Here is a 501,192-nt window from a genome sequence, read left to right on the forward strand (position 1 = left end):
GTGGTCCACCCACCTTGGCCTCCCAAAGTGCTAGGATTACAGGCGTGAGCCACTGCCCCGGCCTGTTATGTCGTTTCACAAAGTGTCTTAGCTGGAAGGATCCTTAAAATCATCTAATGTAGCTCCATACCCCTTGTTACAGACTGAGGGGCCAGCGAGAGAAGCAGACATACCCAATGCCGTGAGGTTAGGTAGCAGAGGTGGCCCTAGATCCCAGCCAAGGTGTTTTCCACTTTCCTACACTGCTTTGATGGATTTCTTTGGAAGAACAGATGGCCAAGGTCTGAGTTGGTAAATTTCCAAAGCAGACACGGTTTGCTATAGGCAAATTTCCAGCTTCTCTGTTTCTCTCTTGTGGTGCCCTCCAATCCCAACCCCTAAGAAAAGCCCCAGCACCCTCCTGTTGTCCTCTGGTCACCCAACAGTCCCATCGCCCCAGCCCCACATCCATTTTCTCAGCATACCGATGACAAACAGCTCTTGGGAAAGCTATCCCTTTAAAACTGGTACTTAATCTCCCTAATCTTCTCAGTGGGATTGCTTTGAAACTCTAACTTCTAATTACATTCTAATTTTTAAATGTTAAATATTTAAAGCAGAACGAGAAAGGGATTTTTAGTCTCTTCTAGGCCAACCAGTCAATAGTGCAGATTTAGTTATGGTCTTGCTCAATTTCAAGTCAAAAAGGGCTCAACAAGAAGGGAAAAGCAAGCTGGTATGCAGACACTTTGTTGTAGGTGGGAAGTACTCTGAGCTCTCAGGGTGTGAACCCAGTAGAGCTCTCAGGAGTTTGGGGCGGTAGCAGCCTTGGGTTACATCTGGAAATTGTATTTGGAAATTGAAGAGGGGAATTCCAATGAATGCCTTGAAGTCAATTCATGACTAAGAATGCTTAATTAATTAATTAAGACAGAGTCTTGCTCTGTTGCCCAGGCTGGAGTGCAGTGGCACGATCTCGGCTCACTGCAGCCTCCACCTCCTGAGTTCAAGCGATTCTCCTGCCTCAGCCTCCCAAGTAGCTGGGATTACAGGCATGTACCACCACACCTGGCTAATTTTTATATTTTTAGTAGAGACAGGGTTTCACCATGTTGCCCAGGCTGGTCTTGAACTCCTGACCTCAACTGATCCGCCCACCTCAGCCCCCCAAAGTGTTGGGTTTACAGGCGTGAGCCACTTTGCCTGGACAAGAACCCATAATTTAGAGGGAATATTTGATGGAGTCAATTTTGGTGAGGGATTGTTTTTCCCAAATGGGATTACCTTTAAAAATAAGAAGGTGTACAGCATCCAGAGAGATATCAATCTTTAAAATATATTGTAGGGATTTATTTGAATTCAACCTAAGGTTATTTTCAAATGTAGTTTATATAAAATAGTGCTGGTTTTTACAGGGAGTTCTTATATTAGACACAATTAAATATGGAGTGATTTTCTCTGATCTGGAAATTGTAGGTAGTAGAAGGGGGAGATTAGCAAATTTGGGAAGAAGGAAATTGGATAATGGAACTGGTCTTTGTCAGAGCAGAGAGTAGAATACTGGGGATTGGATGAAGGATGAAACTGATGAATAGGAAAGGCATTCAAATCCAAGAAAAGTAGATATTAGCTGGAGAGGAGATTAATTAGGAAAGAGGAAGGAGGAACAGCGGAAAAAAGATCTTGAAATGGGGACTTCTTCAAGATAAATAACAGGTAGGGATTTTTTTTTTTTTTTTTTTTGGAGACAGAGTCTCGCTCTGTCGCCCTGGCTGGAGTGCAGTGGCTCAGTCTCAGCTCAGTGCAACCTCCAGGATTACAGGTGTGTACCACCATGTCCAGCTAAATTTTGTACTTTTAGTAGAGATGGGGTTTCACCATGTTGGCCAGGCTGATCTTGAACTCCTGACCTCAAGTGATCCACCCTTCTGGGCCTCCCAAAGTGCTGGGATTACAGGTGGGCACCACCACACCCTGCCATAAGCATGGATTCTTTCTAGCTAGTACTTTCTTTTCTTTTCTTTTCTTTTTTTGAGACAGGGTCTTGCTCTGTTGCTTAGGCTGGAGGGCAGTGGTTTGATCACAGCTCACCGCAGCCTCCATCTCCTGGTCTCAAGTCATCCTCCCACCTTAGCCTCCCTAGTATTAATAGTTGGGACTACAGGTGTGTGCCACCATGCCTGGCTAATTTTTTCATCTTTCGTACAGATGGGGTCTCACCACGTTGCCCAAGCTGGTGGCCTCAGTCTCCCAAAGTGCTGGGATTACAGGCATGAGTCAGCACCCCTGGCCACCAGCTAGTACTTCTAATGGTTCCTTTTCTATTTTTTTCACTACAACTATTTCTCAAGGATTAGAACTGAATTTTCTTCTTACTCATAGCACTTCCTCACTGTCTCAGGAAAATAAATTGCTCATATGATTTTAGTGGCCAGAATATACAGCTTTAATTAAGATTTGTGTTTCTGGGCTGAGTGCTGTGGCTCACGCCTGTAATCCCAGCACTTTGAGAAGCCGAAGTGGACACATAGCTTGAGCTCAGGAGTTCAGGACCAGCCTGGGCAACATGGTGAAACCCTGTCTCTACTAAAAATACAAAAATTAGCTGGGCATAGTGGTGTGCATCTGTAGTCCCAGCTGCTCAGGAGGCTGAGGTGGGAGGATGGCTTGAGCCAGGAGGCGGAGGTTGCAGTGAGCCAAAATCACGCCACTGCACTCCAGCCTGGGTGACAGAGTGAGACCCTGTCTGAAAAAAAAAAAAAAAAAAAAAAATTTGTGGTTCTAGCCCAGATCTCCTATTCTTTCCCTAATTGTTTTTTTTTACAGCTAATCACTATAAGAAACACAATGACTGTCTAATAGACACAACATTAAATTCGTTTTGTGTCTTCCAAACCAAAAATATTTTTTCTTCAAAACTTAGTGGTACCACCCCAGCCAACTCTTCTATCTCTGATCATTCCAATCCCTCAGGAGATCTCTTGGAGTCACAGTCAGATTTATTTCATGATGTTCCTGTTGGTGTTTTCTTCAAGTTTTCTGGTGAGGTCTTATGTCTTTCAGGTTAAGTTTGTTAGGCTGTTTCCTCTCGGTGGCTGCGTATCCATTGAGGGCTGATTTTCTCCAGGTGATAGTGTTTGCTAAACAATAAGCAAACTTTTTCAAAGAGCGTCAATGAACTAAATTGGTGTAAAGAAAATAACCTGACATATTTTTTTTGCTGTAAGATAAGAGCCTTTTCATATTAGGAATGTAAAAACCACCAAATGGAAGATACAAGCAATTGAGTAAGATGAGGTTTCATGCTTCTTTGGGAGGGAACATGGCAACTACTGCATTAAAAAAAATTCTATGAGGGCGCTTATGGTAGCTCTCGCCTGTAATCCCAGCACTTTGGGAGGCTAAGGCAGGAGGAGAGCTTGAGGCCAGGAGTTCAACTGGCCTGGGCAACATAGTGAGAACCCCCGTCTCTACAAAAAAAAAAAGCCATGCCCAGCTACTTGGGTGACTGAGGTGGGAGGATCACTTGAGCCCAGAAGTTTAAGGCCAGCCTGGGCAACAATATTGAGACTCCTGTTCCTTCAATTTTTTTTTTTTTGAGACTGAATTTTGCTCTTGTTGCCCAGGCTAGAGTGCAGTGGCACAATCTTGGCTCACTGCAACCTCCGCCTTCTGGTTTCAAGCAATTCTCCTGCCTCAGCCTCCCAATTCACTGGGATTACAAGTGCCCGCCACCATGCCCAGCTAATTTTTTTGTATGTTTTAGTAGAGACAGGGTTTCACCATGTTGGTCAGGCTGGTCTCAAACTGCTGACCTCATGATCCACCTGCCTCAGCCTCCCAAAGTGCTGGGATTATAGGCGTAAGCCACTGCGCCCGGCCCTTGAGACTCCTGTTCCTTAAAAAAGAAAAAAACAAAAATGGAAGTTTCCTTTTAGGCCACTGTAAAAACTTGAGCAAATTTCTTTTTTCTTTTTTTTTTTTTTTTTGAGACGTAGTCTCACTCTGTGCCCAGGCTGGAGTGCAGTGGCGAGATCTCGGCTCACTGCAAGCTCCACCTCCCAGGTTCACGCCGTTCTCCTGCCTCAGCCTCCCGAGTAGCTGGGACTACAGGCGCCCGCCATCACGCCTGGCTAATTTTTTTTTTTAAATATTTTTAGTAGAGACGGGGTTTCACTGTGCTAGCCAGGATGGTCTCGATCTCCTGACCTTGTGATCCGCCCACCTTGGCCTCCCAAAGTGCTGGCATTACAGGTGTGAGCCACCGCACCCAGCAAACTTGAGCGAATTTCTAGCATGTGTTCATATATTTGGTAAAATACAATGTTTGGACCATTTCTTTAATACACTGCTTTAGATTTCCCCTATATGGTGCTTACACATGTTTTATGAGACCCTTGGAAGTATAGCAGCCTTGACTGGGTAGGTGGTGGGGACAGACTCCCTGGAATGTACTTAGAGTTCTAGGTTAAATAACATCAGATCTTACGCCTTATCTTAACTGTGCATATTATTTGGGAATGTGTTCAATTGTAATGCAATCTAAAAACATACTCTGTTTTGGCTGGGCGCGGTGGCTCACGCCTGTAATCCCAGCACTTTGGGAGGCCGAGGCGGGTGGAATGCCTGAGCTCAGGAGTTTGCAACCAGCCTGGGCAACACGGTGAAACCGTCTCTACTAAAATACAGAAAATTAGCCAGGGGTGGCGGTGTGTGCCTGTAGTCTCAGCTACTTGGGAGGCTGAGGCAGGAGAATTGCTTGAACCTGGGAGGCAGAGGTTGCAGTGAGCCAAGATTGTGCCACTGCACTCCAGCCTGGGCAACAGAGTGAGACTCTTGTCTCAAAAAAAAAAAAAAAAAAAAAAATTATATATATATATATATATATATATATATATATATATATACTGACACTCTGTTTCAGTTATGTATTGCTGCATAACAAATCATCCCAAAATTTAGTGGCTTAAAACAACGATTTATTATATCTCACAATTCTGTGGGTTGGTTAGGCTCGGCTGGGCAGTTAACCTATTCCACTTGGTGCTGGCTGGGGACCCTTGTTTGCCTATACTCGGCGGGTGGCTACGTGGAGTTGGAAGGTCCAGGAAGGCTTCACTCATGTGTCTGGCCCTTTAAGTGCTTCTCCAAGGGTCTCTGTCTCTCTCCATGTGGTATCTTAATAGTCCAGCCTAAGCTCTTTTGCAGCAGGGGAGCTGGCTTCCCTAGAGAGAGGGAACAGAAGCTGCCAGGCCCTCCAAGGGCTAGGTCCAGAAATGGCACAGCATCACCTCTGCTGCATTCTGTGTGCCTCAGGAGATCACAAGGCCAGCTTGGACTGAAGGTAGGGACAGAGGAGGACGACTTCACCTCTTGATAAAAGGAGTGGCAAAGTATCATTGCAAAAGCCATGTAGGCTGGGAGAAATTGTTGCAGTCATCAATGGAAACAATCTGCTATGCTCTTTTTTTAACACAGGCTCCATTAAAAAGAATAAAAGCAGAAATATTAGTTCAAAAGAAAATGAAAGAATTGGAGCATATTTAAATAGTGACCTCATTCATTATTTTATAGTTGTTTTTCTCTCTTTTGATCATTAGTCTGAGTTTGGTCTTCAGCCCTTTTCACCTTTTACAACCCACAACAGAAATTACTGTGATAGCCTGGAAATGAAGATGCAAGAAAGTTTCATATCCTGCAGCTTCAGTATTATAAGGGATCGGATAAATATTTTGATAAATTGAAAGAAAAAGAATCTTACAGCCTCAAAGTAAAGTTGTAAAGATTTTCTCAAGGATAAGCATCTAGTTAGTTAGACTGGAAAATATTTTGCTAGTTTTTCCATTTGTAAGAATTTCCAACCCAAGGCACACACAAAAAAAGTTTGCCATGCCAGCTGTTCAGATATTCCAACCAATAGGAAATTAAATAACAAGCTGTGGAATTTACATATGAAGATGACAGTTTTTTTCATTTAAATACGAAGTATTAGAAAATTAATGAATAGCTGAGTTGAATAGAAATTAGGAGACAGAAATATTTCTTTTATTAAAATAAGCTAAAGAACATAGTCAAGTTATATATACAAATATAAAGTCACCAAAATATTTAATCTCATATGTGGGTTTTCAAAGTATCTTAAGCTAAATTTTTAAAAACCATAATATTATGTATATTTAACATAATAAAACTAAAATTGCTTTTAGTGAATTGTTTCTAGTAGTTTAAATTACGATTAGGCTAATTATCAATGTTAACTAACATATAGCTACGACTTCAAGTGATTTGAAATATACCTGCTTCTACACAAATATGTGCTAAAATAATAAATGGACACACAGAATCTTCAATATGACAATATTTAGACATATGGTCAATGAGTAGTGTTCATAACAGAAAGAAAAATTTTAACTTTAAAAATACAAATCATTTATATGCCTGTTGAGTAGGATTACCAATTCTCAGCTTAAGCAAATTTTGGGGTAAATTAAAAGTTGACTGAGCCAGGCCAGGCGCGGTGGCTTATGCCTGTAATCCCAGCACTTTGGGAGGCTGAGGCGGGTGGATCACCCAAGGTCAGGAGTTCAAGACCAGCCTGGTCAACATGGTGAAACCCCATCTATATTAAAAATACAAAATTAGCTGGGTGTGGTGGCTCATATCTGTAATCTCAGCTACTTAGTAGGCTGAGGCAGGAGAATCACTTGAACCCAGGAGGCGGAGGTTGCAGTGAGCTGAGATAGCGCCATTGAAACTCCATCTAAAAAAAAAAAAAGAGAGAGCCTGAGTCCTTGTTTTTTTTTTGTTTTTTTGTTTGTTTGTTTTTTTGAGACACAGTCTCACTCTGTTGCCAGGCTGGAGTGCAGTGGCGCAATCTCAGCTCACTGCAACCTCTGTCTCCTGGGTTCAAGCGATTCTCCTGCCTCAGCCTCCTGAGTAGCTGGGACTACAGGCACATGCCACCACGCCCAGCTAATTTTTGTATTTTTAGTAAAGACGGGGTTTCACCATGTTGGCCAGGATGGTCTGGATCTGTTGACCTCGTGATCCGCCTGCCTTGCCCTCCCAAAGTGCTGAGATTACAGGCGTGAGCCACTGTGCCAGGCTTGAGTCCTTGCTTTTGAAACAAAAATGTACACAATTCAGATATATCTGTAAAATTTAATTATCATTTACTCAAACTACTAAAAGTGTTGCTGAAGTTAAAACTTGATTAAATGTTCTTCCTTGATGATATGCATCATATCCAATTCTTTGATGAAAACATCAAATAATGATTACATATTACTCTGCATTTTAAAAACACACCTATTTTATTTACACTCATTAAAATCTAGTGATAATTAGCTTCAAAACCCATTTTCATTTGGAAAATTTAACCTGTGTTAGATGGTTGCCTGTAAACTACTATTGACATGATGGAGCTAGTAGGGTGTAGTCGTGTGTGTGTTTGCGTGAGTGTGAAAGCAAGCAAGGAAGACAGAGATGAGAGAGAGGAAGGTAACTCCTGGCTCCTGGCTAGATCATAAACACTACAATTTTATCTTGGTGTTGTTAATGAAAAACACTCTCTAGAAAGCCTCTTGTAGTGGGAGATATGACCAGGATACAAACACTGTGTGCCATAGAGAATCACAGAACTTTAGAGTTGAAAGGGAGACTTAGAAATGATCTAGCTTCACTACTCTCTTATTTTACAAATGAGAAAACAGCAAAGCTACAGAAGGCACAGAAAAGTTAAATGTTGTGTCAAGGATACACAGAGAGTTGCAGTTTAGGCCTAGAACCTAGCTGTCCAAACTTCCAGACCAAATGATTTTTCTATTTATTTTCTCTAATGACCACTCTTATTATTTTATTTTATTTTTTGAGACAGGGTCTCACTCTGTCACCCAGGCTGGAGTGCAGTGGCATGATCTCAGCTCACTGCAACCTCCGCCTCCTGGCTCAAGTAAACCCGTCACCCAGGTTGAAGTGCAGTGGCACAATTATGGCTCACTTCAGCCTTGACCTCCTGGGCTCAAGGAATCCTCCCACTTCAGCCTCCCAAGTACAGGCCCACGCCACCACTCCTGGCTAACTTTTGTATTTTTTGTGGTAGAGACAGAGTTTTGACATGTTGCCCAGGCTAGTCTCAAACTCCTGGGCTCAAGCAATTCACCTGCCTCGGCCTCCCAAAGTGCTAAGATTACAGGCGTGCACCACCATGCCTGGTCCTAACTACTACTCTTAAACACCTTTAGTCTTCTCCTAAAACAAGAATGAAGTTGTTAATTTTCGTATAAAACAAACAACACTCCAGCCTGGAGACTGAGTGAGACCCTGTCTCCAAAAAAAAAAAAAAAAAAGAAAGAAAAGAAAAGAAAAGAAAAGAAAAGAAAAGATAAAACAAACAAACACATATGCAGAACATTAACTTGTGAGTGGCATTTTATCTTTATGTCCTAAAAATCTGTATCTTTGTGATGAAGCTAACACTGACTCCCCAGTTTTTAGTTTTTTGTTGTTGTTGTTGTTGTTGTTTTTGAGACAGAGTCTTGCTCTTGTCACCCAGGCTAGAATGCAAAGGCACGATCTTGGCTCACTGCGACCTCCACCTCCCGGATTCAAGCGATTCTCTTGCCTCAGCCTCCCGAGTAGCTGGGATTACAGGCGCCCGCCACCATGCCTGGCTAATTTTTGCATTTTTAGGAGAGACGGGGTTTCGCCATGTTGGCCAGGCTGGTCTCAAACTCCTGACCTCATGATCTGCCCACCTCAGCCTCCCAAAGTGCTGGGATTACAGATGTGAGTCACCACACCTGGTCCCCCAGTTTTTTAAGGATATTAATGTTTGCAAAATTTTAAGATCATTCCTCTTCTGGTGGTAGTTTTTAATTAAAAAAAAATTTTTTTTTGAGAATTCTGTGACCAGGATTAGAAATCAATGGTGGTGACAAATGACTAAGAAAGTGCTAACTTTTTGGAAAATTGTAATTTTATGGCAAGTAAGCTAAAGGAGCACAAAACATCTTCAGGTCAGGCTCATTCCTGTAATCTCAGCACTTTGGGAGGCCAAGGTGGGGTGGATCACTTGAGGTGAGGAGTTCGAGACCAGCCTGGCCAACAGGATGAAACCCCATCTCTACTAAAAACACAAAGATTAGCTGGGCGTGGTGGCACATGCCTGTAATCCCAGCTATTCGGGAGGCTGAGGCAGGAGGATCGCTTGAACATGTGAGGTGGAGGCTGCAGTTAGCTGAGATTATGCCACTGCACTCTCGTCTGGGCGACAGAGAGAGACCGTCTCAAAAAAAAAAAAAAAGATTTTCAAAATAACCTTAATATTGTGGTTGGGAAATCTGCAAGTGCAATGAAGAACTGTGATACACCTAATTTAGAAGGAAAAAAAACAAACTACTTTCTGTTTCAACTCTTCATCCCCCAAGAACTTAGTTTTTACCCTTTACTCAATCATCTCCCTAATCCCAAGGATTCAAAAGCTTCTTGAATACAACTTTTCAGCAATTCAGTCTAGTTAAAGTAATCTTCAAAAAGTGATCTCCTAAAAGGGCTTTGTGGTTGGGGCAAGTTGGAACAATTACATTCAAATATCACCAGGACTGAAATAGAGATTAAAGACAGAGCCCAAGCACATAGGCCACCAGGGCTGAGAGAGGTCTAACGAAATGTCCTTTATGTTGGAGCTCTAAGAATAGGCAAAGTCTGCATTTTGAATGGCCTGAAAATACTGTGAAAAGCAAACACACTAAAAAACAAACAAACAAAAAACTGTTTGGAGACTCTAAGATACGTGTGTGTGGAAAGTCTGAGGAAACCAAGGTGGGAAGAGGCCACGAAGAGGCGGAGCACAGAGGAGTGTTCAGGCGGCGTCACTCACCATGATGGCGCAGTATTTGGACAGCATCAGGAAGGAACTACATAAACAAAAGGCTTGAAAGTTGACATAAGTGAGACAGAACCCAGGTGATCCAGAAACTGCACAAGAGCCTAACAGAAACTCATAATTACGGGATCAAGTAGGATTCTATGAAGAGTCTGGGACAAGACTATTTGCTAAAGATAAAAAATGCATTACACAGGCTGGGCATGGTGGTTCATGATTGTAATGCCAGCACTTTGGGAGGCCGAGGCAGGCGGATCACGAGGTCAGGGGTTCAAAACCAGCCTGGCCAACATGGTGAAACCCCATCTCTACTAAAAATACAAAAAAAATTAGCTGGGCACAGTGGCACACACCTGTAATCCCAGCTACTGGGGAGGCTGAGGCAGGAGAATCATTTGACCCCGGGAGGCAGAGGTTGCAGTGAGCCAAGATTGCGCCATTGCATTCCAGCCTGGGCATGACAGGGTGAGACTCTGTCCCCGCTCCGAAAAAAAAAAAAGAAAAAGAAAAAGAAAAAAAGGCACTGCACAATTTGGGAACCAGATGCTGAAGAGCAACTGTTGTTCATGGGCTGAAGGGTGTGAGAGAATTTGTGTAGTACAGAGGTGAGAGATATGTATTTGAAACAGGAAGGAGTTACAGCTTGAGACTGGGGACCCTGGGCAACGCAGGCAGCAGCAATGCTATGCTGTGGCCTGGGCCACCCAGGGACAATTAAACAGGCATATGGCATCAGAAGCTGATTTTTCTTTTCTTTCTTTTTTTTGAGACGGAGTCTTGCTCTGTTGCCTAGGCTGGAGTGCAGTGGTATGATCTCAGCTCACTACAATCTCCGCCTCCTGAGTTCAAGTGTTTCTCCTGCCTCAGCCTCCTGAGTAGCTGGGATTACAGGCGCCCACCATCATGCCAGGCTAATTTTTGTATTTTGAGTAGAGATGGGGTTTTACCATGTTGGCCAGACCGGTCTCGAACTCCTGACCTCAGGTGATCCGCCTGCCTTGGCCTCCCAAAGTGCTGGGATTACAGGCATGAGCCACTGCACCTGGCCTGTTTATTTTTCTTCATGGTAATATGACTATATTAGAGCATTTTTCTAAGCATTAGATGCTCTCTCCTGTCCCCTCCCCAGTGACACCTAAGTGATGGATTTGTCTGAGGAAAAAAAAGAGAAATGCTAGTTTGAATTAATTTTTTAATGCAAGCAAAAATAAGGAAAGACAGTCATCCCACCATCCCTGCCAAAAACTTCGTTGTTATTTGAAACATAATTACAAGCAAAATGGGCAATGGAATGCTGTCTTATTTTCTATATGTGTATGTGTATATCATATTTTATGTGTGTATATATGGATATGCATAAATATATTATCTATATAGATACATAATATAGAGAGATATATATTTAAGATAGCTAGAGCAGTATGAGTGGTTTGGTAATAAGAAGGCTTAAATGAAAAACATTATGAAAGCTAAAAATAAATTGTTCAGCAAAGTTGCCTTTTATCTTTTTTCTCATTTTCTTTGCACCCGTGGTATCGTCCTGTTAAAAATGCAGGAAACTGGCAGGGTGTGGTGGGTCACACCTGTAATCCCAGCACTTTGGAAGGGCCAGGCAGGGAGATTGCTTGAGCCCAGGAGTTTGAGATCAGCCTGGGCAATATACCAAGACCTTTTCTCTACAAAAAATTAGCTGGAGCCGGGCGCGGTGGCTCACGCCTGTAATCCCAGCACTTTGGGAGGCCGAGATGGGCGGATCACGAGGTCAGAAGATCGAGACTATCCTGGCTAACACGGTGAAACCCTGTCTCTACTAAAAATACAAAACAATTAGTCGGGCGTGGTGGTGGGCGCCTGTAGTCCCAGCTACTAGGGAGGCTGAGGCAGGAGAATGGCGTGAACCCGGGAGGCGGAGCAGCTTGCAGTGAGCCGAGATTGTGCCACTGCACTCCAGCCTGGGCGACAGAGTGAGACTCCATCTCAAAAAAAAAAAAAAAAAAAAATTAGCTGGGCATGGTGGCATGTCCCTGTAGTCCCAATTACTTGAGAGACTGAGGCAGGAGGATTGCTTGAGCCCAGGAGGTCGAGGGTGCAGTGAGCCACGATTGCGCCACTCCAGCCTTGGTGACAGAGTCAGACCCTGTCTCAAAAACAAAAAAAGCAAGAAATATACAAATCTGAAAAGGCATATTCCTGATAACAAGATGAAAATAAGAAGGCCTTACTTAACAGGTTATATTTACACTAAGAATGTAGGCCAGATCAGATCAGCTCACTTAAAAAGTCCTTCCTTGCTGGGCGTGTTGGCGCACTCCCGTAATCCCAGCACTTTGGGAGGCCGAGGTGGGAGGATCACTTGAGCTCATGAGTTAGAGACCAGCCTGGGCAACATAACGAGACCGTATCTCTACAAAAAAAGTTAAAAATTAGCCAGGTGTGGTGGCACCCGCTGTAGTCCCAGCTACAGGCTGAGATGGGTGGATCACTTTAGCTGGGGAGGTGGAGGTTGCAGTGAGCTGTGATTGCACCACTGCACTCCAGCCTGGGTGACAGAGCAAGACCCTGTCTCAAAAAAAAAAAAACCCTTCCCGTGAACAAAAAACTATTGCTTAGATGTCATAATTCCTTATTAAATGGATGCTTCTACATAACTGAATGAGATTCTCTGGGAGTTTATGTGTTTCTAAGTGCGGAAGACTTTTAGACACGAACATAGGATATTATCATGTTTCTTCAACAACAATATATCCTTAACTCTTGGTGCTGGACATAGAAAATTTCTGGAATAAAGTGTATTTGCAAAATTTGACAACATTCAGTTAAGTATGCCAGACACGGGAGCGGAAATGAGTTAATAAAATACTCTTTAATTTTTCCTGATAGGAATATCACTGATTGCGCCTTTTTGCCTAACAGTGATAGCCCTATGCTATTATTTTATATGAGTTCCTTGTTAGCTAACTAAAAGTACTTTTAAATATTCTGCATCATTTTTGATGCCCAGGATAAAAGGCACCTAATATGGTGCTGCAAAATTTATAATTTTAAGTATATATTTACAAATACATGTTTATACATATGTGTATATACGTATGTATGTCAAGTTTAGTTGGGAAAAAATATATATATGTATATACGTATGTATGTCAAGTTTGGTTGGGAAAATATCCCAAAGTAAATTCAGCTCAGTTATTGAGGGGTTTGCTTTGCTTTGTTGTTTTGTAAGAGATATGAAATAATATTAACTGAAAGATAATCTTCCTGCTCTTGTGTTTACAAACCAACCTGATTAAGATGCCCTCACTAGTTTTGGGCTGTACAATTTCATAGAGGCCATGGATGCAAATGTTTGCAAGAGAGTACTATCCATGAGCTATTCAGACAACACACCCAGGAGGATCGGCTTGGGTCATGAGATGACTTAGACAGGAGGAGAAAAGGATAAGGAATGGTGATATAGCAAAGGACAGCAGTCAATTATCCGAGGGCGTTACTGATGAGGATGGCAATTCCTTGTCATTGGTCCACTGTTTGCTATGTATTGGAATTTGTATGTAATTTTCTCTAGCTAGCTTTAAAAATAGAATCATCAATGCCTCATGAGACAGACAAAGGAGAGCCTGCCATGGAATCTAGAGATAAACCTGAACGACCTTTCAAGGTTCCCTTTCTACACCAATATAAAAACACAGAATAAGATACCAGCATTACTCAACAGACCTGGTTACAATAAGTATGAATTACAATGCAGGAACATATGTCATTTCTTACACAAACAGTGAGGCAGGCTATTTGATATTGCTTTAAGAAATTATGTGGTCAGCTGAAGCAAGATGACACATGTAAATCTTTTTCATAAATCAAAGTATAAGCTCACAAATTCTCCATATAGATAGCCTCGGGAGGGGCTGCTCTGATGAAATTGAAAATGTCTCTTCCATATGTGCAGTTTTAGGCTTTATAACATTTAAAGAAAATATTCTAAAAGATAAAGTTGGCATGTAAAACATGGGGAAAGGAATCAGCAATGATCAGAGCAAAACAATTCTAGAAGGCATCTTAATTTTCATATGGCTCATTTGCATTTGAAACACTGAGAATTCCTATCTCACTTGTACAAAATGTGTACATATTAAATTACTTTGCACTTGAAAGAACATTTTCCTAAATGTTTGGAAGGTGATCAAATTTTAACTGGAGGACTTGTTTTCTTCCATCAGGTGTGGGGGAGATGTGGCTTCCTGGTATGAGAGGCAACAGTTGATTCTAATAGCAGAACAAGACAACAATAAGAAAGCAAATTGAAAACAATTCCTATTTGTACAGTTTGATTGAAAGATGATAAGACAAGCAGATACTTATGGTACAAAGATGTCAAAAGACATCAATTTTAAAATTAAGTAGGGTTACCTTTCCAAAAATTGAGATTCTCTGATACCTAAAAATTAGGTTCTACTACTTATTCTAGGATACCCATGGATATACTACTATTTATTTCAGTACACTTAATCTGAGTATCTAGTCAATACTTAAAAGGTAGATGCCCATCAGCTACTATACAATAATTCCAGGAGACTACATTGTACCCACCTCAAAAAAATTATTTGTTTTTTCGACACCATTTCACTCTGTTTCAGCCTGTTGCCCAGGCTGGAGTGCAATGGTGCAATCTCGGCTCACTGCAACCTCTGCCTCCAGATTCAAGCGATTCTTGTGCCTCAGCCTCCCAAGTAGCTGAGATTACAGGTGTGAGCCACCATGCCCAGCTAATTTTTGTATTTTTGATAAAGACAGAGTTTCATCATGTTGGCCAGGCTGGTCTTGAACTCCTGACCTCAGGTGATCCACCTGCCTCAGCCTTCCAAAATGCTGGGATTACAGGTGTGGGCCACCCACCTGGCCTCAAATTTTGAATAGCTAGAATATTGGCAGAATAGCAAAGGCTTAAAACCTCTTTACTATCAAATTTAAACATTATTTAGTCTTAAGGAAACCGCAATGAATGAAAAGACTTTTTTCTGTAACATTTATTTTCTGACATGGTAAAATATCTAGGATTCAGGTGTGTCTTCTGAAGGAACACCAGAACTTGAAAGGCACCCCTGTCTTTCTCTTGGCCTGGCTCCCTGGGCACCTCACTTGAAGGAGAGAGCTGTTTAGGACCGGCCTCGTGTAGGTGCTACAGGGGGACCCACCATGCAGAGGTGGATAGAATGCAGTTTACAGAGGATGGAGAACATGGGCTGATCTCTGTAAATGAGATTCTCTAGGTGCATGCTGCCCTTTGTGTTTCTTTCCTTTTGCTGCCTCTGGGCCTTTTGGAAGGCCTTGTTCACAGTCCCTGATCTGTATCAGCTGGGTTGCAGGCATTGAAGGAAGGGTAGCACAGCTGTAAACCCAAGCAGAGAGCTGGAGGCTGTGAAGGGAGAGCAGCACCCAACCCCGTCGAGGCGAGGCAAGGCAAGGTCTGTGACAGATTCCCAGGTAGACAGTGATTAGGGGGACCAGGAGTCCAGCTGGGGCAGCTGACACTGTGGACCCTCCCAGGCCAGTGTTGGGGGGAATCCAGTGAGTTTTTTTTTTTTTTTTTTGAGATGGAGTCTTGCTCTTGTCGCCCAGGCTGGAGTGCAGTGGCACGATCTCGGCTCACTGCAACCTCCGCCTCCAGGGTTTAAGCGATTCTCCTGCCTCAGCCCCCCAAGTAGCTGGGATTACAGGCGCCCACCACTACACCTGGCTAATTTTTGTATTTTTAGTAGAGATGGGGTTTTGCCATGTTGGCCAGGCTGGTCTTAAACTCCTGACCGAGTGATCCACCCGCCTCGGCCTCCCAAAGTGCTGGGATGTTTTTATTTATTTATTTTTATTATTATTTTTGAGATGAAGTCTCACTCTGTTGCCCAGGCTGCAGTGCAGTGACACAATCTCAGCTCACTGCAACTCTGCCTCCCGGGTTCATGCAAGTCTCCTGCCTCAGCCTCCCAAGGAGCTGGGATTACAGGCGCCCGCCACCACACCCGGCTAATTTTTGTATTTTTAGAAGAGATGGGGTTTTGCCATGTTGGCCAGGCTGGTGTCAAACTCCTGACCTCAAGTGATCTGCCCACCTTGGCCTCCCAAAGTGCTGGGATTACAGGTGTGAGCCACCGCGCCAGCTGAGATGTTTTTAACAGGAGAGTGTCCTTTTACACACAATTCACACTGTCTTTCAGATTGCTGCCTCAGCGATCTTTAATTTTTTTTGTTGTTATTTAAGTATAAGCTGCATTGGGCTTGATTTGCAAACATTTAATAGCAAAAGGTAAAATGGCCCATGTAATCAAAATATGGATACCTAGAGATTTTGGATACACAGAAATGATTTAACATTTCATCTTCTGGATTAGTTTGATTTTTCTCTCCCAACAAACTTCTATTTTAACTATTAAAAGGTTGGGAAAAGACAACACTTTCTTCCTTTACGGAAAACATGCTAATGAGAAGACGAATGACTGAAAATTAGATTGAAGATGAAAGATTAAGCAAACGCAAACTGTGAAAATTGCTAGCCTCTGATGAATTGGAAATTACCAACTCAGTTTATTATTAGGCAATGTTCGTCTACTTATTTATTTTAATAATATTAGGGACCTTCTCTGTGTCAGATACTGTTTTAGGTGCCGGGTTTACAAGGTGAGAAAAAGCCCTGAACCAAAACAAACCTATTTCCATGGAGTTTACGATTTAACTTCAAAGTTTTCTGAAAGCAAGTGAAGGACAGTCACCTGATAAACTGCAGAATTAATGTTTGTCATAACAGTCACCATACTGTTCTGCAATATTGGCCCATTGGGTAGAATTTGGTTCCCAGATGTCTGGGTTTCATTCCTTTGTACCTGGCAGATCTTGGTTTTGAGAAAAAGCCTAGGAAAGGCAGACTTAGGTGCCTGCTGTGGGTGAAAAGATGGAAGAGTCAAGTTACCGTTATTGCACATCTGGAGGCTACAGAAAGGCACTTGGATTCCTTTGCAATGCTGGCAAAACTCAGTCCTGTTGGAATCAGCATTTTATTATATGAAGTTGTTATATTATGGGTATACGATCTTGTGGGTGGGATATCCAATCAGAGCAGCCAAAGAGTTGCGTAACGATTTGATTCAGGTGTGTTTGGAATAAGATTTTTGCAATAATCTTGATATTTTCATAGTTCTATGGTTTTATTACATCAATTACCAATATTTATTAAGCTAGACAAATACAACTACACCAGTACAAATGAAAGGTCTTGGTGTCCACCTTGTCTCACTTTGAAAGGCAGACAAACAAAAACAAAAAAGGAATTATTTTTATAGCACTTTAACTTTTGAGCGGAAGTACCTGTTGGCGTCTTCTGTTTCTTCCTTCATTACGTGCTTTTCTTTTAATTTGGGCCTCTTGAAAAGAATCAAAGTAGGAGCTCTCCAGGAGTTGGGAACAGGTTAATCTGTCATCTGGATTCATCTTCAGACACCCCTTTGGAGGAAGAGAATAGCAAAGAAGATGTTAAGGGAGGGGCTCATTTTGTTACCGTGCCCACAAACTGAATAACTTGCTAGGATAAATATGAGTTTAGAAAATCTTCCAGTTTGTGTATTATCAAGTAGTTGGAGCTTGCTAATAGCTAGGATTGCTCTTCTTTTTCCTACTTCAAAGTCTTTTGAGGGCAGAATGAATGGATGGTCAGTGTCTCTCTGAAAGAGGCCACCTGTAGATCTGGTGTTCCCACCAATGACATTTTAAAATCACTGCTGAAAGCAAATCGTTTATAGCAGTCTGCAGAGTATAGTCCCTGGACTAAAAACATCAGCGTCGCAGGAACTTCCTAGAAATGCGAAGTCTTGGGTCCTATACCCCGCCTGCCAAAGGGAATCGAGGCACTGGAGGTGGGGCCCGGCAGTTTGTGTTTAAGAAGCTCTCTGGGTGATTCCGATGCCCATATGCTCAGGTTTGAGAACCACTGGGTTAAGGAGATGACTGAGGAAGTGAGAACCTCAGTCATGAGAATGAACCTAAAACAAGGAAAAATTGACTATATATTCATATAAAAATAACTACAGGCAAAACAGAAAAGGTGACATTATGACCCTTCTATATTTGAGACCATTAGAAGCCTCTAGGTCGGCTTCTGAGAGTGGGGAGGAGTATCACAGCAGAGGGGTCAGTGGGGGTCCTGACACAAAGAGGTTTTCTCTGAGAAACACTGATACTCCAGCCAGACAGTGGGACTTTGCCCATCAATAAACACAGATTATGATCCATAAAGAGCAGCTTTAAGCCAGACCTGGTGGCTCATGCCTGTAATCCCAGCACTTTGGGAGTCCAGAGGTCTAGACCAGCCTGGGTAACATAGTGAGACCGCATCTCTCCTTTATTTACATTTTTAAAAGGAGCAGTTTTACAATACACAGGCACAGACGACCTGACAATTATTGCCTTCCATCATAAGAGAGAAATAAGGCTCACCACCAGCACAAACATTGTTTTGAGGCATTCTCAAGCCCAGACAATTGCGTTGCCTGAGGCTGCCCCAGCCGGGCACTGCCCTGTGGTGTCTGTTCCTCCCTGACCCCAGCTGACCTCAGATTTCTGAGATCCCTGAAGCTGCCTGCCCCTAAGCAGTGTCACCTGGCCCTTGGCGAGGGATCTGATTAGTCCTGTTCTTCAAGAAACAATCCTGCTCAGTAAAACTAGACTTACTGGTCCCTCCTTGTCAACTGCCTGGTCCAAGCAGATGACCCCTAATTAATGACCCATGCCATATATCAACTCCAGCTGCTGCTGGAAAAACATTCTCCTCAAATCCTAGTACTGTTAGGGCTACAATCAGGAGAGAAAGACTTTTTTTTTTTTTTTTTTTTTTGAGACAAAGTCTCGTTCTGTCACCCAGGCTGGAATGCAGTAGCGCCACCTCGGCTCACTGCAAACTCCACCTCCCAGGTTTGAGCGATTCTCATGCCTCAGCCTCCCAAATAGCTGGAATTACAGGCATGCACCACCATGCTGAGTACATTTTTGTATTTTTAGTAGAGACAGGTTCACCATGTTGGCCAGGCGGGTCTCGAACTCCTGACCTCAAGTGATCTGCCCACCTCGGCCTCCCAGTGCTGGGACTACAGGCGTGAGCCACTGCACCTGGCCAGAAATACTATTTTGAATACAAACTGTGATAGTCTCTACTTCTTTATCACTCTATTCTGGCTTTTGCTTCCACTGTTCCATTAAAGTGGCTCTTGTTATTAATACCTCTGACCTCTACTTCCATATCCTTCAACCCATTATGTATTTTGAATTCTCTCTCATCTCAATAGTATTAGACACTACTGACCAAGCCCTCCTTGAAACTTTGTTTCTCTTTGGCTTCTCTAATCTCTCACTTTCCTTGCTCCTCCCTCCTGGCCACTCCTTTTCAAACCAGCCTTTGCTAGTTTATCTTCTTCTCTACTATGTTCTCCACTATGGTTGGATAAAATTCCTCAAGGCCAAATCCTAGCCACCCCTTTTTTTCTCATCTGTTCTTGGTTTCTAGGTGATCTCTTTGCTGCCTATGGCTTCAATTATCAAAGTTTACCAGAGATTTCCACATCTACAATTCCATTCCAGACCTCCCCTGTGAACTCCAGACCTGCAGGTGCAACTGCTTACTTAACATCTGCCTCAAGGTCACTGTTATGGGTTGAGTTGTATCGCCGCAAAAATATGTATGTTGAAGTTCTAACTCCCAGGACCTCAGAATGTTACCTTATTTGGAAATAAGTTCTTTGCAGATGTAATTAGTGAAGACAAGGTCATAATGGCATGGAGTACACCCCCAACCCAATTACAGTTGGTTTCCTTATAAGAAGAGGGAAGATGGTGTAGACAGACACACAGAGTGAATGCCATGCTATGATGGAGGTAGAAATTGGAGTTACATTGTCACAAGTGAAAGAATGCCTGGGGCTACAAGAAGCTGGAAGAGGCAAGGAAAGAACCTTGCCAAGAGTTTTCAGAGAAAGCCCAGACCTGCCAATACCTGAAAAAGCAATACAGCCACTGTACCCTTGCCACCTCTTCTACTTTATTCCCCATATATCAATGATAATTAAGTCCTATCGGTTTTCCTTTCAAATATATCTTGAATTTATTCACGTTGATTTTATTTTATTTTTTTTTAGAGATGAGGTTTCACTGTCACCCAGGCTACAGTGCAGTGGCATAATCATGGCTCACTGCGGCCTTCAGCTCCTGGGCTCAAGCAATCCTCCCGCCTTAGCCTCCCAAGTAGCTGGGACTAAAGGCAAATGCCACCATGCCTGAATAATTTTTATTTATTTTTTATGTTTTGTAGAGACAGGGTCTGACTTTGTTGTCCAGGCTGGTCTCAAATGCCTGGGCTCGAGTGATCCTCCTGCCTTGGACTCCTAAAGTGCTAAGATTACAGGCATGAGCCACCATGCCCAGCCTCATTCATGTTTTTATATGGGCTTTCAAAACTATTGAAATCTAGTCCATCACTAAATACCTATGAATTTTCATTTTAAAGAACATTTTTAGATTCTTAGAAGACACTGCTAATGCTGAGCTCTCTCCATGGAGTCTGAGCTGGAACAATGTCCTGCTTAATTCTGAAGCATTGAGATGAGCTGAGTAGAATTGAGGCTTCTGAGTCCTTGCCTGCCTGGATTAATAACTTTCTGTATATCAAGAAGCTGAAGAATTAATCAGAGGTGTTCCCTGTAGATGTGCTCCTAACCCAGAAAACATCTGGAAGATGAGAAATGAGAAATCAAAATGGTAAAGTCCAAGTCAGGATCCTTTTCTTAAATCCAAACTTCAAATTTCACAGAAAACGCTCTGATAAAATTTCTAATAGTCTATAGTCTTCTTCTTGATGGACCAGCTGAAGCTGATATAGTGATAGGATCATCATGACTATGGAAATAAATGAGTAATAAATAAGAAAGATTGTGCTCATGGTCTCATTTTAAACCTAATGAAGAGAACACAGAAGACCTGCCATAGATTGGCTACTGCATGCCACCACTCTCCTTGACTCTGCCATTGCCAAATACGCCATCCACCTGAGCAGTCCCTGCATAGGTTATGATTCGGTCCCATGGGATAAACACCAGTTATGGTAGCCAGTACTTATTTGCCATTAAAGATGTCTTGGGCTGGGCACAGTGGCTTACGCCTGTAATCTCAGCACTTTGGGAGGCCTAGGTGGGCGGATCATGAGGTCAGGAGATGGAGACCATCCTGGCCAACATGATGAAACCCTGTCTCTACTAAAAATACAAAAATTAGTCTGGTGTGGTGGCGTGTGCCTGTAGTCCCAGTTACTTGGGAGGCTGAGGCAGGAGAACCACTCGAACCTGGTTGGCGGAGGTTACAGTGAGCGGAGAACTCCAGCCTGGGCGACAGAGCAAGACTCTGTCTCAAAAAAAAAAAAATGTCTCAATTGCAAAGAATTAAAGTCTTCTCTCATCTAATATGGGGCAGGAATCTATAAGATAGGGTGTGGTCCATGAAACAGCACAATCCTTGATGCACTGAGAGGATTCTTGGGTCTTAGGTTGATACTTATGGGTCTAAATAAAATAGTCGAGTAACAAACCTAGATTCATCTAAAACCTTAGGCAGCCAACCAGGGCTCTTCATCTTTGGAGATGAGGACAGGGAACTTGTCCTATATCTTGCAGTTTTCATGCCCCAGAGTTGCTTTCCAGGGAACCACAGGTTGTCTCTGGCTTCCATCTGAGAATTCGTTGGGCTTGCAGTGCTTGATGTCTCCCTTCTCCCTTGCAGGTTTTGCTAAATTGCAAGTGGGTCAGAACAACCTGTCAAGAACAAGGTCAGGGAACTGGGCTTCTAGGACAGGACCTGCTGAGTGCTGGGTGAAAGCAGATCTGGGCAGTAAGATAGGGTAGATGGCAGCTGAGGTCAGGTGGAGCAATGGTATGGGGAGTCTGAGAGCACAGGGGTATCAGGCTCTGACTCTCAGGAGGACTTAGGTTGAAGCACTCCAGCACTCTGGATAGCACCATGGCAGTGACCAGCACTCGCACAAAGGCTGGTCTACAAAAGTTGACTCTAGGTCATCCAAATGGCCCCACCGTCTAGATCAGATGAGTCTCAAACTGAGCTGTTTATCATAATCACCTAAGGGCATGTTTAAAGATACACATGCCAAGGTCCCACTCATGAAAATTCCCCTTCTGAATCTGAGGCTAGATACTGGAATCTGTATTTTTCAAAAGTTCCCAGGCCATTCTGATGAATAGCCACATTTGGAAGACACTACTGTAGACAGAACTTAATTGATTGTCAAAGGTAGATACCCTCTCTGGTATCCTCATACCCTTTGTCCAATGAGCTTTTGGTATACACAATGTATGACAGGGTCACACACCTTCTAGTGTGGCGCCATGAATGGCAGACTAGGCATAGGTAAGTTTCTTCTGCTTTTTATTTGAATCTGTCCTTGGTTTGGCGTCTCTCTTGGGCCTAGTGCAGGAGCTAGGTCTGGTGTCTGCATGGCTCTGATTTTGCCTCATCTACTAATGTTAATAGATATGTTAGAACAATTACTGCTTAAACCAATGATGTCCCTTTAACTGGAATTGTTTTACAGTTCTTTATCATTTTCAATGACTACATCCTATTTTGGCATTATTTAATCCACTGTCCACCCCTCCTCAAATTACCAGCTTCAGTCATTACAATTTATAGCTAATAAGAGTTATAATTGATTCTTAAGTACCTTCATGAAGTTCAGAGCCACAGGATGAACATCTGAGAACTTTTCCTCAAGAGTTTCCTGAAAAACAAGGTTAAAACATTCAATATTACATAAGAACAAAGTAATATGTGTGTGTATATATGTGCGTATGTATGTGTGTGTGTGTGTGTGTGTGTGTATTTAGAGATACTGTCTCCCTCTATCTCCCAGGCTGCAGTGCAGTGGCATGATCATAGCTTACTTTAACCTTGAACTCCTGGGCTCAAGAGATTTTTCCACCTCAGCCTCCTAAGTATCTAGGACTACAGGTGGGTGCCACCACACACAGCTAATTTTTTATTTTTCTGTAGAGATGGGGTCTTGCTATGTTGCATGAGCTGGTCTCAAACTTCTGGCCTCAAGTGATTCTTCTGCCTCAGTCTCCCAAAGTGCAGGGATTATAGGGGTGAGCCAACTCACCTGGCCTATATTTTGAATATATTAGTAATAACAACACTTTAAAGAAAGACTCTCTAGTAGGTTCAATAATTCATTTTAAATATATATATATACACACACATATATATACATATATATGTGTATATATATACACATATGTATATATATACATATGTGTATATACATATATATACACATACGTATATATACATATATACACATACGTATATATACATATATACACATATGTATATATACATATATATACACATATGTATATATACATATATATACACATATGTATATATACATATATATACACATATGTATATATATACACATATGTATATATACATATATATATACATATGTATATATACATGTATATATACATATGTGTATATATACATATATATATACATATGTATATATACATGTATATATACATATGTGTATATATATATATATATATTTGAGACAGAGTCTCTGTCGCCCAGGCTGGAGTGCAGTGGCAGCACGAACAAGGCTCACAGCAAGCTCCGCCTCCCGGGTTGATGCCATTCTCCTGCCTCAGTCTCCCGAGTAGCTGGGACTACAGGCGCCCACCACACGCCCGGCTAATTTTTTGTACTTTTAGTACAGACGGGGTTTCACCATGTTCGCTAGGATGGTCTCGATCTCCCGACCTAGTGATCCGCCTGCCTCGGCCTCCCAAAGTGCTGGGATTACAGGTGTGAGCCACCGCGCCTGGCTTTAAATATATTTTTTAAATCACTCTTTTATATAATTGTACACTGTATGTAAAGATCTGAAATACATAAAACTGAAGTTAATTTTCTTAATTTCACAATGTCTTGCAGTTGATGCTGGGTAAATGTGGGTCCCAAATGCTCCCATCTGAAATCCTACAACAGTGCTATAAAATCTGTGCCTGATCTACTTCTAAGGATGCTTTTGAGTATTCATGAAAATACATTGGACTACATGCATAAGAGCACTACAGAAATCAAAAGAATGAAAAACACAACATTCAGAATGATGAGGAAAGAAGGGGATGGAGATGCCTGAAAGATAATGGTGGGAAACTTAAGACACTTAAGTTTGTTGTAGTTTATTCTTTAAACACACGTTATATAAATATTCCTTTGTAACCTTTAACCTTGCAGTTCAACCTTTAACCTTATATTACATTTGTTAAAGGCTTTAACAAAGACAATAAAAAAGAAAACCAGTATATAAATCAAGATATTATATGAAATAATTGATTTAAAATGAACAGGGTGTCTAGAGATGGTTGGGACCATTTGGACCTCAGGTTATTTGGACAGTTCACATCTATCATAGATCATGATTTGCCTTCTCAGACTTTGCCCCATCCCTGCGTGGCTCTGACTCCAGCATAGTTGGAGTGTGGACACATGCTTTTCTTGACAGTTTTTTCTTTTACAGGCAGATTCTGGACCATATGGAGCTTTAAAGAGCATAGCCTGAACTTAGGTAACACACACAGGAAGTCAATGTCTACAGAGAGCAAGAGAGAGAGTCAAATAGTCATTGATATGTTTTCAAATAAAGGCAAAGACCATTGCAAGAGTAGAGAGATGATCCCTGTGATTTGGAGTTTAATGAGTACAATGGGGATCATTTTGTAAAACAATCTCCCATGTAAAAATATATGTTGTGAAAAAAGCTTTTGATTGATTTGAGCTTTGTTTTACAAGCCGAAAAAATTTTAAATGCTTTTTTTTTCAAAATAAAGAAGACTACTATAAGTAGTCTTTATGAGAATATAATTATTTAAGGGAAAATTCTCCTAAGGCTTTGACCAATGGATTAAAATTATGTAGTATCTAAGATACTAAATATATTTTCACTTTAAATTTAACATTAATTTTTGAATAGATAAGACAAGTAAACATTTAAAGCATTTTTCCTGGCTCATTGTAATGTAGTTTTTATATAGTTTCTTCAATATGTGTGATATGGTTTGGCTCTGTGTCCCCACCCAAATCTCATCTCAAATTATAACCCCATGTGTGGAGAGAGGGAGGTGATTGGATCATGACGGGGGTTCCTCCATGCTGTTCTCATGATAGTAAGGGAGTTCTTATGAGATCTGATGGTTTTAAAAGTAGCAGTTTTCCCTTGTGCCCTCACCCCTCTCTCCTGCCGCCTTGTGAAGAAGGTGCCTGCTTCCCCTCCTGCCATGATTGTAAGTTTCCTGAGGCCTCCCCAGCCATGCTGGACTGTGAGTCAATTAAATCTCTTTCCTTTATAAATTACCCAGTCTCGGGGAAGTTCTTTACAGCAGTGTGAAAATAGAATAATACACTGTGCTAATATGTCACAAGGAAAACAGAAGCCAAAAACACAAATATTAAAAAAGAAACAGGCCAGGCATGGTGGCTCATATGAGTAATTCCAGCATTGGGGAGGCTGAGGTGGGAGGATCACTTGAGTCTCGGAGGTTGAGGCTGCAGTGAGCCATGACCTTGCCACTGCACTCCAGCCTTGGTGACAGAGTGAGACATCATCTCAAAATAAATAAATAAATAACAACTACCTCTTTAAAGAAAGCCGCAACACAAGTAATAAAATATTCAAAACAGAGCAGCTTACCATGTCTTCTGGCTCAGGTATACTGATGCCATGGAAAAACCCGTTACTTTTAAAGATTGATTGATGTCTTGGGATTAATTTTCCTGTAAAATACAAACCACATAATTCATCATAAATTTGGCAAAGAATAATCAAGTGTTTAAATGGTTAATGCCTGAAGGCCAGGCATGGTGGCTCACACCTGTAATTCCAGCACTTTGAGAGGCTACGGCAGGTGGATCACTTGACGTCAAGAGTTCGAGACCAGCCTGGTCAACATGGCGAAACCCCGTCTCTACTAAAAATACAAAAATTAGCCAAGCGTGGTGGTCCATGCCTGTAATCCCAGCTACTCAGGAGGCTGAGGCAGGAGAATCGCTTGAACCTGGGAGGCAGAGCTTGCAGTGAGCTGAGATCATGCCACTGCACTCCAGCCTGGGCGACAGAGCAAGACTCCATCTCAAAAACAAAACAAAACAAACAAACAAACAAAAAACAAAAAACAGGGTTAACGCCTGAAGTGCAGGTGTGAAAGAAATATTGTGCCTGATTGTTCCCTCCAGAGATGAGAGGAATGGGATTCTGCAGACGCATGCCTTCTCAGGTAAGGCCAGTTCTCCCAAACCAGTCTCTTTGTCACATGTGGTCACCATTCAGCCTCCATCAAAAGGTGAAGGCTGGGTGCGGTGGCTCACGCCTGTAATCCCAGCACTTTGGGAGGCAGAGGGAGGTGGATCACGAAGTCAAGAAATCGAGACCATCCTGGCCAACATGGTGAAACCCCGTCTCTACTAAAAATACAAAAAATTAGCTGAGTGTGGTGGTGCGCACCTATAGTCCCAGCTACTTAGGAGGCTGAGGCAGGAGAATCGCTTGAATTTGGGAGGCGGAGGTTGCAGTGAGCCAAGATCACACCACTGCACTCCAGCCTGGCAACAGAGTGACAGTCCGTCTCAAAAAAAAAAAAAAAAAAAAAAAAAAAAAAGACAAGGTGAGAGAATGGTACTATGGTCTTTACACACATTATCTCATTTAATCTCATAAATGAGATTTTATGAGACTTCATCTCATAATCTCACAACAATAGTTGTTATTATTTTTTCAGACAGGGTCTCTCTCTGTTGCCAAAACTGGAGTGCAGTGGCATGATCATGGCTCACTTCAGCCTCGATCTCCCAGTCTCAAGCAATCCTTCCACCTTAGCCTCCCGAGTAGCTGGAACTACAAGCATGCGCCATCATGTCCAGCTAATTTTTAAAAATTTTTTGCAGATATGGGGTCTGCCTATGTTGCCCAGCCTGGAGTAGTTGCTATTTTAAATCCCCATTGTGCCAATGAGGAAAATGAGGCTTAGAGAAATTTAATAACTTGTCCAAGATCACACAGTAACTTAACAGATCCAGGATTTAAACTCAGGTATGTAATGTAAATTTCCAGAATCTTTTTAGGGAATGAATCAGACAAACAAAGTGTGGCCTGCAGTGGTAATCTACCCCACATTTTTCATGCTGCAGAATTTTCCATAATATGTTGGAACTGACCAGGGAACTGTCCAGCAGCCATGCTGCCAGGAGAGCCTGTGGGAAGAAATTAACAAATTCTCATTTTGTGTGTAGAGGTGTCACTTTCTTTGCATCCATGCTGTTGGCATGAAGCTGTGGCTCACTTTTCGGGTTATGCTGACACATAATGAAAGCTCACGAAAGAAACCCTTGCAGTCTCATTCCTATTCTGCACTTACCTGGCTATATGACTTCAGGCCAATCATGGAAGCTCCCTAAGCCTCTGTTTCCTCGTTTATAACATAGGCACAATTAAAAACATTATAACTTCCTTAACAGGTTTTTCTTAAGACTGAAAAAGATGATGCGTATGAAAGTAATTTGTAAATTCTTAAGTACTATACAAAGAAGATGTGTTAACATTATTCTAAACTTCAGCAGCCACCCCTAATCAGGAAGTAAAATCAGACTCTTAGGATCTCGGGCAGGAGTGTGGGCCAAATCTGGCCTACTGCCTGTTTCTGTACAGCTTGTGACCTCAGAATTGGTTTTACATTTTTAAGCAGATTTTTAAAAGTCAAAAAAGATTTTTTGATATTGTTGCACGTGAAAACTACAATAAATTAAAATTTCTGTGTCCATAAATAAAGTTCTATTGGAACACAGCTATGCTCATTTGTTGACATGCTGCGTATTGCTGCTTTTGCACTACAATAGCAGAGTTGGGGAACTGCAACAGAGGCTGTACAGCCTGCATAACCTAAAATATTTACCATATAGCTTTTTATAGAAACAAATTTGCTGATTCCTGCTCTAGAGTAAAGGGGGGAACCTCTTTTACAGTGGACAGAAATTGCATTTGATCAAATATCTTAGATTAAGCTCTAGGCAGCTGACTCATATCCTTATCCCTATCTTAGTCTGATATGGAAAGTAAATGTATAGTTTATTCCATGGCTAATTGACTTTTCCTGCAAAGGGATCTGAGAGCTCCCTGAGAGGAGTTACGGTTCTGCATGTTTAGAAAAGGATTGGGCTTTGGCTACAACCCAGAACTGAGAACAACCATCCTGAGTGACACTTTGAAGAAGCAATAAAACTCTTGTTTTTTATTTTTATTTATTTATTTTTTATTATAGTAACATATGAATGCTATAACAATTCAGCAACTCTGTTGCCATAAAATGCAATTCATACCTAGTGTTCTGATTATCAGATAAAGTTGGTCCACATCTGATTTTCCAGGCCACAGTGGCTGGCCTGTCAGGAGCTCTGCAAAAACACAACCAATAGCCCATATATCGACTGAAGAACCATACTGAGTATCTCCCACAAGAAGTTCAGGAGCTCGGTACCATCTCGTAGCTACATAATCGGTGTAGGCATCTCCTGGAACTGCAAATGCATCAATCAGATCAGGTAAGTCAATTCTCCCAACATGTGAACTGCTCCCAAGAACACATCAGGCATTCAGGCTGCAATAACCATCAGAGGCCATGATACTCTTAAGGGTTAATGCATTGAGGCACTAATTGAGGAAACAGTTACTGTGCATTGAGATAGTAAATTTGACATTCAAGAGCACTTTAGATAATTAACATCTCTTACTACTCCAAACTGGGGTGGCGGGTGGTGTGATAGGGATGGGGGGAATGAGAATTTCTGGAGTGTGACTTTAAGTCTAAACCGCATTGTTGGTTTCCACTTTACCATCAGCATGGTGGTTGTTGTGCACTGAATTGTGTCCCCTCCAAAGATAGGTTGAAGTCCTAATTCTTGCTACCTGTGAATGTGATCTTATTTGGAAATAAGGTTTTTGCAGATGTAATTAATTAGTCAAGATGAGGTCATATTAGATTAGGGTGGACTCTAAATCCAATGACTTGAATCCTTACAGGGATGCAGAGACATGGAGAATGCCAAGCGATACTGGAGGCAGAGATTGGAGTGATGCAGTTGCAAGCACAGGAATGCCAACTTTTCCCACATCCATCAGAAGCTGGGCTAGAGGCCGGGCATGGTGGCTCATGCCTCTCATCCCAGCACTTTGGGAAGCCAAGGCAAGCAGATCATTAGAGGTCAGGAGTTTGAGACCAGCCTGGGCAACATGGCAAAACCCTGTCTCTACTAAAAATACGAAAATTAGCCAGGCATGGTGGCACATGCTTGTCGTCCTAGCTACTTGAGAAGCTGAGGCAGGAGAATCACTTGAACCTGTGGAGGCTGCAGTGAGCCGTGATCATGCCACTGCACTCCAGCCTGGGCGACAGAGTAAGACTCTAACTCACACATATACAAAAAAAGAAGCTAGGATAGAGACATGGAAGGGGCCTCTCCTAGAGCCTTTAGAGGGAATGTGGCCCTGCTGAAACCTTGATGGCAGATGTCTGGCCTCCAGAATTGTGAGAAAATAGATTTCTGTTGTTTTCAGCCACTCAGATTGTGGTAATGTATCATGGCAGCCCCAGGAAACTAATGCAGCACTAGACAATTGCATAAATTAATTTTTCTATCCAAATGTGACCCACTGTGACAAAGACCTCAATTTGACTCCTTGTACTATGTATGAGTCATGTGTGATATGTGATAGACAGATGACAGAGAGCTAGGTGCACCCTCACTGCCCAGCCCTGCCCTATGCCACAGGTGTGGACTGCCTGGACCCAAGGCACCTGCCTCCAAGTGGGTGGAAGCCAATCCCAGAATCATCACAGGACCCTGAACGATCAGGAGCTGTACAAATGCATTACAGAGGAGGAACAATTGGAAAGCAGCCCGACTTGCAGAGATGAGGTAATGGGCAATTCTCCTTAGTAAAGTCGTCAGGTAGCCCCAAAGACACTGCCACAAAAGGCAGCTCAGAAAGTAGCGGCTACAGCTCTGGTCAGAGAACAGTCCTCATAGGAGTGGGAAAAGGAAATAATCTTTACTTGCTCATTGCTCTTTTATAAAGTTATATAAACTTTTGAAGGATAAAAATTAATAAATGCCATAATGGAAATTTGGAAATTGGAGAATGAGAAGGAAAATAACAACCACTAACAATTTTCACTATTCACAGGATAAGTCAGCTGTTTTATTTGTTTGGAACATTTTTCGACTTAAAAGTCATATATGCTCACTGCAGAGAACATGAAAAAATACATAAGGAAACAGAAAGAAGGTAAATATACCCAAGTTTTACCACCCAAAGGTACTTTGTGTTAATCTTTTGGTGTATTTTGTTGGAGTCTTTTTCTTATTTACAGCATAGTTCTGAGTACCACTTTTTTGGAGGCAGGGTCATGCTGTCCCCCAGGCTAAAATGCAGTGGCACAATCATAGCTCACTGCAGCTTTGAACTCCTGGGCTCACACAATCCTCCTGCCTCAGCCTCCTGAGTAGCTGGGACTATAGGGGCTTGAAACCATGCCTGGTTAATTTAAAAAAAAATTTTTTTTTTTTTGTATAGATAGAGGTCTCACTATGTTGCTCAGGCCTGTACAAGTACTTTTGATCATACTACATACACAATTCTGTGTCCTGATTTTTTTCATTGAATTCTATGCATTTATCATGTTATTATAAACTCTTCCTAAACTTGAGTTTAATGGCTGCATAACAGCTTACCAAGTGCATATGACAGGATTTACTTTACCTTCCCCAAATTTTCCAATATTTTGTCACTATAAATAACACCACATTATTTTTCAATAATCCCTGCACAAAGCTTTTTCTGTATTTAGAATTATTTCAAGGCCCGGCACAGTAGCTCACACCTATAACCCCAGCACTTTGGGAGGCAAAGGCAGGCGGATCGTGTGAGCCCAGGAGTTTGAGGCCAGCCTGGGCAACATGGTGAAATCTTGTCCCTACAAAAAAAATAAAAAAATCAGCCAGGCATGGTAGCATGTGCCTGTGGTCCCAGCTACATGGGAGGGTGAGGCAGGAGGATAGCTTGAGCCTAGGAGGTTGAGGCTGCAGTGAGCTAAGATCATATCACTGCCCTCCAGCCTAGGCTACAGAGCGAGACTCCATCTCTAAAAAAAAAAAAAAAAAAAAAGGAGCCAGGTTTGGTGGCTCACGCCTGTAATCCCAGCACTTTGGGAGGCTGAACGGGGTGGATCACTTGAGCCTAGATATTCGAGACCAGCCTGGGCAGAATGGCGAAATCTCTCTCTGTTAAAAAAAAAAAAAAAGAATTATTCCTTTAGGATGATTTTCTATGAGTGGAATTATTAGACTGAGAGGTGTAAACATCATTTATAAAATTATTATTATTATTATTATTATTATTATTGTTTTTGAGATGGAGTTTCGCTCTTATTGTCCAGGCTGGAGTTCAATGGCACAATCTCGGCTCACCGCAACCTCCACCTCCCGGGTACATGCGATTCTCCTGCCTCAGCCTCCCAAGTAGCTGGGATTACAGACATGCGCCAACATGCCCGGCTAATTTTGTATTTTTAGTAGAGACGGGGTTTCTCCATGTGGGTCAGGCTGGTCTCGAACTCCTGACCTCAGGTGATCTGCCTGCCTTGGCCTCCCAAAGTGCTGGGATTATAGGCATGAGCCACTGTGCCTGGCCCGTTTATAAAATTGTTAAAGAAATTTATGTTCTTTGTAGAAAACTTGGAAAATACAAAAAAGCATAAAGAAGAAAATAAAACATCACCCATCACCCAGAGAGAAACCAAGTGAACCTTTTGGAATAGAATTGGGACCAGTCTGTGTGTGCAGCTATGTGTTCTTTTTCACTTAGCCCCATGTTGTGAGCTGTAGCGTTTCTCATGTCATTAAAATCCTTTAAAAATATATTTTTACAGTATTAAGTCAGATAAATTCTTTAGCCATTTCCTTATTTCTGAATGACTGGGTTCCTCTTAATTTTTTTCTCAGTAATAAATGGTTCTACAATGAACATTATGTTGTATTATTTTGGAGGGTAGTATCTTGGATTATGGGAGATTCCTAAAAGTGAAATTAAAGATACAAAGGGCACTTACTGCGTTCTCAAGAATTTGTTCGAAATTGTGTTCCCACTAAAAACAATCTTGTGAGCTCTCAGTAGTTATTGTTTGAAAAATCTGGCTGGGCACGGTGGCTCACACTTGTAATCCAGCACTTTGGGAGGCCGAGGTGGAAGGATCACTTGAGGCCAGAAGTTCGAGATGAGCCTGGGCCCCATGGTGAAACACTGTGTCTACCAAAAATACAAAAATTAGCCCTATCAAAAATACAAAAATACAAAAATTAGTATATCTGTTGTCCCAACTACTTGGGAGGCTGAGGTGGGAGGATTGCTTGAGCCCTGGAAGTGGAGGTTGCAATGGGCTGAGATAATGCCACTGCACTCCAGCCTGGGTGACAGAGTGAGACTCTGTCTCAAAACAAACACACACACAAACAAACAGAAAATACTCTGCCAGCTTCATTGGTGAAGAGTAGTATTTTAATGTGCATTTATTTGATATCAGTGAAGAGGAAGATTATTTCATGTTTTTAGCCTTTTCTTTCATCTGTGAACTGTCAATATCTTGCTAATTTTTCTATTCAGAGCTTTTGTGGTTCTCTTTTAAACCAATTTATATAAGCTCTTATCTATCAACCTATTACCAATTTTGAAATATTCTCTCCTTTGGTTATTGACTTTAAAATTTTTATCTCTCTGTGTATATCTATATATCTATATATAGGAGGAGCTTAAATTTATTTTGTGGTAAAATACACATAATATAAAATTTACCATTTAACCATTTAAGAGTGTGCAATTCAGTGGCATGAAGTACATTCGGTGTTGCACAATCATCACCACTATGCACCTCCAAAGTTTTTTCCATCATCCCAGCCTGAAACTCTGTATCCTTTAAACAACAACTCCCCATTCTCCCTTCCCCCAGCCCTGATAACCACTATTCTTTTTTGTCTCCATGAATTTGACTATTCTAGGTAGAGCACGTAAATAGAATCATACGATATTTGTCCTTTTCTGTCTGTCTTATTTCACTCAGCTTAGTGTCTTCAAGGTGCATCCATGTCATAGCATATATCAGAATTTCATTTCTTTTTGAGTAAGATTTCATTATATGTATATACCACATTTTGTTTATCCACTCATCCTTGATGGACATTTGGGTTGTTTCCACCTTTTGTCATTGTGAATAATCCTACTATAAGCATTGGCATACAAATATCTTCAAGTCCCTGCTGCCAATTTTTTTGGGTATGTACCTAGAAGTGGAATTGCTGCATCATACAGTGATTCTATGTTTAATTTTTTGAAGAGCTGCCATACTGCTTTCCACAGCAGTTGCACCATTGTACTTTCCCACTAGCAATGAATGAGGGCTCTAATTTCTTCATATCTTTACCAACACTTGTTATTTTGTTCTGTGTGTTTTTTAAAAATAATAGTCATCCTAATGGGTGCAAAGTGGTATCTAACTGTGGTTTTGATTTGCATATCCCTAATGATTACCATAAGCATCTTTCATGTGCTTATTGGCCATTCGTATAGCTTCTTTTTTACTTTTTATTTTTTACATTTTTAATTAATTTTTTTTTTTTTTTTTTTGAGACAGGGTCTCACTTTGTCGCCTGGGCTGGAGTGTAGTGGTGCAGTCTTGGCTCACTGCAACCTCTGTCTCCTGGGTTCAACTGACTCTCATGCCTCAGACTCCTGAGTTAGCTGGGATTACTGGTTTGAGCCACTGCGCCCTGCCTTATATATCTTCTTTAAAGAAATGTCTATTCTGATGGCTTCTGAGGAAAATGGTTGATAGGAGGCAGGACTAACTTGCAGCTATGACTCAGACGGACAGAGCAGCGTGTGGAGACTTACATCATGAACTTTTGCTCCAAGAACTACCACAGGAACATACCAGGTAAGCCAAGAGAATCCACAGACCCTTTGAAGAAGGTGGATTACCACTGCAGGCTCTGTGGGACAGCCAAGGAGCTCTGAAGACAAAAGCCATATTCTCCTGGGAGCTCTATGGCCCCACCCACTGCCTGATCCACCCTATGCTACCGCAGCTGATGTGCTCTTGAGAGCACCAGCTCCTGGCTGGAGGTCAACCAACATAAAACTAGTGCGCATAACAAAAATACAACCAAGTCAACCAACATAAAACCAGTGTGCTTAACAAAAATACAACCAAGGACCCTCATAGAGTCCACTTCACTCCCCTGCTACCTCTACCAGAGCAGGTGCTGGTATCCATAGCTGAAAGATCTGACAATGGATCACATCACGGGACTCTTTGCAGACACTTCCTAGTACCAGCCCAGAGCCTGGTAGCTTCTCTGGGTGGCTAGATCCAGAAGAGAAATAACAATCAATGCAGTTTGGCTCTGAGGAAGCCCCATCCCTAGGGGAAAGGGGAGAGCACCACATCAAGGAAGCACCCCATGGGACAAAAGAATCTGAACAGCAGCCCTCAAGTCCCAGATCTTCCCTCTGACATAGTCTACCCAAATGAGAAGGAACCAGAAAAACAATCCAGTAACATGATGACAAAATAAGGTTCTTTTTTTTTTGAGACGGAGTCTTGCTCTGTCACCTAGGCTGGAGTGCAGTGGTGTGATCTTGGCTCACTGCAACCTCTGCTTCCTGGGTACAAGTGATTCTCCTGCCTCAGCCTCCCAAGTAGCTGGGACTACACGTACGTGCTGCCACGCCCGGCTAATTTTTGAATTTTTAGTACAGACAAGGTTTAGCCATGTTGGCCAGGCTGGTCTCGAACTCCTGACCTCAGGTATCTGCCCACCTTGGCCTCCCAAAGTGTTGGGATTACAGGCGTAAGCCACTGTGCCTGGCCCAAAACAAGGTTCTTTAACACTTCCAAAAGATCACACTAACTCACCAGCAATGGATCCAAGCCAGGAGAAAAATCTCTGAATTGGCAGAAAAAGAATTCAGAAGGTCAACTATTAAGCCAATCAAGGAGGCACCAGAGAAAGATGAAGTCCAACCTAAAGAAATAAAAAAATGATACAGGATATGAATGGAAAAATCTCCAGTGAAACAGAGAGCATAAATAAAAAAACAGTCACAACTTCTGGAAATCAAGGACACACTTAGAGAAATGCAAAATGCACTAGAAAGTCTCAGCAACAGAACTGCACAAGTTCAAGAAAGAACTTCAGCGCTTGAAGACCAGACTTTCAAATTAACCCAATCTGTCAAAGACAAAGAAAAAAAGAATTAAAAAAATGAACAAAGCCTCCAAGAAGTTTGGTATTATGTTTAACGATGAAACCTAAGAATAATTGGTGTTCCCAAGGAAAAAGAGAAATCTAAAAGTTTGGAAAACATATTTGAGGGAATAATTGAGGAAAACTTCCCCGGCCTTGCTAGAGATCTAGACATCCAAATACAAGAAGCCATCCAAATCCCAAGAACATCAGGGAAATTCATTGCAAAAAGATCATCGCCTAGGCACATAGGCATCAGGTTATCTAAAATCAAGACAAAGGAAAGAATATTAAGGACTCTGAGGCAAAAGCATCAGGTACTATAAAGGAAAACCTATCAGATTAACAGCAGATTTCTCAGTAGAAACCCTACAAGCTAGAGGGGATTGAGGTCCTATCTTTAGCCTCCTTAAACAAAACAATTATCAGCCAAGAATTTTGTATCTAGTGAAACTAAGCTTCATAAATTAAGGAAAGATACAGTCTTTTTCAGACAAACAAATGCTGAGAGAATTTGCCAATGCCAAGCCAGCACTATAGGAACTGTTAAAAGGAGCTCTAAATCTTGAAACAAATATTTGAAATACACCAAAATAGAATCTCCTTAAAGCATAAATCTCACAGGACCTATAAAACAGCAACACAATGAAAAAAACCCAGGGTATTCAGGTAACAAGTAGCATGATGAATAGTACCTCACATCTCAATACTGATGTTGGATGTAAATGGCTTAAATGGTCCACTTAAAAGATACAGAATGGCAGAGTAGATAAAAATTCACCAACCAAGTATCTGCTGTCTTTATGAGACCCACCTGACACATAAGGACTCACATAAGCTTAAAGTAAAGTGGGGGGAAAGGGTATTCCATGCCAGTGGACACCAAAAGTGAGCAGGAATAGCTATTCTCATATCAGACAAAACAGACTTTAAAGCAACAGCAGTTAAAAAAGACAAAGAGGGACATTATATAATGATAAAAAAAAAAAAACTAGTCCAACAGGTAAATATCACAATCCTAAATATATACGCACCTAACATTGGAGCTTCCATATTTATAAAACAATTACTATTAGACCTAAGAAATGAGATAGTAACACAATAATAGTGGAGGACTTCAACACTCCACTGACAACACTAGACAGGTCATCAAGACAGAAAGTCAACAAAGAAACAATGGACTTAAACTATATCCTACAACAAATGGACTTAACAGATATTTACAGAACTTTCTACACCATAAATGCAGAATATACATTCTGTTCATCAACACATGGAACATCTGCCAAGATAGACCATATAATAGGCCACAAAATAAAAAAATTTAAGAAAATTGAAATTATAGCAAGAACTCTCACAGATCACAGTGGAATAGAATTGGAAATCAACTCCAAAAGGAATTCTCAAAACCATGCAAATACATGGAAATTAAATGACCTGCTCCTGAATGATTGTTCAGTCAACAATGAAACCAAGATGGAAACTTAAAAATTCTTTGAACTGAACAATAATAGTGACACAACCTATCAAAACCTCTGGGATACAGCAAAGGCAATGCCAAGAGGAAAGTTTATAGCATTAAATGCCTACATCAAAAAGTCTGAAAGAGCACAAATAGACAATCTAAGGTCACATTTCAAGGAGCTAGAGAAAGAGGAAAAAAACAAACGTAAACCCAGCAGAAGAAAAGAAATAACCAAGATCAGAGCAGAAGTAAATGATATTGAAACAACAAAAAAAACCCACAAAAGATAAATGAAACACAAATCTGGTTCTTTGAAAAGATAAATAAAATTGATAGGCCATTAGCAAGATTAACCAATAAAAGAAGAGAGAAGATCAAACTAAGCTCAATTAGAAATGAAACAGGAGATATTATAACTGATACCACAGAAATACAAAAGATCACTCAAGGCTCCTATGAATACCTTTACGTGCATAAACTAGAAAACCTAGAGGAGGATGGATAAATTCCTGGAAATATGCAACTCTCCTAGATTAAACCAGGAAGAAATAGAACCTCTGAACAGACCAATAAGAAGCAGCGAGATTGAAATGATAATTAAAAAGTTACCAATGAAAAAAAGTCCAAGACCAGAGAGATTCACAGCTAAATTCTATCAGACATTCAAAGAAAAATTGGTACTAATCCTATTGACACTATTCCAAAAGACAGAGAAAGGGAATCCTCTCTAAATCACTCTATGAAGACAGTATCACCCTAATAACAAAACCAGAAAAGGACATAACAAAAAAAGAAAACTACAGACCAATGTCCTTGATGAACATAGATGCAAAAATCCTCAACAAAATACTAGCTAACCAAATCCAACAGCATGTCAAAAAGATAATCCACCATGATCAAGTGGATTTCATACCAGGGATGCAGGGATGGTTTAACATCTGCAATCAATAAATGCGATACACCACATAAACATAATTAAAAACAAAAATCACAAGGTCATCTCAATAGATGCAGAAAAAGCACTTGACAAAATTCAGCATTGCTTTATGATGAAAACCCTCAGAAAAATCAGCACAGAAGGGACATATCTTAAGGTAATAAAAACCATTGATGACAAACCCACAGTCAACATTATACTGAATAGGGAAAAGTTGAAAGCATTTCCCCTGAGAACTGGAACAAGACAAGGATGCCCACTTTCACCACTTCTATTCAACATAGTACTGGAAGTCCTAGCTAGAGCAATCAGACAAGAGAAAAAAATAAAGGGCATCTAAATTGGTAAAGAGGAAGTCAAACTTTTGCTGTTGGCTGATGACATGATCATATATCTAGAAAACCCTAAAGACTCCTTCAAAAAGCTCCTAGAACTGGTAAATGAATTCAGCAAAATTTTAGGATAACAAAATTAATGTACATAAATCAGTAGCCCCGCTATATACCAACAACAACCAAGCTGAGAATCAAACCAAGAACTCAACCCCTTTTACAATAGCTGCAAAAAAATAAAATACTTAGGAATATACTTAACCAAGGAGGTGAAAGACCTCTACAAGGAAAACTACAAAACATTGCTGAAAGAAATCATAGATGACACAAACAAATGGAAACACATCCTATGCTCATGGATGGGTAGAATCAATATTGTGAAGACGACCATACTGCCAAAAGCAACCTACAAATCCAATGCAATTCCCATCAAAATACCCCCATCATTCTTCACAGAACTTGAAAAAACAATCCTAAAATTCATATAGAACCAAAAAAAGAGCCCACTAGCCAGAGCAAGACTAAGCAAAAAGAACAAATCTGGAGGGATTATCCTACCTGACTTCAAACTATACTATAAGGCCATAGTCATCAAAGCAGTATGGTATTGGTATAAAAACAGGCATATAGACCAATGGAACAGAATAGAGAAACCAGAAATAAAGCCAAATACTTATAGTCAAATGATCTTTGACAAAGCAAACAAAAACATAAAGTGATGAATGGACACCTTATTAAACAAATGGTGCTGGTATAATTGGCAAGCCACATGTAGAAGAATGAAACTGGATCCTCACCTCTCACCTTATACAAAAATCATCTCAAGATGGATCAAAGACTTCAATCTAAGACCTGAAACCATAAAAATTCTAGAAGATAACACTGGCTTAGGCAAAGACTTCTCATGACCAAGAACCCAAAAGCAAATGCAACAAAAACAAAGATAAATAGATGGAACTTAAACTAAAAAAGCTTCTGCACAGCAAAAGAAATAATCAGCAGAGTAAACAGACAACCCACAGTGTGGGAGAAAATCTTCACAATCTATACATCCAACAGAGGACTAATATCCAGAATCTACAAGCAACTCAAATCAGCAAGAAAAAACAAACAATCCCATCAAAAAGTGGGCTAAGGACATGAATAGACATTCTCAAAAGAAGATATACAAATGGCTAACAAAAACATGAAAAAAATGCTCAACATCACTAATTATCAGGGAAACGCAAATCAAAACCATAATGTGATACCACTTTACTCCTGCAAGAATGGCTATAACCAAAAAAATAAAAAAAAAAAAACTACAGATGTTGGCATGGATGTGGTGAAAAGGGAACACTTTTACACTCTGGAGGGAATCTAAATTAATACAACCACTATGAAAAACAGTGTGGAGATTCCTTAAAGAACTAAAAGTAGATCTACCATTTGATCCAGCAGCCCCACTCCTGGGTATCTACCGAGAGGAAAAGAAGTCATTATATAAAAAATATATTTGCACACGCATGTTTACAGCAGCACATTTGCAATTGAAAAAATATGGAACCAGCCCAAATGTCCATCAATCAACAAGTAGATAAAGAAAATGTGGTATATATATACCGCAGAATACTACTTAGTCATACAAAGGAACAAAATAATGGCATTTGCAGCAACCTGGATGGAACTGGAGACCATTATTCTAACCATTATTCTAACCATTATTCCTGAAATAACTCAGGAATAGAAAACCAAACATCTATGTTCCAATAAGTGGGAGCTAAGCTATGAGGACACAAAGGCATAAGAATAATACAATGGACTTTGGGGACTCAGCCGAAAGGGTCGGGCGGCGGGTGAGGGATAAAAGACTACACATTGGGCACAGTGTACACTGCTCAGGTGGTGGGGGAACCAAAATTCCAGAAATCACCACCAAAGAACTTATTCACATAGCCAGGTGTGGTGGCTAACACATGTAATCCCAGCACTTTGGGAGGCCGAGGCAGGCAGATGACTTGAGCTCAGGAGTTCAAGACAAGCCTGGCCAACATTGCAAAAACTCATCTCTACTAAAAATTTAAAAATTAGCTGGGTGTGGTGGCGGGTTCCTGAAGTCACAGCTACTTGGGAGGCTGAGGCAGGAGAATTGCTTGAACCCAGGAAGTGGAGTTTGCGGTGAGCCGAGATCACACCGCTGCACTCCAGCCTGGGCAACAGAGCAAGACTCTGGACACTGTCTCAAACAAAACAAAACAAAACAAAACAAAACAAAACAAAACAAAACAATGAACTTTTTCAAGTAACCAAACACCACCTGTTCCCCAAAAACCTATTGAAATAAAACAACAAAAAAGAAATGTCTATTCAAGTCCTTTGCCCACTTTCAAATTAGTTTTTGTTATTGAGTCATAGTTCTGAACATTCTGGCTATTAATTCTTTATTAGGTATAAATTTACTAATATTTTCTCCCTTTCCATGGGTTGCTTTTCATTCTGTTTATAGTGTCCTTTGATGCACAGAAGTTTTTAATTTTAATGAAGTCCAATTTATCTATTTTTCCTTTTGTTGCTTGTGCTTTTGGTGTCACATCCAAGAAATCACTGTTAAATCCAATGTCATGAGGCTTTTTGTCTATGTTTTCTTTTAAGAGTTTTGTAAGCTTTATTTCTTATGTTTAAGTTGGTGATTCATTTTGAGTGAATATAATGTAAGGTAAAGGTCCAACTTCCTTCTTTTGCATGTGGATATCCAGTAGGAGCTTACATTTTTATGTGGATGTCTATTGAGCCAGTGTTAGCATTTTATCACATAATGGGACCCCCTCCTTTGCCTTTCTCATTATAAATGGCCAACAATGACCCCAGCAATGACTCATACCAGTACTTAGAAGACTTGAGCTGTAACCAGTGCCTGAGCTCATGTCTTGTGGAGGTTTCAGCCAGCACTAACAAGTTGGCAGTGTCTTGTAGTACCACTTTGTTTATAATAATATGGCAAAAGGTATCATTATTGGAATTGCCACAGTGGGTTCACCATTCAGACTTCTGGATGTGTTCATGCAGTCAAAATTTCTGAGACAGATGACCCTAACATTGAACTCAGTTCTAAGGTTCTTCATTCAGACAAGAATGACTATGTTTGCTACAGGAAAACTCAGTAGGAAAGCTGACTTGCATATTCAGCTCAGAAATGCAAAGGAAAATGAAAAAGGAAAGGAAAAAAAGAATGCATATTCATGAAAAATTAAAAATATTTATACGTTTGGAAGTATTGCCAGTTTAAGAAGCTTTGCCAGCCCATGGAGAAAAATCCCCAAAAGGAACAATTATGAAGTAACTTTTATATGAAATGCTGCTCTTATGTTCTTAATGCTTGTAATGGCGTATCTGTGTAGGTTTTTTCACTTATTTTTGTGACAATTGGGTATTTTGGTGGTATATAATGGATTTCCAGGAAAAAAACCCCAAATCTATGACACCGCATCTATACCATGCATTGGATGACTATCATTCACTTAATTTCCTAAATTGAGGGTCATATATATTTCAGTAATTTTTTTCTATGTATTTCCTGTATAGTTGAGATCATACTGAATACATATGTTTTCACTTTCCTTTTTCTCTTACCATGTCTTAAACATTTTCCGATGCCACTGAAACTCTGCAAACATCCCTACTAATGGCAGCCCAGCATTTCATGATACTGATGCACCATGGTACTATGTGCCGCGTTTGTAACTCGATAGTTTTCCAGTGTTTGTCTATTTCTCTTTTCAGCCGCATGGCACAGGGACCAATTATCATTAGGATCCTATTATCTTTACCACAAAGCACAGCAACCTCAGAAAGCCTTGATCGGGTTTTGTTTTTGCCCAACCCTTCCAAATGCATTGCCAAATCACTCGTGTTTGGGTCCCATCAGGATACCGATTATGTCCACACCCAGACTGCGAGGTGTATGTTGCTAATACATATATTTGTCTGCTGTAAAGTTCTAGATTGAGGGAGAAACAATTATTTGTCCCCCTTTCCCTTCAGTTCCTCCTTGCCTGGAATGATTTCCGTTTTCTTAGCACTCTCTCTGAATCCTCTCTCTTTAATTTTCAGTTTACTCTTCTAGTCTCACCAGCTCTGTGAAGTTTTTTTCAACCACTCTCGCCCACATTAATATCTCCCTCCAGGGAACCGTCTGCACCTTCACTTTAGTACTTTATTGCCAATCATCTTGTATTATTCTTTGTTTCTTTTACTGTAGATTATAAGTGCATGAAGAACAGAAATGCTTTTAGAAATCTTTTCCTTTCCTATGGGGCAAAGCACAGAAAGGTGACATCTGATAAATTCTAGCTGAATGGAGCAGAGTTGAAGTGCAAACGAATGTACTGACTAAAAGGCTAAAGTGAGATTTTCCTTTTTGAATAACAACAATACAATATTTGGCATATGTCCAATATCCAATGTAAGAATTTAAACTATGTCATTTTATCATCATCTGAACTGGGTATTAGTAAAAAAAATTGCTACTTACTCAGAATTTGTGCAAACCCGAAGTCACAAATCTTGATTATTCCTTGCTTAGTTATTAGAATATTTTCAGGTTTTATATCTCTGTGAATACACTGTAAGATCATTATTTGATTATTTTTCTGAACCATCAAAATGACAAAGAATAAACATTAACTACTAGTTTAAATAACAGATACACAGCCTATGAGATAAAAACAAATGTGGGCTTCCTTCACTTTTCTAAAAGAACTTAAATTGGCAATTTTTCACTTGTAACTCTTGTCATACCAAAATTAAAACTTTTATTAAAATATTGTTTTATTATTGAAAAAATTGAAATTATAATTGTATATAAAAACTGTCTTTTTTTTTTTTTAAAGAAGGGATTTTCAGACTGGGTGTGGTGGCTCATGTCCATAATCCCAGCACTTTGTGAGGCCGAGGCGGGAGGATAACTTGAAGCCAGGAATTTGAGACCACCCTGGGCAATGCAATGAGACCCTGTCTCTACAAAAAAGTTAAAAAATTAGCCAGGCAAAGTGGCATGCACTTATGGTCCTAGCTACTGAGGAGGCTGAGGCCGAAGGATCATTTGAGCCTCGAAGGTTGAGGCTGCAGTGAGCTATGATCACACTGCACAGAGCCTGAGCAACTGAGCTAAACCCTGTCTCGAAAACAAAAAATAAAAATAAAAAATTAAATTCAAGAAGAGAGTAACATACAATTATTTCTTTCACTTTTTGCTGGGTCCTATTTAAACCGTAAGAGGTAAAACTCTAAATGAGATTAGACTTAAGAGTACCTCTAATAACTGCTGCCACCCAAGAGTCACAATTCAGGTTGAAAAACTTGCAGATTTGAGAAATTACAAAAACATTTAAATGATAACAAAAAGCAAAATTCACTTATAATTAGAATGACCATATTATTTATCATCCAAATCAGGAGACTTCCAAGTGTGAAAGAGGGGCCTATAGCCGGGCTCGGTGGCTCGCGCCTGTAATCCAGCACTTTGGGAGGCCGAGGCGGGCAGATCACGCGGTCAGGAGATAGAGACCATCCTGGCCAACACGGTGAAACCCCGTCTCTACTAAAAATAGAAAAAATTAACCAGGCGTGGTGGCAGGCGCCTGTAGTCCCAGCTACTCAGGAGGCTGAGGCAGGAGAATGGCGGGAACCCGGGAGGCAGAGCTTGCGGTGAGCCAAGATGGTGCCACTGCACTCCAGCCTGGACGACGGAGCGAGACTCCGTCTCAAAAAAAAAAAAAAAAAAAAAGAAAGAAAGAAAGAAAGAGGGGCCTATTAATAATCATGCCCCGACAAAAGGCACAAACCAGGACTGCCCTGGGCGAGCTGGGGCGCACAGTCCCCTGCTTAGCAGAGATTCCGAAGCATTCCGCGCCAGGGGATGGGGATCACTTCCACCTCCTCACCGGAGCTAACCTGGAACGATCAGCAACACTCCTGAGACGGCCCACGATGCTGTCAGAATCCATACTGGGAAAGTGGGACCCGAGGCACGCTGACCTCAAAGCAGCTGTTTTTTTTTGTTTTTTGTTTTTTTTTTGAGACAGAGTCTCACTGTGTCGCCCAGGCTGGAGCTCAGTGGCGCGATCTCGGCTCACTGCAACCTCCGCCCCCCGGGTTCAAGCGATTCTCCTGCCTCAGCCTCCCGAGTGGCTGGGACTACGGATGTGTCCCGAGTAGCTAGGATTACAGGCGCTCACCACCATGCCCGGCTAATTTTGTATTTTTAGTAGAGGCTGGTTTCACCATGTTGTTGTCCAGGCTGGTCTTGAATTACTGAGCTCAAGTGATCCGCCCACCTCGGTCTCCCAAAGTGCTGGGATTACAGGCGTGAGCCACCGCGCCTGGACCCAGCTGTTCTTTCATATGCAGCGGCCTTACAACTTGCTGCGTCATCATAATGACCCTGAATGAAACAGATGCTCCTCGCTGGACAGGAGCGGCCCGGCTAGGGGCCTGGGTGAGGGCAGGCTGAGTAAGCCCGCGCGCACATGGGCATTCCAGAAATGGGTTTCCATGTTGCGGAGGTGCTGTGAGAAAACAGCTCAGACCGTACCCTTCAGGACTTTACAGTTTATCCACGCTCCCAAAAAAGAAAATGGATGAAAATAATATCGATCTCCACAACTGGGCCCTCACAGGGAACTCTGTACTTTTCAAAGCACTTTCAATTCAAAGCATAAATTATTTCATCCTTGCAACAATCCTGTGATTGCAAGTGGCCACTGACAGAATTAACTGTCATGAATTAAGTGTCCATTAAGTGTCACAATAATCAACTCCTTCTGCCTCCTTTTCTACTATGCTGTCAGGCCCTTTAAGCATTTTTGTCAAACTGACAATTCTGAAATGATTGTCTTTGGTTCTTTAATAGCTATCTAGGAAGAGAAAAAGAGCTGAGCCCTAAAATCATTTTAGGTTGCAGAAATGACACTGGTAACAGGAGCTTGTTCCTATTTAGTCTCAATTACTGTCAATTGCTTCATAATTTGTATGAAGAGCAGTTAGAAGAAACTTTTTTAGGTCTCTTAAAAGTACTAAGGCCTTAGACACTAATTAAAAAAAATACACAGGCTGGGCATGGTCGCTGATGCCTGTAATACTTGCGCTTTGGGAGGCCAAGGTGGGCGGATCGCTTGTGCCCAGGAGTTTGATACCAGCCTGGGCCCAATGGTGAAACTCAGTCTCTACAAAAAATACAAAAATTAGCTAGGTGTGTGGCGTGTGCCTTTAGTCCCAGCTACACAAGACGCTGAGATGGGAGGATGGCTTGTGCCCAGGAGGTGGAGGTTGCAGTGAGCCAAGATGGCACCACCGCACTCTAGCCTATGTGACAGAGTGAGACCCTGTCTCAAAAAAAAAAATTTTTTTTTGGAATATAAATGAACATAGTTTTGATATCCTACCTTTTAAGCAACACACTTAAGAAACTTAGACTAACACTCTGAGTCAGTAACACTCATACTTGGTGATTGCATTAGAACAGGTTATATCCTTTAAATGAGTTTGCATCAAGTTCTAGAATTTCTAGACTATATGTGTAGCATTACCAAGTAAATGGATTTACATCAATATCTGTCCATTGGCCTATACATATGTTTTCTGCATCTAATCCATGTGAAATTTATAGCACTTATTTTTCAACCAAATATACAAAAGGAAATGAAGTATTGACATATTCCAAAGAAACAGGAAAATTTATTTTATAGGAGCAGGTAACAGAAGTTATTGATAAAGAGTGAGAGGATACTGAAGAAATTTAAAAGGGAGTAAAAACAATTGGAACCTGGCTGGGCGTGGTGGCTCATGCCTGTAACCCCAGCACTTTGGGAGGCTTAGGCAGGCAGATCACCTGAGGTCAGGAGTTCGAGACCAGCCTGGCCAACATGGTGAAACCCTGTCTCTACTAAACATAGAAAAATTAGCCAGGCGTGGTTGTGGGTACCTGTAATCCCAGCTACTCGGGAGGCTGATGCAGGAGAATCACTTGAACCTGGGAGGCAGAGGTTGCAGTGAGCTGTAGTTGCGCCACTGGACCCCAGCCTGGGCGACAGAGGAAGACTCTGTCTCAAAATAAATAAATAAATAAAAATTTTTAAAAAATTAAAAAATAAATAATTGGAACCATAAGAAACAGGGCATGGGGGGAAGAAGATGCTTAGACATACAGCATTCACCTACTCCACTGCAAAGCCACACTCAATGCAAACTCTCTGCAATGCCTCTTGCAATCAGCTTATTTTCCCTCGAAGAACAAGAAACATGCAAGTCTCTCTTAATAAAATAATTTTAATAAGTTGAGTTTTATACACAGCTTTTTTTTTTTTGAGACAGAGTCGCTCTTTGTTGCTCAGGCTGGAGTGCAGTGGCGTGATCTCGGCTCACTGCAACCTCTGCCTCCTGGGTTCAAGTGACTCTCCTGCCTCAGCCTCCTGAGTTGCTGGGATTACAGGTGCTCACCACCACGCCTGGCTAATTTTTTGTATTTTTTAGTAGACATGGGGTTTCGCCATGTTGGCCAGGCTGGTCTTGAACTCCTGACCTCAGGTGATCCACCAGCCTCGGCCTCCCAAAGTGCTGGGATTACAGGCATGAGACACCATGCTTGGCCTTGTACACAGTTTTTAGCAAACAATGCTCAGGTTCAGTTGTTGTGGCTGACGGGCAATCTTTTTTTTTTTTTTTTTTTTTGGCTCACAGGCCAGCCTAAAGAGATATCCATGGTATTTTAAAACTGACTTTTAACTTTAAAATCATCTCTGCAAACTTGCACACCAGAAATTGCTTCTTAAATAGCCTGATAAAAACAATAAATCATTTTTTTTATTATCTGAGAAATTTATTCTCTTTGAGCCTTAGGCATGGATGCTCACACATCGAGGAGAGAGAAAAGCAACCCTCTCCTCAACAACCAAAACATGAGTATCAACAAGATGCTGACGGAGGTTGCAGCCTGACCCACTCCTATCTCAGAAGTCATTTTTGCCAGCTGGGCATGGTGGCTCATGCTTGTAATCCTAGCTCTTTGGGAGGCCAAGGTGGGAGAATCGCTTGAGGTCAGGGGTTTGAGACCACCCTGGGCAACACAATGAGACTATCTCTACAAAAAAAAAAAAAAATTTTTTTTTTAAATTAGCCATGCATGATAGCATGTGCCATAGTCCCAGTTCCTTGGGAGGCTAAGGTGGAAGGATTGTTTGAGCATGGGAGGCTGAGGTTGCAGTGAGCCGTGAAGGCGCCACTGCATTCTAGCCTGGGAAACAGAGCAAGATCCTGTCTCAGGAAGAAAAAAAAAAAAAAAGTCATTTTTGCCATTTTGAGATGAAGCCCCTGTTCTCTAATCAATACAGCAAATATATAAAAATCCCTGGGTTCATTATGGCGTTAAATGGACCACTTTGGTTACCTCACTCTAGTGATATTATAGGGTAAAAGAGAACCAAATGAATACGTATTTTCTTAAGTCCTGCGCTTCTCCAAATTTAATGTGCACATGAATCACCTGGAGCTCTGGTTAAAATGCAGACTCTGATTCAGCAGGTCTGTAGTGGACCTCAGATTCAACATTTCTAAAAGCTCCCAGGTGATCTCTATGAACCATAGTTGGAGTAGCAAGGCCTGAATCCCTTGGTACTTTAACCTGCAGTGTCCTGTTTAGGATCTCGACTCTGGAGATGATAAGGTGCACATGGTCTCTACAGGTTTAAAGCTGTGAGTCGTCAGCAACACCACTAGGTCAGATTGCCTTTTCTACTCTTTGAGACTATCATGGGAGTTCCTTTAAAAATAAGGAGAGTATAAAGGTTTTAGTTGTATTATTGTGACAGCTTTATATATGGCTTAGATTTTTTTCTTTGCAAGCATTTTAATTATAGATAAATAAAAAGGCAGATACACAAAGGCTTACCATAAGAAAATGAGAAGTAATTTCCATCTTGGAGGAGGGAAGTTAGTCTGAAAAATTATCTTTTTTTGAGACAGACTCTTGCTCTGTCGCCCAGGCTGGAGTACAGTGGCCCGATCTTAGCTCATTGTAACCTCTGCCTCTCGAGTTCAAGTGATTCTCCCACCTCAGCCTGCTGAGTAGTAGCTGGGATTACAGGCATGCATTGCCATGCCCGGCTAATTTTTGTATTTTTAGTAGAGACAGGGTTTCACCATGTTGGCCAGGCTGGTCTTGAACTCCTCACCTCAGGCAATCTGCCCACCTCAACCTCCCAAAGTCCTGGGATTACAGGCTTGAGCCACCACACCTAGCCTGAAAAATTACCTATTTTTAATAGAGGCCACATATTATCAGTCAGAAGTTTTCAGTGTTTTAAAGCTTAGGGTATAGAACGTGTTGTTCCAAGCACAGAAATGATGGCAGTTGCGTTGGTCTACAATAATGTTTGGCTCCACTGGAAATAGTCACAATCAGTTAGGCAGTTTGGGTTGACTGACTGATTGACTCATCCAACCATCCACCCATCCCTCCATCCAGTTATTCAATAAATATTTATTGATCACCCTGTATATAAAAATATCCAATTTAGGTATTAAAGAGATACAAAGATAAAGCAGCCACAGACATTGCATTCAAGCTTATAACCAAGTACCCAGGAAAGTGTCTGGTTATATAGGGATAAAGTATAAACACTTGTGGTAAGTGGTATTTTTAGAAATCATTTTAACTACCCATAAAACTCCTGCAGCAACTTTGATATCTCCTATAGCATGGTGGAAAGCAACAGAGATAAGGATTCCATTTGGCATCATCTTTATTAAGCATCAGAAAGCACAATTTGCATCATGAAAAATAGGTTTATGTATTTTGTGAAAAATATCCCTCTACATTAATAGAAAATAAAAGCTTTTGATTTAACCTAATAAAAACTTCACTGACTTTCCTAAAACTAAAGAAAGCTTCCCCTCCGTATTGAAATGTATTCTCATGATCTTGTACTTTCTTTTTCAGCAATCCTAGACTGCTATGATAGACATTCTGCTGGCATCAAAACTGACCATATGGTACTCTGTATCATTGCCTCAGCACTGTCTCTGTCTAGGCACCAACTCAAAAGGGCTAGATATATTTTTTTAAAAGCTATCATTGGCTGAGTGCAGTGGTTCACACCTGTAATCCTGGCACTTTGGGCAGCCAAGGCAGGAGTTTGAGGCCAGCCTGGGCAAGATAGTGAGACCCCCATCTCTACAAAAACAAAAATTGGCTGAGTGTAGTGGCATGTGCCTGTAGTCCCAGCTACTCAGGGAGGCTGAAGTGGGAGAATCACTTGAGCCCAGGAGTTTGAGGCTCAAGGGTGCTATGATAACACCACTGCACTCCAGCCTGGGCAGTAGAGCGAGACTGTCCCAAAAATATAATGATATATAGCAAAGGTACCAGGAGCCAACTTGAAGAAGCTCATGTTGGCCTAAGATGGGAAAATCTGAGCATGGGAGAGACCAATGACAGCAAAGAATTGAAAACACCACAATACAAAATTTGTGTTTATAATGGTGCTCCAGCCACCTCTCCCCAAAACTTGTCATTGTTGCTAAGATATCATCTCATCACCCTGAGTGTTGATAAATAAAAGTAACCAGAGTCCATGAGGATGAGTTCTTTTCCATACAATTCCAATTATTAAATGCAGAAGGAATAACAGAATTAGAAAATTACTGTCACGAAATACTAGATACAGGCAATAATCATCACTGGATGCTAAAACCATCAGGGAAACAACGTTGACAGGGAAAATGATAATGGAGGGGACCAAACGAATACCTCCTGAGCCCACTCATCAATTTTAACATTATCGAAAGTGGGACAAGTGGATGCTATACACCTCATAATGGGGATGCGATATGAAGTGTACAGCACCACATAGCAGGCATTGTTAACTAAAAAAAGCTGAACCTGAATATGATCAAGCCTCTAGATATAAACTCCAATTTACAGGAAATACAAGTGAAAGAACACGTTAAATTACATACAAGAAAAAGTCAGCCAAAATTATTTCTCTAACATAGTGGTTCTTGAACCAACAGCTTCAGTAGCATCTGGGAAAATATGAGAAATGCACATTCTTGGGGCCCTACCCAAGACTGACTGAATCAGAAACTCTGGGGGTGGGGCCCAGGAAGCTGTGTTTTAACAAGCCCTCCTTGTGATTTTGATGCATGCTCAAGCTTGAGAACTACGGCTATAAAAAATTAATGAATTTTTTTTTTTTTTTTTGAGACAGAGTCTCACACTGTCGCCCAGGCTGGAGTGCAGTGGCACGATCTCGGCTCACTGCAAGCTCCGCCTCCTGGGTTCACACCATTCTCCTGCCTCAGCCTCCCGAGTAGCTGGGACTACAAGCACCCGCCACCATGCCCGGCCAATTTTTTGTATTTTTAGTAGAGACAGGGTTTCACCGTGTTGGCCAGGATGGTCTCGATCTCCTGACTTCGTGATCCGCCTGCCTCGGCCTCCCAAAGTGCTGGGATTACAGGCGTGAGCCACCATGCCCGGCCGGAAACGGTTTTTAAAAAGGAAAGGAAAGGGGCACTTAGATTGCTATCGAGTAAAGGACTTAAGAGACTTAAAAATAATAGTTAAAAAAAAAAGTACCATGGGGGATTACATCAGCAATATCCTGAAAACTTACTATTATTTTTGGAGACAGGGTCTCACTCTGTTGTCCAGGCTGGAGAGCAGTGGTGTGATCTCAGCTCACTGCAACCTCTGCCTCCTGGGTTCAAGTGATTCTCCAGCTCCAGCCTCCCAGGTAGCTAGGATTACAGGTGCGCACCACCATGGCTGGCTAATTTTTATATTTTTTCATAGAGATAGAGTTTCTCCATGTTGCCCAGGCTGGTCTTGAACTCCTGAGCTCAAAGCCATCTGCCCGCATTGGCTTCCCAAAGTGCTGGGATTACAGGCATGAGCCACCATACCGGCCCTGAAAAATTATTCTCGCCCAATTTAAAAATAGTTTCAGGGGTCACTGGCACTATGGCAAAAGGAATCATTATATTTATTCAAATTTTTAATTCATAAGGAATTAGCAATTTGATTCTTACAGAAATTGGAAAGAGCCATGAATAATGCATCACTTTTTTCTCATATTTTGAACTTTCTTTTGTTATTCCCTTTTCTTCTTTTTTGCAGAGACAGGGTCTTGCTATGTTGCCCAGGCCTGTCTCAAACTCTGGGGCTCATGTGATCCTCCCACTTCAGCCTCCCAAGGTGCTGGGATTACTGGCTGAACTTCCTTTTGTTTTGCTTCTTTGGCTCTTACTTTCCCTTTGTCTTCAGCTCTCCAAACAAAACCCTGAGCTATTTAGAAGAAAAGAGTCATCATGAAGAAATGAATAAATACATTAGAAAATGTTACTTACGTTATGTATATGACAGAAATTAAGAGCTTGAAGTGTTTGCCATAATACGCTTTTGATCACTCCATCAGCAACTCTGAGGGAAAAAATAAAAAAGGAAATGAAAACTCATAGGATAGAGTTCCAGAAGCAAGGGCTGGGAATAGAAGTGGAGTGGTGAGGGACTGTCCTCTTCAAGGAACACCATGCGGAAGGGTCCTAAAAATATATTTTAGTGAAAATTGGGCTTTACTATCTTTTTATTATGGTTATGTAATTTCCTTTTGTAATTTGAATTTTTTACATCCATAAAATGATGCATGCTTATGAAGATTCAAAAAATATAGAAAAGTAAAGGAATAAAAAAAAGAAAAGGAAAGGAATAAAAAAAAGAAAAGTAAAGGAATAAAATGTGTTGGGTCAAATCTTGCTACCCCAAAATAACTGCTATAACTTCTGGTGGCTCTCTTCAGGCATCTCTGCTCCTCTCTCTCCCTGTCTCTCTCTGTACTTTTTTTGTTTTGTTTTGTTTTGTTTTGTTTTGTTTTGTTTTGTTTTTTGAGACAGGGTCTGGCTCTGTCACCCAGGCTGGAGTGCAGTGGCATGATCTCAGCTCACTGTAACTTCCTCCTCCCAGGTTCAAGAAATTTGATTCTCCTGCCTCAGCTTCCCAAGTAGCTAGGATTACAGGCACGTGCCACGATACCCGGCTAATTTTTGTATTTTTAGTAGAGACGGGGTTTTGTCATGTTGGCCAGGCTGGTCTTGAACTCTCGACCTCAGATGATCCACCTGCCTCGCCCTCCTAAAGTGCTTGGATTACAGGTGTGAGACACTATGCCCGGCCAGTATTTACTTTTTAACTTTAATTTTAAAATAAAAACATTCGTATGGTTCAAATTTTAAACATATAAAAGTATATACATGAAGTCTCTCTGACACCTGCCTAGCCACCCATTTATTTTCTTCAATTTCACCCCTGACCACTTTGAGAATTTTATGCATAGAGGTACAAATACCAACATGTACACATATATTTTAGAGGCTCCAGAGGAGATCATTATATGGATATATCATAATTTACTTAGTCTCTATTGATGAGCAGTTAAGTTCAGCCAATTTTTGTTTCTAGAAAGTCTTCAATGAATATCTGTAATCATCCATCTTATGATATTTACACAATTACCTTCTTAAGGTAAGTTCTAGAAGTGGGATTTCTGAGACCAATGGTAGGCACCCATTACATTTCGATCCTGCATGGATGAAATTCAGGTAGACCGGAGACTTGGTTTTGCAGGAAAAAAGGTATACTTGGAAGATGGCTCTTCAATTTATCTAATTCATGGTGGTAGACACTCAAGTTATTTTGTAATAGTTACTTGTCCCTGTAAGCAGATAGCCCAAAAGGCGGCCAGGGAGAATAAGGATCCCATAAGAATGAGAGGGTGTAAGCTTCTTGTCCCTGGCAGACTCATCCCTCTGTATAGAAAATACTGGGAAGTATCATGGGCAGGTGTATTTTCCACTGGGGATTGGGGGTCTGGGAAACTTACTCTGGGAGTATTCTACTTTATGTAACATCTCCATGAATTATAGCAATTACATTCTCTGTAACTTTTCTGTTGGTAGCTTTCCATCACTCACATCACTGTCCCATGATGATGCCTTCACATTTACACACTGCCAAACTACCCTTTCTGAGGAAGGTTATACCCATTTTCACTCCCACCAAACATCTGTGCATCAAAGTCCCTGTCTCCTCATTGTCTTGCCAACATTTGGTTTTGCCAATGTTATGTTTGCCAATCTGTGGTTAAAATAAAAAGATGTCTCACTGTGGTTTTTATTTGCATTTTACTAATGTTTAGTGATTATTATTTTTCACACCCTTATTGGATACTACATTTCTTCTTTTGTGTAATTCCATTTTATGCCTTTATTGCTTTTTAAATTGGTCTGTTCACTGTTTTATTATTGATTTACAAAGACTCAATGTATATCATGGTCTGTTATATATGCTGCAAATATTTTGCTCAGTGTTGTTTGTCTTTCAGCCCTGTTGATGGAGATGCGGCTGTTGTTTGTATATTTTTCAAAAATCTGAAACATAAGAGTTTCTTTTACTAAATGTCAACTGTAAGGATTTTCTTAATTTAAAAAAATTATATTATGTAATACCCCAAACATATCCATCACTCAGATTTAATATTTTATCATATTTGGATATTTAAATCATATATTTAGATCACTTTTTAAAAATTGAACATGTGCAGATGTAGCTGACTTTACAGAACAGTGGGAAGGCCTAGGCATGACTCAGTTATGACACTAGCTACAAGAGTCTGAAGTATATGCAGAGAAACAGCAAGTGATGTACACGGTATTTTCCTCAGAGCAGTTTCCTGATCTTGTACCACAATTATGGTGGCATGTCCTTGACATCAGTGGCCCAGTGGCAACCCTTGACCCCAGTTCTCCTAATTATTAATATTGCAAATGTACCTAATTTTCATGATTAAATCCCTTTCGACTTGAAGTGTCTATTTCCAGCACTGAATACTGATATAACTGTATTCTTCTCCCCACTTCACCTAGAGCCAAACCTGAAACAACATTGCGTACACTTTCAAAATATGAGGCAGGAAGAATAGTATAGCCATGTTGAGCACTGTGAGACAGGTTGCTTGAGTTCAAATCCCAGATATGCTGCTTCCTACTTTATAATCTTGAACACGTTATTTAAGCTCTCTGCACCTTCAATTTTCCTCATGTGTAATACTAGAATAATATCTTATAAGTTATTTGAGTAATCTATCCCCTCAATGTCTGGTTTTAACACCCACATGAGTTCTGGAGATACAGGTCTGAGATTAGATAAGGCCAGTCGATGGGATTGAGACCCCTGTACAAAGAGGGAAGAGGTGCAGAATAGCAAGAGGCCCTGAGGAGAGAAAGAACTGGAGGTGTGGGGAAAGCAGTATGAGGCCAGGGTGGCTGAAACTTGAGTGAAGAAGCCAGGAAGGTTGGCAGAAATCAGTCCATGGAGGGCCTCGGAGATCTAGATCTCAATAAGAAATTTGGATTTTATGCTAAATTCAAAACCATTGAAAGAAATCAAGCAAGGAAGTGACATAATATGGAGAATGGATTTCTGGGAAGGCAACATACATACAGAGAGAGAAATTAGGAGGCTAATTCAATAACCCAAGTGAGATTTGGACACTTAGATTATGGTGGCAGCAGTGAGAGGAAGGGAAATGGATTTCAGTCCTTGAGAGGGACTAGCGAGGGTGGAGTACATGCTCCTGCTGACATGGGAACAGAACGCTAGTCTGGTTGGGATCTAAGAGCCTACAGGTGCAGGAGAGTAAGTACTGGAATTGGGAAACAAGGTAGGGGCTAGGATTGAGAAACTGCAAAACGCCAATTACTAGCCTTAATAACAGGGAATGGAGAATGAAGTAATTTCATAGGAAAGTAATTTCATAGGATGTTAAAGATGACTTTAACATGAAAGAGGATGTTTAAAGGCATCTCACAGGAAGTGTCATATTCAGTTCAGTTAGCTTCCAAGAAGGCAGATTCCGTCAGGGGCAAAACAACACCACTGATCGTGCAAAGAGAAGATAGCCATCAAAGAGAACCACAAACCAACACCACAGATCGTGCAAAGAGAAGATAACCATCAAAGAGAGTACACATCGACGCGGCGCCCAGTCCAGAAAGATAGAGCGCTGCAGCACCATTCAGCCACAGGCAGCATTTTTCAAAGCATCTTGGAGCAAAATGAACCTCTGGTGAAATCAAAAGATGCTCAGTGTTTAAATATTATATTTTGGGCCAGTGCAAAACCAAATATTCGGTTGGTACAAAAGTAACCGAGGTTCTTGCCACTGAAAGTAATACTAAAAGTCGTAATGAAGGCCTTAAAGCAAACATGAGACATCACAGTTCAAGTCTGAATGGGCTAACAAGATAGGGTAACATGATGGGGGAATTCAGACTGAACTGCTCAGAATATGCTCTTTGAACCACTCAGAGGAAGACCTGATGCTGAAATCAGAAGTCATTACCTGGAAGTTTGTTATAAAAACGTAATAGGGGAAGCTTGATTTCATTATTATTACCCAAGATGAATTCAGTCCTTCTCAGTAAATCTTTACTATCCTAGAATAAAATCCAGCCTTGTTACTATGGCCTACAAGGCTGTTAATAACATTTTACTTCCATTTCCCTTCCCAACTTTATCTCCTATCACATCCCTAAAGTCACTCCATCCCAGCCCATTATTTTCTGCTATTCTCTGAACATGCCAGGCTTATTTTATTATTTATTTATTTATTTATTTATTTATTTATTTATTTATTTATTTTTTGAGATAGAGTTTCGCTCTTGTTGCCCAGGCTGGAGTGCAATGGCATAATCTCCGCTCGCCGCAACCTCCGCCTCCTGGGTTCAAGCGATTCTCCTGCCTCAGCCTCCCAAGTAGCTGGGATTACAGGCATGTGCCATCACACTCAGCTAACTTTGTATTTTTAGTAAAGATGGGGTTTCTTCATGTTGGTCAGGCTGGTCTTGAACTCCTGACCTCAGGTGATCTGCCTGCCTCGGCCTCCCAAAGTGTTGGGATTACAGGCGTGAGCCACTGCGCCTGGCCCCCAAGGCTTATTTATACTTTCAATCAGGCTGTTAATAACATTTTACTTCTATTTCTATGTTTACTTCTATTTCTACTTCTATTAACAGTTTATTGTTCCTTCTACTTCCTTTTAGTTATGAGTAATTTTCTGTGTTAACTTGACTAGGTTAAGGGATGACCAGATAGCTGCTAAAACATTATTTCTGCCAGGTGCAGTGGCTCATGCCTGTAATCCCAGCACTTTGGGAGGCTGAGGCAGGAGGATTGCTTGAGCACAGGAGTTTGAGACCAGCCTGGGCCACATGGCAAGACCCTACCTCTACTCAAAGTTTAAAAATTAGCCAGACATAATGGTGAGTGTCTGTGGTCCCAGCTGCTCAGGAGACTGAGGCAGGATTTGCTTGAGTTTGGGAGTTTGAGGCTGCAGTGAGCCATGTTCAGGCCACTGCAGAGAGTGAGACAAGTGAATGAGACCTTCTCTCAAAAAACAAAAAAAACCCAAAACATCATTTGTGGGTGTGTCTGTGAGGGTGTTTCTGGAAGGGATTCACATTTGAATCAGTAGACCGCGTAAAGAAGACCCACCCACAAAGGTGAGGGCAGGCAGGCAGGCATCATCAAACCCGTTGAAGGCCTGGATACAACAAAACGGTAGGGGAAGGGCTGCTTCTCTCTCCTTGAGCTGGGACGTCCATCTTCTCCTGCCCTTGGATGTGGAAGCTCCTGGCTCTCAGGCCTTTGGACTTTGAAACTCTCTGTCCTCTGGGGCCTTAGGACTTGGCCTGAATTAGACCATCGGCTTTCCTGGTTCTCTAGCTTGCAGATGGCAGATTGTGGAACTTCTCTCCCTCCATAATCACATGAGTCAATACCAATAATAAATTTCCTGTTATCAGTACCTCTATGTATCCCACTGGTTTTGTTTCTCTGAAGAACCTTGACTAATACACCTCCTGGGCATTCTCTAACTCCACACTGTGCTTTATTTTTCTTCAAAGACTCATAACTCTTCTTTATTGTTGGACTACATCAGAATGTAAATTGCACAAGGGCAAGGACTTTCTCTTGTCCGTTATTATAGCCCCAGCACCTAGAACAGGACCTGGTACCTAATAGGAGCTCAATTAAGCTTGTTTCTCTGGCACTCCCAGAAATTTTATAAACTAAAACCCTGTGACAAATCTCTTTCTCTCTGAACTAGCTAGAGTGAATTCTGTTGTTGAATCCTGACCAATTCAGGACATGGTAAAAGAAGTGGATGTGGGAAACAATCCAAGGCTGTGAGAATCTAGGATTGGATATCTGATGTAATGAGGACGGAAGGGCAGCATCTAATTACCATTAATGGCTGGGATGCTGGCAGATGGCCACTCAGTAATGAAACAGGTACTTATTTATTTATTTATTTATTTATTTATTTTTTTGAGACAGAGTCTCGCTCTGTCACTCAGGCTGGAGTGCAATGGCATGATCTTGGCTCACTGCAACCTCTGCATTCTGGGTTCAAGCAATTCTCCTGCCTTAGCCTCCTGAGTAGGTGGGACTACAGGTGCCTGCCACCACACCTGGCTAATTTTTTGTATTTTAGTAGAAACGGGATTTCACCCTGTTGCCCAGAGTGGTCTTGAACTCCTGACCTCAAGCAATCTGCCTGCCTCGGCCTCCCAGAGTGCTGGGATTACAGGTAGGAGCCACTGTTCTTGGCCTGAAAAGGGAATTTAAATAATCACCTGAGGCCATCTGGAATAAAATGCCTATTCAAGGCAAGGCTTTGGTGAACTAAGTGTGATAGAACAATATGGGGAACATAAGTAGTAACAGACATGTGAGGTGGTCTGGTTGCTTCTAACTTCACTGGAGAAATTAAAGAAAAAAAAGCACAGGTTCAGAGCTTTAATATCTTGGTTCAAGGCACAGTTAGGACGTCAGGCATTTTGATATCGACCCTAAAAGAACCCCTTACTTCTTGTTTCTGTAGGACCCACTTCACAGATCCACTGGGATCTCCATGAGATTACTAAAACACTGACACAGACAATAACCCTGCAGGGTGCTCAATGACAACAAAGACTGAATTTATGTGAGGATAATTAGTTTCTCAGTTAATGAGATGAGAAGGAAAAATAGTCCAGGAATTGGAATGTGACACTTGAAAGTATTCATGTAACTAAGAGCACCCTAACTTCCTTCCAAACTTCTCTTCTCATAGGAAGTAGCCCCCAAACTTGTACAATAAGGCTGGTTCTGCCTTGCTGCAGACTCTCAGATCTCACCTGAGGCAGGTGCATTTTGTGGGGATGCCCGCTCTCTTCAAGCCTCCTCTCCCCACCTCCCCTCAAGGTCTCCAAACCTTAACTAAAGTCAGATCCCAGCATGACCCAGGGGGCCTATAACAAAGTGAAACAGAGGAAGAGGAGATTTACATAGCAAAAAGAACTACAACATTTTGCTGATTTATAACGGGGAATGTATGAAGAAATGGATTTCATGGGTGTTGGACCAGAGGGGAAGAAATATGACTTTAGATTGGGCTGATTATAACAATATGGGCACAACTTATTCGAGATTCTGGTTTTTTTTTTCTTTTTTTTGAGATGGAGTTTCGCTCTGTCGCCCAGGCTGGAGTGAAGTGGCATGGTCTGGGCTCACTGCAACCTCTGCCTCCCAGGTTCAAGCAATTCTGTCTCAGCCTCCCGAGTAGCTGGGATTACAGGCACCTGCCACCACGCCTGGCTAATTTTTTTGTATTTTTAGTAGAGACAGGGTTCCACCATGTTGGCCAGGATGGTCTTGAACTCCTGACCTCAAGTGATCTGCCCTCCTCGGCCTCCCAAAGTGCTGGGATTACAGGCATGAGCCACTGCGCCTGGCCCAACTCTTCTTTATGCTGTAATTTAGTCGTTGGGTCCCTTCATTATCTCACCATCCCATGGCTCAATCCGCATTCACTACATCGACGATCTTTTTTTTTTTTTTTTTTTTTTTTGTTTTTTTTTTTGTTTTGTTTTTGTTTTTTGAGACAGAGTCTCGCTCTTGTCGCCCAGGCTGGAGTGCAGTGGTGCCATCTCAGCTCACTGCAATCTCCGTCTCCTGGGTTCACACCATTCTCCTGCCTCAGCCTCCTAAGTAGCTGGGACTACAGGTGCCCGCCACCACGCCTGGCTAATTTTTTTGTATTTTTTAGAAGATATGGGGTTTCACTGTGTTGGCCAGGATGCTCTTGATCTCGTGACCTTGTGATCCAGCCACCTCGGCCTCCCAAAGTGCTGGGATTACAGGCGTGAGCCACTGCGCCCGTCCACATTGATGATCTTATGCCCACACACCAGTTATTTATCCTACGTGTTTCCTCTAGTAAACAATAGTCCAAAAGGCTTGGTATGTATACTAGCTGGTTGTTTATCTCTGTTTGCTATTCACTGGGCTTAGGCCTTTAAAAATACTCTCTGGCCTGTTATTTAAATAGATTTTAGGAAGGGAGTACAAGTAGATGAATGCTTTAAATTAATCATTGTTATCTAGAAGTACCCAACATTTCATAAAAGAGCAGCATATTCTAGATTGTTCCTATTTGCATTACTCCATGCATAATAGATTGAAGTCTCAGGGCTGACGCAACGCACTACTGAACACCAGCAGTGCTAAGCACATTTGTAAAACTTAAGAGTGCAAAGTGGGATAGTTCAGAGGTCCCTGGCATTGCAAAACACATATTCAACAGAGGAGTTGCTTGAACATGCCTTGCTCTTTCTTGTGTCTCTGCATTCCGCCAGGGGTGTCCATCTGGCCAACTCCTCTTCCTTTTCAAAGCCCAAATGCTGCCTTCTCTGCAGAATCTCCCTCACTTCCCGGGGTCAACAGATGTTGGAGTTGCTTCTCTTGTGCATCCCTTGCATCAACATTAACCCAATCAACATAACCATTTGTAGTTGTTACTTTGAATATCTGTCTCTTCATCACATTTTAAGCTTCTTGAGGGCAGGACTGTATCATTATAACTGTATCCTCTGCACCAGTGTAAAATGCTCCATGAAATATTTTTTGAGCGAAAGAATGCTAGGCATAAGGAAGCCATTAAGATCAATGAGACATGAAGTATGCCCTCAAAAAACTTATACTCTAGTGAGAGAGAGTATGCACATAAAAACATATACGGTATAAATACCAAGTACCACAACAGGGATGAAAATAAAATTCAATGGGGATTCAAAGGAAGGAAGAAATTCCATCCAGATGAAGGAAACTTAGAGATGTTACAAATATCTAGGATTTCACATTTTAAAGATTATGATAGGCCAGGTGTGGGGACTCATGCCTGTAATCCTAGCACTTTGGGAGGCTGAGGCAGGTGGATCACCTGAGGTTAGGAGTTCGAGAGCAGCCTGGCTAACATGGCAAAACCCTGTGTCTACTAAAAATACAAAAATTAGCCGGGCATGGTAGCGGGTCCCTGTAGTCCCAGGTATTTGGGAGGCTGAGGTGGGAGGACAGCTTGAGCCCAGGAGGTAGAGGCTGCAGTGAGCCGAGATCGCCCCACTGCACTCCAGCCTGGGCGACAGTGTGAGACTCTGTCTCTAAATAAATAAATAAATAAATAAATATTATGATAGAGACAGTGAAGGTGAAAAAGGCTAGAACCTTCTAGATTAAAATGAGAAGAACATGAGCTAAGTCTATAGACAGGAAAGCTTAGGATACAAGTAGGGAAGAGAAAGATGTTCAAGTCAAGCAAACTGGTGTATGCATTGAATGTTTTATAATAGTTTCAGGGCCTTGAACAATACATGAAGTAAGCATAAATTTCTAACTTCATGAAAATGTATGTTAATTTATAAATTAATTTATAGAATGGCTGAACATATCTGTCTTCTAAGTCAACATACAACATCCTATTTAGTGCAGGATAAAGTTTAACTATGAATTAATATGCCATTTTAATTGTTTTTATATTAATTTTTATTTTAAAAGTAATATATGTGCATTCACAGAAATTTGAGAAAATTTGAGAAAACTCAAATTTTCAATTATACTTAACATTCTAGTATGTTATCTCATTTTTTCATATATCATCCCAGGAACATTTCCCCAGGACATTAACTATTGTTCTAAAGCATGCTCTCTAATGGGCTGGCTGCATATTGTACTATTGTATGGATGGATATACCAAAATGCCTGTAACCAATTATTTACTGTTGGAAAATTAGGGGAGTCCAATATTTTTGTTATAAATAATGACGTATTGAACATTCATATGTATAACTTTTGCCCTCATCTGATTATTTTCTTACTATAAATTTCTCTAAATGGAATCTCTTGATCAAAGGATGAAAACAGTTAAAATTTTTTCATACATATTGCCAAATTGCCCTCCTAATGGCACTCTCTCTAGCCATCAATGAGGAGGTCTGATTCCCTGACTGTTGATAAGACTGGGTATAATAATTTTTGAAAAATCTTTGCCAAATTTAACAGATGAGAAATGGTACCTTGCTAAAAAGTTTTGAATTTCCTTGATTAATAGGGAAGGATAAGCATGTTTTCTTAGATGTACTGGTCATTTCCTTCTCTTTTTTTTTTTTTTTGAAGACTTCTGTCTTCAAAAAAAAAAAAAAAAGAGAGATGGGGTCTCACTCTGTTACCCAGGTTAGAGTGCAGTGGCATGATCTCTGCTCACTGCAGCCTTCACCTCTTGAGCTCAAGTGATCCTCCTACCTCAGCCTCCCAACTAGCTGGGACAACAGGCTAGGTTAATTTTTGTAGTTTTTGTAGAGATGGGTTTCACCATGTTGGCCAGGCTGGTCTTGAACTCCCAAGCTCAGCTGATCCACCTGCCTCAGCCTCCCAAAGGGCTGGGATTACAGGCATGAGCCACTGCACCCAGCCTCCTTCTCTTTTTTAATGATTTGCTTCCCATGTTCACTGGAAGGTAAGGTGAGGCTCCTTTTCTGTGTGTGCTCTGTTCAATGCTGTAGACTTAGCACTGGCTGGGTGCACAGTCTACATTTATGAAAGTTTTTTTTGAATAAATATATTTATTAATTGGATGTTAACCTTTTAAAAAATGTTATTTGTAAAATCTGCATAGGTAGACATAAAATTTATTCATTCTGGCAAATAGTTTACCCAATATCTCATTTCTATTTTAGTTTTGTTTATGGTACTTTTTTGTCAAAGGGAGTCTCTTAAACTACTGTGATTTAATATTTGACAGTTAAAAGTCCCTTTTTTCTCGATTTAGTCTTTTTCAAATTTCAAAAAATACCCTATTGGTATTCTGATTAGAATTTTGTTTAATAAACAGATAAACTGTAGAGGCAATATTTTTATAATCATGAATATTTCCATTTAGAAACATGTTCATTTAAATAAAATCCTTACATATCTCAGTTTTGTAGTTGTCTTCATGCAGAGTCAGAACAACTCTTTATCTTTATTCCTAAACTTTTGTTGTTGTTAATATTTGAATGGGATCCTTCTCCACTAATTTTTTTTTTTTTTTTTTTTCTTGAGACAGAGTCTTGTTCTGTCACCAAGGCTGGAGTGCAGTGGTGTGATCTCGGCTCACTGCATCCTCCGCCTCCTGGGTTGAAGCAATCATCGTGCCTCAGCCTCCCGAGTAGCTGGGACTACAGGCACCCACAACCACACCCAGGTAATTTTTATCTTTTTAGTAGAGACAGGGGTTCACCATGTTGGCCAGGCTTGTCTAGAACACGTGAGTTCAAGTGATCCACCTGCCTCAGCCTCCCAAAGGCATGAGACACTGCACCCAGCCATTCTCTGTTAGATTTTCTAAAGTGTTGTTTGATACAAATGCTGTTAATTTTTGCATGTGGAATCTGTCGTGTTATAGGGGTCGCTGTACTGAATTCCACTGGTTTTAATAACTCTTTAGGTGGTTCTCTTAGATTTTGTAGATCAGTAATATCTTGCAAATAATGACAATTTTATTTCATTTCCAAAAGCTATGTTTTGTTTTTCTTATTACATTACATTGGCTAGAGTTCTCAGAACAACGTTGCATTATAGTGGTGACAGCTGACATCCTTGTCTTGTTTCCTCACTTTAATGAAAGTTCTTTTAGTTTTACCATTGAGTATAACATTGGCAGTTGATTTGAAGAGGGGTGTGTGTGCCAACACTTTGGGAGGCCGAGGCAGGTGGATCATGAGGTCAGGAGTTCAAGACCAGCCTGGCCAAGATGGTGAAACCCCGTCTCTACTAAAAATACAAAAATTAGCCGGGCATGGTGGTGTGTGCCTGTAATCCCAGCTACTCGGGAGGCAGAGGCAGAGGCAGAGAACTGCTTGAACCCAGGAGGTGGAGGTTGCAGTGAGCTGAGATCGCGCCACTGCACTCCAGTCTGGGCAACAAAGTAAGACTCCATCTCAAAAAAAAAAAACTATTCTTTTAATCCTAGATGCTAGGGATTAAAAAAAAATCAGGAAAGGATGTTGAATTTATCAACATTTCAAATTTTCAAATTTATCAATCGTACATTTTTTTATCTTATTAGTGAATTATATGAATAGGTTTCCTAGTATCAAACCATGGTTCATTCCTTGAACTCAGATAATCCAATACATAATTTAGCCTCAAATTCATTTTGATTTTATATCTGTGGTAGGTTTTTCTCCTAATTATAACTCCTATAGGTAAATCATTGTTTGCCTTTTGAAGACATCCTGAGACTGGATGGGGTAGCCAGATGCATTGTGGTAGAAAGGGGAATTGTGGCTGGGATTTGAAATTTGCCATGGTTAATTCCACAGAAAATGAAACTGAGAACTGGCTGTACAGAATTTCAGTTTCCAGATTACTTACCCATTTGGGTTTCTTTCCAGCTCATTTAAAAGTGTATGATCACAGTATTCAAAAACTAAATGCATTTTCCTTTTTCTCCTGAACACCTCGATGAGGTTCACAAGATTTGGATGTTTTAATTGCTGTGAAAGAATTGAAATGCAAAGTTAAGTGATCTGTTACTAGTAAAAGCTTCTACCCAGACCCCTTAAAGAAACTTAAAGTTGGAAGAAATTTAAGATTCATCCAATGTACCTATAATAAGTGGTAACAAAATTGCTTGAATCTCTCTGGTGATAGCAAGTAAAGTATGTAACTTAAAATACTGCAATAAAACAAAAAACACTTTATGTATTTTATGGAAATTCTATATATACAAGTCATAAAATAACCTGAGTAGAAAATTGAGGAAATGAAATTATTAAGGACTATAAAAATAATCAATATCCACTCAGCTTACATATTGCCATGGATTTTATGGATTTAAATCCAGTCTGGATTCTAGTGTTGACTCCCAGTAATACTTGTTCCTAACCATCAAATCGGAATAAACTGTCTATTCTAGAAGTCCCCACAATTAGTCTGTGTTTTAAATTTACTTATTTATATTTATATAAATTATATATATTATATATATATTATATATATTATATATATATAATATATATTATATATTTTCAGCATTGTTCTTTGATTCTGTTGTTCTCTCTTATGCATAGATATTTTGTGTGTTAAATTCTATTCCCAAACTGACGCATTTCACAAGACAGCCTCTGTTTAATATCGCAAACCCAAGGAAAAATGCTGATTAGGTAGGACAGACCATCACTACAGCGATTAGATAATTTTATCTTCCAAACTAGGGTAATGGGTAGAAGCCAGGACTATCGTAGGCAAACCAGCACATATGGTCACTCCGTCTGTAACTAGGGTGACCACATAATTCAGCATACACACCAGGACACTTTTTTTTTTTCCTTGCTCTGTCGCCCAGGCTGAAGTGCAGTGGCGCCATCTCGGCTCACTACAACCTCCGCCTCCTGGTTCCAAGTGATGCTCATGCCTTAGCCTTTGCTGTAGCTGGGACTACAGGTGGGTGCTACCACGCCTGGCTAATTTTTGTATTTTTAGTAGAGATGGGGTTTCACCATGTTGGACAGGCTGGTCTCACGTGGACAGGCTGGTCTCAAACTGCTGACCTCAAGCAATCCATCTGCCTCGGCTTCTCAATGTGCTCGGATTACAGGCGTGAGCCATTGGGCCTGGCCACACCAGGACACTTTTGAAAGGGGATGTGAACCAGGCAGGACACTGGGACAAAAACTATAAAGCAGAACTCTCTTGGGCAAATCAGGATACATGATCACTCTTATTCCTAACCCATCTTCCCTGTTGTTTTCCCAGTATAGTAGACAAATCAACTTTCCAAACTCTCTTCCATTTACCCAGAAAGATACTGAGAGAGAACACAGCATTTTGCATATAGTAGAAGCTCAACAAATAACAGGCCCAGTAGAAAATTTTAGGTACAGAGACTCACAATGCATGCCTCTACCTCAGTATCTATTAACGTAAGCATGGCTTGACCAAAACAAATGTCACCCTAAAACTGTGTGCCTGCTGCTCCACAGCTGGGGAAAAGAGAATCCATTATACATTAAAAATATGCCCAGGCTGAGGCAGGAGGATCGCGTGAACCTAGGAGTTCGAGATCAGCCTAAGCAACATACTGAGACCCCATCTCTCTAAGGGAAAAAAAAGAGAGAAGCCCAAAGCACCAAACCAATTTGTTTTCTATGTGCTCCACTGCCTAAAAGAGCAGAAAGGCAAAGAGTGGAAGAGACTAGGTCATCTAAAAAGCCAGTGGCTTTGTGCCGCTGCAAAACCACAGTATGGAAGCAAAGCAGGATCTCTACTAGGGGAGTAAAAGATTTACAGATACTACAGTTTGATGCAATGTCAAGGTTAAACCTGGTCCAATCTCCTGTCTTTGGGTAGGTCAGCAATTTATACCGCCTTTGCAAATGAAGTTAACCTAGCCCAGGAAAACAGTAACTTGCCTAAAGAAAAACAGGTGGTAAGGACAGAGAGGCAAGCAATTTAAATAACAAGACTATGTGAGGAAAGGAAGGTCGACTGATCACAGAAGGAGCTGTTCAGGACCTACATGGACACAACATACCAAAAGCAGAAAGATGGACGTTCTGACATTCTGAGGGCCTTCATCAGAGACCAAGCTGAGTCATAATCAGGCTAGTTTTTACCTTACAGCCTCATTCTCCAGTTGGGCACTTGTAATGCAGAAGGTACTACCTGAGCATTAACTTTATCTGAAGACTTGGGACGGAGAGGCTGACAGGTAAAAGCATTATTTTTATTAGAAAGCCACACTGCTTGGTTCAGACCCGCCCTGCAGCTTAGCTCAGTGAGGGTGCCAGAGCTGGCTAGCTGACCGGCGCGCCCTCTGCTGGCTGAGAGGTAAGAGTGAACTTTTTTTTATCATGATGGATGTGTTCCTGAAGACTGTATCAAGTTATATTTCAAACAAAACCCTAGTGTGTATTAGTTGAGGAAACCTGTGGGAAATAATATTTGAAAATGAGAGAAAACATGATAATTATTAGTGATAATTATTATCCTCCCTTACAAACTGAATTTCTGGGGATTTTCTAAAAACAGACGACGTGTCAAAAATGAAGGTTGCCTGTGTGTCCTTGAAATCACAGGGTCTTGTCACATAATGTGTAGCCCACAAACCAGCAGCTTCCGCACTTCCTGCGTACTCAGAAATGCAGAATCTCGGGCCCACCCCAGACCTCCCAACTCAGAATCTGCATTTCAACAAGGTCCCCGGGGATTCCAATGCATATTAACATTTGAGAAGTGCTGCCCCAGACCTCCGTTTCCTCTGCGGAAAATATGGTTGTTAGATAAGAAGCATCTCTACGGTCGCTTATAGATCTAAAACTGTAAGATATTTAGCGTAAGAAAAAATTTACATTGAGAACTTAGGAATCTTACATGTCAAATCTTATCAGAGTGAAAACAATTATAACAAAAACCTTTATGTAAAAAATGTGTACGTTACCGGGGGTGCTATTCAGTATGTCTAAGAACCTGGGGTGCAGTGCAGGCAGGAACCAACGCATGTCGATGCCTACCAGGGCATTGGTGCGGTCCTGTGGGACTGACTCTCTGTGCCAGGAGGTGCTCTTTTAGTTGCTGGTTGGTAGGGGAAGTATTTGGAGGGATATCCAGAGGAGGGCCAGGGTTGGGGGCGAGCGTAAACACTGGGGTGAGTGGACTTAGGATATTTACTAACAAGAATAAAAGTTCTTTTCAGTATAACAATCTATAGCTGTATTCATACACAGACAAAATCAGAGTGGCCGAAGTCCAAAGTGATAATCAACTTATTACCCAAAGGTGCTGATACAAAGGAATTTAAGTCCAATGGGGGGAAAATAACTTTAAAATTCTTTGCAATTTTAACATGCATATTTCACTCAATTCCATGATATTTTACATATATATAAAGTTAACTTACCTTCAACATACGTATTTCTCTTAGTGCTATTTTCTTAACAACAGGATCATCTTCAGATTCCACAAATTTTTTAACAGCTACTACTTGTCCAGAGGTTTTGTTTCTGCATTTGAATACAACCCCATAAGACCCTTCTCCAGTCTTAGCTAATTTTTCATACTTTTCCATTATAGCTGAAGTGACTTAAATTATTGTATCGATTGACTTGCAGTACAATGCTGCACCTGGAAAATAAGGTAGACTTGCCTTAATCAAGCTATAAAAGACAATGTTCTCACAGGTTATATACAACCAATTTGTCCACATGCCAAAGGTTTATATTCATCAATTAATTGGAAATCCACTTAAAAATATTTGGATATTATTTTGTTAGTTTAGTTTAGTCCTCTGCAGCTCTTCCAGCTATCAAAAGATTTCATATGCTATTTCTGACAATGGTTCTATGTTGACCTCAGTTGAACTAAAAGAATTTGTGGAAAGGAAACTTATCCCATCTATTGTTTTCATTATGCTCAAGCAAACAACTGAAATATGATGCTGTAAAATCCAGCTGAAGGAACATTTCATACTCTGGAATATGCTGTTTATCTTTTCTCTTCTAACCCAAGTGCATACACAATGACTAGGAGGAGTTGTGTAAGAAGACATGGTACAAAAAGTGCTATACTTCCACCTGGTGGAGAGAAGAAAGAGCGTGGGCCATTGAACAAAGCAGTCTTTAAAAACAATAACAGGCCAGGCACAGTGGCTCAAGCCTGTAATCCCAGAACTTTGGAAGGCCAAGGTGGGTGGATCACCTGAGGTTGGGAGTTCAAGACCAGCCTAACCAATATGGAGAAATCCCATCTCTACTAAAAATACAAAATTAGCCAGGTGTGGTGGCACATGCCTGTAATCCCAGCTACTCAGGAGGCCCTTGAACCCAGCTGAGATTGTGCCATTGCACTCCAGCTTGGGCAACAAGAGTGAAACTCTGTCTGAAAAACACAAAACAATAACAGAATCCTTTTAGGGTATTTATTGCTCCTAGCTTTTATTTTCATGGAAGAACAGATTCTTAAGTTCTTAGCCCCAAAAGAAAATAATAAACACAAAGAAAGCATTCATTCTTATGAATTCTTTCACATCTCTAGTGATTTCTATGGAAATACTGGGTTTTTCTGTTTTGTGTCATCCATTCTTGAATGAATGTTTTGGTGACCGAATTAAATATTACATGATGACTAAGGCCAACATATTTAAATAAATCAGTCTAAGAATTAAAAATAGAAAAATTCTAATTAGTCTCAAAAACCCCACCCCACTTTATCCAGCAGAATCTTGTTAATATAACCTAATAACAATTACAATAATAATGGCACTTAACATTGTTCTATACAAATTACATAGAATGTGCACAAATATTCTATGAAGTAGGTGTTATTTTTATCCAATTATACAGATGAGAAAAGACACAGTGAAGGTAATACAGAATTAGAACCCACGGAGTGAGATTTCAAAGAACACAATTTTAATCACTACATTACACAGCCTCTCAGTTAAGTGCAAAAGAATGCATAATTCAGCCAGGCATAGTGGCTCACACTTGTAATCCCAGAACTCTGGGAGGTCGAGGCAGGTGGATCACCTGAGGTCAGGAGTTCGAGACCAGCCTGGCCAACATGGTGAAACCCTGTCTCTACTAAAAACACCAAAAAATTACCCGGGTGTGGTGGCACAGGCCTGTAATCCCAGCTACTTAGGAGGCTGAGGCAGGAGAATCTCTTGAACCCTGGAGGTGGAGGTTGCAGTGAGCTGAGATCGCACCACTGCACTCCAGCCTGGGAGACAGAGCAAGGCTCCATCTCAAAAACAAAAACAAACAAACAAACAAACAAACAAAAAGAATGTATAATTCGAAGAACCACTTTATCCAGGTCTTGGTATTAACAAAATGTCAAGTGAAAAAGTTGACTACTTGTAAATTTCTCTTGTTTCAAATGAGTACACATTTTTTAAAACTTCTCTAATAATATTGTCTTTTCCAACTACAGATTATCTCAATGGTGAAAGAAATAATCTACTTCCACTTGCCACCATAAAAATATACAATGGAGAAAAATGTTTACCTGGATATAATGACTACTGACATACTATTTTTTACAGTGCTGCTTTTTTGAGGGGGAATGAATTCGATTTCCTCTCTTATTAAAGAAAGAAAATTCAAGCATACACACTCAAGTAACACATGGAAAATCCATCACAGATTATGTTCTGAAAGCCCTATTAGTTATACTGTATTTTTACCTATGTATTATTATTTTAAAGATATTTAGATGTGAGCATGCATACATTTGCATAGTAATAGATGGCTGGAAAGAGAGTAGGAGAAACTGGGAATTTGCTTTAGAAAGTTATTGGCATCTGGCTGGGAGCATTGGCTCATGCCTGTAATCCCAACACTTTTGGAGGCTGAGGTGGGAAGATCACTTGAGCCCAGGAGTTTGAGGTTACAGTGAACTATGATTGTACCACTGTATTACTTCCTGGGTGACAGAGTGAGACCCTGTCTCTAAAATAAAATGAGATAAAGTTATTGGTATAAAACTTTATAGATTTGTTAATTTAACCTACTTGATAAGTACTACAGTCATTGGGGGAAACTATAAATATGACAAGAAGCTTAATTATGAAGTTTTAATGTATGCATTATTTTATTATTTCCCTCTAGGTAGTTGATTTGATCTATTGATGTATGTTTTTTCTTTTTTCTCAACAGATTCAGTAACGACTGATTCCTCAGACTAATATTTAGATCTCATAATCACATCAACCAAACTGCTAAATACAATAAAATAAAGCTCCAGGAAATAGTACTTCACCTAGTAACCACTCAATATTTCTGTTTTCAAAAGCCCTACTATATGTTCATGGAAAATGAGTCTGAGTATGCAAGCAGGAATTAGACCAATGCCTGTAAATTCCTTTGTGGAATTTACAGCTCTAATTCCAGCTTACTAGGATTATAACAGAGTTTCTGGAGGCAGTAATTCCTACTCTCTTATTTGAGATCCAGACCAACTATCCAACTGCTTGATGAGTATCTCTACATGAATGGACAGAATCATCTAAAAATTGGAACATTCTAAACCAAATGCCTTCTCTTCTTTCTTATCCTCTGTCCATACCCAATGTTCACAAACATGCTCCACGTTATGCCTAAATGGCTTGTCAAGGTACATGTGGTGGGGGGCTTTGAGGTAGCCAAGGACAGTGACTGCTGCCTAAACCTAATCTCCTCATACATCTTCCACAAAGCAATACAAATCAACCAGGACAAATAAAACCACATAAATCCAGTGCCTTCAATATAACAAGAAGACACAGGACTCTACAAACTTAGGTAGAAAAGCAAAGCCTAGCTGGGCGTGGTGGCTCACTCCTGTAATCCCGGCACTTTGGGAGGCTGAGGCGGGCGGATCACGAGGTCAGGGGATCGAGACCATCCTGGCTAACACGATGAAATCCCATCTCTACTAAAAATACAAAAAATTAGCCAGGCATGGTGGCACGCGCCTGTAGTCCCAGCTACTCAGGAGGCTGAGACAAGAGAATTGCTTGAACCCAGGAGGCGGAGGTTGCAGTGAGCCGAGATCGTACCACTGCACTCCAGCCTGGGTGACAGAGTGAGACTCCATCTCAAAAAAAAAAAAAAAAAAAGAAAGAAAGAAAGAAAAAGAAAAGAAAAGCCTAAATTCTGGAGGGGTTATCTCTTGAGCTCCCACTGTAAACCTTGGCAGAACGCAAAGATATGAGAGGGGTGAGATCTAAAAAGCTTTAAGAAAGACAGAAGAGTAAAAGAAGGGCCTAAGAAAGACTTAAGATCACCTCCTTCCCAAAGAGAAAACACATCACAAGTGTAAAAATACCCTAAGTGTGTCCTGGTAGATCAGAACACTCACTACAAGGAAGGGGTGTAAAAGTAACATGGGTCTCAAGGTGGCACTAGTCAGTGTGGCACCATTTTTGGGGAATAAAAGGACAAGAGGGAAGGGAAAGACATCTGTTGGAGACTGGACAGTGAAGGGAAAAAGAAGCGAGAAGGATACATTTGGCATCTTGCAAGACAAAAGAGAATTCTGAATTGAAGGGCATGCGAATCCTCCCATCACCACTAAGACAGGGAAAAAGTGTCATCAATGAAAGAAACTGCATTTTACTACAGTGACAGAAAACACTCTCTTGGCCTAGGATGATAGTCAGTTACTAACAGCCAAAACCTGCCCAAGAAATGAAACAAGGGAAAGCCGTCCCCATACATGCTATTATTGTCAGAAAAAAGAAATGAGAACCCAAAAATTTCAGTTAATGAAAATCATTTACAAAAAAAAACACACAAAATCTAACCATGAAGCAAAAGAAAACTAACACAAACACTTCAAACTGATTTAAATATCCTCTCATAATTTGGAGATACGAAAAAGCCACAATGAATCAGATATTCAAATCACAAGTGGACAAAAATTATTTAAGAAGATATATATATATATATATAAATTTTATTTTTACTTTTTTTTTTTTTTTTTTTGAGACAGAGTCTCGTTCTGTCACCCAGGCTGGAGTGCAGTGGCACGATCTCGGCTCACTGCAACCTCTGCCTCCCGGGTTCAAGCGATTCTCCTGCCTCCGCCTCCTGAATAGCTGGGACTACAGGCGTGTGCCACCACTCCCGGCTAATTTTTGTATTTTTTAGTACAGGTGGGGTTTCACTGTGTTAGCCAGGACGGTCTCGATCTCCTGACCTCATGATCCACCTGCCTTGGCCTCCCAAAGTGCTAGGACTACAGGCGTGAGCCACTGCACCCGGCCTATATTTTCACTTTTTTCTTTTGGCTATTGATGTGTAGATTTGGATAAAAAGATATAAAAAGATAGTTGATTGAACTCAGAAAAGAATAATCAGAAAAAGACAAAATCATCTCAGAAATGACTAAATTATGAGATGCTGATAGGAGAATAGATTCAAGTGAAAATTTGATTGGGGCATTAAAGAAAGGCAGAACAGTAATTATGAGAATTAAAATGAAGAAAAAAAGGTAAAAGTTTAGACAGAAAGTTGAAATGGAGACAGGAAAAGAAGTCCGAACGTATGTACAACTGGAGTCCCTGAAGAAGACAAAACAATGAAACAGAATCAATAGTTGAAATAATAATCCAATAAAATTTTCTGGAAATAAAATAAAATCTAATTATATCTATTGAAAAGGCCCATTAGGTAGTTGGGAAAACTGACCCAGAACAACGAACTCCAAGACATATTTGAATAAAACAATCAAAGATAAAGAGAATACTCTCTGAGCCTCCAGACAAAAAGATTAAATAAGTGTGAGAGGATTAGAGTGACATCAGACTTATCAAGAGCAATATACATTACAAAGTAACAGTGCAGCAGCATCTTAAACTCAAGGGAAAATGAAAATCAAGGATTTTATATTCAGCCAAGGTGTGTCCTTCAAGTGCAAAGCTATAGATAAACATTTAAAAAAAATTTTTTTTTTTTTTTGAGACAGGTTCTTGCTCTGTTGCTCAATCTAAAGTGCAGTGGTGCAATCATGACTCACTGCAGCCTTGACTTCCCAAGCTCAAGCAATCCTCTCACCTTAGCCTCCCAAGTAGCTGGGACCACACCTGGTTAATATTATTTATTTATTTTTGTAAAGATGGGGTCTTGGTTTGCTGCCCAGGGCTGGTCTCAAACTCCTGGGCTAAATCGATTTTCCCACCTTGGCCTCCCAAAATGTTGGGATTATAGGCATGAGCCTCCACACCCAGCTGATATTTTAAAACATGCAAGAACTCAAGGAATACTGTACCCCATAGTCCTCTTGAATGTATTGGTGAAAGGCCTTCATCCAATCAAGAGTTGACTGGAAAAATTTCAGCAAAAGGATTTATGGTGAGCATTTAATATACTTAAAGATCAAAGTAAAGGTAGAAACAAGAGTGGAAGAATAAGAAAAAAATATTATAAATTCTGACAAAGTAGAAAGTAATGCAACTAAATTATGTTAAAAGAATGAAGAGGGAAAGAAAGATGAACAAGCTTATTGATAATCAAATGGGCAATAGGTGGGAGTAAAAAATGCCATTAATCTACTTAGGAGGCTGAGGCCTGAGGATTGATTGAGCTCAGGAGTTCAAGACCAGCCTGGGCAATACAGTGAGACCCTATCTCTACAAAAAGATTTTAAAAACTATCTGGGTGTGGTGGTACATGCCAGTATTCCTAGCTACTCAGGAAGCTGAGGCAGAAGGATGGTTTGAGCCTGGGAGTTCAAGGTTATAGTACTGTAGAACTATGATCATGCCACTGCACTCCAGCTTGTAGACAGAGTGAGACCTTGTATTGAAACAACAACCACAACAACAACCACAATAACAAACACCCCACAATTGCTATAATATTACCTAGAATGTTAAGTTTTCAACAAAAAAATTAGGAGATAAAACTGGATTTTAGGAGGAAGTAGGAAAGAAGAAGAAAGAAAAAAAAATATGAGACATGCTAAAAAAAAGGAAAGTGTGACTGATACTCAGAAAAAATAAAGTCAATAAAAATGGATTCTGAGTAGACTCAGATGTTGGATTTAGCTGACAGTCTTCAAAGCAGCTGTTATAAATATGTTCAAATAATTAAAGCAAATTATAATTTAAAGAATTAAAGAACAATATGAGGACAATGACTCAATGAAGAGGGAATTTCAATCAGAAAATGAAAATAAAAAAAAGAACCAAATGGAAATTTTAGAGTAAAAAAAAAAAAAAAAACCAGAAATGAAAAATCCTGTAGATGGGACAAACAGCAGATCTGAGATGACAGAAGAAAGAATCAGTAAAATAGACCAATAAAAAGCAGTCAAAATGAAAGAAGAAAAACAAGATGAACAGAGCCTCAGAGACCGATGGAGGCAAAATCAATACTACCAATATACATGTAATGAGATTCCCAGAAAGAGAGGAGTAAGTGGAAATGGCAGAAAAACAATATTTTATGAAACAATGGCCAAAACCTTCCAAATTTAATGGAAAACATTAATATACAGGTCTTAAAAGTTCAATGAATTCCAAATAGGATAAACACAAAGAAATCCATGCCTTGATATATCATAGCCAAACTCCTGAAAGCTAAAGACAACATCTTGAAAAGAGAGAACCATTCGTATACAAGGGAACAACAATATGCTTAATGGCTGACTCTTCATCAGAAAAACAATAGAAAACAATAAACAAAAACTGGTTCTTTGAAAAGATCAACAAAAGTGAAGCTCTAGCTAGAGTAGGCAAGAAAAAAGAAAGAAAGAAAAGTTATCAAAATTAGGACCATACTACAGAAATTAAAAAAAATGACAATATTCCAAACAAGTTTACGCAACAAAATTAGTCAAGTTGGTTGGACAAGTGCCTAGAAAGATACAAAATACCAAAATGGACTCCAGAAGAAATAGAAATCTGATTACAACCATAACAAGTAAATAAATTCAATCAGTAATTAAAAATCTGCCCACAAGGAAAGGCCCAGGATCAGATAGCATCACAGGTAAATACTACCAAACATTACCTAAGAAAAATTAGTATCAATCCTTTGCAAACTATTTGAAAACATAGAAGAGGAGGGAACATGTCTCAACTCATTCTATGTGGCCAATATCACCCTGATAGAAGTCAAAGTCAGACAAAGAAATCAGATGAAAGTCAGACAAAGAAATCACAAGAACACAGATTATTCTCATGAATGTAGACACAAGAATCCTTAACAAAATAATTAGCAAACCAAATCTGGAAACATAAAATAGATTATATACCGTGACTCTGTGGGACTTATCTCAGGAATGCAAAGTGGATTTAATACTGAAAATCAATAATGTAAAATACCATATTAATAGAATAAAAGAAAAACATCACATGATCACCTTAGTACACACAAAAAAGGAATCTGACAAAAGCCAACACTCATTCATGATGAATACAAGGGGACTTCCTCAAGGGCATCTGTGAAAAATCTACAGTTAACATCATGCTTAATGATGAAAGATTGAATGTGTTACCCCTAAGACTGGAAAAAAGATGTTTGCTTTCACTATTTTTATTTATCATTGTATTGAAAGTTCTTGTCAGTGCAATAAGGCAAGAAAAAGAAATTAAAGGCATATACATTGAAAACGAAAAGTAAGGTCAGGCACAGTGGCTCACACCTCTAACCCCAATAGTTTGGGAGGCCAAGGTGGGAGGATTGCTTGAGGCCAAAATTTTGAGAGCAGCCTGAGTAACACAGCAAGAACCCCATCTCTATAAAATAAATAGTTATTAAATGAAGTGCTCAATATATATGAATATTTTTTTAAAAAAGAAAATAAAAAGTAAAACTGTCATTATTCAGAAATGACATGATACTATCTACAGAAAATCGTAATGAATCTATAAAAAGTCTACTAGAAATAATCACCAAGTTTGCAGTGAAGTAGGATACAAGATCAATATGCAAAATAAATCATCTTTTTATATAATGGCAACAAACAATTTGAAAATAAAGTTAAGAAAACAATTCCATCCAAATTAATGTAAAAATGAATAAAATACTCAGGAATACATTTAACAACTGAAGTGCAAGACCTGCATACTGAAAATTACAAAATACCATTGAAAGAAATTAAAGATCTAAATAAAAGGAGAAAAATGCCATGTTCATGGATTTGAAAACCCAGCAAGATATCAGCTTTTCATAAATTCATCTATAAACTAATTCCTGGCCAGGAGTGGTGGCACATGCCTGTAATCCCAGCTCTTTGGGAGGCTGAGGCAGAAGGATTACTTGAGCCGAAAAGTTTGAGACAAGCCCGGTCAACATAGTGAGACCCTATCTCTAAAAAAATAAAAAATAATTAGCCAGGGTCTAGTGGCCCTCGCCTGTGGTCTCAGCTGCTTGGGATGTTGAGGCGGGAGGATCACCTGAGCCCAGGAGTTTGAGGCTACATTGAGTTATGATTATGCCACTGCACTCTAGCCTAGGCAATGCAGCAAGACCCTGTCTCTAAAAAGCCAAAATGAACAAAATTAAACAAAATTAATTCCTTATACAAATTCCAACAGGCTTTATTTGGACAGAAATTGAAACTAAGATTTATACGGAAATGCATACGACCCAGAATAGCCAAATCAACTTTGAAAAAGAACAAATTTAGAATATTTATATTAAAAATTTATCTTAAATTTGACTTAAAATTTTACTATAAAGTTATGGTAAATCAAGACTGTGGTACCAGCATAAAGACATATATCAATGAAACATAATAATGAGTCAAGAAATAAACCCTTCTATTTATGGTCAATTGACTTTTAAAATTTTATTTTATTTTTATTTTATTGTTTAAGATAGAGTCTCACTCTGTCACCCAGGCTGGAGTGCAGTGGTGTAATCTTGGCTCACTGCAACCTCCGTCTCCTGGGTTCAAGTGATTCTCCTGCCTCAGTCTCCCAAGTAGCTGGGATTACAGGCATGTGCCACCATGCCCAGCTAATTTTTGTATTTTCAGTAAAGATGGGGTTTCACCATGTTGGCCAGGCTGATCTTGAACTCCTGACCTCAAGTGATCTGCCTGCTGTGGCCTCCAAAAGTGTTGGGATTACAAGAGTGAGCCACTGCGCCTGGCCCAACTGACTTTTGACAAAGTTGCTGCAGCAATTCGACAAGGAAAGAATAGTCTTTTCAACAAATGATACTAGGACCATTGGATATCCATATGCAAAACAAACAACAAACACACACAGTAGACAGACACCTCACACAATATAGCAAAATTAACTCAAAATGGACAAAGACCAAAATGTAAGCATTAAAACTGTATAACTTCTAGAAAAAAAAAAAGAGGAGAAAAATCTTTGTGACTTTCAGTTATGCAGATTTCTTAGATATGACACCATAAGCATGATTCATAAAAGAAAAAATAGATAAAATGGAATTTATCAACATTAAAATCTTTTGCTCCTCAAAAAATTTCCCCATTAAGAAAATGAAAAGCTAAGCCACAGACTAAAGAAAAATATTAGCAAATCTTATATCTGATAAAATATTTGTATCCAGAATACATAGAGAGCATGCTTACAACTCAATAGGAGGTTAAACAACCCAATTTAAAAATGGACAAAAGATGTGAATAGACATTTTACCAAAGATACACAAATGTCTACTAAGCACATGAAAGGATGCTGTTAGCCATTAGGGAAGTGTTAATTAAAATTGCAATAAGATAGCATTACATACACATTAGAATGACTAAAATCCAAAGACTGACAATATCAAGTGTTGATAAGATGGAAACTGGAACTCACACAAATCACTGGTGAGGATGTAAAGCAGCACAGCTCCATTGGAAAACAGTTTGGCAATGTCTTAAAAGTTAAACATAGGGCCAGGCATGGTGGCTCACGCCTGTAATCCCAACACTTTGGGAGGCTGAGGCAGGTGGATCACTTGAGCTCAGGAGTTCAAGACCAGCCTGGCCAACATGGTGAAACCCTGTCTCTACTAAAAATACAAAAAGTAGCCAGGCATGGTGGCGCACACTTGTAATCCCAGCTACTTGGGAGGCTGAGGCAGGAGAATTGCTTGAACCTGGGAGGCGGAGGTTGCAGTGAGCTGAGATTGTGCCACTGCACTCCAGCCTGGGTGACAGAGTGAGACTCTGTCTCAAAAAAAAGTTAAACACAAATTTAACTTAAAAATTAACCGCCAGGCGTGGTGGCTCACGCCTGTAATCCCAGCACTTTGGGAGGCCGAGACAGGCGAATCACCTGAGGTCAGGAGTTCGAGACCAGCCTGGCCAACATGGTGACACCCCGTCTCTACTTAAAATAAAATAAAATAAAATAAAATAAATCAGCTGGGTGTGGTGGTATGCACCTGTAATCCCAGGTACTCGGGAGGCAGGAGAATTGCTTGAACCCAGGAGGCAGAGGTTGCAGTGAGCCGAGATTGTGCCATTGCACTCCAGACTAGGGGACAAGAGCGAGACTTCGTCTCAAAAAAAAAAAAAAAAAATTAACCATAAACAGCAATTTCACTCCTCAGTATCTATCCAGGAAAAATTTTAAAATAGATCTAACAATGACATGTAAGCAAATGTTCACAGCACCATTATTCAGAAGAGGTCCCTATATGGAAAACAATCCAAATGTTCATCAACTGATGAATGTGTAAACAAAATGTGGATTATCCATGCAACGAAATACTATTCAGCAACAAAAAGGAATGAACTTGCTATAATGTAGATGAACATTAAAAAAAAAAAAAAAAAAGAAAAAAGAACCACATGCCCCAAAACATAATGCTAAGTGAGAGAAGACAGACACAAAATCCTACATATTTTATAATTCCATTACAGGAAATTTCTAGAAAAGACAAATGTGCAAGTGAGAAGGGCACATCTCCTCTGTGGTATTCTTGGCAAAAATGCAAAATCTAAATCTAATTATGAGTTAACAATAGACATGGCCAAACTGAAGGGCATTCTACGAATAACCGGCCTGTACTCTTAATAAAGAATGTCAACGTCATGAAAGAAAAGATCAAAGCACTGTTCCAGATTGAAGACTAGAGAGATGGAAAAACAAAATGCGACGTGTGATCCTGAACTGGATCCTGGACTGGTGAACAACATGACCATAAAGGATACTTCTAAGATAATTGGCAAAATCTAAATTTCGACTGCAGATTTGATATCAGTTTCCTGATTTTGGTAATTTGTACTGTGATTATATAAGAAAATGTCCTAGTTCTTGGGAATACACTGAAGTATTTACGGGTGAAGGGATCTGATGTCTGCAACTTACTCTCAAATGGTACAGAAAAATTAATATGCATGTGTTATATACACACTAAAAAGAAAACGATAAACAACATAAAAATTGAGCAAAACGTAAACAGTGAGTCCAGATATATGAGTTTATTACACTCTTATTGCCAGCTTGAAATTATTATATCAAAGTAGTTATTTTAAAGTGTGTTATCTCACTTTTCTTCTTTATATTTACTTTTATTACACCAAAGACATCTTTCTCAAACATCAACAGGATGAGATATCATCCTTTCTCAGAAATGTCTTATGGCCTCAAATGCCACAGAATAAAGTTCAAACTGTAGTATGATATTTACAGTTCTGTACGCCGTGGCCCCAATTTACCTTGCCAGCATCACTTCTCAGATTCTTCCCCAAACACTTTCAGGTCTCTAAGTCTCCCTTCATACCCCTGCCTGGAATGTCTGACCCTTAAATCTTCATCTTTTTCAAGTTCAAGTCAAATGTCTTTCTGCTTAGCTTCTCCCAATCCCCAAAAGCAGGTTCTTTCTCTGCTCGCATGCTATGTTAACGACTTCCTTTCACCCTTTCAAAAACATTATCACATTGCCTTCTATTGTTAGCCTATTGTCTGGCACATAGTGGACCTCCGCTGTGGCCCTACCGTAATGTTATTTTTCTAACCTTTCTATTAAATATGTAAAATGACTTACTTTTTAAAGCAAAGGCAATAAGTACATTTTGATTATTAATACAGTACTTGGACAAGAAATCAAGATTAAATGGTGATATAGCTATTGGCAGAAAGTAGATTCAGTTGGTTGAAAATAGTTTTCTTTTTCTTTTTCCTTTTTTTTTTTTTTTAACTGAGACAGGGTCTCGCTCTGTCACTCAGGCTGGAGTGCAGTGGCACGATCAGGGCTCACTGCAGCCTGTACCTGCTGGGCTTGAGCAATTCTCCTGCCTCAGCCTCTTGAGTAGCTGAGACTACAGGCATGTGCCACCATGCCTAGCTAATGTTTGTATTTTTTGTAGAGGTGGGGTCTCATTATGTGGCCTAGGCTGATCCTGAATTCCTGGGATCAAGTGATTCTCCCATTTTGGCCTCCCAAAGTGCAGCAGTTACTGGCATGAGCCACCCATGCCTGGCGAAATTATTTTTCATAGTCATCTTTGACCTTCAAACTGAAGCTTTATACTTTTTGGCTACAGGGCTTCCTGACTTCAGAATTTACCAAATATTTGACTCTCAAGTTAAAGTTCTGTGTACAAAGGCAGATAGGTATAGAACTGAGCCCACTTATGATTATCAAAAGAGGTAGATAGATACTTGAGTGGCTCACTAAATTCTTTGAAAATTTCTATTTAATTTCCTTAGTCTCAAGGGTTTGCAAAATGATGTACACAGAAACAGAATAGACTTGGAGGTAGGTTATTTTCCATGATTGTATCACAAATCAAGTCCTGAGAACTCAAGCCAGCCTAAGGAATACAATGAAAGAAGGAAAACAAAAATCAAGAAAGGGAGAGGTAGAAAAAAAGAAGAGTGAAAAAACACATTTTCTAATCTAGGAGCTTTAGGAAACTCATGTAAACAGTGGCATTAGGAATGATGCGGATGGCCGGGCGTGGTGGCTCACACCTGTAATCCCAGCACTTTGGGAGGTTGAGGCGGGTGGAGCACTTGAAGCCAGGAGTTGGAGACCAGCCTGGCCAATGTGGTGAAACCCCATTTCTTCTAAAAATACAAAAAAAGTTGCTGGGCGTGGTGTCCTGCCTCTGTAGTCCCAGCTACTTGTGGGGCTGAGGCAAGAGGATCGCTGAACCTGGGAGGTCAAGGTTGCTGAACCTGGGAGGTCAGCGAGCCAAGGTGGCGCCACCGCCCCCAAGCCTGGGGAACAAAGTGAGACCCTGTCTCAAAAAAAAAAAAAAAAAAAAAAAAAAAAAAAAAAAAAAGGAATGACGAGGAAAAAGAGATTTTGAAGATCAGGCCATATCAGTTAGGGAATCCACAGGCTGGTAAAGTCACAACCTCCTATGTTGTTATTGTTTTCAACCAAACCAAACATGAATTTATATTTAATAAAACTAATTAGTCAAATGGGCCATTAAATCATTGTTTTATCAACATAACAGTGAATTATTGAATTTCAAAAGTACACACACCTGTTTATAAACCTGTCCAGTTGACAATACAATCAGACTAATTAAAAGCATCCCCAGAAAACCAGAATACCACATAATTATACAAAATCCGATAAAGTAATTTTGTTTAAATATATCACATTTCGTGTGTGCACATAACAGATCTGCAAGTCAAGCACAAATCCACTTTATTTCCAGGCCTCTGGTCTTCAGCCTTCTTCATTTAATGACAGTTCTCTTTCTCGGCCATAGGTAGGCCTCCGCCTTGCGCGCTCCTCGGCCCCCGCCGCCGCCCACTCCCTGGGCAGCACCATTTCCGCCCCGAGGGACCCTCACCGGGTCAGTGCTGCCACCTCGAATCCGCCCCTTCCCTTCCAGGGGCCACCGAAGCGGAAGGCGGTCCCGCTTTTCTTTCGGGGAACTTTTCTTGGTTCCTGCAACTGGGATCCGCAGTCTAGACCTCGCGGCTCACCCCATCAACCCCGCACGCTGCCCGCAGTTCCCCCGCCACCGGCAGAATCCGCACTTACTGCACCCACAGGGCGACGGTGACGAAGCTTCGAGCAGCGCCGAACAGCCCCAGCCCCAGCTCCCGCGCGTGTCGCTCGGAGGAGGCGCCGTGTACCCAGCGACTTCGGAGCCAGCGGAACCGCCGCAGCGTCTCCCGGGCAACCGGAACGCTAGGGCGCGCGGGGCACTGCGGCTTCCGGAGCGGGTTCCCCTGGCGCTGGCAGCCCCAGCCCTGATCCTTCTGAGAGGTGACAGCGTGCTGGCAGTCCTCACAGCCCTCGCTCGGTCTCGACGCCTCCTATGCCTGGGCTCCCACTTTGGCGGCACTTGAGGAGCCCTTCAGCCCACCGCTGCACTGTGGGAGCCCCTTTCTGGGCTGGCCAAGGCCGGAGCCCACTCCCTCAGCTTGCAGGGAGCTGTGGAGGGAGAGGCGCGAGCGGGAACCGGGGCTGCGCACGGCGCTTGCGGGCCAGCTGGAGTTCCGGGTGGGCGTGGGCTTGGCGGGCCCCGCACTCTGAGCAGCCCGCCGGCTCTGCCGACCCCGGGCAATGAGGGACTTAGCACCCGGGCCAGCGGCTGCAGAAGGTGTAATGGGTCCCCCAGCAGTGCCAGCCCACCGGCGCTGCGCTCGATTTCTCACTGGGCCTTAGCTGCCTTCCTGCGGGGCAGGGCTTGGGACCTGCAGCCCGCCATACCTGAGCCTCCCACCCCCTCCATGGGTTCCTGTGCGGCCGGAACCTTCCCGACGAGTGCCACCCCCTGCTCCACGGCGCCCAGTCCCATCGACCACCCAAGGGCTGAGGAGTGCGAGCGAACGGCGCGGGACTGGCAGGCAGCTCCACCTGCAGCCCCTGTGCGGGATCCACTTGTTGAAGCCAGCTGGGCTCCTGAGTCTGGTGGGGACGTGGAGAACATTTATGTCTAGCTCAGGGATTGTAAATACACCAATCGGCACTCTGTATCTAACTCAAGGTTTGTAAACACACCAATCAGCACCCTGTGTCTAGCTCAGGGTTTGTGAATGCACCAGTCGACACTCTGTATCTAGCTGCTCTGGTGGGGCCTTGGAGAACCTTTGTGTCGCTACTCTGTATCTAACTGATCTGATGGGGACGTGGAAAACCTTTATGTCTAGCTCAGGGATTGTAAACACACCAGTCAGCACCCTGTCAAAACAGACCACTGGGTTCTACCAATCAGCAGGTCGTGGGTGGGACCAAATAAGAGAATAAAAGCCGGCTGCACGAGCGAGCAGTGGCAACACACTCGGGTTCCTTTCCACACTGTGGAAGCTTTGTTCTTTCGCTCTTTGCAACAAATCTTGCTACTGCTCACTCTGGGTCCACGCCGCTTTTATGAGTTGTAACACTCACCGCGAAGATCTGCAGCTTCACTCTTGAAGCCAGCGACACCACGAGTTCACCGGGAGGAAGGAACAACTCCAGACGCGCTGCCTTAAGAGCTGTAACACTCACCGCAAGGTCTGCAGCTTCACTCCTGAGCCAGCGAGACCACGAACCCACCAGAAGGAAGAAACCCCGAACACATCTGAACATCAGAAGGAACAAACTCCAGACGCGCCAGCTTAAGAGCTGTAACACTCACCGCGAGGGTCCGCGGCTTCATTCTTGAAGTCAGTGACTGCAAGAACCCACCAATTCCGGACATACTTCCTCTTGGTGGGTATAACCTCGGGGCCGAGCCTGTAGCATCAGGCTGTGAACGGAGCAAAAGTTGAATGAGAGCGCTCAGGAAACATTTCAACCACTTTCCCCTTAATACTGTGATTACACCATGTCCCCTTCTTTCCCAAGGCATCGAGAGCACTGAAAAACAGCACACGTAACTGTTGAATATTGATTAGTTCGTTTCCCTGCCTGGGCAGAGACCTTCAGTTTGCAAGATTCTCTGTCATTAGTCATTACTTTTCGGTCTTGTTTAATTATCCAAATACCTTTTCAGCAGACTTCTGTAGGTTTTTGCGTGAAAAGCAGCTATGGATCAGAGGCCATTTTCCTAATTCACCTAGCATTGTACTAGTACCTGAGGCCTAAGAATCAGACACAGGTTTGACACCCATTAGGGAAGAAAGTCAATGAAACAAATAATGTAATGAATGCTCTGTGGAGATAATGTATTACTTGGGAAAGAGAATTTTGGCTAGAGCTTACCCATTTTATTCCCAGGACTAACTTAGAAATGCTATATGTTAATAAGCACACACGTACTTTGTTTCAGCATTAGCAAAATGCTCCCCGTGATCATGGCCAGGTTTAGCATCTCCATACTTCCCTAAACAGGTGACTCTCTTCTCCTTTTCTCATCCATCTCATTTCTTTTCCACTTCTTTCATTTGCTTAGATACATGCTGAAATCTCCCATCTTTAACAAACAAAATCAAAACAAAAACCTTTATCTCCTTCCTCTTTTGAGACCAAATACACTTCCACTAAAGTCAAATACTCATAAAATTCACATCTATCCAATTCCTATATAATTTCCACCATCTATCATGCTATAGAAAAATTTCTCATTAAGTATACAAGTATCACCTTATGTACAAATCCATCAACCCATTTATATCTTCATGATACTTGCTCTCCAGTTTCTGAAACTGTTGATTCCTAGCTGCTTCTCTCATAAGGAGGCTCTTCACAACCAGGCCCATCTTTTTATGCAGCTTCCTGCCCTATTACTCTGCTTCAGGCACCCGAAACTCTGGTTCATTCAATTCAATGTCACTATTTCTTGAACATGCAGTATTTGCATATGCCTTGGTCTAGGCTACAGGTTCCTACCTTGCTTTCTTACTGCATATGGTAAATTTCTCTTCATCTATCAACAACCTGGTTTACAAATCTTACTACACAAAGCAGAATTAGGCACAACCTCTTGTACCTTTTTTTTTTTGGAAACAGAGGCTCACTCTGTTGCCTAGGCTAAAGTGCAGTGTCACAATCATAGCTCATTGCAGCCTCAAACTCTTGGGCTCAAGTGATTCTCTTGCCTCAGCCTCCCTCCCCAGTAGCTGGGACTATAGGCATGTGCCATTATACTTGGCTAATTTCATTTTTTGTAGAGAAGGAGACTTGCTATGTAACTCAGGCTGATCTTGAACTCCTAGGCTCAAGTGATTCTCCCACCTCAGCCTCCCAGTGTTGGGATTAGAGATTTGAGCCATCACACTGGGCCTGTACCTTGTTTTAATACTACTTACTTCCGTTTGCCTTTATTCATCCAAGTGTGCTCCTTGGATGAATACTGGTTGGGAATTAAACCTTTTCCATCTCTTCTCCAGTGCTAGTAAAGTGCCTTGGCTACAGTGTAAATAATCACTATATGTTGTATAAGTAATTGTCTCACAAAAGTTAAAAAAGTCTTTGTTATAATGACTTTTGACTACTTATTTAATATACTTTGACTGTAAATTTTATGTAAATCCTTTTATCTTTATACCAAATTTAGATAAGAAAAATGCCTTTCGGTAAAGCAAAAAATTAAGACAGAAGTTAGTATCTCTTGTGCAGAAACAGTGAAAATAAAAATCTGAAATCCAACACCTGGAGAAAAAAAATCTAATTTTAGAGGAAAGAATGAGAGAGTCTGTTTTAGTGGGCAGTGGATATACTGCATGTATTTTATGTAATAGTCTTGCACAGTGGTTAAGAGAATACACTTTGAATCAAGTGCCGAGGTTCAAATTTTGCTGTATTATTTACCCGCTATAGTTCTGGGCAAGCTGCTAAAACTTTCTGTGCCTGTTTCTTCATCTGTAAAACAGAGTTAATAATACCTCACAGGGGTGTTCTGGGGCTTAAGTGGGACTATATAAAGCATGCAGATGAGTACCTGGCACACACATACGTGAACTGGGAATGTATTATATGCTCTCTTAGTGTTTACCCATTATTTTGTATAGCACACACTTTCACCTCTCCGCCAGTAATGGTGAAAACTAATAGCATCTGTCCTTTTGTTTCCTGGTCTCTACTGAAATCAGAGTCACATGTGCAAGCTGAATGATGCCATTAGGCCCATAACCGGTTGATCTCATTCTCCTCAAAACCAGTGTCTATGCAATTAGCTAATAAGATCGCTTTAACTTCAATAAAGATGAAATAGATTGTTTCCAACATTTAAGTGAGTGGCTGTCTTCCTTTTGTGTATGTAAAGATCCATAATCAAAAATTCCTGGGTGGAATCTAGAAATTTGCACTTTTAAGTATTACCAAAGATGATTCTGAGGCACACTTGGACACACTCAGAAGCACTGATTTAAATTTAGTGCCCACCAGTGGTTTCATGTTGCGATGCACATCAGAATCATTTGTACAACTTTATAAAAATATAGGTTACTGAGCCTCAGCCCTCAAGATTATGACTCCAGATATATCTTAGAAAGCTCCTGGGTAATACACAACCAGTTATGTATTTTATTTTTTGAAAATGTTTCTAAGTGTTTAACAGCTAAATGTGATGACTAACGTTTTTTGAGATATGACCCTTTATGTAAGTCTTAAAAACTGAAAAAAAAGTGGTTCAGAAAAAGGATAAACTAAACAACCTGTCAGTAAGAGCCAAGAACAGAATCTTGATCACTTAAAAATCTTCACTTAAAAATCTTTTCCAACAGTCTCTGTTTTGCAGCAAATTGATAATGTTATACTGACAAAGATGTGTGAAAAAACATAGTCATTAGTCACTAATGATAGGATTATTCCCAATGTGGGAAAAGTGATAAATGAACTCAGTTGTTATGGTTATTAGCATCTGTACGATTTTAGATGTGGAAACTGTTAAATTATTCAAGGCCATTGTGACACGTAGTGGCATAAGCAATATGGAAATGGTGCCTCTCTTGATCCCCAATCCAGTTCTTCCCTCTTAATCTTCCCCTTCCTTACCTCCAGAACTGCATTTCCCAATGCTTCCTTACTTTCTCTAACCCAGGCACTAGCACATTTTTTCTGTAAAGGGTCAGCAAAGTAAGAATTTTAGGCTTTTCAGACCATATAGTGTTTCAGAAGCCACTCAACTCAAATATTGTAGCACCAAAGCAGCATAGACAGCATGTGAGTGAATACGTGGTGTTGTGCTCCATTAAAACTTTATTTACAAGAACAGGCAGTAGGCTGGATTGGTCTGAGGACTGTAGTTTGTGGACCCCTGCCTCTAACCAGAAAACTATGAATGTTTGACTTTTCTTATCAGGAAGTCGAAGTTTCTGCAAAAGATGCCCTTTTCTCCTGTGTGGAAATATTAATGCTTCATGAAACTGAAACCCCATATCAAATAAAAATCATGATTTGAGGGACCAAAATTCAATACTTAAGAATTTAACTACAAAACAAATAAAGCTTTCCCCTCTTAATATATTTTAGTGTTACTATATACAGATTAAACCAGATGACAAGCTACTATACAACAGCATGTTAAAAAACATGTTTATTTTACAATATGTACAATCAGGAACATATTTTAAAACCATTATCATTAAAATAAATGAAGATCATAAATCACAATTTAGTTTGTTCTTAGTGTATATACTCACATTAAAATATAAAGAACATATACCAAAAAGAGCCAAAAGTGTGCATTTTGCTAAAACCTGGTATATACATATTCCATTGGAAAAAAGCAATCAAAAATGACTTAAACCAAAACTAAGTTCCTGTGATGTGTAGTAACCATTATATTGTTTGTATGAGGTAGTAACTAAATTATTTTGGCCATGTATTAATACTCTAAGTCAAAAGAAATATGAAAAGGATCATAAAATAAGGCCAACAAAAGTAAAAATTCCAAGAGAAATTTGAACCACTTCACTCTATGGAATGTTACAGTTCTTCAGTGTGATCATATGAAATGTTTAGTGAGGACTCTTTAATAATGCTAATTAATTCTTTGTGCATACTGTAATTCTGACCACAATTGCAGTATTCTATCATGGTACCGCTATTCTGTGATTCAAAAATGTTCAAAGGTATTGTTTTTAAGCAAAGACAAGCAATCTTACAGGATTCTGCTTAAATATAAAAAGACCAGTTACTACAACATGTGGTTAATTATAATTGGTTTGCTTCACATAGAAAACAATCCAAATACATTTGTGGAGCCAAATGCTTATAGACAATGTCACAGCTTACTTTTGTGACTTAATACATCACATATCAATACTTTGTGCAAATATAAACACCAGTGTACTTGCATTAAAATTAAAAAGATTATAAAATGATTACAGCCTCCATTACAATTTTAAAAGTTACAAGATTTATATTCATATTACTAAATTACATATAATAAAAATACAATAGTGTTAAATGTATTGTTTCATTGCCAGCATCCCATTTTGTAATATAGCCACACCCAAGAATATACTAAAGAATTCTTAAAATATTAACCCCAATTGCATTTTCATCAACATTTACATCTGTACAGATAAGACACTTACTTGTACATCTCATAAAAGTACATTATCTACATAAATTCTTAGTGTATGTCTTCAGCAATATGAAGTTTCACAGAAAAAATACTGCCTATATGTACAAAGATTACATAACAATGAATTAAGCACTTGTGTGGTTCAATATGCTAAATATATCCATACCACTTAAAACAAAATTTTCCCCATCTTATCTCATGCCACAATAAATTACAAAGTAACTGAAGACAGGTTACTGCAGCTTTTGTACAGCTTCAAGCATCCATTAATGTTGCAGTGGTAGTGTTCTTTCTTTCTAGAGTTAACTGTCAAAGCACAACAATTCTCAGTAACTGTTTTCATGACCCGCCAGGATGTACAAATTGCTATTTGCTGTGGGGTTATCAGTTGGCCTACTTTCCAAAACCACGACCCTGAAAGTAATAAAAAACATATAACAAAACAAAGTTATTCCTGAAAATTAATGTTAGCTCCCAAATTTTCCATTGCTTCTCCAATATGTGCCTCTATAAATGCTGCTCATTTGATCGTGGGCAGAAATCATTTGCTATCACTGTGATTACAGGGCCAGTTCTAGCTCTGGGAAGTAATTTTGCTGTCCACTACCTCCCACCTCTAGGCCAGTGTTCTTCTAAGAGTCAGAAGTGGGGAGAAACCTATATTAGAAATTATTTGGGGGAACTTAATTCTTATTACAAGTTCTAAAAACGATTTGCAGTTCAAGAACCAGAAGCTAAATTGCCAGGGTCTGACCCAGAGACCCACGCTGCACAATGGATGAATAACGTACCCAGACACTGGTATTCAGTGAAAGACTGGCTAGGGGGCCAGGGCGCTCACAGAAAGAGTTGTAGTGGCCGTGTGCCCTGACTAGCTGTCCCTGCAGGCATTTATTCAGCACAGATTTAATGACAAAGGCTTTGAGTCAACCTACTTGTGGGTAATTTATCAGGTTGCCCTCCCCAGGAAAGAGCAGTCCTGCCCGCATGATCAAAGGTTGGTTTTAGGACAACATGAGTAAACAAGCTATTTAGATAAACTCCTCTACATTCCTATGTATCTATGCCCTAAGCTTTTAAGAGAATTCAGCTGCCTTCAGCCAAATCTTTTACTGAAGCTATGCAAACCTTCTGGCCTTCCAAGAAGGTTTGTGTCTATTTCCTATAACTTTATAATCTCTCCCACCACCCTGACCAATGTCTTACAGTCAATCAGAACAGGTCTCCAAAATCCTATCGGCATTAACAACACAAAGTTCTGTTCATTAACATATGGTATTTCCTCTTTCTTCTGCTGCAAATCAGATGTCAGTATGTTTAATGGAAACTAGTACTGACAGATCCATACATTCCTGTTACTTGGAAGATCAGGTACATTTTCAAAGGCTAACTTTCTGACCTGTGAATTCTTATAGTGTGAAAAATTCAATGTTGAACATATTGCAGACATTTCAATTCTCTTGAAAAAGAAATCTGTTTCATGCTGGATCTATAAAACACGTTTAGTACTGTGTATTTAATACAGTCCGTTTTCATACCTGTCAGATCCAAGCAGCCTGAAAATTCTTGTGCTATCTGAAATTTCTTGTGTTACCTGTTCAATTAAAACACAAATTTAATTTCTGAAATTAAAGACACAAAATTTTTAATGGGCACTTCATTATAATTCAACAGAAAAGAAACATGATCGCTAAAAATGAAAACATATTCCTGCATGACTGTTTGTTAAAGTCAGCATGTAGATACATCAATTTGTTAGTCGAGGGGAAATGTGGTTAATTTTGAGTTAATCATAAAATGCAGGCAAAGGAAAATGATTTCCTTGTTAAATCATAAGACTTCAAGGGAAAAACTTAAAAGCAAAGCACTAAATCCATTTTATTTATTAGAAACTTTCATCATTTATGTTAACGCTAATGGCAAGGTTACTGGCAGCAGTAAGCTACTTAGATCTGCTTCTTTTACTTAAAAAGGCTGCCACGTAGTGTAACAGGAAATATTTAAAAGGCAGACATGCCTTGAGTTTGACTGTCAGTTCTCCCACTTACTGGGCAACGTATGTAATCCGCTAGAAATGGTTTTGCCTTATGCAAGATGGGATAGAAAAGATCTACCATGCAGTAGAGCCCTGCAGTGTTCTTATAAGGATTAGTGGGTATAATGCCTAGCTAAGGAAGTGCTCAATACATAATAATTATCTTTCCCACTTCTTCCCCATTCTCTTGAAATAATATTTTCTAATGACCATATATCCTTCAAGAAGTCCTCAGTGTGACCAACTACCAGTTGGGGAATTAAGAATAAATATACAAGAAAAAGAGAAACCAACTATTCACAGCTTACTGAACACAAAATATTATGAATTAGAAGGGCAGTTAGCATCTCCCCAAAATTTGGTAGGCTGAAGAAAAAATGGATTTGAAATTAAATTTATTCCATCAATACCCCTACAATTAGATTTTCTAGAAACACTAATGACTCTTAGCTTCTGTTGTAACCCAGCATACCTGCAGGAAACAACATGCTCAGCATGCTCACTTCAATGCCTGTGGCTCATCATGACTGTGATTACCAATATATTTTGGGGTTTGCCTACTAGAAGAAGCTAACATTTTTGGAGGTGTGTATTGATGGGCTGCCTGTGTAGTTCTCAGGTGACTTTTTGGGTGAACTTTTTCCTTTTAGTTTTTAAACCACTTCTGTATTTGTCTGTAATGCTTTTCTTTCTCTGACTAGTGTTTATTAGCTGTTGACTGTTCTTATCTCCCTGCTCAGTTCCTCACGTGATTTTAGAAAGTGTGAGCCCACTTGTGGGGATTACTTTTAGAAACATCGTAGCAGCCACCTTTTTTTTGGAGGGGGACGGAGTCTTGTTCTGTCGCCAGGCTGGAGTACAGTGACGCGATCTTGGCTCACTGGAACCTCCGCCTCCTGGGTTCAAGCGATTCTCCTGCCTCAGCCTCTCCCGAGTAGCTGGGACTAGAGGCACGCGCCACCACGCCTGGCTAATTTTTCTATTTTTAGTACAGACGAGGTTTCACCATGTTGGCCAGGCTGGTTTTGATCTCTTGACCTTGTGATCCGCCCGCCTCGGCCTCCCAAAGTGCTGAGTGTACAGGCGTGAGCCAACATGCCTGGCCAGCAGCTACCTTTTAAACACTTACTATAGGTCAGGAACCAGGCCAAGCACATTACACGCTTTGTTTCATTTAATCATAACAACTCAATTCACAGATGAAAAAATATAGGTAGAAAGAAGTTAGGTGACATGCCAAGGTCACCCAGCTACTAACTAGCTGAACTTGAGACCTGAAGCCTAGTGTCTCAACTCTGGAACCCAGGCTCATGAACACTGTGGTATATTGCTTACTTTGTTAGAAATAAACGCTCTGAGCTTAATGAATGACAGTTTAAGAAACAAATAAGCTTCCTTCCAAGTTACATGACTGAGATTGGCTTGGGGGTACTGGAAGAATTTCTGACAATTTTACGTGCTTGTAACATTCTAGGGGGCAAGTGCCACATCTTGTTCATGTTTATAACCTCAGAACTTTCCGGCATAAATGTTGAACTGACTTGAATATGTCACACAGCTTGGAGTTAAATTATTTCTGTGAGGTAGGAAGGATTCATGAGATGCATAGCTAAAGGTTAATAAAAAGGAAAGGTAAAGGGGGCAAAGAATTATATACATGTCAAATGAATAAGGATGTTGAAAATAAAGAGGTAAGTGGGCTTCCAGAGAAATATAGGACTCTTTACTTATAGTCTGCGCTGGTCATTATTTCTGAAGTACAAGGTAGAAAAGGTGCTTAAGGCCAGAGAGAGCCAGCACTAGCACTCTTGCTCCTGGGGTTCCTCTGGGAAAGTTGAAAGAAAATCATAGTTGGCTCACTTTTAGCAGATTAGCAAGTTCTTGTTCTAAATTTCAGACTGATTATCTGGAAGCACATTAAATATGCACTAAAGTTGTTTGAGTAGTGGAGAGAGAGAGAGGTGGACATAGAGTATGGGCTACTGACTTTATCAATAGACTAAATACAGTAAGTATTAATAAAGTTAGCCAATCAAGCATTACTTGTATCATTTAGGAATCGAACTGTTTGAAGTGGAATTTGATAATGTCTTGTGACTACTTAATGGACATAATTTACTTACCTCATTAGATCTAAAACTTCTACCTTGCATTCCATGTTTCCAGAAAGCTAGCACACTGTCTTGTAGGCACACTAGCAGGCAAGAACAGCTCAATTACTGTTAATAGTACAAAAGTTCAACTGATAAGCATCATTTCATCCCTCTATCTCATACAGCAATATTTCAATTCACAACTAATGTCAGCTATTCCATATTTATATGGCATCTTTACATTTGAAAAGTTTAAAAATATACTATACAGAGCTTATGCATCTTTTTGGTAGGAAAAAATTCACCGAAAATATTTTTGTTATAGTTTTTTTGTATTTCTAGTAGAAATGGGTTTTTACTTTGTTGGCCAGGCTAGTCTCAAACTCCTGGCCTCAAGTGATCTGCCTGCCTCGCCCTCCCAAAGTGCCAGGGTTAAAGCCATGAGCCACTGTGTTCGGCCTGTTTTGGTAATTTTCAAAAATAAAATACTGCAAAATACAGAAAACAGCACAAAAATATACGTGTATCCACCACCCAACAATCAGATCCTAACATTCTGCCATTTTTGCTTTAAATAAAAACAAATACAGCTGGCATCCCCTATGTACCCTGCCCTATTCCCATTTCTGGTCTTTCCTTCCTCCCTGAGATAACCACTATTATAAATTTGGTATTTATCATTCTCATGCATGTTTTTACTATTACTATAAGTTTATACTATCAATATAAATTTTATATTGAATATTTCCAACCTTCATACATTCAGTAAGATGAACATTGAGGTTATTTCTAGTTTTGCATTATTACAAACAATTTTGCAATAAACATTTTTGTACATCTTGAATACATGTACAAATCTTTCTTGAGGGTAGACACCCATAGATAGAATTACTGAAGCACAGGGCATAAACAGAACAAGATTTAGTTTTGCTTTTTATATTTATATTTTTAATATACTTTTTGGCATGTATTCAGGGAGGAATAAATCTTATTTTGTTTTCTGCAGGTAAGCAATTGTACCAGCATCATTTGTTGAATGGCCCATTTCTTCCCCACTAATACATAATGCCACGAATTTCCATTTACATGTGGGTCTATTTCTGGGCCTTTTCTTCTGTCTCACTCTTCTACCTATTTATTCCTGTGTTGTTACCACACTACCTTAATCACTATGGCTTTATAGTAAGTTTCAATATTGGGTAGAAAACGATTTGTCAACATTTATTTTCTTATTCTTGGTCTTTGGCTCTTCCATATAAATTTATTTTTTACTTTAAAAAATTATTTGTAGAGATGGGGTCTCCCAATGTTGTCCAGGCTGGTCTTGAAATCCTGGGCTCAAGCAATTCTCCTGCCTCAGCCTCCTACAGTGTTGGGATTACAGGCATGAGCCGCCGCGCCTGGCCATTCCATATGAATTTTAAGAGCAGCTTATCAAGTGGCACAAAACATCATGTTGGGATTCTTACTGCAGATCCACTGAACCTGTGGATTAACTGAAGAACTGGCATCTTTCTCATTTAAGTCTTTCTACCCATGGACATGATGTAGTTCTTCACTTGCTGAATCTTTTATGTCTTAAAAAAAAATAATTTGGAGGTTCCTAGATAATGATCTTAAAAATGTTTGGATTTCATTTATTCTTATGTATGTTACTTTATTGCCTTTGTGAAAGGGATCTTTTTTCCAATTAAGTTTTTCACTGATTATTTAGGAAAGCTATTCTTTGGTGTTACTCATATCCAGCAACTCTGAATTCTCTTACTAACTCTAGTAACTTATTAATAGGGTTTTATATTCTATGTACATAATCATACCATCAGCAAAAAATGATCTTTTTATCTTTCTTTCTAATCCTCATACTTTCCCTTTCTCATTTAATAGACAATAATGAAATGTGATAATAGCAAACATCCTTATTTAGTTCTCCACTTTAATGGGAATTAATTTGATCATTAAACATATTTTTAACAGGCTTTGCTAGGTGAAGGACATTCCTTTCTATTCCCAATTTGCTAAGAAGTATTATTTAAAAAAAATCATTAATGACAGATTTTACTGAATGCTTTTTGGGCATCTACTGAAGAGTTACATGATTTTCTCTTAATACTTGGTATTGTGTATTACATAAATACATTTTCTGATGCTGAACCATCCTTGCTTTCCTGGGATAGTTTACTATTTGATAATGTGTAATTCTATTTGCTAATATTTTATTTAGATTTTTAAAAATGATTTTCATAAGATTATAATTTTTGTTTTCTGTACTAATCTTGTTTGATTTTAGCATCAGTATTAAACACTGATTTATTCAGAATTCCTTGTCTGTAGTCTGAAACAGTTTGCACAGGATAGGGATTATCTCTTCCTTTAATGGGGGAGGTAGGTAAAAAAACCATCATGCCTGATTATCAGGTACCACAAGCAATGAACTTGGCTGTGGTTCTCCATCTCCTGTGGGATACTTTTGTAACTGGAGCCCAGCAGGCCTGTTAGCTTCAGACCTGTATACTGCTTTGAGATTCTGTTGTTGATCTTGCTTTTTGACCCTGGCTATGTCTTTGAAAGCGGATTCCATTTTAACATCTTGATCAGATATCCCTCGAAACTGACTTATTATAATCATTTGTTTGTTGGATGAATGACATTCTAGTTGGGAGAATGTAGAAAACAGAACCAGGAATAAGACAATGAACTAACTGCCTTTAGCCTTACCGTCTGCTAATACACATACACGCAAATATCTTTACTGATAAGGAACACCAGAAAAAGTGTGCCTAGTCAAATATTAATCACCATTCATTTTCCCAGCACTATCCTACATAAGATGATTTTCACCTTATTTTTCCTGAATGTAGTCATTTAAAAGTATTGATTGTCAGAAATCCTTTTCCAGAAAAATACTCCTATTAAGCAAAATGTGAGAATGACAAGAAGGAACTTCCATATACTTAAAATTCTCTGAGCAGCAGACACAACAGCCAAAACATAATCTGGTATACTGAGTACTAAATTTTAAAGCACTTATAGAAAAACCCTACAGGAGTCTGGAGGAAATGGGAATTCAAAACTATGTTATAAGAAATGATATTATTTCAAGGCCAGGCGCGGTGGCTCACGCCTGTAATCCCAGCACTTTGGGAGGCCGAGGCGGGTGGATCACGAGGTCAAGAGTTCGAGACCAGCCTGGCCAAAGTAGTGAAACCCCGTCTCTACTAAAAATACAAAAATCAGCCGGGGGTGGTGGCGGGCGCCTGTAATCCCAGCTACTCGGGAGACTGAGGCAGGAGAATCACTTGAATCCGGGAGGCAGAGGTTGCAGTGAGCTGAGACTGCACCATTGCACTCCAGCCTGGGTGGCAGAGACACTCCATCTCAAAAAAAAAAAAAAAAAAGAAATGATATTACTTCTTACCAGGAAGATAACATTATCTACACTACAGTTATTAAACTATTTTAGAAAATGTGTAAGAATGAAGGCTGATAGTGACCTCATATTTATTATATCCTCTAATTTTATTTTACTTTTTGAGACAAGAGTCTCGTTCCTCACCCAGGCTGGAGTGCAATGGTGCGATCTCAACTCATTGCAACCTCCCCTTCCCAGGTTCAAGTGATTCTCATGCCTCAGCTTCCCAAGTAGCTCGGACTACAGGCGTGTGCCAGCAAACCTGGATAATTTTTGTATTTTTAGTAGACACGGGGTTTCACCATGTTGGCCAGGCTGGTTTTGAACTCCTGGCCTCAAGTGATCCACCCACCTTGGCCTCCCAAAGTGCTGGGATTACAGGCATGAGCCACCATGCCCAGCCATATCCTTTATTTTAAAAAAAGAATCTTAATAATATCAATCTTTAATTTTGGATAATTAGCAGATAAATTATTTTAAGGAGTTCATAATGCAAAGAATTATAAAACTTTGACTTACCTATTGATTCAATCTGGAAATCAAAGGTGAGTTCTGATGACAATTTCCTGCTAGATTTTAATCTTCCTTGGAGATTTACTATTTTTATACAACCTAGAGGAAAAAAAGTCACTCAGAAACTAAGATAAAAGAAGTCTTATTAAAGTAAGACATTCATAAATAAAAACTTACAGTCCAAGCATACAAGGATGGTATCTCTCTCCAGTTGGGTTACATGAGTAACATTTGTCTGTGGGGTATCTACAATACAAACAAATTTTGGTAAACCTACAGAAACTGTGATACTTAAAGCATGGAAACATTGAAGAAAAAGAATTCTGAGGATAACAATACTTGAAACGGATATGTCTTCTGTAATACACATGTAGTGACTGAGCCAGGCTAGTGGGTTTAAATGCTGATGCAAGTGCTAAACAACGTAAGTGCTCAACAGAGCATATGTTGGCTGTTGTCAATACTACTGGCAATGCGGAACACATGGATACAGAATGCCGACTGCACTAGAAAACAAACATACTTAAAATATCCTATAATGCAACTTTTCTTCTTTTAAAAACCAAATTTTCTATTAGTGGGAGATTTGTAAATACATGTAGTTCTCAAACTATGGTTGCTGTATCAACACCATCAGCATCACCTGGGAATTTACAAAAATGAAAATTGTTTTTTTTTTTTGCGCCTGCTGCTCAGGCCGAAATGCTGTGGTGTGATCATGGCTCCCTGCAGCCTTGAAATCCTGGCCTCAAGTGACCCTCCTGACTTAGCCTTGTGAGTAGCTGAGACCATAGGTGTATGCCACCATGTCTGGCTAATTAAAAAAAAAAATTTAGAGATGGGGTCCTGCTATATCGCCTAGGCTGAGGTTTGTCTATATATGCCAAAACTATGGTCTTTGTGTCAACCTCATCAGCAACACTTGGGAATTCACGGAAATGAAAATTCTCAGGTCCTATCTAGACTATAAATGAACAGCTCCGGGGGTGGGGCTCAGAAATGTCACAAGTCTCCCAGTGATTCTGATGAATGCTCAAGTCTGGTAATTGCTGCTACATACTACATACTCAATGATCACTCTTACCAATACCCCTAGTGAAGTGATGGAAGATGATCAAAAAGGTAACATCACCTCAGGGAGGCAGGGCAACTGGAGTTGTGTAAAATGCAAATTTTCAGGTATACACCACTTAAAAATACATAAAATACTTAAAATTTCTGAGAGTTATGAAAATGTTAAGTACCCAAGTTTTGTTTTAAATGTTTCCTATGTTAATATACATTTCGTATTCATTTTCATATTAATGAACTTAGTCAAAACAATTTGATGCATGTAAAATTCTCCAAAAAGGAAATGTGAAACATATAAAATGAAAAGTATTATCAAAATATTAAAAATATTTGAGTCTATATAAATTATTTCCCTTTTGTTTGAAGAAAAAAAGTGCCTTAATTGGCATTTAATTTGTAATATTAATTTAATTATTTCCAAGAAAGATTAATGCAAACATGACTTTACGGGTTTCCTATACACAGTGTCCTTCAAGAGACATTGTTATTTAAAATACATATCACCAAAATCAAATAACAACCCAGGTGTATACCTCATTTTATAGTAAGAGGTGTGTTCATGCACAATTGTTTATTAATATATACCAAATATACATACCAATAATATACACAGGACTTTGAGGATCAGATCCTTATATTCATTTCTAAATAAAAAAACTGGTGTATGTGCTCTCAGTATCATGTTTTGGCAATGTTTGCTTGATTTAGTTGGTTAGTTAGAGACAGGATCTCATTCTGTCACCCAGGGTGGAGTACAATGGTGCGAACATGGCTCACTGCACCCTCGACCTCCTGGGCTCAAGTAATCCTCCCATCTTGGCCTCCCTGGTAGGTGGGACTACAGGCATGCACCACCATGCCCAGCTAACTTACATGCAATTTTTTTAGAGACAGGGTCTTGCTACATTGCCCAGGCTGTTCTTGAACTCCTGGACTCAAGCGATCTTCTCACCTTGGCCTCCCAAAGTACTGGGATTACTGGCGTGACCCACCATGCCCTGCCAGCCAATGTTTTAAATGTGTCATATGAATTAGCTATTTTAAAGAGAGTAATCTTCCCTTCTTCCAGTTTAATAATAGTTATTGAAGACTGGCAGTATATGCAGTTTTTCCTTAGTAAGAGATACAGTAAACTTACTACTTATAAAACCAGTATATGTATTACCCTTAATAATTCCATAAAAATTACAAACCTGATTCTGTAAACCATGAAGAGGTAGAATTTGGATTGACCGTCTCAAATCGAACCACTTGGTTGAAGTCTCTACCTCTACTGACACCAACACAAACTAAAGGGTACTCCTGTTCAGGAACTACCAGCATTTCAAACATTCTAAGTGGACATGGTATAGGAAAATCTATGTGCTAGAGAAAGAAACAAAAATACATTAAACCAAGGAAAATAAAAACCGAATAATTCTATGAGAATACTATAAAACAGCTTTCTACAATAAAGACTGCATCTTGTCACAGAAATTCAGGTAATGCAGAAAAATCTAAATTATGGACTCTCTTTTATAAACATTTTAGGTTTACCACCGCAAAATATTTTAAAGTTATAATTACATGATTTTAGGACATTAAGGCTGGAAGGGAATTTATAAGTCACGTGTCCAACCCTCTCTTTTCAGAGTTGGAACCTGGGGCCCAGGAACTGGGTGACCAGCCCATGGTCCCCCGGCCTTTGTGGCAGAGTCTCCTGTCTCCCAATGTGATGCTTCTTCAGTTATACTCCTCTGCCTTCTTAATCAACTGAGCAAACATGGATGAGAGAAGTGAAATGCTAATTAGCAAGAGACACTCCTCTTGTAAGATGTGAACAGAAAAAGTCATAAATCAAAAAAAATTAGCTTCATATCTCAAGTGATTTTTATCAAATCAACTCAGTTATAATACAACCCATTTTAATTTTATATGTTTAAAATTTATATTGCTACAAAGAATAAATTCACATTCTGAAGGACAAAAAAAATAGATGGAAAACACTAACTTCATTAGTAATCAAGAAATAAAACCACAATGAGATAAATACTATACATACCCACCGAATGGCTAAAATTAAAAAGAATGACAGTGAATAAGCATCCCAGAGGAGTAAGCAAATGCTCATACAACACTGGTGGTGGGACATAGAGTGGCATAGCCAGACTAGTTAACTGCATTATTTATTAATGCTGGAAGTAGGCATTCCTTAGGACCTTGCAATAATACTCCTAGGTATACATTCTAAAGAACATGAGTACACATATACAAGAGACAAATGCAAAACAGATAAAATTACGGCACATTCACAAAATAAAAAATTATATATAGACAACTGAAAAATGAATAAACTATAGCTATGTCCAGCAACTATACAAATATAATGTTGCACAAAAAGCCAGACACAAATGAACATATACTTTATAATTCCACTTAAATACTGTTGAAAAATTAAATAAAATTAGTTCTAATGTTTAGGGATATGAGCTTAGATAGTAAAAAAAGAGAAAAAAGGAAGAACTTTCTAGGTTTCCTTTGTAAAAAAGAAGCAGGGAGCTGACTAAAAGGGAGGATGACAAAGGGAATTCTAAAATTTTTCTTCACAAATTAAAAAAAATACCACTCTCATGCATATTTTATTTAGTTCATTCTTATATATTTTATATTTTTGTTGCTTTTATAAACTGGCTGTGTTTTCACTGTATTTTCCAAATGGTTATTGCTAGCATTTTATGAAGCTACTGGATTTGATTTGTTTTCTTTTTAATCTGGCAACTCATAAATTCTAAAGAAAAGTAAAAGGTGCAACGGGGGATATCCTAACAGGTAGTTTTAAAGTGTTGGAAGACACAAAATGGTACTCATGGCTGGAATGTGAAGCTCTGTGTTCACCTGCTGTTCCTACAGTCCTTCTTTCCCTGTGGCTGCTAAAGTGCCTCCATTCCACGGGCACAGACACTTCATCAATATTCTCCAAACCTCTTCTCTAGGAGCTTTCCCATTACCTTGGGGCACATGCTTTTGATAAAATCTGTCATTTTTAATAAGGTACAGCAACTTAAATAATTCTCTTTGAAATAAAGAGCAACGAAGCAGAAAAAAAACCAATGCTTCTGATTAAAGACGCATCTTTAAACTTTTACAGTTTAAACACAGAAACAACGCTTTAAAAAAAAACACAACAGATTTTGATTACTTCTACATTGCTTCCAATAATAACTAAGCAATTTGTATAAGTCATTAACAGAAGGGGATTCATGTCTAATAGTTTTAAATCCAGTTGCTATTGTCCTCGAGGGCAGCAATTGTATCTAATGTATTTTTGTCTCTCTAGTAAATAACACGGTGCCTTGCCTGCAATAGGTACATCATGTTTGCTGGAGAGATCTTTAATTTTTAACTTTTATTTATAATGAAAATGCAGTCCAGGCTGGGTGCGGTGGCTCAAACCTGTAATCCCAGCACTTTGGGAGTATGACGCGGGTGGATCACCTGAGGTCAGGAGTTCGAGACCAGCCTAGCCAAGATGGTGAAACCCCATCTCTACTAAAAATACAAAAATTAGCTGGGTGTCTGTAATCCCAGCTACTCGGGAGGCTGAGGCAGAGAACTGCTTGATCCTGGGAGGCTGAGGGTGCAGTGAGCTGAGATCATGCCACTGCACTCCAGCCTGGCCAACAGAACCAGACTCCATCTCAAAAAAAAATAAAAGCAGTCTAATGATGCAAAAACTGTCAGAAATGTCATTAGGAGGAAACAAGAATATAGAAAGCGTAACAATGTTTTTGAATACATCTGATTAAGGGTTATAGTATAGAAACATCATAAATACTGATAGAAATAATGTTAAATATGGAGACAAAATATACATATAGAAGTTTTTTTTTTTTTTTTTTGAGACGGAGTCTCGCTCTGTGGCCCAGGCGGGAGTGCAGTGGCGCAATCTCGGCTCACTGCAAGCTCCGCCTCCCGGGTTCAGGCCATTCTCCTGCCTCAGCCTCCCGAGTAGCTGGGACTACAGGCGCCCACCATCACGCCCGGCTATTTTTTTTTTTTTTGTATTTTTAGTAGAGACGGGGTTTCACCGTGTTAGCCAGGATGGTCTCGATCTCCTGACCTCGTGATCCGCCCGCCTCGGCCTCCCAAAGTGCTGGGATTACAAGCGTGAGCCACCGCGCCCGGCCCATATAGAAGTCTTGACGCAGAGAGACACGGAAAGGAAAGCTAGGTTAAGATTAAGGAAGGCAGGCAAACATTATAGCTCAGAGAGTTTAAGAAAAGGGAGAAGAGTGATTAAAATCTTGAGGGAGACCTGCAAGTAGTATTGTACTACAGGTTCACTATCTCAGAATGCTGGTAAGAGGCCTCATTAGAGCCAGGCCAAGCACCCTGGTACCATCTACCCGGAAAAGAGAAGCCATGGATGGGTAATTTTTAAGCGTCCTATGTCTTCAAAGTATATATTCCCTCCTGCATGCTCTTGACATGGACAATTCCTCTAACAGAGAAAAGCATCTTTCATTATATATTAGCATAAATGGTTTACCATATTAGATAACACATAAAATTCATTCATACCAGGTTAATCAGTATATCAGTATACAAGAATAACTGATATGATGAAACATTTTCATTTTGATAGAGGTTAGGAATGAAAATAATAGGAGGGACATATTTAAAATAGCCTGAAGAAAGAAAGGAAAAAGATAGGAAAGGAAGAGGTTGATGAAAAATCAAACTGTGTAGACTTTACCATTCCATCTTGGATAGAGCATTCTTTTGTCAAATAAACAAGAATAAAGAGGAGCTGAGAACAAAACAATGTTTGCCATAAATGGGCTGTATTCAGTAGTTCTGCTTTAGACAACTTATAAGGCTATTTTCCCCTGAGCTTTCAGTTTAAATAATTTTTGTTTCAGTGCATTTACCTGTGAAATTAATACTTCAATAGGTTTCAAATTCTTGAAACTATATTTTCATCTGTTTAGCCCTAGTGAATCTCGAGGGTAAAACTGATATGAAAACGAAAACTAGATTTCTTAGTCACTTACAGGATTTTAAACAACAGGGAGTCAATACTTTAAACATCTTAATACTATAAAATTTAGGAAGAACCCCACTCCAGCTATATTCCGACTCTAATTTCTACTGAGATCAAATGCACATGAAATAAGACCACTCAGTCCATATATAATAGCATGGAAAATGACTTTTAAAATTCATTTGGTATTTCCTTGATGTAATTAACTGAGCCTGTACTTCACACATTTTAAAAGTTAGTTTTTCCTTAAATGTAAGTTACAGATGAGTAACAGTAAATATTTTAAAAATTATTCATTAATTAAATGATTCTATAAAAAAAATCTGTGGAAAGGCCTAGGTAAATTAATGGGTGGGTATATAACTAAAAACAACTTGTTTCCCTGTCATTATGGTTACCCCTAGTTCTCCTAGGCCAAACTGCAACCTGTATGTTGTTTTCAGCTGTGATGGAGGTCAACCAGAGAGTGTATTCAAAATATTTCACTGATCTTTTAGTACTTCCTGTTTCTGCCATCAGGCTCTGTATGTGAGACACTATTTCCAGCTCCCCACCGCCATACCCTTGCATTATTTCTCTAGTCTCTTATAAAACTTTTACTAGGCCAATTAAGTTGCTTACAACTGGGCAGATTTTTACAACCCTGCCACATTATCTAAAATCACTAAATTAACTTGAAAATTAACTGAAAAAAATGTTTCTTTAAAGAACAGTAAGGTTGACAAGCTTTTATAGTAAGAATAAGATAGTCTGACTTTTATGCTTACCTTAATTAACATAAATTTCTGCATTGGTTCAACCCATTCTAATAGAACAATGCTAGTCTGAAGTGCTCCACATAGGTATTTATGGCCCGTGTAAGGATTTCTTACTGTCAAAGCAAAAATATAAATGAGTTCTCTTATAAAACAAAGTCATTATGACAATAATTGCATGCTCAAAAAAACAAACAAAACTAAACAAACTAAACATAAAACAAAATCAAAAGCTGGTTGCCAGTTCAGTTTCTTAATTAGAGGGCTGGGTGAAAAAAATACTGTTTCAGGTAATAGCAGGAAATGCCCTCTTAACTTGCAGGATTTTTATTTGTATGCACAAATGAAACTGCTGGTTATAATGAGGCTGTGGGGTAAGAGGAAGGACTTTTCGTCTTATGATGGTAGGAAAATTACCTGAGGTGGCAACATTCTGATAAAAGGGTCAAAGTAAATTTGGGAAGAAGTTGTCAGACTCCTAAGATACAACACATTCGGGTGGTTCACAAGGTGCTTTTGGTGGTAATGTTCAGAGGCAATAATGTTTTGTTTCTGAAAATAAAACACTTGTCTATCTTCCCCCTTTTGATTCAATTCTTATGGTCACTAGAAAACATCACAGATATTAATCGAACCTTAAAATACTGGTTTACAAATAATAAAATTGAATTACCTCAGATTTTGAAATTTTCTTCTGGTTATAAACCAGAAGAAGTAAAGTAAATATATGTGAAGTAAATATATTTGGAATAAAGATAAAAAAACTGAACTGTGAAAAGGGGAACAGCAGTAAAGTTCACACACTTCAAATAGATTTGAAATATTTAAATGGCAGAGGAGGAGAACAGCAAAACTGTCCCGCCAAAGAAAACAGAGAAGTCTATATAGGAAATTCTTTCCTATAATTAACTTTTCCTAAAAACCTGCCCCTTTGTCCTCAGGTAGAGTCAAGTAAATTTGCTGCAGTTCTAACAGAGACTCAACCACCATGTCTAAACCCAACCTTGTCATCCTCTTTTGCTCTAAACCAGCTGTTCTCGCTTCCTGTTAACACTTGCCCTTCTGCCAGTCTTTTGGGTTTGAGGCCTCAGTCATCTCTGACATCTTTTCCCTTCACACCCAGATACTCCTTCCCTGCTATTTGCACTGCTACTGCTCTAGCACAAGACTTCCTTCCTTACTTGTTGCACAGTAATAAGTACATGCTCACACAAGGCCAATGGCTCACACTCATCTGCCACTCTCCTTTCTATCATCTGTATCCAGCTAAGCGAATAGTCAGCATTTATTATGTAACCTTTATGATTTTTTTTTTGCCTCCACATGTTATGTCATTTCTTCTGTTTGAAATGACTCTCCATCTATTCAGTTCAAATCTGAATCTGCCTTATTTTGAGGCCTGGCCCAAATGCCACCTTCTTCAGTGAGCCTATGTTTAGAGTCCTTTCCACACTATACTTGTGGTATAATGACTCATGTGTTTATCGTCCCTTTTATAATAATAGTAACTTAAGGGAAAGAAATCATTTTTTGCTCTGGCTACATGCAAATAGAACAACTAATTGTTATTGGGGTGGGGGAGGAATTTAGGTGAGAGGAAGGTGAACATAAAAATACATGCTGAAGGAATAAATGCCATCTCACAAGCCATTGCTAAGCAGAATGGTGAATGGTACGTAACAGGACCCTTGGAAAACAGGGTGTGATAAAATGTGGTAAAAAAAAAAAAGTCATACAACTTTCTCCATTTACCTAGGCAATAAATTATTTGTTTAGCAAATAATTTATTTGCTAATAAACATTTATTTGCAAATAAATTATTTGCAAGGTACTATGTATTAGGCTTAGTCTACACAGAGATGAAACAGCCAAGAAATTTGTTCTACTTAAGCAGGAAAAATAAAGTATTGCTGGCAGAATGCCCTGGGGTAGTACTGTTTTATGCCAGATTTTAGGAGGAGTCTCAGAGAGCTATATGCTATTGGACAGTTTACTTACCAACACAACACTTCTGGCACCATTTGGTTTCAGGGATTTTTGCTGATACAGAAAATTTCCTAAATGTAAATAAAAGTGAGTACGTAATATATGTAGGCAAACTTAGTATATGAAAAAGCTACTGTTATAGATCAGTGCACAAAGGATGAGTTCAAAACTGGTGCTGACATACTAGCTCATCTATTAAAATTAGAATAAAAAGGCCGGGTGCCATGGCACGTTGCCTGTAATCCCAGCACTTTGGGAGGCCGAGGTGGGCGGATCACAAGGTCAAGACTTCGAGACCAGCCTGGCCAACATAATAAAACCCCGTCTCTACTAAAAATACAAAAAAATTAGCCAGGCATGGTGGTGTATGCCTGTAATCCCAGCTACTCAGGAGGCTGAGGCAGGAGAATCGCTTGAACCCAGGAGGTGGAGGATGTGGTGAGCCGAGAGCACACCATTGCACTCCAGCCTGGGCAACAACAGAAGAGCAAAACTCGGTCTCCAAAAAAAAAAAAAAAAAAATTAAATAAATTGGATCCCCTTCTCATGGCCCCCAATCAGTTCCAAATGGGTTAAGGGTTTAAATATGAAAACAAACTATAGAAGTCTATAGAAATATATGACCTTGGGATTTAAGAAATACAAAAACAACAAATCATACAGGAAAATGCTGTTACATTTTAATTGGCTTTTTTGCCCCCACTGATTCAACCTTAGCACCTCAAACTACAGGTGGCAGTCAATTACTGAATTAGTAACTTTGGTTTACCAAAAGATATCATTGAGAAAATGAAAAGCCAAAAACTGGAGAGAGCTATTTTTAGTACATGTAATACATTTACATGTACTGTAAAAAGCTGTCTTATTATAAAAATTTGTGAAGAATTTCTTTTTTAGAAATCTTTGTTTCTCTACTCAGGAAAAGTGGGATACAGATGTTCTGCAAAGGTGCTATAGGTGTTTTGCAAACATCTGACTCGAATTTAATAGATAAAAATCAATTCTGAATTTTTTTAAAAACTACAATTTAAAAACTACACATACACTCAAATGTCTTTTAAAATGTAATATAATAAAGGTTGTTGGTGCATCAAATTGTAAAAACCTCAAATTAAACCCATTTCTGTACATACTTTTTATTATTAAATTTTATTTTATTTTTTGGACAAGGTCTCGCTCTGTCGCCCAGGCTGGAGTGCAAGGGTGTGATCTTGGCTCACTGCAACCTCCGCCTCCCAGGTTCAAGCAATCCTCCTGTCTCAGAATGCCAAATAGCTGGGACTACAGGTGCCTGCCATCATGCTCAGCTAATTTTTGTATTTTTAGTAGAGACGGGGTTGTGCCACTTTGCCCAAGCTGGTCTCGGACTCCTGAGCTCAGGTGATCCGTCCGCCTCGGACTCCCAAAGTGCTGGGATTACAGGTGTGAGCCACTGTGCCCGGCTAAAGATTTTTTCTATTTTTTTTTTTTTTTTTTTTTTTGAGACGGAGTCTCGCTCTGTCGCCCAGGCTGGAGTGCAGTGGCTTGACCTCAGTTCACTGCAACCTCTGCCTCCCAGGTTCAAGTGATTCTCCTGCCTCAGCTTCTCAAATAGCTGTGATTACAGGCATCAGCCACCACACCCAACTAATTTTTGTACTTTTAGTAGAGACGGGGTTTCGACATGTTGGCCAGGTTGGTCTCGAACTCCTGACCTCAATTGATCCACCGTGCCTGACTTCTACAAACATCTAAACTCTTTTTTTTAAAAAAATAATTTTTAGAAGAAAGAGACAGATTTCACCATGTTGCCCAGGCTGGTCTCAAATTCCTGAGGCTCAAGTAATCTGCCAAAAGTGCAGCCTCCTTAAGTGCTGGGATTACAGGCATGAGCCACTTAAACTTAAATGTGTAAATTTGCCAAAGATTAGATAGATGCCAGTGCTCTGTACAAGTCTTTTTTTTTTTTTAGAGTTGTACAATTTTATATAAAATTGTACAGCACATGTGTGATGTTCAGTGCAATTCCAAACAAGCTCAGAACAATTTTCCTGATGGATGTTCTTGTAACCACACAATTGGCAACTGAATGATAAGCATAAATATAATATTAAAAAATATAATATCGTAGTACTGTAATTTTAACCCTTAATACATTTTATATATTGACCTATTTATGAAAAGCTATAATTTTAGCTTCATTTACTGAGTCCTTACTATGTGCCATGCATTTTAGACATCTGTGTCATTCAGTCCCTCCAATAAAGAGGTAGGTTACAGCATAGAAATCTGAAGCTTAGATTTTTGCTCAGGTCTTTTTTTTTTTTTTTTTTTTTGGAGACAGGGTCTCACTCTGTTGCCCAGGATGGAGTGCAGTGGCTCAATCTTGGGTCACCGCAACCTCTGCCTCTTGGGTTCAGGCAATTCTCCTGCCTCAGCCTCCCAGGTAGCTGGAACTACAGGCTGTATCAATTTAAATGAACATTATTCAGAGTGTGCAAGGTAAGCTGTCAAAAACTGTTACCTCTTTTTAAGTACTTGTCTTTGTGAATCAAAACGTTTTTCACACTGTGACAGCTAAACAATGACACAGAATTTATTCAGATGTTGAAACACTGAACGACTACAATGGCAATCTAGAATATTCTGATTACGATTTTCTGGTTAAAACACCTCATTGTACCCTTGACTAACTTTACATTAGGAAAAGTTTTACATTATAACTTACAATTATAAAAATGCCCCTTTCATATACATTGGAGTTTAATGCAGCTTAAAATAAAACAAAACAAAAACTCCCCACACTCTTAACGAATCTGCTTTGAACCAAAGCGCTTTTTAGAGTTAAAAAAAATCTGAACCAAGCTCCTGACAGATTTCGGCTGGCAGAAAGTTTAATGTTCCTGTCCACACTTGTGAACTTGTGTCCTAGCTCCCAAAGCTAACTTAGGGGTTAAAACACTGAACTAGTCAAAACCCAGGAGGATTAACTGCCAAGTTCTGAAAGACCATAGGGATGACTACTACACAAACAGAAATCAACTATTAAGTATGGCTGTGAATTAAGGATTTCAAAAACTTTTCAAAATAAGAGTTGTGGGCAGTACACTGAAATGTTTCAAAAATTTAGTTAATGTTCTATAGTGATCTATAGACTTGCCTTAATTTTAGTCATGATTTTATGAAACACAATACAACTTATTTTACCAGCACCCAATTAACTGGAATTCTAAATTAACTGTCTGAATGTATTTAACATAGGATATTTTAGAGTACACTACAAGGCAGAGTTCAATTTATCATGCCCAATAATGATGACAAAAGGTCTATTTCTTGAGAGCTTACTAGGTGCTGTGGTAGGTACTTTACATACACGATTTATCATTTTCAAAACAACTCTGCCAGATGAGTATATAGGTTCCAGTTACAGCTGAATATACGTGGAGAGGCTGTATAATTTACCCAAGGTCCCATACCTAGTAAGTAAATGATACAACTGTACTTGAATTCCAAAGCTTATGCTTTACTAAAAATGGATTACAATATGGTACAATGAGTACCTATCTTCAGAATGAGAACCATGAGGCTCTTTATCATCAGATTAAGAATAAGACACTCAGTAGAGGTTTAAGTTGTGCTCACTGTATGGCAGAAGAAATGGTATGAATGCACATATATAAAATATTATGATGCTAAAAGGGTTTTTAGGTTTCCTGCCAATAAGTGAGAGAATTAAAAGATTTTACAGTAATTACTAGATAATGAAACTGAAGAAAGTGGGAAGGACATATTTGTGGCTGTTACTATTAAAAAAACTAAAGATTGACTATAATAAAATTCCTGAAATAATAACCTGGAGGTGAAATACCCTTAGAGCTGAACACATGGGGAAAGGTTGTATAATTTATCCAAGGTCCCATATCTAGTAAGTCAATGATCCAGGATTTAAATTCAACTTTACTTGAATTCCAAAGCTTATGCTTTATTAAAAATGAATTATAATATGGTACAATAAGTACCTATATTCAGCGTAGGTAAAATCATACCATATGGAAACTCCTTAAAGGAAGAGACTATATCTTATTCAATTTTGTCTCATTTATACATGGGACATTTCATACACATTTGGTGTATTCAGTAAAATCTGGAAGAAACGAACACAGCTAAAAGCAAATAAGCTAAAAAGGTCTCTATTGAGAACAGCAGATTCTCAAGGTACTCGAAAATTAAGGTTTTATGTTAGTTGCTTTACAACAAATATTATAAAAAAGAATAGGCATATTATAAAGTTTTTGTAAAATACAATTTATACCAGAGCTAGAAAATCTTTCAGTCAATAAAGAGGTCCAATATTATATTAAATAACGAAAGAACAGAGCATAATAACAAATTACTGAAACTAGAAAGGCAAAACCACTCAACTTCAAACTAATTATCTTCTAATGCAAAACACTGAGACACGGTCTTGCCTTGTTAGCCAGGCTGGAGTGTAGTGGCATGATCATAGCTCACTGCAGTCTCAACCTCCAGGGCTCCACTGATCCTCCCACTTCAGCCTCCTGAGTAGCTGGAACCACAGGCTCGAGCCACCATGCCTGGCTACTTTTTAAAAAATATTTTTTGTAGAGATGAGGTCTTGCTATGTTGCTCAGGCTGGTCTTGAACTCCTAGCCTCAAGCCATTTTCCTGCCTCAGCCTCTCAAAGTATTGGGATTACAGGCGTGAGCCACCATGCCAGGTTGCAAAAACACTTTTCAATAAATCATTTTGATTTTCTAGGTATAGAAACTTTGAGAAAAATTTTATAAAGTTAACACATATGTCAAAAGCAAAGGCACTAAATGCAATGTAAAATTATGGCAAAGTACAAGAAAAAAACTAGTTTTAAACTTGCAGAAAAAGAATAAAAAATTCAGAGAGAAAATGTCTGATATAATTTGAAAGTACAAAGTAGAAAAATTTTAGAACAAGAGTGTGATCACTAAGCACTTGTTAATGTATATTACTTATTATTTTTTCATCATGATTTTTATTAACCCAAACTGAGTGCTCTTTCACTTTCTGTAACATAAATATTTATGAGAATGAACTGTTAATATCATATTGCCTCTAAGGATGTACCCTTACCTTGGCAGTATTCTGTCAGGGAGTTTGTGTGCTGGAATAGCAACAGGTAACTTTTGCATTTGTCTTGCATAATCAAAAAGCCCTGGTAAATTATGGGAATAAAGCTGAGAAGCTTTACCTATAAAGAAAAACAGATATGACATAAAAGCTAATAATAAATAGTAACAATTGTAAGGTATTTAAAAACTAATATACTTACCAGATATTGATAGCAAGCAATTGTTCATTACATACAACCATGTACACCTTCGAGGGAATAGCTGATTAAAAAAAGGCACAAAGTTTACAAAGAATAATACATAATGGCAATGTAAATCTGTACACAGTAATCACGTAAGCTGTCTTATCTACAGGTCAGTTCTTTAAAAGTAAATTATTTTTAACATAAATTAACTTTATCAAGGATTCAAACCAAGATGATATATATACATACATATTTATGTGAGAGAAAAAATAAATTAGGCTAAATTTTAGCCTAAACACGATATGATCAGCTCAAGTCTCCCTTATGATTAAGGGCTATGTAACCCCAAACTATGCAGGGAATAACAACATTTTCAAACAACATCTATTCCTTTATTTTGGTTCTGGGGTTGAATAAGATTCTCCTCTCTACTCCTCCCAAAATAGACGTATCTAGGCACAATATGCATTCTAGGGTGTATGATACAGGAAAAAGCATCATGGTGTAGTGGAACACAGGATACAGAAACACTAGGTATGGAGGGAAAAAAAAGGCTGAGATAGAAGATGATGAAAACTCATAAATCACAAAGCAGATATATATATATATGAAATTTATTACTAAAATTTAGTACCATAAGAACTGAGAGGCATCTCTGGAAGCCTGAAAGTGGTCACAACTTAGAGCAAAGAAAAAGGAATTTCATGGAACACAATCTATATATTTAAAAAAAAATACTCTCATTAAGACATTTCGTTATGCGTATCAGTGGTTTTTAAATGGTCCTTGGACCAGCAGCTTCAACAACACCTGGGCACATGGTAGAAATGTAAATTCTTGGACCTCACCCCAGATCTACTGAAGCAAGAAGTTCTGAAGGAGGACCCAGGAATCTATGGTTTAACTAGGCCTCCAAGTAATTCTGAGGCAGACTGAAGTTTGAGAGCCACTGATGTACATAATTAGACATCCTGATTTAACAACCTTTGTTGCTGGGTTTGCTCTGGCAATTCCTACAACTAAGTTACTCCAAAACTAATTGAGATGAGAGAATGGAATAGAGAGGACCCAGGGGTGAATGATGAAACACATCAAGGCCTCTAAGGACATTACTTTATGGAAACACAGCCATAATAATGGGACTGAATAACTAAAAGAGAAAAGGTAATAATAAAAGGGAGGAGAAACAAAGTAACATTTTAATAAAAATTTTATTTCATTTACTGGGAAAATGTACTTACATAAAATAACCAATTTCTCCAAACAACTAAAATGTGGCATTGCCAATACAGTTTTTTAATTTGTAAAATGTGCCTATACCTGTGCCTCAAATAGAGAAGTTATCAACATCCATTTCCTACTTTCTGCTTTTCACAAAAAATTCACAACAAAATTGGGACTTCATTGGCTATACTGAAAAAATCAGGTAGAGAAGGGGCAATGACTTATTCCAGACCACATATCAGTACGTGTTATCAAAGTAGCAAGATACAGATTTTTATTTAATTCAGTGTTGAACTGGGTTTTCATACACATATCCACTAAAAAAGTATCTGATACTACATCGATGGTTTACTATAAAATTATATACTTCCAAATGTAAGTAGGTTTGCTTATTTAATATAAACATATATAAAGTAGCAAGACAAGACACAAATTCCTTTCATATTTTCAACATAGGGACAATGAAAAGGTATTTATGTATAGTTTTATTTAAAAAGTACTGGATTTCATTTTGAATTTTCTTTCTCTCTCTTTTTTTTTTTTTGAGATGGAGTCTCGCTGTGTTGCCCAGGCTGGAGTGCAGTGGCGCGATCTCCGCTCACTGCAAGCTCCGCCTCCCAGGTTCACGCCCTTCTCCTGCCTCAGCCTCCCGAGTAGCTGGGACTACAGGCGCCCGCCACCACGCCCGGCTAATTTTTTTTTTGTATTTTTAGTAGAGACGGGGTTTCACCGTGTTAGCCAGGATGGTCTCGATCTCCTGACCTCATGATCCACTCACCTCGGCCTCCCAAAGTGCAGGGATTACAGGCATGAGCCATCGCGCCTGACCCTGAATTTTCATTTTTAACAACTTTTACAAATCTAAAGCTTTACTAGATTTTCAATGCTTTCTTCCTTTAGTGAGTTAGGTTCTAGGTGAAATGATCAGTTTAATAAATAAGAATATAACAGTTAAGAAGGGTAGCTTCTATATTCTGCCTAGACTCATATATCTGTTTTATCAATGATTGTGTGATCTTGGGTAATTTACTGAATCTCTGTCTCAGTGTTCTTATCTGTAAAACAGAATACCTGTATCTCATAGAGCTGAATAGTAATTAAACAAGATACTCCTTGTAAAGCACTTAGAAGAGTGCTGAGTACTGAATAAATGTTAGCTATAAATAATAAAAGCAGATAAAAAACTTTAAATCAGGACCCTGATTAGTGTCATCTTCTCACTTTTCAGAATCTTCCCCTATTTAGTAGGCTCACGCCACCCTGTTTCCTATAAAGTCTAGAGAAAATCAACCTAATCATCAATTTCACAGTAAGATGAAAAATTCAGGCTCCACATATACTAATTCTTTACTCTTATAGGCTCCCTCTAGGAGGGAAAAATGTTTCCTTTGAAGGGCAATGTTTCAAAAAAAATTACTCTAGTAATGTAATTCAAATGCTAAAGCAACTAAGAAGGGAAGTTATTGCAGACTGGGGCTAGGTGTGGTTGATGGGTGCCTTCTCTCAAGAGTCCTGGCCAGGCCTGGTGACTCACACCTGTAATCCCAGCACTGGGTGGGTAAGGCAGAAGGACTGCTGGAGCCCAGAAGTTTGAGACCAGCCTGGGCAACAAAGTGAAATCCCAGTCTCTACAAAATATCAAAAAATTAGCTGGGCATTGTGGCATGTGGCTGTAGTCCCAGCTACTGAGAACGCTGAGGTGGGTCACTTGAGCCCAGGAGGTCAAGGCTGCAGTGAGCTGTGTTCACGCCACTGCCCTCCAGCCTGGGTGACAGAATGAAACCCTGTCTCAAAAATAACAACAACAACAAAAGAGTTCTTCAAATTAGGTTGATAAATGCTTACTCCACCTATGCATAAAGCTGGCCTTATTCCTTACAATTAATATTGTTACCAATATTATTTTTGGATATCTCATTATACCCAATAAAAATATGACCACCTTTGAATTATTTACTAATTATTATAATTACAAGATCCTTTTCCTCCCTTTCCCTGTTCTTAGGCACTTTTCAGCCATTTCACTGTACACCATTTCCAGATTAAAAGATTTACAGTATATCATACAGTTTAGGATCTTGCTAGAAAATTTGATTTAAAAAATGAAGATGAAACTGTTTAGTCATGAATAAATCATTACTTATATATTTTTCTTTCCATTTTATTTGTAATCAATTTATTTTTATTTTTATTTTGTTTTGAGATGGAGTCTCACTCCGTTGCCCAGGCTGGAGTGCAGTGGCGTGATCTCGGCTCACTGCAACCTCCGCCTCCCGGGTTTAAGTGATTCTCCTGTCTCAGCCTCCTGAGTAGCTGGGACTACAGCTGCACATGACCATGCTTGGCTAATTTTTGTATTTTTAATAGGGACGGGGTTTCACCTTATTTGTTAGGCTGGTGTCGAACTCCTGACCTCAGGTGACCACCCACCTCGGCCTCCCAAAGTGCTGGGATTACAGGCATGAGCCACCACGGCCGGCCTTGTAATCGATTTATATTGATAAAAGAATTAGTCACACATCCCGAAGGCACCCCAAACTCAGTATGACCAAATTGAAAGCATTACCATTCTCTTCAAATCAACACATCCTTCAGTATACTATACTCCATCTTTCTGTTACTGTCAGGCACCCAGTCACTCAAGTGGAAAACCTAAAGTTAACCTAGACCTCTCTTCAACCTCCATGTTGAAACGGTCATTCAATTCGGTCAATTCTAGATCTCTGATCTTTCTCTAGGTCCAGCATTTCTCTACAGGAACTATACAATCGGTAGAGAGAATATGGTGAAGTAGTTAAGCACATGGAATCTGGAGCTAGCTTGCCTAGGTTCATATCGCAGTCCAGCCACTGAATAGCTATGGAGTCTTTGGCAAGTTACTAATCCTTTCGGTGCTTTAGTTTTCTCATCCGTGAAGTGAGATTATCAATGGTGTCTACCTGTGAGAGATTTCATGAAGACTAAATAATATATGTCAAGCATTTAAAAACACTGCGTGGACACATAGTAAGCTTTATGTAAGTATTAGCTATTAATAGCATCACCATTATTATCAGTTTGTAGGTTGTTTTATGTTCCTGACTCGTGGGTACTAAATGATAAAAGCTCCCCCCACTCATTGTGACACTCAAAAACATCCCCATACTGGGGGAGAGGAGGAGAGAAATGGGGAATGACCACTAATGATTACGGAGGTTCTTTTGGAGATGATAAAAATGTCCTAAAACTGATGGTGTAATGGCTGCACAACGCTGTGAACGTACTAAAAGCCACTGAATTGTACCCTTTAAGTGGGTGAACTGTATGATATGTGAATTATATCTCGATAAAACTGTTTTTGAAAAATATCTTTTCCCCTCTGTTCTCTACCTTTGCCCTGAATTAACACTCTTTTACCATTTGACCATGGTTTCTAGTCTCATCTCTCACCGTACTGCAAACAGATATTTCTAAAACACAGGTCTGTTCCATCAGCATAGTACACCAAGCTCTGGTGTTTGGCTTCTGCCTGCCTACCCAGCTCCATCTATTGTTACCATTCTGTACTCCAGTCAAATGCCCAGTCATTGTTCCCAAACTTGCCATGCTATTTCACATCTCTATGCCATCATGCTTATCCTGTCTGTGTGACAAACTTCTATTCATCATAATTTAAGGTCCATCTCAAATGCCTCTACTCATCTCCCCACAGGAGGTGCTGGTGACATCCACCTCTGTGGCCAATATCTTATACTCATTCCTAATATGACATCTAATCCTGAGTGCTGTAGTTACTGGTTTATACACCTGTTTTCCCTATTAGATCATGAGCTTCTCAAGGGTATGGACTAGTCCTGTTAACCTGTCTTCAGTATCTGGTAATTAGAACATGCTCCAGAAGGTTTTTTTTTTGAGGTGGAGTTTCACTTTTGTTGCCCAGGCTGGAGTGCAATGGCGTAATCTCGGCTCACTGTAACCTCCTCCTCCCGGGTTCAAGTGACTCTCCTGTCTCAGCCTTCGAAGCAGTTGGGATTATAGGCACAGGCCACCATGCCCAGCTAATTTTTATATTTTTTAGTAGAGACAGGGTTTCACCATGTTGGCCAGGCTGGTCTCGAACTCCTGACCTCAGGTGATCTGCCTGCCTTGGCCTCACAAAGTGCTGGGATTACAGGCGTGAGCCACCATGCTCGGCGTCATGAGGATTTTAAGAATAAAAGACGCTGGGGTGGGGTGGCTCATATCTATAATCCCAGCACTTGAGGCCAGGAGTTCCAGACCAGCATGGGCAACATGGTGAAACCCTATCTCTACTAAAAACACAAAAATTAGCCAGGCATGGTGGCTCATGTCTATAATCCCAGCACACTGGGAGGCCGAGGCGGGCAGATCACCTGAGGTCAGGAGTTCAAGACCAGCCTGGCCAACATGGTGAAACCCTGTCTCTACTAAAAACACAAAAATTGGCTGGGCGTGGTGGTGCGTGCCTCTACTCCCAGCTACTTGGGAGGCTGAGGCATGAGAATTGCTTGAAACTGGTTGCAGTGAGCCGAGATCACACCACTGCACTGCAGCCTGGGCAACAAGAGTGAGACTTGGTCTCAAAAAACAAAACAAAACAAAACAAAAAAGAATAAAAGAGGCAGCAAGTCATGAAACTGAACCTTATTTCTGGTCTAATGTGTACTTATGGTAACTTAAAAATTAAAAAAAAAAAGAATATACAAAATAACATACCTGTTCCATTGATGTTTCATGAAGTTCATTAAGATTGAGGGTATAAATCCCTTCTTCGGCACCAAATATCAAGTACTGATCTGAAATAAAAGTAATTCACTGACTGATTTTGGTAAATAAAATATTTTTAAATAGGATTTCTATAATCTAAACTTCCGTAAATAAGTATTAACATATAAAACAAGAATTACTATGATTTATAAGCAGTGAATACAAAGAGGTTAGACACTTTAGACCCATAAACTGAATTATATGTAAACATTAGCCTCAAAGCAGTGAAGAGAATTTTTATGTAAGGGAGGTTCTGAAGAGTGGCATAGTAGATTCTTCACTCATCAGAGAATGCTAAGAACTGGCAAAGGATCTGCAGCTCCTTTTTCTAAAACCCCCTAAAGACAGGATCATGTGCAACTGACATACAGAATATAAAATCGAGAGTGGCTGATACAGATTCTAATTATTTCTACAGAATTTTTTTTCAGAGCTATACTATAAGTACTCTAATTTAAAAAACCCCAGAATCTGACCACAGTCTATTAAAAAGTTAACTAAAACTTGGATACCTGCTAGGGTACTCAGTATCTTCTAAAAGATATGAGAAGCATGGCCATCGTCCTTTCCATTTTTTTGTTTGTTTGTTTGTTTCCCAGAGCAGGAGCAGGAGTGGAAATTTATTAAAAAGACTTTAGAACAGGAAAGAAAGGAAAGAACACTTCCAAGAGATCCAAGCAGGCAACTTGAAGAAAAGTGCCCGATCTGTTTTTAAGATAATACAGGTCAAGAACTTTTCTAGACTAACTAGGCTAAACTGAAGTACGCTGAGAACAGTATAGAATGCTAAGAGCATTCCTAAAGTGCCCAGAATTTAAGATTAGTACTGGGAGATTAATGGCATAAGATTTGTGGTCAGACAGTATTGGATTTAAACTGACCCTTTCTAGCACCAATTGGCTATAAACAATGAACCTCTCTGAGTGCCAATTTCCTTGCCTATGACATAAAAGTACTCAGCATATTTAATGAGTGTATGTGTATGTATATAAAAATGTTCACGTATAAATGTTCTATGTGTATCTTACATAGACAGCTATTAAGAATCAGATATACAGTGAGAGGACACAGACAGTTCTTAGTGGTTGCCTAAGGACAACTGTTGTGATTATGGCCCCTTTTAAGGTCAGAGATCCTCTAAAGTGGTCACTAAACCCCGGATCCTTGGTAGCTAAATTCCTTCCATAATGGCTGTTTTGAAAAAAATGAAGCTACTGGCCAGTGGCTCCTGTCTGTAATCTCAGCACTTTGGGAGGCTGAGGCGACAACTGCTTGAGCCCAGGACTTCGAGACCAGCCTGGGGAACACAGACAGCTCCCATCTCTACAAAAAATTAAAAAACAAAAACAGCTAGGAATGGTGGCATGTGCCTCCAGTCCTAGCTACTCGGGTGGCTGAGGCAGGGGGATTGCATAAGGCCAGAAGTTTGAGGTTATAGTGAGCCATGATCATGCCACTGTACTCTAGCCTGGGTGGCAGAGCAAAACATTTTCCCTATAAATAAAAAATAAAAAAAGATACCAGACTACTGTGCAGCAGCAGCAGAAACATTTCTGGAGGAAACTAGGGTGGCTCAGAATACATGGCTTCACTATACTGATATGGTAACTATACAGTGAAATTTTAATGTTATGTGTCACCTCAAACACTGATAACAGCACAAAGAAACATATTTACCTTAAAATAAAAAAAAAATTATAACAAAACTTTTTTTCCCCAGAAAGATACTCAGAAAATAAACAAAATCACAAATGCTTTCATGGCCCCAGTTTTAAAAAATTAGGAAGATAACAGATAAAAACACACAATACTACCTCTTGTATCTGGGTTTATCCATGATGATGCACAGTGAATTTTCAAGGGACACCCATTAAAAACTTTTGAAAAACATGCACCCATCTAGGGAAACAAAGAATAACCAATATGAAACAGTGACAAGTAACAGTCTTTAATATATAAAATGTAACTATTATCTATTTTAATGTGAGAGTCTATAGATAGTATACTGAAATTATGATCATCTTCAAATTTACAGAAGTAAGTGTAAGAAATCATCATAGTCATTTGCCTAACAGTGGTACCACAAGTTTCCAGGTGCCACAATAATTTTACTTGGAAAAAAGAGAAAAAAAAAAGGTCTTATTTTTTCTATCTTTTCAACTAAACAAAGCAATAATAGGAACCAATTCTGCATAATAATGTATCTTACATGCTCCATGTCAAGAGCAATACAATAGTCTCTGGTAAAAAGGAAATCATAATCTCTACAAAGGAAGACATTTTTCTTGTTTGGTTTTATGAGCCTAAAAATGGTATTAAAAATTGAATTTCACATTACAAACTGAAACAGGTATGGCTGATTTGAAATTCATATATGTGCTTCAACCTCCAAACACAGACTTTTATTTTTATTTTTTTCAATTAAGCAATCTGATTATTTCCCTGGAAAGATTCATTAAAAAGCTTAACTCTTTGATGTTAATATTACTTATCAAGTCCATTTACAAACTTTTCAGATAATAAATATATCATAATGAAATATATCACCCATTTGAACTTTATATTATCAAAGAGCAAAATATTAACTCTGAAATTATCCTTCTGGTTAAATACTCAAGGTACAAGAATGTTGACTCAGGTAATCACTTTTACTACTGACAACTTGAGGGAAAAACAGTACAAAAATATTTTTGGTCAGAGAAAATTTCAGTATTTGCCATGTTGGCCTAAATTAAAAGAACAGCATTTGTGCATCATTTTATAGAAGGAATGTCTTCCTCACAAACACGGAGGTAACATACTGAACGAAAACATCACTAGTTGACAATAATGGATTAAAAATATTAACATAATTAAAACATGGACCTTAAAATTTCCCTTTTAATGACAGAAATCTACCAAACAATATATCTTTAAAGACTCTGGTACCAAAAAAGAACAATTTAGCTTGGCAATACCATCAAGTAGTAGCAGACCAATAGAAACATGTCTTTAGGATGTAGGGCAGAAACTATCATTTAACTAACCCTAATAACGACCTTTTAAGACAGCTACGGAAATTTCTGTGTTAGGGTACTGCTAACCCCTAGAAATTTAAATGACAAAACGAAGAACAAAACAATCAAGCCAGTTCCCAATCTTAAGCTAATTTGTATAGCTGGAGTCTACCTGGCATTCCACAGATAGCTTTTCCCTGTCAAACTGCAAGCCTGAGGTAAGTGTTTTATCTTACAGTCAAGTGGGAAAATCTGCCCTATTTTATGTATTTCTCTGCTGTAATATATATGCTATATAATATAAAGTATACTGTATAAATCAATATTAAAATTATTTTAAAATATTTATAATTTAAGTATTATATAAATTACAAATATAAAGTATATATATTTTGTAACATACAGTTTATAAAGTATACTCTGTGCTAATTAAAAAGTAGAATTTAAAGGTAAAAAACGGCAAGGCGTGGTGGCTCACACTTGTGATCCCAGCACTTTGGGAGGCCGAGGTGCACACATCACCTGAGGTCAGAAGTTCAAGACCAGCCTGGCCAATATGGTAAAACCCGTCTCTATAAAAACACACAAAAAATTAGCCAGGCATGGTGGCAGGCACCTATAGTCCCAGCTACTCGAGAGGCTGAGGCAGGAGAATGGCATGAACCTGGGAGGTGGAGCTTGCAATGAGCTGAGATTATGCCACTGCACTCTAGCCTGGGCAACAGAGTGAGACTCCGTCTCAAAAAAAAAAAAAAAGAAAAAGGGCAGGCATGGTAGTTTATGCCTATAATCACAGCACTTTGGGAAGCCAAGGTGGGCAGATCACTTGAGGCCAGGAATTCGAGACCAGCCTGGCCAACATGGTGAAACTCTGTCTCTATTAAAAATACAAAAATTAGCGGGGCATGGTGACACATGCCTGTAATTAAATTAGCAATCTTATAGATTTTTTTTCAATAATAATGAAAGTTCTTTCAAACAGACAAAAAAACCTAAGCAAAGATAACACACACAAGTGACTTAGCTTGAAACTTAGCCTACTCCATATTTAGTACTTACATGCACTTTAGGTGTTGGAGGAAGACCATTACTAATAGGCTTCTAGAAAAAGAACACATGTATGATTACACTTTTTTTGCTGCTGTTTGATATAATAATACTGTATTTCAAACACATTTATTCAAATAAAATACATGAATACATTCTTTGTAAAACAAAACATTACAGTTAAGGCTGAAGTTCCCCATAATTCTTTCACAATGCACTATTTCTAGTACTTGCCCCAGAAAAACTAGTTTGGTGTAAAACCTTCCAAATCTTTCTCTAGTGAATTAGATATACTTATGTAATCATATGGCTTTCCAGACATTTTTGGTATATATGTAAATACATGTTCCCATAGAAAATAGTGTTTGTGTGTGTGTTAGGAATTTAAAACACAAATAGTTATACACTATCTGCAGGATCTTTGCCTTAAAATTGGACAGTAATCCATATCGGTCATGTAGACTTAGTTCATTTGTTTTAACTGCAGCATGGCATAAATATACTTTATTTAGCTATCCTTAAACATTATTCGGTATTTAGATTATTGTCAATATTTTACTAGAACACAGATGCTGAAATAAACTTTCCTGTATATACCTACTTACACAGTGTATGAGTGGATGCCTTTATTGGTATACTGTGAGAAGTATACCGCAGTATGGGTATACTGAGAAACTACTGATACACAGGGTCTCTATCTTTTACATTTTAGTGCATATTGACTGTCAAACTGCTTTTCAGAGTGTACATATCACATCACACCCACCAGCAATGTATGAGAGCTCCTGGTTCTTTCTAGTCTCACAGCAATATCACCAAGCTGATTAGTAAAAAACCTTTTCTCCTGTGCTCCTCATTAATTTGCATGCCTCTGACTGCTAGGAAGATTAAGAATCTTTTTAACCCAGTGTTTATTTGCTATCTGTATTTCCTCTTTTGTGAATTCTTTTCCCATTTTTTTTAACTGAGTTATCTTTTTTCATATCTATTTGTTGGAGCTTTTAAAAATATATTCTAGGTTTGAGTATTTTATCTGTTATATATATACAACAAATAGTTTCTCCTTGTGTAGATAATCTTCACCATGTTTACAATGAGTTTTGCTAAGTGAAGTTCCAAATTTTGATGAATTCAAATATATTAATCATTGGTTAGAGTATACAGGCAATTATAAGGAGAAGAAATGTAACACATTTGCTCACCCACACTATGCTGAAGAATGCCAGATATTTCTCCAAGTGGCCACATTCTTGAGTATACGAACTGTCCCCTGAGAGGGAACCCCCTGGGTATACTTTAAACATGAACTTTGTGACAGTCTACATTTCTTTCAAGGTTAATCTCAGTAACATCATTTTAAGGAATGACATTCTAATTTTTCCCTAGAGCTGCCATACATCAGAATCACTTAAACAATGAGATGAAAACTAATAAAAAAGCTACTGTTAATTGATTTCATATATACAACATAAAAATATAACATTTCTGAAATTAAAATGACATACTTTGTAGATATATTTTTGAGGATGCGCACATCTTATTATTGCCAATAATTTCTGATACCTTTTTATTCCATTATGCAAATAATATATATTTTTTCTTATATTGATGTTATTAAATTATCTGATGTCATCTATTTTAGCAAAACATCTTTTTTTGTTGTTGTTTTTTTATTTTTTTTGAGACAGTCTTGCTCTGTTACCCAGGCTGGAGTGCAGGGGCACGATATCGGGTCACTGCAACCTCTGCCTCCCAGGTTCAAGTGATTCTCGTGCCTCAGCCTCCTGAGTAGCTGAGATTACAGGCGCCTGCCACCACACCCGGCTGTTTCTGTATTTGTAGTAGAGATGGGGTTTTACCATGTTGGCGAGGTTGGTTTTGAACTCCTGGCCTTAAATGATCCACCTGTCTTGGCCTCCCAAAGTGTACGGATTATAGGTGTGAGCCACTGTGCCCGGCCTAGCAAAACATCATTTTAAATTAGGGAGCTCTGAGTGTTATAACTCTCAGATTTAACCTAAGCACTAATAGAACTGGTTGTAAATATTATTTAAAATAAATAAGGCTGGGCGCAGTGGCTCACGCCTGTAATCCCAGCACTTTGGGAGGCTGAGGTAGGCAGATCATGAGGTCAAGGATTCGAGACCAGCCTGACCAACATGGTGAAACTCCGTCTGTACTAAAAATACAAAAAGTAGCCAGGCGTGGTGGCGTGCACCTGTAATCCCAGCTACTCAGGAGGCTGAGGCAGGAGAATCACTTGAACCCAGAAGGTGGAGGTTGCAGTGAGCCAAAATTGCGCCACTGCACTCTGGCCTGGGCGACAGAGCGAGACTCCATCTCAAAATGAATAAATAAATAAATAAAATAAAATAAATTTATTATTTATTATCATTTAATTTTTTTTAGAGATATGGTCTTGCTCTGTCACCCAGGCTGGAGTGCAGTGGCAGGCAAGCATAGCTCACTTTAACCTCAACCTCCTGGGCTCATGTGATTCTCCTGTCTCAGCCTCCTGAGCAGCTAGGATTATGGGTGCATGCCACCATGTCTGGCTAAATTTTTATTTTTTGTAGAGACAGGGTTTTGCTATGTTGCCCAGGCTGGTCTTGAACTTCTGCTCTCAAGTGATCCCCTTGCCTTTTCCACTGAAAGCACTGGGATTACAGATGTGACGGCTGTAAATAATTTCAAGAATTACAGCATAAACTGTAAGCATGCTTCAATATATCACTGATACTGTTTATCCTATGATAGAGCCATGGACATATTTATTTCAGAATTACTGAAACAGTTCCTTATCTTAATGAAGTAAGTTAACAGAAAAAGTGAACTAAAAATGCATACATAAAAAATGTTTACTTAGTACCATTGGAAAGGTTAAAAAAAAAGTTTACATCTCTCAAAGGCTATTTATTTTATACTGTGTTACAGTCACTCAGCTGCATTTTTGTACTATTATGTTAGCAGGTCTATTAAAATTTAAATTGTTGAAAGCAAAAAGGCACTGCTCAGTTGGACAGAACTTCATAAAACCCATTCCTAAATTTCAGAAATTACAATGAATAACACCAAATACTTTATGTGAATTTTAAGAATAATATGTCATATTGTATAGTGAAATATTTTTAAAAAGTTAAACAGATATAGCACAAAAGACTCTAGTGATGTGCTTACTGCAGAAACCATAGCATACTGAATGTACTAGACAAACATACCGAATATACTAGAAATTTCTATAAAAATAACAAATATTAGTATATACAAAAACTTCCAAAAAACCCTATTCATCTTGTTGACATCTGTTGAGATATTGGGGATTTTAAGGATTTTCTACTATTTTAAATTCTATGATGATAGTTGAATGTCTTCCAGTGATTGTAAGTCAATTCTTTACAAATGTTTAAAATGTTTCATCTCTTATGATCCCTGATGAATAACATTTATGTTTTAATAGTTCTGATGTTTTAGCTAACATTTGTGATAGGAGTAGCTGCTAAGACTAATTTCACCTTTCTTGAAGTGGTAAGTAAGAGCAGCAATGTCACTACTTATGTAATCTCTAACAGTGGTTCCCCAACCTTTTCGGCATCAGGGACTGGTTTCGTGGAAGACAATTTTTCCACAGATGGGGGTTGAAGGGGAGGGATGTTTTGGGGATGAAACTGTTCCACCTCAGATAATCAGGCATTAGTTACATTCGTGTAAGCAGCGTGCAACCTAGATCCCTTGCATGCACACTTCACAACAGGGTTTGCACTACGAGAATCTAATGCTGCAGCTGACCTGACAGAAGGTGGAGCTCAGGCGGTAATGCTCACTTGCCCACTGCTCACCTCCTGCTGTGTGGCCTGGTTCCTAACAGGCCACTGACCATTACTGGTCTGCGGCCCAGGGGTTAGGGACCCCTGATCTATAGTTAGAAATTTGTCCTGGGGTAGAAGCTACAGCTTTCTTTATCTATGTCCTTCTTTCCGTAACTTCATGAGACTGTAAGAGAAACTATCAAGAATCAATTATCCTCAATGAGAATAATAATAGTTATTTTGTGAATAATCACAAGAATACTAAGCATTTATCTGTATAAAGAAGATGTTTTATAACGTACTACATAACAAATTGGTCTAAATAATGTAAACGATAAAAAGCCATCATTCAAGTTTACCATAGCTAAGTTACTTTTTTCAAGATTTAAATAATCTATTCACCATTATAATTAATATACTAAAATATCAATATAGTAATTGTAAAATATACTAGTGCTATAGTGTCACTAATTGTAAGCATAAAACTAACTTAACAGTTAAAAAGGAAACAAATACAAGTAGAACTTATGACTATCAATACCTACTGGTACATCTTTCTTTTCTTTTCTTGAAAGGTTTGTGCCTCTATGTTCATTCTGTTGTTGACATAATGAGCCATCTCGTTCACCATTTAACTGGAAGGAGCTCATTCCATTTCCTTCAATAAGATATATTCATTGAAAATGATTAATCTTCATGAAAACTTTTATTCAGAAAGTTATCAAGTAGGAAAGAAAAAATATTAACTCTGACATAGTGTCATTATTCATTTGGGATCACCCAATCAGAATATTTACTATGAAAGTAAGACGTCATTTATATATATGTTCTTCTATTTATACCTCTATTTCTGGCATATTAGGCAAATTTAAATTCAGGTTGTGTATAAGTGCATGTATTTGTTAGCATTAAAAAACCAAATACTGAATTCATAACTACTTTTAGAAAAGGGGTGATTTATTATTATGTCATCCAAGAAACTTTAGTTGCTCTTTTTTTTTTTTGAGAAGGAGTTTTGCTCTTATCACCCAGGCTAGAGTGCAATGGCGTGATCTTGGCTCAGTGCAAACTCCGCCTCCCAGGTTCAAGCAAGCGATTCTCCTGCCTTAGTCTCCCAAGTAGCTGGGATTACAGGCATGCGCTACCACGCCCAGCTAATTTTGTATTTTTTTTTTTAGTAGAGATGGAGTTTCACCATGTTGGTCAGGCTGGTCTCAAACTCTTGACCTCAGGTGATCCACCTGCCTCGGCCTCCCAAAGTGCTGGGATTACAGGTGTGAGCCACCATGCCCAGCCTAGTTGCTCTTTTTTAAAATTGCTTCTTCTGGATAAACACAGAGGAGTCTTTACAGTGTTAAAATAGCACCTTCTAGTATTAATTTGGAGGCAAATACCTAGCAAATAATACCAATTATTTTTTTAGAAATGATTAAATGAAATAAGGAGTTAGGACAAGGTACTCTCTTCTAAAACAGAAGTAACCTAGACGCAAAACACATTTTCCATGTTTGTTCATAGTTTAATTTGCATTGTTTCCACACCGTAGCTAAATGAATGGGGAACCAGTCTCTAGAAGAGAGAAGGCTAAATATGAAATGAGAAATGAGGACAAAATATCTCAGACTGTGTCATAGGGAATCCTGTCATAAAAACACTTTAAGCTAGTAGGCAAAAAGCAGAAAACATCTCCATAGCCACTGCTTTCCTTCTGTCCTCCACCAAAAGAATTTCAAATAATCTCTTAAAAGAAAGTTTTTTTTCTCCCCATAGTATGAAAACCTGGTAACATATTTGCTGTCACCCTCCACCATTACCTAAGGCAACAGGTTTGTGTGGGGGTAATCTGGGAGGTGGTGGTCTAGGTGGAACTTGGGATGGCTTTGCTGGGCTCCCTGACATGGGACATCTCTTGATTGTTCCTTGATTTTCATCCTCAGTAGAATGCATTTCCTGTGGTATGAAGATAGACTTAGGCTGAAATAATATAGAAAAAGAGACCAACAATGAAACATCAAATTATTTTCCTGAAGTAAGTACTATTATACATTAAAAGCTTTCAAATTATTTCTACTATACATTAGAGGTTTACCAGATGAGTTTAAAGGTTACTCAACCATCCAATTCAGACTATCTTATTGTTTTAAATATATTCTAAAAATGTACACTAAAATGTGTACATCTCAGGTTTTGCTGCTGTGCAAATAAAAGGGCCTCTAAGTCGACTTTTTTATTAATTCCTCACAAGTCTCCCCACTTAGACTAGCCAAATAAAAATATTTTAGTCTTTCTTATCTCCTTCAATTTAAATCAATCTCTTTTTATTTCAAATATTCAGACTAGTCAAAGTTCAGCTCCGTATCAAGGCTAATCTAAGCTGTCTCTTAGATGACTCAATGTCTTTATGGTAATGCTTAATCTTTCAGACCAGGGGCATGAGAGGATACCAATTAAAATGTTATCATGTGGCCGGGTGCGGTGGCTCACGCCTCTAATCCCAGCACTTTGGGAGGCTGAGGCGAGCGGATCACGAGGTCAGGAGATCGAGATCATCCTGGCTATCATGGTGAAACCCCGTCTCTACTAAAAATACAAAAAATTAGCTGGGCGTGGTGGCGGGTGCCTGTAGTCCCAGCTACTCAGGAGGCTGAGGCAGGAGAATGGCATGAATCCGGGAGGCGTAGCTTGCAGTGAGCCAAGATAGCGCCACTGCAGTCCAGCCTGGGCGAAAGAGCGAGACTCCATCTCAAAACAAAACAAAACAAAAAAACAAAAAACGTTATCATGTTGGAGAATACAAACATAGCAATATGGGATGCCTGAGACACTTTCTGTACAAACAATGGAAAAATCTACAGTTGGCTGACGGTTTGTAGAATTTATAACGTGTCTCTTATTATTGCTCAGCACTTATTTCTTTGAAATTCAGATCTCTTTACTTCTGCTATGATAAAACTAAACAAGCAAGTACAGCATTATTTACTTGCATGAATCAGGATTTTCTCAATTGTATAAAATGAAAATAAATAAAAATAGTAATAAACCGAATGACAAGACTGATAAGACTCCAACTCTCATTTGTAACACTTTGATTTTAAACTTTAAAGCAACTCATATTATAATTAAAATTTGCTATGCATATGAACTTATAAAGTATATATTAGCTCATTTTACCTTTAAAAAAAACAACCCATCAGTTGAAATTACTATTTTAGAATGATTTTGTTTGGAAAAATAATTTTGTTGTTAAAAAGCATTTAAAAATTGTACTATTTTGTATTTTTAATTAAAATTATCTTTTGAAAATTAAATATCTATGATGATAAATTACTATCCTTTATTCATTCTTAGAAGTCAGGAATAGGTTGCAGATTTTGAGAAAAACAATCTTGTAAGAAATGTGAGTTTTCTAACCCAAGTCAAATAACACTAATCCATTAATACAATCATTTTCAGTGTAAATTCCTAGGACTTGTTACTTAGAATGAACATTAAATAAGGCCAGGCACAGTGACTCATGCCTGTAATCCCACAACTTTGGGAGGCCAAGGCAGGCAGATCACCTGAGGTCAGGAGTTTGAGCCAAGCCTGGCCAACATGGCAAAACCCAGTCTCTACTAAAAAATACAAAACTTTAGCTGGACCTGGTGGTGGGTGCCTGTAATCCCAGCTACTGGGGAGGCTGAGGCAGGAGAATTGCTTGAACCCGAGAGGAGGAGGCTGCAGTGAACCGAGATCATGCCACTGTACTCCAGCCTGGGTGACAGAGTGAGACTGTCTCAAAAAAAAAAAAAAAAAAAAAAAGAACACTAAATATAAGTTGGGCATTATAAAATGAGACAAACATAATAAAAAATCATTTACTTATATCAACTTCATGATTTTTCTTTGTGGATCACAAATGAAAAGCTAGAAAAACTCTCAACAAAGTATTAAATTGGCAGAACAATAACACACATATATCAAATTGAAAAATAAATCTGTCTACCTTTGGTGGCAAAGGAGGTGGAATTTTTGCTTTCAGAGTTGAGCTAAAAACAGAAAAGTTTAGAATCAGAACTATTCATTTTACAAATGAATCAATCCTAAAATATAATAATTTTTTCAAAGACACATAAAAAAGCTGCAAAGACAAATATCATTTTCTAAGATTGTAAGTTTTTTCTAAAGTATTTTGTGAAATGTTGCTAGAGGTATTATTCAGAAGTAACTGGGAACTGGAGGACATTATGTTAAGTGAAATAAGCCAAAACAGAAAGTTAAACACCGCATGATCTTACTCATGTGGAAGCTAAAAAAAAAAGTTGATCTCATAGAAGTAAAAAGCAGAACATAGGATACTAGGAACTGGGAAGGGCAGGGAAAAGGGGACGAAAGGGAGAGATTTGTTAAAGAATACAAAATTACAGTTATGTAAATACTTACAGTATGTAAGTATTACTACTCTCTTATACCACTGTAGGATGACTATAGTTAACAATAACGGGCCGGGCGTGGTGGCTCACGCCTGTAATTCCAGCACTTTGGGAGGCCGAGGTGGGCAGATCACGAGGTCAGGAAATCAAGACCATCCTACCATCGTGGTTAACATGGTGAAACACCATCTCTACTAAAAATACAAAAAAATTAGCCAGGTGTGGTGGCGGGTGCCTGTAGTCCCAGCAGGAGAATGGCATGAACCTGGGAGGTAGAGCCTGCATGCAGAGAGCTGAGATCACACCACTGCACTCCAGCCTGGGTGACAGGGCAAGACTCTGTCTCAAAAAACAAAACAAAACAAAAAACCAATAATGTGTTATTTAGTTGCAAATAGTTAGAAGGAGGATATTGAATGTTCCAACACAAAGAAATGATAAATGTTTGAGATGATGGATATGCTAATTACCCTGATCAGATCACTACATTATATGTATCAAAACGTTACTATGTACCACAGAAATTTGTATTATAATTATTTCAGTTAAAAGAATTAAATTCAATTTAAAAAGAAGTAATTGGGTAATACACTTTCTTGGTTCCAAGTACTATATTGTAATTAAAACTGGGAAAGATAATTATAATTCCAGTTTATATCAACTGAAAGGTAAATAATTAAGAACATAAGCCACATCTGGCTTATGAAATAAATGATACAGTATAAAATATATCACATTGTAAACTTCATTTTTGCTACTGTTAGATATGAAACATCTTTGATGAAGCTCATCAAAAACTATATATATGCTTTATGAAATTATATGCAGAATGTGACTGAAGTTAGGATTCATTATAACTCAGGATCAGTTTTAGAAACAGAAAGAGGCTGGTCACAGTGGCTCATGCCTGTAATCCCAGCACTCTAGGAGGCTGAGGTGAGCAGATTGCTTGAGCTCAGGAGTTCGAGCCCAGCCTGGACAACATGGTGGAAACCCATCTCTACCAAAAAATAGAAAATTAGGAAGTGTGGAGGTGCAGTCCCAGCTACTCAGGAGGCTGAGGTGGGAGGACTGCTTGAGCCAGGAGGTCGAGGCTGCAGTGAGCCAAGATCACACCACTGCACTTCAGGTGGGCCACAGAGCAAGCAAGACCCTTTCTCAAAAGAAAGAAAGAAAAAATTGTAATATGATGAAGCACAAATGTCTCAGATGAGGATTTCAAGGCCTAGAAAGTTTATGTAACTTTACCCAAGATCAACCTATGCCCTCAACTGCTACTCAAGTGCTCTTATCATTTTACCATGAAACTGCATCTTTATTAAAAAAAAAAAAGTAAACATCAATGCATACATAATAGTAAAAATATTCCTCCTTTAAAACTATATATTTACATCCAAAGTATTTGTTCACTTGAAATATAACAGATTAAAATTTAATCAAATTTATAATAAGCTTCTTTGTAGTTGTAGTAAAATTACAGCAGCTATCAATCACTGATAAATCTACAATAAAAAATTATTGTCCTTTGGAAAAAATGGACTGAAATGTGTCACTATAAAATTCACATGTTGAAGTATTAACCCACAATGTGATTATATTTAGAGATGGGTTTTTAGGAAGTAATTAAGCTTAAATGAGGTTGTAACAGTGGGATCCTAATCCTATGGATTGGTGATCTTACGAGAGAGAGAGATCACTCTTACCCCTGATCCCACCATGTGCATACACTGAGGAAAGGCCACGTGAAGACATGGCCAGAAGACGGCTGTCTGCAAGCCAAGAAGGCAGCCCTCACCAAGTTGGTTGGTACCTTGATCTTGAACTTCCCACCTCCAGAACTGTGAGAAATAAATTTCTGTTGTCTAAGTCTATGGTATTTTGTTATGTCAGCCCAAGTTAATGTAACTAGAATAGAAAAAAGGAAGGAAACTGAGATACAACCCATGATATTGTGTTACTGATATTGAAATTTCCATCAATATTAAGCTGCCAGATTGATGAAATCAGGTCAAATGACACCTTTTCTTTTTACCAAAAACAGAGACAGAACTTACTGTTTAGATTCATCATCATCTCCTTCATCATCTTCTAAATGTGCGACGTGTCCTCTAAATAAAAAGGATAATGTCATTGTTATTAAATGGATTTTACCAAAACAGTAAGAAGAAATTTTAGAAAATGCAGGAAAAGCTACTGTAAGATAAAATTTTATTTCTGCATCTTTATAGGATAGGATAGATTCAGAATTAAAACAAGGAACTGGGAGCGGTGGATCGTGATGTCCGTTACTAGGGAGGATGAGGTGGAAAGATCGCTTGAGCCCAGGAGTTCAAGGCTGCAGTGAGCTATGATCATACCACTGCAATCCAGCCTGGGCAACAGAGCGAGACCCTATCTCTATTAAAGAAAAAAAAGACAACGCAAACAAATAGGCTACATAACAGAGAAGAAGGCAAACTGACTTTACTTGTCTGTGACATAAAGTACTTTAAGATTAAAAATTAAAATTACCGCTGATGCAATTCTTCTTCAACAGACTTGAGAAGACTCCTTAAAAGAAAAAACAAAAACAAAAAATAATGTGAATAAATTATCAAAGGAATATCGAATGTGTTTTTATCATTTTAACCTTAACCATACATTTTTTGAATGATTACTTTTTTACCATTTACTGAAAATTTGCTAGTGATCACCTCTGCAACCATAAAACATCAAGTTATATTTAATAAAATACCTCTATTTTCCTGTTGCCAATGTCTTTATATATGTATTTTAAATGAACAAAATAAATCCTAATATTTATTGAAAAATACCAATTCAAACAGAAGACAACTCACCATGGAATGTCACAACAGTACTGACAAAACAATAATTGCAGGGTCATAGCCAGGAGTCTCCAGGATTCAAATTTTACCTGGAATTTTATACCTGACACCTGAAATTATATATACTTTCTTTTTCTTAAAATAAGGAAGGTGACACACTTCAAAATAACATCATGCTCTCAGGCAATCCTACAAAATGAAACTCACCATGTTGGATCTCTCTGCAGAAGCATGCATGCATGTGATGTGAATACATGAATGTAGTAGCACTTTGCTTTCACGGAAGACACTCACTTACCTGAAGGATTTGTTCTCCAGTGGTGCACGGGCAAACACATTTACACTTTTGGGAGACTAAGCCTGTATCAGACCAGGTCGAGGATTTTACCATTAGGAGCAGTATACAAAACTTTAATTTTCAGGAATGTAAGAGAGAACTATGGCATTCCTGAAGTTCCCTTACTTCTTTTTACCGCAAGTTCATGCAGCATACCTCCTAAATTACACTCTTCGAGCATAAAGACTCGATAGACTTCTCAAAGCTAATAGGGGAGATAAATATAGTTACTAATATACTACTGGGATAAAAGAGAGTCAGCAAAAGTTTTACTCTCCCTAAAAGTTATCAGGTAGCACCTTTTAATTATTTTCCCTCCTAATACATATCAGGAAAAACTGCCCTTAAAATTACAAAACATAAAACTAGAGAAACTGAAAGGTATGGTTATCTACTGTAAGCAATTAACAGAATAGGTTTTAGGCATCAATATTTTAATTAGCCTAGATTAACAACAATTTAAATTTTAAAAAATGAAAAACTTATGACTCCAGAGTGGTAAATTCTATAGGAAAACCACAAACTAATTGCAAGTCCTATTTTGGAGATACAAAAAGTGAGGTACCACAGTCAAATATTATCTTATTCACAAAGCTCTCCAAGGGCCAACTCTAAGAAAGCAGGAGCTTCTGTCTAGAGGCACTAGAGCAAAATGCAGACAGGCTTTAAAGCCAAGACGGCCTGAATCTGAATCCTGCCTTCACCATCACAGGATATGGCACTGGATAAGTTACTCTGATTTCTCTATGCTTTGATTTCCAGCTATGTAAAGTAGAAATTACCTCAGTACTTATTTCAAAGTGGCTGTCAGAAGGTCTACTGAATTAATGTAGGTAAAGTGCCCAGAAGGGTAATTTAGGACAGAGTTGGGACTTGATTAGTATTTTCTTTATTACTATTGGCTAAATAACATTTCCTTAAACTAGCAGTTCTCAAATTGTGGTATAAAAATCCTGGGGTCTCTTAGTCTCCTGTAGGGGTCTGCAAGGTCCAAACTATTTTCACAATATGTAATACCTTTGTTGCTCTTATTTTCTCATGAGTATACACTGGAGTTTTCCAGAGACTACAAGATGTGTGATACCACAACAGATTGAATGCAGTAGCAGACATGAGAATTTAGCTGTCTTCTATTAAGGCAATGTTAACAAGACTTGAAAAAAAAAAAAGTAAAACAATGCTACTTTTTTTTACTAATATTATTTTGTCTCATAAAAAATAGCTATTTTTTTCATAAAAAAATGTTATTAGTGGACCTCAACAAAAAGTGTTCTGCAGTGCACTGACATATATAATAAAACCTTTTATGGCAATTATTCACTGCCTCTGAGTCTCAGGAGAGAAATCAGAGGTGTTTTAAGAAACCACTGTGAAGAGCTGGCATTTGAGTTGGTCCTTAAGAATGGAGATTTTTTTTTAAACACACACACAAAAGTATGTTATTTATAACAAATAATATTATTTTAAAAATATATTAACATTTTGAAAAGTTCTAAAGTTTAATTTTGAATACTATAAATATTGATAGTTATAACCCCCATAAACAAAAGCTCTTTGGAATCCTCAATAATTTTAAACACTGTAAAAAAATCATGAGACCAAATATTTGAGAAGTGCTGCTTTAAACTATTTTACCAAATTAAACATAATGTATCTGAACTGTACAGTTGGCTTTTATGTAATTTTAGATGTGAAAAAATACTTTTTTGTTAAGCACATGACAATCTTTTTTGAGATATTTCTTTTTACAATAGAAAATATTAGGATTTGAATACAGGAAGATAATTTAAAATGTACCATATTTAATTGGATTTATATTGCATTCGCATTCCATGTTTTTTTTTTTTTTTTTTTTGAGATGGAGTCTTGCTTTTTTGGTCCAGTCTGGAGTGCAGTGGCGTGATCTTGGCTCACTGCAACCTCCACTTCCCAGGTTCAAGCAATTCTCGTGCCTCAGCCTCCCGAGTAGCTAGGATTACAGGCGTGCACCACCATGCCCGGCTAATTTTTGTATTTTCAGTAAAGACTGAGTCTCACTATATTGCCCAGGCTGGTCTTGAACTCCCGGCCTCAAGTGATCCACCCGCCTTGGCTTCCCAGTGTTGGGATTACAGGTATAAGCCGTGAGCCATCACACCCAGCCAGCATTCCACTTTTTTAAAAAGAATCTTTCTGGGAGTTCTCTAACAATAAGAGAATGGTTGAATAAGTGAATATGAAAAAGCAGATAGCCCATGGCTCAGGGATTCATATGTATATTTTAATTCATTTACCTATAAATCCCCATTGTGTGTTAACATATTTTATTAATGAAATTACAGAATTAATACGGTCTTAATGAAAAGTAGGATGCATGATTTACTTTTTAGGCTTTATAAAAGAGAAAATGAAATATGGCTAAATTTGCTAAAAAGTCTGTTTACAGTAAATATTGCATCTTGAGAGCACTGGAGAAAATGTGATACTGATTTATTCACCAAGATTGAATGTTACACAATAAACAATGTCACTATTCACTAGTCCACTTGAATTCTTCTCTTATGGAAGTTTTATAAAGTAAATAACAAAACAAAACAAAAACAATGCTTTCAGATGCTGAATTCTAAGACAATCTAAAATGAGTAAGAAATGTTGACGAAAAGGTTAAAAATGAAACAATGTACAAACAGATATGGCAGAGGTCTAAAATGACCACCAAAATACTCAGCATATTTGCATTAGCTAAAGAATCAGTGCTGCGGTTATTAACATCTTTAAAAATTGTCTAACTGCCCCCAATCTGTAAGTACTGCTCTGATTACATTTCAAACCAACAAGCAAACAAACAAAAACCCTATTTCTCTAAAATTAAACAGCAGTTTTATTCACTCACATTACTACTTGTTCATACAATCAACAATTATTTACTGAATAACTACCATAAATAAAGGCAACTAATAAGTATTTACTAAGTCCTAAATGTGCTAAATGCTTTATAGCAATTATTCCATTTCATCCTTAGCACCCTATGAGGCAGGTACTATTATATTATCCATTTTACTAGCAATAATAGAGGTAAATTTCTCAAAGTCATGTAGCTTATAGGAAAAGCCATCTGGCATTTACTACTACTATACTCAACTGTGCCAGGAATTGTGTAATTCAATGTACTCTTTTAACTATTACTTATTAGAAGAGAATTTACCTTCAACATTTTTGCCCTAAATTAAAACAAAACATAAATAATTTAATGTTTTCTTTTCTTTTTTTTTTTTGAGACAGAGTTTCACTCTTGTCGCCCAGGCTGGAGTGCAATGGCACGATCTCGGCTCACTGCAACCACCGCCTCCTGGGTTCAAGCGATTCCCCTGCCTCAGCCTCCCGAGTAGCTGGGACCTCAGGCGTGTGCCACCATGTCCAGCTAATTTTTGTATTTTTAATAGAGACGGGGTTTCACCATGTTGGCCAGGCTGGTCTCGATCTCCTGACCTCAGGTGATCTACTCGCCTCGGCCTCCAAAAGTGCTGGGATTACAGGCGTGAGTCACCATGCCCGGCCTAGTGTTTTCTTTTAAAAATAGTATTTTGTTGGTTTTAAATAAATTATCAGAAAAGCTGACCTTAGTGAGATTAGAATTCCAAAGAAAAGGAGACAAGCAAGTATAAGTCAAAGTACATATGCTTCCTGTTAGAAAAAGAAAAGACCTATGTTAACAATTATAATTAGATAGTTCCTGCACGGTCTGGAATAGGTAGAAACCCGTCAATGGAAATCTGTCTGCCTGATCACCTATGGAGAAAGCAGGAAATCCCGTTTTTAAAACACTGCCTAATCACAAGAATAAAGCAGACATATCAATACAGCAAGAGAAGTGCTACATCCATGCTCATGTCACATGTATGTCTATACCTACACACGAAACACAGCCAAAGAGCAAACTTTTGGCCAACCTACCTTGCCAAGGGTTCGTTACATAGAATACAGTTCCTTAAGCAGGGATCCAATTCATCAAAAAATGAAGGTTGGGCAAATTATTAACATTTTACCTAGCCAAAATAACTATACACTACGAAAATGTCTAACAATCAGAAATCAGACAATGGAAACTAAGGAATCTGGAAAAGCATTTAGTGAGGGGCTACATTTTTTTTTTGTACTTTGCATGTACAGATTTTTAAAATGTATTTTAAATGAATCAAAAAAGGTAAAAAATATTTTCCCAAAAATTTCAGTCTCTTAAAATACACTAAAATTTACTAACAAGGACCTTAAAATTAGGGACTTCATATTTAGAGAAAATAACATAAAAACACTTCAAAAATTTTTTTTATTTGCGAATCCACTATGAGACAAACTTTCCTTTGTTTTTCACCAACAAACTAAGACAATTTATAAATCACAAATAGTCAACTATTTAGGTAAAATTTCATTTTCTCTGCCAAGAAAATTTTACACTTATTTTCCATTTTAAAAAACATAAATGCTAATAATAATAATGACTTAATAATAGTATCAAAGCTAATAATATTTTTAAAACTCTGATAGTATTTAACTGAAGTTCAGCTTAAATAAAAACTAATATATTTCTCCAGATTGTTATTAAAGCCTTTTCTCTCTGTTAGGAAAGGATAGCATATTTAACTAAAAAAATTAAACATTTGGTATTTAGTTTATTAAAAAAAGAGAGAAACATGATTTTGCATTATTACCCTTAAAACTAAGCTATTTGTCTTTAGTTACTATTTCTCAACTGCTTAACTTAAAATATGGGAATATATATGTCTCAACTCTCTAATGCAACTGAAATAATATTTTGAAATTTTGCGAGGCACGGTGGCTCACACCTGTAATCTTAGCACCTTCTGGGAGGCTGAGGCAGGTGGATCACTTGAGGCCAGGAGTTCGAGACCAGCCTGATCAACATGGTGAAACCCAGTCTCTACAAAAATACAAAAAATTAGCTTGGCATGGTGGCAGGCCCTTGTAGTCCCAGCTACTGGGAGGCTGGGGCATGAGAATCACTTGAACCCGGGAGGCGGAGGTTGAAGTGGGCCAAGTTCACGCCACTGCACTGCAGCCTGGGCAACAGAGTGACACTCTGCCTCAAAAAAAAAAAAAAAAAAGGAATTTTAACTTGTTCTGACTATTAAAATAATATATGCACTGCTGGAAGATTTTGGTAATTTAAATTATATTCCCTTATAAATTAGTTTTTATCATAATTTATCCACAAACTTAGAAAATGAGACTCTAAGGGGAATAGCAAAATTCTGTCTCCCATCATACCTGGCAAATGAACAATTTAAATTGTTAATGTTTGTAAGCTGCCTTTTAAACCTCTGTGCCTCTATCAATTAGACAGTGCCTGGTGTAGAAGAGGCATTAAATAACTGTTGAATTTATTTACTGCATAGATTGGTAACTTTTAAGAATTCAGACACACATTTTAACTGCTATCTTACTTTAAAAAAACCTTATAGCTAAAAAGTTAAGATTTCTAAGTTGTATGAATAATTCCAGCTGTTTTTAGTGACCAACCCATCTTAGAGATGTACCAAAGCAAGTTTTATAAGAAATAAACAGATCAGTTTTAGAAATAAAGTGCTAAAACATGTATCTGCCTTCAGTGGCAATACATGTGGTTTTCTCTAACATACAAGATCAGCAATGTAGCTTGATATAAAAAAATTATGTTGATGCTTCCCATTAGGACAACTATTAACTAAATAATGAGCAAGGAAGCAATGGAAAAAGGTGAAATGCATATTGTAAAATATATCTACCAGCCTAATACAATTTTCTACCTTAAATATTAAAATATAATATTAAAGGCAACTTAATAATTCTTGAATTTAAATTAAGTTTTAAAAGAACTTTACTTACTTGTTTGCACCTAAAAAGTAACCACCTTGGTGTCCTTGTCCATATTCCAGTTGCAGATCCTAATAGTACAAAATAAAATATTTAGCACAATAGTAGTATATGACACACCATGATACATTAATATATATAATACATATTATTTTTAAAAGATAAGTCCCAGACCCCCAAATAAATCTGTATTGCTATACATTCTTAAAAAGAAGGATTTCACGAGTTCATAGTCCTGATTTAAGTATTTTATTATTTGAGTGTTTTTCTTGGAATTTTTCTGAATAATATATGCAAAGTTTCATTTTTGGTTACTGTTACTTTAATTAACTTTTGTAAAAATCAGTTTTTAGAAAGAAAAAAGCTCAAATAAGGTGTTTATTCTCCAGTTATAATGAAGCAAAAACGTTCAGAGAAGTGAATATGTGACAAAAATCTTGGTTTACTTTGTATATAGTATCTAAAATAATTACGTATATAAACACTTTCACATATTTCTACTGCTGTTTCACGCAGGTAACAATTTTTTAAAGATATGAAATTGGGTGCTATTTTAAAAGTAAATTACGTATATGAACTTGTACAATATTATAAATTGTACTGAAGGACTTTTAATAATTTTTTAAGCAAAACTTCAAATGAGTATTAAGGCAGTTCCTCAACTGTTTAAACACCTTCCGACTTAATGCTGTGGGTTATAGAGTGTTAAGAATTAACATTTAAAAGGATGAACAGTACACATGCTCAACTCAAATGCCTTCTTGAGAAAAAGAAATGTGCTTTCCAACAACCATGAAAAGAATGAAGTAAAGCTGCCTTTTGTCCTCTTCTTAAAGAGCCACTGTAATCTAGGCACTGTTTTAACCATTAAGGGGGAATATTTGACATTTAAAAAATGAATCTTATTTACATTAGAATATAGCATATTTAAAGTGCTTTTTATTTTTACAAGATATTCTCAGATTCATGATCAGGGCTTAACACAAAAGCCACCTTGGAGCAGCCGCCTTCCAAGATTGCCAGGGAAAATTATCTGCAGCTTTCTCTAAGTTTCCATAGCATTTAACACACAGAGCTGCTCTAGCACTTACACTGCATTTTAATCTATTTACATGTTTGTAAAAGCGAGCTCCTTAAACAATGGGAAATAATCAAATCTATCTTCTTTCCTTACAGCCTACGGTCTAGCATTGTTCCTGGCACAAACTGACTGCACCATAAATAAATGCTTGTTCAAATGCCAACTGTTTATTTTCCCATAAATAAAACTTCAGCCTCGTTAAGATACACAAAGCTAATTCTAAATGACACTAAAAACTAAGCCTCAAAATATAAGGATTTTAAGCAATACATTACATTTAAGAGAGAAGCACTTTAAAATTTAAATATTCCAAGACCTGTCAAAAAAATCTGATGAAAATTAAAATCAAAATCCTGGTTTAGACAAGACTCAAATTTTGTCTTCTTCAATATTTGTGTTATTCCATGCATAATAAAGTGTTCTTATCAGTGTGAGAAAAGATAACACATCATAAAAAAGACTAGTTGACTGTCACACTGGTATCACACAAAATTCCAATGAAAAAGGACATCTGTACTCTTTAATTTGTAATGATATATCTTAATAAGATAAAATCATTGTTATTACAAAACTGCACAGTTTAAGTGGTCATGACTTTACCACTGAATCCTTAAACTGTAGTATTCAGTAAAGAGAAGTACTAAATTAAATAAACACAAAATTTGTTTTCTTCAGCTATAGATAACTGGGCCCTCTATCAGACCAGCTATATCTTTAGCCAATACAATCTCTTAAGCCTTTAATCAAATGACAGCTTCCAAAAGCACACATTCGTGTGGAATGGCCATGGCTCTTCTGTTATACAAACACAGATGTGTCATAAAAATACTCAGCTCATCTGATATAAGACAAGTAAAAGGCTGGTAATAATGATTAAAAATAAAGGATATAGGCCGGGCGCGGTAATAATGATTAAAAATAAAGGAAATAGGCCGGGCGCAGTGGCTCACACCTGTAATCCCAGCACTTCGGGAGGGCCGAGGCGGGCGGATCATGAGGTCAGGAGGTCGAGATCATCCTGGCCAACATGATGAAACCCTGTCTCTACTAAAAATACAAAAGATTAGCTGGGCGTGGTGGCTCGCGCCTGTAGTCCCAGCTACTCGGGAGGCTGAGGCAGGAGAATCGCTTGAACCCGGGAGGCGGAGGTTGCAGTGAGCCAACATTGCGCCACTACACTCCAGCTTGGCGACAGAGAGAGACTCTGTCTCAAAAAATAATAATAAAAAAAATTAAAAAAAAATAAAGAAAATAAACTGAGTTCAGCAGTATATTTAGAAAGGTAAGAAAAGTATCTAAAATAACTAAAGTAATATATTAATAGAAAATTGAGCATAGGCTCATATAGAGAATAACATTCAGGCCAGGAAAGAAGTTGTAGATACATCCAAGTCCGACGATTAAATGGGTCATGTCCCAAGTCTTACCAGGAAAGGTGAAATTCAAAGGGGCTCATTCTTTAACAATTTCTTCTCCTTAAATTATGTTATAGCAACCATGGAACAAAACAATGTGCTAGGAATACCATAAGTAAAATATTACTTTAAATCCTTCTAAAAAGTTTCTAATCTCATTTAATACAACCATTGTTTACCAAGCACCTATTATCTGACAGGAATTCATACAGAAAATCGGATAGGGAAAATGACAAGAAATAAAAAGGAAAGGAACAAAAGTGAAACCAGGGCAAAGTTAGTAGTTCATTATATGTCGTTGGGGCAGTCTAAGAAAGACTGATATAAAATGCTTTTCAAAAAGGATTTGGAAGTTATTCCATATCAGAAAAATGCTACCAAAATAATGCTTGGAAAGGCGCTCAAACTATCCCAAGATGATGGTATCTTATGGCCATTCTTTACAAGCTAAACAAGAAACACTTGAGTATGCCAGCATAAAAAAAGTTAGTAGCACTAATCAGGCATCAACTTGTTAATGAATGACAGTGTTTACACAGTAGAGTCAAATAAGTAACAGGAGCTGAAAACATGCAATAACCTAGTATAGATTAAAAGTTCAAGATCGTTATCCTAGCCCAATTAAAATATCTTTTTGGGTTGCAAAGTCCTAATTTCAGCAGTTCATTTTAGCGAATGGGAGACTATTTCTAAATTTCAGATGGAATTTCTAAGAACACAAAGTGTGAGAAAGAACTGAAAATGAACAAAGGATGTAACATGGAGCACCGGAAAAGGAAAAGCATATGACCAAAAACATCTTATTGTAGTTTTAAAAAAAATCCCCTTGGGAGATTTAAGTCTATACCTGATGAGAAAGCAGCAGGAAGTCAATAGAATTGATACAGTTCACTACAAAAACACAAAAGAAAAAAATACTTGAGCAATATATCTTGACCAAGAAAGAGAACAGGAGAAATATTTTCCCATCAAAAATGAGAAAATTATGGCACAAATAAGGTTGTTAGTGAGACACTTTTTAACGCAGTAGATGATTTATAGAAATAGAGAGGTGTTGAATCCAGGATAATTCAAATATTTTTTATTTCTTAAAAAGTCAGAAAAGCAAGTAGAGTCAGAATATTAACTGATCAAGTTAGGTTTCTGACTAATAAAAGCAGATTAAGGAGCCTGAAAATGGAATAATATGACTTTTGTACTGCAGGCTCGGAAATGAATATTGGCAGGTGAGGCATACTATATACTTCTTCAGAGCAATGATTATGTTACTATTTATTTATGCCCCTACATAGTCATTAACATAGTGTTTTTTGGGTTTTTGTTTGTTTTTGAGATGCAGTCTTGATCTGTCACCCAAGCTGGAGTGCAGTGGCACGATCTCGGCTCCCTGCAACCTCTGCCTTCTGGGTTCAAGAGATTCTCCTGCCTCAGCCTTCCAAGTAGCTGGGATTAAAGACGTGCACCACCATGCCCAGCTAATTTCTGTATTTTCAATAGAGATGCGGTTGCCACATTGGCCAGGCTGGTCTCGAACTCCTGACCTCAAGTGATCCACCCGCCTTGGCCTCCGAAAGTGCTGGGATTATAGGCGTGAGCTACCACGCCGGGTCAACATAGTCTTTTATACAGAATTAACTTTCAATTTTTTGTTTTTAATTGGTACATGGGCTTAAATAGCCAGTAAAACTATGCAAATTAGAAAAAAATAGCATCAGTTAAGACGGATGTGTAATATAATCTTTTAATCTGCAGATAGCATTTTGCAGATCAGACAAACTGATTTTTATGGTTATGGGCAAAACTCTTTTAATTAACTTACAGTGAGTTTTTGTTTTAAACTCAGGCATCTTTCAAAAATTCTCATACTGTCAATTCTAAAAAATCAAGCCCTATTCTTCTGGCTTCATATATTAATTATCTGATTTTTTTTTTTTTTTTGAGAGAGCACTTTTGGATAGCACAAAAGTTTAAATACAACATTCTAAATTCACTTACAAAATCACAAAATAAAAACAGTTGGCATTTAAAACAACCAGAAATCACAGGTAATATGGAATGTTTATGTAGCAAGGTCTTTAAAGGGGTAAATGTTTCTTCTGGTCCCAAAGGGATTTAGGGTTTTTACCTTGGTGCCAACTGCCAGCTAAGATGAGGGCCAGACATTCTGGATTCCTCAGGCTTTTAGTGGCCAGCCACAAGCATTTGTAAGAGATGAAATCTTGTTCACAGTGCCAAGATTTTAGAATTGATAAAATTAGAACACAGAAATAACTATGGCTACTTTATACCCATTAGGATAGCTATTATCGAAAGTCAAAAACAAAACAAAACAGAGGATAATAACAAATGCTGATGAGGATGTGGAGAAAGTAGAAGTCATGTGCATCGCTGGTGGGAATGTAAAATGTTGCAGCTGCTGTGGAAAATAGTATGGCAGTTTCTCAAAAAATTAAAGATAGAACTACAAGTCCATTTCTAGTTACATATCAAAAGAATCGAAAGCAGGGACTCAAACAGATATTTGTATATCCATGTTTATAGCAGCATTATTCACAATAGCCAAAAGGTAGAAGCAACTCACTGTCCATCAATGGATGAATGTATAAACAAAATGTGGTATTTACATGCAATGGAGTATTATTCAGCCTTAAAAAGGAAATTCTGACACACGCTGCAACACGGAGGAACCCTGAAGGTATTACGAAATTATGCTAAGTAGTGAGCCAGCCACAAAAGAACAAATATGCTATGATTCCATTTATACAAGATAACTAGAGAAGTCAAATTCATAGTCAGAAAACAGAGTGTTCGCTGCCAGGGGCTGGAGGGAAAAAGGAATGGGGAGTTATTGTTTAATGAGTATAGAGTTTTAGTTTGGGAAGATGAAATCATTCTGAAGATGGAGAGTGGTGGCAGCTGCGTAACAATGTGAATGTACATAATGCCACTGGACTGTAGACATAAACATTAAAACAGTAAATTTCGTAATGTATATTTTACCACAGTAAAAAAAACAAAAACAAAACATAACCATGGGACATATATATTTACTTTAAAAAGGTGGGGGGCCCAGTATTACTTTAAAAATATATACTGATGATGTTGGGTAGAGGCAACACAGTACAGTGGTTTAGTTTTGAATTCCTGAGCTAGGCTGCTTAGGAATCCCAGCTCTGCTATTCTTAGCTAAAGACTAACGAATTTCAGCTTCTTTGCACTTTAAATCACCTCATTTGTAAAACAAGAATAATAAGTTAATATATTTAAAGTGCTTAGAATAATGCCTGGTATATAAAAACCTCTAGATAAATGTTAGCTTTTGTTACCATTGGGAGTGAGCTTTAAGGTTGATTTTATAAGTTGTATACTCTGACAAATATTTCATTCATCCCTCTTCTGCCCGAACTAACCTAATAGTCCCTAAATCCCTCCATTGTCACAAGACCCCTGTCAAATGCTCCCCTGTACCACAGGAAACTCCTGATTATAGGGCAGGGAGCAGGGATGAAGGTGGGAGCAGTTACAGGGAACAAAGCCACAATATGGTAACTTATTCAAGTTACTAGGCTAGTTCCACATGTGGCACAGAAAAGAGTATTTGTAATTTTTTTTTTTTTTTTTAAAGATGGAGTCTCGCTCTGTTGCCAGGCTGGAGTGCAATGGCACAATCTTGGCTCACTGCAACCTCCGCCTCCCAGGTTCAAGGATTCTCCTGCCTCAGCCTCCTGAGTAGCTGGAACTACAGGCACATGCCACCATGCCTAGCTAATTTTTTGTATTTTTAGTAGAGACAGGGTTTCACCATGTTGGCCAGGATGGTCTCGATCTCCTGACCTCATGATCTGCCCGCCTTGGCCTCCCAAACTGCTGGGATTACAGGCATGAGCCACCGTGCCCGGCTGAGTATTTGTAATTTTAAAGTATTATGTTTCCAGTTTTGTTGTTATCTTTTCTACATGGAGGATATTAATAAATACTAGAGTCAATTTAAAAATTTGATTGTGTTGTCTTTATTTCTGCAATAAATTTCACTAATTGTCATTCTAGCCTACGTGTGTAATTCTGAAAACATTTTCAATCCAGCAAGCACCGACTGTGTTTTCTTCAGACATTCTATCTCACTTGGCCCCTATGGGTTAATTCCCAATCCTCACACATTCTGTCTCTTTATGCCATTGAACACATTCCCTCTTTATTTTGAGACAGTGCATTTACTGGCTCTCCTAGCTTTTCAACTGCTTCTTCCCTACTTCCAATGTTGGTTCTACCTGAATGTTAAACATAGGCATCATCCACTGAGGTAACCAGTTTTTTGCACTGTTTCTTCAGATTTAACAATGGGGAACACATGCAATTTCATGGCTTCATCTATCACTTCCTCTTTGATAATTTAAATCTACTTTTTTTTAAAGGAATCCGAGATTAGTATGATAATTTCAAAATCTCAGCTCTCTGCCTGACATCTCTCAAACCTGTGGTCTGTGCTGGCAACTGTTTCCAATTGCTGTGAAACAGAGCCAGCATCTGGTCCCTTTTCTTCCTGAAGAATCTACAATGTTCCTACACAATACTGACATTAGTCTTAGTCCCTCCCAGAAGCCAGATAAGCCACATGGGCCCCAGAGCTCTTCTCCTTCTCTCATCTCTACAGTACCTATTGTATGTTAGCTTCCCTCATCAACACTTGCCACCTGGCAAAATGTTGGCAAGCCATTATGTATTTTGTTGCATGGGTAAGAGTTTGTATGTGTAAGTATATTCTGTCCAATAGGACAGCAACCTCCCTAAAGAAGGGAAATTATGTCTAAAATCTCTTTTATATTTTACAAATGTCAGAGGTCCTAGATTAAAAAATTTATATAAAGAATCATTTAAGCCAATCAAAATTGAAAGATGTATGTTACTAAGGTAAAGAGGAAGGAAAGATAAGGAAAATTCCATTTAAAAGTCAGAAAAGTAGAATCTGGGAGTAAATATGGGGGTAACTTGGGGCTCTCGCCAACCACAGTAGCAGAAAGAACTATTTACTTAATAACAACTATTAAAAGTATTATTTATTTAACATTTAATAGCATCAATTTCTCATTTTTTCTTATGTAATGGTAAGACAGTATTTATAACTTCAGGAATGCTTTATAATCTAAATTTTGTCCTAAGGAAACCAGACATGATAGTAATGCTGAAAAATTAAAACTTCATCTGAGAATGATTTCATTGTTAATGTAGGAATAAATTATCTTTAAAAATTATATATGTACCATATATTATCTGAATAATATATGTACCATGATATATGAATATTATATATGTAATGCATATGAATATATGTACCATATAACATATGAATTGTTTATATATATACATGTGGATGGGTGGTTTCTAGTTCATTAAAACAAGTTACATCATTAAACTGGACATTTTTACAGGGAAATGCCATTTCTTAAAAAAAAAACCCTAATATATGAATGAGAAAATTAAATATTAACATTTTTCATAAAAAATACAAGCATGTTTATTACTACAGCATTATATTTGAGTAGATATATATATGTAACTTGTTATGGGAAAAAACTGCTACAATTCTTAATATATAGAAGTTTGCTAAATGATAGCAACTTATAAAACAATGCTTTAATTGGACAAAATGTTTGATCTTAAAAGAAAACAATTAAGACTAAAACAATGCTGACAAAGAAAATCAGAAGATGAGAAATACCAGATTAGATCTTGCAGTGTAGTATATTTCTTCTGAACTGTCCAAAAAACCATCACTGTCGGGCTGTTTAGCAGAGACCAAGAAACCCAAGTTATTTACGCTTAGACTAAAAGCCACAAATTCACAAAGGGAAACTTTCACAAATGAAGTAAGTCCTGCTAATATAATTTTATTAAGGCAAATGGAGAGTCAAACTGTATTAGGCAGCTTCTAAAAAAGCAACATTGCAACAACTTTGCTCTAAAATGCAGTTACTAAATTAGTACAGAATTTAAATACAGGCAATGCCAACTTACAAAGGGAAACAAAAAATAAACTCAAACTGCCTTAACAAAACACAATTAGCATTTATAAATATCATGACTACTTTTTCTTAATTTTCTCCACCCCTCTTCATAAATGTCAGGCTTTGGTATTACAATATGATCATTTTAAGACTTTTTCTTTAACATCCTATTCCTCCACACTGGTACACTGAATTAGAGTAACTATAAGGTAAAGGCTAATGACACCCTTTGTATGCTTCAGTCAAGTGAGTTAAAATAAGCATTAAACTGAAGAAGAAAGCTCCTACTTCAATCCTTAGTACTTATTAACAGTTATTTTCTTCTCATTATTAAATAGCAAATAAAAAAATGAAACAGACATCATATGGAACTCTGGCAAAATAATTTCTTTAGAATTTTGTATTTTCCAATGTCTCATTTTTTTATTGTTCTATAGAATATTAACATCTCAAATAGATGCAAAGTATTTTGCTTTTATGACTGAATCTAATATATTATCATTTATCTGGAAAGGAGTATATAAAACAACAACAAAAGAATCATGCAAAGTATATTCATAAAGTTATAGCAAGCCTTAAATGAATGACAAACTTCATTTACTATGTATGCCTCATCTCCCTAATTTTCAATACTCTATACAGATATGACTCTACTCTAATGTTTGGAAACCATGGCATTTATCATAAAAATAACACATTTTAAAAAGCCCCTCAAAAAGAGAAAAAATAAAAAATAAAAAAAATTTAAAAGTCAGCATTAAAAACATTTAATCACAGAATGGTAAAACAATTAAGTTTCTCTTAAAATAATTTTGAAAATATTCAGCAACACAGATTTATTTATTATGAATTTGAGAATTACTTACCTTTTTGTTTCCCACGATTTTAAAAAAAATTTTATTTTATGTTTTTAAAGACAAGGTCTCACACTTTCACCCAGGCTACAGTACAGTAGTGCTATCATAGCTCACTGCAACCTTGAATTCCTGGGCTCAAGGGATCCTCCTGCCGTAGCCACCCCAGTAGCTAGGACTACAAGTACACACTGCCACGTCAACTAAGTTTTAACATTTTTTTGTAGAGACAGGGTCTTACTATGTTGACCAGGCTGGGACCTCGAATGTTTTTGAAAATATTAATGACTAGCTTTTTTGGTCAGTACTAATACATCACACAAAAACAAATTAAAACATTTATTTTCAGTGCTAACATTCTAAGGCTATACTACTTACAAGTTCATGATGTGGTTCTGTCTCCTTTCTTAAGGGTGGATCAAATTTCACTTGGCCAACTAAAAAAGAAAAAAAAGTAAAACCAGGATTTTTTTTTTTTTTTTTTTTTTTTTTTGAGGCAGAGTCTTGCTCTGTCTCCCACGCTGGAGTGCAGTGGCGCAATCTCAGCTCACTGCAATCTCCACCCCCTGGGTTCCCACCATTTCCCTGCCTCAGCCTCCCGAGTAGCTGGGACTACAGGCGCCCTCCACCACGCCCGGCTGATTTTTTTGTATTTTTAGTAGAGACGGGGTTTCACCATGTTAGCCAGGATGGTCTCGATCCCCTGACCTCGTGATCCACCCGCCTCGGCCTCCCAAAGTGCTGAGATTACAGGAGTGAGCCACTGCGCCCGGCCAAAACCAGGATGTTTTTATATTCTTAATGATATAATAATTTAAAAAGTTATTCCATGGTGAAAGACATTTAATGCTACCATCAACCACACACTGATCTCCAAAGATCTTTGTTTTCAATTTTTAAAACTGACACTAATAATTGTAAATATTCATGGTGGTATATGCGATATTTTGATACACGTGTACAATGTGTAATGAACAAAACAGGGTAATTAGGATATCTATCACATCAAACATTTACCATTTCTTTGTGTTGGGAACATTCCAAATCTTCTATTTTGAAATATACAATAAATGATTGTTAATTTCCCTACTCTGCTACTGAACACTAGAATGTATTCCTTCTATTTAACTTTATTTTTGTACCTATGAAACAACCTCATTTCATCCACCTATCTCTTACCCTTTCCTGCCTCTGGTAACCATCATTCTACTCTACCTCCATGAGATCAACTTTTTTAGCTACCACATATGAATGAGGACATGAGACATTTGTCTTTCCATGCCTAGTCACTTAACATTAATGTCCTCCAGTTCCATCCATGTTGTTGCAAATGACAGGATTTCATTTTTTTTATGACTGAATAATATTCTGTTGTGTATATATACTACATTTCTTTTATTTATTCACCCATTGATACACATATAGGTTGATTCTTTATCCTGGGTATTGTGATAATGCTGCAATAAACTTGGGAGTGTAGATATCTCTTAGATATACTGGTATCCTTTCTTTTGGATGCATAATCCAGTAGTTCTGAATCATATGGTAGTTCTATTTTTAGTTCTTGAGGAACCTCCATACTGTTTACCATAGTGGCTGTACTAATTTACATTTCCATCAATAGTATGTAAGAATTCCCTTTTCTCTGCATTTTCACCAGCATGTGTTATTTTTTGGCTTTTTAACAACAGCCATTTAAACTAGGGTGAAATGATATCTCATTGGGGTTTTTCTTTTTTGATTTGCATTTTCTTTACAATTAGTGATGCTGAACTAATTGTAATATTACAATTAGTGATATTTTCATGTATCTGATGGCCATTTGTATGTCAGCTGGAAAAAGCCCAATAAAGTCTTAACCGCTAAAGCTTAATTTGTTAATTCTAGGCCATTTCCACAGTAAGAAAAGAAGATGATTAACAAAATTATATGTGTGTACAATCAAGTTCTAACTTGCTACTTTGTTGTGACCAAGAATAAAACAGAGACAATCTTTTTTTGGTTTTGTTTTTTGAGACGGAGTCTCTTTCCGTTGCCCAGGCTGGAGTGTAATGGCGCGATCTCAGCTCACTGCAACCTCCACCTCCTGGGTTCAAGCGGTTCTCGTGCCTCGACCTCCTGAGTAGCTGGGCCTACAGGTGCGCGCCACTATACCTAGCTAAGTTTTTGTATTTTTAGTAGAGATGGGCTTTCACCATGTTGGCCAGGCTGGTCTGGAACTCCTGACCTCAGGTGATCCGCCCGCCTCGGCCTCCTAAAGTGCTGGGATTACAGGCGTGAGCCACTGTGCCTGGCTGAGACCATCTTAATTCAGTATTTAGGTGGGTAGACAGCTGCTGATACAGGGTACTTGTGGAAGCCAGCCTGTAAGATGGCCCCCAGTGACTCCTGCCTCTTGGTATTCAAAATGCTTCCACATTGGATCAGCGTTGGCTGATGTGACCAAAAGACCAGAGCAGAAGTTAACTGTATATGAGTTCCAAGATAAAGCTTCTGTCTTGGGCTCTCTCTGTTGGATCACTTGCTCTGGAGGAAGTCACATTGTGAGCAGCCCTAAAGAGAGGCCTCCTGGCAAGGAAGTGAAGCCTCTGGCCAATAGTTACGTGAATGAGCTTGGAAGTAAATCTTCCAGTCCAGTCAAACATTCAGATGACTCCAGCCCTAGCTGATATCCTGTGTGCAACTTTATGAGACCTTGAGCCAGAATCACTCAGCTAACCTGTCCTGGATTCCTGACTCTCAAAATCTGTTAGAGACAATAAATGTTTATTGTTTAATATGAGCAGATATACAGAAAGTGAGAGAATTCAATACCTTCAGACTTAAAGAAATACTAAAAGGAATTATTTAATCAAAAGAGATCCATAAGTAGTGGTACAGAAATACAGTATTGAATGAAGAGCAAAAAATTGGTAAATATACAAATACAAATTAATATTGACCATGGTTAATGACAATAATATTGTCTTATAAGATTTAAAATAAAAATATGGGAGTTGATTTAAAAAATGTTTACTGTTTTAAGCTGCTAAATTTTGGGTTTGCTACACAACCAAAAACAACCACTGCAGCTAAAGTATAAACTAGCCAGAGTAGACACAGATTAACTGTACTACATTCATCTTTTCTTTTTCTTTGCTTTCTAATGTATTGAATGTTTCAGTATCTTTACCTTTTATTTCCACAGCTCATTATCATTTTCTGATCTTATAACCTGGGTAAAACCCTCAAGTCCACTGAGATACAAGCAGAGGAAAAAATACAAAACAATAAAAAGAAAACAGCCACAATATATTACATTTCAACTAGTAAGAGCTTCAGCCAAAACCAAAACTTCTCAACCAAGCTGAGGAAAACAGTGAGATTTCAAAGCATAATCACTTTTCTAACGGTTTGATTTCAACTTTGTATGTAAATTTATTGTGAATGTTAATACCAATGAAAGAAGACCATGGGATTTGAATATTTAGCAATAGGAGGCATAAGGAAAAAAACAGTTGAGAAACACAGCCCTGTAATATCTCCAGTTATGTCTGGGTGTGTATATGCTTTTAAGCTGTTAATGGCTCAGATATCAAATGGCCCTTAGATCTGATAAGTAGGTTAAGAATGAGTCCATCCTAACTGTTCACAATTGATCACACATCAAAGATTACAAAATAACTTTTAGTAAGGTATCAAAACTAACATATACCTCATCTTGATAAAGGCCTATTGAACAGCTTTCACCTATACTTGTCTTCAAATTCCAAAATGCGGTCTGTAATAAAATTACATGAGGACAGTCTTGTGCATCTATCTGCCTTGTGTTATTGCCACCTGTGAACATGCCCATTTCTCCCACCAGATTGTACAACCCCTGAGTGCAAGGATGCTGTCTTACTAAAAGCCGTGACTATAGCAGGTATTCAGTATCACTGTACCTGAACTCTGTGGATGGAGAATGCATTTCCAGAAAGGGAGCAAAGTCCCTATGGAGATTCAAACCTTACACTGGTATCACTCTTCTGCTCTCTTCAAATTCCCTAAAGTTATGACAAGCCTCTGCCACAGAATCTTCCAGTTACTCTTCAAATAACTGTTGGTCAATCATCCCAGTCTGCGGCACTGTTTATGATGCTCTTTTTTATTTTTACTTTTTGAACTTTTATTTTAGGTTCAGGGTACATATGCAGGTTTGTTGTATAGGTAAACTTGCATCGCGGGGGTTTATTGTACAGATTATTTCGTCACCCAGGTACTAAGCCTAGTACCCAATAGTTACTTTTTCTGATCTTCTCCCTCCTCCTAACTCTTCACCCTCAAGCAGGCCCCAGTGTCTGTTGTTTCCCTTTGTGTCCATGAATTCTCATATGATGTTCTTCTTTCTTTCCTTCTTTCTTTCCTTCCTTCCTTTCTTTTTCTTTTCTTTTCTTTCTTCTTTCTCTCTCTCTTCTCTCTCTCTCTTTCTTTCAATTGAGACACTGTCGCCAAGGCTGCAGTGCAGTAGCAGGATCTCAGCTCACTGCAGCCCTCTGCCTCCCAGGTTTCAGCGAGTTTCCTGCCTCAGCCTCCCCAGTAGCTGGGACTACAGGCACACACCAACAGGCCCGGCTAATTTTTGTATTTTTAGCAGACACAGGATTTCACTATGTTGGTCAGGCTGGTCTCCAGCTCCTGACCTCAAGTGATCCACCCGCCTCGGCCTCCCAAAAGTACTGGGATTATAGGTGTGAGTCACTGTGCCCAGCCTAGACATCTAGTTTGAAATAGCATACACATGCATATGCACTTAGAAGTTGAGAATCACTGATATGTTACCACAGAGTGATTCAGAAATACTATGCTATAAAGGGACTGACAATGTAATTTTTTAATAAAATGAGATAACAAGAAAGAGAGTACTTTAAATTACATTTTCAACAGTACTGAATATATAAAGTTTTCTAAATTAACTGCAAGTCACCTCTAATTACTTTTTTTTTTCCAAACAGAATCTTGTTCTTTGCCCAGGCTGGAGTGCAGTGGCAGGATTTCAACTCACTGCAAACTCGGCCTCCCAGGCTCAAGCAATTCTCATACCTCAGCCACCCAAGTAGCTGGGGTTACAGGTGCACATCAACATGCCTGGCTAATTTTGGTAGCTTATGTAGAGACGGAGTTTCGCCATGTTGGCCATGCTTGTCTTGAACTCCTGGCCTCAAGTGATCCGCCCGCCTCGGCCTCCCAAAGTGCTGGGATTACAAGCATGAGCCACTGTACCTGGCCTCTAATTACTTTTTGTATATTAAAGAAATGATAAAGATATTTCATAATTATTTTTTGTATATTAAAATATGAGAAATGCTCTCACATGCTAAGGATGCCATTTTCGGAAAAATAGTTTTGTGGTGAAATTAGCAAATTTAAAACGTGACTTCAGCAGGAGCTTTAAAGATAATTTTATATGATCACACAACTAACTGCTGGCAAGCAAAGTACCAAATCCCACTCCTGAGCTTTTTATATAACCCACCATACTTTCCAGGTATCACTAGAACAAAACTCAGAGAATAAATGCTTCTAAGGAATAAAAAAGTTAAGGCACTATTGTTCGAGGGATTCTTGTTGGCAGTTTATCACTGATGAGTTGACAGTATTGGATCCCATGTGAATGAATGGCTTGTCTTAGTGGGCCCATAACTTGGCTGCCCCTAAGAAATAACTGGAGGCCTATTTTAAAAGGTTTCTGGGCCAATCCAAGACCTACTGAATTGGACTCTATGGAAAAGTGGTGCCTGAGAATCCCTTTTTAAAAGTTTCCAGGTTACTCAGATGCTAGGGCAGTTTGCAGACCTCTATTTCTCTGTTACCCTTGGATCATGAGTGCATGAATGACGTGGGAGCTTGTTAGTAGAACCTCAGATCCCATCCCAGGTCTACTGAATCTGAAACTGCATTTAACAAGCTCTCTAGGTGAGTTACATGCACACAGGCATTTACGGCACTGCCTTAATTACTTCTACCCTGCTTATTCCAGGAATTAACTTATCCTCCCAAACAGTAACAACATAAATACATCCCATCCTGCCACCAAAAATTCCACAAGAATAAGGAAAATGAAATTCTTACTGCCCTAATTAAACTTTACCTTTAACAGTGTTTAGTAAGAAAAACTATTCAGAAGGAAATAAAACAAAAATAACTGTAACTAAATTATAACTTATTTTCTATCATTAAATCATAAACTGTGTATAGTATATACTTACAGGTTATCTCTGAGCGTGTTTTTTCTTCTCTCACGTTTCTACTTGTTGAGTGAATTCTATGTGGTACAGCAACAAGAGGCTAGAAAAGAACAAAATCAATGATATGCAGCATTTGATAATCAAGTCATAGTTTGGTCCACAAAATTACCCAAATAGGAAAAAATACTTCATTTTAAGTAAAAATGAAAGCAAAACAGCACTTTGCAAATTTTTTTTTTTTAAAAAAGCAAACCACAATAGCAGCTCAAACTATTAGGTGAAAAAATATTTTTATTATCCACAACATAAATTATTATTTGTACTAGAAAGGGCACTTCTTTGGCTAAATACATATGAAATTAAACACAATTAGTAACATATTCTTATTTGTATGTGCAACATCAGACTTGTCTAGATCCATTCTACAAGGATGAATCAAGTACACTTGAGTATCCTGGATCTATTCTGACATCGAGAAATTCTGAAGGGAAAGGAAATACAACAGTGTAAACATTACCACTTGCATCTATCATTTAATGATGGTTGAGCTTAGAAGCCTTTTAAGGTTTATTTTTCAATTTATGAATTTTTTTGAAATAATTTTTAAAAACTACACACAGACATTTATAGATGATGTAGGATATTAGTTTGTGTTTCACTTTTGGCACTATCTGAATTGTAATCGATTTAACTAAGACTGGAAAAATTATATAACTTATGCTTATGTGAACATACAGTATTTTATGTTTTTCAGAAGCTTTATTTTTTTTAATTAAAAAAATGCTCTCCACTCCATCTCAGTTTCTCTTGGTTATAGATGTGCCATTATAATTTCCATGAGTAGGAAACATACCAATATTTAATTATTTGCCTTTAATTTGCAAAGAAGATTCACACCTTGAAATTATTTACAGAGTCTAACTAATTAAATGTGATCACAAAGGAATACTGGAAAACTTATACTCTGAATGTCCAATATAAGATTTGTCAAGGGCTCCAACATAAGAAAAAGAAAAAGCTGAAAAAATATGATTTAGAGAAACCCTGTGAAAACTGAACCTCTAGCTTGTCAGGAACAAAACTGATAACTAACTCAAGAAGTCAAATGATTACAAGAAAGGCTATCCAGGTATACAGAGGCCATATTTCACCCTTTAGAACAGAGGTGAACTGGAGACTTGACTGATTATCTTCCCTTCAGATGTACCAATTCAGATGGTTGGATATGAAAACGGTATTTTTTCATATTTTTTCAAAAATTTCTTTTGAAAATGAAATATTTCATGTAAAAAAGGAGAAAGGGATTGCCACAAGATTTTGTTAAATGAGGCCAGGGAATGAAAGATGCCCAACCTGAAATTAAAGTAGGCAACAGAATGTTAGGCATCATCTTCTGAAATGCTAAATAATTTGTTTTGTTTCTAACAATGAAAGATTACACTTAACATCTCTAAAACGGTATTACATTTACTAGAATTTCGAATAAGCAGAATTGATTCTAAAATAGCTCATCTGAACTTAAAAAGTTGCCCTTCTAAGAAAAAGGATATCCTTTAGAATCATTTAATTAGACAAAGGCCATGTAGATACATTCTCAAAAATTAAAATTTATAGAAAACTCTATTATAAAATTCACGTGGAATCAAAAAAGAGTCCAAATAGCCAAAGCAATCTGAAGCAAAAAGAACAACACTACAGGCATCACATTACCTGATTTCAAACTATACTACAAGGCTACAGAACCAAGAGAGAATGGTACTGGTATAAAAATAGACATATAGACCAATGGAACAGAACAGAGAGCCTAGAAATAAAGCCATACATCTACAACCATCTGATCTTCGACAAACCTGACAAAAAGAAGCAATGGGGAGAGAACGCCCCATTCAATAAATGGTGCTAGGATAACTGGTTAGCCATATACAGAAGATTGAAACTGGACCCCTTCCTTACACAATATACAAAAATCAACTCAAGATGGATTACAGACTTAAATGTAAAATCTAAAACTATAAAGACCCTTGAAGAAAACCTAGGAAATACCATTCCAGACATAGACATAAGCAAAGATTTCATGATGAAGATGCCAAAAGCAATTGCCACAAAACCAAAAATTGACAAATGGGATCTAATTAAACTAAACAGGTTCGGCACAGCAAAAGAAACTATCAACAGAGTAAACAGACAACCCACAGAATAGGAGAAAATTTTTGCCAACTATGCATTTGACCGAGATCTAATATCCTGAATCTGTAAGAATCTTAAATTAACAAGCAAAAAACAACTCTATTAAAAAGTGGGCAAAGGACATGACAGATACTTTTCAAAAGAAGACATATACACAGCCATCAAAAATATGAAAAAATGCTTGAACATCACTAATCATTGGAGAAACACAAATCAAAACCATAATGAGATACCATCTCATACCAGCCAGAATGGTTATTATTGAAAAGTCAAAAAATAACAGATTATGGCAAGGCAGCAGGGAAAAGGGAACGGTTACACACTGCTGGTGGGAATGTAAATTAGTTCAGCTACTGTGGAAAGCAGTCTGGGGATTTCTCAAAGAACTTAGAACAACCATTCAACCAAGCAATGCCATTACTGAGTATATACCCAAAGGAATATAAGTTGTTCTACCATAAAAACATGCACGTTATGTTCATCGCAGTACTACTCACAATAGCAAAACACAATAGCAAAGATACTGAATCAAACTAAATGCCCAACAACAGTAGACTGAATAAAGAAAATGTGGTACGGATATGCAGCCATAAAAAAGAACGAGATAGTGTCCTCTGCAGCAACAAGGATGGAGCTGGAGGCCATTATCCTAAGTAAACTAACTCAGGAGCAGAAAACCAAATTCCACATGTTCTCACTGATAAGTGGGAGCTAAACACTGAGTACACATGGATACAAAGAAGGGAACAATAGACATAGGGGCCAACTTGAGGTTGGGAGGAGGGTGAGGATAAAAAACTACCTATTGGGTACTAGGCTTATGACCTGGGTGACAAAAGAATATGTACATGAATCCCCCGTGACATACCATTTATCTACAGAACCAACCTGCACATGTACCCTGAAACTAAAATAAAAGTTAAGAGAAAAAGAAACGTAATGAATTATTTTTTCAAGATCACTAATAAAAATGGTAAGATTTTTAAAAATTAAAATGTAGCCTTTAATTTCTAAACATAAATACTCTCATTTTTCCTCTATAAATGTAATACACACTAACCATAGACACCTGCGATAACGGGCTTATAGTAACTAATATATGATATTTAGAGAAGCACTGATGAAAATAATCTTTCTAATAAATGGCATTTAAAGAAACAAGCCATTCACAATGATGCATGGTGTCTATTTTTTTTAAACAATGCTTTACATGCAACGTGATTACAATTATTTTTATTACTTCTTGATAAAAAACAAAACCCTGCCCTTACAAACCATTTCACGTTTATTCAACTTTTATCATCTTAAAGTTCTATGATTATTGTTATCATCAAATAATATAAATACAAATAACAGGCCCTTTGCAATGGGAGCTAGATGAGAATGTCAAGTTTGTACGGGAAGGAAAGACATAGACAGTATGATAAATCCTAGTTGACATAAGCCAGTGGTTTTTGACCGGGGCAATTTTGTCCCTGAGGAGACATTTGGCAATATCTGGGGACATTTTTTTGTTGTCACAACTTGGGATTAAAGGGTGTTAACTGGCAACTAATGGGAAGAGTCCAGCAATGCTGCTAAACATTCTAGAATGCACAGGGCAGCCCTCCCAAAACAAAGGATTATCTGGCCCAAAATGTCAACAGTGCTCAGATTGAGAACTCCTACAAGCAAATGCCAATACTTTCTGAATGCTGTCAAATTTACTTTTAGGTCTTCTCATCTTTTTCAAGTATATACACTCAATTACATACTTTTTTTTTTTTTAAACCACAACTACAAAGAACCTCCTTACCCCAATTTTCTCCCTAAAAATTGCTAGGAATTTTAGGAAATACGGAAACTAAAACCTTATTGTTTCTTCATTCCACGTACAGTTTATCCTTGAACAAAAGTTTGAACTGCAGAAGTCCACTTCTATGCAGATTACTTGGGGATACAAAACCCATGTATACGGAGGACCAACATTTCATATATGTGGGTTTTGCAGGGCTGACTGTGGGATTTGGGTATGCACGGAGTTTGGTATACTTGAGAGTCCTGGAACCAATCCCCCTTGTGTACGTCAAGGGACAACTATATTTTCAGTGTTTTTAAAGAAAGGTAACTGTTAATGATAGTAAAATCTCAAGTAATATTTATTTTGTCAAACATCTCTTAAAATTCAAAATCAAGAGTCTAAATATTTCTACTATATAAATGTCATATGGTGAGCTATTATTTAATGTAAGAAGAATCCACTAATCTGCTATGCAGTAGATAAGAACCTAGACAAATGAAATTACAAAGATTCACATACCTGATGTGCTCTTAATCCATATGTAACCCTCTCTTGATTGCATTCATTTTTACATGAATCTTAAGGCTAAAGACCATATTTTACCATTTCTAAAATTTATGAAAGCTAGTGTATTCAAACATTTAGATATGGGGGATGGCTATCATTTTTTAAGAGTCTTGATGAGTTTTTAAAAGTCCCCAATTCTTTGACCATTATTTTTATTTTTTAAACTTTGGTCTTTCTGGCATCTTCCTATTGGCAAACTCCTTTCTAGCAATGTCACTTCCTTTGTGACATCTTCTCTGACTTCCCTAACAAAAGTTGGCTGTTTTTTCTTCTCCTGAAATGGTGAACTTCTCAAGATTAGGAAATAATGTTTTAGCTACAGCAGGTCCCCAGTGAATGTTCATCGAGTTAAATATAAATAAATAGTCAAAAATTAAGTATTTCAATAATTCAATAGCTGTTTACACGTTGCAAGTAGCTTTCCCTATTGCAGAGAAGACTGCAATTTAAAAAATCTGCGTCAACTCCTTATATCAAAAGGATAAGACATAAATGCAATGAAATAATGCTAAAGGCATTAACCCATTTATACCTGAGGTTGCAAATTTTTTGTGTGAAAAATCAAACCTTGACGATGGCCTTGAGCAGTAGGATATAAATAACTCCCACAAGCCTAGTTCCAATAATGGAACACTAGGCTAAATGGGTTAATGATTTATGGTACTTTTTCTTGGTCAACACAATTTTTTTTTTTTGGCCCTTTATGTTTTTTTCTTGGAGGAGCAGTCCTCTATTTTCTTTCCTTTTACTTTATTAAAACCATTCTATGTGCACTGCCAACTTCATACAGGAATATTCTGAAGGTGGGTAGAATGGAGATGAGTTCTATTTAATGTTAATTCATGAACATTACTATAACCTTTGGAAGTAAAAGAGGTCTTATTCAAAAAACTTTTGCAGCTCCATACTCACACTAAGGTCTCTCAACCAGCATCTATTTCATGTAATTATTGCAATACCCAATAGCTTCCTCTGTGGGTGAAATGCTACCTTTGAAGCTATTGTATTACCTTTGAAGGAGATACACTCTTAGATCTATCTTTGTGGAAACATAATTCATAAACATTATGCTCTAAGTCTTAGATTCAATAAGGCAAATCAAGAACAAGACTCAAACTAACTACTCACAGTGTAGGTACATCTCAGGGAAAAAATATACAAATTTAAAAGACTGAAATATTAAATACTTGTGATGGTGAAACAGTAGCAAAAGTAATTTTGAAAATTAGGTATTTAAATTTTACATGTGCAACCTGCTTTTTAGTTTACAAAGTGTTTTGATGCACCTTAGCATTATATCCTTAAACTCGTGAAACAAGCATTATTCTTCATTTCTGTGGGGAAAAGAAAGAGAGATCAGATTGTTACTGTGTCTGTGTAGAAAGAAGTAGACATAGGAGACTCCATTTTGTTCTATACTAAAAAATTCTTCTGCCTTGACATTCTGTTAATCTATGATCTTATTACCCCCCAACCCCGTGCTCTCTGAAACATGTGCTGTGTCAAACTCAGGGTTAAATGGATTAAGGGTTGTGCAAGATGTGCTTTGTTAAACAGATGCTTGAAGGCAGCATGCTCCTTAAGAGTCATCACCACTCCCTAATCTCAAGTACCCAGGGACACAAACACTACGGAAGGCCGCAGGGACCTCCGCCTAGGAAAGCCAGGTATTGTCCAAGGTTTCTCCCCATGTGATAGTCTGAAATATGGCCTCGTGGGAAGGGGAAGACCTGACCGTCCCCCAGCCCGACACCCATAAAGGGTCTGTAATGAGGAGGATTAGTATAAGAGGAAGGCATGCCTCTTGCAGTTGAGACAAGAGGAAGGCATCTGTCTCCTGCCCGTCCCTGGGCAATGGAATGTCTCAGTATAAAACCCGATTGTACATTCCATCTACTGAGATAGGGAAAAACCGCCTTAGGGCTGGAGGTGGGACATGCGGGCAACAATACTGGTTTGTAAAGCATTGAGATGTTTATGTGTATGCATATCTAAAAGCACAGCACTTGATTCTTTTACCTTGTCTATGATGCAAAGACCACTGTTCACGTGTTTGTCTGCTGACCCTCTCCCCACTATTGTCTTGTGACCCTGACACATCCCCCTCTCGGGGAAACACCCACAAATGATCAATAAATACTAAGGGAACTCAGAGGCTGGCGGGATCCTCCATATGTTGAACGCTGGTCCCCTGGGTCCCCTTATTTCTTTCTCTATACTTTGTCTCTGTGTCTTTCTTTTCCAAGTCTCTCCTTCCACCTAACGAGAAACACCCACAGGTGTGGAGGGGCAACCCACCCCTTCAATTTCATAGATGAGGATACTGAGACTTAAAATTAAGTGGCAGGGCATTCAGCTAGCTAGCCATAGAGCTAGGAAAAACCCTAGACTTTTGATCTAATATACAGTAGCAAAACCAAACAAAAACAGGTAACATGCAGGTTACTCATACAGACTGTTATTAATGAACATGGATGAAACTCATGATTATTTCTGAGAACAGTTTTACCTTCCCGGCTTAAACAGCACAATAAATTATTAATTTATTAGCATAACAGATTAATAAAATTGTTAAATCTTATAATGCTGTACATAGTAAGTGGGCTTACATATAGGAGACGAAAACTGAATAAAAATCAGAATTAGAATTACACCAGTGTGTAATTACTTCTAAAATAGAAACTACAGGGGAACTCAACATTAAAAAGTCAAACTTTCTTCCACAGTGCATAACCTATAAAAAACTTAAACTAGACTTAGATGTGGTATATGTGTGTGTGTGTGTGTGTGTGTGTATATATGTATATATAGATAAATACACATATATATATATTTTTCTTTTTCTATTTTTTGTTTTTTTTTTTTGAGATGGAGTCTCGCTCTGTTGCCCAGGCTGGAGTGCAGTCGCATGATCTTGGCTCACTATAACCTCTGCCTCCCAGGTTCAAGCAATTCTCTTGCCACAGCCCCCTGAATAGCTGGGATTACACGCATGAGCCACCATGCCCGGCTAATTTTTGTATTTTTAGTAGAGACGGGGTTTCACCATGTTAGCCAAGCTGGTCCCAAACTCCTGACCTCAGGTGATCCACCTGCCTCGGTCTTCCAGAGTGCTGGGATTACAGGCATAAGCCACTGAGCCCACCCTTATTTTTAAGAGTATGCATACAATAGTTCTAGTATCACAGTAAGTGCTGAAATTCTTAGATACATTCGTATTTTGAGTGACAACACTGCACTTAGCAATTACAATTACAAATCATTTGCAAATAAAAAAGTTATGAATTTCTCTTAAGAAAAACATTATTCTAAGCTACTGTGAGAGGGAATGTAACAGCTTCCCCTCATCCTACCCCTGGAATAATTAAATTCCTTTATTTTACCTACTTACCATAGAGATTTGTAACAATTTATAATTATAATACCAAAACAATGTCTGGATAAGAAAGATGAGTTTCTTTCCCTGCTATATGAGAAAGTTTTAGAAGAATCTTCATTCCACAGATTGCTTCTCTATTTGGTTTATTATTTCTGTTCTTTGAGTACATTTTTAAAAAGACATGACAAGTACATAGGGTGAGGTAAGAAACAATCATGTAGCATTTAGTGCACTGAAAAGGATATAGGCAGTCCTTGTTTTACAGCTTTGTTATGCACCAATTTCAGTTACCATAATTTAGTTAAATAACACTAGTTCCCTACATCATGGTTCAAATAACAGTTACCACTGTATATTAATTGAAATTGCATAAAGTATAAACTTTATTGGTAGCCTTTCAGTTCACAAATTACTACGTAAATAACAGATGCACATCATGATCATGATTAGAAAGAAAATTAGAAAGCAATATGACAATTTGCCAAGGCATAGAAAAGATACTTGCTCTGTGTCACAGACACATGATGAAAAGGCAAACTACTCAATAAGCAGACTACTAGATAAGTAAAAAAAGTGCATGAAAAGTTCATTAACAAAGAAATGAAACACATTAACTCTCGATGATTCTAATATTTATAATACACTGTAAATAATAGTTTTACTATTTTTTCACATTTCTACAATTACAACTGACAGTAACAGAGTTTATGCTTTAACAAAAAATTTTAAAAGTCATGAAACAATTATAATTTTTCCTGATTATTAAGATTACTTTGCAGAATTTTAGCTTATGCAGTCATTTTTACAGTCCCATACTACCATGCACATCAAGGACTGCCTGTATACTAAATAAGACTAGAAGAGTTTGTAAAACTTAACTTTCTTAAAAATAAAATTAAGCAAATCAACACCAAAAAACTTCTTCAGGCCAGGTGCGGTGGCTCATGCCTGTAATCCCAGCATTTGGGAGGCCGAGGCAGGCAGATCACAAGGTCAGGAGTTCGAGACCAACCTGGCCAATGTGGTAAAACCCCATCTCTACTAAAAATACAAAAATTAGCTGGGCATGGTGGTGGGCTCCTGTAATCCCAGCTACTCAGGAGGCTGAGGCAGGAGAATCGTTTGAACCCAGGAGGCAGAGGCTGCAGTGAGCTGAGAGCATGCCATTGCACTCCAGCCTGGGTAATAGAGTAAGACTCATCTCAAAAAAAAACAAAAACAAAACAAAAAAAACTTCTTCAGAGTATAATTATAAGATTAATTATACTTTACATTCCTTACATTTTTAAGCTCCAAACTCTTTTCCAGACCCTTAAACAAAAGGACAAATAGCTTATCTATCATAAGATGGCAAGCTGGGACAATGCTGAATTGATAGAAAGGTTCTCTCTGACTTAAGACAATCTGTGGCCGTCTTTCTAAACACTTCACCTTCAGTCATTAATGAAATTTACAATATTTTTAAGGGCCTCCCATAAAGCCAGTAGAGTTAAAGCCTATCCACTTCTGTTACAGACCCAATAACAGAATTCTGCCATGTCACATATACTGAATTTATCTTGGTTGCCACAACTATTAGCAGTGCTAGGAATGTTACATATGCAAACAGAAGTGAAGCTTCCATTAATATCAATGCTTCTGTCATATTAGAATTATTTTATTAACAACTATACTGGCTCATTTTAAAACATTTCCATAGTGAATAGCTGAGTTTTAGTCACTGGCAAAGTCAAGCCTATACTTCCTACTAACCTCTAATAATTTATGAAGTATTATATAAGAATTTTTTTTTAAAGATAGAAACGGGGTCTTGCTATGTTGACCAGGCAGGTTTCAAACTCCTGGCCTCAAGTAATCCTCTTGCTTCAGCCTCCCAAAGTGATGGGATTACAGACATGAGCCACCAGGCCAAACTGAGGATTCTTTTTGAGAAGCAAACTGAGGGGAAATTTTGAATATTCAAATGTCTTGTTTAGGCACTTCCCATTTGCTTTCCCTTTTACAGTGAATGATTATTTGGCAACTTCACCAAAAATGGCTATTTTGAAATAACTACAGTGATTTCAACAAGTGGATTAAATGATATGCCTTTGCCATTTTCACACTATAGTCACCTATAAGTAGTCAGTAAGAAAAACCTAGCATTTGACTTTCCATGAAAGGCAAAGACAAAGAATTAATTGTTCCCTCAAGAGCTTTTTTATTTAAACTAGGCCCCAAAATTAAAAAAATGGATTTTGAGACGTACATACAGACACACATATATACATACACATATACATGTTATATATGCCCGCTGGTAAAAGCAATTCCTACCTCAGGATCATCATCATCGAAATCATGGTAAGTGGAATGATCTGGATTATTTACTTTATCCAACAGCTCGATTGCCAAAGACCGTGTCAAATGTTGTGTTACAAAAGGATGCTATAAAAATTAAATACAATGCAGAACACTTACTATAAATCTGATTGAATAACATTTTATCTTTTGAAATATATATATATATTTCAGGGCAAAAATAATACCTGTAATAATTTTTCAGCAGTAGGTCTTTTTTTCGGATTTTTGGTAAGTGCCATTTTCACAAAGTGATGAAAACTATTTGACCTAAGAAATTTAGAAAATTAGACTTTTACATTCCAATTCATTTTTTGCTCATCTCACCATAAAAGTAAATAACATAAAAATACTTACCATTTCATTTTATCCTTTAGTTTAGGAGGCTGAAAATTGCTTTTTGTCATTAGAAATAATGCTCTGAAAAATCAACAAATCATTACACAGCATTTTAATATTTCACATTTTTATCTATTACACAAATTCTATTACTATTTGTTCCCCAAATAAGGTAAAACAAGACTAAGAAAATTACTTGTTCATGACAGCATACTAAGAGGATAAAAACCTTAAGCGTAAGATTCTTCAATGATGATGCACTGACCTCATTGGGTGTAAGTCAAACATAGGAGGCTGAAGCTCTGCAAGTTCTATGGCAGTGATTCCCACTGCCCAGAGATCACAGAGTTGATTGTAACCCCCCTTCCTCTCAACAGCTGCAACTTCTGGAGCCATCCTGAAATAAATATTCCAGAAAATAAAAAACTTCTGTTATATGTTTTCCTTTATACTCCCACCCAGAGGCACAAGGAATTATCACTATCTAAATTAAGGCCTCTTTAGGCCTTGGTTTTTGAAAAATAAATATGCAGTACTTAAAAGGTCCACCTTTTCCAAGATCTTGACATCTCATAAGACCCTCATTAGTAACTTGCTTTTGATTATACAGGCTTATAGGTGGAAGGGACTTGCCTTGCCTTGCCTCAGACGAGACTTTGGATTTGGACTTCTGGGTTAATGCTGGAATGAGTTAAGACTTTGGGGGACTGTTGGGAAGGCATGACTGGTTTTGAAATGTAAAAAGGACCTGCAATTTGGGGGGTGGGCAGGGGCAGAATGATATGGTTTGGCTCTGTGTCCCCACCCAAATCTCATCTCGAACTGTAATCCCCATGTGTTGAGGGAGGGGCCTCGTAGGAGGTGATTGGATCATTGGGTCAGTTTCCCCTATGCTTTTCTCATGATAGTGAGCAGGTTCTCACAAGGTCTGATGGTTTTAAAAGTGGCCGTTTCCCGAGTGCTCTCTCCTGCCACCTTGTGAAGAAGGTGCCCGCTTTTTTGCCTTACTCCATGATTGTAAGTTTTCTGAGGCCTCCCCAGCCATGCAATACAATACTGTGAGTCAATCAAACCTTTGTTTATAAATTTTAAAAAAGACTCTGCACTTCAGTCCCCTATTGCTGATTCCATTGTTACTTCCTTATACTAGTTACTAAAAAGGTTTATAAAAATATACAATTCTAATAGACCAACACGTCCAAAATCATTCATGCTCCCAATCTCTCTGTACATGCAAAATTCAATAAATAATATTCGTAATAAGCAACCTATAGCTCTACTTCCTGTTATCAAAAAACTGCGACCAGGCAATCCCTGTTTTTACTTCACCAAAACTATTCCGTCGGGCACCAATAATCTTCATATTTAGTATTTAATTCATATTTACTAAAAACTTATTTGGCATTTTTTCTAGTTCTATTATAATAATGGAAAAGTTATAAAAACAAGTGTCTACTTTTAAAAAATGTATTTATTCAGAGGAAAGTTACCCAAATTCAGTAATTTTTTTGTTTCTCTTTACTTTGCTACAGTCTTATTCTAATTATACTTCCATAAATTTGAATTTGACTGATTTAAACTATTAATTATCAAATACAAAAATTTTCAAATCCTAAACAATATTTTTAAAAGCAACTAATTGAAATAAACATCTCAACTCTTCCATACTAAAGAGCAGTCTAGATAATCTTACAAATACACATTTATCTTCCTGGTATGATTTCAGGAAGGTCAAGTAAGTCAGTAAAGTCAAAAACAAAAAACCCTCTAACTTTCAAAACCCCTGGTCTTAAAATCTTTTAAATCTGAAACAGATCTTATGAAAATTTAAATTACTATAAGAAAAGCGAATTTCAAAGTGTCAGTTATTACTTTTATGATGACTAGATTCCAAGTAGCTGGTAGAAATGCCCTAGTGGAGTGGGAAATGCATGCAAGTGATACGCTCCTAACTTGCCTCCCCTTACTAGTTCACCACATTAGCTGATGCTCTCCCTTCTTCTATGTAAATACAAGGGAAACATTACACTTAGTACATGTCTACTCCAGCCAGCTAAGTTGTGTGCTTATCACAGTCAACTGGGTTCATCTCTGAAACTGTTTATTCCAGTTACATTTGCTATTGTAAACACATAGTTATAATGAAGGTTTAAAAGTTAGCGAATGCTGGCCGGGAGCAGTGGCTCACGCCTGTAATCCTAGCACTTTGGGAGGCCGAGGCAGGTGGATGGTTTGAGCTCAGGAGTTTGAGACCAGCCTGGGCAACATGGCAAAACCCCGTCTCTACCAAAAATGCAAAAATTAGCTGGGCATGGTGGCGCATGCCTGTGGTTCTAGTTACTTGGGAGGCTGAGGTGGGACGATCGCTTGAGCCTGGGAAGTAGAGGTTGCAGTGAGCTGAGATCACACGACTGCACTTCAGCCTGGGTGACAGAGTGAGACCCCATCTCAAAAACCAAAAACAAAAACAAACAAAAATTAGTGAATGCTTTAGAAAGACTTCGCTTTTAGAAAGGCAAATTTCTAAAGATGAGCCAAAAAACCTGGTACGTTAGATAAGAACATGACAATGGCAGAAAACTGGGAAGGCTACAGATTATATGATTCCATTTCTATGCCACTCAAGAAAAAGGCACAAATATAGAGACAGAAATCAGATCAGGGGTTACCAGATGCTACGGATGGAGGTAGAGCATTTACTAAAAAGGGGCAAAATAAAAGATTTTTTGGATAGTGTCAATGTGTTCTGGTGGTTTCTTACCACCACAGCATACAAGTTTTTCAACATTCATACAACTGTATGAATTTGCACAACTGTACACCTAATAAGGGTAAATTTATGCCTCAATAAACCTGACTAAGAAATGTAGTTGATGCATTGGGGTGTGTGTGGTTTGCATTACTAAAATGGAACTCTAGTAAGTGATCTACTCTAAGAAAAGGCCTTGATTCTATATCAAAAGACTGTTGAATAAATGTACATATATGTCTTAAATTGAAATAAAATGTTTAAGGTACATATGTGTTTAATTTTGAGAACTGTCATTTCAAGCAGACTTTTTCGAACAACTGAATAACTGCCGATCTAATCACTTGGGAAGAGAGAGGTTCTAAAGTTTTAGATTTTAGGTAGGAAAGATATAATACCAGAAAGACAGATACAGGGAGAGTGTTCCCAAAATTAACTTTACCTAATTCACAATTTCACATGTTCCCAAGATATTTCCCACATTATTCCAAGAGTAATGACATAAATTTTTAACCTGTGAAACTGGAGTTGGAAATTTCATCATTAACATTCAGTGAATGAATATTGTATAGAATCAAGTCAGATCCTGAAGATTTAATGAGATGTTTACAATAAAACTGAGAAGACAGTGTACTTAAAAATGACAGCAATTCAAGCCCTCACTCTGCTCAACCCAAAACAATAAAGAGAAGAACAAAGAGAAATATATACACATACCATCTTTGAAAAGTCCAGCAGACATATTTTAACTAAAACCATAACACACAGACTAAAAACAGAAGAATAGTAAATGATGTAGCAAACAGGAGGCAGGGCAAACCTAAGCAGGTGCCAAGGAAAAGAACAACAACTAGCAGCCAATGAGCCTCAAATACCCTGGAAATGTTGACAAGCTAGGTTTAAAAAGTAGCAATAGTAGGGTTGAGGTTGGGCTGGAAACAGGAGTATTAGAAAGTGTCAACAGTCAGTCCCTGGCATTCCTACTCTTATCCATTAAGCCCCAGCAACTATTGCCCCCCAATTCCCACTGGATAAGGACCAAGACGAAGAAGAGAGACTGCAGACTCAAGAGACACCAGGAACCAAGGAGTGAAGAGGTTAAAGGGAGAGGACATGATTAAGTAGAAGTACGTATATAGAACAATGAACATCTCTGCTTCCTTCACTTGACCAGTTCTAGAACATAACAACCAGGTTTACACCCGACTTCCCAAACAAAAAGAGTTATGAACCAGTTTTTAGTGCCATGCTCTTCAAAGTGAACCAAAATGTAAGGATTAGTGGACATTTGAGGGAAGGCTCCATCATGAAAATATGAATGTAGAGAGTTGAGGAACTCTTATAAGTAGAACAAAAAAGATTTTTTTGTTCTTAGAGAAAATATAAGAAAATTAATAGATTAATTTAAGTGGTCCAAGATACAACCAGTGAGTTCCATAGAGAGCAGGAAAAAGTACAGCAAAGAAATTATCAAAGAAATGACACAAGAGTACTTCCCAAAACTGAAAAGACATGAGTCTTTGGATTATAAAGCACAAATGCCAAGTACAATGAATAAAAGTAAAAACAATAAAAAAATATTTTTTGAGGTATATAATTATGGAATATCAAAACACCAGGAATGATTCTAGGGGGAGGAGTTACATTCAATAGATCATAGATAATGGTATCACACCATGGGCACCACAGAAGACACTAGTGCAATACTTCAAAAACTCTATCCTAGAATTACCCACCAAAATTATCAATCATGTACAAGGATACACATGCAAAATCTCAAAAATGTTACTCCCATGCACGGTTTCTCAGAAAGTTATTAAAATGTGTTTCACACACACAAAAAGGAAGGAGTACATCATGAAAGAAGAAGACCTAGAATCCAAGAAAGGAATGCTAAGCTGAAGATGAAAGACTGCCAGAGCAGAGCCAGGCAAAAGAGCTAGAGAATTCAACAGTCCAGGCTGGAACAGGAGGGAAAATGACTCCAGGAAGGATTATTCTAGGAAAACAAAAACAAAAACAAAAATAAAGCAACAACAACCCGACAAAAATCAGCACTGACAGATAATGTGACAGACTTTATGGTATAGAAAATTATACAGAGGCATCTTACAAAACTGCAAAATGAGGGAAGGTATGGAAAGTGTTAATCAGGGATTTAAAAACAGAAACAAGAAACTAAGTAAATTTAAAATGAAATTATTAAAATCAGGAAAAGCTTTTTTCAGGAAAGTACTGTTAATTGACTCAGCAAAGTACACTGGAAAGATAAGATGATTGAAAGATGAATGAAGAGAGCTAAGATCTTCAACTGTCATAACGCAGTATCTGTAAATGAATAATGCTAGAGATGGCAGAAGTTACAACTAAGTTTTTCTCATATGCCTTTTTAGCATTATTTGACTTTTAAAATATATATTGATGAAAAGATAGGCTGACATGAAAATGGTATATACATCATATTCTAAATGCAAAAAAATTAGTAGTAGCAATTAAAGCTATATGACTGCTGATGAGTCAGATGAAGAGGGCATCAGGGGAGTGGTTGCACATAAGCTGAAAGCAAGGTAGGAATTCCAGGGTGCTGTTACTTCAAAGTAATGATATGAACAAAAAAAGCTCTATACCAATCCACCATTATCATCATACTGCTTAATATCACATCTAGCATAGTAAGCGGCCAAAAACTATTCTGTAAATAAATATGCGAGTAGGATAGTTTTTATACTATGATCAGTATCTAACAGACAAACATGGCTAGAAAGGAAGGTCCATGGAGAAGACTGGTAAGAGCTAAGGCTAATGAAGCAGACAGAGGCCAGATCACAGAAGACTCAACTGTCAAGAAATCTGCATTTGATCCTATAGGCAACCAAGACATGCCAAAAAGTTTTTAGCAAAGAGGTACTTGAATAATGTAATGTTGAAAGATTAATCACAATATGGACTGGAAATGGGGGTGAAGAAAGATATAAAAACACCTGTGAAAATACATGAGAAATGTACAGGAAAAAGAGTCAGGATTTTCCAGCAAGGCTAGAACAAATATTAAGGTTTCTGAAAGCCATATCAATCATTAAAGCCTTTTCTCCTTAGTGAAAAATAACATGGTAGGATATTTTCTGGCCATGTAATCCACCCATAAGTGTACATGCCTGAATTACTTTGCCTGTTGATGACTTTTTTCTTAATCTTAGTCTGAAAAATTCTGACCAGTCTATTTTTTAGAAATGCTATATCCAATAATGATAGAACAAAGTATTAAATATCAATTAAAATACAATTACCAATATGGTGTGCCAATGAAAGACTTCCGTTTGGCAATTGTAGCTGTTATCTGTGCAGATACTCCAAAATCAGCTATTAAAAAAAATGAGAAACATTTAGGAAACTGAGAGAAAATAAAATTGTTTAAGGCAACATAAAAAGAAACTTTTAAAAGTTATTTTTATTAAGTTAATTTTACAGCAATACGGGATATTCTCAAACATCACATTACAAATTTTAACCTTAATGGACTCGCATTAAAATATCACAAAGTAGTGAATACATATCACAGCCAAATAAGATTCCCATATATCCCCACATAAATCAAATAACAAAGGTCAAGATCAAATAATTTTGAAGAGAAAGTGATAGCTGAGAGAATGTAAATTGCCAAACTTATTAATATTGTAATTTCTAATTCTCAGGACCAGAAATCCAAGGAATATCACTGGAAGGGATCTTTAAGAGACATTATATTCCATTCACTTTCTCCATACCCATGATTGACATCAGATAAACCAGTAAGTCTACTTGCAGCTTGAAAAGACATCCAATCAGAATATCCCCAAACTTAACAATACATTTAGTACCAGTATCAGTCACTATCAGGAAATTATTTTTATGTATGATTTGTTACTATTCTTTTAGATAAGTATTTGGAGATCTAATATTTTCTAGTTTACTAATGATGACTTCTAAAACCTTCTCAAGTAAGATATATTATAAATAGTATGTCTTTGAGTGAGGCACATCACACTGGCACAAAATATTAAACTGCTGATAAAAACTGTTCACTAAGCAATCAATAGATAACTAAAAAGAACAGGACATATCTTTTCTGCTTTTCCCATATTTAGAAGTCACGGAGGAAATTTTTATTATATGTTAATTTCTAGATACATATTCTTAAATCTGATTAATCTCACAGGTTATAGTTCAAAATAGTTATATCTATATTTTTATAAAATGCTTATTTTTAATTTGGGTTTATCTAATAGATATAGTTTAAAATAACTGTTTTCTATTTGTTATTAACTATTTCATTTAATACTAACAAATATGACTTTGTTCATAAAACTATAACGAACACTTGTTCTTAAACTTGCAAATTAAGTCATTATTTAGGTTTTGAACTCTATTTTAATTGAAAATTTAACAACCTACAGTTACAAAATGAAATATGTTACTGTTTGAAATAAAGCAACATTCAGCATCTAAATTACATTCTTAAGTAAGTAATGCTGTATTTTATTTTAAAAGCTTTATGTGAAGAATAAAGTGTTTTTGGAGTTACTGATTTTTTGATATTTGTCTTATTTTTTGGTTACAAGGTAATTCTGTACAGATTTCTTACTATTACAGAAGTCACATTCCTGGGTTTAGAGGTGAAAGAATTCAGAAAGGGTATTCTTTCACAGTATCTTTACAACAGATATGTCTTATGTGAAGGACAGACTTTATCCCTGTTTAAGAGAAGTGGATGCAGAGAGGTGACAGCATGGCAACGAGATTTCCATCTAAAAATACACAGATGCCGTCTTAGGAGAGGGAAAACCTGGTCCTACAAAGGAAAACATAAACTTTACTATATCTTAGAATAGATTTGTGCACGTGACAAAATTCCAATTTACTTACCCAATTTCACATGACCATTATCCGTTAATAGAATGTTAGCTCCCTTCAAAGTAACAATATTTTAGTTAGAGTAGGAAATAGATATTTTATCAGACAGCACATATATAATAAATATACATATTTAAAATAATCACAGCCTTAGACCTAGAAATACTTAAAGTGTGCTTAATTAAAATGTCGTATCATTAGAGTCATAGGTAAATCTACTGTCCACTTTTTAGGCAACTTGACTATCTTTATAAAATGTTCTGCCTTGCAAAAAAGCTGCTACTAACATAGTATGAATGTTAATATAAAAGTGATATATTAGTTTTCATCAAAATGTTATTTCCTCATTGATCAAACACTATCACCACACTATAATGTAACCGTACAATGCATTTTCAACTGTTTACATTACACTTTAAACTTGATTATTGTTTCCCATTTTTGTGTGTGTGTGTGTGTGTGTGTGTGTGTGTGTGTGTGTTTTTAAAAGAACCTCCCTTTCTAGGAACTCACCATCAATTGAACCAGGGTTGGTATGTGAGACTGTACCTTGCTGCTTAGTACATGAGGTTGTCTATCCTAATGTGCCTTACCAAGTGCTTAGGCCCATCCAGTACATAAACAACTAGCCACAGGCCCACAAAATTAAAATGTCACCCCTCTGCATGATCTGGTTGCATTTTAGCCACTTTTGCTTCTTGATCTAAGCTCAAAGTAGATAATGATGACTTCATCTTCAATAAGCTCAAAGCTTTTGGAAGAGATAGCAATACTATATCCCAAAGGTATTGTGGGCTCTTTGGTCCAAGGTGCCATCAATCATGTAAGTATGGGTTTGGTGGAAAAAATACTGGGAACCCTCCTACTCTCAACCAACATGAGGAAAAAACAGTAAAAGACTGGCACAGGAGACAGGGGGTTGGGGAGAAAAAAAAAGGCTCCTAAACTCCAAATGTCACCAGTGAAGCTGAGCTGCACCCACCCACTGATACTACTGTAGCTCTGTGGAATAGTAGGGGAAGGAGAAAAAGGAAAGAGACTAGGAGCAGGGATTTTAACTTGATCTAGTACCTAGCTATCTAAGACTTCTGTCAGAGGCTTCAGTTTGGCCTTTCTTCAGCTCAGACTAACTTTCCTAAGTTATAGCTTATAATCACATCACTTGTACATTATGGCCTTTCTCTCCTCCCTCCTTTCCCTCCCTGAGAGGCTACTAGTAGTCAGGTGCTATTTTAAGCTCTGGGGTTACAATAATGAGTAAGTTCCAATTCCCATGGAGTTTACATCCAAGTAGGAGGAAAAAACTTAAAATAAATATATTTATCATCTATGAATGAATGAATCAACAAATGATTCAAAGTCAGGTAGAAATAATTACTCTGAAGACACAGCAGGGAAGGCCTCTCCAAAGGCAGTAATATATGAGCAGAGATCTGGGTGAAGTAAGGGTACAGAGCCACACCAAAATCTGGGAGAAGACTATTTCAGGAAAGGAGGAGGAAATTTGAAGACCTGGGGCTAGAATGAGCTCAACATATTCTAAGATCGGCAAGTTTAGTGTGGCTGGAAAAGAATGAGTAAAACAGAGAAACCTGGAGTATAAGATGAGGTCACGGAGAAATGCATGGGTCAGACCACGTATAACCTTGCAGGTCATGGTAAAGGCATCTGGACTTTATACTGAGTACAATGGGAAAGCAATGGTGGTTTATAAGCAGGAGAGTGATAAGATATGGTTGAAAAGGTCCCTTTGGTCGCCAAGCAGAAAAGTGACTACAAAACCACTAAGAATGGGAGCATTGAGACCACTCAGGCTATTACAAAAGACCACATGATATAATATTATGGTGGCTTAGACAGGAGTAGAAATGGTGGCGATGACCCAAATCAAATCAACCCAATTAGGCCCAGACTCTGAAGTCTAGCACACAAGTCCTTGCATAATGGAACATCAAACTACCCAACCAGTCCCATCTCTAATTAGTCTCATACATTCTCTTCTCTTCAATAATATGGTACAGTTTTTATGTTCTCTAAAATGGCCTCACACTTTCTAACTTCTGTATCTGCTCACATTGTTTTCTCTGCTTGAAATGTACTCCAACTTCCATTTCTGACAAAAATCTGTCAATCCTCCCAGATCATCTACATGCCAATGACACAGAACCTTTCTTGAGCTGCTCATCTTCCTGTGAGCTCTTCTACCTTTGAACTCCAAAAGCTCTTTATGTCTTTTAAGTGGATCACAAAAAAATACCTTCAAACAAGGGATCTCAGCAGGTTATCTGCGAGTCCATTGAAATTTCTTGGAAAATTTGAAGACATGCGCATAAGGGCATTTTCTCAGAAGACAGTTCATAGTTTATCATCAGAAACCCAGAGGACAGTAAGATTTGCCCCAGCCTCTATCCTCAAAAAAGGTTAAAAATCTTTATGTTAGAGAAAATGTTAGAAAACAAAAGGGGAAGAGAGAAATATGAGGAAGGATGAACAAAGAAGGCACAAGAAAAATAAGTGAAAGAAAAAAAATCTAAACTGGGGAGATGGCAGTATCTTTAGAAATATGCTAAGGATTCCTACCAGAGCACATGCTGTACCACTGGGCTAACCCCAGCACATTCAGAGCACCTGCTCTCCTTTGCCAGCTAAATAAATAAAAGACTATGAGAAGGCAGGACACAGTGGCTCACGTCTGTAATCCTGGCACTTTTAGGAGGCCGAGGTGGGATGATCACCTGAGGTCAGGAGATCGAGACCAGCCTGGCCAACATGATGAAATCCTGTCTTTACTAAAAATATGAAAATTAGCCAAGCATGGTGGCAGGTGGCTGTAATCCCAGCTACTCGGGAGGCTGAGGCAGGGGAATCACTTGAACCCGGGAGGGGAGGTTGCAGTGAGCCGACATCGTGCCACTGCACTCTAGCCTGGGCAACAGAGCGAGACTCCATCTCAAAAAAAAAAAAAAAAAAAAAAAAAAAAAAGACTATGAGAAAGTGTCAAAGGTCAATTTATCCATTTTGATGCATTACTAAGACTTAGACTTAAGACTGCGAAAGCTCACTGAAATAGTCAAAGCATAAAACTTACTAAAAACTATAACTTGATGAAAGCTATAAGCTTACTCTGCATTTTACTAATCAATAACTACAAAGAAGCTAAAATGAGTTATTAAAACATTAATCTACTGAATGATATACTTTAAAAGGGTGAATTTTATGGTATGTGAATTGTGCCTCAATAAAGCTGCTATAAAAAATTAAACTATTAAAAGTATCACTCATTTTTATTATGGTAACATTTCAGATGCATTTATCAAATAAAACAATTTTGCTCAAAACAATTTGATCAGAGTATTTAAAAATGAAGAGAGGGTTATTATGTTAAAAATATAATGTATACCTTTATATCTCTGTGCATTTTTCCTTTACTGTGAAGATAATATAATCCCTGGAGTTTCAAAAAACAGAAAAATAAACAAGATTTTATCAAAGAGCACTCTTTTGGATTTTATGTAATCAAATGGGTAGTATTCTGTGTATTTTATTTAATCTTTACAGGAGATCTAGTACTAATCATTAACATATTTTAATGAGATATCCTAAAAAAAGATCAAGAAAATGACTAATTTTTCTAAGAAAATTTTCAGTGAATTCTACAAATAGTTTGAAATAACTTTTAAAAAGTATATACCTAATTAGTATCAGAGTGTTTGAATTCCCATGATAGTGCTTAATTTTCAAGCCTTTCTTTGGTATTAAGAGGAAAATATACAATAACAGATGCATAGTGCTTAAATTTTAGGTTATATCATCACATTTATGCTTTAAAGTATTTATTTGTAAATATAATTTGAGTTCATTACACAATTTTCAAATGTATTAAAACTCATTTTAAGAGTTTACCAAACTAAAATATTTAGTTCTTACTTTGCTGAACAGGTAATGCACAGTAAGTAAAGCCTTAGTTTAATGAAAAATGTTATTTTTGAATTAGCACTTGATTTACCTGCAGTGTTTCTCTGCTAACATATGCAATTTGCAGTTCTGACAGAGGTCCAGTTACTGTAAAAGAAGACAATTAATACTCATAAAATTAGTCAACGCATGTTTTTCAATATATAATAAAGTTTTACAAGTTTAAGCAACAGACTTAATATCCCTAAACAATTCTACTGAAATGTAAGCTAGGACTACAGGCATGAATTACTACTGTCCTACTGTGCCTGGCTCCAGTTTTTTTTTTTTTTTTTTTTTTTTTTTTGAGACAGGGTCTCATTATGTCACCCAGGCTGGAGTGTAGTGCAATCACAGCTCACTGCAGCCTCGACCTCCTGGGCTCAAGTGATCCTCCCACCTCAGCCTCTTGAGTGGCTGGGGGCATAGGTGCATGCCACCACACCTGGCTAGTTTATTTTTCATTTTTTGCAGAGATGGGGTCTCATTATCTTGCCCAGGCTGGTATTGAATTTCTGGGCTCAAGCAATCTTCCTGCCTCAGCCTCCTGAAGTGCTGGAATTACAGGTGTGAGCCACTGTGCCCAGCCAATTTTTTGCTTTTTAAAAATCTGATTTGCTCATTGTTGTATCTCCAGTGTGCAGAACAGTGCCTGGCACAGAAAAGCAGCCTGATAAATATTTATGGAATGAATGAATGTCTAAAGTAGTCACTGAAATTAATTATATTCTCATTTTTATATCTCATTCATCAATATCATCTCTTAAACATCAAAAGAAACGATGTCCAATAGGTTTAGCTGGCTTTTATTAAAGCTTTTTAGTTGATATAGAACATGTATTATGACTAGTTTTAAATCAATACTTCTTATAAAAATATTAGCCAGATAGCTATAAAATTAATACATGTTCACTCTAAAGTTCCAATCAATAGAAAAGTTTGGAAATTAAAGGTCTCTTCTTTATCCAAAATGTTACTCAACAGTAAGCAATACCAATAGTTTGGTCTATAACCTACCAGACTATTTTAAACGGACATTTTATAAACTATTTGTATCTCAGAAACTTTACATAAGTGGAATCATACAATTCTGAAACCTACTCTTTTCACTTACGATGAACACCTTTACATCAATATATAGGTCTTAATCTTATAAGTAATATTTCCTGTGTATGCATCTGCTAAGTCCCTCCAGAACTCACGTTGAAACTTAATCTCAAAGAGGCAGGACACTGAGGAGGAGATTAGGTCATGAGTGCTCCTCCCTTGTGAAGGAGATTAAGACTCTTAATAAAAGAGACTTCAAGCAGTGTCTACTCTTTTTTGCCCTTCCATCTCTTCTGCCATGTGAGGACACAGTGTGTGTGCACTCTATGAGAAATGGGTCCTTGCCAGACACCAAACCTGTTGGCACCTTGATCTTGCACTTCCCAGCCTCCAGAAGTGTGAGAAATAAATTTCTGTTGTTTATAAATTACTCAGTCTCAGGCATTTTGTTATAGCAGCACAAACAGAGCATCTGTACACTAAAATAGTTTTCTTTTTCACTATTAAATCACTTTAGAATAAAAAGTGGGAGAGACTATTCTAGAAATTGAATTAAATTCCAAGGATAAAAACCTTGGCTAGATAGTAAACTCACATTTACACAAACTTAACAGATTTGTAAACATGTTTAGTTTGGAGTACTTGTGGTATTTTACAATTATGAAAGAGAGAAATCTATTCCAATTAGATTATTTTAAGGACCGGGTTGGGTTTAAATGTCTATGGATAAACCATGTAACTTATTTCTGTGGCTTCCAAGCCCACACACATTCAGTAAGATAAACCTCCTTGAGATTTCTGTTTCTATAATATGATAAATAAGATAATCTGAAAACCCTGAAAATAACACTTGGAAGTGAAAGACAATTTTTTTTTCAGAAATAACCTTTTCAATTACTAGCTAACTTTACAAACAGTAAGATACTTTCCCAGGAGACAAATGAAAAACAGAAGGTAAAACTGTGAAAGAATATTCTAGCTGTCTCTTAGGGGAAGGTTAATCCTGGTAAGCTAGGGCTTTAGCATTATCCTCTACATGGGTACAGAAGACAAGGCCCTAGGTATGCAGAAGAGCTAAAACAAACACCCACATAAAACCAGAAGTCTCAGAGGGCTACATCCTCATTAAAGGTGTAGACAAGCACGACGATAACTAGGGATTTTGGCTGTCATAGGGATGGAGGAAACATGCCTCCTCTTAGAATTTGTCACCATAGGCCTCCTTACTCAGGTTGAGCATTCAAATATATATTGGAAACAATGAGGTCACCAGGATCCCAGAAAAAAAACAACAACAACCCAAAAAACAAAAACAAAACTCTGGAAGGACACATCTTCAAATGCCACATAGAATTCCCACTGAAAAACCTCACTAAAAATGATCTCAAAATCCAAAATTATAAAATAAGTGAGAAAATAATTAACCATAAAGATATAACGGGTTGTGGAAAGTTATTAAAGAACAATATTAAATAAACAAACACAAAAAGCTCAATGGAAAATAGAAAAAAATCCTATTATGTTGGAACAATAAAAGGTTCTACTGTTAGTTCTTCAAAGTAAAAGTAAATAAAAGTTAAAGGGGAAACCTTGCAAGCACTAGGATTATTAAAAGAACTTCCCCTTCATTAAATAAATTATTCCAGGATATAATACTCTCTCTATATAATGACAATGTGATAAAAAAGAGGCAGAAGAGAGAGACACATAGAAAGAAATGGAGGTACGTGTCCTACATGACCGTGCAAGTATACAACACCATAGACTAGCCAAAGATTATTACACATTGCCACGAAAAGGTTATTTGGTGAAAACATGGGTACAGCCAAAAGAGTGAACACAGAGAAAGATAGGATTTGGGGTTCTGCATAAGCATATGAATCCCCAATATTCATATATGAGAACATCCAGGGTACCTGAAAACTGCCATTTTTTTCCACTGAGCCAGTTGCTGACCAGTATAAATAAATCAGTATTGACGAATTCATATTACTTTGTTACTTTTACCAGTTAGGTTGAAATGGAATGGTAAGAATCATGACAACCTATTTCTGTAACGAAACTGGTCTTGCTTCTTAATGAAGAAAGCAGAATCAGACACCTAAGACCAATCATATGGATATATGATGAAATCACTAAACAATCTGAGAATGACTAAAAAAAGGTACGCCTTAAAAACTAAAGATGTAAAAGAAGGAATGAAAACTGTAAGAATAAGACACAAAGGAAAAAATAATGGAGGGAGATATAAAATAGAACCAAATAATTTCTAGACATGAAAATATATGGTAACCAAAAATAAAATCTAATGGATGTTCTAATACAGCTGTAAAATCAGTAAACTGGAAGATAGATATGAGTATCTCCAGGCTCTCCTGAAGGATAAAAAACTGGTAAATAGGAAATTGAGTTGAAGAGACATGAAGACCTACTGTACATCTAACTAAGATTCTAAAGGAGAGATCGCAGATTGGGGGAGAAAATATTTGAAGACATAATAATTGATAATTGTCCAGATGTGATAAAAGAGCAAAATTCACAGAGGTAAGCCTGTTAAGTCCCAAGCAGAAAAAGTAAAAATAAACCCATTCTTAGGCACCAGAAATTAAGAGAAAAAGACAAAAAGCAATTAGAGATAAGAACAGATTACCTGCAAAGGATCAATAATTAGACTGACAGAAGGTTCTAATAACCATAGAAGCTAAAAGACAATGGCCCACCTTCTTCAAAATGCTGAAAGAAAATACCTGTCAACCTAGAAAATACCTATCTATACCCACTTAAATAATCAACTAATACTGAGGGTCAAACACTGAGGAAGTTTACCACTAAAATATCACTGAAAAAACTTCAGGAGGCCGGGCGTGGTAGCTCATGCCTGTAATCCTAGCACTTTGGGAAGCTGAGGTGGGCGGATCACAAGGTCAGGAGTTCAAGACCAGCCTGGCCAATATGGTGAAACTCCATCTCTACTAAAAATATAAAAATTAGCCGGTGTGGTGGCAGGAACCTGTAGTCCCAGCTACTCAGGAGGCTGAGGCAGGAGAATCACTTGAACCCGGGAGGTGGAGGTTGCAGTGAGCCGAGATAGCACCACTGCACTCCAGCCTGCGCGACAGAGCAAGACTCCGTTTAAAAAAAAAAAAAAATTCAGCAAAAGGGAAATTAAACCAATTAGTAAGGAAATCAATAATAGAGAAATTCACCCAAATTCCAACCAAAAAAAAGTGGAATAGCCATTTGAATTTCTAACATAGAAATTACAAGCTTCTAGAAATACTGTTTTGTCATGTAAAATAATGCCAGATATCTCTTCATTTTCACTGAATCTTTGAAATCAAAATGCCACAAATAATAAAGAAAAGTTTCTCAAATATTTATCAAAGAACAACTATACTTAATTAAAAGTATCCTTAAAAAGTAACTTTTCATAAAGCAGAAACCTTCTCATACTCTTTCACCTGGTCTTCAAGGCTCTCCCTATTCGACCCCACACCCACACCAACAAGAGTGATCACACATGAGTCACACCTTCATGTTACTGTGCCAAGGCTTCATCTCTGAAAATGCACTTCTTTGTCTTTCTAGTATTATTATTATTATTATTATTATTATTATTATTATTATTATTATTTTGAGACAGAGTCTCGTTCTGTTGCCCAGGCTGTAGTCCAACGGTGCAATCTTGGCTCACTGCAACCTCCGCCTCCTAGGTTCAAGCAATTCTCCCGCCGCAGCCTTTGGAGTAGCTAGGATTACAAGCACCCACCATCATGCCCAGCTAATTTTGGTAGAGATGGGGTTTCACCATGTTGGCCAGGCCAGTCTTGAACTCCTGACCTCAGGTGATCTGCCCGCCTCAGCCTCCCAAAGTGCTGGGATTACAGGCATGAGCCACTGCACCCGGCCCTTCATCATCCTTTTTCTACCGAGTTTACCTATCTTTTAAAGACCAATGTAAGTAGCTTATTTTCTTTATTAAGTTTTCTAAAATGATTCCAGAAAATCCATCATTTCCTTTTCCCTATTTCAACTGTAATCCCAGTAAAATACTATTATGTCAATCTTTATGTTAAGTAAAACCTATGCCAAGAAGATAAAGTGAAATGAAGTAAAATAGAAACAGTAAAATTCTGACCCAAATAGTCTTACATCTCTGCTTTAGTGTAATTCACCCCTCAAATTACTTAAGTGGCCCCACACTAGAAAATAGGAGCCCAAATTCTATGAAAAAATGAGAAAAAAGGTCCACAATATTTTCTCAGAAAATAGACATTAAATAGATATTATTTTATTTTACATTAATCAAAAGCCTACTCTACAGTTTGTGACAATAATCCACTAATAGAAAGAGAAAAGGAAGAAAAAGAAAAGGCTATTTTACTTTACAAATCTCTTATACACTCCTTGAAATCCCAGTGAAAAATGTTTTAATCATTTTTGAATCCCTCGGAATCTGGCAGTATCTAAGAGAATAAACATTTAATTGATATTTCTTGAATACATGAGAGCAAAATAAATTATCTTTGTATTATCACTACTCATGTATACACTGGATATTTTACCAGCTTAGCATTAGCCAGCAAAGCCCTTGAATTTTTACAAGTCTGAGTTTAAATTTTTGAAATGACTACAATATGCCTCTGCAGAATTAGCAAATAATTCAAATGCATTTAATTTTCCAAATTAAAAAGCAAAGACTCCTCCTTTCTTCCACCTATATCTAAAATACCTTTATATAGCCAAACAATATAACAATAAAACATAGCTTGCTTTCCTTAAGATAATGTTGATGTTTTAATATAGTAAATAGCTGTATTTTAAGAAATTCAACCTAACCCCTATAAAAATACAACTTTGGTCTTACCGTGATAAATATCCTGTAAAGAACCACCTCCACAAAACTCCATGCAAATCCAAAGCTTATCTCGCCTATAAAGAGAAAAGAAGCATGTATCATATTTTCATGATTAAAACTGTCTGTGTGAGGTAACAAGTATTTTAAGGTTGTAAGCTGTAACACTGAAAAACAACAAATGCAATGTGTTATCTTTAAAATAACTAATTAATCTTTATGAGTAATGAATTACTTAATATAATGTGTTACTATAATCCAACCTGAGGTTTTAAACTTATAATACACCATTTGTTGGATATAAAGCTGTTATCAGGCACATCCAAATAATGAAAATACTTCCCTTTAGTTAAAAACTTCTCCTCCCCAAAAGTTTATACATCTACCCAGATTCTTCACAGACAAATGGCAATAAATCTCAAAGTATACTACTTTGATAGCACTCTCATCAACAAAACAGGCAAAATATAAATGTTAGCTTCATATCTAGATTCAACAGTGATTTTCCCAAAACAGTCTTAAAATTTATCACTCACTTCTCTTTAGATAGCACTTCTCTCTCATACTCAAATTATAAGCTGTTGTAATCATATAGTCATAGGAGAAATAATCAGCTGTGATTTATATAGGTCATTCCTTTGTTCAGTCATTCATTATTTAATCTCTTAAAAATGTACCAGGAAATGTACCATTCATGGTACAGAGATGGGACAGAAAATCCCTGAACTCAGCAAGCTCTAATGCAGAAGAAAGATTCTACCTTAATATATGTCTGTCTCTCTCACCACTGCCTTCTTAGTGTCTAGAAGAATATCCAGCAAATAATATTTGTTCCATAAATGAATGATTGCATGAGTGACTGAAAGAATAAACATATCGAATTAGATTGAGGTCAGGAAAATATGGCCAGCGGACCAAATCTAGCCTGCTGCCTGATTTTGTACACCTCTGCAACTATGAATCGTTTTCCTATTTTAAAATGGCTGGGAATGGTTGTTACTTGTAACTACAATTAATAAATAAAATGGTTGAGAAAATAACAAAAATATTTCTTGACATATGATGATTGTATGAAATTCAAATTTTAGTGCCAATAAATAGTTTCATTGGAACACAGTCATACTCATTTATTTCTATACTGTATGGCTGCTTTCACGCTAGAACAGAAGAGCTTAGTCGTGGTGACAGAGACCATGTAGCCCACAAAGCCTAAAATATTTACTATGTATCCCTTTATAGAAAAAGTCTGCTCACTTGGGTTAGATCATAATTTGATGAATGCATAATCCAGGCATGTATAAAGTACTGTGGGAACCCAGAGATGAAAATACCTAGGAAAATGAATGGAAAGTTTTAGGGAGGAGAAAACATTTAAATTGGGTCTTGAAATTAAAGTAGAAATTTACCAGGGAGAGACAGGAAAGGGACCTGTGCAAAAGAATGAAAACTTGAAAGAAATGCACATGTGGGAGACTGTGGGTGATTTAGTGGGAGTTGAAGAAAGACTGCCTGAAGAGACAGTAGCAGGAAATAAACCCAGAATAGGCTGGGTCACACTGTGAAACAATCCTATGTTTACTAGCTTCTCAGTTTAGTTACCTTCCTGTAGATAATCTCTAGTCAGTCCTTGTGTCTCTTAAAATGTGGCACCCAAAAAATCAAGTACTAAGATTCTGAGTGTTACATGAACAATACATTAAAAAGTGGAGATGCTGAGCCAGGCCCAGTGGCTCACACCTGTAATCTCAGTAACACAGGAGTCTGAGGGAAGAGGATTTCTTGAGGCCAACAGTTTGAGACCAGCCTGGGCAACACAGTGAGACTCTCATCTCTTAAAAAACAAACAAAAAAAGTTAGCCAGGAGAAGTGGTGCATACCTGTAGTCTCACCTACTCAGGAGGCTGAGGCAGGGTGCAGGGGGTCGGGGGGAAGGTGCAGGGCGGGGCGGGGCGTATTATTTGAGCCCAGGAGTTCGAAGTTATAGTGATCTATGATAGTGCTACCACACTCTGGCCTGGGTGACAGACCGAGATCTGAATCTTAAAGAAAACAAAAAAGCAGAGATGCTTTTATCAGCCATAGGTCACATATGGTTGGGTAGTAGCAGAATTAGCTGGACCTAAGAGGTGAGCTGACTTGACCGTAGTGGACAAGGTAGCATACAAAAAGAAAGCACAAGCTATCAGAGCGCAAAGGTCAACCAACTTAAGAGTATGAAGTAGCAAGGTATCATGATTCTAGAAAATAATGCTAAAAAGAGTGGGCCAGATGCAGTGGCTCACGCCTGTAATTCCAGCACTTTGGGAGGCCGAGGCGGGCGGATCACGAGGTCAGGAGATCGAGACCATCCTGGCTAACACGGTGAAACCACGTCTCTACTAAAAATACAAGAAGAAATTAGCCAGGCGTGGTGGTGGGTGCCTGTAGTCCCAGCTACTCGGGAGACTGAGGCAGGAGAATGGCATGAACCCGGGAGGCGGAGCTTGCAGTGAGCAGAGATCGTTCCACTGCACTCCAGCCTGAGTGACAGAGCTAGACTCTGTCTCAAAAAAAAAAAAAAAAAAAAAAAAAAAGAGTGAAGCCCAAAATAAATCTGAAGCCATCCAGGATCTGCAATTCATAGGTGGTTCACATAACAATGAAATTGAAGCATACAGCTGATATAAAAATTTGTTTTAATTTCTAATATGGTAAATACCAATAGCTATAAATTATATAAATATGTGCCAGCTGCCCAGTGGCCTGGTATTAAGAACTTTCAGAATAGATGTCTGAGACTGGCAGATGTGTGGTCTTTCTAATCCCCCAGAGAATGTAACCACTATCTCCTTTATTTGATCACTGTATTTCTATTAAGTTAGCTGAAAGCTATCGTTAACTTCTCAGCAACTACATTAAACTGCTAGTTTACTGTTTGTAGTTAATCAAAACCTCTGGATCTTTATAAAACAAAAGGCAGACCAGTTCTCTCTCCAGCTTCATATTTGTCTACCTGGTTCAATGACACTAAGCATAGGACTTTTTTCTTATTTGTTAAATCTTATACTTAAAAAAAAATAGTAGTTTTGATTCATTTCCCTTTGTTTTTGACAGGTGTCTTATTAGCTCTCCCAGCATATCACTTTAAAATGCTTCGGCAAAGAAAGCATCACACACATTGCATTAGGTTTAATCCACACCCTTGGGGCAGTGAGCTAACTTTTTAAAGTATCCTAATTGGAAATACACCTCTCCACTCCTGCTCCCAACCCCCACAATCCAGAAGCAGTTGGTTAGCATCTGAACGAACCTAAATCAGGAGTCCACCCTCCAGAAGCAGCAATTGTAAGAACTTGGCTTATAAACTATTTTAATCTGCACTAGTGGGTTTACTAATGAGCTTAAGTAATATTACAAATATTTTAAAACATGAAAGACACTCTATGCAGATTACTTAGAATTACCATTTGGCACTTCTCTGCCTCTGCCTGAGATATAAAGGCTCTGGCAAGTCAACAATATTTGGAATGCTGCTTAGGCTCCAATTTGGATATATCTAGAATGCAGGATTCCATAACCTGATCTCTATAGGTTAGTTGAATCCTTCCTCTAAAAGAGTGAGTGGTTCTCAAAGTGTGATCTGGAGGTCCCATGAGAGTCCCTGAGACATTTTCAGAGGGCCACCAAGGTCAAAACCATTTTAATAACACTAAGAAATTATCTGCTCTTTACATTCTCTTTCTCTCATGAGAGTACAATGGAGTTTTCCAGAGACTACATGAAGTGTGAAAATGACGTCATCCCTGACAGCTACTGGAATACGAGCTTATGTTGTATTCTTGAGTTTTAAAAATGTCTCAGCTTTAATTTCTAATATGGTAAATATCAATAGATATAATTCATATAAAACAAAAGCTCTCTTGCGGTACTCAGCAATTTTTAAGAGTATAAAATAAAGGGGTTCTATTACCAAAATGTTTTGAGAACCATAGCTCTAAAATATCTTCACATCTGCCACAAGTGAATCTTTCATGTTAAATGCCAGCCTAGAGTTCTTAAGATGCAAGCAACTAGGACTTCACACAGCTTACAAAAAACAGGTTGAATGACTGTTCTGGGGTCTGCTTAGAATTAACAGAATAACATGTAAACTGCTTAGTAAAGGACCTGGAATATAGCACAATAAATGTAAGTTGTTTTCTACTCCTTTTGTTATAATTTATATTGTAGTGTACAAGTCATCTTAATTTAAGTGTAGTGTAACTTAAATTAACTTGTAGTGTAGTGTAGTATAACTTAAATTAACTTGTAAATTAACTTAAAGATGTTTAAGTCATCTTAAATTGCTCCTGGAACTCGGTGAAACTATAAATAAATAAATAAATTTTTTTCTTTTTTAAGGAAAAAAGAGAGATGGGATTGATCAGGCATATATTCTTACTAAAGTCATGTTAATCACAACTTCTTTCTTATAAGTGGTCATTAATTATCTGATTAGAAATTTATCCTAGAGCTTTGCTAGTGATCAATGAGTGATATCAACTTTAATAGTCTGTATTTTCTGGAAACCAACTTCTCCCTTCATTTACAAACTGTTCATTGTTGATCTCTAATCTCTGATACCTCTTCTGTTTGTCAATACTCATTGATAATGGACTACCATCACATTTGCTGAACTTTCAATATGAGATATAATTTACATAAATCTAAAAGTTTCTAAAAATTTAAGGTGTCTAGCTGCTCTATAATTATCTACTCACCATCTTGTGTTTCAATTCCATCTTAATAGTGTTTTTCCTACCCCTTCCAGTTTGAAAACAATTTTCCTTGCTAGAGAAAATGAATGCAGGAAATGAGTTCTCGCTTTTTATATATTTCAATATGACACTACCTTCTACTTGAAGTTGGTCTATTCTCTTTTCTTCCTTTGCTTAAATATACAATTTTCTATTCATCCTATGTAAAATGACTTTCCAGCTTATAGGCAGAAAAAAAAATCACGACTATATAGTAATACTTTACTTTTTAAGATGCCTAAAATACTTTACTTTTATAATATTCTATTTAGTTAAAGTCTAGTATTATCCAAAAGCTTGAGTAGTCATAGTCTATTAGAGAAATGACTTTCATCTGTCCCATGAATATCTTTCTTATAATGACAAATCTACATTTGCTTTTGGTCATTCACTAAGCCATATGCCTAATAGGAAAGGACTTCAGTCAATCAGCCCATTTTATGCAGGTCAATTATAAAATCTTTGTCCCTAGGTATCTGAATTGAAATAAAATTAACCACTGAAGTAAATATTCAATGTATCAGTATTAACATCCTGATTCAACAAATCCTCAGAATTCTTTTTTCTCATTTTGTAAAATTATTTATCTTATAAGAAACAGAAAATTAAGTAGAGGGGGAAAAGTTAACTATTTTGATGTCTACCAGAGCATACAGGGACCAAAATTCTAATAGCTATTTTATGGTTCTGAAATTCTTATAATTCCTAAAACACACTTTTTAATCTTCCCACATTTTGTAACACATCACAGACTTAAAACTGACCAAACTAAGTATAATTATTTATATATTTTTCTCAAATATAGCATAATTTAAACAGCAAAATAAAATGTGACCAAGACTACTGAGGATCAGCAACTCTCTAATATCTGCCTGAAGTTGGCATACGGAGTCTTCCTCCCTGGGAGAGGATGGCTAGCTATCCTGTACACTGCAGTCCCCTGATTCCTGTACTGTACTGTGAGTTGTTGTCTTGCTGACCAAAGCAATGGCTATTCCACTATATTCAGCAAAATAATTCAACCTTAATCATCAATGAGAAAAACAAAGTTTAGTAACTGCTAGATGTTTTAATATAAATAACTTATTTAACGTGAAGAAAATTTTTAAACTTTTTTGGTTGATTTAAAAATTACTAATAAGGAAAAATAATTGCATTCCAAATTTATTTATAGGTAACCTATACCATCTGCTTTCCCTTTAATAAGGAGGGGTAAGGATGCTGTACTCAGGGGGATACAAGCTGATCTATTTCTCTATAATTATACCTAATAATCCCCCAGTGTTCAGCATAATATTTCCAAAGGGTGGGCCACTGAACATCAATCCTACATGAAGTATGCTTCCAGAAAGAAACCACCGTATAGTTAAATCAGTTTTTAAAAATATCACATAGTCTTTTCTTGAAAATTAGCAAGGCCACTGGTATATTAAAGGCTCTGAGAAATCCTGTAGTGAGAAGGCGGTTGGAGAGACAGAGGAGGGAGAAGGGAAGAGAAGGGAGAGGTAACAAAATGGAAGGATGAAGGGTACCAGAAAGAAGATAAAGTGGGAAGAGGTGGAGGAAGCGAAAAAAGAGGAGAAGGGGGATGGGAAAAGTTGAGAGGGGGAGGAGATGGAGGAGAAAGAAAAAGAAGAAATAAAACTTCTAATTCTGTTTAATTTACTATTTACCCAGATTATTTTTTCAATACACCCATTTTTTTACAAAATACATATTTGTATCCCTCAGAACTAATGATCTATAGAAAATATCCTAGCAATACTGGTAAAGGAACGTATCTGTAACTTCACCAAAGTTTTTTTGCTTAGAGTAGTAGTTCTTAACTGGGAGTGACTGTGTCCCCCAAGGAACATTTGGCAAAGCCTGGATACATTTTTGGTTGTCACAACTAGGGGAAAGGGTGCTACTGGTAACTAACAGAGGACAGGGGTACTAATATTAACAACTATCTTACAATGCGCAGGACTATCTCCCACAACAAAAAAGTATCTGGCCTTAAGTGTTGATAATGCCAAAGGTGAGAAACCCTGGCTTAAACAAATAACAAATTAACATCAACTTTCAGATATATTCCTAATTCCTCTCAAAAACAGAAAAGAGAAAGACATGAACAGAAAACTGATAAAATCCAAATAAGTATACTGAGTTTAGCTAATAGTATCGCACCAATGTTAATATCGTAGTTGTGAAAAGTGTGCCATGGCTGCGTTAAGATGTAAACATCAGAGAAAGCTGAGTGAAGGAAATACAGAGAACTCTGTACTATTTGCAACTTTTCGTAAATGTAAAATATTCCTAAACTAGAAAGTTCCCTTTTTTAAAAGCAAGAGTAGCTGGGTATAAAGTGACTTAACTGTAATCTTTATTCTCATATTCTAAGTATTCAAAAAGATATTCATAAATGTATTTCGAGTTAAGATCCAGTTGTTTCCCTTCTTAGCACTGTCTCTGGCTCTAGAAAAAATTTTTTCCCAGTTTTATATAACTCAAGAGACCAACATCTCTTTCCTGGATTACTGTAATAAATACACCATAATTAGTTTAACTAAATTGCCTCTTTTAATCCCCTCCACCCTAGGTCCATCCTCCACAGAATATACTAACTCTGTTAAAATCTTTCAGCAAGTATGCTCAGTCCCTTAGGTCCTAATTAAGGGATAAAAGATTCATTTTTGCCCATATCTCCACAACCTTATCTACTCCAACTACACGTGGCCCTCTGGAGGCCACAGGTCCAGCACCTGTGGGGTTCAACCAATCGCAGGTTCACCTAACCGGAGACTGAAAATTTTCAGAGGGGAAAAAATAAAAATAATACAACAATAAAAATAACACAAATTAATAAAGTATTACACTATTTACATAGCATTTACACTGTGTTAGGTATCATATGTCACCTAGAGATAATTTTAAACTGGAGGATGTGCATAGCTATGCCACTTTATATAAGGGACTTGAGCATTCATGGGTTTTGGTATCCACTGGGGTTCCGGAACCAATCTCTGCACATACTGAGAAGTAACTATGTACCCCCTTTTCCCTCTCAGGCTCTAATGTGAGACCAGTAGCTGTCTCCTGAATATGTCACAGTTTTTCATGCATGTGTTCCCTTTGCCAAAAATTCCAATTTTCTATACACATAAATATCTACCAATCTTTTAACACCCAATATTTGGGAATTACATCATTCACAGAGCTTTCTCTGATTCCCCTACATTGACAAAAATCAGAGAGTCTATCATCCTTAGCACTTCTGTGCCTTACTTCTAAATTATTACTGCATCTAGCATATTATGTTACGATTATTTGCTCATGCCTACTTCTCCTGTTAGATTATAAGCTCCTTAAAGGGAAGGATTAGGTTTTAGATATCTTTCTGTGGAAATCAACACTGCACTCTACATGCTAAGAAATAATGTATAAACACTTTGTAAATGGTGGTGATTTACTTATTTAAGTTGTTATGAGGTAAAGTATGCTCATCTAAACTAGTACTCTGTACTTCAAAGGTTTATTTATTTTACTTTAGTTTTGAGACAGAGTCTCGCTCTGTCACTCAGGCTGGAGTGTAGTGGAGTGATCTTGGCTCACTGCAACCTCTGCCTCTTGGGTTCAAGTGATTCTCCTGCTTCAGCCTCCCTAGTAGCTGGGACTACAGGCATGTGCCACCATGCCCAGCTAATTTTTTGTATTTTTAATAGAGATGGGAGTTTTGCCACGTTGGCCAGGCTAATCTCAAACTCCTGACCTCAGATGATCCACCTGCCTCAGCCTCCCAAATTGCTGGGATTACAGGCATGAGCCACCGCACCCAGCCCAAAAGTTTAAAATATCTATTCTAAATAGTTTTTACTGTATGGATCAAATCTTCTACTGGCTTATTGTTTAAGGAGCATTTGTTGGCCAGGCGTGGTGGCTCACAAGGTCAGGAGTTAAAGACCAGCCTGGCCAATATGGTGAGACCCCATCTCTACTAAAAATACAAAAATTAGCTGGGTGTGGTAGCGTGCGCCCGTAATCCCAGCTACTCGGGAGGCTGAGACAGAAGAATCTCTAGAACTCGGGAGGTGGAGGTTGCAGTGAGCCAAGGTCCTGCCACTGCACAGCAGCCTGGGCGACAGAGCCAGACTCTGTATCAAAAAAAATAAATAAATGAGCATTTATTGTTTTTCCCCCTAAGCTTTATTGAGTTCAAGCTTGAGAGGAATGTCTCCATTTTCTTAACTTATTCTTAAGTGATATGCTGGGCTAAGGAATGCTTAGAAGGAACCTGAAATTAATTTAAACTCATCTTTAGTTTAAAAGAAGTAATAGTTAAGCTCCAAAAGAATTGTAAAGAATAAGTCTATAATGATTTAATTCTGTTGTTTTATAAATACACAAACATATATATTCAGATACAAATACATACCAAACCGGGACTATTTAAAATTTTTAAATGTTAATGCTTTGTCTATCTACTTTTATTGTAGGTATATTAATGATATTGAACAGTGGAGTAGGAAAGGTCTTGTTAAGAAGAATGCCAGGTATTCTGCTTTATAGAAGCTCAGTTTCAGTATTTCTTCATAAGCGAGCACAGCTACCCTGATATAAAATGGACTTCTGAAACTTAATTATATGCTAGTCATCTACTAAGAAAATTCATAGGGTAAATCTGATTCTCTGAGGGGGAAATTTATCAATGGTCAAACTACATTTGCTCAGTTTTCTTAACTTTTTGTCTAAATTTGTTATACAGGTTGTAATAGCAACAACATAGAAGGAAGAATGTTGCAATGAACAGTATATATTTTACGGGGTTTCTATCAAGTTCAAACAAGATCCTCCTTTGTAAAGTCATTCAGTAATGAGAAAGAATTCAAGAAATCACGTTCCCTCTGAGACTAAATCTGGCCTTTCTGGGCTAAGCAATACAGTATGCCAAAAAAGACATCAGACTAGCTACTTGTAAAGCCAGGATTAAATCCCAGTGCCACTAATGAGACGTTGGATAGACTAAGTAAGTCATTTATACCCCACTTCATTTTCTCATCTATAACCAAGAATGGGCTATATGACAACATCTCTTAGCCCCTTACAGCTCTAACATCCTACAAGTCTAATCATTAGGATTCCCTACTCCAACCTTGGCTGAGCCTGAACTTCAATTAGGGAATAAGGGAAGAATCTCTACAGAAGAAAAGAGCAAGAGAGAGATAAAATTAATTGCTATCCTACATTATACTACCATTTACCTTCAAATCACTTTGATCAGCTATACCCATTTACAGAATAAAATAATATATTTAAATCAGTGTTTCTTAATATTAGATTGTACAACACTAAAAAGAACATAGTTTTACTGAAAAAAATGATCCTACTTTTGTCTGTTTTACTTTGGTTTCTGGGTAATTTTGCTTTTTGTATTTGGAATGAAGCAAAATCATAAAATAAAAAACTTAGATGTTAAATTCTCTCAAGAATCTTATTTGTAAAATGGAAATAATTTCTACCACAGCTATACTGCTATCCAGGTTGCTGAAAGACCAAATGAGGCACTAAAATAATGATACTTTTAAAAAGTTAAGAAGTAGTAGTAGTAGCAGCAGCAGCAGCAGCAGCAGCAGCAGCAATAGTAGTAGTAGCAGCGGCAAATACCTATTGAGCATTTATTACATTCTAAGCACTGTTCTTAGTATTTCACACGTAGTTACCCAGGAAGTACTCACACCTATCCTGTCATGTAGATATTATTATCATCTGTTTTATAGATGAGGAAACAGAGGCACAAACTGGTTAAATAATTGATTAATAAGTGATAGAACCAGGTCTCAGACCAGACAATCTGTCTCCAGAACTTAACCTCTTAACTACCAAAGATACGATTTGTCTCTGGCAAAAAGATCATGCTCATTTTACCATACCAAGGGTGCCACATAAATGAGTGGGGTTATCCTGGAATAACAGGTTAGCCACCATCCTGGCTAACATGGTGAAACACCGTCTCTACTAAAAATACAAAAAAAGGCCAGGCACAGTGGCTCACGCGTGTAATCCCAGCACTTTGGGAGGCTGAGGTGGGTGGATCACGAGGTCAGGAGATCGAGATCATCCTGGCTAACACTGTGAAACCCCGTCTCTACTAAAAATACAAAAAAATTAGCCGGGTGTGGTGGCAGGAGCCTGTAGTCCCAGCTACTCGGAAGGTGAGGCAGGAGAATGGCTTGAACCCGGGAGGTGGAGCTTGCAGTGAGCTGAGATCGCGCCACTGCACTCCAGCCTGGGTGACAGACTGAGATTCCATCTCAAAAAATAAATAAATAAATAAATAATTTAGCTGTGTGTGGTGGCGTGTGCCTATCGTCCTAGCTACTTGGGAAGCTGAGGCAGGAGAATCTCTTGAACCCGGGAAGTGGAGGTTGCAGTGAGCCGATATCACGCCACTGCACTCCAGTCCGGGAGGTTGCACTGAGCTGAGATCATGCCACTGCACTCCAGCCTGGGCAACAGAGTGAGACTCTGTCTCAAACAAACAAACAAAAAAAAAACAAAAAAACTCCCACACCTCTACCTTAACCAAGGTGGGGCAATCAAAGCTGTACAAGAGTGGTTACAACCATGAACAGCAGGTCCAGTTGGTTTTTCAAAAGCTAGAAAGATGACAGGGCAGAATACCCTAGTCTTTTCTGTTGTGCCCAAAAGAGAAGAGAAAAAGTGTTTTGTACCTGGATCATATGAAAATGGGAACCTGCAATAAGTTACAGTATGTTGGATGTTGCTAAAGTATGCTGAAGAAAAACTGAAGAGTTTTTTTAATACATAGGGAAGGCCAGGCAGGATGACTCACACCTGTAATTTCAGCATTTTGGATCATTTGAGCTCAGGAATTTGAGACCAGCCTGGGCAACATAGTGAGATCCCCGTCTCTATAAAAAATACAAAAATTAGGCCAGGTGCGGAGGCTCACGCCTGTAATCCCGGCACTATGGGAGGCTGAGGCAGGCAGATCACGAGGTCAGGAGATCAAGACCATCGTGGCCAACATGATGAAACCCCATCTACTAAAACACAAAAAATTAGCTGGGCGTGGTGCCACGTGGCTGCAGTCCCAGGTACTCAGGAGGCTGAGGCAGGGGAATCACTTGAACCCGGGAGGTGGAAGGTGCGGTGAGCCGAGATCACACCACTGCACTCCAGCCTAGTGACAGAGCAAGACTCCACCTCAAAAAAAAAAAAAAAAAAAAAAAAGGCTGGGCATGGTGGTACGTACCTGTGGTCCCAGCTATTCATGAGGCTGAGGTGGGAGGATCACCTGAGCCTAGGGAGGTCAAGGCTGCAGTGAGCCATGATCACACCACAGCACTCCAGCCCGGGTGACAGAGTGAGACTCTGTCCCGCCCCCACAAAAGAAAGAAAGGAAAAAAATAGTAAAATATTCTCTAATCTTCCCTTGGAGGAAGCTTAAAAACAACTAGGTCACCAGTGATCAACTCACAGCTGCATGTAGAAGTGAATGGAAAACAAGATTTGACCCTAAGGTGATCGCCTATGCAATATAACCTAAGAACCTGGCTTGGGTCTGGCTACCAAAACAAAGTAAGAGAAAGGAAATTCACAGTCCTAAGTTCACTTTAGGACCTGGAAAAATAAGTTACTGAGATGATTATAGTTCCTAGTTCTTTGGATACAATGAAGGAAAGGGATAAAGTAATATAGTACTCTTAGACCAGAAGCACAAAATTAAAAAAAAGTTTTTGATAAACACATAGCTGGAAGAGATGCTCCTGACTCTACACTGACCTAAGTCCAGAAGAAAGGGGCAAGAGAATGGCATATTTAGATCGCTAGTCCACCACTGGAAGACTAACCGTAAGGTTTTTACTTGCCAGCATTTTCACTAAAAGCACATCTAGAATTCCCAAGTCATACGACTGCAATATTGGTTACAGAATTAACATAGGTCCTAAGTAAAAATTCCATTGGTATGAAAATATCCTATCTTCAAAGCATGAAGAAAAACTACAAAACATGGTATTAAAACTAACTTTATTTTGTTTAATGCATTAGGTGATGAAATCATTATTGCTTTTCAAAAGGGAAACAAACAGTATACCTGAGATAGCTTCCAAAATAAGCAACAATATTTGGGTGTTTACAGTCTTTCATCATAATAATTTCTTGCTGCACAACTGCAAAGTCTTCTCCTGGAATAAAAAACAAGCATGTTGAATATTTAGAGGTAAGTTTCAAAATGCTCATTTATTTCAAAACACAATAAAATAATTATACGTATTAATAAGTATAACATAATTAATGAGTTATAAATAAAACATAGCCAATAAGTTAATGGTATTACTTTTAATGACAATTTCAGTCCTGACTTGAGAGAAAATATAGCATAGTGCTTAAAAGCATGAACTCTGGTCCCAGACTTTCTGGATTAAAATCCTAACTCTGTTCCACACTAAGCGGTGTGAGTTTGGGTAAATTATTTGACTTCTCTGTGCCAATTCCATCCTCAGTAAAATAATAATAGCCTATCTCATAGGAATGTTGTAAGGGTTAAATGAACCAATACATGTAAAATGCTTAGAACAGTGCCTGGCATGGAGTATGCTTTATACAAGTATTTGCTATTATTATTATGCCTTGGACATAATCATCGGTATAATCCATCAATAGGAAATGTAAATTACTTTTTCCTTTATTTCCAAGTAACATTTAATATAATTTTAGCACAAAGAAGTAATTCTTTTCTAAGTTAGGGCAGGAACCCTTATACACCAAGTGTGTCAAATTTATCTCCACAGGCTGTTTGTAGAGCTGAGAGGCCTACACTCAAGCAGTACTGGATTACCAGATGGCCCACATTCACAGGCTTATCCTGTATTTGAGTGCCTTGTTCCAACTGTGTTATAATGCAGAATGGGACTGTATTTTAGCCTGGTCAGACTATTAGCAAATAATCTCTCTCCTACTGCCTCCTTGTCCAAATTCTCTAAAATAAGATCTGGCAATCCTATAGCAGTGTCACATGCTGTGGCTCCTGAATGAACACTTGTCATGGAGAGAAACAGAACTGCAGTGAATGCAAATGTGGTGAACCAGAGACTATGCAGAAAGAGAACAAATGGAAGTGCTTACTCTGAAAGAAAAGTAGCTTTGTATTACTAATTCAGCTTTTAAAGTATTATATACTATGAATAGCCTGATTAAATGTAAATTAGTAGCAAAGTAAAAAACAGAAGGCTTCCCCAATTACTGCTCAAATCATAAGTATAAGGTCATTGTGGTAAGCCCTGACATTTCTGGCCTTGGCATTTTGCTACTGCAAATGTAATTGAGACTTGAAACAGCCCAACCATGAACCATGTGAACCCAATATCAAAATCCACCTTACTGTCCCAGTTACAAGGAAAGAAATAATGGAGAAGAGACAGTTGTTATGTTGGGTTCTTAATTTCTGCGTTGATATGAGCACAAAATCACAAATCTCCAAAGACATAATTTTTAGGCTTTCAAAAATTTGGAAGATTATTGAACTATGATCTTATCAATTTACTTCCCACCATTGAGGATTCCTGATTTTCTGTATATTAGAAGAAAACAAAATTAGGAATAATAAAGCCAAAATAAGACTAACACCAATTTTTATAGGTATACTAGGTACTTTGGAAGTTCTGGACTTTTAGTTTCTCACTCAACCCAAAATTATACTTTTAGTCAATCTAGTGAAAGAGTTGCATACAGTAAAAGTTGATCTAGTCAGAGTGAACCCAAGACTTTAGTCTGATGGTTGGAAGACAAAAGCTCTCTTTCTGGGGGTAGCCCTGAGAGTTATTAGTAGTCATGATACAACCTCAAAGGGAGTCAGCCTTAGGATAAAGTTAACATGTGGAAAGCATTGAGGAGAAACAGGTAAAAGGAAGCATACTGAGCTATTACAGCAAGCCTCACCTGTCTCTGTAATTTTCAGATATACCTGTACATGACCAATAAACTCTGTGTATTGTTTAAGCCACTTCAGCTGGGGTTTCTGTTACAGATAACTATAAGCATCATAACTTCTACAGTGATCTTTGTATTGAGCACTTTTATTATATTACACTGATGTCTGCATGTCTTTGCCTTCACTAGAATACAAAGTCCTCTAGGATAGCATTATGTCTTCATCATCTTTGTACCCCTAGTACCAAAGATGTGATCAATAAAGAACTGTTGACTGAATCAATCTACAGCACCACATAATTCCTTTCTATGATGACTGTAAATCCAGAATATCAGCTTTTGGTTTAATTTCATCCAATTGTTAGCATGTTTTATATAATTAATTGCCTACATATTATTCCTTTTATTTCTAATAGAATGTATTAGTGGCTTTAGGTTTTCAACTGCAGCCTTCCCATGAAATACTACTGATCCAAAGTGTATCATTTTGTACTATTAAGTCAACTCTATGTGATTGTGAGAATGGTCAAATTAAATTCAACATTTTTGTGGGAAAAAAATTCAAAGAAAAATTCCACATACTCGATTTTTAAAGGTAAATAAAAAATGTAGATTTGGGTAAGAAAAAAGTAGAGTTTAATACATTAATAATCCAAAGGATTTAAAGAACTTTGTTCAAGGCTCATGAGAAATACATTATAAAGATAGGCCTCCTATCACGAGTAGAGCAGCAGAGGGTAACTGCCCCCATGATTCAATTACCTCCCACTGGGTCCTCCCACAACCCATGGGGATTATGGGAACTACAATTCAAGATGAGACATGCGTGGTGACACAACCAAACTACATCATTCCACTCCTGGCCCCTCCCAAATCTCATGTCCTCACATTTCAAGTCACAATCATGTCTTTCCAACAGTCCCCCAAAGTCTTAGTTCACTCCAGCATCAACCCAAAAGTCCAAGTCCAAAGTCTCATCTGAGACAAGGCAAGTCCCTTCTACCTATGAGCCTGTAAAATCAAAAGCAAGTGAGTTACTCTCTAGATACAGTGGTGGTACAGGCATTGGGTAAATACAGCTGTTCCAATGGGAGAAACTGGCCAAAACAAAGGGACTACAGGCCCCTTGCAAGTCTGAAATCCAACAGGATAGTCATTAAATCTTAAAGTTTAATGACTACCAACAGGGTAGTCATTAAATCTTAAAGTTCCAAAATGACCTCTTTTGACTCCATGTCTCACATCCAGGTCATGCTGATAACAAGAGGTGGACTCCCATGGCCTTGGGCAGCTCCAACCCTGTAGCTTTGCAGGGTACAGCTCCCCTCCTGGCTGCTTTCACAGGCTGGTATTAAGTGTCTCCAGCTTTTCCAGGCACACAGTGCAAGCTGTCAGTGGATCTACCATTCTGAGATCCAGAGGACAGTGACCACCTTCTCACAGTTCCACTAGGCAGTGCTGCAGTGGGAACTCTGTGTGGGGGCTCCAACCCCATGTTTCCCTTCTGCACTGCCCTAGCAGAACCACGAGGGCTCCACCCTTGCAGCAAACTTCTGTCTGGACATCCAGGTATTTCCATATATCCTTGGAAATCTAGCCAGAGGTTCTCAAACCTCAGTTCTTGGTTTCTGTGCACCTGTGAGCTCAATACCACGTGGAAGCTGCCAGGCTTGGGGCTTGCACCCTCTGAGGCAATGGCCTGAGCTATACGTTGGCCCCTTTTAGCCACGGCTGGAGCGGCTAGGATGCAGAGCACCAAGTCCCTAGGCTGCACACAGCAGGGGGAGCCCTGGGCCTGGCCCACAGTACCATTTTTTCCTCCTAAGCCTCCAGGGCTGTGATGGGAGGGGTTGCTGCAAAAGTCTCTGAAATGCCCTGGAGACATGTTCCCCTTGTCTTAGTGATTAACATTTGGCTCCTTGTTACTTATGTAAATTTCTGCAGCAGGTTTGAATTTCTCCTGAGGAAAATGAGGTTTTCTTTTCTATCGCATTGTTGGGCTGCAAATTTTCCAAACTTTTATGCTCTGCTTCCTCTTGAACGCTTGGCTCCTTAGAAATTTCTTCCACCAGATACCCTAATCATCTCTCTCAAGTTCAAAGCTCCATAGATCTCTAGGGCAGGGGCAAAATGCCGCCACTCTCTTTGCTAAAGCCTAACAAGAGTCACTTCTGCTCTAGTTCCCAACAGGTTCCTCATCTCCATCTGACAGCACCTCAGTCTGGACTTTATTGTCCATATCACTATCAGCATTTTGATCAAAGCCATTCAACATGTTTCTAGAAAGTTCCAAATGTTCCCACATCTTTCTGTCTTCTGAGCCCTACAAGTCTCTCGGAACTTCCAAACTTTTCCACATTTTCTTTTCTTCTTCTGAGCCCTCCAAACTGTTCCAACCTCTGCCTGTTACCCAATTCCAAAGTTGCTTCCAGATTTTCAGGTATCTTTACAGCAGCACCCCACTCCTGGTACCAATTTACTGTACTAGTCCATTCTCGTGCTGCTAATAAAGACCTACCAAAGACTGGGTAATTTATAAAGGAAAAGGGTTTAACTGACTCACAGTGTGGCATGGCTGGGGAGGGCTCAGTAAACTTACAATCATGGCAGAGGGGGAAGCAAACACATCCTTCTTCACATGGTGGCAGGTGGAAGAAGTATGGGCAAAAGGGGGAAAAGCCACTTATAAAACCATCAGATCTCATGAGAACTCACTATCACGAGAACAGCAGCAGGGGGTAACTGCCCCCCATGATGCAATTACCTCCCACAAAGTCCCTCCCATAACATGTGGGGATTATGGGAATGACTCAAAATGAGATTTGGGTGGGAACACAGCTAAACTATATCAACAATCAAAACAATAACAGCTTAAAGATGAACCCTGAAAAGGTCCCTTATTTCTGTCACATTAAGTCCATACTTTGCTGCTGGCCTTGTCTACATATCTAGCACAGTGTCACTATTAAGGATATGCACTTTGAAATCAGAATATCTAATTATAAAACTTGGTTTCACAACTTACTAGTTGTATCATCTCAGGCAAATCTGTCTGTCTCTGCCTCCCGTTTCTCTTCTGTTTCTTTCTTTCTCTCTGTTTCCCTCTCTCTCCCACACCCTTTTGTCTCTACATTATAGCAATTATATCACGTTTTATGTAATAATATGATATTATAATAATATACATTATAGCAACTACCCATAGTCACAATTCTATGCCCCCTTACTCTATTTTTCCCCATGTACCACACTTAACATATTATATGTTTACTTATATGTGTGTTTCCCTAGCACATTAGACTCTTTCAATATAAATGAATTAATGAATTATTCTAAAGGTAATAACCAATTGAAACCCAAAAGAAAAAAAAATAAGGCGGTATAAACAGTAGAAATACAAAATTTTCATTATTTACTATATATGACTGTGCTCTTGGACAACAAACACTTGAAAAAAAGGCAGAAACAATTTTTTAAAATCCTTCAATAACATATTAGAATATGTCAAATTAAATTGTGTACCTAAGAATAAGCTTTAAAACCCATAGGCTCCATACAAAGTTTAAACTTGCTTTTAAAATCTTTAAAATGATTATTTAAACATTATTTAAACTACATTTTATTTAAATATTAAATATTTAATTTAATATTATTAAATTATCATTTAAAACAGAATCTGCTCTGTTGTTAGTTTTCATGTTAAATAGCTGTTTGATACTGCAAGTAATTATTTCATTATAATGACATCTGTCAAGATGCTTCTGGAAAACCATGTTAGCTTATGAGAGTCATGAAGATGTTAAACATGTAGAAGACAGAAATAAAGATGACAAAAGGAAAATAAGAAAACAAAGTATTCTGTGAGATAAAAGACCTGAAAAAAACAAAAGACACTTCCCTTCTGAATAGAAGAACTTACTATGGTAAAGACAGCAAGTACCTTATGAATTAATAACTGTATTAATGTAATTCCAATAAAAATGCCAGTTGAATCCTGAAAAAATTATACTTAAATTCACCTGAAAAAAATAAACATGAAGGAACAGTTTTCTACTAGATATTATTTTGAAATAAGTAGCTCTTATTTAGAATTGATACATCTGGAATAATTCTCATCCTTCTGATTCTTTATCCTGGATCATGTTAAATGTCCTTTGGCCAGAAACAAGAAAAAGAAATAAAAGACATCCAAAGTGAAAAGGAAAAAGTAACATTATATTTGCTGGAAGATGACATGACATTGCATATAGAAAGCTCTAAAGATTCCACAAAAAAACTGTTAGCACTAATAAACAAATTCAGCAAAGTTGCAGGATACAAAGTCAAATGCATTTATATACACTAACAACAATCTGAAAAGGAAATTAAGAAAATAATCCCAATTGCAACAGCATCAAAAAGAATACCTAGTAATAGACTTAACCAAGGAGGAGGAAGACCTGTACTCTGAAAATTACAAAACGTTTAATTAGAAAAATAAATGTAAAGACATGCCATGTTTATGGACTGAAAGAGCATTGTTAAAATGTTCGTACTACCCAATGCGATCTACAAATTCAATGTAATCTGGAGAACAAACAGCAACTTTTTTCTTTCAGAAATAGAAAAAACAATCCTAAAATTTAGATAGAACCACAAAGAACGCCAAATAGCCAAAACAATCTTGAGAAAAAAGAATAAAAGCTGGAGGTCTCACACTCCTGGTTTCAAAACATATTACAAAGCTACAGCAATCAAACAATATGGCACTGGCATAAAGACAGACATATAGACCAACGGAATAGAGAAAAGAAAACCCAAAATAAACACATGCATATAAGGTCAAATCCTCTTTCACAAGGATGCCAAGACTATGCAATGGGATAAAACAGTATTCAACAAAGGTGCTGGGAAAAACTGGATGGCAGCATGCAAAAGAATGACATTGGACGTTATCCTACATACACAAAAAATTCAGCTTTAATTTATTAAATACTTGAATATTAATTAAATACTTAAATGCAAGGCCTGAAACCATAAAACTCTTATAGAAAAACACAGGCCAAAACATTCATAATATTAGTCTTGGCAATTATTACTTGGATATGACATTAAAAGCACAGGCAACAAAAGCAAAAACAGACAACTGAAATTCCACCACTAAAAAGCTTCCGCACAGCACAAGAAACAGAATTAAAAGACTACCTATGGAATGTAAGAAAATATTTGCAAACCATATATCTGATGAGGGGTTACTAGGCACTCCTACAATGCAACAGCAAAACAAAACCCACCAAATAACTGGATTCAAAAACGAGCAAAGGGCTCGGCGCAGTGGCTCATGCCTGTTATCCCAGCACTTTTGGAGGCCGAGGTGGGTGGATCACCTGAGGTCAGGAGTTTGAGACCAGCCTGGCCAACATGGCAAAGCCCAGACTCCACTAAAAATACAAAAAATTAGCTGGGCATAGTGGCAGGTGTCTGTAATCCCAGGTACTTTGGAGACTGAGGTGGGAGAATTGCTTGAACCCAGGAGGTGGAGGTTGCAGTGAGCCAAGACTGTGCCACTGCACTCTAGCTTGGGCAATAGAGTGAGACTCTGTCTCAAAAAAAAAAAAAAAAAAAAAGAGCTATGGTTGAATGGGTGATGGATATATGAAATAGCTTGATTTGATCATTTCACAACATACATATGCATCAGAATACCATGTTGTAAACTGTAAACAAACAGTATACAATTTTTGTCATTTATACAGTAATCATACTGGGGATTTTTTTTTTAAGAGCAAAGGACTTGAACAGAAATTTCTCAAAAAAAGATATACAAATGGCCAACAGATCTATATCAAAAGATGCCCAACATTACTGTCTTCAGGGAAATGCAAATCAAAAACATAATGTCACTTCTCACCTGTTCAGATAGCCATTATAAAAAAAAAAAAAAAAAAGAAGACAATAGCAAGTGTTGTCCAGGATATGAATACCCCCGTCCACTGTTGATGGGAATGTAAAATGGTGTAGCCACTATGGAAAACAGTACAGAAGTTCCTCTAAATATTAAAAATAGAAATGCAATATGATCCAGCAATCTCACTTGTGGGTATATACCCCAAAGAACTGAAATTAGAATCTCAAAGAGACATTTGCACTCCAGGAAGCAGAATGGTCATGGCCAGAGACTGGGGGAAGTAAGAATTAGGAGTTGCTGTTCAATGTGTAAAGAATTTCAGTCACACAAGATGAAAATATTCTAGAGCATAATGTATAACATAATGGTTATAGTTAACAATACTGTACTAAATATTTAAATTTGTTAAGAGAATAGGTATCATGTGACGTGTTTTTACCACCATTGATAAAAAGAGACAAACTCTAAAATATTTGAAGAGATTTATTTTGAGCCAAATATGAATGACCAGTGGTCTGTAATACAGCTCCAAGAGATCCTGAGAACATGTGCCCAAAGTGGTTGGTTTTACACATTTTAAGGAGACATAAGACATCAATCAAAACGTGTAAGGTGGGCCAGGTGCGGTGGCTTACGCCTGTAATGCCAGCACTTTGGAAGTCCAAGGTGGGTGGATCACCTGAGGCCAGGAGTACGAGACCAGCCTGGCCAACATGGTGAAACCCCATCTTTACTAAAAATACAAAAATTAGCCAGGCGTGATGGCATATGCCTATAATCCCAGCTACTTGGGAGGCTGAAGCAGGAGAATTGCATAAACCCAGGAGGCAGAGCTTGCAGTGAGCCAGGATGGTGCCCCTGCACCAGCCTGGGCAACAGAGAGAAACTCTGTCTCAAAAAAAAAAAAAAAAAAAGATAATGGGTAGCAGAGACCAAGGTTTTATCATGCAGATGAAGCCTCCAGGTAGCAGACTTCAGAGCTTTTGTCAGACCTATGAAGTGCCAGACTCAGTTAATTCTCTCCTGGATCAGGAAAAAGACCTGGAAAGGAAAAATGAATCCTCTATAGAATACAGATTTCCCCCACAAGAGACGGCTTTGCAGGACCATTTCAAAATATATCAAAGAAATATACTTGGGATAAAATACTTCTATTTCTTTCAGGGCCTGCTATCTGTCATGTGATGCTATACTAGAGTCAGGCTGGAATTCTGTGTCTTATTGCTATAAAAAGTCTGTTCACTAGTCTTAAGATCTCTATTTAAATGTTAATGTTGGTCAGCTGAGCTTGAATTCCAAAGGGAGGAGGGTATAATGAGGATGTCGGAGTCTCATTATGATGGTAACATCATGGCCTGAACTAGTTTTTCAGGTTAACTTTGGAATGCCCTTGGCTGAGGAGAGCCTCCATCAGTCGGTTGGGGGGCTTAGAATTTTATTTTTGGGTTACGCCATAGTAATTTTTTTTTTTTTTTTTTTTTTTTTGAGACGGAGTCTCGCTCTGTCGCCCAGGCCGGACTGCGGACTGCAGTGGCGCAATCTCGGCTCACTGCAAGCTCCGCTTCCCGGGTTCACGCCATTCTCCTGCCTCAGCCTCCCGAGTAGCTGGGACTACAGGCGCCCGCCACCGCGCCCGGCTAATTTTTTGTATTTTTAGTAGAGACGGGGTTTCACCTTGTTAGCCAGGATGGTCTCGATCTCCTGACCTCATGATCCACCCGCCTCGGCCTCCCAAAGTGCTGGGATTACAGGCGTGAGCCACCGCGCCCGGCCCATAGTAATTTTTAAAATGTCCTATAGCCAAGAGAAAAATGTAAGCTTAGACTACGAAAAATCAACAAGGTTTCTCATGCCATTGTTATGGGTATTTCACTCTCAAATCTTCCCATTTCCATTCTATTTTAAACACAGAGAAGTGAGAACACACATCTACGTTACATGTAAAAGTGTTTTAAAGTCAATTTCAAATTAACTTTTAATTTCATGTGTGGTGTCATTCAAAATACATAATTTCTAAACTCCATTTCATATGGTAGAAACAATAAATGAAATTAACAGTACTTCAGTTGTTCGTGAAAGGAGTCAAACTCTGTAAAATATTTGAAGAGATTTATTCTGAGCCAAATATGAGTGACCAATGGCCCATGAAAGAGTCCTCAGGAGACCTGAGAACATATGCCCAAGGTGGTCAGGGTACAGCCTAGTTTTATACATTTTAGGAAGACCTGAGGCATCAATCAAATACATTTAAGATTTACATTGGTTTGATCTAGAAGGGTGGGACAGCTTGAAGCAGGGTGGTGGGGTGGGGGTGGAGGTGGTGGCTTCCAGGTTAGAGGGAGATTTTAAAAATTTTCTGATTGGCAATTGGTTTAGAGTTATCATCAATAGAAAGGAATGTCTGGGTTCTGATAAGGGGTTGCGGAGACCAAGGTTTTATCATGCAGATGAAACCTCCAGGTAGTAGGCGTCTCTTCAGACGTAAATGTTTCAGACGAAATTTCAGACGAAGAAATGTTTCTCTTGAGATGTAAGATCTGTACTGATGTTAATACCAGTCAGCTTTCCCTGAATTCAGAAAGGGAAGAGGGCGTAGTTCCACCTCTGCTTCCATCATGGCCTGAATTTTTCAGGGTAACTTCGGAATGCCTTTGGCCCAGTGGAGGGGTTCGTTTAGATGGTTGGGAGGCCTTGGAACTTTATTTTTTGGTTTACACAGTAATCTATGGCTAACATTCCAACTTCTCTTAAGTTGTCAATTACTGTGTCAAACTACTGGAGTACCAGGAAATACTCTGAAACACTATATTAAATTATCAGGGTATCTTGAAACCCACTGGCTAATCTTTAAAAAGATAAGAAATTGGCTTAAGTAATTACAACATAAAATTAGAAAAAACTTTTCTAAAACCACAGAAGCAGCACCCAACTTTGAATTTTTGAAGAAATATTAAAGCCCTGATCAATAACACAGAAATACAAAGGAAGTATCTAATAATCCTATTGATTCCTACTTATTTCAAAACAAATGAAAAAATGATTAAAACAGCAATATTTGTATTTTTTTCAGAAATGAGAATGAAGAAAACAACCCTTCAAATACTTCACCTGATAAAAATAACTTAGAGTCTATTTATTTGTTTGGCTGTATTTTAGTAAGTGTTCTTGATTAATGTTTAAGATAAGTATCACTTACATTTACATACATTGTTACTGAATGGCCTTTGAACTTGGGTTCCACAAAGCCAAGTAGAAATTCCCTTGCTCAAACTATCTAAACAAAAAAAGAAGCCAGGCACAGTGGCTCACACCTGTAGTCCCAGAACTTTAGGAAGCTGAGGCAGGTGGACTGCTTCAGCCCAGGAGTTTCAGACTAGCCTGGGCAACATGGTGAGACCTCATCTGTAGAAAAATTAAAAATAAGCTGGGTATGGTGGTGTGAGCCTGTAGTCGCAGCTACTTGGGAGGCTTAAATGGGAGGACTGACTGAGCCTGGGTGGTTGAGGCTGCAGTGAGCTGTCACTGTGCCACTGCACTCCAGCCTGGGTGACAGTATGAGACTCTATCTAAAAAAACAAAAAAAGAAAAGGAAAAGGAAAAAGAAAAGAAAGAAACCATGGCCCTGGCTCCCTAAAAAAAAAGTCTTACTCTAGAGCTGGGCATGGTGTTGGAAGCCTGTAGTCCCAGATATTTGGGGGACTGAGGTGAGAGTTTGATCCAACCTGGGCAACATAGTGAGACCTCAACTTTAAGATAAAAAGAAAAAATGTCTACCCTAATGCTGTGTTTCCCAACTCTGTTTTCCTAATGCCTCTCCCCAAGAAATTTTAATACCACAGATATTCTGCATGTTTATGTATTATGCATATATACATACATATATCTGTGCTTTGTACATAAAAAGAATTAAGATTTTTTTCATCCCAAAGAACCAGTTCCACTCCTTTCTTATTTTAAAGGAATATTTGAGAAAACATTCTCTAGTGCAAATGGATTGTGTCCAGGTAGTCAGGGAAGGAGGGCTTAACTTGAGCTTCCTGACCTATAAACCTGTTTGGTCTCCTTTTCTTACCTGGATCCAGCTCTTTTGAGAGCCAGGTTTACCCGAGTGGTTCTGATGGAAGGCCCAAAATAAGGAAGGTACCCGTAACTCAGGACTGAATTTCTAGTGAAAATCCTCTGGAGTATATCGCGCCCCCTGCCTACTAAAAATTATGGCAGCAACCCTACAGTTTCTATATGTAAAGTAAGTATTATAGTAGACTCAAAAAATGTTTCTGGAGTAAGGACAGAAAAAGGAAAAATAGAGCACGGTGTAGATTTTAAGGGAAGTGAAGAATACAATGGGCAAAAAATTTTCTGTTTTTATCATGCCCACCAACAAGAACAATGACATATTGTTTAAAATAGTTTTAGCTGGACACAGTGGCTCATGTTTGTAATCTCAGAACATTGGGAGGCCAAGGCAGGACAATCACTTGAGGCCAGGAGTTTGAGACCAGCTTGGGCAACACAACGAGACCCAGTCTCTACAAAAAAAACTAAAAAATTAGCTGGGTGTGGTGATGCACACCTGTTAATACCAACCAGTAGTGAGGCTGAGGCAGGAGGATCGCTTGAGCCCAGGAGTTGGGGCTGCAGTGAGCTATGATCACATCACTATACTCCAGCCTGGGTGACAGGGTGAGATCCTGTCTCTAAAAGAAAAAGAAAAAAAAAATCCCAAAAAAGAAAAAAAGTTAAATAAAATAGTTCTAATTTTGGACGTTTTTAATTTCTCAACTTTCTGTTCTCTCACCAGATCTGATTTAAAGATAATTTTTTTTAGCAGCTCCTGATCTGTTCTTGAGGTTACATAGGCATAAACCACAGCTGTATAAAACTCATGAAAATGAGTTTCTAAAATCAAAACAACAAACCTATTCTTCCCATAAACTCAATTTTTACATATATCGTACCTCTCCCTTATCCCTTGTAACCTATCAATCACGTTTTAAGTTCTATCCACCCTAAAATCTCATGCAGTCACCCCTTCCTTCCCTCTGCACATAACTCAAGCATGGCTGTCACAACAGTAACATGTCTTCTCACCAGCAGGGCTTCTCTCCCATCTGCCTGTGTACACTGAATCTGCCTACAGTTATACTCTGACCATGTTACTAACCTGTAAAAACAAACGAAATCCCACTGTTTTACAGGGTAAAATCTAAACCTTTGGGCTAGTTTTTTTTTTTGTTTTTTTTGAGATGCAGTTTTGCTCTGTCACCCAGGCTAGAGTGCAGTGGTGTGATCTTGGCTCACTGCAACCTCCGTCTCCCAGGTTCAAGTGATTCTCCTGCCTCAGCCTCTCAAGTAGCTGGGAATACAGGTGCGAGCCACCAAGCCAGGCTGATCGTGAACTCCTGACCTCAGCTGATCTGCCCGCCTCGGCCTCCCAAAGTGCTGGGATTACAGGCGTGAGCTACTGGGCCTGGCTGCTTTGGGCTAGTATTTAAGGCTTTCCATAAACTATCATCAGTTTTCCACTTCTTATTTCCCACCATGCTCACATAGAGCATACTACTCTAGACAAATCAAACTACTACTTCCAAACAGGCCTAGTACTTTCATACTACCTTTGCTTTTATACTATCCTCATGTGGAATACCCTCCATTCTCTTATTCTACTAGCAAAATCCTAGCCAGTCTTGAAGGCTCATCTGAAGTTTTACTTCCTTATCCCAAGGGAAGTGGAACTCACAGCTTCTATGGAACCCACCAAATATAAGTTAGGCTACATCAGCCACTCTGCACTATGTGTATTCTTTCACACAGCATCCTACCTAGATATTCCCAACCCAGAGTATTTCGGAGTAAATAGTCAAAGGCGGATCTTCAGTGACCCATGAATTAAGTCTTTCTAGTCACAGCCATCACCGTTCCTTACTGCCAGCACCACCACCTACATATGCACACACACTCTGCTCAATGGGTTCTCCGTAGTTAGGCTGCTACTTACATAAACATTCTAGTTTTCACATTGGATAACAAGTTACTGGAAGGCAGGAACCATATCTCCGTATCTTCCTTCTAACTAAATTAAGTACTAAATAAACATCCTTGAAGCCAAATCACTGGTCATAAACAGAGGACTGAGAATAAGAAATACACTGCAGATAAACAAAACAAAAAGTCCTTTGTCAGTTGCTTTTTTATTTTGGAGCATTATTACCTTTCAATGTGTAAATATTCAATCTCTCCAGCTCAGTCAGCCTCAAGTCATAGTATGATTCTAATAAATTTAAGAGTGACTAAGCTATCCATGATTAACCTTTGAAGAATAATTATCATGAATGATGTAACAACTACTCTATTCATGATGGCGATAAACACAAGGCAGCACTGAATAAGCACATGGTGGCAAGGGATCCACAAAAACACTCAAGGGAGATGGGAAAAGGCACCAGATAAATCATATCCCCAATGTTTCGCCACTCTATGATGAAAGATAAGGAGGCAGAAAGCACCTCTACTACCTCTCAGGAAAGAAAAAACTAATGTCAAAGGCTGGCAGGAGAGAATATTCCATAACATTTAACTTTGGAGGTCCATGAAAAAATAGTGGAATAAGGTCTTATTGGTACTTTTTTGCACTTTTAAAATTTAGCTTTACAATTTAACGCATGTTGCTCTCACGGAAACAAAGCATAATACCCTATTTTCTCACTACAAGTTTCTCTGTTTATCAACCTCAGTAGTTTTCATTGTGTTGGAAAAGGAATGAGTTTCCCCATTTAGAAGAGTTTTTCCTATGAGTTGCTACCTAATGAATCACTGTTATCTATCTGCATTTGTATCATATTATAATAACTAGTGCTGCAAACAATACCACAAATGAGTATAAGTAACTTTTAAATTCTGACTTTAAATCACAAAAAGATTCCAGATCTATAACTTATTTATATAATAACACCTTATCAGAACTTGAAAATAAAGCCCCAAAGAATATATATATAAATTCTATTCTACTAGCAAGCTCTGCCATAGCTCTCATCTTGATCCATTTTTAATTTTTTTTTCCCAAATAAGTCTCAAGAATTGGCAGTGTTCTAGCCGGATCAGCCACAGACCACAGGAACAAACCCGTCATCTGACAAATTCAGGTTTACTGACCCATTGCAATGAGGAAAACTACACGCCAGAGAAATCTTAGGGCATCTCACCAAAAGAAAAGATAAGAGTTTTTGTAATATTTTGAATAAAATGGAAGTGAGGTGAAATTTAAATGAAGTGGTGTTTTGATAGGCTTAGAGCAAAGGAGAGCTGTATGTAAAGGGGCAGACTTCAGGATTGGATTATAAAATGAACCCAAGGTTCTTTGTCCTTATAAGCAACAAAGTTACGATGGATGTGAACACTGTCTCTTACCTGAAGCTCTGCCATCTGGGATGTAAATCAAGACTGCTTCTCTATGTCAAAGTGACTTAGGTTCTCCAGGAAAGAGTGGAATGTTTAACTCTTGCCAATACACGTTGAATTTCCCTAATTCAAAAATCTGATATACACAATGCTCCAAAATCCACAACTTTTTGAGCACTGATGTGATGCAAATGAACTAAATTCTGCAATCAAAAAACAGAGTGGCTGAATGGATAAGAAAATAAGGCCCAATGATCTGTTGCCTACAAGAAACACATTTCACCTATGAAGATACACAGACTAAAATAAAGGGATGGAAAAAGATATTCCACGCCAATGGAAACAAGAAAAGAACAGGAGTAGCTATATCAGAAAAAAAAGATTTCAAAATAGAAACTGTTAAGAAGAGCTAAGAAGGTCACTACATATATATCCTCTCTCTCTATATATATATATGTATATATATACGTATACATACACACACATCTATCTATATACATCCTCTTGCTGAATTGATCCCTTTATACATATAATATATATTACATATATTTATATATTAAATTTTTGTAGAGCATTCAGACAAGAGCAAGAAATAAACGAGCATCCAAATTGCAAAGGAAGCAGTCAAATTATCCTTGTTTGCAGATTATATGATCTTATATTTGGAAAAATCTAAAGACTCCACCAAAAAACTATTAAACTGATAAATTCAGTAAAGCTGCAGGACACAAAATAAATATTCAAAAAGTAGTATCATTTTTGTATGCCAAAAGTGAACAATCTGAAAAAGAAATCAAGAAAGAAATTCCATTTACAATAGCTACAAATAAAATAAAATAAAACACCTAGGAATTAACCAAAAAAATGAAAGATCTCTACAATGAAAACATAAAACATTGATGTAAGAAATTGAAGAAGTCACCAAAAAAAAATGGAAAGATATTCCATGTTCATGGACTGGAAGAATCAATATTGTTAAAATGTCCATACTACCCAAAAGAATCTAAGGATTTAATGCAATTCCTATCAAAATATGAATGACATTCTTCACAAAAATAGAAAAAATTATCCTAAAATTTTTAGGGACCCACAGAAGACCTAAAATAGCCAAAGCTATCCTAAGGAAAAAAAAAAAAAGAAACTGTAGGAATCACATTACCTGACTTCAAATTATACTACAGAGCTATGGTAACCAAAACAGCATGCTGCTGGAAAAACAGATACATAGATCAGTGAACAGAATGGAGAACCCAGAAATAAATCCAGACATGTACAGTGAATGCATTTTCAACAAAGATACCAAGAACATACACTGGGGAAAGGACAGTCTCTTCAATAAGTGGTGCTGAGAAAACTGGATATCCATAAGCAGAAGACTGAAACTAGACCCCCTTCCTCTTACCATATACAAAAATCAAATTAAAATGGATTAAAGACATAAATCTAAGACCTCAAACTATGGAAATACTACAAGAAAACATTGGGGAAAATCTCCATGACACTGGTGTGGGCAAAGATTTCTTGAGCAATATCCTACAGGCACTAGCAACCAAGCAAAAATGGACAAATGGGATCACATCAAATTAAAAAGCTTCTGCATAGCAAAACAAATAATCAACAAAGAGAAGAGACAACCCCATGAATGGCAGAAAATATCTGCAAACTACTCATCTGACAAGGGATTAACAACCAGATTATATAAGGAGCTCAAACAACTCCACTGGGGAAAAAAACCCTAATTCAATTTAAAAATGGGCAAAAGATCTGAACAGACATTTCTTCAAAGACATAAAAATGGCAAACAGGTATATGAAAAGGTGCTCAACATCACTGATCATCAGAGAAATGCAAATCAAAACTATACCATGAGATATTATCTCCCCTTATTCAAAATGCCTTTTATCAAAAAGATAGGCAATAAATGCTGGTGAGAATGTGGAGAAAAGGGAACCCTCCTACACTGTCAGTAGGAATGTAAATTAACACAACTACTATGGAGAACAGTTTGGAGGTTCCTCGAAAAACTAAAAATAGAACTACCATACAATCATGCAATTCCACTCCTAGATACATACTCAAAAGAAAGGAAATGAGTATATCAAAGAGAGATCTGCACTCCCATGTTTACTGCAGCACTATTCACAATAACCAAGATTTGGAAGCAACCTAAGTGTCCATCAACAGATGAATGAAGAAAGAAATGTGATACATACGTACAATGGAGTACTATTCAGCCATTAAAAGGAATGAGATCCTGCCATTTGCAACAACATGGGTGGAACTGGAAGTCATTATGTTAAGTGATATAAACCAGGCACAGAAAGACAAACATCACATGTTCTCATTTATCTGTGGGAGCTAAAACTCAAAACAATTGAACTTAAGGAGATAGAGAGTAGAAGCATGGTTACCATAGGCTGGGAAGCTTACAGGGCTTGGTGGGGGGGTAGAAGGGATTTGGAGATGGTTAATTGGTACAAAAAATTAGAAAGAATGAATAAGCCCTAGTATTTGCAAGCACAACAGGGTGACTTTAGTAACAACAACAACAAAAAATCCAATCATACATTTTAAAATAACTGGAAGAGTATAACTGGTCTGTTTGAAACACAAAGGATAAATACTTGAGATGACAGATATCCATCTACCCTGGTGTGATTATTATGCATTGCGTGTCTGTATCAAAATAGCTCATGTAACCCAGAAATATATATGCCTACTATGTACCCACGAAAATTAAAAATGGCTCACATCTGTAATCCCAGTACTTTGGGAGGCCCAGGCAGGCGGATCACTTGATGCCAGGAGTTTGAGGCCATCATGGCCAACAGGATGAAACCTTGTCTCTACTAAAAATACAAAAATTAGCCAGGCATGGTGGTGCATGCCTGTAATTCCAGCTATTCATGAAGATTGCTTGAACCCGGAGGCGGAGGTTGCAGTGAGCCAAGATCACACCACTGCCTGGGTGACAGAGCGAGACTCTATCTCAAAACAATAAAAAATAAAAATTAAAATTAAAAATAAATTAGGCCAGGTTCGGTGGTTCACGCTTGTTAACCCAGCACTTTGGGAGGCAGAGGCGGGTGGATCACCTGAGGTCAGGAATTCAATACCAGCCTGCCCAACACAGTGAAACCCCGTCTCTACTAAAAATACAAAAATTAGCCGGGCGTGGTGGTGCACCCCTGTAATCCCAGCTACTCGGGCAGCTGAGGCAGGAGAATCACTTGAACCTGGGAGGCAGAGGTTGCAGTAAGCTGAGATCGGGCCACTGCACTCCAGCCTGGGCAACAGAGCAAGACTCCATCACAAATTAAAAAAAAATTAAACAAAATTTTTTAAATTTTTTAAATTTAAAGCTGCATAATTAAGATGAGAAGCAACAGTCAGACACCTTGGAGTAACTTCACATTTAAACAATTTGGTCAAAAGGTCTGCGTAAGTTTTTATTTTGCTTCAGGTTCAAATTGCTTATCAGCTGTAAAAAAAGGAAAAAGGAACAAACTCTAGACAGAAATTCTTAAAATCCAACATGTTGCACTAGACTATTTCAGACTTAATTTTTGTTTCCAAAAAATGGAAGACTAGCCATCAAAAACTCTAATTTAGGCCAGACATAGTGGCTCATGCTTGTAATCCTAGCAGTTTGGAAGGCCGAGGTGAGAGGTCTCTTGAGACCAGGTATTCAAGAGCAAACTGGGCAATATAGTGAGACCCTGTCTCTACAAAAAATAAAAATTAGCTGGGTGTCATGTCATACGCCTGCAGTCCTAGCTACTTGGGAGACTGAGGTAGAAGTATACCATGAGCCCAGGAGATCAAGACTGCAGTGAGCCACGATCCTACCACTGCACTCCAGCCTGGGCTACAGTGACACTGTCTCTTAAACACACACACACCCCTCTACCTTAGAAAAATGTGAGCGTAACACCACTCGTGAAGTAGTTCCCTCCTCCATACCCCAAATAAAACCGGAGTCTACTCAGTTCTCTAGAGATATCTATCAAGTCACCAAAGAATATATTACATGATGCTACAACAAGGCAATCAGCAAAATCTGGACTGGGGGGGAACTTTACAGGATAAATGATCGAGTTACTTCCACAGAAAATTACAAGGAAAAAAGATAAAAAGAAATTAAGTGGGAACCTATAGATATAACGTAGCAACTATTTGCTAAGCGTAGGTCTTATTAATAAAGAACTGTAATGTTGTTAATGGTTGTAGTTACGTATCTTTAATAATTTTATTAAGGCATACGTTTAAATTGGATAGTTCAGCAATTTCAAGTGTATAATTCAATGGTGCTTTTAGTAAATTTACCAAGTTGTACAACCATCACTAGATTATTCCCATAAGACCCTTCACGTACAATAATTGTTAGTCCACCTCGTCCCCAGCTCACCAGATTAACTTTCTGACACCACAGATTTGCCTTTTCTGAACCTTTCACATGGAATCATACAGTATGCAGTTTTGTGTGTCTAGCTCCTTTCACTTAGCACGTTTTGGTCACCTATGTTACAGCATGCTATCAGCAACTTGTTTTTATTGTTGAATAGTATTCAATTGTATGAACACAACATATTCATTCACCAGTTGATGGGCAGTTAGACTGTTTCCAATTTTGAGACATACTGTGAATAATGCTACTATAAACATTTGTGCATGACAATCATTGTGTCGGCAGATATGCAAGAGTAGAATTGCTGGGTCATTATGGCAAATTTATGTTTAACACTTTAAGGAAGTGACAAACTGTTTTCCAAAGTGGTTGCACCATTTTACATTTCCACCAGCTGTGTATGAGGGTTCCTGTTTGTGATTACACTTTTTGAGTATTTATACTTTAGGCATATACACAGAAATACTATGGGCTGGAATTTTATGATTGAGGGATCAAAATAACTGGTGGCGGGGGGAAATGGGTAGCTGTAATAGAGGAAACATATTTATGGTGATTAACCTTTGTTTTCTCTGGGTGGCAGAATATGAATGATTTTTATTTTTTTCCTTTTGTATAGTTGTATATTCTACTTTTATTACATTGATCAATATACACATGGCAGTGTCCAAGACTGACAGTGCAACAACTTGAACATTTCATGAACAGAAAATAATTGACTTGAACAGTAAGCTTTTTCAAGTTTTTAATTTTTTAAGGAAATTTTAAGATGTACAGAATGAGTACTATGTGCCAGGCCCTAAGCTCAGTGCTGGGGGCACAAATTTGATTAAAACTTAGAAACAAAGAAAGGCAAGTCTAGAATGACAATATAGCTATGGTCAGTGCTACAGCAGAGCTAATCACTCAGGAGTCATCTTAATTAGACCCAGGGTCAAGCAAGGCTTCCTGAAAGAGAAGGTTTCTTGAGGGAATGATGTATACACAAAATACTTCTCATTAGAACCATTTCATTAAGTAACACAGTCACTGCTTAATGATTAAAAATGAAGGCCCTGCTTTAAATGCCAAATTTCTTTTTGTAGCTAATATTTCAACAACTTCAAATATCCTTCTTAAATTTCTTATGAATTGAAGAGTAGGAGATTCAGAAAAAAGATAAACATCTTGTCTTGCGATGTTTAGAATATAACGACTACATAAAATCTGTAAATATGTATAACTGGAAAATTTTTTTAATTCATTTTATTTATGTGTGGTTTGATCACAGTCAATCAGCACATCCTTAAATTTTCATTTTAATATCACTTCTAAAAAGTTTATTGATGCTCTAAATAAGGGGTGAGCAAACTATAGGGAAAGAGGGAGAACTGAATATAGAGACCATACATGACCTACAAAGTCTAAAGTATTGGCTATTTGGCCTTTTTTTTTTTTTTAAACAGAAAAAGTTTTTCCACTCTTGCAAAGTCTCTGAATGGATTTCTGTTCATACTGGAGCTAAAACTTGTTTCACCAATAAACTCTTATTATCAGCTTGTAAAGGAAGAAGTCATCAGAAAGGCACTAACTGCTGTGGTACTCGGTCTAGACACTAGCACAATTATAGACTTGCTTATGGTGGGAAGGAGAAAGAGTGGGAAGGGGTTTCTAAGAGAGAATAAACAAAGAGTGAGTAATTAGCTAAGAAAAATGTGGGTTTTGAGGGAAGTAGGAGGAATTCAAAGAACATAGTTGAAGCAGACAAAAAATAAGGAGTAGCCTTAAGGGGCTTTACAATAAGCTGCTCAATTTGGTAGACAACTGCTGGGATAGCAATGAAATACAGAATGTGGAAGCTAGATCTCCTGAGAAAAACTGAGACTCAGAGACATGAAGCTATTTGCCCAAGTTCACAGAGCAAGGGAGTGGGAGACAAACTGAACTACAACTACCTAAATTTCAGTTCTGTTTTTTCCACTACATCACACTGACACCACAAGACGTCAGCCTGGAAATAAACCACTATCAGCTTGTCACAAGTTAGCTCAACTGAGTTCAGAAAGAACAAAGTCTTTTCAGGAGGAGTTCCCCTTCCTCCCCCAATTATCAGTTACTTTTCAGGGAAGAACTGAGCAAGGTGTGTTGTATGCAGAACTTGAAGAAGTGGAGGAAAGGGCATACAAGCAGCTCTATTTATCCCAGATGTTGGGGAAAACAAGAGAATGTTAACCAAACATCATTAAAATAAGCCTTAAGATATCCCATGGCTTTCTAGCAGTAAGAAAAAATGAATTTCAAACAATTTACCTGGTTCCAATTTTATTACTTTAATTGCTGCTAATTCACCAGTGTTAACATTCCGTGCCTAAAAGAAAGAGGAAAAAAGGATTATTGTGAAGAAAGCTTTCATAAAAAGTGTATAAAATTTCACTTTAGCTTACTGTTTTCAGTTATATAAAAATATTTTAAAAGAAATGCAAATGTAATTTATATTTACAAAACAAATAGTTTTTCCTTCACAATAAATTTCAACATTTATGTATAAATTTAATATTGGCAAAACTAATAGCTAATATACACTTAGATGTTAGTACGGATGTGCCAGGCACTATTCTAAATGTTTTAATATTAATTCATTTAATCCTCACAACAACCTTATAAAATAGGTACTGATATTATTCTCATTTTGCAAGTGAGGAAACTAAAGGACATAGAACTCAAAAGAACTTAACAAGGTCATACAGCCAGTGAGTCGACAGTGCTGGGATTCAAACCTAGGCAGTCTAACTCCACAGTCTGAGCCTTTAAGTATTACACTGTATTGCTATTCATTCAAAGGCTAGTTGAACTAATTAACTAGCCTTATATTTTTTCATTTAAAAGCTTTAGGATATGAAAGGCTAACACAATTGTGTATATAATTATGAAAACAGGCCCCCTGCATCCTTTTAAACACACCTGATGGTACAGTCAAATACATGTAGTTCAATGCAAAACCTATTTTTGTAAGCCACATATTAAAAATCACTTTAAAAAATCAAATTATAGATTCCTGGCATTTACAACTGTATAATTATGTATATAAGTACACATAATTATATTATGTGTATTTATGTGTACATATAACAATATATATTATATATAATACACATATAAATAAGCAGAAACTATATTAAAATGGCAGTAAGTCTTTGTCAATTTAAGATATTTTATAATTGGATCAGAACTTTCAATTTGATATTTTAAACTGTTAACTACAAATAATATTCATACCACCAATGAAGAACAATACATGCCATTCCCTGATCACAGAAAGATCCATTCATGTGACCAGATTTATTCCTAGTTGCAACACTCTCTTATTAATGGATTGGTGAAAATCAGTGAATCACCTGGCAAGAGATGGTAACACCATTAACAGTGGAATTCTTCTAAGAATACTAGGGCACTAAAAATACCAGCCAAAGATCTAAGATATGAGGCACCGTCATTGCTGAAAATATAAAATTTAACCATTTAACTCTAAGAAGAACAAAGATATTAAGAGATCTCATAGAAATTAATAAAATTTGCAGGGAAAATTCATTTAAAAATTGTTCCTTCAAACAAAATCCCCATAACTAATAAACACTCAAGGCAGTACAAAAGAGATTTGAAGACTTATTTCAAATTAAACTTAATTTCCATAAAATGGGATAGATGTTTCAAATAGACAGTGCTGGATACTAGTTCCTTTCTCTAGGAAGAAAACATATATAAATGATGAAATAGAAATAAAACCAGAATATCATTCTGGGAGCATTCTGTAAAGGAGGCAGAGTGTATCTGAAAAACATTCAGGTGTAATAGTCATAAAGCTTTTCAAGCACCATCACAACTACTTGCCTCTCCTCACACTTTGATATCTTTTCTCTGGTAGGATTCTCCTTTAGCATCTCCTCCAAATAAGACAACTGCCACCATTTAAAAATCATGCTATGGTTTTTTACTTACTGAGAAGAAATTCAGAGTATGGGTGATTCTACTATGGAAGAGCAGACAAATGTGAACTCAGAAAGCTAGGATGATTATAACTGAGATTTTTGTTACCAATGACCACAGGAGGGCACACTCTCTATTTACAAGTTACACAGTGTTTGTCCAAAATGGTTGCTGTACACAATGTACTCTTCTAAAAATAGATTTACTAACACCAGCATATATTTAACAGAAAAATTATGACACTAACTACTGATGAGTGGTTTACCAAGGTCAATATTTCCTATAGGGTTGACTTATGAATACAATTATTTCAAGTGGTAAATCAGTCTAGAATTTCCTAAAGGCTAACAGTTTTTAAATTACAGTTTTTTAGGGTTAACTGAAAAAAACATAGAGCTAAAATGATTACTGTTCTTTTGCTTTCTATGATGTTAGAAATATCTTCCAATATGTAATTTATTTGGCAGTATTAAGATATTTCACAAAAAGGGGAAAACAGACAATTGAAAGTCCTTAAGAAACTTCACTTCTAAGCCTTTCCTTAGTAAAATCCATGTTTATTAATAAAGGGTCTTTAAAGCTTTATGATTCACCAGGAATCTTGGTCTTCTGCCTAAAATAAGTCATATTTTGCTATCTCTAAATTGACTGTAGTCAAGGTTACACACAAAGGTAAATTTAAAAGTCAATATTATCTCTAACATTCTGCAACTGCTATTCTTTTTTTCAATCACCTTGAGCAGTTTATTTTTTAAAAAGGAGAGCAAGATAGAAATTATAAAATATTAGCACGTATAAAGTTAAAAATTTTGAATTCAGAATATGTAACATAAAATGTTCATACTTGTGAAGGGCAGAAAACAGGATAAAATATTCTAAGCAGCTAGATCTAGTCTGCTGCAACACTGATCTGACCACCATTCTTCAAATGCTCCCACAATGATGTTCTCATCATGCTGTTCTTGACTTATAACTCTGCAAGGGTACAACACATCATTGCTTTAAAGACAAAAATCCAAATTCCCTGTCAGAGTATTTAAAGCTTTCACTAAATACAGCACTTTTTATAACAGCTTTATTGGGATAGAATCCACATACCATGAAGTACACCCTTTCATGGTGTATGATTCAGTTGTGTTTAGTATATTCAGAGTTATGTAACTATACTAACTAATTTTAGAACACTTTCATCACCTCAAAAAGAAACCCCAGACCCATTCGCAGTCACTCCATATTCCTCTGACTCTCAATCCCTGGCAACCACTAATCTACTTTCCATCTCTATGGATTTGACTATTATAAATATTTCATGTAAATGGGATCAAATAACACATGGTCCTTTGTGACTCTGGTTTCTTGCACTTGGTGTAATGCTTTCAGACTCATCCATGTCTCAAACTCATTTATGTGTTACTGCCAAATAGTATTCCATTGTATGGAAATACCATATTTGGGCTGTTTCTACTTTTTAGCTGTTATGAATAATGGTGCTATAAACATCAGTGTACACATTTTTGTGTGGACCTGTTTTCAATTTTCCATTTGAATATCTTCTTTGGAGAACTGTCTATTCAATTCTTTGTCCATTTTAAATTCTTTTTAAATTGTTAATTGTAAGAGTTCTTCACATATATTCTGGATATAAATCCCTTATCAGTCACATGATTTGCAAGTATTTTCTCCCATTCTACATGCTTTCATTTTCTTATGGGTATCCTTTGAAACACAAAACCTTTTCATTTTGATGATGTCCAACTTAACTAATTTTTGTTTCTTGTGTTTTTAGTGTTGCAGCTAAGAAACCATTTGCCTAACCCAAGGTCACAAATACTTTTTTCCTATGATTTTTTTTTCTAAGATTTCTAAGTTTTATAGTTTTCTTAAATTTACGTCTATAATCTGAGTGAATTTTTATACTGTGTCAGATAGGGCTTCAGTTTCATTCTTTTGCCTATGGATATGAAATTGTGAAATACCACATTTTAATCTGGCCCCCATCTATATTTCTAGTCACTCCCTAACCTGTACTTTATCCTCTGGCCAAACTAAACAACCTGCTATTCCCCAGAGCCATCCACGCTTTGTTCCAGCTCCCTCCCCTGGCCTAACAGACATCCTTCGAAGCTCAGCTTAGGCTACCACCACTTCCCACAAGCCTTTTCCTGGCCCTGGTCTCACACCTTATTTCAGTATACACGTCCCCCACCACATACTCCCATAGGTTCTGGGTAACCTTTCTAAAATGGAAGTGGACTGGTGAGGAAAATCCTGCAGGTCTAGACCGATCTCGGCTTAGAGGGGCTCTGGGAAAGTACTAACTTTCAAAGCTGTACCAGAATTTAGTTTGATTCAGTGAGCCTTTCAGAGGCCATTCAGATTTGAACTAGTTTTGGAAAGAATTTTTCTGAGATGATTTCACGCAGATTGTGGAATTATCTCCAACTATCAGAAAGGCATTCCTTGAGAGTGAACTGAGGGTTAACAACATATTCAAGCAGCAATCATTAAGAGCCAAAAAATGTGCTAGGTACAATATAAAGTGGGTTAGAAACAGTCATTATCAGTAAAACATCTGACCATCATCTACTATGTATTGAGCCCCTTGGAGTACTCAAACCTTACTATGTAGAAGGGCATGTCCGATGTGAATATGAATACAAGTTCTGAGTGAGAGTTAACAACGTTTAGTCCTGGCTCTGCCAGTAACCAGCAATGGGATCTGAGCAAGTAATTTCCCTTGTGTCTTCTTCCTGACCCCTCTGCCCACAATTTAATAACATGAAGGTGAAGACAGGCTATTTCTAAGGTTCCTTCTAATTCTAAAAGTCAATGTTTATATCAAATAATTTCATTCTAAATCAACAGATTCCAAATACTGAACCAGCTAGTTGGTTATATAAAAATCATATAAAGAGTTTAAATACAAAACAAAACAATAACAAAATACTGCTACAAATTTTGAATTCTAGGTCAAGCGATTAAGAATGGGACCCAGGATTCTGTATCTTAAGCTACTGAGGTACTGCTGATACACAGTCAGGTTTGGGGACCCAGTTTAAAGCACTATGTTACTGACTTTTAGAAAATGTAACCACCAACTTATAAGCCTGAAAAGGTATTACAGGAATGATGGCATGAAGATGTTACCATTTATGCAGAGGTTTGAAAAGATGGCCTGAATTAGGAAAAACATACAAAAGGGATGGGGAAAAGGGCACAGAACGAAAAGCATGAGCAAAGGCTTGGGGACAGAAAACACAGACTATTTTGAGTGTACCAGGCCAGCCAAACCTCAGAGTACTTCCCATACAACTACTCCCTTTCAGAAGAAAATGGATAACCCATGCTCACTGCTGAAGGGATGGCTTCATGTTCGCTTTCCCAAAGTTGATTAGACTAGGTGTATTAGTTTGTTCTCATGCTGCTTTAAGGAATTGCCTGCGACTCGGTAATTTATAAAGGAAAAAGGTTTAATTGACTCACAATTCCGCAGGGTTGGGAAGCCTCAGGAAACTTACAAGCAAGGCAAAAGGGGAAGCAAACATGTCCTCCTTCACGTGGCAACAGGAATGAAAAGTGCCAAGCAAAAGAGGGGAAGCCCCTTATAAAACCATCAGATCTCATGAGAACTCACTATCATGAGAAGAGCAAGACGGTAATCACCGCCATGATTCAATTACCTCCACCAGGTTCCTCTACAACATGTGGGGATTATGAGAACTACAATTAAAGATGAAATTTGGGTGGGGAAACAGCCAAATCATGTCACTAGGTATGTGTCCACTACAAGGGCAACCAATTCATAGGAAAACTAACAGAGTGACATACATCCCTGGTTTACCCAGAGTACTCCTGGTTATGCCTATTGTACCGGTAGAATTATTAATAATTCTACCAGTACAATAAGAGTGCCTGTGTTCACTCTTAAACAACTGAACATTTATTAAATTTGGATGATAAATTATAAGGTTAATATACCAATAAACCCTGAGCTGACATGAAAATAGGAAACAGGGCAAATTCTCTAAAATAGGGATCAGCAAACATGTCTATTTTTGTAAATAAAAGTTTTACTGGTACATAGCCACATGTACATGGCTCATGTCTGTAATTCCAGCACTTTGCGAGGCAAAAGTGGGCAGATCGCTTGAGCCCAGGAGTTCAAGACCAGCCTGGGAAACATGGTGAAACCCTGTCTCTACAAAAAATACAAAAATTAGCTGGGCTTGGTCTTGGTAGCATGTGCCTATAGTCCCAGTTACCCAAGAGGCTGAGGTGGGAGGAGGATCAATTGAGCCCAAGAGATCAAGGCTGCAGTGAGCTATGATCACACCATTGTCCTCAAGCCTGGGCAACAGAGTAAGACCAGTATTAAAAAAAAAAAAAAAATTCAATGGCAGAGTTGAGTAGCTAAGACAGAGGCCATATGGCTCACAAAGCCTGAAGTATTACTATCTGACCCTTTATCGACAACTTGCTGATCCTTGCTTTAAAACAGCACTGTCGGCCGGGCATGGTGGCTCAAGCCGGGCGTCGTGGCTCATGCCTGTAACCTCAGCACTTTGGGAGGCCGAGGTAGGCGGATCACCTGAGGTCAGGAGTTCAAGACCAGCCTGACCAATATGATGAAACACCATCTCTACTAAAAATACAAAAATTAGCTGGGCGCAGTGGCATGTGCCTGTAATCCCAGCTACTCGAGAGGCTGGGACAGGAGAATCGCTTGAACCCGGGAGGCGGAAGTTGCAGTGAGCTGAGATTGCGCCACTGCGCTCCAGCCTGGGTAACAAGAGCAAAACTCCATCTCAAAACAACAACAGCAACAAAACAAAGAAAACCCAGCATTGTCCAAAAGAACTTTCTGCATTGATGGAAATGATCTGTATCTGCAATATCCAATACATTAGCCCCATACCACATGTGCCTATTGATCACTTAAAATGTGGCCAGTGCAAGTGAAAAACTGAATTTTGTTTAATTGTACGTGTGTACAAAATGAAATATTTAAAATTTGGAGTTTTTAATTTTTTTAACTACCAGACAATAAAATGGATTTTTAAAGATACAGTTCTAGTAATTTTAACACATATATTAGATTATGTAACCACCACCACCACCACCATCAGGAAATAAGAAAGTTCCATCACTGCAAAAACTCCAATGGAAGTCATAATCCTCCCTAAACCCTGGAAACACTAACGTGTTCTCTATGACTACAGTTTTTCTTTTTGAGAATGCCATATAAATTCATTCATTATATAACATCTTTAGACTCTTCTTTCACCAAGTTGTTGCATATATCATTAGTTTATTCCTTTTTATTGCTGAGTAGGGTTCCACTGTATGGATTTACCACAGTTCATCCATTTACCAGTTGAAGGGTATCTGGGTTGTTTTCAGTTTTTGGCAAATACGGAAAGAGCTGCTATAAACATTTGTATACAGGGTAGATAAATACCCAGGAGTGTGACTAGGTCATATCATATGGTAGGTATATGTTTAACCTTATAAGAAATTGCCCAACTTTCCAGAGTGACTGTACCATTTTTCATTCCCAGAAGCAACGCATGGTGGGGTTCCACTTGCTTCACATCCTTGCCAAGAGCTGGCATTGTATTTTTTATTTCAGCCATCCTAATAGGTAGGTAAATGCTATTTCATGGTGGTTTTAGTTTGCATTTCCTTGATGACTAATGATGCTCTTAGTCTATTCATGTGCTTACCTGCCATCCTTTGATGAACTGTTTTCCAGTCTTTCATCCATGTTTTTAACTGGAATATTTATTTTCTTACTGAGTTATGAGCGTTCTTCATATATATATATATATATATATATATATATATATATATATATTCTATATATGAGTCCTTTGTCAGATATATGATTTGCAATTTTTTTTTTTTTTTGAGACGAAGTTTCACTCTTATCGCCCAGGCTAGGGTGCAATGGCGCAATCTTGGCTCATTGCAACCTCCGCCTCCCGGGTTCAAGCGATTCTCCAGCCTCAGCCTCCCAAGTAGCTAAGATTACAAGCAACTGCCACCACACCCGGCTAATTTTTTTGTATTTTTAGTAGAGATGAGGTTTCACCATGTTGGTCAGGCTGGTCTCAAACTCCTGACGTCAGGTGATCCACCCGTCTTGGCCTCCCAAAGTGCTGGGATTACAGGCATGAGCCACTGCACCCAGCCAAATGTTTTCTTCCAGTCTGTAACTTATTCTTCATTCTTGTTAACAGTGTTTTTTGCAGAATTTATGAATTGAATTGTGCTCCCTACCAAATTCATATGTTGAAGTCCCAACCCCCAGCACTTTAGAACATGACTATATTCAGAGGAAGGGCATTTGAAGAGGTAATTAAGGTTAAATAAGTTATATGGGTTGGCCCTAATCCAACAAGACTGATGTCCCTTTAAGAAAAGGAAGAGATACCAGAGATATACATGCACAGTGAAAAGGCCATGTGAAGATGCACCAAGAAGGAGGCCATCTGCAAGCCAAGGAGAGAAGCTTCAGGAGAAACCAACCCTGCTGGCACCTTAACTTTGGACTTCCAGCCTCCAGAACTATGAGAAAATAAATTTCTACTGTTGAAGCCACCCAGTCTGTGGCATTTTGTTATGGCAGCCTTGCCAAACAAATATACAGAGCAAAAGTTTTTATTTTTGATAAAGTCCAATTTATCAATAGTTTCTTTTATGAATTGTGCTTTTGGTATCACATCCAAGATCTTTTTGCTTAACTCCAGGTCACAAATATTTTCTCCTGTGTTTTCTTCTAAAAGTTTTATGTTTTTACATTTAGTTTCATGATACATTTTGAGATCATTTTTGTGTAAGGTGTACAGTTTAAGTTTAGGTACATTTTTTTGCATGTATATGTCCAACTCTTTCTTATCATTTGTGGAAAAGTCAATTTTCCTTTCATTGAACTGACTTCCACCTTTGTCAAAAATGAATTGGCTATATTTGTGTGGATCTATTTCTGGACCCCATGTTGATCTATATTGATCTAGTGATTGTGTGTTTATCTCTTACCTACACTATACAGTCTTGATTAGTGTAATTTTTTTTGTTGTTCTTTTTTTTTTTTTGAGACGGAGTCTCACTCTGTTGCCCAGGCTGGAGTGCAGTGATACAATCTCAGCTCGCTGCAACCTCTGCCTTCTGGGTTCAAATGATTCTCCTGCCTCAGCCTCTTGAGTAGGTGGGACTGCAGGTGTGCCACCACGCCTAGCTAATTTTTGTATTTTCAGTACAGATGGAGTTTTGCCATGTTGGCCAGGCTCATCGCCAACTCCTGACCTCAAGTGATCTACCCACCTTGGCCTCCCAAAGTGCTGGGATGACAGGTATGAGCCACCACCACGCCCGGCCGATTATTGTAGTTTTATAGTAAATTTTAAATTTACAATCACAATAATTTTGTGATTCCTCCAACTTTTACTTTTTCAAAGTTGCTTTGGCAACAAAGGTCCTTTGCCTTTCCATATAAATTTGAGCCAGCTTGTCTGTTTAAAAAAAAAAATCTGCTGTTGGGACTTTTATTTGGAAGTACATTAAATCTATAGATCAATTTGGAAAGAACTGACATATTTACTATGTGGAGTCTTCCAATCCATGAACACTACTGGCAGGTGTCTCTGTTTATTTAGATATTGATATCTTTCATCAGTGCTTTGCAGTTATCAGCATACAGATCCTATACGTAATTTCAATTTTGATTTTAAAAGTCACACGTGGCTAGTGATAACTGCATTAGACAGCACAACTCTAAAATGTTTGAAACTGGAAATACTGAGAAATAGCACCACCATGCAATGTAACTCACTGTGAAACCATGCTATGTGCCAGTGTCACAGCATGCAGGACTTTGGGCATAAAGTGAAGTTTTGAAGAAATAGAAAAGACGCAATGAAGAGACAATCAATAAAGAGCAAATAACCCAACAGATGGACAGAAAAAATTACAAGACCATAAGAAAAGAGCAGATCTCCAAGCTGCCTTGAGTTCCTGACAAGCTTCCAGTTCCGTGTATCATGTATCTTTACAATAGCCTCTCTTTTCTTAAGTTAACTTGAATGGCTCTTTGTTTCTTAAAACCAGATAATTAAAGATCTACATTTCTAGGACTACCTGGTCCTAATAAAAAAAAATTTTAAAAACAGATTGAGGCTATCATTAACTTTCAAAAAATGCACTTAGCAGATAATAATTGGATATAGACATGGAAAATAATCTGTGAGTGATAAAAGAGTACAGACAGTTCCAACATATCAGTAATTTGTATTTCAAAGTTTAATTCTGAATTTTGGAATTCAAAAATGGACCTGTTCCATATCAATAACACTTCTAAATGGTAACTGGCAGACCACACTAATAATATGGATAAAACTTAACAGTAGCACTGAGTTTGGGAAAGCATAAGAGATCAGGTAACCAATTCCAACTTTGCACTATAGAAGCAATAGCAGCAGCATTTCTAGCCCAAAGGTGCTCAGACCCCAATGTGCGTAAACACCTTCCAAGATTTCACTTTTGGAAATAAGTTAGACTAGATATAAAATATCCTTCCATTACAAATATCTAGAAATAGCAGACAAGATACAACAAACACTCTTTTACGTGCACTGAACTCACAAGCAAATAAATTCACAGGTGGCACAAAGAGATGTAGTATAAACAGCTTTAAAAAATCTGTTAAATGTATTTACTGAATAAAATCAGAGCTGTAAACAAAAGCTCAAGCCATGGCCTTAGATTAAACTTGGAATCTAGGGACTTCAGTTTTGATTTTTATTAGATGTGGTGAAAGCTGAAATTGGGACCACTGCATAAAACCAGCAATGCCCTTGAAGAGTCACACCGCACAGGTAGGTTGGGGAAAAGGGCTCTATCCACAACAGGCAATTTGTTCAAATCAGGCCTTCACTAGAATCAAAATATCTTCCCTGGAAATCCATAATCACAAGTCTGTCCCCAGTAGAGCATAGGGTTAAAATTTACACTGATTTTGAGGGCCAGGAGCCTCAAGTCAAGAAATAAATTTAAGTTGTTTCTGGGTTGGTGGTAACACAAGGCACCTGGCAGAGGGAGAAACAAATTATCTGTAGATAAACACATCTTCAACCCATACTCCAGGAAATTACCACATAATATTATTAGGCAGATATGAGCTTAAAACAAAATTATCAAGCATAAAAGGAAACAAACCACCAGAGCAGTAAAAACTATGAAAAACCAAATCAAATCCATAGAAGTTAAATTTTAGGAATTAAAAGATATATAACATTACAATCAAGTACGCTTTAAAAGTTTAAAGAAATAAAAGAAGGTATTAAATACATAGGACAGATTTTTTAAAAGTTAACACTAGAAATAAATAAATACATGGGTCAGAAGCAAGAGGCTAACAAAAATGACTTGGCAGACAGGACAAAAAGAACAAAATAGAATTTCTAGAAATAAAAAACGAAATTAAAAACCTAACTGGTGTACACAGACATAAAATTAGACAAAATGGCAGATCTGAAGCAGCAAAGAGAGCAAGAGATAGAAAATGAGAGATTAAGAGACACAAAGAATAGAATAAGAAAATATACATCTAATTAAACAAGGAAGGAAGAGAGAACCAATATTTCAAGACACCATGGCTGAAATTTTTCCAGAATGGGTAAAAGACAAAACCTCAGATTCAGAAGACACAGTCTCAAGGAGAGCAAATAAACAAGAAATCCACATCTAGACACACTACATGAAACTGCAAAAAAACTAAAGAAAAAGAAGTGATCTTTAAAAGCACTCAGAGAAAAGGAGTCAGATTATCCACAAAAGAACAACAATTAGACTTTTCAGAGAAAAAAGAAAGCCAGAAAGACTGTAGAAAATGCAGTGCTGAAAAAAAGTTAAGTCAGTCTAGAATTATATTCTCAGGTAAAACATTATTCAATAAAATAGGGCAAAATAAAGACACTTTCTAACAAACACCAAGGGCTCACTGCCAAAAGATGTGCAATAACATATTCTTCTAAAGGATGTATTTCAGGATCAAAAAAGGCTCAGAAAGAAAGTTTAAGATGCAAGGAGTATCAAATAAACTACCAATCTTGGGTAGAGATAAACATTGATGACTGTAAAAAAACAATAATGTCTATGCAATTTTTAAAAAACTAGAACTCAAATATGGAGCAAAATACCATGGAAATAGGAAGGTGGAAGTACAATTAAATTGCTCTGAAGACTTTATACAGTTTGCGAAGTGGACAGAGTTAGTGAATAATTTGGGGTCTTAGGTTAGGTATGTATATTAAATTATTACGATCAACATCTAAAATAATGAAAGTAGTATATAACAGTGATTCTTAATTGAGGATACTAACCCCATAAAAATGGAAAGGAGGTGTTTGGAAATGTGGAGGGACATTTACATTTTGGGTTGTCTCAATAACTGGGGATGATAATAGTATTTGGTAGGTAGGACCCAATGATTTTTAAAGTCCTGTTGTGCCTTCAGATTGCCACACGATAATCCTGGCCAAAATGCCAGTAGCACCTACACTGAGAAATACGGTATACACCTACCAAAAAATGAAATTTAAACAACTCAGCATGGAAATTAAACAACTCAATACAAACCACTTGTAGATCTGCTTTAAATCACAGAGTCTTGGCTTCCACACCACGCAGACTCTGAATCAGCAGATCTGAGGTGAGCCCCAGGAACCTATGGTTTTAATACTACTCAAGTGACTGATTCAATCAATAGCCTATCACTCACACTTGAGAAACACCATAGTCTAATAAGCGTGAAATGGCAGATGAATGGGGTTTAAGAGACTCCCATTTCAGCAAGAGGCACTGGAGGAAGGGATGCCCAGGGCTGAGAAAAAGTCTAGCAACAGGGAGTAAGTGGTGGCAGAAATTCATGTACGTATATCATTAAGTGTCCCCAAATCAGAAACTGGAGATCAGAAGAAAAAGCACTTTTCTAAGATTAACAACATATAAGTAGAGCAGTGCTTTACATAAAAATTAAAAAAAAAAAAATACTGGAAATGAAAATACAACAGGATAGTTCAGGAAAACATCAATAAAGTAACTCAATCCACAACCTAAAAATCAATCGCCCTATAAACACGATGGGAAAGTCTGTCTTCAGAAATCCTGCCCATATTCTGACCGACATACATCTCTTGAGTAATGACCTTATTCACCAATTTCTAACATCTGCAATATGACTGCCTGGAGCAGCAGAATAGTACTTCTGAAACATGTTAAATATATTCTGGAAAAAAAAGAGTTATTGGTTAAGTATTAGAAATAATACATACTATAGGCCGGGCGCGGTGGCTCAAGCCTGTAATCCCAGCACTTTGGGAGGCCAAGGCAGGCGGATCACGAGGTCAGGAGATCAAGACCATCCTGGCTAACACAGTGAAACCCCGTCTCTACTAAAAAAAACACACAAAAATTAGCCGGGCGTGGTGGCGGGTGCCTGTAGTCTCAGCTACTCGGGAGGCTGAGGCAGGAGAATGGCGTGAACCCAGGCGGCAGAGCTTGCAGTGAGCCGAGATTGTGCCACTGCACTCTGGCCTGAGCGACAGAGCAAGACTCCATCTCAAAAAAAAAAAAAAAAAAAAAAAGAAAGAAAGAAAGAATATATACTATACTCTCCTCCTAGAGATCAACTGTGCACACCAGCACATTAAAAGATTCTGAAAGTTCTGTGGCAAAGAAAACCATTTACTTTTGTTTGATTCTTCATCTCCCACCATTATTTGACTAAGGACCCCTAAAAGCTCCCCAATTTAATAGAAAATTTAGGATTTAGAAAAATACATTCACTTAAGTAAACACTGTCTATTCACTACTATATCCTTGGCACCTTGAACAGTGCCTGGAAGACAACAGGTGCTCAAAATATGTTTGCTGAATGAGTAATTAAAATCAGTTGTGTGCTGGTAAATGTTTAAAAAAACAGCTTGGGGGAATGAAGGCAGAATGAGCATTGATTTCTAACATTTTCGTGGTGTAAACACTCCCACCAAGGCAGATCACAACCTACCAACCTGGCATTTCTGCACATGGAGTTGGGAGGAGATGCTCGTAATCTCGCTGGTACAAAAAGTCTCCTGGACATCACTGATTAAAATGTGAAAATGGGCCAGGCGCGGTGGCTCACATCTGTAATCCTAGCACTTTGGGAGGCCGAGGCAGGCAGATCACGAGGTCAAGAGATGGAGACCATCCTGGCCAACACGGTGAAACTCCATCTCTACTAAAAATACAAAAATTAGCTGGGCATGGTAGGTAGCGCGCGCCTGTAGTCCCAGCTACTCGGGAGGCTGTGGTAGGAGAATCGCTTGAACCCGGGAGGTGGAGGTTGCAGTGAGCTGAGATTGCACCACTCCACTCCAGCCTGGCAACAGAACGACACTCCTACTCAAAAAAAAAAAAAAAAAAAAAATTACAGTGAAGCTTATTTAATGCAAATGCAGAATATCACTTCTCTAACCCGTATCCCTGGGGAATGAAGACTAAGTTTTCCAGATAATGGGATAAATGTTAAGTGAAAAATGCATATTTTTTAATTCAAAAAAGAAACATTGTATGTTTATTAAGCGTGTGATACAAAATTTAACATTTTCTGCTAACTCAATATTGCCTATTATATAAATTATCTATAAAGCATCCCAAAGTGACGCTCTTAAATTAGACACATAAAGCTATTTGCCCCTATACTAAATCATATTTTTAGCCTGGGGCCCAAGGCTGGGCTTCAGTGAGCCCAAGAATTCCTGACACTGAATACAAACTGATATATGTTTTATACTTCTTGCTGAGAAAAATGTTTACAGACTCCATTAGCTGTCACTATGGTCTGAATGGGTCCCTCAAAGCTTATGTGTTGGAAACTGAATCCCCAATGTAATAGTATTGGCAGGTGGGGTGATTGGGTCATAAGGCCAGAAAATGAATTAATGTCATTTCTGAGGAAGTAGGTTGTTTATCTTGAGACTGAGTTGGTTATAAAAGTGAGTTTGGCTCCCTTCTGCTCTCTTGATCTTTCGCCCTTACTCTTCCACTTTCTGCCATGGGATGACACAGTACAAAGACCCTAACTGGATGCCATCGCCATGCTCTTGGACTTTCCAGCCTCCAAAACTGTGAGCCAAATAAATCTTTGATCTTTATAAATTACCCAGTCTCAGGTATTCCATTATAACAGAATAAAGGGGACTAAGCCAGGTGTCCATAAGGTTAAGAACCACTTCTCTAAGTAAATCTGGACTGTTCTGCTTACTTAATTTGAGGCATTTTGGTTTTCTCCTTCTCTCTCATCAGGCTGTTAGTGGTTATTTCTTACTGACTGTGTGTACAGCATCCCTACCTCCAATTTGTTTTGAGTTGGAGAAACTGATTAAGTGAGCTCATTAGAAAATGTTTTCATTAAATTACTGAGGACTTCACCTGTGAATGTAGAGAATGAAACACAAAAATGTACAAACTGGTGGCAAATGTGTAAAATAAACAGAATGTTTACACAGCTGATGGTAGTCCAGATTAAGTACATTATAAAAACACAACATATTCTACCCAATAAAATCTATCTCCTTAGAAGCCTTTTACTTAAGATAATTTCCATTTTACAAGAGAATATACTTTTCAAACGTATCAGTCATAAAACTTAGAACCTATCCATTTCAGAATCCCGTTTTTACCTGAAGTCATTACAATCCATCCATTTTTTAAAAAAAGCTATGTATAGCAAACTTCATTTTTTAAAATTTTAATTTTTTAAAATATTTTTTGCGCAGGGCCCATGCTAATCTTCTCTGTATCATTCCAATTTTAGTATATGTGCTCCCAAAGCGAGCAACAAACTTCATTTTTTAAGATCACTTATGTTTAAATCTGGGGTGAATGAACCAATTTCTAGAATTTGTGCCTATTATTTGAGGGCTGGATCTGCACTTGACCTTTGGTATATGCAGGAGACTGGTTCCAGGACCCTTGAGTGTACCAAAATCCACACTTGCTCAAGTCCCATAGCAGCCCCTGCAGAACCTGTGTATATGAAAAGTCAGCCATATATATATGGGTTTCACATTACACAAATACTGAGTTTGGTTAAAAAAAATCTGCATATGTGGACATGTGTAGTTCAAGTTCAAGCCTGTGTTGTTCAAGGGTCAGTTGTATATCTTTCATTAAAATCAGTGAAATGAGAACGACATACATATGCTTTCTCATGACATAAAATTTCAAAGTAAATTAAATTAATTTATAACTAAGCTCCATCAAGGCTTTGAACATTACTCTTACAAAGCACACCTAGCAATATTAGAAACTTTTGTTATGCTTTATAAAAATTTTTCTACCATTACTCCTCTTGCTAAAAATCTGCCTACTACGAGAGAATGGCCAATATGAATACCACTGTTTTCACTTTTCTCCTGTTCCCAATACCCTTCAACAACATCTCATTTGCTTCTGTTACTGCTGGATATTTACTTCAATTGCATTATAGTAATCTTGGGAGAAACATAAAGGAGGAGCCAGGGAAAGGCAGAACAACTTCTAAGGACACGTTGCACTACAGCAAGCCTGAAATGAGGACAGCTTGAACTAAGGTCATTTAATGGGAATGGAGAGAAATGGTTAAAAATTCTACTTTATCCCAGGTTTTCTAGATTGTGGTTCTCCAGAACAAAAACTCACAAGAGCCACATTATTTTTTGCTTAGGTAATTATTTCCAAGAATAAATAGCTATGTTTTCTGTTGTGCTTTTAATCCAGAGGTGTCTAGAACAGTCCTCAAAGGAAGGGGTGATAGTGGAGGAGGGCCATTCCTCTCCACAGAGACGGACCTGAGCTCACTCAGTCAGCCAAGTATCAAAACAGCATATTCACAAATAAGTTATAAAAGAGCTTGGCCAGACGGACAGGAGAAAGAAATGTAACACCAGATTATGGAGAAACGAAGAGGGCAACTTCAGGGAATAAGATAGGCAGAATGTGGTTATGATGCCAAGGATACGACTAAACAGAAAAACGCCTGGCAGCAACTAGATCTTTGATAATAACTAGTTTCTATCACCCTTTGTCAGTGCTATATCCTCCTCCCAAAGTTTCTTGAGACTGGCCTGGAAAGGGGCTTTCCTGTGCATCAGAAGGAATTTGAATCCATCAGACTCTAATTATTCTTCCAGAAATAGGAAAATCACAATGTAACTCTTAACATCTGAAACAAAAATGGAACAAGAGAATGATTCCACTATGACAGCAATTATTTTTAAGACCAGATAAAATACTAGTTCAGATATACACTGATGAAATTAAACAACCTTCCAGCATTCTAATATCCAGTTTAATTAAAAAAAAGAGATGAATGCCATTGTTCCCACTCAAGAAATAACACCAACACATAATGAAGTACTAATATTGCAATGTGCAATAAACCCACCTGCAAAGGGCTCTGTTGTATAAAAATTACCAAAGAAATTTAGCAACATAGCTTGCTGCTGACAAATCTAAGCAAGTACATAAAAAGTGGATTTTACCAAACAACCTACATGCACGTACACATACACACACACACACACACACACACACACACATTTTTAAAATAATGGTTTTATTCAGGCTACACAGCAAGTATTAATAAGCTTTTCCACTATCTGATAATGCTGGCTTTTTAATCTGAAAAAGAAAATGGAATGCTTCTGAAACTCTTCTGTTATACAATAGAGAAATTACATAATTTGACCTCATGAGGCTAAACTATCAGCTCCCTTTCTCACTATTAGGGTAAGCTAATTTGTCTTCCTGCTTACTGCTTTTGTTCTTTTGGGATGAATGTAATTTCCCAAATATAAGACACTCCTGTTATCCTATTTATCCATTACCATTTACTGTGACATAACAAAACTTTGTTTACTAAAACCTACTATAGCGCTCTACATTTCAATTTTCAATTTTCTCACACTCATTATTCAAAGAATCAGACACTCAAATATGCTACATTATAAAGGGCTCTGGAAAACACTATCAAATAATTCTTTCCATCTGTTTAGTTAAAAGGAGGGGGAGAAACTGAGATTTCAATTACTCTTCAAAATATTTTGATATGTATGCTTTATTTGAAGCCTGAAAGCTTCAGTATACAAAAGACTAGAGCTGTTAAAAAGTTCAGGATGATAGATACAGTATTCATTATGTAGAATATATGTATACTTAAATATTAAAATATCAGGAAAAGGGGAAGGGAAATACAGGTTTGGTTTTTGGGGTTTTTTGTTTGTCTGTTTGTTTTGAGACAAGATCTCACTCTGTTGCACCAGCTGGAATGTAGTGGCATCATCATAGCTCACTGCAGCCTCTTAACTCCTGGGCTCAAACAATCTTCCTGCCTCGGACTCCGGAGCAGTTGGAACTACAGGCATGCACCACCACACCTGGCTAATTTTTAAATTTTTTAATGTAGAAATGGGGTCTCACGATGTTGCTCAGGCTGGTCTCAAACTCCTGACCTCAAGTGATCCTCCCACCTCGACCTCATGAAGTGTTGGGATTATAGGTGAGCCACTGCACCCGGCCTACAAGTATTTGTATACCAATAGCTTAATATTCCATAGTCCACTTAGGTAAAATAAGATAAAAGACAATTCAGTTTACATTTCTGAACTTCTACCAATATCTTTTACTCAAGACAATGTGCTTTAACTTCAAGCCCCCAATTTTTTTTTTTTTTTTTTTTAAGCAGAGTCTCACTTTGTCGCCCAGGCTGGAGTGCAATGGCTTGGCTCATTGCAAGCTCCGCCTCCTGGGTTCACGCCATTCTCCTGCCTCAGCCTCCCAAGTAGCTGGGACTACAGGCGCCCGCCACTACGCCCGGCTAATTTTTCGTATTTTTAGTACAGACGGGGTTTCACCCTGTTAATCAGGATGGTCTCGATCTCCTGACCTTGTGATCCGCCCGCCTCGGCCTCCCAAAGTGCTGGGATTACAGACGTGAGCCACCGCGCCCAGCCCCAAATTTTTAACTTATGAAAGTTTTTCATAAAACCATTTTAGCAAAAATACTAGCCCAGAAACAGCATCTCTCTTCACCTCTTATAAGAGACCAAAGAGTCATTCTTACTATCTAAGGTAAATACATCTCAATTTAAGAGATCTATTACTTGATCTAAAAGACCATTTGCTTTTGAATCATTTAGTAGTATGTACTGACTATTACTGGACTTAGCTAAGTTGTAACACATACCAATAAGTGGCTGGATTTCACATCACCCCTGCCACAATAAATGACAACTTTTCATCAATTTAAAAACTTGAAATTTCAAGTCAAAATAAAGAAATGATTCTTTTTAAACTTGCTGAGGTTCATCATGCTACATATCTAAACCAGTAAAAATGGATAGTGTAATGTCTCTCAACCAAGACTTTGGTACTAAAAAAAAATCCTATATAGTACTCACCAACTCCATAAAATGTGCTTTAAAACAATATTAAGAATTAGTGACTACAAACATAAGAGAATTCAGTAAGATAGTAACCTATGAAAAGAATATACAAAGATCAATAATCTTCATATATACAACATATTATAATACAAACAACAGCAAAAATAAAGACTTCATTTCCAATAGCAACTAAATATTTGTATATTTTCACTTAATCACAAATGTGCAAACTTAAAGAAAACTTCAAAAACCTTTAAAGAAATGAAAGTAGAATTGAATGAAGAGAAAGTTATAATCATATTCTTAGAGAGGCTAAACATCATAAAGGTATCAACTCTTCTTAAGATATTAAAATTCATACAAACCCAATAAAAGTATCAATTTTTTTCCTCCAGGAACTAGAAAGGCTGATTCTAAAGATCTTATTGAAAAATAAACAAGCAGTAATTGCCAGGAAAACTCTGAAAATGAAGAGCAATGAGAAAACAGCTCTAACAATATAACTTTATATGGCCTCAAGAACTAAAAGTATACGAGTGGCAAATGAATAGACAGACCAGTGGGACAAAATACAAAGTCCGGAAATACACCCATATAAAGAATTCTTAGAAACAGAGGAGATAATCCAATGAAAAAATGGACAAGTATGTGAAAAAGAAAAGAAATACAAATGGCCCTTGAATATATGATAAGCTGAAAACAGAAATGCAAACAAAAAATATACAGTGAGATAGTGTTTCTTATCAGATTGGCAAAATCTGATTTAAGTCCAACCACTTGTCAAGCTGTAGGGAAAGGGGGGGCATTCCAAGGACCCTCATATATTGCTGCTGAAATGCAAAATGCAAGATATATATACAGGGAATCCAATAATATCAATCAAAATTACAGACGCATGTACCCTTTCACCTAGCAAACACCCTTCTAGGAAACGAAACCATCACGAAACCTACATACATAAGAAATACACATGTACAAGCTTAATCAGTATGAAATTGCCTGTTAATAGCAAAAGACTGAACAAATTCAAGTGCAAAAGGACTGGCTGAATTAACTACAGCATATACCAACAAACGAATACTATATAGTAAAAAAAGAAAAAAAAAGATAAGGAAGGTCTTTATATACTGACTGATATAACGAGAGAGCTCCATGGAATAAAAATAAAGAAACCAGGGTGCAAAGTATTAGTGTGAATTAGCCTTTTGCATAAAGTCTAAAGGAATAAACAGAAATTAACAAAAATTAATAAAAATACAGTTAGTAATACATAAAATGAACTAAGGAGAAGGGACAGATGGGGATGGGTGGGAAACAAGACTTCTCAGGGGATACTTTTTAAAATAGCACTTTGCATTTTGAAACGTAAATAAACGCATTCTTTATTAAAATTATAAATTAAATTTGAAATAAAAAGATAAGAAATTGGTGGCATGGTTAATATTTGGCCCCAAAAATTTACTAAGCCATGGTGTAAGCCTTTCCTTTGATGGTTTCAGGAATAATTAAAATAATAATAATAATAATAATAATAATAATAATGATGATGATAATAATTGGCCAGGCATTGGCTCATGCCTATAATCCCAGCACTTTGGGAGGCTGAGGTGGGTGGATCACTTGAGGTCAAGAGTTCAAGACCAGCCTGGCCAACATGGCGAAACCCTGTCACTACCAAAAAATATGAAAATTAGCCAGGTGTGGTGGTGCACACCTATAGCTCCAGCTACTCGGGAGGCTGAGGCAGGAGAATCGCTTGAACCCAGGAGGTGGAAGCTGCAGTGAGCTGAGATCATGCCATTGCACTCCAGCCTGAGACAAAGCAAGACTCTGTCTCGTTAAAAAAAAAAAAAAAAAAAAGAATTCTGTGAAACATAAACATCAGAAATGCAATCACACTTATCAACCTGCTCACACGAAATTCCCAATCTATCAATTAAAACTAAAGAACGTACTATGCTTTGAAAACGTATGTTGTACTATGTAACAAAAAGCCACATTGTTTACCTTGTTCAAGCTATAGTTGTAATTTATATGTCACTAAGAAGCCTGCAAGAAGAGTACCACTTGTGACAGGCAGTGAATACTTCAGATGACACAGACAAGGTTTTTAATAACAGCCAGTTCAGTGCAGGTCAGGCTAGGATTATGCTAAAACTGGTAGGCTTAAGGTAGTGCGCAGCAGCCTTCAATCCAGTCAAAGAATGAAAGCCTCAGAGGAAAGGCCATTTCCAATATACATCACATCTCTTTAACAAAATAAAAACACATGGGAACCATCTCATTTCCATCTTTGAGGTGACCTGGAGTTTTGTTCAAGCCAAGAGGAAGACAAAAGTCTACATGTAGCACCTCAGTCACATAAATGAGTACAGCTGATTTTCAAGTATTTTAGGAACTTAAGTAGTTAAATGCAAGGATTTGAGGCGATATTTTAGTGAAGACTGCCTAGCTACCTAGCAGCAGGGTCAGACAAGCCTGGCAATGACTTTTAGAGAATCAGAATCTAAGTCACAGCCATATCACTCAGAGAAATCTGAGTTCTTACACAGAAACTATGCCAAAAAGTTAAGGGCTCCTGTTACAAGCATACATTTTAGTGTTTATTACAAGAGACTGCTGTAAGTAGGATCTTTGTTCTCATATCTAACTAAGATCTAGCCAGGTACATAATATTTATATGGGGGAGGGTTTAATGTGGTTTAAAAAGAGGATATTTTATATTTCTGGAAACATTTAAAGGCATGCTCACAAAAAGAAAAACAAGTTGGTAAGTTTATAAGACAATTTCCCCAGACTTCAGTAAGCTCAAAGCTCAGACCCATATAACCAACTAGACAATGCTACCGACATCCATGTACCTCAAATTAATCCCCCCAAAAACCCTGCTATACTTTAGGTGTAGTGATACCACCCAACATCTCGCAACTGCCCAAGGGAGAACGCTATAACCCAACACCTTAACCCTCCCCATCCCTCCATTCACAGAATTATAAATGTCTGTTGTATGTTTTTAACTTCTCTGTTTCTATTACTAGTGCCCTAGAGTTCAGGCCACCATAATCTCTTCTCTGGAATACTACAGTCTCCAGTCTTGACTCTACCATCCTTGCATCGAAGCTTTCACATTTATTAGCATAAGTTGCTCATAATATTTTAAAGTACTGCTAAATTAGTAGGTATGCTCTTTATATTTGCAACAATAATTAACAAATAATATTTATGCCTTCTCTTTTATTTCTTGGGTGTTCTTACCAGGTTTTTCTTTTTTACATATCTTGTCAAATGTTGAGCTTAGGTTTTATTGTTCCCCCCTCTCTTTCTTCCCCTTCATTTAGTTCCTGTTCCTCCTTATTATTTACATTTCCAGTGCCTATGAGTTTACTCTGCTCTTTTTTTAATTCCTTGGTGTTCATATCTAATCATTTTATTTTTTATTTTTTAATAAGTGAATTTATTATTATAAATTATGACTGGAAGTCCTGCTTTATTTATATCTATAGCTTTAATTGTTTTTCATCAAAATAGATATTGTATAATTTTCACTGTAATTTCCTCTTTAACTAATGAGTAATACAGTAATTTTCAGCTTCCAAAAGAAAGGTATATGGCCAAAATACAGTAGCAGAAAGCAGCTATACCCTTTCACCTAAAAGAAAAGCTTTAAAAATGAACAAAACATATAACACTTAGTCTTTAGACATGAAATATCGGTTAGTTCTGAGACAGGAGTGTGACCCTGTCTCAGAAAAAACAAATAAATACAAGAATCACTGTAGTGTGCTACAGTGATTCCTTAAAAAAGAAAAATAAAATCCTACAGAGTTTTACAATTGTCCCGGCTTATATTCTAGAGACAGTTTCCAGGCCTCAGTGCAGGGCAAGGGAACCCAGATGGAGCCTGATGGTCACCCTAAGTTGAGATGATGAAGCTAAGAATACAGGAAAATGAAGAAAGCTAGAATTCGTAGGACAGAGTACCAAAACAGAGACAACTATACAGACAGGAAGGGGAGGGGGGTGTCCCATCTTCATCTCAAAATTTCAGCTCAATACCAATCCCCATATCCTTGTGAGGAAACACACAAGGCCTAGAGCAGAGTCACCAGAAAGGAAGAGAGAGAACAATTACCAAAGATTTCTAAGGGTTGGGAATAGTTCATGCTCTCATCGGCCAGACTGGAAAACTTCATAATTTAAGAGACACCAGGTAGAATACTCAGAAGAATACTGTCTTAGTATTGGGGAAAATTAGCTGTAGGCTACCAGCTGCTCTGTTCCCACCTAACTGAGCTTCGAAATAATACCTGCAAGGCCAGGCGCTGTGGTTCATGCCTGTAATCCTAGCACTTTGGGAGGCCCAGGCAAGTGGAGCGCTTGAGCTGAGGAGTTTGAGACCAGCCTGGGTGACACGGCGAAACCCATCTCTACAAGAAAATACAAAAAAAAAGCCAGGCATGGTGGCCCGTGCCTGTAGTCTCAGCTGCTTGGGGAGCTTAGGTGGGCATTTCGCTTGAGCAGGAGAGGTTGAGGCTACAGTGAGCCAAGATGGCAATACTGCACTCCGGCCTGGATGACAGGAGTGTGACCCTGTCTCAGAAAAAACAAATAAATACAAGAATCTGTTTCTGAAGTAATTTCACTGCACCACAGAAAAAAGCCCTAGAATACTAACAGGAATACAAAAATATCCAGGGCACAAAGTAGAATTCACAATGTCTGAAATACAATAGAAATTAATAATCATGTAAAAAAGTAAGAAAATACAACCTATAAGGTAAGAAGAAAAATCAATAAAACAGATTCAAAAACAGAATTAGTAGAAACATTAAACTAGCTATGATAACTACATTACATATGTGCAAGAAGTGAAGACTAAGCCAGTTAAATAGAAACACGGACTACGAAAAAAACCCAAATCATATTAATACATGAAAACTAAAATAACTGAGATTAAACTACAATGGATAGAATAAGAGCAGATCAGACACCAGAAAAGATTAGTGAACTTGAAGAAAACGGTAATAGAAACTACAGTCTTTTCTCTGTCTGGAAAAAATGAACAGAGAGCATCAGTTAGTTGTGGGATAACTTCAAGTAGACTAAGAAACAGGTAAAGAGCAAAATTTTTTTGATTAATTGCCAAATTTTTTCCAGTTTTGAAGAAAACCATAAACCTACACCTCCAAGAACCTTCATGAACTCCCAGCAAGAGAAATGAGCAGAAAGCTACATTAAGACATATCATAATCAAATTGCTTATAAAGAGAAATATATCAAAATTTGTGATACACAGCTAAAAGAAACACAGCAACAAATGCTCGTAAAAGGAAAAAAAGAAAGGAAACAGGAAATCAGTGACTTCAGCTTCCTCCTTAAGAAACTAAAGTAAAGCAAATGGCCAATGAACCTCAAGTAAGCAGAAGAAAGAAAATAAGATCAGAGTGTACCTCAATTAAATAGAAAATAAAAACAATACAGAAAAATCCATTAAACCAAAAATTGGGTCTTTGAGAAAAATCAATAAAATTAAGGCTCTGTTACCTCTAAGAAGATAAACTTCTAGCCAAACCAATCAGAAAAAAAGACAGGCCAAAAAGAAAAAAGAAAGAAAAAAAAAAGGGAGAAGACACAAATTTACCAATGTTGGGAAGTAGAGACATGACATCACTACAGATTGTACACATATTAAAAGGATAATGAGAAAATATTATAAATAATTTTATGCCATTAAATTTCAACTTGGATGAAATGAATACATTCTTTGAAAGACACAAACTACCAAATCTCATTAAAGAAATAAACTAAATAGCCCTATATTTCTAAAAGAAACTCAATCTATAGTTTAAAATGCCCAATAATAAAGCCTCCAAACCCAGATGGCTTTGCTGATAAATTCCACCAAACACAGAAGGAAGAAAATATTTTACAGAAACTCTTTCAGAAAAATGAAAAGAATACTTCTCAAGATAGGGGCAGAGCAAGAGGGCCGAACAGGACTCCACCCACTGACACCCAGCAGGAACACCAAATTTAGCAACTATCTACACACAAAAAAGCACCTTTATAAGAACCAAAACTCAGGTGTGCACTCAAAGTACCTGGTTTTAACTTCATATCACTGAAAGAGGCACTGAAGATGTCTGAAAGAGGCACTGAAGATATCACTGAAAGAGGCACTGAAGGAAAGGCAATCTTGAATTGCCAACGTCCCCCATCCACCCACAGTGGCAGTGTGGCGCAGAGAATGTGTGTGCTTGAGGGATGGAAAGCACAGTGATTGTGAGACTTTGCATTGAACTCAGCTGACACCCGACCATGGAGGGAGTATTTAGATCAGCCCTAGCCAGAAGGGAAGTGCCTGTCCCAACAGTCAGAACTTGAGTTCTGGCAAGCCTCCCCACCATGGGATGAAGTACTCTGCAGCCCTCAATAAACCTGAAAGGCAGTCTAGGCCACAAGGACTGCAACTCTTAGGCAAAGTCGTAGGGCTGAGTGGGGCTTGGAGCCAGTGGACTTGGGGGGCATGCAAGCTATTATGACACCAGCCAGGGCAGCTAAGGGAGTGCTTGTGCCACCCCTCCCCTAACCCCAGCTAGTGACTCTAAAAAAGATCCCTGTCTTCTGCTTGAGGAGAGAAGGAAGAGTGAAGAGGACTCTAACCTGCATCTTGGATACCAGCTCAGCCACACTAGGATATAAGACCAGTTAGGATCGTGAAGCACCCATTCCAGGCCCTAGCTCCCAGATAATATTCTAGACACACCCTGGGCCAGAAAGGAACCAGCTGCCTTGAAGGGAAGAACCCAGTTCAGGCAGGATCCAGTATCTGCTGACTAAAGAGCCCTTGGGCCCTGAATAACCAGCAGCAAAACCCAGGTAGTATGCTGTGAGTCCTGGGTGAAACTCTGACATGTGCTGGCTTCAAGTGAAAACCAGCGCATGCCCAGTTGTGGTAGCTACAGTGAAAGACTCCTGCTTGAGAAAAGCAGAGAGAAGAGTAAAGGGGACTTGGTCTTTCACCTTAGGTACCAGCTCAGCCACAGTGGGGTAGAGCACCAAGTGGACTCTTGGAGTCCCTGATTCTAGGCCTTGGCTCTTGGACAGCATTTCTGGACCTGCACTGGGGCAGAAAGGAGCCCACTGCCCTGAATGGTGAGTCCTAGGTCTGGCAGCACTCACCACAAGCTGACTGAAGAACCCTCAGGTCTTAAGTGAACATCAGCGGTAGCCTGACAGTACTCCCCATGGGCCTGTAGTGGTGGTGGCCAATGCGTGAGGCTCCTCTGCCTGTGGAAAGGGGAGGAAGGACTGGGAAAGACCACGCTTCATGGTTTGAGTACCAGCTCAGCCACAGTAAAATAAAACACCAGGAAGATTTCTGAGGTTTCTTTTTTTTTTCTTCTTTCTTTCTTTTTTTTTTTTTTTTTTTTTGAGGTGGAGTTTTGCTCTTATTGCCCAGGCTGGAGTGCAACGGCACGATCTCGGCTGACCACAACCTCTGCCTTCTGGGTTCAAGCGATTCTCCTGCCTCAGCTTCCTGAGTAGCTGGGATTATAGGCTTGCACGACCACACCTGGCTAATTTTATACTTTTAGCAGAGACGGGGTTTCTCCATGTTGGTCAGGCTGGTCTCGAACTCCCAACCTCAGGGGATCCGCCCGCCTTGGCCTCCCAAAGTGCTGGGATTACAGGCTTGAGCCACCACACCCAGCCGATTTCTGAGGTTTCTAACTCCAGTCCCTGGCTCCCAGATGGCATCTCTGGACCCACCTGGGGTCTAGAGGAACTCCTCAACCTGAAGGGAAGGACACAAGCCTGGTTGGCTTCACCATCTGCTGATTACAGATACCTAGGGTCTTGAGCAAACATAGGCAGTAACCAGGTAGGGGTCACAGCGGGCCTTGGGCAAGACCCAGTGCTGTGCTGGCTTCTGGTCTGACCCAGCACAGTCCTGGTACGGGTGGCAACAGAGGACCTTGTGTCACCCCTCCCCCAGCTCCAGGCAGCTCAGAACAGAGAGAGAAATGATGTTTCTTTAGGAAAAAGTAAAGGAAGAGAATAAGAGACTGCCTATGATACAGGGAATTCTTTTGGATCTTATTGAAGACCACCAAGGACGTACCTCTACAAGTCTACTAGAACTACAGTGTTACTGGGATTGGGTTGTCCTTTACTGCAGGTATGGCTTAGATTACAAAATCCAAGTCCTTTTGAATATCTGCAAGGCCTTCCCAAGAAAGACAAATACAAACAAGCCCAGACTAGAAAGACTACAAGAAATACCTAACTCTTCAATGCCCAGACATGAACAAACATCCATAAGCATCAAGACCATCCAAGGAAACATGACCTCATCAAACAAACTAAATAAGACACCAAGGCTGGGCACGATGCTCACACCAGTAATCCCAACACTTTGAGAGGCTGAGACAGGAAGACTACTTGAGCCCAGGAATTCAAGACCAGCTTGGGCAACGTGTTGAAATGCCGTGTCTACAAAAAATACAAACATTAGCCAGCTGCAGTGGTGTGCACCTGTGGTCCCATCTACGTGGGAGGCTGAGGTGGGAGGATCACCTACCTAAGCCTAGGAGGTAGAGGTTACAGTGAGCCGAGATCATGCCACTGCACTCCAGCCTGGGTGACAGAGTGAGACCCTATCTCAAAAAATAAAACAAAATAAAAAAGACACCAGGGGCCAATCCTGGAGAAACCAAGATATGTGATCTTTTAGAAAGAGAATTCAAAATAGCTGTGTTGAGGAAACTAAAAAAAATTCAAGATAACTCAGAGAAGGAATTCAGAATCCTATCAGATAAATTTAACAAAGACACTGAAATAATTAAATAGAATCAAGCAGAAATTCTGCAGTTGAAAAATGCAACAGACATACTGAAGAGCACATTGGAGTCTCTTAATAGCAAAACTGATCAAGCAGAAGAAAGAATGAGTTAGCTTGAAGACACGCTATTTGAAAACAGAGGAGACAAAAAAAGAATTAAAAAAACAAGCACATCTGCAAGATCTAGAAAAAAGCCTCCAAAGGACAAATCCAAGACTTATTGGCCTTAAAAAGGAGGTAGAGAAAGAGACAGGGGTAGAAAGTGTATTCAAAGGGATAAGCAGAGAACTTCCTAAACCTAGAGAAAGATATTAATATCCAAGTACAAGAAGGTTATAAAACACCAGCAGATTTAACCCAAAGAAGACTACCTCAAGACATTGAATACTCCAAACTCCCAAAGGTCAAGGATAAAGAAAAGACTCTTTAAGCAGCAAGAGAAAGGAAAATATACACTGGAGATCTAATACATCTGACAGCAGACTTTTCAGTGGGAGCCTTACAGGCCAGGATAGAGGGGAAAGGCATAAAGTGAGGAAGGAAAAAGAACTTTTGCCCTAGAATAGTATATTCAGCAAAAATATCCCTCAGACATGAAGTAGAAATCAAGACTTTCCCAGACAAACAAAAACTGACAGATTTCATTAACACCAGACCTGTCCTACAAGAAATGCTAAAGGGAGTACTTCAATCAGAAAAAAAAAGGATGCTAATCAGCAACAAGAAATCATCTGAAGGTATAAAACTCACTGGTAACAGTACACAGAAAAACAGAATATTACAACACTGTAATTGCGGTATGTAAACTACTCTTAAGTAGAAAAACTAAAAGAAAAGAATACTTCTCAATTGAGGCTAGCATTATTCTGATAACAAGACACAGATGTTACAAGAAAACTACAGACAAATATACCTCATGAACATAAAAAATTCTTAAAATTTTAGCAAATCAAATACAATGTTAGAAGGGATAATACATCATGATCAAGTGGTATTTATCCTAAGAATACAAGGTTTAGTATTAGAAAAATCAATCAGTATAATTCACTGTATTAACAGACCAAAAATGAACAAAAATTGGTCATCTCCACAGAATAAAAAAGTAAATAAAATCTAAAATCTGTTCCTGATACAAACTCAGCAAACAGGAAATAAAGAGAACTGTGCCAATATAGCAAATAGCATATGAAAAAGACCTAAAGCTAACATCAAAGGAAATGGTGAAAGCCTAAATAGTATCTTCCTAAGAGCAGGAACAAGGGAAGAATGTCTGCTCTCACCACTTCTATTAACAACTTAAAGGAAAAAAAAAAAAAAGGATTTAAAGTTGAAGAATGCCAGTTGGAGAATGGTTTGATAATCTGAAGAAGTGGTTTGGCTTAAAAACGTCAAGAAAACAGAAGAAACAGCTACTGCCAACCAAGAGGCAGCAGAGGAGCTCCCAGACACCATTAAGAAAATCATTCAGGAGAAAGGTTATCTGCCTAAACAGGTTTGTTTGTTTGTTTTTGTTATTTTTGTTTTGTTTTTTATAGAGCGAGAGACAGGATCTCACTCTATTGCCCAGGCTGAAGTGCTGTGGCATGACCTTGGATCACTGCAGCCTCAACCTCCTGGGCTAAAGTGATCCTCTCATCTCAGCCTCCTGAGATGGAAACTGAGACCACAGGTGCATGCCACCACATACAGCTAATGCTCTTATTTTTTATAGACATGGGGTCTCACTATGTTGCCCAGGCTGGTCTCAAATTCCTGGGCTCACGTGACCCTCCCATCTCGGCCTCCCAAAGTGCTGGGAGTGCAGGTGTAGGCCACTGTGTCTAGCACTGAACAGGTTTTTTAATGCAGATGAAAGTGCCCTATTTTGGGAAAAAAATGCCACAAGATATTAGTAAAGAAGAGAAGCAAGCACAGGATTTATGGCAGGAAAGGATAGGCTAACTCCATCCACTGTTTTGTGCAGATGCAGTCAAGTTTATGATCAGGACTGCTCTTATCTACAAAGCTTTTAACCCTTGAGCCTTAAAGGGAAAAAATAAACACCAGCTGCCAGTCTTTTGGTTGTACAAAACAAAAACAAAAAGCAAAAAATAAAAAAAACCATCTAGATAACAAAACCCTTTTTCTGGATTGGTTCCTTCCATGCTTTGTCTGTAAAGTCAGGAAGTACCTTCTCAGTAAGGAACTGCCTTTTAAAGTTCCTTTGATATTAGACAATGCCCCTGGCCACCCAGATCCCAGGAGTTCAACACTGAAGATGTCAAAATAGTCTACTTGACCCAAGCACAATATCTCTAATTCAGCATCTAGATCAGGGGGTCATAAGGACCTTTAAGGGTCATTAGACACGATACTCTAGGGAAGGGACTGTCAATTCAATGGAAGAGAACACCAACAGAGAGAATGTCATGAATGTCTGGAAGAATTTCATCATTGAAGATATATTGCTGTTACAGAAAAAACCTTTAAAGCCATCAAGCCTGAAACAAAAAATTCCTGCTGGAGAAAACTATGCCCAGATGTTGCACATGACTTCACAGGATTTATGAGAGTCAGTCAAGGAAATCATGAAAGAGATTGCAGATATGGCAAAAAAAAAAAAAAGGTGGTGGGGGGTTGGGTGGGTGAAGGGTTTCGAGATATGGATCTTAGAGAAATTTAAGAGCTAACAGATACCAAACCAGAGGAATTAACAGAAGCAACTTGATGGAGATGAGTGCTTCTAAAGCAGTGCCAGACGATGAGGAAGAAGACAAAGAAGAAGCAGTGCCAGAAAGCAAAGTAACATCAGGCAATCTGGCAAATGGGTTTGATTCTCCAAGACTGCTTTGACTTCTTTTATGACAGGGATCCTCCCATGATACAGGCACTGAAACTAACAGTGGGAGGATTGGTACCATATAGAAACATTTTTAGAGAAATGAAAAAGCAAAAAAGCCAGACAGAAATTACAATGTATTTCTGTAAAGTTATACTGTGCCTGCCTCTTCTGTCTTTCCTTTCACTTCTGCCACCCTGACAGCAAAACCAACCCTTCCTCTTCCTCCTCAGCCTACTCAACATGAAGACAAGGATAGACACTTATGATGATCTACTTCCACTTAAGGAATAGTAAATATATTTTCTCTTCCTTATGATTTCTTCGCCTTTCCTTTTCTGTAGCTTACTATATTGTAAGAATATAATACACAATACATATAAGAAATACACGTTAATTAACTATTTATATTATCAGTAAGACCTCTGGTCAACAGTAGACTATTAGTGGTTAAGCTTTGGGGAAGTCAAAAAGTTATACATGGATTTTCCACTACATGGGGGGCTGGCTCCCCTAACCTCTCTGTTGTTCAAGGATCCACTCTAATATTGCTGAACTTCAATAAATGATCCACTTGGAAGCTGGCTGCAGTGGCACCAGCTTATAGTCCCAGCTACTCTAGAGGCTGAGGCAGGAGAATCATTTGAACCCAGAAGTTTGAGTCCAGCCTGGGCAACATTTAAAAACAAAACGACAACAACAAATCACTTAAAGCTAAACTAGATGTTTCAGCCAGTTTGTAAATTTCTCCAGAAAATATTGAGTATGCAGAGAACAGAAATCGGAAGAGAAAAATAAAGCATAGTAGATATTGAGATATACTCAGAGTTGAAAATAAACAAAAACAAGGTTAATTTAACAGTGTGAACAGAAATAGACTAAAAATAATTATCCATATTCTACATGGAATCTCTGTTTATGTTACAGTTGGTATAAATGCCTATTTACCTAGTACTATAATAAATGTAAAGACAGATCTCTAATTCACAGGCACTGAGATAAAGGACAATGTGGTTAAGCAATAACTGAAGACTCAATAGCACTTAAAGGGATAGTTTCTAAGTGCTAATTCCAATGATGGAATGAAAATAGCAGAAAGGTATTTCCATTGTTAAGGTACTTTGAAAAACTTCTTACCACAAACTGAAACATAAAATGCTACATATGATTATGCCCAACATTTGCTTTTTCAATATCCTTTACGTTTTTCTGACTACAGCGAAGAAGTAACTTTGGTTAATCTCTTTTTAGTTTCTACTTACACCTAGGTCTGGGTATGGTAGTTTGGGATTGTGGAGGAGGGAGCTGCTAATCTGTCATTTAAAGCAACAGCTGATTTCTAGTTCAGCAACAGGCCACTGCATCATCTACACATAAGAGGCAGCTGAACCCTTTATAGATTGGCAGGACATACCACAAATAGCCACAATCAAGAATTTGGAGTTCCCTGTATTCACGCAACATCCTGTACCCATGTCAATAATTAGACATAATTTTACAATCCTAGAAAATTAGAGCAATAAAATCATAACAAAGCAACTGGTAATATTATGAAGATCTTAGCATTTCTTGTAAAGCTTTCTATCTTTATAAATGTTGGTTCTTTGCTAATACATTATAATAACAAACTCTACTGAAAACCATTACAGTCACATGTCACTCTAACAGCCAAAAATCTTATTACATGATTTTGGAACACATACACAAGTGTGTGCAGAAAGCAGTATTTCTCTTCCACAGACAAATGGTAAATTATTTATCATGAAAATAATATTTAAAAGATCATTTTTAAAAAGGTCTTTGCATGGTGGAAGACTAAAACTAGTACTTTTCATAATATGAAGGATAACAACATTTCCAAGTTTTGAAAAGCTTTTCTAGCTCTTCAAAAATGTAATTTTCACTATAGCAATTAAACCAAAATGCACAGAATAGCCATTTTAGCTATACAAAAGGATATACGGTACAATGACATCAAAGGCACATATGTCATAGTTTTTGCTACTGATATCCTAGAATTGTTTTTGTATGTCATCTTTTCAAAGAAACATATCTTCACCATATAATCTACATTAGCATTAAATACACCTTTGAGAAACTGTTTAAAAGAACAAAATATTTTGATATCATTATGCCATTTTTTTTACTTAAGCTGGAGATAAATGAACAGAATCTATGTCTTTTTAAATACAGGACAGTAATTCAACAGTAATTTTTAAAAACAAAGTATACTCCATATAATTGTATGCCTTAAGTTTAAGTGAATTTCCTGTGAGGACTGGGAAATGGATATTTACATCAGAGAAATGTTTTCTTCTTGGCGTCTATTTTTAGTTAAAACCGTTATTTAAAATCCAATTTTAAAGCAGAGTACAGACAGAAAGCCAGTAAGTTTGACTCCCTCACTTCTGACACGAAGGCAGATGTTTTCCCTACATTTTTCCTACTTAAATCATACTAGAAAGTTGTGGTACATATTCCAGATTGAGTGTACCAATTTACATTCCCTCTCTAAACAGTGACTCCATTTCATGATGTGAGCATGAGGAAAGAATGGTGTATGGTTTCAGTGTCTTGTTTAGTTATTAAATACTTACTGAGAGCTAATCACATGCCAGGTATGGTGCCGGGTACAGGGACACAAAGATATGGTTTATGCTTATGCTTAATGTCTTTGCTAGACGATTAAACTACAATGTTACAATTCTGGAAATCCATTTCTCTGATGACCACTGGTGAGAAAGTGGATGGAACCAGTAAGCTTTTATCTGGCAAAGGCTTCGTCATCCATTCAGTTCTAAGTGCATCAAGTATCTGTCAAGTACTTTCATGAGCACAGAAGTTTGTCAGAATTGAACAAAATAACTCTAAGGAACTGTGACTGTTAGCAATGAAAAAAATGTGACGATCTGCAGAGAGGGAAAGTGACTAAACGTAATGGCTTGAGGTTCGAAGGGTAATGGCTACATATCTACATGGTGACTAAATCTACATGGTGACTAATAAAAGGAAGCTTAAACACTTGACAACACGCTTCATGGCACTCTAGAGAGTTTACAAAGTATGTCACATATATTATTTCATTTTAACTTTCCTGACCATATCATTTTACAAGGCAAGAAATGAGTGAGGGTAAACCAGGCTTTCAGTAGTACACTAACTCTGCATTTCCCAAAGTGTGTTCTGTGGAATTGGAATATTACAGTCATTAGGAAGATCACTTTAAAGATCAAATGTTCCAGAAAACACACTTTGGTAAACTGCAATGATTTGCCAAATAAGACCAAAATAATTAAGTCAGAGAACATACTTTCAGGGGCAAAATCAGTAACAGCTAGCGCGGGTCAGGGCCCTGGAAAAAGACCACCAAATTGGATCTACAGGAGATCGCGCCACACCTAGCTGCAGTCACCACCATCTCCTTTCAGCTATACGCTGAACAGCTCACTGTAGCAATTAATGTCGTCCCCCAAAATATTTACTGACCTTCTATTGTAGTCCATCTATTACACTAGAAGCTGGAGATATAACAAGGAATAAGACAAAGAAGGCCCCTGATCCCACGAAGCTTACATTCCAGTTAAGGGAAATAAAAACAAAAAAAATTAGATTGATTAGTCCTAGGCAGGAGGAAAAGCAAAAATACCTAGATGATATGATAGAATATGACTTGAGATAAGCTATTAAAATAAAAACAAACAAACAAAAAATAAAACCCTAGAAACACTCAGAAGGGCTTTCCTAAACGGCGATCATGAAAATAGCCCTAAATTTACATGACAATGAAGAACAGGAACAAATACTACTGCAATAGTAGTTAACGTTTATGAAGTACTTACTATGTACAGGTTATGTACTAAGATTTAAATGCTTTGTTATTTAAACTTCACAATTTAAATATCATTAACTATTCTCGTCTTACAAATGAATAAATTGAGGCATAAAGAAATTAAATTACATGTCCAAGATTAAAAAAAAAACCTTAAAAACTAGTACAGCTAAAATTCAAATCTGGCAATCAAGAGGCTAAGTTCCTAACTACTTGGTCATCTGACCAAATAGTATCTATCTGGTAGATAGTAACCTGCCATTTCAATATTTTTAAAGATTTCTTGTATTTTCTAATTGTCTATTACATGCAACTAACTTGTCTACCTCACTGAAGTGACTAACGAGGAGAAACCCAACAAAGGATTATAAAATGTCAAGCTTTTTGTCTTAGAAATGAGCAGAAAGTACATCTCGATGTTCCATTTTACCTAGAGTATAAAGAAATTCATCAAAGCTTTCATGCAGTAAAAGTTAGAGAGTCAGGCTAAATTCCTTGTATCAGAAAGAGAAAAATACATGAGTAACCAAGTTCTATTAATAATACAGAAACTGAAGAGGATTTAAGCAAGAGATGAGAAAACTATAGTCCTAAGTGGTTAAGGAACTGAATCACACACATTTACCTAATTAACGAGGGAGCTAGGAACAGAACCACCATTCCCCTTAATGTCTCTCCACCATTATGAGGAAAGGGGGCAATTAAGGCAGAAGTCTGGAAATGCCAGTGCAGCCCAGGGGACAGACTGGGTACAGTCAGTGGTCAGATACTGGTATTGCTGAGAAAAACAAGCACAATCACAAGATATATGAAACCAAAGACAGCCAAAAATGGGTCACATCCAGTCACTACAATGACTGCAATTAACTGTGAGAATCCATTGACTGTACATGCAAAGTAAAAAGGTAGAGGTGCAGAGTCCAGGAATACGGACTAAATAGAAAGTGAACACAATCAGAAAAAGTTGTAAGAGAAGCAAGACCAGGGTAGAGGTGGGCCCCCTGTATCACCAGACAGGGGAGTCCGTTAACAACTGTCTTCTCAGAACTACCTGTAGAGTTCTTGGCATACAAGATGCCCAGGCTCCACCTTGTAGGTGCTAAGAACCTCTTAAGTGAAGCTCTGCTTTGGATCATTTTGTCACTCAAGAGGGGCTTTTAATTTCTTGCTTCTTAACAGAAAATATACGATTCAGATATATTCCGAAAGTACATTATTCCTTTCCTCCTCATATCAATATCTACATCTTTAAGTAAGAGCATACACACTTACTCGCTAATTCCTATTACAATCTTTCAAGGTGACTGCAAGGGAAGAGTAGTTCAAGGAATATCTGCTAGAGAACATGATTCTCATGGTCAGCTTTAAAGCACTCTCATAGTTAAACTTGATTTTGTTCCTCTCTGTCTTGATACTTTACAATAAGCAACATGTTCCTAATCTCTATAGAAATAGCCAAATCTAGAAAACAGAAACACTCACCAACCTCTCCATCAAAAGCCAAAATGAGAAGCAAAGAGAGGCACCAATCTTCTCTGAAGATCACTGCACCCCAGATGCAGGAACAAAAATCCTGCTCTTAACCTTAAAATTGTATCTTACTACTAAATCCTAGTTAGTAGGTGGAATTTTGGAGTTTACATTAAAATCTTCTATTAAATAGTTTTCACAAACTATTGCGGGGGAATTAAGAGGCTAGTAGCAATTCCAAAACAGCTCACAAAATAATGTTAGGCAAATTTTTTAGAAGAATACATTTTCTTCAGAAAACATTTCAGTAATGTTTTTGAGAAATGGCCCCCACATTCCACCCCCACTACCACCTGCTTGCAGATCTCTTTCTTCTACTCTGTCTGCCTACTATGCCTCAATTCTCTTAAGAGTATGTACCAACCTAGGCCGGGTGCGGTGGCTCACGCCTGTAATCACAGCACTTTGGGAGGCCCAGGTGGGCGGATCACGACATCAGGAGATCGAGACCATCCTGGCTAACACGGTGAAACCCCGTCTCTAGTAAAAATACAAAAAATTAGCTGGGCGTGGTGGCACATGCATGTAGTCCCAGCTACTCGGGGGGTGCTGGGGCAGGAGAATCACTTGAACCTGGGAGTCAGAGGTTGCAGTGAGCTGAGATGACGCCACTGCACTCCAGCCTGGGCAACACAGTGAGACTCCAACTCAAAAAAAAAAAAGAGTATGTACCAATCTAATACTTTGAACCTTGTATGAAAGCCAAGTATTATGTAAAAAATGGGAATTCATTTATCCAAAATTAAACCACCAACTTCATAGAGAATCTTAAATATTATCACCAACAATTTTTTAGAGAACTGAAAAGTTCAAGAGGTTATAAGCAATTCCATGAGCCAAATCCCTAAGTTGGGTTTGGTTCACAACCAGATTTTCTTTTCTGCAAAATGACAGCCTACACTTGTAAAAGTCCAAACTTCTCCTAGATGTTATTTAAATGTTATAGCTCTCAAAAACAGTTCCAAATGAATGGGCTTCATTTTAAAAGTATGTACTACAACTGAACAAGCATCAGAAGTATTAAAATTTCCTTCAGATGTTTTATGCTTACTGATATGACTTTGTTTAAGCAACAAAGGAAAATTTGACAAGTTCTGCACTAAAATAATGGGAATTCTCAGTGCAAAATCCTTTTGCACTTATTGGTGCACAAGTAAGTAAGTACAATCTAGTTTCAATTTAATTATTACTTAGAAACAGACTTACGGAATTAAATGCCCTTAAATTTGAGTGGGAAAAAGGAGACAGTCAATTAAAAGAAAGGAAAGTGAAATTATGGTGAAAAGATAACCGTACGTATTACTTCAATGAGGATCAATCACACTGTGCCACTTTATCAAGTTCCTGTGGTATTTATGTCTCTCCAATCCTTATAAATTAATGTCAGGCATTAATAGTCACTTTTGGTGTTCATTAATGGTACTTAATATAAAAATAATTATAGGCCAGGCACGGTGGCTCACGCCTATAATCACAGCACTTTGGAAGGCCGAGGTGGGTGGATCACCTGAGGTCAGGAGTTCGAGACCAGCCTGGCCAACGTGGTGAAACCCCATCTCTACCAAAAATACAAAATATTAGCCAGGCATGGTGGTGGGAGCCTGTAATCCCAGCTACTTGGGAGGCTGAGGAAGGAGAATTGTTTGAACCTAGGAGGTGGAGGTTGCAGTGAGTCGAGATCGCACCATTGCACTCCAGTCTGGGCGAGAGAGCAAGGCTCTGTCTCAAAAAAAAAAAAAAAAAAAAAAAAAAAAATATATATATATATATATATATATAAAAATAACATTTGGAAGAATAAATTCCCTCTATCACTATCTTGTTTCTGATTTTAGGACTCAAATTTAAGTCATACTAACTGGGTAACTCATTCAATTATATGGTAAATTGTATGGTATATGAATTATATCTCAATTAAACTGTCAAAAATTTTCAGTCAGATGCTGGGAGGGTGGAGTTGGGAGGGCTGTCCTGTTTGAAAACAAAACTTCAGAATAACTAAGCCTTCTACATGAGCTTACCAATGAAACCAAATGCTAAACAGGCTCTGGTAAAACCAAATAGATAAGATGTTTCTGGCATGTTAATAAAGAAATTCCTTCAACTAATTTGGTTCTTGACTTGATCGGCAGCCAATAAAACGCCTTTGCTAACTGCAATTCTGACCCACTCCTTTCCCCTCTGTGCAAGAGACATATGTGAAGAGGGTGAGAACCACATGCTTCTACCAGAAGGAAAAAATAATCTGGCAATCATCATGGATTGGTTTAAGGAGGGCAGAAAAAAAAGCTGGCCATGTTTTATTCCAGAAGATTTTTAAAAGCATGAACTATTTTCCTCACAGACACAATCTCTTCAACCAGAAGAAAGCAAGCATTATTTTCCTTTAGTGAGTATACAGTTCCATTTCTGCAAGTTTGACTATTTAAAGAAATTTACTCTTTTCTAACCACTGTCCCCTCTCATATCCAGAAGGGTACTTTGGGGATTTTTCTGAGATCACTGAACCCTCTTCTTCCTTAGCATAAAAAAGAATATTTTTAAAAATGATAATCAACACTACAATGTTTTCACACATCTATTTTTGGCAGTATAGCCGAATGTATGGAGTCTGGAGGCAAACTGGGTTCAACTGCTGGCTCTGCCATTTACTAGCTGTGGAGCCTTGGGAAAAAAACTACAAAAGCTCTCTGGGCCCCTCTATTTTCATTTGTAAAATAGAGATAATTAAAGTTCCTACAACATAGCATGGATTAAGACTAAAATCGGTTCTTACATGTAAAAGTTCACAGAATAATGCTTAGCACATAGTAAGTGGTGTATAATTATTATTATTTCAAAGAGTAAATGAGTAACTTAAAAATACGAGAACTGTTTGGCTTGTCAACTTGTAACAGAGTTGTGAAAATTTCTAAAAAGCTATACAGATATACTGAGATTGAGCAAATTCATAAATGGATACCAGGCAGTGAAAGCCAGGTTTCTTTTCTTTTTTTTTTTTTTTTGTGTGTGAGACAGAGTCTTGCCCTGTCGCCCAGGCTGGAGGGCAGTGGCACAATCTCGGCTCACTGCAAGCTCCTCCTCCCGGATTCACGCCATTCTCCGGCCTCAGCCTCCTGAATAGCTGGGACTACAGGCGCCTGTCACCACGCCCGGCTAATTTTTTGTATTTTTAGTAGAGACGTGGTTTCACCGTGTTAGCCAGGATGGTCTTGATCTCCTGACCTTGTGATCCACCCCCTCCGTCTCCCAAAGTGCTGGGATTACAGGCGTGAGCCACCGCACCCGCCCGAAAGCCAGGTTTCTTACTACTGGATTAGGAAACTACAGATAAACAATGGGGGAAGGCCAGAACAAACCATGTGATGCTAGATTAGATCAAGAGATATCAGTTTAGCTTAAAACAGATACAGACAGAGAGATACTAAAATAATTATAGATATGTATGTATACGTGGTTTAGCAATATATACACGTATTTCCTAGCTTCATCTACTAAGAGAAATCCTAGAATCAATGACACGCCAACAGCAAACATACTCAGAGCCCAGATCTTGGTATCTAACACCATTCTCTAACAGAAGGAACCAGGGCTCCTTGGAAAAATGTCTGCTTATCAGGCTAGGGCAGAGAAATACAAGATGAGCCTAAAGCATCTTGCAGTGCCAGAAAGTAAGCATTAAAAACAAAATGATGGCTGGGTGCAGTGGCTCACACCTGTAATCTGAGCACTTTGGGAGGCCGAGGTGGGCAGATTATGAGGTCAAGAGACAAAGACCATCCTGGCCAACATGGTGAAACCCTATCTCCACTAAAAAAATAGAAAAATTAGCTGGATGTGGTGGCGCGTGCCTGTAGTCCCACGTACTCAGGAGGCTGAGGCAGGAGAATTGCTTGAACCCAGGAGGCAGAAGGTTGCAGTGAGCAGAGACTGCACCACTGCACTCCAGCCTGGTAACAGAACAAGACTCCGTCTCAAAAAAAAAAAAAAAACAAATGATGGGGACCTATGAATGGGACACAGGAAAGAGCCTGAAAGAGCTCCCAATGGCTAAGTTGGAGCAATCTGGGCAACAAAATAAATCATGTAGTACTGGATCATAACCCAAAGTATAAAATAAATATCCATACATCCATACTAATATAAAATAACTGAATAAATACATAAATGAGGACAAAGACATAAATCCCTACAGAAGAATTTCAAGTAATTTACGAAGCTACTCCCTTCCTCAAAGAGGTGAAGTTTAACTTCTTACCTCTTGAGTGTGGCGCTGTGTTTAGTGACTTGCTTCCAAACAGAACAAAATGGAAAAGTGGGGAAAAGTAGTTTTACAGTGCAGAAACCTGGTTAACTAAAAAGCCAGGTGATCAAAGTTAACATTGCCGGTGATCAAAGTTAACACTGCCGGTGATCAAAGTTAATATTGCCAGTGATAAATTATGTCAACAGCATACATACTTCATTCTCCCTAGAATCTATAACCGCAATCTAACCATGAGAAAAAAAAAAACAAAAAACCTTAAATTTAGAAACACTCTACAAAACATTGACCAGCACTCCTTAAAACTATCAAAGTTATCAAAACGTCTGTGAAGCTGTCACACACCAGAAAATTCTGCTTAAGGGGACATAGTAACTAGAATATGGTATCCTGGATGGAATCCTGAGACAGAAAGAGGCATTAGAGAAAAACTAGTGAAATCCAAATAGACGGTGGAGCTTAGTTAACAGTCATGTTCTGATACTGGTCCTCAGTTGTGCCAAATGTACCATGGTAACATGTTAACAAAAAACGAAACTGGGTTAGGAGTCTTTGTGACTTTTTGTAAATCCAAAAATATTCTAAAATAAAGTTTATTTTTTAAAAATCTTATATAGTAAGTGAAATATTTTAAATAATGTTTTAAATAGTATGAACTTAAAAAGATAAGTTTAACAAAAAGGTATTTCTCATCCAAAACAACTAATTTTATCATGTATTAATAAGTGAATACTTTCTGCAAACAATAGTGTTAAAAAAAAACTAGATCCCTTTACTGCCAGACAAAATAAGTTTAGTTTACAGATTTTTCTTCTAAAGCCCACCAAAATAAGTTAAATTATATTTTAAAAATACATTGTCTAAAATCTTATAAAGCAGTTTATTTAAATTTCACCTTTTTATATTATTTTCTATAAAAGCAGTATTACCTTATAGAAATATTCTCTACATTTTAATTCAAATATTGCATCATAGCGCGATAGAAACAGCTAAAGAAACTCAACACAAACAATACAGACCTACTATAAAAATAGCAGCTCCGCCCAGTAATTAACAGAAACCTCCAATTTTGGTTTTTGAAAGAAAAAAAGTTTGTCAAACCTCATGTGAACACAGTTTACTGGAGGAAATAAAATCTCAACATTCCAAATAAAAACATCTTCTATGATTAGCAGATCCTAGTAGTATTGGTGAATTAACATCACAGCACTAACCAGAAATAAGAGACCCCAGAAGAAAAATATCAACACAATGATTATGAAATAAAAATGACTAACTTCTTCAAGCTGAATGGCATTCAAAAACTAAACATAACTGTGTGTGGACTGTTTCTGCAAAAGGCTTTATATTCTCTGCTCAATGCTTTTTGAAGATTTGGAGTTTGTGGTTTTACTGACGGGATAGAAGATGGTGGAGCACAGGATGGGGACAGGCAAAAGCAAGGTATGGAAACGGAAAGATGAAAAAGGTTTAGTAATGACATATCCCATCTGACTTTCCTATCACTCAGCACTTTCAATGGTCTCTTCTTTCCACTGTGTCACCTCCTGAGAATGAAATGGAGGAAGAGGAGTATGAACCCCCTGGCCTAGGGTCAGAGAGAGATTCTAAGTCACCTATTCCTCTGAGGCACTGAAAGGAATACAAGAATCCAAAAAGGGCTTTTAAGGACACACAGGTGTTGAAAGCAAACGCTAAACAATCATGGGTAATCAATCTTTCACTACTCTTATTTACTCCATTATTCTTAACTTATTTCAACTGGGAAATATTTAGTAACTTATAATACTTAAAACTAAAGACCATAACTTCCATATACACGTGCACTTACAGAATAGGTGTTTTATATTTTATTTCATTTATTTGCTCAAATGTCACTATTCAAAGGTAAAACTGAAGTCATGAATCATGAATTCCATATTTTTTTTAATTTTGTTTTTTGTTTAGAGACAGTCTCACTGTGTTGCCTAGGCTGGAGTGCAGTACTGCAATCATAGCTTACAGCAGCCTTGAACTCCTGGGCTCAAGTGATGTTCCTGCTTCAGCCTCCCAAGTAGCTAGGACTACAGGCATGTGCCACCATGCCTGGCTTTTTTTTTTTTTTAAGAGATGAGGTCTAGCTATGTTGTCCAGGCTGGTCTCGAACTCCTGGCCTCAAGCAATCCTCCCACCTCAGCATCCTGAAGTGTTGGAATTACAAGCATGAGACATCATGCCCGGCCGCCATGAATTTCTCAAATATTAAAAGTGAGGAAGAAGTTAAGAGCTATTATTCCTTTGAAAACTCAAGCAAAAGATGTCTCTTTCCTTGACACTCCCATCATTGAAGAATTCTTATTCTCAGGTGTCCACTATCCCTCTTGACGATATTTCCCTACGGGTTCCTTCAAATCTGCTAGTCTATAGACATTACACCTCAATCAATCTGTCCAAAATCTAACTCCACATCTTGCTTCACTCAACTTTCCCATCTCTCCAGGTCATCTATGCCCCCAGTTTCCCCTGTCATTAATCTAATTCATATCATTTCCATTCACTCCTAACTGGTACACCATCTTCCACATAATCTGAAATATCAGACTGAGGATTAACTGTCCACTCTCCACCACATCCATCTCTCACAGGACTAAGAAGTGGTCCCTGCCATCAAGTAGCTCACTATCTACTCTTCGGTTCATCAAACACCTCAAATTGCTTCCCTTATTTCTATCACATTTAATTTATAACCTGGAGACAGTTTCTCAAGACATATTCTGGTCTCACCTACCTCTCTACAGAACAACACAGTGACTACAAGGCATGGGTTCTGGAAGTAAGACTGCCTGAATTCAATCCTGGTTTCACCACTTACTACTTACTAGATTTATTGACTTGGGCATTTTTTTTTTTTTTTTTTTTTTTGTAGAGACAGGGTTTTGCCATGTTGCCCACCCTGGTCTTGAATTCCTGGTTTCAAGCGATCCACCCACATGGGCCTCCCAAAGTGCTGGTATTCCAGAGGTGAGCCACTGCACCTGACCTGGGCCTATTCTTGACCTTTCTTTTTGTGTCTCAGTTTCTGTATCTGTAAAATGGAAATAACAATACCTACCTCGTAAGGTTGTGAAGAGAATTAAAATGAGAATACCTATAAAGCACTTAAATAAAATAAGGCCTAGTACATAGTATATACTCTATAAATGGCATCTGCTATGATTATAACTATTGTTATTAATATCTAATGTTCTCTATTATTCTCCAATACAAATCATTTGATGTAGTTTGGCCCGTTTCCTGCATGATCTCTTCTTGCTTATTCCTCCCCCTACCAGGACTTCATTCTTCGATTTTCACCTCAACTACAGTGCCCTTCCACTTTATCCATTTAAATCTAAACAACACATTAAAGCCAAACTTTCATTCTATCTCTTCTAAAAAGCCTTTATTTGGCCATGGGCTGCAATTTTTCTGATCTTCTGAACTTTTATTGGGAATTACATAATACTTAATCACAAAATACCCCATATTACTTAACGCTATAATTACTCCATACTATTCCCGTATCTAGTCTGCCACCAACTTGAGAAGAGGGATTACATTCTGTTCATCCTCTGTCAGCCATGGTACACAGCTCAGCATGGGTGCTCAATAAATACTCCTGAGAAAAACACTAAGATAGAAATGCTATGGTACTAGAAGAAAGCAGCATGATCAAACTCCTTGAAAAGAGACCACAGACAATGTCACCATTTCCTCCTGCCTTCTCAATCATTTCTAATTAGGATGCTTTACCAACTACTCTTTCTGAACAGCAATTATACCCTCCTAACTAGACTCAATAGTCTTCTCCCAGTCCTTATCTCCCCTAGTTCTCTGCTATATATCTGACTCCAAATTACAATCCCAAACTCCTCATGTTTGGAAACAGAGGAAAGACCATGTATAGACACCAGGAGAAAACAGCCAACTATAAGCCAAAGAGTGAGGCCTCAGAAGAACCAAATCTATTGAGACCTTGATCTCAGACTTCTAGCCTCCAGAACTGAGAAAATAAATTTCCACTGTATAAGCCACCTAGTCTGTGGTACTTTCTAATAGAAGCTATAGCAAATTAACACAAGAGTCCAGAAACAGACCCACACAAATATATTCAACTAATCTTTCACAAAGAAGCAAAGGTGATCCAATGGGAAAAGGACGGTCTTTTCAACAAATAGTACTGGAACAACTGTACATTGACGTGCAAAACAAAATAAAATAAAATATAAAAATCTAGACATGGACCTCACATCTTTTACAAAAATTACCTCAAAATGGATCACAGACATAAATGTAAAATGCAAAACATAAAACTTCTAGAAGATAACATACAAGAAAATCTAAGTGACCATGGTCTAGCATTGAGTTTTTAGATACAACACCAAAGGCATGACTCATGAAAGAAAAAACTGATAAGCTGGACATCATTAAAATTAAAAACTTCTGCTCTGCAAAAGACATTGTTAAGAGAATGAAAAGACAAGCCACACACTGGGAAAAAATACTGCATAACATATATCTGATAGAGGACATGTATCCAAAATATACAAAGAACTCTTTAAATTCAACAATAAAAAAAAATCCTATTTTAAAAAGGGAAAAAATCTTAACAGACACCTTACCAAAAAATATATACAGATAGCAAATATGCATAGGAAAAGATGACCAACATCATATACCATTAGGGACAGCAAATTAAAACAATGCGGTAGCACTACACACCTATTAGAATAGCCAAAATTCAAAACACTACACCACCAAATGCTGGTGGGGATGTGGAGCAACAGGAACTCTCATTCATTGCTGTTAGAAATGCAAAGTGCTACAGTCACTTTGGGAGGCATTTTGGCAGTTTCTTATAGAGCTAAAAGCAGTCTTACCACACAATCCAGCAATCACACTCTTTGGTATTTGCCCAAATGAGCTGAAAATTTATGTCCATATAAAAACCTACACATGGATATTTATAGCTGCTTTATTCATAATTGCCAAAACCTGCAAACAACCAAGATGTTCTTCAATAGGTGAATGAATAAACTGTGGTATAAACATACAATGAGATATTATTCAGTAATTTTTAAAAAATGAGGTATTGAGCCACAAAAAGTTATGGAAGAAACTTAAATGCATATTGCTAAGGGAAAGAAGACAGTCTGAAAAGGCTACATATTGTATGATTCCAATTATATGACATTCTGGAAAAGACAAAACTATAGAGACAGTAAAAAGATCAGTGGCTGCCTGGAGTTGGGCAGAGGAGAATGGAAGATGAATAGATAGAAAATGGAATTTTTAAGGCAGTGAAACTATTCTGTATGATACTATACTGATGGAAACATTTGTCAAAAGCACAGAAAATGTGCAACACAGAGTGATGCCTAATGTATGTAAACTATGAACTTTAATTAACATAATAATAATGTATCAGTATTGGTTCATCAATTTTTTTTTTTGAGACGGAGTCTCGCTCTGCTGCCCAGGCTGGAGTGCAGTGGCACGATCTCAGCTCACTGCAACCTCCGCCTCCCAGGTTCAAGCGATTCTCCTGCCTCAGCCTCCTGAGTAGCTGGGATTACAGATGTGTGCCACCACACCCAGCTAATTTTTATATTTTTCGTAGAGACAGGGTTTCACCATGTTGGCCAGGCTGGTCTCGAACTCCTGACCTCAGGTGATCCACCCGCCTCGGCCTCCCAAAGTGCTGGGATTACAGGCGTGAGCCATCGCGCCCGGCCTGGTTCATCAATTTTAACAAATGTATCACACTGAATTAAGATGGAAAGTGGAAAACCAGAATTGAGATTTCCACCAACAGGGGGGAGGGGAATTAGAATCAAGGTGGGAGGGGATGGAGGAAGGAAGTCTAGTGGATCTCTGCAATCTAGGTGCTTGGGGATTTTAAAACCATCTGAGTACAGGTGAACAGTCGTGGGCCCACTCAAAACAGCACATTGGAACGGAGACCCCCGAATAATGCTAGGACTCTGGAAGGGACTGTGCCTTCAGTAAAGCAAAAACAGTTTTTTTAAAAAAGGGTTAGGCCAGGCGCAGTGGCTCAAGCCTGTAATCCCAGCACTTTAGGAGGTTGAGGTGGGAGGATTGCCTGAGCCCAGGAGTTTGATACCAGCCAAGGCAACATAGTGAGACCTTGTCTATACAAAAAATACAAATATTAGGTGGGCAAGGTGGTGGACACCTGTAGTCCCAGCTACCTTGGGAAGCTGAGGTGAGAGAATCACTTGAGCCCAGGAGGTTGAGGCTGCAGTGAGCCTTGATTGTGCCAGTGCACACCAGCCTGGGTGACAGAGTTATAACCTGACTCAAAAAAAAAAAAAAAAAAAAAAAAGTTACCTACAAGCACAAGAGGATAACAACAAAGTCTGTGTTTGGGTAGAAGAAAAACAGTCCTCCAAGAATTCAAATCCAAGAGTCATTGCTCTTTTGATTTGGGGTTCAAGTTTGTATTATCTATAAGATGTGGGGAATCCCAAACTGAGAAATTAAAATAAAAATCCAAGACCAAAAAGACTCATGAGGTTACTGGAAGAAACAAAAGCAAAACTGTTTTGGAAGGACAGCCACAGTCTCCCACCCACTCCCCACCACCCCCCCAGCCCCTCCACTCAGCTGTCAATTTAAACCACAAAGATTCTTACAGAAAAAAAGTAGATGAATTCAAAATTAACATAGAAATTCACAGGCATGAGTCAGCATAAAACAAAGCAACAAACTGCAAGATGAAATCCCCCAAAATTTGAAATTATAGACTAATCCGAAAGCACTAAGAACAATTAAGTATGCAACAAGAATACAAAGACTTGAAAAAGAATAACACATATCTAGGAATATAATTAATAAAATGTAAAAAGCAATGCAATCTGCTACGGACTGAACTGTGTCCCTCTAAAATCCACATGTTGAAGACCTAACCCTCAATGTGGCAGCATCTGGAGATGGGGCTTTTTGGAGATAACTGGGTTTAGATGAGTTCCTGAGGTAGGGAAGGCCTCAGGATGGGATAAGTGCCCTTATGAGAAGAGACACCAGAAAGTATGCCCTCTCTCTCTGTAAGAAGGCCATCTACAAGCCAGAAAGAGAGCATCACTAGAAACCTGGCATCTTGATCTTGAATGTCTAGCCTCCAGAACTGTGAGAAAATTAATTTCTGTCATTTAAGCCACCTGGTCTGTGGTATGTTGTTACGGCAGTCCTAGCTAAGATAAAATCCAACTGGCCAAATCTGAAATTGTTTGAGCATCAAAATAAAAGTGATGAATCAAAACCCAATGAATAAAAGAAGAATCCATGAGCCAAAAAATAAATAAACAAAAATAGTTCTTCACAGTAGAATGTCAACCAATACATGTAGAAGAAATTAACGGAGTTAGAAAATCATTATTTGGGAACCATTATAGTAATAATTCAAGTAGAAATCAACTTGGATATTAAAATTAGTGGGTACAGGTTTGATGAGGAACAAAATATTATATAGTCTCAAAGTATCTCCCCATAATTTACTTATTAATTAGAAAAGGAAGAGATAATCTGATAGTGAAGAAACTTGGCACACCCACCTTAACCAAATAATCAAAATCAACATTAATAAGGGGACTAATCAACATCATGTTCTTCCTGATACGATTCACTGAGGATACACATCACTATAAATTTCCGTCAAAAAATGTGTAACATGAATTTAAACAAATGAGGGGCATTCTACAAAATAAATGATGCGTACTACTCAAAAATGTTGGTGTCTAAAAGACAAAGGCTGAAAAACTCTTCTAGGTTAAGAGACTGAAGAGTCTTAGAAACTAAAAATAGCATATGATTCTCCTGGATTTCTGGAGTTGGGGGGAAAATGCTATAATAGACATTACTGGGACTCCTGAAATTTCAATAAGGTCTGTAGATCAAATAATAGTATTGTCTTAATATTTAAATTTCCTGATTTTGATAATTTATTGCAGTTTAAGTAAATGTCTTTCATTTTGAGAATACACATCAAAGTATTTATGGGTAAAGGAGTTTGATGTCTGCAACTTACTCTCAAATGGTTCAGAAAAAAAAAATATGTATATATACAGAGAATAAATGTGGTAAAGTATTAGCCATCGGTGAATCTTGGAAAGGATGTATGAGAGTTATTTTATTTTTATTATTCTCTCATTCTTTGCAATTATCCTGTGAATTGAAATTATTTTTTAAAAAGCAAACTTTTTTTAAAAAATGAAAGTTTCAAACAGCAGATTAGACAGACATAATTAAAGATAATAAAGATAAGAACCATAATACATGACACAGAATAAAGAGAAAAATCATGAGAAGTCATGGAGAACTATAACAAAGTTAAAGAATACAACACGAGCTCTAAAGAGAAACAAGAAAGAGATAGGGGAAGAAAGGTATCAAAGATATTGCAGTTTACAATTTTCCAGGACTGAGGAAATACGCTACTCTTCAGATTAAAGAAAAACAGTAAATATTTTTATTAAAATCCACACATAACACTGTGAAACTGTACACACCAGAATCAAAGAAAAAAATCTTAAAAGTCAAACAGGGAGGAAAGAAAAAGTAAGATTAGCTAAAAGCAACAATAATTATATTGACAACAGACTTCTCCACAGCACAACAGGTAACCAGAAGACAACAAAAGATCTTCAAAGTGCTGAGAAAAAAACAACCGTTAATTTAGAGTTCTATACCCCACTAAACTATGATTTAAAAGTAAAGACAAAATAAAGACAATGAGGAGGGGGAGGAGGAAGACTGAGTTTACCTTATACAGTTCCTCACTTAAAAAGAAAAGTTAAAAGAAAGAAAAAAAATCCTACCAAATACAGCTTCAAGATTAAAGAAATCTGAACCCAGAATGAAGGAATATAAGGCCAAGAAGAAACAGTGAGCAAAGAAATTGAAAACTCCTACACGTAAATGTAAAGAAGCACTGTCTGTATAAAACAATAATAAAAACTAAACTGGGACATTTAAGAACAGTAGAACCAAAGTAAGAGACAACACAAAACAGTAAGGTAGTGAATGAAATTAAGCCTTCTAAAATCCACATACTGACCAGAAAGAGAACAGAGAAAGATCAGTTAACTTCAGACTAATTACACAAGTTGCAAATTTAACGGTAACCACCAAAAGCATAAAAGTAAAATCTTTTAACTTCTAAATCAATAGAGATGAAAGGGAAGAAATAAAACTTATTGAATACCATCTAAATAGCTACCCAAGCACGTTAGAGAAAAGAGTGGCCCTAATGAATTTGAAAAATACTACATTGTAGGTCAAGTGAGTTCTAAATTCTTCAACTGGCATTCATTTATCTGTATCTTATATATGTGAAACATTATCTACCACATTTCCCAATATGTCTCCTTAGAATAGTTGTCTTATTACTTCTTTGCCCACTTAGGTTCTACAGCAGTATTTTTAACCCATATTTACTCTTTTGGTATGACTTCACAGTTCTCCACAATCGCAAATACAATTTTTCTTCAAGTCCCAGGTCAAGATTCACTCTTTCAGGAAGTCAACTTATTTTTCCCTTAAATTAAAATTCCTACAGTATTTATATAGTTTTATTGTTTTCTTCTAATTGTTAAAATAGTGCCTTAGGCATGTTCCTTAGATGTTCCATACATGCAGATTTTGTTTCCTTATATCAGGGTTTAAGTTCCTCAGGGTAAGAATTTTCTTTAGGATCTCCTAAACAACCTAGCAGTGTTATTTTTCACTTAAGGATGAAGTAAACTTTAAGTGTATTTTCCTTTAATAAGCTCAAAAGCTGTGAGTTTTGCAAAATACACAGAAACACACACATCTCATATATAAAAGTAAACCAAGTTTTATAAGGTATTTGTTATAATCTTTGGGGCCGGCACAGTGGCTCACGCCTGTAATCCCAGCACTTTGGGAGGCTGAGGCAGGTGATCACCTGAGGTCAGGAGTTCGAGACCAGCCTGGCCAACATGGCGAAACTCCATCTCTACTAAAATAATACAAAAAATTAGCTGGGCGTGGTGACGGGTGCCTGTAATCCCAGCTACTCGGGAGGCTGAGGCAGGAGAAGTGCTTGAACCCGGAAGGCAGAGGTTGCAGTGAGCTGAGATCATGCCATCGCACTCCAACCTGGGCAACAAGAGAAAGAGCAAAACTCTGCCTCAAAAAAAAAATCTTTGGATACATAGAAAAAATGGATATCTTTTTAAATAGTCATTTTGCCTGTTTCCCTTTCATTTTTGTCAATTTTTATTAAAAGGAGTCCATGGGCCGGGTGCAGTGGCTCACACCTGTAATCCCAGCACCTTGGGAGGCTGAGGCGGGTGGATCACGAGGTCAAGAGTTCGAGACCAGCCTGGCCAACATGGTGAAATCCCGTCTCTACTAAGAATACAAAAATTAGCCCAGCATGGTGGCACATGCCTATAATCCCAGCTACTCGGGAGGCTGAGGCAGAATTGCTTGAACCCAGGAGGCGGAGGTTGCAGCGACCCGAAATAGCGCCACTGCACTCCAGCCTGGGCGACAGAGCGAGACTCCGTCTCAAAAAAAAAAAAAAAAAAAAAAAAAGGAGTCCATATGCTCAGGGTTAAAAATGAACAAGACTAAGCCAAAGGAAGTCAGAAACTACTAGTACAATGAGAATTTTAATGAAAACTGAAAATATGGCTCACATTATAATTACTACGCAATCCTGGAGAAGTTTTCCACAATTATGTTTCACTGCAATATTAGTAGGAAAAGCCAGGGATAACATTAATTAATTAAAATAAAGCAACATATTGATGAGATAAAGATCATCTAAATAAATGTAAAGGTATATCATATTCATAGATCAGAAGACTCAATGTTTTTAAGATCTCAATTCTCCACTAACTGAGTGACAGATCCCACACAATCCCAGCAGGCTGTGTATATAAAATATCACAAAATTATATACAAAGATATAAAAAATGAATGCATACAAAAACTGGTGAAATCTGACTAAAGCTTAGTTAACTGTATTGTGCCAACTAATTTCCTCGTTTTGATAATGCACTATAGGTATGTAAAGATATCACCACTGGGGGAAGGTGGGTGTTGGGTACATGAGACCTCTTTTCCTCTTTTTGCAATGAATTTAGAATTATGTATCTCAAAATTTAAAGTTAAGACAAAATTCCAGTAGGCTTTTATATTTAACTTGAAAAGCTGATTCAAAAATTTGTATGGAAAAGCAAAGGACCTAGAATAGATAAAACCATTTTGAAAAGGTAGAACAGAATTGGAGGACCCACTCTGCCTAATTTCAAGACTTTTGATAAAGCTACAGTAAACAAGACACTGAGGTATTGGTGAAAGTATAGACATACAGCTCAAAAGAACAAGAGTCCAGATATACTCACATGTGTACTGTCAACTGATTTTCATCAAAAGTGCTGAGGCAATTCACTCATGATTCATTTATACAAAGTTCTAAAAGAGCTTTCATGGTGACCGAAAGGAGAACAATAATTGTGGGTGGGTGGTATTTATGACTGGCTGGGAAGGGGCATGTATTAATCTGTTCTCATGCTGCTAATAAAGACATACACAAGACTGGGTAATTTATAAAGGAAAGAGGTTTAATTGACTCACAGTTCCACATGGCTGGGGAGGCCTTACTATCATGGTGTATGTAGGTTAGCATACAGGCGATGAAGAGGAGATTCTTTGAGCAAGGTAAGGTAGATGATCCTTTATACAGAAAGAATTTTTACAATCTCAAATTTCTAAGAGCTTAAACAAACAAAATAAGTGTCTTATTTCAACATATGTAAATTTATGGTCAAATCTAAAATTATTCTATAGAGTTTAAGGGCTAAGGTAGGCAGTACATTATTACATTAGGAAACCAAACCTATAATCAGGTCAAGGCAGTTAGAACTCAGAAATGTGGCATCTTCCAGAACAAAAAAAGACTAAAAAAAACCTAAAGCAGAAAAGAAATATGATTTTTGTACATATAAAGGTGGTATGAAAAAATAAATAAAAATTAAAAAAGAAACATGATTTCATCTCTTGAATCGAAGGTTTTTTTTGTATTGGTGAACAAAGTCCTCTTCCTAAAAGCCCAATTTAATCGTATTTTAAAAAAAACAAAATAAAAGTCATATGTGATAGCCTACTGCTGTATTCACTAGTCAGTCACTAGGGGTATTTAGTTCAAAATGACGGAGTATCTTCATATGCATATAACAATTATGAACATTGCTTAATATGCCAAAGATACATTAACCCTACTGATTAGATTTAAGACCTAATAATAACCCATTACATTTAACTCATTCTGTACCCACTATTGCCAGAACTCTAAGTCAAGCCCAATGCCACCTCCTCTGCAAGGCCTGCTGTGATTTCTCCCAGTCAGAAATAATGATCTCCTTCCTCTAAACTCATGTAGCCATGGTTTGTTCCTCTCGTGTTGGTTCATTTATTCATTCCATAAATATTTATTAAGAACCTAATATGGGTCAGCTACTCTTCTAGGCTCTGGGGATACAGCAATGAACAAAGCAAAATCACCAGTTTCCTGGATTTATACTCTAGTGGGAAGAGACAGGCTATAAACAAATAAACATGTGGTGATACATGCCATAATTAAAAATTAAGTAAAGAGTCCAACTGAATTTTTTGTGAAGCTAACAAAACTTAAAGTTCAGGCCCCTTCACTTGCATGGTCCTCTATGAGTGCTGAGAGTTGCTGGGACATGTAGAGTATTCCAGGTGGAGACAGGGAGCCAGGGAGTCATCAGAAAGCATTTTTTTGTGAGCATTTGTGATTAAATGCCTAAGGAAGTCTCAGAAGAAAGGGACCTAAGGTTACAGTATTTTGTTGGGATATCTTTTCTCATTCTAAAGATTCACTTTCATACCTTTTTTAATTCTAGTTTTGTTTTCTTAATGAGGGTCCCCAAAACTGCATCAACTTCAGGTCCCGTAAAACCTGGATCCATCCCTGAACTGTATCCCTGAAAGTGGTGGGAGAAGTGCTGTTTTTTGTAGGGTGGAAAGGAGCAGGCTCATTAAAAGATGACATTTGAGCTGAGACTTTAAACGAAGAAGCAAGCCAAACAGATATTGGTGGGGAGGGGTGGATTTTAGGCAGAGACAGCAAGCTAAAAACCCTGAGGCAAAGCATGAGGAATGCAGTTGGTTAGAAGGACAGTAGGAGGAGAAATACATAATAATAAATACTTCTAGACACTAACAGCAATTAACAATGACCACACTTTTTTGTGTCAGGTACTGTCCCAAGCACTTTTCTAAGCATCTCCATTTTACAGCTGAGGAAACTGAGACACACAGAGAGGGATTAAGTAATTGGCCTAAGGACAAAGCTAGTGGGTGGTGAAACTAGGCAGCCTGGCTCCAGAACCCTGTTCTCAAATCACTATGCTGTGCTACAGAGGTCGGTTGTGCAATTATGGAGTATCTAGAGAGTCTCTCAGCCAGCAAGAGATTTAATATGATATAAATGAGGAAACCAAAAGGTTCTGATCTCAAACTATGACAGCTAATAGCAGGTACACATTTTATGTTCCTGTAAATACCAAGTACCAAGCCTTGTCATTTCTGCTACTCTACTCACAGTTCATAACACATTTCCTCTCATATTACAGCTGTTCAATGTATGATGGCTGTTCAATGTACTCTCATGAGAGAACTTACTATTCATTCTTAATACAAAATGATGCATTAGATACGTTTCACCAATAAATACATATACAGATCAAAGGCTGGAGGTAAGTACTTCCTTTAGGTAATCAGATCTGCATCAAAGTCAGAAAACCTGTTTGTTTTTCAAACACTCTAGAAAAATTACCTCGCTACCTGTTTCATTGTCACTTTTCATCTCAAATAGCAACTGATGATGGGAAATTCTACCTTATTCAACTTCAAATGATCTTTCTGAAGTTTAGGGCCATTTCTTCTGGTCTCTCTAGAGTCTATTAGAGTCTATCCTAAATGGAAGTAAATAGAAGTGAGCATAACTCCAAATAACAATGTTTGAGCTTCCTTCAAATGTTCTTTTCTAAATGCTTAAGGTCTTCATATTCCTTATCCGTTAGGTTTAAGAATTGAGTTTTCCAGAAAGGTTCTCACAAATGCTGATTATAATGGAAGAATTAGTCTATGATGATATTAAATAGAACACCTTGAAAGATGCATAATTACAAATAAACTAACACGTAATTATCTAAATGCATATAAATTGGTTTCCTTATTTTACTGCCCAATCCTCACCTTTTTTCCTGCCAGCTTTCACAGACACTTTAAATCTATTTACACAGACTACGATGTGAATCCTACCTGGAAGCTTAACAACACGGCAGCCCGTGCTTCAGAGGGAATGGCTTCCAAACACACAAAGGTGAAAAAAAATCAATATCAACGTTTCCAAAGCATGTTCTACAAAACACTAGTACTAAGGACAAGCAATATGTATTACAGAGAAAAAGAATCTAATAGTCAAGTAAGTTTGGAGTTTGCTAGGTTAAGCAAAGTTTACCAGGTTTCTTTACCATAGGACTTCTCAGTCTTTAACCTACTCATGGTATGGCTTTTCCTGAAGCACCCCAACCACACTTTGGAAAATGCCTGTGTACAGAATTTAGCTAATGCCTAAGAAGCCCAGTCCAGAAGTCACTAAAGATGACTCTAAGGCTTACAGCCTGGAGTCTTTGTGTATCCAGTCTTGGATACACAGGCTAGGAATCATTCACAGGGACCAGACTAAAACCATAAGACTAGGTAAGATACTTCCTCAGAAACCATATTGAGACTATTCTTTCAAAACTTCTTTTGCCTTATCCCATCTCCAGCTTTACTATCTCCTGCTTCTTTCTAGCAAAAAATCTAGAAAAACATAAGGACATCAAGACTTAAAGGGTAGGAATAATAAAAATTAAACTGGAAAACTGCCTGACAAAAGATGGCACAATGCATGTGAAAATCATATTATGATCTATTATAACTACCTAATTTCTCCAAGAAAACTTTTTTGAATGGCAAACCTATGGATCATTTTTTCATTTTTTTGGATCATGAAGCTCTTTAAGAATGCAATGAATGCTATAACCCATCTCCACAGAAAAACACAAATACATACAACATTAAGCCTATTAATTTCAGAGCACTCCATGGGCCTCCTGAGGCCCAACTAAAGAGCTTCAGTTGCCAGCTCCTAGGTCCCTAGGTAACCCAAGCTGCAGGCACTTCATGACAGATAAAGCCTGCAGAGTTACACGACACTTACAAGATACGACTTTAGACAGTGCAGATAAAATGTATATATGCATTGGCCTGAAAAAAATAAAGATAACTTACTTACTAAGTAAAATTTGAGTCATTTAGTCAATACCAAAAGAAGAAGGGCATATGATGGTAATAATATCTCCACAACAAAACAGCTCTGAGAGGTTGATTTCACAAGGTCACATAGCTAATAAATCCCAGATTGTCCACATCCTTGTTCAGTGCTTTGGAACTAAACCACGCCACCTTAAGTACAATAAATATGTTATTACATTGAGTAGGAAAACATTTTCAAAATAAAAATCTCCACCAACCTTCCAAGAATGACTATAATCGGATCTCTTATTTATTTAATCCAATCATTCCATTTTTAGCACGTAAATGCTGACAAATTAAGGAACAAATTATATATATTGGCTTTTGAAAACAAAATGTACTTCTCTCTAGCACAATTAATTTGTATAAATAAGAAAAAACTAAAACAGCAAAACAAATAACAAAAAAATGTAACTTTATAGAATAAACTTGATTATAGACAAAAACATAAACAAGAGTTTGGCAGGCAGGGGTACATGATGTCAAGAACCACATGAAGTTTCTCTGCTTTGGTCACTGGTATTGGAAGAGTCTGGCAGGCAGGGACCAAGCATCTATTATCTGATATCCACTTGGCAGACTACATAAACAGTGAGACCTTGTGGCACAGCAGGAATTAGGTATTCCAACTACTACTTAAAGATCTACACTGACTCAGAGTGTGGCTACAACTCAAATGCTAAACTAAATGTGTGCCTCAGTTTCTCCACTGGAAATGTAATACATTATCTGCCCATCTCCTATCTTTAGAGAGGCAGCACTGCCAATTGGTTAAGAATACAGTCCCTAATTGGTTCAAATTTTGGCTTTGCCACCTACCAACTTTGGCAAGTTAATCTCCTTGTGCCTCAGTTTATTCAACTGCAAAATGGAGTTAACAATAGCACCTATCTCACAGGGTTGCTGTTAGGATTAATTAGAAAAATCTTATAGTGCCTGGCAAGTAACAAGCATTCCATAAACATCAGCTAGTATTATCATTATTTTAAACGAATGACAAGATTAACCAACTTAGTATACCTCTATTACACTTAGGAAATTACAGGCCCTAATTTTTTTTTGCTTTTTAATCATGTGGCTTAACTACTAACTGTTCTTTTTAATATAGCAAGTACACAGCCAATTAGTCCTGTAAAAAAATTCACTGTATACCCTGCCACCTAAAACGTATACATTCATCGAGTTTTAGTTAACTTTTCATCGCAATATAAGCGAACTCCCCCAACCAGTCATAAGTGACTTGCATCCATCCACTTCTACTTTCACAGTCATCACCATATTCCTTAACACCATTATTCTTACCTAGACTATCACAGTGGCCTCCCAACTGCTCCATTCCACTCTTCATGCTGTAGTAGGGAGCTCTTTTAAAAACCTAAATCTAATGTCACTCCTCTGCTTAAAAGCCTGCAATAGTTCCCCATTGTCCTAAACAAGTCCGATCTCCTAATGAGAACTAAGAGGCCTGCAAGATCTAGGGCCACCCTCCCGCTCTGGCTGCTCAGGCTATACAGGCCTTCTTTCACATCGGGCCTCAGAGCCTTCACATATCATGCTCCCCTATCTGGCGTAATCCCCTCTCCCCAGTACCCTAAGCAACGCCTAATCATCTCTGAGATCTCAGCTGAAAGGCGATGAGCGTCTGATACCCTAAACAGGATCAGGTCCTCCTATTACATGCTCTCATAACCCTGATCCTAATACTCTTTTCTGCATCACAAAATTAAACGGCAATAATTATTTAAATGGCTATTTAATACTGTCCTTGTCCAAAAAAATAGAAACACTTAGGAAGATTTGGAACCAAGTCTATCGTTTACTGCTACAACCCAAAGTGCTTACTTGCCAAGTATCTCATACATTGTAGGTGGGCTCAATATATCTATATTGCATAGTAGGAAAAGTGATGAGATCCACGATGGTGAAAAGTAGATCATCCAGAAAATCAGACTAAAGCAGAACACTGGCTGCACTGTATTAAATATGTAAGTTACCACAGGCATTACACTGAAGAGTAAAAACCTGCTTAAACATGGGCAAAATAAAGTTAAGACTGAACTTTCCAATGCAAAATTAAGTTTCTTTGTGCATCCTCAGGTGTTATGTGAAACTGGAGGAGTTCAACTTCAGTTACCAGTAAGAAGATACACAACTAAATCAAGACTGCTGCCACATTTGGCAACAACCTCCTCTCTTCTTGGCAGTAACTGTGAGGCCAAGAGTTGAGTTGGCCAGGGAAGAGTGATTTATCTTCCCACATTTAGAAGTGGTCCCTCTACAACAGGAATGCTGTACCGCTACTGGACTTTGAATTCTAACCTTGTCAAACCAGTACCTTCCCTAAGTATTCAAGTCACTTTTTAAAAAACAAGTTTAAATGGCATCGCAGTCCAATTCGACTTAGAGAAAACAAAGTTGCTCTTTCCAAAAAAAAAAAAAAGTCATTACTCTGGAAAATTAAAAGAAACTGACAGGGGGATGAATAAGGCGCTAAAGGCTGAGAGCTGTCGATGGAAGATGGAGGTCGCTCAGCATAGTATAATAACTACCACCGAGGCCTGGTGGGCAGCAGCTCCCAACCTAGAGCGGACGACCCCAGGTTGGCGTGAAGCAGGCAGGTTTGACAACACCAGACCCCTGCTGTCCGGTTCGTCGCGCTGACCCTGCCAACGCAACAAACGCCCAGACCTTCTCTGCACTATGGATGAGCAGTGTGGCCTGCTCTCGTTCTGCCCTTCCCTGGAAATGCGCGCAAGAAGGGAGGTGGCAAAAATCATGTCCACCGGGGGGGCTCAGGTAAGGGCTGGGGAGGTCTCGGGGTTAAACATTCGGCCCTTTGTTCACCAAGGCAGCAGAGCCCTTGGCGTCCGCAGCTCCTCCTCCCCGACTGCTCCCTGGCGCCAGCGTCTCCCGAGGACAGGCGGCAAGGGCTCGGACGCCCAGGCTTGGCTGCGGGTCGGGATCCCACGGCCTCGGCGGCGCGCGGCCCCTGCCTTTACCTTGTAGACGTCGCCGTAGGTGCCGCTGCCGATGCGCTGAATCAGCTCGAAGTCCTCCTGCGGGTTCCGGCGGGACAAATCGAAGCCGGGGTTCATGGCGGGCCCCAGGTGCCCCCCGCCTCCCTCCCGGGCAGGGGAGGGGGGCCGCTCAGGGGGCCACACGGAGAGAGGGCGCCGCGGCCGGCTCCCGGCTCCCCCGGCGGTCACAATCACCCGGCTCCACGCTGCGGCCGCCGCCGCCGCCGCCGCTCCCCTCACGCCGCTGCGGACGACGACAAGCGGCCAATCGTCCCCGCCCCCCGCGGCCCGCCGCCGCGCCGAACCTGGTCACACCCACAAGGAGAGGAGAACCCTCGCAGCCCCTCGCTCGGGGTGAAACTCCAACATGGCTTCCGCTTTCGCCGCTCCTCCCCCTCCCCTTACTCCGGCTCCTCCAACCTCCTCCCCTTTTCCCGACTCCCGCCCGACTGCGCAGCCGCGATCCCGGAGGGAGCGCGCCAGGCCTGGCGCGCACCCGACCCCTTGCGCGTTCCGGCTCCGCGCGCCTGCCAGGCCGGGGCCGGCGGCGGAACAGCTTGGGACCCGAAACGCCTCGGCTTTTCTGCGGACCCGCGCCCGGCCGCTGCCGCCGGACGCTTGAAAAGGTTTGCCTGGCCCAGGGACCGGGGTTAGGACTAGCAGAAAGTGGCTTCTTTTCGTTTCTGATTCCCCTAACGACAAAGTTGGACCTTGGTCTATCTGGTCCCAGTTCCAAGCAGGTAGCATAGTGGTAATATCCAAGACAGCCAATGTCCCAGCCTTTATTATTTTAGAAGCAGCTACATGTAGGATACCATGGAGTGCTGCAGCCTTTCTGGGATTGCGGGGAGGGGTCACTAAACACACCGTGAGGAAAACCCCCAGGAAAAGTGAGCTGTGCTTGCTTGCCCCTGTCACCGACACTCGGACCCTTGGAGTTGGCCTGCCAGGGTGCAAAGGAGGGCAGGCCAGGAGGGCCGCGAGGGAGGTGTGTGCAGTGGGCAGAGCGTGAAAGCTCCGGGAGGAAAACACGCGGAACAGCTGCCCACCATCCCGCGTGGGAGGCAGGCAGAGCGCAGAACTAAAGCAGTGATTGACCTCCCTCTTCGAAGAGGGTTGGATTATCAAAGACGGGCGGGGACTGCGCAGGCTGTCAAGCAACCCTGTAAAGAAGGGGTGGAGAGTGGACTAGATCTATTACCGCACCTGAAATATAAACACGTGACGATCCGGAAGCTCTTTAGCTGTGACCTTACCTACCCAAAAACCCCACCCTGCTTAAGACCCAGATTGCGCGTCTTACATCTGAGCTATGTGGACTCCAGCTCCGATTGTTAATACTTGCCCAAGAAAGCTTGAGGGTAATGGAAGGTTATTTTTCTGTTCTCATTGAACTTCCCAATAGACATTTGCAGGAGCTTTAATCAATTAGGTGATGGCCACTTTGGCAATACCACGTTGGAGTTTTGCTTCAGAAATGCTTTCCTAATCCCCTTAGGCACCACACCTTCTAACCACTAATATTCCCTAATACCTCGTGGCTCCTGAGAAACTAGGTCTCATCAAACCTGTTAAGGATAAGTATAATAAATTAATAGTAGAGCAAACTACTTAGAGTTAACTGCTTCATACTTTTTCAAAAAATCTTTTGAATCCTTTTGCTCATAGGAAAATTGCATATGTACTAAATTCTCAAATTGTTTACTTTGAGTATCTGTTGACTAAATTGATGTTTGAAAATGGTTATCTCTTCACCTATATAAGTAGCCTTTCAGTTGTGTAATTTTTAATTATTAAATTTTAAAGCATCAGTAATATGAAAGTATCACTTAAATTATTGCCTTAGGAGTGCATATCATTGAATATCTTCTCGATGGATCTACCTTCAGGCTCTGGTATCTTGAGAAACTCCTGACTATAAATGTTATTCCATAGCCAAAGGTCTTGCTTTTGCTTGTTTAAGGTACTTGCCCAGGACCCAGATTACAGGCCTTCCTTCAGTTTGTCCACATTTGGAGAATTGTTTGGCATGTTTAGGCCAAGCGCAAGAATAATTAGCCAAGGATTCAGATAAGCAGACCTGACAAATTATCCCAAATGGAAGCCAGGTCTGCTCTTTTCCTCTGCCTTTTTTTTTTTTTTTTTTTTGAGAAGGAGTTTCGCTCTAGTTGTCCAGGCTTGAGTGCAAGGGTGCAATCTCAGCTCACTGAAACCTCTGCCTCCCGGGTTCTTAGCGATTCTCCTGCCTCAGCCTCCCAAGTAGCTGGGATCACAGGCATGCAACACCACACCCAGCTAATTTTTGTATTTTTAGTAGAGATGGGATTTCTCCTTGTTGGTCAGGCTGCTCTTGAACTCCCGACCTCAGATGATCCGCCTGCCTCGGCCTCCTGAAGTGGTGGGATTACAGGCATGAGCCACTGCACCCGGCCTCTGCCTTTTTAGTGCCAGAAAGCCAAATTCTCAGGACTGAAAGCTGCACAAGAAAGTTCTAATGACTTCAGTGTTTTGTTTGCTGAGATTATCGTCTGTCCAAATAACTTTGCATTTGCATCACTAATAGACTGCTTTCAAAAGGAAAAGACATTTCAGTAGGGCTAGAACAGTCTTTAAAGTTTTGTCTGTTCCATTTTGGCAGGGCCAAGCTAGTCCTTTTGAGAAGAGATGAATTTCCATGTAAGGGCCTGATTTGCCATGTGGGTTACAACATAAGTAAAACAACTGCTCACAAAGAAAATATTTTGTTTTTTGTAATATATGCATGTGGCCAATTCCAGTGCCTTTTCCCCCTGTTCTAACAATCCTCAGTTTTGCTAGAAGTAACACTAATGATCACACTTTCCTAGAATCAGAGAAAGAGCTTCCCTCTTCTATGATTAGAAGCATTCTTAGAAGTCATCTAATCTTTTTAACTCAGGAACTGCTTCTACAGCATCTCTGCTGGATTTGCTGCTGCTTGAATACTTTCAATAAAAGGTGACTCATTGCTTCCCAAAACAACCCACCTCGTTGTGATACAGTGCTAGTAAATGATCATAATAACTAGGAGAAAAGTAGTAATTTCTAACATTGCTAAGTGCTTACAAGATACCAGGAATGGAGCCAAGTATTTTTCATGTGTTATTTCATTTAATTCGCACAACAACCTAATGACATAGGTAATATTATCTCCATTTTATGAGGCACAGACAGATTAAACTGCTCAAGGTAACACAGAAGGCTGAAATTTGAACAAAGGCAGTATGACACCAAGGCTAGATTCTTAGCCACTAGTCTATACTCTGCTTATATACAATATACTGTAAAAAATTTCTCTTATGGTAAGCCAACCTCTACCTCCCTGTAATGTATTTAGAGGCAATGATTATTAGATTCTGGTGGTATTGAATACAGAAAAGAAAAGCCACAATGCCTTCCCTCAAGGAGTTGACAGTCTCATAAATAGTGTGAGAAGCACAGAGAAGGGACATTAATGCAGACGGGAGGAAGATTTAGGAATGACCCCTTGGCTGGGCGCAGTGGCTCATGCCTGTAATCCCAACACTTTGGGAGGCCGAGGCGGGTGGATCACCTGAGGTCAGGAGTTCAAGACCAGCCTGGCCAACATGGTGAAACCCCATCTCTACTAAAAATACAAAAATTAGCTGGGCGCGGTGGCACGTCCCCTGTAATCACAGCTACTCGGGAGGCTGAGGCAGGAGAATCACTTGAGCCGGGAGGTGGAGGTTGCAGTGAGCTGAGACTGCACCATTGCACTCCAGCCTGGGCAACAGAGGAAGCGTCCGTCTCAAAAAAAAAAAAAAAAAAAAAAAAAGGAATAACCCTAAAGCTGAACCTTGAAAAATGCATAGGCAGACAAGGGAAAGTGGTGCATGACAGGCTGGCTGCTTAGCGCCTTGAAGCACCTACCCGTTTAAGCATCACACAGCAAGGAACACAAGAAGGCCAAGATAGGCAGCAGTCCCCACCTGCCAGCATGTCCAGGCCATCCTTCTATTGCCCCATCCCCCATGGGTTTCTGGCTTAGGAACCCCTTGATCCCCTGCACAGGCTCCCAATTTCATCCTCGACCTCTTGTCTGACAACTCACTGGAGCCCCTTCTTTGGCCTATTAACCTCAGCCCTCCTCATATAACATAACCACCACTCACATTTTCAGTACATTAGCTGCTCTGGAAACAGGATACTGAGCAAGCCTTAGCTCAAAAAAATGCCAGAAGCAGGTCATCCACCAGGGGAGGAAAATCACACAGAGAGCATGTATGTGAAATAATATGGCACATACAACAGACAATTGTGCTTAAATTCTGAAGACAGAGGGAGATGGTGGCAATGGAGCTAAAAAAATCAGGTTTCTTTTTTTAATTAAAAAATTTTTATTTATGGCCAGGCGCTGTGGCTCACACCTCTAATCCCAGCACTTTGGGAGGCCGAGGCGGGTGGATCACCTGGGGTCAGGAGTTTGAGACCAGCCTGACCAACATGGTGAAACCCTGTCTCCACTAAAAAAAATACAAAACTTAGCCGGGAGTGGTACCACGTGCCTGTAATCCTAGCTATTCCGGAGGCTGAGGCATGAGAATCGCTTGAACCTGGGAGGAGGAGGTTGCAGTAAGCTGAGATTGCACCACTGCACTCCAGCCTGAGTGACAGAGTGAGATTCTATCATTAAAAAAAAATTATTTATGTATTTCATTTCTCCCCAGCTTTAAATTGAGGCATAATGGGCAAATAAAAATTGAATGTCTTTACAGTGTACAATGTGATGTTTTGATATATGTATATGTTTTGAAATGATTACTACAGACCAGCTAGAAAAATTTACTTACAAAATTCAAACATGCTTAAGAAAAATTTATACTTTTTTTAAAAAGTCAGAAACTGGCTTGTGAGGAGCTGGTTTTCAGGTGGGTTATCATATGTTTAAGCTGCAGAGACTTCCAAAAGGTTATACAGCCTTACCTAGTACAGCTCTGAACCAGGCTACCTAGGTTTAAATCTTATCTCTGTTCCCTGACTGAAAAACCTTGGGAAGTTATTTAAAACTATAGCTGTTTTGATTAATCAAAAAGAAAATACAGGGAAAGGAGTGCCTGGCACTATAGTAACCCCACAAAATATTAATTATTATTATTTTGAGTGTTCTTTTTTCTTTTTCTTTCTTTTTTTTTTTTTTTTGTTTGAGACAGAGTTTTGCTCTTGTTGCCCAGCCTGGAGTGCAATGGCACAATCTTAGCTCACCGCAACCTCCGCCTCCTGGGTTCAAGCGATTCTCCTGCCTCAGCCTCCTGAGTAGCTGGGATTACAGGCATGCGCCACCATGCCTGGCTAATTTTGTATTTTTAGTAGAGATGGGGTTTGTCCATGTTGGTCAGGCTGGTCTCAAACTCCTAACCTCAAGTGATCCGCCCACCTCTGCCTCCCAAAGTGCTGGGATGACGCATGAGCCGCCGCACCCGGCCTATTTTGGTTGTTGTAAAGACATTCTAAAGATGCCAGTCTTATAATGTCAGTTCTAAAGATGACAGTCATGGAGATGGAGATGAAGATATGACTTAGGAAGCAATTACGATAACATATATAAGAGACCCTGAATTAGGGTCTGGAGTGCTGAGAATGGAGAAGAGAGAAATAACACAGGAGATAATTGGGAGATGGAATGCATAGGCTTGGGGAAGTGAGGAAGCAGGTGGAGACATTAGTGACTTGCAGGCTTATGGTATAGGCAATTGGGAGGGTCATGATAGCATTTGCCATGATAAAGGGAACTGGTATAATTTGGTAGAGAGTCAAAGTAGATGATCTGTTTTGTAGCTAAGTTTGAAGTGCTCAACTGGAAATATAAAATTAGTGATAAAAATGTGGATCTGAAATTTAGAAACAATATCAGGGCTAATATTTAGATTTGAGGAGTCATACTTCAGAAAAATTTATTGGGCATTGATATGGTTTGGCTGTGTTCTCACCCAAATCTCATCTTGAATTATAGTTCCCATAATCCCCACGTGTGATGGGAGGGACCTGATGGGAGGTAATTGAATCATGGGGCCAGTTTCTCCCATGCCATTCTCATGATAATAAAGTTCTTAGAAGATCTGATGGTTTTATAAGGGGCTTCTCCTTCGCTCCACTCTCATTCTCTCTCCTGCTGCCATGTGCAGAAGGACATGTTTCCTTCCCTTTCTGCCATGATTGTAAGTTTCCTGAGGCTCCCCAGCCATAGGGAACTGTGAGTCAATTAAATATCTGTCCTTTAAAAATTACTCAGTCTTGGGTATGTCTTCATAGCAGTGTGAGAATGAACTAATACAAGCATTGATCATGTGTCAAACACTATATTAGATTATGATGATGCAATAGGGCATGGTCTCTGAACTTAAATTGAGAATACAGAGAAGTTCTCAGTGAAAACTTCAGAGAGGTACAGGGAAGTAGAGCCAGAAGGAAATATTAGATGCCCCTGGGGCTAATAATTTGGCTCTTTTTCAAACCAATATATGCTTTTTAATTTTCTTTAAATCAATTTTTTTTTTGAGACAGGGTCTCACTTTGTTACCCAGGTTGGAGTGCAGTGGCATGAACATGACTCACTGCAGCCTTGGCCTCCCAGGCTCAAGATATCCTCCCACCTTAGCCTCCTGAGTAGCTGGAACTACAAGCACACACACCACACCTGACTAAGTTTTCTTTATTTTTTGTAGAGATGGTGTCCCATGATGTTTCCCAGGCTGGTGTCAAACTCCTGGGCTCATGTGATCCTCCTGTTCTGGCCTCCCAAAGTGCTAAGATTATAGACATGAACTACTGTAACCAGCCTAAACCAGTATTTTAAAAAACAGGTACTCAATATTTATTTACAAAAAAGGGAGAGCTCTGCCTTGCTGTGGGTGGAGCTGGGAGTTCTCACGTGTCAACTTTCAACCACTCTTATTCTGAGCAATTTGGCTCAGTTCTCAGATTTGCATACCCCCAATAGTGTTTCTCAATTGAGGTTTTATTAGCATTTTGGGTGGAACAATTTTTCCTTGTGTGGGACGATCCCCATGCATCATAATATCCCTGTCCACCCCATGTCAATACTGCTCCCAGCCATACTGACATCAACAAAAATAGCCACACACATTTTTGAATGCCCAAGGTTTGGCTGGGAGGGTGGGAGTGTGAGTGGTTGGATTGAGAATGTTTGCTTAGCATCTCCCTTGGGAGAACTGTCACCCACACCAATCTGTTTATCAAGGTATTTATTTCTATCTCATACAGTATATTTGCTGAGAGAAGTTCTGATATGTAAAATATTATCTGTTTTATTACATTTCCAATGTCCAAATGATGTTGTTTCACTGTCCTCCATAGATTCACAGCCAACATTCCGCTTCCACCTGCCCCTTATCATATACTTCCTGGGACTACTTAGGAGAGCACCCAATGTAGTCTTTGTAAGTTTTAAAGTCTTCACAGAGGAAGGAACATCTCAGCAGATGCTTAAAAGACAAGTAGAAAATTAGCCAGGCAAAAAGGTACACTCCACGCACACACACAAAACCTAGTTCTGTTTACGGTGAATGTGGTAACAGATGAGGCTGGAATGGTAAGCAGGAACCAGTCCATGATGGAACATATAAATTGTGTTAAATGATTAGGATTTTTCTCTTTTTTTTTTTTTAACTGAGAACAAAAGGGAGCTATTGATGAGTTTTTGGCATGTGAATAACAAGATCTTATTTGTGACTTGGAAACATTTCACTAGCTGCAGTATGGAAAATGAATTGGAGACAGGTGGCAAGACTAGAGACATGATATGAGAATAATCAGGAGACCTTTGCAATGGTATAGGTAAGAGAAAATGGTGGCCTGAATTAACATCTGGAGTGCATATCAACATACAGTGATGGTAGTATTTGAAATTGTGGGTTGAGATTAATTCTCATAGGGAAAATGTATGGAATAGGCAGAAAATGGGTTCCTACAAAACCCCAACATTTAGGGTGTGAGCAAAGTAAGGGAATTTAGCAAAAAAGGCCAAAGAGGTGGGACCCAGTGTGATATGTGGTAATGGAATTGTGTGGCACCTATTGGAATGAACAGTCAGGTTTCCCTCCAGGGAGGTACCGGCCGTATGGGCTGTGATTAGCTGACAGCCTCCCACCACCATGCCTTTGGGATCTATCACAGCATTTACACAGAGGTCTCCCTCTCTCTAGATCCTCCCAGCCAATGCCTGAGCATGGCTATTGCTTTCCAATGTAGTTTCTTCCGATGGGCAGTCTTTGCTCTGGGGTCCCCATTGGCCTAATTGAGCCTTTCTCAGAGCCGCCACGCAGATAGACTCTACCCAATTCTTCCTTCTCCTATTCCCTTTATGGTATTAAGATGTGGTATTAAGATGTGGATTGCAATCTGACATTCTTCCCTCCTACTGCTACTTTTCCTCTTTATCCTTCACAAGTGTTTTCACAGATTTCTTGCACTTCAATTCAATCTTACTATCTACTGAAGTAGTACAAATTGTATCAATGAAACAAAAGAGGAAATTTTAAGGAGAGTGGATCAACACTGTTAAATACCAAAGAGAGACTGGGAAAGAGGGGGACAGAAAAGTATCGTTAGTTGTCATTATGGAGATCAATGCTAACCTTAACTATCAAAGTTCGTATTTTCTCTTCTGCTATTGTGTCTCCTCTTAGTTATATTCTCCCAAATCCCCTTCAGCCTTTCTCATACATCATGAACTCTATACATCTCATCTGGACCCCTTCGTATGGACACATTTAACTTGTTAATATCTTTCAGAGTAAACTCTGGCAAAGAATTGAGCTCAGTATTCCAAATGCAGTCTGGTCACTGTTTACTATGGGGGGATTGTAACTACCTATTACTGGAACGCTTTATTATAGCCTAAACTTTTATCCAATTTTTTTATAGCCCAACAAACTCAGGGTCACTGTACTGCTCGATTCTGGGAGATGCCATTCATACTGTTATCTATAATTCTAAAATCCTCAACCCCTACCTGGCCCCTTGGTCCTGATGAAGAAAAATCTCCAAAAATCATATTTGCCCTCCTCTAAGATCATCACAAGTGTTCTTGAACCCACACTGTCATAAAGTGTCAGGGACAAGAAACCTGGTCTCAAGCATCTCACTGTGAAGTTTCTGCCCTGACATCAATCTAACAGGCTAGATGTTATCTTCTCATCCCCAGGCAAATATAACACCAACAACAACAAAACCGAGCACCCAGTACCTGTATGTTATATTGCTACCAGGTGAGATCTTGAAAACACAAAAGAATTATCTAGACGAGAATCTTTCATCTTCTTGGGAAGCCAAGATTTTAAATGATATCTTTTCAGACTCATTCAGTCCTGGAGGGTACAGGCTACATCAAAAATAGGCAATAAAATCTGGTCCTGTACCGTATGACAACATTTCAGTCAACAACAGGCTGCATATATGACAGTGGTCCCATAAGATTATAATGGAGCTGAAAAATTCCTATTGTCTACTGATATCATAGCTGGTGTAATATAGTAGTGCAACACATTACTCACATATTTGTAGTGATGCTGGTGTAAAACCTACTGTGCTGCCAGTCATGTCAGCATTCAGTGCATATAATTATGGGTAGTACATAATACTCGATAATGATAATATATGACTGTTATTGGTTTATGTATTTACTATATTATTTATCCTTATTTTAGAGTGTATTCCTCCTACTTATTTAAAAAAAAAAGTTAACTGTAAAGGAGCCTCAGGCAGGTCCTTCAGGAGGTATCCAGAAGAAGGCATTGTTATCATAAGATATGACAGGTCCATGTGTGTTATTGTCCCTAAAGATTTTCCAGTGGGGTCCGGGCATGGAGGCATATGCCTCTAATCCCAGCACTTTGGGAGGCTGACGCAGGAGGATTGCTTGAGCCTAGGCATTCAAGACCAGGCTGGGCAACATAGCGAGATCTTGTCTCAAAAAAGTTTTTTAAAAAACCTTCCAGTGGGACAAGATGTGAAGATGGAAGACAGTTATATTGATGATCCTGACCCTTTATAAGCCTAGGCCAATGTACGTGTTTCTGTGTTGGTTTTTAACAAAAGTATTTTAAAAGTAAAAAAAAAGAATTGAAAAAATTAAAAAATACAAAAATGCTTGTAGAATAAGTATATAAAGAAAGAAAAGACTGAACATGGTGGGATGCATCTGTAATCCCAGCTACATGGGAGGCTGAGGCAGAAGGATCATTGGAGTCCACGAGTTCAAGACTAGCCCTAAAAGAAAATATTTTTGTACAGCTATATCATGTGTATGTTTTAAGCCAAGTGTTATTACGAGTTAACTTTTTTTTTTTTAATTTAAAAGTATATAAAGAGGTAGTGGCTCACTCCCGTAATCTCTGCATTTTGGGAAGCTGAGATAGGAGGACTGCTTGAGCCCAGGAGTTTAAGACCAGCCTGGGCAACACAGGGAGACCCCATGTCTATAAAAAATTTAAAAAAAATTAACCAGGCCTGGTAGTGCATGCCTGTGGTCCCAGCTATTCAGGAAGTTGAGGTGGGAGGATCACTCAAGTCTAGGAGGTTGAGGCTGCAGTGAGCTGTGATTGTGCCACTGCACTCCAGCCTGGGTGACAGAGCAAGACCCTGCCTCAAAAAATAAACAAATAAAATTGCAGTAAACTAAGATTAATCTATTATTGAAAAAAATTGTGTAAATTTAGTATAGCCTAAGTATACAGTGTTTATAAAGTCTACAGTAGTATACAGTAATGTCCTAGGCCTTCACATTCACTCACTACTCACTCACTGACTCACCCAGAGCAACTTCCAGTCCTGCAAGCTCTATTCATGGGAAGTGTCCTATATAAGGGTACCATTTTTTAATCTTTCATATTGTGTTTTTCACTATGTCTTTTCCATGTTGAGATACACAAATACTTACCATTGTGTAACAATTGCCTACAGTATTCAATACAGCAACAGGCAGTACAGTTTTGTGGCTTAGGAGCATTAGGCTACACCATATAGCCTAGATGTGAGGTAGGCTCTATCCTCTAGGTTTGTGTAAGTGCACTCTATGATTTTCATACAACAGCGAAATCACCCAGTGACACATTTCTCAGAATGTATCCCTGTCATTGAGCGATGCATGACTGTACTGAAGAACGCTAAGGAAGTACACGCTGCTAAGGGACAGACCGAGGGATGGTTGAGATCATTTTTTTAATAAAATCTTCCTTATATTTATCTGTTATCCCATGATATATTAGAGCATAGTGTTTCCCTGATTCCATCTTACATAACATCCAGCCTAGAATTCCCCTCAGATGCCTCTGGTTAAGAGGTGTTGCCCTGTGTCCTAGTTCCCAAATACAGAGCGCTGTTGGGCCAGACCGACCTGGCCCAGAACAAATATAGTCACATACATTGTGTTTGCAGAGTTGCTCACTGCCCCAGAGTCATATCCTGCTGGCCTTTTCACTAGAAGCTTTATTGTACGTTATTATTTTCTCCTAGGAGGACTTCACCCCTGCACAACAAAACCTGTATAATAGTAAAGCAAATCTATTTGTAGATTTAGAAAGTTCATCTTTTTTGAAAAAAATCATCCACTAATTTGGTTTAAACCTGGATTGGAGTTTTTCTTTCTCAAAACAGATTAAAACTGGAAATAAAAGCTCAGTTAAGGCCGGGGATGGTGGCTCACGCCTGTAATTCCAACACTTTGGGAGGCCAAGGCAGGCAGATCACAAGGTCGGAGCTCGAGACCAGCCTGACCAACATTGTGAAACCCCGTCTCTACTAAAAATACAAAAATTAGCAGGGTGTGGTGGCGCGTGACTGTAATCCCAGCTACTCAGGAGGCTGAGGCAGGAGAATCACTTGAACCTGGGAGGCGGAGGTTGCAGTGAGCCAAGATCCTGCCATTGCACTCCAGCCTGAGCTACAGAGCGAGACTCTGCCTCAAAAAAAAAAAAAAAAAAAAAAAATCAAAACAGCCGGGCACGGTGGCTCACGCCTGTAATCCCAGCATATTGGGAGGCCAAGACGGGCGGATCACGAGGTCAGGAGATTGAGACCATCCTGGCTAACACGGTGAAACCTTGTCTCCGCTAAAAATACAAAAAGAAAGCTGGACATGGTGGCGGGCGCCTGTAGTCCCCAGCTACTCGGGAGGCTGACGCAGGAGAATGGTGTGAACCCAGGAGGCGGAGCTTGCAGGGAGCCGAGATCGCGCCACTGCACTCCAGCCTAGGCGACAGAGCGAGACTCCGTCTCAAAAACAAACAAACAAACAAAAAACTCAGTTAAGGCTGGGCGCGGTGGCTCACGCCTGTAATCCCAGCTCTTTGGGAGGCCGAGGCGGGCGGATCACGAGGTCAGGAGATCGAGACCACAGTGAAACCCCCTCTCTACTAAAAATACCAAAAATTAACCGGGCGCGGTGGCAGGCGCCTGTAGTCCCAGCTACTCAGGAGGCTGAGGCAGGAGAATGGCGTGAACCCAGGAGGCGGAGGTTGCAGTGAGCCGAGATTGCGCCACTGCACTCCAGCCTGGGGGGACAGAGCGAGACTCCGTCTCAAAACAAAACAAAACAAAACAAAAAAAAAAACAGTTAAAATAGTTCGAATACCAGTTTTCCATTACTCCTATTCCCTGCTCACAGTTCAAGGTCAATGGGAAGATAACTCTTTTCTCAAACTGACCCAGATCTCTGCACCGGGAAACAGATCCGTTTGCTGGGTCTGAGCTAATGGCAAAGCCTGTCTAAATCAAGGTATGCCTCTTCTTCTTCTTCTTCTTTTTTTTTTGAGACGGAGTCTCACTCTGTTGCCAGGCTGAAGTGCTATGGCTCGATCTCGGCTCACTGCAACCTCCACCTCCCGGGTTCAAGCGATTCCTCTGCCTCAGCTGGGACTACAGGCGCGTGCCACAATGCCTGGCTAATTTTTTGTATTTTAGTAGACACAGGGTTTCACCATGTTGTCCAGGATGGACTCAATCTCCTGACGTCGTGATCCACCTGCCTCGGCCTCCCAAAGTGTTGGGATTATAGGCGTGAGCCACCGTGCCCGGCCAAGGCATGCCTCTTCTTAGTATTTGAGCCAGACCTTCAGCCTGGGATCATATCGTCTGGGTTACTTACAGATACTTTAAAAATATATGAATCTTTTTTTTTTTGAAACAGAGTTTTCTTCTTGTTGCCCGGGCTGGAGTGCAGTGGCGCGATCTCGGCTCACTGCAACCTCCACCTCCCGGGTCCAAGCAATTCTCCTACCTCAGCCTCCTAAGTAGCTCGGATTATAGGCACGCGCCACCATGCCCAGCTAATTTTTTGTATTTTTAGTAGAGACAGGGTTTCATCATGTTGGCCAGGCTGGTTTTGAACTCCCGACCTAAAGTGATCCACTTTCCTCAGCCTCCCAAAGTGCAGGGATTACAAGTGTGAGCCACCGTGCCCGGCCAAAAAAATATATCTTTACATTAGTAGTTAAACATAAATTAGTAGTTAAATTGTAGTATGACCTCTCTCAGCTAGGCATTTGATGCTATCAGGATAGTTTTAACATGTGGTGATGGAATAATTGTTTTCCTTGTAAAAGAAACAAAAGGAAGGAAATTCATGAAAGTTTCCCCACCACTTTGTATTTTATTTACAAATGGTTAAACTTGTAAATGAAATTTGTGAATAGCCTCTTTCAAATTTAAGCGTGGAGCTTCTTATGGTCAGTCTGTGTCTATCTCAATGTCTGGAAATGTTTGTATGAAACTGTACTGCCTAAAAGCATAACACTTTTTCATTGCTGATGCCAGTATTTAGGGTTTATGTATCCTCTCACCTAAGGAGAGCATTATTCTGTCATTCCACATAAACTCAAAACACCTATCTGCAAATCTGAGTGCACTCTGTTGTCTGCTATATGGTGTGCAAGCTCTTAATTAGTCTCTCTTGCCCCAGTCTCTTCCTCTTCTTATGATAGCACACCTGGCCAATAAACATGCTTCCAGAATGCCAACAATGGAAATATGGAAGTTCCGAGGTGAAGCTAAATTTGGAATAAATGTGAGTTTACATTTAGACATGTTGACTTTGAGGAAATAAGAGGGCATTCAAGGAGGAGCTATTACAAGGATAATGACAGATTCTGAATACGAAGTATAAGAGGGTAAATTGAGCCATACAAATAGAGACCATAGATGGAGTCATGAGATTTATGAATGGGGTCTGAGGGTGTAGAGCAATGTGAGCAACCTTCTTTCTTTCTTCTTCTTTTTTTTCTTTTTAAACAAGGGGCTCTTAAAAGTAACAGAGGTGGGTGGACCTTATTTTTGTAAACATTGAAAGTGAAAATAATGTCACTGAATTCAATGACAAAAATGTGTGCTTTAGGATGATTTCATGAAGTATGACTATTCTTCCTCCAGGCAAGTGTTTTCTGGCATTTCCTTGGTACATATCTGGCGTGGGATTTAAGGGATGGATAGTGGAGGTCCAAGTGGAGAACTGAGAGAAGAAGGGGAACCAGAGAAGAGCTGTCAACTTTCAAAATGTTGGAAGAAGGAAGAAGGGAGAAAATAAGCAAAAGTTCAGCAAACTGAGTACTTGTGAAAGAGATTGTGGATTTATGTTTGAGGACTAAAGAGAATAGAATAGAACTCAAGTGTGGCTTTACAAAATGAATGGGTTCCTCTTTGATGTTTTTTTTTTCAGAGTTGGAAGTAAAGGTTAGAATACCTTTTTAAAATTACTGTGTATCTTGGCTGGGAGTGGTGGCTCATGCCTGTAATCCCAGCACTTTGGTAGGCCGAGGCAGGCGATCACCTGAGGTCAGGAGTTTGAGACCAGCCTGGCCAACGTGGCGAAACCCCGTCTCTACTAAAAATACAAAAATTAGCTGGGTGTGGTGGCATGTGCCTGTAATCCTAGCTACTTGGGAGGCTGAGGCAGGAGACTTGCTTGAACCTGGGAGGCAGAGGTTGCAGTGAGCCGAGATTGCACCACTGCACTCCAGTCTGGGCAACAGAGTGAGACTCTGTCTCAAAAATCAATCAATCAATCAATCAATAAAAATAAAACAAAATAACTACATATCTCTATATGTGGCTCTGAGCAGAGTCTCAGGCATGTGAGACTCCAGGATTTATTAGGGCTACAAGAAGAATGCCAATGAGAAACTTGGCAATGCTTCTTTGAACAACTAAAATGTTATCTGGTCATATCTAAGATGTCACAACACAGAAGCAGCTTTCTAATCTTTTATAACTTAATTTGCATGGCTCTTTAGAGTTTATAAATGTCTTCACATTTATATCTTATTTTATCTTTGGAATGACTTCCTGAATTATTATCATCCATAATTTATAAATGGAGAAATTGAAGCTTAGAGAAGTAAACTAGAAGCATATCAGAGTTTATAATTAGTTCCAGTCAATTTAACATCTACTGAGCCTTGATCTGAGTTTCAGGTTGTACTAGATACTGGGGATGCAAAAGTTAATAAAATGTGCAACCAGTCCTCAACCATTACACCATTACTTTCTTTGCTTTTCCCAAATTCTCTCCCAGAGGTTTGATATCCACCCTTCCCTTGGGTTGGGCCGGTTCATAGTGAGATACAATACTGAGCGTCACCTACACAAACACCAGCTTATAGAAAGTATTGGCTCCAGGGTACTCTGGAAGTTCCACACCTATGATGTAGTTAGCAGAATTGCAAAAGTGGTTCATGCCTGTAATCCCTATGCTTTCGGAGGCCAAGTCAGGAGGATCGCTTGAGGCCAGAAGTTTAAGGCTATAGTGAGCCATTAGTTGTGCCACTGTACTCCTGAGCGAGACCCTGTATCTAAAAATGAAAAATAAAAACAATTGCAAAGGTAAAGAAGATCAGGGAACTCTTATACAACCACATTAGAAGGCAATTCAGCAAAATCTAATAAGCTAAAGATATCTTTATCTTACAATCTAGCAATTTCACTTCTCCGTGTAGAAACTCTCCCTTAAACATACAAGGAGATGGGTAAATGAATGTTCATTGAAGTATCATGTATAACAGAAAAATAATTGGAAATGATGTAAGTTTCCATCCACCTGAGAATGGATAAGTAAATTGTTTTGTGATCACACAGTGAAATACTACGGATTAGTTAAAATGAATGAACTAGAACTGGAACTAAAATATGCATAAATCTCAAAAAATGTAATACTGAGTGATAAAGTAGCAGAAAATACATAAAGTATGCTACTGATTACACTAAGTTTAAACACATGAAAATACTAGATATTTCTATGTATGATAGGCATTTTAGAATATCCATGGTAATAATAAAAAAGTCATATTCAAGATAGTTGTTATATCCTGTTGAGGAAAAAAAGATTATCATATAGCGTGCAGAAGGCTTTAGCTGATTCACTTCAAAAAAAAGAATCTGAAGCAAATATTACACAAGTTAATACTTGACAAAGGTGAGTAGGGAGAAAAAAAGAGGTTGTTATTACTTTCTGTATGTTGATGCTTGAAATATTTCATTTAAAGATGTATATGGCTCCTAGACTTTGGAATTCTTGGCTTTTGTGATTTTTTTTATGTGTGTGTGTGTGCAGGATTTTCTTTTTTTTCCTCTTCCCATGTTGAAATTCCATCCATTCTTTGATAACTAGCTTGTCTCACCAGCTTATTGAGAATTTCCATGATGGCTTTGTCAGTTCACAGTGTGTTCTCACTTTTTTTTTGGATTTATTTATTTATTTATTTAGAGATAGGGTCCCGTTCTGTCACCCAGGCTGGAGTGCAGTGGTACAATTATAGCTCACTGCAGCCTCAAACTCCTGGGCTCAAGTGATCCTCCTGCCTCAGCTTCTCAAGTAGGCAGACTACATGCACATACTACCATGCCTGGCTAATTAAAAATTTTATTTATTTATTTTTTTTATAGAGGCAGAGTCTTGCTTTGTTGTCCAGGCTGGTCTTGAACTTCTGAGCTCAAGTGATCCTCCCGCCTTGGCCTCCCAAAGTGCTGAGACTACAGGTATGAGCAACCATGCCCAGCCTTCTCCTTTTTTAAAACCCCTTCTAAGTGTATAAACTTCTCTTGTATATATGTTTGTATCGCTAGATTTTTTTGATGTTGTTGGTTAAATATATATTGTCTTGCGTTACTATTTGACTTTAATATACATAAATCTTGTTTCTCCAATTATATTGTAAAAAGTCTTCAGAGCAGGGACAATGTCTTCAGCTTTGTTCATTCTTCCACAGTGCCCAGCAGAGCCTAACCAAATACTTATTAAAGTAAAGTGGTATTTTTACCAATAATTATAACTCTTCCTACAAAACCTTTACATAGAAAGTTTAAAATAATAATTTGAGCTACATTTGCTTTTATTTTCCCAGAGAGAGAATGCTAACGAGCTGTGAAATGACCAAAGATCTGGCAGCAGAAGGGAAAAGAAAAAATAATGGGTTTGTATATTATACATTCTGGATAATCAGCTCTTGAATGATTAAGTGTGGAATACGTCTTACGGGGAAAAGCAGATTTTTAATACTCATTTTGTCCCGGCGCGGTGGGTCACGCCTCTAATCCCAGCACTTTATGGGAGGCCGAGACAGGCGGATCACGAGGTCAGGAGATCGAGACCATCCTGGCTAACACGGTGAAACCCTGTCTCTACTAAAACTACAAAAAAATTAGCCGGGCTTGGTGGCGGGCGCCTATAGTCCCAGCTACTCAGGAGGCTGAGGCAGGAGAATGGCGTGAACCCAGGAAGTGGAGTTTGCAGTGAGCCAAGATCGCACCACTGCACCCCAGTCTGAGCGACTGAGCGAGACTCCGTCTCAAAAAAAACAAAACTCATTTTATGACCATGGAATTGTTGTATTGATCATTTCCAGTTTTCAGATGATCCTATGCCAAACTTACACATTATTTTGGAAAAACAGAATTCTCTTATGATATGTCGTATAACTATATACAAATGTACCTTATGATTGTTCTGCCTTCACATCAATATTTATTGGACTAGACCTGGAAATGGTGGTCTGGGAGAACTAAGAAACAAATATTATTCCACCTGTGGAACCACGAAGGAGTTTTGAAGAAAAAAAATTACCTTGAGTTCAATTCACTCTTGGTATATCTTGTAAAAAGTGCTTGCGGCTTGAAGCAACCACTTGAAATTAAGGTTGCCTGAAACCTCAGAATGAAAGTTTAGTCTAGTCCAGATGAAAGCTAAAGAGCACAGGAAATAGTAAGAGGTCTGGACTACATTGTCTCTCCTTGGAATTGAAAGTTGGTATCTAAGAAGAAGACACACTTAGGAATCAGTATTGTTACTTTTAGCAAAAGGGACAGTTGCCATGGTCTAGGTCAAAATTACCACCATTTAGTCCCTGGAGATTTTCCTCATGGACCTTTGTAATGTTTTATTAAACCAAGTCACCATCTCCTGGTTCTTTGGGATAGGCGCTACGACACCCAACACAGAGTTCCCTAAATTAAACTTTACCTACATCTGTATTTATGAGTGCATTTTAAACTTTGCAGTATATTTCAGGGAGAGTATATCTCTGAAAATTATTACTCCCCTCTAGCTCTATGTCATTTGCCTGGCAAAGAAATCAAAAGGCATAAAAATATCTTGCAATTTGGTGAGAGATTATATAGTCCTTCATGTTCACCCCATTTGTAGGTATTAATGTTGAAACAAAATCCTAAAGCAACATGACCAGAGTATTATTGCAGTCATCATGAGCCTTATCATTGATCTCTGCAGTTTTTTTCTTTTCTCAGATAAATAGAAGCAAGAAAAATAATGGTATATAGAGAATACATATTATTAATATATTGGGTTCTCAAAGTTCCTAAGTCTAAGTGTTTATAACCTAGAATTAATTTCCCATGGAAATAGTGTAATTAATTATGGTTAGATGCCAAGGCTAGGCCACAAAACCTCATATAATATTAGTAGGTGTGGCAGGATAAATTGATTGATAAACCATATTTTATTTTCTTGTCTACTGGCTCATAATGGGAAAACGAGAAGTATTTCTTTATCTCTTCTCTCTGGAGGGCGGGTTAAGCTGTGGTGATTTTCTGATGCCTAAGCCCATGAAGGCAGATGATTCAATGATTTGGAATGGGAAGGACTCCAAGAAAAGGGAAATGGCCTGATGTCAGGAGAATTTAGGTCTCTTGAACCTGTCTGGAGAGAACCAGACAGGAGTCAGTTTCTATAAATGGTGAGGAGCTGTGTCCACTCCCAAATAGACCAAAATGGTATAGATGTCCAATGGGGATGTCAGCCAGGATATTTTGTCTCAGAAGTGAGAAAAATACTAAATTACACAAGGATATAATAAGCCAAGGGTGAATGTTGTAAACTCTAGGTCACCATTAAGAGAATAATAAAAATATTTATAACTAACATAATATGGAAATAGGAAAAGGGAGAAAGGATAGTTAATTAAAAATAATTAAGCTAAAGGATGGCAAGAAGAGGCCAGGTGTGGTGGCTCACGTCTGTCATCCCAGCACTTTGGGAGGCCAAGGCAGGCAGATCACCTGAGGTCTGGAGTTCAAGACGAGCCTGACCAACAGGGAGAAACCCTGTCTCTACTAAAAATACAAAATTAGCCAGGCGTGGTGGCACACGCCTGTAATTCCAGCTACTCGGGAGGCTGAGGCAGGAGAATCGCTTGAACCTGGGAAGCGGAGGTTGCAGTGAGCCAAGATGGCGCCTTTGCACTCCAGCCTGGGCAACAACAAGAGCAAAACTCCATCTCAAAAAAAAAAAAAAAAAAGATGGCACAAGAAAAAAGATAAAAAGGAGCAAGTAACAAGTGGGGCAAATAGAAAAAAATAGTAAAATGGTACCTGTGAACCCAAATATCTCATTGAGTACCTTAACTATTAAAATTAAATATAAATTAATTATAAATTTAAAATATTAAATAAAAATGGCATAATATTCCACTAAAAGACAAAGATTGTCATACTGGTTAAAATAATTGCATATGCTTTTTTACAAAAGATACAACAGTAAAAGAATAGAAAAAAAACATGTTATGTGAAAGCTGTAACCCAAAACTCTTATAGCTATACAATAACATACAAAGTAGAGTTTAAGGAAAGAAGCATTATTAGAAATAAAGTGGGATATTTTACAATAATAAAAATATCAATCCATCAGGAAGATACAGTAAGTCTAATTCTGTGTACAACTAACAATATAGTTCAAAATATATTAATTCAAAAATTCCCAAAACTGCAGGGAGAAATAGATCTACAATAACAGTAAGATCTTTTCAGTAACCAATAAAAAAGTAGACACAAATTAATAAGAAAACACAAAATGTAAACAACATGATTAACAGAATTTACAAAATTGATATATATTGAATATTTCACCAAACAACTACAGAATTCACTTTCATTTCATATGAACATGGAATGTTTACTAAAAGTGGCAATAACTTGGGCCATAAAGCAAGCCTCAATGTATTTGAAAAAATTGACATAATACAGAGTACGTTCTTTGAGCAGAGGGGAATTAACCTAATAATATTTTAAAAACTAGAAAAATTTCAAATATGTGAAAATTAAGCAGTCTGCTTCTAAATAATCCATAGGTCAAAGAAGAAATCACAATGAAAATAAGAAAATATTTTAAACTAAATCATAATGAAAGTATGACATAAAAAATTTTAAGATGTAGCTAAAACTGTGTATTGGGGGAAATTTATTATCTTAAGGGCTAGAATCGATAGCTTTAAACAAAAATTACCTAGGTATTTATCTCAATAAGTTAGAAACAAAATGCAATTAAACTTGAAGAAAGCATAAGAAAAGTTAAGAGAAAAAAGTAATGAAGAAAATGTACAGTAGGCTAGGCATGGTGGCTCATGCCTGTAATTCTAGCTCTTTGGAAGGCTGAGATGGGTGGATCACTTGAGCCTAGGTGTTTGAGACCAGCCTGGGCAACCAAATGAGACCCCCCATCTCTAGAAAAAATTTAAATATTAGTTGGGTTTCATTGTGCATACCTCCGGTCCCAGCTACACAGAGGCTGAGGTAAGGGGATCACTTGAGCCCAGGAGGTTGAGGCTGCAGTGAGCCATGTTCATGCCACTGCACTCCAGCCTGGGCCTAGGTGAAAGAGTCTCAAAAAAAAAAAGTACAGTAGAGAAAAGTCACTGAAAGAAAATAAAACTGATAACTCCCTAGCAAAACTAATGACACATACGATATACAAATAAAAAGGAGGAAGGACACATATTACCTCTGTCAGACATAAAAAAAAAAAAGACACCACTGTGGACCCCACAAACATTACAAAGTTGAAGAGAAAATATTTGGGACAACTTAATATCAATAAATTAGAAAATTTAGATAAAATGGGAAATTTCTAGAATAACTCAATTTACCAAAAGTGACACCAAAAGAAATAAAAAACCCCAATAGTCCTGTTATGACATGACAAAGCATGCATCTATGAACAAATTTTTAAAATAAAACAGAGTAAAATGTTTATGACCTTGTATTTCACAAGTATTTCTTAAATACTACACACACACACACACACACACACACACACACACACAAACTACACAAATATTACACATAAATATAAAAGAAGGCCAGGCACAGTGGCTCACACTGTAGTACCAGCACATTGGGAGGCTAAGGTAGAAGGATACCTTGAAGCCAGGCGTTTGAGACCAGTCTGCGCAACAAAGCGTGAACCTATCTCTTAAAAAAAAAGGAAAAAAAGAAAATTAATAAATTAGACTTATGCAAATAAAAGTTTTGCTCTTCATAAGTAACTATTATGAAAAAGAAACTGCAAACCACAGACTGGAAGAAAATATGTGTAAAATAAACACCTGATGATAGGCTTGTGTTAAGAATAATAAAGAATTCTTACAACTCAATAAGAACGCAAATTAACTCAATTTATAAAATGGGCAAAAGATTTTAACAGACATTTCATGAGTGTCAATAAGCATATGAAAGCATGCTCAATGTTGTTAATCACTGGGAAAATGCAAATTAAAATCATAATGAGATACCATTAGATATGCACTAGAATGGCTAACATTGACAAGACTGACAATGCCGAGTGCTAACTAAGATGTGGAGCAACTGGGACACTCACATACTGGTGATGGGAATGTAAATAGCATAGTCACCTTGGGAAAATTTGACAGTTTCTTAAGTTAAATATAAACTTATAAGACCCAGCAATCCTAATCCTAGATACCTACTTAAGAAAAATGAAACATATGTATATACAAATACATGTCTTGAATGTCCATTGCAGCTTTATTCATAATGACTAAAAACTAGGAACAACAAAATGTCCATCAAAAGATGAACTGATAAACAAGTTGAGATATATCCATAAAACAGAATACTATTCACCAATAAAAAGTAATTAACTGGGCCGGACATGGTGGCTCAGGCCTGTAATCCCAGCACTTTGGGACGCCGAGGCAGGCAGATCACTTGAGGCCAGGAGTTTGAGACCAGCCTGGCCAACATGGTGAAACCCCATCTCTACTAAAAATACAAAAATTAATGGCTGTAGGGACAGGCACTTGTAATCCCAGCTACTCAGGAGGCTGAGGCACAAGAATCACTTGAATCTGGAAGGCAGAGGTTGCAGTGAGCTGAGATCGCACCACTCCACTCCAGCCTGGACAAAGAGCGAGACTGTCTGAAAAAAAAAGTAAAAGTAATTAACTACTTGCTGAAATGACATGGATGGGATTTCAAAATTATGCTCATTGAAAGAAGCCAGACACAAAATACCACTAACTGAATGATTCAATTTATATAAAATTGTAGAAAAGACCAAGTTATAGTGACAGAACACATATCAGTGTTGCCAGTTGTCAGGGAGGTGGAAGAAGAGAAGTAACTTCAAAAAACACATGGGAGCTTTTTGGGATAATGGAAATATTCTGTATAATGATTATGATGATGGTTACCTTGTAAAATACACTTATAAAATTAATGCAATTGTATTCTTTAAATAGGTGAATTTCATTGTATGAAAATTATATCCCAATAAAGCTAACAAAAAAAAAGTAGGTCAAAGACTTGAACAGGTGCTTCATAAAAGAGAACATCCAAATGACCAATAAGCATATGAAAAAGCATAAATTAAAAGTAGAATGAGATACCATTATGCTCCTATCATTATGTCTAAAATCAAAAAGATGGAAAATACCAAGGATTGCTGAGGACATTGGCACAACTGGAACTCTCCTATGCTGCTCACAGGGATGTAAATTGGTATTACCACTTTGGAAAATTGTTTGGCAATGTCTAGGAAAGCTGAATACGTGCATAAACTATGACTGGGTAATTCTAGTTCTGTTTGTAGTCAAAATTTGGGAACCAGTAGAAAGGATAAATAAATGGTTGTAAATCTGTGCAATGCAATACTACACAGCGATGAGAATGAATGAATTACTGCTACATATGACATGGAAGGAGCATATAAACATAATACTGAGTGAAAGAAACCATACACAAAAGGGTACATTTATTTAAAGTTAGAAAGCAGGGCCTGGCGCAGTGGCTCACGCCTGTAATACCAGCACTTTGGGAGGCCGAGGTGGGCAGATCATGAGGTCAAGAGATCGAGACCATCCTGGCCAACATGGAGAAACCCTGTCTCTACTAAAAATACAAAAATTAGCTGGGCGTGGTGGCACGTGCCTGTAGTCCCAGCTACTCAGGAGGCTAAGGCAGGAGAATAGCTTGAACCCAAGAGGCAGAGGTTGCAGTGAGCTGAGATCGCACCACTTCACTCCAGCCTGGTGACAGAGTGAGACTCCATCTCAAAAAACAAAACAAGACAAAACAAAAAAAACAAAAAACAGAAGACATTAAGTTATGGTAATAGATGTCAAGATTGTGGTTACCTGACAGAAGGTAATAACTGGGTGAGAGCATAAGGGGCCTTCTAGAGTGCCAGTACTCCTCCTTGATCTTCATAGTAGTTACATGGGAGTTCACTTTGTGAAAATTCATTAGGATTCTATCCTTATGATTTGTGCCACTTTCTTTATGTATGTTATATTCAATAACATTTCTATTTAAAAGTTCCAATCACACCAATACCTATATAACAATCATAACTCAGAGCATAATCTATAACCAAGTAAATCCTACTCATCTGACTTTGCCTGACCTAATAATATAAATGAAAATCCAAACATTCAAGACAGAAAATTACTTGTAGCACAAAAGCACCTTTCACTTTATAACGCAACACATCAAATGCATGAAAGGAACGAGGATGACATCACAACAGATCCATTTTTCAATTGTGTAGATGTATTCGAAGGAAAGAAATAACGTGCTTGCTGTGAATACGTTCACTTTAAACATTATGTCTGTTAGTAAAACACTAAAATCAGCCCAAATATCCAACCACTGGATCAAGATTTAATGAATTATGATATACTAATACAAGATAATAACATACATTAAAAATGACGAATAGAACACCTTGTAGAAACACTAAACATTTTTGCAGGTGTAATGTCACATAAAAAAATCTAAATGTAAGAGGATGTGTACATCATGAGTCTATCTATGCAAAAGTGGACCAATAGGTAAAATGAACAAAGACAAACTGCTGTGTTGGAGTGGCAGATTTATGGATTTTTGTCGGGGAAGAGGAGGTACCCTTATGGAAATAGTCTTTGTTATTATTTGGGTCAGTTGACTTTTTTTGTTGTAAGCAACAGAAACTAACTTAAATGAAAAAGAGATTTCCTTTCAAGCCGTATAGGAGTAGCTTACAGAATCAAAGGCATTGCTGAATGACCAAGAGGAACAGGAACCGGGAAGGTGACAGAAATCTTAGAAACAAAAGTTCTTTAACCAACTCTCTAGGATTCTGCCTCCTTGTGATTAGCTTTAAATACCTTTTGTTGGCTGGGCGTGGTGGCTCATGCCTGTAATCCCAGCACTTTGGGAGGCCAAGGAGTGGGTCACTCGAGGTCAGGAGCCAGGCCAACATGGCGAAAACCTGTCTCTACTAAAAATACAAAAATTAGTCGGGCATGGTGGCGTGTGCCTGTACTCCTAGCTACTCGGGAGGCCAAGGTATGAGAATTGTTTGAACCTGGGAGGCGGAGGTTGCAGTGAGCCAAGATCGTGCCACTGCACTCCAGCCTGGGTGACAGAGCAAGACCTTGTCTCAAAAAAAAAAAAAATAATAATAATAAAAATACCTTCTCTTCCCATGTGCCTCCACTCAAGATTCAAATTAATAAGAGAGAAAATCTGATTGTTCCAGTCTGAGTCACATATCCACCTTGTCCCTTGATTGGTAACCATATCAGAACCACCTGGAGTTGAGGAAAGGTACTTCCCTAAAACAGAGGGATAGTGCTGTGACCAGAAGAACAGGGAGCAGAAGGATGCTAGGTGGACCAAAACAACAATTCCATGAAATTTTATGCCATCTTTTCCATAAATAGAATATTACTAGTTTTTCTTATATTAAATGAAGATATACTTATTGAAGATACTTTGCAAAATTTAGAAAAGTATAAAGTAAAAGAATAATGAAGAGAAAAATCATCTTTTATCACTATCTGCAACCCTGTATTATCTATTGCTGCATAATAAGTTACCCTCAAAACTAGGGTGACCAAAGACGGAAAGTAGATTAGTGAGGGGGGACAAAGGACTGAGTGGTTATAGCAAAAGAGTATGGGATTTCGTTTTAAAGTTCTAAAACTGGATTGTGATGGTTGCACAAATCTGTGAATGTAGTAAAGCCATTGAAATTTTAATGGGTGAATGTTATGAGACGTGAATTATGTATATCAATACAGCTGTATTTTTAAAAATACTAAGGTGACTAACTATCCCAGTTTGCCTAGGATGTCCCTGGTTTCAGTATTGAAAATCCTACATCCCAGTAAACCCCTCAGTTCTGGTAAAAACTAGATAGTTGGCCAGGCATGGTGGCTCACGCCTGTAATCCCAGCACTTTGGGAGGCCGAGGTAGGCGGATCACGAGGTCAGGAGTTCAAGACCAGCCTGGCCAACATGGTGAAACCCCATCTCTACTAAAAATACAAAAATTAGCTGGGCGTGATGGCAGGCGCCTGTAATCCCAGCTACTCAGGGGGCTGAGGCAGGAGAATTGCTTGAACACAAGAGGCGGAGGTTGTTGGGAGCCAAGATTGTGCTATTGCACTCTAGCCTGGGCAACAAGAGTGAAATTCCATCTCAAAAAAAAAAAAAAAAAAAAAAAAAGCTGGACAGTTGATCACCTTACTCAAAATGTAACAACTTAAAACAGTAAGCATTTGTTATCTCAGTTTCTCTAGATTAGAAATCCAGAAGGAGCTTAACTGGATGTTTCTGGCTCAAGGTCTCTCATGAAGTTGCAGTCAACACATTAGCTGGGGCTGCAGCCATCTGAAGCTTGACCTGGGCTGGGGACCTGCTTCCAAGCTCACTCATGTGATGCTGACAAGAGGCCACAATGTCTTGCTATGTGAGTCTCTCATTGTGTGCCCTCATAATGTGGCAACTGGCTTTCCCCATAAGCAAGTGATAGAGACAGAGAAAGGAAAGAGAATTTGCCTTATGTAATAATATCTCATAAATGGAAAGGGAGAAAAACTAAGGACTCAGATAGATGTTCTAGTGTCTTTTAAAATTTTTGTAAGTTTATTTTATTTATTTATTTTTTGGAGACCGGGTCTTGCTCTGTTACGCAGGCTGGAGGGCAGAGACGAGAAAAGGGGTCCCAGAACCTCTGGGGCTCAAGCGATCCTCCCACCTCAGCCTCCTGAGTAGCTGAGCTGGAACTAGAGAGGTGTGTGCCAACACTTCTGGCTTTTTTTTTTTTTTTTTTTTTTTGGTAGAGGCAAGGGTCTCACTATGTTGCTCAGAACTCCTGGCCTCAGGCAGTCCTCCTGCCTTGGCCCCCTAAAGTGTTGGGATTACAGGCATGACCCACCATCCACCATGCCCTGCTCATGTCTTTTAAAACCTAATCTTGCCATCACTCCTGTCATATTTTACTGGTCACACACTTCACCTCTGGTACAATTTGAACGGGAACTACACAAGGGTCTTCATGCTAATGTGTGAATATAAGGAAACCAGATCATTGAGCATTCCTGGAACCTCACTTCTACAAACTGTAATCCTAACTTTTTTTTTTTTTTTTTTTTGAGATGGAGTCTCACTCTGTTGCCCAGGCTGGAGTGCAGTGGCATGATCTTGGCTCACTGCAACCTCTGCCTCCCAGGTTCAAGTGATTCCCCTGCCTCAGCCTCCTGAGTAACTGGGATTACAGGCATGTGCCACCACGCCTGGCTAATTTTTGTATTTTTTGGTAGAGCTGGGGTTTCACCATGTTGGTCAGGCTGGTCTTGAACTCCTGACCTCAGGTGACTCGCCTGCCTCAGCCTCCCAAAGTGCTGGGATTACAGGCATGAGCCACTTTGCCCAGTCTCCATTTTACTGATTTTTAAATTAAAACATCCTCATTATAGAATGCATGGACAATTCAAGAGTATAATAGAGACGCATGTTACAATGAACACCTTTGAACATAAATTTTACTCCTATCTCTGATTAGATTTCTAGTTGTGCAATTATTAGGGCACATGGCTTACACATCTTGAGACTTGTTCCATATTGCCAAAATGCTTTTCTGATACTTGCAGTGTATCAGATGCCCATTTTGCCATACCCTTGCTAGCCTCCAGTATTATTTTTAGTAACTCTGCCAATTTCTAGGTGAAAAACTGTACCCCCTTGTTTTAGAGTGCTTTTTAATAGGAAAGTGGAACATTTTCTCATAGGTTTAGTGGACACCACTAATAAATAAGCATTTAACAGATTGTAAATCCTTTCCATATATATATATATATGTATATACGTATTTATTTAACATTTATTGAGTGCCTATTGTAAGAACAGGAAGTATCCCTGCTGCCAAAATACTCACAGTCAAGTGAGTGAGACTGACCAAAAAAAAAAAAAAAAGTTCAATATATTCTAATCTGAGGAAACATTTAAAAAGCAAAGTAAAGAAACAGTTTGGTTGCTAATTGAGACTTTAAGTACTTTTCCTGCACTGGAACATCAAGTAGAGAGGTGGGGAATGATGGAGTATTAAGAGAATAAGACTAGCTAAGTGAGATCAGATCTCATTGGCCTGTCCAGCTCTGTTAAGAAACTTAGGTCTAATCCCTGAAGGCAATGGGAAAGCAAGGAAGAGTTTTAAACACCCACAAGTGAAATGATCAGATTTGTGCTTTTGAAATCTCCTTCTGCTGAACTGTGGAGGAAAAGCGGAAGAGTGGTACTAATGGAAATAGGACAGCCAGATAGGAAACTGAAGCTGTAGTTCAGGAAAGAGACAAGGATGGCCTGACCTAGTGGAACAGAGAGAAGGATGTTGAGAAATGTTTTAGGTTTAAATGGCAGCCCTCATCCCAGCCTAAGCCTCTGGAAAAATAAAGCAATAAAACAAATGATTGGAAGACAGGCTCTAAAACATTTATTGCTGAAAAAAAAGCTAAGGTATAGGTCTTAGCTTAGTGTGAGAGCCAAATGAGATGCTAAATAAACCCCTTGATTAGGGTATGTGCCTCTGATGTGAATGTTGTGGTGTGCCACCTAGATTTGTTTTCCCAAATATACAATTTATTCCCCCTGCTGGGAGTGCTGCTTGCAGACACGTCCATCAACTAGTAGTCATCTTTAGGGATGGCCTTGTCTAAAGAGAGCCACTAGCCCAAAGTCATGCTCCCTGCCTGAGGTGGTCCATGTGTAATGACTGATCCAAGTAGAAAATGTAAAGTCTTGATCCCAATTTGAGACAATTTCGAAAGGCCATCCCAGCTTTGGTGCTCCCCAAAGTCCAGCTGAGGTCTGCATTGAGACTGAATCTCAGCTCAACTTCTCCCTTTGCCCAATCTTGCTCCCTTCCCTTCTTTTCCTGTTTCTACCCTTTCCGTTCTACCCTTCTCTTCTCATTCTTTCCCCTTCCTTCTCCTTTCCTTTCCTTAGGATCCACAAGGAAACACCTGTCCCTTGGGAAAAAGCGTCGATCCCAAGAGCATTCCCCAATAAAACCTCCTACACACTAATTTCCGTTTCAGAATCTACTTCCCAGGGAATCCAACCTGTGATGCCCCTTGAGAAAAACTATACCTGGAGGATTAGAATGTGTGTCCCCTGTGGCCAGCAGCCACGAGGAGGAAGGGTGGCAGAAACTAGCATGCCCAGTTTGTCCTTTCCAAATTTACAAATCATAGGTCATTCCACCTTCCCTGAGATAGAATGGTTAAGTATGTGGACATATGCCAGGATTTACACCACCTGTGTTTCTTCAATAAAGTGGGAAACATTGAGATAATATCCAGTGATATTAAGGAGCTAGATTCACTAGGAATAAATGTATTAGATATAGTTGAGGAAAAATAGCGCCAGTCAAGAATTACCGATGGGTCTTAGGTAACTGAGTAGGTGGTAGTGTCGTTTACCGAGATTAAAAAAACAAGCCTGGAGGGATCTATGAGTTTCATTTGAAATGCCTTTGGGATGTCAAAGCAACTTGTTCACTAGGCAATTAAAGATATAAATCTGGAGTCCAGGAACATGACCTAGAGAACTGATATGAATGTATATACATACCTATCAGCATACACCCAGTAATGACTGGTATCCCGCAAGGCCGACAGATATAACTTAGGGAACAGAAGTCAGTTAAAAAAAAAAAAAAGACCAACAGACTCTAATTAGTATTTTCAGAGATTTGAGGGGTATTACCTAACTAAAACAAGACAAAAGATGCTATGAAAAGAATTATCAGAAATACAAGGAAATCTTGGGAATGAGAATATGATTGGCAAAGTTAAAATTTCACTGGAAGGATTAGAAAACAGAGTTGAGGCTGGGCACAGTGGCTCACGCCTGTAATCCCAGCACTTTGGGAGGCCGAGATGGGTGGATCACCTGAGGTCAGGAGTTTGTGACCAGCCTGACCAATGTGGTGAAATCCCGTCTCTACTAAAAATACAAAAATTAGCCGGGCGTGGTGGCGTGTGCCTGTATTCCCAGCTACTCAGGAGGGTGAGACAGGAGAATTGCTTGGACCCGGGAGGCAGAGGTTGCAGTGAGCCAGGATCATGCCACTGCACTGTAGCCTGGGCGACAGAGCGAGACTCCATCTCAAAAAAAAAAAAAAAAAAAAAAAAAAAAGAAAGAAAAAGGAAAACAAAATAGAGTTGAGAAAATATTCCAGAAAGATGAATATGAATAAAAAGGAGACAGTCGTGGGGATGAAAAAAATCCAATGGTCAACTAATAGTATCTTTAATATAGATCCTTTTCTGGTTCCTTTTTTGTTCATTAATTCTTGGATGAGTTTCTGGGCAGTTTTTAGTAAGAAGTGTGTAGGAAGAGAGGCCAGGGGTTTTGTGTTAGGCTGAAGGAAAGGACCCAGCAGAGGGAAGAAATGAATGGCGAGGTAAAGAAGGGAATAACGGATGGAGGACCCTTCCTGAGAAGACTAAAGGGGGGTGTATCCAAAACTTGGGTGCAGGCACTCACCTTAAATGGGAGGACACCCTTTCTTTGTGCAGGATGGAAAAAAATACGTGCAGATGCAGAGAACCTTCTAGGTGGCATGATTGGAAATGGAGTTTTCCAATGGCTTCTATTTTGTCTATGAAGTACGGACACTGTCTATAGTGGGTGAATGTGATCGTTGGGGTGGCATATGAGCATGGAACTTTAGGGAGTATGAAGATTTTTAAAAATAGCCTAAATGAAGGGTGAAAGGGGGGAGAAAAGCTGCTTAGGGAAATAAGAAATGATTGCCTGACTACTCTGAGGGCCCAGGTGAGCTGGAGGCACGTAGCAGTGAATGGTTGAGAGTAGATTTTGATAATCAGAGCCAAAGTGAGGACTCACTACAATAGAGGAGACAAACTAGTTTCAGAAAGAAAAGGCATCTAGGCTCTTTTCAGAAGAGGCTTGTATAAGTGAAAAATAGAAAAACATCCTTCTATGAGTCATCATTCTCATTTTCATCAGCTCCCTGGGCCTGCTTATTTTCCTTTGATGTTTACAAAGGGACATGTGATTACATAAGGGAAGGGTAAAGGGTATAATAAACCAGGGTTGTAAGAGAAGGACCAACAGAAGGAAGAGACTTGAAACCCAGCTGGGAGCAGACAGGGGAAAGGGCTTCCTTGAATTGTCTTCATGGTTTTGTGAGAGGTGTGTGAACCAGAGCAACTCCATCTTGAATAGGAGCTGGGTAAAATGAGGCTGAGACCTACTGGGCTGCATTCCCAGACGGTTAAGGCATTCTAAGTCACAGGATAAGACAGAAGGTCGGCACAAGATACAGGTCATAAAGACCTTTCTGATAAAACAGTTGCAGTAAAGAAGCCGGCTAAAACTCACCAAAACCAAAATGGCGTCAAGAGTGACCTCTGGTTGTCCTTACTACTACACTCCCACTAGCGTCATGACAGTTTACAAATGCCATGGCAATGTCTGGAAGTTACCTTGTATGGTCTAAAAAGGGGAGGCATGAATAATTCATCCCTTGTTTAGCATAATACGCCCCTTGTTTAGCATATCATAAAAATGGGCAACCAGCGGCCCTCAGGGCTGCTCTGTCCATGGAGTAGCCATTCTTTTATTCCTCTACTTTCTTAATAAATTTGCTTTTGCTCTGCACTGTGGACTTGCCCTGAATTCTCTCTTGCGCAAGATCCAAGAACCCTCTCTTGGGGTCTGGATCAGGACCGCTTTCCTGTAACAGTCCCCAGGCACAGAAACTCTGAGGGAATCAGACACTTAGTTGTCTTTATTGCTCCCTCTTCAGTATATAGAACAGAGCCTGGCACACCTAGGTGCAAAATAAATATTTCTTGCATGAAAGAAGTCCACAGTGCAGTCACTGGCTTTTTTAGATGGTTAGCTCACTAGAATTTCATTTTTTTTTTCTCCTCCTCCTTTACAAAAAGTTTTCAGACAGACTTTGGGCCTGCTGGGGCATTTTCAAAAGACAAATAGTCCTGCTGCTGCTCCAGAGGACCCACCGCCCACCTCCCAGTCAGAACTATGTCTCTCTGTTCTTGTTGGAAAGGGGGACACAGCTTGCTTTGCAAGAAACTTGCATAGGAAATGGTGCAATCTGGGCTGTTTTTCATCTTCTTTCAACCTAATTTCCTAAGTTAAAAGAAAGAGAAATTTAAGGAATCTTAGGAATATGAAACTTCTCTGGAATGATCTTTACTGAGCTGTGTTTGGAATCAGCTGAAATCCTGAAGGACTGTCAAGCCAGCCAAGAATAAAAGAAAATAAAAAATAACTTAAACAATCCTAGCCAAAATCTGAAAATGATATCTAGAGCAGCTGCTATTTTTTTCTTTCCCAGAATGGTTTGCCTTTCCCCCAGTTTGTAATTGTTATAGGATTGTTTTAGGTTATTTTGGAGTAGAAAAGAAGAAAGAAGGAAGGAATCGAGTGTTTTGGAAGTAGTATGATGCGGTTAGTTCTACCTTTTAAGCTTTATAATTTACACAGCTGTTGTACACATGTGAACTCCCTCTCATTAGGATGCTGCTGACTGGTACAGGAAGTTTTTATTCATGGCATTCTCCTTAGGAGTTTGTTTATGGCATTTAGGTCCTCTCCTGCCTTCCCTCCCCACCCCCACCCCAAATCAATCTATATTTGTAATTTATGGATGATCTCTCCAGGGCTTAATCTGTGGGGTAAAAGGCTGTCTTATCTGCTCTACATTTACTGAAAAAGGGTGCAAGAAAAACCGTATCTAGCTGGCCAGATGGGTAGGGAACACTTGGTTGCACTAAAAATTTTCCAGCAATGGTATCCCCAGCTTGCCCTTTTGCCCGAATAGTGCACAAAGTCAGCAAGCATTTCCCCTGAAGTGTCCACCTCCACACGGCCAAGACTGGCTTGGCTGGTTACCAGAGGCACTGAGAAGATTGAGGAGGCAGCTTATAGAATACTTTGCTTGCATCCTCGTTCTCATCCCATTGTGAGGTAACTGCCCCACAACTGAGCTAGATAAGAGAAAGGAACTGAAACTGATTTGCCCAAGGTCAGTCTGGGTGGATATTGAGCCTAGAATAAAGCACAGAATAGCTGCACCTGGGGCTGGCCCAGGGCATGCTCAGATGAATCACTGGCTTCACCAGAAATGCAGCTAGTCTGGAATGCAGTGCAGGGGCCCAGATGCCTGACACTGAACAGTAACTTAGAAAGGGGAAGGTCTTTTCCTACACATAGTGAAGCTTCAAGGAATCTTTAAGAAAATCACATAAGAAAGATGAATAAAAACTTTTTCTTCCTCCTACTCCTTCAACCCCTATTTCAGGTTCTTCCTTAGAGCAAACACTGATTTCAAGTTGGAGTGTGTCTTTTCATCTTTTTAGTTATTTATATATCTTTATTGATCTATCTGTGTACATACATCTGCATCTACATATGTGTGTATATGTATCTATCTATCTATCTATCTATCTATCTATCTATCTATCTATGTATCTATCTATCTATCTATATCTATACACAGACAGAGAGAGAGCCAGTGAGGGAATTTTGCTTTGTTTTGTTTTGACTGAAATGGTATCACACAGTGGATTGTTCTTCAACTTTGCTTTTTTTTTTTTTTTTAAGTTTAGCCATATCTCTCAGAGATTTTTCTGTGTCAGTACATTTTAGTTTTTTTCAACTGCTGCATGCTCTCACATAAGTCAGATGCATCACTAAGTGTCAGTCTTTCGATGATCATTTAGGTTGCTATGCTATCAGTTTTTACCACTATAAATAGTACTATAGTGAAACAACCTTGTACCTGCTTCCTTTTTGCACATATGCAAGTATCTCTCTACAGTGGATACCAAGGTGTGAGATTGCTGGGTCAAATGATAGGCGCATCCAAAGTGTGAAGGATTGCTGCCAATGTGTACTCCAAAAAGGTTGGCCAGTTTATATTCCCAGGAATACGGTAAGAGAATGTCTGTTTTTCCAGATGCTTCCCAACACATCAGTCTTTCTTATTTATTGTCAATCCAATGTATAAAAAATAGCATCCTCTTCTTTTTGTTTCCCCCCAAAACCAGTAAGACTGAGCATCTTTTCAGATGCTCGTTTGCCATTCATGTTCCTTCTTTGTGAATTGCTTATTTATGTTCTTTGCCCATTTTTCAATTTTGTCTTTTTTCTGGGGACATATAAAGGCAAGTCCTTTGCTACATACATTACAATACTTTCACCCAGTCTCTCCTTTGGATTTGAATCTCATTTTGTTGAACAGATGTAAAGTTTTGATATAGTAAAATTTATTAATCCTCTTCTTTATGACTTTGGTATTTTTTGTATTGTTTCAGGAGGCCTTTTCTACCCATGGTCATAAACATGGTCTCACTGCAATTCTGGGAAATACAAAATTTTTAAATGAAGTATTTTTATGGTGGTCCAACCCCCCATCATCTGTTTGTCTGAATTACTGCAATAGCCTCTTAACTAGTCTCCCTGCTTCCTTCATCGCTTCCTTATAGTCTGTTCTCAACACAACAGCCAGGGTGATTCTTACAAAACAGTCAAATCATGCCATTTCTCTGAATCAAATCCTCCAATAGCTTTTCATGTCACTTCAAGCCAAAGTTATGACAACGGTGCCACATGCATCCTCTGCACACCATGACCTTTTTCACCTCATTACCTACTACTCTTTTCCAGTTCTTGACACATACTAAGTTCTCAATAAATATTGGTAGAATTCATAAATAAATTTTATCCCCATTCATTTCGGGTAAAAAGTATTGAAAATGTTGGCATTGATATGGGGAAGCTCCCATACACTGCTGGTAGCAGTGTAAATTTGTACAAACCTTTACAATTTATAAATACTTGAGGATGAGCAGATCCTTCCCCTAGGCAATGCTCCTTCTAAGTATACACTCTAGAGAGGTTATTTTATGTGTGCATAAAGAGACTGTAGGAAAATACTTATTATAGCCTTGCTTTTAATGGTAGATGGGAGGAAGGAAACAAAGAATGAATGAATGAAGAAATGGTCAGAGGACAATTTATCCTAATAAAATATATACAAAATTTACTAACTCATGAATGAATGTTTACTTTTGTAGAATGTCTTTTTTAAAAAATTCCATAGAGGGTTTTTTTTGTGTGTTTTTCTGTATGTAGGCAATATTATGAACAAATATATAGATATTTTCTGATGTCAAAACATTCTTATATTCTTGGGGTAAATTCTATTTGGTTATGAGGTATTTTTATTTTTTAAAATACATTCTTGAATTTAATTGACTAGGATTTTATTTAGAATTTATCTTTTCCTAAGGTTTCTAATTAGAGATATAGGGTCTTTTATTTTTTTCTTTCTTTCTTTCTTTCTTTTTTTTTTTTTTTAAGTGAAAGCAGTTTGTTAAGAAAGTAAGGAATAAAAGGATGGCTACTCCAGCCGGGCGTGGTGGCTCACACCTGTAATCCCAACACTTCCCAACACTTTGGGAGGCCGAAGCAGGCGGATCACGAGGTCAGGAGATCGAGACCATCCTGGCCAACATTGTGAAACTCTGTCTCTACTAAAAATGCAAAAATTAGCTGGGTGTGGTGGCACATGCCTGTAATCCCAGCTACTCGGGAGGCTGAGGCAGAAGAATCACTTGAACCAGGGAGTCACAGGTTGCAGTGAGCCGAGATCACACCACTGCACTCCAGCCTGGTGACAGAGTGAGACTGCGTCTCAAAAAAATAAAAATAAAAATAAAAAATAAAATAAAATGGAATGGTTACTCCATAGACAGAGCAGCCTATAGGATCTTTTCAATTCAGTTTATAAGTGAGTTTGGTATGTAATATTTTTACTGCCATTTGTTTTGGGTGTTAGGGCTACCCTAGAATCATAGAGTGAATTGGATAGTACCTCCTTTCTTTCCAATTTTACAAAGTAGTTCCTGTATGATAGCTACTATTTCTTAATTGAAAGCTTGATAAAACTCATTTGTAAAAAAACATTTGAGGCCAGGCTCGGTGGCTCACGCCTATAATCCCAGCACTTTGGGAGGCCAACGCAGGCAGATCACCCGAGGTCGGGAGTTCGAGACCAGCCTGACCAACATGGAGAAACCCCGTCTCTACGAAAAATACAAAATTAGCCAGGAGTGGTGGTGCATGCCTGTAATCCCAGCTACTTGGGAGGCTGAGGCAGGAGAATCGCTTGAACCTGGCAGGTGGAGGTTGCAGTGAACCGAGATCGGGCCATTGCACTCCAGCCTGGGCAACAAGAGTAAAACTCCATCTGAAAAAAAAAACAAAAACACTTGGGCCTGATATTTATTGATAAGTAATAATTTTGATTGATTGTTGTTTGATCTATTACTGATTTTTTTAAATCTATTCAGGCTCCCTATTTCTTCTTGAGTTTATTTTGATAATTTGTATTTGTTTAAAAACATTTCTACTAAATCCATGTATACAAGTTTATTAGCATGAGGTTGAAAAATAACATTTTCTTTCTTTCTTTCTTTCTTTTTTTCCGAGATGGAGTCTTGCTCTGTCGCCCAGGCTGGAGTGCAGTGGCGCGATCTCGGCTCACTGCAACATCCACCTCCCAGATTCAAGCAATTCTCCTGTCTCAGTCTCCTGAGTAGCTTGGATTACAGATGCTTGCCACCACAACCATCTAATTTTTGTATTTTTAGTAGATACGAGGTTTCACCATGTTGGCCAGGCTGATCTCGAACTGGCTGGTCTCAAACTCCTGACCGTGTGATTTACCTGCTTCGGCCTCCCAAAGTGGTGAGATTACAGGTGTGAGCCACCGTGCCCAGCAATATTTTCTGAAGAATTAAAAAGCTTGTATTTGTAGCCAGGCACGGTGGCTCATGCCTGTAAAACCCAGAACTTTGGGAGGCTGAGGTGGGTAGATTGCTTGAGCCCAGGAGTTTGAGACCAGCTTGGGCAACATGGCAAAACCTCCTCTCTACAAAAAATACAAAAATTAGCCGGATGTGCTGGCACATACCTGTAGTCCCAGCTACTCAGGAAGCTGAGCTGAGGAGGATCGCCTGAGCCTGGAAGGTTGAGGCTGCAGTGAGCCTAGATGATGGCACTGCACTCTAACCTAGAAGACAGAGTGAGACCCTGTCTCAAAAAAAAAAAAAAAAAAAGTTGTATTTATAAATTTTACTTGAATTGTTTATATTACCTTTTCTTTCCTAATATTTTTGTGCCTTCTCTTGTCTTTTTGATCAGCCTTAATAGAAGTGTGTCAATTTAATTAGTTTTTTCAAAGTACAGTGGTCCCTTGGTATTTGTGGGGGATTGGTTCCAGGACACACTTGCATACCAAAATCCAAGGATGCTCAAGTCCTTGATGTAAAATGCCATACTATTTGCATATAGCCTGCACAATTCTCCTGTATGCTTCAAATTTTCTCTAGGTTACATAAAATACCTAATATGATATAAATGCTATGTAAATAGTTGTTATGCTATATTGTTTTTATTTGCATATTTATTGTTGTATTGTTATTTTTTATTTTTCAGAATATTTTCTGTCTACAATTGGTTGAATCTGTGGATGTGGAAACTGCAGATACAGATGGAGAGCCGACTATACTAGCTTTTTGTTTCATTTTTCACTTCTGGTGTGTGTGTGTGTGTGTGTGTGTGTGTGTGTGTGTGTGTATCTGTGTGTGTGTTTTATTAATCTCTGTGCCTGCATGTTAGTTTCTTCCTCTTTATTTGGATTTTCACTAACATTCTTTTCAGCTTCTTCAGTTGGATACTTGTTGCCAATATATTTTTTTTCATTCTAAGAATTAAATAAATGGGCCAGGCGTGGTGGCTCATGCCTGTAATCCCAGCACTTTGGGAGGCCAAGATGGGTGGATCACAAGGTCAGGTGTTTGAGACCAGCTTGGCCAAAGCTGGTGAAACTCCATCTCTACTAAAAATACAAAAATTAGCTGGGCATGGTGGTGCGCGTCTATAATCCCAGCTACTCAGGAAGCTGAGGCAGGAGAATCACTTGCACCCAAGAAGTGGAGGTTGCAGTGAGCCAAGATTGCGCCATTGCACCCCAGCCTGGGCAACACAGCGAGACTCCATCTGAAAAAAAAAAAAAAGAATAAATGAATGTATTAATCACCAAACTGCTCTTCATCAGAAACTCTTAGCAGTGGTATGTTGAGGTCTCCCTGCCTACCGTATATGTCTCTTAACTCTGCGGGTGCAATATTTTGTCATGGGTCAGTTTAGCAATATTGTACTATTTCCCAATTTTCTAAGTGTGTTCATTTCAGAGTTTATCCTATTCATTGTTCTTTCTTTCTTTTAAAAATTTCTATGACTGAGCTGGACATGGTAGCTCACACCTGTAATCCTAGCACTTTGGGAGGCTGAGGAGAGTGGATCACCTGAGGTCAGGAGTTCCAAACCAGCCTGGCCAACATAGTGAAACCCTGTGTCTACTAAAAATACAAAAAATTAGCTGGCCATGGTGGCAGGCGCCTGTAATCCCGGCTACTAGGGAGGCTGAGGCAGGAGAATCTCTTGAATCCATGAGGCGGAGGTTGCGGTGAGCCAAGATCATGCCATTGCACTCCAGCCTGGGCACCAAGAGTGAAACTCTGTCTCAAAACAAAAAAAAACTTTTCTATGACTGTATTTTTAATTCTCAGGATTTTAATTTGTTATTCTTCATAATCATAGCTATTTTATTTCTGACGGTTCGTGCTTCATAATTTTTATGAATGTTATTCCTCTGCTTAATTCCTTTGAAAGTCTTGAACAAATTCTTTTTAAAGAAGTAATTTTCAGATACTCTAGTATTTTGTTTTTACCTGGTGTGAATGCTTCTCCATGTTGTGGTTTCTATTTTTGGCAGTCTTTCTTATTTCTCTCCCTCTCTCCTTTTCTCTGTTCCTTCTTCTCTTCCTTCATTCCTTCCTTCCTGTCCCCCTAGGCTTAACCTTCCTGGTCTCATAGTTTTGCCGTTACCTACTTTCTGGGCCTCCCAGGCCTAGACCTCGGTTTTATCCTATAGTATTGTAGATCCAGTTCCTTCTCTAGGGTCAAATTCCGTCTTTAAGACTATGCCTGGTTCTTCCATGTCCCTAGGTATACAGATGTTTACAAGCCTGTAGCCCTAGGCAATTCCTTTCAAGGGGGTAGCCTTATCCCAGCCCTTGATTTCATGTGAGTCTTCTGCCTCACATGGGTTATTTAGTTCTTAGTACCCTGTATGAGTCTTGCCCCTGGATGCCTCTGTTTGCTGTTGGCAGAATTGAGCTGGTCTACATCTTCAGGCTACTTACCATATTGTTTCTGTTCCATTTCTGGGCTATGGAGATGTTTTTAAGTGTGAAAATGCCTTACATTTTTCCCATTTTATATTAAATCTATTATCACTATCATTTTGGATTGGCGTGGTCCTCAAAGCCCCATCTTGACTAGAAATCAACTAGCATTTGCTTCTCTGCAGTTCGTAATCTAGCTTCCTCTCTCACCTTTCTCTTGGCAATTGCCCTCTCTGAAGTCACTGCTGTTGTTTCCGAGTCACTGAATGAAACCGTTTTTCCTTCAGCCCCCATTTTCCTTCACTCCTCTGCAGCATCCAGCAGTGTTGACTGCTCTTCCTTTTACCTCTCTCCTGTTGGCTGTTAGGATGCTCTGCTGTCCCGGATCACTACCTCTTCTGATGCTTCCAGTTTTTAAACTGCTTTCACTTTTTCTTCCCCTTTTGTAACTGTGGATGTCCCACAAGGCCAAGTCCTTGGTGCTCTGGTTTTACCCTCTATTTCAGCTAATTTTGCTTATTCTCATCTTTGGTCATTGCTAAGTCCCTATCTGTTCACCAGGGCTTCCCCCTCCCCTGAGTTCTAAGCTACAGATCTGCTTGTGACACGTTCCACTTGATGCCCTGCTGTTCCATCAAATTTCCTCCCCTTTAATCCTCCCAAATGCCATTACAGATATCATTATTCTTAGATGGAGTCTTGCTCCGTTGCCCAGGCTGGAGTATAGTGGTGTGATCTCGGCTCACTGCAACCTTCACCTCCTGTGTTCAAGTGATTCTCCTGCTTCAGCCTCCTGAGTAGCTGGGATTACAGGCATGCACCACCACACCAGAGTAATTTTTGTATTTTTTGTGGAGATGGGGTTTCACCATGTTGGCCAGGCTGGTCTCAAACTCCTGACCTCAAGTGATCCTCCCACCTCAGCCTCCCAAAGTGCTGTGATTACAGAAGTGAGCCACCATGCCCAGCCTGTTATAGATATCATCTTTCCCTTAGTTTCTAAGGCTCAGAATCATACCCTTCCTTGATTCCTCATATTTTCTCCAGAGTCAGTTAATTATACATCCTATCCATCCTCTTTCCTGTCATTTCCTCTTTTTGCCATTGCACGGCTCACACACCTGCTATGGTCCCTTGTTATTTCTTCTTTTGGACCATTTTGGTATTCTTCCAGAGAAGCAGGACAGTTAAATGTGGCAATATTTGGACTCATTTGTGTTCAAAATTTGTGATATGGATTCTTCCCACATCCCCTGCCCCAATAACAAAACTTACCTTATAAATATTCACAGCTTTCTTTGCTGCCCTCTCTCTGACACCAAGGAGGAAGAATTCTCTGATGAATGAGCAAAGTTTAAAGACTTTGTGTTTATGTGTTCTGGGTAATGGATTTACTTTAGAAGAGCAAGAAACTGTTCAAAAGAAAAGAATTTAATTGAGCTGAAACCTAAAGGATGAGTAGGGACTCTCAGGACAACCCAGGGAAGGATGGAGTTGTATTCCAGATAGAGGGGTGGTATGGTTTGGAACTGTGTCCCCACCAAATCTCATGTCGAATTGTAATCCCCAGTGTTGGCGGTGGAGCCTGGCAGGAAGTGACAAGATCATGGGGACGTATTTCTCATGAATGGTTTAGCACTATCGTGTTGGTGCTGTTCTTATGATAGTGAGTTCTTGCAAGATCTGGTTGTTTCAAAGTACGTGGCACTTCCCCCCTTCGCTCTCTCTCTTGCCGTCACTCTAGTCATGTGAGATGTGTGCTTCTCCTTCACCTTCCACCATGACTGTAAGTTTCCTGAGGCCTCCCCAGAAACCAAGAAGATGACAGCATCATGCTTCCTGTATAGCACAAAGAACTGCGAGCTAGTTAAACCTCTTTTCTTTTTAAATTACCCTGTCTCAGGTATTTATAGCAATGTGAGAATGGACTAATACAAGGGGGAAGCACAAGCAAAGACAGAAGGAAAATACAACAGGGTGTCTGTGAGTGTGTGTGCACATTTGTGTGTGCATGTGGCGGGGTCTACAAAGAGTCACTGTGAACCAGGGAGTGGGGAGTGCTGAGAATGGACAGAAAAGATTCATGTGCCCAGTTGAGAAATATAATTTGAGGAGTCACAGAAGTATTGTTAAGTGAGAGTTGAGATCGCATGGCCACGTTCGTCGCCAGGTTTCTAACTTTGGATGGCATCTTTCACCACGCAGGACTCAATGGGGAGGAAGCAGGGGTATGGGTTGAGGATTCTGATGAGACTGTCACTACTACTCTTTCTTGCTTCATTAGTGTTGTTTGTGACACCCAGAAGAGCTGAAGGGGGCATCTTTGTGGGGAAGGAGTAGAAGGGTAGCCCTCAGAAAGGGGGTTCCTGGGATAGTCAGAATGTGTTTACCAGGAAGAGAGGCAGAATTAAGGGGCTGGCAACATAGCTGGGAAGTTGACTGCATGGGTTGTCATATCTAAAAGAGATTTCAAAGATGGAAACAGGAGCATGGGCGAAGTTGAGATCTCAGCCCCCTCATTTTACTGTTCCCCTACTTGTGAAATTCATTTTAGTTCTTCAGGGCCCATCTGAAATGCCAGCTTCTCTCTGAAGGTTTTCCTTTAGACCTTGGCTGGAAGATATCTCTTTCTCTTTGGAAACTCTATAACTTGTGGTTTGCAAGTATTTTATGGCTTTGTATTCCCCCTTATGTGTAAGATCCTTGAAGATTGTTTTGCATATCTTTGTATCTCCTCCACCACCTGAGACTCTCTGCTGTGTGTAGGATCTCTGCTGAAGAAATCATAATGGAACTGAATCTGTACTTTCACAGGAAAAGTACATGCTACAGGATTTAATAAATATGAATCTTACATAAGGAAATAGCTCAAGGAATTTGAATATTTCAAAGCTCTATCCATATAAAGCCTGAATAATTCATGCAAATATTTGAAGAAAAGAACAAAAGCTTATCTAATATTTCAGTACACTGCTCTTTATTTTGGTCCATAAAAGGAGATCTTGTGCTTAGTTTTGGTGGTAAACTCAGCTTTAGCAGCTTTGAAATGCAGATTAGATCAATTACATCACAATTATATTTGAAAATTGAAAAACAGCATTATCCAAAAGTCAAATTCCAAATTTATGCCTTTTCAAAGGAAGTGTCATTTGGAAAGAAACTGATTCACACCATGAAATATGTGGCATTTCTTTTGGTTTCCAGTCTCTTCTATAGTAGTAGAAGGCTCATGTGATATGCAGACATGTGCTTAATCAAATTTAGCTTTCCTTTTCAAGTTAAGAAAATGTATATGAAGTATTTCTGAGATAAAAAGAGGCACAGTCTTTTTTTTTTTTTTTTTAGCACAAACATCTCCTATGCTGCTGCATTTGTCTTAATTCCTTATTTGAAAATTTGGCTTTGTTTATGTAATGTACAAATTCCTATTCACTTAAAACAGGACCAGAATAGCCTGGAACCCTATAGAGCTAAATGATATTTTAGAGTGCTGATCCTCATTTTCTCTTCGGTAAAGAACACAACACGATTATTTGTATTTATCTTGTCGTACACACACTCAGGATTACTCACTGAGGAATGGGGCTCAAGTTTGGTTGCAAGACTTCCATTTACTAGGCTGTGTGATGTTGAGCAAGTCACTTAATCTCTGAGGTAAAATGAGGGGCCTGTTGCCTAAAATTCCGTGCTTCTGTAATTTAAGTATAATTGACCCAGATGTTTGATGATTACTTTGAAAATTGAAAAAAGATGCTAGTGGCCATAAGAAATTTGTACCACTGTGCCCCGAGTAGTGCTTCTGAAATAGTAACACAGGGAGAAGGTTGGGAGGCCCCTTCTTTGTCATTTACATAGGGTTTGTTTGTCTGAAGTAGCAGATGCCAAGTGTTAGGGGTCCAAAGATGCTACCAGAATTAGAGGAGATGGAGAAAAGGCTAACGGAATTTTCTTAATTCGAAAAAAAAAAAAAAGGCCAGGCGCGGTGGCTTACGCCTGTAATCCCAGCACTCTGGAAGGCTGAGGCGGGAGGATCACCTGAAGTCAGAAGTTCAAGACCAGCCTGGCCATGGTGAAACCCCGTCTCTACTAAAAATGCATAAAATTAGCCGGGCATGGTGGTGCGCGCCTGTAATCCCAGCTACTGGGGAGGCTGAGGCAGGAGAATCGCTTGAACCTGGGAGGTGGAGGTTGCAGTGAGCCGAGATGGCTCCATTGCACTCCAGCCTCGGCAACAAGAGGGAAACTCCATCTCAAAAAAAACAAAAAACAACAACAATAAAAAACCCAAAGCAAAACAGAAATGAGTTTCTAATTGTATTGCAAATTACTTGCAGGACTGAAAATGATTGAACTGTCACACATTTCTACATTAATAAGCACTATCCAAAAGAATCAGTTACAACAGAGTAATTTACCAAGATTAATCTTTAAAAAGAATCTCATTTTTAAGAGCTCATTTTCAGGGTTGTAGATATATATATATATATATATATATATATATATTTTTTTTTTTTTTTAAACGAGGTTTCGCTCTTGTTGTTCAGGCTGGAGTGCAATGGTGCGAACTCGGCTCACCGCAACCTCTGCTTCCCGGGTTCAAGCGATTATCCTGCCTCAGCCTCCGAAGTAGCTGGGATTACAGGCACACACCACATTGCCCGGCTAATTTTGTATTTTTAGTAGATGGGGTTTCTCCATGTTGGTCAGGCTGGTCTCACACTCCCGACCTCAGGTGATCTGCTCGCCTTGGCCTCCCAAAGTGCCGAGATTACAGGCTTCAGCCACCGGCGCCTGGCTGGTTATAGCTTTTTAAAACAATTTGCTTATTGTTTCTTAGTTTGTAGAAAGTTTCTCTTGGAGATTTGTGAAGGAAATACATGTGATCGCTTTTGTGATGTGTTCAGATGGAAAGAAAATCTAACTTTCATAAGAAAAATTGTATCACACTAGATGCAGGAAAAAAATAGATATTCGAAGAACCACATACCAGATGCAGATGAAATGTAATGTATAAAGACTATTTTTATAATGATTTTTTAAATTTAGATTTTTACAATATGGATTTTAAAATTTTATTTCACTTTTAATTGACTAATTTTATACATTTATAAGGTACAATATGTTGTTTCAATACATGTATACATTGCAAAATGATCAAATCAGGCTAATTAACATATCTATCACCTTACATTCTTATTATTTCTTTGTAGTGAGAATATCTAAAATTGAAATACAGTCCTTTTTATTGTAACTGAGAGAAACAAGAGCAATGTATATGTGGTAGAATTTAAAAGTCATATGTGTATATTTATATATGTACATCTACGTACAATTGCCTGTGTACATATAATTATCTGCTATATATTATGCATATGTAATACATATGCACCTGTGTAAGTTGGAATTCTTATCTATTCTATAGAAAGAAAAGTTCTACATTGAAATATAGCCAACATCCAGTTAACTCTGAAAAAAAATCACATCATTGCTTGGCTTTTTCTGTTGTTACTTCCTGTTGGCCTAGTGGCAATGATTCATTATAATGCAATGTAATTCAATATCACATGGTGAATTTAAATGGCTGTATAGGAAATCTGTAACACTGTTCTTGCTTAAAAATGTAAAACTTCAATAGAAGGCGGTTCATCAGAGAATTTGGTAACACCAAATAGTAAACGCTTTGATTTCAGTAATACTAAGACCCTGATAGAATTAAAATGTGACTGAATTTTACTTCTTAGTAATTATTTTATAGCTAATATGTAAAAAAAAAAAAACCACCCTTTTCATCAGTTCATTGTCTTTCTGAAAGTAGGCTGCTTCCATTATATGTACTGAAATATATTTTCCTAAATGTTAGGCTTATTTGATACAAGCACTCATTTTATTTTATTTATTTATTTATTTATTTATTTATTTGAGACAGAGTTTCGCTCTTGTTGCCCAGGCTGTAGTGCAGTGGAGATCACTGCAACCTCTGCCTCCAGGGTGCAAGTGATTCTCCTGCCTCAGGCTCCCGAGGAGCTGAGATTACAGGCGTCCGCAACCAGGCCCGGCTAATTTTTTGTATTTTTAGTAGAGATGGGGTTTCACCATGTTGGCCAAGCTGGTCTTGAACTCCTGACCTCAGGTGATCCACCCGCCTTGGCCTCCCAAAGTGCTAGGATTACAGGCGGCAGCCACCACACCTGGCCTGCACTCATTTTAAAGTTGGAAAAACAGAGGCCCCAGTGATTAGCTTTAGGACGGAAACCAGTAAATAGAAATAAAAACACACAAAAATATATACATATATATACCTACACACATCTATACCTACAAATGTTTATATATGTATATACACACATATACACACACCTGTATAATATACACATATTATATATATTATTTATTTATTTAAGTTTTTATTCTTTGTTTTTTTGAGACAGAGTCTCACTTTGTTGCCCAGGCTGGAGTGCCATGGCGTGACCATAGCTCAATGCAGCCTCGACCTCCCAAACACAAGCAAACCTGCCTCAGCCTCTCAAGTAGTTGCGACTACAGGCATGCACCACCACACCTGGCTAATTTTTGTTTTATTCTTTGTACACATGGGGATCTTGATATGTTACCTAGGTTGGTCTTGAACTCCTGGCCTCAAGTGACTTTCCCACCTCAGTATCCCAAAGTGCTGAGATTACAGGTGTGAGCCACTGTGCCCAGCCAAAACCAAACATTTTTGAGTTAAAAGCCCCTAATAAGGATGGCAGAATTAGATAAACAAATAGGTTCAATAAAGAAGATCTTGACAAAGTTTTAATCTACTAATTTAACGATAATGGAAATTAGTGGAATTCGAGAGTGAAGAAATTTCTGCATTTATAAAAGAATGAATAGAATTTTGGCAGAGAAGCCACTTTGTTTTTGAAACGAGTTAAGAATCAAGGAATAAATTAGGATGATGGCAATTACCTGGTTAATGATATCCAATATATGTAAATTATCTTTGCTGTGGGTAGGAAATTTGTTTATTTTCCATGAGCACTTCAAGAACCCCATTAACAAATTGAGTTACATCTTTTGACTCAACTTTCATTATCTGAATAGTCCTGCTGGGACAGGTAATATTCTCCATTTGGGGCTACAAATGTTTGCATTAGAAATCAATCTATTTGTAAATGTTGTATTCAATTTTACATGATCTTGATCTTATTTTGTTTAAATTTGTTGTTTTTTTCAATGACAAGTTGATGCTTCCATAATACATTTAAAAACATAACATACAATCCTGTAGTTCTGACTGAACTTTCGTCAGGTTTCAGCACTGTAAACCAAGAAACATCAACAGATGAAAAGTTCTCCTCCCAAAAGGGTTAAAAGTCTCCGGGGTTTCTAACTAGATTGACTTCAGTATATTCTAGACATTCTTTTGCTGTTGCTTGGCTCATTTCCTTCTTGATAAGATTCTATTTTCCTTCCTCTTCCTCTTCTCTCTGTTACTTAATATAGCTCCAAAATATGGTATAGTCCTCCAAACCATTGCTTTCAGTGAATGTGTTTATTATGAGATAACTGAAGATTCTGGGGGCACGTGTGTTTCTTATGTTCCTGTTAGTTTGTTGCTTCCCAGTCCACTTCTGATATAATAGAATTTGGAACCAGATTTTTTTTTTTTTTTTTTGCTACCATTCTGACATTGTAACAGCCTTTTCCATTCTCTTTGAACCAAGATTAAGCCACAATTCAGTCTTAAAACAATAAATCATCATTTGCTCCACATTCTTGACCCTTGGCTTAATAAGGAGAAACCTTAGGAACAAACAAGCCTCTTTTACTCTTTCAAGTATTATCACTGTGATTTGAATTTGTCCCCCAAAGTTCATGCATTGTAAACCTAATCCGCAACGCAACAGTGTTGAGAGGTTGGATCTTTAAGAGGTGATTAGGTTGTGAGGGCTCTGCCCTCATGCATGGATTAATGCCATTGTCTCCAGAGTGGGTCACTGATTGTGGGAGTGGGTCCTGATAAAATGATGAGTTCAGCCTCTGATGAGTTCAGCCTCCTTCCCCAGTCTCTCTTGCTCTCTCCCTCCCTCACCTTCCTGCCTTCCACCATGGAATAACACAGCAAGAAGGCTGTTTCCAGATGCTGGCACTTTGCCCTCAGGCTTCCCAGACTCCAGAACTGTGAGAAATAAATTTCTTTTCTTTTTAAATTACCCAGTCTATGGTATTGTTATAGCAACACAAAATGGACTAAGATGGTAACTTTGGCATCTCCAGAGTGTAGTGAAATAAGGACAATTCCAATTCCCTTTTTTTTTCTGTGACCCATTCCCTCACCTGGCAATGAAGGATCTTTGCTGCTTGATTGACATGTGCAAATGGTTAGCTGAACCCCTTGATTCCATATGTCTCCCTCAAAATCACTTTACATCCTAAGGCCAGGATTTGGCCCCTCTCCCTAGGGCCACTGAAGTTTTAGCTAATTCCATTTGTATTAAAATACTGGTTAAGAGCTATAATGGAGGGTGATTGACTCTGAATCTTGACAAATTTAGAATCTTTTCCGGCTATTCAATCAGGCTTTGCCAACCTTCATTTCCTTTATTTTTCAAATGAAGAAAATGAAGCAGGTAATTAAGGATAAATTTCTTGTGTGAGACAACATGGGGAGCCTGTGGCACTTCCAGAATTAGGCCAGGAATCCCTCTGCCAGGGAATTCAGTAGAAATCTCTGCCAAGTTATCTCTTTGATGTCTATCTCCACAATTCTTATTTGCTTTGAAAACTACTGCCTCCTACCTTCGTTTCAGATGTGGAAATTGAAGCTGTAATAAATGTTAAGTATCCTAAAAGCAGGACTCACATAGCAAATTCAAGGCACAACAAGGATTCTCAATCGTTGTGTGTTTGTGCTTTTTTCTAACAATTCCTGCCTACTGCCTTCCTGTGTTAAGATAGGGAGAAGAGGATTGTGGCAGATTCTGGTGTTTTAGTGCCATATGCTCTCTTCATATGAATGCTATTAATCATCTGATTACAGTAAATTGATTTAAGTGCTGGTGAGATCAACATCTCCTGAAATTTATTAATCTATTTATTGAACACCTACTGCATACAATGTAGTACATTAGGTTCTTTTGGGGGAAAATGAAAAACAAAAAACAAAAAACAAAAAGCATATGCTCCTGACAGAGTATCTTATACTATAGTTAGGAAACCACATCTACATAAAATGATATTAGAAAACAGCATATGAAAACATATTTCCTTCATCCCATAGTAAGATGAAACTGTTTTTCCTTTTTAGTGGTTTTGCCTTTTCCACAGCATTCCCATTATAGCCAAAGCCTCTTTTTTTTTTTTTTTTTTTTGATACAGAGTGCCACTCTGTCGCAATCTCAGCTCACTGCAACCTCCGCCTCCCAAGTTCAAATGATTCTCCTGCCCCAGCCTCCCAAGTAGCTGGGACTACAGGCGCCTGCCACCATGCCTGGCTAATTTTTTTGTATTTTTAGTGGAGACGGGGTTTCAACATGTTGGCCAGGCTGGTCTTGAACTCCTGACCTCAAATGATCCACCCACCTCGGCCTCCCAAAGTGCTGGGATTAAAGGCGTGAGCCACTGCACCCAGCCAAAGCCGCTCTTAATATGACCCCTTAGAATGAGATCTATTTTGCTCGCAAAGTGGGATCAAACCAGAATCCGTTTCTTCCACATTTTCTTGACATGCTTTGCATTTCATTTAGCAATTTCTTTGAGTTTCTCTTCCATGTTACATTTCTTCTTGACATAGAAACTAGATTTTCAATGGTAGACATTACTAGCCATTTTGAGCCAGACTTGACTATGTGGTTGGTTGGATTCCCACTGACAAGTATCATGGTGGGCACTCCGACACACCATTTCTCTAGCTGCTTCCATGTGAGTGCCTCCAGGCAGCCAGAGATTATTTTCTCTTCCCTTGCCTGCATCTGTTTACTCCTCCCCATTGGATAGGGCCAGCTTGGGTGACAACATTCCACTGGACTGTAGCACAGTGCACGATCTATCAGCTCAATTGGGATTCTGCCTTTGGGGAAGTGCTTCCTTTCAGGGACTAGAGAGGTAAGAGAAACTAGTCCTGCCTGGTAGGAGACCTGGCTCCTTCTTCCCCCAATCCCCTTTGCCTGTTTTTGATGCTTTGGTTCTGCTCTTTGCTGGGTGAAGGAAGACAGCAGTGTTGGCTGCTTTAGTTTTGGGCTTCCCTACTATGGCACCATTTGGGGCAGCAGCCTAGATGGTGCTGTACTTGGTGGGGGACAACCCCTCACCCCCAAGCATTTTGCTGCTTCTCTCTGGCTGACGTGTTTCCCTTTTAATGTGTACTATAAAAGAAAAGAAGAGGAAGAAAGAGAGAGGAAGGGAGATGAGGGAGAGTGGGAAGGAGAAAAAATATTAATTTTTGTTCTTATGTGAAATTAACGTCTTACTTGCTTTGTGTCTCCTCTTACCCAAGTTGGCTGCAGTGATGCCCTCTCTGACACAGTAGGTCAGAGACCCTGAGGTTCGTTCGTTCTTTCTTTCTTTCTTTCTTTCTTTCTCTCTCTCTCTTTCTCTCTTTCTCTCTCTCTCTCTCTTTCTCTCTCTCTCTCTCTTTCTCGCTTTCTCTCTTTCTCTCTTTCTCTCTTTCTCTCTCTCTCTCTCTCTCTTTCTTTCTTTCTTTCTTTGATGGAGTCTCACTTTGTTGCCCAGGCTGGAGTGCAGTGGCACAGTCTCAGCTCACTGCAACCTCCGCCTACCGGGTTCAAGTGATTCTCCTGCCTCCGCCTCCTGAGTAGCTGAGATTACAGGCACACACCACCACGCCCAGCTAATTTTTGTATTTTTAGTAGAGATGGGGTTTCACCATGTTGGCCAGGTTGGTCTCGAACTCCTGACCTCAAGTGATCCACCTGCCTCGGCCTCCCAAAGTGCTGGGATTACAGGAGTAAGCCACCATGCCCGGCCCTTCATCCTATTTTGATGTCAGAGACCACGTATGGATATAGTGCTGGATGCTTTATTTACCAACTTGAGCCTTTAATTTTGCCTCTGAAATGAATTATTTATTAGCAAATACATTAACATAACATTTTTCATTTGGAGGCATGCTAAACTGTTGACCTTTTTCGTAAAGATTCTAAGGGGGCTTGAAAAGGAAAAACCTAGAAATTTATAAATACTGAATAGAGTGTCCATCCTTCTTCACTTTGTTTCCTAGTAGCGCTTTCATCCTGTCACAAATTGGTTCAGCAGCAGAGGAGTTAATATGCACAAGCACTTTTCTTTGTCATAGGACGACATTCCATTTGAGTCCTTTAAGGATGTGCTGGAAAGGGAGTGGGGAAGTTACACCGCAAATATTATCTTCCCCAGATGCAAACAAGTTTCTTTACTAGTAGAACTGGAAAATATGTGCCACTTGCTAATTTTTTACTTCTAAACTTTTGTTAGGCTGTTAAATTTGGTGAATAATACCATGAATTATTATTATAAAGATTAGCACATCTATTTACAATAGAATATTTCAAACAGACAGAAAAGCATACAAAATAATATGACAAAAAATCATCTATCTACAATCCAGCCCTAAGTGCTAGATAGTATTTCATGTAATAAAATTTTGCCATATTTGCTTCAGATCTCCCTTTTTCCCTCCCTCCCCCTTTTGCCCTCTTCCTCCCTCCCTTTTTTCCCCTTTCCTCTGTTTCTTCCAAGTTAAAACCTTTTTTTCCTCAACAAGCCACCAGAAGTGCTGACAAAGTTAAAATCATATAGATGTAGTTAAAACCCCTGAAACCAATCTATCTCATTCCTCTCTTGTGATCTGCAGGGTGACAACTACCCTGAATTTAGAGTTTTAATTCCTCTGTGTATTTTTATATTATTTAAAATTTTTTTTAATAAGAGCTGGAGTCTTCCTGTGTTGCCCAGGGTGAAGGGCAGTGCCTATTCACAGGTGCAATCCACTATGATCAGCACAGGAGTTTTGACCTGCTCTGCTTCCCACACAGGTGGGTTCACCTTTCCTTAGGCAACCAGGTAGCCCTCTGCTCCTGGGAGGTCACTATATGATGCCCAGAACTAGTGGGCTCAAGCAATCCTCCCGCCTCAGCCTCCCAAGTAGCTGGGTCTATAGGCACACACCACCACACCCAGCTATTTTTTATATTTATACTATATATGTATCCATAAGACATAAAGTTGATTTGCAAGTTTTTCATCATTAAATGATATATTATGCGCTTTCTTCTTAATCTCTCACTCAACATGTATTAATACTCATCTTTTTTTTTTTTTTCTAAACAGTCTCACTCTGTTCACCAGGCTGGAGTGCAATGGTGTGATCATGACTCACTGAAGCCTTGACCTCCTGGGCTGAAGCAATCTTCCTGCCTCAGCCCTGCAAGTAGCTGGGCCTACGGGCACACGCCGCCATGCCTAGCTAATTTTTGTATTTTTTGTAGAAACAGGGTTTCACATGTTGCCCAGACTAGTCATGACCTCCTTAGCTCAAGTGAGCCACCTGTCTCAGCCTCCCAAAGTGCTGGGATTTCAGGTGTGAGCCACCATGGTTGGCCCCTAATACACATCTTTTTTTTTTTTTTCTTTTTTTTTTGAGATGGATTCTCACTCTGTCTCTCAGGCTGGAGTGCAGTGGCACGATCTTGGCTCACTGCAGCCTCTGCCTCCCAGGTTGAAGCGATTCTCCTGCCTCAGCCTCCCGAGTAGCTGGATTACAGGCGCTTGCCACCACGCTCTGCTAATTTTTGTATTTTTAGTAAAGATGGGTTTTGCCATGTTGGCCAGGCTGGTCTTGAACTTCTGGTCTCAAGTGATCCGCCCTCCTCAGCCTCCCAAAGTGCTGGGATTACAGGTGTGAGCCACTGCGTCAGGCCAATACACATCTTCTAGTTTATTTAAAGTGCTAGATAGTATTTCATTGTATAAAAAGACCACAGTTTATTCATTCTTTTGTTGATAGATCTTTAAATTGTTTCCATTATTTTTCCCTTACAAACAATGCATGATAAATGTTTTTGTATGTGTCTCCTTGTGAGAGTTATATATCTAGGTGTGACATCACTGGGTTCTATCACAAGTCTTTGGAAGTAATTTTTATGTGGATAGTGCAACAATATGACTAGTTACTTAAAAGAAAAAAATTAAGTCAAGATAAGTGGCGGAAGACACAGAAATTCAGAAATAGGATGTAAAATAGTAATGGAATAGTAGGTAAATTAGATACATAATCCTATGCCTTTTTTTTTCTTTTTGAGACGGAGTCTCGCACTGTCGCCAAGGCTGGAGTGCAGTGGCGCCATCTCGGCTCACTGCAAGCTCTGCCTCCGGGGTTCACACCATTCTCCTGCCTCAGCCTCCCGAATAGCTGGGACTGTAGGCGCCCGCCACATGCCCGGCTAATTTTTTGTATTTTTACTAGAGGCAGGGTTTCACGGTGTTAGCCAGGATGGTTTCAATGTCCTGACCTTGTCATCCGTCCGCCTCAGCCTCGCAAAATGCTGGTATTACAGGCATGAGCCACTCCGCCTGGCGACAATCCTATGCTTTTTTAAAAAGGTAGTTCATCTTTTGGCTGGGCATGGTGGCTCATGTCTGTAATCCCAGCACTTTGGGAGGCTGAGGCAGGAGGATCACTTGAGGTCAAGAGTTTGAGACCAGCCTGACCAACATGGTGAAACCCTGTCTCTACTAAAGGTACAAAAATTAGCTGGGTGTGGTGGTGCACACCTGTAATCCCAGCCACTTGGGAGACTGAGGCAGGAGAATCACGTGAACATGGGAGGCGGAGGTTGCGGTGAGCTGAGATCACGCCATTGTACGCCAGCTTGGGCAACAGAGCAAGACTCCAGCTCAAAAAAAAAAAAAAAAGGGAAACATTAATGAAAAGGTAATTCATCTTTTGAAAAAAAAAGTAGAGTGAACATACTGAACATCACAGATTTTCATCTACATTTAAGATGCTAGCTTTAGGCTGGGCGAGGTGGCTCATGCCTGTAATCCCAGCACTTTGGGAGGCCAAGGTGGGTGGATCACCTGAGATCAGGAATTCGAGACCAGCTTGACCAATATGGTAAAACCCTATCTCTACTAAAAATACAAAAATTAGCTGGCATGGTGGCGTGCACCTGTAGTCCCAGCTACTTAGGAGGCTGAGACAGGAGAATTGTTTGAACCTGGGAGGCGGAGGTTGCAGTGAGCTGAGATTGGGTCACTGCACTCCAGCCTGGGCAAGAGAGTGAAACGCTGCCTCACAAAAAAAAAAAAAAAAAAAAAAAAAGATGCTACCTTTAGTGTCACTGCTTCTGTGAAGCCTTCCAAAAATTGCCTTTTTTTCAATTACTTTCTCCTTTTGACCTCCATTCTCTCTACCTCTGTTATATGATATTGTGCATTATATTTGCTGTGGTTTGTTTATATCTCTCTCAGCAGGCTGAATGTGTTTTGAAGGTGGAGTTCATGTCTTATTCGTATCCCCAGGGTGTGGTGTGCAGTTGGTGGTTAAGTCTGAGGAATGAATGAATGGCCCAAATCACCGAAGATCTTTCAGAGGTGGCAGTGGGGTTTCTTTTTTTCTTTTCGAGATGGAGTCTTACTCTGTCATCCAGGCTGGAGTGCAGTGGCACAATCTCAGCTCACCGCAACCTCTGCCACCCAGGTTCAAGTGATTCTCCTGCCTCAGCCTCCCGAGTAGCTGGGATTGCAGGCACGCACCACCACGTCTGGCTAATTTTTTTATTTTTGGTAGAGATGGGGTTTCACCATGTTGGCCAGGCTAGTCTTGAACTCCTGACCTCAAGTGAACTACCTGCCTCAGCCTCCCAAAGTGCTGGGATTACAGGCGTGAGCCACTGTGCCCACTGGCAGTGGGTTTCTGATGATAGGATAGTTTCATGAAAGTTAGCTTAAAGTACAAAAAACTTTTTTTTTTTCTTTTTTTGAGACAGTCTCATGCTCTGTCCTCCAGGCTGGAGTTCAGTGATCTTGGCTTACTGCAACCTCTGCCTCCTGGGTTCACGCCATTCTCCTGCCTCAGCCTCCTGAGTGGCTGGGACTACAGGTGTGCACCACCACGCCTGGCTAATTTTTTGTATTTTTAGTAGAGACAGGGTTTCACCATGTTAGCCAGGATGGCCTCGATCTCCTGACCTCGTGATCTGCCCGCCTCGGCCTCCCAAAGTGCTGGGATTACAGGCATGAGCCACCGTGCCCAGTGAAAAAGCTTTGATCCTTTGTCTTCAATTGCACCTATGAAAAGGAAGTTTCGTATAAAAGCTGATATAAATGGCTAATAAAGCAGAGAAATAGCTTAAAATTTGACTGTAGACATTTGCTATGTATGATTAATATGTATCAGTTTACAGTTAATTTTAGGAAAACTTAAATTTTATAAATTGCCAAGAAATCACCCATGAAAAACTAATTTTCACTTAGCGGTTTAATTTTTTAACATTAGGATTTTTAAGTTTCGCTAGTCTTATCATCTGGGACACTGGAATTTTGTCTTGTTGGAATTGCTGATTAAACAAAATAATTCTTCAAAAGTGCTTAGCACAATGTTAGGTAAATAGTAAGCACTAAGTAAACATTGGCTTTATTATTATTAGGTGGTCCTATACTATGATTCCTCCTATTTATATCACGTGTGTCTTGCTGCATATTTAAGGACGCTCCCATCTATATGTTTGGACTAGTGCAATAGTAAAGCTGCCAGCTCAGGTGAAGAAAACCATTTAAAAATTTAAAGTTAAGCACATGATGGAAAATTCTTGAATATGTGGTGAGTTAGGTATAAAAAATATAGGGGGATTGTATTGTTGAATACAAAAAAGCCATTAGACTATTTTAAGAATGCTCTCTTCTGTCATTAGGGCTTGGTTATGAATAGTATATCACATGCATGAAAGGAGGTGGTGGCTAGTTTCATTTCCCTAAAACATGTTTCAATGGTAAATTAGAGGCAGCTGTGGTTTACTGACGCATAAACCCAGTGAGGTCTATGATAACTAGTATATATTTACAGTTTGACTCATGGTGCCTGTCAGGCTTTAATCATAGGGGAAGAAGTGATAGTACTTAGACTTCACTGTTTAATCTTCCGTTCATTTGTTTTCCAAGTTTGTTTCAGTCTGTGGGCAGGTTCCCTTTTGATTGCAACATGCAGTCCCTATTTCTGCAGTTTATCTTCATTTGCCATTTTGAGAGGGCTATGAAAGTCCTATGATAAGCTCCTTGTTCTCCAAATCCATGCATATAAGTCTCATCGAGTTGGATGCATTCTAAAGACATTTTGAAATCACATCAACACTTTCAGATCAGCAAGTTATTTCTTAATAAATTACTGTCTTAATGTTAGATGCTATTTTAAAAACACGAAAGAGAGCAGTTTCCAAATATGTGTTACTACTTCCAGGGAATTGTAAACTGGAGTGTTTAATTAAAAGAAGGCCCTAAATTTTTATTATGCTGTCACTGGATATTTGAATAACTAGCTGTAAATGAGTTCTAGTTGTACAAAAGTGATTTTCTAAATCCAGTTGTCCCTATTTCAAAATATAGTTCTAGTTCCTGGGTGAAACTGAAAATGAAATGGCCATGTCTTTATAACTAAAACAAATTAGAGGGTTGCAGCAATAAAATGAACCCACAGAGGGGAAAAAAACCCTTTGAATCAGGTTTTTATTTTCTTCTCCTGAACTGATTGGGTAATTTACTCAACTAATTTTGTCTAGTCATTAGGAAGTTAATACTCCATTCTATAATTTCCTTCCACTCAAGTGAGCAATACTGGTGCATATAATTTGGATTAAGAACATTCCTCTACTCTTACAAATATTTGGATATATGCCTTGAATATGCTTCCTCATTTAGGCCACAGAAATTTATTCAAAGACAAATCAATCAAAGATAATAACATTAACTACTATTTATTAAGCATCTCCTTCATGACAAGACTTTTTCCCATATTGAGATATAATTGACAATTGAAAATTGTACATATTTAAAGTGTACAACATGATGATTTGATATGCATATATATCCATGCATATATATCCATATCCATATCCATGCATATATATGGATATATATGCATATATATGCATATCAAATCATGTCGTACACTTTAAATATGTACATATTTCAATTATGCATATATATGCATATATCCATATCAAATCATATATATATAATATGCATATATATCATATACATATCCATCACCTCACATAGTTACCATTTTCTTTTGTTCTCTCTCTCTTTCTTCCTTCCTTTCTTTCCCTTCTTTTTTATTTTTTGGTGGTGAGAACACTTAAGATCCACCCTCTTAGCAAATTTCAAGTATATAATATAGTGTTGCTAATTGTAGTCACATCGTTGTAGAATACATCTCCAGAATTCATTCATTTGGATAACTGAAACTCTGTAACCCTTTTCCAATATCTCCCCATTCCTCTATCCCTCCAGCTCATGGCAACCAACATTCCACTCTCTGCTGTTCTAAGTTTGACTACTTTAGTTTTTACATATAAGTGAAATCAACACAGTATTTGTTTTTCTGTGTCTCGCTTAGTTTACTTAGCTTAATGTTCTTCAGGTTCATTCATGTTGTAAATGACAGGATTTCCTTTTGTTTTGAAGGCTGCATAATATTCTGTTGTATATGTATACCATATTTTCTTCATCCATTCATCTGTTGATGGACATTTAGGTTGTTTTCATATCTTGGCTATCATGAATAATGCTGCAATGAACGTAAGAGTAGAGATATCTCTTAGAAATCCTGATTTTCCTTTTTTTTTTCAGACAGTCTTGTCACCCAGGCTGAAGTGCAGTGGCATGATCTCGGCTCACTGCAACCTCCGCTTCTTGGGTTCAAGTGATTCTCCTGCCTCAACCTCTGGAGTAACTGGGATTATAGGCATATGTCACCATGCCCGGCTAATTTTCTTATTTTTAATAGAGATGGGGTTTCATCATGTTGGCCAGGCTGGTCTGGAACTCCTGACCTCAGGTGATCTGCCCGCCTCGGCCTCCCACAGTGCTGGGATTACAGGTGTGAGCCACCGTGCCTGGCCTATTTGATCATCTTTTACAGCTTAGGGAATTAAGGTTTAGATGTGGCACAGGACAGAAACATACTTTGAAGATAGGTCTGTTTGACTTCAAAACCTGTGCTCTTTGCCAGGTGCAGTGGCTCACGCCTGTAATCACAGCACTTTGCAAGGCCAAGGCAGGAGGATCACTTGAGGTCAGGAGTTTGAGACCAGCCTGGCCAATATGGCAAAACCCTGTTTCTATTAAAAATGCAAATATTAGCCAGTCATGGTGGTGTGCTCCTGTAATCCCAGCTACTTGGGAGGCTGAGGCACGAGAATCACCTGAATCCCGGAGGTGGAGGTTGCAGTGAGCTGAGATCGTGCCACTGCACTCCAGCCTGGGTGACAGAGTGATAGTCTATCTCAAAAAAAAAAAAAAAAACAAAAAACAAAAAACCCCCACAAAACCCACAAAACCAAACCAAAAAACCTGTGCTCCTTACTGTGCTCTCCTGCCTCTCAGTGCGAGATAAACAGAGTGGGCAAAATAGCCTATGATGTCATCATCCGCAAGGCCTGTTGCTACTGTGTGATGCCTGCTCCCTAGATGACCTCCTGGGGGGGTGAAGCGAGAGGAAATCTGGCACCAAGCTGGTTGAGGGGCAGAGCGAGAATGTCTGGGCTTCCCCCACCCAGCTTGGAATGTGAGTGATGCAAATCATCTCATCGAAGGCTCAACTGCAGCCAGGAGACTCCTCCAGTGATGATGAGAGTGTACAAATGAAGTGCAGGAGCGGGGGAGCCTTCACACACCTCCAGCCCTTCCTGCTTCTTGAAATACTCATATCCTCTGGCAGAGACTAGCTACAGAAATCCATGTCCACTTACTCACAGCCTGAAAGAAACCCACACAGTGGACCAGGAAGGTTGTTGCATGGTAATTAGAGCTACTATTGAATTTCTATTGTGCATCTTCTCAATTAGGCACAATTACCACATATAAGAAATGAGGAAATTAAGACTCAGAGGAATTAGGTGAATTGCCCAAGGTTATTACATAGCTTATACCTGGCCAACCAGGGTTTAAACATTGTTCTATATCCTAATCCAAGACCCATGTTCCTCTCACTACTCAGGTTTATTTCTTTCGCACAGGGATATTACAAAGTCATTATATTTCCTGATTATATTTTTGCTGCTGCTGTATGACCATCTCGTTTCTTGTCACTGACTTTATCCAAAAGCAAGAACATGGTATGGAATTTTGGGGGAAGCAGTTGAAATGAAGTGTTGGAATTTCAGAGCTTGCATTACTGGATTATGTGTGGATTGTTGTTTGTACTGCCTCTTTCTTCCTCCTGCTACCTCATATAGGTGCTTGATATCTGATTATTACAGTCTTTTTAGGGGTTCTTGAACATACTCACTTGTAGAAAAGTGCTGGTTAAAATCATAACAGGCAGACATTTGGGTTCTTATAGCCTTGCAATAAATGGAAGGAAGTAACTTTTGGGCTTATGAAAATGTATACTGCAAGGTTTTTCTTTCTTTCTTTCTTTCTTTCTTTCTTTCTTTCTTTCTTTCTTTCTTTCTTTCTTTTTCTTCCTTCCTTCCTTCTTCCTTCCTTCCTTTCTTCCTTTCTTCCTTCCTTCCTTCCTTTCTTCCTTTCTTCCCTTCTTTCTTTCTTTCTTGAGACAGGGTCTCGCTCCATCACCCAGGCTGGAGTGCTCACTGCAAGGATCCTCCTGCCTCAGCCTCCCAAGTAGCTAGGACTACAGGCATAGCCACCATGCCTGGCTAACTTTTCTTATTTTTTGTTTTATGTAGAGACAGTATCTTGCTGTGTTGCCTAGGCTGGTCTCAAACTCCTGGCTTCAAGGGATGCCCCCACCTTGGTCTTCCAAAATTCTGAGATTATAGGCACGACCCACCATGCCCAGTGGTTTTCTTAAAGTTCTCTGCAAGGTGTAGATAGTTTCATGAGTAAGATGATTAGTCAGTACAGTAGCAACATTAGGTAATTGGTTTTGCCATTTCGAGCTTGTAGCAAATTATCCATTCTTATATGACAAAGCCTATGGGACAACTGGAGGACTTGAACTGTTTCTCTTCAGTGCCCGTAAAGAAGGGACTGAAGCTTCATAAATCTAGTCCTTCACTCTCCTAGCTCTGATCCTGTCCTTTCTGTAAGTAATGATCATATTGCCTTCAGTAGGTGTTTGTCAAGTCTGTATTTTGTTTTAGAGACAGGAGCTCGCTTTGCTGCCCAGGCTGGACTCGAACTCCTGGGCTCACTTTATCCTCCTGCCTCAGCCTCTCTGAGTAGCTGGGACTACAAGCACTGCCATGGAGACCAATTTGTCAAGCATTTTAATACCATCTCATCACTGTAATGATCAACACATGTGATCTAAAAATCTTTTACATGGCAGTGGAAAGGGCTTGAGCCATCTCCGTATTAAAACCCAGGTGGTATCCTCATCCTTTAATCTTGAAATGTTGAAAGAGTTGATTAGCTGTCCTTGCTAGCTATCTCTAGGAAGGATAGCTAATAACTGTTTTGCTTTTGCTTTTGTGTGTGTGTGTGTATATATATTTATATGTATATATGTGTGTATATATATACAAAAGCAAAAGCAAGACAGTATTTGAAATTTGAAGACATTGATTCTCATAACCAGTCTATTTCAGGATTAAATCACATAACCACCAATCTCTGCCAACCCACTTTCCAGTAACCACCCCACCTCCAATTTCCTGTAAATAGCAAACACTCTGTAGTATTTCATCTACAGGGAGCACTGTTGAGTAGCTGGAGTAGTAACAGTATTTGCTTATTTTTTTACTTGAGAAGGCTTTTTGTTTGTTTTGAGATTGGTGTGTGTTGGGGGGGTCTCACTATGTTGCCCAAGCTGGATTTGAACCTCTGAGCTCAAACCTCCTGCCTCAGCCTCTTGAGTAACTGGGACTACAGATGCGTCACCACGTCTGGCTACTTGAGAAGTTTTACAATTTTTATGTTTTAAAAGCAGGAAAAGAAAAAAATCTAGGACTTGTCTCTGTCATAACATCATCCATAAAAAGTGATTTTAAGATGAAGATTTCTCCTAGAGAGATACAAGCTGGTGGATCTAGCATTCAGCTCTCACTTTCATTCAATATAGTTGTCATTTTAGACCCAAGCTTTCCCTAGAGATAGTGATTCCACCAGGGGAAGCAATATGTGAAGTTATTGCAAGAAACTTTTTGTGTGAAATTGTGACTGCTGCCAGAGATGTCATATGTTTTAGTTAACTTTCTTCCCAGGAACCAAGAAAATTTCCCAAGCCCCAGATAAATACAGCTGGAATGCTATTCAGAAGTCAGTAGCATGGGGCTGAAGAGAGAGACTGAATTTTACACACTCCATTTGTTTCTGGTTGAGATAAACCCTCTGTTCTATTTTGCTTACGGTAAAAATCCAATTCACTTTGAAAGTTGTAAAGCCCAAAGAACTCAAACAAATTTACAAGAAACAAACAACCCCATCAACAAGTGGCCGAAGGATATGAACAGACACGTCTCAGAAGAAGGCATTTATGGAGCCAACAGACACATGAAAAAATGCTCATCATCACTGGCCATCAGAGAAATGCAAATCAAAACCACAATGAGATACCATCTCACACCAGTTAGAATGGCGATCATTAATAAGTCAGGAAACAATAGGTGCTGGAGAGGATGTGGAGAAATAGGAACACTTTTACACTGTTGGTGGGACTGTAAACTAGTTCGACCATTGTGGAAGACAGTGTGGCGATTCCTCAGGGATCTAGAACTAGAAATTCCATTTGACCCAGCCATCCCATTACTGGGTATATACCCAAATGACTATAAATCATGCTGCTATAAAGACACATGCACACTCATGTTTATTGCAGCACTACTCACAATAGCAAAGACTTGGAACCAACCCAAATGTCCATCAATGATAGACTGGATTAAGAAAATGTGGCACATATACACCATGGAATACTATGCAGCCATAAAAAAGGATGAGTTAATGTCGTTTATAGGGACACGGATGAAGTTGGAAACCATCATTCTCAGCAAACTATCGCAAGGACAAACAACCAAACACCGTGTGTTCTCACTCATAGGTGGGAATTGAACAATGAGAACACTTGGGCACAGGAAGGGAAACATCACACACCGGGGCCTGTTGTGGGGTGGGGGGAGGGGGGAGGGATAGCATTAGGAGATATACCTAATGTAAATGACGAGTTAATGGGGGCAGCACACCAACATGGCACATGTATGCATATGTAACAAACCTGCACGTTGTGCACATGTACCCTAAAACTTAAAGTATAATAAAAAAATATTTTAAAAAAAGTTGTAAAGCCTTATGCCATTGGAAAAAAATGATTAAGATTTCTGTCACTGCGATTACAATTTATACCATAATAAATTTACCTAAGGGCGTGATGGCCTCTACTGGATTCCTTCCAGAGTTCTGCAAGGAATAAAAGCATGCAACTGACAATCTATAGGACATTCTGGTTCTGCCTGGTTCTTCTCATCCCATCAGCCTTAGAAACTATCTGCCCCCATGCCATTGATTAGCAACTCCGCATGTGTGCAGTGCAACAGTAATTAATGTTCCCCATGTTGACGCTCAGGAACTACAATACCATGAAGTGCCCTTCAGAATTATCAAGGAGAAATTAAATTATGCTCAATACAGTCTTAGAGCAATTTCTCTCGTGATTTAAAGCACCTCTACAAGGAGGGGCTGGAGATGGCTGCTGCTGGCTTGTGCAAGCTGATTGTTAAATGGTAAGGAATTTTGCAAGCCAGATGTTAAACCTTTGAAATGGGCCATGGAGGGAGTATTTGCATCACAGAAATTGGTGTCTGCTAAAAATAAAGCCTCCTTCCCTCCAACAAACTGGTTTATCAGCACCATTGTCTATATCTTTGAAACTGCATCATTCAATTAATACCTATTAGTTAGAACAGCATATCTCACTCTTGCTGGTCAGACATTTACTGATGAGTCTTGCTAGGTTGAAAAGCCAGTTCATACCTGGATTAGTTTCCTGTGGCTACTGTAACAAATCACCACAAACTTGGTAATGTAAAGCAATCTAAATGTATTCTTGCCTAGTCCTAGAGGCCAGAAGTCTAAATCACTGGGCTGAAATCCAGGTGTTGGCAAGGATGGGCTTCCTCCAGAGGCTCTGGGAGAGAAGCTGCTCATTGCCTTTTCCAGCTTTTGGTAGCTGCTGGCATTTCTTGGCTTGTGCCTTTGTCCCTAGAATCTTCAAGGCAAGCATGTTTCAAATGTCTGTCTTCTCTATCTTTGCTATTTTCACCTTGCCTTTTCGTGTGTGTGTGTGCACACGTGTGTGCGTGTGTGGGTGTGGCGTGAAATCTTCCTGTGTCTTATGAGGTCATTCGTGATTGCATTTTTTAGGGTCCACCCAAATAGTCCAGACAAGCTCCCCATTTTAAGAGTCTTAACTTACTCTTATCTACAAAGACCCCCCCTTTTCTTTCCCAATAAAGATAATTTTTACGGGTTCCAGGAAAATAACCTGGTATCTTTGGGAGGGCCATTTTTCAGCCTACCACAATATCCACCTTAGTAGCCCCTTGTGTATACAGATACCGTGTACCGTGTAACCTCTTTAACAAACTACAGTCTTTTTTTTTTTTTTTTTTTTGAGACGGAGTCTTGCTCTGTTGCCCAGGCTGGAGTGCCACAACCTCCACCTCCTGGGTTCAAGCAATTCTCCTGCCTCAGCCTCCCGAGTAGCTGGGACTACAGGCGCATGCCACCACACCCAGCTAATTTTTTGTATTTTTAGTAGAGACGGGGTTTCTCAGTGTTAGCCAGGACAGTCTTGATCTTCTGACCTTGTGATCCACTCCCCTCAACCTCCCAAAGTGCTGGGATTACGGGCGAGAGCCACCACACCCAGCCACAAACTACAGTCTTAATGATAAAGAGCAAAGAGCAAAGTCTTCATTCTAATGATAGTGGCAGCTCTTTCTTATTGCCTACTTATTTCCTATGCACCAGGCAAAGTGCTTACTGTATCATCTCATTATTACTCCTTCCCAAACCAATAAATACATGCTCAAATGTCATAAATGCTCTTTTTGGAACACAGGTATCAAAACTGATATGTCATGATATACATTCCCTGCTTCCCTCCACCTCAAAGCCATTCCCTGGGGCTGCTCATAAAGTTGTTCCAGGGGCTCCTATTTATGTAGCCTACTTTTCCTATCCTTGTTTCATAGTTTCCAACCCTGTCCTTTAGTTACCCTTAGCGAGCTTATCTTAACACCAACACAAGCCTTGTTTAAAGGGAATGTGGAAAGTATATCTATTGGCTGGGAATGACTTCTCTGGTATGCAAAGTCCCTAGCCGAGTGAATTGAAGGCTCTGGGCCAAGGTCAGTTCCTGGGTAAAACCATAACTGGCAATATCATCCCTCGAAAGGTGGTTTGGAGGGGGCTGTGAACCACGCCTGTCGGTGATTAGCCTGTAATTATCTATCCTGTTTCTGGTTAACCTGATTTCCAGGGGTTCTCTCCTGATCTACTTGCTTAGCTCACTATTTAATTTCTACAACTTACACTAGAGGAAGGGAAAGATAAGGGAACTAATATTTGGTGATTGCCCACTCTGTGTTAGGCTCTCCGCCGTGGGAGTTTTACATATTGGACTAAGGATGACATAAAATCCAAGAACATTTTCTGGGGTTATTCTTTGTAGCTGCAGTTAATAATCTGGTAGAACTGTTTTAGAGATGTGATATAGTAAGTTGATCAGGTTTGGGTAGCACATCCATATTTCTGTTAAAATTTCCAGTTGCGCATAAAAGCTGGTTGAATCTGGACTATATGGTAGCCAGTGTTTTACAAAGGAATTCAGGTCACATTTGCTTAGTTTTAGAAATGCTCTATAGGCCCTGTGTGATTTTTTTTTCGTGCAAGCAGAAAATGAATTCCTAGAAACTGGACAAAGTCAGCAGTAGCAGGTTAAGGGCACAGTTGGGAAAAATGGTCTTGACTTCATTACTCTGGCTGAAAGGTACCTAATCTTTCAGAGCCTCAGTTCCTTCCTTCCTTCCTTCCTTCCTTCTTTATCTCTCTGTCTCTCTCCTCTCTCTCTCTTTCTCCCCCCCCCCCTTTTTTTTTTTAAGAGATGGAGTCTTGCTATGTTGCCCAGGCTAGAGTGCAGTGACTATTCATAGGTGCGACCATAGTGAACTCCAGCTTTGAACTCCTGGGCTGAAGCAATCCTCCTGCCTTAGCCTCCCAAGTAGCTGGGACTACAGGTGTACATCACTGTGCCTGGTGGTTCATTCCTTCCTTCCTTACTTCCTTCATTCCTTCCTTCCTTTCTCTTTTTTTTTTTTTTTTTTTTTTGAGGCAAAGTTTCACTGTTGTTGCCCAGGCTGGAGTGCAATGGTGCAATGTCAGCTCACTGCAACCTCCGCCTCCTGGGTTCAAGCAATTATCCTGCCTCAGCCTCCCAAGTAGCTGGGACTACAGGCACTTGACACCACACCCAGCAAATTTTTATATTTTTAGTAGAGACGGGGTTTCACCATGTTGGCCAGGCTGGTCTTGAACTCCTGACCTCAGGTGATATACCCACCTTGGCCTCCCGAACTGCTGGGATTATAGGCATGAGCCACTGTGCCTGGCAGGTAGTTTCTTTATCTGTAAAATTGTGATAATAATTTTTACTTTTCAGGGTTTTTGGAAGGATTAAAAATGAATTGAGGTATATAAAATGCCTAGCATATGCTAAGCATTCAATAAGTGGTAGCTATCATTGTCAATATTAGCAGCTTTGCTATAGAGTGAATGTTTGTGTCCTCCCAAATTCATATATTGAAATCTTACACCCCACAGTGATAGGATAGTGGGGTCTTTGGGAGGTCATTAGTTCACCTCATAGGTGAAGCTCTTATGATTGAGATTAGTGCCCTTATAAAAGAGACCCTAGAGAGCTAGCTTGCCCCTTCTTCCATGTAAGGTGATAGTGAGAGGTTGGTATCTGCAACCTGAAAGAGGGCCCTCACCAGAACTCAACCACTGGCACCCTCATGTTGGACTTCCAGCCTCCAGAACTGTGAGAAATAAATTTCCATTGTTTATAAGCAACCCAGTTTGTGGCATTCTGTTATAGCAGCCTGAATGGACTAAGACGAGCTCAAAATGAACAAATACACTAGCAGTGAATTTCAGACAAAGCACCATCTTGCTGTAGTCACTTAAATAATGCAAGTAATTAGTGGCTTCCATTCTTCTTTTTTCCACTTCCGCAGTGCATTGGCAATACCAATACCTTTTTCTCCTCTGGGAAGGATTCCCTGGCCAGGTCCCTGCCCTTTCCCTCCTTGGGAGCCTCAAGACCTTCAATTGCTTAAGAGCAAGGAGGATATCTTCTTTTTGCATCTTTATTTCCTATCATAATTCCTAGAACTTGAAAGGGGCACTAACCATTCTTATTGAATTGGAGTAAAGTTCTAACTTTTAAAAATGAAAACAAAATATGTGATTCAATATTTATTCGACTCCAATCTTCCCTCATACGAAAGGAGATCAACAGTATGGCTCTGCTTTTTGTCTTTCTTCTTAAACCTTGATTACTTTGGCTTTTGGTTGGCTCTCAGGACAGAGAAAGGCAATGCTCGATTTTTGTGACTTTAGACCCCCTTCCCCCCGCAAAAGACTAATTACTGACATAATGGATTTTGTTTTTTATTTCGTCATTCTGTGACTCAGACTAGGGAGGCTTTTTAGCTAATTGAATGGAGAGTGACTTTAGCCTACTATCAAAACTACAAGGTAACATTTGAGGGCATTGAACTAAATCCTTTATGTGCATAATGTTATTTCATCTTTCCTACAGCCTTATGAAGTAGGTGTTATTAATATGTCTATGTTATATTTAAGGATACTGAGGATCAGAGAGTAACTGGACCAGGGTGTCATACTAGGATTAGGATTGAGCCTGCGTCTATGAGACTTTGAAGTCTGGCTTTTGAGTACCATACTATACTATATCTAGACTTTTTTTTTTGTTTGTTTTTAAAGAGATGGGGTGTTACTCTGTCACCCAGGCTGGAGTGCAGTGGTGCAATCATGCACAGCTCATTGCAGCTTCGACCTCCCCAGGCTCAAGTGATTCTCCCACCTCAGCCCTCTTGAGTAGCTGGGACTACAGGTGTATGCCACCACACACCTGGCTAATTTTTGTACTTTTTGTAGAGATGGGGTTTTGCCATGTTGCCTGGGCTGGTCTTGAACTCCTGAGTTCAAGCAATCTGCCCACCTGGGCTTCCCAAAGTGCTGGGATTACAGTTGTGAGCCACAGCACCTGGCCCAGACTCAAATGTTTTTTTAAACTGAATTAAGAAAATGATTCCAAGAAAGAAAAGGTAATTCAGTCTTTCACTAAATGCTAATTGAGCACCTGCTAGAATTCTGTGGCGGTGCTAGATTACTCTCTTAAAAAAAAAAAAAAAAAAAAAAAAAAAGAAAGAAAGAGGCCAGGTGTGGTGGCTCACACCTGTAATCCCAGCACTTTGGAAGGCTGAGGCAGGTGGATCACCTGAAGTCAGGAGTTTGAGACCAGCCTGACCAACATGATGAAACCCTGTCTCTACTAAAAATACAAAATCAGCTGGGTGTGGTGGCACATGCCTGTAATCCCAGTTACTCGGGAGGCTGAGGCAAGAGAATCGCTTGAACCTGGGAGGCAGAGATTGCAGTCAGCTGAGATCACATCATTGCACTCCAGCATGGTCAACAAGAGTGAATCTCTTGTCTCAAAAGAAAAAAAAAAAGGAAAATGGCAGAGCAGGGTATAGATGAGGGTGAGTGAAGCAATGGACCTAAGGTGCACTGTTCAAGGAGGCACTCACTCTCAGGTGACCTTGCACTTGAATGACCTGCAATCCCCGAAGCCGAAGCTGTGTGCCTCACTTGCCTCACCCTGGTCCCAGCCCTGCCTTTTGCCCTTGGGGCGTTCAGTGTTTAGCAAGGATCCCATATCAGTATGGGTCAGACCCGAAGAGAGAAACCACACAGTGATTTGAACAGGGAGTTTTAATATAGGGAATTATTAACCAGTAGTCTATTGTTTAGAAACCAACAAGGACACAGAGGGAGAGAATACGACAAGCCAAGCCATGGAGTTTTGACCTTCAGGACAAAGTGAGGACTTTGTTTTTCCCTTACGGCTGTGCCTGAGAGAGCATGACTTCCCCTATTTATTAGCAACATTAGACCGCAGCATTTCCTTTCAGATCACCCCAAGCATTTAGGCTATTTCAGGAATCTAAATAACATCTCAGTCAAACTAACATTCCGAGAGAGAAATGTTTTAATATATCTTTTCCCAGAGTAGCCTTTAGGTCTCGGAGTGGGTGCAAACAGGCTGGGTGATGGTCGATATATTTGAAGATTCATGGGAATCCAGAAGTTTTGGCAGAGGTACATATGAATCTCAAGGAAAAATTAAATATAATTTGATATAATGCAAACTGCACAGTAGAATTTGAATGCAGGACAAATCACAACAGCTGTTTGTCATCTCACTGAAACAGCAGTAACAGGATTGCTTAAACAAATTCCGTTCCTTTCTAGAATGTTCAGAGTATTTAATATTTGCATAATGATTAATCTCCTGCTCCAGAGGAAATTCCCAAAGGAAGAGACAACTCAGAAGCACTTTAAATTGCAACACCACGGCACCACGGCAAAGAGATAAGAGGGAGCATGCCAAATCCCTAGTTTTGGGGCTACTCTCTCAGGAGAATTGTAAATAATGGTGGTCACCTTGCTGAATATTAAACCAAGAACAGGATGGCTAAGAGGACACATTCCCAAACACTGGGACAAAGCATACTAACTGGGCCAAAGGTACACCACCAATTAAGGGATTACATCATGCCCGTATTATGGGGTGGTAGATCTTAAATATTTCAAGTTTTATTCTGTTCTTTGAAAAGGCTAAATTCTTATTCTTGGTGCCGTACAAACCCACCCAAACCTATCCCCACCCACCCATCCAAGGAAAGTTCTGAATATATATATATTTTTTCATACAGGGTCAGTTGTTTATTTGCTGTGATTTGGGGGCCTCTGAGAAGCTTTTGGCTGCAGAAAGGGCAGCAGACTTGAAGTGTACCCCTAGGCTTCAGTAGGAGTTTGCCTGGATCAATGGGCTTTAACCTGGCTGTACTTTAGAATCACCTGGGGAACTTTACAATACCCTGGCCCGTAACAAAAACTCCCAGCCTCGTATGGTGGCTAATGCCTTTGGGAGGCTGAGGCACTTTGGGAGGCTGAGGCGAGAGAGTTGCTTGAGCCCGAGTTTGAGACCAGCTTGGGCAATGTAGTGAGACCCCCATCTCTATAAAAAGAAAAAAACAAGAAAACCCCACAAATTATTAAACACTAAACACTCTCTCCTTCCTCTCCCTTTTTTGCACTTTTGGGTTTCAGGCTGTTTTTCAGAAGGCTCTTAAAGTCTGGCCTCTGAATGTGATAAAGACATCAATTGGCCAGGCATGGTGACTCACACCTGTAATCCCAGCAGCACTTTGAGAGGCCAAGGCGGGCAGATGACTTGAGGTCAGGAATTCGAGACCAGCCTGGGCAACATGGTGAAACCCCCATCTCTACTAAAAATACAAAAATTAGCTGGGTGTGGTGGTGGGTGCCTGTAATCCCAGCTACTCGGGAGGCTGAGGCAGGAGAATCGCTTGAACTCAGGAGGCAGAGGTCTCAGTGAGCCGACATGGTGCTCCTGCCCTCCACCCTGGCTGACAGAGCAAGACTTTATCTCAAAAAATAAATAAATGAAAATAAAAAAAATCTATCAGTATCATTTAGTCACAGCTTGTCAAATAACTTTCTGCCTCTGCTCTGAAAGGGTATTTTATAAAAGAAGTTAAAAATTTTATATGGATATTGACATTCTCATTGCTGAGGGGTTAGTATAGTCATTTGTAATGACTAAACATATTATTCAGTTATAATGACTAAACATATCTCATGACTCTGTTCTGAAACCTAGTACTAAATACATAGTTAATGAATAATATTCATTAACCATGGCCGTCGTAAATATTCATCTAATGCCTGTCTTCATTTGAGGGTTAGTAACATGTTAAGGATATTTGTGGAGAGAATGAAAGTGATAAATTCTATCTATATTTACTCTTATTTAAAAAAAGCAAATTCATTTTTTAGAATACTCTTTGATAAAATCCTTTAACAAAAGGAAATTTCCTTTTAAAAAAGTCTTCTGTCTTTGAGTTAATACTCTTACACAAAGACAGTTTACTAATGTTTTGCTTGTTAAATGGCCAGTTGATGGACAGTGTAAACAATCCAATTCAACGAAGAGTAATACAAAGCAGTGTTCTAAAACGTTAAACTGATGCCTTCCTAATAGTACTTTGGAGTTATTTTTCTAATGAAAAGAGGTAGCAGTAATTCACTGCCACCCTTTCCTGGTCTTCTTGATCAACAACCCATCTTAAAGGTTGTTGGATGGAGTTGGTATATAGTCTGTGAATAGAATGGAGCAGGGACTGGTAACCTTTTTCTTCAAAGGGCCAAATAGTAAATATTTTAGGCTTTACTACTCAACTCTGGTATTGCGATACTAAAGCAGCCCTAGAAAATATGTAAATGAATGGGTGTGACTGTGTTCCAAAAAACTTTATTTTCAAAAACAGGCGGCAGACTGAGTTTGGCTTGCGGGCCATAACTCACCCACTTCTGGAATACAGCAAACCCCATAGGGTGGTAAATTGGCTCTGAAGTTGCAATGGAAGTACAATCTAGGATTAGGAAGAAGCCAATGGGTGCCAGGGTTCTCTATGAGCAGGTGGCTCCACTATGATGGGAAAAGTCATGAGAAAGAATTAATAATAATGAGTGGTAATAGCAATGGCTAATGTTTACTGATAATTTGCTATATAACTTGGGTTAAATACATGTTTTATCTCATATAATCTTTACAATAACCTTGAGGTAGGTATTAACCTACTCCTATTTTGTAGATGAGAAAATTGGGGCATGGAGAGGTTACATACAATTCCCAAAGTCACACAGTTAGTAAGTGTCATGGCTGAGATGTGAATTCAGATAGACTGACTTTAGAGACTGCTCCTCTAAGGATGCATTACTACATCCCCCCAGAGGACAGAGCCACATCCAAAGTCATCACAGCTGGGATGGAATAGAAGGGTCTCTATATAGACACTGTATAGATTCTAGGGTTTCTGTTCTGGTTCTAGGGGTTCACCATGCTGCAGATGGGCCAGGAATTGTGCCCTGGGATATGTACTGGGGGAGACAGTTCTCCATAGGTCTCTCATATTTCTTCATGTTTTCAAGCAGAAGCATTGATAGCATTTTCCAAACATGTTTGCATATTGGAAAGCAGCCTTGGAAGACAGAGGTAGTATCTCCCTCTGGAACAGAGAGGGTTTGCTTGCTGCATAGTATAATAAAGATGATGCCTCTTTTTGGGGCAAAGTTGAGCAAGTTTATTTGTAGCTCATTATAAATTATTGGAGTTATTCGGCCATGATGGAATCCATTGTGTGTGCTACTGGGCTACTCTGTTACCCTCTTGGACCTTGGGGGGCAAGAACTAATATGAACATAAATCTCACATTGCTTGCTGTGCTGAGTGAAACAAAGTCCTTTGCCTTTGGCCCAGGAGTCTCATGTCTTCTGCCAGTATCCTGAATCTGTGGCAGGCTAACTTGTTTTGTGCAAGCAGGGTAAAATGTCAGTTCTTGACATACACAGGAGGCACAGTAGATCCTAATGGCTGGTCTGAGGAGGAAAGCTGTTCACTCTTGGCTTGGTTTTGTGTCTTTTTAAATTATGGATGAATGAGGCCTGTGCTGAAGCCGGGGAGAGGCAAACCTCTACAAGCACCCGTAGCTCTTGATTACATAACTGGCAGAGTGCTATGGTCTTCTGAGAAGTTTTAAAACTGACCATATGGAGTTAAAGATGTACAATTGATTGGTTGGAATGATTTTCAATGAACCATAGCTGTAACATAAATATTACATTCCAGCTGTCTAATGTAGTGGTTCCCAGAGCTGCTCATTAGATCACATGGTAACATTAAAATAACAACGATAAAACAACAGATTCCTGAGCACCGCCTCATATGTGATAAATCAGAATATCTGGGGGAGAGGCTCAGAAATCAATATTTTACAGATTTCCCAGATTATTTAGATGCAGGCAGTCCCTGCACTGTTCTAATGATAAAGATTGAATTCTATCACAGACAAGTCCTGCTTCTCTGTACCTAAATTTTTTCATTTGTTACACAAAAAGCTACTCTAGAGCTGTGCTGTTCAATATGGTGGCAACTAGTCACAGGTGGCTATTTGAAATACAATTTATCAAAATTAAATTTAAAATTCATTTCCTCAGTTCCATTAGCCACATTTCAAATATTTAATAACCACATGTGACTACTGGCTACAGTATCATATAGCACAGATGAAGAACATGCCCATCATCATAGAAAATTCCATTGAATAGAGCTGCTCTAGAATATCTTATTACACCAGAAAGGAAGGATGCTATCAAAGATGACTGAGGTTGTACCAAAAAGACTAGTAGCTAGCATAAATAAGCTTCCATTGGCCAAAGATGGGATAATTTGAGCACTAATTAGAATAATAACTGCAATGGATTTAAATACATCAAATATATTTAAACTCGTGGTTCATAATCATACTAAAATAATATTTATTGGTGACTTTTGGAGGATGCCAGGGAATGAAGTCACTATCTGAAAACTGGAAAATAAAGGGTTATCAAGCATTTAATCAGTACTGTTCATAAAGGAAAGCCTGGATAAATGCTTGAGATGGACAGAGTTGCCTATCAGAAAGCTCATTAGCAGGTCCTACAGAATGGGAGCACTGCTTGCCCTTTGCCATGCCCAGTTCAATAACATACCCTTGTACTGATTTTTCTTCCTCTCTTTTGTCATTTCCCATATCCTGCACTTCTATTCTCTGGGATCCTTAAATAAATTACTGCCTGCAAATCTCTATCTCAGGCTCTGCTTTTGGGGGTGAGGAACTCTGGCTAGGACAGCATTCTACTTCAAATTCTTGAAAGGGAATCCAACCCCACCTGGGTATAGATTTGGTTGCTTGGTTCAGACTTCTATTCCTCGTCCAATCTCTTGTGAGAGGCTGTTTCTTCCAGAGGTATAGTCGGAACTTCTTAAAGTTGAAGAAGTAGAAGGGAGAGAGAGTTATGGGGTCAAAACTGAATGCAAACCTGCATTGGAAAAAGATTCCCCAGGTGATTTTATGTATATTAAAGTCAAAGAACTCTACTTTAGAGGGTGTAATAATTATCTGGCTCAGGAACATTTTAAAAATAGACAAGATGTTGAGTCCAAAGGTCAACGGGAAGCACGTTTGGGGGAAGAGGAACACACATTGTTACATGGGGGGTTGGAAGAGGAAAAGCAAGATTGAATGTATGTGAAACCTTTAAATCCACAGAGGAAAATGGATAATATGCAACATATGGTGCATGGTATAATAGCCTAATACACAGAATGTACACTATGTGTACCTAGGTTATTGTATTCTGTACCATAAACCTCAAAAAATGTTCGAGCAGGAAGGTATCCAGCCCTCCAAATCAATAGAAAGCTGCCTCCACATCCCTGTAGATATGGAACAGCTTCTTACTGAATGACTGTTAAATACTGAACCCAAGGCTGGGGCTGGGGCTGGGGTGTGTGTGTCCGTGAGGGAGGCAGAACCAATTTTGGCAATTCACCACTTCCCACCCAGCACTTTGGGCTTCTCTGTTCCCATCCCCAGACTTCTAACATTGTCCGCCTCAGTACACGGCCTCTTCCTCCCATGCAAAAACTCTCAGTCACAGGCAGGATGTACTGGGAGCTGTTTAACAACTGGCTCTCCAGAAAAAAAACAGAAAGCTCTGATTTGCAGCATTTTCCAATTTCTAAGGCATAAACACTCCCATCGCGGCTGATTGTAAATTACTGAACACAGAGTTGGGAGGTGGTATAAACTGGCCCCTGCTCACCACTGGGAATAAGTGGAAGAAAGCAAGGGGGGAAATAAATGGTGGAAAGACACTGTAGAGGGGTTTAAGACCTTCCCAGAAGTGAGGGAAAGGAAATCAACGTAGTGATGACCTGGAGTCATTCCTTTAACTTCAGTTACTATGATTCGGAAACATTGGTTATCTGCCTCTTCACGTCAAATGGGACTCTGCAGAGGCTTGCCTTGCTTCTTTGGCTCCGTGTGGCATATTTGGCCATCTTATTCAATCTATGGCCTCTTAGCTTCAATGTTCCTGAGAATGTCCTTATATTGTGGCTTTTTTTTTTTTTTTTTTTTTTTTTAGATGGAGTTTCGCTCTTTGTTGCCCAGGCTGGAGTGCAATGGCACAAACTCAGCTCACCACAACCTCCACCTCCCAGGTTCAAGTGATTCTCCTGCTTCAGCCTCCCGAGTAGCTGGGATTACAGGCATGCGCCACCATGCCTGGCTAATTTTGTATTTTTAATGGAGACAGGGTTTCTCCACGTTGGTCAGGCTGGTCTCAAACTCCTGACCTCAGGTGATCCGCCCGCCTCAGCCTCCCAAAGTGCTGGGATTACAGGCGTGAGCCACCATGTCTGGCCTACATTGTGGCTTTAAAAGAGTCAGAAACTCAGCTGGAGAAAAGGTTTTAGGACAGCAAGAGTGCCTTGTATTGTGTTGTGATAGAAACCTCTTCCATAAACATTATCTAGGCCCTGGAATGCCCACACCCACCTTTCATGGGCATGTCACACCCCTTCTTCCCTGCCTGAATGCTCCTGACCCCCATCTGGCCTCCTCAGGTGTTAGACACCCTGCTTCGCTGGCCACAATTCAAGCCCTCACCTGGTTTCCTTGGACTTCATCTGAGAGCTACCTGTCTTTCCTGAGAGAGCTCCAGCTGGCACAGAACCCCTTCCCTTGGGGATACTGGCAAATACATATCCAACTTGCCATAGGCACTGGCAGGAAGCTCAGACCTGTCCTCCTGCCCACAAGCACTGCCTTGAAGGCTCATGCTGGCTCTCTGAGCGCCTGATCCAGTGGCCTGGGTCCTCTGGTCACCTCCCAAGCTGCAGACCATTGATTTCGTTTGCAGCTCTGGGCCAGCGGAACCCCCCGTTCTCATCCTTCCCAACAAAGCACACACTTGAATTTCCCATAACTGCTCTGGTTGCTCACTTTTTGCTTTTTCTTGGAAAGCATCCAGGACGGGAATCTAGCTTAGTACAAAGAGCCTAAATTAATGCTTCTTAGCCTGCACAAAAAAATAATTTTTTGTTATCTTCTCTTTGTTGTCTAATCTGATCCAAGGTGACTTGCAGGAAAGAAATGCTTCCACTAGCAAGTTAAAAGTGTTCATTTTTGCAATCCTAATAGCTGTTTGAAATATAACAGCTTGTTTAGTCCTCTCCCCAGATGAATGTACCTTCATCTTTAGATTTATGATTTGGTTTTTATCTCTTCTGAAAATAGAGACAGATGTACTGGAAGTTCCCTTATCTCTGCCTCTCAGAACTGGGGCCTCTTTTCTGAGTTTTACTTGTCTTCTAGACACCCAAAGCAGCCACTAGTTAGGTTTATTCTTCTTAATTCTCATTTTCTCTCCATATGTTTTCTTCTCTGAGCCCATAAACACATCACCACTCTTCTTTACAAAGGCAGGGCCCCTTACATGATTTAGAACATTCTACATACTGACAGAGCCCTCCAGGTGGCTCAGCTAACTCACCACAGCTTTTATGTCTTTCCAGGTTAGGGAAGGCATTAGGGCCAGAGGTCAGCATGCCCTTCCTGCCAACAGACAGCCTTGCTCCACCCCACTGAGTGTTCTGTTTGGAGTGAAGGCCAAAGGTCTCTGGACTAAAAAAAAATGCCTTTAATTCAAGCCCAAGTTATAAAAGAAAGAATTCCAGCTTCTGCTGTCAGGCCTGCGAGGCTGGCCAAGCTGGAGCATCCTTGACCTTTCTTTTTTCCTTCAGCCGTCCAATGAATTTGTGTCCAATTCGTCCTCCAACCCTCCACAGACAGTTGCATTCTATGATGCCTCTGGTGATTTGGAAGGCGGCCGAGCTAGGCACAAAAATAGGAGCGCCTGAGGCGAGAGATTCTTCCAAGGTTCTTGGTTGTCAGAAAGATGAACATCACCACATGGTTCTAAAAGAAGAGATGAAAGGGATTAACATTGTAAGCAGTTGTGAGATTAGACTCTCCAAGTCACTAGGCTCCAGATGAAGCAGGAGGCATAGCAGAGAAAATCCTGTGCTGGTATCGGTAAAATTATGAGCAAGGTTTTAGAGGATTCATCAGAGGAAGGCTAAGTTGAATGGGCACTAATGAGCTGATGACTCAAATCTAGGAAGGAATAAGATCATAACAACCAAAGCTCTGCATGAAGGTGGGTGCTGTATAATTGTCACATCTACTAGAGACAGGCACTGGTCCCCAAGATGAGACTGGCTGGCCCCTTACCCAGTGAACAAGTTATCAAATACTTAACTAAAATAAGAACTGTGAATATGCCCAGAAGGATTCTTTGCGCATGCACTTAAATATGTTACTCTCCCTATCTTTTATTAAGGCCCTTGTTTGGAGAAGGGACTGAACTAGATGTGCGCATGTCTTAAAAATGCTTACGAATCTTGAGCCTGGTATAACGTAAACACTCAGAAAACACTTTATTGTTTACAGTATAGTAGGACTCATCCCGTCGTGGGGAGCTATGGCAGTGGCCTTGAAAAGAGTGGGTATTAGTACACAAATGTTCAGAATGTCCCACAGTACTACATAGTGCCCAGTTCATGGATGAGCTGCCACTCTGCTGGGACAGGCTTCATCTGTTTATTTCAAATGTATAAATGTTGGGTGTTCTCTTGGTCTTAAAAGGGGTTAGATGTAGCACAGGGCATTTATATTGTCATGAAATCAGTCTGAGAGTGTTGGATGGGGGCATTAATATATGAAATCAGGGAAATAGCTTTTCCCTCATCCTCTTCATCTCCAAGAATATCTTTCTGAGATATTCTCTATTGTTCTGCCCAGTGCAGTTAGGTCTTACTTAGTTTGCCTTGTAAGGTCATTTCAGATTTTAATCGCTCTCCCCATAGGAAGTTTTTCCTGCTGTTCTGCCTGAGTTGCCTTCTGCTTAGTTTTAGTCCATTATGTCTGTAAAGAGAGGGAGGGTTTTATGGGGCAAAAGGCCCAATCATCGTGGGAAGAATGAATCATTCCAAGAACAGTGAGATGGGCTGGAAAGAGAAGGCAGCGAAGGGGCAGGAAGTTGTGGGTGGAATGGGTTACTGAGAACAGCACCAAAACAGTCTGTCTTCTCTCTCCATTACTCCCACTAGGGGGTGCCCAGCATCCCAGAATAATCACTATTGTTAGGAAGTTGAAGTTTGATGTGTCATCTCCTAATAGAAGGGCACTGGTTTCTCCCTGAGGGTTTTCTATATCTCTGCCCTGAGTTGAGAAGAGATCTCTGTGTGTGTATGTGTATGTGTATTGTGTGTGCATATTTGTTTGTGTGTATGTGCTTGTGTATGTGTGGGTTAGAATCAGTAAGTGCACAAATGCCTCTTAAGCATTCATTTAGAGATTCTCAATTCATGGAAATCCTTAGGGATACACTGAGTTTTCCAGGACCCAGCTGACTTGATCTTGAAGTCAGTGGCTGGAGTAGTTGTGGGCCAGAAACATCCTCCTCAGCCCAGGAGAAGTGGCAGCTGATGTATTTTAATTACTGGGAGTCAAGAAGTTGTAGGGATAAGAAATGAGTTCAGCTGAGCGATCAGCTGGAGGTCAGGGATGGAGGAAAGACCCAGGGTGTGTGAGATTCTGAAGTAGAGTGGTGAACAGGTGTGGGATGGATGTCAGGGAGAGGTGAGGGTATCTGGAGGGTTTCCAAACAGCCAGGCCTTCAGGATGGCCACAGCAAAACTTCCAGTTCTGAATGGTTTTGTGGAAAGAACATGGCACCTGGATCTTGGAAGACATGAACTGAAATTTCAGTTCAAGCATTCTATAGCCATGAGACCTGGGGGAATTGGGGCAAGTTATTTCACATCTTTGATCTTCAATTCTCTCATCTTCAAAAGGAGACTAATGATACTAGGGTTAAGTGAGAATTTAAAAAATAATGCATATAATGCACTACATAAATAGAATCTTCTTCCTTTCCCTTTCTCCTACTTGGAAATGGCTGAGAGCAAAGATGCAGTTCTTGCATCCCATGACCACAGAGTTCTAGGACTGCAGCCCTGGGCAAGAGGTTCCACCTTGGCTGCTGGAGTTTTCTGCAACGAAGAACTTCAGTGAGTGTTCAGGGCATGCCTGCAGAACCCTGGTCCTTCTGTTTGGACCAGTGCTCCAAATCTGTAGGCCTTTGGGCCGTAATTTAGAAGCTATTTCTAAATTTTTGAAGGTCTTCTGTCTAGTCCTGAGGCCTTTAGTCTCAGAGAATTAAATTGTCTTACCCAGGGTCGGTCATACAGACTGCCAAAGCCTGGCCTGGCATCCAGGTGCAATGTTCATCTGTGTTACCAGTTCCTCCATGCTAACCTGACAATGACTCACAATTCCTTATAGCACAGTGTTCCAAAGTCTGAGCCACAGACCACCTGTACTAGTAGCAGCCGGTGGGCTTGATAAAAATGCAGATTCCTGGCTCCCTGACAGTCCCGTGCTATCAGATTCTGTAAAGTTTAAAAGTAATGATTTATAAATTTCCCAGACCCGGGTTATACTTTTATATGGAAACATAATGCCTGAATCTGACAGAGCGCTTTTTCATGGAGGAAAGTTGGGACTCTTGGGCAGACTTCCTGTTGCTTTCGTACTCTACAGGTGTTCCTGACCCTGGTATGTATACAGCCATCTCCGCCCTACCTACTTACTTCCTTCCCCCAGAACTTCCTAAAGTGGTTAGGAACAATTGTTGTGAAGGTCACAGCAGACCATTTCTGTGAATGCGAGATGTGTTGGTGCAATTTGAAAAGGTCAATTTGATTGACGCCTGAGCCACAGTGATAACCCAAGGCAGCAGCCCTGTCACTGCTAGCTCCCAACAGTGGTGGCATCTGCAGCCTCGAGCAAAGAGATTGTTTAAACTGATGGAGGGGAAGCTTTAGTTCTTATTTCTGGGAGATTGAGTGGCACCAGGAGAAAGGCTGATCACTAGTTGCAACTTCCTCTGTATTTACAATAGCGTTTGCTGCTAGTTTAGCTGTGTTTAGACTAAAGGTGGGGGCAAAAATTACCCTTCCTCTAAAGCTATGAACCCTGACCTCTCAGTCTAGAGAGAGATGGACTCTGGATATGTGGACAGGCTCTGCGAGATTCTTCCTGACAAGGGCTGTATGAGCCGGCTTTCAGAAGGAACTTATTCATGACGGTGGATCACTATTCAGAGAGACACACTCTTTCTCAAAGAAATGACAGGGGCAGCAGGGACCACATTAAGTTTTGATAGGGTCCTGCAGCTGTTGGGGCAAAAGGGTCTGCCTTGGCCTCTGGGGGTCTCTGCACTGCAGAACTGCAGTGGATGTACAGGGATTGCCGGGGGTTGCAGAAGGATTTTGCGATATGCATTCATGTCAGCTTCAAAGTGCCCAAAATGAGCGTGAAAATGCTGTCAGAAAGGCAGTTATTGCTACCTGAAGTCCCTGTTGGAACAAAGTGCAAATTAAATACTGGTAAAAGAAAACAAAGCAGATCATTGTTGTGTAGCAAATGTCACTGTCCTGTGTACCTATCTGGCCTACTGGCTGACTCCAGGAGGTGGGAGGTGCGACTGCATGGAGCCACGTTCGGCCTCCTACCTTCAAAGCTGGTTACATCTCTGAATGGGGAGCTGGTGAGAAAGAGCTCTCCTTGATAAAACATCATTTTTGCCCTTCCCAATCTATTCTTTCCTTTTCTGTTTTCTAGGAAGAAGAGGATTTATCTGACTCAACTGGAGATGGCTCCCTTCCCTTATTTATTGTTGCATCCTGAAGCTTCCCCCATGCTGGGCTCAGTGTGAACAAACAGCGCGGGAGAATGCAACCACTGCAGAGGTACAAGTTCACAGAGGCAGAGCCGCCCCTCGACTGGGCCAGAGGCAAAGACAAACCCCAAACTCTTTCTTGTCATTCATTGAATTTTGCTGAACCTGGAAAGGAAATAAATTCCAAAGGCAGGAAGTGACCCAGAGACCATAACAATATGTGAAAAGCTTAGCCGGTGCTTCCGCCCCTTTGTTTCAAACTATTCTAATCTGTGTCCCAGGAAGCCTAGCCCATGGCCAGATGGAGATCTGTTTGCAGATGCCTCCTGGCATCTGCCACTCCCGGCTGGTGACATTTGCACATTTCAGAAGGCAAACCTGTCCCAACATCTTCAAACTTCCAGAGAGGTGTAGCACCAGGAAAGTCCTTGGGTCTCTGGCTGTCAGCACCAACCAGCTGATTTGCTTCATCTGCAGCTGAACTGCTGCTGGACTCCAGCCTAGAACACTAGTGCACACCGGGTCTGTTCTTGAAGATTTGCAGATTCTGAAATCAAAATGCCCTGTGTTGCCAGAAAAGGCTGGCTCCCTTGCCTGCTTCATAATCCCTTCTCACCAGGCTTTCCTAAAGAAACTCAATGAGTCAGGAAGGAAGAAAACATGTCTGAGGGAGATCTGGAGGTGGGCCGTTCTCTATCATTGCTTCTGAAAATTCCCTTCTGTTTTGCAATGTGGGTAATGTTTAGGGATTTGCTTTTAGTTTTTCTCTGTTTCTTCCTCTGTCAGCTCTCACTTTGAGAGACCCTTCATTTACCACTCATGAAATTAGCTCTGCAATCGCAGGAGGCTCTCTGATGGGGAATTAGTCACTGTTGCAAAAAAGTTTAGACTTTACTTTCATCCCCAGGAGCAGGGCAAGAAATTGTTCCCACCCTGCTCTCAGAAGGAACCATCACTCAACTGCTCTGCTCTGCTCTGGCTCTGGGGCCTGTACTTTTCCTAGGCTTTTAATTTTTACTGCGTACCTTCCATCAGCCTTCTTACTGAAGGCTGTATGCCAGCTGATGTCTATGCACAGCAAGGTGGCTTCTGGGACACCTGCTTCAAACAGGTATCCAGCTAACTGCTCCCCACCAAACCCCACCAGGTAATTGGAAAGGAACTTGGAGTTGAGTGAATACCTGTTTCAAAATGTTAAGTAGATCAAAGTGTAAAGAATCCAATATATTTGTTGACAACTGATTTATAGAAAACCCCAGCAAGAAAGAAGGGAGAGGTTCAGCCTCAGGCTGGTGAAAATGAGATCGTGGGTAGGGCACCACTGTACAGCATTCTGGCATCAGACCTCTGTCCTAAGGTGCGAAGTCACTCTGTGCTACTATCTGAAATTGTGTTCTGTTTATTATGAAAGAGGTTTTCAAAAGTGTTTTGATAAGCTTGGATTTATCTCTGGAAAGGCAATATGGTCTCCATTACAAGACAGGAGCTTAATATCAGAGACAGGTTGTATCAATGTATGTAGCTGCTAGTAAATAGTAGATAAAAGAAGCTTCAGAAAGGTCGGGGGAGGGAGTCTTTTCTTGTTAGGAAGGAACAATCTTGCAGGGGATGTGAGAGATTTTCTCTTTCTCCTTTCCTCTGCCTATGGAAAATCAAACAGGAGAAAGCTAGAAATATGAGACAGAGAGAAGTAATTTCTCCAACTATTGACACTGGCCAAACAAGATAAATAGTTCATATTCTGATGATGATGACAACAGTTATGATGAGAAGATATTGACCCAGAGGAAGAAAACAAAGGCTTTTGATTTCAAGTTGTGTGTAAGCCCCAAAGAATTGTTGTCAGAGTCACTTTTATGATCTATGGGACTTTTGGCTACAATTATAAGAATTTAGCGTGAGTGAAATAAATATAATTGGTCAGAAAAATCAGTATTAGATTAAGACACGATTGAAAATGGTTAACCATTAGTAAGAAGTATACCAAATTACACGTATTTTTGTGCTTCTTTCAGTCTTGATCTAATTATCTGTTAAAAAGTAACATAGTTAAGAACTGTATTCTGGTTTAAATATAACACAAAGCAAAATATTTTATTGTGCTCTCTTAGGCATATGTTTGAGATACCTGGCCACTGGAGGTCATCTCGTCTACTATATTCACCGCAGATAAAGAATGAAAAGAGAATACACAACCTTGTGATTGCTAGCAGTGAAAGCTCAGAGTTATGACATAACAGTAAGTGTTATATTCTACATAACCTTAGGTTTAACAGAGGTAGTTACTAGATACTTAAAGAACATGCTTTTATTTTGCACAAGAGAAAATGGAATTAAAAATGGGAAAAGAATAGAGTCATGACTCCCAAACTGTGTCCTAGGCACCCAAGACTTTGCAGCAAACTTAGAGGGGGGCTGTGGCATAGTTTAAATATCAAGGAAGTATAGTGGCACTTGACATCTGTTGGATATCAACTGAACTATTAGCTCAAGGTAGTTCATTGTTCCAACATTAGATTGCGCTACATTTCTTCCAAAAATGTCCTGTCTTTGGGAAGCTGAGTTTTCAGCAGTTGTTGTAAAATGCAAGTACCCAGAGAAAATCAGTGTGGAATAGGAGGTGAAGGTGCTTGTGTCCACATGGGTTCCAAGATTTGGGAAGATATTTGGTGCCCAATTGGCATACACATCCCTTTTTCTTTTTTTTGGATGGAGTCTCACTCTGTTGCCAGGTTGGAGTAGAGTGGCGCGATCTCAGCTCACTGCAACCTCCACCTCCTGGGTTCAAGCAATTCTCCTGCCTCAGCCTCCCAAGTAGCTGGGACTACGGGTGCACGCCACCATGCCCAGCTAATTTTTGTATTTTTAGTAGAGACGGGGTTTCACTATGTTGGCCAGGATGGTCTCAATCTCTTGACCTTGGGCACACACATCCTTTTAAAAGTAACTGAGTATTTAAGAATGAAATAAATTTTTTTCTTTCGATTTATGTGTATAATTTTTTTCAAACAACTAAGTTGTTGGGACTTAACTACTGGATAAATGGAATTTTGGGTAGGTATTTCTTTTTGCCTAGGGACTCTGTGAAAAAATTACAGGGATACAAAATGCTGTGACATGAGACAGTTTGGGAACTCTGAATTAGAGCAATACAAAGGTAGATTTTAATGGTTCAGGCTCATTGGTCAGAATTAGAAAGTGGTTAGATCCTCCTCTCCCCACACCAGCCAGGACACTGCTCCCAGGATTTTTCCCTGTTCCCATATGAAATAAGCAATCTTAGTCTAAATTTTTAAATTAATACAACCATTTGGTAGACTATTAAAAGTTATATGACACAAAGCTTCTCAAAATATCTCCAATGCAGGACTTTTTTTTTTCTTTTTAATTTTTTAATCTGTCATGGACTACATGATGGTTAATTTTATGCACCAACTTATCTGGACTACAGTGCCCAGATATTTGGTCAAATGTTATTCTGGATATTTCTGTGAAGGTGGTTTTTGGATGAGATTCATGTTTAAATCAGTAGACTTTGAGTAAAGCTGATTATGATTCATAATGTGGATGGGCCTCATCTAATCAGTTGAAGGCCTTAAGAGAACAGAGACTGACCTCCTCTGAGCAAGAAGGAATTCTATCAGTAGTCTGCCTTTGAACTCTGCATCTCTTCCCTGAATCTCCAGCCTGCTGGTCTACCCCATCCGATTTCTTTGGATTTTGGTTCCACAATTACATGAGCCAATTCCTTAAAATAAATCCCTATCTATACATATACACACACACACATATCCTGTTGGCTCTGTTTCTCTGGAGAATCCTAATACAGACTGATGCTTTAAAAAAATGTGATAAAAATGAACTTCTAGGAAAAGAATCATATGCTTAAATATTTCAGAAATGTCAAATTGTTATAAAGTTTCTAAATGCTTGCTTCCATTTTCTATATTTAGCTTTAGCTTGTCTATGATTGGTAATAAAAGGTTTGTGGAACACACTTTAAGTAGCACTGATCTCATAAAAATGGAAATATATGCATATACCTATCTATATTTATATCTATGTACATACATTTATTTACTTTTAACTTGAAACTAATTTTAAATTGATAGAAAAGTTGCAAAACTAGTACAGAGTATTCCCATATATTGCCTTCCTCAAGTTCCCCAGTTTTAATATCTGTATAACTATAGTATAATTTTCAAAACTAAGAAACTTAACGTTAGTATAATACTATTAACTAAACTAAAATCCTGTATTAATCTGTTCTCACATTGCTATAAAGAACTACCTGAGACTAGGTATAAAGGAAAGAGGTTTAATTGATTCACAGTTCTGCATGCTATATAGGAAGCATGGCTGGGGAGGCCTCAGGAAACTTAACAATCATGTCAGAAGGTGAAGGGGAAGCAGGCACATCTTACATGGCTGGAGAAGGGGGGGAAGAAAGAGTGGAGGGGGAGGTGCTACACACTTTTAAACAAACAGATCTTGTGAGAACTCACTCACTATTATGAGAATGGCAAGGGGGAAGTCTGTCCCCATGATCTAATCACCCTCCCACAAGACCCCTCCTCCAACATCGGGAATTACAATTTGACATGAGATTTGGGTGAGGACTCAAATCCAAACCATATCATTCCACCCCTGTCAATCCCAAATCTCATGTCTTTCTCAGATTTCAAAACACAATCATCCCTTCTCAACAGTCCCCCCTAAATCTTAACTCATTTCAGCATTAAGTCAAAAGTCCACAGCCCAAAGTCTCATCTGAGGCAAGGCAAGTCCCTTTTGCCCATGAGCCTGTAAAATTAAAAAGAAAAAGTTAGTTACTTCCAAGATACAATGGGAGTATAGGCATTGGGTAAATACACCCACTCTAAAAGTAGAACTCAGCCGGAACAAAGGGGCTACAGGTCCCATGCAAGTCCAAAACCCAGCAGGGCAGTTATTAAAGCTCCAAAATGATCTCTTTTGACTCCATGTCTCATATCTAGGCCACATTGATGCAAGGGGTGAGCTTCCAAGGCCTTGGGCAGCTCTGCCTCTGAGGCTCTGCAGGATACAGCCCCTTTGTCTGACTTCCTGGGCTGGCATTGAGTGCCTGTGGGTTTTCCAGGCACATGGTGCAAGCTGTTGGTAGATCTACCATTCTGGGATCTGGAGGACAGTTACCCTCTTTTCACAGTTCCAGTAGGCAGTGCCCCAGTGGGGACTCTGTGTTGGGGCTCCAACCCTACATTTCCCTCCTGAACTGCTCTAGTAGAGATTCTTCATGAGGGCTCTGCCCCTGTGACATACTTTTGCCTGGACATCCAGGTCTTTCCGTGCATCCTCTGAAATCTAGGCAGAGGCTTCCGAGCCTCAACTCTTACCCTCTCTGCACCTGCAGGCTTAATACCACATGGAAGCTGCCTAGGCTTATGGCTTGTACCCTCTGGAGCAGTGGCCTGAGACATATCTTGGGCCCTTTTAGCCATGGCTAGAGCTGGAGTGGCTGAGACACATGGAGCAGTGTCCTGAGATTGCTCAGGGTTTGAGCAACTTTGTTCAACCAAGGTTACTCAAACTTTTCTGGGCCAGGTCCAGAAAACCATTCTTCCCTCCTAGACCTCTGGGCCTGTTATGGGAGGGGCTGCCACAAAGGTCTCTGAAATGCCTTCTAGGCATTTTTCCCATTGTTTTGGCTGTTAACATTCGGCTCCTTTTTACTTATGCAAGTTTCTGCAGCTGGCTTGAATTCCTACATAGAAAAATGGGTTTTTCTTTTCTACCACATGGCTGGGCTGCAAATTTTCCAAACTTTTATGCTCTGCTTCCCTTTGAAATATAAATTCCACCAACCTCTTTGCTAATGTGTAACAAAAGTGACCTTTGCTCCATTTCCCAGTAAGTTCCTCATCTGCATCTGAAACCACCTCAGCCTGGACTTTATTGTTCATATCGCTATCAACGTTTCAGTCACAACAATTCAACAAGTCTCTAGGAAGTTCCAAACTTTCCCTGATCTTCTGGTCTTCGTCTGAGCCCTCCAAACTGTTTCAACCTCTGCCCATTACCCAGTTCCAAAGTCACTTCCACATTTTCAGGTATCTTTATAACAATATCCCACTCTTTTTCTGTATTAGTCCATTCTTGCATTGCTATAAAGAACTACCTGAGTCTGGGTAAAGAAGCTTAATTGACTCACAGTTCTGCAGGCTGTACAGGAAGCATCGCTGTGGAGGCCTTGAGAAACTTTTAATCATGGCAGAAGGTGAAGGGGAAGCAGGCACATCTTACATGGCTGGAGAAGGGGGAAGACAGAGCAAAGTGGGGGTGCTACGTACTTTTAAACAACCAGATCTTGTGAGCACTCATTCACTATCATGAGAACAGCAAGGGGGAGGTCTGTCTCCATTGATCCAGTTACCTGCCACCAAGCCCCTCCTCCAACACTGGGGATTACAATCCAATGTGAGATTTGGGTGAGGACACAAATCCAAATCATATCAGACCCTATTCAGATTTCACCAGATATATCTTAAATAGTGAAGTCACAGCTCTAGGATGTGCAAATTTGGTAGGCACTGGGCTAGAAAATTGTTGCAGAATGAGTTGAACCACTGCTTTGTTTTATTTGTAGATAAGCTAGCTGAAAACTAGAAATGTTTGTCAGTGATTGTGAACTGTTCTATAGAAGAAAATAAAAATCATCAACCTCAATTAAAAACATCTCACACATATTGATTGAGCCAATACCATAGCTACTAAGCATGCCTTTTATTACTGCCAGAAATAACAAATTCTTTTGTATCTGGACACATTACTCCCTTAATGACAGACCGTATAGAAAAGTGATGCTTGGACATGTATCTGAAATGTCATGCATTTTTGGCCAAGCCACTCTTTCTCATCTCTTCTGTGCAGTTTGAGCTTCCACAGGTTGAACCCAGCTCTGGCTTTTTGGGCCCTTTCTGTAGTGACTATGCAGATTTCTATCATGGTACCTGTAACACTTTGTTGCTATAACTGGTGTGGATGCCTGCTAAACTATGAGGAACTCGTGGGCCTGGCTCTGTCTTAGTTGCCCTGGTATTTCAGTGCCTGGCATAATGCCTTAGGCATAGCAGGCAGGAACACATGCTCAATGAAGAAATGAATGAATAAATTTAACATATGATAAGTTCACATTTTTTTTTCCTACTTGATCTCATTGGGAAAAGAGCCTATAACTTTAAATTATTCCAGTGAATAAGACAATGTTGGGTGTGTATTAAAGAGGAAAATCTTTCAAGGGCTTTGTGTTTGAGAAACAGACTTTGAATGCCAGTTGTGACTTAACAGCTGAATGAAGACTATCACTTTTACAAATAGCATACATGTATGGGTGCTGACTCACTTTATTCAGTAGACACAATGTACTCCTTAGGTAATTTGATCCATCTCAGTAAAATCTGCCTTCTACCCAGACTGAATGGTTGTGGTTCGTTATCATTATTATTCAGCATTGCTACAGTTTGTGTTTTCAAAGTACTGTGTTCCCCATTTTTAATGAGCTAGGCAGATGATAGGTAATGAAAGGGGTTTTAGCTAGTCTCACATGTAGCTGGTGTTCAATCAATTTTTGATGACTGCTTAATCACTGAGGTTAATTGGGGACGGGCTGGTGTAAACTCATGGGAAGAAAGGCTCTCCAACTTTTCCATGGACGGAGGAGGTGTGGGAGTGGAGAGAGGAGAAGCTGGGAAAGACTATGAAGATGGAAGAGGGAAGGAAGTAGGAATTCCTTCTGATAGGAGTGGAGCAGGCTTCTGAGTCTCTGACCCACTTCAGCAAACCTCAGGGCCCTCTGGGGCACATCATGTTCATTTGCCCTGTGAAGGAGTAGATTCTTTGGGGTTGGAGCTACTACTTCTTAAGAACAAGTTGTTTAGGGACTACTTTTATAAGTTTTGTGGTCATGTTTTAGCATTCTACTAATGCTTTTCATATCACTGATTCTAAAGCTGAAAAAAAAAAAAAAAACCATGCCAAAACAAATTTATAGGAATTCAGGATATCAAAGCTGAATAATGATTTATTCTCATAGGAGGTATTGCAATTAGGGACAAGAAAACTGTTGATCCTAAGGGTCCCTAGTGGCAGGACAGACTGAATATACAGTTGAGACATGGAGAGAGGGATAATTTAACTTCTCTTCCTTGGAAAATCCATCTCCTCCTTGAAGCCCTGCTCAGTGTCTTGCTCTGGCCCTGTCAACTGAGAGATGAGAAATGTTTTGAGTTTGGGGACTGGGAGTGAGTGTTGTCGGCTTAAAAAAGAATAACGTATTAGATTTGTGTTAAGTGCTCCGTAAACCCTTCCTACCCCCTTTAAAAAATGGTCAGATGATATTTGTATATTTTGGTATTATTGGGCAATGACCACAAATATTTGTCTGGAACACAACTTGGAGAGAAGAAAAGTTGCGAAGACAAAAATATAAGCCCTTGCCAGCCATTGGGTTGGCTGGGGAAGTGTGGAAAAGCTCAGGGAAATGTCCTGCCATACACTCTAATTCCTACGTCATCATGGGCCTGGCAGGCCCAGCTAGCCTGGGGCCATACATGAAGGCCAGTGGAGAGGTAAATTCAGCAGGCTGGAGCTCCCAGCAAAGCAGCAAAGCTGATTTGTCTCATCCTAGGTAGAAGCTTAAATCCAGTTGCCATAGAGTATTTTGAGGATTAAATGAGCTAATGTCTGCAAAAGCAACCTACACAGAGCCTGGCACCCAGAAGATACTCAAACAAAGTAGATTTTCTTCCTTGCTGTGACTTCACAAGGGATTGTGGGTGTCTCAGGACACTGTGTCTCAGTTAATGGCTTTATGCCATGTGGGCATTCTACCTTTTTGAAGACACTGGAAACTTGGACCGAAACCAACTCCAAATTCTTCATTCTGGGTGAGATGAGCCCCAGCTAGAGATGCAGCTCAGTTTCCTCATTTGCAAAATAGAATGGTGTGGGGAAGTTATTTTGTGTCCTTGAATAAGGAAACATGGTTCATATCATTTCCTCAGAGAGTGGCTGGTCTGGATTTCAACTCAGAAGAGGTCTGTGGGAAATCACATGGGGCTGCTGCAATTTCTATTTTGGGCAGAGACCTTATCTCTGAGATATCCGAGCTGGGATTTCTTTAGTGATACCTTACCAACTTCTCACAAATACTTCACTCGGAACCCTAAACCTGGGGAGCACCACGGAGTCTTTGACCCCAACTGCTTCACTCTCCATCAGTATTTGCATAATGTCAACACAGTTCTCACCATTTGTGACCACCTTTTGACCAGGCAATTCTACCTGCCTCATGTCCCTAGCCAAAAGGCTAGTCCCCTTTGTCATCTATTCTTTTTCAGTTCCTTGCCCATGTACTGCACTCTCACTCTCTCATTATGTTTTCATGTTTAATCTCTGCTCCTCAACTGGATTCTGTTTGCCAGATTTAAAGTGTACACAAGGCTCCCACTGGCGGGTGGGGTGGGGGAGTGGAGATAACTCTACCCCAAGCATACCTTCCCCTCAAGCTTTCATATTCTCTTCTCCCCTTTACAGAGACTTCTAGAGAGAACATCTATACTTGTTGACTCTTTTTACTTCCTGCTCACTCCTTAGGTCACTGCCAGGCTGGCTCCTACCTCATGAGCTCGACAAACAGCTTGTGCCAGGGTCACTCACCTTCCTTCACATCTCAGCAGTGGTCAACACTGTTGACTGTCCCTCCTCCTCGAAACACTGTATTTTTTTGTCTTCAGTGACGCAAGGCTCTTTTGTTTACCTTCATCTTCTCTGACTGCTCATTTTCTATCTCTTTTGCAGTCTTATCCTATGCTCCCCGGGTCAATACATATTAAAATACTCAAGGCCCAGTCCTAGATAGTCTTGTCTTTTTTTGTTTGTTTGTTTTGATATGGAGTCTGGCTCTGTCACCCAGGCTGGAGTGCAGGCTCACTGCAATCTCTGCCTCCTGGGTTCAAGCGATTCTCCTGCCTCATCCTCCTGAGTAGCTGGGATTACAGGTGCATGCCACCACGCCTGGCTAATTTTTATATTTTTAGTAGAGATGGGGTTTCACCATGTTGGCTAGGCTGTTCTCAAACTCCTGACCTCAAGTGATCTGCCCACCTCAGCCTCCCAAAGTGCTGGGATTATAGGTGTGAGCCACTGCACTTGGCCGTCTTCTTTTCTTATTCTATACTTCGTTCATGGCAAAAATGTTTCTCCAGCCCAGGTCTCTTCTTTGAGCTTTAGATCCATGTATCCAATTTCCTACCTAATACTTTCATCTGGAAGTTTCACATGCATCTAAAACACAACATAGCCAAAACCAAACTCTTGATTAATCCAAAACCTTTTGCTGTTCCCTATGTCACCCGCATTGTTAAGCAGGCCAGAACTTGGAGTCACCATGACCTTTCCCTCTGCCTTACCCTTCACATTCAATTTTGCTTCCTAAACCTCTTTGAATCTGTACTTTTTTCCCTACTTCCACTCCCACTATCCTAGTCTAAGCTACCTTCACCTCTTCCTGGATAACCTTAAAAGCCTCTTTATTGGTCTATCTGCCACTGTTTTGACCTCCACCTCCCACAATGTATGCTGAGTGAGTTCTTCATCTGATTTTCATGTCTTCCCTGAGATGTTTAAAATGTTTGCATGCCCTCCCATGATTTTAGGATGCAACATTCCTTAACATGACCATAGGCCCTGTACCTAGCCAGCTTTAGATCAAACCATGCTCTGCTTTGCTCTCTTTACTCCAACCACTGTGGCCTTCTTTCACTTCTTTTTTTTTTTTTTTTGAGATGGAGTCTCGCTCTGTCACCCAGGCTGGAGTGCAGTGGTGCGATCTCTGCTCACTGCAAGCTCCGCCTCCCGGGTTCACGCCATTCTCCCGCCTCAGCCTCTGCAGTAACTGGGACTACAGGCGCCTGCCACCACGCCCAGCTAATTTTTTGTATTTTTAGTAGAGACAGGGTTTCACTGTGTTAACCAGGATGGTCTCAATCTCCTGACCTTGTGATCCACCTGCCTCAGCCTCCCAAAGTGCTGGGATTACAGGCGTGAGCCACCGCGCTCGGCCTCTTTCAGTTCTTTTTACCTGCCACGCTTCCTCTCACCAACTGCTCTTTGTCCAGAATGCACTTACTTCTGTAAGTTTCACCCTTTCTTCAAATCTCAGCTCAGTTATGGCTTCCTCAGGGCTGTCTTTCTTGACCTCTCTGACCAGGGCAACTCTCTACCATATGGCCCTGGGTACTTCTCCTTCAGGTGCTGATCACAACTGTCATTTTATGTTTCTTGGTGTCATTTTTTGGTTGAAATATATTTCCCACTGAATATGACTCCATTAGGGCAGGAACTGTGCCTGGTTTCCGGGGCTTAGAACCAGTACAGTGCCTAGTGCATAGTAAGTGCTCAGTAAATGCATTTGTTGAATGAATGAACAAATAAATACATCAATAAGTACAGACGTTTGTTTTCTGTATTCCTTTGGCTCCTTCTTCTTCTTCTTCACCCTACCCTTTGTCCAGGCCTTGGGACTTCAAATCATGGATTTTTTTTTTTTTCTTGAGTCAGAGTCTTTCTCTATCGCCCAGGCTGGAGTGCAGTGGTGCGATCTCAGCTCACTGCGACCTCCGCCTCCCAGGTTCAAGCGATTCTCCTGCCTCAGCCTCCCGAGTAGCTGGGACTACAGGCACCCGCCACCATGCCCGGCTAATTTTTTGTATTTTTAGTAGAGATGGGGTTTCACCATGTTAGCCAGGATGGTCTTGATCTCCTGACCTCGTAATCTGCCCGCCTTAGCCTCCCAAAGTGCTGGGATTACAGGCGTGAGCCACCGCACCTGGCCAAATCATGGATTTGGTTTATATGTCCAGTGCCACCACTGGGCCTGCTTCCTATTCTGGGTAATGAAATGTATGAGATGCTGAGTAGCTTTTGGACACTTCCTTTGTAATATATTTTGCTCTCCTGCAATAATTTTGTTATTATCAGGGTTCTATTCAGGAGTACAGGCTTAGGTAATAAGACAGTGCCACCTGAGGAAGGGTGCTCCTTGACTTAGAACAATAAGATAATGAAATTGGAGGTAACTTTTGGTAATCATTTAGTCTAGTTTCTCAAGCAAGGCAGAGATTCTTTATGTACCACTTCTGACAGATGATAATAATGTTTATTGAGCATAGTCCAGTTATTGTCTTAAGGATATTGATACAGATGAATCCTTTTAATCCTTAGCGACCATATGGACAAATACAGTTACTATCATGCCCTTTTTATAGCTGACGAAATAGTGGAATGCCTCATCTAAGACCATGCCTCGTCTAAGTCAGTAGCATAGCCAAGGTGCAAGCCCAGGCAGTTTGGCAGAGCCAGAGATTTTCACTGCTATGCTATGCTATGCTGTGCTGTGCTGTGCTGTGCTGTGCTGTGCTGTGCTGTGCTGTGCTGTGCTGTGCTATGCTATGCTATGCTATGCTATGCTATGCTATGCTATGATATGCCACTTCTGTAGTTAGCCAACGGTTATGTAAACACTTCCAGGGATGGGAACCCACTCGATGGTGAGCTGAGTACTTAGGCTAAAATTGTCTCCTATAACTTCAAGCCGTTTTCCCTAGTTTCAGCCTCTAAAACTATATGAAATAGCCTGCTCCAATGTCCATAGGACAGTTATTAAAATAGGACAGTTATTAAAATACTTTCAAATTCTAAGAGTAGTTTTTCTGTTCATAAAAATAACATATGTGAAAATTTGGAAAATCCAGAAAAGTATAAAGAAGATAAGAACCCTTGATAAACTGGGAGAAAATAAGTATTAACTGCCAAGAGTCTATTAGCTTTTTGTTATAATTTTTAACATTCATATTTCATTAATGGCCCATATAAAATCTGTGGCCTACCAAAACACCTAGTTCTCTGTCAGATGACCTTCCATCAAGCCAGATTTTGTCTCTATATAAAATTCTCTCTCTCTGTCTTTTTGTTTGAGACAGAGTCTTACAGGCTGAGTGGTCTTTAAATCATGGATTTGGTTTATACATCCTGATACAAAGACAGAGTCTTATAGACAGGGTCTTACAGTCTTACAGGCTGGAGTGCAGTGGTGCAATCTTGGCTCACTGCAACCTTCATCCCCCAGGTTCATGCAATTCTCCTGCCTCCTGAGTAACTGGGACTACAGGCGTGCACCACTATGCCTGGCTAATTTTTGTATTTTTAATAGAGATGGGGTTTTGCAATGTTGGCCAGGCTGGTCTCGAACTCTTTGCCTCAAGTGATCTGCCTTCCTCGGCCTCCCAAAGTGCTGGATTTACAGGTGTGCACCACTGTGACCAACCATAAAATTCTTAATGTAAAATTTTACACTTATCCCTTTTAAATTATATTTATTTGTTTGTTTTGATTCTTCTGTCTTACTGAAAACTTTTCTAATCCAGATTCTGCTTTCTAATGTTAGCCTTCCAGCTTCCAAGATACTATGTGATCTTGATAACAGGGCTTTTCAAACCTTTCCCCCAGGCATTGCTAAAATGCTAAGCCCTGTGACACATACTAGGAACCTCCCTGTAGGTTCACATGGGTCTATTCGTCAGCCATTAATTTGGCCACTGAAGAAAATACAAATCTGTATAACTGCATTTTCACTGAGCACATATATATTTTTTTCACCTTTTCTATGATGATTTCATGACTTAATGAAATATGTCACCAAAATTGGGTATGTTTCATCTATGGAATTTCTCAACTTTACTGGTATAGTAAGTCTTTTTAAAAATAGGATATCGTTTTCTTAGTTAGCTTACACTAACTCTGAATAATCACTTCTTAATTTCTAAGTGTTCACAAATCATTATCTAAATATTAATACTTCATTCTAGAACTTTCCTGGAAATCATACCAATCTGTTACTTCAACTCTTCACTGCAGTTGAAATAGCTATGTGCAGACATACTGGCCCTGACTCACATTTAATGGGGCTGAAGAAATGATCCCGTGGGTATTCTTTCTCCTTCAGGAGATCAGCTTCCTGTCAACATACAGGAAACTGAAAAGCTGCAGTCTAATAATATAGCCACTGACAGGAAGATTGTTGTTTAGATTGCCTTTCCAGATTTCTCAATTGAATAATGCTGGTGAAGGATGACTGCTTATTTTATTTATGACTTTGGATCAACTACAAGGATATCTGACTTTACATAGTAGATGTGCTGCTTCAATGATGCATATAAACCACTTTTTTTGTAAGTCAAATTCCACCTAAAATGTACTAATCTGGGAGTTTACTTTTAAGGCCATCTTGTGGTGAGACATTTTATAAAGTGAAGAATTCTTTACTGATTTATCTGTTTGCTTGGATTTTAAAGATCAGGGTTGCTTAAAGCAAGGTGAAATTATACTATTTCTTTATTTTTAGAAAAAGTAGGCTAGCATTATCTTTTGTGAATGTCACCTTGAGCAAACAGGACTGGGAAGATCTTGGCCAGGCAGCCTGCAAATGAGTAAAAACCAGAGCCTCCACGCTAAGCCACATTCTCACCTCGCAATTCTCTGATGCACTCCTGCCGATGAAGGACTGCTTCCGTGATTGATATTTTTTCATTTTTCAATATCCTCAATCAATAGCTGAAAAAGAATTCTATTTACTCATCTTCTCTGAGAGTCCTCCTCTCACTCAGCTGTCAGAGGCAGGGCAGGTGGCTCCCTGGTGAGGCTTCAGTTATACTTTATGTGTTCTTCCCTTCCTTGGATTGGAGCTGTGTGAAGGCCAGAACCTCAGCTTGTTCACCTCTGTATCTCCATTAAACTAGCCCGAGCCTTCTGTGAAATGGGTTCTCACTACACATTCATAGACTCAATGCTGACTCCCAAACTTGAGCTGGAACCAACTGCAGGTGATATGATGGGCTCACTCCATCTCCACCAAGGGGACTGCAACAGTGTGGAGTGTGTGTGTCTTAGTCTGTTGGTGCTGCTATAACAAAATACCATAGACTGGATGGCTTATAAACAACTGAAACTTATCTGTCACAGTTCTGGAGGCTGGGAAGTCCAAGCCCTTCCTTGGTGCCAGGAGAGTCGGTGTCTGGTGAGGGTTCACCTTTGGTTCATAGATGGCGCTTTTTCACTGTGTCCTCACATGGTGGAAGGGGGATGGCAGCTCTCTCAGGCCTCTTTTCTTTTTTTTTTTGCTTTTTTGAGACGGAGTCTCACTCTGTCACCAGGCTGGAGTGCAGTGGCGCCATCTCAGCTCACTGCAACCTCCGCCTCCCGGGTTCAAGCGATTCTCCTGCCTCAGCCTCCCGAGTAGCTGGGATTATAGGTGCCCACCACCACGCCCAACTAATTTTTTTGTATTTTTAGTAGAGACAGGGTTTCACCATGTTGGCCAGGATGGTCTCGATCTCTTGACCTCTTGATCTGCCCGCCTGAGCCTCCCAGAATGTTGGGATTGTAGGTGTGAGCCACCGCGCCCAGCCTCAGGCCTCATTTCTAAGAAGACTACTCCCATTCATAAAGGCTGCCCTCATGATCTAATTATCATGAAAATGCCTCACCTCCAAATACTATCACATTGGTGATTACATCTTAACATATGAATTTTCGGAGGACACAAACATTCAGATCATAGCAGATTGGTTTTCTGGTTCCTAAGATTCCCCTCCCCCCAGAACTTCCACAACATTCTTTGACTCTGAGGCTCACTGGCCCTTAACGAAGATTTCCTTTGAGCTATTTGTGTGTATGTGTGTGTGTGTGCTGTATATTTTATTTATATACATAAATAGCCTGCCTAAGTTTCATGTTTAATAAGTCTCCAGGTGAGGTACTGAATCTTAACTCTAACTTCAATCCCTCACCCTAATCCTAACCCCTAACTCTAATCCTGACCCTGATCCTAACCCTAGCTCTGAAATCCCAGAGTCTGGGAAAGTTTCCCTATTCATATTCAAACTTTAATAAGTGTCTGCTTTTCATTATGAATATTACCATGATCCTGACGTAATTAAGATAACCAGAAACTAATAATTAAGATAACCAGAAACTAAGGCAGACACATATTTTGTGTATGTTGTGTTGTTCAGTGAGAATTATACTGTTTAGAATGAGTAGCCTTTGGCAATGAAAGAGTCAGAATATTAAAATACTTTCAGTATAAATTTCAGTGTTTAGTACGCAACTGAGTGTCTTAAGGCAATGACAATCTATAAAGAGGAGTTCAGCTAACCTTATCAATTAATTGGAGTAGTCAATTGATCAACACTAACACCACACCATTTGCAAATAAAGTGTGTTTACTTTAAGGCTTGTTCTCTTCCTAAAGGTTTCCAGACTCTCATGATCCTGATTTCATAGGATAATTTTATGGACAGCTTAAAAACCAAATAAATGAATCTTTAGTATAATCACAATCACTTAAAACTCCCCTCTGCATAATACCCCAGCTACATAATTTGATGGGCTTAGTGCAAAAGGAAAATGTGGTGCCGTCATTATAAAGAATTCAAGATGGTGACAGCAGATATTAAACCAAGTGTGGGGCCCTTCTAACAATGGGATCTTCTGAGCACAGTTTGCACATCCATGACCTTGGCCCTGCTTAATTACAGGTGAGGGAGCCGAGGTCCAGGAAGGCACAACAAATTGCCGCCATCGCACAGCTGATGAGTCCTATAGACACAGCTGAAAACCTGGTTCCTGGACCCCTGGCCCACTGCTCTCTCCTGTCTCAGACTTTTCCCACCATCTGGAGTCACCATGGGGAGACAGTGGGGGTACATCCCCAGTGCTGTGAGCTGGACATTCTATCCTTAATACATTTCTTTAGCTGTTTCAACCCTCAGCCTGATTTCTTTCCTAAACCCACACCTGAGCTTGTTTGCATGCAGCTTCTTCTCATTGTCAGCCTGTTCTCTTCCACTGGTTTTCTTGGAGACTCTGGGGAGAGGATTTGCAAGGTGCTGGTGGAAAGAGCTAATTAGGGACATTATGCAGATTGGATTCCTCTCCTTGGCTCTCAGTAGCAATATATTTTTTCACACTGAGTTTCTCCTCTCTTCCCATATCCCAACATACACTAATCCCTAAGGGCAAGCCTAAATGTCTCTGGTAAAACAGCCTAGAGACAGGCTTCTGAATAGGTTGAATATTATTAAAGAAATTGCATTTTGAGAATTTCTCAAATAAAAAATTCATTACTTTAATCCCTGGGAAATCAGTTTCCCAATCTCCTGCACCACCTTAATTCATCCCCATCTTGAATTAACCATGTCTGTTGTGTGCCAGAATTCCGTGGACTTGAGAATTTGATAAAGAATTCTATTTCCTTCCTTCTCCCTAAAGGCTTGAGGAATTTAGACCCTTTTATTGTGCTAGAGTCCCCAAAGCAGAGACATTGCATTAACTTCAGAATGTGGCAGAGACTGTCCCTTTGAGTAGAAAATGTTGCTGCTGTGAGCTTGCTGTCTATGCTGGCCCAGCCTCATATCTAGCCTACAGGCTGGATTTTGAGCTTATTAATAAAATTCGAGGAGGGCCAGAGAAACCCTTGATTCAATGAAAATAAGAGTAGTGAGTTTTAAAACAAAAAACGGGGAAAAATGGAAAGAAATTCACATAGTCCCCCACAGCAAATGAAGAAACAATGTCAGATAGATTTGAACAGAATCTTATAAAGTCATTTACAGTCCTTCTCCTTCCCCCTCAAACTTTTAGAATGGACTCAAAGCCCAAGCCCAAGCCCAAGTCATCGACACAATATTGGTTTCATACTGTCAACAGGCAACATTCCTGAGAGTTCTTTGTTCTGACAGTAAGCACTCTGGAGACACACCCAGCAAATGAAAGCCACAGTAGAGGGTAGATGAAATAAAGATACAAAGGCATAGATAGACTTCAATAATGATATAAAACAAGCTGCTTAGGACCAAATGCAAAATACAGATGCACTTGCTATGGCAAAGAGGAGCCGAATGACAGGATCATGTCAGTTAACCAAGGAGGGCTTCCTGCGAGAGGCATTGTTCTAAACACAGTTTTGAAGGTAATCTGAGAGAAGGGACCTGCCTAGGGAAAAAGAAGGAGGGCAATCCCTCTGGGATTATCTGTTCAACAAACTCTGCTTTTTCTCTTAATGATTCTGTTTCATCTGTCACACATATTTTTGCTGTGGTCTAAATAATTCAGACCACTCTGTCTGCGTAGATGTGATCTCTCAAGAATCCTTGTTTGGCTGTGCAGGTGTTTATAGTTTCACTAAAAAGTGTCTCATTTTTTTAAACATAGAGTGTGAATGTATAATGTGCAGATTTAATTCTGGGTAAAAATGCCAAGATGTGGACTACGCTGCCTCCTTCTAGTAATTACTCATTTCTGACAAAAAAGTAGGAGGCTTAATTTACCTCTAGGGCAATTTAAAAACACTATTGCCAGTTAATTCACTCCCAACCCCGTTTCCCAGACAGGTTTGTTTTTCCTTTCTTCTCTCAATCCTTGTTTTAAAAGTTGTATGTCTTTTCTGATTCATGGCTGTGTAGGCATTTAGTCAAAGTTAGTCTGGATAAAGTTAACACTTTCCTCTAAAGACAAATATGTTTTGTCTTTCTGGGAATATGATACTTAGAGAAGAGCTGTAGATTACATTCTATAAATGTGGACAAATTACATATGCATTCTATGCATGTCTCTATCAGTACCTTCCCCACGGGTAAGCGAAAAACTTTCTGTATCTATTAAAGCAGGAATTTAGATCCCATTCATGGGATTATAAATCGTTAATCTTCATGGATCCGATGGACAAAATGGTGGGTGGGGGAACCTCTTGTTGCTTCATAGAACCGGATGGCTCCACATCATTTTACTAAGAGGACTTAAAAGTTAGTTTCAAACAGCTGTCAGAATGATTCCCCCCTTTCTTAAGGCACTCATTAGAAAATAAAACCAGATATAATTAACAAACAAACAAACCTATCTGCCTGCTGTTCTAACTTGTTATAATAAGTGTTATTTCTACTTACAAACACTATCCTGTCAGCATCATGCTGTTTCTTTAATAAGACTTCTGCACTGGGGGGAAAAAAGGTTTGCATTAAACTTAAGTCTTGACTTGTCTCTATTCTATTCTTGCTCATCTGCATTCAGATCCAATTTGCTTCGAGGTTGAAAGGAACTAAAGTGTCTAAACCATCTCCAAGAGAGAGAGGAGGGACCTTTCTGCTCTTACAGTTGGATGAAGGATGGGGCTGCCCTGAGGCTTGCACAGACACCCTTATTTCCTTGCTGTTGGGCCTAGATGACCCCTGTAGCCAGCAGAGTAGGCAAAAACCCCTTCTGCTTCCTGGCGTTAATTTTCCAGGTGAATGACGATGTTTTCATATGCTTGATAAGTTCCAGAGGCTCATGTGAGTGGACAGATCTAGAGAGGACTTCGGCTCCAGAGCTCATCTGTGGTTTGGTAAGAGTGGCAAACTGAATGACAATAATTGGAGAGTTGCTGAGGTGGCAAATACAGCAGCAAAGATAATGCTATGTGATCGAAATGTTAGGGGCTTATGGTTTTTCTTCTTTGGATTCTTAAAATTAGTTTTTTTAATTCTGGAAAACTTCAAACATATACAAAACAAGACAAAATAAAAATAATGAACTCTCCCCAGATGCGGTGCCTCACGCCTGTAATCCCAGCACTTTGGGAGGCTGAGGCAGGTGGATCACCTGAGGTCAGGAGTTCAAGACCAGCCTGGCCAACATGATGAAACCCGATCTGTACTAAAAATACAAATATTGGCCTGGCATGGTGGTGCATGCCTGTAATCCCAGCTTACTCAGGAGGCTGAGGCATGAGAATCGCTTGAACCCGGGAGGCAAAGGTAGCAGTGAGCCAAGATCGCGCCACTGCACTCCAGCCTGGGCGATAGAGCGAGACTCCATCTCAAAAACAAAACACAACCAAACTATCATGCCATCACTCATTTTCCGTAATTATTTTCTGACATCTTGTTAACCTATATCCCTACTAATTTCTCCCTCCTGTATTATTTTTGAAGCAAATTCAAGACATCATATCATTTAATCTGTAAATATTTTAGTTTGTTTTTCTAAAAATTAAACACTTCTTTTTAAAAATGTAACAATATCACAAATACGCTTAAAAGTAGTTAATAATTAATTTCTTAATATAATCAAATATACTGTATTTAAATTTTCAGTTGTCTCATAAACAAATTTTTAAAATAGTTTCATCATGATTCAAGTAAAGTCCTACAATATGACTATTTGATATGTTTATTAAGTCTTTCTTTGCCCCTTTTCAAAATAAACTGTTTATTTTGGAATAATCATAGATTTACAGAAAAGTTGCAGACACAGTACAGAGAGTTCCTGTGTACTTTTCACCCAGTCCCCCTTATATTAGCATCTTACATAATTACTGCATACTTGTCAAAACTGAGGTAATCATTGGTACATTACTATTAACTAACCTATAGGCTTTATTCAGATTTCACTAGTTTTTCCCTTGATGCCACTTTTTTTCCAATTCAGGAGACCACAATACATTTATTAATAGTCATTATGATTCCTTAGACTCCTCTGATTTGTGCATTAGTCAGTCTTGTTTTTCATGAGCTTGACAATTTTGAAGAGTTCTGGTCAGATATTTTGTAGAAAGTCTCTCAATTTGGATTTGTCTGATGTTCTCTTATGATTAGACTAAGGTTATGGGTTTTGGGGAAGAATACCACTGATTCTTCGCATAGAATAAAGTTTCCTTCTCATGGCCTTGTATCTGGGGGTACAGAGTACATATCAACATGACTTTAAGTCTCTTTAATCCACCTCTCTATCTCTATCTCTTTCTCTTTCTTTTTTCCTAGTGCAAGTTACTTTCTGAGTCACTCGGGGTTTTTTGGTTGATAAAAGAAAAACTTAGCTGGGCACAGTGGCTCTTGCCTGTAATCCTAGCACACTGGGAGGCCAAGGCAGGTGGATCCCTTAAGCCAGGAGTTTGAGACCAGCCTGGGCAACATGGCAAAACCCCATCGCTACTAAAAATACAAAAATTAACTGTGTGTGATGGCACATGCCAGTAATCCCAGCTACTCGGGACGCTGAGGCAGGAGAATTGCTTGAACCTGGGAGGCAGAGGTTGCAGTGAGCTGTAATCGCGCCACTGCACTCCAGCCTGGGCGACAGTGAGACTTCGTCTCAAAAAAAAAAAAAAAAAAAACCAAGAAAAACTTCAACCAAGTTAAATTTAAAGGAGTTTAATTGAGCAATGAACAATTCGCGAATCGGGCAGCCTCCTGAGCCAGGGTAGGCTCAGGGGCGCAGCGCAGCCACGTGGTGGAACAAGATTTATGAACAGAAAAAGGAAAGTGATGTACAGAAAATGGAAGTGAGGTATGGAAACAGCTGCATTGGTTACAGCTCGGCATTTGCCTTATTTGTACATGGTTGAACTGTTAGCTACATTGGATTGGCCAAAACTTGGTGACTGGCACAAGTGTAGGCTATGGTCTGGTTACACCTCCACTTGTTATAGTTCACAATGTACAGAAAAACCTTTAGGCTGAACTTAAAATATGTAAGCAGAGAGCTTTAGGCTGAACTTGATTTAACATGGTTTTATTTTGTTTTTAACAAATAGAGGCCATGATGACTGTTTAGGCTGAGTAATGGAGGCCTCTGCTCCAAGGGCAGGCTGCTTTTCAAACAGTTGCCATCTCAGTAATTTTTATCCATTTGCATCTCACAACATCACAAGACAGGTTTACATAAAAGTCCAGGTTACCCTGCAGGCTGCGTGGTAACCTTTGATTTTAGGTTGATACTGGAGAGAAGGTCCGAGAAGAAGCCATCCTTAACAGGAAATACATTAAAAAAATTCTTTGAAACTGGTTCCTGTGTCATTGAAAGGCTTGGGTAAGAACACACACATGGCTGGGCATGGTGGCCCATGCCTGTAATCCCAGCACTTTGGGAGGCCGAGGTCAGCAGATCACCTGAGGTCAGGAGTTCGAGGTCAGCCTGACCAACATGGCAAAACCCCGTCTCTACTAAAAATTCAAAAATTAGCCACACCTGGTGGTGGGCACCTATAATCCCAGCTACTCGGGAGGCTGAGGCAGGAGAATCACTGGAACCTGGGAGGTGGAGGCTGCAGTGAGCCGAGATTGTGCCATTGCATTCCAGTCTAGGCAACAGAGCAAGACTCTGTCTCAAAAAATAAAAAATAAATAAAAAGGACATATATCCATATCCCCTGTAGAGGTATGTATTATTGATATTAGAAAGAGAATACACTGTCTTAGTCCATTTTTGTGTTAGCTGTGACTGGGTAATTTGTTAAAAAAAAAAAAAAGAGGTTTATTTGGCTCATGATTCTGGTGGCCAAAAAGTCCAAGGTGGGGCAGCTGCATCTGGTGAGGTTCTCATGCTGCTTTGACTCATAGCAGACAATGAAAGGGGAGCAGGCATGTGCAAAGAGATCACATGGCAAGAGAGGAAGCAAGAGGGGAAAACTGAAGAAGCCAGACTCTTTTTTAACAGCCTGTCCTGGAGGAAACTAATCCATTCACACAAGAATGAGAACTCATTCACCCCTGTGGAAGGGCATTAATCTATTCATAAGGGATCCACCCCCCATGACCCACGACTCCCTCTAGGTTCCACCTCACAACATTGCCACATTGGGGATCAAACTTCACCATGAGTTTCAGCAGGGACAAAGCACATCCAAACCATAACATACACCAAGACTTCAGGAAATTCTTATAAATGGACACTGGGGATGATTAAAATCTTCTGACATTGGCTCTGACTAACCAGAGTCCTCAAGTTTTCACATGGCAGGATAATAGCACAAGCAAAGGAAGAAAAAAAAAAAACACAATTGTCTCCCTCATGACCACAGTGCTTTACTTTTTCCCGTGTGTCTTTGCCTGTATTACCTAATGTCATTGTTGAAGTACTTGCCTTAGTAGGAAGTATCACCTTTGCTCTGATAAGGAAACTGAGAAGGCTGAGAGAGGTCCTATAGCTTTGTCAGATGGCCAGTTATGGCTGGAACTGGGGTTAGGATACAGGTGTCCTTCCTTTGCATGCTGTTGTCAGGTAAGATTCAGGCAGATGCCATCCAGGATCAACCTTTGAAGGCTTTTTGATATCAAAATATCAAACATCTCAGGATGAATGATTAAAATTAGAATTTAATGGTATAGCCCCAAGCTTCTCATAGTGGACAGCTCAAATGTTGATTTGGAAGACTTGTGCTCTAAATCTGGCTTAGTGTTGCTATACCAATAGATACCTTCAATAGCAATCCTCTTTTGTTTTGACTACTGGGGTTCAGGCAGCAGCTCTGATCCTCTCAGCACATGGTCTTGGTCAGGAGGATGAATAACTGGCCATGTCTTATTACAATTTGTTCCTGGAGGTGCTCCTTGGCTTCCAGCCTCCCCAGAGCAGGGTCACACTTGGAGCCCACATAGCCCAGCATTCTGGAGCAGAATGGTACTTCTGAATCCAGCCCTTGGTAGCTCTCATCATAAATGTGGAAGCACATTTGTAATTGCAAAATATGCAAGGCAAGGGGATGGAGAGAGAAAAAAGAGTGATTCACCAAGGCTCTCCTGCAAGAAAAATCCAGCATTGAAACATACCTTGACATCTCAGATACAATGTCTACTTCTGGTAATGAAGATGCTGACACCAGAGTGCTACTGTGATGGGGTCCTCTTATTAACAGAGCCATGATTGTAATATGGGTGAAAAGCTCAGGCTAATGAGGGTGACTTTGAATATACCCTTGGTTTTACAAGAAGGATCTATTGCTCTTTCCCCTTGCTTGGTCCATGGGCAGGCAGCGGAGTTTAATGATGCTTCACACACAGTGTGCCTCCACCGTGGTAAGGCATTTCAAGGAAACTCTAGTTGGGCTTTTGCATTGTTGGACCATTAATATTTTTAATGGTGACAATAAAAGCTGGAAGAACTCAAATCTCAGCAAGGGTTTTCAAGAGGCAGTATAATAATGAGGCAAGCTGAGCCCTGGGTGGTAGGGCCTCCAGGTTCTTGCTCTGCCCCTGGCTGGCTCTATATCCTTGATCTTGCCACTTAACCCTGCTTTCTGAGTTCCAGAGGAATGTGCAGGTGAAACTCTCCTTGCCCTGCCTTGTGGGTAAGCTTTGAGAAACAACAGATTGGGAGTGTAGAAGGTGGGGGGAGTTTGAAAGAAAGAGAAAAGGGGAAAACAGGTTACATTTTGAACACAGAAATTACTTAATAATAAGCAGTGACAGAATGCCTACACAGTGGAGTTTTGTAGTCAGAGTGAAGATTTATTTGGCATTTAAAATTCGTTTTTTTCAGTGAGCACAGGCTATTTGAGGGAGTTGAGAGAAAGGAGAAAAGGGAAAGAAATTTAAAATGTCAAGAATAATCTATGTAGAGGTTTCTACCAAAAATTCTACTGATTTACAACTCTTCCTACTTACAGGAAACAGATCTTTCTATTAGGATTATTCACACCATGGCTGTTTTCTACACTGTTGAATAGCGCGAGGTTTCTTCACCCACCCCATTTCCCCAACAATTGTCTAAAGCTCAAAAAGCAAAGCCATTTAGATTGTTGGCCCTCTGAGGCCTTAGAACAATGAATGACCTAATTTTTTCCACAAGTCCTGTTGCTGAGCCTGTGTGTCTCACCTTTTTAGCTGGCTTATCTTGGGGACCTTATGAAACTGTGTGCCTAAGAATAACCTAGTGTTTTAAAAACAAATAGACTAAGTCCTGTGTGAGCCTCTCATGAAGGGCATTTCTAATTCCCTCTTGGAAGCTTGAGCTTGGATTGGTCATCGGTATTTTAGGGTTATCTGCTGAGTTTAGTTTTCCCCCTACCCTGTTTTGTCAGGATCTTGCCTTCCCTGACCCTCCTCATAGTTCCAGATGACATCTGGGTCATGGCAAAATGTGGACACTCTGGTGAAGCCCTGAATCTGGCCAGAGAATGTGGCTCTGCATTCAGCCCAGGGTACTGAAGGTTCCTGGCTGGGTGAGGAGAATCATGAATCTCATGGGAGCCAGCAGGGTTAAAGTTGCTTCTGCCTCTCACAGACCAAACTCAGATCTTGCTGGGCTAAGGGGTTAATACATCTGAAGTGGCTTAACAACTACCCCCGCTCAGTATTTCTTGTCCATTTGTTCTTGAGGATGCTATCTCTGACGAATCCTGACTCGATCTCCTGGGAGAGACAATGTGAGGACTGTAGATACTTACTTGGTCACACTTCTGTCATCCGATGACGGCCTGTGTCTGTTCCCATTCCTCACCTTAGTAGACATCTTTGCTCCTAGTCCTTTCCAGGGTTTATACCCATTGACAGGGCACTTTCCTTGGTGGTTAAACATTCTAGAAGATTCGTTGGTGACATCTTGGTCCTGTTTTGAACAGGTCTTACACAAATTCCGTCTTGGTTATACACTTACTATGGACGTGGCTTGGAATGGAAAGAGCACTGGATGGGGAGTCAGGAGATGGGATTCTAGTCTCCGCTCTGCCACTCACTTTATGACCCAGGAAATGCTCTTTCAGTTCCAAGGGTATTATTTTTCTTCCTTGTAAATTGAGGGGTTAGTCTACTGCTAAGAGGATCTCTAAAGGCCTATGCAAAAAGAAGTAGAACATTGATCTGGTGAAAAAGGTGAACAACTTGTAGCGTTCTGCAAGTATGCTGTATGTTTATGTGTATAAGTGCCAACAGGTCTGAGAAAAAGAAGATACTGATAAAAGAAACTGCTTAACTATTCTCATCTCTATGATTGCATAGAAATCAGTTATTTGTAATGGAGTTTTGCCTACTCAGTATAAACAAGGAAGGAAAAGTCTTCCTGTATTGGCCTACTGGGTCTAGGCTTCTGAAGACCACCAGTGGCCATTTTATCACCTGTAAATGTTATCAAGATAGCATGTGAGGGCTGCAACCATGGGGATTTGTAAGCTGCTGGCTATTTTTTTTTTTTTTAACAATAGTGATGGTTTACCAACATTTATTCTTTCTGAAAGTTAGCTATACAAGGCTGTTATTTATTTATAAGTGTAAGATAGGAAAAGAGATGGAAACAGTGCCTTAAACCAGATGGAGCATGGACAGATGCTGGCCAAGATATCCTTCCACTAGTGGCCCTTGCAGGCTAAGCATTCAGCCTCCAGGGCAAAGGCAGGCAATTATGTTAAATCACGCAAAACAGATTGGCAGTTCGGTAAAGCATGCAAAATGGATTGAAAGTAGCAAGCTACTTAATTGTCAGTAGTGATCCCAGACCCAATGGCTGCAGAGATAAAGAACAAGGATTAACTCTTATAATGTGCCCCACTCCTTCTAAAACACTTTTTTGTGGAAAGCACAATACACACATTTCAGCTTATTACCATTTTCCAATTAGTATTAACTCATTAGTACAGCATGAGTGAGTTTGGAATTTTCAGCCCAACAATCATGCAGTAGCATGGGGGTCTTCATACACCTCCTGTAATCTCAGCAAAATGTCCAAGATTACCCCCTCCTTTGCTTTAATTAGAAAACTGGATTGCAAATCAGAATAGGAATATAAAATTGACTTTTGTCTCTCTTACTAATTCCGTCACCTGGAACAAGGCACCTAGTCTATTTGGAATTCAGTTTCTGCAACACCACCTTTTTATGTTTACATCTGTAAAGATGTCCACACTATATTGTTAGGCAGAAGAAGCAGGTGATAAATAATTCATTTATGCATTACTCCACTTTGCTACAGTAATCATGACCCCCCCAGGTCTCAGTGGCTTATAATAATAATGTATTTCTCTTTCATATATATATATATATATTCCTCTTTTATACATATGTTAATGGCTGCAGTAATCTGCATTTCAGCTCCTTGTGTCTGCTTATTCTGGGACCCAAGTTGAGGAAGCTGTCTCCTACTCACAGCAGAGGGAAAGAGCAAGAGAACTCAGAGAAACACACAATGGCTCTTTAAACTTCTGGTCTGTCGTGGTGTATGTGATGTCCACTAAAAGCCATTGGCCAAGGCAAGCAGCATGTTGGCCATAATGATAGAGCAGGGATATATGTTCTTCCCACAGAAGGCACTCCAAGTCATTTGGCAGCTGAAGGTTTCATTAATTCTCCTGTAGGAGAGGGGAGCAAATAGTTGGCAATGATAACATATCAAAATATATTTACCTGTCAATCTAGATATGCATAGAAAACAGTCTGAAATGTTATCTATGAAAATATTCTTAGGCAAAAAGATTTGAAAACATATGTTCACACAAAATCTTGTACATGAATGTTCATTGCAGTGTTACTCATATTAGCCCCCAATTGGAAACAACTCAAATGTTCAACAAATGACAAATGGATAAATAGAATGTGGTGTGTCCATACAATGGCATGTTGTTCAGGCATAAAACGGAATGAAGAACTGTTACATGCTACAATATGGATGAGCCTTGAAAACACTGAAAGAGGTGAAACCCTCTTTAAATGAAAGAGCTAAGTGAAAGAGGCCAGACACAAAAGACCACATATAGTATGACTTTATTTTTATGAAATGTCCAGAATAGGCAAATCCACAAGGACAGAAAAGTAGGATGGGTGCGGTAGCTCATGCCTTTAATCCCAGCACTTTGGGAGGCTGAGGCAGGCGGATCACTTGAGGCCAGGAGTTTGAGACCAGCCTGGCCAACATGGTGAAACCCTGTCTCTACTTAAAAAAAAAAAAAAAAATAGCTGGGCATGGTGGTGTGTGCCTGTAGTCTCAGCTACTCTGGAGTCTAAGGCAGGAGAATCACTTGAACCTAGGAGGTGGAGGTTGCAGTGAGCCAAGATCATGCCACTGCACTGCAGCCTGGGCAACAGAGTGAGACTCTATCTCAAAAAAAAAAAAAAAAAGGAAAAAAAAAGGTAGATTAGTGTTTGCCAGGGACTCAGGGGATGGGATGGGAAGTTATTGCTAATAGGTAGGGGGGTTTCTTTGGAGTGATGAAAAATTTCTGGAACTAGATAATGGTGATAGTCACACAGCCTTGTGAATATACTAAAACCCCCAAATTGCACACTTTAAAACAGTGAATTTTATGGTATGTGACCTATATCTCAATTAAGAAAATTCTCAGAAGTTGTTGGATATGGGATTGTAGATAATTTTCACTTCTTGTATATGTTCTTATGCTGCCTGCATTTTTATGATGAGCTAGTATTATCTTCTTATTCAGAGGAAAGAATGAAGATATTCTAATTGGGAAAGACACAACAATATTAGTTATACAAAATAAAGTTCCCTTGCACATTCATTAGGATGCAATCCATATGCCTTAATCTCAAGTACTTGCAAGTTAAAATTTTGAACCATCCTTGAGTTAAGCACTTAAAAAATCATCGCTTTTCTCTATAATTAACCTGGAGAAGTGCAATAGCAATGATAAAAATATCTGAAATCAGGAAAATGTGAAAATGAGATCAGTAAAGGGTATTTGTGGTTGACACCAATCTATCTCATAGGGAAAAATGGTTTTCCAGAGTCAGAGTCAGAATCAGTCAGTAGCACAACAACCTCCATATTCTTTTTTCTTCCCATGGGGAAAAGTCAAAACCACAGCTTCATCTCTTAGTTCTACCATCAGAAAAATTATGAACTTAAGTCTTTTGGCCAAGGGTCCCCTTTCAATTTTGAGTGAACATGAGAACTAATATTCTAGTCAGGAAACGTGTTTTTCAGTTCTGGATTGTGGGTGGAAGTAAAAGACAGAGGGATGGGTGTAAGGTGGTCCAGGAGAAGTGAGATGAAGACCCAGGCCAGAGTGTCAAGTTGACATCAGAGTGTGGGATGTATTTGTGTGGGTAGTAGGGACTGATGAGTCTGAGAGGGTTAGAGTTCAGACATTTAGACCAAACTGAAGGCTGCAGACGCAACCCAAGCATCTAGCCTACCCACCCAGCCGGGATTCCTTCCTTCCAGGATGCCCCTGGATTCAAAGTTGATTGGAGGATCAGTGGTGAGTGTCTTTTCCATAGTTCTTGGTAAGCAAATTGGTTTTTTTTTTTTTTTTTGGTGGAGTCGGGCTCTGTTGCCCAGGCTGGAGTGCAGTGGGGTGATCTTGGCTCACTGCAACCTGCACTTCCCGGGTAGCTGGGATTACAGGTGTATGCCACCACACCTGGCTAATTTTTGTATTTTTAGTGGAGATGGGGCTTCACTATGTTGGCCAGGGTGGTCTTCAACTCCTGACCTCAAGTGATCGGTCCCCCTCAGCCTCCCAAAGTGCTGGGATTATAGGCGTGAGCCACCACGCACCAGACCTCAGCAATGTTAAAGGAGGTGAGTAAACAATAATGAAAGAGCTGTTAGAAGTCCAACAGCTCTATAGGCATGAAATATATCCTACTAAACAGGCAAAGCCTCTGCCTGCAAGAGATTTAGAGTAAAATATGGCAGATGTGAGAGACCAACATGCAATCAGCAGAAAATTGATACTTAGAAGAGTTGTACAGAGGTATAGGTGGGTGCAAGCACATATGTCTAGAAAGGCCACAGTTCAGGTTCTTTACAAATAGCACATCGTAATGTAATTGTCCCACACATTGCGGTTAGTCACAGTTTTGATCTGAAAGGTCAAATGGAACTAAAAAACAAAAACAAAACCAAGCCCGTGACCTAACACAATTCTGTTAAATGTTCTTTGACCAGGAGCATTCATACACGATGCAGTGATGTAGCCTATTACTCACAATTTATTCTTTGAACAAGGAGAGGGCAGAGAACTTGTCCTCCCTTACAACCTTGGCAGGAAAACACTAAGTCGTGCTATGCTCTTCTTAAAGTGACTTCCTGAAGAATAAAACCAAATCCAAAAACAGCACTGTGGCTCAGGCCATTTTTGTCTGGCATTACCCATATAATATTATGCTAATTCTAATCTGCAACACAGATTACATTAGCAAGATGTAGCAAGAAGCAATCAATGTTTATAAAGTGTGTTTTCTTTTTAGCCCCACCTGACACTGTGCCCCAGAGGTTGCATAAACCTGTAGGTCGAACATTAGAGATGGTTTAATATGCTGCCGGAATGCTGAAGCTCTGCATTATAGTGCTATTGTTAAGCCCAGATATTATGCAATGGCTCCCATAATTTTCCCGTACCTCATAAAGTGACTTTGTAAATATGCTTAACATTTTTTTGACCATCCCAAAGTGTATCCAGATAATAATGTGAATGCATTCCTTGTTTCACATCTAAGGTACAAATCTTTCGATTTTTTTTCTTACAGTTTAATTTTCACTGTGGTAAAGAACATATAACATGAAATTTACCACCTTAACCATTTTCATGTGAAGTCTTTAGATTTTAAAGCTAATCTGGGAAAGGGCAACTTTCACAGCTGAGGGAGTACATGCTGGTTTTATTCAAGCACTTTAAACTGTGCCTGAAACATAGTAGGCTCTCAACAAATGTATATTTTTAAATGACTGAACGAATAAAACACAATTAGGGTATACAGTGTAAAAATTCCCTGCATACTCCACCCTCACAGTAGGACAGGTTGTATGAACCAATCACCCTTTTTCTGACTTCTTTGGTAATGAATGACTCATGAGGCTTAAGTAAACTGTGTGTTTTGTGACCACAGATCAGAATTTTGTGTGCATGAAGCTAATTGGCACAAAAGTATCAAATCTGTGATTTCTAAGAGCATTTAGTACCTGCCAGATACACTTGATTAAATGGGATTGTGCTTCTTTAATCATCAGCCACTCCTCAATTCTTGTGTAATCAAACCAACCTCAAAGTGTGGGATGCTGGGACTAATATGGAGGACAGGGAAGGGGACAGGGCAGAGTCTGAGAAGGCGGGCTAGCATCAGAGAGCAGAGAGGTAGACTGAGCAGAAGGTCTCAGTTAACATGGAAACATCTCAGACAGTAGCTTTCTGTTAGAACTGCCTGAGAAGCTGTAAAAACTACCTTATTCCTGAGCCTTTTTCCAGATCAATTAAATTAAAATCTCTTGGGTGGTGGGAAGTAGCGGAGTCAAAACACAGGTATTTTAAATGCTCTATCAGGCGATTCTGAAGCGTGACCTTGATCAAGAACCCTGTTCTGGGTTGTTCAGTTAGTTCTTTATTTGAATAGAGTGAGATGGATTCAACCTGTGAAAACCAATTCAGTGGATAACAGTGGTTTCCAAACTTCTCTACACATTGGAACCATCTGGGGAGCTTCAAAAGCCACCTATGCCTGGGCCCCACCCCAGAGACTGCAATTAAGTGGGTCTGGGGTGTAGCCTGGGCTACAGAATTTTAAAAACATCCCTAGATGATTCTAGTATATAGACAGGAAAGGATAAGGTAAACATGATGCATGATGGATGCACTGGATAACAATAAGTTAACTTAAGCATACCATGAGAATGACCCTACGGTCTAAGAAGAATGTGTGTTAGGAGTTCCGAGCTCAGGAATCCGGAAGTGACCAACCTGGCGATTCATTCCTTATATATGAGGAACATCTGAACCCCCAGGCCATACAGGGGATTATTGAGGCCCTTTGTTTTTGGTTAAATGAAGGTTGCCAAGTGGAGGTTACTAAGGAAAAAGTGCTAAGTGAAAACGCGACACAAGCTGCATGCTTTTTACAAACAGTAGCAGTTCTCCTGTTCAGCCTGCTACCATTGGACCACCCCGTATGTAAGTCCCCTCAATAAACCCTCTGTCTTGTTCACTGGCTCTAGGTCTAACTCACTGGCCTCTCATACATGGTACTGTCCCTTTTGAAGTCAGTAGGGGTCGGGGATGACACATGGTTAGAAATGCAGGATCTTTAGCTCCATCCTAGGTTTACTAAACCAGAACCTGCTTTAAAAATCCTTGTGGTGGTAAAATACCCATACCAAAGTTTACCATCTTAACCATTTTAAGTATATAGTTCACTATTGTTAAGCACATTCACATTATTGTGCAACCAATCTCCAGAACACTTTTCATGTTGCAAAAGTGAAACTCTATACCCACTAAACAACATGTCCCTTTCCCTGCAGATCCTGGCAACCACCGTTCTACTTTGTCTTTATAAATCTGACTATTCCAGGTACCTATGTAAGTGAAATAATACAGTATTTGTCTTTTTGTGGCTGGCTTATTCCACTTAGCACAATATCCTCAAGGTTCATCCATGTTGTAACATGTGTCAGAATTTCTGTCCTTTTAAAGACGGAATTATATTCCATTGTATGTATATACAACAGTTTGTTTATCCCTTCACCTATTGATGTGCATTTGGGTTGCTTCCACCTCTTGGCTATTGTGAATAGTGCTGCAATAAACATGGGTATTATATCTCTTTAAGACCCTGCTTTCAATTTTTGTGTATACCCAGAAATGGAATTAAGGAATCATATGGTAATTCTATGTTTAATTTTTTGAGGAACTACCACTCTGTTTTCGATAGCAACTACACTATTTTACATTCCCATCAATAGTACACAAGGGTTCCAACTTCTCTGCATGCTCATCAACACTTCTTATTTTCTGTTAAAACAATTTTTTAAAATAGTAGCCGCCCTGCACTTTAACCAGTTCTCCAGGTGGTCATATTTGGTTGAAGTTGGGAAGCTGCTTTACAGCCCAGGCTGGTTTTCTGGCTGGCACAATGCCTCCCTCACTGCACATTCTCCCATATTTAATAGCACTGATTATGGCATTGCCTTCCCAATGTTTGTTTGGCTTTTTATTTTTACATAAATAACCACTATGACTTGAGCCTGCTCAATCTCCATTCTTTGCACTTGGGCTCAGATCTAGTGGGTTGATTTTAATCACAGCTGAGTGATGTGAGTAATTTGCCCACACATTGGGAAAGCTGAGTTCTGCTTCTGAGGTCCGAGCTGGTCCAGTCTCTACAAAGAGACGATAAAAAGGAACAGTTCAAGTAGCACAAAATAACGAAAAGGAAGCCCAACCTTTACAGTTGCAAAACAATTTTAAAAGGAATCAAGACTGGAATGCCTAGCAACATTTCTTGAAACCCCTTCCTTCTCTCCAAATCTCTCCAATCAAATCTCTCCAATCACAGTGCCCTGGAGCCTTTCCTACTTCTACTCTTCCGTCTTTTCTCTCCCCTTCCTCTCCTTCTTGGTACATCTGCCCAATCTCCCTGCATAGCAGGCCCCCTCCTTAGGTCTTTACCTTTTCATTCTCCAGGACTGCAACCCAAAGTCCTGGAAGTGTCCAGGAAAGCTGCATACTCCCCTGATGGCCAGGGAGGCACCAGCAGGCAGGGAAAGATAGCATTTACTATGTTGGAGAAAAGGTGGGGACTGGAAGCCCTTATCTGCTAATGGCTGGCTTGTGTATTTGTCTTCTCTGCTGAACTGTGAGTTTCTTGTGAACTCCTTGTCTTACCCCATGTGTATCTTTCACCATAGTCCAGTTTCTGATCCATGGTATATGTTCAGGTGTGTGTGACAGTTAACTTCTCAGTGACCCATGAAACTCAGCTTCCAGCATCACCTAAGGATTATTTGTTCCCTTCTTCCCCTGATGCCATAGAAATAAAGCTTTGGCCAGGTGCTGTGGCTCACGCCTGTAATCCTAGCACTTTGGGAGGCTGAGGTGGGTGGATCGCTTGAGTCTAGGAGTTTGAGACCAGTCTGGGCAACATGGTGAAACCTCGTTTCTACAAAAAATACAAAAATCAGCCAGGCATGGTGGCGCATGCCTGTAGTCCCAGCTATTCAGGAAGCTGAGGCGAGAGGAGCGCTTGAGCCCTGGGAGGTGGAGGCTGCAGCGAGCCACGATTGTGCTACTGCACTCCAGCCTGGGTGACAGAGTGAGACCCCGTCTCAAAAAAAAAAAAAAAAGGAAAAAAGAAAGCTTCTCAAGGGCCCCAGTTGCTCTTGCAGTCTCCAGCATGTAGGTGACATTCTCACCAGGATTCCTTGATGAGGTGAGAATATTTTGAAAATCCAGAAACCAGCAGGTCCCTTTGGAAGTGATATTTCACTACTGCCTTCTCATCCCTAAAATCAATGCTTGTTTCTGGCCCAGAGCTGGGTACAGATCATCTTTCTTATTTGTAAACAGTATATGCTCTAAATCAGTTCATCACTATATACCTCTGCTCCTAATGACAGATGGCAGCTTTTCCTTGTTTTTCCTGCTTTAGGACACAGACATTAATCTGTGGACTAAACATTATGGAAAGTGCACTGACCGTCCTCCATAGCACATGTGTGACCTTGTCCTGTGGTCCTCAGGAAGCTGGGCCCTAGGAAATAACTTTAACATTCACCAGCAGAGGAAGCTGTCAATATTGCACTGTTTGCTTAACTTGTAACATTGATCTTCTGTGGCTCTGGGCATAACATAATAAGGAAAATACCACAACTTACTACAGCAAGTCAATGGGCTGATAAGATAAACGCTGTTATGTTTCAAAATTGTGCCAAGTTTATGTTGATAAAGTGACTTTCTTCTGGGAATCTAAAAAACAGTGCCTATGGTTCTAATCCTGTATGACTTTAACTTTGTCTTATATTTACATAAGACAGGAAATTGGCCCAAGATGACCTCATTCATCTTTATAACTCTTCTCCTGAAGGAATTTATAGTGAGGGTAGTGTTATTATTTTTTCACTACAGAGGTGTAGAGAGCTTAAGCTTTCAGTCAAACTAACAAATTCAGTATTGGTTCTAGAACCAAGAGAAAAGGAATAGGTCTGCGGCTACGGCTACATTAATAATAACAACAAACAAACTTTAAAAACTGCTATTGTATGGTAAGAATGAGGACATTTTTAAAATCAAAGACAGTTGAGTCTCAGACTAAATCTATTCAGTGCTATTGGTTAGAATTGACTTGTCAGTTCCATAGAACAACTTTGTCATTCAGCCTAACCATCACTTTGATGGATTTTTTTTTTTTAAACTTTGAAGAATGTTTGGTTCATCTACTAAATTGCATGTGATCCAGCAGCATGTGGACCATTTCAATTAAGGTAGTGTTTCTAATAGCCCTTGAGAAAAAGAATGACTCTAAATTCTTGTTCTTGGGTGTTTATTAATAGAAAAGGCCCAAATATCCCCAACTCCTCCATTCCACATTCATTGACTGTGAATTTTGAGGTGGTCCATAATTCTGTTAGGAATTTTATTTAGCTATTAGTACAGGAGACCTGGAAAACTAGTACTTATACCTGATAGAAGTTCATTTTCCCTCACATGCAAAAGAAGTATAGGGAATTGACGCAGTTCAGAAGCAGAACACGAAGATACTGTTCCTGCCAGGTGAAAGCAAATTGCTTATGGTGTTTTAGACTTATTGGTATAGAGAAAAAAACAGTTGTAAGCATAACTGCATACTAGATGGCCAGAGTGGTATCTCCAGTAGAGACAACGTTAAGAACAGTAGCAGCAATTGAAGTTACTGATTAAGATTTTGATAATCCATAAAATCCATCTGTTCACTGCACATTTTAAGCAGGTGAGTTAAATGGAGATGTAATAGAAATCACCACTTCTGCAGTTTTCATTTTTTAAAATTTTATTTCTTTAATTGACAAAAGTTATATATATTTATGGTATACAACATGATGTTTTGATGTATAAAATTATGGAATGAGGTAAATCAAGCTAATTAGCATATGCATTATCTCATATATTATCTTTTTCTGTGGCAAGAACACTTAAAATCCACTCTCGTAGCAATTTTCAAGTATACAATATATTGTTATTAACTTGAGTCACCATGATGTACAATAGATCGCTTGAATTTATGCTTCCTATCTAACTGAAATTTTGTATCCTTTGACCAACATCTCCCCAGTCCCCCCAACCCCCAGCCCCCGGTAACCACCATTCTACTCTGCTTCTGTGAGTTCAACATTTTTAGGCTCCACGTATATATAGGTAAGACCATTCAGTATTTTTTTTTAAATGCCTGGCTTATTTTACTGAACATAATGTCTTCCAGGTTCATCCATGTTTTTGCAAATGCCAGGATTTCCTTCTTTTTAAAGGCTGAGTGGTATTTCATTGTGTATATATACTACATTTTCTTTATCCATTCATCTGCACATAGACACTTAGGTTGATTCTATATACTGGCTATTGTGAATAAGGCTACAATGAGCATGGGAGTCCAGATATCTCTTTGACATACTGATTTCATTTCCTTTGGATATATACTCAGTAGTGGGAATGCTGGGTCATATGGTGGTTTGCTTTTGATTTTGAGGAACCTCAATACTATTTTCTATAATGGCTCTACTGATTTACATTTCCAACAGTAGTACCCAAGGATTCCCTTTTCTCCACATCATTACCAACACTTCTTATCTTTTATCTTTTTGATAATATCCATTCTAACGTGTGAGGTGATATCTTACTGTGGTTTTAATTTGCATTTCTCTGATGTTGAACATTTTTAAATATACCTGTTGGCCATTTGTATATCTTCTTTTGGGAAATATCTATTCAGGTCCTTTGACCATTTAAAAATCAGGTTATTTGTGTTCTTACTATTGAGTTGAGTTCCATATGTATTTTGAATATTAACCCTTTATGAGATGTATGGTTTGTAAATATTTTCTCCCATTCCATAGGTTGTCTCTTTACTCTGTTGATTGTTTCCTTTGCAATATAGAAGCTTTTTAATTTGATGTAATCTCACTTGTCTATGTTTTCTTTTGTCGTCTGTGCTTTTACAGGTCATATCCAAAAAGTCTTTGCCCAGACCAATGCCAATGAGCTTTTCTCTTATATTTTCTTCTAGTAGTTTTAAAGTTTCAAGTCTTACATTTAAGTCTTTAATTCCTTTTGAGTTGAGTTTTATATATGGTGTGAGATAAGGGTCCAGTTTCATTCTTCTGCATGTTGATGTCCAGTTTTCTCAACACTATTTATTGAAAAGACTGTCCTTTCCTCATTATGTGTTCTTGGCATCTTTGTCAAAAGTCAATTGACTACAAAAATGTGGATTTATTTCTGGGCTCTCTATTCTGTTTCATTGGTCTATGTGTCTGTTTTTATGCCAGTACCATGCTGTTTTGAGTTTTATAACTTTGCAGTCAATTTTGAAGTCAGGCAACATGATGCCTTCAGCGTTGTTTATTTTTCTCAAAATTTCTTTCACTATTTGGAATCTTTTATGGTTTCCTACAAATTTTACCTTTTTTTTCTATTTCTGGGAAAATGTCATTGGATTTTTGACAGGGATTGCATTGAATTTGTAGGTCACTTCAGGTAGTATGGACATTTTAATAATGTCAATTCTTCTAATCCATAAACATGGAATATCTTTCCATTTATTTTTGTCTTCTTCAATTTTTTTCATCGGTGCTTCATAGATTTCAGTGTGTATATCTTTCATCTCCTTGGTTAAATTCATTCCTAAGTATTTTATATATTTTTGTAGCTATCATAAATGAGATTAAAATTTTTTTGGAGAGTTTGTTGTTAGTATATAGAAATGTTAGTGATTTTTGTATTTGATTTAGTATCCTGCAACTTTGCTAAATTCATTTATTAGTTCTAACAGTTTTTTTGGTCAAGTCTTTAGGGCTGCAGTTTTCTTTGATAAGGTCACTAATATCTAGAATTCTCCTAAAAGTGTAATGTTGCTTTTGGTTTACTATTTTGTTCGGAAGGGGCAGTCCCAGTAGTGCTTACTTTGGGCCAGGAAGCCAATTTGAGGATTCTGCTATTACCTGGGTTTATCCATTCAAACTATAAATTAGGAAATGGGGGAAATAACCAGAGACTGGATTCACAGAAACTCTGTACCCATCATGAGATGGACTTAGACTCAAACTCTCTATCACTGGATTCCCACAAATAAGGCCCTGTTCTGAGTAGGGGAAACAGTGATATTCTAGGTTCCCAGGGATTAGTACAAGTTCAAAGCCATGTTCAATAATTTGTGAAAGGTATAAATATTTTTCCTTCTCTAGTACACAGTTACCTTGGTGGATGGATGCTGGTCCTTTTGGGGAAGGGGTAGAGGAAGATTTTCATAGGTTCTTGTGATGTCCTTCCTCAAAGGTCCTCCCTTTCATTCACTGAATTGAGAGTGTGGGTATTGGGAGATAGGTCCTGACTCTCTAGTGATAATGGAAGTCAAGTATAATGATTTAATTCTAGATTCACTAGGCCTAGAATTTTTTCAATTATACAGGTCAGCTATGTCTTTTGCAGGCTGCTCATCTAGTTCATTTTTAGGCATACTGTGATCAATTAGCTACCACCAAAAGATCCCTGCAAGTCAAGTTATTTTGCTATTACAATAATCATAGCTACTAGGTTTCTGGCAGTTAAATCCCGCTATTTGGTGTCTGCCCCTCTGGGAACCCATAAACTCCACTGAAAACAGGGAACTAATTCCAATAGCAGTATCTCCCACCTTCCTCTCCAGAGTACAGAATAAATTCATCAAAGCATTATTCAAGGATTCTTGTTCTCGCCGCATCAGTGTTTTTCTTGATGACTTGGAAAAGGCAGTGTTCTCTAGGCTTACTTTGGGTATATGTGAGATGTTGTATAAGATATATTTATTCCAACATTCTTATCACTATAAGCCTCTAGTCTTAGCATTTCAACTTCTTTCAGCAATAGGCCACAGTGGAGTCCAGGTTTCAGTCAACCAGCCAAGTTAACAACCGGCTCAAGCTATGTAGAATGAATCCAGAACCTCTGGTTAGTTTATCTATGTCAGTAATTTGTGCTATAAAATTATGTTTTTGGTAGAAATTCAATATATTCTCCAGGTTTTTGCAAATATTAATTAGCAAAATCTTTCAATTCTTCTGGTGTATGAATCTTTTCCTTCTAGATTTGAATTTTAAAATTGGCCTTTATGGGCATGTTGGAATCTGGAACTATTTATAAATGTGGAGGAAATAAAAGGTCATAGGTGTAGGGTATGAATTCCTGTAGGAAGTAACTGTCTCAGGTGAGGTCATTGTAAGGCAAGCTTGTCCAACCCGCGGCCTGCAGGCTGCATGCAGACCGGGATGGCTTTGATGAGTGTGGCACAACACAAATTTGTAAATTTTCTAAAAGTATTATGAGATTTTTTTGTGTGATTTTTTTTTTTTGAGATTAAGTCTAGCTCTGTCGCCCAGGCTGGAGTGCAGTGGCACGATCTTGGCTCACTGCAACCTCTGCCTCCTGGGTTCAAGAGATTCTCCTGCCTCAGCCTCCTGAGTAGCTGGGATTACAGGTGTGCACCACCACAGCCAGCTAATTTTTGTATTTTTAGTAGAGACGGGGTTTCGCTATGTTGGCCAGGCTGGTCTCAAACTCCTGACCTCATGATCCACCTGCCTCAGCCTGGGATTACAAGCGTGCTGGGATTACAAGCGTGAGCCACCGCACCTGGCATTTTGTGATTTTTTTTTTGAAAGCTTATCAGCTATCGTTAGTGTTAGTGTATTTTATGTGTGGCCCAAGACAATGCCGCTTCTTCCAATGTGGCCCAGAGAAGCCAAAAGATTGGACGCCCGTGTTGTAAGATCTTTAACCAACATCTTCAGATTGGAGAGGAGGGGCTCCTTCTTTTGGTAAGGGAGGCATAATGGTGTTTGAGTGTGCTGAATAATCCAGTTCCTCCTAAATGCTTTCACTCCAATTCTTTTGGCCCATTCCTTCCCAGTCCCTTTCATGTGTGAGATCTAGCAAGGACCATGAATTCAGCCTCTATTGAAATTCAGTAACTGGCCAGATTTGACTCTGCATTTGCTCTTTGGCCATGACAGCTGTTTGGCCTTAAGAGATAAAAATTCTTTAAGAGGAGTCCTATAAACTCTAACAATCCCTTCCCTAACAATCCCTTGATCTGTGAGTTTAAATTCTTTGGCCTTTTACTTTTCCTTCTTTTCTTTGTTTGAGACAGGGTCTTGCTCTGTCACCCAGGCTGGAGTGTGATGGCACGATCTCAGCTCACTGTAACCTCCACTTCCTGGACTCAAGCCATCCTCCCACCTCACCCTCTTAAGTATTAATAGCTGGGACTACAGGTGTGGGCCACAGGGTTTTTCCATTTTGCCCAGACTGGTCTCAAATTCCCGGACTTAAGTGATCTGCCTGCCTCGGCCTCCCAAAGTGTTGGGATTACAGGCGTGAGCCACCGCGCCCAGCCGCCTTGTTCTTTTTTAAAGCTCACTGATGCCAATAAAGTCAGCTATCCTAACCCATACTTCCTGTATTCCTTAGCCCCACATAGTGGCATATTGCAGCAATCAAAAGGGACGCCAAACTTTGGCTTCAGAAGGCATTTTACTCCAAATGATCACAGGTAGTCATTTAAGAAGCTGTTTTACCACCTGGTATAATTACTAGTGTCCAATCACCTAATGGTACCCAAACACTCACTTCAAACCCAACCAGGTCAGATAGCCAATCCAAGTTTTTCATGTTTTTGAAAACTGTTGTTTGCAATCATTTCTGCTATAGTTTTCTTAATTGGTCAGAGTTCCTTAATTGCAGCCAATGAATTAACTCTGGTTACTTTAAGCATGAAGGAATTTATTAAGGGATAAATTATTAAAGAAACATTATGAAGGCTGAAGAAATAGACTCCAGGTGAACTTTCAGGAATAACCCCATTGTGCATTTCAGCATTCTAAAATGGATTTCCAAGGGAGTTACAGCATCTGCTATGATCAGGGGGCCAACACAGCTGCTAGTTCCAATCTGTGCTAGAAATATGGGTGCCCCATGCCCTGCCTTTTCTCCATATTACTTGGTTCTGAATATGTCTAATATGTGTGCATCTGTTCAGTGAAATCTCCATCACCTACTGGCACCTCAGCACAAGAAATGCTGGGAAGTACAGTTTTTAGAAATTTGTTTTTGAAAAGGCAAGATCAACAAAGTGGGAAACTTTCAAAATGTTAAGAAGGTGTTCAAGATATTTTTGGGCATCTGGTAGACAGGGTAGAGAATAGAAAAGGGGAGAGCAATAGTAAGCTATTTCTTGGGTTGGGTGGTAGACCCACAAGTAGTCATTACTTTCTAGTCTTTTATAATGAATGTATGTATTAGTCTGGGTTCTCCAGAGAAACAGAACCAATAAAATATATATTTATAAGGCTGGACGTGGTGGCTCACGCCTGTAATCCCAGCACTTTGGGAGGCTGAGGTGGGCGGATCACCTGAGGTTGGGAGTTCAAGACCACACTGACTGACATGGAGAAACCCCGTCTCTACTAAAAAATACAAAATTAGCCGGGCATGGTGGTGCATGCCTGTAAGCCCAGCTACTTGGGAGGCTGAGGCAGGAGAATTGCTTGAACCTGGAAGGCGGACGTTGCGGTGAGCAGAGATCGCACCATTGCACTCCAGCCTGTGCAACAAGAGTGAAACTCCATCTAAAAAAAAAAAATCTCTCTCTCTCTATATATATAGATATATATATATATCCATCTATCTAATGAGAGATTTGATTTATTATCAGGAATTGGCTCATGTGACTATGGAGGCTGAGATGTCCCAAGAGCTGGATACCCAGGAGAAGCAAAGGTATAGTTACAGTTTAAGTCTGAAGGCTGGCAAAAACCAGTGCTCCAGCTTGAAGACATGTAAAAAGAAAGAATTCTTTCTTACACTGTCTTTAGTCTGTTTAAGCCTTCAGTGGACTGGATGAGGCCCCACTCACACTGGGGCGAGGTGAATCTGCTTTACTCAGTGTACATACTCAGATGTTAATGCCATCCAGAAACACCCTCAACAGACACACCAAGAATATTTAACCGATTTTTAACCAAAATATTTAACCAAAGACACACCAAGATATTTAACCAAATATCTGGGCACTCTGTGGACAATCAAGTTGACACATAGAATTAACCATCACAATATGTTACCTTCTCTTTAATATACATCAGCATACGTTTCTTTGGTAGGAGATATTAAAAAGATTTTGGGGCAACTACAAATGACAGATGTCCACTACAAACCGTAATCCCTTTACTTAAGATATTGATTTAGTTCAAGTGTAAAAGCCTGTGGAAAGAGTAGTTCTTTAAGTTACTATTAGTCATTTGTACCTTGGTTGGAAGGAAGAATGAATGGATTAGTAAATGGAGAGAGATAATTTAATCTAAATATTTGAGGAATAGGTGGTGGTGAGAGCACCACTTAGGAATAAAGGGAGGAAGAATGGGAGGTTGAGAGCTTTAAGACAGATTTTTGCTAGTTCACATTTTGATTGGAACAGCTCTAACTCCTAACACCTGCGTGAGATTGTTTCCTTTTTATTTTTTTCACTTTAAAGGCTATTGGAATTTTCAGATGCCTAATGGATTATTTCAGATTTGTCATGTATCTATCAATATTCCAATTTTCATTTTATAATATATGTGACAGAACTCTGAGTTAAAACCCATTCTCCCAACCTCTCTCTGGTTATCTGGGCATTAGTTCACACAGATTGAAAGCACAAGTTGGGCTATCTGCTTCATTATCTGCTGCTATTTATTTCAATCCTGGATTGAAGCCACCAGTGAGCAGAATTTGCATAGGGAACTTTATTCAAATCTAAAGTTTATGAATAATGCAGAACTCTCTGTGACTCATCAAAAGCAATGATAAACAAAATGCAAACAGTTGGCCACCCTCTCAGCAATCCAGACAGTGGTCCCACCCCTCACAAACTGTGAATGACAATATTTGAAGGTAGCAATGGAAATCAGTAGTGTTGGTTTATCTTTAGCATCACCCATATGTTTACTGGCACACGGTTAAGTCAGAAAAATGAGCACAAGCAAAGAGAAAAAGGTGTTCTGTCTACTAAGGTATTTAAAGTCAGCGGAAATGGAAAGACCATTCCTTATCCCAGTCCACAGAGTGTTCCTTCTGTGAACTGTTTGCAGTTAATAGATTGGAAACAACACCAGCTTTGTAGTTAGATAGTCCTGGGTTCAAATCCTGTATCTGCTACTCATGAGCTGTATATTGGGCAAGTTACCTATGTTTTTGTCTTTTTAGAAACTTAGTGTCTTTTTTCTTTTTTAAAATAGTATAACAGCAAACCTTTACTTATTTTTCCCTTTTTATTGATACATAATATTTTACATATTTATGGGGTACATGTGATATTTTGTTACACATATAGAATGTTTAATGATCAAGTCGGTATTTGAGTGTTTATATATTGAGTATTTATCATTTCTATGTGTTGGGAACAATTCTAGTTCTCTCTTCTAGTTACTTTGAAATATACATTGTTGTTAACTATAATCACTCTGCTCTGCTGTTGACCAATAGAACGTATACCTTTTATCTAACTGTATGTTTGTACCCATTACCTACCTCTTTTCATTCCTTTCCCCACTCATTCACCTTTCTCAGCCTCTAGTGTCTATAAATCTACTCTCTTTTTTTTTTTTTTTGAGATGGAGTCTTGCTCTGTCGCCCAGGCTGGAGTGCAGTGGTGCAATCTTGGCTCGCTGCAACCTCTGCCTCCTGGGTTCAAATAATTCTCCTGCTGCAGCCTCCCGAGTAGCTGGGACTACAGGCATGTGCCACCATACCTGGCTAATTTTTGTATTTTGGGTAGAGGCGGGGTTTCACCACGTTGGCCAGGCTGATCTCGAACTCCTGACCTCAAGTGATCCACCTGCCTCAGCCTCCCAAAGTGCTGGGATTACATGCGTGAACCACTGTGCCCGGCCTCTATCATTCTACTCTCTACCTTTACAATATCAACTTTTTAAGCTCCCACATATGAATGAGAACATGCAGTATTTGTCTTTCTGTGCCTGGCTTGTTTCATTTAACACACTGACCTCTAGTTCCATCTGTGTTTTTGCAAATGACAGGATTTCATTCTTTTTATTGATTAAATAGTATTCCATTTTATAAATATACACCACATTTTCTTTATTCATTCATCCATTGATGAACACTTTGGTTGGTTCCACATTTTCGTAATTGTGAATAGTGCTGTGATAAACCTGTGAGTGCAGGCATCCCTTTGAAATTCTGATTTCTTTTCCTTTACATAGATACCCAGTAGTAGGATTGCTGGGTCATATGGTAGTTCTATTTTTAATTTTTTTTTTTTAATGTGATGGGTTCTTGCTCTGTCTCCCACGTTGGAGTGCAATGGCACAATCATGGCCCACTCCAGCCTTGACATCCTGGGCTCAAGGGATCCACCCTCCTCAGCCTCCCGAATAGCTGGGACTATAGGCACATGCCACCATGCCTGGCTAATTTTTAAAAACTTTGTGTAGAGGTGAGGTCTCACTATATTGTCCAGGCTGGTCTTAAACTCCTGTGCTCGAGCAATCCTCCTGCCTCGGCCCCCTCATGTTAAGATTACATGTGTGAGCCACCACACCCAGCTATTTTTAGTTTTTTGAGAACTCTCAATACTGTTTTCCACAGTGGTTGCATTATACTAGTTTACATCCCCATACAATGTATAAGAGTTCCCTTTTCTCCACATCCTCACCAGCATAAGTTTGGTGGACTCTGGTCCTGGGCTTTTTTGTTGTTGTTGGGGGACTTTTTATTACTGTTTCAATTTTGTTGCTTGTTATTGGTGTGTTCAGGTTTTCTATTTCTTCCTGGTTCAATCTAGATAAGTTGTATGTATCTAAGAATTTATCTATTTTTTCTCTGGGTTTTACAGTTTCTTAATGTATAGTTGTTTGTAATAGTCTCTAATGATTCTTTTTATTTCTGTAGTATCAGTTGTAAAGCCTTCTTTTTCATTTCTGATTTTATTTATTTGGGTCTTTCTTTTCTTGGTTAGTTGAGCTAGCAGTGTATTGATTTTGTCTTTTCAAAACACCAACTTTTCATTTTATTAATTCTTTGTATTTTTTAAGTCACTGTTTAATTTAGTTCTCTGATCTTTGTTTCTTCATTTCTAGTATCTTTTTTTTTTTTTTTTTTTTTGAGATGGAGTCTTGCTCTGTTACCCTGGCCGGAGTGCAGTGGCGCGATCTTGGCTCACTGCAACCTCTGCCTCCAGGGTTCAAGTGATTCTCCTGCCTCAGCCTCCTGAGTAGCTGGGATTACAGGCATGCACCACCATGCCCGGCTAATTTTTGTATTTTTAGTAGAGACAGGGTTTCACCATGTTGGCCAGGCTGGTCTTGAACTCCTGACCTCAGGTGATCTGCCCGCCTCAGCCTCCCAAAGTGTTGGGAATACAGGTGTGAGCCACTGCACCTGGTCCATATCTAGTCATTTTGATTTTGATTTGTTCTTGCTTTTCTACTTCCTTGAGGTACATTGTTAGGTTGTCCATTTATAGTCTTCCTACTTTTTTCATGCACGTGTTTATTGCTATGAAGTTCCCTGTTAGCAAAGCTTTTCCTGTATCTCATAGATTTTGGTATGTTGTATTTCTATTTTTATTTGTTTCAAGAAATTTAAAATTTTCCTTCTTAATTTCTTCATCAACCCAATGATAGTTTAAGAGCATGATGTTTTATTTCCGTGCATTTTTACAGTTTCCAACATTCCTTTTGTAATTGATTTCTAGTTTATTCCATTGCGTTCTGAGAAGATACTTGATGTGGTTTTAATATTAAAAAATTTGTGGAGATTTGCTTTGTTACCTAACATGTGGTCAATCCTGGAGAATATTCCATGTACTAATGAGACGAATGAGCATTTTGCAGCTGTTGAATAAAATGTTCTGTTAATGTCTGTTAGGTACATTTGGCCTAAAGTGCAGTTTAAATCCAATTTTTTTTGTTGATTTTCTGTTTAGATGATCTGGTCTAATGCTGGAAGTGGGGTGCTAATAGTCCCCAACTATTATTGTATTGGAGTCTATCTCTCCCTTTAGATCTAATTATATTTGCTTTATAGAGCTGAGTGTTCCACTGTTGGGGCATATATATTTAGAATTATTATATTCTTTTGCTGAATTGATCCTTTTATTATTATATAACAAACTTGTCTCTTTCTGTAGGTATTTTTTTTTTCACCCTGTCACCTAGACTGAAGTTCAGTGGCACAATCATGGCTTATTGCAGCCTCCACCTCCTGGGTTCAAGTGGTTCTCCCACCTTGGCCTCCCAAATAGCTAGGACTACAGGGGCACCCATGCCCAGATAATATTTTCTATTTTTTGTAGCTATAGGGTTTTGCCATATTGCCCATGCTGGTCTTGAACTCCTGGGCCCAAGCAATCTACCCTCCTCATCCTCCCAAAGTGCTGGGATTACAGGTGTGAGCCACTGTGGCCAGGCTTTTTGCAGTTTTTGACTTAAAGTCTGTTTTATCTAACATAGGTATAGCTACTCCTGTTCATTTTAAATTTCTGTTTGCATAGAATATCTTTTTCCATTTCTTCACTTTCAGTCTATATCTCTTTACAGGTGAAATGAGTTTCTTGTAGGCAGCATATAGTTGGGTTATTAAAATTCATTTAGCTGGTCTATATATTTTAAGTGGGAAATTTAATTTGTTTACATTCAGGATTATTATTGATAGGTGAGGACTTACTCTTATCATTCTGTTGTTTTCTGGTTGTTTTGTATATCTTGTCTTCCTCTCTTCTGTTATTGTTTATCATTGCAGTTTGGTAGTTTTTTGTAGTTGTTACATTTGAGTCCTTTCTTTTATTTATGTGTCTGCTCTACCAACAAGTTTTACATTTTTCTATGTTTTAATGATGGTAGATATCATGCTTTTGCCTCAAGATGTAGAACTCCCTTAAGCATTTCTTGTAGGGCCAATCTCTATGGGTGATGAATTCTCTCATTTATTTCTCCTTATATTTTTGAAAAGTAGCATTGCTGAGTATAGTATTCTTGGTTGACAGGTTTTTCCCCCCCAGCCCCCCGCCCAACCCCCTGCCCACTGCTTTCAGCACTTTAAATATATCATCCATACCATTTTCTGCTGTCCTGTAAGGTTTCTGCTGAGAAATCTGTTGTTACTCTGATGGAGATTTCCTTATATGTGGCTTGATGCTTTTCTCTGTCTGTTTTTAGAATTCTCTTTGTCTATGACTTTTCATAGTTTGACTGTAATATGCCTTGGGGAAGAATTTTTTGGGTTAAATTTATTTGGGAACCTTTGAACCTCTTGTATGCAGGTGTCCAGTTGTCTTGCAAGTCTTGAGAAGTTTTAGGCTATTATATCATTAAATAAGTTTTATATGTTTTTGCCTACTTCCTTTTCTGAAACTCCAAAACTTTGAATAGTTGCTTTATGATTTCCTATTTGTCACATAGGCTTTCTTTCTTTACTTCTTTCTTTCTTTCTTTAATCTGACTGAGCTATTTTTTAAAAATTTCAGCTTGAGCTAGTCTATTGTCAAAGCTCTCAATTATATTTTTTATTTCATTCAATGAATTCTTCAGTTCCAGGATTTTTGTGTGATTCATTTTTGTGATATCTATCTTTTTTTGAATTTCTCATTCAGATCATGTATTGTTTTTCTGATTTCTTTGTATTACTTATCTGTATTCTCTTGTGTCTCACTGAATTTCTTTAATATCATTATGTTAAATTATTTTTCAGGTGTTTACGATTTGCTTTTTGTTGGATTCTGTTGCTGGAGAATTATTGTGTTTCTTTGGAAGTGTCAAGTTTCTTTCTTATGTTTTTTTTTTGGTCTTTACATTGATATCTGTGCATCTAGTGTAACAGTCACTTCTTCCAATTTTATGGATTAGCTTCTGGAGGGAAAGACTTTTTTCTGTAGGTGTGTCTATGGTGTTGGTTGGGTACGGTGTTTTGGCTTTGATTATGGGTGGGCGCAGTAGTGTAGTCTTCCTATGATTTGTCAGCTATAATCAGTGTCAATGATGTCTGTAAGTTGCACAGTAGCTTAGGCTATGGTTGTTAATGGAGGCTGTGGTCAGGTTTTGCTAGGGACAAGGATGCCAGGAGGGCTGGTCCTCAGGCACCAGTGGTGGTGGTGGGCTGGGTGTGTTGGTCCTTGGGTTTCCAGGTAGTGTATGCAGGCACCAGTTGTAGTGGGTCCAGGCAAGCTGATTCTTGGGCCTTCAGGTGGCTTTCTTGGGTGCCAGCAGTGGTATCAGTGGGTTCATTAGGTGATCAAGTCCTCAGGCCCCTAGGTTGTGTGTGTGGCATCAGCAGTGGCAGTAGCAGTGCAAAGTTAACCCTTAGGCCCCCAAGCATCACATGCGGGTGCGAGCAGCATTGGCAGTGAGCTAAGCAGACCCCAGGCCCCCAGATGGCTCATATAGAAGGGTGCTGCTGCTGCTGCTGCTGGTGGTGGTGGCAGGCTGGGTAGGCCAGTCCCTAGTCCTCTAGGAGACATGTATGGGCAGCGGTGGCAGGTGGGGTGTGCTTGTCTTCAGGCTCCCTGATGGTGAACGTGAATGTCAGTGGCAGCACGAAGGGTAGGATGATCCCCAGATCCCTAGGCCCCTGGATGATGTGACTGGGCACTGACAGGAGTGGCAGTGGGCTGAACAGGCCTGTTTTTAGAGCTCCCAGTGGTGTGTGTGGGCACCACTGTGGTGGGCCAGTTGGGCCCAGTAACTTGTCATCTTTCAACTTTGGTCTTTTTTTAGTAAAAAGGCATAGTAGCATACTTATTTTTAACACTCAGGGTTCTTAGTTGTAAGCAATAGTACCTGACTGTGGCTGATTGAACAGATAAAGAGCTAATTAAAAAGATTATTGCCTGTACAAAGTAGTTGGGAGAGGCAGGCTTGAGGCTAAGCTTCTGGGGTCAAGGCCTGACACTATGCTGCAGAAGTGACCCAATAAAGAAGCTGATGATCTTGCTTTCCCTCAGAGCATGAAATGGCTGCTAGGACCTCAAACTCTACTGCAGCTCTGCCAGCACTGATACTTCTGGACCAGGAACTGATCTTACAACAACTGGTTCCCCAGAAAACTAGATGAGCCTGTTACCACCCTTGTCAGCAAATGAGTCCCAGGCATCACGCCCTTCCTCTGGCTAATTACTTCTAATTAACTTCTAGGTTGGGTACATCTTAGTGGCAGATCCTGGGCTTCATGCCTGTGTTCCAACTACCAAGGTCTCTAGGGAAGCAAATTTTCTGACTTTACTCTGAGGACACAAAACTCACAAGATGGGAAATTCCCCGAACATAGTAAGATGCACAAAAGGTGTGAGGCAGCCAGAAAATATAACATATGTTATCTCTCCAAGAATTGTAAAGACTAAGTGTTATGTCAAGTATTTGGCATGCCTATGAGTTCAATATTTTTTTGTTTCCTTTTCTTTTTTTCTTTATCAGAAATATCCATTTTATCATCAGGTTAACCCCCCAGCCTGGCTTTTGCTTAGGTAGGATTTATAAATAGTGTGGAATAGAGCCTTTCACCCAGGATGAGGACACATGGAAGGGTCTCCACTTTGTACTGCCAATCCCTGGATGGACCTGACCTGTTGGCTTCTGACCCTAGTCCACCCTAACCCATGAAACCTGTTCATTCTTTCCTGTAATATTTGACCTTTTGATTCCTACACCATTGGCTTGCTCATGACCACAGCAACCCACTGACATCCCCCTTTCCATTTTGTCTTAATCTCTTGGCACTTAGACTTTTAGTTTATAATGAAACCTGATAGCTGTTTGATTCTTTCCTAGCTCTGACTTATGAACAGCTTACACAGCATTCTCTTATTTTGCATAATTATTGAAGGAGAGCTACTAAGAAATATTTGGTTGTATCTATTTCTTTTTCTTTTTAGATTTATAAAATAAATTTTCTATCTGTAATGAAAGTGAAGTGAAGAAGGTCTGAAGAGGAGATAAAGACAAAGGGAACAGTTACCAAATGTTTTCCCTATTACTTACCCCAGTGTTCTACTCCTCTTCCTAAGAAATATTCATTGAGACTTTATACAGAAAGGGAAAAATCCCCCAAACCAAAGCCAAAACAAAACTTGATTGAAGCAGTAAGTATCTTTCTTACTGACATTTTTTCCCCCCATACTCTTTTAAGACAGCTTCTGCTTTCTCTTTCATGAAAACTACCCTCACTAAGTTGCCAAAATTTATTTCCAACTTAAACAAAAGGGAGCATTCGCAACATTATCAGCCTGGTATCTAACTGCTGGGACTCTGGACTGAGTGAATGCCACGAGGAGCTGGGGAGAAAGCAGAATGATCATGTTCTACCATCATGGCTCAGGGAGCCAGGAATGATCTGTCCATGATTATTTGTTCAAATTATCCTAATATCTCTCAGCTTCACTTGGCAATCTGGGAAATGTTCTGCTCAGTTGGCTGGAAATGTCTTCGGAATTCTTTAGGCCTGTCTGTATCCTGGAACATGTGAGTTAGAAAAGTATACACAAATAGATATGAAAGATGGTTCTTGTTCAGAGTTGTTTCAGTGCAGTGACTGACTCTTGGGTTAATGGCAATTGAAGCAAAGTCCTATTTTATATCATGGATCTCCTAGAGAGAGCCAGGAAGTTCCACCATAAAATGTTGCAAAGAGTCACCAGACATTTCTTGCTCAACTGAATGTCTCAAAATAAGGCATTATTAGAAAAAGCTGGAGGACATCAGATCAAAACAGCTATCACATCTTTAAGAAATGTAACTTAGAGTGTGGCCCCATCCATTTGCAACAGTGGGAGAACACGACCTAGAGTCAGGCCACTTTGAATCCCAGCTCTCCTACTTTTAGAAGAGCATTTTGGATGAGATATTGGTTCCACTATTATATAATTTCTTTGTTTTACAAAAGCAAAGGGCACAGTTAAAGTACAAATATATTATACCAGCATCCCTTTCTAGCATCTACATTAACTAAGATTCATTAGCTTCTCGGCCATAAAGGTCCTGAAAGAATGGAATAGAGAGTGGTAATTCTACAGAGGGAACCGTTGGGAAATGCCTAGAGTATAATACCATGGAAATGGCAATTCTAGTTGGGGTGCTTAGGTTGTGGTCTCCTGTTGACCATGGGACAGCAGGAGGTCACTGGCATAGCCAAAATCATGCCAGGGTACTCAAAGAGAAATGGAAGGAAGCTCTCAGGCAGACTTCATCTACGGTTAAATTTTGCCTACACTTGGCCCTGCTGAGCATACTTAGGTAAGCAGCAGGGGAAGCAGCAGTGGCAGATCAGAGAAAGTATTCTGTGGATAGGAATGGGAATGAACAGCCAGCATGTTCCTAGCTAGTTGATTTCATGCTGAAGGTATCCATGTTCACAGCCCTGTTGAAGAAGGAGATCCCAGACTTGCTGCCAAGTTTCATCATGGGGCAGTAAGGACCTTATTCTTTCAGGTTCAGTGGTTTTGGCCCAGCTGCAGGAATAACTTGTGCATGGATTGGCAATAGAAACAATTGGAAAGCTACTGGATAAGGACCAGGTGGATGCAAACCTCTCTGCCCCTTTAATATGTGTCTGGTTGTTGGAGGGTTGGTCTGGTTAATTCTGGCAAATCTGTCTGTGGGGCTTCTAAACCCAGCTTCTGGGAGCTCAAGGAACCTGCCTGTTCGCCTTGCCCTGGGTCTGTTACAGGTTTTATTTATTTATTTATTTACTTACTTACTTATTGTGAGACAGGTTATGAGACTGGCTAATTTTTGTATTTTTGGTAGAGGTAGGGTTTCCTTATGTTTCCCTGGTCTTGAACTCCTGGGCTTAAGCAATCCACCTGCCTCGGCCTCCCAAAGTGGTGGGATTACAGGCATGAGCCATCGCTCCTGGCCGGTTACAGGTTTTAAGAACAAGTTCTAAGAACAGTCTAAGATTTTTTGGAACTTCAATGCTGTGTTGAGAGCATAGGTGAAATATTTCCGTTAATACACTGTCATAAAATAGACTGGAAAAACAGGAATGAGCTCTTTTATTCACCAGGTTCAGGAGGGGACACAGGTCCTGAGAAGGGCTGTGATTTTCCCAAGATAACCTGAAAAAGTTTTCCATAGAAGTGGAAACTTCCAAAAAGGAATGAAAAATTAACTATGGGCATGGTTATTACCTCTCATCATCAGGCAGAGTTTACGCAGTAAACTATTGTCATTAAAAAGGGAACAAATATCTTCCACATGCTTCAGAGTTTAACCCACTGTACAAAGACCATATTGCTAAGACACAATTTTACATAAATTCTGGCAGAAAGCCATTTTTTTTCCAGTTTAATGCAGCCCTAGATTTCATGGAAATAAAGTTTTGTTTGGGAGGGATAGTGATAGCTATTTATGCACAGCTAATTCTTGGGCCCTGAAATATAGCTCTGTACTTCCTGTCTTTCTAGGCTGACCATGACTCACTGAATAAGAATCCTTCAATTATTTTGAAAACAGCTGGCTAACTGCAATTTTTCTTCTGTCCTTCCATTTCTGCCATTCATCAGTGTCACTTTCAGGCTTGAAACTGGCTTCTCTACTAGGGTCTCTCTTTCCGGGCAGCGCTTGGAGGTACAGCCACAGGGCATGTCCTTGCCCTGTAATGGTGCAGTTGTTCCTCCCCACGTTGAAGGGAGAGCCCTCATTCCCCATCTCAGATGAGGCCTCCAAGAAAAATGAACCAGGTCAAGACTGCATCTGGGTTGTGGCTGTGTTTTATTGGCTAATCTTTTGGCTTTTTTTCCTTTAGATAAAGTTGATCGTTGCTCATCTTTAATTTTCAGTTTTTATTTTCTCAGCAAGGGTCCATTTTGAGCATCTTCTCTTTTAACCAAGAAAGGATAGTTCTCTTGCAAATCAGATATCTCATTGTTGACAAAAAGGACCAGATCCTTCCTTTTTCTCCCTCCTCAAATGTCTCCCTTTCCCAGCATAAACAAGCTGCTTTCATATAAAGACTTGATTGGCACTCAGGAGACATTTGTTTACTTATTCAGTAAACACTTATCGGGGGTTTGCCTTAAGGAAAGGGACTGCTATGGTTTGAATGATACTGTCCCCTCCAAAATTCATGTTGATCTTCAATGTGACAGTATGAAGAGTTGTGACCTTTAGGAGGTGACTGCTCTCATGAATGGGATTAAATGCCCTTATAAAAGGACTCGATGCAAGGATTTCAATACTCTCTCCTCCCTTTGTCCCTTTCACCATGTGAAGACACTGTTCCTTTTTTCTGGAGGATGCACCAAGATGCCATCTTGGAAGCATAGAACTCCCCTCACCAGACAACAGAGCCAGCTGGTACCTTGATCCCAGTCTTCAGAGCTGGGAGAAATACATTTTTGTCCTTTATAAATTACTCAGTCTGTGGTATTCTGTTATAGCAGCGCAAATGAACTAAGAAGGTGACCAACTGCCCACTTTACCTGGGACTGCCCTGGCTTTAGGACTGAAAGTTCTACATCCCAGGAAACCCCTCAGTTTGGGGCAAACTCAGGCAATTGGTCACTCCAACCCTAAATCAAACACAGTCTAGGAGCTGGGTGTGTAACTGACCATGAGCTTCTTAGGCACTGTGTGACCTTCTGTGGTTCCACGTTCTTTTCTCACAGAGGAAAGCATACCATGGTGGAAAGGGCACTTAATTGGAACCTGGAACCATGGGCTCTGGTCTCAGCTTGGCCATTAAAGAGGCAGGGGCTTAAGGGCAGATCACTGAGCCTCAGTTTCCTCCTCGAAGAGTACAAACGTTGGGTTTGGTGTTCTTTGACTACTTTATCACCCAGAGTCTAAAGGCGATGTAGTAAACCAATTCACACTAATTAATATTCCTAGGTAAGTGTGAGTAGGTCATTAGATATGTTGACATTTGCTGATGATGCTAATATTTACAAAGTCCTCATTCTATACCAGACATATCCATTGTTTAATTTCATCTTCACAACTTTTGATGTAGATGCTTCCTTTACTTTCATCTACAGATGGGGGACTCAGGCCAAGAAAGGTTACATAATTTGCCCCAAATCACAGAGAAGCTTATGGATCAAAGATCAGAACCTAGGAGGTCTGACTTCCAAATCCAAACTTGAACTGCTGCGCCCACTGGCTAGAGATAAGTCAACAGTTGAAATGAACAGGCTAATTGTTTCCCCCTCAAAGCACTGGAAAAAGGAAACAGCAGCTATTTGGAATGAGATTTTTGCATCCTGGTCTGCTAAAGATCATGGTCCTGAAAAACAGAGCATGGTATCTGAGAAATTAGTGTTCTTAGTTTATAGAAGGGCCCCTCCCTGTTCTATAGGACTAGCTAAAGGGTGGTAGAACCAGATTGAGCGTTAGAGCATTCTCCATCCCCTACACCTCTCTTTCCATTTTGGGTAACTTGAGGACATTCTCCACACTCCCTGCAAGATCTGTAAAGTACTTTAGGTGCTGTTAGCAAGGTTCAGAGGGTCACTACCAGCTGATCCCACTGCTTCTCACTGTTGGCCTGAAAAACAATTCCATTTAGATCTGGATTGCCTAAAAGTTTGTGTGTGTGTGTAAAGGGTGTAGAAGGATTACTACTAGACACGATTCTTCTCTTTTTTTAGAAAGAATAATTTGAAATACAAACAAAATAAGGCTGTGGGGTCTTATTCCCAGCAGCTGGCAGACTTTCACTTAATTAAACTACCGTGATTGCTTTATTCATATATTTTGCTTGCCCCCATTCTCTTCCTCTCTGACTCCTTATAAAAACAATACTATTTCATGAAGGGAGAAATTAAATGCTGTTAGTCTTTAAGACCAACACTAATTAACAGCATTTATTTTTACTGTGATTGCCTACGTGAAAGTATGCAAAAGTAAATTTATATTCTGAGAATGTGGTTGCTTTGGTCTGAAGCGGTAAAGGGAATTAACTGTTCCTGGGAACTCATCATTCTTTGCTTGAAATTCTCCAGAGAGCAGTGAAACACCAGTGCCAGGGGCAGAATATAGAAACAAGGGCCGAATGCTGTGGCCAATTGAGCTGCCAGCCACCAGTATGATCATTCTCAAATCCAGGTCTGACCTACTTTCTCTCCTGTTGCAAAACCTGAGATGGATCTCCTGCCTGCTGGGTCAAGGTGAAGCTCCTCAGCCTGGCATTTAAAACATTTTGCAGTCTGGCTCCCTCTCTCTCCAGCCTTATCTCCCTGTACTCACCACTGCATGCCAATGCTCCGATTGTAGCCCTGCCCCTCATCATTCTTTTTACATCTCTGTGGCTTTTTGGAAATGACTCCCTTTTGTTTTAAGGCCTTCCACACCCACCACACCCGTGCTACCTGGTGAGTCTTGTCATCCTTTAAATTGAAGGTTGGAGCTTGCCTTTTCTGTGCAGCCTGTCTGAACTCCCCCGGCAAAGTTAGTTTCTCCCTCCCCTGTGCTCCCACACTACTTTGCATATTTTTATCAGAGCATTTATCACAATGTATTGTAATGTTATTGGCATGGCTGTCTCCTTCATTAAACTGTGTCCTATTTATTCTTGTTATCCACTTCCAATTTCAGGGTCTGGCACAATCCTGTCACATAGAAATACTTAATAGATGCTTATTGAATGACTGAATTATGGCTGTTATTATATGTCAATTAATATTTACTGTGTGTTTACTATGTGCAAAGCCTCATGTGTGCTGTGTTTGCCTGTGTATTGAGAAAGGGAGAGACATATGTAATGTGGGTCACAGTCCTAAAGAAACATAAAATTCTGTGTGAGACAAAAAATTAAAAAGCAAAGCAGAAGGACCTAAACATTATACCTAGATACAGGTATAGTCAACCCTCCACATCTGTGGGTTCCACAACCATGGGATTCCACATCCGTGGATTCAATCAACTGTTGGTCCAAAATATTTGGGGAAAAAATGGTTGGTTGCATCTGTACTGAACATGTACAGACTTTTTCCTTGTCCTTATTCCCTAAACAATACAGGATAGCAATTATTTACATAGCATTTACATTGTATTAGCTATTATAAGGAATCTAGAGATGATTCAAAGTATACGAGAAGAGGTGTGTAGGTTATATGCAAATACTACTGTTATCGGGAAGGGGTCCTGATTCAGACGCCAAGAGAGGGTTCTTGGACCTCGTGCAAAAAAGAATTCAGGGCGAATCCATAGAGTAAAGTGAAAACAAGTTTATTAAGAAAGTAAAGGAATAAAAGAATGGCTACTCCAAAGACAGAACAGTGGCTTGGGCTGCTCGCTTATTATACTTATAGTTATTTCTTGATTATATGCTAAACAATGGATGGATTATTCATGAGTTTTCCGGGAAAGGGGTGGGCAGTTCCCAGAACTGAGGGTTCCTGCCCTTTTTAGATCATATAGGGTAACTTCTGGACATTGCCAGGGCATCTGTAAATTGTCATGGAGCTGGTGGAAGTGTCTTTTAGCATGCTAATGTATTATAATTAGCATATAATGAACAGTGAGGACAACCAGAAGTCACTTTCATCACCATCTTGGTTTTGGTGGGTTTTGGCCAGCTTCTTTACCGCAATCTATTTTCCTGTTTTAGCAGTAAGGTGTTTGTGACGTGTGTCTTGTGCCGACATCCTATCTCATCCTGTGCCTTAGAATGTCTAACCTACTGGGCATGCAGCCCAGTAGGTCTCAGCCTTATTTTACCCAGCCCCTATTCAAGATGGAGTAGCTCTGGTTCAAACACCTCTGACACTGCTGTATTTTATAAAAGGAACTTGAGCATCCATGGATTTTGGTATGGGCAGGGGGTCCTGGAACCAATTCCCCATGAAAACTGAGAGACAACTGTGTATAGTTATGAAAGCATGGAAGAGGGGAGAGTCATTTGAATTGGGGTTGGGGCAGGAGGGCAGCATCACAAAATAGGTGGCATAGGGTTTGATGGATATAGAAATAGTGGAGGGGAGAGGGAATCTAGATTGAGGAAACAGTAGGAACAAAGGCATGAAGATAAAGGCGTAGTAATTTCCATGGAACAAAAGGGCTGGAGAGTTCTGGTCTCACCATAACTAGGGAGATTGCATACTTTTAAAAAATCTGAAATAAATCCCATTAATATCAATAAGTACATTTTCCCTAGTTGCCTATATTTGCATCCTCTAAGCAGGAGTGGTGATTAATCATCTCCAAATTGCTCAAGGATATGAAACAGGGTGCTCATAAGTCTTTAGCAGCAGGAAATGCCTGTTGCAAATAAACTATTTACAATTTACTTTGTGAGCATCATTTCTGTTGGGACTGTGCAGCAGATAACAACAGTAGGTGTTAGCCCAGTCTTAACAGAAACACAAAGAAAATGTTTGTGACAACCATTTCCTATATCTATATATATAAAAAATACATTTTTTTTTTGAGACGGTGGATTCTTGCTCTGTCACTCAGGCTGGAGTGCAGTGGTGTGATCTCGGCTTACTGCAACCTCCGCCTCCCGGGTTCAAGCAATTCTCCTGCCTCAGCCTTCCAAGTAGCTGGGACTACAGGCGTGTGCCACCACACCCAGCTAATTTTTGTATTTTTAGTAGAGATGGGGTTTCACCACATTGGCCAGGCTGGTCTCGAACTCCTGACCTTGTAATTGGCCTGCCTTGGCCTCCCAAAGTGCTGGGATTACAGGTGTGAGCCACTGCTCCCAGTGTGACATTTTTTTTTTCTTTTAGAGACAGAGTCTCACTCTGTTGCCCAGGCTGGAATGCAATGGCACAATCATAGCTCCCTGCAGACTTGAACTACTGGGCTCAGGAGATCCTCCCACCACAGCCTCCCAAATAGCTGGGACTATAAGCACATATTGCCATAACCAGCTAAATAAAGTTTTTTTTTTTTTTTTTTTTTTTTTGTAGAGAACTGTCCTTGCCACATTGCCCAGGCTGGTCTTGAACTCCTGGTCTGAAGGAATCCTCCCACTTCAGTCTCCCAAAGTGCTGGGATTACAGACGTAAGCCACCATGCCCAGCCCAGTTTTAGGCTTTTAACATATACCCAGAAAGCACAAAGTTGATTAATAATTTACACTACAGTTATATTTTTAAAATTAAAAGAAACAACCCTAAAATGTGGCCCTTAGTATTTCTTTTCTTTCTTTTTTTTTAATTTTTGAGACAGAGTCTTGCTCTATCGCTCAGGCTGGAGTGCAGTGGCATGATCTCAGCTCACCGCAACCTCTGCCCCACCGGGGTCAAGTGATTCTTTTGCTTCAGCCTCCCAAGTAGCTGGGATTACAGGTGCACGCCACCACGCCTGGCTAATTTTTGTATTTTTAGTAGAGACGGGGTTTCACCATGTTGGTCAGGCTGCTCTGGAACTCCTGACCTCAAGTAATCCACCTGCGTGGACTCCCAAAGCGCTGGGATTACAGGCGTGAGCCACCATGCCTGGCTCAGTATTTCTTTATGAAAATAAAATATTAAAAAATCAAATATAAATGCTATAAATGAACCAACCAGGAATTGTACATGGTCAGTTTCTAATTTCAGGATGGAAGGCGTTGAATTTGCTGTCATTTATGTTAAAAACTTGTAAACTTTAACTCATGGATCCACCATTATTAACAATATTCATAAAGTCCCCAGTGTGGCTTGTATAAAGTATGGCTTGTATAATGTGAGGCTTGTCAAAGCACTATTACATAGGCATTGTTGCTACATTATGGGTGCAATCATTTTATTTTATCTTATTTTATTTATTTATTTGTTTTTTATTATTCTTTAAGTTCTAGAGTACATGTGCACAACGTGCAGGTTTGTTACATATGTATACATGTGCCATATTGATGTGCTGCACCCATTAACTTGTCATTTACATTAGGTATATCTCCTAATGCTATCCCTCCCCCTCTCCCCCCACCCCACGACAGGCCCCAGTGTGTGATGTTCCCCTTCCTGTGTCCAAGTGTTCTCATTGTTCAGTTCCCACCTATGAGTGAGAACATGTGGTGTTTGGTTTTTGGTCCTTGCGATAGTTTGCTGAGAATGATGGTTTCCAGCTTCATCCATGTCCCTACAAAGGACATTAACTCATCCTTTTTTATGGCTGCATAGTATTCCATGGTGGATATGTGCCACATTTTCTTAATCCAGTCTATCATTGATGGACATTTGGGTTGGTTCCAAGTCTTTGCTATTGTGAGTAGTGCTGCAATAAACATACATGTGCATATGTCTTTATAGCATTATGATTTATAATCCTTTGGGTATATACCCAGTAATGGGATTGCTGGGTCAAATGGAATTTCTAGTTCTAGATCCCTGAGGAATCGCCACACTGTCTTCCACAATGGTTGAACTAGTTTACAGTCCCACCAACAGTGTAAAAGTGTTCCTATTTCTCCACATCCTCTCCAGCACCTGTTGTTTCCTGACTTTTTAATGATTGCCATTCTAACTGGTGTGAGATGATATCTCATTGTGGTTTTGATTTGCATTTCTCTGATGGGCAGTGATGATGAGCATTTTTTCATGTGTCTTTTGGCTGCATAAATGTCTTCTTTTGAGAAGTGTCCCTTCATATCCTTCACCCACTTATTGATGGGGTTGTTTTTTTCTTGTAAATTTGTTTGAGTTCTTTGTAGATTCTGGATATTAGCCCTTTGTCAGATAAGTAGATTGCAAAAATTTTCTCCCATTCTGCAGGTTGCCTGTTCACTCTGATGGTAGTTTCTTTTGCTGTGCAGAAGCTCTTTAGTTTAATTAGATCCCATTTGTCAATTTTGGCTTTTGTTGCCATTGCTTTTGGTGTTTTAGACATGAAGTCCTTGCCCATGCCTATGTCCTGAATGGTATTGCCTAGGTTTTCTTCTAGGGTTTTTATGGTTTTAGCTCTAACGTTTAAGTCTTTAATCCATCTTGAATTAATTTTTTGTATAAGGTGTAAGGAAGGGATCCAGTTTCAGCTTTCTACATATGGCAAGCCAGTTTTCCCAGCACCATTTGTTAAATAGGGAATCCTTTCACCATTTCTTGTTTTTGTCACGTTTGTCAAAGATCAGATAGTTGTAGATATGTGGTATTATTTCTGAGGACTCTGTTCTGTTCCATTGGTGAGTATCTCTGTTTTGGTACCAGTACCATGCAGTTTTGGTTACTGTAGCCTTGTAGTATAGTTTGAAATCAGATAGCATGATGCCTCCAGCTTTGTTCTTTAGGCTTAGGATTGACTTGGCAATGCAGGCTCTTTTTTGGTTCCATATGAACTTTAATATAGTTTTTTCCAGTTCTGTGAAGAAAGTCATTGGTAGCTTGATGGGGATGGCATTGAATCTATAAATTACCTTGGGCAGTATGGCCATTTTCACGATATTGATTCTTCCTATCCATGAGCATGGAATGTTCTTCCATTTGTTTGTGTCCTCTTTTATTTCATTGAGCAGTGGTTTGTAGTTCTCCTTGAAGAGGTCCTTCACATCCTTTGTAAGTTGGATTCCTAGGTATTTGATTCTCCTTGAAGCAATTGTGAATGGGAGTTCACTCATGATTTGGCTCTCTGTTTGTCTGTTATTGGTGTATAAGAATGCTTGTGATTTTTGCACATTGATTTTGTATCCTGAGACTTTGCTGAAATTGCTTGTCAGCTTAAGGAGATTTTGAGCTGAGACAATGGGGTTTTCTAGATATACAGTCATGTCATCTGCAAACAGGGACAGTTTGACTTCCTCTTTTCCTAATTGAATACCCTTTATTTCTTTCTCCTGCCTAATTGCCCTGGCCAGAACTTCCAACACTATGTTGAATAGGAGTGGTGAGAGAGGGCATCCCTGTCTTGTGCCAGTTTTCAAAGGGAATGCTTCCAGTTTTTGCCCATTCAGTATGATAGTGGCTGTGGGTTTGTCATAAATACCCATTATTTTTAGATACGTCCCATCAATACCTAATTTATTGAGAGTTTTTAGCATGAAGGGTTGTTGAATTTTGTCAAAGGCCTTTTCTGCATCTATGGAGATAATCATGTGTTTTTTGTCTTTGGTTCTGTTTATATGCTGGATTACGTTTATTGATTTGCGTATGCTGAACCAGCCTTGCATCCCAGGGATGAAGCCCACTTGATCATGGTGGATAAGCTTTCCAATGTGCTGCTGGATTCAGTTTGCCGGTATTTTACTGAGGATTTTTGCATGGATGCTCATCAGGGATATTGGTCTAAAGTTCTCTTTTTTTGTTGTATCTCTACCAGGCTTTGGTATCAGGATGATGCTGGCTTCATAAAACGAGTTAGGGAGGAGTCCCTCTTTTTCTATTGATTGTAATAGTTTCAGAAGGAATGGTAGCAGCTCCTCCTTGTACCTCTGGTAGAATTCAGCTGTGAATCCGTCTGGTCCTGGACTTTTTTTGGTTGGTAAGCTATTAATTATTGCCTCAATCTCAGAGCCTGTTATTGGTCTATTAAGAGATTCAACTTCTTCCTGGTTTAGTCTTGGGAGGGTGTATGTGTCGAGGAATTTATCCACTTCTTCTAGATTTTCTAGTTTATTTGCGTAGAGGCGTTTATAGTATTCTCTGACGGAAGTTTGTATTTCTTTGGGATCAGTGGTGATATCCCCCTTATCATTTTTTATTGCATCTATTTGATTCTTCTCTCTTTTCTTCTTTATTAGTCTTGCTAGCAGTCTATCAATTTTGTTGATCTTTTCAGAAAACCAGCTCCTGGATTCATTGATTTTTTGAAGGGTATTTTTGTGTCTCTATCTCCTTTAGTTCTCCTCTGATCTTAGATATTTCTTGCCTTCTGCTAGCTTTTGAATGTGTTTGCTCTTGCTTCTCTAGTTCTTTTAATTGTGATGTTAGGGTGTCCATTTTAGATCTTTCCTGCTTTCTCTTGTGGGCATTTAGTGCTATAAATTTCCCTCTACACACTGCTTTGAATGCGTCCCAGAGATTCTGGTATGTTGTGTCTTTGTTCTCGTTGGTTTCAAAGAACATCTTTATTTCTGCCTTCATTTCGTTATGTACCCAGTAGTCATTCAGGAGCAGGTTGTTCAGTTTCCATGTAGTTGAGAGGTTTTGAGTGAGTTTCTTAATCCTGAGTTCTAGTTTGATTGCACTGTGGTCTGAGAGACAGTTTGTTATAATTACTGTTCTTTTACATTTGCTGAGGAGTGCTTTACTTCCAAGTATGTGGTCAATTTTGGAATAGGTGCAGTGTGGTGCTAAGAAGAATGTATATTCTGTTGATTTGGGGTGGAGAGTTCTGTAGATGTCTATTAGGTCTGCTTGGTGCAGAGCTGAATTCAGTTCCTGGATATTCTTGTTAACTTTCTGTCTCACTGATCTGTCTAATGTTGACAGTGGGGTGTTAAAGTCTCCCATTATTATTGCGTGGGAGTCTAAGTCTCTTTGTAGGTCTCTAAGGACTTGCTTTGTGAATGTGGGTGCTCCTGTATTGGGTGCATATATATTTAGGATAGTTAGCTCTTCTTGTTGAATTGATCCCTTTACGCTTATGTAATGGCCTTGTCTCTTTTGGTCTTTTTTGATTTAAAGTCTGGTTTATCAGAGACTAGGATTGCAACCCCTGCCTTTTTTTTTGTTTTCCATTTGTTTGGTAGATCTTCCTCCATCCCTTTATTTTGAGGCTATGTGTGCCTCTGTACATGAGATGGGTTTCCTGAATACAGCACACTGATGAGTCTTGACTATTTATCCAATTTGCCAGTCTGTGTCTTTTAATTGGAGCATGTAGCCCATTTACATTTAAGCTTAATATTGTTATGTGTGAATTTGATCCTGTCATTACGTTAGCTAGTTATTTTGCTCATTAGTTGATGCAGTTTCTTCCTAGCATTGATGGTCTTTACAATTTGGCATGTTTTTGCAGTAGCTGGTACCGGTTTTTCCTTTCCATGTTTAGTGCTACCTCTAGGAGCTCTTGTAGGGCAGGCCTGGTGGTGAGAAAATCTCTCAGCATTTGCTTGTCTGTAAAGGATTTTATTTCTCCTTCACTTATGAAGCTTAGTTTGGCTGGATATGAAATTCTGGGTTGAAAATTCTTTTCTTTAAGAACGTTGAATATTGGCCCCACTCTCTTGTGGCTTGTAGGGTTTCTGGCGAGAGATCAGCTGTTAGTCTGATGGGCTTCCCTTTGTGGGTAACTCGACCTTTCTGTCTGGCTGCCCTTAACACTTTTTTCCTTCATTTCAACTTTGGTGAATCTGACAATTATGTGTCTTGGAGTTGCTCTTCTCGAGGAGTATCTTTGTGGCATTCTCTGTATTTCCTGAATTTGAATGTTGGCCTGCCTTGGTAGGTTGGGGAAGTTCTCCTGGATAATATCCTGCAGAGTGTTTTCCAACTTGGTTCCATTCTCCCCATCACTTTCAGGTACACCAATCAGAGGTAGATTTGGTCTTTTCTCATAGTGCCGTATTTCTTGGAGGCTTTGTGCGTTTCTTTTTATTCTTTTTTCTCTAAACTTCTCTTCTTGCTTCATTTCATTCATTTGATCTTCAATCACTGATACCCTTTCTTCCAGTTGATCAAATCGGCTACTGAAGCTTGTGCATTCTTCACATAGTTCTCGTGCCATGGTTTTCAGCTCCATCAGGTCCTTTAAGAACTTCTCTGCATTGGTTATCCTAGTTGGCCATTCGTCTAATCTTTTTTCAAGGTTTTTAACTTCTTTGCGATGGGTTCAGACTTCCTCCTTTAGCTCGGAGAAGTTTGATCATCTGAAGCCTTCTTCTCTCAACTCGTCAAAGTCATTCTCCATCCAGCTTTGTTCCATTGCTGGTGAGGAGCTGCGTTCCTTTGGAGGAGGAGAGGCACTCTGATTTTTAGAATTTTCATTTTTTCTGTTCTGTTTTTTCCCCATCTTTGTGGTTTTATCTACCTTTGGTCTTTGATGATGGTGACGTACAGATGGGGTTTTGGTGTGGATGTCCTTTCTGTTTGTTAGTTTTCCTTCTAACAGTCAGGACCCTCAGCTGCAAGTCTGTTGGAGTTTGCTAGAGGTCCACTCCAGACCCTGTTTGCCTGGGTATCAGCAGCGGAGGCTGCAGAACAGCGAATATTGCTGAACAACAAAGGTTGCTGTCTGATCGTTTCTCTGGAGGTTTCATCTCAGAGGGGTTCCCTACTGTGTGAGGTGTCAGTCTGCCCCTACTTTGGGGTGCTTCCCAGTTAGGCTACTCGGGGGTCAGGGACCCATTTGAGGAGGCAGTCTGTCCATTCTCAGATCTCAAACTCCGTGCTGGGAGAACCACTACTCTCTTCAAAGCTGTCAGACAGGGACATTTAAGTCTGCCTAGGTTTCTGCTGCCTTTTGTTTGGCTATGCCCTGCCCCCAGTGGTGGAGTCTACAGAGGCAGGCAGGCCTTCTTGAGCTGCAGTGGGCTCCACCCAGTTCGAGCTTCCTGGCCGCTTTGTTTACCTACTCAAGCCTCAGCAATGGCAGGCACCCCTCCCCCAGCCTCGCTGCCACCTTGCAGTTCGATCTCAGACTGCTGTGCTAGCAATGAGTGAGGCTCTGTGGGTGTGGGACCCTCTGGGCCAGGCGTGGGATATAATCTCCTGGTGTGCCGTTTGCTAAGACCATTGGAAAAGCTCAGTATTAGTGTGGGAGTGACCTGATTTTCCAGGTGCCGTCTTTCACAGCTTTGCTTGGCTATGAAAGGGAATTCCCTGACCCCTTGCACTTCCTGGGTGAGGCGATGCCTTGCCCTGCTTCGGCTTACGCTCGGTGCACTGCACCCACTGTCCTGCACCCACTTTCCGACACTCCCCAGTGAGATGAACCCGGTACCGCATTTGGAAATGCAGAAATCACCTGCCTTCTGTGTCGCTCACCCTGGGAGCTATAGACTGGAGCTGTTCCTATTCGGCCATCTTGGAACTGTGCCCCCGATAACTGATCATTTTTAGACTCTTCTGTGTTCATGCCTTCAAGGACTTGCAGATGTCAGAATAAAGATAACCAACTGACAATGATCTCTTGCATTTCCTCCTTACCCTTTTCAAATAAACATTACCTTTACCTTCTTTTTAAAATTCTATCAATATTGGCAGGGCGTGGTGGCTCACGCCTGTAATCCCAGCACTTTGGGAGGCCAAGATGGGTGGATCACGAGGTCAAGAGATCGAGACCATTCTGGCCAACATGGTGGAACCCCGTGTCTACTAAAAGCACAAAAATTAGCTGGGCATGGTGGTGCGCACCTGTAGTCTCAGCTACTCAGGAGGCTGAGGCAGGAGAATTGCTTGAACCCGGGAGGCGGAGGTTGCAGTGAGCGAAGATCACGCCACTGTACTCCAGCCTGGTGACAGTGTGAGGCTTAGTCTCAAAAAAAATTATATCAATATTAATGTCCTGATTTTTATTGATATATAATAGTTGTACATATTTTGGGGGCACATGTGATATTTTGATATATGTATACAATGTGTAATTATCAAATCAGGGTAATTGGGATATCCATCACTTCATTTATCTTTGTTTGTATTGGGAACATTACAATTTTTTTCTTTTAGCTTTTTTGAGATATACAATAAATTATTGTTAACTATAATTTCCCTCCCATACTATTGAATGCTATGACGTATTTCTTCTATCTAACTATATTTTTGTACCCTTAACCAAGTTCTCTTGTTCCCCTCTCCCCTCTTCCTTTCTCAGCCTCTCATAACCACAGTTTTACTCTCTATCTCCATGAGATCCAGGTTTTAGCTCCCACATGTGAATAAGAACATTGTCTTTCTGTGCCTGGCTTATTCACATAACATAAGATCCTCCAGTTCCATCCATGTTGGTGCAAATGACAAGATCTCATTCTTTTTTAACGGCTGAATAACATTCCATTGTGTATATACACCACATTTTCTTTATCCATTCATCCACTGATGGACACAAAGGTTGATTCTATAGCTTTGCTATTGTGAATAGGGCTGCAATAAACATGAGTGTACAGATGTTTCTTTGATATACTGATTTACTTTTTAAAAATATGTATCCAGCAGTCGAATTACTGTATCATATGTTCTATTTTTAGTTTTTTGAGGAACCTTCATACCATTATCCATAATGGCCATACTAATTTACATTTCTACTTACAGTGTATGAGCATTCCCCTTTCTCCACACACTTGCCAGCCTCTGTTTTGTTTTTGTTTTTGTTTTTTTGTTTTTGTCTTTTTAGTAATAGCCATTCTAATAGATGATATCTCACTGTGGTTTTGATTTACATTTCCCTGATGATTAACGATGTTGGGCATTTTTTTGTATACCTCTTGGCTATTTGTATGTCTTCTTATTTTTTACTTAAAAATTTTTTTTCCTTTTTTTTGTCTTAGTTCATTTTATGTTGCTTATAACACCATTTGTATGTCTTCTTTTGAGAAATGATTATTTGGGTCTTTTGACCATTTTAAAATCAGAGTATTTGTTTTTGCTTTTTGCTATTGATTTGTTTGAGTACCTTATGTATTCTGGTTATTAACCTTTTATAGGAGAGATTGTTTGCAAATATTTTCTCCATTCTGTGGGTTGTCTTTTCACTTTGTTGACTGTTTCCTTTGCTGTGGCAGAAGCTTTTTAGCTTGATATAATCCCATTTGTCTCTTTTTGCTTTAGTTGCCTGTGCTTTTGAGGTCTTATGCAAAAAATCTTTGCCCAGACCAATGTCCTGGAGCATTTCTCCAATGTTTTCTTCTAGTAGTTTTATAGTTTCAGGTCTTATGTTTTAACCTTTAATCCATTTTGAGTTGACTTATTTACATGGTGAAAGATGGGGATCTAGCTTCATTCTTTTGCATTTGCCTTTCAGTTTTCCTAGCACCATTTATTAAAGACACTGTCCTTTCCCCGAGGGATGTTCTTGCCACCTTTGTTGAAAATGAGTTGGCTGCAAGTGTGTGGATTTATTTTGGGGTCTCTATTCTGTTTCATTGGTCTATTCCCTCATTTTCCCTTTTTCAGTTTTTCATAGCCCGGTGAAGTAAATAGAGCATGAAAAATGATCCTCACTTTATAGGTGAAAAAATCAAAAGGCAGAAGTGATAAATAAATCACTTACACTCACACAACTGGTTGTTGCCATGGAGAGAGCCAGAACTCTTGCCTTCTGACATCTTGGCTGTTGCTGCACTATGGTGCTCATGAATAAATTTACCTCATATAGAGTGTTGTAGAGATGGGAGCAAGAGTAATATGATTGCCATAGAGATCAGTATAAGAAAGGATGCCAATTTCATGATAGAGGGGAATGACTCGGAGAAAGCCTTTAGTTCACCTCTAAGGACCAGGCCCACTAGCATGGATATATCTGATGTTCATGCAGTGGACATATTCCCACTAAAATTTGAATTTAAAAATCTCCAGGTGTTTCATAGGTAACCAAATAGCATCACATTTCCAGGGCAGAAGACAATAACAGCAATCATCAGGAATGCCTGTGGAATGCTCAGTCTGGACCAGGTGCTGCATTAAGAGCTTTGTACCCATCATGTCCTTTAATAACTACCCTGTGAGGAAGGTACTAGGACTGTTCTTGTTTTACAGCTGAGGAAATCGAAGCTTAAGTGGTTTGTCAAGGTCTTAAAACTAATAAACCACAGAGCTGAGAATGAACCCGAGTAGCCTGTCCCCAAATCCCATGTGTTTCCACGACATTATTTCCAGCTCCTGCGTATCAACTGTAATGTCTGTGAGGCAGAGGAATGTGGGGTGGACCTGACCCTTAAGATTGAGTTCAGTGGTTAGACTGCATCTGAGAAGGCAGATTCCAGCGGGGCAGCCTCAGTAAAAGGAGCCTGGCACCCACCAAGGCTTTTCTCCTGCGGCCTCTCCTGTAGTGCTCTGTCTCAACAGACAAATCTGTTGGTAAATGGCAGCAGAGTGTCAAGGAACAAACTATGATTTTCTTACCCCTCTTTCCCTCTTGTTGTTCAGAAGTTTATTTCTGCTTGTTGGTTCCTTTTCAGAAGTGATTTTCTAGATCTTGATGTGGTCGCCAGTAGAATTAGGTTTCCATCTTCCTGAATTTTTACCATGTTTTCTAACTTTAGAAGACTCACTGCTTCTGAAGAGACAAATAAAATATTCCTTAGACATGGGATGTGTAGAGCCTTCTCTCAGTGGAGTGTGCTTTCTGTTCATCCCACGTCCTGCCTCAGTTCCTAAAGCATAGGTGAGAAGCAAAGCCAGCGGTTCTCCTGAGAACCCATCATTTGTTCTCTAGTGACCTGATTCATTCCTTGTGACTCTCAAAAATGCTATGCAGCAGCCCTTTGAAATGAAATGCTTTTCTATTGAACTAGAAAATAATCACATCCTCCCATTTACTCTTTAGGGTACAAATTGATCTGACTTGATTTGTCAGAGAGCCAGAACTGCAGGCAAATAGACGCCAGAGAAATCAACCAATCTTTTAAGCCAGCAGTAATTGTTCCTCCTGTCGGCTGGCTAAATGACTTGTATCTGGAGGAGACGCTCAGAATGAATCAGAATGCTTGAGGTGACAGAAACACAGAGCATTCCAAAGTGGGCTGTAACAGAGTGAGTGTTTCTTCATGTCTTACAAGAGTTTGGTTTCATGTTTTTTCCCCTTTCCCTCTTATTCTGTCTCCTGGGGCTAGTGTTATCTGGCAGAGACCAAGCTGAAGCATGTATATAATAGCAAGGAATAGTAGTTTGTGTGGGGATGAGGGGAGGTGAGTACTAGTATTTAATTCTAGAATATACTTACCTGTATCTCAGTCATTAAACCCAGGAAGTCCCTATAGAATAGGTACCACCCAAGAGGGGGTAAAATCCCTTTGCTGGTGAGCTGTCCATCATTTTTTTTTTTTTTTGAGACAGAGTCTCACTCTGTTGCCTAGGCTGGAGTACAATGGCACAATCTCAGCTCACTGCAGCCTCCGCCTCCTGATGAGAGGTGACAGCGTGCTGGCAGTCCTCAGAGCCCTCGCTTGCTCTTGGCACCTCCTCTGCCTGGGCTCCCACTTTGGCAGCATTTGAGGAGCCTTTCAGCCCACCACTGCACTGTGGGAGCCCCTTTCTGGGCTGGCCAAGGCTGGAGCCCACTCCCTCAGCTTGCGGGGAGGTGTGGAGGGAGAGACGCGAACGGGAACCGGGGCTGCGCACGGCGCTTGCGGGCCAGCTGGAGTTCCGGGTGGGCGTGGGCTTGGAGGGTCCCGCACTCAGAGCCCTGCTGGCCCCAGGCAGTGGGGGGCTTAGCACCCGGGCCAGCAGCTGCGGAGGGTGTACTGGGTCCCCCAGCAGTGCCAGCCCACCGGCGCTGTGCTCGATTTCTCGCCGAGCCTTAGCTGCCTTCCCGCAGGGCAGGGCTCGGGACCTGCAGCCCGCCATGCCTGAGCCTTCCCCTGCCTCCGTGGGTTCCTGTGCAGCCCGAGCCTCCCCGACGAATACCACCCCCTGTTCCATGGCGCCCAGTCCCATCGACCACCCAAGGGCTGAGGAGTATGAGCGCATGGCGCGGGACTGGCAGGCAGCTCCACCTGCAGCCCCGGTGCGGGATCCACTGGGTGAAGTCAGCTGGGATCCTGAGTCTGGTGGGGATGTGGAGAGTCTTTATATCTAGCTCAGGGATTGTAAATACACCAATCAGCACCCTGTGTTCAGCTCAAGGTTTGTGAGTGCACCAATCGACACTCTGTATCTAGCTGCTCTGGTGGGGCCTTGGAGAACCTGTGTGTCCAAACTCTGTATCTAACTAATCTGATGGGGACGTGGAGAAACTTTGTATCTAGCTCAGGGATTGTAAACGCACCAATCAGCGCCCTGACAAAACAGGCCACTAGGCTCTACCAATCAGCAGGATGTGGGTGGGGCCAGATAAGAGAATAAAAGCAGGCTGCCCGAGCCAGCATTGGCAACCCGCTCGGGTCCCCTTCCACGCTGTGGAAGCTTTGTTCTTTTGCTTTTTGCAATAACTCTTGCTACTGCTCACTCTTTGGGTCCACACTGCTTTTATGAGCTGTAACACGCACGGCGAAGATGTGCAGCTTCACTCCTGAGCCCAGCGAGACCACGAGCCCACTGGGAGGAAGGAAGAACTCCAGACGCACTACCTTAAGAGCTGTAACATTCACCGCCAAGGTCTGCAGCTTCACTCCTGAGCCCAGCGAGACCACGAACTCACCAGAAGGAAGAAACTCTGGACACATCTGAACATCAGAAGGGAGAGAGTCCAGACGCGCCACCTTAAGAGCTGTAACACTCACCGTGAGGGTCCGCGGCTTCATTTTTGAAGTCAGTGAGACCAAGAACCCACCAATTCCGGACACACTGGGTTCAAGTGATTCTCGTGCCTCAGCCTCCCGAGTAACTGGGATTACACGCATGTCCTACCCCGCCCAGCTAATTTCTGTATTTTTAGTAGAGACAGGCTGGTCTCAAATTCCTGACCTCAAGTGATCCGCCTGCCTCGGCCTCCCAAAGTGGTGGGATTACAGGCATGAGCCACTGCGCCCGGCCCCTTTGTTTTTAAATTAAAAAAAAAATTGAAATAGTTTGAACATACAGGAAAACTGCAAAATATAATTTACACTCATGTACAAACTACCTAGATTTAAGAGGTACTATCTTGTCATATTAGCATTGGTTCTCTTTTTTTTTCTTCCTTCTTCCCTCTCTCCCTCTTTTCTTCCCTCCTTTCCTTCTTTTGAAACAAAATGTTGCAGTATAGCTAAATGTCCATTCTTTTATCACATTGTTTTATTTATTTGTCTTCCTTTCCAGAGGGAGCTGATATCATAAGGTTAGAATTTATCTTTCTTGTTCATTAAAATTACCTTATATATATGCAGAAATAATATGCAGTGCTCTTTGGGGGTTGGTTTTTAATATTAACTTATTTGGTGTATTTTATATGTGTTCTTTTACATCTTTTTTACATATGATGTTTTGTTGGGATTTTTCCATGCTGATACTAATAGGTCTAGTACGATTGTTTTAACTGCTGCATTGAATTGCTTTATATGACTAAACCCAACTTTATTTAACTTTACTGTTATGAACATGTTTTTTCCTACTACAAACAATGCTGCAATACTTGTGAGGTCTCTTCAGGCCCAGGGGTAAGGTTTTTTTTCTACAGGGTATATATTTAAGAGCGGAATTGCTGGGTTACAAAATTGGCTTTTCTTCAACTTTACTAGCTGTTATCGAATTGTTAAACTGTGCACTTAAAAATAGTTTATACAACATCCCCCTAAAGGATAGACCAAAAAGGAATAAGATGTAGGAACTGAATAGCAAAAAGATGTAACAAAAAAACTAGTTCAGTAAAGCACATTATGTTTATTTTCTGTAACCTGGTCCATGATATTTATGGTGGTATTTCCTTTCTTGAAATAAGACACTAATGCAATCTGTATCCTAATTGAGATAAAATAGTGCCTGAACTACCATCTCTATACTATTCCACTATAAATAGACAAAGCAAGTAGCTGGGTAAGAACTCCTAAGTTATCCCTCTGAGCCCCAGACTTTCATTCCATAACTTTATCTTCAAACTTAGTTGCAATATGTGCCCAGGATGGGAAAGTAGCTTCATTTTGCAATCATCTATGAAATCTGAAGAAAACCAGGTCTTGAAAAAGTGGAATGTACCAATCCCCTGGAAGATATCAGAGTATCTGGTGCAGGTCACAGAAACCTCTGACCATCATAAATAGAAACTGAAAAAAGATCTTTATTTCATGGTGTAACCAGCCTGTGAGTACACGTTCAGACACACTCATTTTTATGCTTCCATTTACAGGGGTTCTAAACCCTATAGGCTTATGCTAAACTTCCACCCCCTTCCCCTCAGTTATTTCAAGGTAGTCCCCAAGGTGTTGGCTCATCACATGTGCTGAGAAACAAGTTTGCTCGTGTGATGCCTTGGCTTCTTTGTCAGGGGACTGCACCCTGAGTTGGCCCTCAGTGAGAATGGGACTCCATTAGGCACATCCATATTCTTCCCTTCTTAGGAAGCCAGAGCTATCCGTATGTGTGGCAGGGTTGGGATAGGGTGAGAAAGGGAGCAGGACCTTTTCTCCAGCTCTGCCTCTCAGGCTCTAAAGCAGCACACATGTGCCCAGCTTTGCTGCCATAGGGTTGGAGTCGGGGTGGGGAAAATGTTACTGCATCCTCGCCATTGTAACCCTATTTCCTGTCTTTCCTCCTAGGCACCCTGTCTCAGCACTCTCCCAACTTTGTCCCCAGGCAGTGAGTGCTTCATGGCCAGAGAGAGATAGGACTGAACCCTCGTACCTTCAAACATATCTAAATCTCTGGTGCAGTTCAGGTGAGACAGCCTGCTAAATAGAGTCACTAAAGACACAAGGAGGCCCTTTGGGGGACATTCATTATTTTCCTCCCATGGCAGATCAGCAACAAAAGCACATGAAGACACCAGCCTTGTTTTGACTGGAGAACAGATCTGTGCATGTAAAGAAGAAATAGCTTGATTGGGGTTAAATCAAAGCTTTGAACATTTCTTTTTTTTTTTTTGAGACAGAGTCTCACTCTGTCACCCAAGCTGGAGTGTAGTGGCACAATCTTGGCTCACTGCAACCTCTGCCTCCCTGGCTCAAGTGATTCTCCCGCCTCAGCCTCCCAAGTAGCTGTGATTAAAGGCACACGCCACCATTCCCGGCTGATTTTTTGGTATTTTAGTAGAGATGAGGTTTCACCATGTTGCCCAGGGTGGTCTCGAACTCCTGAGCTCAGGCAATCTGCCCACCTTGGCCTCCCAAAATGCTGGGATTACAGGTGTGAGCCACCGTGCCCAGCCCTCTGAACATTTCTTAAAAATGGAATCATGGCTGGACGCGGTGGCTCACGCCTATAATCCCAACACTTTGGGAGGCCAAGGCAGGAGGATTACTGAGCCCAGGAGTTCAAGATCAGCTTGGGCAATATAGCGAGACTTCATCTCTACAAAATAATAATAAAAAAAATTAGCCAGGCATGGTGGTGCACACTTGCAATCCTAGCTACTTGGGAGTCTGAGGCAGGAGACTTGCTTGAACCTGGGAGGTCAGGACTGTAGTGAGCCATGATTGTACCACTGCACTCCAGCCTGGGCAATATAGTGACTTCATCCCAAAACAGAAAACAAAAACACACAGGATCACGTTTGAAGAGATCTTAGGTGTTATCTAGTTCACCATCCTGTCTATTTTGATTATCTACTGTTTTGTTACAAACCACCCTAAAATTTAGTGACTTAATAGTGATTCATTGTTTTGCTTTTTTTTTAATATTTGTTTTTTTTATTTTTTATTTTTATTTTTTTAAATTTTATTATTATTATACTTTAAGTTTCAGGGTACATGTGCACAATGTGCAGGTTAGTTACATATGTATACATGTGCCATGCTGGTGTGCTGCACCCATTAACTCATCATTTAGCATTAGGTATATCTCCTAAAGCTATCCCTCCCCACTCCCCCCACCCCCCAACAGTCACCAGAGTGTGATGTTCCCCTTCCTGTGTCCATGTGTTCTCATTGTTCAATTCCCACCTATGAGTAAGAATATGCAGTGTTTGGTTTTTTGTTCTTGCGATAGTTTACTGAGAATGATGTTTTCCAATTTCATCCATGTCCCTACAAAGGATATGAACTCATCATATTTATGGCTGCATAATATTCCATGGTGTATATGTGCCACATTTTCTTAATCCAGTCTATCATTGTTGGACAGATTCATTGTTTTTCACAGTTCTGTGGGTTGGCTGAATGGCTTCTCTGCTGTTTTCACCTGGACTGACTTACGTGGCTGTGTTGAATTGGAGGGTCCCGGATGGCCTCATTCATAGGTGTCGCAGATGGCACTGACTGGTGGCTGGAGTGCCTTGGTTCTCCTTTTAGCCTCTTATCCTCTGGAAGGCTTCCTTACATGGTCAGTCTCAGCGCAGCACTTAAAGAGGACGGAAACTACAAGGCTTCTGGAACTCATACAACCACGTACTTGTCACATTCAATTGGTCAAAACAAGTCAGAAGGCTGGCCCAGAGTCAAGATGGAGAAATAGACTCCACCTCTTGATGGGAGTTGTTGCAAAATATCGTGGCCACTCAATCCTAGCTATAGCATCTCTGATGGTTGTTCAAATTAAATAAGGCTAGTGAAGGGGTTCTTTTTCTTTCTTGAGTCAACTTGTTTCATATAGACCACCCACAGTCTTTTCCTTTTGGATGAACACCCCTTTGGTTCAAAATAAGCATCAAGGACTCACGCATTCTTATTCATTACTGCGGATATGAAACCTGTAGGGGATGAATAAGGAAACTGTGCCTTTAGGACACATGGATGGAATAACTTATTTTGTCTAAGCTACACTTGAGCTAGATGTGCCTTCTGGGGAGGCAACCTTGTTCTGGCTAAGCTGGGCCAGTGTAGAGCTGAGGGGAAATAAAACATATGAGCTGAGTGCACCTGTCTCTGGCTTAGATTTTAAGGGAGAAAGAGAAAGGGGGCCCTTGAGGTTTCTGTGCTATTCAGCTGCAGGAGAACAGGGAAGTTAGTTGGAGAGGAAGCCCTGGTCCAGAATAAAGGGTGCCCAGGGCTAAAAATCTCAGGAAATTTTGTGTTGTCGTAAGTATCTGGATGGCATGCAGATCCAGGGGAAGCAAGAGGATACAAACATACTTTTGGTCTAGTGCTCTGTTACTCACAGTGTGTTCATTGGGTCACCAGGAGAATCTTGGGCCCACTGTGTTTTAATAAGATCACCAAATAACTCATCTGCTCATTAAAATTTGAGGCACACTGACTTAGAGAGCCTTCCCCCAATGGGGGGACTCATGTAAATCTGGTCTTATTTCTAAAAAAGAACTAGGTTTGGTACCACTCAAGGCTTTCTGGGAACAGAGAGGATGCAGCTTTACTGTCTGTAGGTACCTGTAAACCACGGCCCTTTTTTCTGAGCAGGGGTTTAAACTTTTTTTTTAAAAGCAGTTTTAGTGAGATATAATTCACATACCATGCAATTCACTATTTGAAAGTGCACAATTCGATGGTTTTAAAAAAATATTCACAGATATGTGTAACCACTACCACAGTCAACTTTAGAACATTTTCATGATCTCAAGAAGAAATCCCATATTCTTTAGCTATCACCCCCCTCCCCACTCTCCCATCCCTGATCTCCCCAGTTTTTGTAGCCATTAATCTACTTTCTGTCTCCATGTATTTCCCTATTCAGGACTTTCATGTGAATGGAATCATATAGTATGTGGTTCTTAACCATTTTTCTGGGTAATGGACACCCATTGAAACTCCTGGAAGCCATAAACCTGCTCCCCAGAACACAAATGACAAGTATAGTCACCCAAAATTTCATGAATATTCTGAATGCTTAGTTTAGAGAGCTGAGCCTAGATTAAGAACTCATGCCCTGTGGCCAGTCAAAGCAGGTAGTTGTAAGTGGGTCCTGATCTAATTGGAGCAACATTGACAGGGATGGGACTGCACAGGGATAGGTCACACAAGGTCATCATCACTCCAAGGTGGAAAGTGACTAAAGCAAAGGACAGGCACCAAGTGTTTACAGAGCTAAAGGAACTGTGTTTATAACACATAGTTTGCCAAGGAGGGGGAGATGGTGAACAGATGTGTCATTTGCAATTATTCCTAAAGATGTTAATTATGCAAATGAATCTCTGATTAGGGTTCTAAAAAAAGAACCCTATATATTATGGGGTGTTGGATGTGTACAATCAAGCATGCTTGCTGACTGTTCATCCTGGTAATCACTGTTGGTGCCAGATTTATCACCTGTAGCTCTTGTTTTCAACGTGAGCTGGAAAGGGGTTCTATGGGCATTTTCCAACTACAGAATATTAAAGTTGGAAAGTGATATCTGAGATCATGGAGTACAGCTCTGTCCTTGTTCAGAGGCAGAAACTGAGATCCAGAGAAATTATGTGACTTGTCACTAGCAGAGCAAGGATAAGAGCCCATATCTTTTATATCATTGATTCCCTTTCCCTTGCCTTATTGCATCAAACAAGGTGTAAGTCAACTCTCAATTTTCCCGTCAGGTTCTACCTGAAATCTATGTGGAGCGAGGGCCAAGGGAATGATGTGAACAAATATTTCCCTTACCTACTCAGCAAGTGCATGTGAGTGTGTGTGTTTGTGGGGGAAGGAACAGGGGGAGAGTAAGTGACTAGGATAACACAAAGGCTATATTTTATTTATTTATTTATTTTATTTTATTTTTTGAGATAGAGTCTCACTCTGTCACCCAGGCTAAAGTGCAATGGTGTGATCTCAGCTCACTGCAACCTCTGCCTCCCGGGTTCAAGCGATTCTCCTACCTCAGCCTCCTGAGTAGCTGGGATTACGGGTACCCCACCAAGCCCAGCTAATTTTTTTATTTTTAGTAGAGACAGAGTTTCACCATGTTGGCCAGGCTGGTCTTGAACTCTTGACCTCAGGTGATCCTCCTGCCTTGGCCTCCCAAAGTGCTGAGATTACAGGTGTGAGCCGCTGCGCCTGGCCAAAGCCTATATTTAGACCATGCTATTCAATAGAGTAGCTACTAGTCATCTGTGGCTATTTAAATTAAATTTAATAAAAATTAAATAAAATTTAAAAATCAGTTCCTCCGTTGCAGTCACATTTCAAATGTGCAGTAGCTACTTGTGGCTAGTGGCCACATTTCCGTCACTGTAAAGTCCTATTGGACAGGGATTTCTAGAATTTAGAGCCAGATTTTCTGAGTCTGAATCCCAGTCCCAGCCCTTATAGTAAAAGCTTGCCTGGGTTATTTAATGTTCCCAAGCCTCAGTTTCTTCTTCTGTAAAATGGTATCTGCCTCAGTGGTTTGCTATGAAAATTATGAATGTAAGTAAGAAAACATGTATCCAACTCTTAGCAAAAGAACCTTATATTTACTAAGCACTAAATAATGATTATCAGTAAGTAGCTTAGCTTCATGCTTAGACTGTGCAATTGGCTGGGCGCGGTGGCTCATGCCTGTAATCCCAGCGCTTTGGGAGGGTGAGGCGGGTGGATCACTTGAGGTCAGGAGTTTGAGACCAGCCTAGGTCAACATGGCAAAACCCCATCTCTACTAAAACTGCAAAAATTAGCTGGGCGTGGTGGTGCACACCTGTAATCCCTGCTACTCTGGAGGCTGAGGCAGGAGAATCTGTTGAACCTGGGAGACAGAGGTTACAGTGAGCCAAGATCGTGCCATCGCACTCCAGCCTGGGTGACAGGGCAAGACTGTCTCAAAAAAAAAAAAAAAAAAAGAAAGAAAGAAAGAAAGAAAAAAGACCATTCAGTCTCTTCTAATTGGAATGATGCAACTTGTTCTCTGGAAGAGTAAGAAGTTACTTGCCCGGGGCACTGGGACTCCAGGAAAGCTAAGTCGTGGTTGGGTTACAGTGGAAGAAGGTTGGGGCCATGGGGAAGGAGGTGGGAAGAGACTGGGGTGGAGGGAGGATGATCAGAGTCCTGGAGACCAAGAAGATAAAGTGGCCTGAGTTGTGAGAAGTGACAGAGAGCTGTGAAGATCACTCTATCTCACAAGTTTGTCAAGAGCTGGCCAGACAAATGCCTGTGTGGTGAAGACCTCAGTCTATCAGTCTGTGTGGCCCTGGAGAACACCTCACCGCCTCAAGTCCATTGTACTAACTGCTTGTCTGCTTGTCCACCAGAGGGAGGCAAGGGGAAGGAGAGAAAGGAATCTTAAAAGCCCAGCTGGTTCTTTGTTGGCAGCTCTGGTCAAGGTTTGCTGTGAGGGAAGCTGAAGTTTCCGATGAGATGAGAGTGCCTTTCACACAAGCTCCTAGGTCTCAGCTGTGTTTTCCTTGAACCCATTACCTCAGTAGAGAGGACCCTTCCAAAAGGCTGTGTGTTCTTAAGAGAGTCATACTTCATGGCCTCTCAGAGGGGCTAGGACAATTTTCACATCTGGCTAAAAGCTATGCTAGCCCCTAGCAACCCCAAAGCCCAGGTTCACAGACACAGAACACAGAGGGTGCGAGTGGAGAGTGGTGGCCATCACCCAGGTGATTTAGCCACATGGCTGGCCGCTCCACAGCATCGTTTGCTCTGCCAGGTCTCATAAAGCATTGTGTGTAGAACTGGGAGGAGATATTAAAAAAAAAAATCATTCATTTTGCCCTTAGGAAATTTTTCAAGTAATTCCAGAGCTATTGAGCCAAGGGCCAAAAGGAGCCTAGTGTGATAGAGGGGAAAGAATACCACAAATGGAAATGTATTTTTTTTTTAAATAGAGACAGGGTCTCGCTCTGTTGCCCAGGCTGGAGTGCAATGGCACAATCATAGCTCACTGCAGCCTCGAACTCCTGGGTTCAACTCATCCTCCTGCCTCATTCTCCTGAGTATCTAGGATTATAGGTATGTGCCACTGTACCCAGCTAATTTTTTTTTTTAATAGAGATGGTGGTGCGAGGGGTATCCCTATGTTGCTCAGGCTGGTCTTGAATTTCTGGCCTCAAGCAATCCTTCCGCCTCAGCCTCCCAAAGTGCTGGGATTACAGACAAGAGCCACTGGGCTCGGTCTGGAAATATATTATATTCCTTGGTCTGTCATTAATTAGCAGTGTGACTTAGGGGCAGTTATTGCAATTCTTTGGTCTCCTCATTCTCATCAGGGATAAATTTAAGTTGATGGACTAGGTGATTTTAATGTTCTCCTCCATTTCTAGAATTCTGAGATTGCAATTCCCATATGAGGAAGTGACTATGCCACAGAGGAAGATTCTTTCATTAGGGTTGTCAGATTTGTCAAATGAAATTATAAGACAACCAGTTTAATTGGATTTGAGGAAGACAGTAATTTTTTTAGTGTAAGTATATCCCATGCAATATTAGGGATATGCTTACACTACAAGATGATTTGTTGTTTATGTGAGATCCAAATTTAACTGAGCATTCTGTATTTTTTCTGGCAACCCCTGCCTTCCACCAAACATGTCTGCCCTACAGACAATGGAAGTTCTGGGGAGGGCATTTCTGCCTGTCTCTATCTTCTCACTGGCATGTCCTGATAGAAAGAGCTGACTAATCTGGTTGGCCAGAATTTATAACATTCCTTGGCCACATTTGACTGACAGGGAGAACTCTGTCTAAGGCAAAGCACTTGGCTTACCCATTGGGCTTTACTGCCTGGACACAGGAACCATGTGCTCTTTTTCCCCTCCCTCTGCCTTGGGAGAGCCCCCAGAACATGGCTACCCACGGGAAAGAGGTGGGAACTTCTCCCTTTGTCCTGCCCCTGCGGCCCTCATTCATTCCAATGGCCAAGTGAATGGACTTGCAGTTAGCTCTGCACGCCCATTGATCATAGGCATTCCGGAGCTCTTAGGTCCCAAGGTAGAGATTTGGAATGGGAGCAGAGGTCCCACTTGTCCTAATGTTTAATCTTTTATTCTGTAATCTAGCTTATACTAGTGAACGCTGAATTTGGAGGCTTGTAGGATGTTTGCTGGCCTAGTAATAAACTGACTTTTGGTTCCCACTGGGCTGGTGGATTTCCGTGTTTTCCTGTTTGACCTAGAAGGGAGGAGCTTTGATAACTAGGTCCCAAGCCTCTTACATTATTGCTTTCTCTACAAGTCAGACTCATTGGCCCATCTTGATTCAGCCTCACTGATTGTAAAAAAAGAAAAGAAAAAGTGGTGGCATGTGAAATCATTAGAATGACTAGAATAGGAGGACGGGATCAACTATAGGTCATCTTGGGATGACGTCTTACTTACTTTTAGGAATGATCTTGGAACTTTATGTTGTAAATAACTGCCTGCTATAAGAAAAACGATGGGGAGAGCCTTAGTCTTGTTATGCAGCATTTCCAGTTACAGAGTTTAACAATGAGATGCTTATCAGAAGATACTGCTGGAGATCTTTTGCCAGCGGATGCTATCATCATAGTTACTGGGATTTTCATAGCTCAGGCTGGACCTTTGCTACACACAGCATTGTAACTCCATGCCTCCTGTACTTGGCTTTCCTAAACTCAGAACTGATTATGACACAACACTGCCAAAAAGCTTACCCTTTCCTACAGAAGCAAGTCCAGACCCTGTAGCACGGCAGAAAAGCATTCCCAGGCTGATATGACATTTCCCGCATTGCCACTTTTCTCCCACTACCGGACTCCCAGCTCCTGGGCACACTACATATTCCCAAATAACCTTTTAGTGATCACCCAAATATTCTCCTTCATATCTCCAAGACTTTGTTCATGCTGGTCCTTTTGTTTCTAATGCCCTAACTCTTGTCTTTCTGGCAAACATTTTCTTTTCTTTTTTTTGAGACAGAGTTTCGCTCTTGTTGCCCAGGCTGGAGTGCAATAGCACGATCTCAGCTCACCGCAAACTCCGCCTCCCGGATTCAAGCAATTCTCCTACCTCAGCCTCCCGAGTAGGTGGGATTACAGGCATGTGCCACCACACCTGGCTAAGTTTTGTATTTTTAGTAAAGATGGGGTTTCTCCATGCTGGTCAGGCTGGTCTTGAACTCCCAACCTCAGGTGATCCGCCCACCTCGGCCTCCCAAAGTGTTGGGAGTTACAGGCGTGAGCGACCGCGCCCAGCCAAACATTTTCTTTTGAGTATTAATTCAAGTGTCAGCTCTCCAAAGACTTGTTGAATTCCTCTCTCCCTGGCAGAATTCCTGTCCCCCTCTTCTATGTGCTCAGACTCCACCATCTCGCATGGTGATGACTAGGCCAGGTATCTATTTCTCCCATGGGCCTAAGAGCTCCCTGAGGGCAAACAGCTTGTCTCATTCATCTTTGCATCCCCTCTTCAATGTCACAGGCTTCTCCTTTTCCTCTATCACAGACCCTGGCACAGCAGGAGCATTCAATAAGTGATCGTTGCATAAATGAAGACCTCAGAATATGGTCCAGATATCTCATATTTAAGTTGTTTTAATTAGGTGGTGTGTGTGAATTGTCAGATAAAATAAAGCTTCAGGGTGGAAATGATCGAATTGAAATATTAGTGTAGGAACATACTGCGGCTCATAAAAAACAAATAGATACTGTAATTTAAGAGTGGAATATTAAATCTTTATCTCAAAGCACAAATCAGAATAGTGCCACAGCATGAAACACTTGTAATAGGCTAACATTAGCATTTAGTATTAGCACGCAGTAATCCTTCCTTCTTTGGGGTAGAGAATGCCTTTTTGGTATCAAACAACATCTCATCAACATATGCATTATGATTTACGGGAGGGATTTTTTTTCCTTGTTATGTAAAATTCATCGGATCAGCAAAATATCTCTGTTGGCAAGTACTTTGTGAGAGGCTGTGAGACTGATCACAGGGATAAAAAGTATTTATTTGGTACTTTCCCTAAATGAAATCTGGAGTGATAGCTCTTCTAACATTTTATTTCCTTCAATATACATTGGGCATAAATTCAGCTCTCAAAGTCTAAGGACCTTAAGGGGAAAACCACAAAGCTAGAAGCACTCTAGTGAAGGAGCACTGGGCTTGGAGTCAAGATTTTAGTCCCTATTTTGTTACTAACCAGCTATGTGATCCCGAGGAAGTCCCATAACCTCTGAGGGCCTCAGGTTTCCCCATCTTTATATCGAGTGTTGTACTATATGATCTCTGAAGGTGTTTCTCTGCTCCATCACTTTGATTCCACATGCTCGTCTGCAGAGACAGATTTACTGTGACTTTAATGAAGCTGAAGCTTCAGGGCTCTTTACTTGCTCAACTCCTTCCAAAAGCCCCGAGAGAGGCCCCATCAATGTCTTTTACATGGTCATATATTTTTGCAAAGTTTCAAAAGTAAGATATTTTTTACTGAAATTGGTTAAGACAGCTGTCTCTTTCCACTCCCTCCTCCTCATCACAAATCTTCAGGTGCAGGTAGGCCTGAAAGTGACAGCAGACATTTTTGGAATGAAGTTGGGGCTATGTCTATTTTGGAAGGCAAACTGAGTTGGGGATGTGTTGGTTTGGGGTTGGTGGGTATATATTTTGTAGTTTATAGCTACTCTGTATACAGTTACACTGTTGCTAGCCATCCTAGTATAGGTATGGCTTCCAGGAATATTTCTACTGCCCACTGTGCAGGCTTCCCCAGCACTGTGGCATGAAGGTGCAGGGTATTATGGGAGTAGGTACTTGTCCTACAATACCTGGCACTAGGAGCATGTGGGGAGTGGAAGAGAAACAAGATTTGAAATGGATAGAGCCAGAAGCAAATCTGTGGAAAATTCTTCCAATCATCAGACATTCAGTTCACAATGATGACTAAACAAAATGGAAATATTCTTCCGTAAGGAATATATGCAGTAATGCAACATACACAATTATAAACACACTCTTAATTGTTTATGGTAATTGCTCAGAATAGAATCCACCAGAATTCTTGTGTTTGTAAGGACAAAAATCTTTAATAATATGATGAACAGTCAGTCTGTGTGTGCTGTTTCAGGTTTTATGTATCTCAAAATGTCTTAGTATATTTGATGCATCTTCTCTTGACAAATTCTGGGAATTTTAGATGAAATGGCATGCAATTTTGACACAATGAAACAGAAAGTCCCGAAGAAACAAGGGTTCTAGCGACAGAACTCCTATGTTCATCAGTATGGCAGCAATAGATGTAGTATAAGGGTAATTTGATCCTACTATTATGTAGCTCAATATATTTGTATTATGTTATATTCAAATACAATATATTATATTTACAATTTTAAAATGTGTCTTTTTTCTTTTCTTTTCTTTTCTTTTTTTTTTCTTTGAGACATAGTCTCACTCTGTCACCCAGGCTGGAGTGCAGTGGTGCGATCTCGGCTTACTGTAATCTTTGCCGCCTGGGTTCAAGTGATTCTTCTGCCTCAGCCTCCTGTGTAGCTGGGATTACAGGTGCCTGCCACCATGCCTGGCTAATCTTTGTAGTTTTCACAGAGATGGGGTTTCACCATATTGGCCAGGCTGGTCTTGAACTCCTGACCTCATGATCCACCTGCCTCAGCCTCCCAAAGTGCTGGGATTATAGGCGAGAGCCACTGTGCCCGGCCTAAAATGTGTTTTACTTGTTCTTGTTTATGCCTTAATTTCAGATGAATTTTGTTTTTATTTTCAGAGTGGTTGATCATACTGTAAAACTCAAATGTGAAGGGAAGGCTGGAACCTACTGGAAACTGAAGATCTAACGAAAAGAAGGAACTTTTAGGAACTAGCAGAGACTTCAAAATGTTGAGAACTCTCTTTTTTCATAAGAGAAGATAAAAACTCTGATGGTCACACTCATAAAGACAAAAAACAAATAAAAAACAAACAAAAACTCAGAATCACAAGAGCAAAGAAAATGTAGGTAAAACAATAACAGAAGAGGTAAAGAAATTTATGTGAATTGGGACACTCTGGGGCACAGAACAGAAGAGGAGAAGAAACATGAAAGTAATGCTCTGCACAAGGATGTCTGACTGTCCTTGATTCCAAGGGCATTTAAAATTAGCCACTGGATGAGAACCATGAAATGCCATGACTCTTACAGCTCCCATGAAAGACATTGGATGGAACTTATCCTAACTGGACCAAATTCTAAAAAATTTTACATGATATTATAATGAGTTGAAAGTTGAAAAAAAAAAGCTCTTCTAGATTACCAAGAATAAAACACAAATTTCTAGCTGACTGAATTAATTCTCATCTCTCTATAGAAAGATCATAGAAATTTTTTTTATCATGCAAAGAAATAGCTAAAAATTTACAAAAATATAGACGTGCATTAGGCAGCTCATGAATAAATGCGTTTTTTCCTTTTTTCCTCCAGAATTTTGTGATGTTTATGGTACTTTTCGGCTTTTAAAATTTTGTATTTAATCAGGATTTATTACTTCATTGTAAGTAAATATTAAATTTGTACTCCATCTTTGTTTGTAATTTTGTATATTTTTCAGTAAAAAGGACTCCCCAGATTATGTAAGCTTTAGGCCCCACAAAATCTAGGCCTGTTGCTGTATCCTTTCTAGAGCAGTGTTTCTCAAACTTCAATGTGCATTTGAATCTCCTGGGGCTCCTGTTAAAATATAGCTTCTGAGATGATGCATTTCTAACAGACTCCCAGGGCTGACACTGCCCATCTGGGGACCACACTTTGAGAATCAAATATCTAGAACAATGGTTCTTACCTGGCTGTGCATTGGGATCATTTATAGTGCTTTTGGAAAATACATTGTGTCCAGGTCCCACCCAGTTCTCAGTAGGCTTGGAATGGGGTCCTACACTTTTTTTTTTTAACTCCACAGTTTGGGAAAGAAGCCTTTTCATATATTGTTGGTGGGAATACAAATTGATACAGCCATTTTTGAGCTTGATTTGGCAATATCTTCCTTGGAGAAATCAAAAGCCAGTTGGCAAGCCAGTCTGGAAAAGGCAGTTTACTGATTCCCACCCGAGGGTCACAAAGCAGGTATAGAAGGATGGGCTTTGGCTGAAATATATGATGGGTACAGGTATATTCTCTATAATCCAGTATTTCCACTGCTGAAAACGTATCCTAGTAACATTATACATATCAAGCCTACATATAAAGTTGGTCAATTCCATATTATTTGTAGTAGGGGAAAACTGAAAGCAGTCTACATGCCCATCAATAGATTATTCAAATTATGGAACAGTTTTCCAATGACAAAACAATAGCTAATCTTAGTTAAGCAATTATTATGTTATGTAAGGTAGACATTGTTCTACCTTATTTATAAGTATTAAGTTAGTTTTTATAACTATCATATTTCCATTTTACAAATGACATAATTTATATTATTGACATGGGAAGATGTCCAAGGATATAATAAGCAAAAAGCAAGTAGCAAAACATTATGTATATTATGCATTACCATTATAATATACTAAAAAGTAATGCACTTGATTCTGATGCACACTCCCCAGTAGGTAACAACTTATCTAGTGTAAAAATGAAAGAACATTCTGGGCCGGGCACGGTGGCTCATGCCTGTAATCCCAGCACTTTGGGAGGCCCAGGTGGGCGGATCACAAGGTCAGGAGATCGAGACCATCCTGGCTAACATGGTGAAACCCCGTCTCTACTAAAAATACAAAAAAAAAATTAGCTGGGCGTGGTGGCCGGCGCCTGTAGTCGCAGCTACTCGGGAGGCTGAGGCAGGAGAATGGCGTGAACCCGGGAGGCGGAGCTTTCAGTGAGCGGAGATAGCGCCATTGCACTCCAGCCTGGGCGACAGAGCGAGACTCTGCCTCAACAACAACAACAACAACAACAAAAAAAAAAAAAAAAAAAAAAAAAGAACATTCTGTTACCTCAAACACGCTGTTTTCATGCAATTTAGTTAACTGGTAGCACTTTCAGAAGAAGACAAAGTAAAAATGGTTAGGTCAATTTGGTGGCATAGAGTATTCTATCGATCAGTGGTCAAAAGAGTAGTCATTCTGAGTGATCTCTAACATTAGGGTTGATGGAAGAGATGACCCATAGATGTCCCTACATCTCATTTCTCTTAGGACACACACTTGGGAGAAATCGTCCAGTGCACTTTGTCCAGGCCTTTTACTTGTACCAACTACTTTGCTTTATGCTGTTTTCACTTTAGTGGTTCTGCCTTCTAGTCCACAGAAAAGTTTTTTCTTAACGTATTTTTTTCCCAACACTTTATTATGGGAATTTTCAAACATACAGAAAAGATAAAAGAAATTTACAGAGAATACTCGTGTCTCTATCAGCTAGATTCTACAGTTAACATTTTACTATAGTAGTTTTATTGCATATCTGTTTATCTCCCTGTGCATCCATGGATCCAATTCATCTTTAGGATGCATTTCAAAGCAAGTTGCTGACGTCAGTACACTTCCCTCTCAATACTTTAGTATGTGGATCAATAACCCTAGCTTAAGATTTGTTGATTGTTTTTCTTTCCTTTTGAAGTAAAATTTACACACAAGGAAATGCACACATCTTAAGTGGACCATTTGATGAGTTTTGAGTAATGCCCACATTGTGTAACTCAAACGTCTATCAAGAAAGAACATTACCATACCTGAGAGTATCCTCATGCTCCTCCCCTGGGGTACTCCCTGCCTCTCCACACCAATCCCCCCAGGTAACAACTGTTCTGATATCCCCCTCACCATATATACCTGCTCTAGAACATCATATAAATGGAATGATACAATATGTCTTTTGTATAAGCTTTATTCCACTCAGCATAATGTTTTTGCCATTCACCCATATTATTGATCATATTAGTACCTTGCTCCTTCTTATTACTGAGTAGTATTAGATAGTATAAACATAGCGTAGTCTATTTTCCTATTTTGATGGATATGTGGGCTTGTTCTGATTTTTGCTTATTATGAATAAAACTTCTGAGTATTCTTGTACAAGTATTTTTTGGACATACATTTTCATTTCTCTTGGCAAAATACCTAGGAATGGAATTGCTGGGTCATAGGGTATACTTTTAGTTTTGTAAGAAGCTGTCAGATCTCTTCCCAAAGTGGTTGTAACATTTTACACTCCTACTAACAGTGCATGGGAAGCCAGTTTCTCTATATCCTCTCCAACATTTGGTGCTGTCAATCTTTTAAAATTTTAGCCATTTTTGTGGTTGTATAGTGTTATCTCATTGCAGTTTTAATTTGCCGATCCCTGAATGTGTGTAGGTGTGTATATGTATTATATAATATATATATTATTCTTTCACTTATTTTGAAGTAATTTCAAAGTTTCCAGAATAATATCAAGAACTCCTGTACTCCCTTCGCCAGATTCTCCAATTGTAACGTTTTATTGCATATGCTCCATTGCCCATTCTCTCTCTACTTATAGCTGCATTAGTGTTTTTCTGAACCTTTAGAGATGAAGGTGAAAAAAGATGCGATATCACCACCCTCCCGTTCTAGTATGCATTTTCCCCAAATAAAGACATTTTCCTACAGAATCAGCATATGATCCTTCATATCAGGTTATCAACAGTGGTATAACACTGTCCAGTCCACAGACCCCATTTGCCAATGAGCCCCCAAATCTCTGCTTTTTCTTTGTGTTCCAGGATATTATCCATGAGCCTGTGTTTCATGTAATTGTCATGTTTCTTCGGATTCCTTCAAACTGCTACAGCTTCTGTGTCTATCCCTGTCTTCCATGTGCTTGACAGCTTTGAAGAGTACAGGTCCTTCATTCAGTAGAATGACCACCAAGCCAGGTCCACCAGATGTTTCATCATGGTTTTAGTGAGGTTATAAATTCTGGGCAGTAATTCTACAGAAGTGCTGCTTTGTTTTTCTCAGTGCCTCACACCCAGTGGCACATATCATCACCACTGGTGATGCTAACCTCGATTGCTCAACCACATTGTCTGCCAGCTCCCGCCTACTTAAATTCAACATTTTGCCTTTTGCAATTTATTTGTGTTTTGTGGGAACATATTTTCATTTCTGAAATTAGTCAATATCCTGTTCCTTATCAAACTTCCAACTCTGGTCTTAGCATCCATTGACTGAATCAAGTGCCTTTGTGTAAGTTTCCACATGATGAGTGTCTATTTCCATCATTGGTTCTATTTTTATGAGCTGGTATTTTACTATAAGAAATAGCATATTATTTTCTATGCTTAAACCACTGCAAGTTTGACCCTTTCAAGCTGGTTTTTGTGTCCTTTTGACATATTCCCATTGTTCATTGAGCATTTCCTTATTTTCTGGCATAAGAAGATGTTCCAAGTGCAACTTGTATATTACCTGTTTCAGCCCTGGAATCAGACATTTTCCTAAGGATCCTTGGTTTCTTTGAATAAAGGATACTATTTAGAAGCCAAGATCTGGTTAATCCGTATGTTAATTGCTACTGGGGTATCATTGCTTTAGGCCCATTCAGTGGACAGAGCTAGGAAAAATACACATTTTTCATGTCTGTCTGGCTACATATGTATGTATTTATACATCTATATGATTTTGATATCAATCTCTATGTATGTTATATATACATATAATAAAAGCATAAGTCCATACTAATACCCTGTTTCAATCCAGCCCCTCAGGATTATTTTCTAGATTTCCCCCTTTTGGTATTTATAAATACCTATTTCAGTAATGAGGGTTTGGCTCCTTTTATGTTCAATATAGTTACTTATTTACTTAATCTCCCAACTACATTGCTGTCTCTTCTGCCCACCACCTCCACATCTTATCTCCTTCCTGACCTAGGTCTCACTGGCTCCTGCCCTGCATCCTTGGTTTTTGGGCTGCCTGTCCGTGCCTCTTCACAGCTCTCTAACCGCCTCCCCTCCTTGTGATTTTAGCTACTGTGCTGACTTTTCCACACTGGGAAGGAAAATGAAGGGACAATGTAGCAGGTTTCAGTGGTGAAACAAACAAACAAAAAATTGAACAAACCCAACCCTTCATTTCCATTTGCAGTAGTTCTATTTCCCAGCTCTCATTCTTGAATTTTTTTTTTTTTTACAAAGAAAAGCACTCAGTGTTTTAAAAAAAACGAAAAACAAGAAAAATGGGAAAGATCAAGTGTAGCGAGTTACAATTTTATTTAAGATCCCCAATAAAAAGGCTTTTTAAAAAGGTTATCAGAATTATAACCTGTTCCTGCTGTGCAATCAGCTCAACCCCATCACAACTCTGCCCAGCAGGAGCTAATGCTACACTCTTTCAAGTGAACATGCTTATGGCCTGCAAAGGGGTTAATTAACAATAAGGAGTTGTAGCAGAAGTCTCCATCTGCACAAGTGTTGGCTGTCCTTTGATGGGCACAGTGGGCGAGGATCCCAGCCACCCGCACCAGTCCTCTGACCTTGGTGTTCACAAGGTCTCAGCTGTTGCAAGCCTGCAGGCACCGATGTCAGGTTTTCAGCACAAACTGGAGCTTCATGGGGGCTTTCTCATCAGAGCCTTTGCCTATTGCCTTTGGGGAGAAGCACTGCAATCATTAGTTTCAAATTCCTTAAATCAGAGAAATGATCTTGCTTTCGGAAACAATCTGATAGCCCTTCCTGGAAACTGGGGATGGTAGACACACCTTGAGAGCACCAGGCAGCTCTTTCATTTCTTGCTTGGCATTGACTCACTCCTCTCACTGCATTCCCTGCACTAACCAGAAGCACAGATTCTTGGCTTAGCATAGATGAGATTGCACAGAACGGGGGCACCCTTGGGGTCTGCCTTTGTCTCTGGTCACACACTCCCCACTCACCAGGGAATCCACTTAAGCATCTTTGAAATAAGCCTCATTTGCAGGTGTACGGTGGCCCATGACCTATGATAGGGAAGGAAAATTTGCCTCAATACATGTGCTAGCTCTGATTGTGAGTGGAAGCCTGGGAGAGCTGTGTGGGAAAGGACTTTGAAGCCTCATCTGGGCATGATAGAGAAGAGTGCTGCAATTGATTAGTGGTATCTGCCATGAGCATGGAAGGGAGGATTGGGACAATGTACAACACATTTGCCATCCCTATCCTAGGATTTAACTCCGTCTTCCAGCAGAAGATTACTAAGGCAGTTTTGCCTGAGATATTTGGTAATCATCTTAATTTCAAGGCTGTCTGGTGATATCTCATGTTCGTTATACTTATTTATATCACTAAGATTTTGGCACTTGTGTGTTCCCTGACTAATGATAAGAAAAGAAAGTGAGAGAAATGAATATTTATTAAGCACCTACTAATTGTCAGTTATTCTTTTAGGAGCTTTAAAAAATGTATCTCATCAAATATTCAAAATAAACCTATAAAAATCAGAATATTACTCCTCTTTTTAATAAAGAAATGAAGGCTCAGAGAAGTAAAATATTTGCTTAAACCATAATAGAAAATTTCAAATCCAAGGATAATGCTCATTCTGATATACTTGGGCAGTGGGTCTCAATCCTGGGAAGATTAAAAAAATTTTTTTAAAGTATAAATGACTGCATCTCATCATAGATAATTACATCAGAATCTCCAGGAAAGGGAAGCTTAGGCATAAGAATGATGTTAAAAATTCCCCAGTTGATTCTTACCTGCAGCCAGGTGCAAGAACCACACACCAAGGGGGTGTGGAGCAAGATAATTCACCTTTATACAATGCCTACTCTGAGCCTAGCTTTTTCTTTCCCCCGCCTATATTCTATCTGATTTAATTTTTACACAATTCCTTAAAGCTTCATTTTTCCTATGAGGGAAAGCTGAGGCTCAGAAAACCTCAGTATGTTTCTGAAGATCATGCAGTAAAACTGGAATTTGAAGGCAAATCTGTATGGTTTCAAAGCACTTGCTCTTTCCACGTCTCCATGCTTCTTCCATTAGGTTTCTGAACCCAGGCTCCATCCTTAACCTTACTGTTGAGCAATTCTGGATCCCACCTGGCTTCCAAATCTGTCCTGAACCTGTCATTCTAGCTTGGGCTGGAACCATCATTTGTAGTCTCAGCATTTAGTTTCGTGGGAGAAAAAATGTAACAAGTGCTTCCTTAAGCTACTACCATTTATCCTGTGGAATTTGGGCAGCTCAGCATGAGGCTGTTTTCAGAGCTAGGGGTCCGGAACAAACGGTGTGACCTTGCCTCTGAAGAATGTCTATGTTTAGACCACAGGAGTTTGGAGTTTTTTCTTTGGTCCCCAGGCGGTTCAAAGCAGTACAAATGAGTTGTGGGGTCCAGAGTTCCTGATCCTGTGGGTTGTGGGCACCTGGGTTCCTGCTTTGGCCATCATGGTACCACACTGACTTTAGCTCCTATGGTCAGAATCGTGGGTGTCCATGAGATAACTAAGCAAACTAACAGAACCTTAGAGTTGGAATGGATCTCCAACTCAATCTAGTTGCAACCCATGCCTAGGGCAAAAATGCCCACTCTAGCATCATTGTCAGAAAGGGAATTCAAACTCTATTTAAATGCTTCCCAGGAGGCTGAGGTGGGCAGATCATGAGGTCAAGAGATCGAGACCATCCTGGCCAACCAACATGGTGGAATCCCATCTCTACTAAAAATACAAAAATTAGCTGGGTGTAGTGGTGCATGCCTGTAGTCCCAGCTACTCGGGAGGCTGAGGCAGGCGCATCGCTTGAACCCGGGAGGCCAAGGTTGCGGTGAGCCAAGATCGCGCCACTGCACTCTAGCCCAGGTGACAGAGCAAGACTCCATCTCCAAAAAAAAAAAAAAAAAAAAAAAATGCTTCCCAGGGATGAAAATGCATGATCTCTGCATTAATTGGCACATTGCTGGGCAGCCCTTGAAGCACAGAAGCTATTTTAAAATTGAGCTTACATATTGCTCCCTATAATTTTCAAGTTCCTTGGTTGGTTGATTTTCCTCAATCTTATCAAAGACTGGTTTCTATAAAGCCGATCCATTACCAAGGCATTTATGCAAGTCAGAGTGGCCTAAGCAAGGCTGGTTTCAGGCAAAATTATTAACAAGGTCTCCAGTGGACTTTATTTTCAGTACCCCTAACCATGCTGCTTTCCTTTAGGGACAGCTGCTTCTCACTCCCTCCAATAAATCTTGCTGTCAGAAAAAGTTTGGAAACTCAGCCACTATCAGCTATAAATGACTAATAAAGCATGATTACCCCCCTCCAAGAGCAATTACACTTTATTAAGGAGGACGCCTTGAAAGGTTTAGCATAAAGGAACACATTTGAAATGAATGGTAGTCATCAGGCAGTTTGAGGGAGGGTAGGGAGGGGTAAGGCAACATAACTTCCCAATGCTTCTGACATCACCTCATGTAGGGACATCTGGTCACATGTCCCCACTTTGGGGCCGCTGCCTGGTGGGAGGCTGCTTCTGTCCTAACTGAACACTGGTGGTCTCATGCAAAGTTGGAGCAGAGCCTAAGGAGGTTAGATCCCTGAGTTATTTGAGGTCTAAGTGCAATAAAAAATGGCTTGTTTGCTAAAATTAGAGCCCTGTAGGATTTCAATGGCCACCCTGGGTTTGACTGATAATCTGTTTTAATTTTCTTCTCAAAGATGACACCTCCAACAGGGCAGTCTCCACTAGGCCATTCCCGCTGCCAAAACAGGAGTCCGCGATCATTGGAGGGAAGTTTTCCTCAGAACAAAGAGCTATGTTTGTTAGTGCAGGGCATAGACATTCCTTGAAAGGCTTTTTGTTCAAAACAGACAAGATCCCAGCCTGCCTTCCTTTAAGAGATGAAAATATCACAGCCTGCGGTGGTTGAGGGCGCCACAGAAACCAAACTTCTTAGCCCTGAGTTGCAGGGATGGCATGTGTGTTTTATATATTATTTACTGAGAAACCTGTCCAAACACTGCATTTTAGGAACTGCTAAGAAGCACTGATGAAAATGTGAGCACTGGAGGCACAAAAGAACCTTTGAAACTAGGACACACTTTCCTTAGAGCCTACTTGCACTCTATGGGTGAGGCAGTTTGCATGTGCCACCCTCTCCTCATTCCAAATCAATTTTTCAACTTGGTTTAGACTCTGGGAAGCAGTGAAATTGGGGCTTTCAAATGAGCCTCTCAGTCCAGATGTGTCCATAATAGAAGCCAGTGGGCAGTGGGGCATAATTAACAATCTCTCCTTCACTGAGACCACAGAATGGCATTAATTTTGCCAGCTAGGCTTGATGTGAATTGGCTAGAATGTCTGAGTAGATTTCCAGCTGCTGCTCATGTAGCTCTGGCTTCCAGCAGTATTTGCATTCCAAATAAAACGAGGCCTGAAATAGATGTGTGATACATGTTCAAAGCTATTTTTAATCAATGATCACTTGGTTAGCCGTGAAAGATTATCAGCAGGTCACAATCCATTTTGAATTTTGCTGTGTCCTGCAGAACTGATCTAAACACGCAGCGACTTCAGCTTCCCTTGCAATCCTTGTGCTTTGTCAGCTCTTTGGGTGAGGGGTAGGAGGGGAGTTAGGTGGGCTGTGGCAGCACAGATGTGCCACAGTGACAAGTACTGGAGCTGGAGGGCCATTTACTCAGGGTAAGGCTGTGTTTAAGTTGGCCCTGCTTCCCCAGAGAAACCTTGTGGTGCAATCATAAGACTGAAAACTCTGTCCCCTGAATGTCCCTCCTGAAACTCACCACGTTACTGTCCCGCAAGCCAGAGAAATGTTTGTTTCTTGTTTGCTAACCCCTGTCTAGCTGTAGGGAAGCTGTGGGCAGTGTACATTTCTTCATAGACAGTGTCTTACTGGAAGCTTGAAATTTCTGTGGGGACTGTTGCCAATATCATTCTCTAGTTGTGTGTGTGTGTGTTTTTAAATAATAGCCCCTTACATTTCCTTACCACACTTACTATTTCCAAGCAAATCTATAATCTCATTTGCAAAAGGTATTTACATAGTATGAATATTTAAATACTTATAATTGCATATTAATTTTGTTTAACAGAATATGCAAATATTATTTTCCCCTCCTTTATTTCTCCCTTTTCTTTTTCTATAATGTGTTTTTCTTTTTGATCCAAGTTTTCTGACATACTTTTGCACATGCATTGCCAACTTTATTTCAGTTGCACTAAAGAGTCTTGATCCTGAGAACCATTAGCTTTAAGGCTTTATCTTTCTATTGAAAAAATAATAACCCACTGTCTTTTGCCCATAATATTAATTTAGCCCTCATTTTTATCCTTCCCAAATATTAATGTTTAGTTTCCAAAAGCTTTCTGCCGTGATTTATTTACAGCTTAGATGTGGCTTTGTCTTTTCTCAAAGAAGTTCTCATAAGCATTCTTTTCTGTGGTTAAATTTTATAAGGATCGATCTGTCTTTTCTGTCAAGAATACTTGATTGCTATGTAAATGAAACAAGAAGGTAGGAGCCCTGAGGTGAACATGGATCTCAGATACACTGTAAAAACACAAAACAAAACAAAAACCACAGGTTGGGCGACCAACTGTCTCAGTTGCTTGGGACTGTCCTGGTTTTAGTACTGAAAATCCCATATCTGGGGAAACCTCAGTGTCAAACCAACTGGAATGGTTGATTACCCTAGCTCTTGGGGTGACCTCCATTGGGGTAACCTCCACAAGAAAGACAGAAGATGCAACTGACCAAGAGGCAAAGAGGAGATGCCTCCACTTTCTCTGGTTAAATCCTAAGGTGATTAAACAGCATCTACTACTTACTTCCCTGGTTTGTGCAGGGACTAGTTTGCTATCATTTCTTCCATTGTTTTTTCTAACCTCACCTCTCCTTTTATTTTATTTTCTTCACAATTTATCCCCATCATTTAGAAATCCTGCCTCTGTGTTTTGACCACAGCCGGCAGAACAGATCCCTAGAGGTAAACAAAGGAGAGTTTAGTAAGAAATTTCAATTTAGGGTAGAGGGAGTTGGAGATGGGAAACTGGGGAGGGGGTGGGGTAATGCATACACTGAATACAGGAAACCTCAGATCTATGCTTATTTTAGTCAATAACGTATGTGCTACATTCCACATTCTTACAAACTTTTTTTTTTTTTTTTTTGAGACAGAGTCTCCCTCTGTCACCCAGGCTGGAGTGCAGTGGCATGATCTCGGCTCACTGCAACTTCTGTCTCCCAGGATCAAGGAATTCTCGTGCCTCAGCCTCTTGAGTAGCTGGGATTACAGGCACCCACCACCATGCCTGGCTAATTTTGGTATTTTTCATAGAGATGGGGTTTTGCCATGTTGGCCAGGCTGGTCTCGAATTCCTGACCTCAAGTGATCCGCCCGCCTCGGCTTCGCAAAGTGTTGGGATTACAGGCGTGAGCCACTGTTCCCATCCTGAGTCCTACTTCTGATGCCGATCACAAGCCCCAAGTTATTTTGCCTGTGCTTCTCACTGAATGGCTGTAAATATGGGTTCCCACAGCTCACTCCTTGGGTTAGATTAATTTGCTAGAGCAACTCACAGAGCTCAGGGAAACATTCACTTTCACTGGTTTATCATAAAGAATATTACAAATGATACAGATGAAGAGATGCATAGAGTGAGATATGGAGAAAGGCTACAGAGAAATTAATTATGGCTAGATTGTGAGATTTGTGAGAAAGAAATGAGTCTGGAGAGGACAGTTACATGTCTCTATGTGAATTTTTCTTTACAAAAATTACAAATGTATGGTATAGATCTTTTCTAGAAGCCTATTGTTTTTATAATAAAAGTGGTTAAAGCAAATTTGAAAAGTATGGAAAAGTATAAAAACAAAAATATAAGGCAGCTAGGTTTCAAAACCAAGTGCCATTCCCTGTGCAGTTTATATAACAACCACCACCATAGCAGTGAACTTTGATTTAGTGCTGACTGTGGGCCAGGCACTATTCTAGAGGCTTTGTATTTAATAACCCATGTAGTCCTCAGGCAACCTCATGAGGTGGGTGGTCTCATGTTTCCTATGTTACAGATGAACGAACTGAGGTGCATAAAGGATGGGTTTCTTTTCCAAACACATGGCCGCTAAGGGGATCAATAGTGATCCAAACCCAGGCAACTGAACACTACTTCCCATATCTTATAATAATATACTATTGTATTAGACTTTCAAAACCTACTTTGGGCACCACATTTTCTGTACTAATATTTGGCACTGAAATACTCACAGGTTTAGATGGAAGATGACATGCAAAATATTAGGGGTGTTTGGTATTAACTTATAAAATATAGGAATTGTTCTTCAGATTTCTCATCAATGAAAATGATTATATTGTTCTATATGTCTCTATCTTTGGGGAAAGGAAACACTTCTAGTTATTAATTTTCCCAGTCCCATGGGCAGTTTACACACTGGTAACAAATGCCAGCACAGAACAAGACCAACTATTGTTTTTAAGTTTTTATTTTGAAATAAGCTTAGACTTACAGAGGTGTAACAAAAACAGTACTGAGAGTTTACATATACCTTTCATCCAACTTCCCTAATGTTAACATCTTACATAACCATGATACAATTATCAAAACTCAAAAATTGACATTGATACAGTACTATGAACTAAACTGCAGACTTTATTCAAATTTTACGTTTTTCCACTAATGTCCCTTTCCTGGTGGAAAGTCTATTGTCTTTGTCTGTTTGTGCTGCTAGAATAAAATAGCTGAGACCAGGTCATTTATAAACAACAGAAATTTATTTCTCACAGTTCTGGAGGCTGGGAAGTCCAATATCAAGGTGCCGGCAGATTCCGTGTCTGGTGAGGGCCTGTTTCTCATTGATGGTGACATCTAGGTGTCCTTACATGGCAGAAGGAACAGAAAGGGCAAAAGGAGACGAAGCGTGTGTCCTCACATGGTGGAATAGTGGAAGAGGGTGAACCCACTCCCTGAAGCCCTTATGTGAGGGCCCTAATCCCATCCATGAGAGCTGCATTCCTGTCAGTTTACCTCTTAAAGTCCCTACCTCTTAATACGATCACATTGGCCATTCAGTTTCAACATATGAATTTTGGGGGACACATTCAGAGCCTAATACCTATCCAGGATCTCTCATTGCACTTAGTTTTCTCCAAATGTGTGACGATTCCTCAGCCTTTCCTGGTCTTCCAGGATCTTCATACTTTTTGAACAGTCTGATCAGGTATTTTGTAGAATATCCCTCAATTTGGATTTACCTGATGTTTCCTCATGGTAAGATTGAGATTTTGCATTTAAGAGAGAAATACTGCAGGGGTTATGCACCCTTCTCAATACATCGTATCAGTGGGTACATGATTCAATATATTTTATTACTGGTGATGTTAGCCTTTACCACTCAGTTAAGGTGGCATCTGCTATGCTTCTCCATTGTATAGTAACTTTTTTTCCTTTATAAATAGTAAGTAATTTGTGGACAATATTTTGGGACTATGCAAATATTCTGTTCCTCTTCAAACTTTCACCCACTAATTTTAGCATTTATCAGTAGAACTTGCCTGCAGCAGTTATTACTGGTGTTCAAATGGTGTTTTTCTATTTCCTTCATTCCTTCTATATTTATTCATTGGAATTATTCTGTAAGGGAGAGTTGTCTCTTCTCTCTGTTTATTTATTTATTTTGTTATTTACTTATATCAGTATGGACTCATGGATATTTATTTGTTGTATAAGCTATAAACCAATACTATAGTTACGTATTTTGTTATATAAGTTCATCTAGTTTTGACCACTGGGAGCTCTTTTAGATTGGCTCTTGTCTCCTTTTGACATACCCACATTTTGTTTTTGGGCACTTCCTTATTTCTGGCACCCAAAGATGCTTTAGCCAACTATGGTTTTGTTTTTCTTTTAAATTATTGGACTTCACTTTTAGAGCAGTTTTAAGTTTCCAGCAAAAGTGAGCAAGAAGTACACAGTTCCATACATGTCCTCAGTTTTCCCTATCATTAACATCTCGCATTGGTGTGATACATTTGTTACCATTGATGGGCTGATATTGATACATTATTATTAAAGTCCATAGTTCGCATTAGGGCTCACTCTTTGTTTTGTACAGTTCTACTGGTCCTGACAAATGCATGATGTCATGTATCCACTGTTACAGTATTATACAGAACAGTTTCACTGCCCTAAAAATCCCTTGTGCTCCCCCATTACTACACCCTCCCCTACCCCAAACCTCTAGCAAGCACTGATGTTTCTACCGTGTTTTTTTTTTTTTTACTGTGATTTTAAGTTTTGCTTTTTCCAGAATATTTATATAGTCAGAATCATACATAGGTACCCTTTACGGACTGTTTTTATTTTCACTTGGCAATATGCTTTTATGATTCTTCCAGCTTTTCGTGGCTTGATAGTTAATTTCTTTTTCTTGATGAATAATATTCCATTGTCCAGATGTACCACAGTTTATTTACACATTCACCTATTGAAGGACATCTTGGTTGCTTCCAAGTTTGGGTAATTATTAATAAAGCTGCTATAGATGTTCATGTGCAGGTTTTTGTGTTGAGATAAGTTTTCAACTCATGTGGGTAAATATCTAGGAGTACAGTTGTTGACTGGTATGGTAAGACTATGTTTAGTTTTGTAAGAAACTGCCAAACTCTCTTCCAAAGTGGCTGTACCATTGTGCATTTCCAACAGCAATGAATGAGAGTTTCTGTTGCTTCACATCCTTATCAGCATTTGGTGATGTTAGTATTTTGAAGTTTAGCCATTCTAGTAGCTGTGTAGCAATTATGCTAGTTAACTGGTCAAATCTAATAGAGATGCTATCTAAAATGTGTTATAAAGAATGTGACTTGAGAGTTGGATTTCCAGAATTGGAGAAAGAGCCAAAGGAGAAGTAATGTTGAAAAAGAGGTTGGGGGCAAGTATCACCCCAGGATGGCAAGATCTACCTGAAAACACAAATAAAACTTGATTTTCAAATTTAAGGTCAAGACCAAGGAAAGGAAGTACACCAGTATTTTTTAGTATCTGGACATTTCTTTTCTTAATATAGTTATGTTGGTTCATTTTTTTTTTGGTTTGGTGAAATTCTTCAAGTACTCTTTTCAAAAAAGATAAATGGATAGTATATTTTCTGAGCCCATGAATATCTGGGAATGCCCTCAAGCAGAGAAGACAAGTCTGTCAGAGTGATGGAACATTGTACTTTTCTACCCAGTATCTTGGGTTTTTGGTTGAGGATGATTTTCTTTCCAGACCTCTGTATTTTTAGTGTAAATATCATTTCAGCGTGTACACATACGCAGATCTGGTTAATTGTGATAACCTGTCCACAAATACTTATCAAAACTGTGGGCATACACTCTAAATAGGGCCAATCATGGTCCTTGAATAAATTACCTGGATGGATTGTGAACTGTATGGATGTAGGGTTGGGCTGTCCGTGACGATTTTTCCTGTGATGTGAACAGGGTCCATCTATGGCAAGAGAGAATGAGGTTAACTTAAACAAAATAAAACAAACAAAAGACAGAAAGAAGTAGATCTGAGAGAGGCAGAGAAAAAGAGGTGTAAACAGATAGAGATGATAGATAGACAGATAGAGAGATAGACAGATAGACAGATAAATAGATGGAGGGAGAGAGAAAGAGAAAGTGAGAATGAGCCCTTGTGAATAGTTTGAGATCCTTAATCCAGCTGTGCTTGAAGTGTTACTTTTCGACTTCCCAATCATACAAGCCAATACATTTCCTTTTTTTAAAAAAAATTGTATGAGTGGTTTTTCTATGCTTTACAACTCAAAAAGGATAGAATTGGTATTAGGGGTAGGCCATGGCTAGAGACAGACTCTACAATGAAGAGTTGGTTAAGTGTGGCGCAGGATGGTGAGCACTCCTATACCCTGGGCAGGAAAGTTGCCATTCCTTGTCATGCTGTTCTGAAACATGTGGCCAAATGGTCACCTGTTATTTCTTTGGACTCAGATCATGTGCCCACTGAGGCTAGAGCTTTAGGGGAATTGTCAAGAGTTCAGGATGTCTGCTTTTTGCATGTCTTTCAAGAAAAGAAAAAGCTTCGGTATGAATTGATCCCCCTGAAAGCAGGAAGGAAATAGTTTGTAACTTCATTAAGAGATGCCTTTCTCCCATTTGGATATGAGCAGTAATCTTAGACTGAGATTGTTCAGATAATCCTGCACCTCTTGGAACTGCAAAAGCCAATATCCCTGCCCCAAGCTGAAGTTAGTGTTGGCAGAGGCTGGGAGGTGGGAGACACAGTGGGGGATGTGGTTGGGACACAGGAGGAATTTCAGAAATCTGGAAGACTGATCCTTTAAGTCCCTCCCCACTCTCCTGCTCTCCTGTGAAGAACTTGCTGGTGGTAAAGGTAATTCAGTCCATAGTAAACAGCCAGCCAATGGGATTCAGCCTGGGCATACAGCTAGATTAGTTCTACCTGAACATCTTACTTAAGAGTCATTTAGCTGAAGGCTCAGACCTGTTGCGAAGGGACAGATATGCAGAAGAGTCTGGTCCATAATCAAGGACATGACAAGACAAGATTTTCTGGTGTGTTCATTCATAGAAGTAGGCTCCAACAGTAGCTGTCTGGAGTTTTACAGGTGCAGAATTGCCAGATAAATGCCAACCCCAAGGAGCTTGGGGTTGTTATGTTTCTAAGGCAACAATAACAAAAGTAAGAGGGATGCTAAAGGGCAGGACCTCTAGAAGGGACCCCCTCCTGGCATTTATTTCAGGCTCAGCTTTAAAGAATAACGAATTTGGGTGGTCTGCCCACAGAGCAAATCCTGGGGGCAGTCAGACTGGTTCCACTGTTAAGATGCAAATCCTTGCTATGCCATTCTGCAGAGCATGGTACATGCAGTGATATATGTCATGTCACCCTTTCTAAATGGAGTTTTAATTGGAGATATCCTGTTTTCCCTTCTCTACTGTGTAATGAAAGTATAGGGGATTATTATGTTAATCATTTAAACTGCAGGTTGTTGGACCAAGAGGTACCATATCTGGATGTGAGAGCTGTGTGCATCACTGAGAGATCCTGGAAGTGGAGATGGGTTGCTGACTGTATGTGTTTCTGGGTTGTTTCATTTGGAGTAAGTGTGATTTGGGATATACATTAGTTGGACAAACATTAAGTCGAGGCACTTTTGAAATTAAATATGCAGAGATGTGTGTGAGTATGTGTTAAGCAGACATGGAGGGAAATGTATTAATAGTTGACATTTGCTCTTATTGTCCATCCACCCTTTTTTCTGTGAAGGAACTGCCTCTCTCCCATCTCATTAGTTTCTTGTTGGACTGTTAATCACAGTGTATCCCCTGGCTGTAGGAGCATTGAATGAGCCAGGCATGACCATTAATGGTCCAACCTCTTATTCATGGTGATGGGACATGTTCTGAGTACAGGTAACCAGAAGATTTTCATGAGATTAAAATCTCATGGATGCATGAATCTATCTTCCATTTGAAACACGAACTAAAACAATGTGGGCTGGAAATGGTTTCTTTGGCCGTGTTTCTTAGGATAGGGAAAGAGTGTACACGTGTTCATTAAAACCTATTGAACATCACAGCTTAGCCCAGCCTACCTCAAACACGCTCAGAACACTTACATTAGCTAAACTACAGTTGGCAAAATCATCTGGCAACACGGTATGGTTGACCCTTGAACAACACGGGTTTGAACTGCATGAGTCCACTTACATATGAATTTTCTTCCACCTCTGCCGCCCCTGAGACAACAAGACCAGCTCCTCCTCTTCCTCCTCTTCCTCCTCAGCTTATTCAATGTGAAGATGACAAGGATGAAGATATTTATGATGATACACTTCCACTTAATGAATAGTAACTGTATCTTCTCTTCCTTATGATTTCTTAGTAAAATTTTGTTTCCTATAGATTATTGTAGGAATACAGCATATCATATATATAACATACAGAATGTATGTTAATTGATTACTTTTGTTATTGTAGGCTATTGGTAGTTAAGTTTTAGGGGAGTCAAAAGTTATATGTGGATTTTCAACTGCACAGGAGTCAGTGTCTCTAACCCTTGTGTTGTTCAAGGGTCAATGTACTTTAAGTGGGAGAGAATGAGACAAATATAGAAAGAAAGGCAGAGACAGGATGAAGCAAGATTGGTGGGGAGGAAGAGAGAGCAGGAGAATGACATTATTTGAGCCCCTGGATCCAGCTGTACCTAAACTTACATTGGAAGATTTGTGAGCCAATATATTCATTTATTTCCCCTAATGCCAGTTTGAACTGATTTTCCTTGTATTTGCAACTAAAAGAATCATAAGAGCTAGGTGTGAAATCTTGAACGACAACGTTTGCCCTCAAAATTCTGTACATTTTGCTTAATTTCCTTCTGACATATAATAATAGAAAGGAAAATTCTGAGAGCAGCCTGACTTTCCCTTCTTTATATGCAATGTACTATTCCTGTCTGGATGCTTAAAGAGTTTTTTTATACTCATATTAAATCTCTTCCAAGAATGCACTTAGCTGCAGGTATTTTACACACATACACACACACACAAAATCTGAAATATTGTAAGCTCTTTGAATCTGCATACTTGAGACATTTTTCAATTCATGATTTTTAAAACATTATGTCTTTGATTACGGTTTCCATTCCATTTGCTTTGGTTTCTTTTACCTATAATTCATAAGTTGGATCTTCATCCATTGAAGAAGGTATGAAAAATAATATTCTGATAGCTTCCAAAAGCAGTAGCTAGCCAGTAAAGGTCAACTATCCCTCTTCTGGGTTGAAACAGATCTGGCATTCTTATTCCAGGGAGCCAGATTGTTTAGAGAAATGAATGGTCTTTGTACCTTTTTTCAGATGGGCTGTCTTTCTGTTCAGGCAGAATAACACAAGGGGTTACAAACTGCACTCCTAGCACAGTTCCATTAGTATGGTGGTTTGCGAAAATGTCTGAGCTTTCAGAATGGTATGTTTTTATTTTTTCCCCCTTCATATTCATAGATGTTTTAAGAGAAATTTTAGAGGGACTGTGAAATGCTATTTAAAGTTAGAAGTCTTCTGTTGACTTAAGAGCCAGCCAGCCAAAGTATCATGTAATTTGTGTTTTCAACATTCACTTAATTAATCAACTCACAATCCAGCATTATTGAGCACCTTTTATGTGCCAGACCCTATGCTTACTAGGCTATAAAGTTGAGTAAGATGCTATTCTAATTCTTAAGGATCTAGCAATCTAGAGGGTAGACAGACGTGTGAAACATTCAATAACTTGGTGAGCTTATGATACACATAGTTCTCTGAGAGCAATTTGGGGAAGGCTTCACAGAGGAGGTGACAGACATCTGTATCACACTTTGTAGAATCAGCAGTTTACCAAATAGATGAGGAAGTGGCATTGGTGTGTTATTCTATCATTGGTCTCTGTCCTTTCAATGGGAGTGTGATTGGGCTCAGTCTGCATACTGATGATTCTTTTCAAAATTTTACCCCACTGCTTTCAAATTTCAAAGTGTTTTCTTATGACTGACAGATCCGTGTGCCATGCACAATGTATGGGATTACATGGGCAGCTTTGTCTTTCTCTTTGTTAGTTTAACTTCTCTTTCTCTCCACTTACCGGCCATAGGGATGCTGTGTTCTTACACATATTTTTTTTTTTTTTTTTTTTTGAGACGGACTCTCGCTCTGTCACCCAGGCTAGAATGCAGTGGCGTGATCTTGGCTCACTGCAACCTCTGCTTCCTGGGTTTAAGCAATTCTCTTGCCTCAGCCTTCCCAGTAGCTGGGATTACAGGCATGCGCCACCAGGCCCAGCTAATTGTTTTTTGTATTTTTAGTAGAGACGGGGTTTCACCTGCTGGCCAGGCTGGTCTCAAACTCCTGACCTCATGATCCACCCGCCTTGGCCTCCCAAAGTGCTGGGATTACAGGCGTGAGCCACCGCACCCAGCTTCTTACACATTTTAATTGTTTATCTATTGCAACATATATTTATGTTAAGTTTGAAGAGAAATAATAACTTATATAAGCAGAGAATGTGAAAGTTTAAGGATAATCTAGTCTAATCTCTTAATCTCTACTACTATTTTATAGCTGGCAAAGTCACACTGCTGAGTAGGAACTAAGCAGGAATAATGGTAATGATGATGAAGATTGAATAGTACCAGCAATTTGTAAGACTTTTTCACAAACATCATGGCATTTAATGTTCCCCCAAATCCTCGGAGCTTAATATTATTATGATGCCCTCTTTACCAGTAAGGAAATTAAAGTTTAGCAATGTTAAAGTATTTGTTTGAAGATATTATCTTAAATCTCTGGACTTTCAGTCCAGCACTTTCTCTACTACTCAATTAAACTTCACTCTTTTTTGTTTGTGCAATTGAAATGTAGTTAAAAATACTTTCCAGACTAGGATTATCTTTTAAAAAAATTTATGAGAAAATACATACATGGTATTTAGCACCAATACTTGATTTCCTATATTCCTCATAGCCTGTATCAAAAGTATATCTTCCCATAATACACTGCTTTGTGTTATTGTCTAGTTTGTGTTTACATGGTTTGTCTTGTCTGAGCAAAAACTTTTTCCCTGCTCAAAATCTAGTAAATTTTCTCTCTCACCCCTTCTTTGCAACTTCCCTTAAGTTCACCGCCTGCCTATGGCAGACTGCCAGATTTCATTTGTCATGCCGGTGGCTGTGGTTATCAGACATTGCAGCAGGATTTTGGCAAAAATCTCATAAATAGTGTGCAGCAATGTCAGCGGTCTCTGCTGCTAATACCTTCCTTCTCTTCCTTTTAAAATCATGCTTCGACGTCTTGTTTTATTGGCGGACCATTTCACCTTTCTCACATGTGGCAGAGAAGCTCTTCTCATTTAGTAGAAGCAGATCCTGAACTTTTCATAGTCAAAGGTACTTCCCTTCTTCAGTAATTTCGTCTTGTTACTCCCTAAATCCCTTGCTCCTTTAGTTTCCATTAGGAACTCTTAACGGAGATGTGCAGTGTTGAATACTGGTCATAGGCTTCAGATTTAGGGTCCTGTCTTCAAATCCTGGCCCCATCACTGTCTGGTTGGGTCATCTTAGGCAAACTTCTCTGAGCCTCATCTGTAAAATGAGATCACGTTGTACATACCTACCTGGTAGAATTGAGAAGATGGAATTAGAAGAGAAATTAAATTGCCTAGGATAGTGCTAGGCACATTATAATGGCTACTAGGAAAAAAATGTTAATTTCCACATGTACTATTCCTGTAAATAACTCTTCCGCTGAAGTTTCTCTTTGCTGCCATGCCAACCACTCAGTTGGAGGTCACAAAATCACCAATGCCCTCTCACTTTTGAAACATTCTAAGTCAGCTATTTTGTTTCTTTTTACTTAACTTGTATATTTCTTGAGCACCTTGATTCACCTATATCTCTTTTTAAACATTTTTGCTCATTCTTTTCCTGAAGAGTTTTTAGGACCTCCAACTCTCTGGCATTTTAGATTGGAGCAAATATTCCCTCTGGGCCATTCCTCTGACATTTTTAGTCATGTCCTAGTTTCATAGTAGTTTGCTAACTCCACATGTAGTCTGATAAACTAATTTCCAAAAAAAGTGAATTTTCAGTATGTTTGTGGAAAAATTGGTATCTGTCACTTTACAGTGATATGTTCTGATAGTTCTATTGGCTCATTACTCATTTTTTCTAAGTTCTTAGAAAGAGCATTTTAATAAATATCGTGTTATTTATTATTTTGTATTATTTATATTAACTCAAAGCCTGTGATTGATTACTTTTCATCTTATCTCCTTTAGTCGAGAGGCAGGCAAGATCCTCTTCCAGTCCTAATGCTTGTTTCTATATTAGGGAAATGTACCATTTTGCAAATATTTATTGAAAACAACTATAAACAAATTCTAGGATTTAGGTACACAAATAAGGATTCAGGTAAATAAAATATTGTCGATCCTTTAAGGAACACACAATAAGTAAGTTGTCCCTCTCTCATGTCTTTATAAGATATTCATATCTTTTTATTTTTATATCATGAACCTTGGCTTCCTACACAAATGAGCATATAGGCCTATCTCCTTGGAAGAATTCTCACCACCCAGGATTATTCTAGGGCCTACATTAAGGTGAAAAAAGAATTAGTTGGTTCCCAAAAGAAGTGGTTTGTCATTTGTGTGTAATATTTGCATGACCCTGTTTTGAAAAGATGTTTCATTTTGAGTTAAAACGCTGCGGTTACAAATGAGAGTGGACTAACTGCTTCATGTTTAGTGACCAGCATTACTATAGATTCCCTATTCCAGAAACATGCAGCCAGAAGTGAGCTGACAGCTAAATGAAACAGAGATGAGGAAAAGAAGAATCCCAAAAAATCTTCTAAGACAGTAATAGCCCCCATCTGGAATTTCCTTCTCTTTTGCAGGAGCTATTGCAGTTAATTAGAGCGTGGCAGGACCAGAGGGAGCTCTGGTTTGCATGATGAGAGTTGATGGATACTCTAAATCTGCCCATGTTCGGGGAGACCTTTGAGTTAGGGCACGGAAAGGCCCCTGTCAAAATAGAAATGTTTAGTCATAGAATTTTATTGCTGCAAGAGATCGTACAGATCATTATACCACGGAGGCTCCCAAGCTTTTTCAAGTATAAGAATCTCTTTTCAACATCAACATTTTCTGGATTCTCACATAGTTGTACTAACTTATACCATCCATGGATTGAAAAGGTGTATAATGACAATATGCTGCTATAAATTCAAGGATCATTTTATATAAATTTAAGCTTTATGAATTAGAACAGCAATTACACATATTTGAAAGAAATAGCTATTCCTATATTCCTACATGAGTGAGACATGATACGTATGGATTTGGAAATCTCGTGGATTTGGAGGCCCCTAGGGATTTGCACCTTGGGAAACCATGGATCTAATCCAATCTCATGTTTTAACAGATAAATTAAATATGGTTCATGGATATTAAGTGATCTTCCAAGACACAAATTGCTGGTGGCAGAGTCCAAGTCATTGACACCTTTTCCACTGTACCACAGCTGTCCTAAACTCTTCTGAAATTATTATTCATCTAGATCAGCAGAGAGAATTATCATAAATGTACTAGCTCAGAGAAAATTATGATGTACTTACCATACATGGGAGGACATCCTTTTATATTTAACAACAACAACAAAAAAAACCCTTTAAGTTAATTAGATTGTGAATAGAATTCTTGCATAACTTGTCCCAATTGACAATTAAATATTTCTTGAGGATTTCAAGGAGTCAGAGGCCTATGTTAGGTACTTTTTAAACAATAGAGTAAACGTGGAAAATACTGTATTAAATCTCTGGTTATAGATAATAACCACTACACACACTCACACACATACATACACACACACACACACACACACACACACACACCAGGGAAATTTTTGAAAATCTTAAAAATTATGAACTTTTGGCAATGAATGGGCACAAAAGTCAGCAAGAATGGACATCTATAACTTCTGCCAATTCAAGAGAAGCAGTTCTGGTTGCCAAGTTGAGAAAAGAAATGAGAAAATCATCTGCCAAATAATACATTATAATATTGGCAGACATAGAAGGAGGAGTGTGTCAAAGATATTAAAAAGCTGTTTAGTGTTAGAATGACTCGATTCAGCTGGGGAAAAATGAAAATAACAATTGATACTTATTAGATATTTTTTAATATTTAGATACAAGTGGGTGTTTCAAGAGTAGCCAGGTCTTCAGCCAGGTTTTCTCTGAGTGATTCATATGAAGTTAAAGTTGCTAAACTGAATGCTGATCAAATTCATGATCTCCCTGGACAAACCATTTCTCCCAGTACTGAATTGGTTTAGAAAACGTCAGAGGTTCAACAGATTGGCCATAGGCCTCTCTTGATCTGGATGACCTTGGAGATTCCGGGTTGATTTTGATTCCCATAAAAATCTGGGTCATTTTGAGGTAGATCCTGGGCAGTTCAATCATTTCTTTCATGTGGATATTGTAATCATGTGCGTTCATTCAGTCAGCTCCAACAGTGTCTTAAGAAGGTCAAGGCTACTTATCTAGATATTATATGTCCATTCTCCCTGGATAGCGGATCTATTTTATGATAAAAGTTTGCTATTTTCATCCCAATCAAATGATCCAAAACCATGAATTTTGAAAGGAATCTTGGGGTGGGGGGATAGTGCCAAACATGCACAAATCCTCTGCCATCACCAGAAGATGTAACTCAACCTGTGTGGTCTTTGGGGGACAGCACATCTGAGTCTTAGAGAAGCAAAGAGTAGCTATAATTGGTGTTGACAGAAATGCTGTGCAAACAGACCTCAATTAATTAAAAATTAATTCTGTAGCCCTTACAGCTAAATATAATAAAAATGGGGTCCAGGGAGTATTGCTTTGCATCTGAGTTCCCCTACCCTCTAATTCCCAAGACTCTCAGGAGTCTCAGGGAGGAAACAGTGTTTACCATGGAGCAGAAATCCTTTCTCTTCCCGTTACCTCTCCCAATAGTGCTGCAGTGCTGGCAGCCATCCCGAGAAGGCTCTGAAGAGTGGGCTGGTTAACAGGAGCATTTTCACTGCAGGCAGACTCGGTTGCCTTGGTGAAGTCCCCGTGCATCTGAAGAGTGGCTCATCTGTTCCTGCCTGGGGATCACTTGTGCTCATCCAGGCATGGCCCCCACCAGAAATCTGGGAGAATGGCGAGCTGGTGCCAGCTGAACTGTGAACCTCTAAGAATAAGTGAATAAAACGATTTTATGCACTACAATTCCAGGAGGACTAATTCTTGGAGTAAAAGTACTTGGAGAAGAGTTCTGGGTATTAGGGGCTGGGACAGGAAAGGCAGTGGAGAAGGAGGAGGGAAAAGGGGAGAGTAGGGCCAAGCAGTGAGGTGACTTGGGATAAGTGGGGTGAGAGATTCTTAGCAGTTGCCTTGGGTGGGAAACTTTGGAGACAGTCATCTGAAAAGAGTTTTCATGATGTAGCCTTTATATATGCTGTGAAAAATCTTGCCCTGCTCCTCCAAGAAAATCACACTGAAGACCTACATTCTGCTCTGTTGGGTGGTGGGAGTAGTAGCCATATGTGGCTATTGAGCTCTGGCATGTGGCTGGCCCCAGTTGAGATGCACAGCTAGTGTAATATACACACTGGATTTCAAAGACTTAGGATGAAAAAAAGAATGTAAAATATCTGTCTCACTGGCAATTTTTTTTACATTGAATTTGTTGACAATTTTTTTACATTGAATATGTTAAAATTTTTATATATTGGATTAAAGTATATTAAAGTTAATTTTACCTGCTTCTTTTTACTTTTTCTTTTTTTTCAAAAAAAGTAAGGCCAGGTGCAGCAGCTCACTCCTGTAGTCCCAGCACTCTGAGGGGCCAAGGTGAGAGGATCACTTGAGCCCAGGAGTTTGAGACTAGCCTGGGCAACATGGTGAAACCCTGTCTTTACAAAAAATACAACAATTAGCTGGGCGTGGTGGCACGTGCCTATAGGCCTAGCTACTTTTGAAGCTGAGGTGGGAGGATTGCTTGAGCCCAGGAAGACAAGTCTGCAATGAGCTGAGATCACACCACTGCACTCCAGCCTAGGTGACAGAGTAAGCCCTGTCTCAAAACAAAAACAAAAACAAAAACAAAAACAGGTTACTAGAAAACAAATTACATATTTTTCTGGTATTAATTTTTTTATTGGATAGAATTGATCAACATCATTCTTCGCTTCTGGAGTTAGATTTGTGTTTGTTTTGGATTGGTGTTGATGATGACACAGAGTTATACAAGCAAACACCCACACCCATGTCTATCAATGGCCAAAAAGGAAGGATCGGGGGAGACGATAAATCTCAGGGCCCAGAAGGAGCCTTTGTCTGCAGCCTTTGGTAAACATGTGTGTGTGCAGAAACCTGCAGACATTCAGAAAGAGTTGAAATCCAGGAGAAATGGTGCCTGCCCTTAAATACATCAAAAGGAGACAAGTTCCCCGGTAAGAATAGAATTTGTGTTAACAGAGAAATTTCATGAGACAAAGATTGGATATAAAAGGAATGCCCGAGTGAGAAGTGGAGAGAGGATGTGGCCTTCTCCTTGAATGTAAACATCACAGGTCTTCTCTCAGCAAGAATGCCTGGGAGGGAGGAGAAAGGGGGAAGAGGAGAGTGGGGAGGGGAATGGAGGAGAGGGAAGGAACCAGACAGAACTGAATGGAGAAAGCAGAACAAGACGCATGGTTCGTGTGGTTTCTAACAGATCTTGTGAAGCAACGATCACTCCATGGCACAGAAATCCTCTGTGACACCAGTGCAAGCAAAGCAGAACACAGCTTTCGTGAATGCTCAGTAGCCGCAGTGTTGAGTTTATTTATTTGAAAATTGCTTTGGATGGCCCTAATCCTTTGTCAAAACAGGATGAGAAGAAAGGAGTATTTGCATAACTGATGAGGTAAAATGGCTCCAGGGCTTCTCAAGGTGTGTCATGTTTCCTGTGGATGTGCCCTTTAGTGCTCAGCTGTGGCCCTGGAGGGGTCCCCACCTTCATGCCTGGTGTGGTATGATGATACGGCATTACATATAACTCCACTATCCAGAGCGCAATTGGGCCCTTCAATTAACCACATAGTATGTTTTATTTCACAATAAGGCAAGAAACGATGCTCATTCCGAAGAGTTAGTAGAAACACATAAAACCTGTCAACAGAGTTCAGCCCATGCCTGGGATCCGAACAAATTCAGTTCAATTTCTTATCCTATAACTCCTGTATCTTTAGGACAGGAAAGTGAAAATGAATGTTCTAAATAATGACCTGAGGCATTGCAAGGGTCTGAAGTGCCTCACAAATCATCAAAGAAAGATTAAATTATGTCCCTTACTCACCAAAGCCAAAAAGTGAACTAATAATCTATTTTAGAAACCATTGCTCCGGGAGCTGAAACTGAAAACATGGTAGTGTTTAACCCCGGCTTAACTAGAACATCTAAGTAACCAAAGGCCCCACAATTAAAGCTTTACAGTTAATTCTGTTGCAGAATTTCTGCCCCGTAGTTCTGCTAAATCCGGGTTCTTGTGTCACGACCAGGAAAAGTTAGGCTCGTAGACACATTGAAAGGTGAGGGGAATGGAATTTATTAGGCAAAAAGGGAAAAAGAAAACAACTCTCAGCAAAGTGAGAGGGGTTCCTGCTAACAGGCTCCCACCTCACAGATTGAATACCAACCCACCACACAGAAACTGAAGAGGAACTCCCCCGTGCAAACTACAGTAACTTCCATGGTTCCACCCTGTTCTCCCTGTGCACAGGCCTGTCGGAGATTCTCCAGGAACCCACTCCCTTATCTGCCTCCTGCATCTATGAATTCTTTTGCATATTGATAATAGGTATGAAAAAGCCTTATATGTTAGGTATTCTTCGAGGCAAAGTTGTTAACACCACCAGCCTGGCAGACCAGCTGCACTGGCATCACCTGGGACTAGTTGGAAGTGCAAATTCTCAGCGGACCCTCTCCAGTTCCCCCAAATGTACTAAATGGAACAGCATTGTGGCAACATCTCCAAGGGATTCATTTGCACACTGAAGTTTGAGAAGCATTGGTGTAGAGGTGGGGAATTAATCAGTCTCTTGGAAAGGAAGGAACCCCCTTTCCTTGAACAGGACCTTTTTTGGGGATACACTTTCTTCAATGCTTACTTTGTGTTCTAGGGACTGTGCAAAGAAATTTACATGACTTACCTCATTTTAATCCTTATAATAGTCCTATGGAGTAAGTATCAAAATTAATTCCATTTTACAGATAAGAAATTGAGATACAAACCCATTAAGCAATTTGCCCAAACTCATACATATTAAGCACTTGAACCAGGAGTCAAATCTAAACTGCTACTCTGGGCAGGAATTATTTGGTCTTTCTTCCTCAGGTTTTTTTTTTTTTCTTTTATTTATTTATTTTTTTATTGATCATTCTTGGGTGTTTCTCACAGAGGGGGATTTGGCAGGGTCATAGGACAATAGTGGAGGGAAGGTCAGCAGATAAACAAGTGAACAAAGGTCTCTGGTTTTCCTAGGCAGAGGACCCTGCGGCCTTCCACAGCGTTTGTGTCCCTGGGTACTTGAGATTAGGGAGTGGTGATGACTCTTAACGAGCATGCTGCCTTCAAGCATCTGTTTAACAAAGCACATCTTGCACCGCCCTTAATCCATTTAACTCTGAGTGGACCCAGCACATGTTTCAGAGAGCACAGGGTTGGGGGTAAGGTCACAGATCAACAGGATCCCAAGGCAGAAGAATTTTTCTTAGTACAGAACAAAATGAAAAGTCTCCCATGTCTACTTCTTTCTACACAGACACGGCAACCATCCGATTTCTCAATCTTTTCCCCACCTTTCCCCCCTTTCTATTCCACAAAGCCGCCATTGTCATCCTGGTCCGTTCTCAATGAGCTGTTGGGCACACCTCCCAGACGGGGTGGTGGCCAGGCAGAGGGGCTCCTCACTTCCCAGTAGGGGCGGCCGGGCAGAGGCGCCCCTCACCTCCCGGACGGGGCGGCTGGCCGGGCGGGGGGCTGACCCCCCCACCTCCCTCCCGGACGGGGCGGCTGGCCGGGCGGGGGACTGACCCCCCCACCTCCCTCCCGGACGGGGCGGTTGGCCGGGCAGAGGGGCTCCTCACTTCCCAGTAGGGGCGGCCGGGCAGAGGCGCCCCTCACCTCCTGGACGGGGCGGCTGGCCGGGCGGGGGGCTGACCCCCCCACCTCCCTCCCGGACGGGGCGGCTGCCGGGCGGAGACGCTCCTCACTTCCCAGATGGGGTGGCTGCCGGGCGGAGAGGCTCCTCACTTCTCAGACGGGGCAGCTGCCGGCGGAGAGGCTCCTCACTTCTCAGACGGGGCAGCCGGGCAGAGACACTCCTCACCTCCCAGACGGGGTGGCGGCCGGGCAGAGGCGCTCCTCACATCCCAGACGGGGCGGTGGGGCAGAGGCACTCCCCACATCCCAGACAATGGGCGGCCGGGCAGAGATGCTCCTCACTTCCTAGATGGGATGGCGGCCGGGAAGAGGCGCTCCTCACTTCCCAGATGGGATGGCGGCCGGGCAGAGACGCTCCTCACTTTCCAGACTGGGCAGCCAGGCAGAGGGGCACCTCACATCCCAGACGATGGGCGGCCAGGCAGAGACGCTCCTCACTTCCCAGACGGGGTGGCGGCCGGGCAGAGGCTGCAATCTCGGCACTTTGGGAGGCCAAGGCAGGCGGCTGGGAGGTGGAGGTTGTAGCGAGCCCAGATCACGCCACTGCACTCCAGCCTGGGTGCCATTGAGCACTGAGTGAACCAGACTCCGTCTGCAATCCCGGCACCTCGGGAGGCCGAGGCTGGCAGATCACTCGCGTTTAGGAGCTGGAGATCAGCCCGGCCAACACAGCGAAACCCCGTCTCCACCAAAAAAATACGAAAACCAGTCAGGCGTGGCGGTGCGCGCCTGCAATTGCAGGCACTCTGCAGGCTGAGGCAGGAGAATCAGGCAGGGAGGTTGCAGTGAGCCGAGATGGCAGCAGTATAGTCCAGCTTCGGCTCGGCATGAGAGGGAGACCGTGGAAAGAGAGGGAGAGGGAGACCATGGGGAGAGGGAGACCATGGGGAGAGGGAGAGGGGGAGGGGGAGGGAGAGGGAGAGTTCCTCAGGTTTTAAGCCATCTACAAGGTGGGCAGATACAGAGTTCTGTGGGTCTTACCCCCATGAGTTTTCTCTATCTTCTCCAGAAAGCCTGGAATTCTCTGCTTGAAATTCCTGCAGAATTTAGATGGTGAAATGACTTCCCAAAGTCACTCAGTTAATGGCAGAGTCCTGAGTGGAGTGTAGACTTTCTGACATTTTGTGTCATATGTTGCAATCAGAAAATACTGAAAAGTAGAACTGAGACCATAAAATTGATTTGAAATTCCATCTTTCAGAAATACTATCTGTAAGCTTAGAGGTTTACTATTTTTCTACAGCTTAATTGAGGTATAATTGGACAAATAAAAATTGTATATATTTAGGGTACACAACATGATGTTTTGATATATGTATACACTGTGAAATCATTACCACTATCAAACTAATGAACACATGTATCACCTCATACCTTTTACCTTTTTCTTGTGTGTGGTGAGAACACTTAAGATCAACTCTTTTAGTAAATTTCAAGTATACAATGCCGTTTTATTAACTATGGTTACCATGCTGTACACTAGATCTTTGGAACTTATTCATGGAGGTTTACTCATATATGACTCAAGATAGCTCAACTAAAGGGGACTTGTTTAAAAGTGGTGAGAGGAGGGAGACGGTAACACCTCTTCTTCTACCCATCAGAGTCTCAGGTAGCACCATTCTCTGTTTCTTTGTTCTCTTCCTCTCCTCTCTACAGACAAGGCTCTCTCCGCTTACTCCTCTGCTTGCTTGTGGATGAAAAGGGCCACGCCACCCCTGATTTGACAGTATCCTTTAAGTTCACATCTCAACAAGCATGTGAGCCTGGTGTTTGTGTCTCTTATTTCCAATTCTCCAGAAAGAGAATGCCAGAATATTAATTGGTTCCTCATATCAATCAGCCAAAGTCAACTTGTTATTAAAACAGAGCCAAGAAACTGCCTCTTTTGGTAGAGATTGTGGGTGGAAAGTAATTCCAAATAATGGATCATGGGTTAGGCAGGCATGGCCAAATATTTTATATTTAAACCATAATGTTTAAATATAAAAGATAGATCACATATTTTATAACTATCTTTAGCTTAATATTTTGCCAACATACTTTTTTGTCAAGATAATTATATCTCATCATTTTTTGTGACAGTGTAGTATCCATCGTATGTACTTGCCTCAGTTTGCTCAACCAATTGCTATTGATGGATATTCTTTCGTCCAGGTATTTGCCAGTACAATCAATGTTGTTACGAACAACCATCATAAATATTTGTGCCTAGCCTTAATTATTTTTTAGGGCAAATTATTATTTTTGGAACTTTTATTTTAGGTTTGGGGGTACAGGTGCAGGTTTGTTATATAGTAAACTTGTGTCACAGGAGTTTCTTGTACAGATTATTTCATCATCCAGCTATTAAGCCTAGTACCCAATAGTTATTTTTTCTGCTCTTCTCCCTCCTCACACCCTTCACCCTCAAGTAGACCCCAGTGTCTGTTTTCCCTTCTTTGTGTTCGTGAGTTCTCATCATTTAGCTCTCATAAAAAAGAACAGGATCGTGTCTTTTGCAGGAACATGGATGAAGTTGGAGTCTATTACCCTTAGCAAACTAGTGCAGAAACAGAAAACCAAGTATCGCATGTTCTCACTTATAAGTATGGTAAATTATTAAAAGCAAAATTGTTAGGTTAAGAAGTATGAACAGTTTTAAGACTTTAGAAATATGTACCCCAATTTTCTTCTGGAAAAACTGCACCCGTTCATATTCCCACGAGCCATGTGGTAAAGTGCCTGCCTTTCCACACCCTCACCAGCACTGGGGATTATTCTCTTATCGTTGCCAGTTTGATAGCCAAAAACTGAGCTCATTTTTCTTTTAATTTGTGTTCTTACTGAGGTGGAACAATTTTTCATATGTGCATTGGCCTTTTGTATTTCTTATTTTGTGACACACTTATTTTTAAAACTCAACTGTACTTTATACAAGGGAAACAAATGATTTCAATAGCTGTGATTAGTTGTCTGCTTGATTCTTGCCCTAACTGCACCTTGTGTCTTCTTTTATTTGATTATCTTCACCTAAAAATAAACCAGCATCACGTTGTTTTCCTTAGGATAACATTACTGACTCACAAGGTAATATGTAAAACTAAGCCTTTAGTTTATTACATGCTATTGTCCTATCAACCCTTTAGGAAATGCTCTGGGAGAGATGAATTGATCTTCCAAGCCACGTGATAAAACGTCTGAGATGGAAATACCCAGGAGGGTTGAAATGGTGGGATTGAGGTGAAGGAAGAATGTGAGAGATACTGAATTCATCTACTTTCAAGGCAGTTGAATCCTGATCTCTAAGGAAGGGGAGAGAAATCTTTATGAAAAGTTGACTTTTTCTTTTTAATCCCTGCTTTACAGCCGATACGTCTCCTACTAAAGTTGATGGATGGGTAATATTGAGTCTCCTCACAATTACTTCCCAAGACCTTGAAATGATTCAGGATAGAAGACTCCTAAGATATCAGGCTGAGGAGAGGAGGCTCATTGAGAATCACAGGCCAAGACATTTTGAGGAATGCAGGATGGAGGGCTTGGCTGCATTAGTCAGAAATGTCCTTATCTGCAGCCGTCAGTGGCCTCTGTGGTTTGATTCAACAGGGTTTCCCAAGCTTCCCTCATCGTAAAAGTTGCCAGATGCACGGACTAAAAGTAGACATTCTCAGGCCCCATCCCACACTCACTGATTCAGACTCTCTAGGCAAGAGTCTGATGAATCTATCATCAGGAAGTGTGGAAAATGCAATTTAGAGTCTGAGGCAAGGCCTCTAGTAAGATATAGCTTTTAGGATGGCTGTTCAGTCTGTGAGAGACCCACCAACCAAACTCTCTCCCCATAGGTAGGGCCTTAACATTCATATTGAATCTATATCATCCCCACATCCCTGGCCTTGAAGGGATTCAGGCTGTATCAGTCAGTTTCTTTCTCTGCAAATTGGAAATGGTATTTAGAGACAGCCAGTCTGTCTCTTAAACTTTGACATGGAATCTCAAAAGTGTGGACACCCTTACTCTGCCATGTAGTTGAAGAAGCAGTCAATGGTGTACAGGGAGAGGAGACAGAAGAATGAAATTCAGATTCCTCTTTTGCTTGAAGTAGCTTGGTATGCTTTTTAACAACTTGAACCCCTAAACCAAGACACTCTAATACTTTCAAAAATCACCTATACATTATGAAAATCTTTAAATTGAAGATCAGTTGAGGTTAACAGGTCTTATATTTTAAAATGCAAATTCTTCTGTAAAGATTAAGGCTGTCAAACATTTATAATGTAGTGTAAACTACATTAACCAAGTTACTGCAAACTGAGGGAATGGAGTGTTTGCTATTTGTAGGGAAAGGGTGGGGAACAGGTAATGAAGATGATTGGAGAGGGGCAGCCTAGGTTAAGAGTCACAGTAGGAGTGTTAGAGACCAACACAGTAGGGCAGCATGAAGGCTGGATGTGGTCATTACACATTTTCTCTTTGTAACAGGAAATGTATAGGCCTTTCCAAGGCAGGCTGGTCTGTCCACCATCTGTGATGTAGCATGGGCATCAGATGATAATTAGGACCTGTCAGATCAAGTTTTTATTGGTATAAACAATACCTGGTTAGGGTTCCTGAATAAAAGCTTGAAAAACATGAATGGGTTATCTGAAGATAACTCAGTGTGCCCAGTAGAGTTGATTCAGTGTTCACTCAACTAGTCAATTCACTGCACAACGAATTGTGTTTAGCCTTTCCTCATTACACAAGGGTGAGACACATTCTTCTGTGGCTGAGAGTTGGCAGTGTTTCCCTAACTCCTAGGGTTGAGTGCGTGTCTACTCTGCGCGTCCTGGTCTATTGTCTCCTTTTGTTCATGTTTCAAGGGCTTGCAGACTCCATTGGAAGTTATCTCAGCACTCCATTTTAATCACAATTTCTAGACTTTCTAACAGAGTTAGTAAGCTTTTAAAAGCTGGTTCCTGAAATTTCTTTGGCTTTCTGAACACTTAGTAAAAAATATCACATTCCAGTCCTTTTTGATTCCACTGCCTCTTGTTTTTCCCACTATTTACCTATTTATTATTTCACATGTAAAGTATATGGGACGGGTGACTATTATCCCCCAGGAAGGCTTGCTGTTGAAGAGGGAAATCCTTGGTCTCTCTAAGATTGTTCATGTTGCAGTTCTTTAAAGGAAGCCCCAACCACTGAGAAGGAGCTGAAGCCACTGCACGTGGAAGATGCTGGCAAACCTTTTAGGATCTGATGCACTCCTACCTTTAACCCTTTATTGCCACACTAATGATTCATTTTGTTGTTTTATGGGATTCCATTGCTTTGCCAGGGAGGTAGCTTCAAATTTCACTCAAAGGTCCCCAGAAAGTAAAAAATGTAGGATTAGTGTAGACTGTTTGATGTAACTAAAATTTTTATCTTGGTGATACATTTAGAAAAGTAGTGTCTGTGGGTGAGTCCTGAAAGTCCAATCCTGAATCCCTGGCTGAGTTCACAGAGGAAAATGCATTGCAAGGAGGACATATCTGATCTCTTGAATCCAATGGACTCCAAGACTGCATTTGGCCTGAAAGTGACTGGCTGTGGCCTACTAATGCTGGTTATTCAATGGTGGGCTGGGAAGGCATATGAAGATGATGCTTAGAAAATCCACGCTTTCTTGACATGGGGAACAACATAATATACCTATTTGCATATAGAACAAACTCCTTTTTATTATCTTTTAAATAGGTACTTAGGGACTTTGCAAATATAACTCCAACCCTTACTAGGTCTGTGCTTTATTTCTTTTATTTATGGCTGGGCAAACAGAAGAGTAAAGAGATGCAATGACTTGCCCGAGATCGGCAAGTAAGTGAAACAGGTAGAGCTAATAACCTGATTATCTCTTACTGCTCCTCTTGCCCAGCCAGCCTACTTCACACACTGACTTCTGAGACATCTGCCATCCACAGCTCTTCGGGAAAAGGAAATTTCAAGTGCAAATGACAGAAAAGGAAATTGTTTCAATCCAGTATTCTCTTAACATTTGATCCAAACCTGTGCTGTTGGACTGGCAGCACCCACATGACTTAATACAATCATGATTAAACTAACACTGAAGAAAAAGTATATGTACAGTATACTAACACTAATGCATATTTGGAGAGAAAACTGCAGATTCCAGATAAATCTACATTGATTTCCATCACAGGAGCTACAATGACTGCTATTTGTTTCCGTCTGTCCATTCTGGAATTAAATTGAGTTCAAGCAGCTTGGAACAGCTTGATGGCTTCTTTCTGCCACAGAAGGTGCCGGGTGTCCTGCATCTAGACTCTGACAGCCTATTGGTGAGGATAACAATACGCAACTGGTAACCCTGAGAGCTTTCAGCTCTTTTCAGGCCCTCCTACAGACTAATATATATGTTAGGGCTGGCAGTGCTGTTAGAAATGAAACAGAGCGAAGGCCGGGCGTGGTGGCTCACGCCTGTAATCCCAGCACTTTGGGAGTCCGAGGCAGGTGGATTATGAGGTCAGGAGATTGAGACCATCTTGGCTAACATGGTGAAACCCCATCTCTACTAAAAATACAAAAAATTAGCCGGGTGTGGTGGCAGGCGCCTGTAGTCCCAGCTATTCAGGAGAATGGCGTGAACCCAGGAGGTGGAGCTTGCAGTGAACCGAGATTGCGCCACTGCACTCCAGCCTGGGCAATAGAGGGAGACTCCGTCTCAAAAAATAAAAAATAAAAAAAAAAAAGAAATGAAACAAAGAGCCTGCACTTTGGAGACAGATGGTCTTAGGTTCAAATTCTGCCACTTAATAACATTGTGACTGAGAACTCCATGAACATTGTTTTTCAGGTGACAATTAAACAGCATATGATAGGTGGGTAATAATAATGATAATAGTAACAATGATAATTACTAGAGCAGCTATCATTAAATGAGTGCTTGCTGTGCTAAGTGATCTCAAAGTCACTGTACTAAGGGAATCTTTTAACTTTTACAACAACTCTAGTAGATGGGTACTACTAACACATGTATACTTAACCAATGTCAGTTGCTTTATTCCTTGACTAAGCAAGTATTTACTGACTACTGGTTACATGCAGACATTGTACTAAGTGCTGGGGATTCAACGTCGGATAGGTTGTGATCCCTTCTTGTAAGGAATTCTCATATTAGGGGGATGGGGAAGAAGAGAAAGAAAACATAGTATGACAAGGGCTAGCCAGAGTATGATGGGAGAAAATGAGGAGGAGAATATAAAAGGGACTGGGAATCAGAGAAGGCTGAATCCTCAAGAATGTGTAGCCAGAAGGGTTACTGAAGTGCTAGAAGTCATGGGCTTCTGAGTTCAAGACCAGTGCCCTCTACTTCCTGGATGAGTATCGTTTCTAAGACAAGGCTCAAGGCAGCATCTTCCCAAGGAAAGGATTACTTTTAAAAGAATAATAGCAAAAACACAATTCACTGTGTAAGATTTCAAATTCACAAAAACAGAGTAGAATCATGGACCCCATCCACCCATCCCCTAGATTTGAAAATCAATCTACATTTTGCCACACAAGCTAGGTGAAAGGCACTTTTAATAAGATGATTCTGCAGTGGGCTCTACTGGTGATTCCAAAAGGACTGGATAGATCCCTCCGTTTCTCCTTTTCCAGAAACAGGATCTTCTTCCTCCCCTCCTTTGAGAAGGCATCCTTGGTTCTAACAGTAGTAAGTTGTGGGGCTGTCTTCCAACCTCTAACACTGCTGGAGGGAAACAGGTCCACACACTTGTTGGAGTAGCAGCCTCCTTGTAAACTAAAGAGATCATTATTGTTGCTGTAATCAGATTTGCATTTTGCATGTATGGGTTTTATTTAAATGCTGGCTTGGTGAAGAACAATAACACAGTTATCACATGGCCAGTGTAGTATGGATATCTTTAACAAATGGATTGGACACAATGGGCACCTTAGTTAAGATGCTGAACCATATTAAGTAACTGTTGTCACATTACTTGGCAATCATCTGGTGAATGGTAGACCTGATTGTAAAAATAGATTGGAATTTTGTCTGCTTTCCTCCTTTTTCTCCATTAGTCCCAGTCCCTGGAAAGGAGTCTGTTTCAGGCAGTATGCCCTGAGTGGCAATTTTGAAGGCAAGGAAAGTTAAAAAAAAAAAAAAGGAGTGCTTAGACAAGTAACCCATGGAATTTAATTCATGGTGCATATTTTTGGATTACAAAAGAATTGATCGAGCTTATGAAACAAGAGTAAGTAATTTCTGGAAAGAAAATCTTTTTAGCATTCACTTATGAGGCTGACTGAGGTTTACCGAAGTTAGAATAGTGCTGTTTTTGTTAAAGAGGAAGTGAATAGATACAGAGGAAAGCGTTTTGGATTGTTAGGAGTAGTATTGGGCAAGGTACTTCACACCTCTGAGCCCCAGTTTCCTTACCTGTATCATCTGCAAGATGCTCTTAGTCTCTATTATTTTTATTTATTTATTTATTTTTGAGACAGGGTCTCACTCTGTCGCTCAGGCTGGAGTACAATGGCATTATCATAGCTCACTGCAACCTTGAACTCCCAGGCTCAAGCCATCCTTCCACCTCAGCCTCCCAAGTAGCTGGGATGACAGGTATGGGCTACCATGTCGGCTAATTTTTTTTTTTTTTTTTTTGAGACGGAGTCTCACTCTGTCACCAGGTTGGAGTGCACTGGCGTGATCTTGGCTCACTGCAACCTCCGACTCCCTGGTTCAAGTGATTCTCCTGCCTCGGCCTCCTGAGTAGCTGGGTTTACAGGCACGCACCACCACACTCAGCTAATTTTTGTATTTTTAGGAGAGACGGGGTTTCACCATGTTGGCCAGGATGGTCTCGATCTCCTGACCTTGTGATCCACCCACCTTGGCCTCCCAAAGTGCTGGGATTACAGGCGTGAGCCACCGTGCCCAACTAATTTTTGTATTTTTTGTAGAGACAGGGTTTCACCATGTTGCCCAGGCTGGTTTTAACTCCAAGTGATCCACCTACTTTGGCTTCCTAAAGTGCCGAGATTATAGTTGTGAGCCACCGCACCCGGCCAGTCTCTGCTATTTTGTGATATTAGAGAGTTTAATGCACTGTGATGGTTAAAAGCAGTGTAGTGGCCTTTCGGTATCGATAAAACTGGGTTCCGTGTCTGTGTTAGCTGCTTGTTTGCTGTGTGATCTTGGGAAATCTCCCTCAATCTTTATGTTCTCCATTTTCATCATCTGTAAAACTGGTGCAATAGTAATAGCTGTAGCCCAGACTCGCTATAAAGATTAAATGCTTTGTGCTTAGCACAGTGCTTGGTACATTTAAACTTTCAGTAAATGAAAGCTATGATTATTATTATATATTCTTCTCCATTTTATATCATATTCTACTTAAATAATTAAAGATCCAGGAATAAAAATAAAGCCCTCAACAGAATTTTGCAAAAAAAATTAAGCAAAACATGTCTTCAGCTAGCATGATTTTCACAAGTGCTCTGCTCTGATCTAGTGCTAGATACGTAAAGAAAGGAGGCACTATTAGATCCATGGCAAGTATATGGTTCATCTCCAATTTCATTCATTTAAACAACCAACCAGCATCCCTGAATGCCTTCTAGGTTCTTGACATTCAATTAGCCTCCCAGGATAAAAAAGCAAATGTGACATTTTTCTTGCTATTATGAGGCATACAGTGGAGAGGGCAGAAGTAGACATAGCAATACTGTTGCATTACGTTGTTTATCAGGTCTCTCACCTTGTGCTTTGTGGAAATCCTGTCAGATCTGGAACCCAGAAGTCTGTGCCAATTTTAAAGTTTGCCTTAAAGCCAGCTTTCTTTGTGATGGTGTTTGGTTCCGATAGACCCTTGCTTATATTCTAAGTCCACACAATTTCAAATTCTACTTGCTGAAGTCTGCAATTGGTAGAATTCTCCTCTGCTTAAAAAGAGTTTATTTGAAAGAAAATTGGAAACAAACTTGAAAAACGTAGATTTTTGTACAGTTACTTGAAACAAGCAAGCAAACAAAGCAAGAAGAGGGGGCAGGCTGGTTCCACTTTAAAAAATAATAAACATAGCTAACTTATACTGAGTACTCATTATGTGCCAGGCAGTGGTTTAAGGTCTTCCTGTGCAATAATTCATGAATCCTCACAACAGTCATGTTAAGTAGATTCTACTATAATCCCTGTTTAACTGGTGAGAAACCTGAGGGACAGGTAGACTGAGTAATTTGTTGGTCAGACAACTAGTAAATTGGGATTTGATCTCTTGCAACGTGACCCAGAACCAGGCTCATAATCAGTAGTTTCTGAATGGCACAAGACACTTGTAATCATTTTCTATTGTTTTATTAAATATTGAACTCAAGAAAATTAAATCCCAGCAGGTTGCAAATATAATTCAAACTTTTATTAAATGTCAGTATATTGTATCCTTGGATGCGTTTTGCTCCTGGGCAATTATCCAGGTTTGGAGCACATATTTAAGTATTTGCTGCTGTGATTGTTGCATTGACTTACAGTGGCAAATCAGATTACACAGTGTGGAGAATGAAATTACTGACACACACTTTTGGGAGGACACCTTTTGATTTTGGTTCGTGAATTCAAATGTTACCTCAAAACCAGCAGGGGTTCTCCACAGCCTGAGTATTTCCTTTGAACTACCTGCTCTACTGAAAAAGTTGTCATCCAACCTGGAACCTCCTGTGAGTTCCAAAAGGGAAATAAAAGATCTTTTTCTGTCTGTCTTACTCTAGTATACTAGAAATAGTCATTTTGTAAGTCTCTGAGTCCTCCAAGAGGCATCCACGTTACTTACTTCTTGTACCTTAAAATGATCCCAACCACATATCCTCCTCAGTTACAAAATCCATCCTGGCAGGAAGTATTATATAGTCACCTTACCTCTGGAATTTGTTCACGCTCCCAGCCTGGGTGTCCAGCGACAAGGTCCCTGAGCACTTCCTCAGTGTCAGGCCTTTATTGCCCAGTGCTACCCAGTAACCTCCTTCCTGACACTAAAATTGAGTCTGCCATAAGAATACCTTGCCACTGTGGTCCTCCTTTTGGGAAGAAGCTTCATGTATCTATTCTCAATTAGGCCTGACTTCACTATGTCCTTTGAGGAGTATGCTGTAAGACTGAGTCTGACTCCTTCTGTTTCCAGAATCAAGGGCAAACTATAAGCTGGGAATGTTGGACTGAATGCTTGGGCTGCCTATGGAGCCAGTTGCAGAAGTAAGTCCTGGAGACAGGCAAGAGGGCCACGGTGCTCATGATTCTAGAAAAGCAGTTAAGGGCTGGGTGCGGTGGCTCACGCTTATAATCCCAGCACCTTGGGAAGCCGAGACAGGCAGATCACTTGAGGCCAGGAGTTTGAGACCAGCCTGGCCCACATGGTGAAACCCCATCTCTACTAAAAATACAAAAATTAGCTGGGCGTGGTGGTGCGCACCTGTAGTCCCAGCTACTCGGGAGGCTGAGGCAGGACAATTGCTTGAACCCTGGAGGCGGAGGTTGCAATGAGCCGAGTTTGTGCCACTGCACTCCACCCTGGGCAACGGAGTGAGACTCGGTCTCAAAAAAAAAAAAAAAAAAAAAAAAGCAGTTAAGTATTACAAAACAAAGAAGGAGAAGAAACACCATGAGCCTAGAGGTGAAATGATGGGTTTGCTGTCCAAAAGCACAGGTAGACAGAGGTACAAGGTTGAAACTGGGGCTGAAATGAATGGTTGGTGAACACAGAGTGCAGGCAGGGATGGAGCAGGGGGCAGGTGGCAGGGAGTGAATCTTGCAGGTCTTTTTACCCTTTTACAGGACAGTGAGTGGCACCTGTCAGACTGGATGCAGGACCTTAAAGTTTGCAACTGGCCTGGCTTATAGTCTGGTTCACCGTGCCCATGCCTATCTGCCCTTTGCTGCCAAGGCCCTAGCAGACCGCCTGCCTGCCAGAGTCTGGGCTCTGTCCCATCTTCAGTTTAATAGAATTGATGTTACTCAATGCTCCCAGGACACATGGCATTGCTCTGTTTGGCTCTGGCCTGCTCTCAACAGAAGGGGGAAAGAAAAGAGGACTGCCAACAAGGCTATTTCCTTCCACTGCAGCCCCACTGTGCCTCCTGCTTCTTCTGAGTGATGAGCCTGAAAGATTCTGAGAATTTTTAAGTTAAAATATTTTATGTTTTCTATCATAGAACATAAGTAGTGGGGGGAAGAAATCATCTCTAATTAAAGTCAGCAAGTGTTTATCAAATGTCTAGTACTTATCAACATTACTTACATCCCTAACCTTGTTATAAAGGTCACAGAGGGAAAAATAATATAAAATGTGGTTGCAGACTTTAAGGGCATATCCAGAAGTCACTATGACTTAAAATCATCTAATGCATATAGAACTGTAACTAATATTACAAAATGGCTCATGAGTTTAGATATTTCATGACTCAAATCATGTTGACTGAAACATAAACCACACAGAGAACATTTGTTTTAGTCTCACTTTCCAGCACCAGTCTTTAAAAGAATTCTTTTTTTCAGCTTTATTGAGCTGTAATTGACAAGTCAGAATTGTACATATTCAAGATGTGCAACTTGATGTTTTGATATATGCATACGTTGTGAAACGATTACCACAATGAAACTGCTAGCATGTCTATCACCTCACATAGTTGCCATTCTCTTTTTCTTTTTATTTGTGGTAAGAACACTTAAGATCTACCATTTTAGCAAATTTAAAGTGTACACTACAGTATTAAACACAGACATCATGATGTACATTAGATCCCCAGGACCCATTCATCTTACCTAACTGAAACTTTATACCCTTTGACAAACATCTCCCTATTTCCTCCTCCTTCCCTCACCCTGTGCCCTTGGCAATCACCATTTTACTCTCTGGTTCTGTGAGTTTTATTTTAGATTCCACATGCAGGTGGGCGCTTGCAGTATTTGTCTTTCTGCATCTGGCTTATTTCACTTAGCATAATGTTTCCCAGGTCCATTCATGTTGTTGCAAATTTACTTCTTTTTATGGTTGAATAATATTCCTTTATGTATGTATACACACACAATGGAATATATATATATATACGCACACACACATATATATATTTATATCACATTTTAAAAGAATTCTAACTTTAAACTCTTTCTATGAATCCTTGAATTTACAACTAGTGATAAAATCTCACACACACACACACACACACACACACACAAACATACACATGTTCTACCTTGAATTACTACCAAGTCAAACAACCACAAAGCTGGCCAATGAATAGCTAATAACTGGTTGAATGATCAGCCCATATATTCTTTGGCAAATTGGATCAAACCACAGAAAAGTAGTCTCAGATAAAGTGAACAATATAACATAATTTACTTTCTCATAGAGAGAGGCTCTATTTAATTTTCACACCCCTGTGTCTGGTGTCCTTTCATGAAATACAGTAGTCTCCTTCTCAAAACTTCCCTGCTGGTGAAAGACATGCATTTTTTTAATGCACTCTTAATTTCTGGTATATAGGAATAAACTATGCCTCTGGGAAAGAAATGCATTGCATGGATACACTTTGTGAAGGTAAACACACAGAGGCATTCTGCTTTCTGTTAATTAATGACAGTGACGACAAGTTTTTATAGGAAACCAATTTTGCTTTTGAACACCAGGGAGATCTTTGAGCATAAGAAATATTTCAATTTAGGAAAATTATAGCACAGCCAAAAGCCCAAATGTAACAGGTGAATTATAGTTGGTCTAAAAAATTAGACACATTAGGAATTGGTCCATGAATGTTCAGTAAATACAACTAGATCCCTGAAAATATTTTCTCGAAGCTAAAGACAACTCTGAAAGTTGGGATTTGTTCCAGCATTTTCCCAGGAGGTGGAATTCAGATGCATGGGCTGGGACTGTGGGAGCTGAGAGATGCTAGAGTGGTGAGCAGCCCGCTGGGCAGAACCTTGCCTGGCTGGTGAGAGATTGATGTTCCCTGGTTCCAAATGGAGACTGAGTCTGACATATTTGCAGAGTGGAAGTTTGAGCTTCTCTTGTTTTTATTCATTACAAAGTCATTTATGAATGCACACTAACTGTGACATGACCTCGCTGGTATATTTAAAGCAACCCTAGGCTGGTGGGGTCAAAAGTTTCATTGTACACACAGATGCGGCTTGTCAGCAGGAATGCAGATTTTGGCAGGGTTAGAGGCAATGGATGTGAGGGCTGAGTCACCCTGCAGAGCATGCCAGATAACCCCTCCCCAACCCACACAATGGGTTCTATTCTAGTGCCATTCCTAACTGCACGATCTATACTGTATCTGTCTTGGATTTGTGTGCGATTGTCTGCATAGAGGCATAGTTGGTGACAAAAGAATGATGAAAATCAGAACAGTTACTTAAAGTGAAAACACCAAAGTCTGGGTTCTCTGAGCTCTCTCGCAGGTGTTTACTCTTTGACTTCTAAAATCAGTTCCACAGAAATACTCAAGTGTCCACAAATACACACATACAAAGAAGTTAATTACAGCATGGTATAGAAGAATGACAAATTGGCTGGGTGCGGTGGCTCACGTCTGTAATTCCAGCACTTTGGGAGGCTGAGGCAGGTGGGTCAGTTGAGCCCAGTTTTAGACCAGCCTGGGCAACATGGCAAAACCCCATCTCCACAAAAAATACAGAAATTAGCCAGACATGGTGGTGCACACCTGTGGTTCCAGCTACTGGGGAGGCTGAGGTGGGAGGATCACCTGAGCCCAGGTGGTTGAGGCTGCAGTGAGCCATGATCAAGCCACTGCACTCCAGCCTGGGTGACAAAGTGAGACCCTGCCTCAAATAAATAAATAAATAAATAAATAAAGACAAATTGGAAACAACATAAATCGGAGGGGGTCATAAATTATGACAGGGGTCCCCAACCCCCAGGCCATGGACCAGTACTGGTCCGTGGCCTGTTAGGAACTGTCCATAGAGTAGGAAGTGACCTGCGGCAGGCCAGCATTACCGCCTGAGCTCAGATCAGCGGCAGGCATTAGATTCTCATAGGAGCGTGAACCCTATTGTGAACTGCACACGCAAGGGATCTAGGTTGCACGCTCCTTATGAGAATCTAATAATGCCTAATGATCTGTCACTGTCTCCCATCACCTCCAGATGGTACCGTCTAGTTGCAGGAAAACAAGCTCAGGACTCCCACTGATTCTACGTTATGGTGAGTATGAAATAATGATAGAAATAAAGTGCACAATAAATGTAATGTGTTTGAATCATCCTGAACCCCCGCCCCCTGTCCTGTGTAAAAATTGTCTTCCACAAAACTGGTACCTAGTGTCAAAAAGATGGGGAAGTGATGAATTATGATACATTTTTGCAATGGAGTATTATGTAGCTGTGAAAAACAGCCAGGCAGCTTTATATGGATAAAAATGCCCATCACAGATTGCTAAGGAAAACATCAAATGGCATATATATGTATATGTGTGTGTGTATATATAAAATCTCATTTCTGTGTTTTAAAAAACCATGTGTGTGAACCAGGGTTACAGTGTTACCTTTGGAAAGTGGAGTTAGACCAGGTAAAAGAAGGACCAGCACTTTGTTTTTTGTTTTGTTTTGTTTTGTTTTGTTTTTGAGACAGAGTCTCGCTCTTGGCCCAGGATGGAGTGCAGTGGCGTGATCTTGGCTCACTGCAACCTCCACCTCCCAGGTTCAAGTGATTCTCATGCCTCAGCCTTCCGAGTAGCTGGGATTGCAGCCAACCGCCACCACGCTTGGCTAATTTTTGTACTTTTAGTAGAGACAGGCATTCACCATGTTGGCCAGGCTGGTCTCGAACTCCTGACCTCAGGTGATCTGCCCGCCTCGGCCTCCCAAAGTGCTGGGATTACAGGCGTGAGCCACCAGACCCGGCCAGGACCAGCACTTTGGCTTCCTACATTTCTGTAGTACTAGAAAGTTTGCAATTAATATATATTACTTCTGCAACTAAATATACATTTGAAAAAAGGAGATTAAATAACTACAAAGTTTCAGTCAAAATTCCCAGAGTAATCCTGGGATTACATAACAGCCAAAAAGCACAAATCCACAGCTAGAGACAGAGGTTCTATGGTAGCTCTAGGCTGTTGGATGAAACATTTCATCATCAAAGTATAAAGTCATGTGTTGCTTAAAAACTGGGATATATTCTGAGAAACGCATTGTTAGGTGATTTCACCCTTGTGCAAACATCATAGAATGTACCTATCAAATGTAGTTGGTAAAGCCTACCACACACCTAGGCTATATGGTATAGCCTATTGTTGCTAGGCTATGAACCTGTACAACATGTTACTCTACTGAATACAGTAGCCAATTGTAACCCAATGGTAACTATTTCAGTATCTAAACATAGAAAAGGTACAGTAAAAATATAATATTAAGGATAAAAAATGGTACCTATATAGGGCACTTACCATGAATGGAGCTTGCAGGACTGGAAGTTGCTCTGGGTGAGTCGGTGAGGGAGTAGTGAGTGAGTGTGAAGACCTAAGATATTACTGTACACTACTGCAGACTTTATAGACTGTACACTTAGGTGACACTAAATTTATACAAAAATTTCTTCTTTAATAATAAATTAAACTTAGCTTACTGTTAACTTTTTACTTTATCAACTTTTTAAAAAATGGTTTAACTTTTGTAATAACACTCAGCTTAAAACAAACACAAACCCAAAGTACTTGGGTATAGCTGCGCAAAAGTACTTTCTTTCTTATATCCTTATTCTAGAAGCTTTTTTCTATAGATTTTTATTTTTTTTAACTTGTTAAATTCTTTGTTAAAAACTAAGACACAAACACACACATTAGCCTAGGCCTACATAGTGTCAGGATCATCAATATCGCTGTCTTCCACCTCCACATCTTGTCCCCTTGGAAGGTCTTCAGGGGCAGTAACAAGCATGGAGCTGTCACCTCCAATGATAACAATGCCTTCTTCTGGATACCTCCTGAAGGACCTGCCCGAGGCAGTTTTACAGTTAACTTGTTTTTTTTTTTGTTTGTTTGTTTTTTATATATAAGTAGAAGGAATACACTCCAAAATAAGGATAAAAAGTGTAGTAAGTACATAAACCAGTAACAGTGATTTAGTATGAAGTATTATGCACTATATATAACTGTACGTGCTATACTTTAATACAAGTGACAGTGCAGTCAGTTTTTTTACACCAGCATCACCACAAACGCAGGAGTAATGGTTATGATGGCTACAAGCTCACTAGGTGACAGGGGTTTTTCAGCTCCATTATAATCTTATGGGACCACCTATATGCAGTCAATCATTGATTGAAATGTTATATGGTACATGACTGTATTTCTAGGATATGTGTTTTATCTTCTGAGAGAAGATGAGACTAATTAAGTCCAAACTTTATTGGGCCGGCCCTTTTCTTCTATCAGTGTAATTGTACTACCAATAATGTGCTGTTATTCGTTTCCTATTTTACAGCTTACAAAGCACTTTTCACACCTTGAATAATACTTACAACAAATCTGTAATGGAGTATCCTTATTTTCAGAAAAAGTAATTGAGGTTTAGGGAAGTTAGTTTCTGTGCTCTAAATGACACAATTAGTTAGGGCAAAACTTTAGAAGGAGTCACATAGGGATTGTATCCCCAAGCAGACCATTAATTCTAGGTAAATCACTGCTTTCTAGGTCTCAGGTTTCTCAACTATAAAACAGGGTGGCGAAGTGTTCTAAGTATAAAAGTATACAGTTGTTTAAATGAAACTGAGTAGCCGCTCCCTACCCACCACCCTTCAATTAACTGTGGAAAAATTCCCTGGATGTGGTTGAAGATATTTATGTTGTGTAGACATCCTTCTATTAGCATATTTAGGTGTAGGGTAAAAGGCTATCTACTGTGAATGGATTAAAAGGACAAATTCTGTTTTTACAGATTGGTTGGAAAGAACCCAAGGGGACATGGGCACAGCATCCCTTCCTGGGCCTCTTCCTCAGGTGGTGCGGGTGGGAAATCAGGAAGCTCCCAGACATGGAGCAACTCAGGTGATCATGGAACAGAGAGGTAAGGATTTTGCTTGAATTTAGAGGGATGGTTTTGTACAGATCTGGTTGGTACATAGTAACTCTAAATAAATATTTATAAAACAATTGGATTTGTCATGTGGCTGTTTGGCAATGGGTCAGAGTAAAACAAATTGACTTTTCTTATGACTGAGCTGTCACCTGAGTCTTATTATTAATACCATCTGTCAAACAACTGAATCCTAATCTTTAGTTAATCAACAAAATTTTAATGAGCCTACACCCATAGGGCCACCCTTTTTTTTTTTTTTTTTTTTTAGACGGAGTCTCGCCCTGTCACCCAGGCAGGAGTGCAATTGTGCAATCTTGGCTCACTGCAACCTCTGCCTCCCGGGTTCAAGTGATTCTCCTGCCTCAGCCTCCGGAGTAGCTGGGATTACAGGTGCGTGCCACCACACCTGGGTAATTTTCTGTATCTTTAGTAGAGACGGGGTTTCACCATGTTGGCCAGGCTGGTCTTGAACTCCTGATCTCAGGATCCACCCGCCTCCGCCTCCCAAAGTGCTGCGATTACAGGAATGAGCCACCGTGCCCGGCCAGGGTCATGCTTTAAGGTGTGGGTGTTTTTATTATTCAGGAGGTGACTGCCATTGAAAAGATGTCTTGTTACTCCACTTTCCAAAAGGAGGGGCCATGCCACACAGGGTCACACCAGGGAGTGACAAGGTGGGTCAGGAGGCAGAGGGAGCAATGGAAAACCTGGGCCAGAGCCTTTATTTATGGTTTCCATGAAGGAATGGGTGAGGCAGGGTAAGCAGGCTAGTGTGAACACTTCCCATGGGCTCTGGGGTACAGGGCCTGTCTCTATCAGGTAGTTTGATACCTGGCCCTGGGTGGTTAGGGTATAGTGTCTCCACCAGTGAGAGCCCAATAAAGGAGGTGATTGGGGCCTGGGATCTGGATTGGTTGGTTTGCATATGAAAGACAGACATCCTTCACTATCTCTAGGAATTGGCCCAGCCCTGGGAGGGGCAGTCTCTCCAGGGTCAGCAAGGCCCCAGCTGTCAAAGCATCAGAATAAAAAGACATGCTTAATTCAGCTGATATAAATTAGGTTAGCCTTAAAAGGAAGCACAGAATTGGCAAGTGGGAGTGCTAGGAAAAATCTGGATATATAACTTATCGCTCTGTATAATGACATGTGTACCAACACATATTACACATCCGTTGTGGGTCATGGGTTTGGCATTAGTGAGTGGGGGAAAGGCTTTTATGTGTTTTACTAGGTTACCTTGTCATTTGAGATAGTGTGTTTCTTTAGATGGTTTTCCTGCAATTGAGCTATACAATTACCAGGTGACAGTGGGTTCATTAGCATGGTGTTTCTAGCCCCTCCTACGCCACCCCCATATGTATACATATATATTCTTGGTTGTTTAAAGGTAGCATTTCATTACCCACCTGTTTTCAAGATACAGGGAGATAAATACAATCCTAATATTAGTACCACAGATTTCAACAAAAATATATCTTGAAAATATATTTATTATATTATTGCCCCTCCAACTCCCCAACACCAGCCCCTTCCCTGTTTAGTTAGAGAGAACAGTTCCTGAAAAATATATAAGTAAGCACACATATTTTATTTTTGTTCAAGAATGACATACATAGACACATTATCAGAATCAATAGTTTTTTTTTTTTTTTTTTTTTTAGACAGTGTCATGCTCTGTCACCTAGGCTGGAGTATAGTGGCGCAATCTCGGCTCATTGTAACCTCAGCCTCCCGGGTTCAAGCAATTCTCCTGTCTCAGCCTCCCGAGTAGCTGGGACTACAGGCACATGCCACCATGCCCAGCTAAGTTTTGTATTTTTAGTAGAGATGGGGTTTTACCATATTAGTCAGGCTGGTCTCGACCACCTGACCTTAGGTGATCCACTGGCCTTGGCCGCCCAAAGTGCTGGGATTATGGACATGAGCCACTGAGCCCAGCCCGAATCAATAGATTTGTTTGCTGTAATTCATGGTACCCTTAGGTGAGTCTCTGAAAAATTAGCTCCCATATATGACTTAACATTGGCCTTGTTCTTACAGATGTATCATTTATAGAATGATAAATGCCACTGACTCTTCTCTTACACACACACCCACCTGGGCAGGCACAGGGCAAGTGACAGGTACCACCCATGCCTCTGATCTCAGGCCAGCTGATGTAGAGCATGAGGGGATTGCACTGCTTCTTTGTCCATGGGCTGAGAATTTCCTTTCATGTGGGGCTGGCAAAGCAATGCTTATATATACAAACATGCTTTTTTTAAAAAAAAAAAATACTTACACTCATTTGCCAGTTCACCCAGAGAAGCAACAGGTCTCAGGGCCAGTTCTTTCTGCTGGGAGGGTCCAATTTAATCCTTTAGACATAGCTAATTCATTTCCTTCATGACCTCATTCACTGCTGCATAACCACTCTTCCTCCAAACCTCTACCCTGATCTCCTCCCCAAGTGGTGCTAAGTAGTCACATGGAGCCCAATTTCTAATAACAAATGAAGTATTTTTTCCTTGTCATCACTTTAATAACAAGGGAAAGAAGCCTCCAAAGCCAGAGCAATAGAGACTGGATCAGGCATAATTTAGCTTCTCTTGCAGCCTTTGCTCTACATACCTAACCCCCAACTGTGTTCTTAACACCTTTCACTTTTATGGCACCAAGAATAAGAATATAAATATTATGCAGTTTCTTCTTCCTTTCTTTTTTTCTTTTTCTTTCTTTTTTTTTTTTGGCTGTTTTTCTATAAAGTCTTCATTACCAGTCCACATTCCCCTGGATTTAATAACTGAGTCCCTTTTCTTTCTTCTAGTTAGCCTTGATGTCTTTTCTTTCTTCTGTACAATAGTCCTCCTCTGGATCAATAATGGTTACCTCCTTTATAAGTAACTCTCAAAAGACTTAGATCCTTTTTCAGAGTCCAAAGGCAACCTCTGGGGTCTTGGTGGCTTGGGTTCAGGTAATGAGAGGGACAGCAACATATGCTTTATTCTGTTAAATGCCAGGTGAAAATCCATTCTGATTGAATTCAAAGTGAAGTTGAAAGAAAAAAGTCTTCACAGAAACAACTCATGGTTTTGCACAAACCTGAAGAACTCACTAGATATATCCTTCCTGTGACTGTAACAGACAGAATAATCTGCACTTGGGTTTCTCTGTTGCTTTCTAGAGCATCCGCTATAGTAATTCTCACACCTTTCCAGTTTCTGCATGGCAGATAGAGCAGCACCTTGGGTAAGGGAGTGAGGGCTCAGGTAAAATAAATACCCCAAGAGAAAGGCAGCCAAGCTCTCAGGAGGACCAGCTCAGACCTTCATGCTCCAGCTGTTAAGAATGTTTATTTTAATACCTTTTGTAATTCCATAGACCTTTGGCGCATTCTCAGAGGGAGTAGGGTCAGGGAGGAGGGGAGACAATGGTGAGAGCTTCAGGCTACCTGTCTGAACAAGGAAGTGGCTTAACCACTGTATTAGTTTCCAATTGCTGCTATATCAAATTACTACCAACTTACTGATTTTAAAAAAGATCGTTTGTTATCTTACAGTTTTGTAGGTCAGAAGTCCAAAATTAGTCTTACTGGGCTAAAGTGTTAGCGAGGCCATATTCCTTCTGGAGTCTCTTAGGGGGAATCCATTTCCATTTCCTTGCCTTTTTCACCTGGTGGAAGTTTTCACGTGCATTCCTTGGTTCTTGGCCCTCTTCCTCCATCTTCAAAGCCAACAGGGTTGCACCTCTCTGACTCTTTCTCTATTGTCACATTTCTCTCTTTCCCAGGCCATAGCTGGGACAGTTTCTCTGGTTTTAAGAACCCACGTGATTAGATTGGAGCCACATGAATAATGCAATGGGGAGAGGATACCCTCCCCATTTCAAGATTCTCAATCACAGCTGCAAAGTCCTTTTTGCCACTTCAAGTGACTTATTCATAAGTTGGGGAGGGGGAAGTCAATTATTCTGTCCTACCACAACCACAAAATTGACACCCTCACTGAGATGGAAAAAGGAAGCCTCTACTTTGGACCTGATGTTGTGAGTGAGTCAGGAGGCCACACCAGCTCAGGAGGCAGAGTTTCCAGGAGGCCCTTGTCAATGGTATGGAGAATTACAGGACCATCCAGAACTGGTAGAAGAGAAAGGGCTCCCGTGATGTGACCCCTTAGGCCTGCAGCCTATTAGTGTCAAGAGAGAGGTTAAAGCAAGAATCAAGCTTCTTGGGTCTGAGGGGCAAATAGAAGGCAAACAAAAATAAATAAAATAGAATAAAAAATAAATATTAAAAAATATGTTTAAATAAAAATAAAATTAAAAATGTTAATTTTTGGAGAACTTCGGCAGCCAAAGGAGGGAGAGGAATCATTCTGTAGCTTGAGAGGATGGGAAGATTAAAGGTTTTTTGTCTGTTTGTTTTGTTTTGTTTTTTACTTTAAGTTCCGGGATACAAGTGTAGATTGTGTAGGATTGTTACATAGGTATACATGTGCCATGGTGGTTTGCTGCACCTATCAACCCGTCATCTTTATTTAAAGCCCCACATGCATTAGCTATTTGTCCTAATGCTCTTCCTCCCCTTGCGCCCCCACCCTCTGACTGGCCCCTGTGCGTGTTGTTCCCCTCCCTGTGTCCGTGTGTTGTTTTCATTGTTCAACTCCCACTTATGGTGAGAACATGTGGTGTTTGAAGTTTTTTTGAAGGTAGAGAAAACTCATGTGTGTTTGAAGAAGGGACATGGAGAAGAGACCAAAGTCACCCATAAAACTGAAATTAAGGTTTCAATGTGAATTTAAAAATTGTCATTATTAATATTATTATTGCTTGCCTGTAATAAAATTTCATGTGTCAGACTGATGTGATGTCAAATAAAGTAGAATTTTAAAAAATCCCATTACAGCTGAGGGTCCTTCTCGCTTCTCATTTGTTTCACCATCATTGCTAGATTAATTCTTAATCACCCTTCTTCCATCATGTCATTCATGGCCTAAGATCTTGAGTTTCTCGTGTTGTTCAAATCTTCTACAGTCTGAATCTAACCATTATTTCCAAACTTAATCTGAACTTTTTAATCACAAACCCTCCTGTCTGGCAGGACCTGGAAGCTCAATGTCTTGTGTACATAACTTGTTCATTACTATCTGAGTTCACATGGTTTTCCATTGCCCAAATACTCTTCTTCCTCTCCACCAATATACTCATTTAGATATTTGAAAGCTTAAATTTCATTAATACTTTGGCTATCTCCATTTATAAGAGTCCTCCTTTCTTTGAACACATTAACATTTATTTTATTATTATTTTTAATTATACTTTAAGTTTTAGGGTACCTGTGCACAACGTGCAGGTTTGTTACATATGTATACATGTGCCATGTTGGTGTGCTGTACCCATTAACTTGTCATTTAGCATTAGGTATATCTCCTAATGCTATCCCTCCCCCCTCCCCCCACCCCACAACAGGCCCCAGTGTGTGATGTTCCCCTTCTTGTGTCCATGTGTTCTCATTGTTCAGTTCCCACCTATGAGTGAGAACATGTGGTGTTTGGTTTTTTTGTCCTTGCGATAGTTTGCTGAGAATGATGGTTTCCAGCTTCAGCCATGTCCCTACAAAGGACATTAACTCATCATTTTTTATGGCTGCATAGTATTCCATGGTGTATATGTGCCACATTTTCTTAATCCAGTCTGTCATTGTTGGACATTTGGGTTGGTTCCAAGTCTTTGCTATTGTGAATAGTGCCGCAATAAACATACGTGTGCATGTGTCTTTATAGCATTATGATTTATAATCCTTTGGGTATATACCCACTAATGGGATGGCTGGGTCAAATGGTATTTCTAGTTCTAGATCCCTGAAGAATCGCCACACTGACTTCCACAATGGTTGAACTAGTTTACATTCCCACCAACAGTGTAAAAGTGTTCCTATTTCTCCACATCCTCTCCAGCACCTGTTGTTTCCTGACTTTTTAATGATTGCCATTCTAACTGGTGTGCGATGGTATCTCATTGTGGTTTTGATTTGCATTTCTCTGATGGCCAGTGATGATGAGCATTTTTTCATGTGTCTTTTGGCTGCATAAATGTCTTCTTTTGAGAAGTGTCTGTTCATATCCTTCGCCCACTTTTTGGTGGGGTTGTTTGTTTTTTTCTTTGTAAATTTGTTTGAGTTCTTTGTAGAATCTGGACATTAGCCCTTTGTCAGATGAGTAGATTGCAAAATTTTTCTCCCATTCTGTAGGTTTCCTGTTCACTCTGATGGTAGTTTCTTTTGCTGTGCAGAAGCTCTTGAGTTTAATTAGATCCCATTTGTCAATTTTGGCTTTTGTTGCCATTGCTTTTGATGTTTTAGACATGAAGTCCTTGCCCATGCCTATGTCCTGAATGGTATTGCCTAGGTTTTCTTCTAGGGTTTTTATGGTTTTAGGCCTAATATTTAAGTCTTTAATCCGTCTTGAATTAATTTTTGTATACGGTGTAAGGAAGGGATCCAGTTTCAGCTTTCTACATACGGCTAGCCAGTTTTCCCAGTACCATTTATTAAATAGAGAATCCTTTCCCCATTTCTTGTTTTTGTCAGGTTTGTCAAAGATCAGATAGTTGTAGATATGCAGCATTATTTCTGAGGGCTCTGAACACATTAACGTTTACTAAACATATTATAGGTCAGTAGATAACTTCCGTAAGGTCCAATCATCACACTCACCCATCTTCCTGCAACGTCACTACATTCTCAGTTCTTTCCACTGTTACTGTGAATGAACTATGTGTGTGCCTACCTAAAACAACCTCTCCACTTATCTGCCAGATCCCTTCCCCTCCTGCCCACTTACAGACTTTGCTCCAGGAAGTCTCCCTCTCTTTTTTTGTATCAATTTTTCCATCTCTCAATAACCATTCTCATCCGCATACAAATATACTGCTTTCCCCCTGTCCTCAGTAAAACAAACCCTCTCTTAATGCCACTTTCACCACTAGCTGCTACTCCTTCTCTTTCCCTTTATGACAAAACTCCTTGAAAGAGTTTTGCGTATACCCATTGCTATAACTTCTTTCTTTCCATTCTCTCTTCAACTAATTCCAAACATACATCCCCAGTGCGCTTATTAAACTGCTGTTATTAAGGACACTAAAGACCCGTGTTGCTAAATCTAATGCTCAGTTACCAGTTCTCATCTTGCTTGACTAATCAGCAACTTTGAGATGCTGGTGATTCTCTACTGTTTGAAATACTTTCTTCACTTGGCTCCCAGGATTCCACACTCTCTTACCTCTCTGGCCACTCCTTTTCAGTCTCTTTTGTTGGTTCCCATTGATCTCCTAGACCTCAGCACAAAGCAGTTTTCCATGTTCCTCTCTTCTATTCTATCAACACCCACCCCTGGAGGACATCATTCGGTCTCATGGTTTAGGTCCCATCTATATGTTGATTATCATGTCTCTCAAATTTACATCTTTAATCTGAAACTCTCCTGTGAACTCTAGACTTGTGTATCTTACTGCCCACTCAACATGTCCACTTGGATATCTAATAAATATCTCAATATCAGGAGCTCAGTGTGCCCCAAACTGAGCTGATATTGTCCCTGCCCCACCTTGTACTTTCCACGGTCTTCCCCATGTCTGTTGATGACAACTCCACCCAGTCCTTTTCTTTCTCTTTCACCACACACTACATGTCAGCTAATCCTATTGGTTCTACTTTCAATATGTATCCAGAAACCAACCACTTCTCACCACTCTACTTTTATGACCTGGTCCAAAACACTGTAATCTCTCTGTTAGGTACACAAATAACAGTTAAGAGTGCAGGCCCTGGAGTCACACCATGAAGGTTTGAATCCTGGCACTGCCACTTACTAAGAGTAGGATGTTGGGCAAGTTATTTGCCGTCTCTGAGCGTCGGTTTCCTCATTTGTAAAATGGGGATAATAGTAACAGCAATATTACTGCTTCTAGTACTACTAATATTAATTGTTACAAGGATTAAATGAGAAAAACGTATAAACTGCTTAACAGTGCCTTGCAAATAGTATGTGATCCACACACATTTGCTATATACTATTATGCTATAAATCTATGAAAGCTTCATGACAATAGGTGGAAAATTGTAGGCAAGAAGATCAGAGAAATTGTGGAAATGGCCATTTTCCCAAGCATAAAGCATCCAAATCTTTAAATACCCAAACTCACACTGAACCAGGTTGGGAAATTTTTGTACCAACCCACTCTGACCTGTGTCTATTGCTTGGTATGTTGCTTTCTTTGTGCGGCTTTTACCTATAGATTTATAGAATAACAATCCATGGCTAACATTTCTTAATTATGTACTATTTGCTGTCATTGCTTCTCTTTCTTTTGTCTTGAGAAGAATTTCTACAGCTCCTCTTTTCCAAATTTTCATTCAGATATTCAGACAGGCTTAGACCTGATACTGCCTGTATGTGGGTTGGCCTCCCATTTCAGGATTTCATATCTAGTTTGCTGTCACTTCTACCTATTATAACATTCAAAAGGGGGCCCTATAAGAACTACAAACCACTGCGCAAGGAAATAAAAGGACACAAAGAAATGGAAAAACATTCCACCTCATGGATGGAAAGACTCAATATTGTGAAAACAGCCATAACGCCCAAAGTAATTTATAGATTCAATGTTATTGCCATCAAACTACCACAGACATTCTTCACAGAATTAGAAAAGAACTACTTTAAAATTCATAGGGAACCAAAAAATAGCCTGCATAGCCAAGACAATCCAAAGCAAAAAGAACAAAGCTGGAGGCATCATGCTACCTGACTTCAAACTATATTACAAGGCTACAATAACCAAAACAGTATGGTACTGTTACCAAAACAGACATATAAACCAATGGAACAGAATAGAGACCTCAGAAATAAGACCACACATCTAAAACCATCTGATCTTCAACAAACCTGACAAAAATAAGCAGTGGGGAAAGTATTCCCTATTTAATAAATGGTGCTGGGAAAACTGGCTAGCCATATGCAGAAAACCAAAACTGGACCCCTTCCTTACAACTTATACAAAAATTAATTCAAGATGGATTCAAGGCTTAAGTGTAAAACCCAAAACCATAAAACCCTAGAAGAAAACCTAGACAATACCATTCAGGACATAGGCATGGGCAAAGATTTTATGATGAAATTGCCAAAAGTAATTACAACAAAAGCTAAAATTGTCAAAAGAGATCTAATTAAACTAACCAGCTTCTGGCCAGGTGCAATGGCTCACACCTGTAATCCCAGCACTTTGGGAGGTCGAGGTGGGCAGATCATGAGGTCAGGAGATTGAGACCAGCCTGGCCAACATGGTGAAACTCCATCCTACTAAAAATACAGAAATTAGGTGGGTGCAGTGGCATGTGCCTGTAATCCCAGCTACTCGAGAGGCTGAGGCACAAGAATCGCTTGAACCCAGGAGGCGGAGGCTGCAGTGAGCTGAGATCGTGCCACTGCACTCCAACCCAGTGACAGAGTGAGAAACTATCTCAAAAAAAAAACAAAAAACAAAAAACAAAAAAGAAACAAAACAAACAAAACTAATGAGCGTCTGTACAGTAAAAGAAACTATCATCAGAGCAAACAGGCAACCTACAGAATAGGAGAAAATTTTTGCAATCTACCCATCTGACAAAGGTCCAATATTCACAGTTTACAAGGAGTTTAAATAAATTTACAAGAAAAAAACAAACAATCCTGTCAAAAAGTGGGCAAAGGATATGAACAGACACTTCTCAAAAGAAGACATTTATGCAGCCAACAAATATATGAAAAAAAGCTCAACAGCACTCATCATTAGAGAAATGCGAATCAAAACCACAATGAGATACCACCTCATGCCACTCAGAATGGTGATTATTAAAAAGTCAAGAAACAACAGATGCTGGTGAGGCTGTGGAGAAACAGGAACACTTTTGGTGGGAATGTAAATTAGTTCAGCCATTGTGGAAGACAGTATGGCGATTCCTCAAGGATCCATAACCAGAAATACCATTTGACCCAGCAATTCCATTACTTGGCATATAGCCAAAGGAATATAAATCATTCTCTTACAAAGATACATGTACACATATGTTCATTGCAGCACTATTCACAATAGCAAAGACATGGAACCAACCTAAATGGCCATCAGTGATAGACTGGATAAAGAGAATGTGGTACATATACACCACAGAATACTATGCATCCATTAAAAGGAATGAGATCATGTCCTTTGCCGGGACGTGGATGAAGCTGGAAGCCATCATCCTCAGCAAACTAACACAGGAATAGAAAACAAAACACCACATGTTCTCACTCATAAGTGGGAGTTGAACAATGAGAACACATGGACACAGGGAGGGGAAAACACTCATCGGGGCCTCTCAGGGGGTGGCGAGGAGAGGGAGAGCATCAGGACAAATAGCTAATACATGTGGGGCTGAAAACCTCGGTGACAGGTTGATAGGTGCAGCAAACCACCATGGCATACATATACCTGTGTAACAAACCTGCATGTTCTGCACATGTATCCTGGAACTTAAAGTAAAAAAAAAATAATAATAAAAATTAAAAAAAAGGGGGCCCTATAAACCCAGTTAACACTGCAATGAGAGCCATTGTAAATTCTCATTTTATTGACAAAAAGAACCTGGGCTTCTTGGCAAAAGTAGTTGATACAAAAAAGGTAAACTGCTGAGTGAGAATGAAAAAAGCAAGTAATTAAAACTACACCCACGAAATTCAGGACCAAAACAGCCAGACATCTTTCAGAAAAGGAAGTTGATAAATTAAAGAATTTCCCTAGATACCCAGAAAATAACCTTTTATATTTGGGATTCAACTTCAGTGTTTGAAACTCCAGGATTTTCTTTTGGCTAAATACAAGGATTCTTAGGAGGGAATCCCTTGCTGTTGTGATTTGGTTTCAGCGGGGTTCAGAAGGGCACATGGTGATTTGGCTGCAAAACACTAAGAGATACCTTCCCCACTGCCAACCCCCTCCCCAACTTGCCACTCATGTAATCTGAGGCTCTCGGTAACATGCAGGTTGCAGACACCAAATGAATTAGGCAGATGGAACTCATACGTCAAAGACACATACTTGGATTCCTTTTTGGCCATTGGTGCATTTCCTCTCTTTCTTTTTTAATCAGCCTCATAAATCTGACCTTGACAAGGTCCTGCCTCTCTATAGCATAGTTGGAGGTGAGATGGTAATATGTCCTGAAGCTTTCATTTTCTTCTCCACTTGAGTGACCATCAATGCCACGTGGCACCCATTCATTATGGGGCTCAGGTGCGGCTGTGAGGAGGCATGTGCCAAGTCCTGCCAAATTGGTTACTCCTTCCAAAAGAACAGGATGGTTCTCCAAATACTGCATATCAGATGATAACACTTCGCAGTGCCCGATGAAATCCTGGCATGCCTAGAGCTGTGAGGAACACAACACATTGTTAGGTATTCTTCTGAGTATCTGGTTCATAATAGCTATTTACATACTGACTAATGACTACCTGGATTCACATAATTTTTAAAGGGGTTTATCCAAATCGAGAATTGAAGACAAAATCAGAGTGGTCCAGAATAGTAACCTTGTTCTCTGAGGTGGGGGCAAATGCCAATGGATTTGTGTTGAATTCACCATTTTCAGGGATATCTGACTCAATGTTTGTCTCCTGGTCTTGACAATGGGAATCTGGAATACTGACCTAGCTCATGTGGGCAAAGTATGGATTTCTCACCACTTGTGAAAAGCTGCCTTCTGGCTTCTAGCAGTTACATCTTTGCTAGTCTTTGGTCCTTCCTGAGTTTTTGCCGTTTTCTCTCTGCCCTTCTTGGAAGGAGGCCGTCTCTTTTTCTCCTCTCAACCAGAGGCTGTCCACAGCTGGCTCAATGTCCCCTTGTGCTGCCAGGTCCCCTCCCCTCCTCCTTGGTTGGGGAGGGGAAGTTCCAGGCACTCTCTTTATTCTCCAAGCATGATTTGTACCCATAAAATGTGGTAGCTATGGGCAGTCTTTTTCCATAGCGGCCTTTCTATCTAGTCCATTTTAAAGACCTTGAGAAATGGAGATACCTTATCGTACTCTGGCAGCTTATTTCTGCTATTCACAAAACAGCATTAAACTCCTTTTATGGGCTCATAACAAAATAGCCTATTGAAAGAATATAATGGCCCCTGTGCTTTTGAATGCTCATCATTTCACTATTACTAAAGATGCTTTATGTTTTTAGGGTCCTGATGATAGGTCTTCATGCTTTTCATTAGGGCATAATCCTTGGGAGAGTAATGCTCTATACCACTTCCAGGACTGTGGCCTGCAAATGTGAGCAGTCACCAAATATTATTGTTGGAGCTGATAAATGAGAACAATGACAATAGCTGTCATTCATATATTGAGCTCTTTTTATAAGTCAGATTTTGCATTCTTTATGTTGATAAGTGCTTTATATCCATTATATGTTTGGATGCTCCTAACATTCTAAAGGTATTATTATTCTTATCCCCATTTCACGGATGAGGAAATCAAGGCCTGAAGAAGCTAAGTACTCCCCCATTGTGCAAATCACACTAGAATTTAAATCCAAGTCTCTCTGATGCCACATCCTAGACTCTGTGTTGTACTGTCACTGTGTCATCATAGATTATTAGATTCCCCTGTCTTGGCTATGAGGACACATATTTTCATAGTTTTCCCCCCATTTTCCTACTCATGCTTTTTTGTGGTACCTCCTCCTCTAATGGAGATCTAAATGCTTGTGCCTCAGAGCCTGGATATTGACCTCTTAGTTTTTCTAGCTATACTTTCCCCTAAGCAATTTCATCAAGTCCCATGAGTTTAATTATCAGTATGCGTATAGCACCTATGCGCTGATATAGCCAAAATCTAAATCTCTAGACCAGATGCTTCCCTCAGGTTCACACATCCAATTGCCTCTCCAACTGAGATTGGCAGCACCATTCAAGCACTCACACTAGAAATGTAGCATGGCTCTTGATCGCTTCTTTCCCTCATCTGCACTCGCAGTAATTTTTAAAAATTCATTTTTATTTTTAACTTTTATTTTAGGTTTGGGGGTACATGTGCAGGTTTGTCATATAGGTAAACTCATTTCACGGGGTTTATTGTACGGATTATTTCATCACCCAGGTACTAAGCCTAATACCCAACAGTTACTTTTTCTGCTCCTCTCCCTCCTTCCATCCTCCCCACTCAAGTAAGCCCCAGTGTCTGTTGTTCCTTTCTTTGGGTCCACGAGTTCTCACCATTTGGCTCCCACTTATAAGTGAGAACATGCAGTATTTGGTTTTCTGTTACTGTGTTAGTTTGCTAAGGATAATGGCCTCCAGCGCCATCCATGTATTTCTATGATTTTGACCTTTACCCATTTCTCTCTGTTTCCACTGCTGCCTCCTTAGTCCAAGTTACTAATATTTCTTGTCTGCATGATTGCAATAGCTTCCTGACTGGCTTCCCTGCCTTCACACTTGCTACCCCCAGCTTCAATCCATTTTTCACACAGCTGTCTGAGTGACATTGCAAAACAATAATCAATGCCTCTCCCCTGCTTAAAACTCTTCAAAGTTTTTCTTTGGACTGAAGTCCAAACTCCATAGTTTGGCCTTCAAGGCCTGCATAATCTAGCATTGCATATATCTGCAATTTCATCTCATACTACCCCTTCCTCATTCACTACTCTCTAGGTCTCTTTGCAGTTCCTCAAAGCTCTTTCATGCCTCAGGACCCTTGCACTGGCTGTTTACTCTGCCTGGAATGCTCTTTCTCTGGCCCATGGGTGCTCAATAATGTTAATGGAATAAATGAGTATAGATTGTTTCTCTTATTTGAATACTATAAATAACTAATGAGAAAAATAATGTGTCATTAACGTTTTAGCCATTTGTATTTATAACATTTAAATTATATGGTCTTAATATGATAGACCTATGGAATTTCTGAAGCATGTTTATGTGTTTACATGGATGGAGTAGGGAGGATAAGAGAGTGGGAGGAATGTATTCAGCATGTGATAACCATGAATCATGCATCCTGTGAGATAGATGGTGATATCCCTATTTTTCAGAACTCAGGTGGTTTGGGAAATTAGGTCGCTGGCTAAGGGTGAATAGGTAGAAAGAAGTGGGTAGAATTTACACGTGGTTTGACCCCAGTACCCATGTGCATTCCCCAGATCCTGGTGCCTTTGAGCAGACACAGCAGAGAGAGAAGTTTGAAGGTAGAAAAGAGGAAAGACAGCTGGAAATACTGGTTTTTTTGTTCATCTGGGCAGTATCACAGGTGGCTGTGAATCAGAGACACCGGATATCTTAGTTATATCCAATTCTGCCTTATTTGTCAAACATGGCCCAAATGAACTGAATTAGACCCCAACTTCAAAACCCAGTATCCATACACAAAGAAAAGGTGGTGAGTACAGTTAGGTGTGGCAATTAATGAGCCACCATCTGCTGAAACATCACACTTTAAGTGGGACTTAACATGGTTATGGGTTTCTTTGAACTTTTTTTTTTTTTCCTTTCCCACCATATGTGCTTAAAGGCTCCAAAAAGGAAACAGCTTAATCCAGGAATGTGAAAAAGAATGGTGACATTCTGCGGTGTGTCAGTGAAATGAGAAACTTATCAGGCACTGTCTATTTTGGGGGTTTTGTGGTATTTTATGGTTCCAGGCTTCTAGTCAGTGACAAAATGGCACTGCCAAGATGACTTACCACATGCGTGGGGTATAGCAGAGCACTATGGTAGGTGCTGCTTCTAAAATTTACTTTTGGCTTTGCCCTGGACTGAGTTGACACACATACAGAAAATACTCCTTTTCCTCCAAGGCCTAACTGAGACAGCATCTTGGCTTACCCATATTCTTCCCAATGGAGAAAGGAATCTCTCTGTAGTAGGTTTTCCTGTTGCATTGTTTTGTACCTTGGTGACAGTACTAGTTTCAGGCAGTTCTTCTTTGTGGCTTCATGCATTTCTATCTTCCTTACCAACTACCTTAAAGCTCCCTCAGGGCACAGGCCGTGTTTTCTTCATCTTTACAAAATCCAGTGGGACTTTGCACAATAACTTACATTGAAGGTGCTCAATATATGCTGTTGAATTAAAATAAAATTGTTTTAGGAGAAAAAGTTAGAGTGATGACTTTAACATAAGATACTTCAAAAATGTGCAAAATGCACGTTTTGTATATATTGTATATATTTGTAGGTTAACAATATAATTGACTGTATGCTTATATTGAATGCTGAAAAAAATCTGATACTACCAAGAGGAAACTTTCACACTCTTTATGAAACCTAGTGTGTAGTTTTGGTTAAAATTCATAGTTTAAACTGCAGAATCTAAACGTTTGAAATGAGGAAAGATGTTGCTTTTAATCTTAGCACTGGTGCAACAGGGTGAAAATCTTTTAGAATATGCATGGTTAGGATGGTTAGCTTAGCACAGGTATGTCAACAAAGCATTACCATAGCTCTGTGTTTGAGATCTCTCTCTCTCTCACTCTGTGTGTGTGTGTGTGTGTCCATGGACCTTTTTTCTTAGGAAATATTTATTTAAAGAATTTCCTGACTATAGAGAGAAATATGATGAATGTCATAGATATTATGGTAAGTGCGTTTGGAGAAGGCAAAAGTATTTTGTTTTCTAAATATTTAAACATGACCTGCACATCAGTTGTGATGTGTAAATGCCATGGGAATACTGGGAGCAACAAAGAAGGGGTTTGGAATGCTAGAGTGGATAGTTCTCTCTAACCCAGAAAGGACAGTTGGAAGCCAAAAGATGAGATAAAGTAACACTTGAAGAATATGCATTTGGCAACAATATCCGGGATAACTGCAGGAAGGTTGATCCTGGAGTCATGGAGGCCAAGGAGGAAGCTGTAATATAATACAGATGTGACGGGTAGAGGCACAGTAAGAGCAAGTGGTAGAAATGTAGAGGAAGGAGTGGATATAAAAGAAATTTCAAAGGAGAGATCTCTATAACTTTGTCAATGTGATAGATAATTCTAAAATACTGTGTCTAAGTGAATTGAGTGATATAACACCAGCAAAAGAGTTGAGGAGGGCAGTTAGACCATAAGGAAATATGAGACTTTAATTTTGAATATCTTGAGCCCAATAACACATTAAAATACCCTGGTGGAAATTCTCCGGCTCTCCCTGTCATGTGAGGGATTCTGTTTTTCTCTGAGGGATGCACTGGGGATATCGGATCTGGAGATGGCAAAGAGAAATTTAAGACAAATAAAAAACAAGCTAAGTTTGAAAACATCAAGGTCATAGCATAGCCACAGCTAAGATATGCCAGGTGTTCTGGCTGGATATTTGATCTCCCATCATCTTGACTCCATGCTGAGCTAAATGGCCTCCTACACTGATTATATTCAGGTATAGACTTTTCCTTCCACTCATCTACAGCTATCCAGCTTGTAGTCAGTCATTAGAACATGTTAACTTTATGACTTAAAAATGTACAAAAAATACTTATTTTACAGTGGCCTAAGACACTGAAGCCTCCAAATGTATGAAGTAGACACTAGGCCAAAGAGGTATTCTCTGACTGCAATACAAATATTTCTGATATCCTCTTGGCAAAGTTTAACTCATCCTTTAAGAACTAACTCAACAGTTACTGTCTCTATGTAGCCCACCTGACTCCCCACGGCAGTTAGTCTCTTCATTGTCCATGTTCCCATGACCCTTTGTTCTCTTTTATTTTTTTACTACAGCATTTGCCTCTCA

General features: G+C 39.5%; 2 protein-coding genes, 1 long non-coding RNA gene and 1 pseudogene across 21 annotated transcripts, besides 21 other annotated features; 1 reads left to right on the plus strand and 3 right to left on the minus strand.

The window, feature by feature from the left end:
• Nucleotides 1-6,002: 6,002 nt before the first annotated feature.
• CDKL4 (cyclin dependent kinase like 4) lies at nucleotides 6,003-85,152 on the minus strand. 14 transcript variants are annotated; one of them, NR_144521.2, is made up of 11 exons: nucleotides 81,903-82,002; nucleotides 67,397-67,620; nucleotides 63,871-63,992; nucleotides 51,432-51,504; nucleotides 42,559-42,649; nucleotides 34,984-35,092; nucleotides 28,337-28,534; nucleotides 25,659-25,741; nucleotides 22,623-22,679; nucleotides 17,219-17,353; nucleotides 6,003-6,739 (listed from the first exon to the last, which is right to left on the minus strand). NR_144521.2 is itself a non-coding variant. In XM_047444141.1 (11 exons), the coding sequence occupies exons 3-11, from the start codon at nucleotides 67,562-67,564 to the stop codon at nucleotides 14,027-14,029; spliced, it is 1,029 nt and encodes a 342-aa protein (XP_047300097.1). In that variant the 5' UTR covers nucleotides 67,565-67,620; nucleotides 83,488-83,598; nucleotides 84,111-85,152; the 3' UTR covers nucleotides 13,678-14,026. The 14 variants fall into 14 exon arrangements, 10 of the variants coding, with proteins under 10 accessions (XP_047300097.1, XP_011531119.1, NP_001384829.1 ...); XM_047444141.1 differs by lacking the exons at nucleotides 6,003-6,739; nucleotides 34,984-35,092; nucleotides 81,903-82,002 and adding exons at nucleotides 13,678-14,128; nucleotides 83,488-83,598; nucleotides 84,111-85,152; XM_011532817.3 differs by lacking the exons at nucleotides 6,003-6,739; nucleotides 34,984-35,092; nucleotides 81,903-82,002 and adding exons at nucleotides 13,678-14,128; nucleotides 83,488-85,152 and having other exon boundaries at nucleotides 28,337-28,411.
• Nucleotides 19,440-19,734: an enhancer, noted in NCBI's record as "tiled region #10874; HepG2 Activating DNase matched - State 8:EnhW, and K562 Activating non-DNase unmatched - State 23:Low". NCBI's record gives its function as "activates a minimal TATA promoter and a strong SV40 promoter by Sharpr-MPRA in HepG2 and K562 cells {active_cell/tissue: HepG2 | K562}" and the evidence as "EXISTENCE:reporter gene assay evidence [ECO:0000049][PMID:27701403]".
• Nucleotides 47,566-47,766: a silencer, noted in NCBI's record as "peak3670 fragment used in MPRA reporter construct". NCBI's record gives its function as "represses an SCP1 promoter by STARR-seq MPRAs in K562 erythroleukemia cells {active_cell/tissue: K562}" and the evidence as "EXISTENCE:reporter gene assay evidence [ECO:0000049][PMID:32103011]".
• Nucleotides 57,786-58,287: an enhancer, noted in NCBI's record as "NANOG hESC enhancer chr2:39446895-39447396 (GRCh37/hg19 assembly coordinates)". NCBI's record gives its function as "activates a minimal SCP1, AML or CMV promoter by ChIP-STARR-seq in naive H9 embryonic stem cells {active_cell/tissue: H9 hESC(naive)}" and the evidence as "EXISTENCE:reporter gene assay evidence [ECO:0000049][PMID:30033119]".
• Nucleotides 87,298-275,317, minus strand: MAP4K3 (mitogen-activated protein kinase kinase kinase kinase 3). Of its 6 annotated transcripts, NM_003618.4 has the most exons (34): nucleotides 274,924-275,317; nucleotides 216,098-216,155; nucleotides 194,281-194,371; nucleotides 181,420-181,484; nucleotides 175,558-175,613; nucleotides 174,952-174,999; nucleotides 171,564-171,606; nucleotides 169,949-170,021; nucleotides 164,178-164,309; nucleotides 163,931-163,993; nucleotides 163,762-163,843; nucleotides 163,550-163,660; nucleotides 153,342-153,420; nucleotides 147,493-147,551; nucleotides 145,975-146,037; nucleotides 137,775-137,833; nucleotides 131,262-131,300; nucleotides 130,805-130,858; nucleotides 128,324-128,366; nucleotides 126,153-126,312; nucleotides 124,884-124,996; nucleotides 120,545-120,586; nucleotides 118,304-118,388; nucleotides 116,439-116,518; nucleotides 110,514-110,574; nucleotides 110,315-110,432; nucleotides 105,221-105,279; nucleotides 103,235-103,338; nucleotides 98,638-98,809; nucleotides 96,551-96,619; nucleotides 96,380-96,472; nucleotides 92,482-92,552; nucleotides 89,862-89,917; nucleotides 87,298-88,737 (listed from the first exon to the last, which is right to left on the minus strand). In NM_003618.4, the coding sequence occupies exons 1-34, from the start codon at nucleotides 275,017-275,019 to the stop codon at nucleotides 88,650-88,652; spliced, it is 2,685 nt and encodes an 894-aa protein (NP_003609.2). In that variant the 5' UTR covers nucleotides 275,020-275,317; the 3' UTR covers nucleotides 87,298-88,649. The 6 variants fall into 6 exon arrangements, with proteins under 6 accessions (NP_003609.2, XP_047302048.1, NP_001257354.1 ...); XM_047446092.1 differs by lacking the exon at nucleotides 216,098-216,155; NM_001270425.2 differs by lacking the exon at nucleotides 145,975-146,037.
• Nucleotides 158,608-159,527: an enhancer, noted in NCBI's record as "NANOG-H3K27ac hESC enhancer chr2:39547717-39548636 (GRCh37/hg19 assembly coordinates)". NCBI's record gives its function as "activates a minimal SCP1, AML or CMV promoter by ChIP-STARR-seq in naive H9 embryonic stem cells {active_cell/tissue: H9 hESC(naive)}" and the evidence as "EXISTENCE:reporter gene assay evidence [ECO:0000049][PMID:30033119]".
• Nucleotides 193,567-193,767: a silencer, noted in NCBI's record as "peak3671 fragment used in MPRA reporter construct". NCBI's record gives its function as "represses an SCP1 promoter by STARR-seq MPRAs in K562 erythroleukemia cells {active_cell/tissue: K562}" and the evidence as "EXISTENCE:reporter gene assay evidence [ECO:0000049][PMID:32103011]".
• Nucleotides 202,163-202,729: an enhancer, noted in NCBI's record as "NANOG-H3K27ac hESC enhancer chr2:39591272-39591838 (GRCh37/hg19 assembly coordinates)". NCBI's record gives its function as "activates a minimal SCP1, AML or CMV promoter by ChIP-STARR-seq in primed H9 embryonic stem cells {active_cell/tissue: H9 hESC(primed)}" and the evidence as "EXISTENCE:reporter gene assay evidence [ECO:0000049][PMID:30033119]".
• Nucleotides 202,730-203,296: an enhancer, noted in NCBI's record as "OCT4-NANOG-H3K27ac hESC enhancer chr2:39591839-39592405 (GRCh37/hg19 assembly coordinates)". NCBI's record gives its function as "activates a minimal SCP1, AML or CMV promoter by ChIP-STARR-seq in primed H9 embryonic stem cells {active_cell/tissue: H9 hESC(primed)}" and the evidence as "EXISTENCE:reporter gene assay evidence [ECO:0000049][PMID:30033119]".
• Nucleotides 203,297-203,863: an enhancer, noted in NCBI's record as "OCT4-NANOG-H3K27ac hESC enhancer chr2:39592406-39592972 (GRCh37/hg19 assembly coordinates)". NCBI's record gives its function as "activates a minimal SCP1, AML or CMV promoter by ChIP-STARR-seq in primed H9 embryonic stem cells {active_cell/tissue: H9 hESC(primed)}" and the evidence as "EXISTENCE:reporter gene assay evidence [ECO:0000049][PMID:30033119]".
• Nucleotides 207,317-207,490: a silencer, noted in NCBI's record as "fragment chr2:39596426-39596599 (GRCh37/hg19 assembly coordinates)". NCBI's record gives its function as "represses an EF-1alpha promoter that drives an FKBP-Casp9 reporter gene in an ReSE screen in K562 erythroleukemia cells {active_cell/tissue: K562}" and the evidence as "EXISTENCE:reporter gene assay evidence [ECO:0000049][PMID:32094911]".
• On the minus strand, nucleotides 231,554-231,650 carry RNU6-1341P (RNA, U6 small nuclear 1341, pseudogene; annotated as a pseudogene).
• Nucleotides 246,898-247,047: an enhancer, noted in NCBI's record as "active region_15616". NCBI's record gives its function as "activates an Ori minimal core promoter by ATAC-STARR-seq in GM12878 lymphoblastoid cells {active_cell/tissue: GM12878}" and the evidence as "EXISTENCE:reporter gene assay evidence [ECO:0000049][PMID:35858748]".
• Nucleotides 274,511-274,590: an enhancer, noted in NCBI's record as "active region_15617". NCBI's record gives its function as "activates an Ori minimal core promoter by ATAC-STARR-seq in GM12878 lymphoblastoid cells {active_cell/tissue: GM12878}" and the evidence as "EXISTENCE:reporter gene assay evidence [ECO:0000049][PMID:35858748]".
• Nucleotides 274,921-275,280: a silencer, noted in NCBI's record as "silent region_11386". NCBI's record gives its function as "represses an Ori minimal core promoter by ATAC-STARR-seq in GM12878 lymphoblastoid cells {active_cell/tissue: GM12878}" and the evidence as "EXISTENCE:reporter gene assay evidence [ECO:0000049][PMID:35858748]".
• Nucleotides 275,351-275,570: a silencer, noted in NCBI's record as "silent region_11387". NCBI's record gives its function as "represses an Ori minimal core promoter by ATAC-STARR-seq in GM12878 lymphoblastoid cells {active_cell/tissue: GM12878}" and the evidence as "EXISTENCE:reporter gene assay evidence [ECO:0000049][PMID:35858748]".
• MAP4K3-DT (MAP4K3 divergent transcript) lies at nucleotides 275,448-439,376 on the plus strand. The gene is made up of 6 exons (NR_037875.1): nucleotides 275,448-275,567; nucleotides 291,871-291,963; nucleotides 292,329-292,397; nucleotides 354,446-354,573; nucleotides 356,615-356,742; nucleotides 437,398-439,376. It is a non-coding gene; the product is annotated as an MAP4K3 divergent transcript (long non-coding RNA).
• Nucleotides 307,539-308,039: an enhancer, noted in NCBI's record as "NANOG-H3K27ac hESC enhancer chr2:39696648-39697148 (GRCh37/hg19 assembly coordinates)". NCBI's record gives its function as "activates a minimal SCP1, AML or CMV promoter by ChIP-STARR-seq in naive H9 embryonic stem cells {active_cell/tissue: H9 hESC(naive)}" and the evidence as "EXISTENCE:reporter gene assay evidence [ECO:0000049][PMID:30033119]".
• Nucleotides 308,892-308,941: a silencer, noted in NCBI's record as "silent region_11388". NCBI's record gives its function as "represses an Ori minimal core promoter by ATAC-STARR-seq in GM12878 lymphoblastoid cells {active_cell/tissue: GM12878}" and the evidence as "EXISTENCE:reporter gene assay evidence [ECO:0000049][PMID:35858748]".
• Nucleotides 350,140-350,434: an enhancer, noted in NCBI's record as "tiled region #10578; HepG2 Activating DNase matched - State 5:Enh". NCBI's record gives its function as "activates a minimal TATA promoter and a strong SV40 promoter by Sharpr-MPRA in HepG2 cells {active_cell/tissue: HepG2}" and the evidence as "EXISTENCE:reporter gene assay evidence [ECO:0000049][PMID:27701403]".
• Nucleotides 353,358-353,578: a silencer, noted in NCBI's record as "fragment chr2:39742467-39742687 (GRCh37/hg19 assembly coordinates)". NCBI's record gives its function as "represses an EF-1alpha promoter that drives an FKBP-Casp9 reporter gene in an ReSE screen in K562 erythroleukemia cells {active_cell/tissue: K562}" and the evidence as "EXISTENCE:reporter gene assay evidence [ECO:0000049][PMID:32094911]".
• Nucleotides 353,667-354,259: an enhancer, noted in NCBI's record as "H3K27ac hESC enhancer chr2:39742776-39743368 (GRCh37/hg19 assembly coordinates)". NCBI's record gives its function as "activates a minimal SCP1, AML or CMV promoter by ChIP-STARR-seq in naive H9 embryonic stem cells {active_cell/tissue: H9 hESC(naive)}" and the evidence as "EXISTENCE:reporter gene assay evidence [ECO:0000049][PMID:30033119]".
• Nucleotides 354,260-354,851: an enhancer, noted in NCBI's record as "OCT4-NANOG-H3K27ac hESC enhancer chr2:39743369-39743960 (GRCh37/hg19 assembly coordinates)". NCBI's record gives its function as "activates a minimal SCP1, AML or CMV promoter by ChIP-STARR-seq in naive H9 embryonic stem cells {active_cell/tissue: H9 hESC(naive)}" and the evidence as "EXISTENCE:reporter gene assay evidence [ECO:0000049][PMID:30033119]".
• Nucleotides 354,852-355,444: an enhancer, noted in NCBI's record as "OCT4-NANOG-H3K27ac-H3K4me1 hESC enhancer chr2:39743961-39744553 (GRCh37/hg19 assembly coordinates)". NCBI's record gives its function as "activates a minimal SCP1, AML or CMV promoter by ChIP-STARR-seq in primed H9 embryonic stem cells {active_cell/tissue: H9 hESC(primed)}" and the evidence as "EXISTENCE:reporter gene assay evidence [ECO:0000049][PMID:30033119]".
• Nucleotides 365,342-365,401: an enhancer, noted in NCBI's record as "active region_15618". NCBI's record gives its function as "activates an Ori minimal core promoter by ATAC-STARR-seq in GM12878 lymphoblastoid cells {active_cell/tissue: GM12878}" and the evidence as "EXISTENCE:reporter gene assay evidence [ECO:0000049][PMID:35858748]".
• Nucleotides 439,377-501,192: the final 61,816 nt, after the last annotated feature.

This window comes from Homo sapiens, chromosome 2, assembly GCF_000001405.40.
Source record: "Homo sapiens chromosome 2, GRCh38.p14 Primary Assembly".
Lineage (NCBI taxonomy): Eukaryota > Metazoa > Chordata > Mammalia > Primates > Hominidae > Homo > Homo sapiens.

What these genes read in the sequence shown, in the direction of transcription:
- CDKL4 (XM_011532815.4), bottom strand. Translation starts at nt 67,564, where the DNA reads ATGGAAAAGTATGAAAAATTAGCTAAGACTGGAGAAGGGTCTTATGGG. An exon ending in CTGGAAAGAAACCCAAATGG is followed by an intron (nt 51,505 to 63,870) that starts GTAAGTAATCTG and finishes TTTTTCCCTCAG; the next exon opens with AGTTGCTGATGGAGTGATCA. An exon ending in ATTTCTGTCATATACATAAC is followed by an intron (nt 42,650 to 51,431) that starts GTAAGTAACATT and finishes ATGATCTTACAG; the next exon opens with TGTATTCACAGAGATATAAA.
- MAP4K3 (NM_003618.4), bottom strand. Translation starts at nt 275,019, where the DNA reads ATGAACCCCGGCTTCGATTTGTCCCGCCGGAACCCGCAGGAGGACTTC. An exon ending in AACACGCTCAGAGATAACCT is followed by an intron (nt 147,552 to 153,341) that starts GTAAGTATATAC and finishes TTTCTTTTTTAG; the next exon opens with TTGGCCAAGTGAAATTTGAT. An exon ending in AGAAATTTATGTTAATTAAG is followed by an intron (nt 98,810 to 103,234) that starts GTAAGCATAAAA and finishes TTCTTTCTCTAG; the next exon opens with CACATAGATTTTCCTATACC.